Source organism: Panthera onca, chromosome F1 (assembly GCF_046562875.1).
Source record: "Panthera onca isolate mPanOnc1 chromosome F1, mPanOnc1 haplotype 2, whole genome shotgun sequence".
Taxonomy (NCBI): Eukaryota; Metazoa; Chordata; class Mammalia; order Carnivora; family Felidae; genus Panthera; species Panthera onca.
In genome coordinates this window covers 13,327,939-13,891,384 of record NC_138355.1, presented here as the reverse complement: position 1 = coordinate 13,891,384, position 563,446 = coordinate 13,327,939, and the positions used below count along the sequence as shown (strand labels likewise).

Below are 563,446 nucleotides of genomic sequence, written 5' to 3'. Positions count from 1 at the left end.
ACCTGGCCACCACCACAGCTGTGGTCACCTTCATGCTCCATATTCATGGGGTCACGCCGGGACTCAGAGGCCCCCACCGGCTTCCCACTGCCTGAAGGCCTCTCCTGGCATTCAAGGCCCCTTTACTTTTTTACTATTTTTTTTAATGATTATTTATTTTGAGAGACAGAGAGACAGAGTGGGGGAGGGGCAGAGAGAGAGGGAGACAGAGGATCCAAAGCGGGCTCCGCTCTGTCAGCACAGAGCCCCACGCGGGGCTCGAACTCACGAACCATGAGATCGTGACCTGAGCTGAAGTCGGACGCTTAACCGACAGAGCCACCCAGGCGCCCCTGTAAACACTACACTTTAAAATGAAAAGTGAGGGGCGCCTGGGAGGCTCCGTCGGTTAAGCGTCCGACTCTCGATCTCAGCTCAGGTCATGGTCTCAATGTTTGTGAGTTCGAGGCCGGCATCGGGCTCATACTGATGGCGCAGAGCCTGCTTGGGATTCTCTCTCTCTCTCCCTCTCTCCACCCCTCCCATGCACGCATGCATGCTCTTTCTCCTTCTTGCCCTCTCACTCTCTCTCTTTCTCTCAGAAATAACTTAAAATGAAAAATTCAGGGGTGCCTGGGTGGTTCGGTTGGGTAAGCGTCTGACTCTTGATCTCAGCTCAGGTCGTGATCTCACAGTTCGTGAGTTCGAGCCCCACATCGGGCTTTAGGCTGGTAGTGCGGAGACCGCTTGGGATTCGCCATCTCCCTCTCTCTCCGCCCCTCCCCCTCTTGCTCTCTCTGTCTCTCTCGCTCTCAAAAATAAAGAAATAAACTTAATTTTTTTTTTAAATATTGAAAAATGAGGGGTGCATGAGTGGCTCAGTCGGTTAAGCATCCGACTTCGGCTCAGGTCATGATCCCGCGGTTTGTGGGTTCAAGCCCCACGTCGGGCTCTGTGCTGACAGCTCAGGGCCGGGAGCCTGCTTCGGATTCTGTGTCTCCCTCTCTCTCTGCCCCTCCCCCACTCACACTCTGGTCTCTGCCTCTCTCAAAGATAAAATTAAAAACCATTAAGAAAGAACAATTTTCTTTTTTTAATTAAAAAGTGAAACATGCATTATTCCTGCTAAATATGCATGACACTTCGGCTCGGATGTCACTGGCAGGCTCTGGAAGTCCAAGAGGACATCACGTGCGGGTGGTTCCTGCATTTGAACGTGGCCAAAACATCCCAGTAAGAGTCGGGAAGTCTGTCGGTGTCACACACAGTGCCTGGCTTGCAGGTGGCCTGTTCGACAAGCCCGGCAGAGGCCAGCGCGTGAAATCCGCCCCATCTCGCTGTTTCCGAGTCATCTGTGCTCGGGAGGCTGATTCCAGCCTGGCTCCGCGGGCTCCGCTGCGTCCTGCTCAAGACCGGCCACCCTGCCCGTGGTAACCCGGCTCTCGCCAAGGAGGGAATCGAGGCTCATCACGCAGTCGGGACGCCTGAGACCCTCCCCGAACCGACCCGCAGGCTGTCACCCCGGCCAGACACGGAGACTCTGCTGTGGCTTCCTTCAACCCACCGCCCGGCCGTGCTGTTTCATGCCACCTGCAGTGAATGTCCTCAGAAGGTTCTCTCGGATGCCCACACACTCTACGGCCCTTGGGAACTTAGGGGCGCTGAGTTGTTGCCCTGCTCACAATCTCCCGCCACGTGGAAAGCTGCACGATGTCTCCCACAAGATACCCGCATCTAATATCTGGAACCCAAGAAGGAGGCAGAGGGCGAAGACTTCTGGGCGGCTCCGTCGCTTGAGCATCTGACTCCAGCTCGGGTCGTTTCCGAGTTCAAGCTCAAGCGTCCGCTCTCAGCTGTCAGCTTCAGATGCAATGTCCCCCCTTCTCTCTCTCTCTCTCAAAAATAAACATTAAAAAAAAAAAAAAAGGAGGAGGTGAAGGGAGACTTAGACCCAAGAGGAGAAGATAATGTGACCTTGAAGTCACGTGGTCACAAGCCAAGGAATGCTTGAAGCCAGCAGCTGCTAGAAGCCGGAAGAGGTAGGAAAACGTGGTTCCTGAACTCATTCCCCACCTTGACCTCCTGGAAAACACCTCTTCTCTTCCCATCCTCGTCCCCTTGTCTCCCCCACACACACAGTGCTCCAAAGACAATACGCTTTTTCTCCCATTTGCACGAAGGTCTCGTGCACAGACCCTGTCTTATTTGTCTTTGTATCTCCAGCACCAAGCGCAGAACCTGGGACACATAGCAGGTGCTAAATAGCGTACTCCAGTCACTGCCCTGAAGGTTAGCCGTTGTCCTCACTCCCCACGATGCCCCCAGGCTGAGTGAGCGTGTACTCCTGCATAGCTCTTCTGGGCGTCTGTCTCGCCAGGGTGGACAAGCAGGGGGCTCTGGATGAAGTTTTATGTAAGCCTAGTTAAATTGCATCCTCCCCTCGGCACCAACTAAAATCAAAATCGCTTTCAGAGTCTCCAAGGAGTCTGTATCCAGGGAGCTGGGGAGGTAGCCCCAGGACACCGGGTGGTCCTCCTCGGGGCACTGATGGACGACATTAACATAGAAATGACAGGAACTGAGCTATGCATTCCTGGTGATTCAAAAACATTTTTTCTTATGTTTATTTCTGAGACAGAGAGAGACAGAGCATGGGTGGGGGAGGGGCGCGGAATCAGAGAGAGAGGGAGACACGGAATCTGAAACAGGTTCCAGGCTCCGAGCTGTCAGCACAGAGCCCGACGCGGGGCTCGACCCCACAAACCGTGAGATCATGACCTGAGCCGAAGTCAGTCACTCAACTGACTGAGCCACCCAGGCGCCCCACATTCTTGGTGATTTTAAAGAAAAAGGCCTCAAGATATCAAGATTGAATGTCTTAATAGATCTGGAAGGGAAAAAAGGGAGGGACGGAAGGAAAGCCAAGTCCTCAGAGGCTAGAAAAAGGATTGTCTACAGCAATGTTGACAAACCCCAGCTACACACAGAGCAGATAAGACGTCGTTGTGGCAGGTGCACCCCCATCACAGTTATGAGAGCCTGGGGCTCTGCAACTGTGCGAATCCTGAACTTTGTTCTTTTGTTCTGATCCCTTGCTTACCAAGCAGCCTCCTGCATTATAACCTACTTCCAGGAAGCTGTCAGCCCTCTGTGTCATCGTCACAAGTTAGACCTTGGACTTGTGAAGATCACAGACTGGACTATGAAGGGCTATGCTGCCCTGTGGGCATTTATCTGGGCAGCCAGGCTTCCTCTCTATTTCAGATGAGTGTTCGTGCCTTTTTTCGACTCTTCCACAGAAACCTAATAAATACAGGAGAGAAGGGGCCCTTATTTAGCCAACCAGGTTAGTGGTTCTTATTCTATTTTGGTGTCACAGACCTTTTTGAGAATATGATTGCCATAGAGCCACTCTCCATGTGCCCACGTGCAGAAAAGTCGCCTAAAATTCCAAGGGGCCAGCGTATGGAGACCGGACGTTCAGCCATTGACTATGGATCCCTGAGTGAGAACCCCAGGCTCAAGGGAAAGCAGACACCTACTAGCTTTCTTTTTCTCCAAGTACTAGATTTCTCTGTGTGTTCGCTTGATTTTAGCAATAATGTTTCCAGAATCCCTTTGGGGAGAGGCTTGATCACTGAAAGGTCAGAAAGGCTGCTGAAGGGTAATGGCTTGATATCTAGCTATCGTCTTCATTTATTCTCCCCTCCCTTGTAAGTCCTTTATCAATTTACAGTCCGGCTTGCCGATCAAGGAAGAGTTCTGTGGACAGAAACCAAAGAAACCATTAGTGTCCAGGAGTGCACAGAATTGGGGACAATACGAACAAGACTCTTCTGCCAATCACTGCGGGGGGGGGGGGGGGACAACGTTTGCAATACGTCGATTTGGAGGTTGCGGTATGGGTGCGGTCATGGCGCCCCGCCTCGTATTCCCTTACCCACCTGAATCCACCTGCACTGTGGCAGACGTCCTCAAGCACCTTCCTGTGTGTGTGTGTGTGTGTGTGTGTTGAGGGGGGGTGGTGAGGAGGAAGCGACCACCCCAAAACTGGGATGGCCCCAGCTTCCCGTCCTCTGCTGGGAGAATCTGAGCTATGTTCCGCACACTATGTCAGAAGTCTCCAGCAGTATTTTCAAAACATTTTTTATTTTACTAAAAAACATTTTTTTAATGTCTATTTATTTGGGGGAGACCGCACAAACAGGGGAGGGGCAGAGAGAAAGAGGAAGACACAGAATCCGAAGCAGGAGCCAGGCTCTGTGGTGTCAGCACAGAGCCTCACTCAGGGCTCGAGCCCACAAACCGTGAGATGGTGACCTGAGCCGAAGTTGGACGCTCAACCGGCGGAGCCCCCCCAAGCGCCCCAGAAGTCTCCGGCAATATTAAGCCCAGGTGATCACGGAGGGACCCCTGCATTCGGTACCCCCCTCCCCCACTTTGGCCTTTTCTCCTTTATCTCTTTCCCCACTTTCTGACTTGTTCCTTCCGAGATTACCTCCCCAACTACCTGCCTCCTGGTTATTGTCTCGGGACACGATCTGCTCTGGAGGGCGTCTAAACGGAGACAGGGTGGGACTGGCCCCGAGGGGCGTTCCTTTCCATCTCACACCCCCGTACCGAGGCCTGTCACTGTGACATTGGTGCTGGCTTCAAATCCACCTGGGTGTTTCCTCTGCCAGTGCCCTAAATACATCATAAATAGGAAACCCCACGCACCTATAGATGTTTACTGCGGACGAGACCAGTCCAGGCAGATTTTCCACAAGCACCGCCTGATGCTGCGGTTCCAACGCAACTCAGGAAAGCCCTCGCACGGGAACAGACCTCACGTTCACCTGAGTGTCGCGTCCCCGTGATGGCTAAGCGTGCCCCCACGGGAAAGACTGGGGGGAGAATCTGGTATGCGGTGAATCCCTGCAGGAAACCAGGCAGGTAAGTAAGCAAAGATTATTTCTGGTTTCTGGAACCTTGTTTTGGTAGACTGAGCGACCCTTCTTCACAAAGTGACTGGGGGAAATGGCTGACAGTCGCAAAACGTGAGGCTTTAAGTCCTCTCACGGGAGTGCTGTTTGGTCCACTGGCGATCCCCTCTTAAGCCACCCATCTGCCACAGACCTGCCCGTCCCACAGCGCCCCCCAGCCACCAGCCCAATTCCGCGAGAGCCTCCTTTGTTGAAATACCTGTCTCCATGTCTGGTGTTCCCGGCCTGGCCTCTGCTGTCACTTACCGATGCCTCCATGCCACCAATGGAAACTCTGTCATCTTACCTTAAAGCATTCAGCACAGGGGACAACTCCTTCTTATTTTATTTTTTGAATGTATTTATTTATTTGGAGAGAGCGAGACCACAAGCAGGGGAGGGGCAGGGAGAGAGGGAGAGAGAACCCCAAGCAGCCTCCGCACTGTCAGCTGCAGAGCCGGAAGCGGGACTTGAGCTCACGCACTGTGAGATCATGACCCGAGCTGAAACGGAGAGCCGGACGCTCAGCCGACTGAGCCACCCAGGCACCCCAACAACTCCTTTTTTTAAGAACACTGTGCTCGGGGGGCGCCTGGGTGGCTCAGTAGGTTAAGCGTCTGACTTCGGCTCAGGTCACGATCTCTCAGTCCGTGAGTTCGAGCCCCGCGTCGGGCTCTGGGCTGACGGCTCAGAGCCTGGAGCCTGCTTCCGATTCTGTGTCTCCCTCTCTCTTCCCCGCTCATGCTCTGTCTCTCAAAAATGAATAAACGTTAAAAAAAATTTTTTTTAATAAAATAAAAATAAAAACACGGTGCTCTTCCCTTGGCTTCCACGATCCTACACTCCTCTGGTTTCTACCTACCCACTGGTAGGTCTTTCCTCTCCGCTCAGGGCTCCGGCCAAGGCCTCGTTCATGTCCTTAAAAAAACCTCTCCAGGTGCTCCCATTCACTGCTGTGACTTTACATGCCACCTGTGTTGGTGATGACCCCAACTCCTTTATCTTCGACGTCTCTGGAACTGCCCGTTCGTCGCCCGCTAAACCGCACATCAGACACGGCCACGTGGGTGTCTCACAGGCGTTCCGGACCTGATGTGCTCACGCACAACGTTTGTTCCCAAGCCTGTCTCCCTGTGTGTGTCCGGCACATTGCAGAGCACCAACATCTCCCCACTCGGGGAGGCAAAAACCTAAACATCCGCCTTCATTCCTCCGTTTCCTTTCTTCCTTCTCCCGAATTTATCAGGAAATCCAATAAAGGCAGCCTTCAAGGTATATTCTGAGTCGGGGCACCGGAGTGGCTCAGCCGGTGCAGCATCTGATTTCGGCTCAAGTCATGATCTCGCAGTTGGTGGGTTCGAGCCCCGCGTCGGGCTCTGTGCTGACAGCTCGAAGCCTGGGGCCTTGTTTCGGATTCTGTGTCTCCCTCTCTCTTTGCCCCCGCCCCCCCAGTTGTGCTCTCTCTCTCTCTCTCTCTCTCTCAAAAATAAATAAACAATAAAAATATTTCAAAGTATATCTGAGTCTCGTTTTCTTCCTTGCTGTAACCCTAGTTCAAACGGCACCGTCACTCAGCTGGCCGGCTGCCGGCCTCCTTGATGTGTTCCCTGCCTCTCCTCCTAACACCTTCAATTCATCCTCATGTCACAGCTAAAGTGAATTTCTTTTTTTTTTTTTTTAATGTTTATGTATTTATTTCTGGGGGGAGGGGTGAAGAGAGGGAGACCGAGAATCCCGGAAGCAGGCCCCGTGCTATCAGCGGAGCTCGAACTCGTGAACCGTGAGCCAAAGTCGGAAGCCCAACCAAATGAGCCCCCCAGGTGCCCCAACGGCTAAAGTGAATTTAAAATGTAAGTCACATCACTTGCCCCCAGGCCTAACTTCTTGTTTCTCATTGCCTCAAACTCCGTCTTCCTTAAAAGAGGACTAGAAACCCCTTCGTGGGTCTCAGCTGGCTGCAACCGGCCCCTTCGGACTCACCCTGGGCTCTATCCACTTCCAGGAAAGAGCCAATCTTTCCTGCCCTGAGGACTGTTCTCGTACTGCTCCTCCCTGAGAAAGCCCTTCCCACCCTGAACAAATCCCCTGGTCAGCTTCTTTTCATCCTTCAGGTTGCAAGTTCAATGACATTCCCCAGACTGCCTCTTTTTCTTATGTAAATGGCTCCTCAAATTCTGTTTTTTTTTTAATTCTTTTTTTAACGTTTATTTATTTTTTGAGACAGAGAGAGACAGAGCATGAACGGGGGAGGGGCAGAGAGAGAGGGAGACACAGAATCGGAAGCAGGCTCCAGGCTCCGAGCCATCAGCCCAGAGCCCGACGTGGGGCTCGAACCCACGGACCGCGAGATCGTGACCTGAGCTGAAGTCAGACGCTTAACCGACGGAGCCACCCAGGCGCCCCGTAATTCTCTGTGTTTTTAAATTAATGTTTGTTGAGGTGTAATAACAAGGAGATTCGTAGCACATTCCTTCACCTTTCCCCAGTTTCCTTCCCCGCCCTTCGTGCTCAGGGGCCTCCCCCTGCCCTGGCAACCACTGATCCGATTTCTGCCCAACAGGGTTGCCTTTTCCAGAACGTTGCTGTGACGGTTAATTTTATGTCAGCCCGACTGGGACACAGGGTGCCCAGGCAGGCATTGGGTCAGCTGGGTCAGACGTTATCCTGGGTGTGTCTGTGGCGGTGTTTCTGAAAGCGATTAGCAGTTTTTTAAAGTTTATTTTTGAGAGAGAGAGAGAGAGAGAGACAGAGAGAGCGAGTGGGGGAGGGGCAGAGAGAGAAGGAGAGAGAATCCCAAGCAGGCTTTGCACTGTCAGCCCAGAGCTTGACGCGGGGCTCGAACTCCTAACCGGTGAGGTCGCGACCTGGGCCGAAACCAAGAGTCAGACCGAGCCGCCCAGGGCCCCCCAAAGAGACGAACATCTGAGGGGGCTGCCCGGTGCAGCCGGTGGGCCTCCTTCCTGTGGATGGGCCTCACCCAACCGTCTGAAGACCTGAAGAGAACCAAACGCTGCTGGGGAGTGACCTCCTCCTGCCTGTTGAGCCGGAACAAAGGTCTTCTCCGACTTTTGTACTTAAGCTGAAAAACAGTGGCTCTTCTTGGATCTCAAGGCTTTCTCAAGCCTGCCGGCTTTCAGAACAGAAGTCACGCCATTGGCCCTCCTGGGTCCCCAGCTTGCCCACTAAAGCTCTTGGGACCTCGCGGAATCTATGGAGATAGACACACGCACACGTATCTGCCCATCCTATTGGTTCTGTTTCTCTGAAGAACCCCAGCACGGCCACAGAAATGAAGTCGGGGCGCCTGGGTGAGGCCAGTGTGTGGACCCGTTTTATCTAGGAGCTGAAAGGTAAGTGAAAGCTGACATTCGCGAGAAACCGCCAAACTGTTTTTCAAAGCGGTTGAACGGATTTCACGTTCTCCCCAACAGCCTATGAGATTCTGGTTGTTTCACATCCTCACTGACGGTGGTCTCGCCCGTTTTTAAATTGCAGCTGTTGCAACAGGCGTAGCGGCGGTGAGGTTTGGGGGTGATGGCGGGGTTCGGAGCTGACGGCCAAGAAAGAATTCCTGAAGACGTCTTTGGTGCAGAAAAGGTGATTTTATTAATGCACGGGGACAGGATCCACGGGCAGTGAAAGGAACAGCTTTAAATCCAAATGACAGCCCCGCCTTAGTTTAAAGCTAGGTTCTCTTTTCTACTTATTATGGATCTTTGATAAGAAATACAATTGCTGAGAAGTTTGTTTTGCTTGCTGTTTACTATGAGCATTGTGAGACCTTTCCTGATTGTAACCCACTGTAAAATGGGCTGTAAAACTTCCTAAATGTAGTCTGATATGTAATGGAATGAGTGATTGTATACAAACTAACCGGCATTTCTTGCTTCTGTAAACCTGCTTGCTTAGCACATTCCTCACCTACCCCCTTCCCCCTTTCTTCCTCTCGCCACAAGTAAAAACCTCCCCTGTGCTATTTGTCTCTGTCTATAAAAACGCTATACCAACCCTATTCGTGGCCTCTTGCGTCACCGGCGACGAGTGCGCAGAGGACCAGGTTCGAACCTGCAATAAACGACCCTTGCCGCTTGGCTTTGACTTACGACTCTGGTGGTCTTTTGTGGGAGGTTTTAGAACTTTGGGCATTACATTTGGAGGTCCCACCGAGATCTCCCCCGAGCCCACCAGACTTCTGGTCAACGGGTCGTATTTGATTCCGATCGGTAAGTAAGCCGGCTCTAACGTTCTTCCTTTTCTCTCTGATCTGTGTTTCTTCTCTGGAGAACCGGTTCTGTCTGGAAGCTGGTGTGACCCTGGCGGACGCGCTATAGGGCACCCGGCCGGGGTCAGTTGGAGACGTCCACTGACATCTGGGGACCTTCTTGGTCCATCTGGGGACCTTCTTGGTCCATCTGGGGGCCTTCTTGGCCCATCTGGGGACCTTCTTGGTCCATCTGGGGGCCTTCTTGGCCCATCTGGGGACCTTCTTGGTCCATCTGGGGACCTTCTTGGTCCATCTGGGGGCCTTCTTGGCCCATCTGGGGACCTTCTTGGTCCATCTGGGGGCCTTCTTGGCCCATCTGGGGACCTTCTTGGTCCATCTGGGGACCTTCTTGGTCCATCTGGGGACCTTCCTGGTCCATCGGGGGGCCTTTTTGGCCCATCAGGATTCTTTTCTGTGGGCTGCTTATGCCCAACGCGCCTGCGAACTAAATACTTTCATTTTCTCTATGAACTTCCAGAGTGCTAAGAAATATCTCTAGGCGTCTAAAAGAAAAAACCATCTAGGCATGCCAATTGTTACCCGTATTTTGATGTGATGTGTGTCTGTGTGTCTGTCTGTTAAATCGACTGGAATGATTGTTGGGAGTCAGGGGCACGCGCCTGACCTACCCTATGTGTAGTCCCACGGCATAAGCTACGGGATTCGAGTGGGCTCTAACCCGATTTCCGCGGTGATCCTCATACGGCTTAAGGCGGTCAAAATTTATTTTGATCCAAGCAGGGGGTTTATACCTGCCCGCCCATGCTAAGAGGCACCTAAGTTCCCGCGAGGGACGCGGACGGGCGAGTACGCGAGTGCTTCTATGTCAGTCTAAATGTATTGTCACCCCTGGGCCCTTGTAATAACCGCCGTCCTAGCCATAACCCTTTCTGTTGGGCTGGCCGAGACGGCCCCAAAAAGTTGAAACCACTGTCAGAGATTCTTGTTGGCTCTTGTTTTTCTTTCGTGCGTCGGATGTTTTATTGAAATTAAGTGTTTTTTCGGCTGATCAGAATTAATTATTCCATCCTTTGTTCCTCTTTCCTCCTTCCTCAGCTGCCTGCGGCTTTCCCTCCCGCCCCTCCCCCCGGGGCCCAGCCAGGCCGCCAGGGGTCTCACCCTCGGAGGTCGCCTGTGCGAACTCCATCGCTGATTTCAGCCGCTTCAGGGCCCCCTCCGTGCCGCCCCCTTCTCTTCTCCTCTTCCTCAGAATCATAACATGGGCCAAACGCAGAGCACCCCTCTCTCCCTCCTTCTCGCCAACTTCAGGGACGTAAAAGCTAGAGGACACAACTTAAGCCTAGACATTCGCAAAAGGAAGTTGATCACCTATTGCCACTCTGCATGGCCCACCTTTGGGGTCAATTGGCCTACAGAGGGAATCTTCTGCCTCCCTGTGGTCCTTAAAGTAAAATAAAAAAATTTTCCTACCAGGGAAAGAAGGTCACTCGGATCAGATTCCCTATATTCTGGTGTGGCAAGATTTAGTAGAAAACCCACCTCCTTGGATGGCCACTTCCTTAATAGCAGAGTCATGCCAAATCCTAGCGGCTAAACCTATCAACCCTCCCAAGCCGCCAACTCCATCTGCACCCCCTGTTCTCCCCGACAACCAAGATTTACTTTCCCTTGACCCTCCCCCTTACCAGGTTCCTCCTCTTATTCCGCAAGCTGCCCCTATCCCTGCTGCGCCGGCAGAGCCTCCCGTAGCCCAGCCCATAGGAGAACTAGAGAATAGGGAGGCTCAACCCGCGCCCAAGCCTAGTGGGGGCAAAGTCCAAGGGCCGCCGGACATACCCGTAGGCGGGCCCCACATGAGCCAGGACTCCGCCTTCCTGACTCCACCGTAGCTTTACCCTTACGGGAAAAAGGGCCTCCCGATGAGACGGGGAACCCCCGACTTCAATACTGGCCCTTCTCTACCAGTGACCTATATAACTGGAAAACCCAGAATGCCCGATTTTCTGACAACCCTAAAGATTTAATAAGTCTCTTAGGCAGCGTTATGTTTACCCACCAACCCACCTCAGCAGCTCCTCCGAATCCTGTTCACCACTGAGGAGCGAGAAAGAATTCAATTGGAAGCAAGAAAGCTGGTTCCTGGAGATGACGGCCAACCCACTGCTAACCTTGATCTCATTAATGCAGCTTTTCCCTTGACCCGACCCCCACAGGATGGCTGGGACTACAACACGGCAGAAGGTAGGGGACGGCTACGCATTTATCGCCAGACTCTAATGGCGGGTCTCCGGGCTGCTGCACGCAAGCCCACTAATTTGGCAAAAGTGTATTCAGTGATACAAGGTAAGACAGAGAGCCCTGCCGCTTATTTAGAAAGATTAATGGAAACCTTTAGACAGTATACCCCCATGAACCCCGAGGCCCCCGAAAATCAAGCTGCTGTTGTAATGGCCTTTGTAAATCAGGCAGCCACTGATATTAAAAAGAAACTCCAGAAACTAGAGGACCTGGAGGGAAAACAGATTCAGGACTTAGTCCACATTGCCCAGCGTGTCTTTAATAATAGAGAGACTCCAGAGGACAGGCAACTTAAAGCCACGTCATGATCAAAAACCGTGGCAGCCAAAAACCACACCCGCCCTCTTCACTCAAGATGCAGAATAGGGGGGACGGGGTTCGGATCCCCTCCCTGAACCTAGGGTAACGCTACAAGTGGAGGGGAACCCAGTTCAATTTCTAGCTGACACAGGAGCACAACATTCGGGCTTGATCAGGCCCCATGGAAAAATTTCTAAAAAATCTTCCTGGGTCCAAGGGGCTACCGGAATAAAAAAAAATATCCCTGGACCACCCAGAGGACTGTGGATCTAGGAAATGGAAAGGTCACCCATTCCTTCCTAGTCATCCCTGACAGCCCATGCCCCTTATTAGGAAGAGACTTACTCACTAAAATGGAGGCCCAAATTCATTTTACGCCAGGGGGCCCCCAAGTGACTGGCCCTCACAACCAGCCCATTACCACACTTACTCTAAGATTAGAAGATGAATATCAACTCCACCAGGGGCCACCCTCACAAAGTCAAAACATAGAGCCCTGGCTCCAACAGTTTCCAGGAGCATGGGCTGAAACCGGGGGTATGGGGTTGGCTAAACATCGCCCAGCTCTATTCATAGAGCTGAAACCGGGGGCAGATCCAGTTCGGGTCCGACAATACCCGATGTCAATGGAGGCCAGAAATGGCATCACGCCACATATCCGTCGCCTCCTAGACTTAGGCATCTTGCGTCCCTGCCATTCAGCCTGGAACACCCCCCTGCTGCCTGTACGAAAACCTAACAGTGCGGACTATCGTCCGGTACAAGATCTGAGAGAAGTTAACCGCCGAGTCATGGACATACACCCAACAGTACCCAACCCCTATACCCTCCTAAGTGCCCTCAGCCCAGAAAGACAATGGTATACTGTCCTTGATTTAAAAGATGCTTTTTTCAGCCTGCCTCTGGCCCCCAAAAGTCAAGAGCTCTTCGCCTTCGAGTGGTCCGATCCTGAGAGAGGCATAAATGGGCAACTGACCTGGACCCGGCTCCCCCAAGGATTTAAAAACTCACCCACCTTGTTCGATGAGGCACTTCACGAGGATCTGGGTGAGTACCGGAATCAAAACCCCAAAGTGACTCTCTTGCAGTACGTTGACGATCTTTTAATCGCCGCTGAGACTGCCGAAGCTTGCTTGCAAGGCACCAAAAATCTCCTCCGGACACTTGGTGCCCTGGGGTACCGGGCTTCAGCAAAGAAAGCCCAAATTTGCAGATCCGAGGTAACCTACTTGGGGTAAAGAAGACCTAAACTGGATCCAAAAATTACCTTTAACTCAGTGCCTTAACGGATGGTGGAGAGCAGCAGACTGTAGCATAATCAACCCAGAAGAAATGGGAAATAAAGTCTTATCCAAGATGCACCGAGCCACTCATATGGGCACAAGAAAAATGCAAGACTTAATAAGACATGCTAGGATCACCATTAAAGATTCCAGGACAAAAATTGAGCAGATAGTTACTAGCTGTAAAGCTTGTCAATTAACTAACGCCACCAACCACGGGAAAAACCCTGGCTCCAGAACCCGCGGAACCAGGCCGGGAACCTATTGGGAAGTAGACTTCACCGAGGCAAAGCCTGAAAAATATGGATATAAATATTTGTTAGTGTTTATAGATACCTTTTCAGGATGGACAGAGGCCTTCCCCACCAAGCATGAGACTGCGCAGGTAGTAGCAAAGAAAATGTTAGAAGACATCATGCCCAGGTACGGATTCCCTACCCTAATAGGATCAGACAACGGACCAGCATTCATTTCAAAGGTAATACAAAGGATAGCACAGTTTATTGGGGCTGATTGGAAACTACATTGTGCATATAGACCCCAAAGCTCAGGACAGGTAGAAAAAATGAATAAAACTCTAAAAGAGACCTTAACTAAATTGACCATGGAGACTGGCGCTAATTGGGTAGTCTTACTCCCCTACGCTCTGTTCAGGGTGCAGAACTCCCCTTACAAACTGGGATTAACCCCCTTTAAAATCATGTATGGAGTGCCCCCCCCCCCCATAATTCCCAACCTACAGTCTAATGTGTTAACTGAATTTGATGATCATAAACTTCTTATTTCCCTGAGGGAACTCCAGCACACCCACCAGGAAGTTTGGCCCAGATTGAGAGCCATTTATAAAAACGGGCCCCCTCCTGAGCCGCATCACTACCGACCCGGAGATTGGGTATACGTGCAGGGAACACAAGCAAGAGACCCTCCAACCACGGTGGAAGGGACCCTATATTGTGATCCTAACCACACCCACTGCTCTCAAAGTCGATAGGATTGCTACCTGGATCCATTACACCCACGCCCGACCAGCTGATCCCTTTGCGGTTCGAGAAGACTTCGTGCCGGAAGCCAACACCGCCTGGACGGTTGACCAGAGTAAGACCCATCCTTTAAAATTGACTCTGCGTCGAAAACCTGACCCCGAAAACCAGCTGAGACCAAAGGCCTGGGTGTCCCATACCAAGACTGTTGCAGCAGCTCTGGACCCACAATAATCGGAGGAACACTCATTAGCGTGCTCCTGTTCACCTCCTACGGACTCATAAGTATTGCAGGCAACCCCCACATACCCTATACTTTAACTTGGGAGGTTTCTAATTTAAAAACCCAGAAAGTCTATAATACTATCCTGCTCTCCGCTTTACTCGGGCCTCTGGCCATTCTACTTCTCGCTCTCATGTTAGGCCTCTGCATCATAAACAAAATTATTAATTTTATCCAAGACAGGTTCAATGCTGTACAATTAATGGTCTTACGAACTCAGTACCAACCGCTCGAGACATTACAAATAAAAAACTGAAGATCCAAGATTGGCTCTTTAGGCACAAGGAAAAGGGGGGAATGAAAGGAACAGCTTTAAATCCAAATGACAGCCCCGCCTTAGTTTAAAGCTAGGTTCTCTTTTCTACTTATTATGGATCTTTGATAAGAAATACAATTGCTGAGAAGTTTGTTTTGCTTGCTGTTTACTATGAGCATTGTGAGACCTTTCCTGATTGTAACCCACTGTAAAATGGGCTGTAAAACTTCCTAAATGTAGTCTGATATGTAATGGAATGAGTGATTGTATACAAACTAACCGGCATTTCTTGCTTCTGTAAACCTGCTTGCTTAGCACATTCCTCACCTACCCCCTTCCCCCTTTCTTCCTCTCGCCACAAGTAAAAACCTCCCCTGTGCTATTTGTCTCTGTCTATAAAAACGCTATACCAACCCTATTCGTGGCCTCTTGCGTCACCGGCGACGAGTGCGCAGAGGACCAGGTTCGAACCTGCAATAAACGACCCTTGCCGCTTGGCTTTGACTTACGACTCTGGTGGTCTTTTGTGGGAGGTTTTAGAACTTTGGGCATTACAGCAGGAAGAGCTGCCCCGGGGTTGCGAAAGAGAGGCTGGTTTTATACCGTGGAGATGGGGGAGCTAAAGCCAAGAGGAAGTTTCTTAAAGGGATTTCCATATGCTAAGGAAGATTCCCAGGATAGTGGAGGCCTAGCTATTTTCAAGCTAAGGTTGTTTTCCCCTCTAGCAAAGCGTTATCATTCAGTAGGGAGTTCCTGGAGTTTAGGCTCTTGAGAAGATATTTGTAAACTGAGGGCGACTCTAGCAGTTTAACCATTTGTTTTGTGTCCTTTCCTTTGTTCCTGGGCAGCCGGACGTGCCTGAGGAATGTTACACTTCTCCCACCTGGGGGCGGGGTCTCCCACCTGGGGGCGGGGTCTCCCACCTGGGGGCGGGGTCTTTGCCGGATGTCAGCTCCCTCATCAGTGGTATCTTACTGGTTTTAATTTGCATTTGCCTAATAGGTGATGATTTCGAGCATCTTTTCATACGCGTTTTTACCATCCGCAGCGTTTACCCATTTTCAGTTGGGTTATTGTGTTACAAGAGTTCTTTATGCATTCTAGATACAAGTCCTATGTCCTATATGTGTCTTGGAAATCTTTTCTCCCAGTCTGTGGCTTGTCTGTTGATACGCGTTAAGAGTGTCTTTCAAACAGTGGAAGTTTTTTATCGTAATTTTTTTTAACACCTGTTTGTTTTTGAGACACAGAGAGTGTGAGCCGGGGAGGGCAGAGAGAGAGGGAGACACAGAATCCGAAGCAGGCTCCGGGCTCTGAGCACAGAGGCTGGTGCGGGGCTCTAATCCACGAACCATATAGGATCTGAGCCAAAGTCGGACGCTTAACTGACTGAACCACCCAGGCGTGGACACACGCTACACACACACACACACACACACACGTGCGCGCACAAGTGAGGGAGGGGCAGAGAGGGAGAGAAAAACTTCGAGAAAAATGTCAGCACAGAGCCTAAGGCGGGGTGTCAGTACGGAGCCTGGTGTGGGGCTCGGAGCCGGTCGCGGGGCGCGAGCTCACAAACCATGAGATCTTGACCTGAGCTGAAACCAAGAATCAAAGAGTCAGATGCTTACCCGACTGAGCCACCCGAGTCCCCGCCTGCTAGGACTTTTCACGGGATTACACTAACTATAGATCAGTCCTGGGAGAACTGGCATATTAACATCTTGAGTCTTTCATTTTACAAATGTGGTATTTGTCTCCATTTACTCAGGACTTCCTTAATTTCTCTTATCCTAAGTTATTTGGGATTTCCCAGATACCTTTCTGTTATTGTTTTTTACTAGTTTTAATTCTACGTATAAGTTTTTTATGGCCCAGAATATTCTCTACCTCGGTGAATGTTCCCTAAACATTTGAAGACGGTGTGCATTATACTGTTATGTGAATTTCATGCCCACCTCCCCATGGTAGCGGGTCATGTTATCCATGTAGGATCCCGGGCCCGGGTTTTTCTGTCCCTCCTCTGACCTTGGAGGATATTGGCTTGTACTCCTCCTCGGCAGTAATGGTTCTTTGGCTGTGTCCGAAGGCAGAATATTTCCTACTCCCGCACAGGCAAATGGGTTTTGTCTTTATTCCTCCCCTGGAGGTGTTGGATTTTTGCCTGAGCCCCAGGGGTGATAGGATTTGCTGCGCCTCCCTGAGCAGCCTAAAGCTTTTGCATCTTCTGGAAACGGGTCTGGGGAAGTGGGCAGGGCTTCATACCTACCTATCCCTCGGCAGTAGCCAATTACGTCCCGAATGCTTGAACCAGCGACGAGGGAGGCGGGGGGGGGGCTTTCTGGTCTCCAGCCTGCCCCTGTGTTTCTTGTGAACACTTGGTATAGGCCACTGGGAAAGATCTTGTGTGGGGAGGTCCCCCGATTTGAAACTCTCAGCTATGCCAAATTCTTAAACTCCTTCAAGAACTTAACATTCTAGATTATCTTTAGCTGCTCATATAGTGGCCGCTTCCTTCTTGAGCACTCTTTCTAGAAGGAAATGGGTGCATATCCCATCTCCTGTTGGAGCGCTGATCACTCCCCGGGATTGTGTGCTCCGCCTCCCAACTTCAGCTCTCTGACACGCTCGAGGAAAGCTGGAATTTTGTAGATTATCCAGAAGTTTTTCCTTATGAGGTCACAGTCTCGAGACTTTCTACACCCTGTTCAGAAGCAGAACGGACTACCTCAACTAACGGTGATTTTGTTATTGTCTGCAATCAGTTATTATTTCCGTCATTATACTTATTAACATTTGTGAATTTGTAATTATTTCTGTTTTGTTTCCCCCACTTAACTTTAAGACCGTGCAAACATACACTCTGTCTCTTCATGATCGTAATCCCTCGCGCCGAGTGCTACGTTGCACACCAAGCCCTTAAAACTAAACAAAATGATACTTACGACAGATATTTCTTTTTTCAAAAATCATCAGCCCACCATACAGCAAACACTGGCTGATTAAAACATCCACAGAAGTACCGGGGGGCAGGGGAGGGCCGAGGAAGAGGAAGAACGAGGGCCCAAAAGCTAAACTGGGAGATTATATTCTCAACTATCTGCTGGATTTTCATTTATCATCTGCCCAGAGAATCTGGCTGTGATGCTGCCCAAGTTCAAAACAAAGCGCAAATGAGACAAGGATACCAAACCCTTCTTTCATGAAGCTTCGGGAACAACTGAAATAAATGAACTAGCAAAAAACATAGATCAGTAATTCCTCATTGTTTATTCTTTTCTTACAAAAGGACACTTGGAACAAATAAATACAAAATGGCATACGTCTTATTTAGCAATGGGCAAATACAGGTTTTTCTGGGTACTGTCCACAGAGATGAACTAAAGGAGCTTCCGGAAGTGCACTCATCCTATCAGCTTCCCACCCTCTGTTTTTAAAAAAAAAAAAAAAAAGTCAATTCTTTTCATTCCTCACAATTTTCAACAACGGAGTCTCAAAATAAGTAACCTAGCCCTGACTCAGAGACAAAGACATCTGATTCAAGGTCAGCACGTATATAATGACGTTGCCCCGAAACTTCAACTAATGAATATTGAGTTTTCATTTCTTGTATCTTGTGTGAATAAAGAGTTTATTCTGTTCAAATCTGCATGGCAAATAAAATACAACAGAAAGCTGAGTACAATATATACACTTTTCTGTCCTAAGAGAAAACATTAAATACAGGTATATTTAATATACAGTGAACATGCCATGTATTTTCTTGAAGCCAACAAAATCCCGATTTCCTATACCCTGCAGGTGATGCAGAAGGCAAACGAATACCAAAATCACTTCTGACAAAATGTAGCTGACAAAATTAGCTAGACGGTAATACAAATTCAATATTCAATGGATTTATTCATTCCACGGTTGCATGGAAAAGGAAGTAAAAAACGTCAAGTACAAGTAGAACCACACGTAAGAAAAAGCACCTATGGATGGAGGAGGGACAGCTCTGGGAGCCTGCCTGGGAGAGGCACACCTCGCTCAGGTGCTTCCAAGGACAGAACACCCTAGTTCGCCGAAACCCTAGGTTACTCAGTTCTGTGTCTGAAATCTTCTCTAAGACGTCAAAAGTCAGTTTAAACATAGAGGGGAGAGATTTTTTTTTAATCTGTGGGTAAAGATCATGAAAGTCTGACACTGATTTTCCTAAAAGGCAACTCACGACTCTCCAGAAGTACGAATAAACATCAAAAAGCCCAAAGTAAAGAGCTAGCAGTACATCAACATGCGTGGTCAGGAATCCCGTGAAACTCACAAGGTGCTGCGGTTCGGTGATTTCCACGAACCTCCTCCCGGGAGAAGACAGTGTTCCGTGACGGATGCGGATTGTGCCCACTGCTCACGAGACGCACACACATCGAGACTCGTGAGCTCCCACTTTGTGACAATTTAGAAATCCAAATTTGGCTCCAGAAAATATAAATCTGGAATAGGACTCTGCAGATAGACCATACAAGTAGCAGCTGAGTGGAACCTGCCTGCAACAATCCTGTATTTACTTTTTTTTTTTTTTCCTTTAAGGCTACAGAAAATCCGCACATAGACAAGGCGATTAATTCTCATAATAAAAATACCCCCTCCAAGGAGCTAAGGTCTCCAGTCAGATTCCATGGTGAGCAGACGTTGTGTGGCACATTCTATTCCACAGGTGCACTTTCTGGTGGGTCTGCAGGCTTAGGATCAATTCTTTCTGGGAACAGTAGCTTCTCACAAACTGCCTCCTTTATTGGTAAATACTGTGATATTTCGTTGGGTTCCGTGAAGAGGGAAGGTGAAACGTGCTGGGAGATACATAAATCGTATTAGTATATATTCAGTCACTGCACTGATACTTTTTGGCAATGCTTTGGTTCAAGCATGCATAAAGCATGACAATTCTAAAGTGAGTGGCAATCGACGTCTATGAGGACGTATAGGTGTTTCTAATGAGAACGGGTATCTCGTTACTGGATCATTCGGCCCTGTTACCGAATGACTTCCTCAAAGCTCACAGGGATAGATTATTTATAACGCTCCCACAGATGTATTAAGAATTTAATACATCTTAATCCAATCCCCTTTCCCTGCTGCTTTTGTACCTTGAAAGCACTAGCCTTCGGGTAGAGCTCCATACGGGGTCTACGCCAGACTCTTAAGTAACGTTTCTAACCCACGAACGTGCTCCCCCCAGAAGGAAACAAGCGCTAGGGGTGAAAAAGAATAACAAGTTTGCAGAAAGGTGGCACCTGGGAAACAACCCATTACAGAATCCTACAGACTTGGAGAAGCCCTTTACAAGTCCCAGAGGGGCAAGAAAATAAAGGACGTTAGGTGAAAACAAGTTGCGGTACAGAATTACCACACTTTAAGAAAAAAATCAGAAAAGCAGACTAGGTAGAAAGAAGTTACGGGGGGACGAGGCGCTAAGTGGAATGAACATCCAATTGGTAACAGTACCAGACCCACCGCCAACCAACTCTGGGTCTGTTTCTCCACCATAAAAAGTGGAAATTAGACTGGATGATGGTGCTGCTACCCATAACAACCCTGTCCTGGTATCTGGGGTGAATTCAGAGAAGTTACGCTCCAGGAGGCTTTATCTTATAGGTGGGCTTATTAGGTGAATCGCTAGATCTAGGGAGGCAGATGTGGCTGGAAATACACAAAATGAAACATTAAAAGTCAACTTCTAGAAACTGGTATTTAAACACCGTACCATTAAATTAGCAATTTTGCTCTCTCGTGATGTATATTCTCGTAACATGTAGGTCTTGTCCGCCTATGTGGAAAGATAAAAAAAAAGGTTGCAATAAATATTTCTATTGTTACCAAATAGTTTCTATTAAACAGAACCACCTATGACAACAGAACAGGTTGCAAAAGCAGCATAAAGTCTGATAAGAATATCTTATTCTGTAATGAGATAACTAATCTCACCAAGAATTCTGAATTATTGATTCCAATCTCTATAAATCACAGTGATAGCATATATAAACAGATTTGATAATTACCAACTAAGAGAAACACAGCCAAAGTTTTACTATGAAAGAAAGTATGTATATTTACAAATGAGATATGCAAGACATTTTAATATTACCGCATGTTTGGAACTATACCTTTTCCTTAAGCTATAGTTATCTACTTACATAACCAGGCTACTCTTATGTTTAAAAAAACAAAACGAAACAAAAGAAAGCTTTACCAAATTTTATTCTCTCCTATTTCCACAAAATTCTTGTCAAATTGCTTATTTAATAAAGCAAGTTTTTGGTACTTCAATTTTTCCCATTTATGACTTTTTACTTATGTATTTAAGTAGTCTCCATGCCCAACATGGGGCTTGAACTCACGACCCTGAGATTAAGAGTCCTCTGCTCTACTGCCTGAGCCAGCCAGGCACCCTCCATTTACAACTGTTTAAAATTAGGTGTTAGAGGGGCACCTGGTGGCTCAGTTAAGCATCTGACTTTGACTCAGGTCATGATCTCACAATATGTGAGTTCGAGCCCCGCGTTGAGCTCTGTGCTGACAGCTCAGAGCCTGCAGCCTGCTTCAGATTCTATGTCTCCCTCTCTCTCTCTCTCTCTCTCTCTCTCTCTGCCCCTCCCCTGCTTGCGCTCTGTCTCTCTCTCAAAAACAAATAAACATTAAAAAAACTTTTTTAATAAAATTAGGTTTTAAAAAGCAATGTATTACAATTTGTTTTTTGGTGAAACATTATTCAATAAAAGAAAAATCACATAAGATTAAACTCCCTTAAAGTTTTATCCTTTTTTTAATTTTAGAGAGAGAGTGCAAGCTGGGGCCTGGGGCAGAGGGAGAAAGAGAGAATTTCAAGCAGGCTCCACACTCAGTGCAGAGCCTGACATGGGGCTCGATCCCACGACCCTGGGATCATGACCTGAAGCTGAAATCAAGAGGCTCAACTGAGCCACCCAGGCACCCCAACTTTTATTCTTTTCTATCAATAAAAACACATTAATGCTTAAGGAAAGAAAAATTAGATGATATAAAAGTATAATATATAAGTACAGCTTCTATAGATAATACTATCTTTAACTTAGAAATCTCTACACAGAATCTTATATAGATTCATACTTGCTTTTTTTTCTTTTTTTTTTTTTAAATTTTTTTTTTTTTTAATTTTTTTAACGTTTATTTATTTTTGAGAAGAGAGAGACAGAGCATGAACGGGGGAGGGTCAGAGAGAGGGAGACACAGAATCTGAAACAGGCTCCAGGCTCTGAGCTGTCAGCACAGAACCCGACTCGGGGCTTGAACTCACGGACCGTGAAATCATGACCTGAGCCGAAGTCAGCCGCTTAACCGACTGAGCCACCCAGGCGCCCTGCTTTTTTCTTTTAAAAATTTTTAATGTTTATTTATTTTTGAGAGAGAGCACAAGTGGGGGAGGGGCAGAGAGAGGGGGGACAGAGGATCGGAAGCAGGCTCCGTGCTGACAGCAGCCAGACTGATGCAGGGCTTGAACTCACAAACCACGAGATCACAAGCTGAGCCGAGGTGGGACCCTCAACCAACCGAGCCACCCAGGGGCCCCCATACTTGCTTTTTAAAATTCAACACTGAGGGGCGCCTAGGTGGCTCAGCTGGTTAAGCGTCGAACTCTTGGATTTTGACTCAGGTCACGATCCCAGGGTTGTGAGACCAGCCCCACAACGGAACCTGCTCGGGATTCTCTCTTTCCTTCTGTCACTCCCCAGCTCGTGCATGCACGTGCACTCTCAAAAATAGATGAACGAATGTTTAAAATTCAACACTGAGATGCAGATCTTTACGTATCAGTTAAATATAACTTCTGCCATTCATGTTAATGGATCTATACTTTTCTACTATATGGATATAAATTAAACAATTTAAATCAGTGCCCATTCAGTGGGCGTTAAGCTCCTTCTCTCCTTTTTGCTATTATAAACAACAGCATTGCCATGAACATTTATATATATATATATATATGTATGTGTATATACATTTATATATAGATACACATACGTGTGTATATATATACATTATATATATTATATTATACATTATACATTACCTATATTACGTAATGTATATATGTACATATGTACATATGTGTATATACATATTATATATGTATAATATATATAATGTATATATACATAATGTATATATATGTATATACATATATATACTGTATATATATACTGTATATATAATGTATATATAATGTGTATATATGTATATATACATTACATATATATATAAATGTACAACTGCCTGATTAATATTTGCAGATTACTGTATAAGAATGATTTTAGGATAAATTCCTAAGAAATACTGTTGACTTAAAGCATAAGCATTTTTAAAACTTAGATTTCATCTTTTCTGAAGGAGAAAAATGCAGTCTATCTTTAGTACTTCGCTACCACTTATTAAAAGAAAAAGATCGCAAAAAAAAAAAAAAAAAAGAAAAAAGAAAAAGATCACAGTTACCATGTTATTTCAAGGAAAAAAACCCCACCCGTCTATAAGTGCAGGATTTGGGAAAACACCAATCCAACCTCACCCTACTGGGTACAAATCTCACTTCTGCCACCCAATAACTGTGTAACTTGGGTAAGTTACTTACTCTGTCTTTGCTGTAGTTGCCACAGTTATAAACAGCAATGATAACAGGACTTATTTCACAGGGTGGTTGTGAGAGTTCACTGTTCCTAGGACTGCCCAACTGGTACTGGTGTTCCCTTCGCTAAGTCACCATTCTACATGATCACAGATCTGAGGGTACAAATCCATTCCACAAGGACAGGCTGCTATAAGCTATTAGAAGACTTTTCATGCCTTCAATTTAAGCCTCCTCCTTTTTTTAACTTTTCTGAAAACCTGTATGTTAACAGTTCCTTCAGAGGTGAGTACAGAGCTTTCAAACTTTAGAACAACTATCAAAATGATTATGTAATACAAATTTCAGTAGGTCATGTAATTGTTGTTTTGTTTTCTTTGAAGTTTATTTGAGAGAGAGAGACCATGATCGGGAAAGGGGCAGAGAGAGAGGGAGACAGAGAATTCCAAACATGTTCTGTGCTGTCGGCACAGAGCTCGATGAGGGGCTCGATCCCACGAACCGCGAGATCATGACCTGAGCTGAAATCAAAAGTCAGACGCTTGACTAAATGAACCACTCAGGTGCCCCCTCGTGATTGGTATTTTTAATATCAAGACATTATATAAACAATACATATGATACACAAAGGTAAGAGTTAAGGGACAGGTTTGTTTTTTTTTTTAAGTTTATTTTGAGAGAGAGGGCGAGCAGGGGAGGGGCAGAGAGAGAGAGAAAGAGAATCCCAAGCAGAGTCTGCACTGTCAGCACAGAGCCCAATGCAGGGCTCGATCTCACGAACCTTGAGATAATGACCTGAGCCCAGATCAAGACCTGGATGCTTAACTGAGTCACCCAGGCACCCCAGGGACAGGTTTCTTAAACACAGCTTAAGTACACATGAAGTTTTTAAAAAAGCATCAGACATCCTCTACTGGGGAGGAACACTGGGGAGCGTCTTTCAGAAAACATTTTCAGCTACCAGAACTTTCAGAAAGGAAGATGTGATGCGGTCAATAGTGAACGTGGAACACCCAATCTTCAAGGTCAGAAGGACTGCCATAAATTATAAAGCATTATTTCATTTCAAATTCTCAGACAGACAGTGAAAGAACACGAACGAGCCCAACATCAACTAGTACATTCATTAAATAAGAAGAGATACCTCATGGTAAAGTCTTGTGTCATTCATTCTGATAAGTACTCCATCGATTCTCAAGAAAAATCGCAACAGCAGGAAAAAACTAGAAGGCATTACTCTCTGAAAAAAAAAAATAGTATGTTAATATTTTAATGAAAACTAAATGCTATTACTTTGCTGAGAAAATAAATTTTTTTAAAAGGCATCAGAGAAAAGCTGAATTAGCAGTATACAGAAATCTCTGAACTAAAGGTTCTTTGTCATAGCACCAACTTAGTCCTGTTCTATTCTATTCTATTCTATTCTATTCTATTCTATTCTATTCTATTCTAAATATCCTGGCTTCAGTTTCCTACAATAGAAAAATATTTTTTAGGTCAAAAGATAATTGAGGTTAAAAAGACTTAACACTTACCTAAGTAATATGAAAATTACAATGTTCACTTTAAAAACTGACAGTACTTGGGGCGCCTGGGTGGCTCAGTCGGGTTGGGCGTCCGACTTCGGCCCAGGCCATGATCCCACGGTTCGTGGGTTCGAGCCCCGCGTCGGGCCCTGTGCTGACAGCTCAGAGCCTGGAGCCTGAATTCTGTGTCTCCCTCTCTCTCTGCCCCTTCCCTACTCGCGCTCTGTCGCTCTCTCTCAAAAATAAGTAAACATTGAAAAAAAAATGTTAAAAACTGACAGTACTTACCATTAATGTCAACACCAGTAATACCAAAAGGAAAGAATAACCTATTTCTTTGTTTTTACTCATCTCTACTCACTTTACATTAAATAAAGGCGAGAACTTAAACGAAATGCTCTAATTCAGTGCAATCGATTAAGTATTATTTCATACTGCCGAAGACTGGTTTATCAGATCATTATAACATGTTCTTGGCATCTTTCGTCTATGCCACATCTACACATTTCTGTTTTCCAAGCGTAAACCAGGGAAAAAAGACAGAGACAGTGAGAGAGTAAGAAGGTGGGTCCTGGTGGCAGGGAGGGAGGGGTTGGATATTGTGGGGCCTTTGGATCTTTAAAAGGAATATGCTTGTGGGCACTTGGCTGTCTTAGTTGGTAAAGCATATGATTCTTGATCTTGGGGTCATGAGTTCAAGCCCCACATTGGGGGTAGAGATTACTAAAAATAAAATAAAATAAAATAAAATAAAATAAAATAAAATAAAATATAGACCATTTCTTAAAATACAATACAATAAAATAAAATATAGACCATTTCTTAAAAAAAAAAAAAAAAGCTTGACCATTTACTAAATAAACACTCGTCGTCTACTAAGTGTCCAGTTCTAACTATAAGTAGATCTTGGATTTATACAAAAAGATACAATCCCAGTGGTCAAGAAGTTTATCAAAGAGGGAAACAGAGAAAAAAAAAATGATGTGGTAGATATAGTAACAGAGGTATGCACAAGGTTCAATAAGCACTCAGAGAAAGTCCCGAAGTTGGCTGAAGAAAGTTAGAGAAGGCAACGGAAAGCTGACCATGGAAAGAAGAGCTGGGGGCGAGAAGGAGAATTCCAAAAAGAGGAAACAGCATGTATAACAAGTACCGAGGCACGGAATAGAAGATACACGCAGGGAACTGAGTGAGTTGTAGAAGCACAGGGCAACATTAATGAAGAGCGAAGAAATAACACGATAACCCACTAACAACAGTGGCTTTACTACCTAGAGAGTCACCAGCCACAGGCCAAGCTCTCCTGCCCTAGGACCTTTACGAGCCCTGTTCCCTGACCTAATGCCTACTGGCCTCAGATCTCGGTGTAAATATCACTTGTACACAGAAGCTTCTCCTACCATTCTATGACTACAGGCTTCTGTTATTCTCTCTCCATTCCCTTATAAACGAAAAGATTTGTAACTACAGCCGTTCATGTGTTAACTTGCTTAAAGCCCATCTGCCCCCACTTAGACCGCAGGCTCCATAACTGCAAACATCTTCTCTGGTCATCACTTTGTCCCTGCTGTCTAGACAAGCAGCGAGCACACGGTGGCTGCTCGTCAGCGACTCCCTGTAGGAAAGAGAGGCTGGAGCTCTCTTTGCCGGAGAAAAGGCCCACAGTCACACTGCCTTCGGGTGGGATTATCAGCAACAGACTTCAAAGCAAAACCCAGAATAAAGAAGGGCTGGAGGAAGAACCTGACCTAGACAAGTTGCTACGTCACAGCCAACTGACTGGGAAGCAGCGTTACTTGACAGAGCGCTCTTTGTAATTACTGGAAAGACTCACTGGCCACATTTCCCCACATTTCCAAGTGGGTTATCGACAGTTACACTGGGCACAACACAGGAAGCGAGCTGAAGTAACGTTTCAGGGCGGCGGAGGGCAGAGCAGGAGTCAGAAGACCCAAGTGCTCGTCCTAATTCCGCAATTTAACTGTGTATTTTAAGGCGGCAGTTCTCTCACAGGGGATGTTTGGAAATTTCTGAGGGTGTTTTTTGTCGTCACAATGATATTAGGCAGTTAAAGACCAGAGACGTTAGATGTTCTGTAACGCACAGGACCATCCTATACAACAAAGTCCAGCCCTGCACCCACAAAACTTCCAAAGATCTCTGCCATTCATGTGGGGAAAAAGATAACAATAGCAATAAACACAAACAAATACATACATACATAAATAAGCCAACAATTTATACTGACCTAACCTTAGACCCTAACTCCATTTTACATACAAATACAAAACACACTGAATTTCTGGGCACGCAATTACTTTGCAAAGCAAGGAAAGATTCTACTTTATTTCATTTGGAACTTTACTAAAGGGTTGTTCACCATTTTTGAAAAATTACATCACCAATGGCAGTCTTGATTGTGTTATCTGAGTCACTGACTGCTACCTGGCACCCCTATCAGCCTTCACTTGTAGCTGTCACATTCACAGTGATTCAATATGCAAATGTAAGTATAGGACTGCTTCATTATGACTTTAGTGCAGTCATATTATGCATATTTCATACGTACATACTGAAATACATCGTTTATTCTAAATCAGTTTCCTTTTATTTCTCTTTTATAATTAGGACACGATGTTGGTTTACTGGAAAGAAGGTGGGTTATAGTATCTATGAAATTCATTTCACAGTAGTAAAAGGGAGGGGGTGTTAAAAGTATTTGGTTAGGAAAAAAAAAAAAAAAAGGAGCAACGAGGGGAAGTAGGTTGAGAACCAGTAACTCAGATCAAGATCCTAAACCACCTAAAGTCTCCTTCATCTATAAAACTAGGGGGTGTGAAGAAACCGTTTCTTAGACCCTGTCTCCGTAAAACACGACCATTCTATAAGACTACTTCAACAAAAGCCACCTCAGCACAGGCTTTGTGGAATTTTTTGTACCACAGAGATGAGATACGTGCCTACCTGATATACTTGGATTCTTAGGTAAAACATGGAAGCAGAAGGTAGATCACATTCACTCCTGACTACTCAGAATGGAACTAACCACCCAATGGAAAAAAGACAGTCTCTTTAGCAAATGGTGCTGGGAGAACACCTGGACAGCAACAGGCCGAAGAAGGAAACTAGACCACTTTCTTACACCAGACACAAAAAGAAATTCAAAATGGATGAAAGACCTCAATCTGGGATACGAAGCCATCAAAATCCTACAGGAGAAAACAGGCAGCAACCGCTTTGAACTCGGCTACCACAACTGCTTACTTGACATGTCTCCAGAGGCAAGGGAAGTAAAAATGAACTATTGGGACCTCATCAAGATAAAAAGCTTCCGCACGGCAAAGGAAACAATCAACAAAACTGAAAGGCAACCAAGGGAATGGGAGAAGATATTTGCAAATGGCATATCAGAGAAAGGGTTAGTATCTAAAATCTGTACACAACTTAGCAAACTCAACACCCAAAAAAAACAAATAATCCAGTGAAGAAATGGGCAGGAGACATGAATAGACACTGTTCCCAAGAAGACATCCAGATGGCCAACAGACACATGAAAAGATGCTCAACGTCACTCATCATCAGGGAAATACAAATCAAAACCACAATGGGATACCCCCTCATACCTGTCAGAATGGCTAAAATTAGCAACTCAGGAAACAACAGATGTTGACGAGGATGCAGAAAAAAGGGAACCCTTTTGCACTGTTGGTGGGAATGCAAACTTTGTGCAGCCACTCTGGAAAACAGTATGGAGGTTCCTCAAAAAATTAAAAATAGAACTACTCTACAACCCAGCAATTACACTACTAGGCATTTATCCAAAGGATACAAAAATGCTGATTCAAAGGGGCACATGCACCCCAATGTTTATAGCAGCACTGTCAACAATAGCCAAAGTATGGAAAGAGCCCAAATGTCCATATACTGATGAATGGATAAAGAAGATGTGGCATACAATGGAATACTACTTGGTGATAAAACAGAATGAAATCTTGCCATTTGCAACAATGCGGATGGAACCAGAGGATATTATGCTAAGTGACGTAAGTCGGCCAGAGGAAGACAAATATCATATGATTTCCCTCATATGAAATTTGAGAAACTCACCAGGTGAACACAGGGGAAGGGAAGGAAAAGTAAGATAAAAACAGAGAGGGAGGCGAACTATAAGAGACTCTTAAATACGGAGAACAGACTGAGGGTTGCTGGAAGGTGTTGGGTGGGAGGATGGGTTAAATGGGTGATGGGCATGAAGGAGGGCATTTGTTGGGATGAGCACTGGGTGTCTTATATAAGAGATGAATCACTGGGTTCTAATCCTGAAGCCAACACTACACTGTATGTTAAATGCATTAAATGAATTAAAAAAAAAAAAAAAGAATGGAACTAACCATTAGCTGGTTACATAACATCACTGCCAGTATTTGGGAGATAGGAAATGTATTTTCTCTGAAAGTTAAAACCTTGCGTATTAGCATGAAAATAGCTTTTCTTTAGATCTTAAGAGTAGTCCTATAAACTATAAATCATACCAAGGACAGTAGATTATAACACAAAATCCTAGCCTAAAAACATAGCTGAAAGAAGCTACCTTAGAAACACAAAACAAAAATTAATTCCTAGAATACCTCATAATTAGATATAGGTAATGCCACCCACACAAAATTATCAAAACTCATAATAAACTCACTGAACTAAATCGAAAAACCTCATGGTGCACAGAGCTCCACTCTTTCTCCCTGGGGAACTGTGTCACAAGGAAACCATTATTATTTTTTGAATTAAAATGGTCTAGGTTTAGAATTTAAATTTTAAGATGGTAAAAATACTTCAAAACCTGAAACAAACTAAGTAAGTTAAAAGCAACTTAAAAGGCTCCATCCAACAATAACAGGAATCTAAAGTTACTTTGGGGGCGCCTGGGTGGCTCAGTGAGTTAAGCGTCTGACTTCAGCTCGGGTCATGATCTCATGGTTCGTTGAGTTTGAGCCCCTTAGCAGTCGGGCCCTGTCCTGACAGCTCAGAGCCTGGAGCCTGCTTCAGGTCCTATGTCTCCCCCTCTCTCTGCCACCCCCGGCTCGTGCTCTCTTTCGCAAAAATAAATAGACGTTAAAAAAAAATTTAAAGGGGCGCCTGGGGCTCAGTCGGTTAAGCAGCCAATTCTTGACTTCAGCTCAGGACATGATCTCCTAGTGAGTGAGCTCGAGCCCCACATCAGGCTCTGCACTGACAGAATGGAGCCTGCTTGGGATTTTCTCTTTCTGCCCCTCCCCTGCTTGCACTCTCTCAAAATAAATAAACTTAAAAAAATTTTTTTAAATAAGTAAGTTACTTTGTTTATGTAAGTAGTTTCCACATTACAGTATCATTTCTTTACAGGGTGCTTTATAATTATTATAGAAACCAAGAAACCAAGAAATCAAGCATTCATAAGCAATTAGCTTCACAAATTCTAAAATAAGAACTTTTTAGTAGTTTTCTGGCCAAGATTAAAATACCAAGTGGGGCTCGAACCCATGGACCATGAGATCATGACCTGAGCCAAAGCCGGATGTTCAACAGACTGAGCCACCCAGGCGCCCCCTTTATGATGTTCTTAATAAATAACATTCTTTTCTCTAGCTTACTTTATTGTAAGAATACGGTATATAATATATATAACGTACAAAAAATGTGTAATCAACTGTTAACGTTATCAGTAAGACTTCCAGTCAACAGTAGGCTATTAGAAGTTAAGTTTTTGGGGAATTAAAAGTGACACAACGAGGGGGCGCCTGGGTGGCTCAGTCGGTTAAGTGGCTGACTTTGGCTCAGGTCGATCTCATGGTCCGTGAGTTCGAGCCCCGAGTCGGGCTCTGTGCTGACAGCTCGGAGCCTGGAGCCTGTTTCAGATTCTGTGTCTCCCTCTCTCTGTTCCTCCCCCGTTCATGCTCCATCTCTCTCTCTCTCTCCTTCAAAAAAATAAAAATAAAAACATAAAAAAAAAAAAGTTACACAACGATTTTCAACTGTGGACAGAGGGTTGCTGGTTGCCCTAATTCCCTCACTATTCGAGAGTCAACAGTATATTCCATACCCACAGTCAAACACCTAGCCATAAGGAAAGATATAAGGTAATCCTTAAACATTTACGCTTATTTTTAGAAGTTCCTTGGAGAGCTCTGTTAAAACTAAAAATGATCTGAGACGGTTCAGATTTTATTTGAGAGCAACTGGGAAACACATAGACTTTAAATCAGAAAAAGTTCTATGTCAAAAAGGCCAGGAGAAGGGCATCGAGTGAGCTTTATGTGCAAAGTACCTAGCAAGGGCTCTGGAAATGATCGTCACACTTGGCCACACTTTGTCACACTTTGTTCTACATTTCATCACACTTCGTTCTCAGGCCTTTTCTGACCTCTTCTCTCCATTCCCACGTGCGTCTACCCAACTTTCCAGTCAGATAGCTAAGGGTACCACGGTCAGACAAGAAATATTCTTTGTCCCATAGTGCAGAGACAACTAAATCTCTAATCTGTTTAGGTAATTCTGATAAAAGTCCAGGTTTGGGAATCACTGGATGAGAGGTAAGCTTATCTACACGCAGACCCCCTTTCCTCCCATCACCACAGAAGCATCTCTCCTGTCTAAGGCTAATCCTCCCTCCCACGATCTGGATCCTAGAAGATTATGAGCAAAGACAAACTGATCCACTGTGTGACTGATCTTAGGCAAGTTACTTAATATCTCTGACCCTCCGTTTCCTCTCACTGAGCAGAATTTTCTGGGGGATTAAATGAGATGATATAAATAAGCTATATGTGAAATAATAGAAAATACATATATAGGTCTCTGCTTCTAGTTCCTGACAGAGGGCCTCTTAAACCCTTATAAATTTCTAAGTGAGAAGGGCACTTAGGAACATCTTCGGTTCTAATGAGGCGATTCTGGGGGGGCTCCTGGGTGGGGGCTGGTCCCCAGAAAGACCAGGCCATGATTAGAAGCTTGGAATTTCCAGCTCCACCCCTCATTTTCCAGAGAGAAGAGAGGGGTCGGAAACGGGAGTTAATAATTGATCATGCCTTGTGAGGGAGCCTCCATAAAATCCTAGTAGGATGGGGTTCAGAGACTTTCCAGGTTGGTGAACACATCTATATACTAGGAGGGTAATGCACCCCAACTCCAAGGGGGCAGAACTCCTGCACCTGGGACCATCCCACACTTCCCCCTATATCTCTCTCATCCGGGTGTTCATCCATACCTCTGTTACCATACCCTTTAATAAACTGGTGAGCATAAGACAAAGAATATTTCTTGTCTGACTATCCATAGTACATTTGGCTACGTTCCCCTGAGGTCTACGAGCTGTTGTCGCAAATAATTAAATCCAAGGAGAGGAGGTCACGGGAACCTCCAATTTGTAGCCAAGATGGACAGAAGTTGTGGGGAACGTAGGGACCTATGACCCCTGGTGGCTGGCGCCGAAGACGCAGGGCGAGGGATGGCAGTCTTGTGGGCTTGAGCCCTTAACCTAGGAGATCTGACACCATCCCCAAGTCGATAGTGAGGCCAGTGTCCCAGAATTTTGGGTGTCGGTAAAAGTACCACACATCTGATGTCGGAAACATTTTGAGCGTTGAGAGTAAAGGAGAGACATAGGAGGAGAAGACTGGAGTTCTTCCAACCCAGGGTCTCACAGTAAATTTTTCCTCCCGGTAAAGGCTCAAAGCCTTCCTCTTCCCTCCCCTCTTCCTCCTCCTCCAAAACCTCACACCATTCATTTTCTCCCCTCTCTACAAGGGACTGCTTCCTGTGAGCACCTGATCAACGCTAGTCTTCCCCATGTTAAAAAAGCAAAAAGCACATGCTCACGCACACCTGTCAACCGCGTGTCCTCTCTTAGGCGTGTCCCTGTGTCTTCTCCATCTAGGAAGCTTTTTGGAAGTCTGGTCTACTCTGTCTCCACCTCCACATCTTTCCTTTACTTCCTAACCATGTAACTTAAACTGCACTTGCAGAGGTGAATCCCGGTATCTTAGTTGCTATAACCAATAAGTTTTTTAGTCTGGTGGACACCATCACATTCTAAGATCTCCTTACAGCACGACGCTGCCCCTTCACGTCCTTCTTCTTGCAAAGCTGTGCCTCCTTAGCTTCCCAGGCACCACGTTCCTGGTTTCTCACCCGCATTTATATTTACCAGGCTAGTCTGTGCTTAGAGAAGCAACTTCATTTATCCACACCGCACTGCTGGGAACTATGGCATTTATTTAGGGCAATATGTGTTTCACTGTCAGAAAGAAACGCTATCCGAATGAAATTCTTCCAGGCATCCTTAAAATGCAACCCTATCCCACGTCACTTTTAAAAGTAACACGAGGTAAAAGAAAGAACGTGATAGGATGACACTTCTCTTCAGTTATCTAATGCTAGAATAACGATATAGACGAGATAGCACAAGGAAAACTTTGTTGCTAATTAGTTTCATGACCTTAGGTAAATGAACCCTTTGGGCCTTGTCTATAAAATACAGAAGCTAGACTAAGTGATTCTCTACCAATTCATCGTAATTCCAAAATGCTATGGTTGTACAGAAAAACGTGGCTTTAAAATATATTGCTGTTTTGATTTGTCGTGGACAAAACAATAATTTCAATCCCAACACCGACAACCATTATGCTCCACGAGCTATTTCTAACATTTTTTTTTTAATGTTTATTTATGTTTGAGAGATAGAGAGACAGAGTGCGAGCAGGGGAGGGGCAGAGAGAGAGGGGGAGACACAGAATTTGAAGCAGGCTCCCGGCTCTGGGCTGTCAGCACAGAGCCCGACATGGGGCTCGAATCCACGATCGGTGAGATCGTGACCTGAGCAAACGTCGGGACGCCCAACCGAGCCACCCAGGTGCCCCATCTAAGAGCTATTTCTGATGCTAGGGTCCTGTCTTTGAGAGACCTTCTAGTAAGTTCTATACTTGAGGGGTTAAGAAAAAGTGCTCCTGGGGGTCTGGAAGAGGAATACTGAAGTCTTCCCCAGGGGAGCTGTGGTGCATCTTACAGAGGAGGTGACATTTTGGCTGGGCCTTGAGGGATAAGGCACGTAACACAAAGTTTCAGTAGAAGATGTCCCATGAAGTGTTAGAAACACAGTTCTGACCTAATAGTAAACACATGAGTCAATGCGAATGAGCTATTTATTACCCTTCTTAAACACGTTCCACCGACAACACTGTAAACGGAAGTACCTTCCACTGATAGAAGAGAGTACAAACGGAGAAGGGGGTTTTACACTTGTCGTTTCTGTCACCTCTGTGCTGGCGAAGGACGTGCAGTTTCTGGAGCACCCAAATTCTGACCCCCCCCCCCCCCCCCGCCAAGGTGCCGTCTGCAGATCCTTTCGATATAATTTTTAACTCAAGAGTGAAAATTAATCCATAATTTTCATTCTAATTAAATAATCAGCAAAAAAAAAAAACACAAAACTACAAAGCAGTCAGGCAGCTCTTGAAAGAAAATGTTCTACCAAAGCCTTAGGAATATACTAAGATTTTATGAACTTTATAATGGATAGTAAGACGTACTCTAGACCCCCGTGATACTTTACATGATATCATGTTAAGACACTGTGATTCTAAGTGAGCTTTATATCTCTAACCAATGGGAAGAATGGAAGAAAGAAGTTAATTTAGTTTTACTTAATTTATTATTATTATTATTTATTTGAGAGAGAGAGAGAGAGAGAGAGTGCTGCATGTGGGGTGGGGAGGGCAGAAGAAGAGAGAGAGAGAGAATCTCAAGCAGGCTCAACACTCAGCGCGGAGCCCAATGGGGGGCTCGATCCCAAGACCCTGGGATCGTGCCCTGAGCTGAAATCAAGAGTTGGACGCTCAACGGACTGAGCCACCCAAGCGCCCCTGGAAGAAAGACGTTCATTTTATAATACTCACAATTTTCACACTCAGGCTTGAAACTCCATGATCATGAAGTTCATCCTCAAACAGGAGAACTTCTTCAAAAAACTTAATCTGTTCTCTGGCTTTCAGTTTCTCCGTATCTATATGGTCTGTTGTAGGTACGACCTGAAAGAAAAAATTTCGGAAGGAACACATGAAAATTGAAGGAGCTGGAGACACAGGAGAACAGTCTTCCCACCGGTCTTTTCTGCATGGCCAAAGCACACAGCTCTACACCTGGGTGTCCTCAGTAGACACAAAAGATGAGGTATGTGCCTTGTCCCTCAAACGCTGACAACACTACAGGTGGCTGATACTGTAGCCTTACAAGACAGAGTCAAAATTCTTCAGCTTTCATATAAGTCAAGTTAAAATCAAGTGTTCTTGGGGCGCCTGGGTGGCTCAGTTGGTTAAGCTCAGGTCATGATCTCGCGGTCCGTGAGTTCGAGCCCCACGTCGGGCTCTGTGCTGACAGCTCGGAGCCTGGAGCCTGCTTCGGATTCTGTCTCTCCCTCTCTCTCTGACCCTCCCCCGTTCATGCTCTGTCTCTCTGTGTCTCAAAAATAAATAAACATTAAAAAAATTTTTTTTTTAAAAAATCAAGTGTTCAGTTGTGATTATGAGAAAAATCAATCCTCTGAACATTAGTCAGCGTGATGGACGACTGCTATCATAGACACCCAGAGCGGTTTTGTGCGGTGAAAGTCTACCTGGAAAAAACATCAGTATGGAACTTACAAAAAATTCCCATTAGAGTCTTGCTATGTATTTTAGATTCGCAGCCTAGCTCCCCCAAGCCTACAAAACAGTGTTTTAAATACTGAGGTAAATTAAGAACTTTCCGAGAAATTCTGAGGGAAGAACTCCTAGCATTCTGGGCTTCTGAGGATGCTGGCCAGTTTTTCACTGTGTTATTTTGCAGCTCACAGACACACAGATTCACAACCCAACAAGAGCGTCACCAATGCTAATAAGGCAGGTCCTATCGGTAGCTCACTAAATCGGTAGCTCACATCATTCTTTACTCCATCCAATTTCACTACAAAATGTTGAGCTTTTCCATTCTTTGACATAGTTGTATCATAAATTAACACAACGGGGGCGCCTGGGTGGCTCAGTCAGTTAAGCGTCCGACTTCGGCTCAGGTCATGATCTCGCAGTCTGTGAGTTTGAGCCCCGCGTCGGGTTCTGTGCTGAGAGCTCAGAGCCTGGAGCCTGCTTCGGATTCTGTGTCTCCCTCTCTCTGCCCCTTCCCCGCTCATGCTCTGTCTCTCTCTGTCTCTCAAAAATGAATAAACGTTAAAAAAATTTTTTTTAAATATTTGGAAGAGAAAATAATTAGATAAAACATGGGTTAAGGATATTGATTATATTTAATTTATCTATACTATCTTCTTCATTTACAAGGACAAATATATATATTTTTTTTTTTTTTTTTTTTAATTTTTAACGTTTATTTATTTTTGAGACAGAGAGAGAGACAGAGCATGAACGGGGAGGGTCAGAGAGAGGGAGACACAGAATCCGAAACAGGCTCCAGGCTCTGAGCTGTCAGCACAGAGCCCGACGTGGGGCTCGAACTCACGGACCGCGAGATCATGACCTGAGCCGAAGTCGGCCGCTTAACCGACTGAGCCACCCAGGCGCCCCAAGGACAAATATATTTAAAACACATTTGCTCTTTCTCTTTTCTCTTTCTCAACTCTTTTCATGTTCTCACTAAACTCAGGCATCTGAAAAGGGGAAAAAAACCAAAACCAACAGCTAAATTTAAAATGTAACAAGTACTTCTGACTCCTAGTATTGTCAGAATGAGTAACCCAGACAAACCCTCTTGCTTAAAAGCTGGACGAAGAAACAAAAATTTCTGAAAAGCATCAAACGGTCAAGATCCTGAAGAATTCCTGAACTGAGATCTGCCAAGAGCACTGGAACCCAGAAAAAGTGAAAGTGAGCCTGTAGTTGGCTGGCTTTGGCCTTGACGCATCTGTAATGGCCGCTCCAGGGGAGAGGCTGGGGTCTGCTAGTTCCTGGCCCCATCACTGCTCAGTGCTAAGGACAGGGACGTTGGAGATTTCCCCGCGCCCCTCCTGAATTGGGGATGGCACCCTAGGGGGCCACACTGGTGTCACAGCTTATGTTACAGGCCCAGAAACCTCAAACACGGGTCCCAGACCAGAGGTTAGCAAATTAAGACCCGAAAGCCAGATGTGTCCAGATGTGGCCCCATCACCCATTTTTGCGTGAACTGGGAACTAAGAATCATTTTTACATTTTTTCAATGGTTGGGAAAAAAAAAAAAAAAAAGAATATTCCAGAGCACATGAAATTCAAATTCATGACATGAAATTCTACGTAAGAATTCACATAGATCTCACACTGTGGAACGCACGTTTCCACGTCCCTAAGTAAAATGTTACCGAAACAAAGCTGTGCCCGTTTGTTTACTTCCTGTCCATGGCTACGTTCAACTACAACAGCACAGCTGGGCAGCTGCTCATAAACCCTCCCGCCCTCAGAGCCTCAAGTATTTCCTACCTTTACAGAAAGTTTGTACAACTATGTCTCTGGCTCTGAATACCCTCAGCTGCCTGTCAGAACTGCCTTCTGGGGAAAAAACATCATCATCCTGGGACTCAAAACTAAGGAGGTCAGGTCCATCAGGAGCCTGCACACCATAAACCGGAACCAACAGAACAGGCCAATAGGACAAGACCCAAGGGACCCCAGATACTGGAAATGAGGCCCGAGCTGTTCAGCAACAACGCACGCTAGATTCAAGGAAATCAAAGCTAAGGCTGAAAAATGCCATAATATACTAGGAAATGTTTTTTGAAAAAGAAGTGTGATCAGGAAGGGTCCCGCTGGAGGGTGGTTGCAATGTTCTATTTTTTTCTTTTTCCTGAGTGGCTACATTTCACGAATCATTACACTGTAACTTCATGTTTTCGGAGTTGTTTGACAACCGTTAAAAGGCTTACAAAAAATATGGAACACCGCATTCTTGACACCTGACAAGAAAAATGAGCCTGAGTTACATCCTTCGAAGAAGTCCTCCCTCACGTCAGATGGAGGTTTATGATAAGGAAGTCACTTGATTTATAGGTGTTTTTAAATTTACCATATAAAGTCAACTAATGCTAAATACTAAGAACCCTATTTTAAATTTGTTTCAAAAATGTCCTCTTTAAATATTACTGAAAGCAGTAATACGTGTATGTACACATTGAGATATATATTTGCCATTTATTTTTTTTTTAACGTTTTTATTTATTTTTGAGACGGGGAGAGACAGAGCATGAACAGGGGAGGGTCAGAGAGAGAGAGACACAGAATCCGAAGCAGGCTCCAGGCTCTGAGCTGTCAGCACAGAGCCCGACATGGGGGCTCGAACTCACGGACCGTGAGATCATGACCTGAGCCGAAGTCGGCCGCTTAACCGACTGAGCCACCCAGGCGCCCCTATATTTGCCATTTAATATATATACATATAAAGTAAGGACAAGAAAGTTTTTTTCTTTTCGTTTTTTTTTTTTTTTAAGTTTATTTACTCATTTTTGAGAAAGAGAGAGAGAGCAAGCATGCACACGAGCAGGGAAGGGGCAGAGAGACGGGGAGAGTGAATCCCGAGCAGGCTCCATGCCGCCAGCACAGCTCAAAGCCCGACGTGGGGCTCGAACCCCCAAAGCATGAGATCATGACCTGAGCCTAGATGGACAGTCTGACGCTTCACCCACTGAGTCACCCAGGTGTCCTAGGATGCCTTAATAAAATTGCCTTTATGCACCTCCCCCCCCACAAAAAAAAGTACCAATTGTCAGTTTTTCAAGATGAAAAAGTTCCGGAAACTGGCTGCACAACAATATGAATATGCTTATTTACCACTAAATATATTTAGAAATTAAGATGGTAAGTTTTGTTGTTTTTTACCACAGTAAAAAAAAAAAAAAAAAAAAGTTCAAAACATTAAATCACACTGAAGGAGTTGGCAAATGTTCCAACATGCTTTAAAAAAAATGCTTTTTAAATGTGTGGACATTACACACATTTTATTCCAAAAAAGCAATATCATTAGAAGAGGCAGTCTTCTACTCTATTCTCCTACAATGTCAGTTTACGTATTTAACCGAAAAGAAGAAAATGGCCACATTTTGCCAGGTACCTTTTAGGCATCTGACCTCCTAACATTCCTTAAAAACAATTTTTTTAATGTTTATTTATTTTTGAGAGAGACAGAGACAGAATGCGAGTGGGTTAGCTATTAGCACAGAGCCCGACGCGGGGCTTGAACTCACAAGCTGTGAGATCTGACCTGAGCCGAAGTCGGACCCTCAACTGACTGAGCCACCCAGGCGCCCTATGACATCCTAACATTCTTATACCATAATCTTTGAGATGTTCCTACGGTGGCCCAGCCAATACATAGCAAAGCTGGATTTGAAAGCAGCCAGCACAACTCTATGACTGGCTTTCTTCTCTTAAATTATGCTACAACTCATGAGTAAGAGGTAAAACAACTCAAAAAAGAGTGAGAAAGCACTACACACACACACACACACACACACACACACACACACACACACCAGCAGCTCCCAGCAATTAAAAGGCAAGAATTTAAGTGCAAAAGAAAAGGCGTCATTCTAATGCCTCATTCTGACATTCTTACTGTTCATATAAGATATATGCTCCTACACAGGCATATATTTCCTATATACACTAGGGCTTTTGATTTCAGAAAGGGTGTAAGCATTAAATAATTTAAAATCCCAAGTAATATTATGGATCAAAAAAACCCTTAGGTATTAAGAAAGTCAAATGCAAAAAATGTGCCTGTGGAGTGATCTTCCACATACAACATGCTTAACAATAAGCTACAGCATTGGTATCGTGTTATCAAGAGATACATACTTTAAGATCTTGAACCTATTTCTTCATCCACGAAACGAGGATAAGAAGGCCTATCCTACAAGGTTATTTTGAAGATTAAGCAACAAAGTTTTAACACTTTTGCCTAGAAAACAGGTACTCAAGGGGCGCCTGGGTGGCTCAGTCGGTTAAGCATCCGACTTTGGCTTAGGTCATGATCTCATGGTTCGTGAGTTTGAGCCCCGAGTAGGGCTCTGTGCTGACAGCTCAGAGCCTGGAGCCTGCTTTGGATTCTGTGTCTCCCTCTCTCTCTGTCCCTCCCTTGCTCATGCTCATGCTCATGCTCTGTCTCTCTCTCTCTCAAAAATAAACATTAAAAAAATTTAAAAAAAAAAAGATACTCAATTTTTTAAGAAAGCAAAGGAATGTACTCACAACTCTGTTTAGACCATAAAGCAAGAATAAATATTTAGATACTATATCTATATATCTACTTCTAGTCTTGGTATTTCAATAATATTACTTTAGTTCCCCTGACATTTGAGATATATTATTAATAACAGCAGCTACCATTTATTGAGATCTTGCTGTATAACAGACACTGTGCTAAACACTTTACATATGTAATCTTATTTACTTCCCACAACTGCTATTATCCAGTTTACCAAAGTGAGAAACAGTATTCAGCAAGATTAAATTGCTTTTCCAAGTTGAGCGATGGTGCTGGGATCTGAACCCAGGCCTGCCAAAGCCTGAACTCCAGTAAGCAGGTGATCACACCGCTATTTGTCAACAACGCCTCAGAACAAATTGCATTACAGGCGGAAGTGTCAGGAAGAGGACTGAACACACGCTTTTCGCCTCCCACTACTCTCCTTTTCCCGTTTCTACTGCCGTGGTTCTAGCTCCTCGGTCACAGCTAATGCTACTTCATAACCTAGGGGAGGCTTTTTAGAAGTCATCATTCCTGCACAGGGTTAAAACAAGTTCCCATTTCTTCACTCCCGGCAATGAAATCTCAAATGGACTGTGTTCTTTACAAAGTTTTTCAATCAGGAGTGAGACAGAAAGGAGAACGTTCATCTGTGAAGTATTAAGGGGCTGACATAACCTTGCTCCCCACAGACTGTAAAGGAGGGATTTTTGTCTGTTCTCTGCTGTATCCATGGCTCCTAGGATTGGTGCCTGGCACAGAGAAGAGCTCAAGAGCGAGTCAGTGAGTGAATGAATACATGTTCTCTCAAAAAATGTGTGTATTTGTCTCAGAAGCAGCACAGAAAAATAGGTAAAGCTTGGATTATAAGAGCGGCAAAAACTGAGAACTGAATTCCTGCTTTAAGTTCTGTCTTCCCAAGACTAAAAATCTCTAGAGACCAGAAGCCCATACACAACTCATCTCCTTAACACTTCTGCCTAAGCACCAACACATGATATAGGGTCTCCAATAAATATTTCATTTACGGTAAAATAATTTTGTTCTCCATAATGTTATCTCTGATCATCAGAGACATGCAACCTAAGCCAGATTTTCACTTCAGTCATACGGTCTGATTTCGCAATGTAGCTAAGCTCCCAATACGACACCAACCAAATCCACTTTCCCAGCATCATTCACCGCGAAGCAAATCTCTTCCTAAGTAGGACTCACACAGATGCAACTTCGCATTATTAATACGGGGCTTTCGAATTCACCTAGAGCTTTCCCACAGATTATCTCCTATCAAAACTCTGATGTGAGGTAAATATGTCTGTTTACCCAAATTACTAACAAATTGAGACTCAGATTCGGTAACTGGCCTGGAGTCATACCAGGTTCACACATAGTGCAGGAAGGGCAAAAACATAAGCGGTCTGAACAAAGGTCCTATCTGCCCACCTACCTGTTCATCTGGAAAACCGTAAGCTATTAACTAGCAGGTTCTGTCTCAATCACCCAATTAACCACACCAAGAACAGATGCACATTTGAATGCTTCTTTTTTTTTTTTTCATGTTTATTGTTGAGAGACTGAGACAGAGCGCGAGCAGGGGAGGGGCAGAGAGAGAGGGAGACACAGAATCCGAAGCAGGCTCCAGGCTCTGAGCTGTCGGCACAGAGGCCGACATGGGGCTCGAACCCAGGAGCTGTAAGATCATGACCTGAGCGGAAGTCAGACGCTTAAGCGACTGAGCCGCCCCAGGTGCCCCTTGAATGCTTCTTGACAGTGATAACGGTAACATTAAGGCGGTTTGCCATGGTTACTTTTGAGAATAAAAATTGTTTCACTGTGGCCTTCTTATTTTCGGCTTATAATCAATTAGCAAAACCCCTTCACATTAGGTTCTGAAGCTTCCCCTCACTAGAAAGAAAGTGGGATGAAAGTAATGGCAAAAATAATCCATTACTAGAAAGTTCTAATGCTGAGGCTGTCCAAGACAGCTAGTGACTTTATCATAAAAGCAAAAAATAAAGATTTACCTTTAACTTAAGTGATTCTCCAAGTAACGTTCCCTTATAATCCGTTGTGTAGGTCCAATCGTATGGTTTAACAACTTCCTTGGAGTGTTCGCCCTCCGTCCTCAAATATTAAAATGAGAAGGATCAGATTCAGTGATGCAGAATATAGGCTGTCTGTATTCATATATCACACCAAGTTACATTCTACAAATAATGCAAACATCCTAATACATACATACATATACTTGTCATAATTCACTAATACAAGATCCTTCTTGGTTTGTCTGCATATTTACAGTTATTAAACTTGTCATATGCTGATGTGGTCTCTCCAATTAGTTAGTATAGTCCTTGAGGACACAGTTTAAAGGCGTTATTGGGGCACCTGGGTGGCTCAGTCGGTTAAGCGTCCGACTTCAGCTCAGGTCAAGATCTTGCGGTCCGTGAGTCCGTGAGTTCGAGCCCCGCGTCGGGCTCTGGGCTGATGGCTCAGAGCCTGGCGCCTGCTTCCGATTCTGTGTCTCCCTCTCTCTCTGCCCCTCCCCCGTTCATGCTCTGTCTCTCTCTGTCTCAAAAATAAATAAACGTTAAAAAAAAAAAAATTAAAAAAAAAAAAATAAAGGCGTTATTATACTTCTTGGTATCTTGCAAGGTACCTAGTATACGATAGGCACAAAGTAAATAACTGCCGATTTGATTATCAAAGAAAACACGTTTTTCTTTATTTTAATGCTCCTCACATTTACAGTTCAAATCATCAGTAAACATTTTTCTTCAAAAACAGGAACAGTGAAGTACACAGCCTACTGTGTCTTCACCAAGGAACACTGAAAGCTCAAAAATGTAAACCTTGCATGGCTCAACTCAACCGTAATTCAATTTAACCCAACAAGTATTTAAAAGGTAGGGTAACTAATCTCCGTTTTATGGATGGGAAAAATGACTTCTAGAACGATCCAACTATTAAGTTAATAATAATACCTGCCCTTCACTCTCATAAAATACACATATCATGACAGAATATTTCTGTCAACTCTTCTTTTTCATTTTTTTTTTAATGTTTATTTATTTTTGAGAGAGAGAAAGAGAGAGAGAGTGCAAGCAGGAGAGGGGCAGAGAGAGGGGGACACACTGAATCCAAAGCAGGCTCCAGGCTCTGGGCTGTCAGCTCAGAGCCCGAGGTGGGGCTTGAACTCACGAACCGCAAGATCATGACCTGAGCCGAAGTCAGATGCCTAACCGACTGAGACACCCAGGCGCCCCACTCTTCTTTTTCACTTAACCCATAAATGTTGAGATTCTTACCTGCTTTCCTGCCACTCTTCGGCACAGGCTACTTTAAGCATTCCTTGATAGTTGTTTACACATCTTAAGGCATCCGTAGCGTTGAACTCAATCCCAAAGCCAGAGCCGTGCTGGATTCTTAAAACGTTGTCTCCAAACATCATTTCAGGCAGAGATGGCATATGTAATTCATCGGCTAACCTATGCAAAACCAAAAGTCAGGTAATATTTCCAATATGTGTATAATTATAAAGTGTGCAACAGAGGCAAAAATTTAAATGTGCCCTGAGTAAAGTTCTAAGGGACCCCAAAGAAGGCACGGGACTTTAGTGCAAGTGTTCTACGACAGCCACTTTAGCAGATCAGAAGGTTTTCTTTTCGATTTTCTTTTTTTTTAAGACTTCTGGATTTTTTTTTTTAATGTTTTTTTTTTTTAATTTATTTTTGATACAGAGAGAGAGAGAGCATGAACAGGGGAGGGGCAGAGAGAGAGGGAGACACAGAATCCGAAGCAGGCTCCAGGCTCTGAGCTGTCAGCACAGAGCCCGACACGGGGCTCAAACCCACAAACCATGAGATCATGACCCGAGCCGAAGTTGGACGCTCAACCGACTGAGCCACCCAGGCGCCCCTGGATTTTTTTTTTTAATGTTTATTTTATATATATAAAAATAAATAGTTTAGTATTTATTTTTGAGAGAGTGAGCATGAGCATGAGAGAGGGGGAGAAAGAGGATCCAAAGCAGAGGGCTCCATGCTGACAGCAGAGTGCCCGACACGGGGCTCAAACTCATGAACCCTGAGATCAGGACCTGAGCCGAAGTGGGCCACTTAACCGACTGAACCACCCAGGTGCCCCGAGACTTCTGCATTTTTGAACAGTTACACAGCTATTATTGTTAGATAAGGTAAAATAACACTATATTAAAGAATATATTCTTACATAAATCCAATAAAAGATCACACATATCCTAAGATCACAATTACCCTCTTTCTAATTGCTTTAGATTTATTTCCAATCAGACATACCAATCAAGTCTTGCATACATATTAAAAACAAACAAGCCAAGAAAACTACATGAACAAATTAAACAATGGAAAAAAATACTGATTCCTACTAGAAACATCTATTTCATTCCTGGGTCATCAAAGGCCCACCACTTTCAAGAATAAATATGGGTTCCAATCCTCCTATGACTGTCTAGGAGATGACCTAACATACCACAGTCTCATGTTTCCATAAGCTTCATGTTTCTGGTAGACTTTTTGTTCTTACACAATTATATTAATTAAAGTTACGAAGAAAATATAGCAATTAAAGATGCTGTCTCTTGTAGGAAAACAACTTTTCCAGTATAATTCTCAACTTGTCATGTTTTATTTTTTTTAATGTTTTATTTTATATTACGGACAGAGAGAGAGAGAGACAAAGCGTGAGCAGGGGAGGGGCAGAAAGATGGAGACAGAATCCGAAGCAGGCTCCAGGGTCCAAGCTGAGACAACTCAACACAGAGCCCGACGCAGGGCTCAAACTCACAAGCAGTGAGATCATGACGCTTAACCAACTGAGCCACCCAGGTGCCCTGCCTTGTCACAAGTTTTAAAAGGTGGTAATGAAGAAGGCAAAAGCACCAAGGCCGATGAGGGAAACCAGCACTTCAAAAGCACCAAGGCTGATGAGGGAAACCAGCACTTGCTTACATGGATTTCTGGAAGGATTGTGCAAATCTACAGTCTATCCCCTGGGGCACCAATTAGGGACAAAGTACCGGGAATTTCATCAAATTTATTTTCTGACTCCAAAGAGCAGCAATGGGAAATCTGTAATAAAAAAATAATCTCTAAAGCAGAAAAGAGCTATACACATTGACGTTCAAAACCATCTTATTTATAATAGTAAAAAAGAAATACTTGGAATGTCCGAATATAAGGAAATAAACCATAATGTAAACTTCGGTCTATCCATACGATGAATGAAACATTATAGAATCGTTAAAAATGTTTAACAAGAAAATATAATAATGTAGAAAAATGTTTATGACACAATAGTAATAATAGTAATAATAATAATAATAATAAAAATAGTAATAAAAAAAATAATAATAGTAATACATCTGTGTATGTATGTGTGCACCTATCAGTGATTTAACATTTTAAGCTGCACATCTTTAAGGTATCTAATAATGTTAATTGTTCATCATAAATTTAAGTAAAATGTATTCATTATCAGGAAATAGAAAATATTGGGATGCCTGAGTGGTTCAATGGGTTAAATGTCCGACTTTTTTTTTTTTTTAAGCATTTATTAATTTTTGAGAGACAGAGCGCGCGTGGGATAGAGGCAGAGAGAGGAGACACAGAATCCGAAGCAGGTTCCAGGCTCTGAGCGAGCTGTCAGCACAAAGAGCCTGACGTGGCGTTCGAACCATGAGATTATGACCTGAGCTGAAGTCTGATGCTCAACTGACTGAGCCACCCAGGCGCCTGAAGTGTCTGACTCTTGATCTCAGCTCAGGTCTTGATCTCGGGGCCGTGAGTTCAAGCCCCCACATTGGGTTTTGTGCTGGGCGTGAAGCCTGCTTAAAAAAAAAAAAAAAAAGGAAATAGAAAATATCAAGTATTAGAGAGATGAACACACCTATGTTCATAGCAGCACTATTCACAATTGCCAACATGTGGAAACCACCTAACGTCCACTCACAGATGTACGGATAAAGGAAACATGGTTTATCCACACAACGGAACACAATGCAACCTTAAAAAAAAAGAAGGAAATTCTGCGATATGCAACAACGTGGATGAGCCTTGAGGACCTCATAAACCAGTCCCAGAAAGACAGACACTGCATGATTCTACTTAAATGATGTATCTAAAAGAGTCACATTTACAGAATCACAAAATGGAATTGTGGGGGCGCCTGAGTGGCTCAGTCGGTTAAGCGTCCGACTTCAGCTCAGGTCACGATCTCACAGTCCGTGAGTTCGAGCCCCATGTCGGGCTCTGTGCTATCAGTTCAGAGCCTGGAGCCTGCTTCGGATTCTGTGTCTCCCTCGCTCTCTGCCCCTCCCCCACTCGCGTTCTGTCTCTCTCTATCAAAAAATGAATAAACGTTAAAAAAAAATTTTTTTTAAAAAGTGGAACGGTGGTTACTAAAGGTTGGGGGGGTGGGGAAAGAAGTTACTAATCAACAGACACAAATTTTCAGTCAAGCAAGAGGAATAAGCTCTAGAAATCTGCTGTACCTGTAGTTAATAATAAAGCATTGTAAACTTCAAAACGTGTAAAGAGGGGAACTACAAAAGACCCTGAATAGCCAAAGCAATCTTGAGAAAGAAGAACAAAGATAGAGGTATGATGCTCCCTGATTTCAACAAAGCTATAGTAATCAAAACAGTACAGTGCTGGCTCAAAAACAGACACACTGATCAACGGAACAGACTAGAGAGGCCAGAAATAAGCCCACACTTATATGGTCAATTCATCAAAGGAGGCAAGACTATACGAAGAGGAAAAAACAGTCTCTTCAATAAGTGGTGTAGGGAACACTGGAAAATTACATGCAAAACAATGAAACTGAGCGTTGCTTGGGTGGACCCGCTGATTGAAAATCCGACTCTTGATTTTGGCTTAGGTCATGATCCCAGCGTCATGAAATCCAGCCCTGTGTCGGGCTCCATGCACTGAGCATAGCACTTGCTTGCTTGAGATTCTCAATCTCTCTCCCTCGCCCTAACTCATGCACACACACGCTCTCTCTCTAAAATATAAAGAAAGAAAGAAAAAGAATGAAACTGAACCACTTTCTTACACCATACACAAAAATAAAATCAAAATTCAAAATAGATTAAAGACAATTTCACTGTAAGACCAGAAACTATAAAACTCCTAGAAGGAAATATTGGGCAATAAACTCCTTGACATCAGTCTTAGCAATATTTTTTGGATCCGTCTCCTCAAGCAAGGGCAACAAAAACAATAAATAAATGGGACTCCATAAAACTAAAAAGCTTTTACAGAGGGAAAGAAACCATCAACAAAATGAAAAGGCAATTTACCCAATGGGAAAAGATATTTGCAAATGAAATAACCAATAAGGGATGAATATCCAAAATATGTAAAGAACTCACACAACTCAATAAAAAAAAAAACAAAAAACAAAAAACAACACCCAAACAATCTAATTAAAAATGGGCAGAGCAGCTAAAAAATAAAAATAAAAATAAAAATAAAAATGGGCAGAGCAGCGGAATAGACATTTCTCCAAAAAAGACATACAGATACATGAAAAGATGCTCAACATTACTAATCATCAGGAAAACGCAAATCAAAACCCTATTGAGATATCTGCCTATCAGAATGGCTAAAATTAAAAAGACAAGAAATAACAAGTGTTAACAAGGATGTGGAGAAAAGGGAACCCTCATATACTGTTGATGGGAATACAAAATGGTGCAGCCATTTTGCAGTCTATGGAAAAGACTATGGAGGTTCCTCCAAAAATTAAAAATAGAACTACCATACGATCCAGCAATTGTACTTGTGGGTATTTATTTGAACAAAACCAAAACACCAATTTGCAAAGATATATGTACCCCAATGTTCACTGCAGCATTATTTACAATAGCCAAGATATGAAAGCAACTGGTGTCCGTTGAAGGATAAATGGATAAAGATATAAATATAGACAGATATATACACACACATACTTCCAAGAAAAAAAAGTGCAAACTCCCAAGGGGGAAAAAAAATTTATTACAAACATAGATCTCATGTTAAGTATTTCTACTACAATAAAGCAAAATTTAAAAAAATTTTGTTTAATGTTTATTCATTGTTGAGAGAGGGAGAGAGAGAGAGAGAGAGAGAGAGACAGGGGAGAGTGCATGGAGGAGGGGCAGAGAAAAGAGGGGACAGAGGATCCAAACTGACAGCAGAGAGCCGGGTGCATGTGAGGCTCGAACTCACAAACCATGAGATCATGACCTGAGCCCAAGTCTGGCCAGGCCACCAAGGGGCCCCTACACCAAGATTTAAAAAAAAAAAAAAAAAAAAAAAAAAAAAAAAAAAAAAAAATTAAATACTTCGAAGATTAAATAAGATGAAGACTGAATGTATTAGGACAAAAATTCAATAAAAAAGCACTCAATTAAATAAATTTTAACTACTTAATGGAATAACACACACATGAAATAAGACAGGATTCTGAATTTTCCCCAATATACCTGAAAAAATCTAGGGGTCTTACAAAATACTCCGGTTATGTACATAAAATAATTAGTCACTAATTTACACTGCTAAACCATCCTTTCATGACTCTCTTCCCTGGTGACTTCCTCTGCCTGAATCTTAAAATACCCTAGGGTTCCCTAGGATACCATCCCATAACCTTTCCTTTTCTTCAGGATGACTTCTACATGATCCTAGGTCACGCCCAAGGCTCCAGATGTCAACTATAAGCTGATGATTCCCAAATCTAAACCCACCGACAGTCATTTTTTGGAGTTCCAAGACAAATGCCCACCACTCTAGGACCCCCACGCGACTCACACTTCAACCATCTCAACTCATCCTCTAGCCAACAACTGCCCCCATCTGGTCCTCCTCCTGTGCCCACCGTGTTCAATGGCGAGGCTTCCCATTCCTATTCCCAAGCCAGAAATCTTCTCATCGGCATAGATTTCTCCTCTCTCCTCCCTCCTGCTGTCAAGTGGCCATCCAGGCACCTAATCTCCTGAAACCTCTCCTCTCCTCTGCCCTTTCTAACTGGTCTCCTTACCCAGTCCTGTGGCCTTCCGATCCATCCTCCGCATCCCACTCACCCCCCCCCCCCAACCCCCGAGAAATCTTTCCGAGTGCACATCTGCCCAGGTCACCCCTTCGTACAAAAGGACACCGGCGGGAGCCCCCATACAATACCAACTCCTCAGCCTGGCATACAAATTCCCTCAGTAGCTCCACTCCCCTGGGGCCCTCCCATTTCCCACTACTCCCGCTCTGGTACCTCTCGCTCCAACCAGGCAGAAACGGTTCTTCGAACAAATGGAGGCCCGCACTCTCCCCGGCCTCCCGGCTTTCCACGTGTCCCCTGACAGCCCCAAACTCTGTCCAGATCCTGTTCAGGCATCACAAACGCCTCCCGGCTCGCCCCATGCCTGGCCTCCCGGCTTCACACACGCGACCACCCCCACCCCGTGCCTCTGATTTTCATCAAGATCCACTCGGGCATCCGAATTTCCCGGACGCCTTGTCCCCTCTCAACGATCTCAAATAACCTCGCGTACACGTCTCTATCCGTTATTCACCCGGCATTACAATGGCCTCTCCGTCTCTCTCCTAAGACGGTCAATTCCTGCAAGAGGCTCTTTCATCTGCCGTATCTCAAGCGCCTGGCACAGCACCTGACGCGCTCAAAATCCAAGCACATGTATCATCCCCGCTATCGACCCCCAAGAAAACCGGGCCCAGCCACTCAGGAAGCAACGGTCTAAAGGTGTGGCAGGCTGGGGCACGTAGGGACCTGCGGCGAGGGCGAAGTCCACCGGAACAGTCAAGCGCCGCTCAAACCCGGGCGGAGTGACAGTTGCACGAAGGCAGCGCCTGGCGAACCCCCCACTGCAGGGCGGGAGGTGGCGACAGGATTCTCTCCCGATGTCATTTCGAAGGTCCGTCCTCAGGGACGGAGCCTCCGCCCCGGGGAGGGTTGGGGCTGCGTGCAGCTCGCCCTGCCTCCCGCCCAGGCCCAGCTCCCCGGCCCGCGCCCCGCGCCGCGTCGCGTCCCGAGTCCCGGAGCCTCACTTCTCCACATCCGCTGACTTCATGATGTGGGTTTTGGCCGCCGTCAGCTTCCAGGGCCCGAAGGAGAAGTCCTGGTGGCTGCTCTGGAAGCCGTGGATCATCATGGCCGAGGCGGCGCCGGCGCGGGCCTCGCGGAACAGGCTGGAGCAGCGGCGGCAGCGGCGGCGGCCGACACCGGTTCCTCCGCCTCCGTCCAGCCCAGCCCCCTCGGCTTCCGAGCCGTCCATGCCCAGCCCCTTCCCGCCCCGCCCCCTGCCGGCCGACCCGGACGCAGGCCCTCCTTTCCGCCTACCCCGCCCTTTCGATTTTTGCTTCCGGGACCAGGCGCCAATGTTGCGTGACCCACGTCTGACGTCACGATGCACCGGAAAACAGCATAGGGGAGAAAACGCTGAGGGGCGGGGCTTCGGCGGCAGTGGGTGTGGTCAGGGACGCACCGCCCCCGCCCCCGGACTCGTTGGATCGTCATCCGATACTTGCTGGTACCGATGGGAGTCCTTAACGGAATGCCGGAGGTGGAGAAAGCGAGTTCTACAAGGCCTTTCCGGACCTCGCAAGGCAGTGTGATTACCTTGCATTTTGGCGAATCGTTGTGCAAAGGAGAGGCCCCTATATTCTTCTGTTGAGGCCACAGAACAGAAATCCTTGTAATTTAGGAGGTCCTGCACCAAGCGTTACATGATTTAGAAGTGGACACGTAACTACTTTTAACTAAGACAGACTCCTGTCAAAAATTTCATCCTTCGGACAGGTCAAGGCTCTCCTGGTCCAGGCCCCTGATATGGTGGAAGCAATACCGGAGAGACCGGTGCTAAATCCACTTCTGCAGTGCTGTTTTGTGCATCCTTGGGCAAATCACTTAACTAACGATTTGGGGTTCAGTTGCCGCAAAACAGCATGGCTTGGTGTTAGGACATTTCCCAAATCTGTCTTTCCGGTCTCATTTCCAGAAACTCCCTCTTAGCCCTACCCATCTGCACTCAGCCTTACTTCTAAGCCCTTATTCTTGCTGTTCTCTTAAACCTGTTAAGCGAATTCAGACCTATCCCGTTTCAGACTCAACCTGGCACCTTTTAAAAATATAGATTCTCCAGCCCCTGGGCCTCACCCTAGCCAAGGAATGATTTGCCTTGATCAGATACATCTTCAAAAGGCTTTTCCTAAACCCTGGAGCTGGATGTACTTACTTCTTTCTCTGGGCCAACATGTTGATTTAAATCAACTTCAGTGTCCACTCATCCAAATGATTGTCAAAATGTAAGCACCTGCTATTTGCCAACCATTTGTTTTATTACAAAAATAGCACTCTCACCCTGTCTTACAACAGAGCTTGACAATGGAATTCCTAGACATGATTTCAGCGATACAAGGCAGGACTGCCTTCCCCTTGAAATGTGTGTTATCTATCTATCTATCTATCCATTTATCTATCCAATTTCATCTAAAATTTCAAATACTCCTAGATAGGGCAACGGGCCACTGATTTGCTTAATCGGTCATTTACATCTTAGTCTAAATGATTTTATTATAGCATTTTCTGTAAGCTGGCCTTGACAGAGAAGTACCAGGCCACGCTATCCAGACCTGAGTCAGTGCTTTCCCACCTACCCTTCCAAAACATTTGTCCTCCCAGATTTTCCTAGGCAAGATATGATGAAGACTGCCTATTAGAAGGAGTTTTTAATTTAAATTTAAAATCTAACATTTTAACCCGTTGTCTCTATGGCCTCCAATTCAGCAACTTATTAGAGTTTTTAAGACTAAAATTCTTGAGAGTACAAAGAAACAAATCTTTAAAGGTACAATTTAAAGCACTCACACATTAGAGGAGTGCCTGGATTGCTTAACTGGTTAAGCATTCGACTCTTGGTTTCAGCGCAGGTCATAATCTCACGGTTCATGAGTTCAAGCCCCCAGTTGGGCTCTGTGCTGACAGTGCAGAGCCTGCTTGGGATTCTCTCTCTCCTGCTCTCTCTGCCCCTGTCCTGCTCATGCTTTCTCTCTCTGTCTCTCAAAATAAATAAATAAACTTAAAGAAAGATAAAGCACTCACACATTAGAGAGATATTTAGGCATTAACTGGGTACTGTCCGTCCCCATTCAAGTATTATCATGCAAAAACTATCTGCTTTATAAAACTGGTTCTAGGGAAGGCATAATACCTGGGACGTGATTCTTCAGCTAGATTGGACAAAGGATGTTTGAACCGCAAAATCAAGCCATCTACCACTCAAGTTTGTCAAGATTCAGTTCTGAGAACAACCAACGGGTTATTATAGAAATTTGCTCATTACACAGGCTTTTTGGGGCACTGAACTGTGGTGACAGAATCTGTGTTAGGCCTAAGGACACAGCAGGAAATAAGACAGGCAAGATCCCTTTCGTCTTAGAGCTTTCATGATAATGGAGAAGACAGGTAATAAGTAAGTAAACAAATACGATTTATAATTTCATAAATGGATAAGTTCTGTGCAGAAAATTAAGCAACTTAGGTAGAAACAGTTAAGTTGTGTGTGTGTGTGTGTGTGTGTGTGTGTGTGTGTGTGTGTTTGGGGACAGAGAGCAGACTGTACAGATGGAGTGATCAGACGAGCCCATTACTGGGAGTGTCTAGGAGATGAGTCGAAAAATGTGGGCATGGGCCAAATTGAGAAGGAACTTGAATGTCATGCTGAAGAACCTGGGACTTTTTCCAATGGGTGATTAGGGGCCACTGCCTCCGTGAGATAGTGTGATGGCCTAAACTTGTGTCTTCAAAGTGAGATCCATGCACACATATCCTCATACTGCAAAATGCATTGGAGGGGAGGAAGAAAATATTAACACTTCTATTTATATTTATCTCCCGCCTTTTTTAGTTCTGTTTTTGTGCATGTTTCATAATGTATATAATATATCACATATTCATGTGTATTTTATTTGCAAACAAATATTGGGATGTGTGCTCGATTTTTTACAGATATTAATGTCAAGTGATCAAATGACCTTGTGGACCATCGACCTACTTGAAGGCAGTAGTCGAGGGGTTAGAGAGGCGAGGACAGATATGGGAGAGGGCTAGGTGACTGATTGGATGTTAGAGAAGCATCCGGTCTGTGGCCTGGATATCACAACACCGTAATCAGGATGCCTGTCAACTAACCTGTGTATTCTGCGATGACAAAGAAAGACAGGGACCCCCAAGAGAAAAGGCACGATCATATAAAAAGAGAGGAAAAGGAATTTTCTGAGGAAGAGCCTGTGGAAACGAAGTCCGACTTGCTTTGTTCCCCCATATGTGAAATTCCAGATGATGCACATGGGCACGGAATGCTAAGATCTGTGTGAGGCGGGGGCGTTTCTAGAAGAAAGATCGTGGTCATTAAACAGTAGATATTGTTCAAGTATGTATATGGCATCAGTTATAATTTGATTTAACTGTCTCTTCTATTTCAGAGTGATTCCCTTCTGCTCTGCAAGAGAGCATGCAGAAAGGTGAACCTTAAAACTGCAAACAATTTGGCCACGTTGCCCATCTACAAGGCTGCCCAGCTTCTCCCTCGTTCTAGGGGTTCAGGGTCTGTGAACTGACTCCGATCTGGGACTTAGGGAGCAGCTGTGGCTTCCGTGGCGATCCCAGTTTGTTTGTTTCACTATACTCGGGGTTGTGTTGGTAGTACACGGTCAAGGGGAACCTTAAGGTATCGCTCATCTATTTCTGGCCTCGGGACCCACTGTCAGTTACCCCCGCATTCCCAAGATCTCTGTGGGTCAGCCCGTTCTGATGATCACTCTGTCTTTGCTGCCTATTATAGTCACCGTTGCCTCTGGCCGGTTAAGTACCGCTATTTGGTTTTTGCCATCTTGGACATCGCTACGTCCTCACGGAAATCATGGAGTCCACTCTTAATGGCACATCTCCTATCTCCATCCCTGCCTTGCAGAAGCCAGCCAACGAAACACCCCTCAAGGATGGCGGTGCCCCTTCCGTCAGTGTATTTCTGGGTAAAGGGTATGGACTCTAGTCCTCTCGGGACATAATTAGGAGGCGGATGAGCAGGTGACGTGAGCGAAATCCATGCCAACGTGCTTGTCCCCTACGTCTTTGCGTTACTTCTCCGTTAAACGAAAGAAACTCGGGATCTCTAGTTCCGGCATCACGGGTCATGGTTGAGATCAAGTTGCAGTGAGCCTACCGAACGAACGAGTCCCAGCTGCTCACACCAGCACATCGAATCCACAGACCGGCGCATTCGGCTCTCTGTAAAATTACATTCCTCCTTCGCTGGACCAGCATCCTCAGCATGGAAATACAGATTTCCTGGAATCTGGCTGCTGGTTTCCTGGAATCTTGCCAACGTAAGTTACCAAGTTATTGCGATTCGTTTGCTGTTTACAAGTTCGAGATGTGACTTTGCATCTTGCCCTCTGGATGCCCTGACAGTGAATATAGCTAAGGATCCAGAAGCCACGAGAAGGGGTAGGTGTTGGGCGCAGAGAGAACTGGCACCCTCTTGCCAGGTGTCTGCCTCAAAGGAGGTCATCCTAGAGCCTTGAAGCAAACCAGGACCATCTTAAAGACAGGAAGGGGGCTAGCGATTGAGGGAACAGGGTATTTAAAGTTTTCTCAAATCTCACTGCCTCAGCGCTAAACGTCCCACTCTGGCGTCGAATATATGTTCTAAAGTCCCCAAAGAGGCCTGTGAGCTACGGGCACCTGGGTGGCTCGGTCATTTACGCATCTGACTTTAGCTCAGGTCACGATCTCATGGGGTGTGAGTTTGAGCCCCATGTTGGGCTGTCTGCTGGAGCCTACTTCAGATCCTCTGTCTCTCTCTCTCTCTCTCTGCACCACTCTCTCTCTCTCTCAACAATAAATAAACATTTAAAAAAAAAGAGGCTTGCAGGTCGTCTACCTGCAAGGCCATCACTGTGGCTCATTTTGTGCTATTGTAGCTTCATAGCTCTAACAGGCCAGAGATACTTATAACAGGTGACCATAGACACTCCCTGAATTTCTTGCTTACAGTGCACGAGGCCAAGGATTTAAGCTGTATATTCTATTCCCGTTTAATGTTCCCCCTGAAATTTCCAACATGCGTACTTCCCAAAGCCTATTAGTTTATACGACTACCCTCCTCTCAGACAACATAAGGATCTTGGCATGCTTTCATCCTGACCGCTCATCTCACTTTATGTATATTATTTTCCTCCTGTGCTTTAAAAAAAAAAAAAAAAAATCCATTCTCTGGCTCCCTGTTTTCACTAGCTGCCTAAACTGATTTTTTTTTTTTTCAAAAACCCTCAAAAGGAATTGTACTTGTATCAAAACCAAACAGAGGAGGTGGCGGTCGGGACCCTTTGGTCCCTTCCGACGTGGGCAAGGAGAAGAAAAGTTCTTATGAAAGGTGGAGATGGGGCGCCTGGGTGGCTCGGTCGGTTGGGCCTCCGACTCCGACTCAGGTCATGATCTTGTGGTCTGTGAGCTCGAGCCCCGCGTCGGGCTCTGTGCTGACAGCTCGGAGCCTGGAGCCTGCTTCCGATTCTGTGTCTCCCTCTCTCTCTGCCTTCCACCATTCACACTCTCTCTCTCTCAAAAATAAACATTAAAAAAAGAAAGGTGGAGAGGAGCAGCAGACATGTGAGATGTTTTGTAAGCCCCCGCAGCACAGAGAGCAGCTCACAGTGGGCTAGCCTGGGGCCTGGAAGTGTCTCCTGACTTAAATGCCTGTAGAGAATATTAAACACAAAGCACATTCCCTAAGGGAGCATCTTAGTCACGTTACTCTTGGTTGACAGTAACAGAAACCCTCTTCAAACTAGCTTTAGCAAAGTAGTCTATTCTACGTGTTTAAGAAGCTTCCTGGTAGACATCTTGATAGCCGTTTCTTGGTTCACGTTTTAAATTTCCAGAAGGGAGAATCTGACTGGCTCAGCTCGAGTCCCGTGTTCAGCATAGCCCAGTCAGCATGACTAAATGGGGCCACATTAGTACAAGCCTCTCGACTTTGGAGACAATGGTTCTCAGAGATAGATATACACCCCTCACCCCCAGTGTTTGTAACAGTGGGCTTTGGGCTGATTAGGGGAGAAACAGAAGGGTTTTTAAGTATGTGTTATAGTTAGTAAAGGCAAGCCCCACTGGGGACGGAAAATATTGGCAGAATGGGATATGAAAAAAGAAGTTGCAAGAGAAGTTATGAAATTTTACCTCTACGTACTTTACAGTTTTCTGTGACCCAAAACAGACCCGATGTCTCATCAACACTTTGGCAAGGTTTGGGGACCCTCAAAAGGATGGAATAAAGGTGTGCACCAGGTTATTCCGAAAGTCAACATTAAAACTATGTAGGCTCACCAAATTTGCAAAACGGGGGGGGGGGGGGGGTATCTACTTATAGGTCAGTCTTCTAGTCTTCAATAGTTACTGCTATAACCCGATATACACCCATTTGGATTAGGAGAAACCCAATCGATGAGAATGAACACTCCTCCTTAGGCCTCTGAGGCATTTCTTTGAATTTACCCAGGGCCGATGTGACTTTTCACCTGCCTGGAGAGCTGCTGAGCGCCAGGAAGCAGCTGGCCATCCAGAGAGCTGGGGGTCCCTAGCTGTGTTGAGACCCTCTCAGAGCACTCGAATGGCTGATAGTGGTGACCATGTTGGGAATCAGTAGCACTGTTTGTGTTAATTTTTTGGTCTTTGATGTTCACGTTGGGCATTGCGGTTTTTTTTTATTTTTTTATTTTTTTAACGTTTATTTATTTTTGAGACAGAGAGAGACAGAGCATGAACGGGGGAGGGTCAGAGAGAGGGAGACACAGAATCCGAAACAGGCTCCAGGCTCTGAGCTGTCAGCACAGAGCCTGACACGGGGCTCGAACTCACAGACTGCGAGATCGTGACCTGAGCCGAAGTCAGCTGCTTAACCGACTGAGCCACCCAGGCACCCCGGGCATCGCAGTTTTAATTACACAAACGTTGTAGCGCTTTGTTGGGTCATGCATATGATAGAGGGACCCGTTGTGACTGTTAGCTTCAGGCGCATGGCATGCCACAGTGGCAGAAAAGCTGACAGACCATAAATGACGCTATTTTAGGATCTGTTATAAAGGGAAACAGGGGTACTATCTCTTTGTGACAATAATGTGAACTTTTGGAGTCACTGGTCCATTTCATAGAGAATTGGTGGTGTTTTAGTACATAGGTGGGCATTTGGGGACTCGGGAAAATATATACACACAGAAGACCTTGATTCGAACGTTATCTGGAAAGGTTGTGAGGAAAATTACCGGATGATTCTTCAATAAGACAGATTACAGATTTCGAAAGTGTTTTTATAGCACTAGACTCTGGTACAGGTAGATGCGTGTGTGTGCCTTAATTCGGGTAACAAATACAAAGTTATAAAACTCCAGAGAGTTTTATATGCACAGATTTTTATGCACAGTTTTATATGCACAGTTTTTTATGCACAAATTTACTCGGGGAACTACACCGTATGCTAATGTCCGAAGGCAGGAATGAGCAAGTGAACCAGGGATTCTAAGGCCGCCAGCCGAGAAACACGGATTAAAAACAAAACGAATAGGGGCGCCTGGCTGGCTAAGTCAGAGAAGCATGCGACCCTTGATCTCGGGGTTGTGAGATCGAGCCCCATGCGGGGTGTAGAGATGGCTTAAAATAAGTAAATAAGTAAGTAAATAAACTAAAATAAAAAACACAACAACAAAATGAGTACCCGTGCTCTTTTTGCTCTCAGGAATCCATGCTCTTTTTGTCCAGGGATGCTGTATGGCCAAAATATTTTTCTTTCTTTTTCCCTGCTTCTTTTGTAGCCAAAACAAGGATAAAAGAAACTGAGGCAAGCTACAGGCCGGGAACTTGAATGGCTAAAACAGGCTTTCTTTCTGAAAGCACAAGCCTCAACGTAAAATTCAGACCCTGGAGGCAGGGATGAGCTGGTCGAGGCGGGGTGGGGGACAACAGGGCTGAGATCTGGGGGGATCCTCAGTTGGAATCAGGCCTCTTCCTTGGTGGACACAAGCGGACATCTAGCACAGAGCCTCGCAAAGGCCCTTGCTCGGTAAGCGGTCCATCGGCATAAATAAATGCAGCCGCAGCAGTGGAGAAAGGCCCAGGGCACGCGGGTCGCTCAGAGCGTCGCTCGTTCTCAAGTGTGGTCCTGAGGCCACGTGCACCCCGGAACCACTTAATCCGCCATCTCTAAGAGTGGGATCTGATTCCAGGGGGGTACTTCGTTTTTAGCAAGCCCTCCACACTAGTCTTAGGTACGTGAAACTCAGAATCTTCAGAACACAGCAACCCCGGAGGCAGCTTTCACCCAGAAAGAGAGAGCACTGGGCTGTTGGGAGAAAATGTGATGTCCCTACAAATTGCTGGTCACGGTGTTTTTCTTCTGCCGGGAGGGGTGTGTCGGCGTGTATGCACCCCTGTGCGCTTGGAAGGGGTGGAGCCTGATGCTAAAAATAGTGATGACCGTAATTATCATGTTTTGGACACCTATTCTGTGTCAGACACTGGGATAAGTTACTTACAAAATGAGTTCATTTAATTCTTTTTTTTTTTTTTTTTTTTTTTTGAGTGTATGTATTTTGGAAGAGGGAGGGGCAGAGAGAGAGAGGGAGAGAGAGAGATCCAGAGCAGGCTCCGCACTGTCAGCACAGAGCCTGACACGGGGCTCGAACCCGCGAGCGGTGAGATCGTGACCCGAGCCAAAATCAAGAGTCGGATGTTGGACGGAGGGAGCCACCCGCGCATCCCCGTTTCATTCTTCACATGAATAGGGGCGCCTGGGTGGCTCCTTCGGTTAAACACCGACTTCGGCTCAGGTCATGATCTCGCGGTTCGTGAGTTCGAGCCCCGCGTCGGTTTCAGTGCTGACGTCTCGGAGCCTGGAGCCTGCCTCGGATGCTGTGTCTCCCTCTCTCTCTGCTCCTTCCCCACTCGTGCTCTGTCTCTCAAAAATAAATAAACATTAGAAGAAAAATTTATTCTTAACATGAATAAAATTTAACTTACGCTCTTCTTTTACGTTAAAAACATAGTATGATCTCAGCTTCAGCTAAGCGTATTTGTGAGACACCTGATGTAGACCGTGACCCATGTCCCGCCAACCTATGCGTAGGGCATCCTAATTTCAGCAAAGGGGCTACAGGTAACTGAAATTGTTCCCGGGGGCCGCCGGGCCAGGATTCTGGATGGGTAGACTATCTGCTGAGCACTGAGGTCCCCTGGGTAATGGCAGGACTTAGCAGGGACAGGCAACGGAAGGCCAGTTGCCAAGTCTCTCAGACAGGCCTGGAGACAACAGAGCGGAGGACGGTGGGAGAACGATAAAGTGGGGAGATTTGGCCTCAGAGGGTAGGGGGTTCAGGGAGTGTTGGAAAAGCAATGGTTCTGAAGCACCACCGTCGAGTAAGGAGACTGAAACCCACCACCATATACGGGGTCGGGAAGAATGAGCCGCCCAGCTCACGAGGGCTGCGAGGGACGCAGAGTCCTCACGGAAAGATTTCAGTTAAGGATGCTGAAAGGAGCAGTCTATACACAGCTTAAAAACGTACGTAAGAATTTGTTTTTCATGGATATCGGTGAACGGCACCCCCATCTCCTTCCTTCCCCTCTCCTTTGCTCTCTCTCTCATTCTCTCTCTCTCTCTCTCTCCCACCCCTGGGCCTTTGCACAAACCCCTCTGGCCTGAGAATGTCCGTCCTCCCGCCCCATCTGGCTCACTCATCATAAATTCCTTCAGACGCAGGCCCCGGTGTTCTGTCTTTGAGAAAATCTTCCCTCCCCACCTATCCTGTCAGAATGAAATGTTTCTTTCATGCTGTCACCGAACCTTCTCTTCAGCATCATCAAAGCTCTTCTCTCATCACATAGCAACGGTCCGCTTTTTCCTCTGCTTCTCTCCACATAGTATAAGCCAGTGATTTTCAAACGTTAGTGTGCAACAGAGTTACTTAGAGGGTTTATTACCACTCCGTCGAGGGAACTCGAAGACTCTGCATTTCCAGTAAGTTCCAACGTGATACTGCTGCTGCTGGTCCAGGTGACGCACGTCAAGAACCTGCGTGGGAGAAGCTGTGGGTTCATCTTCCCCAATTCCCTAGCACAGTGCCTGGCACGTGATAAACCTTCCACGGATATTTGTTGAATAAATAAAACCAGAAAGCGCACATGGATTTTCAACGGTATATTAAGCAACCTTTGTGCCTGGTTGATCATAGCCTCCACCCCCTTTCCTCTACTCGTACCCTTAACATCAACCCCCGATGAGCAGGGAGTCCCTTAAAGCGTCCCCTGTTTTCCTGAGGCAGGTCGGGTCACCGTGGAACCTTGCACACCTTCTCCAGTTAAAGCTCACTTTCTCTGTGTCTCATTATCTCAGTACTCATTAGGTAACTAACAAAATTATCTGATAAACTAATCGAAACAAGCACACTAGTGATTTAGTACTAGTGATTGGCATGTTCCTCCAGCTTATTTACCAATTTATGTTTTTTTTTTAATTTTTTTTAACGTTTATTTATTTTAAGACAGAGAGAGACAGAGCATGAACAGGGGAGGGGCAGAGAGAGAGGGAGACACAGAACCGGAAGCAGGCTCCAGGCTCTGAGCCATCAGCCCAGAGCCCGACGCGGGGCTCGAACCCACAGAACGTGAGATCGTGACCTGAGCTGAAGTCGGACGCTTAACCGACTGAGCCACCCAGGCGCCCCCCAATTTATGTTTTAACAGAGTGCTTCAATGCCTTTTTGCGAGGCATGTAAAAGTATTTAAAAAAAAAAAAAAAAAAGTCTGGGCCTGTGACTGGACTTACTCACGGATTCAGACGCTTTTACCGAGAGCCAACCGCGGTGCGGGCACCTGCTAGGTCCTGAGGGTTGACAGATGAGAAAGACAAGGTATGTATGCTTAGGAATGTCCATCTACACCTAGAAGACAGACACATAGACAGTGTCCCCAATGCCAATAGACAGGGAAGCGCTACGAAAATACAGAGAGAGGGGCCGCTGACCAGACTGGAATGATTGCAGGGTTCTCATGTGACAGCAGACCCCCAAAAAGGCTATGAATCCCCCACAGAGAAGCCAAAAAGAAGGAACAGTGTGATGTCTCAGGTGGAGCACGGCCAGTTTGGGAAGAGGCTAGACCATATCGACATTCCTTCTTCCTGCTCAAAAACCATTACGTGGCTTTTTTTTTTCGTGGTCATGCTATAGATAAGCAGTAATAAAAGTTTCATCTCTTTAGGATAAATAATTTTTTTTTTTTTTTAAATTTTATTTTTATTTTTTGGGACAGAGAGAGACAGAGCATGAACGGGGGAGGGGCAGAGAGAGAGGGAGACACAGAATCGGAAACAGGCTCCAGGCTCCGAGCCATCAGCCCAGAGCCTGACGCGGGGCTCGAACTCACGGACCGCGAGATCGTGACCTGGCTGAAGTCGGACGCTTAACCGACTGCGCCACCCAGGCGCCCCAATTTTTTTTTTTTTTTGAGAAAGAGAGAGAGGGAGAGAGAGAGGGGGAGAGGGAGAGAGAACACGAGCGGGGAAGGGGCAGAGAGAGAGGGAGAGAAAGTCCCAAGCAGGCTCCGCACTCGCAATGCGGAGCTTGACGCAGGGCTCGATCCCATGACCCTGGGATCGTGATTTGAGCGGAAATCAAGAGTCGGACGCTCAACCAACTGAGACACCCAGGTGCCCCTAGGATAAATAATTTTATAACATATTTCAAAAGAAATTTCTGAAAATCCGATTATGCTAAGATCTCAAAAATGAAAAAAAAATGAAACCACATTTCTAATAAAATAATATGGGAGGCCTTTACATTTCGTGGCACTTTCCCTGAGCTAGTTCTAATGGGAGGAATGGACCCAAGAATCTTCTAAGTGTCAGGAAGAGCCAGCTTAGAACTCACCTTGCCTTGCAGAATCCACACGGTGAAGAGTACCTTTGACACACATATGGGACAACTGGGGCTGGGGCTGCATAAACACAGATAAAATGGCCCAGTGATACAACTATTCCACTCTGTTCAATTTCCTGGGAGTCTCAATAGGAGGAATCAGCAATAAAATACTTGCTTTGGGAGCACCTGGGTGGCTCAGTCGGTTAAGCGTCTGACTTCGACTCAGGTCACGATCTCGCGGTCCGTGAGTTCGAGCCCCGCGTCGGGCTCTGGGCTGACGGCTCAGAGCCTGGAGCCTGCTTCGGATTCTGTGTCTCCCTCTCTCTCTGCCCCTCCCCCGTTCATGCTCCATCTCTCTCTGTCTCAAAAATAAATAAACGTTAAAAAAAAAAATTTAAATACTTGCTTTGTATCATAACAGTGTGATTCTACCTTCCAAATGAGCCACACTGAACCAAACTATAGCTCTACCGGGCTGTCTTTAGGTCACAAACTCTCCTTCCTACTTCCTTTGGTCCATTTATTTCCCTCCGACTCTTCTTGGCTCCCGATGCAAAATAGCTTCCAATTCCTCACTGATTTACCCGTTCAGTTGAAGCTATTATCAAAACTCCTCAGTTTTGAGCTCTTCAAGGGCAGGGACCTTCGTCTTACTCATGTGTGTGTCCTCAGAGCCTGTTTGGAACCGTGAGTGACACAGCAGTCATTCAGCAAACCATTCAAGGGAGCGGACAGATGATCCAGGGCTTGGGCAACAGTGGGAAGGGCCAGGCTGGGGACTGGATGGACTCCCAGGGTCAAGGCAAGGATTGGGATGGATTCCAGAGATAGTTGGTGGGAGGAAGCCCAGGGAGACAGGGACCGCCTCGGGAGAAATCCAACAGTAGACGAGGAGAGAAACCGCCCAGACAGAAGCATCCCGTTGGTGGGACCATCTGGGTGGAAGATGCAGTCACAGATCTGAGGACCAAGACTGGGACTCCAGCTCCACAGCATTGAGAGAGGAAGTCAGAAGCCCGTCCACCGACAGGTGTTGTAACAAACAAAGAATGGGCTCAGAGCATCAGACCCATAGGGAGAAAAGAGGGCTCCATCACTCAAGAGAGAGGTTTCGTCACAGAGCAACAAGGGAAGAACTCAGTCCCTGGGCTGAGATGGCTCTTTCCTCACTGTCATGGGTATCATCTCGTCAAGTCTGTCAAGTCCGTTTGTGAGAGTCTCCGTTCCTTACAACCAAAGAGCTCAGTGGAAACAAGAACCTGCTTGCAACATCTCCCGGAGTACCGCTAGCCACGGCCCTTCATCCCCCAATTTTCACATAGAATGTACAAGGGAGGCCAGGTTCTGTGCAGGGGAGGGAGCAGAAGGAGAGAATAAGGGAATTCTGACTTTGAGGAATTCAAAAAGGAGGGGAGGAGCCTGCCAGGGGTGAGAATATAAATATTTCAACAAGCTAAGTGGGTTGGGAGAGAGGACACAGAAAACCCACGGGAGTTTTCTCCTATGGAGAGTTGACTGCATCCAAATTTATTTTTAATTTTTTTTTGATGTTTATTTATTTTTGAGAGAGAGAGAGACAGAGCATGAGCGGGGGGAGGAGCAGAGAGAGAGGGAGACACAGAATCCGAAGCAGGCCCCAGGCTCTGAGCTGTTGGCACAGGGCCCGACGCGGGGGCTCGAACTCTCCAGCCGTGAGATCGTGACCTCAGCCGAAGTCGGACGCTCTACCGACGGAGCCACCCAGGCGCCCCCATCCAAATTTATTTTTAAAAAAGAAACGTTGCCTACTCTCACTTGTACCGTGAGTTGGAAATCATACCAACTCATTAGTAAAGGAGAAATAAAAGCCAGCCCTTGCAAATGCTCGGAGGGTGTCCGGGAAATGTATTAGCTGACTTAAATTGAGGCACAAATAAAGAGGCCCGGATTGTACTGGGCTTTCTTATTACCTCAGCGAGAAAACAATGACCTTCTCCTCACACAGCGAGAACTAATTGATTACTGCATAACCGCGATTCAGTTTAACAAATATTTCCCAAGGAAGGCACGATTAACGAATCAACTCGATAACAATATCAGATTGTTTCTCCGTGTCTTTCCTATGACCGACTCCCCCACCGCCACCCAAGGAATGTCTTTCTTTTTTTTCTCCTGAGAAGTACCCCCTTGCGTGGAACCAGGGGGTTACAGTGGTTGCTGCCTAAATAAATAGCAGGGTATTTGAGGGGCGCCTGGGTGGCTCAGTCAGTTGAGCGTCCGACTTCGGCTCAGGTCATGATCTCACAGCCTGTGAGTTCGAGCCCCATATCGAGCTCTGTGCTGATGGCTCAGAGCCTGGAGCCTGCTTCCGATTCTGTGTCTCCCTCTCTCTCTGCCCCTTCCCCGCTCATGCTCTGTCTCTCTCTGTCTCAAAAATAAATAAAAACATTCAGAAAAAAAAAATTAAAAACAATAAATAAATAGCAGGGTATTTGAAACCAAGGGTGGTTACTTCAGCTTGGCTGTGAACTAGGCGTGTTGGGAAGTGACCGAATGTAGACATCTATTTCCTCCTTACACGACGAAAGAAATCTTTGAGGGCTAGAAGAGGTGGGCTTTTGGGAAAGTGAAGCAAAAAACACCATGTGATGTAGTGCAAAGACCACAGGAGTTGGGATCGTCGGCCTGTTTGTTTCCTGAATCTGCTACTGCCTTGCGATGCCATAAGGCCTTGAGATAATGTTTGGAATCTGTATTTTTGTAACCTCATTGTGGTAATAATAATAACGACGACGATCGAATGACTTCCCTTAGCTTCCTCACAAATGTGGGACCCTTCCTAAACCATTAACGGCCATGCAAATATCCGTTACTATAATGAGTCAAACGTTCAACCACGCAGGTCTGTTTTCCTGATTGTGACGCAAACGTGGAAAGAAAGATGCAGGCAACTATTACTTGACCCTAACACGGAATTCTGGAAATCCCAATGATTTTTGGCTCTTTGTTGTGAGTAATTCTGAAGCCACTCAGGTGACCGAGCAGGGGTAAAGTGGGGACTGGTGAGGAGCATCTGCCCAGAATCCTACGGGTCCATGCCACAGATCGCACCCCAATCCTGTCAGCCATCTTTCAAATATTGTGTTATTTTATGTATTCCAACATACACGAGCTTGGTTTGTGCTGGGTTGGGAAAAGAGGCTAATGATACGGGCCACGATGCCCAAGAAGCGCCACTTCGGACTAAATGACAGAGGGGGAATCTAGGTTTGAAAGAAAGGGGAAGGAGGAATCGCTTGCCTCAGGGCACACCCAGTCAAGAGAGCATCCATGTTGTATCTTCTGTATTCTAGGCACTGTTCTCTGTAGACAATACTGAAGTAAAGGACATCACCTCTGACCTTAGGAAGCAGATAGCGTATTGGGGAACGTGACACATCTCCATAGAAAAAAGACATACGCTCCCTTTTCACACCACCAGCTGGGATGGCAGCCGTCTCCTACCCCAGATCATGTCCGCCCTCCAGGGCCAGATGGTGATGCTCCACGATGGCCATGGGGCAACCAGAAAACAAAGCACACGCTGCCCAGAAGCTTCTGGAGGTTCCTCGTCCACCACGTCAAGGAGCTGGAAGTGCTCCTGTGGTGCAGGAGATCTCGCTGTTCTCGGATTGCTCACGGTGTTTCCTCCCAGAAGCCCCAAGCCAAAGCCATTGTGGAAAGGGCAGCCCAGCCGGCCCCCAGAGTCACCAGCTCAATCCCAGGATATACGGCGTGGAAAGTGAATACGACAGATGCTCATGTGCACATTTTCTTTGCGGTAAGTACAACCTTGACCACTCTGGGGGCAGGAAAAAAAAAACAAAACCATGGACACAATTTGCTTACGTGAGCTGTGGGGGGTGGGGGCAAGACCTTGTCTTCTTCCCCTCGGTGTACCTGCCGCTCGGAGGGTGTCTAAGAAATGTCAGATGAGTGAAAGGAGAATGGAGCGCGATCGAGAAATGCCTCAGGAGTCCAGAGAAAGGAATGTTGCCTCGTGGTCAAGGAAGGCATAAATGGACCGTGCTTCCGTTAGGACTTGAATGGTGAAGTAGGATTCAAACAGCAGAAGAGGAAAAATGACTCTAAGCGCTAAAGCGTCATGTCCAGAGGCCAAGAGCCCAGAACGCCCACGGGAATGAAAGAAGGGGCGATAACAGTGACCAGTTATAGACGGTGTAGACACACGCTCCCTCTCAACCTTCACCTGCCACAACTCTGGGAGCTACCCGCTATTATGCCCATTCTACAGAGGAGGAAGCTGAGGGTAAGGGTCAAACAGCCTACCTCCCCAGTATCACACAGTAATAAAGCAAATAAGAAAAAGAATACAAATACGGAAGGTACTTGCAACACTAGAGATAGCCCCTGCCTTTTCTTCAAATCAGGTTAAATTCAACTCAGAACCTCAGCCAAGTGCCGTCCTCACCCCAGTGCGATCCACCCCTGTCCTTAGGCTGATGCAAAGGTCTTAGGGTTCTGGATCATACGCAGGGGAAAATGCTTGAGGAGGCCTCTCTGGTCTTGGCCCACGTGCTCACCCCTGCGATGCCCACAAGTCTGGCCTGCAGCTTCCTGGAGTGCCGGAGCCCCGCTGCCTGTGCTCAGCCCCCTGAGAGTTCTGTCGCGTGGGGATCCTGCCCTGTCCCAGGTTGCAGGACGTATGGAGGGCGTGGGGAGGGAGGTCCGTGCCACTCATGGTTCCCCTAATTCTCCGTATCCTTCTCCGTTGGCAGAAGTCTCGATGTCTCTGTTTTTGCCTATCTCCCACTTCCCCTCCCCTCCCCTCCCCTTCCCCCACCAAACGATGCAAACATCCCCTGAAACAGGAAACCCTTTTAGGGGGCACCCGGGTGGCTCAGGTACAATTATTATCCCTACTTTATAGTCAAAGAAACCAGAGCTTAGAGAAGTCAAAGTGTCTTACTTAAGATTGCAAGGCTCCTTAAGTGATAGAATCGAAAGCCAAACTCAAGAACGTCTGGCTGGAAAGTCTAAACTCTTTTATACGCCTTTTAAGGGAAGCAATTCTTCCCAGCTGGAGTCCAGAGCAGAGGTTTATTTTTTCCTTCTCTTAAAAAGAAAACCCACACAATTACAGATTCTGCATTAAGTAGCAAATTTAGGAAGAAACTTACTCTTGGTCTCATTAAAACTCCCATCAATTGGGACGCCTGGGTGGCTCAGTCGGTTGAGCGTCCGACTTCGGCTCAGGTCACGATCTCGCGGTCCGCGAGTTCGAGCCCCGCGTCGGGCTCTGGGCTGATGGCTCAGAGCCTGGAGCCTGCTTCCGATTCTGTGTCTCCCTCTCTCTCTGCCCCTCCCCCATTCATGCGTTGTCTCCCTCTGTCTCAAAAATAAATAAACGTTAAAAAAAAAATTAAAAAAAAAAAACAACTCCCATCAATTTTCATCTGTCTTTGTCATCTTCTAGAACTTTGCATTTGCATACTTAATTATTTTTTTTTACTTTTTTTTTTAATGTTTATTTACTATTGAGAGACAGAGAGAGACAGAGCACGAGCCGGGGGTGGCAGAGAGAGGAGGAGACACAGAATCCGAAGGAGGCTCCAGGCTCTGAGCTGTCAGCACAGAGCCCGACGTGGGGCTCGAACCCACAAACTGTGAGCTCATGACCTGAGCCGAAGTTGGACACTCAACTGACCGAGCCACCCAGGTGCCCCTGGTGTTTTTATTTCTATGGAATAGATTCCCAGGAGTAGGATTTCTGAGTCAAAGGGCATACAACTATTATAACTGAATATATATTGCCAGATTGCTTTTCAACGCCTATACAAACACACACTTTACCAGCATTGTAGGAAAGTACAGGCCATAGTTCCAAATGCTAGTCTGAGACCGCCTCACAAATTGACCATTTAGTAGGCATCAGGAGGGACCCAGGAATCTCTATTTTTTTCAAAGATCTCCATGTAATTGTAATAGGTACTAAGATTTGGAAGTCACAGGTTTGTCTCTGTAGGATTTACCCCATGGGAGAAATAAGGGGCAGAGATCAGGAAAGCCATTTGATGGGGGGACTCCCTTTAACAAAGGATTTTCAATGAAAACTTTTCACATTATCACCAAATAAAATTATAAGCAACAGGGGTGCTTGGGTGGCTCAGTCATGTAAGCGTTCCACTTCAGCCCAGGTCATGGTCTCGGGGTTCCTGAGTTCGAGCCCTGTGTTGGGCTCTGTGCTGACAGCTCAGAGCCTGGAGCCTGCTTCAGATTCTGTGTCTCCCTCCCTCTCTGCCCCTCTTCCTCTCTCTCCCTCTCTCTCTCTGAAAAATAAATAAACATTAAAACATTAAAACAATAATAAAATTATAAGCAACAGAAAACTTGACAGGATGGGAGAAAGAAAATATTAATAATTCAACCTTAGATATATGTCTCATTATCTGTCCACCCCACTGGTAATACTTATCTTTTAATAAATTTTTGTTGTGAGCACAAGTATATGGTAGAACGTTGCGTCTCTGATGGAATATTTTAAATTCAATTAAGTCTATAGCTTATGTATAACACATGACCGTCATTCAAACAGTAATCAGAACAATTCTTTCAGCAATACTATTTTGCTACAAAAAATTCTAACCTTTCTATCAAAAATACCCTAATGTTTTAATTTTTCTGTAGAGAAACAAAATATGATCTTGTATTGGATAAAAGTATTAGATTTGTTTGCTAAAAGTAAATACTGAATATACCATATGTTTTATATTCCCATGTTGGCATTTCCTCATTCTTTTCCTTTTCTTCTCTTTTCTGTTATTTTCTCCTTGCCCTCCTCCCAATCTCTCCCTCCCCATCTCCCCCCTCCAACCCATTCTTCACCCTAGGTCCGCACGCCAGGACGGCTGGGGCTGCTGCAGTTCCAACATTGACCACTAGGGGCCCTCTGCTCCCCTGGCCTGTGGGCAGAGAAAAATGCCTTCTCTCTTTTCCAACTTTTTTTTAAACTTTTTTTTTTTTAATGTTTATTTATTTTTGAGACAAAGAGACAGAACTTGCGTGGGGGAGGGGCAGAGAGAGGGAGACACAGAATCCGAAGCAGGCCCCAGGCTCTGAGCTGTCAGCGCAGAGCCCGACGCTGGGCTTGAACACGGGAACAGTGAGATCGCGACCTGAGCCGAAGTCGGACGCCCAACCGACCGAACCACCCAGGCGCCCCATCGTTTCCAACTTTCTTAATGGAAATAAGTCTCCCGGGGATTTTCAAAAGGATATCCCCCAGACGAACCAAGGGAAAACAAAGAGAAATTTTAAGAAGACGCTCCAAACAGCAAATACAGCTTCCGAGTTTAAGACGACCCAAACCTAGTCTTAGCTCTTGATTGATACGGCTGATATGGCTCCAGCCTCGGTTCCGTTTCTTCCCCCCTCTGAGGGAACACAAAGCAACAGTAAGTTACATTGGCCACCACAGGAGAGTTAGCAGGAAGGAAACCGACTGCCCCTCAACACTTCGTTCTTAACCATCTCTCTCGGCATGACCTTGGGGAGGATTCTCCCAGCTCCTCTTGCTTTTCCTTGCTGGGGAGCTTTTGCTCTGCAACCGTCCTGATGTCCCACCTTCCCTCCACTTCCTGGCCCTCCGGCGCCAGCCTCCTGGGTGTTTTTCTTGAGCCCACTCAGAGGTCTCTATGGCTCTTAGCACTGGGAGCCTTACCTTCAACGTCTCCCCTTGCTAGTATCTGATCTGACTCCCTGTGGAGTCAGGACTCGCAGCAAGGCTGGGGCTGAGTCAGGATCCGAACCCAGCTCTTCCGACTTTCAAACTGCAGACTGCCATTTATACCACGGGCCATCCTTCAAAGGGCCATGCATGAGGCGATCTACGTATTATATGCATAATGCATATAGTAACAGCGGCAATAGAATAGAAAGGTATGCATATAAACATGTTTGCGATCCGAAAAGATCTTGAGTTTTAAGCCTGAACAAATCAAGTGTAAGAACACAAATGTTATCTTTGCCTTCTCAGCTGGTTCAGAACGTCGCTGAAAAAATACTGATTTTCTCTGCCCGGCGAGTGTACAGGTTTTCAAGAGCTCCCATTTTTAACCTGACGGGTTCCTTCCCACGTACTCTGGATTTGGAGATTTCATTGCTGGCCAGAGCCAATCGCTAAGAGGCACCTCGAAATTAGCACGACAGCAAACTGACAAGTCAACAGCGCAAAGAAAGCCTCTTCAGGGTAAAATCATAAGGTGGGTAGAACGCGGTGGTAGTGTTCCGGGCTTTTCTCTTCCACTAAGTCAGTAATTGTTGCTTGAAGGTTAACATGGCAATTTTTTTTTTTTTTTTTTTTACTCATTTTTCCTGCGGAACATCCACCTGCTTCGTAAGATTCATGCAAGAATACTTCCTAAATGGTTCTGTAGACTTCCATTGCATCCCATTTTTTGGCATATTAAGATTAAATGGATCAGTTGCTCATCAACCATTCACCTAATGATTTCACTATCCATTGATGACTGGTGCCTACCACCCTGATTCCCTTAACAGTGGCAAAGGAGCGATTTTAAAATTCTATTCTTTCTTCTGCATTTATTGGCTGGAATTTTTCCATCAAAAAGAACTTTTCCTTCACTTCCCTTTTGGTTACACGGGCATGCAATTCTTATAGAAAAGATGGAATGAATATTTGATTCCTTCTGTTTATTAATTTTTTAGAGAAATTAGTTGGTTACTTAGCAATCACCAGTGGTGACCACTAGATTTAACTACAAAAGCAGAGTTTTATTTATTGGGTATTTTCCATCCACTGCAGTTATTCTTTTTTGATGCTCAGATTGTCCCTTCACTTCGGCTCTTGCGTCTTTTTAAATTTTTTTTAACGTTTATTTTTGAGAGAGAGAGTGAGCACGAGCAGGGGAGGGGCAGAGAGAGAGGGAGACAGAAGTTGCAGGGTCTGAACCCACGAGCCATGAGATCATGACCTGAGCCAAAGTCGGATGCTTAACCGACTGAGCCACCCAGGTGCCCTGACTCTTGTGTCGTTTTGAAATTACTTCATTCATCTTTGAAATCTCTCTTCGTTTTTGGTACAAGATGTTCTAGATCCATTTTACACATGTTCTGGTCCAGGGCAATAATCAGCCATTTCTGGAAGGAGACTTAGTTCTTTTCTTTGAGAAATGGTATTTTGAGACCAGGTCTGGTTGCTAAGGGTGCTCATTGCTTCTGGGATGTCATTTTTTCCTGCTTTAGTGGCTGGAGTTAGGAAACACAGGCTTTTTAAGAGGAAACAAATCATGAGACCATATTGACATTTCCAATGCAAATTACTTTTTTGCAGGTTTTTGTTTAACCTCCTCAATTTTACCCTTCATCTCCTTTTTTCATCACTCAAAATCTCAGGTCCCACACCGTAAACACGGTTGTTTGTTTGCTTTCTCTTACACAGTATCTATCGTTGTTTCAAACAACAGTAACGAACTGTCACTGACGTAAGGTGACTGAATGAGATTAGGATTTTTCAGAGGTTCTTTTTGTCTTTAGAACATACCCCACTGGAGAAGTACAGTTAAAATGCTATATTCCAGGGGCACCTGGGTGGCTCAGTCGTTTAAGTGTCCCACTTCTGCTCAGGTCATGATCTCACGGTTCGTGGGTTCGAGCCCCACGTAGGGCTCTGTGCTGACAGCTCAGAGCCTGGAGCCAGCTTCGTATTCTGTGTCTCCCTCTCTGTCTGCCTCTTCCCCGCTCACTCTCTCTCTCTCTTAAAAATAAATAAACATTAAAAAAAATTTAAATGCAATATTCCAAACTCACTTGAAATTTTTTCTCTGTGTTGCTGTGACCGAATTCAAAGAAGGCTTCACAAAGATGACTGGCCCTAATCCCCAAACCTGAAAATGAGAGGTCACTCTTGTGATTATGTGATGTTATATGGCAGAGTTGGCTTTATTTTTTTAAGTTTTATTTATTTATTTTGAGGGAGGGAGGGAGAGAGAGAGTGAGAGAGAACAGGGGAGGAGCAGAGAGAGAGGGGGAGAGAATCCCAAGCAGGCTCTACACTTACAGTGGGGCTTGATCTCAGGAACTGCGAGATCATGACCTGAGCCAAAATCAAGATGCTTAACTGACTGAGCCACCCAGGCACCCCCTTAGGGTCTTTTTTTTTTTTTTTTAATGTTCATTTATTTTTGAGAGAGAGAGAGAGGGAGAGAGAGAGTGCGATCAGGGGAGGACCAGAGAGAGAGGGAGACACAGAATCTGAAGGCAGTTGACATATGTCCTTTTTGTGAACTCTATTCAACCTTCGCCTCTTTTTAGTGAAGTGTTTAGCACTTTGCTTCTAAATTGTTAACAGCTCTGTACAAGGCAGAGCTACCCTAGCCTGTGCTGGTTGTTTTCTGATGGGGACCTTTCAGCCGTCTACGTGTCCTGCTTTGTGCGCCCAGCACCCTGACTCCCGCGTGAGCTGGCTTCTGGCTGAGTTTGGCCAGCGAGAGGTTCTGGCAGGAGAACGGAGAGTGCTGTCTCCCACTCCCTCCCATCTTCAGCAGTGACGACACCTCCCTTGGTAAAGCTCTCGAGCACTTCCTTCTCCAAAGTTCAGCTCCCGGTGGGCTCCTCTAACATTATTCCCCCCCTTGTCTCTTCAACTCCAGGGGAGCTAAGGACAGCCCTTTACATCCCCGGCTGTGGCCCTGTGTGTACTCCCTTCATTAAAAATCTCCATATTTGAGGGGCGTCTGGGTGGCTCGGTCGGTTGAGCATCCGAGTTGGGCCCAGGTCATGATCTCCCGGTTCGCGGGTTCGAGCCCCCATCGGGCTCTGTGCGGACAGCTCGGAGCCTGGAGCCTGCTTCGGATTCTGCGTCTCCCTCTCTCTGCCCTACTCCTGCTGGCCCTCTGTCTCCGTCTCTCTCTCAAAAATAAGTAAACATTAAAAATTAGAAAAAAAAATCTTTATTTGAGCCATTTGGGGTGAATTCTGATTCAGCATCCTAATTGTCACATACTTCTTTGTGACACAAGTTGTACGTATTTTTTTCCTCAGTTTACCACTTTTCCTTCGACTTTGCTGTGGTGATTTTTTTCATGAAGTTATTATTAGTTTCTCAGTTTATTTACTTATTTTGAAAGAGAGAGAAAGAGGGGCGCCTGGGTGGCTCAGTGGGTTGAGTGTCCGACTTCAGCTCAGGTCACGATCTCGCGGTCCGTGAGTTCGAGCCCCGTGTCGGGCTCAGGGCTGATGGCTCAGTGCCTGGAGCCTGCTTCCGATTCTGTGTCTCCCTCTCTGTCTACCCCTCCCCCGTTCATGCTCTGTCTCTCCCTGTCTCAAAAATAAATAAACGTTAGGGGTGCCTGGGTGGCGCAGTCGGTTAAGCGTCCGACTTCAGCCAGGTCACGATCTCGCGGCCCGTGAGTTCGAGCCCCGCGTCAGGCTCTGGGCTGATGGCTCGGAGCCTGGAGCCTGTTTCCGATTCTGTGTCTCCCTCTCTCTCTGCCCCTCCCCCATTCATGCTCTGTCTCTCTCTGTCCCAAAAAAAATAAATAAAAAACGTTGAAAAAAAAAAAAAATAAATAAATAAACGTTAAAAAAAAAAGAAAGAGAGAGAAAGAGAGCATGAGCAGGGGAGGGGCAGAGAGAGAGACGGAGAGAGAGAGAATCCCAAGCAGGCTCCACACTGCCAGCGTGGAGCCCGATGTGGGGCCTGAACACACAAACCACAGGATCAAGACCTGAGCCAAAACCAAGAGTCAGATGCTTAACCAAATGAGCCACCCAGGCGCCCCCCAAGGAATGACTTCTTAAAATTGTGCAGTAAAACTTATCTTTAGTATTATTATGATGTCAGCTATGGGTGTCATAATTACCAAAGTTTGTCCTGCTTCCAGATTATAAAGGAAGGCATCTGTATCTAGAACTTATTTGAGTTTCATTTTTGACATTTGATCTCTGACCCACTGGAATTTACCCCATATACAAAATGCTTTTTTTAAAAACAATTTAATGTTCATTATTTTTAAGAAAGAGAGAGAGAGAGAGAGAGCAAGCAGGGGAGGGGCAGAGAGAGAGGCACAGAATCTGAAGCAGGCTCCAGGCTCTGAGCTGTCAGCACTGAGCCTGACTCAGGGCTCGAACTCACGAACCACGAGATCATGAAGTCAGATGCTCAACCGACTGAGCCACCCAGATGCCCTATACCCCGTAATCAAACTCTTATATCGCCTTTATTGGTGATATACAGACTTTATTGGTTTGGCATCTGTTATTTTCTGGGAGGAGTCATAATAATGGTGAAAATTATCATAATTTCTTCTATTCCAATCTGGTACAATTGTTTCAGAACGTGTAACCTCCAGAATATTTTTGTTTTAAGCCACCCCGTTTGGGGCACTTTTATTATTGCAGCCCTTAGGAAACAGACACACCTGATCTTGTAGCTCTAAAAACTATATGCTGAAGATTCCCAAACTTTTATCTATGGCTCACACCTCTTTTCATCTGTTTACTTCACATCCTCACTTGGACAGCTAATGCCCATCTCAAACGTCGTGTGTCCTGAGGCTCCTGGGTGGCTCCCCAGACAGCTGAGCGTCTGACTCATGGTTTGTGAGATCAAGCCCTGTTTTGGGCTCAGAGCGGGGCAGAGCCAGCTTGGGGTTCTCTCTCCCTCTCTCTCTGCCCCTCCCCCCCCCCCCGCTCTTAAAATAAATAATCATTTTTTTTTAAAAGCTTTGATGTGTCCAGACTGAATTTCTGACGTCCAGCCCTTACCCCCACCTCCAGGCTTTGGCGTGGCCGCTGATGGCAACTCGATCCTTCGGCCGCTCAGACGATAGCTCTGGAGTCAACCCTGACACTTCTTTTTCTCTTATACTCCACATCCAACCTATAAGGAAATCTTGTTACCTCTACTTATAAAATATAACCAGAATCCAGCCCTTTCTCACCTCCTTCACCGATAGCATCCTGGTCCAAGACACCGGCATCCTTCTACTCCAAATCCTTTCCTTCCACTCCTAGCAGAAGCCAAAGTCCCGTCCATGGTCTGTGGGATCCCGCACAAATCCCCTCTTCTTCTCTCTTGCCTGCCTGACCCATCTCTTCCCGCTTCCCAGCTTGCTTGCTGTGCTCCGGTGACCCCAGCCCATTTGCTCTTCCTTGAAAATGCAAGGGACCCTCCTACCTTCGATTCTTTGAATTAGCTGGTCTGTCTATCTAGAATGCCATTCTCACACGTCCTAATGATCAATTTCCTCATCTCCTCCAAGTCTGTGCTCAAGTGTCGGATTATCAAGAAGCCCTAACCTGACCACCCTATTTGATATTAAAAACCACCCTCTGCCCCCTGCATCCAGCTCCTCCTTACCTTGCCCTAATTTTGGTTAGAATATAAACTCCCTGAGGGCAAGGGTCTTTATTTTGCTCCCTGACATGTCCAGACCACATGGCATGTGCTCAATAAGTATTTGCTGGAGATGAAAACAAAGTTATTTTTTTTCTTTTTTTAATGTTTATTTATTTTTGAGATAGAGGGAGACAGAGTGCGAGTGGGGGAGGGGCAGAGAGAGAGGGAGACACAGAATCCGAAACAAGCTCCAGGCTCCGAGCTGTCCGCACAGAGCCCGATGCGGGGCTCGAACCCACGAACCATAAGATCATGACCTGGAGCTAAAGTCGGACACCTAACCCACTGAGCTACCCAGGTGCCCCTGAGTAAATCATTGGTTTGTGGAAACTGTCATTTCCTAGAATTTTATGCTAGGAAAATTTCATCAATTTTTAATTTGGGATTTAGGATATTTGGGAAAGAGACTGACCCAGTTTACCTTTGTCTAACAAAGAAAAGAATTGCAGAACAAGTTGTTTGCAAATAATATTACTAAGGAACAGACAACTTAAGAGAATCAATGCTTTTATATTACCATTTAATAAAGATAATACTAGAGAAGGCCCTTTTATTTTATTTTCTTAAAAATTTTTTTAAGTTTATTTATTCATTTTGAGAGAGACAGAAACACGAGACCATGACCTGAACGGAAACCAAGAGTCAGATGCTTAATCAACTGAGCCACCCAGGTGTCCCATGCCCATTTATTTTAAAACTATGTATTTTGGGGGCACCTGGGTGGCTCAGTCGGTTGGGCGTCCGACTTCGGCTCAGGTCATGATCTCGCAGTTTGTGAGTTCGAGCCCTGCTGACGGCTCTGAGCCTGGAGCCTGCTTTGGATTCTGTGTCTCCCTCTCTCTCTGCCCCCTTCCCCACTCATGCTCTCTCTCTCTGTCTCTTAAAAATGAATAAACGTTAAAAAAAAATTTTTTTAAACTATCTATTTTGTATGTATATATACGTATGTTAACCAGAGGCCATTCTTTACCATTTACTAAACTAGCTTGGGATTGGAAGGGCTCCAATCCTGCTTCCCCCCTCCTGCTGCGCCCAGAGACAGACACCATAGGTGCAGGTCCAAACAAAGGAGGGTTAAGGTGCAGAGGCAGCATGGTGGAAAACAGTTCACATTGTACTCCTTGAGCAGTACTCCTGCCCAAAGTAGCCTCTATTAGGAGAATTGTGAGTGCTTTTGAGAGCCTACGTTCAGTTTCTGTACAATACTTGGAAGGATTCGAATCTATTTCTTGCCAAATATTTCTAACTTTCACTGATTTTGTAACTTCCACCTCCCCCCTCCGCATTTTCGTTTTTATTTATCACTTACATAGCCCTTAGCAGCTGAAGATCCCATTCTAATTGCTTAACAATTATTAGCTCATTTACTCCTCCTGGGGGCTGTTATAATCTCCATTCTTTTTTTTTTTTTTTTAATTTTTTAATGTTTATTTATTTTTGACAGAGAGAGAGAGAGACACAGAGTGTGAGTGGGGGATGGGCAGAGAGAGATAGAGTGAGAGAGAGAGAGAGACGCAGAATCCAAAGCAGGCTCCAGGCTCTGAGCTGTCAGCACAGAGCCTGCCGTGGGGCTCGAACTCGTGAACCGCGAGATCATGACCTGAGCCAAAGTCGGACGCGTAACCGACTGAGCCACCCAGGTGCCCCTACTCTCCATTCTCTATATATGGATTTGTATGTAGAAGGGTGTGTCTAACCAGCTCGGACTGTTACAGATTCCATAGACTGCCTTAAACAACAAATATTTATTCTCCCAGCCCTGGAGGCTGGGAAGTCCAAGATCGAGGTGCCAGTAAGTCTCATGTCTGATGAGGATCCGCTTTCCGGTCTGCAGATGGCTATTTTCTGTATCTTCACATGACAGAGTTCAGACAGAGGTAAGCTCTTTTGCGTCTTTAAGGATTCTAATCCTCTCCTAAATCACCTCCCAAAGGCCCTACCTCCAAATATCACTATAGTGCAGAGTAAGCTTCGACACACGAATTTAGGGGGGACACATTCGGTCCATAGCAGTGTGTGTGTGTGTGTGTGTGTGTGCATGTACCCACACATCTACATTTATTGGACACCCTACTATGTGTGGGATTTCCATTCATTGCGTCATTTAATCCTCAAAAGGATCCAGTACAGCTATGGTCCCCAGTTTACAGACCTGGATGTTGAGGGAGAGAGAAGTCACATGTTTTGGCAGGGGTGAGGGAAAGAACTGATTGCAGAACTGAAGTTCTTAGTTTTGAATTTAAGGAATGGAGACGTCTGTCAGCCAGCAATAATCGCCATAATGACGAAGTGAAACAATGCAGATAAACTGCCAAACAGGGAAACTGGTACATAGTAGAAGCCTAATACATGTTTTTCAAATCTGAATGTCTGTTTACTCTAAAGGGAGCATCTTTGAGAAGGTTGACTGGGTTTAATCAAGAATTGGCACAGATAATCCGTCGTCCTAAAAGCAAAAGGTTTTCTATAGAAATTTTCAAATACCTTTATCTCCTATAATTTTGGACAGACTCTTCCTTCTCTTTGGCCATCCTGTACACACACACACGCACACGCACACACACACACATACACCCTGTTCTCTCTGCCTCAAATACAAGGCAGAGAGTGCAAGGAGACTAGGCAGCTTCCAGTGAGTCTGAGGCCACGGCATCATGTACGGCTTCACCTGCAGGTGGACGTGACCCAGAGAAAACCCACCCCGGTGAAACCGGTTTGTGGGTACATCGCTCCCCCTTCTTTATACATGGTTGTCAGTTTGCTGGAACTATTTTATCAGCCATATTGTTTCCATGTCTTCTTCTGTAAGCCTCCTCCAACATTTTCTGGAAGCAGGCACAGCATGAAGGCAGAAGAGAAAACTGCTTATGTACGTGGTATCACAAGGGAGGGAAGAGCGAGGGGGAGGTCTCAGAGGCTTGTCTCCAAGTTATGGCTCCCAGCTGGTGCATCCGGATCCCCTGGGGGTTGTGCTTGGCAAGAGGCGGCTGTCCAGGTGCCCCCCAAGACCTGCCACATTCGTTAGGGGGACGATTCTCAAGTCTAGCACACCCTTTTAAAATAACAGATATTTTGTAACAGCCTTTTAGTATCTTGAAATGAAATTGGTCATAACACAATCTACCTACCTACAGAATTTGGAAACTTCAATATGATCTCCTAATATTAATAACAATAGGAAGTGATTATATCATTCTTCTATCCACAACTTTCATCACACCCAGAGAGAAGCCAAAGGATCTGTACGACCCTGCACAATCTGGTCTCCTGTTTCCTCTCGGAACTCATATCTTACCTCTCTACCACTGAAGCGTACTTCTCAAGCCACATGGGTCTCCTCACTGTCTCTTAAACAGCCTAGATACAGAACCTTCTCAGGGCCTTTGTGCCGCCTTTCCTCCATGCCCGAAACACTTCCTCCGATGTCTACTGGGCTGACTCCTTCACTTCCTTTAAGCCTGTTCTCAGGAAAGCTCTTCCTTCAACTTACACAGTAAATGGCATTCCTGGATACATTGGTTTAGAACAAAACCGTGCAAAACAAACAAAAAAAACACCTTCATGCTTAGATGTCAACAGTTTGACTCTAGATCAGAAAATAACTTTTTTTGTGGTCTTTCAAAAGTCACATGTGAAGGGCATTGTTCTTTTTTTAAATGTTTATTTATCTTAGAGAGAGAGAGAGCACGAGCAGGGGAGGAACAGAGAGAGAGGGAGACACAGATTCTGAAGCAGTCTCCAGGCTCTGAGTTGTCAGCACAGAGCCCAACGCAGAGGCTCGAACCCACAAACCGTGAGATCATGACCTGACCTGAGGTCAGATGCTTAACCAACTGAGCCACTCAGGGGCCCTGGGAAATGTTCTTTTTGTCATGCACTGCAAGACATCTGGTATACTTGGCCCCACCCACTAAGTATCTGGAGTGTTCTCTAATTGTAACAATCCCAAAATGCCCCCATAGATTTCCAAAATGTGATATTGAGGACCACTCAGTCACACGCCTTTTTTTTTTAATTCATTTATTTATTTTTGAGGGGGGTGGGGGTGGGGCACGAGCTGGGGAGGGGTTGAGAGAGAGAGGGAGACACAGAATCCGAAGCAGGCTCCAGGCTCTGTCAGCACGGAGCCTGACACGGGGCTCGAACCCGCAAACCGTGAGATCATGACTTGAACTGAAGTTGGATGCTTAACTGAGCCACCCAGGTGCCCCTACACGCCTTCTGTTATTTCAAATAACAAAAATTAAAGCCCCATTGGCTCAATAAAATAATATTGATTGCCTCCAGGTGTACATCATCTTCAGGGAAGGCTTCGTCAAGGATCACGTGATTTAGCCAGGCCCTCAATTCTACCGTTTCTCACAGCTCTGTGTTTCTTAAATTTCGGCTCCACCCACCCAGCATTCTCAGCAGTATGTCCTTGAGGCTTCATCCTGACCCAAGGGCCCCAGGCCCGTCTCCACCCCTGAACCAAGCATCTGGCTTAAAAAGTGCCCGTAATCACAGCCCACCCCCGGAGCTGGGCCAGAGATCATTCTGCGCAACCCTCAGGATACATCCCGTAAGTTTCATCCATTAAATTGTACGCTTCCCTGGTTTTTAATGTATTCACAGTGTTGCGTGATCATCACCATAATCTAATTTTATAACATTTTCAAGAAAGCTTGTAACTGTTAGCAGTCACTTCTCATACAACCCTACCCTCAGCCCCAGGTAATCATTAATCTTTCTGTCTCTCTATATTTACCTGTCCTAGATATTTCGTATAAATGGAATCATACAGGGGCACCTGGGTGGCTCAGTCGGCGAAGTGTCCGACTTCGGCTCCAGTCATGATCTCATAGTTTGTGAGTTCGAGCTCTGCATGGGGCTCTGTGCTGACAGCTCAGAGCCTGAAGCCCGCTTTGGATTCTGTGTCTCCCTTCCTCTCTGCTCCTCCCCTGCTCACGCTGTCTCTCTCTCTCCTTCAAAAATGAATATTCAAAATAATTTAAAAAAAAATTTTTTTAACGTTTTTATTTATTTTTGAGACAGAGAGAAACAGAGCACGAACAGGGGAGGGTCAGAGAGAGGGAGACACAGAATCTGAAACAGGCTCCAGGCTCTGAGCTGTCAGCACAGAGCCCGACACGGGGCTTGAACTCACGGACCGCGAGATCATGACCTGAGCCGAAGTCGGCCGCTTAACCGACTGAGCCACCCAGGTGCCCCTATTCAAAATAATTTTTAAAAATAAATGGAATCATACAACATGTGGCCCTTTCTGTCTTGCTTCTTAGCCTCATGTTTTCAAGGTTCCCCCGTGTTGTAGCAGGGGGTCAGCGTTTCATCCCTTTTTACGACTGAGTGATGGTCCACTGTATGGCTAGCCCCATCTTGTTATCCATTTGTCAATTTGTTTGATATAGACTTTTGTGTGAATGTAGGTTTTTATTTCTCTTGCTTTAATACCGAAAAGTAGGATTGCTGGGTCATATGGTAACTTTATGCCTTATATTTTGAGGAACTAACAAAAACTGTTTTCTAAGGTGGCTGCATCATTTGCATGGTCACCGGCAGCGGGCAAGGGTTCTAACTCCTCCGAATCTTCCACTGTCCTTGTTGTCATCTTTTTCTTCTTTTTTTTATTAAGGAAGTTTTTTTAATGTTTATTTGTCTTTGCGAGGAAGAGAAAGAGACAGAGACAGAGCGAGGGCGGGGAGGGGCAGAGAGAGAGGGAGACACAGAATCCGAAGCAGGCTCCAGGCTCTTGAGTTGTCAGCACAGAGTCCGACACGGGGCTCAAACACACACGCCGCGAGGGTGGGGATATAATATTTTATGCAGAACAGGCAGCATACTCCACAATTTTGCTTCGACTAGTTGTATGTGGACGGCTGGATTGGAAAGATAGCTCATTTTAAAGATGTCTTAACCCGTGCGATTCTTCAGCCAGCATTTAGGATTCAGTTGGACAAAGCCTCTCGTTATCTTAGTTCAGAAATCTTTTGGGGGCCCCAAAAGGGAGTGGCTTATGAAAGCGACTTGGAAAAAGGAAATTACCATGTATCTTTCTCTTCTTTTCTTGAAAAACATTCTCACCCCAAATCCACGCATGTTTTTCACACAACTGTCACCTATACAGTGTTACTTAGTGAAGTAAGTTTTCTATATTGGTGGCTCAGTCGGTCAAGCATCTGCCCTCCGCTCAGGTCATGATCTCACGGTATGTGGGTTGGAGCCCAGAGTCGGGCTCTGTGCTGACAGCTCAGAGCCTGGAGCCTGCTTTGGATTTTGTGTCTCCCTCTCTCTCTGCCCCTCCCCACTCATGCTGTCTCTCTTTCAAAAATAAACATTTAAAAAAATAACTTTTCTATCTCTTCTCTGCATCTGAGTGAATACTGCTCACAGCTCAGTATTATTAGAAGAAAAATCTTAAGAGAGCAATTGAAAAAATGCATTTGTTGGCAGCAATTTCTATCTTTGAATGCACAGTAAGTTCTGAGCTAATCAGCTATGGGAAGAAAAACCTTTGTGATAAATAATGTATTTGATAATGAGCGGGAGAAAAAAAGGTTTTCAGTGGAGTTCAGGGAAGGGCATCCTCGTATCATGGGTGGATACGGAGGCAAAAGATCCATAATTGTTTTTCTCATTCTCTCCATGTCAGTCTATGGCAGATCTTTCCAGACCTTTCTTGAATGCCAGCTTTCAAGAGGGCTTAGCTCTCAGGCTCCATGGCACCAGATGATCTACTTAATCTCATTTCATCTTTTTATTTAAACACTTTTTAAAATGTTTATTGACTTTTAAGAGAGAGACAGAGAGAGTGCGAGTGGGGGAGGTGCAGAGAGAGGGGGAGAGAGGGAGAGAGAGAGAGAGAGAGAGAGAGAGAGAGAGACAGAATCTGAAGCAGGCTCCAGGCTCTGAGTTGTCAGCACAGAGCCCGATGCGGGGCTCGAACCCACAAACCACGAGATGATGACCTGAGCTGAAGTCTGACGCTCAATCGACTGAGCCACCCAGGTGCCCCTCGTTTTGTCTTTTTAAACTCCACAGATAGGCAGGTATGAGGATGCCTATTTTACGTAAGAATAAACTGACATTCGGAAAGGTTATATAACTCCGCAGGGTCCCAAAGATCAGCCAGTGCCAGAGTCAATGCAAGTCCAAATAAAAATAGTAATAACCAGGTATTTCATTAGATAAGTCTAAAATACTCTGGAGAACAAACCGCTTTCAACTCCTTCAGCATCTGGCTTTCTGGCGACCTAGACTCTGAGAGGAGCTTCAGCTTCCGGTTTTTGACCAAGTAAAGCATCTATCCCGTAGGAATATTAAGGCATCCATTAACTTTTTCCCTCCCCATTATCCCCTCTGTCCCCGAAGACAAGCTGGGTGTTTGGCAAGTGCAAGATAGTAAATTATTGCTCCCACAGTGCCAATCTGTAGATAAGGGAATAATTAATGCATTCCTCAAAGCAGATGGATTTCAGAGGAATTCAAATCCTGCTCCGGGGGCAGCATCAGTTTGTGCTGGAGTCTGGTGAACTGGACTTTGTAAATTCTGACCTGATTCTTTTCCTGCCCTGTTTTCTTCCTCCCTTCCTCCTCGCTCCAGGTCGCCCGTTTGCTTCAACTTTTCTTCCCCTTATTAAGACTGCTGCGTAGAAAACGCCAGGAGGCTAGGGACGGCACAGAACGTGGGGAGTGAAGAAGGGGGAAAAGGAACATTACGAAAAGGAAATGCTCTGTCCTCTGAATGGGCAGCGCTCTGGTCTGCGCGTTGTAACGATTGCTCCTGGGCCTTGTGGTTCACGGGCGAGCAGAGCAACACTGTAGGGATCTGTTTACATCCACCCTCTCACTCTCGAGGGCTGCGGGTTCCTCAAAGGCCGGCCTCCAGGTCGATTCCCTGGGATGTGTCCAGGGCTCGGCGCGGCGCCTGGCGCCCGGCAGCTGTCCCTAGACGTCGGGTGGGTGAAGGAAAGGTGGGCCGGAAAGGGAAGGCCAGCGGGAGTGCAGGGCGAGCCTGGAGGAGGAGGGGGAGGAGAACGGGGCTGTGCGGAACCCACGGGGGAGAATCCGAAAGTAGGAGTGCGATGGAGAGGGAGATGGAAAAGGGGACGTCCCAACGGCTGAAACTGGGACGGAGGGACGGGGTCAGGGAGGGCCCGCGTCGGGGCCACCGGAGCGAAGCGGGGCGAGCCGAGAGGGTGAGGGCGAGACAAAGAGCGGCGGGCGAGGCCGGCCGTGGGAAGGGACGGGAAGAAGTGGCCGCGAGGGCGGGCGGCCGCCGAGCCGGGGGCGCGGGGCTGGGGAGGGGCGCGCCGGGGCGGGGAGGGGCGGCGGCGCGGGCGCGGGGGGCCGCGGGGGGGCGGGGCGGCGCGGCGGAGGAGGGGCGGGAGCGCCGCAAAGTTACTTGGCCTGCGCCCGCCCGGGTCCGCGTGCTGGTGGCGGGGCGGCGGGAGGAGCGAAGCGGGGCTCGGCGGCCTGAAACCCGAAACCTCCAGTCCGCGAGCGCGGCCGGGAGGAAGGAAGCGGCGGCGGCGGCGGCGGCCGCCGAGGCGGGAGGCGGCCGGGCCGGGCCCTGAGCGGCGGCGGAGGCGGCGCGGTGAGCCCGGCGCGGGGCGCGGGGCGGCGGGGCGGGCGGGCCCGAGCGGGACTGAGTTCCGGGCGGGGCGGGCGGGCACGCGCGCGCGCGCGCGCGGGGGCGCGACGGGGAGGGTCTCTACGCCCCTTCCCCCACGCCTCCCCGCCCCCACGGCGCTCTCCTTTCTCCGCGCCCCCCCCCCCCCCCCGGCGGGTGGGAGCTGTGCTCCCGGCCGCGCTCCGCCAGCGGGTGGGGAGCCGGAGCTCTTTGTGGGAAGATCTTGGGGGCGCGTCCCTGCCCTGCGGCTGGGGGCTTCGGACTGGCTCTGCTCCCGGCCCGCCCCTTTTCTGCAGCGCCGCCCGCAGCCCCCTGGTACGACCCCCTGGAGGGGAGGGCATCCGTGCGTGCCCGGGACCCGGCCCGGAGGGGCTCCAGGCGGCGGGCTCACTCCTCCCTCGGGGATAGGCGTGGGGGGCTAAGCGGCGTCGTCCCCCTTTTGGAATCCGTGAGGACCAGGTGAGTCCCAACCTCCCAGTCGGGCTCAGGGCGCTGTGTCCCCGAGCCTGGGCGGGAGGCGCGCTCAGAAGTCGCCGGGCCGACCCTGGAGCGGCGCGATGGGCGCCTCCGCCGCCCCCACATCTGCCAGAGCGAGAGTCGGTTAGCTTTGGGGGGACTTGGCCAGCCTCCTGGGCCAGACCTCAGCCCCGTGCAACCTCTTGACAAAGGCGTGGGAGATGAGAATGTCCGTTGGGGAACTGGGATGCTCTGGTGCGCTCCCGAGAGGTCTGCTTTCCAGTAACCACACAGCCGTGCGTTGGCATGACTTTGTATCGCATCTCTGTGGCTATTTTTGTTCGCTGTTGTACCTTTCATCCGTTTTTGCGAAGTGCTTTCCAAAGAAGGTCATTTGATCTTCCTCCCTGTGAAGTCAGGAGGTGGGGTGGTTTTGGAGGGAAAGGACCTCAGTGCCTTGATGTGTCCAATGGGGATGATGGTAACGACAGGCACGCCTATCTCAGCGTGTTCCTGGCTGGGGAGGACATCACCGGGCCTCCTCCCCAGCCCGCAGCGACCAGTTCAGTCCAGCCTTCCTCCCTGTCCCTGAAAATGAGCTGCCGGGGGCTACTGCATGGGGAAAAAGTGACTTTCCCTTACTGCAGCCATGAGACAGGTGAGGAGAGGCATTTCCCAGAGCTCAAGGCAGAAAGAGGAGGCAGGAGGGACCTCAGATCAGACAGCCACGGGCTCTTCATCCACCTTTCTTTAAAACTGGGATTTGTGTCACCCCTTTCTGTCACTTCTCCCACAGCTCCCCTCTTGTTCTAGTCCACACCTATCTTATTTTGTAGTTGTAAGCTGTTTATAAGCACGATCGTATACACTTTTTTAAAATTTCATTCACTTAACAGCCCTGTGAAGTGCTATCAGCCCATTTTATAGGTGGAGAAACAGACTCAAGAGAGCTAAGTACTTGGCCCAGCAATAAGGAGCCAGAATCAAACTCAGGTTTTTTGACTTGGCAGTACTTTTAATGTCGACTCCGTCATCCAGGTGGGTCCTCGAACTCAGGACTTCTCCCTGTCCCAAAGCTCCACCGCCACGGCGGCGAGGAGATTAGGGACCCCCTCAAAGAGAGACCCGCTTGGCATTTTAGGAGCTAAATCCACGACCTCATGTACTCATATCCTTCTCTTTGCGTTGCAGCCCTGCATGGTGGGGGTATCAGAGACGAAGGAGGACCGTGTCGTCAGAGGGGTTGAGCTCTTTGTTTGGGTTCCGTGAAAGACAGCATGGGCTGAACTGGAACTGACCTACATGTCCGCCAAAGGAGGTATGGTTCTGTAGTGTAAACTCTGCTGCGGGCTGGGCCAGTCAGGAGGCCTGCCTGTAGAGGAGGGCAGGCAGGCAGGTGGGCTGGTGGGGGGCACGCCTCCCTGTGAAGAGACAGCTCCAGCCCCTTGTTGCTTGACCTGAATTTGGGGGAGGAAGCTGTAAATTGTTACGGAAAAGGATCTCATGTTTTTAAAGCTAGTAACGAATTCAAACCCCTTTTCAAAATACGCAGGGCAAGCAGATTATAGGTGCCGGCTGGTGTTTGCCTGCAGACTGCCAGCCGACAGCTTCTGGGTTGGACCTTAGGAAGAAGTTGCTGTCATTCTAAGAAGCGATGAAGCGTGGCTGGAGTGGGGGGGTGGTGGGGGGGCTGTCTTCTAGCTGTTTTCCTTTGAGAATCAAAAAAAGAAACGACAACAGAATTGGAGGTAGCCAGCAGGGCTGGCTGGAGTTTGGAGGGAGGACTGACTTAATGACTCAGCCCCTCATTCGTTCAGCCAGTGTCAGTCTCCTTGGAGTCTAGTCTTACGCCAAGAGAATGCTTGCAACTTGCTCGCTACCTGTTTCTGTGGCCAGTTATGGGCGCAGCAGGCCTTCAGGGCAGATGCGTTCGGGGAAGCTGGGAGCCTGAAGGAAGGCGTTTTCTCTGTGATGGGGGGTAAGACATGAAGGGGGCACATGTTCGGTGGTGTGTGTGTTTTTCACTCAAGTGACCGGTGAGAGAGCCCTGTATCCAGAGCACAATCTGAAGTCAGCCTGCCACTTACAAACCGGCGTCCCTGGGTGAATAATAAAAAGCATATCGGGGCGCCTGGGTGGCTCGGTCGGTTGAGCGTCCGACTTCGGCTCAGGTCACGATCTCGCGGTCCGTGAGTTCGAGCCCCGCGTCGGGCTCTGGGCTGATGGCTCAGAGCCTGGAGCCTGCTTCCGATTCTGTGTCTCCCTCTCTCTCTGCCCCTCCCCCGTTCATGCTCTGTCTCTCTTTATCTCAAAAATAAATAAAAACGTTAAAAAAAATTTTTTTTAAAAATAGAAAGCATATCTAGAGTGTGGTAGCTTTTTCATAAACATGAGTCATTATGAAAGATTTTTTAAAATATAGATGTGTATAGGAAAATAAAATACAGGACGTGTATAGGAAAATAAAGTTCACTCCCTCTCCTCACCTCAGAGGTAACCACCGCAAATGTATTATTTTCTAGGCCTTCTTCAGGGCCTAAGTATATGCCCCCCGAGTCTGGAAATCCGGGTGAATATGCAATACATTGTTTATTGATACTTATATATTTTTTTAAGTTTATTTATTTTGAGAGACAGAGAGCAGGAGAGACGGAGAGGGAGAGACGGAGAGGGAGAGAGAATCCCAGGCGGGCTCGAGGCAGGGATCGAACTCATGAACTGTGAGACCGTGGCCTGAGCCGAACCGAGAGTCAGACGCTTAACTGACTGAGCTACCCAGGCACCCCCCACCCATGTCTGTCCCCGAATGCAGCGTGAGCACCCCCCGCACTTCCTGGAGGGAGCTCGGCCCCTCCCGGCTGGGTCCCGGGCACACACCGGGGGTTGTACAAGGGGGCTGCGGGCAGCGCTGGAGAAATGGGTCCAGCGGGGAGAAGGGCCTGTCCAAAGCCTCTGGCCGCAGGGCAGGGATGCACCCCCAAGATCTGGTGTACACAGGAGTATTTCTGGATAAAACCCATTCCTACAAGTGAAGCTGGTGAAGGTATGTTACTTTAAACATTTATTTAAGCAAAATTCCCTTTGTTTATTGGGATCTGGAGATGGTGCAGACAAGAGATTGAATTTATTTACTAACTTTTAGGTTTACTCGTTTGGGGATGGGTAGTATTTGGGGTACTGTATTTGGGGATAGGTAGTATTTCTAAAGCACGACATTCGAGGCGCCTGGGTGGCGCAGTCAGTTAAGCGTCCGACTTCAGCCAGGTCACGATCTCGCGGTCCATGAGTTCGAGCCCCGCGTCAGGCTCTGGGCTGATGGCTCGGAGCCCGGAGCCTGTTTCCGATTCTGTGTCTCCCTCTCTCTCTGCCCCTCCCCCGTTCATGCTCTGTCTCTCTCTGTCCCAAAAATAAAATAAAAAACGTTGAAAAAAAAAATTAAAAAAAAAAACAAAAACAATAAAGCACGACATTCAAAGGGTATAAAAGGGTAGTATCTCCGTCCTATCTCAGCCCTCTCTTTCCCTATTTTGGATATAATGAATTTTGCCAGTTTTTGTGTATTCATCTAGAGTTAGCCTATGCATCTGTAGGCAAATAAAATGTGTCTTGTGTTTTCTCCCTCTAAAAGAAAAAAATACGGTAGCATACAATATACCCTATTCTGCTTATGGTCTTAAAACAAAGCAAAACAAAACCTATGTCTTCGAGATCATTCCGTACCAAAGTTCTGTGCATTTTAGGTTTTCCCAAGCTTACACTGAAAAAAAGCTTGGTCAATTTACACTCCTTCAAACTGCCCATGAAATCCTTTTCAGTTTTTCTGTTGAATTGTTTGTGATCTCATCAGTTTTTGAGGCTGTCTCTAAATCCTGGACTTTCTTTTCTTGTTAATAAATCAGATATTTTGCCTTTTATGTTTTCCTCCCTAGCTTTACGTAACTGTACCTTTGTGCAGAAGTGATGACTTTTTACATGATTGGGTCTGAATCACTTTTCTGTGACCGCCCCCCCCCCCAAGTTTTTTGTTTTGCTTAGGAAGTCCTCTCCAATCGCAAGACTAACTTCTTACGTTTTCTTTTTCCTCTCTGTTCTCTTTGCTTTTTTTTTTTCCCCCTCATTTAACACTATTTTAAAGTATTGTGTCTTTCCTATTCCCTTTTTTTTCAGGTTCCCTCCTCACTGACACCAGGGAAGACAGGGTTTGAATTTGCCTGTGAGCCTCGTTAGCCAATGTGGCATCCCTCTTGTCTTTCGTTTTTAGAGGGATCATTTTCCTCGAGCGTTAAGGATGAGCTCTTCACTAGGCGGGGGAAGAGGGAGAGCTCTTCACTAGGCGGGGGAAGAGGGAGAATGGGCATTCCGACAACGGACACGTTTCCGTGCAAAATCAGGGGAGCGAGGTACAGTAGTGGGTATATTTGGAGAACCGTGAGCGAGCGATTCAGGAGGGCCTCAGTGGAGGGCGTGTCCGTGATAGGTTCTGCAGGTGGCCCAGCCTGGCATGGCGTGACCAGGCTGGTTAGGAGTCAGCCGGTCCAGCAACGCTGGAGGGTGGGAAGGAGATGAGATAGAAATGTCCGGTAGTCATCGAGGGCAAAGATAGCGAGGCCCTGGGCCGGGGTAATGACAGTGGCCGATGAAGTTGTGAGTCAGAATTTAGGGAGGCACTACGTGTCCGTGACGGGGAACGGAAGTGACCAGCACGCGTTGCTTTACATACAGCATCTCACTGACACCTAGCAAGCCCGTATGAAAGAAGATCCAAGGCTCAGAAATGTTCATGAATCTCCCCCAGGTCCCGTGGCTCGTGTCAGTCGGGGCCTTAGCCCCATCAGGATTACCTAGCAAGAGTACTCTCTGATGCCCTGGGTTTCTGTCTTGAGTGCTTGGGGCGGGTGGTGATGTTTTTTCTAGGATAGTGAAAAACACGAGGAATAGCATATGGAGGTGGTAGAAATGGTAGGAGCAGAGAGGACAAATTCCATTTTGCACATGTTCTAGCTGAGGTGCCTGGGTGTGGCAGGAAGGGAGTATGGGAGGAAACACCTACTAGGCAGGTGGATATGAATCTGGAGCTCTGAAGAGCGATATAGATGGAGATTTCGGAGTCATCCCTGTTTACGGGGGTATAGAGAGCGCGTACAGAGAGAGAGGAGGTCTCAGTTGGGACTCTTCCTTCTACAAGTGGTGGAAAATCCAATTCACACTGGCTTAAGCAGAAAGGAAAGTTATTGGCTCACATCACCAAAAAGCTCAAGAGTGGGGGCGCCTGGGTGACTCAGTTGGTCGAGCATCTGGCCCTTGATTTTGGCGCAGGTCATGATCCCGGGGTTGTGGGATTGAGCCCCGTGTCGGGCTCCTTGCCGAGCATGGAGTCTGCTTCGGGTTCTGTCTCTTTCTCTGTCCTTCCCTGCCCTCAAAACAAACAAACAAACTTAAAAAAAAAGCTCCAGAGTGTATCTGACTTCAGGCCTGGGTTCCAGGTTCAAATGATTTCATCAGGACTCACTTTCTTACCTGCTCTGGTCTCAGGCTCCCCGCTCACGATGGCTAGGGGGTGATGCCAGTGCGAATCCCGCGGGAGAGGGGAGCTGTCTGTCTCCCAGCTACCCCACCACCAGGCCCGTACGTCTCACAAACCGAGTCATAAAGTGGGTCAGAGGGGTTTGGAATGTGCTGATGGGCGAGGCATAAATCATGTCACGTCCATGAAGACACATGAACTCCGGGTCTGGAAAGGGTGACTCTGCAGAGGAAACTCAGGGGCAACCCCCAGAGCAAAGGGAGCAGTTGATTTCCTCTGCAGACGGAGAAGGAGTGGCCCCTGGGCAGTAGTAGTGACACGGGTAGGGCGACTGCAGGTCAGTAAGCCTGGAAAGGAATAGAAGGAGGGAGAAGCAGGAGAGAGCGGCAGCGGGGGAGGGGGGCGTCTCAGAGGAAAATGACTTAGTCGAAGGCATCAGGTGCTGGGGGAGTTCAAGGAAGGACCCGTTGGATTTGGCGAGGAGGTCATCCTTGTCCAAAGCAAGACAGTCATTTATTTTTATATTTTATTTTTATTTTTGAGACAGAGAGACAGAGCATGAGTGGGGGAGGGGGAGAGAGAGAGAGAGAGAGAGAGAGAGAGAGAGAGGCACAGACTCTGAAGCAGGCTCCAGGCTCTGAGCTGTCAGCACAGAGCCCAAGCAGGGCTCGAACTCCAGAATGGCGAGATCATGACCTAGGCGGAAGTCAGACGCTCAACTGACTGACTGAGCCACCCAGGCGCCCCAAGACAGTCATTTATTTTACACTTGACTACGCCTGCCTTCTAGAGGATTCCTATTCCTGCCTGTCTCCTGCACTCCCCACCCAGTCCTGGGATGGCCAGGAAGGGCAGAGGTGTGGTGAGGGCAGTCAGGACATCCAGGCTCTGCCAGTAATTACATACGTGACTGAGCTTTGGTTTCATCGTCTGTAAGATAACACGGCTGTGCCGGGTTGCTCCTGTGACCGCTCCTAGCTCTGAAAGGTTGGAGATAAACGCATCTGCTCATTTCAGACCGCTTCGTTACCATAACCCTTGTCCAAGCCTTCACCTGTTACCTGGGCTAACCGGTGTCCCTGCCTCTGTGCTCGCCCTACATCTGTTCTTTACCCTGTAGCAAGAGTGGTCCTTTAAAACAGGTCGGTCACATCCCTCCAGGGGCCTCCGTCACACATGGGCTCTCATCCATAGTCCTCACCACGGCCACCGAGTCCTCAGTAGTCTGCCCCTTACTGGGTAGTCTGCATGCCTTAAAGCTCATTCTGCCTCAGGGCCTTTGCACAAGCTCTTCCCTAGCCTGAAATTCCTTTGCACTGTTTTCTGTTCTGATCAGATGTCACCTGGAGAGACTTTCTGACTACCCACTCCTAGCCCAGTCACCCATTCCTTCTTCTTTCCCCTGGTAGCTTTCTTCATAGCACCTGGCACCATCTGGAATTATTTTGTATATTCATCGTCTATTTGTTTACCGTTTGTGTCCCCTTCCCTGTGAAGCTCGCACAAAGCTATACCCCACACAAAGCTCCAGGAGAGGAGAGATTTTGGTACCTTGCTCCGTGCTGTGTCCCAGTGCTGTGTCCCAGCTTGGCACAGAGTAGGTATTCAGGAAACCTTCTTAGGGGTGGCTGAGTGAGGGCTGGGAAGGGGGAAGCAGGGAGTGCCCAGGAACCAGCAGCAGCGTGGTAAGGGTGGGAGGGGACATCCTTTATTCAGCAGGGCTATCTGTGACGGCATGTGTCTCAGATATGGTCAGCAGAAAAAAAGGATTCAGAAGTGATATTACTTTAAAACATGTAAAAATAGGGGCGCCTGGGTGGCTCAGTCAGTTCAGGGTCTGACTTCGGCTCAGGTCATGATCTTGCTGTTTCCGAGTTCGAGCCCCGCGTCGGGCTCTGTGCTACAGCTCGGAGCCCGGATCCTGCTTCGGGTTCGGTGTCTTCCTCTCTCTCTGCCCCTCCCCTGCTCACGCTCTGTCTCCCTCAAAAATAAGTAAACATCAAAAAATTTTTTTACACGTTCAGAAATAACATTCTCAATTTTAGCGGTATGAGTTTAGCTAGTGTGCTGGGCTCCGGGAGGATTACGAATAAAACAAATGATCGAGAGTAAAAACCAATTAACATGATACCATTGTTTGTCTTGTGATGGAAGTAATCTTACCCTTATTCCCTGCATAGTTTTCATCTCTTCTTCTTGGAGCGCACATGCACACGCGTGTGTGTGTGTGTGTGTGTGTGCGTGCGTGTGTTTTAGGGAGAGAGTTGTTTTATTTTCCTTCGATCTGTTCGTCAAGTACATGCAGTAAACCCAAAGTACTGCGGTGGAACAGGATTTCTCAGGCTCCGTGCTGTCGACGTCTTGGGCTGGGTAATTCTTTGTTGTGGGGGCTGCTCTCTGCATCAGGGGGTCTTTAGCAGTGTCCTTGGCCTTACATGCCAGAGCTGTCCCCTGAGATGTGACACCCAAAAATGTCCCTGGGCATTTCCAGAGACTCCTCCCTGGGGTGGGGGGGAGGCAGAGCGCCCTTCCTTTGAGAAAGACTGATGTAAAATATTGGAGTAGTGATTGCGTTTGATTGTTACCTAGAGTCTTCTGTGTGGGCATTTTCAGACCTTCCCCAGCCATCCTGACACTCCCTTAAAAAATGAGATTTTCTCTTTCAGGGTAGGGTGCTGTGCATGGAACCTCAGCTGAGGGCCCGCCACCCCGACTCAGCCGGGGCACTCGCATTGCTAGTCACTGAAGCGACTCCGGCTGGGCGGGAGCCCCCCCTCCTGCAGTGATGGAGCAGTCAGGTTCAAGTCCTGAAGCCCTGAGCACCGTCCCCGTGGAGCCCCAGCCATTTCCATTTGCAGTGCGTCCTTTGTCCTGTGTGTCATCCACTTAAGCGGTCAAGTGAAATGTCTTAGGCGGTCCTTAAAATTTGAAGGGGAGAGAAAAGAATGGAGTCTTCTTTTCGTATCTTAAGTAGCTTAAACATTTTTTAAGTTTTATTCCCTGACAGCCAGGCCACTACCTGCTTTCACAGGTTTCCACGTACATTGCTTTTTCCTGGTACGAAATGACCCCCCAGTAAGTCCAGTGACTGTCCGTCACCACACACAGTTACTCACTATATTCCCTATGCTGCACATTACATCTCAGTGACTTACTTCTTCTGTGACTAGAAGTTTGTGCCCCTTAATCCCCTTCGCCTGTTTCGCCGGCCCCTCCAGCCTCCCCGCCCTGCTAGCCCACCGTTTCCCGTCTGAGTCTGTTTCTGCTTCGTGGGTGTGTGTTGTTTTGCTTTTAGATTGCACGTAGAAGTGAAGTTCTGTGACCTTTTCTTTCTCTGACTTAGCTCATGTAGCGTAATGCCCTCTGCGTCCATCCATGTTGTCTCAAACGGCAAGATGTCATTCTTTTTTACGGCGGAGCACTCTTCCGTTATTTCTGTATGTGCTGTGTCTTCCTTACCGCATTCATCGGTGGGTGGCCGCTTGGGCGCTTCTGTATCTTGCCTCTTGCAAATAATGCTACAGTCAACGTAAAGGTGCGCAGTTCTCTTTGAATTGGTGTTTCCGTCTTCTTCAGGTAAATGCCCAAAAGTGGAATTGCCGGATCGTGTAGTAGTGCGATTTTTATTTTTTGAGGACCCCCCCCCCCGCCTCCCGCCGCCCCATACTGTTTTCCACAGTGGCCGCATCAGTTTATATTCCCACCCACAGGGTGCGAGGTTTCCCGTATTTCCACACTCCTCGCCAGCGCCTGTTTTTGTCTTCTTGATACTGACCGTTCTGACGGGTGTGAGGTGATCGCTCCTTGTGGTTTTGATTTGCTCTGATGCTGAGTGACGCTGAGCATCTTTTCACGTGCCTCTTGCCGTCCGGCTGTCATCTGCAGAATAATGTCTGCTCCAGTCCTTTGCCCGTTTTGTAATCAGGCTGTTTGGTTTTTTGACGTTAAGCTGTGTCTGTGTATTTCGGATATGAAGCCCTTAATGATTTGCAACTAGGATTGCTGTGGGTTGCCTTGTTGATGGTTTCCTTCCCTGTGCAGAAGCTTTTTAGTGTGGTGTAGCCCCATGTAGTTAACTTCAGTTGTTCTTGGCCTGAGGTGACTGCTTTAGGAAGCTACTGCTTATTACATGTAGGGGATGAATCACTGGATTCTACTCCTGAAATCGTTATTGCACTGTATGCTAACTAACTTGGATGTAAATTAAAAAATTAATAAATTATGGGGCACCTGAGTGGCTCAGCCGGTTGAGCGTCCGACTTCGTTCGGCTCACGTCATGATCTCACGGTTCGTGAGTTCCAGCCCCCGCGTCGGCCTCTGGGCTGACAGCTCAGAGCCTGGAGCCCGCGTCAGATTCTGTGTCTCCCTCTGTCTGCCCCTCCGCTGTTTGCACTCTGTCTCTCGCATTGTCTCAAAAGTAAATAAACATCAAAAAAAAAAAAAAAACAATTAAAAAAAAAAAGATACTGCTTAGACTAGCATGAAAGAACTTACTGCCTGTGTTTCCTTCTAAGAGTTTTTACGTTTCGGTTTTAGGTTTCGGTTCTTACATTTATGTCCTTAATCCATTGGGTCCATTTTAGGATTCGTTGTTTTAGTTCTGTGAAAGATGACATTGCTTTTTTTTTTTTCCCTGTGGTATTTTGATGGAGATTGCATTGAATCTCTAGATTGTTTGGGTGGCATGGATGTTTTAACAGTGTTAATTCTTCCAGTCTGTGAGCATGGTACATCTCTACATTTATTTGTGTCATCTGAAGATGATTCTTTCATCAGTGTTTTATCGTTTTCGGGGTAAAGGTCTTTCAGCTCCTTGGTTAAATTTATTCTGAGGTATTTTATTGTTTTTGATGCAGTTATAAATGGGATTTTGTTTTTAAATGTTGTATTTATTTTTGAGAGAGAGAGAGAGTGCAAGCAGGGGAGGGGCAGAGGGAGAGAGGGAGACCCAGAATCCAAAGCAGGCTCCAGGCTCTGAGCTGTCAGCACAGAGCCCGACACGGGGCTCGAACTCACGAACCGCAAGATCATGACCCGGGCCGAAGTCGGACGCTCAACCGACTGAGCCACTCAGGCACCCCTAAATGGGATTTTTTTTTTTAATTTCCCTTTTTGATAGCTCATTATTAGTGTATAGAAATGCACCTGACTTCTGTATGTTAATTTGTATCCTGTGAATTTACTGAATTTATTAGTTTTAATAGTTTTTTGGTGGAGGGGTGCCTGGGTGGCTCAGTCAGTTAAGCATCTGACTTTGGCTCAGGTCAGGATCTCATGGTTTGTGAATTCCAAGGCCCGCATCAGGCTCTGCACTGATAGCTCAGAGCCTGCTTGGGCTTCTCTCTCTCTCCCTCTCTCTGCCCTTCCCTGACTTGTGCTTTCTCTCTCTTTCTCAAAATAAATAAATAAACTTAAAAAAATATTTTTTTTGGTGGAGTCTTAAGAGCTTTCTATATATAGTATCATGTCATCTGCCAATAGTGAGTTTTACCTTTTCCTTTTCAATTTGAATGCCTTTTATTTCTTTCCATTGCCTAGCTGCTGTGGCTAGGTCATACATTCCTCTGGACGATCACATAAAGTAGGTTAATTCTACTGTCTCTTTCCTCATGGAGAATTTCAGGCTCAGAGAGGTTAGGAGACATGCACATGGTCATGTGAAATTCAAACCTAGGTTTCGTCAGGATTCCAGAAACGATTTTTTTCTACTGAATATCAGATCGAAGTAGATATTAAAGAGTAGGGGGCATATAAAATATTTTCTCCCACATGCAAAGTGCTGTTGGGAATACAAAGGGGAAACTGAAGAAGAATTAATAAGCTTCCTGGAGGAGGAAGTCTCCTTACCTAAAATGAAAACTCGTGTTAAGACAGGCATGTCTGAGAGGATAACGAACGTGTAAAAGGAAAACTTGACATGGTAAGAGGTAGGAAGGGTCACTGTGAGGGTGGAATGTTCCAGAAAGGTTTTTTTCAGAATTTTGCTCTTGATGTAGATGGACCTTGAGCTAGATGTTATTCACGTAAGTGGCAGTGAGGAGGTCAGGGGCCTGGAATGGGTTATCGTAGTGATCTCCAAGCTTTTCCAGGGTGCGTGGATCCACCTCCCCTGCCCCCACCTAAAAAAAAAAAAAGTTTATTATTTTGAGAGAGAGGGAGAGAGAATCCCACCCGACCCAGGGCTTGATCCCAAGAACCGTGAGATCTTGACCTGAGCTGAAATCAAGAGTCAGACACCTGAGCTACCCAGGAGCCCCGATCTGCCTCCCCTTTTAATATCACTTCAGCTGGAGAACACGTGTTGCTTCAAATACAAAAAGTTGCTTTGAATCAATAACTATGTGAAAACGAATTTTAATTGTATTGACCACAGTAGCACCTATAGACATTTGAAGCATAATAGTTCACGTGTGTGCGAGACATTATTTATTTGGTCCACAGTTAACTGCCACCTGCAGTTTGGGAATTCATGACTTAGAGGATGTGTGATAGGATAGTTTATAGAGGAAATAAAAGTTAAAGAATCAAGGTAGCCAAGAACAAGTAACACTCTGCCTTGTTTTACAGGCCTGTGCAGATATCTTCTGCACATGTACCTGTAGTCTCTTCAAAAGGTTCTTACTTTCTAAGCTTGGCCTTTTGGAAATTGTTAGACGTCCAGTATATATTTAACTGCTACATCCAGCGTTCTGGTGGCATAAAATTCAGTGGGGCTCAACAACCTTAGCTTTTAAATTCAGCAGTTTCCCTCTTACTACTTAAAAAATACTAAAATTAGATACTGAGCTCTGAGCTGTTTCAGGGGTCCCTGTTTTTCTGGAACATGCTAGAGTTACCTAAGCCGTATACATACAGTTCTTACGTTACTTACATCGTAGAGTGTTGAGAAGTAGAAAATCACCTGTCCCCAAAGGCACAGGAGGAAATGACGTATATGTATGACAGAGGCCTTAGTTGGAGATCTTTGCACTGACGTGCTCCCCCGAGATGTTATTTGCTCTTGCAGAATATTTGCAGACTTTTAATAAGCTAGACGAGGAAAACTGTAGTTAAGTATACTTTGTGTAGGAAAAGGGGAAGCAGAAAGTTGAAAAAAGTTGCAGAGAAAGTGTAAGAAGGAAGTAGAGAATTTAAAGGCGCATCTGGTGTAAGAGGATATACCCTTACCTCCTCTAACTGGAGGGAATCACTGTATTTCTGATCCTGCATCGATGGCTCACGGTGGAAATTCACCTGCTGAGTCACTGGGCGAGTGTAACAGTCTTCCCTGAGGTTTCAGAAGAAGGCAGTTGCATTAGAATTGATCTCTAAGGTCTTTTCCAAATCAAAATTCCATTTATCTTGGTACTTAATGGCCTTGCGCCATCGTCATGAAAATTACTATGTTTCGTGTCCTTTGTTTTAAAATATACAGAAACGTATGCTAGATTTTCATAATTTTGCTTAAAGGTTTAAAATAAAGAGTTTTGCTATTTTAAGGTGAAAAAAGCCCCATCAATTCATAAAACTCAGCTATCCAACATGAGGCATTTCCAAGGATTAGCTCAGCTTTTAGTGCCCTTTTGGAAGAGAACTTTTTTTTTTTTTTAATTTAAAAAAAAATTTTTTTTTAAACATTTTTATTTATTTTTGAGACAGGGAGAGACAGAGCATGAACAGGGGAGGGTCAGAGAGAGGGAGACACAGAATCTGAAACAGGCTCCAGGCTCTGAGCCGTCAGCACAGAGCCCGACGCGGGGCTCAAACTCACGGACCGCGAGATCATGACCTGAGCCGAAGTCGGCCGCTCAACCGACTGAGCCACCCAGGCGCCCCTGGAAGCGAACTTTTTAGTGGAGGCCCTCTCTTCCTACTGCTTAGAGTCTTTGACTCTGTATAGAGTTATCATGGAAAAGGGCGAACGAGTTAGGATCACTGTGGGGTCGAGGGGAAGGGGACGGGGCAGGTGGGAGAAGAAGACGGACAGATGGACGAAGACCCCATGGCACCAGTTCTTACCAGCAATCGGATTGCACCGTAACATTCACGCACAGCAGGGTTTGCCTTCCTCTACGTCGCTCTTCTCACCTTTGACCTACGTGTCAAGTTAGCGTTCCTCTACGTGGCGTGCAGGGGAGACTGTACTACAAGGACTTAACCAAAAAGTGGTTGACTGGCATGCCTGGGCACGGAGGCCTCGCAGTTTGGTATGTGGTTTTGGGCCACAAACTGATTGCATAGGGACTTCCAGCTACCTGGTCAGAAGGTGGCTGCCTCACTTGTGAGCATCGGGTTTGAGTTCCAGTCGGGAGGGAGGGGAAAGGAAAAAGGGCGGGAGCCATAGCTGGGTCTGTCCCCCAGGAAGTGGATAGCCTTTGGCCACGTTGTAGACATTTGTTGATTGAAACTGGGTCTGATGGCCGCTCAGGCTGTGTACAGGGAGTCTGTTTTCGTGGGCACGTTTAGTGCCCCGTGTCAAGTGAGAGTTGTGTTGAGAGGGGAAAGGGGGTATCGACTGGATAATGAATAGTGGCTGCTGTGTCTACAGAGCCAGAAATGCCTGCTGTGCCAGGATGCCCAGTGTCCCGTGGCTCATTCATATATTCAGTTATTTATCACGTATATTGTGTACCTGTTCGTTGTCAGTCACTGTTCTGGATGCCAGTGAAGAAATTTGTAGGCCAGAATTCCTTGCACTCACGGAGCATACAGTTTCGTGGGAGAGAAAGGCATTAACAGATTAACGAGTATGTACATACATGTGCACTAAGGAGAAAAAGTAAGGAAGAGAATGGGGCCACAGAGTATGGGAGAGGGGTATGAAAGGTAGTGTGGGGGTGGGAATGCCATGCCAAAAAGGTGATTGAAGTTAAGACTTCGAGTGGGAGAGCAACCTACAAAGAACTCTGGGCTGAGGGCATTCCGGGCATAGGAAGCAGCAAGTACAAAGGCCCTGAGGTAGATGCATGCTTGATGTGTCTGTGAAATAGTGAGGAAGCCAGTGTGGTTGGAGTGGGTGTAAAAAGCGATTTTTATTATGAGGTTGGAGCAGTAAGGGAGAGCCGGATCACGTAGGAAACTGGGGGGCATGTTCTCAGTGATCTGGGGATCCTTTTTGGCGTTCTGAATAAAGCCGTGGCTTGCTCATTTGTTCTGACCTCTGTTTGAACAGGCTCATCTGGGGACTGTGTTGAGAATGGGGGCAGTGGCAGACGCAGGTAGGCCAGCGAGGAAGCTATTTTAGTAATCCCGAGAAGATACAACAAAGCCTGGGCGGGAGTGATGGTAGCAGAGATAGTCAGACATAGTTGAATTCTAGAAACATTTCAAAATTAGAGCCCGTAGATTTGTTCATGAACCAGATAGGAGAAGCGAGAGAAGGTGAGGAGTCAGGAGTGACTCCCAGGTTTAGGGCCTGGGAGGATGGGGGAACCACAACAGGAGATGAGGAAGAATGTGGAAAGGGCAGGTCTGAGAGATTTGAAGTCTGGTTTCGGACGTGCTAGGCTTGCCATGCCCGTGACGTCCGACTGGAGCTGTCGAGTAGCCAGTTGGGTGTATTGAGTCAGGAGCTCTGGGGAGTGGCATTGGTGCCTCTCTGCCTGAGCAGGGGATCTTGACCAGACCCTTGGCCCAGCACAGCCACCTCTGGCCGCAGCGTCAGGTAAGAGGAGCAGCCTCGGGTGTCCTGACCTGGGGTGACCCAGCTTCACCTCCCAGAGCTGCCGGGATCCCAGCTCCAGGCAGGGTGGCCGTGGGCCAGTGCTGTGGAGGCTTTCCCGAGCCTGCCCTGGAAAAGCTGGCGTGTCTGCCCTTGTCCCCCCCCCCCCCACCACCCCCCCCAGGGGGGGAATCTGTGGTGAAGGCCGGGGTGGCCGGTGGCCTGGCAGAGGAGAGACCGCTGCCTTGTGTCCAGCTGGGCGTCTCTCTGGTCGGGTCGTGCTCCACCTTCAGGCTCCTGAATGTTTTGCCCAGAGCTGTGGTGAAACCGCTGCTGCTTCCTCTCCCTAAAGCGCTTTTCTCTCGGGACCTAGGACTCTCCCCTGGGGAGTTGTCTTCGTCGCGGCTTCAGCTGGCTGTTGGCCAACTTTCCGGGAGGCTGCGATGGACCGTCCCCCGTCCGTGTTGACCGGGAGATGCTGGCGGCGTTCGGGGTTGCCGACGGCGGCCTGGGAGGGAGGCCAGTGGCCCTTTGAAAGGACTCAGCTGACAGTGTGTGGCTCCGAGTCCAAGTTGGCTTAGTACGCGGTGTGCCTCACAGTCTCCAACGTGCGCGACCCAAACGGCCGCAGAGGAGTCTGAGGAGCACGAAGCCGAGTTTTGTTTCACCGTGTGCTCTGGGGAGGGTGCAGCGCGACGGGCGCGTGCCTTTAGTGCATCCGGCCGCGGAAGTGGCCGCCGGAAGTGGCCGCCGGGGCGAGGAGCTCGTGAGGAGTCACCCGCCCACGCCCCACACGGCCCACGCCCCCTGCTGCCTGGAGGTTACTCTGGACGCCGCCTACGGCCCTCCTCCTTGTCACCGTCATCATCATCACCGGCTGAAGATAGCCGCTGCCTCCTTCGCTTCGTGACTCTCCACACCCTGTGGGGAGAGGAGTTCAAGAGAAGCAACCCCGATAAATAGGTTCTTCCCTGTCTTTATTGTGCTAAGTACATCTCCCGTGCACGTGCCGTCGTGGCCATTTTCAAGTGCGCGATTCAGCGGTATGGACTGCCATCACGTTGGGCACCCGTTCCTGCCACCCGTCCCCAGAACGCTCCTCGTCTTGTAAAACTAACCCCATTCACCAGCTTCCTCCCTCCCCTGGCTCCTGGCATCCGCCATTCTGCCTTCTGGCTGTAATTTCGACTACTGCGAGCACCTCGTGTAAGTGGAACCATGCGTATTTGCCCTTGCGTGACTGACTGGCTTATTTCACTCAGCATAGGGCCCTCCAGGTTCCCCCGTGCGGGAGCCTGTGTCAGAGCCTCCTTCTGGAGGCTAACAGTCCATCATGTGGGTGTACCGTGGGTTGCTTGTCAAGTCATCAGTCAGGGCCGACTTGGGCTGCTTCACATTTTAGCTGGTGTGCATCATGCTGCTAGGAACACGGGTGTACGAGTATCTCTTAGAGACCTTGCTTTTTTAATTTTTTATTTTTTTTAACATTTATTTATTTTTGAGAAGAGAGAGACAGCATATGCGGGGGAGGAGAGAGAACGAAGGAGACACAGAATCTGAAACGGGCTCCAGGCTCTGAGCCGTCAGCACAGAGCCCGACGTGTGGGCCTGAAGTGTGGGCCCCGTACCCTCTGTACCCAGCGGAGCTAGCGCCTGCTCTACCTCCTCCTGCTTTCACCTATCCCGCTTCACTGCATGCCCAGTGTTTCTCTCCTGAGGCAAAGCCCAACACACCTGTCTTTTGTCCACTTCTCCAGCAAATTAGATTTGTCTCTGGGAATGTGTTTGTAACATACCAACCTACTGCAGACCAGCAGAGGGAGCTCCATGAGAGGTCAGCTCTCATGACCTGAGCCGAAGTCGGCCGCTTAACCGACTGAGCCACCCAGGCGCCCCTGTCATTTTACATTCCCACCAGTGGTGCAGAAGGGCTCTAATTTCTCCATGTCCTCACCCAGACTTGTTATTTTCTGTTTTTGTTTTTGTTTTTTTTCCCCTTATAGTAGCCATTTTATGAGTATGAGGTGGTATCTCCTTGTAGTTTTATTTACTCTTCCTGATGCTCAGTGATGCTGAGCATCTTTCATGTGTCTGTTGGCCATTTATATATCTTCTTTGGACATGGGATGTTTTTGGTTGTGGCTGAATTTTAGGAGTTCTTAATATAGTCTAGATGTTAATCCCTAATCAGATACGTGATTTGCGAATGTTTTGTCTCATTCTGTGGGTTGCCTTTTTATTCTGTGGACAGTATCCTTGGATGTACAGATTTTTAAATCTTCATGAAGTCCAGTTTGTCTGTTTTTTTCTTTCTGCCTGTGCCTTTGATGTCGCATCCGAGAAATCATTGCCAAATTCCATGTCGTGACTTGGTATATTTTTTTGTTTGTTCTTTAGGCTTCAGTCTCCCGCTGCCCCATTTACCTGTTTGTTTCCTTTCCTCTTTCAATAAAGTTATTAGACCAGTAGATCAGGAACATATCTTAGATTTAGTACATCTTTATTCATCCATACCACAAACGGGGAGAGCATTCCGTGTAGAGGACAGGCAGAAGCAAAGAGGATGGGAAACGAGAGCACACAGCATAGCTGGCTGGAACGGAAGGCCCGTGAAGGGGTTGGTGGGTCAGAAATCTGGAATGTAGATGAGGCCACGCCATGCCGAAGCTTCTCCTGTGCTAAGTGGACGGATGGAAGGCAGACGGTAGTCTCACAGCCACAGGACCAAGTTTACTACTTATTGTTTTCTTGAACTAGGCCCTTAACCTTTCTGAGCCTCAGTTTCCCCGTTTTATCTATTTAACAAACACTGATGTGGTTCCAGACACTATTCTGAGCACTGTACAAGTATGAACTCATTGACTTCTCCCACCAACCTTGTGAGGCAGGTGCCTGAGCAAGAGTATTATCCCCATTTTACAGAAGGGGAAGCCGGTGCCCAGAGAGTTTAAGTAACATGTCAAGGTCACGGAGCCAGTAAGTGGTGGAGCTGGGATTTGAACCCAGGCCCTCTAGTTCCAGAGTTCATGCTTTTAACCATATGTTTCGCTGCCTCTCTGAAATGGGGAGAAGAGTAATTCCTCCCTCTAAAAGTTACCCAGGAGATCTAATGAGATGATGCAGGTGAGGACACATTGTATGTTGCACAGGGTTTTGCAAACACTGTTTATTATTAGCTAAAAATAATCAAGCAACACTCTGGAAATGGATGTGATTCTCAAGCGTATTGGGAGAAAGGGACGGATCAAGGACCAAGCCTTGGGGAAGGTCTGTGCTGAGGAACAAGAAATTGGTTTTGGAAGGACATCAGGCACACTCACTGTTGACCCCTGTGGACAGGATCACAGTCGGTAAAGAACCCCAGCTCCAGCCTTCCAGTCTCTACAGACGGCTGTTGTGAAGGACAGTGAGGTGCTCAGGGGGATAATGTCCATGCAGAGGGGACCAAAGCCAGGTCTTTCCCGCTGGCAAACCAAGAGCTCGGTCGGGGACTGAGAACATAAGGTCGTTTGGGGTTCTGACTGTAGCTTTTTTTTTTTCCCCCTTCTGCTGGTGCAGAAAAAGTGCTCGTGCATTTTCCCAAGCAGACCACAGCTCAGGCCTGCTTTACATGCGAAGTGAGAGATGTTGAACCAGGACATTCCTGGGTTTGGGGTGCCCTTGTGGGGACAAGGGCCGAGTGCCCTGTGCGTGGTAATAAGACTCTGGGCTGGCTGTGCGGGCATCCCTGTCCCCACAGAGGCCAAGTTGCTGCACCTGCTGTGTTTGGAACACTTTTCATGTGAGTGCCAGGGAGGGGAGGAGGAGACCCCGGGATCTTGTGATCTCTCTCTGGCTCTCAGCGAGGTGTGTGGTCTGGTTTATAGGTTGGAGGGGTGGGGGCTTACTGTCTATCTCTGTTACTTTGTGCACCGCAAGGTAGTCATTAGAACCTTCTTCCCGTCTCCCCCTCCGGCTGGTGATTGATGTGTAAAAAGCGCTGGGAGGTGCTGACCTGAAGAGCCCCTGAGAGAGCTGCCGAAATAGCACGACAGTGACCTCGCCTGGGCTTGTTTGAAGTGGTGTTTAGGAAATACTCCTTTGTTGTTGTTTTTTAAAAAACTTTTTGATGTTTGTTTATTTCTGAGAGAGAAACAGAGCGTGGGCGGGGGAGGGGCAGAGAGGGAGGGAGACATGGCATCCGAAGCCGGCTCCGAGCTCTGAGCCATCAGCACCGACCCCGACGCGGGGGCTCGAACTCGCAACCTGTGTGCTCGTGACCCGAGCCGGAGTTGGGTGCTCAATCCACTGAGCGCCCCCGGTGCCCCAGCATTGAATTTCTTTAGGAGAGGGCATCTGGCGGTCCCAGCTTCCAGGCTGCTCAGGCTCTTCATAAAGGTGGGTGGCTGTGGAGGAGAGCGGGAACCACTCCCGCTCGGGTATATTTAAGAATGTCAGAAGAGAACCTTCTGCCTTATGCTGAAAGAAACTATCTTTCTAGAGAAGACTTCTGGGGAGGACGGATGTGTCTTGTCATGTCCAGCAGCCCCTTGTTAGACAGGTGTCAAGAGAACTGCCACCTTCCGATCACCATGGTCTCCCAGCACCCACCTGAGCCTGGGCCCGTTGTCTCCGGGCTCTCCGGCGTCCCTTTGGTGGCCTCACTTCTAAGCGGCGCTGGGGGGTGGGGGGGGGGGCAGGGAAGGCCTCCCTTTCTTTGTAGCGGCTTGTGGACTGGGCCACGCATCTCCTGATCCCAAAGAGGCGGCACGCTGGGGGTGCCCTACGACAGTCCACGGCACCGGTGGCCGCGGGGCTGCAGCAGGAAGGAAAGGATAAGGTGTTAAGAAGGAGGCCGAGGTAGGCAGAGCTGTGCCCGAGGAGTCGGCCTAACCTTGAAGAAGAGAAGGTTCCTGGTACCGATGTCCGAAAAGGTGGGGGTCTTGCCATTTTGTGTGCGGATCGTGGCGGATCAGAGTATTAGTTGGGATTCTCGAAGTTGCAGGTGTCAGAAACCCAGCCCACTTAGCCTCACGGGAGGAGAAAGGGCACCCGAGAGAAGGAGAGGATTCGGAATCTCAGGTTACTGGGCCAGCACGCGTGGCCGGGCTCACGGCGTTCTCTCCCCCGCTTCCCCGTGCCTCCCTCTCTTGCTGTCATTCCCTCAGCTCTGCTCACGGTGCCACACGCGGCCGCCACCGCAGCCGCCCCGGCCCGCGTCCCGTCAGCCTCCCAACCCGTGGGAGCGAGTCTGTCCTTGAGCTGTTCCAGCCAGAGTCCTGGGGCACGTGGCCGTGGCCAAAACGTGCAGGAAGGGTCCTTTCCCACAGTGAAATCAGCAGGCTCCTCGGGCGCTCCCACGAGCGCGCGGCCGGACCTCGCTCGTCCACATGCTGCTCCGGGCGCTTGGTAGAAATCGGTGGAAACTCACCCGGACCTCGCCATAACCGTGAGGAAGATCGTCTTCTTACAGATGAGGAACGGAAGTTGACTGAGCTCATGGGCCTAAGAAGTAGAGTTGCTGGGCTTCAAACCCAGGCAGTTTGGCTTAGTGTCTATACACTTAACCCCCAGGCCACATCGTCTTTTTCTGGCAAGTTCAGGGCGACTGCAGTCTGGGCAGGAAGGACGCCCACTGCAAGTTGATGAAAATCAGAGTTCTAGGTAAGAATCTGAGGGGAGACCGTCAACCTCCTAACTTGCACTGGGGCGCCTGGGTGGCTCAGTCGGTTGGGCATCCGACTTCGGCTCAGGTCATGATCTCCCTGCTCATGAGTTCGAGCCCCGCGTCCAGCTCACAGAGCCTGGAGCCCGCTTCGGATTCCGTCTCCATCTCTCTGCCCCTCCCCTGCTCGCACTCTGTTCTCTCACTCTCTCTCTCTCTCTAATATAAAAAATAAAACATAAAAAAATTTAAATATCCAAATTTTCACAAACAAGAGAGAGAACCCACCCTTACATTGTAGTAATTCTGTTTTTGCAAGTCAAGGTACTTCTAGAATTCTTTCGTGGAAATTACCACGCAAACCAGTTTATAAAACACGATAGATACCTGACTCAGTATTCTGTAAGGTTGCCTTGTTGTTGTTTTTTAATATTTTTCACATTTATTTATTTTGAGAGAAAGAGAGAATGAGTGCGTGCACAAGTGGGGGAAGGGCAGAGAGAGAGGGAGACACAGAATCTGAAGTGGGTTCTAGGCTCCGAGCCGTCAGCACAGAGCCCGACGTGGGGCTCCAACCCACGAGCAGTGAGATCATGACCTGAGCCAAAGTCGGACAGTTAACCGACTGAGCCGCCTAGATTTGGTTGCCTTGTGTTTAAAAAAAAAAAATTTTTTTTTTTTTAGTGTTTATTATTGACAGAGAGAGAGAGACAGAGCGTGAGTAGGAGAGGGGCAGAGAGGTAGAGGGAGACACAGAATCCGAAACAGGCTCCAGGCTCCGAGCTGTCAGCACAGAGCCTGACGGGGGGCTCGAACTCACAGACCGCGAGATCATGACCTGAGCTGAAGTCGGGACGCTCAACCGACTGAGCCACCCAGGTGCCCCTTGGTCGCCTGTTTTTTAAGCCAAAATGATACTGATCGCTCACTTCAGTGTCAAGATCTGGCTTTGAATGACCCGAAGCCGTTGCCAGCAGTCTAGTCCAGCAGGCCGTTCACCGTCCCTGGGAATGGCCAAGAGGACCGAGGCGGTTCCGAAGGAGGAAGGGCCGTGCCGCACTGAGCCACGGCGGAGGAGACAGGTGAGCCTTCCCTGGTGACCTGAGAGGGCGAGCTCTCAGCCCGGAGTAACCTCTGACAGGTTTGATAGAACCCCAGTCACGTGACGCTCGGGCTGTCTCTGGGAGTCGCAGCACAGGGCAGGACCCAGGGAGTGTGGGAGTGCTGACGCCCCTGTGGGTCTGGCGGCAGAGGGGCCCGCAGAGCCGAGATGTGAGTCACGCGCCCATTTCCTTCCATTCCATGGGCCCTGGCTTGTCAGGCCCTGGGTAAGCCGGCCGCCTGCCAGGACGCCCTCTCTCTGGGTCGTGAAAGGTGCCCCCCTGGGAGATTTGCCGGGGCTTGTGCCTCCCCACTGCGGCTTGGGCCCCGCAGCCCTTCTCTGGGCCTCTGGTTCACCAGTGAGCCAGCCTGGGGCCACTGGGGGGGGGAACAAGGGCAAGTGGAACTTCATTCGCTTTTTCCCTTCTCTTTTGGATCGGAACTTTTGCGTCCTGTTTTTATGCTTAGTGGTTACCTTCGCACTGTTGGCACTCGTATTTGACCTCACGATAACAGAACTTCAGCAGCTAGTCATTCGTGTACCGATAATGATTGAGTTTCCCTACCGTGTGCCAGGCACTTGTCCGGGTGCTGGGGAGACAGCCGGAACCAAAATTTCTGCCCCGAGTACCTACCCACCTGGACTATTTCTACTCTAACCATGCCTTTAAGAGCTTCCATTTTGCTTTGCATTTTCATTTCAGCCTGTTTTCAAAAGCTCCCAAATTAGCTGTTTGTATAAGATTTATTGTTGCTGTTTGACTTTTTAAATTAAAAAAAAATTTTTTGTTTTTTCAGTTGTTATTTAGATTTAGCCGTATAGTTACCAGTTTCTTTTCTAACAGTTAGTTGCTTCTTGCGCCCTGCCCCTTAGTTTTGGATTGGGGTTCCTTCATGAAATGTGTCTTTAAGTGGATCTTTCAGTCAGGGACTGTTAGTAAACATTCAGGTTTTGTTTGCTTCAAAGTAGATTGTGCCCTCTCTTGAATGATGATGTAGAACTTTAGCGCAAGAGTTCTTTTCCTCAGCACTTGACAGAGAGCGTTTCGTGGTTTTCTGGCCTCTATTTTCTGTTTTCTTCAAAAGAAGAGGCTGCTGTTTATCTAGTTGGTACTTCTTTAAATTTCTTTAATGTTTATTTTTGAGAGCGAGAGAGCGAGAGAGCGAGAGAGAGACCAAATGCAAGCAGGGGAGGGGCAGAGGGAGAGAGGGAGACACAGAATCCGAAACAGGCTCCAGGCTCTGAGCTGTCCGCACAGAGCCGGACGTAGGACCCGAACTCTGGAACGGCGAGATCATGATCCTAGGCGAAGTTGGACGCTTAACAGACTGAGCCACGCAGGTGCCCCTAATTGCTACTTCTTTATAGAAAAATTTGCTTTTACTGTTTTTCTCTGTATCTTGGTGTTTGACATTTTTCACTGTGATGTGCCTTGTGCAGACTTTTTTCTGATTTACTCTTGGAATTTGATATGCCCTTTCATTCTGAGGACTCGTATGTTTCTTTAACTCTAGAAAATGTTCAGTCATATCTTTAAGTACTGTGTAGGTAGACCCAACCCACTGTAAATTGGATGCTTTTGACTCAAGTAACGGGAGCCTCAATGAAAATAGACCTCAAAGTCATTTTAAGAAATGTGTTATTTCACATTAAGTAGATTCAGATACATTATTAAAATGTATATTTCACATAACAAGAGGCCAGGATGCAGTGACTTGAGCATCTGTTAATCCAGCAGCCCAAGGGTCCAGCTCTCTGCTGACTTAGCGTCTGAGGACGCCAAGATGGCTGCCTTTGCTCTGTCTGTGCTTTCTTTGCCGTTAGGGCCATTAGGAAAAGATTTTTCTTCCCAATGTCTTTGTGAGATCAAAGCAGCTTTTCCTAGATATCCCCTTCTCCACCCTGTTTATCCCCAGACATCTCTTTCCGACTTCTTTGCCAGAATTGCAAGGAGAAAGGACACAGTGATTACTTTAGACTTACCGGGATCTAGTTCCCCAAACTGGGGATACGATCAACCTTCTGAGTCACTGGGAGAAGGATTGGACACCAAAACGAAGTAAGAGGTCTGCCAGTGAGGAGAAAAACCAGAGTGGTTGTTGGGTAGGCACCCAGCAGTGTTTGCTACCCATGTTCTCGTTAATGTCTCTTGCTGCCACTTCTATTGAACATATGTTGTATCTTTTTATCCTGTCCTTCATGAATCTTGACTTTTATTTCCTATTTTCAGCTTCTTAATCTTTTAATCGCATTCTGGGTAATTTCCTCAGAGCTGTCTTCTAGTTTACTATCTTTCTCTTTAGCTAAATCTGCTGTGCAGCATGACCATTGAGTTTTCAATGTTAACAACTAAAGTTTTAATTTCTGTAATTTCTGTTTGGTTCTGTTTCATGTCTTATTCTTTCATTATGGTTCTTACCTCTTTTCTTTTTAAAGCTTTTAATTGTGTGTATAGTCTTGTTCATCTTTTTCTATTAATTTAAGTTCTTGGAATTATCAATTCCAATGATCAATTATCAATTCTCCTGTTTTTGTTTGTTTTGTTGACGCCCCCTCATTGTGAATTGTATGCACTCACTTTCACTGAGTGTGTATTTTGAGAATGTGGAAATTCACTACAGAGCCATTTTATATTTACTTCTACAGCATTAATTAAAAAAAATTTTTTTTTAACGTTTATTTATTTTTGAGACCGAGCATGAACGGGGGAGGGTCAGAGGGAGAGGGAGACACAGAATCTGAAACAGGCTACGTGCATATGTAGCTTTGTTAGATATTGCTACCTTCCCCTCCACTGGGCTTTGCCCTTTTGCACACACATCTGGAACAGAGGGGAAAGTGCCCCTCCCTGCAGCCCCGCCACCAGAACATGAAAGGAAAGAAATGGTGTCTTTGTGTAGTTTTGTGTGCATTTCTCTTATTTTCATTGCAACTGGGCATCTTTTCGTACGTTTGAGTACAATTCGTCTATCGCCCCCCGTGAACCGTTTCCGTCTTTTCATGCCCAGTTTTATTGAGATACAAATTGACACGGTAACATCGTGTAAGTCTAAGGTATACAACTTGACAATCTGATGGATGTATGTGCTGTGAAATGATGCCCACAAAAGCCTAGTTAACACTGAACTCCTCAGAGAGCTCCATTTGTTTCTGTTTATATCTTTTGCTCACGTTTCTGGTTTTTCACCTTTTCTATTTTTTTGGCATTATTTGTAAATTAGAATGATTAGTCCTTTCTCTGTGACAGAAGTGATATTTTCTCCCAGTTCGTCATGTGTCTAATGACTCGAAGTCTGTTTTCTTTACCACCATGTTATCCCTTGTACAGTTAAGAATAATAAGCTTATGTAGGACTTTGGTTTCGAGACATCAATTAATAATTTACTTGTAAGAGTTAACAAACACCTAGTTGGTTAAGTGTCTGACTTTTGCCCGGGTCACGATCTCACGGTTTGTGAGTTTGAGCCCCAGATCGGGCTCTCTGCTGTCAGCACAGAGCCTGCTTCCCATCCTCTGTCCTCCTCTCTCTCTGCCCCTCCCCTGCTCATGCTTTCTTTATCTCAAAAATAAATAATAAACATTAAAAAAAAAAAAAGAGTTGGGGTGCCTGGGTGGCTCAGTCGGTTGGGCATCCAACTTTGGCTCAGGTTCATGATCTCATAGTTCATGGGTTCGAGCCCTGCGCTGGGCTCTGTGCTGACAGCTCAGAGCCTGGATCCTTCTTCGGATTCTGTGTCTCCTTCTGTCTCTGCCTCTCCTCCCTCCTCTGTCAAAAATGGATAAACATTAAAAAAAAATTTAAAAAAAGAATTATTTGGTGCTGCTCCAGCCAGCAGGCCTCGGGTTTGTGGTTCTGACCCACCGCCGTCAGGCTCACTGAAAAGGGAAGCTTTCTAGCCAGCACTTAGGACTGCTGGAAACAGAAGAAGGGCCCCCTCCCTGTGGCCAGAGGTGTTTGGACAGAGGCGTCGGTCCCGGCGGCTGCGGGGAAGGCTCTGCGCTGTGTGTGGGCAGTTCAGGCACCAGGGTCCTTGTCGTCTGGCTCATGGAAAGGAAATCTTTCCTTCTGGTGTCTTCTGTTTGTTGGGATCCAGAGCCGCTGGAGGAAGTGATCTGTGGGATTTTGTGGCTGATCAGAGTAGATGGCAGTTTTGGGGAAACAGGCATCTGTAGGATTTAATGTTCACCTGTTAACCTTGAGCTTTAGCCGAGATTCTGAGCCGGTGTCTCGGAGCAGGGACTGTGCCTTGTAGAGCATGGTGTCTGTGGGCCAGGAGCTCAAACTGTGCCTGCACCTACCTATTTATAATTGGTGCTTGGCTCCTTGCCCTCCTTCACCACTGCTCACAAGAAGAGTGATGCTGTCTCAATATGAGTTGTGCTTGTTGAAACCCTGCTCGGGGAACTCAGAATAGTTCCTATGATAATCTTTTTCAAAAAGTGTCCAGTTGTTTATTTTGGGAGAGAGAGAACCCATGTGTGTGAGCAGGGCAGGGTCAGAGCGAGAGGGAGAAAGAATCTTTTCTTTTTAATGTTTATTTTTGCTTGTGCAAGCGGGGAGGGCAGAGAGGGCGACAGAGGATCTGAAACGGGCTCTGTGCTGACAGCCCAGAGCCCAACGTGGGGCTTGAACTCACAGACCGAGCGATCGTGACCTGAGCCGAAGCTGGACGCTCAACTGACTGAGCCACCCAGGTGCCCCAGCGAGAGAGAGAATCTTAAGCAGGCTCCGCGTGCGGCAGGGAGCCCCTTGCGGGTCTCGACGTGGGTCTCAATCCCTCGACTGTGAGATCATGACCTGAGCCAAGATCAAGAGTTAGACGCTCAACTGACTGAGCCCCCGGGCGCCCTCCTGTGATAATCTTACTGTCAGACGTTAGTGGGCACAGGAATCAACTGGGGTGAGAATGCAGATTCTGATTCAGGAAGTCAGAGGCGTGCCTGAGCCGTAGGCTGCCGTGATGCCGATGCTGCTGGTTCAGGGACCTCCCTGAGTTGCGAGGGCCCCGAAGCAGCAGTCCACAGCGCGTTTGAAACAGAATCACCCGTCCCCTGCTCGTTTCAAACGCAGACTCCTAGGTTGGACCTCGGGTCTCTGGGACCAGCCTGTCTCGGCTGGGGCCTGAGGATCGGCTCTCTGGCTGGCGCCGCTTCCTAAGTGACGTCACAGGTTTTGAACCGCTGGCCCTGGGGAAAACGAATAGGATGGTTTAGGTTGGACGAGCCCATCGTTCAAGGAGGCAGAGACGTGGAGCCGCACGGAAAGTCGGTTGTAGAAAGCAGGCCGGTGGGGAAGACTGGCTGAGAGCCTCGGGACTGGCAGGAGAACGGGGGCCTCTGCCGCCCTTCTCTCCAGTGCGTAGGATGCGATTTGACGAGTCTTTCCCCGTCCCCTGGTCTCACCTTCTTTTTCTAGTCGTCCGGCATGCTCTGCCCACCGCACGCCGAGGTGCCCTGACCATGAGCCTCAACTCCTCCCTCGGCCACGGGAAGGAGCTGAGTAACCTCACAGAGGAGGAGGGTGGCGAAGAGGGGGTCGTCGTCACCAGCTTCGTCGCCATCATCATCATCACCATGTTCGTCTGCCTGGGCAACCTGGTCATCGTGGTCACCTTGTACAAGAAGTCCTACCTCCTCACCCTCAGCAACAAGTTCGTCTTCAGCCTGACCCTGTCCAACTTCCTGCTGTCCGTGCTGGTGCTGCCTTTCGTGGCCACCAGCTCCATCCGGAGGGAATGGATCTTCGGCGTGGTCTGGTGCAACTTCTCCGCCCTTCTGTACCTGCTGATCAGCTCGGCCAGCATGCTCACGCTGGGGGTCATAGCTGTCGACCGGTAAGCTTGCCGCAGACGTCGAGAATGGAAGAGTTAAGGAGCGTGTGCAGAGTGGGAACGGGAGACATCATCTCGTTTTAGCTCCTGGGGAGGATGTCGGGGGCCTCTGCCGGGGAGGGTGAGAAAGCCTCTTCCAGCCCTTCAACCAGAGCATCTCTGATTTCAGCTGACCGACACTGCATATAGGTTTAGTCTTTAAAAGGAGTTCCGTTGCTTGCAAAGAAAGTTCTCGAAATCTCTGGCCCGCGCTTTAAGGATGAGAAAAAGAAGCCGGGGAGGGTGATGCGTCAGAGATGTTGGTTTCCCAGAGGGCTGCCTGCCGTCTGCTGCTTTGGTCGGGCCCCTGGATTCATCTTGCATATTAGGATTTTGCTCTGATGGTCAGTTCGTTCACCACAGGCCAGTGTGTGACTTCGGAGAGAGAGTAGATTCAGCTTGCGGGACGGGGGAGGAAGCTAGCAATGGAGTCAGAGGAGACTAGCCAGGGTTCTGGTCACTTGGTGACACAGTCCCTGAGCTCCCTCGGGGACCGTCAGTATTTTAGCTGACGAGTGGTAGCTGGATGGTCCATTCTGAGCTCAGACCTCCTCTAGGCCCAAGGCCGAACCCTGTTGGCTCTCGGCGGCTGTGGGGGATGTAAAATGAAGGAAGCGACTGGTCAGAACTAATCAGTTGGCTTCTCTGAATATCTTTTTTTCTCCAGTAATGTAAATGTTACAGAAAATGTAAAGAATAAAGTAAGAAATGTCCACAGTCTCACCACTGTTTCATTTTTAGTATATTTGCCCCCAGTAATTTTTGGTTGCATACAGTACATTTTTTTTTTTTTTACAGTACATTTTTTAAATAGGCTTTATGGCCCATGTGGTTTTTGTGAGCTGCTTTTTTACTTAACAAGTGATGGGGAGCATTTCCTTCCTCCGGCGGTTGTCACGTGCCCTTTAAGAACATGATTTTTTTTTTTTCAATATATGAAGTTTATTGTCAGATTGGTTTCTGTACAACACCCAGTGCTCATCCCAAAAGGTGCCCTCCTCTATACCTATCACCCACCCTCCCTTCCCTCCCACCCCCCATCAACCCTCCGTTTGTTCTCAGTTTTTAAGAGTCTCTTATGCTTTTGCTCTCTCCCGCTCTGACCTCATTTTTTTTTCCCTTCCCCTCCCCTATTGGTTTCTGTTAAGTTTCTCAGGATCCACATAAGAGTGAACACATATGGTATCTGTCTTTCTCTGTATGGCTTATTTCACTTAGCATCACACTCTCCAGTTCCATCCACGTTGCTACAAAAGGCCATATTTTGTTCTTTCTCATTGCCACGTAGTATTCCATTGTGTATATAAACCACAATTTTTTTATCCATTCATCAGTTGATGGACATTTAGGTTCTTTCCATAATTTGGCTATTGCTGAGAGTGCTGCTATAAACATTGGGGTACAAGTGCCCCTATGCATCAGTACTCCTGTATCCCTTGGGTAAATTCCTAGCAGTGCTATTGCTGGGTCATAGGGTAGGTCTATTTTTAATTTTTTGAGGAACCTCCACACTGCTTTCCAGAGTGGCTGCACCAGTTTGCATTCCCACCAACAGTGCAAGAGGGTTCCCGTTTCTCCACATCCTCACCAGCATCTATAGTCTCCTGATTTGTTCATTTTGGCCACTCTGGCTGGCGTGAGGTGATATCTGAGTGTGGTTTTGATTTGTATTTCCCTGATGAGGAGCGACGTTGAGCCTCTTTTCATGTGCCTGTTGGCCATCCGGATGTGTAAGTGTCTATTCATGTTTTCTGCCCATTTCTTCACTGGGTTATTTGGTTTTTGGGTGTGGAGTTTGGTGAGCTCTGTATAGATTTTGGATACTAGCTCTTTGTCTGATATGTCATTTGGAAATATCTTTTCCCATTCTGTTGGTTGCCTTTTAGTTTTGTTTGTTGTTTCCTTTGCTGTGCAGAAGCTTTTTATCTTCATAAGGTCCCAGTAGTTCATTTTTGCTTTTAATTTCCTTGCCTTTGGGGATGTGTCGAGTACGAAATTGCTACGGCTGAGGTCAGAGAGGTCTTTTCCTGCTTTCTCCTCTAGGGTTTTGATGGTTTCCTGTCTCACATTCAGGTCCTTTATCCATTTTGAGTTTATTTTTGTGAATGGTGTGAGAAAGTGGTCTAGTTTCAATCTTCTGCATGTTGCTGTCCAGTTCTCCCAGCACCATTTGTTAAAGAGACTGTCTTTTTTCCATTGGATATTCTTTCCTGCTTTGTCAAAGATGAGTTGGCCATACGTTTGTGGTTCCTAGTTCTGGGGTTTCTATTCTATTCCATTGGTCTATGTGTCTGTTTTTGTGCCAATACCATGCTGTCTTGATGATTACAGCTTTGTAGTAGAGGCTAAAGTCTGGGATTGTGATGCCTCCTGCTTTGGTCTTCTTCAGAATTACTTTGGCTATTCGGGGCCTTTTGTGGTTCCATATGAATTTTAGGATTGCTTGTTCTAGTTTCGAGAAGAATGCTGGTGCGATTTTGATTGGGATTGCATTGAATGTGTAGATAGCTTTGGGTAGTAATGACATTTTGACAATGTTTATTCTTCCAATCCATGAGCACGGAATGTATTTCCATTTCTTTGTATCTTCTTCAATTTCCTTCCTAAGCTTTCTATAGTTTTCAGCATACAGATCTTTTACATCTTTGGTTAGATTTATTCCTAGGTATTTTATGCTTCTTGGTGCAATTGTGAATGGGATCAGTTTCTTTATTTGTCTTTCTGTTGCTTCATTATTAGTGTATAAGAATGCAACTGATTTCTGTACATTGATTTTGTATCCTGCAACTTTGCTAAATTCATGTATCAGAAGAACATGATTTTTAATGGTTCCATATTGTGCCATCCCGTGGAGGTAGAATTTATTTTTACAGTCCCTTTGTAGCTTCCTACTTGGAGGAACATGTGTGTGGTGAAATTGTGGTTTTGGTAAGAAGAAACACATGTTCGCGATTCTTCGTGTGTAAAAGGCAGGTTGTTTTCCAGAAGACTGGATAGATTTTTACTCCAGTAGCTGTTCGTTGGCATCCGATCAAGACTGATTATGTAACAGTAAAAAAAAGTAATTGGGGGACGCCTGGGTGGCTCGGTCGGTTGAGCGTCCGACTTCGGCCCAGGTCATGATCTCACGGCCTGTGAGTTCGAGCCCCGCGTCAGGCTCTGTGCCGACAGCTTGGAGCCTGGAGCCTGCTTCAGATTCTGTGTCTCCCTCTCTCTCTGCCCCTCCCCGCTCTCTCTGTGTCAAAATAAATAAAACATTAAAAAAAAAAAAGTAATTGGAACTTTGTTGGCAGTGGGGAGACATGGGATCTCGCCATTGTTCCAATTTCCATGTTTTTAAAAAGTAGTTGATTTTTTAAATGTTTGTTTATTTGTGAGAGAGAGAAAAATCTTAAGTAGGCTCTGGGCGGGCAGCACGGAGCCTAATTTGGGGCTTGAACTCACCAAACAACTGTGAGATCATGCCCTGAGACAAAATCAAGAGTTTTAGCTGACTGAGCCACCCCGGCGCCCCCAAATTACTGTTCCTTGAATTTCCTTTCCTGGGCCCTGGGTCCTGTGGGACATGGGGTGAAGGCAAACCGCTAGAGGAGAGCTGAGGATTTTTTTTTTTTTTAAGTTTATTTATTTAGAGGGAGAGAGAGCAGGGGAGGGGCAGAGAGAGAGGGAGAGAGAATTGTAAGTAGGCTTCATGGTGTCAGTGCAGAGCCCAAGGTGGGGCTGGATCTCAGGAACTGTGCAAACCAAGAGCTGAATCCGTTGCTTAAGGGGCTGAGCCCCCCTGGGGAACTGGTTTTTAAGTGCCTCTCTTGGAGCCGTCTGTGTATGGATGTTTGGGAAATTGTGCCCGCTGGGCAGGGGCAGGTGGGGGAGACTCAGTTGCGTTGCCCAGTTTGGTGCTTTATTCTCTCCTGTGGGGGTGCTGGCCGGATGGCCATGTAGGAAGGGCTCTGGGCCTGGTCCTTAGGGCGGCAGGATACCAGCGGGCACAGCGCACAGACCTTGCCCACGTGTTCACACGTAGGCGGCAGAGGCCTGCCAGCGAGGGCGGGTGTGGACACAAAGCATAGGGAACTGGCGCGGCCCCAGTCCTGCTTGGGGTGGCAGGGCCTGGAGGGCTCCCCGGAAGAGGTGCCACTCGAGTAAGTCCTAACCACGAGTAGGATGGCACAGGCCTGGAAGAGCTGGAAAAGACCCTTCGATGGAAGGAACGGCGTCCAGCAGGTAGTGTGGGGAATGCACGACCAAGGTGAACAGATGAGCGGAGGAACTCACAGCGGAGGGGAGGGGAAGGACCACGGAGTACGTGGTAGTGCTGGGCGGGGCCTCAAGCGGGGAGGAGGAGCCCAGGGCCTTGTGGGGGGTGGGGGGGAGGTGTGGGCGTGCATCCTAGGTGGCTGGAGATCGTCTCCGGCTGTTAGTGGTGGCTGGAAACACGGTGACACACACGTGTCACATTTACCCGCTGGAGCTTTGATCCATGCGGCCTGACTCCACACCACCCCGTGACAGAGCCGGTCCAGAAGGGACCTGTGCCTCCCCTCGGTGACCGTTACCTCCCCACCACGAGGTGCAGCCAGGCAGGGTCTTGGCCGGTTCTGGTGATTACAGCGTACCGACCCCTGTCATCGTGTTTTCAAGTAACTTGGTGGCAGATGCAATTTACTTTTTATTATTGGTCGTTTATTATTGGTCATGTGGCGTAAAGATACAAATTGACTGGGCCAGTTTACGTGATCCAGACTTCTAAGTGACATAATATACTCCTTCTGCCTGCTTCATTTTAGTACATTAATTTTACTCTATCTTGCTAATTTTGGAGGTCACATATTTGTCCCAGTCTATTGGAAACCTAGAGATGCAACTCTGTGTGTGTGTGTGTGAGAAAGAGAGAGAGAGAGAGGTGGAGGGGGAGGGAGGGAGGATGAGGGAGAGAGAAAAAACAGCAGTAGGACAGGAGGGAAGAAGAACAGGACAGGACTAGAGGAGAGAGCCGGAAACGTGTCTAAGAAAGTGGAAGGGGGTGGGGGGGCGCCTGGGTGGTTCAGTCAGTTAAGCGTCCGACTTCGGCTCAGGTCATGATCCCGTGGCTTGTGAGTTCGAGCCCTGAGTTGGGCTCTGTGCTGACAGCTCGGAGTCTGGATCCCGCTTCAGATTCTGTGTCTCCCTCTCTCTCTGCCCCTCCCCCACTTGTGCTCTGTCTCTCTCTGTCTCTCAAAAATGAATAAATGTTTAAAAAAAAAAAAAAAAAAAGGAAAGTGGAAGCGGAGAACCCGCCGGGGCAGGTGTCATGACCTCCACTGAAAGGGGTTGCTGCTAATACACAGTCCTCCCAGCAAATCCTTGCAACTGGGGGCTGGCTCCCATTCTGCAGGTGGGCAGAATGAGGCTTTGTGAACCTGCCCCAGCTCACGTGGCTGGTAGGCAGCTCGTCGGGTTCCGAGGAGGCGGAGGCGGGACTCAGAGCAGACTGCAGAGGGAGCCACCCATCAAGTCCAGCAAGCGGCTAGTTTGACCCAGGGTTTCTCAAGCTGGCACTGCTGACGTTCTGGGTTGGGTCACACTTTGTGGGGATGGGGGGCCGCCCTGGGCAGCACCCCTGGCCTCTGCTCACTAGATGCCGGTGGCTCCTCCGCAGTTGTCACCACCCAGAATGTCTCCAGACATTGCCACGCGTCCCCGGGGGGACACGTCGTCCCCACCGAGAACCCCAGCTAGAGAACTCCGCAAACTAAGTTGGCAGATGAGCCAAAGGAGAACAGACCGCGTAAGAAGAATGGCTGACTGGAGAGAGATTCGGTGGGAATGTCGGTGTCCGAAACCGGCCACGTGGGGAACGTCATGTGACCCGGGGAGAACTGTACCCCGAGTGAGGGTGTGACGTGGTCGCTTAACCCGGCAGCTCGTCGGGTTTTCGCGGCACGTGCGGGTGGACGCGGCCCCGCCTCCGAAAACGGGGTTCGGTGAGGGAAAGCGGCTGGCTCTGGGGGGTGGGTGGTTACGGTGCAGGGTCACCAGTGCCACCGGGAGAGCGTCCGTCCGTGGTAGCGCACTGTCCCCGAGGTGGCTGGAGTCGGCCTCCGCTCCGTCCTGTTTGTGGTGGAGGCGTCTTAGCGACACGGACCGACGTCGCTATCTTAGGGGCCGGTCTTGCAGCAGGACAGCTAAGCTTCGGAGCCCCTGTGTGCGTAATGACTTTTTGGTTACACGAGACGTCGTGGGAGGCTCTTCTGGGACCTGGGGTCGTGCTTGGGCTCGTGCCTGAAAATGAGCTGCTGGGGAAAAGACAGAGCTTCAGAAGCCAGTTAGGAGCACGGAAGGCAAAAGAAGCCTCTCTGTTCGGTCCTCTAATGACGTGCAGGGACACAGGAAGCTGCTGTCGTGCTGTATTTTCCTTTGAACCTGCAGCAGGCCTCAATGAGGCTAAGTTTAAAACATGAGGTTTCAGATCTACAAAATCCGTGTCTTCCCTTGGGCAGATGGGGGATGTTCTGTATCTTGATAGAGCCGTAGATTTGTGCGTTTCATCGTATATAAGTTTTACAAAAAATGAAATAAATGGAGGGTAACTGGGCAGCACCCTGGCCCTGGCGGCCTCTCTGACTCTGGGAGACTGACCCCTTGGGAGCCGGCCTCCGGCCCCCAGCACCCCGGTGGGACTCGGGGTTCAGCTGGGAGAGGTTATGGTCACGTCCCACGGGAATTGCTCGTGGCCGGGACCTTAGTCAGCGGGTGAAACAAATACCATTTATTATAGAAAAGGAGGAGTCTTGCCATAAAATAATAATAATACCTGGATGTTGAGAATAGCCAGAAGGATTATGTGTGGAGGACCGCTTATTAATTGTAATTATTTTTACGACCGCCAGAACAGGGCTGGTCAAAGGAGCCGGGGGCAGTTAACATTCCCTGGCCCGGCTTTGCTGTGCTGCTGCCCCTGGGGTGTCTTGAGGTCAGAGAGCCTGCACACGGTTTAAAAGGGCATAGAAAAATAGAAATCTCTGCCTTGTTTCTTTTTAAGAGTGAAGGAAACCTCCTAGGCAGCCTTCAGTCCCACCCTAGCAGACCCCCTCACGTTGCGTTGGCTGGGATGGTGCCACACAGGTCAGTGTCTCGGCCATGACTTGGCAAGAGGTAGGAGACCACCAGAATGGCCCGATTCATCTCTCGGGACTCAGAAGGGCCCAGTGTCCCCGTTCAGTCATAGCAGTTGGGAGCAGCACGAACGATCTGGGTTCCCGTTTTCAGGAAGGAAGGGGGAAAGGTCGGTGGACAGGCAGAGACCAAGCTCTGCCCCTGCCATGTGAAGAGGAGGCATGACGCAGGCCTTTCCCTCAGTCTGGCCCCTGAGTTCTTGGGGCCAGGGCTTCTGTGGTTCCCACGTTACAGATGAAGGCCACCCAAGGTCACACAGCTTGTAGACGGGAGAGCTGCCCTCTGGACCCAGGGATCGCAGCTCCAAAGGCATGCTTCTTTCCCTGGGCTGCTCGGACTTTGCAAGATGCAAACCCAGGTACCAGCATAAGACACTGATTGTTTCATCCCAGGCCACGTGCAATGATAGATAGCCGTGACCCATCCCAGGGTCCCCGCGAGATCCTCTTTTCAGATCCCACACCCGGGGAGCGTGCAGCCGGACATCAGCAGCCCCTGGCTCACCTCCGGTTAGGAAGGCGCCATGGCTGGCTCAGTCGGTGGAGCATGCAACTCTTGATATCAGGGTTGTGAGTTCAAGTCTCATGTTGGGTGTAGAGATTATTTAAAAATCTTTTTTTTTAATTTTATTTTTTAATGTTTATTTATTTTTGAGAGAGAGAGACAGAGCATGAACGGGGCAGGGGCAGAGAGAGAGGGAGACACAGAATCTGAAGCAGGCTCCAGTCTCTGAGCTGAGAACACAGAGCCCGACACGGGGCTCGAACTCATGAACGGTGAGATCATGACCTGAGCTGACGTCAGACACCCAACCGACTTGAGTTACCCAGGTGCCCCCCAATCTTTTTTTTTTTTTTTTTTTTTTTTAGAGAAGCAGGGACACCTGGGTGGCTCAGTGGGTTAAGCGTCTGACCTTGGCTCAGGTCATGATCTCACGGTTCGTGGGTTCGAGCCCCGCGTCGGGCTCTGTGCTGACAGCTCGGGGCCTGGATCCTGCTTTGGATTCTGTGTCTCCCTCTCTCTCTGCCCCTCCCCTGCTCACGCTCTCTCTCTCTCTCTCTCTCTCAAATATAAATAAACGTTTAAAAAATTTTTTGAAAAAGGGAAAGTCTTTCACAAAGGGTGTAGATGGGGGAAGCCTTCCCTCCAAGAGGGTGGGCAAGCAGCATGTGGCAGTCAGGCCGTGGGCCCTGTCCCTGCGCTGCTGGTGCCCTGGGGTGACTCAGGACGGGAGATGTGGGATCCTTGGCCCCGTTCGTTTTCTGCCATCCTGTCTGTACCAGGTGGCATCAGCGTGGCCACCCCTGTCTTTTCCACAGGCTGCCCTCACGGGGAAACCCTAGTATTCATTAAACAGCATTTCCTTTGGGTAAAATGTCTGGGTGGGGAGGATGTGGTTTACTTTCAGCCCCATGATCTAAATCCTCCCTGGCTTTCCCCCCGGCGCCTCCGTGCAGTGCTGAGCTCCGTGCAGGTTCCCCACAGGGCGGGTGCTGGCTCACACCTCCCCGCACCCCAGAGCTGCCTTCCTCCTCAGCGACTCCTGGGCCAGTGCCTCCGATCTCTTAAGACCTGGGTGTACGTGCGTCTCCCGCAGGAAGCCTGGGCTGACCCGCCTTCTGGAACAGGTGCCCCGCCAGTGTGCAGCTGGAGCCCTCCAGGCCTCCCTCCTCCGCGCAGGGCCGAGGGATTAAAAACCACCCCTGTTGTGTGGACTCCGGGACAAGACGGTTTGCGAGGAGTCGCTGGCGTGTCACTGGGGGCTGTGGGGCCAGATCGTCTGGGTTTACGTCTTGTTTCTTCCCCTTATCTTGGGCAGGCTGCTTATTCTTCCTCTGCCTTAGTGCCCTCGTCTGGAAAATGAGGGGGATGATAACACCCACCGCTTCACGCAGTCGTTGGTGAGGATTCCATTTAGCTCTTACACCCCAGACGCATGCTCTGCCCACGTGTCTGTCTCTCGCCACGTCTTCTCACTGCCTTTCCTGTACGTAGCACAGGCGTTCAGCAGGCCTTCAGTAAATGTCCATCGATTGAATGAACCCCCTAGTCCGTCAATATTATTCTGGCTTTTTCATGACCCTCTGGAAACGAATCAATGTCAGGTTGATGTCAGCAACACAGAAGTGATCTGGCTTCATGCACGATCCCTTAGGACTCCTGTAGGTGCCCCGAGAGGACCCACAGCCCCGAATATGATTGGGCTCTGGCATCGTGACTCGGAAACAGGACCGCCCGAGCCCTGGGTTCATCCTGGCCTCCAGCTCCTGGCTGATGACGGGTCCTACCAAGCGGGGTAACACGGCAGAGTCTGTGACTTGTCCGGGAAAAGTTGGGAGAAGGGACCGTCTTCGGAGCCCCGTGACTGGGTTGGATGGAGAAATTCAACAAAGCTCCCTACCTCGGAGAGCACGGGGTGCCCGTTCGGGTGCGTTTTCTCTATTTTGACTCCTCTCTCTCGCCCCCTCCGTCCTTTCCCTAGCTACTATGCTGTCCTGTACCCCATGGTGTACCCCATGAAGATCACGGGGAACCGCGCCGTGATGGCGCTTGTCTACATATGGCTTCACTCCCTCATCGGCTGCCTGCCGCCTCTCTTTGGTTGGTCGTCGGTGGAGTTTGACGAGTTCAAGTGGATGTGTGTGGCTGCGTGGCACCGGGAGCCCGGCTATACCGCCTTCTGGCAGATCTGGTGTGCCCTCTTCCCCTTTCTGGTCATGCTGGTGTGCTACGGCTTTATCTTCCGCGTGGCCAGGGTCAAGGCGCGCAAGGTGCACTGTGGCACCGTGGTCATCGTGGAGGAGGACCCCCAGAGGGATGGGAGGAAGAACTCCAGCACCTCCACCTCCTCGTCCGGCAGTAGGAGGAACGCCTTTCAGGGCGTGGTCTATTCGGCCAACCAGTGCAAAGCCCTCATCACCATCCTGGTGGTCGTCGGTGCTTTCATGGTCACCTGGGGCCCCTACATGGTTGTCATCACCTCTGAGGCCCTCTGGGGGAAGAACTACGTCTCCCCGACCCTGGAGACCTGGGCCACGTGGCTGTCCTTTACCAGCGCCATCTGCCACCCCCTGATCTATGGGCTCTGGAACAAGACGGTTCGCAAGGAGCTGCTGGGCATGTGCTTTGGGGATCGGTATTACCGGGAGCCGTTCGTGCAGCGGCAGAGGACTTCCAGGCTCTTCAGCATTTCCAACAGGATCACAGGTAACCTGGGGACTTGCGGGGAGGGGGAGGCCCACCTCGGGCGGGAGGCCCTCTGCCGTGTTGACGGGTGAGCTCTCAGACCGACGGCGGCCTCGAGGCTCCAAGCACGGTGTGCGTCGGGGGAGGAGCGTCCCGGCGCGTCCCCCGTGATTCCCAGGCGGCTTTCGGCAGGGGACACCAGAGTTCAGAAGTCCGTTTTTGGTGTCCCCAGCCACGGCACGCTGGCCTTTCTACAGACAAAAGAACCCAAGCATTGGACCGGGCTCCCCTCCGCTGTTGGCCAGTCCCTTCGTGTCGGTGTTCTGTAAAGCAGAGCCCACCTTCAGGCACCCCTGCCCCTCCTCGGCTCCTCCTCCCGGATCGCGCTCCTCCCCCCCCTCCATCGCGCTCCTCCCCCCCCCATCGAGCTCCTCCCCCCCATCGCACTCCTCCCCCCCCCATCGCGCTCCTCCCCCCTCCCATCGCACTCCTCCTCGGGCCTTTCATGCTGGTCAGCGGTTTCCTCCTGCCGGTGCCAGTAATTCACGTGTGTCGGTGCCAAACCCCAGCCTTCCGCCCTGCCGCCTTGAAATGGCACTGTCCCCTGTGTGTAAAGCTGCTCCATCCGGTAACTGATCTGGGAGCTAACAAGCTTCTGGAGGTGATCCTCTCACCTTTGGTGAGACCCAGAGGACTCGCTCTAGGCAGAGATAGATTTTTTTTTTTTTTAACCCTTTTTATTTGGAAATAATTGTAGACTTGAAGAGCTGGGAAGAGAGGACAGAGACTTCCCACCCACACCGCTTCTCCTGGCGTTCACATCTGGCCGAATCATAGCAGTTACCAAACCAAGATACTAACATTGGGGCAGTGCTGTTAACTATGCCCTGCTTGAGGCAGATTTCCCCCATGTCCCCAGTCAGGTCCTTTTGCTGTTCCAGGATCCGGTCCGCGATCAGGTCATGGCTCCCTTTGTCTTCTTGAAGCTTTGACGAGTCTTTGTTCTTCCCTTGTCTTCTGTGACATTGGCACCTTTTTAGAGTACTGCTAAGGGGGTTTTTAGGATGCCCTTGGTTTGTGTTCAGCTGCTGTGTTGTCAGGATTAGAATGAGGTTCTACGTCTTTGGCAGGAATGCCGGGGGGGGGGGGGTGCTGTGGTCTTCTCCGTGATCACATCAGGGGCACATATGTCATTACGTCTTATTATTGGTTTAGGTTGCCTTGACGTCTCGGTTGATGCCTTGGCTCGGGCTGCTATCACCAAACACCATAGACTAGGGGGCTTAAACCACAGACCTGTATTTCCCACATTTCGGGCGACTGGAAGTCTGAGATCAAGGTGCCACGTGGTTGGAGCCCGATGAGACCACTCTTCCTAGCTGTCCCCTTGCTGCGTCCTCATGTGGATATGGGGAGACGGGACAGGGCAAGCCCTGTGGTCTCTTCTTACGAGGCCCCCACCCTCATGACCTCATCTGCTCTGGATTACCTCCTGAAGGCCCTACTTCTGGATACCATCATACCGGGGTTAGGGCTTCAATGTATGAATTTTGGGGGGAACACACTGAGTCCGCACAGTTCAGGAGGCGTCTGCCAGGTTTCTCCGTCGTAAAGTCACTGTTTTTTCCACTGTAATTAAGAAATACACTGGGGGAGAGCCTTCGAGGCCCTGCAAATACCCTGTCTCTCCCTCAGCCTTCACCCACTATTTTTAGCATCCACTGGTGGATCTTGCCTCCAGCGGTTATTACCGTGTTGTTCCGATGGGGAAGTAGCCGGGTTTTTAGGGCCATGTTTGAGGGAGATTATCACCCGGATGAGCCGTTGGAAGAGAGATTTGAGGGCGCTTGGATCGACTGGAAAAAGCTAGTTCAGGTTACAGTTCTCATCTTCTTCTGGGTGACTTTGGGCAGCTCAGACCGCTCGAGAGAAAGGTTCCTGTTCGTGGAATAGAGAGGCCTTCCACCTTCCCTCCCAAGAACGAATTCCCCAGGGTTGTGCGTACTCAGCGGTAGTATTGTTGGGAGATCTTTTCCACGAGGCAGTAAGAAACCAACATCACTGATTTACTCCGTGGGCTGATGGAGTGTTATTTCTTGAGAGAGGAAGGAAGTCGGGGACTTGTTCTTCTTCTTTTTCTCCTTTTTTTTTTTTTTTTTTTGTAAGTAGTCTCCATGCCCAACATGGTGCTTGAATTCATGACCCTGAGATCAAGAGAGGGAGTTTTCATTCTGAGCAGAGGAGAAGAACCTTTCCGTACCCCAGTATTGTAACCACCGAAATGCCCATCGCCTGCCCCTGCAAGTCCCTGTTGCCAAGTACGACTTGTGAGCCAGGACTGCATTCACGGTCTGGCTTCATTTCTCCGAGTAACTTACTCAGATTTGGTAAAATCGCTCCTCTTTTAGGCAAAAAGCGTATGTTTTGCCCTCCATTGAAGTGAAGAGTGGGGAAAGAGAAAGAAAGAGGGAAGAGAATAGAGGAGGAGAGGGTAGCCAGCACCAAAACAAACACCGGCTTTTGGCCAGCATTTTCCACGCAGGTCGCCTGTGGTGGTGCCGGCAGAGGCCGTGGGGCCGGGAGAACGCCGGGACGCCCCTCTGTGGTTTGGTGGGCAGGTCCGTGGCAGCTGGTGGCCTCCTCCTCGCTGAGGGACAAGCAGTCTTGTGGGAGGCTTTTGGGTTGCAGAGTGTGTGGGCCGATGGGCTCTGTGTACTTGGCCTTCCCAAGCTCCTGAGTGTTGGACACGGAGCGGAACTCGGCTGCCCTTGCTCCAAGCCCCGCCCGCCCCGGAATGCCCACGCCCTTCTGGGCCGAAGAGGGAGGCCTGGCCTCCACCTCTGGGCCTCGGTCCCTCTGGCCGAGCCAGGGAGCGCGGACCCTCCTCTGACGCCCCCTGTGGGCCTGGCTTGCATCCGCCCAGACTCCTGAACCCCAATCCGCTTTCCGTCCCTGGAGCCTGCCTTCTAGGCCACCTCCCTCACCTCCGGGAGTGCTGAGCTCGGTGGTAGCAGAGGGAAAGAGGGGGGTAAGACCCCTTCCAAAGGAGCAACAGAGGTCTGGAGGGTCTGTCTTGTTCCTCTCCGTTTGCGGGGCCACCTGGCTGCTGCTCGCTCGCAGGCGGTCAGCCCAGCCACGGCCACGGCGGTCTGGCCCCCGTGACTCTTCACACTGCCGGAGACCAGGGCACGTTCCGGCTTTCACCACAGCCTCAGAGATGGTGTCCAAACCCCACCGCGGCCTCGGCCAGCCCACTTGGCAGTGGACTGTCCCCCACGGGCCCCTCCCCGAGCCAGGCTTCCCGCGGAGACATGGCCACATTCTGAGGCTGGGGCCCTGGACGGGACGAGCATGTCTGGGCCCTTCTCTGGTGCCCGTCTCTACAGCAGCACCCAGCAGGGCCCTCTGCACCAGTGTGGTTCCCGAGTTCGTGAAGGGGTGGTCCTGAGAGAAGCCCCCGCCCCCCCCCCCCCCCCAGTCGTGTCCTCCTTAGCTCCAGGGAAGGCAGGAAAGCGCTTTCCCCATCACCTCGCACCCTCTGAAAACTCAGGACGGAAGTAAAGATCCGAGCCGTCTCCTGTCTGTAAGGGGACCGTGGGGGTGGGTAGCGGCGGTCTCTTCGGTCTTCTAGGCTGTAGGTGTTCCTCGCGAGGCCAGAGGACTTTGACTTTGTGTGCTGCCTTGTTAATTGCTAAGAGCTCCTTCTGGTGACCTCCGTGGTCTCCGGAGCGTCCGGCTCTTTTGTTCCTGGAGTCCTCATTCTCCCGGTGTTCTCCGGGGACCCGCGCGGAATTCTTGGTTTTCTTAAGCTCCCAACACGGCCTCCGCTGAGATCCGTTTCTTTCCCTTCTTCCTCCGGTATTCCTTCTTCTCCTTCTCTCAAGCTGGGGCCTCTCCTGGAGTGTCCAGTGACGAGGCCCTGGGTGCGGGTGGCGGCCCCGCATCGGGAGCAGCATCAGGAGCGGGAGGCGCTCAGCCCCCCGGGGAGGGTCCTCCCTCTCCTGCTGAGCGAGCTGAGGGGCGGGGGTCCCACTGGTAACTCCGCAGCCTGGCACCGTGCTCTCGCTTTCTCCGTGATGCCTCGGCCGTGGCCGGGGTCTCCGAGCCCATCCCCGGCCGGCTCCTCTCACCGTCCTGCCGGGAGGCGCCCGGGCTGGGCGGAGCCGGAGGAGGGGACCCTCCCCTGCCCAGAGACACTTTCCCTCCGGCCCCACCTGCCGCGCGGGGGCTCCTGGCCTCCGGTTCCTCAGCTTCCGGGCCCAGTGCGAGAACCGGCCTCCCCCCAGGCCTCCCCGGCCGCCGGCCTCCGGCCTCCGCTCCCTGGGTCCGGCCGCGGTCCTCGTTGGCACCTTCCCATTGGCGGGCACTCTCTCCCGCTTGGCGCTTCACGCCTCCGGAACACGCAGATTCCCCTGTGCCGCTCGGACCTCAGGAGGTCGCGGCGGGCGAGTCCGCCTTGTGCGTTTAACCGGAAGATGGTCTCCCAAGACCGCTGCCTCGAGTTCTCCCTGCCACCCGCCTTGTTGGGGTGTGTCCTTGTTGGGAGAGCTTCCTCTTTGGGGGAGCCACGCCCCCGGGGCAGGAACGAGGGGCAGAGGGGGAGAGGGCGGCCGGGGGCTCCCCGTCTTGCGGTGGGTTGACGGCGCGGCTCGCGAGTGACAGAGGGGACAGGAGAGCGGGAGGGGGGGCCGGTGGGGACCGCTGGAGTGGGAGGGACGGGGGCTGCCCCGGCGGGACCTGGACCGTGCTGACGGCGCCGACTCTGCCTTCCAGACCTGGGCCTGTCCCCACACCTCACGGCGCTCATGGCAGGCGGACAGCCCCTGGGGAACAGCAGCAGCACCGGGGACACCGGCTTCAGCTGCTCCCAGGACTCAGGTAAGCCTCCCGCGCGTCCGTCACACACGCCCTGGGGCCCGCTTAGGAGCCGGCGGGAGGGACATCCCCACGCAGGTGCCTTTCCAGTTGGGGCTTTGAGCTTGCCAGCATCTCCGGGCCTCGGTTTCCGCCCGTATCAAACCGGGATTTCCGTTCCTCTTCTCTCCGCCACACGGGGTTGTCGTGAGATCCAAATGAAGCGAACCCCTTTGAAAAGCTGAAGTGCCGCGTGCCCGTGAGTTGTCACCCTGAGTGTGACACCCTCAGCCGCCACGGGCTCTGGGGTCCAGCTGCCTGGTGTTCAGTGTCTCATTGGCCTTTTCTGAGCTGTGCCATCTGGGGCAAGTTGCTTAATCTCTAAGCCTTGGAGCACCCCGGGTGTGAACTGGGGGTAGCTGGCCCCCATCACGGCAGCTCCCCTGAGGCCCCATCCCTGGCTCACCACCCTGGCCTGCTTTTGTGCTCTGCCTTTGAGAAACTCGGTCTCCCCGAAGGGACACGTCCCCGGCACAGATGCTCCCCGTCCCCCGTGGCTGCCCCCAGGGGACCCTGCGGGCCGAGCTCCTCCTTCAGGAAGTTGGCCTAGCGTGCCGCTGGGCACCTCACCAGGCCCTGGTGAGAGGCGGTGGGCAGAGGCGTCTGCTCCCCATCCTGGGGCCTGTGCCCACGGGCCGGGCCGTAAGGAGTGGGTCTGAGCTGGAACGAGGCTCAGAGGGCTGGGCAGTGGGCGGGGGGGGGGAGGGGGGGGGTTGCTCCATCCCCGCTGCCCGGAGCTTGTGAAAACTCCTCTCTGCCTTGACCTGAGTCTGCCCCCGCCTGAGCCTGTGACCTCGACACTGGGGTGGGCCGTGGGCAGGGACCGAGACCAGGCCTTCTGGCGCGGACAGTTTTCCCTGCAGGCAGAATATTCCCTGAGAATGTTCTTTCACCCGTCAGCCAGAGGGTTGAACCACTGTCACACCGTCTCCTCTCACCCCGCGTCCCTCGTGTGATTTGAACGAAGGGAAGGTCTCTGGGTCACTCCCCAGGCTCTTTCCCCATTCACAGACGACCAGCAGGGATCCGGAGGCAGTGTGACATCCACTCATTCAGCAAATGTTTATGTACCCAGCCCTCGCTCTGGCCAGACTCTGTACTAGGTTCCAGAGATCCAGTGGTGAGCTGTACTCATGGAACTTTCTGCGGACCTGGGAAGACGGCCCGTCATCCCACGTGCTTTCAGTAATTCTGCTATTAAAGATTATAACTGGGAGGGCAGCTTTGGAAGGGAGAATTAGAGCAGCTTCTTGGAGAGGGACATTGAACCCCGAAGAGCAAGGAGATGGCCAGGCAGAAGGCATAGGCGTCGTGGCCGGAGAAGTAGCGTGGCCTGGGCCGTCACACGGACCCGAGCGTGTGTGACTTCCAGCCCCGCAGTTTACCGGCTGTAGTCGTGCCTCCCCGATTAGCTCCTGCCGTGTGCCGAGCGCTGTGCCGCATCTTTCCACGCCTCAGCTCACGGTCCTCAGCCAATCCGTGAGGTGGACCGAACTACCATCCCCGCGTCGCAGCCTTGAGGACGCTGAGGGATTCGGCACCTGCCCGAGATCCTAGGTCCGCGTGGAGCGCGAACTGGTGACTCCCGGGGAATGATCTTTCTGGAGGCCAGGCGGTGATGCCTCTGCGGCTTGCTCTGAACAGCAAGAGGACCCCGGGGCTGCCCTGTCTCCCTCGTTTCCCCAGCACTGAGGCCTTGAAGGATTGAAAGCTGGAGACCGGGATGGAACGAGGCTGGGGACGGTGTCAGGCCAGGGTCCCGGCTCAGCCCAGCCCTCTCTAGTATGACCCCCTGCCTCCCTGCCTTTGTTTCCCCGCTCTTTTAGGGGGTATATTTTTCAATTCTTTTTTGATCCTCAAAGAACTCTACCTTTTCCGGTTTGAAATGTTGATTTAGCACAACATATTTTAACAGTGACGGAAATTCAGACCGTAAGAAGGATCCTCAGAACACAGAGCTCCGAGGGCCCTGCCCTGCACTGAGCCCTGCCCCCGCCCCTCCCTCCCAGGCCCGGCCGACTTCACTGTGTGTGTGTGTGTGTGTGTGTGTGTGTGTGTGTGTGTGGCAGCCCCACGGGCCGGCTGCAGACTCCCCGGGATGACACCATGCACACGGTGTCCCTCGGGCACCTGCACATGCTGTGGGGCCATGGTCGCCCCTGTTGGTGGGATTGAATACGTGGGGACGAGGAGGCGAGAGAGGTAGAGAAGGAGGCGGCGAGGAGGACCTCGCACCCCTGGTTCCGTGTGCATAATCCGCCCTTGGTTTCAGGGACAGATGTGATGCTGCTCGAGGACTACACGTCGGATGACAACCCTCCCTCCCACTGTACTTGCCCCCCCAAGAGGAGGAGCTCGGTGACATTTGAGGATGAAGTGGAACAAATGAAAGGTTGGTCCGTGGCTCACTGCTTTGGGACAGCCCGGGGCGGGGCGGGGCGGGGAGGGGGGTGCAGCAGAGGGAAAGGATCTGGGGAAGATTCCTTGGCTCAGCCCTGCTCGCACCCCCAGCGTTCCAGGGCTCCCCGCTGTGCCGGCCACCGTGACTGCTCCCGACCCTGCCGGCCTCACTTGTCCCCGGGCCTCCCCTTGTTGGGGCATGAGGCCCCCGGGCTGGGAAGGTGGGGCTGTCGGACTCTAGGTCGATGCGCACGCGCACGCACAGCCCCCATCCTGATTCCCATCTCCTCCCTCGGGAAGCCGCCGGACTGGAGAAAACTTTCTGAGCCCTCCACAGTCTGTCCCCTTTGCGGACGCGGTGTGGGTCTAAATCTGAACTTGCCCTCTCTGAGCCTCCGCTTCCTCACGGGGAAAATGGAAGCAGTGGCCCCACGAGCGCTCCCCCCTGAGCAGAGGCTGTCGCCTCGACCATCTGTCGTCCCTGGAGTCGATGAGGGCGTGTGAGCCTGTGAGGGGAGTGGGCTCCCACATTTCGTCTCCCGCGTGTCCTTGTCACCTCTGGGACGTAGGATCTGGTTTCCCATCCGGACAAGCGTGTTAGAAGAGCGACAGGGGACCATCCAGACCGCCCACGACGTAAGACCCTGTCCTCTGGATCCCGGCACGTGAGGGCGGCCGCCAGAACCACTGGGTGGTATGTGGGAGAGTCAGGGGATCGGGACAGCGGACTGTGGCCATCGACGTGGGTCCCGTCAGAGCTTTAGGATCGTAGGGAATCCCACCTCTTCTCCTGCCCCCCTCCCTGACTCCTGCCCGACTGGGGCGGTCGCAGAGCTCAGGAGGCAGATGGGCCACTCTGCCGGCAGAGTAGACTCAGGAACAGAGGACGGCCTGCAGCCTCATGGGCTCTGTGATATATTAGCCCGGAACCAAAGCATGAAGGACTCCCCTCCCCCCCCCCCCCCCCCCCCCCCAGACCGCCCAGCCCACGGGGGCCAATCTGGCCCCTTCAGACCCACTTAGTGGGGATGGCGGTTCTGAGGGCCTGTCTGCCAGCAGGGAGGAACAGGGCCGCCCTCGGGTCGCAAGTGAGAGGGGCAGGGAGAGGCGACGTGTGCCCCCCCCCCCCCCCAACTCTTTGCTCCATTCTTGTGTCCGGCTGCAGACTCCCTGAGACGGGGTGACGGGTGGAGTGTTCATCTCGGCGGGTGGATGTTGCCTCCTCTCCGGAAGGACGTGAGGGGTAGGAGACACGCCGTCGGGAAAGCTGGCAGTGAGGGCAGTGGTGATGAGCAGCGCTGGGCGTGACGTGGCAGACTCACCTCTCTGTTTTTAGCTGTCGGGGGTCCTGATCCTGGGTGGGGCGCGCGGACCTCTGTGTTCCTTCCGACCCGAAGGCTCTGGCGGGTCTGAGCCCGTGTGGCCGGGAGAGAGCCCACGCTCAGGATCGTGGAAGTTTGGAGCGTAGACGTTGTGTGGTCCTCGGGAGCTGGAACACCAGAGAACTCATTCAGAGATGGAGAATTTTGAATACCCTCACCCGGGAGTTATTTATCAAGCCTTTCTTACGGGCCAGACCCGAACATCTCAGAAGGACCTGTTTACGGATCGCAGAAACCTCCTGGAGAGGAGCGCAGGGGCCTTCTCGCTACAGATCGGGAAGCGTCGGTTGGGATACTTCCAGGCGTCCCCTGCTAGTAAATGGGGAGTCGAGGATTTCGGCCCCGGGGAATCTGACCGCAAAAGCTACGCCCTCAACCCGCTTGGCGGTGAGGCGTCAGCCGGAATATTCCCGCTAGCCCTCGGTCCCAGCCCTCCGCTAACCGTGTCTCTGCTTCTCCCTCAGATGCTGCCAGGAACCCTATTTTGCACGTGAAAGCCGAAGTGCACGAGTCCCTGGACAGTTACGCAGCCAGCTTGGCCAAAGTCATCGAGGCCGAAGCCAAAATCAACCTGTTCGGGGAGGAGGCTTTGCCAGGGGTCCTGGCGGCCGCGCGGACCGTCCCGGGGGCCGGCTTCGGGGGCCGCCGAGGCAGCAGGACTCCGGCGAGTCAGAGGCTGCAGCTGCAGAGCATCGAAGAAGGGAACGTTTTGGCTGCGGAACAGAGATGAGAGCCCGGGGTGGACCGTCTGTCCCGCGGGGTCGCCCGGGGACAGAACACCTGAGGTGCGGCCAGCAGGAAACACCGAACGGGGTGTCTCGTGAGGCCGCGCGTGGGCTCCTTGGAGGTCTTGGCAATGGGACCAGCGGCGTCCGAGGCACGAAGGAAAGCGGACGGAGGTGTGGCCAGGACTTTCCGGGAGGTGGGGCGTAGAAGGGACTAGAGACCAGGGCTGGGAAGGAAACCACCAGGTGGCTGACTCCCTGACCCGGGCGCCCGGCCAAGCGCTGTCGCCGGGATCTCAGGCGGTGAGCCCTTCCCAGCGCGCTTTGGGGGACAGCGCGTCCTAACCCCGCGAGATCAGCCCCTGGCGTCTGCGTGGTCGATGCGGCCCCCGTGGGACTGGGGTTCTGCACTGAATGGTCCCCAGAGGAGACCCTGGAGCAGGGCCGGTCAGATTGGAGTTCCCACACCTCCATCCCGGTCGTGACCTTGCAGTCCGCACGGAGCCACCTGCTGGTGCCAGTAGGGACGATCCACAGGCCGCTGGAAGCAGCAGGCCTGAGGCTGCTGTTGCTGAGAATGGGGGCCGTTCTGCCCGCCTCTCTATTGACTCATTCTTTCAAAAGAAGGGAAAAACCACTGTCAAAGCCACGAGGAAGGAGCAGGTGCCAGATGTTTCATTTCCAGAATTTAAAACAAAAATGCATTCGGTTAGGACAGGCCATGCTCCTCCCAAGCAGGAATGGGGCTGTGGTGCCCAGCACGGCGGGGACACAGAGACACCATAGTCACACAGGACAGCCTCCTCTGACAGTCTGTGGTGGCCCCGCGACCAGTCAGAATTGCAGCTTCCAGCTGCACAGGGACAGTCCCCCCCGCCCCCCCCCCCCCCCCCCCCCATGCAACGGCTGCTGGTCCCCTGGCCCTGGGGCGTGAGGCAGGATGGAGTGCAGACGTCGCTCCTGGACCAGCTCCGCCGCTGCTACCATCTGGGACTTCCTGTCGCCCCTCGAAGCCGTCCATCCGGAAAGTGGGAAAAGGGGGCCAGAAGTGGGATTTGAATGGTCTCCAAGGTCATTTCCAGCTGTGATCTTTGACGTTCTCTATCTGTAGGTTAGAGATGGGGCCTGGCGGGGCGGGGGGGGGGGGCGGGGGGGGAGGAAGTGGACCCTCCCAGGGGCGCAGGCACATCTTTCCAGATGGTTTCTGATGGGTGCATGAAGCCCTGCGGGGCGGGCGCGGTGCGTGGGCTCGTCAGACCTGTTTCGAGCAGGGTCCTGAGCGACCACCCAGGTGTAGACGCGGAGGAAGAGGTGGAAGGGGAGCGTCGGGAATGTGATTCGTCTGGTTAGAGCGCGCCCGCCTCCCCCTTCGATCTGGGACATTCGTTGACGTGTGGGCTTGCAGTAGTGCTGTGGTGACTTGGGAAGCCGTCGAACCGCCTGGGTCATCAGCCAAGTGCCAGACTTTCCCCGCCCTCGCAATTCCAGGCGGGCCGCGGGGGGCAGATTCGCGGAGATCCAGCCGCCCCAGGAAGCACAGTCCGTTGTGGTGTTTTCTTCGGGGCCTAGCCGGCTCCTGGTGACGCGTCGTCCTTTGGCTGTGCGGTCCCTGGCGCGCAGGTTCCTAAAGCCCTCTCCCGAGGTGAGGGCTCGCTGCCTTCCTGGTGACCGAGCCCATCGGCAGTGCTCCGGGTCAGCAGGGTGCCGGGCACCGGCCTAGGTTCTGGATGGGGTGGGAAGGAGCAGGTGGCTTTTCCAGAGGAGCGGAGGGCACATACGCCTGTGGGATCTGCCCAGACGTGCAGGTCACACGGACTCTGCTCCCGCTACTGGGCGTCATTCCTGAATCTTAGGGCCTCTTACGTTTTCTGTGTGTCTTTTTTCCCACACTTGTCTAGTAAGGGGACCGTGTTCCCGAGAAACCGGTGTGCACGGAGATGACCTTTAATCTCTAGGCCGGAATAACCTGGGATGGCTTGCCGACGAGGCCGTTTTTGAGAGCAGCATGCCGGCTTGGAACCCAGGGGCTGAAGAGCGCTTCCCCTGGGCTGCGCTCGGCTGGGCTCGGCTGGGCTCTAAGGGAAGAGTCTTGGGACCCCAAGTCCCCGCTGGCGGATCCCAGACTGGCTGCGATTTGCTAGGGTTTCACCTGCGCCTGGCTTTACAGGGTCTGTTTCCCTTTTTTCTGTTGACGCTCCTAGGCACCGCGTACCTACTGTGTGCAAAGCACCAGGCTGGCCTCTGGGCGGTGCCTTTAAAGTGTTTTCCTTCACTCGTTATAATACAGGGAGAGACTCGGGCGATACCGAAGCTAACGGCAAAGTCAAGTGCTTATTCACCGGAGGGAGGTGGATATTTCCGGGTAGGGCAGCTGGGGATGGCTCCGTGAGGTAGGTGACGACCTCAGAGGACGCGTGGCAGCTAGAACCGTACTTTGCATATTCGGGGATCCAGAGATCTGGATCCAGCCTGAGTGAGAGCAAGAGCCGGTGAGGAAAGAGGTGGGCGAGGAGAGGAGAAGTCCACAATTTGCACACGTTCTGGAGTTTCCGAGAAGCCTTTTGGAGGACACCGGTTCTCGGTGCAGAAGGTCAAAACCCCAGCTGCCCCCACTCCCCCCGGGCCTGTCGGCGTCATACTGCTGTGTGGTGGCAGCTTGAGACCTTCCTAGGGGACCACAGGGACAGCGGCAGGGTGGACATTTGGGCACACAGTTGCTTAAAAACCTCACTCCCATGTCTTCCCGTTTAAAGCTGTTGCCCATCTCTGCCGTTTTCATTGAGATTGTCATTTGGGTCCCTGCGCTGTGCTGGGGACGCCAGGTCTGGGGGCTCTGGTGGCACACGCTACAGGGCACACCTAGGCCGCTCCCCCGGCCAGAGGCACGGAGCTCAGGCGCTTGGGGCCCTGGCCACTAGGTGGCAGCAGCGTGGCTGTGATGCCACCTGCAGTTCTAGAAAACCCGAAGGGCAAAGCTGAAGGCTCGTTTGCTTCCAGCAGAGCCGGTGCTCAGAACGCTTCGTCCCCTGCCGCCCTCGGCCTTCAAGGCCCCCTGCTTCCCCGGTAGACCCTCCCGGGGCGGATCCTGCTTCTGCTCCGCTGTGTATGTTACCCGACGTTACCCGGTCGTGCAGGGGAGGCGGGCTCGCGGCTGTAAGGCCAGGGCCCCCGGCGCTTGTTCTCCGTCCTCATGCCCGGGGGTGCCAAGTAGTCTGCGTGGACCTGAGCCACCCGCGAGACTGACTCTGCATTCGTATCGGCCGAGGCCCTCGGGTGGGGCCGGAGAGGGAGGAGACGTGCTTTGATACGGGGAGATCTTGTAAGTCCGCTCGCACTTCACCCGCAAGCACGTGTCCATCCTGACGGCGTGGCCCTGAGATGCTTGCGCCTTCGAGACGCGTCCCCGGACGGACCGCGGGGCGTGCTCGTGATGGTGGTCGGCCTCGAGCCCGGCTGCCTCCCGTCCGAGGCCCCGGGAGGGGGACGTGGCTGCCGAAGGGTGAGGTGGGTGACACGCGTGGGCGCGCCCCGTCGCCCGTCGCGCCGGCGCTGCGGAGGCGCCCGGCTGAGGCTCTGGTGTGTGCCGGGTCCTGGGGGCCGAGCCCCCGCTGCCGCTCGCGAGCGGGCGTTCTTAGGCCCTTCGGTCTTTCCACGTCCCAGTTGTGGTATTTCTCTGGGGGGACGCGGATTCCAGGTGGGTCCCCTCCCAGGTGACGGTGTGGATTGAAGCGCCCTGCGCGGGACCGGGCGTGGCTGGTGCCGAGCCCTACGGTGACGTCCCAGTGACCGTGGGTGGGTGCGTTAGGCCGGTTTTACAGGGGCTTCTCCGGGACGGGAAGTGAGCATCTCGGCAACTGTGATCCTAGGCGGGAGGTGCTGGGGGCTGCTGCTGTGGGAATCGTGTTGCGTATATAGCACAGGAGGGTCTTCTGGGAAGAGACACACGGTGAGGGAGGGGAAGGCAACGGACAGGAGGGAGGAGAGGGAGGCAGGTAGCATCTGGAAGTCAAGTCTGAAAGGAGCAAAGTGAGCTTTTCTGTTGTAGAGTCCCGAGCCACAGCACAGGCTCAGCCTTGACCTCCCTCCCTGACAGCTCGAGTCGTGACCTGGGCGCTGACAGCTCTGTCTTGCAGTGACAGTGACTGCTTGGCCATGGGTCTTGGGCTCACAGAATCTTTGGTCCTCTAAGTCCCTGATGGGAGAGGTGGCCCAGGGACAGGAGTCCGTGCTACTACGCACAGCGGATCCAGGACCCCAGGGGAATCCCGTGGGAGACAGAAGGGACCTCCCACCCTGAAGTAAAGGACAGTGGCTGTCGTATGTGACTACAAGAGGGGACAGAGTCTGACCCCCTCCTTCTGGGTTGGGGAGAGGGAACACAGAATCCAGGGAGCCCTAGGGAAGCCTAGGAATTGTCCGAGGTCCCAGAGTGCATTAAGCCAGAGTCCGGGTCAAACGCCAGGTCTTGGCCATGTGGCTGAGCGAAGGGGCCAGCTTTGCAGCTGGAGGACGTTGGGGGGTGAGGGCGTGAGGTGAGGTGGGGGGAGGAAGTAAAAGTCCTCGTTATCAGGCTAGGCCAGCTGCCCTTAGAAGGTAGAAACCATTGTAAACCGGGGAGCTTGGGAGCCTGGAATACCGGCTCGCCAGACCTAAAAAAACCTGCGACCCAAGGAAAGCGGGTTCATTCGAAAGATTTCAAAGCACAAACTCAAGTCTGCATAAGGTTACCAAGAGCACAGTTTTGCTTAATGACATTTCTAGAACATGATACGCAAAGCTGCGTTCGTTTCCCTCAGAGTTTTCCTGAATAGTATTAATAGCTTAGGAATTCGAAGACATTTCTGTTTTTCCTTTTCACACCACCATTCTGAAATATCCCAAGTCCCGGGCAAGTGGCCACTCCCGATGAAGACAGCCCCGCGGGGGATGGGCAGCCCGGGCCTGCGTGGCCACAGAGTGTGGTGGAAAGAGCGCGTTTGCCTGGAAACAGGTCTGTCCCTCTGTGATGCGTGTGTGTGCTAGGAGGCGGAGCCGCGCCGTGTTCCGATAACGGACCCCCGGATGCAAAACTTGTTAGAAACCTTCAGAGCAAAATCAGAGAAAAACAAAAACAAAGCTAGTCCTGAAATAAATTGCACTTGAAGTTTTTGGATGATTTTTTTTTTAAGGTAAGAAAAACGTTTAGGGTTCTTCTAAATCACAATATTTATAAACGAGTAAAAGTAGATTGAGTAGCTTTGTTTACCCAGTTGGTTAAATATCCGTTTCGGTACGTGTCTGTGGAGGCCGTGGATCTGTACTTGGACTTCTGGGGCCGGCGACTTTCTGAGAGCCTCCGCCGCTACCTACTGCGTGCAGCCACACCCCTGTCCGCAGCCTCCCTCCCCGGGGGCTCACGAGAGGAAGGAGACCGCACAGGAAGGGGCCGACCGCCGTAGGGTTAGGAGGCGTCGACACCCCACAGTCACCTTGCTGCATCCATCCGTGTGCTTTTCATAAATTCTTCAATTCGTCTCTACACCCGACGTGGGGCTCAGACTCAAAATCCCAAGATCAAGAGTCACGTGCTCTACTGACCGAGCCGGCCAGGAGCCCCAGTGCAGGGTTCTTAAAGGAGGTTTGACGAACGGCCGTGTGCCGTCTCTAAGCCCGTCCCGTAACCAGAGTCAGAGGGCGGCTGGCAGGTTGCCACCGAGACTCAGCAACCCCCAGGCACGGGACCTCCCACCTTCGCCCAGCTCCCTCACCTGCCACCACCGCAGCCCTAATCCTGTGTCGGAGCAGCACGTGGGCCCTGCGGTCCGGGTCCCCAACACGCAGTGAGTCACGGAAGTGACCACGGAGGTGTCCCCTGTACCTCCGTAGAATGTTTTCTCTTCGCTGCCTCCGTGACTGCTGGTCTGGCCCACCTGCTCCTTTGTAACATAAGGTACCAGATGCTGCAGAATTTAACAGGGCGGGGGGATAACTCCTTTGACAAGTACTGTTACATTTAAAAAGTTTGAAGGTTCCTAGCAAAAGTGAACAGGAAGTTCAGAGTTCCCATGTGCCCCCTGCCCACCCCCCAGGCTCCCCTCCTACCGACAGTCTGTGCCAGAGTGGACAGTTGGGATTTTATTTTCATTTTTTTAAATTTTATAGAGAGAGGGAGAGGGAAAGAGAGGATCTTACGCAGGTTCCGCAGGTTCCACACTCGGTACGGAGCCCAACGGGGGGCTCGATCCCGTGACCCTGAGCTGAAGGGTCATGACCTGAGCTGAAGTCAAGGGTCGGTTGCTCAACTGACTGAGACACCCAGGCAGCCCTTGAGTTTCTTCTATGCTCTTCCAGCCAAAGAGCTTCCCTGACCTCCCCCTTGAGCCTTCTAGTAGCCTCTGCCCCATGAGCCTTGCAGCACCTCTCTAGAGCATATCCGGCACGGTTTCGTTACAGTGCAAGGCACGACGTCGGTTTTTGTGCTTGTGGTAGTCACTTCGGTTGTTCTGTCAAGCCCTTCAATCTCCGTGGTTTCGTGTGGTCCCCACACAGCCCCTGGGACACAGGTGGTACAACAGGAATACGTCCATCTTACGGAGGAGGAGGCCAGCCCAGAGAAGTCAGATGGCTTAAACAGGTCGCATAACTAATTGGGAATCAGAAGCGAAGACCTTTGCACTTCCCAGAAATCATGCAATTGTCCTGTTTGGCTACAGCTCGAATTCCTTTTCCCTTTACCATTCGCCACATCTCCTGACGTGAGAACGTGTCTGTCCCGTCCAGGGCAAGAGCTAGATGTTGAAGTCTACCTGAAGTTGCTGAGCCAGCAGAAGAGTTACTTTTCTTCCGTCCAAAAAGCCAGTCTGCCTTCTCTTGGTCGGTGTCCCTGGGCTTCCCGCCATCTTCTGCCGCCAGGCGAAGGGGCCATGCCTGGTCGCCGCGAGGGAGAGGGTGCTTCGCCCGCTACACCCGTGAGTCCCTTCGTGGCCCAGCCGGAGGAAGTGGCACGAAGGGGAGAGGAGGGAGGATGACAGCAGGGTGGCGTCTGCAGGGGTGGTTTCGGCTCAGAAGGTGCGGGCCTGGGTGGAGACGGCCTAAGGGGGGGTGGAGTTGGACACCAGGGTTGAGGGGGACCCAGAATTACAAGACTGGACGGTCGACAGCTCGTGGCTGAAACCGAGAAGTTGGAGAGAGGAAGCCGGGGGGCCAGCGCTTTCGGGACGAGCTTGCGCCGGTCCGTCACGTGAGCTACCCGTGATGCTCTGGGCCTGTTGCCGGCAGCCTAACTCCTGTACTTGGGTGAAGAGGGATCACGAACCATGAAAGATGGAGATTAGAAGTGAAGGTAACGTGCTCTGGAAGGAGAAATGAGAAAAGCTCCTCTATGTGATTCTAGCACACAGAAGTCACAACAGAAAAGGTTATCAGATCTAGAAAAGAATAGAGAAAGAGCCTTATGTTATAGAGAAGACTGGAGAATGTGGGTCGGGGTAGTAAGGCATTCAATGAAAAGTCAAATTCAGGACATCTTAAAACAACCAACTTCTTTTATTAGAAAGCAACAAACATGCAAATGGCAAGTGTAGAAATTTATCTGAACCAACGTTTTCACTATAATGAAAATTACTCTCCACGCTGACCCAAGCTCTCCTATCCGAAGGTTAGGGAAAATATTGCACTTTGCATTTTCTAGCACTCCTCATACATGGCAAAAAGTTTTAAAAACATTTTGCTAGTTTTGTTTTACACGCTCTCCCAAATTCATGCACACAGTCATTCCAAACCAATGTCAGGTTATCCCCCAAAAAGGGAGAAACTCCAAAACACCATAACCTTAGAATTGCACTAAAGCTCTGTAAAGAGAAAATATAATCAATGTCTTATACAAATTTCAGACCATCTAAGTGCTTGCCAATAAGAGCTGGTTATTCCTCATCCTCATTTTCATTCTCCTGACCAGAACCTTCTGATCGGTCACCCTCCAGCCGGTCTGGAAAACACACAGAGGAGACGCACAAAAAGAGACACTTTTAGAATGACGATTAAGATAATTTTCAATACCTTCTATTTGAAACCGATGAGAATGTATACATATGAACGTATCATCGCGTAAACATCAGTTCGCCTCCGTGCGTAGGGAAACTATTTTTTGCCGCTAGAAGCAAATAAGTCCGGGAAACAGCACTATACCTTTGAATATGCATGTAATTCTAACCGTAATACAAATTAAAAAGAAAAACCCTAAGGATCCGGATATATCCCGGTCTACTGCGGAGTTTTAAAGATCGCGTTCCTTGGAGTCCAGGAGCCGAAGGAGGTGTCTCGTGACACCAGTAGACCGAAGGGAGCTGTGGGGGAACCCGGGGAACATTCCTAAGGATCTGTGTATTCTGTTGATAAAAAAAATTTTTTCAGTTAAATATCTGCTATGTTCCAGGCGTCGTGCTAAAGATACAATGGTGACCAAAACAGACCCTCGGTCTCTGCCCTCGAGGGAATACGGGATAGTGAACTGGCGCGTGACACGGCCCGCTGTCCCCGACCGCCACGGTTGGCGCGTCTTGCTCCTCTGCTTGGGACCCTCGCCCCGTCCTGCAGCCGTAAAGCTTCTGCGCACCCACTCAGTGCGACCGTTATCCCGTGTGAAACGTTTCTGGGACTTTTCCAAACCCCCACTTGCAGAATGAGGAACTCCTTCCTCTACATTCCAGACTATCCCGTGTGTCCCGTATAAACATGACCTAACTGCGGAGACAGGTCGTGTGTGTCTTCTTACAGACTAGACTTGAAGGGCTCTGAGCTCCTGGGAGGGTAGGAACTTTTTCTTTTTTCCTCTGTCCTCAGAGCCTGGTACAGCAATCCACGCATATAGGTTTTACTAGGATACGTTACGTTAGGTTATGTGAAGAAGGCCACTTTAAAAGCCCCTGTCACCACTAGCATGGAGCCCATTCTGTCACAGGAACACTCCCCCCAGGGCAGCGTGGAAAACACGGAGATCAGACATGGGGGAGAGGTTCACTCCCGGCTGTCAACAGCAAGAAGACTGAAGCCTGAGCTTTTACTTAGGACCTCCAGAGGCGTCAACTCTCCCACTGGGTCACTGGGTCCTAGGTCAACACCACCAAGAGCAGTGTACAGAGGGACTGTGTGTTTTCTGTCCAAGTGAACGAGACTAAATCCCCTCTATGCTGACTCCATTTTGAAATCAAACTAATGAGATGATGTATATGGTCTATAATCTGAACTACACAAGTTTTAGCTATTATTATTATATAGTACGTGTTCCATACACATTTGCAAAATAAATGAACCAAAATAAGGTTTGGATTGACCTTCATGTATCAACCACTAAGGAATCCAAGCACAGTGGATGAATTTCTGGTCAATACTAACGAATGTTCGTATAAAAGAGATTATAATCTTTATATTGTGATACACTTTCACGAGGGAGCGAAACGCGAAGTCGCTATCTGCCTCGGTAGACTGCCGTGAGTGGGAATCCTGGACACGGCTGACTATATTCAACAAAGCTATTCCTGTCCCACTGGAAGCACGAGGAAGGAGTGTCCCCCTGTTTCAGAGTGCGCCGGTTCTTACCCACATTCCTTTTGCTTGTCACACTATGCGTGAAGATGGGAAACGGAGGGTCAACAAGAATTGTCGCAGTCTTTAACTCGGGGGGTTTACGGTAGACAACAGACTTCTGCAGAGTCCAGAGCAAGCCACAGAGTCAAGCGAGGGCCAAGAGTGTCTAGCATAGGCCAGCGAACGACTGACCGTGGCTCCCGGAATGAGAAGAGGGCAGAACGGTGGTTCTTTTTTCAAGTCCGTCACAGTCACTGCAGAGTCCTCTCTCAGAACATAAGCCCAATTTCTAAGAATAAAGGAAACCTTCTGTTCGTGAAGTCCCACCTCTCCGAGGCAGGGAAACCGCACCGCGGCTCAACGTTTACACCGACCTCTGGTTGGCAGTTACGGACCGGGGAGGCCTGACAAACCCTGTTCCTTGAAATGAAAACTGAAAATAAGAATCGCTTCTATATCCACTGTTTTTTAAGGCAGACAATACTGTGATAGGAAAAGGCAGGATAAAACGGGCAGAGACGGACCGGTTAGGTAGGACCCGGAGGCTCTGGGCGGGGAGGACTGCGTATTTTGGAACAGAGCTGGGAGTGTCTGACTACAGCCAACCCCCGCAGGCACAAACAAGGTCCCTCTTAGGAATGTAACAAACGCCATCAGCTCCCCTTCAGGGCCCCCTCAGGAATTTGACAATCAAAATACCTAACTCGAAAAGCAAACCATAAAACGTGTGTTACAGGAGGGACAGTAGGACTCCTCGTACAAGGGAACCGAGTCAACCCCGAACGGACGACCTCAGCACCTAGAGCTGTCCAGCCAATAAGGGTGGGACCTGAGAAGGAACAAGGGGGCGGGGAAGGGAGAGGCGACCAGAATCTTCCAGACAAAGGCCCTTGCCTACAGTCCCGGGCATTCGCTTTCAAATGTGCCCTGTCAAGAGAGCTTTCATGCTCTTCTTCCCTCCTGCCCTTACACTCCGTAAACTTTGGCCTGCTGCTCCTTTTGTGTCACCTCGAAGTTCTTCGAAGCGGCGAGACAAGGAACCCTGGGTACTGAGGTGAGAAATCCTGCAACGGTACCAAACTGTTTTTGTAAATAAGGTTTACGTTTGTGGGAAGCCTTTTTTATTCTTGTTAGGAATATTTCCTCAGGAAATTATTTTTGGTCGGGGAAATATGAAGAGAGAGAGAGGAAAACAATTCCCTGAAGGAAACCTGTGTTCCACAAAAAAACTGTGCAGTTCTCCAGACCATCCTTCACAAAATTATTTATTTTTCTAAGAAAAAGAATAAATATGTGACTTATCGTTAGAGATGTGACACCAGAAATTCATCCATTTATTCAACAGACATTTGATGAACAACGAATACGTGCCAGGCGCTGTTCTAGGAGGTAAATATCCAGCTGTGAATAAGACAAACTAGGTCTCTGCTCTCAATGAGACCACTTCCTAAAGGGAAAAAATCGAAAACAAGACAACCAACATTTTCCCCCTTTAATTTGTAAGAAGGCAGCAGATACAGTAACGAAAAGCTGGGCTAAGTACTTGAGGAAAATAGGCAATGAAGAGAGTGGGTGACTGAGAGGCAGGGCACGAGCGGGAAGGCACATGAAGCGACGTCCCGTTGGGCGAAGTGTCTACCGAGACTTCTCTAAGGAGGTGACGCTGGAGCTGAGGGCTCAACTGTATGTTCAGTTCAGGCCAAAGTCCTTCAGGCAAAGGAGACGGTCAGCGAAAAGGTCCTAAATGTGCTAATAAGCTTGATCAGTCTGAGGAAAGAAGAGGCCGGCCGGCATGCTGAAACGCAGTGCGCTACGGGACAAGTGGAATGACTGGAAGTCAGAGGCTGGCAAGGTTTAGATCATGTACGACCTGGCAGACCACGTCTTGTTTTTTTAATAAAAATTTTTTAAACTCTTTATTTTTGAGAGAGTGAGTGAACGCGAGAGAGAGCGCAAGTGGGGGAAGGGCAGAGAGAGAGAGGGAGACACAGAATCCAAAGCAGGCTCCAGGCTCTGAGCTGTCCTCACAGAGCCCGAGGCGGGGCTCGAACTCACGAACCACGAGATCATGACCTGAGCTGAAATTGGACACTCAACCGACTGAGCCACCCAGGTGCCCCAGACCAGTCTTATTTTACGAGCAATGAGGATCCCCCAAGAATTTTAAGTGGGGTGACAGAGCCTAATTTATGTAAAAAAGGGGCCAATAAACTGACTCACGGGCAAATCCAGCCCATAGCCTATTTTTGCAAAGAAACTTTTATTAAAACAGAGCCACGCCCATTCACCTACAGATTATGTGTGGCCACTTTTACACGACCACATCAGAGATGAGTAGCTACAACAGACACCAAGTGACCCACGGAGTCTAAAATAGTTACTATTTTGCCATTTCAAGAAAAAGTTTGCTGACCCGCATTTTAAGAAAGATCCCTCTGGCCACCCTATGGAAATCAGACTGTGTGAAGGCGGGGGTGGGAGCAGGGAGACCAAGAGTAGGTGCGTATGGTTATATCCCGAAGTAAAGTTCCAACTGCTGACGCAGTGAACCTGTGCATATGACTTGGTAAGTGCCGTGAGCTCAGTCGAGGTCGGGCTCTAGCACCCACCGCGGAGGGCACCATGGCTACCTAGAGCTCCGTGGGCCAAGGCCCAGAGGTATGAAGGGAAGTGTGTCAAGTGATGCTTCAGGGTTTCCTAAGTCATGTTAACACATCTGGACTCTGTCCTGAGAACAGGAGAGGCACGTTTTAAGGAGAGGAGTAAATTACCAGCTACTGAGACATTCTAGAAGAGGTTAGAATGGTCCAAACACACAATTACCATCTCTCCAAAGTCTATCAAAACTTCCAGGGGTCTCAGAACTGCCTTTACGTCTCAAGAAGTGGCCAGCCTGCACTAGAAGTCTTTGTAGGGGCCGCTTTTAGGCAAACAGGCTCGAGCAATGGACTGTTTAAAGGGCCCACAGCGACCACCTGGCTGGATACAGACAGGCCCACCAGGCGACCCACCTCAAAATAGCCAGAGGCCCTAAGTGACCCATGGGTTCCTTACAACCAGGCCCAGCTACCAATAAAGGGAAAATTCCACGGCAGCCACACCTCCTCATCTCCTCCTTTAAAAACAGCCTCCACCCACTGCCTCCTTGCAGACAGCTTCTCCTCTGCCTGCCTGCCTGCCCCCGCTCCCCAGCCGCATGTTCAGTAAACCTCTATCTCCTTTGTTCTGCCTCAGGTGAATCCTCCCCCCCCCCGCCCCCCGCCTCTAACCGATCGTTGCCCCACATTTGGGGGCCCCCATCCAAAGCATACACCACATTCAGACACCACAGTCTTTACTGCTGTACTCATGGGAATGATTTTGCGTGCTGTTTTGAAAATGCAGAAGCTCAAACCCTATTCAGATCAAATGAGTAAGAATCTTCAAGGGGTAGGACCCAAGTATTTGTAGCTGACAAAGCCCAACCGGGGATCTGAAGTGCAGCCTTCGCTGAAGATCACAGCTCCACCAGGAAGAGGCCGCCCAGTACCTGTTCCCTGGGCCTCCCGGGAAGCCTTGTGGAGTAACGGAGGGGCTGGACTATTCTGGAGCCAGCCTGGGCTTACTTGATCGCCGTCCATTACTAACTCTCCTTGAGTACCTGTACACGCTCATGGTGCTCCAAGAACTGGAGACAAGGAGCAAAGGAGAGGAAAGGGGGGAATAACTGACTCATCAAGTAACCTGAGGTCTTAAGGATAAAAACAACTCTCGGGAACATCTTCCTTTCCAGTCTTTTACATAAGAGAAGCAAGAGGGTGAGCTGACTAAACCAATTAGAAGGTGTTTTCGGTTGACGGCAAAAAGAACCAGAAACAAAGGAATCTTCACAGTGTGAGACATCTTCTCTAACACTCAAATCAAAGGAGGCTATAGCAGCTGTTGGCGAACAAACCACGTGAGCACCCGTACAAAACAGATTCTGCACGGACCAGAGAAGAATGTTTTCCACAGAAAAACTAAGGAAGAGCCCTTCGCCAGATAAACTCTTCAGAACAAGCAAGTTTTAAGAGTCCTAATTGGCAAATGTTCTAGAAAAGCTGCCTCCTCAAGTCTGAAATCTAGATGAATTTTAAGGGTTACTCACTGTTATTGAAGAAAATGGATCAAAAATCTTAGTCATTAATGTGATAATACAGGAGCCTAAAAGCTACCGCAAAAATATTTGGTTGGACTACTAACATTTTCTGTTTACGTTCCATGTTTATTTTTTGTTTTGACCATTTGAAAATCTCATTCTTTCCTGGTAGTAGTTAATATTTACAATTTCATGATTTTCTCCCCATCTCATAGGAGTTTCTTTCAATTCTTTAGATGTGCTCCACACTCTTTCTCCTCCGGGACTTCGAAAAATGCTACATACCCTTTACTTTGCCTGGAATATTTGTCCCTGCTCTCTCTGAGGAAGTGATATTTAATCCACCGCTTACAAAGACCTGAAGGATAAGCAAAGTGATCCTAACGAAGAGTGAGGATGGGAGGGGGACAGCATGATGATAAAGATCCTGAGGTGGAAAAGAGTTTGACATGCCCCCAAATTCAAAAAGGGCCAGAGTGGATGGAATGGACACAGAAGGAGAAAATACTGTGAATGAGCCTGGAAAGAAGCTTGAGATCAGATCACCCGGGGGGCTGCGTGTCGTATTTCTGATCTGAACGTATTCCTACAAGTGAACTTTCTAGGTCGGAGGGGAGTAAGGGCGTGGAACTCAGTTTCACACCTAGGCTTCACCATTCATCAGCTGCATGAGCCGGGGCGAGCTATTACGAATAAATAACCGACTTTCTGGAGGGTTGGAGCTCATCGGGAAACATCTGTGAAATGACTAGTATGGGGCCTGACACATTACAGCTACTCTAGAAACGATGGCCGCTGTTATTATTAAATAATAGGTAATACCCAACATATGAAGACATTTAATTCGTGAAATCAGTGAAGAACAACAAACGCTGTCTTGTTTGATAAATGTACTTTGTTTACAATGGATACTGGATCTTTCCTGCTGTTACGAACACCGATTATATTCACTTCCTTCTTGAATATTAATTGTAACATATACGATTTTGTGTTTCTTTGGCATTGAACCTCACGGTTTATCATCGAAGACAAAAAGTATTTAAAAACCCATACTGAGGTATCTGTTTCGACCTTCACAGTAGCGTGTAACACTTATTTTTGTCTGGGCTGGGAGTAGCTTTGACCACATCTACCATGAAAGGGTACCTTACTGTAGAACCTAGCGTAAGGTTTACGGTGTGATCCTCCACCCTGAGAAGAGAAGCACAGCTGATAGAAGTTTTTAAGTGACTCTGTCTTTTCATCTGGACGCTTTTCAATAAATTTGGTTCATGAGGAAGTAAGTTTACTGTACTAAGATCCAGGGTTCACAGAACCCCTAGCTCGGGAATTACATTGCCCTCGTTTTGTGGTTAAAGGAAACTGTCCAAATCACTTTGAAGCAGATCGTAAATAACAGCATGTTTTTCAAACGTAACAATGGTTCGAATAATACAATGACAGTCCTTACCAGCTCTGATATGATTCAGTGAAGCCAGCATCCTCAACATGAAAGAGGCTGGGACTGTGATGGTGTTTCTAGTCTCCTCCAGCATGAGTTCGTTTCGAGTTATAACCTGAGGCAAGTTAAACAACCAGGTCAGAAGCAATGAAGTAACTACACGTTCCCATGAAGAGTAGGAGAACAGTAAAAAAATTAGCACGTCCTAAGAGGAATTACTTCATTCTTTCCATGTACGCTGTGTATATTTCCACCCTAAGGCTACTCGATGCCAGGTAATTAACTTGCAGTGAGGGAGGAACATCACAGAACGCTACTCTTTCAACTGGCAGCAAAGAGAAAGGTCACACTTTGAGGCTACTTAAAACATTCAAGAATTCAATGAATTTTTTCTTGTAACTTGTTTCCCCGAGCAGTCTACCTTGTATCTGCTCATTATGTTCCCCTACGGCAGAGCTGATGCTCTTAGTGACGGAGGGGTGTGAAATTACTATCCCTGGGTCATTTGGATCTCTGGAGAAAACGTTACCTGGACTGAGGCAAAGTAACCTTGAAAAATAAAGTTTTGGATTAAGAGTTACCAATGAATTGTATCTTAAGTACCAAGAACAGGACTAAATGATTACCCATAAACACCTAGGAATCTACTATACAGTCATGAGCAAAGGGGGAAAAAGAAAGAGGGAACCGCAAAGCGTGTGGCAAAGGAAAAAAGAAAGAAAGGAAAGCATGAGAGTAAGAGAAAGATGCTAATGTCATCAATGGTTCCCCAGCGATTTACACACTTTCAACTCATGGGGCACCCCCAGGGCCCTTTATAATCTTGCCCCAGGGAGCTGCTTTCTTACCCACTCACCCCTGGTTCGTTACTTACCTACCTTAGGACACCTTGGAACATGCTGATCCTTCATCTCAAGTGCTCCTTAGCTCCCTGTCTGCCTGGTGAACTCTGTCCAATTTGTACTTCCTCTGCAAAGACTCCCCCATCCCATCTACCCCATTTATAAGCACCTCTGCTCCTTGTCACAGGCTTCCAGAACACTGTGTTGTGTGCCTCCCTACATTCTGGCTGACTGCTCACAAGTCTGTCTTTCCCACCAGCCTAAAAGCTCTGAGGGAAGGTTTATTTTTATTATTTTTTAAAATGTTTATTTATTTTTGAGACAGAGAGAGACGGAGCATGAACAGGGGAGGAGCAGAGAGAGAGAGGGAGACACAGAATCTGAAGCAGGCTCCAGGCTCCGAGCTGTCAGCACAGAGCCCAACGCGGGGCTCGAACTCATGGACCATGAGATCGTGACCTGAGCCGAAGTCGGACGCTTAACCGACTGAGCCACCCAGGTGCCCGGGAAGGTTTATTTTTTAAAATTCATTAGGGCGCCTGGGTGGCTCAGTCGGCTGGGCATCCGACTTTGGCTCAGGTCATGATCTCGCAAGTTTGTGGGTTCAAGGCCTGCGTTGGGCTCTGTGCAGACAGCTCAGAGCCTGGAGCCTGCTTCGGATTCTGTGTCTCCCTCTCCCTCTGCCCTCCCCGGCTTGCGCTCTGTCTCTCTCTCTCTCTCTCTCTCTCTCTCTCTCTCAAAAATAAACAATAAAAAAAAGTTAAAAAAAATAAAAATAAAAAAAAAAAATTCAGCACTGTGCCTGACATAGAAGTTATAAATGTCTACTAGAAAGCAGATGTGGGAACTGTGCCGTGAACTGTCAACCCCGGTCTAGAGCTCTGGCTTTCTAACTAACATTTCTCAGTAATGGACCCTCACTTTATGTTTTTAAGAGAATGCAGCATCTACTTGAGCTGCATTCACAGAATGCAGAAACTCACAGAAACTCAACCAATCAGTCAGGAGCTGACTGATTAATGCCATGGACCCTTATTTTCACAAGAAATCTTCTATGAAAACCCACTAATAAAAACCCCAGCTGAAGTTAGGGAGGAAAAGCCCAGAATTCAGTGTTTGTGTCATCCACCTTCCCTCTTCTCATCCCACAAAAAACCTACAGCTTCACACAACCCAGCTTGAAAGCTGTTGGTTTAACAAGGAGCTGAAGAAATCTAAAATATAACAAAAAGGAAAAGATTCTCCAGTCATTTGTTCTGCTACTTATTTGGCTGTGATTATGGAGGACAGCCAGAGTAAAACTATTTTCTTAAAAGGACAGAAGGTTTTTTAAATGACTCTTCATTGCAAAAGCACAGTCAATCTGTTTTTCTTAAACTATAATACACTTAATCTGGTATTACCGATGAACAGTATTACAATTATCAAAATACCCTGATTTTTACTTCTCTAGTATTATAGGCATGTTATTGCTTCTTTTTCTTAAAATTCGACCTCCTCAATTAAATAAACTTGTTTATGTTACCAACTAATAATGAGCTGATGGGAGTCTTCTTAAGAAAGCATTTCAGGAATAAAGTGACATACACTCATTATAATAAGTAGAAGTAAAAAACTTACTTCATCAGCAAGTTTTCGGTTAAAAATCCTGGACTCTTCTAGTGGTGACCAGATCTTTATGTCATAATCTATGCCAGATGAGGCTAGAACTAGAAATAAAATGTGCATATTAATATAAAGCATAAAAACAAGCCATTAAGACATGCATATGTGTTATATATTATGCATGTATATATACGCATGTATGTATATGCATATACACATATGTACATGTACAGCAAAACTGAGCTGGAATGGAAATTGTACTGATATATTTGTTAACTGAAAATATGATTCTGAAGATTTTCTAAAAGTTACCCTGGAATATAATTTTAAGACTATCTTGAAATCACTCAAATTTCTTTCTTTTCCATCGCTCTTTTATGAGAAACGTGGGCAGTGTCAAATAGAAGGCAAGAACGAGCCAAGCTCTCTCGTTCTGGTACATTAACTTGGCCACGTGAAGACTAAAAAGGCTTGGAGATTGAGTTTGGGGAAGTAATGCAAAGTTCAGTCAGCCAAAGCTCTTGCAACTGATAATACTTAGAGGAAATATTAGCAGGATAAACTATCTCCCCATACTTTCTGTCAAAAGGAGGTTCTAAGTGTTTTTTGATTGAAACCCAATGAGAGTCATAACGGACTCGAGTGGCTGCCTTCTAGGATAATATGCATTATTTTTATATTAAAAACTAGCACAAAACTGGAGCTGATGTACAGATTTCTAGCCTTTGCCTTATAAACGGCCATCTTACTTGGGTCAAACGGATGTGGCTGCAGGCAGTTTACCACATGATTATCAGCTTCCAGAAGCATTAAATGCTCAGCAGTGTGACGATCCCAGATGAAGATATGGCCACAATCAGAACCACTCATTACAAAATTAGCACCCCAGAAATTGGCTTCTTTTATCTAAGGGTTTAGAAAAAGGAAATAAGAAGAAAACTCAAATCAGAGTTATTAAAACAAAGACTTATTCTATTCTGCAACTGAAAATATTAGAAAATAATAAAAAACTAGAAGAGAATCTTTGTCTTCTATTACTTTAAAAATGATACAGATTTTTCAGCAAGCATGATATGGCACTAAGTAATGAAAAGTTCCCCATGAACACAGAGATTCTGCTCTGTTCAATGCTGTATTTATAGGGCCTAAAACAGTACTTGGCGACACTAGGTGCTGAATTAGTAACTGCTAAATGAATGAATGGGATTTCTGGGACTGGGCAGTGTAATGGAAACTTCTATATATGTTGCTGACCTTTCCAAAAATGGTTCCATTTTAGGTTCATAATAAAAACAGTTCATAGAAAAAAACGAATAGTTCCTTTTTCTATTTTGCTTTATGATAAAAGAACAAAAAGTACCAATCTTTTTATTAGCTATTCTCCCGCAACTGAGAAAGGATATAGCGTATTTACTTTTATGAAGCAACGAGACAAAGGAATAGGACATACTGGAATGGTTGTGACGCCATATGGATGATTTTGAATAAACCATCCAAAAATCTTTGTAGTTCAGGATTTTTTCGATCATTTCATCAGTAGCTGCCACTTTGCTATTTTTGCCAAAACAAAAGGGGAAGCCAGTTTTGTTGTTGCTTAGCGCTACTGTTATATTTACTTTTCTTTTTTTTCATTCCTATCCCCAATGGTTTTCATCTAAAATTTTAACCACAAGGTGTAAGAAGTGTGCACTGATCGCTTCTATTGATAATAAGCATTCAGTTTAGAATGATTAAATCGATACTACCAAGGATACCTACAGAGAGAGCTAATTATCTCCCTACCCCAAATAACTTTTTTGTTAAGGAAGCTCTACACACAACGTGTGGCTTGAACTCAGGACACCAATATCAAGAGTCACACATTCTACCGAATGAGCAGGTATTCCCACAATGTAACTTTTTGCCTTTACTCTGAAGAGTAGATTAAAACTAATTCTATAGGTACTTTTGGATAACTCAATGAATGTATGAGGACAACCCTTTCTAAATATGAATGGTTCAGAGTTAACAGTTATGCTGATCATCTTGCAAGATCTTCTTAATATGACACTGGGTATATAGACTTGTGGATTGTAAGACTTGCACAGATCTTAGAGATCATCTGGTCTATTCTTATTTCATAAAGGCGGACACTAAAGTCTAGAGAGACAAAGTGACTAAAGCAAATCTTCACTTGTCAATCTTAAGAGTTGTAATTAAAGTCACTGGACTACATTTTGCAATGAGCCTGGATTTCATATATCTAAATCTTCCTCTCCAAACCAACAAAGGGTGCTAATACAAGCTAAAAACAAAAAAAAAATCTACTAGGCCGGTAGACAGCAAGTGTGAGAAAGCAAGAAAGACACAACTGTTACTTGTACCAGCTAAAAAATTTTCAATTCTACAATATTTCCTCAGTAGGGCAGAGTTTTCTTTAAACAGTAAGTGTCTGGCAATATATTCTAGGACTAAAAGAACCAAGTTTGGGTAAAGAGGTGACTGCTCAGGTACAATAACGCTATCCTGGAAGCACACTGGCAACATAGGAAGATCACCGTTATGGAAAAACATTCCCAGTCTGAATCTGCAATTTGTCCAAAGAGTGCCATGAGCATTTGGTACCATTGTCCTGGAGTTGCGATGGCCCTTATAAACCATCTTTACTAGTGGCCTTCTAATGTTCAAAGTATCCAATTCTTCCATTTCTTTCCTTTCTTTTCTCCGCCTGAAGAACTCCTGAATGCGGGCAACAGCAGAGCGTCTACGAATTCCATATTAAAAGAAAAAACAAAAATAAATGAAAAACAAAAATCCACAGGCCACTACAGAGTGAAAACGAGGAACATTAAAATACGGTAAAGTCTAGAAAACATTTAAACTGAACATTATCTCAATAGGGCATCCCCAACCGAAGCATAAAAAGGCAAACACAACAGTGAGACTACATCAGCCTAGTCGAGTTACTAAAAATATTTTAGTGAAAAGATCACTTAGAAATTTGGTACTGGTTGAGAGTAAAGGAAATCGCATGCGGCACACTGCTTTTGAAAGGGCTATTTTGTAAAAACGTAATATAGACAAAATTAATAGGCAACTTATTACAAATATAACAAATCCTATTCAGTATCATTTTTCTTCTCCATATTAGGAAATGTAAAGGCATAAAGAGAAACGAGGAGAAACAAAGGGTAACATATAATAGGGGGTAAACTTGTTTTGAGTGTTTGTTCACGATGTTCCCAGCAAAGAACAGACTAGTCAAAAAAAGAGAACAGTAATATATATATACAATAAAACAAGGACTTTCGGATGGATTCTATTCCATATGGAGTCCATATTAGAGTATAGATTTGGAGCTAATGAGGCAGACTCTCCTCTCCTCAGAACTGAGCTGGTTACAGAGCTGGAGACTGAAGAATAATGGGTTCTCTTTAAGGCTAATTTAATTATTAGAAGAAACTTTTCCTAACATATGATATACTTGGTAAGTTTGTTAGTTTTGTTATTCAAAACACTGTCTTTTGGAGCACCTGGGTGGCTTAGTCGGGTAAGCGTCTGACTTCAGCTCAGGCCATGATCTCGCAGTCCGTGGGTTCGAGCCCTGCATCAGGCTCTATGCTGACCAGCTCAGAGCCTAGAGCCTGCTTCAGATTCTGTGTCTCCCTCTCTCTCTGCCCCTCCCCAGCTTGCTCTCTGTCTCCCCATCTCTCTCAAAAATATTCTATTTTGACATGTAATAGACCAAAAAGTTCTACAAATCAGTAAGAAAAATGAACACTGCAACAGAAAAATAGGCAAAGGACAGGAGCAGGGAAACTATAGAAGAAATGAATAGTCAGCAAATGTACAAAAGGATACCGAGACTCACTTATAATAAGATAAAAATAAAAAAAAATTGAGGGGCGCCTGGATGGCTCAGTTGGTTGGGTGTCCAACTTCAGCTGAGGTCATAATCTCCCAGTTTGTGGGTTCAAGCCCCACATCAGGCTCTGTGCTGACAGCTCTGAGCCTGGAGCCTGCTTCGGATTCTGTGTCTCCCCTTCTCTCTGCCCCTCCCCTGCTCACATTGTCTCTCTCTCTCAAAAATAAATAAAAACATTAAAAAAAAAAAACTGACTTCTTTGTACATCTACCAGATCAAAAAGATTTTAATGTCTACCAGACTGCCAGGAGTACAGAAAACAAACGCTATGGCAGGGGTCTGGAAGTGGTTCTATATATATAACAAAAACAGAGTGAACTCCTTCACTGCAAATTTTTCATTGAAGAACACATACATGGGAAGGCATAAAATCCTAAGTGTGTAGCACAATGCATTTTCACAAATGAAACAAGCCCATGTAACCAGCACCAGAATGGAGCAACAGAGCATAACCAGAGTTCCAGAATTCTCCTAGTGCTTCATTCCCACCATCGCTCTGCCCTTAAAGGAAACCACTATTCTGACTTCGAACAGTATGAATGACCTCTGCACGTTTGTGAACACTAATTAAATGGAATCAGAGGAGATATATTTTTGTGTCTAGTTTCTTTAGCTCAACATTATGTTTGTAAGATTCATCCATGTTGTCTTATTTCGCTGTAGTAACTCATCCCCTTTGCTGTCAACTACTACTTTATAAATATATTATAACTTATGTATTCATTCAACTGTTGGCGGACACTGGGCTGTTCACAGTTTTTGATTACTGAGTTAGTGCTACCATCAGTGTCGGCTCATGTCCTTGGCAAACCTATGTACCTATTTCTGCTGGGTATATATCTAGGTGTAAAACGGCCGGACCAGAGCATGTGCATATGTTCACCTTTAATAGAAACTTTCAAACAATTTTCCAAAGTGGGTACACCAAGTTATACTCCCACCAGCAATATACTGAGTTCCTGTTCACTACAAATTAAATAGTATCTATTAAAATTTTAAATGAATTTGCTTTGATGCAATTTTACTTTTAAAGAATGTATACTGTACAAAACTTAAGCAAATATACAAACATATATACATGTATACATATATATGTGTAATATAAGTTTTTGCTGTACTACTTTGAGAAAGATTGGAAATAATCTAAATTTTATGTGGAAAGGATAGATTAAATAATGTTACATCCATACATTGGAATATTTACACCACCATTAAAAAAGATAAGGAAGATCCATAAAATAACCACATGAATAATGTTGGTATTATACTGCCGAAACTGTAACATAGGTTAATGAATAATTCTTAGAGAAAAAATTCTATATATGCATAGAAAGGGCCTAGAAAACGGACACCAAATTGTAACACGTTTGTTTTTTTTTTTTTTAACATTTATTTATTTTTGAGACAGAGACAGAGCATGAATGGGGGAGGGTCAGAGAGAGGGAGACACAGAATCTGAAACAGGCTCCAGGCTCCGAGCTGTCAGCACAGAGCCCGATGCGGGGCTCGAACTCACTGACCGCGAGATCATGACCTGAGCCGAAGTCGGCCGCTTAACCGACTGAGCCACCCAGGTGCCCCTGTAACACGTTTTTAAAACAATTATGTAACAATTTTGTACTCCCACTTTTATAATAAAAAGGTATTTTCTTTTTTATAAAAGGATATACCATAAGTTATACAGGCTTATTTAAAAGTGCTTTAAAAACTTTATCCTATGCTTTGTATATCTAATAAAAGGGGGCACAGGGATACACATAACATTTTAGAATCAGATATAATTAGAAACTGCCAGGCAAAAAGATGACATATTTAGCTTATTACGATTTTCTGACTGGGAGCTCTCAAACACTCTCAAAAAAAACCCACAATTAATATGTTGGATCTTTCTTTTTTCCTGAATTGGAAGAAAAGTCACTCTGAATCAGTTAAAAATATATGATTAGCAAAAAACCAATAAAGAAAAAGACTCTTTTGCTAACAAAGCAGAATATCAGGTAGCAGTGGAAACAGCAATGACCTTGCCAACAAACCAAGGGCCTCAGAGCTATAAATGAAAAATAAATTATATGACAAATTATGAATTTAGATAGAAGCTCAAATTACTTAAAACAAAATGTGTGGGCAAAGTTATAAAGCTAAATGATTAATGAAGTGGTAATAATAAAGAACTAGTAAAGACAGTACCGGATCAAAAATGTTCATTTCATTTAAAAGTTAGCTCTAGAATATGGTCTAATTTACTGCTTAGTGTTTGTTTGATCTGACCATCCTGATTTCAAAATCTGGATGTCAAGTTATATGGTTTGTATTATATAGTTCTGATCTAAAATTAGGGCACCTGCCACCATGTCACTACAGGAAAACTATCTAAGAGAAAAAGCTTCAAGTGCAGAAATTTCAAATTAGAGAATAAAAAGTAACTGTGGATGCCATATCTACATATACAATCAGGTAATGTCCAACTCAGCTGACATTTCTAAAGAAATGATCTTAGAAAGAATACACTGAAACAACTTTCCTAGAGGATATTTCACAGGAAACATTGAAAAAATATTGGTCATTGAAAATCATTTGTACTTTATTACTTTGCAAATTTGATCAAATGAAAATCAAAATGACACATACATATGAAGAACGCCAATCAGCAAACAAATATTTATTAAAAGCCTACCATTTGCAAAGTTGTTTGGGGGAATATCAGCTATTCTTTTATAAGAGCTTAGGCTAGTTTTGGAGCACAGTTTAAAAGTCATAAAAGGCATTATAAAGTTAAATAAGCATATGCAATTTCAGAAGTGAACAGTAAAATAATAATAATGAGTATAAATCCAAACCCAATGGGAAAAAAAATAAAGAAAAAGGCAAAACCAAAAAAAAGGATAAAAACCTTAATTCCAAAAAAGGCAAGAAAGTAAAAAAATAAATAAATAAAACAGGATAATTAGAAGACGTTGGAAAGTTTAAATACAGCCATAATGATAGTAGATTTAAATAGACTAAATTCACCAATGGAGAAAAAAGAGAATGTCTAGGATACACCTCAAGTATGAGGACAAGGAAAAGCTTCAAGTGAAAGGGTCTTACACAAATACTAATCAAATGAAAGGTGGCTTAGCTACATTAATATCAGACAAAACAGATGAGGATAAAAAGCATTAAGCATTAGATGAGGATAAAAAGCATTAAGAATAGAGACGATTACTAATACATAAGAAGTTCAATTTACCAGGAAGATATAACAATTTAACATATATGCACTCAGTAGCCTCAAAAATGCATTTTAAAAGAAAATGACATAACTGCAAGGAGAATGAGACAAATCTTCCAATACAGTGAAGACTTTAACACACCTCTCTCGCTACTTTGTAAGTCAAGCTGACAAAACCACACAAACAGCAAAGATATAAATTTTAACACAATGAACAGTCTTGATCTAATGGTCACATATGAAATTCCACATTAAAAATTAGAGTAATATTCTTTTCAAGGGCCCATGAAAGATTTACGAATTTGACATGTACAAGGCCACAAAGGCAGTTTCTACAAATTTCAAAGAATGCATCTAACACCAACTACATTCTCTGATCACAAGTCAGATGTTAATGAAAAAAAAAACTAAATTTTTACAACTTTAATTTAGAAAAAAAAGAAAAAAAACTATAAAGTAATCTCAAAGAAAATAGAAGAAAGGAAATGATAAAGAGAGAAAAAGGAGAAATAAAAAACAGAAAGAATAACAATATAGAGTTCCGCCATGACGATGAAGAAAAAATTAAGGGGGTTTAAATAAATAATGTTATGAATAAAAAGGTCATTATAACTCAAGACAGTAGAAATGAAATAGACAATAAAAATACTATAATAACAAATTTCCAAACTTAGATGAATTGACACATTTTTTAAAAACCTCTTAAAACTGACTAAAGAAGAAAGAGATCATGCAAATAGTCTACAGCTATTAAAGAAGTAAAATAATACTTAAAAACCATCTCCAAAAGAAAAAAACTAGGTCCAGCTGGTGTTATAGGTATAATCTACTAAACTTTTAAAGAAAAGATCATTCCAACCTTATACAAACTCTACCAGGGAAAGGAAAAATAGGAAATATTTTTCTCTACTTATGTTTAGTGTAACTTTTTACCAAAAATAGGATGAGGAAAATATAAGAAAAAAATTTCATTCCAAATATAGATACAAAAATCCTTCGCAAAATATCAGCAAATCAAATCCACCAATGTATCAGAAAGATAATACATCATGATCAAGTTAGGTTTATCCCAGGAATACAAAGATTGTTTAACTCAGTTCTGTATGTAAGGATCTTGAAAGTCCTTACTCCAAACTCACAAGTAAAAAGCTGAACAGACTGAAAAATCAACAACTCTTCTTGGATCTGTAAGATCCAAGATCCAAGGGGAGGACACAGGGCAAATTGCTATCCCTAAGACTGGAGAGAAAAACAGGCAAACAGGGAGTCATAGCTTAGCAAAGAAGAGACTTGAAGGTAAGAACACCTGAACTGTGATTGAGGGACTGCTGGAGGCTCAGTGTGGACAGCTCTAAGAGTTAAAAACGCCAGGGGAACCCAGTCATAGGGTGCCCCCCACCCCCAAAATTTTCAGATTTACCTCCAGGAGCCAGACCAGATTGCCACACTAAATACTGGAGAAAAATCCCCTTGAGTTTCTGGCAGGGAGAGGGTAAGAGGAAGTATTCTGAAATATGCCAGAGCATTCTCTTCTTCTTATAAGGTCTGCTCTTAGTGGAAACTAGTTAACCAGAGTCCAATGTGCTGGGGCACTATCAGAGTCCAACTAACCTAGGGGAGGGAAATAGCCAACTACAGCTCTCTACAGGATGACCCTGGTCATCCTAGCCCACCTAAAGGGAAAGAAAAAAATAACCTAATGAACACTTGCAAAGTCCAGAGATGTATGTTCACTAAAAGACTGAGAACGAATCATAAGATTAAGAATGCTTCCTCTCCCCCACGCCTTACAACCACATTGCTAAAGGTTTAGAGCAGTTCCTTTTACACAGAACGCTATACACATTTGAAGAGACAGAGAAAGCATCAGAACCAGACATGACAGGGATGTTGGAATTATCAGACCAGGAATTTAAAACAATTATGATTTGATTATAATTAATGAAGGGCTCTAATGGATTAGGTACACAACACGCGAGAACAGATGGCCAATGTAAGCAGAACGCTGGAAATCCTAAGAAAGAAGTAAAAAGAAATGCCAGAGATAAAACAAAGCACTGTAACAGAAATGAAGGATGCTTTTGATAGGTTTGTTAATAGACTGGACATGACTGAGAAAAATCCTTGACCTAGAGGATATATCAATAGAATCCTTGAAAACCAAAAAGCAAAGAAAACAAAGACTGGACAAAAACCCAATCAAACCAAATATTCAAGGACTGTGGGATAACTAAATAGATATGACATAAGCGTAATGGGAATACAAGAAGGTGGAGGAAAAAAAAGAAGGGAAATATTTGAAACAATAATGACTGAGAATTTCTACAAATTAATGTCAGACACCAAATCACAGATCCAGGAAGCCTAGAGAACACCAAGCAGGATAAATACCAAAACAAAACAAAACAAACACAAAAAACAAAAAAACAAAAAAAAACCCAGAAAACAACAAAATCAAAAAAACCCAAAGCAAACCAAAACCAAAATCTTATACCTATGCGTATCATTTTTAAAATACAGAAAATCAAAGATTAAAAAAATCCTGGAGGAAGCCAGAGGAAAATAAACATCTTACCTAGAGAGGAAAAAAAAATAAGAATCACATCCAATTTCTCCTCAGAAACTATGAAGCAATAAGGGAACAAAGTAAAATATTTAAAGCACTGACAGGAAAAAAAAAAAAAAAAAAAAAATCACCAACCTAGAATTCTATGCCCTGCAAAATGATCCTTCTTGTGAATGAGAAATAAAGACTTTCTCAAATAAAAGGAAAGGAATTTGTTGCCAGTAGACCTGCCTTGCAAAATTGTTATAGAGAAGAAAAAATATATAAATCAGACATATGGATCTATATAAACAAAGAACATCAAAGAAGGAATAAGTGAAGATTAAAAATAAAAACTTCATTTTTTTAATTAAAAAATTTTTTTTAAATGTTTATTTACTTTTGAGACAGAGAGAGACAGATTGTAAGTGGGCAAGAGAGGGAGACACAGAATCCGAAGGAGGCTCCAGGCTCTGAGCTGTTAGTCCAGAGCCTGACGTGGGGCTCAAACTCACAAACCATGATATCATGACCTGAGCCGAGGTCAGACGCTTAACCAACTGAACCACCCAAGTACCCCTAAACTTTCATTTTTCTTACTCTTAGTTTACCTAACAGATAAGTTTCTTCAAAATAATAATAATAGCAATAATGTATTCCATTATGTACGTTGATGTAATATATCTTATGTGTATATATGCTTATGTATGCTTATATTAAAGTGAAATGAAAGGCAGCAATGATACAAGGGACACAAGAAGGAATCAGGATTTTGTTATCATATAATACTCATGCTACCTGTGAAGTGGTGTAGTATGATTTGAGAGTGGATTGGATTAGTTGTAAATGTACACGGCAAACTCTACGGCAACCACTAAAAAAGATTTAAAAAAGAATTGTAGCTGATATGTTAAGAAAGGAGAGAAAATGGAATCATATAAAATGCTGAATTCAAACCACAAAAGGCAGAAAAAAAGGAAAAGACAAAAAATAGGAACAAAGAATAGAAAACTATAATGAATATGCTAGACATTAATCCAATTATATCAATAGTCACCTTGAATGTCAATGTTCTAAATTACACCAATTAAAAAACAGATTATCAGAATGGATCAAAAAATATGACCCAGCTATCTGTTGTCTACAAGAAATCCACTTAAAAATAAATAAAGAAATCCATTTAAAAATAAATAATTAAAAAAATAAAGAGATTAAAAGTAGGTAAATGTATGGAGAAAAATATCCCATGTTAAATACTAAACAAAAGAAAGCAAGATTAACTATATTTCTTTTGGACAGAGCAGACTTCAAAGTAAGCCAAGTTATCAGGGATAAAGAAGGGCATTAAATAACATCAAGGGAGTCAATTCTCCACGAACAATCTTCAATGTGTATGTGCCTATCTAGAGAGGGTCAAAACACATGAGGAAAAAACTGACAAATGCAAGGAGAAATAAACGAATCCACTACTGTCGTTGGGAGGCTTCAACACCTTTGTCTCAGAAAGGGGCAAATCCGGGAGGCAGACAGTAAAGCCATAGCTGCACTCAACAACTGGTTGAGTTGATCCAACTGATCAACTGGATATAATGGACAACTACTGACTACTTCATGCAACAACAGCAGAATACACATTCTTCTCGAGTTGAACGTACATCAATATACACTACGTTCTGGGTCATAAGACACATGTTAAAGGCTGTTTAATATTAGAACATTTGTAAGTGTATTAGCTGGCTAAAGGAGAAAAAATAGAACTCAATAGATGACGAGTTAGGTGACTGATTAAATCAATACTCGTTCATGATAAAAACTGTTAGTAAACTAGGACAGCCTAGGTAGGGAAGCCCCCTAACCTCATAGGAGGTATCTACAAAACCCCTGAAACACCAGTACAAATAAACTCGTGTAGGCACTTTTTTCAAAATCGGGAGCAAGGTATGATTCTTACTATCCTCATTAACCAATACCCAGTAAGCAATAAGAATGAAAAGGAGGAAAGAAAACTCCTTTTTGGAACGATATGACTGTCTACATAAAAAAGCTTAAAAGAATTTATATGCTAACTAATAAATATAACACAAAAACACTTGGGTAGATATAAGATCATTATATAAATCAACTGCATTTCTAAACACCAGCAACAAACTATCAACAGAGTATGAGTTTAAAAAAAAAAGGGAGGCATAAGTTTAAAAAAATTCATTTACAATGGTAACAAAAATGAAAGTATCTATAAATAAGTTAAAAACCGATATGCAAAACTTGTTCATAGGAAATTATAACCTGTTATAACCTGGGGGCACCTGGGTGGCTCACTCGGTTAAGTGTCTGACTCATGATTTTGGCTCAGGTCATGATCTCATGGTTCACAGCTTCAAGCCCTGGTTCTCTATCTCCCTCTCTCTCTGCCCCTCCCCCATTCATGCCCATGTTCTCTCTTTCTCTCTCTCTAAGTAAACAGAAAAAAATAATAATAACCTGTTACTGAAAGACATTTTTAAACAGCCTAAATAAATGTAGAGATAACTTAATATTGAGAGGATAATTAATTCTCCAAATTTACTTCCAGGTTTATTACAACTATTATCATATTCTGATGACTCATAAGTAGAACTTAATATGTTGATCATAAAACAGACCAAAAGACAAAGAATAGCCAAGTCCCTTCTAAAGAAAAATAAAGAGAAGAGACTTGAAGAGACTTGGAAGACATTAAGATTAAAAAACTAGAGTAATTAAAGAGCGTGGTATTGATGGAGGGGCAAACAAATTGACCAATGGAACAAAACAGAAAGCCCAGATATAGACCTGTGTTTATCTGGAATTCTATAATATGACATAGGTAGGATAGCAGCTCCCTGGGGAAATTCAACATTTAACAAATGAACAGGGAAAATAGGGCTAACTAAATGGGCACACATATACATCATAAATAATCAATTCCAGATGGATTAACACCTTAAATTGTCGAAAGAAAACTTTAAAAGAAAATTTTCAATTTTTTTGAATCCAGGGTAAGGATTTCTTAAACAAAAGGAAGTTATATGCATAAAGAAATGATACAATTCAACTACATTAAAATTAAGAATGGTTTCTCAAGTCAGCTTAAAGTAAAAAAGAAAAAACAAATCACAAACCAGAAAAAATATTTACACACTTATAAATGATAGCAAATTAGTATCAAAAATATATAAAGAATTCCTTAATAAGTAATAAAAGTTAAGACAACACGGAAAAGAAAAACAACTCAATTAAAACAAACCAGTAGAGGGACACCGGTTGGCTCAGTAGGTTAAGTGTTCAACTGTTGATTTCAGCTCAGGTCACGATCTCACATTGTGAGATCGAGCCCTGAGTCAGGCTCTGGCTGAGCATGGAGGCTGCTTGGGTCTCGGTCTCTCTCTCTCTCTCTCTCTCTCTCTCTGTCTTGGTCCCTCTCTCTCTCTCTCTCTCTCTCTTTCTCTCTTGGTCTCTCTCCCCTCTGTCCTCCCCCCACCCACTCTCTCAAAATAAATAAATAAACATTAAAAAAAGAATAAAACAACCCCAGTAGAAAACCAGGTATGGCCAAAAAACAAACGAGAGATGCATAATCTCGTTCTGTAAATACAGAAATGAAAATCAAGACCATGAGATAGCACTGGACACCAAATTTTGCTAACGGTAGCAAATTCAAAAAAAGTGACAAAACCAAGTTTATTATTTTTTTATTTTAGAGAGCAAGTGAGAGAGAGTGGGGCAGAAGGGTAGAGGAAGAGAGTGGGAGAGAGAGAGTGGGGGAGAGAGGGAGAGAATCTTAAGTAGGCTCCATGCTCGGTGCAGAGCCTGGCATGGGGCTCAATCCCACGATCCTGGGATCATGACCTGAGCCCAAATCAAAAGTTGGATGCTCAACCGACTGAGCCACCCAGGGGCCCCTATTTATTTAAAGATTTTATTTTCAAGTAATTTCTACACCCAATGTGAGGCTTGAACTCACAACCCCGAGATCAAGAGTTGCACGCTCTACAGACTGAGCCAGCCAGGCACCCTAACAAAACCAAGTTTTAAAGAAGATGTGGATCAGTGTGATTACTCAGTGACCGCATTAACTTATACTCCCACGTTGGAAGACAATCTAACTTATAAAATCAAAGATTCCATTCCTAGGTATGTACCCCAGAAAAACCCAAGGACACATATTTCAGAATGGTCAAACCAACACTGTTGTTAATAGCACAACTGTAAACAACTGCCAGTTACCAGGAAAAGAGATAAATTATGGATTATTATACAGCAGAAAACAGACTGAGCATCAGCTACACATTACAACATGGGTGAATCTTAATATAATGTTGAGTGAAAAAAATAGCAAGTCCTGGTCTCACATCTAGTATGATGTCCTTTTTTATAAAGTTTAAAAGTGGGTAAAACAATTTAAGTGATATATTGTTTTGGCATTTATGTTCAGGATAATTTTTTGTTTCGAAAGTAAGGCATGATCAACACAACATTCAGGAGAGTGGTTGCCACTGGTGAGGTGGGCAGGAGCACAGAATTGGGAGGTGTATGCATAGATCTAAGTTACTGGTAGTCTCTCAGTTCTTGGCTTGGGTGCTGGGTTTATTGAGATTCACTTACCATTAAATAAATGAAATAAAGAAAAGGAACTAAGCATAAGTCAACAGTGACAGTGTGTCACAAACCAAGAATTAAAAAAAATACAATTCTCCCCTCCTTAGATTAGGTTAAAAGCCCTTAATAATGCCAGTGCCTATGCAAAACTCTATTGCCACAATTACTATTTTATAATTATTTGTATGTGTCTGTGTATCCCACTGAACCAAGAGCTAATGGAGGCTGTAATTTTCATTATCCTTAGATTACCAGCATCTACCACAGAGTTTGGTTCATACACGTTTATTGAATGGATAAAATAAACACAAAACTGATTCATTATAAAAACAAAAACACCTCAAGGTATCAGCCATTTATTTGGGAGACAGCATTTACTAGAAAAAAAATCTACAATGAATCTAACATATAACTGACCTAAGAAAATAAAAACCTAGATTCCTGACTTTATATTTTGATTCCTTCCTCTTCCCCAAGAGTCTTATTTATTTATTTATTTATTTATTTATTTTAATGCTTATTTTTGAGAGAGAGAGAGAGAGAGAGAGCAGGGGAGGGGCAGAGACAGAGGGAGACAGGATCTGAGCATGCTCAGGGCGAACAGTGCAGAGCCTGATGCAGGGCTTGAAACCCACGAACCACAAGATCATGACCTGAGCCAAAGTCAGACATTTAACTGACTGAGCCACCCAGGTGCCCCTGTATTTTATTTTTAATACTGCATAGTCTAGAAAACTATTTCTAAATGGTCAGTAAAATTCTTAAGGTAACTCCAAGTTTAAATTAGGAAGTTATAAAAATCAGAAACAGGGGCGCCTGGGTGGCTCAGTCAGTTAAGCTTCCAACTTTGGCTCAGGTCATGATCTCACAATTCGTGGGTTCGAGCCCCATGCAGGGCTCTGTGCTGGCAGTGTGGAGCTTGCTTGGGATTTTCTCTCTCTTTGGCTCCTCCCCCACTTGTGCTCTCTCTCTCTCAAAATAAATATATAAACTTACAAAAAAAATCAGAAATAGTCTGTAAGCCCTACTAAAAAAAATAAACAAGTTGACACATTTAGTAGTTAGAGGACTAGGCTAAAATATAAGGAGAAATTAAACAGAAACTAAAAATATAAAATGTGAATCACTTTGCCTATTATTTTCAATATGGTTTATCCTTTTACAAAAACACTATCACAGATAGCTAGAGTGATACAATTGATATTATTGGTGTCATTAAAATGGTCTGTGGGGGAACAAAGAAATTTTAGGGTAGAAAAAATGGTTTAATCCAGATTAGGAGAGGACTAATTTATTTAACCTGGAATTAAATGACATGAGGAGTAATTCAGTTAGTCAAAGGAGGTTAACATAAAAGGATACTGTACTAAGGATAGAACGTGAGGACACGGTCAGATTATACAGCAGGTGAATTTTAAGTTAAACTATTGGAAGAAATTCTTTACTGTGCAGGTATGAAAGAGTCGTCTAGTCTAGGAATCTAATGAACTTGATACAATTTAGAATGTAAACTGGAAGAGCATTGTCCAAATTGTGGGATTTTTGTAGGTGTTCCACAAAAAGTGTTTGTGAAATGTGCAAAATAATGGATTAAGCAAAGCTAAACAGGTTTCTTTGTTGTTAAGTCTTTGAAGAGGCTTTATGATGTTAGTTTCATGAATCTAAAAAGACATATACACAATGTAGTATTTCCCAAATTTTGTGACACCACTGTAGAGTATCAGGGCTCTTAGGGCAACAAGAAAACAAAGCACACGCTGCCCAGAAGCTTCTGGAGGTTCCTCGTCCACCACGTCAAGGAGCTGGAAGTGCTCCTGTGGTGCAGGAGATCTCGCTGTTCTCGGATTGCTCACGGTGTTTCCTCCCAGAAGCCCCAAGCCAAAGCCATTGTGGAAAGGGCAGCCCAGCCGGCCCCCAGAGTCACCAGCTCAATCCCAGGCTATACGGCGTGGAAAGTGAATACGACAGATGCTCATGTGCACATTTTCTTTGTGGTAAATACAACCTTGACCACTCTGGGGGCAGGAAAAAGGGAAAAAAACCAAAACATGGACACAATTTGCTTATGTGAGCTGTTGTGGGGGGGGAGAGTGGGGGGAGAGGAATTGGGTTCTTTGCCTCAAACCGTATTAGTAAAGCTAAGGGACAGCAGGCCTGACACTGCTGACTTCAGAAGAGTCTGCTTCCAAGGCTGGCTCTTGGCTGATGTCTGGGAACTTGACTTGTCCAACGCTGCCTGCAGTGTTCTGCCTGCCTGGGACACTGAAGCCTGATGTACCGGCTTGCCTGGATGGTCTGTAATAAATAAAGTGAACACGTCCTTTCCTCTTGGGTCTGGAATTTAGGTAGTTGTGGTTGGTGTGGAGGGTGCCCACATGACCACCCCCCAATAAAAATGGTTTCTGAATCTCACGCAGGTTTCTCTGGACAGAAACACTACGCAAGCATTAATACACTTGATTACTGAAGGGAGAACATTCTATGGCCCATGCTGGGATTGGGAAAATGTTGGAAGCTTATGCTTGGATTCGTCCAGACTCTGATGTGTCTTTTCTCTTGTCATAATTACAAATGAACCTAAATTCTGTGAGCCTTTCTAGGAAGTCATCAAATATGTGGGAAGGTTGTGGGACCTCTGAAACAATACAGTTGATGTTTGAACAATGTGGGGCTTAGGGACACTGACCCCCACTCCCATGGAGGTAAAAATCTGCATAAAGCTTTTGACTCTCCAAAAACCTTACGAATAGCCTACAGTTGATCAGAAGCCTTACTGATAACAGAAATAATAGAGCAACATATACTTTATGTTGTATGTATTATATGTTGTATACCTAAACTAGAGAGAAGAAATGTTAAGGAAATCGTAAGGAATGTTAAGAGAATCAAAGTCAAAAATTTACATTGTTATTTATAAAAAACATCTGCATATAAGTGGATCTGCACAGTTCAAAACTGTGTTGTTCAAGGGTTAACTGTAATTCATAGCTTTTCATTTATTTCAAGTTTAGGAAATCGGAGGAAGAAAACAACAAGCCAGATCATCTAAGGAAATATGAATAAAAACTTAGCTAGAATTTAGTAAAAAGGTGTCTTGTTTGCCCAACTCTTATTTACATATGCATGTATGTATTCTTATGCTGTCCTCAGACGTGCTTACTTCTTACACAGGGAAATATACACATACATATACACATACACATACACGATAAAGTGTTATACAGACAGCATAACAGATGTATAAAGGGCACACGGAAGAAATGTTCAGTCCTGCTTGGGACTATGAAAGGTACGGGGCCAGGAAAAGTTTCAACAAGAAGCAACGTAAGATGAATATTGAGATGAGGTGGCCGACATGATGGTGTCAGTGACAGGAGGGCATTTCAGGTCGAAGGCACACAGTGAATAAAGCAACAGAGGCATTAAGTGTACCCAGAGACGCTCCCAGTAGGTCTGCTGTAGTCTGCGCAAATTCTGGCCACGGCCATGACAGAGAGCGCCCTGCAGGCCAGGCAGAGGAGCTGGAGTTTTCTACATTGCAGGCAACGGAAAGCCACTGAAAGTGGACGTGATGAGGACAGAGGTTGGAAGCAGCTGGAGGGCCATATGAATAGAAGACCAGGTGACAGGTGATGAAGTAATAGCAGCTGAGCGAAGAGTAAGGGATGATTACCATTTTATTTATTATTAAAAGAAACAGATTAAATGTGGCACCTATCATTCAGAATCTCAGCAGATTAGGGTTAAGACCTATTCACAAAACACTACAGGACAGTCCCTCACGTAGACTGGCTATATGAGCAGAGCAGATCATAACGTGTGATAATTTTGTTTTTCTAATTTTATTTTTCTAATCTTATCTTAAGCAGAACTTTACATTCCTTGAGCATCCCCAACTGCTAATGGGGAAGCAGACTAAATGTGTGCTCGATGTCAGGAAAAAACTACCTTGTAATTAGAAATTTCCTCCATATAGGAAAGAAAGAACAGAGGTAAAGAAGCTGTCTAATCTCATTAGCTCTGAGGGAAGGGAAGAGGCACATTTTCTTTTTTACCATTGTTTACTAGTTCTTGATACTCTCCGCTTCAATTTGTTAGCTTCTCTGTAACTTGTTTAAAGCAACATGGTACTTTTTAATTGCAATCTTCACTGTAAAAGCAGAAACTGGCCTTGAGTACTTGAGATGAAAGGTAGAAACCAGAAAATCAAAAAGCCCTTAAACAAATTCCATTTTATGTTTCATATTACCCCTTTGTTTTGGAAACTAATGAATGGTAAGTAACAGACATGTGTCCCTAGAATTAGATACAAAGTTGATTTTGTCAGTAAACCAGGTTTGGGCTAGAAGAATAATGGGATTGAAGCTCACTTTAAAATTGTATTTAAAAATGTACCCCACTGTCTTCAAATTACAGAAGTGTCTGAGACTTAGATAGCATCCTGATGTGCGACATTAAGTTATTAAAGCTATTTATTAATAAAACAGCTTTCCTTAAAAGTCAGAATTTTACACCTATGCATAGAATTAGACTCAAGTCCTTATTTTACTTCCTGATTTCAAGGGAAAGGAGTATATCTGAATAATAACAAAAAGTTGCTAAGGCTAATTGCTTTGCCAATCAAGTTTTTTTAAAAAAAGTAAGTTGCATCCTTTGACAAAATATCCAAAATGAGTAACCAATAACTTAGAGTACATCATTTTCAGATGATAGTTACTTTATCATGTGACACACTCGACGTGGGTATCAGTTACATCTGCACACAGGAAATTTCTCTTCATTCTATTCTCATGCAGTGCATGCAGCTAAATACAGTCTGTGAAAAGCAACCTGCTCACAAGGCTGAGCACTCAGAGTTCAGTAAGTTTGAGGAGGTATTAACTGTTAATAGGAAAGGTGGTTAGGTGTGGAAAAGGAGGACCTGGCAAATTCATCATAAAGAAAAAATAAATAATGAAGGAACATACTGAATTACCTCATTATTCTATCACCTATTGTTGTTCCTCTGATATTAAATCTAGTGAAGGGAACACAATAACTAAAGTCACTCACAAAGACTTCAAAGAACCAAATATTTAAAGCATTAATAAGGTCACCACTTCAACTGTTAATCACCTAGATCTAAGAAAACTTCTGTGTCTCCTCCTGACTTAAGGAATTATGTGAGATTATGCCCTTCAACTTAAAAGTATATGAGGAGATTAAGGAAACAGAGACACTCACTGAAGCTAGACTGAAAGGAAGACTTGGCACTTAATCCCTTTTATCTTTAACTAGATTAGAACCTAACCCGTTGCAGAGTGCAGGGCACTGCAGGGACTCAAACCACCAATACCATCCACTGCGACACCTACATTATGCTCCCCAGGGCTATGCTGCTCTTTCAGAAAAAAATAATTAAGCCCTGAGCTGACTCATTTGTCCTAACCATAGACTCGATAACAAGCAAGCAAAGAATAACAGAGCTTTTCACTCTCTAGGAGTCCAGTTCTTTCTCTGTTACCTTTTTTCTCTCTGTAATTTTCTTTCACAAAGAATACACTTGAATCATTAGAAATACTGAGAGTGATTATAATGATGAGTAAAGAGATGGTGACAAATTTACAGGACACAAAGAATTCTGGCTTTAAAAATAAAGGCCATGTTCCCCAGGGTCCAGAATAGGTAAACGGAACCACATTTCTATGCATATGAAAAATACATTTTTTAAAAAGTGGTTAACAGGCCATACAAGGTTAATATTTTTACTAGTTACCAGGAAAGTCTTTAGAACATCTCAATGGAGTCTACAACGAAAAACGTCCAAGACTATGCAAGAACTTCTTCAGGAAGCTCACTCACACGCTTCCCAGAAAGCAAGAACCTCTCGGGTTTGGCAAAAGAAAAGAGCTACCAGCCAGGCCATCATACCGTTTACTGTAAGCTCCCTGGGGCACCGTGGAAAGTTTATGTGGAGGCCATATAAACAGAAAACCTGACCGGGATCCTTTCATTCCAAGGGCACGGGTTTCTATTTCTAAATACGGTGTATAATATCACTAAGGGATACACATACTACTTTTGTTTATTATTTTTTAATCCCAAGATTGGAAAGTGTATGTTTGATTAATTATTCTTTCTTCAATTTAGTTTCCATTTAATGTGCTGTGCTCTGGCCCTAGACAAAGTTAAACGGGACCAAATATGTGGTGATTTATAGAGATTTCATCGTTTTAAACTTCGGATATCTGCCAGTAGAGACATTTTACCACAGACTATAGTTGTGCTTCTCTAAGACCGATCTGCCAAAGAGCAGGAATTAGAAACTATGGCTCTTTGGCAAATCTGGCCAGTCGCCTGTTTTTGTAACAGCCTATAGGCAAAAAACAGTTTTTACATTTGTAAATGGTTATATTTTAAATGGTTATATAAGTACCTACACAGTAGCCTCCACTTTATCTCTTGGCCAGCAAAGCTTAAATATTTACTATCTGTTTCCTTAGGGAAAAGCTTACTGAGCTCTGCCATAGAGGTCCCAGTTGTATTTGTACCAACACTAGCTATGGTTCATGGGCAGAGCGTTCCATCCTAAAACATCTATGTTAGTGGGTAAGGCCTTTATTTTCTAAGACATTTCCTGCTCATGCTTGATCTCAGTCCAAAAGTGAAAAGCTGGATCATATTTATCTAACCAAATTAAAAATGCAAGTCTTTATAATGAAATAGTTACTTTACATTGCAAAGAACTGCTTTGATATTTTTAATAATGTGCACCAAAAATGGCTTACTTATAAACTTTTTAGCTTTCATTTTAAAAATTAAATTTGGGGCAAAAGAAATTATGAGATCCGCTACGTCATTCTTCATACACATTGAAGTACAGACCTAAGTATGCACTTTTACCATTTTTAATTTTGGGGCCATTTCTTTACTCTAACCAAACTAACCCTGACTGGGCCTCTCAAGTGGCAGCAACGAGGGAACTCCGAGACGTGCGTTCCTTTAGTTGGGCATTTCATCAAAGTATGAAATGTATCCTTAGATTCTAAAAACCAAACAGTGTAATTTTTACAAGAGAACTTTGAAATCTTTTGTCCCTCTGGAAACAGAAATTCTCAGAAATCATACGCCTACTTACAAGCTGGTAAATAGTTCTTTTCATGTTCTTAAGAAGTAAAGTATCTTAAACTTTCTCTCTTTAGCATAAACGTCAACATACCTATTCCTTCAATTTAGAAGATAAATGGGCAGTTGTCTTAAGGAGGAAGAACCCTTAGCAAGGTGCAGCAATATTAAAAACATACTTTATATAGGCAGTTCAAGATTTAATCGAGATGGTGCCAAGAAGTCAGGAACTATCAAAATTATTTAGATAAAAATCAGAAGGAAGATTTTTCACCATTTACAATTGTTGGTAAATAGGAATAATGCAAATCTCAAAGAAAAACTGATGTAGTTGTTAAACAGCCACTATAATCGCTTTAGTAATAAAGGAAATGAACTACAGTGTTACATACATACAAAGACGTGTGTACTGCCAAGGACTTAGTACATACATCTTTGTATGTATGCAACACTGTAGTTCATTTCCTTTATTAAAACTGTTTCCCTGCATTCTTATAAATGGCTTGTGGATTTGTCCTCTCTTCTTCAAGAAGTTATTAAGTTTCTTAAAGAGTGAGAATTTATTATCCTTCTGTTACTCTTCGGTAAGTTCACTATTATGTCCAACAGAATAAAATAAAATATATGGGACAAACTAAGGCTATATACCTGAGCTGAACATACAGAACATTAAATAATATATAATAATAATTTTTAAAAATCAGGGAAGCCAATGCAGACCCAGAGGAGGTTTCTGATCTGGATCTAGCCTGAGAGTATGCACTGGAGACCTCCATGGAGTAGGGTCAGCTCCAGGCCGCTGTCCCTCATTTCCTTGCTCCCTCCAAATCCTCCTTTCTCCCTGATGCTCAACTACTGTGTTTAAAAAAGAAAAAAGAAAACTTTTTAGGTCTAAAATATACAAATCATCTGCTTGGCACTTCAGTTTCCTCAGCTATAAAGTCGGCTTGGTGTAAAAGTGTTATAATTAGCTTGGATAGAAGATGATAAATAATCACGATATTTTATAAGTGTCTAACATCTATTAAAAATACATAATTTCTTATTTAAGCAAATAAACCTGGTAAGTGATTTGGTGCATTTTACTAGAAAGTACACTTAAATTTTATTTTCAATTATGACCTTAGCATCATTTTTAGCTACATAAGAAGTACAAAAAAAAAAAAAAAAAAAAAAAAGACATATGTTCACTTATGTAAATAGAAAGCCATAAGTGCATAAGCTTAAAATAATTCTACAGACTCTAATTCTCCACCCTGGGTTTCAGAAACCATCAATTTGATTTTCAAACTGTGCTACGCTTGCTAACCTTACCTGTATTCAAGTGGTTTTGATCTCCCTCTTGGGTATGGAAAGAAATGGGACTAAGTTTTACCTGTCTAAAACAGAGACTAAGAATGCTGAAGACTAATGTGCAGCCGGTAAAGAGAAGATGGTCGGTTCATTGCTAAGTACAAATATTGGGAGAGATCACTTCCTTTACATTTAAAAACAATGCCATTGCCAAGTAAACATTCTGATTAAACGTAACTGAAGGAACTGTCCTTTCGTAGTCACAAAAGGTGGTTTCGCTGAACTGGAAGCAGTTCTGTTCAGGATTTCTGCTTGGCCTCTGTCAGTCTTTATCCCTAAAGCCATTCTTAGTGTAATTGTTTTTCAAGTCTGAGTAGCCACATAGAACATCCTGGTTGCTTAATACAGTTATTGTTTATTTAGTGCTTTCAAAGTGGACGGATCCTCTGACAAAATAATTGATGGATTTTTAAAAATTCTTATAACAATTCTAGATAATCATAACCTAATTTTATAGATAAGGAAACTGAACCTTAAAAATATATTAGGTAGTTTGAATGAGGAAATATAGCCAAGTGGGAAAACCAAGATTCAAACCCAAGTCATAATGCTCTTGATCATTAATTTACCATGAAAGAATGGCAATGCTATATAATCTTTTCACTGTATTTTTCACTTGTCAGAAATGTCAGAATATTTTACAAACAGTAGTATAGTGAGCATAGAAATATGTGAAATGGTTCTTCATACCTGTGTAAGCTAGGACTTTAAATATAAAATTTTACTCTCTGGAAAAGGACAGAGCTTATGCGATATGATAGCATTACCTATGGAAATAGTTTTTAAAAAGTATGGAATGCAATATACTTCAAGAGATTTTATCTACTAAAAAACAGAATACATCTGTGTTGATCACACAAAATAAAAAATGGCAAAAGTATACGAACACGTGAGCGATTCTTCGTTGTAGTTGTAATATTTGTTATCTGGTATGATTTTTCATTTTCTAAATTGGGTTACCTAGTAGACATCAGAGAACAACATAATGTTCTCAAAAAGAGAACTACTATCACACGACCTTAAGCCAGGGTCAGTAGAAAAGCAGAAAAACCTGGGGCGCCTGGGTGGCGCAGTCGGTTAAGCGTCCGACTTCAGCCAGGTCACGATCTCGCAGTCAGTGAGTTCGAGCCCCGCGTCGGGCTCTGGGCTGATGGCTCAGAGCCTGGAGCCTGCTTCCGATTCTGTGTCTCCCTCTCTCTCTGCCCCTCCCCCGTTCATGCTCTGTCTCTCTCTGTCCCAAAAATAAATAAAAAACGTTGAAAAAAAAAAAATTTAAAAAAAAAAAAAAAAAAAAAAAAGGCAGAAAAACCGAATGTGAAAAAAACAAAATAAAACAAAACTGATAAAGGCCAGGATGTCTACAGCTAAATATAGCTCTGACTTCATAAATAACCTGTTGGTCGTTCTCCACATTCCTTTCTCTTGACCTGTAAGTTGAGGAGCAAGCCTCAGGCCTGGACATACAGAGCAACAAGACTTTATTCCCCTCTTAAGTACACTTTGTTCAAAGAATGTAATACGTAAAATCATTTACAGTTTAAAAAATTCTGTGAGTTTGTATGCCTGAGATACCCTTAGGGGAAGCAACTGTAAAAAATGGAGAGACTCCTTTATGTGACTTCAAACAAAGCCTTGTGAATTGTACTTTATTTTAGAGTTCATTTTAATGAAAAATCTACCAACCTGTCACCAGGTCCTGCTCGATACCTCGCACCTGGGATCAGGACTGGGTCGTCATCACTATCATCTGTGTCCTGGAGAGCAGAGTCCCTGGCTAATGTTTCCTCATGAGCCAAAGGCCCGATGGCTTCTGTTTGTGACTGAGGCTCAGGATTAGTGGTATTTTGATCGGCAGCACCTTCAGTGCTAGTTTGATCTGAAGTTCCTGGTTCCTTGCCTTGTTCAGACAAAGTAGATTCTTCTGGAACCCCACAAGAGCTATCAAGATTGAGGTCATTTCTTTCTCCTGAGCAGGAATCCAATGGCTCAGATGTGAACTTATCTGATTGTGCTGTTAGAAAATAAAGTAGAAACAGCTGGTCATGTTGGCAACATTATTTAATCTAGCCTTAAAGCTGGCAGGCATTTCCTAATGAGGAATTTCCCAATAGGAAGAGAAAAATTCCATAATACATCTATTTGGAAATGGTCTCAGGAGAGAGTAACATAAATTACGCTTCTCATTTGCCCACATGAAGCAATTATCTAAAGAGAACAAGACAACTACTCACCTGTATCTACACGATTCTGAAGTGTGTTTTCTGCAGATGTACCTTCCTGACATGTTGTCGCATCCTCTGACGATTCTTCAAGAGCTTCTGGGAAATAAACCAAATTATCATTTTGTAAAATGTTTGTTTATTTTGCGAGAGAGACAGAGCACAAGCAGGGTAGACAGAAAGAGGAAGACACAGAATTCGAAGCAGGCTCCAGGCTCTGAACTGTCAGGACAGAGCCCGACACAGGGGTCGAACCTAGGAGCTGTGAGATCATGACCTGAGTCAAAGTCGGACACTCAACTGACTGAGCCACCCAGGCACCCCACCAAATTATCATTAAATCCAAAATTTTTAATAAAATGAATACCAGCTGAATACTCTCGCTATCCTATATATAAGTAGCTCTTAATCTTTTTGGGATCATAGAATCTTCTGACACCCAGACATAACCTCCCCTCAGTACAATGCAAATATCTATGTCCACACCGAACTGTACAAACACTATCAAAGACGGATGAGCAATCCCGCCCACTGCCTCCTCCCAAAGCCCAGGCAAGGACCTTCATAAACCCGTAGTGAAGAATTTCTGCTTGAGATAAGCCCTCACAACTGACATTACTTGCTCTTGCCTTGTTTCTAAACTTCACAAAATCTAAACTTAAAACTGAGTATTTTTCTATCCCTTTACCATGCATTTAGTAGAATCTGAACTATCATGAACCCTACCATCAATTCTCTTTTGGCCGCTGAAAATACTTATTTCTGGGATTTAACTCTAAGATCCATTAGGGATCAGTCTTTTTTGCTCCTAACCGCACATCTGCTTACTAGAGAGTTGTTTTACACATACTTAATTCTTGTAAACTCTGTTATATTGAGGCATCTATTCCTTTAATAAGAAGTGGAATTCATTTAGTCCTTCATTTAACAAGTATTTTTTGAAAATCTACTGTATGCCACTCCTGGCCGTCATTCATTTCATGCCATTTTTCTTTGATTAATAAGCTGATTTTTCTATGATGGCCCATCACCAGCTATATTTATTTTTTAATACTCTTGTTACTGTACCAGGCTAAATTTTTGAGCATTAGTTCCATCTGATTTTCACCAGCTTTATGAAATAGCACACAGTCAAAAATGGATGTATAAAAGAAAGCAAATAAGCAGTTGCTAGGGGTTAAGGGGGAAAGAGGATAGGGGATGGGGTGTGACTGCTTAATGGCTGTGGGATTTCCTTTAGAGAGGATAAGAAAATGTTTTAGAACTAGACAGATGCAATAGTTGCACAAAATTGTGAATGGTCACTGGATTGTGTACTTAATTTTTTTTTAGATTTATTTATTTTTGAGAGACAGAGAGAGACAGAGTACAAGTGGGGGACAGGCAGAGAGAGAAGGAGACACAGAATCCGAAGCAGGCTCCAGGCTCTAAGCTGTCAGCACAGAGCCCAACGTGGGGCTCAAACTCACAAACCGCGAGATCATGACCTGAGCCAAAATCAGTCGCTTAACCGACTGAGCCACCCAGGCGCCCTTAATTTTTTTTTTTAATGTTTATTTATTTTTGAGAGAGAGAGAGAGAGAGAGAGAGAGAATGAGTGGGGGAGGGGCAGAGAGACAGGGAGACAAGAATCTGAAGCAGGCTTCCGGCTCTAAGATGTCAGCACAGAGCCCAATACGGGGCTTGAACACACAAACCATGTGATCATGACCTGAGCCAAAGTCGGATGCTTAACCGACTGAGCCACCCAGGCATCACTAGAGCGTGTACTTTAAAATGGTTAATTTATGTTACGTGAATTTCACCTCATTAAAAAAAAAAAAGTGAGCAAAAATTATATGCTAACAAAAAAAAGAGAGAGAGAGAGAGAGAGAGAGAGAAGACAGAGAAAAAAAATCTCCTGTAATCAAGGCTCTGGACTAGACACTAAATTTCACATAACGGTCATGTAAAATATTCTAGGAAAGCATTCTGAAAAATTCCTAAATGGCATTTCTTGTATGAAACAGTATTCACGCATAACCCATTTAAATTTTATTCCTTTTTCCCCCTTCACAAGCCACCTATACTCTTTGAAAAAATCAAGGCAGATACTTTGGATTTCACTGCTAGGTATAAAAGTGGTCAAGATAATCCAAACTAACATTTACATCTCACATATTTTCAGTACAATGACCACCTGTCTTGGCCATTGTATCCACTGAGGGGAACTGTGCTTCACTGTGACTCCCTACCCTAAATGCTTAAGGCCTCAACCATTTGCATTTGCTATCTGTTTATCAACAGTAGTGGCTGGACTACTGAGGCAAAAGTAATTTATTAAAAACAAAAAACGGGCTCCTGGGTGGCTTAGTCACTTAGTTGAGTGTCCGACTCTTGATTTTGGCTCAGGTCATGATCCCACGGTTGTGGGATCAAGCCCCATGTCAGGTTCCACGCTGAGCTTAAGATTCTCTTTCTCCCTCCCTCTGCCCCTCTCCCCCACTCGAGCTCTCTACAAAATACTAACTAACTAACTAACTAACTAACTAACCAACTAACCAAGAAATAAAACTGCTGCACTGAAAGAACATAAAAGCAGGTGGACATTCAACACTGGGGTTTTATAATGACAACAGAAACAACACCTTACTTGTCTCACTGTCTCCTGGTGGTAGCACAGAGCTCTGTGGGGTCAAGGATCCCTCCTGACCCTCAGATTTGCAGTGGCTCCCATTTCCTCTAGAACTTGAGGCAGTACTGCTCCTATTATCAAAACAAAACAAGCGGTTCCACCAGGAAGTTAATAAATATGAACTTTTAGGGTAATTTTTATATTTTACAACTAGAGAAACAAAAAATCCACACAACAAATAAAATACAGGACTTCTTATTTGAATAGTACTTGTAAAACACCACTTTCAAAGATCAAGGTGATTATTCTAATCCTCCTTAACCTTAAAAAAGAGATTTAAAAATACAGAAGGACCACCTTTTCAAGGTTTTGATGCTTCTATTTATTTCTATACATTTGTATTGAATTTTAACTGAATTACATGGACTCTCTTCTTGTCCTCACCACAGATGGTTCACCACATCCAAATCCTTACTGGTTTTACACACTTTGGTCTTTGAACCCCCCTATGCAGCTTGCTTCTACTTCTGGACTGTTGTTCACATATGGCAGGTGATTGAGCACCAGGGCTTGTAGAAAGTTCGGAAAATGTTTTTTGTTAGTTTAATACCCACCTGACGATGATTAACAATTCTGTCGGCATTTTTGGCTAGGGCAGAATCCTAGATGGATTCAAATAAATAATTTTCAATGAATGTTCTGTGATAAATCATGGCATATGTGTAAGGTGGGGATTAGATGGGAAAGAAAATAGAGGAAAATGTAAAACAATCTAGGATTAAAATTAAATTCAGAGAAATGTAATAATTTCTTAGATTTAGAATAAATGTGAACAAGAAAAAAAAAAACCCTGAGAGTTACAAGTAACTTAAAAACTGTTAATAACAGACAAATAGCAATGACTCAATAGACAATGCAAATTGTCATGGACTTTTTGCCAAGATTTTATAAAACCCCCTTCAGGCTACTTGCAGAAGTCAATTGGATTTTTTTAAAAGGGTACCCATGTATAATATGCTATTTTTAGGAAGAATGCATATCTACATGGGTATATATGCAGAAAAAAATTTCAGAAAGGATACGTACCAATGTTAAGTGTCATCTCAGTAGGATTATTGCAAGTGATTTTTTTTCACACTTTTCTCTAGATTCTCTTTTTTTTTGCAATGAGCATGTTATTTCTTTTTAACCGGAAAGAAATATATAGCAATTTTGGTAAAGAGAAGCCAATGTGATATATAAATCTTTTTTTCCCCATTGAGAAAGCTATGATACAGGCATAAATAAAATGCTCAGTGTATTATAGTTATGAGAATTGAAACATATGATACTGATGTAGGAAAACAGAGCCATTAGTGGAAAAGACAATGTAACCAAGTAAACATGTTTAGCATATGTTAATATGGCATTTTAAATCACAGAAAAAAGCATAAATTGCTCAATCAATGTAACAGGACAAAGGAAGAGTCATGTGGAAAAATCAAGCTATAGCTCTATGTCATACTTTATGGCAGAATAAGTTGAAGAGGAATTAAGCACATATTTCTGATATGAAAATCACAGAAATGATAAGAGGAAAATAAGAAGAAACTTTCCCCCTAATCCTGGGAAGGACAGGCTTTTCTAAGCATGAGCTCACAGGCTGGAACCATAAAGCAAAACTGCCATAAGTAAACTGAAAGACAGACAACAAACTGGGAAAAATATCTGCAACAAATGAAAGACAAATGGTATCATCCTCACTCAATTCTATAATAAATAGGTAAATAGTTTTATAAACAGTAAGAAAAAGATATGAACACTGTAGTAGAAAAACGGGCAAAGGCTAGGAAAGGCCAATTTACAAAGAAGGTAACTACAGACCCAGCACCCGGGCCTGTCGTGTGCTAGGCAACGTGCCAAGTACTATCTGCTTTTTCTGTGTGATCTCGTTAAATCTTCCCAACAAACCTCTAAAGTAGGTTCTTAGTAGATATGCCTGTTTTCAGATGAAAAAACTGAGATTCAGAGAAGTTCAACAGCTTGTCAAGTTTAAGGTCTAAGCTCTTAGTCAGTGTGCTCTATTGCCTTATCTGTCATCAAAGAAACTAAAATAAAAGCAAGACCCCATAGTGGCATATGAAAAAGAGATGAAAAAGACTGCATACATTTTGAGTTTTCTTTTTATAATTTTTTTCTTTTTTCTTTCATGATCAGGAAAAAAACTAATTACTTTCTGATAAAGAAATAAGAAACTAGTGAATGAGAGAATTTCATGGTCAGTTTTTAGAGAAGAAAAAGTAGCATTCAAAAGAAGAGTGGGACTAAGGATCTTTGCTAAAAAAAATGCTCAGATGAGATTCTTTATAAAAAATCAGCCTTTTCGGTACAGAAACATGAGACTAGAACAAGAAAGACATAAAGCATAACAATCTTGTATGATCTTCAATTACATATTAAGAAAAAGGGCCACAGAGATCATGATTATAAAAAGTTGAGTTCCAACACTAAGGCTCATAAAGAAGTTAGAAATTCTACTGACTGCACCTTCAAATATATATCTAGAATCCTGCTCTCATCCTGGTCCAAGACACAGGTGCCTCTCACCTTTCTTACTGTTAGTCTTTTAACTGGCCACCTGGCTTCCACCTAGGGCCTATTCTCTACTCGGCAATCAGAGACATCCTTTATCCTTTTAAATATGCTCCTCGCTTACCTGGGCTGACCTTCTTTGCTACTACTTTCTCCTTTGGTCCTCCACTTCAGCTACAGTGGTTTTCTTAAAGACCCTTGAACATTCGTGGTCTGTTCCTGCGTCAGAGCCTTTGGACTGGCTTTCTCTCTGCCTACAATGCTCTTCCTCCAGATGTATGCATGGCTCACTCCTTCTTACCCTTTAAGTTTTTGTCCAAATGCCATCTACTCAATGATGCCTACCCTTACCCGAGGTCTCCCAATCATCCTTACCTGCTATATTTTCTTCCACAGCACTTAGTATTCTCTAACATACTATACAATTCATTTCTTTGCTCTATTTATTGTCTGTCTCCCCCATCTAGAATATAAGTTCCAATAGGGAGGGATTTTTTTGTCAGTTTTTTTTTTCCCTGATGTATTCCCAGTGTCTAGAATAGTCTCTGGAACACAGAAGGATTTCAGTAATATCTGAAAATACTACTTAAAGATTTTAATGTAAATACATAGACACATAAACACAAATGGAAACCAGTGAACTGGAATAAATAAATAAGTAAAATCACATATCAACATATAATTATATATTAATAAACAATATATAGCTATATGTTATGTATATATTATATGAGCATATAATATATAATAATAAACAGTGGAATATGTTAATATAATATCAATTATACAAAATAATTAATATATTGGTTATAAATGATTAATATAATTACTATACATTAATCATATAATTATATTACTATGTAATTATATATTAAGAAATATTATATTATTGATATGTTAAATCATATTAATATAGAAATGGTAATACATTTAAATACAAAATTTTGGATACTATCTCAAGCAAAAGGCATGAGACAGACTAAAAGAATATAAGAAGCTCACATAACCTGTTTTTAAGACATAAGATTTAACTAGATTAGTGAGCCATAAATATAACCAGAAATGTCATTAAAGAGAACCTGATAGCCATCAAATAGAGTTCAACCTTACCAGTAATCAATTAAATAAAAATGACAATTATTTTAAAATCAAATATACAAATTAAAAATAAATTGCTATTGAACACTGGCCTCGGGGCAGCAAAATGTGAACTTTCATATGCTGCTGGGAGAAACGTAATGACAGAAGAGTCCTTTGAAAATAATTTGGCAATATCTTTTGACTTAGAGTTGACTTCTAAAAATACATCTCAAATCACTCTTAAAGATAGGAAAAAGCTTGTAAACAAAGATATTCATTATAAAAAAAAGAAAGGTAAATTCACTGCCTGATTAAAGAAAAACGGTTAGGTAAACTCTGGAATATTACAGTTTTCAGATTTACGAAAACTAAGTAGAAATGTGGGAATATTTATTATGGAGCTAAGCCAAATAAATGCAGGAGAGAACAGAATATGTACACTATGATTCAAATTAACTTTAAAACGCAACCCCCAAATCACACATGCATACATATATGTACATATGTGTGTGGACACACACACCTACGCAAAGGACCAAGACTGAAAAAAAACTCCAAAGTGGTAGGTTTATTTTTTTTGCACTAATGGTCTATTGGTGATTATTTATTTTTCTATCTTTTGCATTTTCTATCAGAAGAAGTATTCCAGGACCAACACCATCAGCATCACCTGGGAAATTTTTAGAAATGCAAACTGTCTGATCCCACCTCAAACTTAACTGAGAGTGGGGCCCAGTAATCTGTGTTTTAACAACCTCTCTAAGCGATCTGAACCACCCACCCTAAGTTGGAGAACCAATGCATTACAACTAAACAAAACACAAAGATGACGAAGTGCTAAAAATAGTATCTAATACAATCCTACAAAATGGCTAAGAACAGCTTTACAAAAATATTAACTTACCATTCATCTGTAAAGTTCAGTTTTATTGTGCTTGTAGTTGTTCCTTCTGTGCTGTAGTGCAAACTTAAAACTGGTTCACCTGTCCCTGGTTTGGGGCTCAGCTTTTCATTATTGTTATCTGAAAATTGTGTTTAAAACATTTGAAAAAGTCTCTGAAACCAATAAAAAGATGACATTTCCTAAAATTTATAAAACTTAAATTAGGCTGTCCTTGTCATAGTTCTTTCTCACATCTGTTACGGTTCTCACTTAAAGTTCAAAAGCAAGTGTTATAGAAACACTACTTCAAAGTGGCACTGCATCAAATTCTACTTTTGTGGACATGACTCCCTTCAATTCAGATGGAAATCACACACATTTGAGAGTCATATTTAGTCATTAGGAAATCAAAGAATATTAACAAGCAATGAGATATGTTATAAACTGGTCCTTTCATGTCATGGAATGCTCACGACTTCATTCTTTAGTTGCTAGAGCATCACGATAAACTAACGTTGGCTCCTTCAGAAGCACTGAGAAGCAAGATGCCAGGCCTCTGAAAGCAGCTGTTCAGTAAAAACTCTGCTGCAACTAAAGGCTATCAAATTTTTTCTGTTCTTTCAAATTCACAGATTTATAATCTAGCAAGGGATTATAGACTGCACGCTATTGGGAGGGGAGGAAAAGAAAATTTAATATGCTTTTGATATTTCTAAAACTCTCTTTGCTATAAGATCATATGTTTTGGTATATTTCCTCTTCCTCTCCTGACTAATCTCAGGAATTTGTTTTCTAAACTACGGAAATCGTAATTTCACCTTAAGAATCTATAAGGGATGTCCATGATACATTATCTATCTCAACATATTAAATCTTTGTAAAATGGCAAATAAAATCAAGAAATTCTACACAAATTGATATAGACCACCCCAAAGTTATCCTTCCCCACCTCCCCAAAAGAGTACATGGATCTTCAAACACCAAATTAAATAAAGCTTAAATTTTTTTTCTTTTTATGATGATTAATAGCTTGAGGGAACATTAGCATACATAGAAAATACAAACTGCTATATAATCAAACATGTAACATTTCTGCCAGTTGCTTGCAGAAAGAAAACTCTTCTGTGATATAACTGTTTTCTTGCTATCAGTTTAAGAACTGATACATTACTAATAGTAAGCCTTCTGTCTTGGAAAATAACAAAAGCAGTAACAACTTCATAAAACCAATATTATTCAGGCCATTTGGTTATCACATTCATTTTATACTGCAGTGAAAGACTTCTATCTTTCTGTATTCCTCTTGAAGACGCTAGAGCGCTTGTTAAAAGAGAATCCGACAGAACCTCTGCTCTAACTTTTATCCTATGAAATGGCAATTAACAAGATTTCCAATGGAGAACTATAGTAGAAGAGAAAAGGATTCTCTCCTAGGGATGAGAAATCAAGCTGGTAATAAAACTCAGGGCTTTCAGTTCTTGGGTCTTCACTTCTAACTCCTGAGAAATCCTCTCCTGTAATACTAATTGCTATTTGAAAATAACAGTGTCAGTAAATTATAAAGCTGGCTTCCCAAATGGTAAAAACACTTTGTTTCTGTACTACTGTTATGACTATGTCATTGCCATAGCCACTGGGAATAAATTAACAATCCAATACAACTTTCAAAGATTCAGTATTACATTCAGTGTTTTAAAGGAGGTATTTCATCAAATGGTATTCCAAGAAAATAACTGAATTAACAGATGTTTAGCTTACATAAAATTATTAAGAATGGGACTTTTAAAACATCCGTCCTACCCTTGACCAACTTTGAGAAATTTGCTGGTAGGCATTTGTCCACACATAGTTTTCCCTTATTCTTACTGAAATTAAATTTCCCTTATTCTTAGTTGCTGAAATTTTTGGCCCACTGCTCCCCAAATCACCATCATAATCCTTGATGAGGACAGATAGCTGCAAGATTGAATGATCCAGGAAACTAAGAGGCAGAGCTGGGCTGGTTCCTTTATTATCTGTCACAACACTTTATAAAGTGCTTTGCTATTTATTTTTCTTAAAAAAATTTTTTTGTAATTAATTTTTTGAGAGACATAGAGAGACAGAGCACAAGTTGTGGAGGGGCAGAGAGAGAAGGAGACACAGAATCCAAAGCAGGCTCCAGGCTCTGAGCTGTCAGCACAGAGCCCAACGCGGGGCTCCAACTCATGAACCGTGAGATCATGACCTGAGCCAAAGTCAGACGCTTAACCGACTGAGCCACCCAGGCACCCCTATTTATTTTTCTGTTAAAAGTAAAGAAGGGATAGAAAACAAAAGGGGTGAGAGAATTACAGGACTGAATTTCTTACATCCACCTCACTTATAGCAACATAAGTTGTAAGAAGCCATTTATACGCTGTATCAAAAATTTCCTTTTGTATAAAACTAAAGAGACAGCTATAGAGACTTGCACTCTGTAACTGCAGGAATACAACCTCTGTCCAGAGGTCAGAATGGTGTGGAAAATATCTTAGTTAAATTGCAGCACCCCACCCCCGCAAAGCAAGAAGCTTCCTAAGATAATATTAATTAAACCATCTTCCTTACGGTGTCTACCACCATAAGTTATTATTTAATCTCTCATGAATACAATCTACATATTGTAAGTCACGTAAGACACAGTGGTATTCATTTAATTTATAAAATGACTACCATTGACAGAATTTGTTCACTGAGATTGTAAATGAACTCACCAGCCTGGGGTAAAATTGGGTCACCGCTCTATAAACAGAATGCATTCTTCTGTTAGCTACACAAACTTCAGACCCCTCAGTCTAGTTAACTCCTTACAGACTGCATGTAAATAACGAGTGCTTCTGGCAGAAACACCACCCAATGCATAACTAAGGCATTAATAAGAGTATCTACCCACAGTTTAGGATTCATTTCCTGGCTTGTTCCAATCTATTCCTACTTTAATACTCCTCTTCTTGATCATCTACATCCTACCAGGTTGAATTTTCTCAGAAATGTAGATCCCTGGCTTACTAGTGAATTCACAATTCTTTTCTGATACAATATGTATTTTAAGCTACAAATGTCTGAGAAAAATCCACTTTAAAAAACTAAGAAATTAAATGTCTTATTTTTACTCTATTTGAAAAAATATTTGTAACCATTTATATCGGCAAACACAATCTAAAAACTTTATTATTCAGGGCGTCAGATTCTTGATCTTGGCTCAGGTCATAATCTCACAGTTCATGAGTTCGAGCCCCACATTGGGCTCTGTGCTGACAGTACAGAGCCTGCTTGGGGTTCTCATTTTCTCTCTCTCTGCCCCTTCTCTGCTTTCTCCTTCTCTCTCTCAAAAATAAACACTGAAATATATATGTATATATGTATATATAATTAAAACTGTATTATTCAAAACTTCACACAACAGACAGAAATATGTAACTAAGATATTTTTTGCTTAACAAGTAAAAGTTTTAATCTAAGAGCCCTTGTGGTTAGAACTTCACCTAAACAAATGACTATATATAAAAAGCACCATCATAATAATAACAAGAATTTCTTAAGCATTACTATGTCCCAGGAGACAGGTGTGTCCTGTATTAAACCTCCACTTTACAGATGGTGAAACAGGTGATTCTGAGCTAGATTTTTTTTCTCTCGCCATCTAGGCTTCCTTCTACATGGAGTTCCTACTGACTATGCTGTCTTGGAAGTAACTTGAATACAAAATAGAAAATAAGACTGCTTAAATATTTTAGTTTAGAAATACCAATTGTTCGTGGTACTATTTCTCAGAAATGATGTGTAATCCATTTCAGCAATATTAATGTAACTGATCACGGTTCTGGTAACCCAAATTGTCACTTTGGCCTCAGAGTACTGGAAAATTATGCTGTATCTTCTGGTTAGGGTGCTTAGAGACTGGACTATTTCTCTTTCTCCTAAAAACATTATAGGAGAATAAAATTAATTAAACTGTGTGCTCTCAGCACAAGGGCAGTGTAGTGGGGGAAAAATCACTTTCAATTTGTTCAACACTGCTGAAGTTAGAGATGGCTATTTTATATTGCTTACTTAAGAATAATTATTAAAAACTGGCGACAGCAGCTTGCAGTGCTAAAAAGGCAAACTACCACCTGTTTTAAAAACACACGTTTCAAAAGCACAATAATAACCACATAAAAATCAAGACCACATACTGTAAAAGACTTCATTTTCGAGGTTACAAGTGAATAGTCAATAACGTGAAATTCTGGAGAGCCAATTTTAAAGATCCTCTCCAGACATGTTATAAGAGCCCTTTCAGGTTAGTATAGTGACTCAGAAAAAAACTTTAGAATGGTCTGGAATATAATTTGAAAGCAACTTCTCTGAATTTTATTTAATTAGATACCTTCCAAGCCTTTCAGATATGAACCACAAACAATTTTGTTTTGGTAACACACATGTACTCAAACCATTTCATCTGTGCATGGACATTATGAAATTATATTCCTCTGTGGTTCTAAAAACACAGGCTCAGAGTCATGCCAAAAATTAAGTGTGCTGACAGTAGCACAAAATAGGCTATCTTGGTAATTAGGTTTATAGATCATCTAAATACTGATACAGATGTTTGAACTTTTAGCTAGGATATCCCTGGAGACCTATCCTATATGTAAATTTAAAGAGTAATCAGAATTAAGATAATTAATGAGGATATGGCCACAAAAATTTGTTTAGAATCATTATGCCCAACATTTCTCTGCTCCTGCGTCACTCTCGTAACTGTACGATCATACATTAATCCCCAGAGTAGCTTAGGTAAGCGGTGGATAATACAGAAATAGTATATTCTTTATGAAAAGTATTTTCTATTATGCAATGAACTAAAAAAAAAATTTTTTTTGATGTTTACTTGTTTTTGAGAGAGAGAGAAACAGAGCGTGAGCAGGCGAGGGGGAGAGAGAGAAGGAGACACAGAACTAGAAGCAGGCTCCAGGCTCCGCGATGACAGGACAGAGCCCGATACGGGGCTCAAACTCATGAACTGTGAGATCATGACCTGAGTTGAACTTGGACACTCAACTCACTGAGCCACCCAGGCGCCCCTGCAATGAACTTCTTGCCACTTCTCATTCCATTAAGTCAAATGTTAAAAAAATTAAAAAGATAAATAAATCTAAAAGGAAGCAAAACATACGGTGAAATTCTCTGAAAAAAATGTAGACACATCAATAAGGTTCAACTACCTTCTCAAATTTTGCTCCCAACTTACTTGACTTGCACAGAAGAGAAGGCAAATTTCTCAAATATAATTTTTAGAACAATTTGAAACACTTCCATTTTATAGGTCAGGAATCCGTAATTTTTCTGCAGACCTCAGACTACTGGATATCCAGTTCTTCCAATCATTTGCATAAGAAGGCATATTCTGATTCAAAGTGGAGAAACTGCTTTTAGGAGTAGATTCCTCACAGAAAACACCTATCTACCGTACAGATGACTGTGGGGCAAGGCATTTTATTCTAAAAATAAGTGTTCTCACTAGTGCGATCTGACTTTACATACATAAATGATGTTCTGGAAGCCAAAACCAAAGAAAGCACAACTTTAAAACTGGTAATTCTTAGGAAATCGCTTCTGTAAAATCTTTTGGAAATAATATTCTAGTCAAAATATCTCCCTGACAATCAAAACTCAACCTCTACATCAATTATACTAATTTTAATCCAAGAACTTTTTTCCTGACATAACACAGAAATGCAAATTGAATCTAAACAGGAGTTTGGACACATGTAGGTTCAGACTGTGCCTGGTTTCATATTCCCAGTGACGTTTACAATTTCTGGGCTGAAATGCAGCAGCTACCTAGGCTCTCTTTCCCCTGCTGCAGACCCGTGAGCCTTACAGCTCTCTGTTCGTAAGAGTCCCTATTCCTATTTCACATTCAGTCTTGAGGAGAACACACAGGAAGGAAACAGGTAAAGATGCCCACGCCATGTGGCACAAGAACCCTCCCCAAATCCTTACTCAGTATCTCTCTTTTCTGTTTCCCCAGGAATATTCTCTCTTAAAAAATCCAAACCTGCCTGTCACACAAAACAGATCAATATGTGACTTCCAGGTGAAAATGAACAAACGAGGCAGACAGCTCAGAAGAACACTCTCTTTAACCATTTTCCCCTCCAGCTACTGTCTTCCTTGCTTATTGTCTTGAAATGCTTTTCTTGGGGCACCTTGGTGGCTCAGTCAGTGCTTGATTTCGGCCCAGGTCATGATCTCAAAGGTTTGTGAGTTCGAAGCCCCGCATTGGCAGGCTCTGTGCAGAGCCTGCTTGGGATTCTTTCTCTCTCTGCCCCTCCCTGGTCTCTCTCTTTCTCAAAATAAACAAACAAACATTACAAAAATGTTTTTGAAATGCTTTTCTTATTTCTCATCTCCATTTCTTCACCCCCTGGTCTACCGTGGCCTCTGTCTCTACCAGCCTGTGAAACTGCTCTAATTTGATCAATCTCCTCCACACAGATTAATTTAGTGGAGAATTTCTGGAAACCATTTACTTGACCTATCAGCAGCACTCAGATACACAGCTCTCCTGTATCTGAGAATTTCTCTTCTCTCAATCTCACGACACTGTACTGGTGGTCTACTCTACCTCTGACCTCTCTGGTTCCTTCTTCATCTCTTGTATCTCCTCTAGCAAAATCTTTAATTCTGCAATTTTTCTGATTTTTTTTCCTGAGATGTTTTAGATACTGAATTTTCTCCCTTCACGTTTTATATTCATCTTTGTCAATTCATCTACTTCTATGGCTTCAATTATTATCTATATGCAGAAAATTCCCCATTTATTTCTCTAGCTCTGACATCTTTTCCTCCTTTTTTAAAAAAAAAGGGTTTCTTTTCTTTTTTTTTTTTTTTTAAGTAGGTTTCAGGCCCAATGTGGGGCTTCAACTCACGACCCCGAGGCCAAGAGTCACATGCTCTACTCACTGAGCCAGCCAGGCGACCCTCTAACACCTTTTCTAAGCCCCATATCCATGCAATCAACTGCCCAACGGCCTTTTCCAACAGACGTGGGTCTCCCACATGGAAAACTCAAAATCGACATATTCAAAAGCAAGTCTGCGATCCCACCTCCTTCTACGCATCCCCTCCCATACCTTATTCCTTTTCCAGGGTTGCCTATTTAAGAATGTGTCTACCCACTTAACTGTGCTCAATCGAAACTCGGGAGTTAGCCTTACAGCAGCCAGAAATGTCATCTGTTAATCTCCATCAGTAACTCCCCCAAACAACCACAAATATGTGAAGACACATACTCTCATCCTGGTCCCTCCAACCAGCTTGCCATTACTAAACCACCCCCACAGAGAAATTCTAAAGTGGTTACTGCAGCTTATACTCTGGACTCCTCCTCAATCTCCTGCCTCATTCAACTATTATCAAATCCTGTTTATTCTATAGCCTAAATATTTCTTCAGTCTCTTCATTTTCTCCCCAGACTTCTATCATCAATCGGGTCAAAAATGTTAGTACCAGGAGAACTTCCTAAGTGATTCTGTCTCTAGTCAAATCTCCACACTCTATTCTGGACAAACCAGATGGATCAGTCCATACTCTCTATTTTAAATCCTTCCTTAGCTTCCTGCTGTTCTTAAAATAAAATCCCAAACCTTAAACTTCCCAAAGGTCCTTCTCAATCTGGGCCCCGCCCATCTCTTGAAGCCAAGGAACACTGCAGCCACAGTGGGACGCTCATGTCATGCTAACGTGACTATCTCGGAGCCTCTGCATATGCTGTTCCTGCTTGCCTGTACTCACTCCCCTTCACCTAATTTACTCATACTCCTCTTTCAGACCTCAGCTGAAGTATCTCGTCCTCACGGATGCCGTATTTAGCCCCCTGCCAGAAGACGTGAAGACTCACTCTTACGTGTTCCCCAATGAACCCTGTTATTTCCTCTTTTTATAACACTCACCACACTTCGAGTTATCTTTTCATCATCTGTCTTTACTGTTAGATGAGGCAAAGCACAGTAGTTATGATCACAGATGGCAGAGTCAGGCTTCGGTCTGGATCACATTGATAACACTAAGGCACACTTACAGTGGGTAACCTCACACAAGTTTCTTAATCTCCCTGTGCCTCAGTTTCCTCATCTGGAAAATGAGCGTAACAGTACCTATGGTATAAGGTCGTGGTATGGATTAAGTAAATGAACAAATAAAAATTGCTCAAAGTAATGTCTGCCACAAAGAATATGCAATGCAAGTGTGTCTGCTATTGCTATTATTACGGTTAACCAACTCTATTATGATTATTAACACTGTTATTGCTAATCAACACTATGTTCCCAGCACAGGGAGCATGCATCCTAGTGTGAGCCCAGTGCTTGCCCCAAGTAAACAGATAATTAAATATGAGTTGAATTAATGACACAGACATACAAATATGGCTCCACCACTTATTTCACTTGTCCTTCTAGATTTCTTGGGAGTCTTGGTTTCTTCATCAGTAAATAATATTAGTACTTGTTGTGTAAGAACACATGAGATAGTGCATGTAAAATTCTTAACACAATGCCAGTCACACACTAAAAACTCAATAAATGTCAGTTATTTTTATCATACACAGTTCTGAGTTAGAAAACAATTTAACTGGATATACAGACAGATACTGATTTGGTTAGCAGGAGAGGAGAACGAGTGAGCATACACAATATGCTCAAAATGAAATAGGGTTTAGCTTTCAAAAGAACAAATGTATCACTAGCACGAAGAATCTAGACTTAATAGTTGGGGAAAGGGAGACTGCTCCCTTCTAAGCAACGAAGTGATCATTAATTTTTTGGAATATAAAAAATCTAAAATGAACTCTAAGTTCACTAACATTTTTTTTTTTAGAATTTAAGATACAGTATTTACAAATATACTCCAGTATGATGAATACTGAATTTGTACTTCCCATTACTGCAGCAGGCTTCAACAGTTAGATATTTATTTAACAAAAATTAGAACTGTCAAAGTACATTTAATGGAGATCTAAAATACTACTTGAAGTAATACCGTCATGAAATTACTAAAATGAAATTGTAATTTGGTGACAGCGTATGACCTTAAGGGAAGGCCTGACAGGTCCCATTTTCCCATTTCCCATCTACCCTAGTGGAGTCAGTCAGAGCTGTTTCACTGGTTCCTGGTAACCCACAAGCCTCATCCGCTAAGTGAACGTCTTATGGACATCGAAAGAAGTCTGCTTTTGTGCATATACACAGTGGAGAGTTAAAATTTGTATTTCTAAAGCTACAAATTGGTGTCTGGCAGGTGCACAATCGCCCACGGGCCTAAGTTTCAAACGCAACAGCATTATCAACTTCCCGGATGATTATCACTGTAATGGATATACAGCAACTTGCTTTAGTCACGGCCAAACTTTAAAACCCAGGCAGAACAATTTTCTTACACTCCGTCAAAAATTAAAAGTTAAGGTCATAGGTTTCTTCCATTGTTTTAATAGGGGGAAATCACTGGCCTAAATATTTTTAACAGAAAATAATGTGTTACTTTTAATAATGTAAGTAGGGATGAGAAATATATGCCAGAAGAGGATTATTTTCCTTATAATACAGTAGGCATTACATAATTAAGGATATAAATGAAAAGAAACACCAGAACTACTCATTAAAACGCTGTTCAAACTAAACACAAAGCACAGGTATCATTGTGCTTACTCAAAAGGAGTTTCTAATTAGCACAGAGAGGCTGTCAATGTGTGTACAAAGCCCTCTATTTGCAAGATATTGGAAAGTATTTTACGATAGGATAAAAACAATATGCATGTTGTACACTTATTTCCTTGACATTTTGTTTCTTAGGAAAATATTTTGATAAAAGAAAAGAACTATTGAGGCAACCAGCAACCAGGCAGCTTGCATTGAGGACTCTGAAGGTTTAGACTAAATATATTTTTATTTAAAAAATGTGCTTCTGTCAAAAATTCAAGATAAACAAAAACAGTGACTGACCAACCAATGCAATAATGTGTACATAAACACTGAAAGAAAAAAAAAGTCTTTTAGTGAAGCAAATCCACTACAATTAAAAAAAATTTTTTTTAAGATTTTAAGTAATCTCTATCCAACATGGGGCTCAAACTCAGTACCCCCACATCAAGAGTCCCATGCTCTACTGACTGAGCCAGTCAGGCACCCCAATTTTTAAATTTTTATTAGGAGCATTCTTATCCTTGGTAATCCCCTCAAATAAAGAAATCTATGGACTACGGTGGGATATCAAACAATAATGTGAAAGTACCTCAGGGCTTGTAAGATGAACATTGTCAAATAAGTATGAAACTGAATTATCAATTAAAAAAATGTAACAGTGTCTCTTTAAAAGTATGAATAAGAAACTTGAAACATAATTAAATAATCCTTAGAGATATATTCAGAAAGAAAACCTGTGAACTTTACTTTTCCCGTTCTACAGGGTAAAGTGGAACACAAGAATCTTGACAAAGATTAAAATGTGAAATAATAGCATTAAGGGGACATCAACTATTCCCTACACCTTTAACCTCTCGGACAAAGATTCTTTCTTATTTTATCAACGTGCTCCATTTGGAAACTACAACCCCTCTCCCAGACATTACCTTTCCTCTACCTTTTCATTCTTAAATGAGCTTATGGAAAGAGTCATCTACGTGCTAACGTTTCCCCCTCCAAAAGAAAATCGTTCTCCTCAAACCACTGCTGTCTGGCTTCTGCCCCCACCGCGCCACTCAAACTGCCAGGCCACGGCAACAACGGGTAAGCGGCCTCTGACCAAAGCCCAAAACCATTCCTCAGTCTTTGTCGGACGTGACATCGTCGCTTCACAGGTCACTGCTGGGCAGTTCCTCTTCAAACTTGGCTTCCTCACCGCCCAACCCCCCCCCCTCCCCCCCCCACCGACTCGGCATCCTTTCTGCCCTGCCAGTTCCTCTGCTCATTCCTTTCCGGTCTCCTTGGCCGAACCCTCTCCTCTGCTTGCTCTTGCAGGGTACACTCTCCCCTTTTCACTTTACCCTCGTTTCCTCGACAGTTTCATCTACTACCATGGTTTCAACTGCTATCTGTAAACTGATGATTCCTAATTTTTATCTCCCCCTCAGACCTCTCCAGTGACTCCCAGACACATATATCCATCTATCTGTCCGTAAGATTTCTCAATTTGGATAGCTCAGTGTACTTAAACATATCAAGAAAATCTCATGTATCTTCTCCCCCTATAACCAGCTGTTTCTCTGGAAATCCCCATCTTGGCTGATGGTATCGCTCTCCATTATCCTATCAAGATACCTGGATATGGTTCTCTCCTTCATTTTTTAACCACTCAGTCTCAAGGTGCCATCAATTCTGTCTCTCAAATATTGACAAAATCTGTCCATTTTTCTCATTTCCTACCTCTAATTACCTTAGATTGGACCCCAGAGCGTCTCTCACCTGGACTATTACAACAGCCCCTTACATGGTCTTGCAGTTTTCAATCTTAACCCCTTCCAATCAACCATCTATAATCGTGCCAAAATCATCTTTCCAATACATAAATCTGGTTCTGCTTCTCCTAAGGCATCCCACTACTTAATAAAGTCATTTAACTCACTCATTTAAGCAGATATTTATTGTTTACTGTATAACAGATATGGTATTAGGCATATCTGTATCATAGTGTATTAGAGTCGATGAAAACAACATTTAGAGAACACAGGGATGAAACAAATCCTCAAACTGTATGATTACAAATTGTGACAAATGCAATGAAGGAAAACAGGTCACAAAGAGAGTAAGAGGGGAGAATTACTTCAAATTAAAATGTCGTATTATTTTTAAGAAAGGAATTTCTGAGATTTGATGGGTAGAAAGCTGCTGTAGGAGAAAAGGACTTTTGGTAGAGGAAATAGCATACATAAGAGTTTTGAGAGGGAAAGGAGTAGAGAGTGCTAGAAGAACTAAAAGCAGACCTATCTGTCAAAAGCTTAGTAAGTGAGAGAAGGGTGGCCTGAGATAAGTTTGGGGAGACAGGGGCCGGGTCAAGTCCACGGTATGGACTTGGGTTGTTTTGAAGGGCAAAGGGACACAATTAAAAAGTTTTAGGTAGATGAAGGACATGATTAGATTTGTTTTTAAAAGTTGACTCTGGCTGTTGCTGGGAAGAGGCTGCAGCCTGAGTGGGTGTGAGGAACCCAGCTGAGAGGTTATCGTATTAGTCCAGATGAGAAAGATCGTGGTGGGCAGTTTCTCTTAATGTTTACAGAAGTTATTTTTAGGTAGTATAAGGCTGTAATGTAGAAGTCCCCAGTACTTTCTAAATGACGTAATCCTGGGGCCCTTAGGTGGCTCGGTCGGTTAAGTGTCTGACTCGATTTCGGCTCAGGTCATGATCTCACGGTTCGGGAGATCAAGCCCCGCGTCCATGCTGACAGCACGGAGCCTGCTTGGGATTCTCTCTCCCCCTCTCTCTCTGCCCCTTCCCCCCTCCCGCATTCTCTCTCTCAAAAATAAATAAATAAACCTAAAAAAAAAAAGGATGTAATCCTGCTAAACAAAAAGGCATGTGAAAAAAAAAAAAAAAAAGCTCAGGGTTTAATTCATTTGGATATACTGTTCATCATTAGAACGTTTCTAATTACACAGTTCATTGATGATAGTCTAATACGATATAGCTTCTGCCAAACCTACTCAGTATTTGCCCTTTTATGTAACACCTCTCCTTATATGACTAACAGGCATATCATAGTTGACATGGCCAAAAAACAAAGAACCTCTTGATTTCTGCCTCAAGACTAATCTACCTTAGTTAAGTGGCATCATCATTCACCCAGGCATTGATGCCAAAAATCTGCGAGTTATCCTTTCTTGGTCTCTTTCTGCCATATTCCATATCATATGTAAATTAAGTACCAATTTAACTGAATAAAATATTCAATATAATCTATGGAAATTACTCTATGTGATTAACAGAATATGAATCTGGCCACAACTGTCTGGTAGTGATACACTATTTGCATTCATATATCCTTACAAAAAAGATTTTTGATTAGAGAGCAGTTTTAAACAGTAGTACAATATAGTATAACATGGTGATATAATTGTACTTTACCTTAAGGGAATTATTCTTCGCTGTTAATACCTTTACAATAAATGCATACAGACAAAACATGCTTAATTTCTTAGTTCTCAAATTTCATTTACCAACTCATTCATCATTCATGCAGTCTCAAGAACAGAAACACCCACAGCAATAGTGGTCATCTCAGGTCTCGAAAGAATAATTTAAGATCAGAAGTAATTTGTTTTAAAATTAGTTTCTGAATATGTCTCCAGGAAGACTGCTAAAATCAGATCTGTTTCACACTAAACAGGTACTTCAATAATATTGAAGTTCCCAAATACCATTGGCAAATGAGGCACCCTATACGTGTCAACTTTCAGCCAACTAATAGCTTATGGCCTTAGAGCTAAGTTATTTTTTCCCAATTTTTTTGGAAACATATTTATAAAATATAGTAGAGAGATGATGCATCTGTCTTCTTAGAGAAAAGTATTATTTAAGTTATCCCGGACAACTTCACATCACTGGTTTCTACCAGCTGCATCACAATACGTTTAGAATAACCCAGGGAATTCGGAGGTACAACAGTAAAGTTGCTTTCCCTAATTCTGAACGGCCTGTTTGTTTCGTTTTTAGAGTCTTTCTCTTTCCATCCTTCTTTTCAGCTTCCCCTTCTCATGGTCAGAACGTCTTCCTCTACCAATCCATCTCTGTGCTGTCCTTGATTGATGTGCTAGTAATAAAGCTTGAAAAATAAGTCACCTGGCTCATCAGGCTGTGCTCAGAGCTTTCAAGCTGATGTTACACTGTCCTACTTCACACGTGCCAAGTACCTGTGGACACTATTTTCCCTACAGAATGAGATCATAATTGTATTCCTTACAGTTAAAGCTATCAGTAGTCTGACCACTGGTAAGTGACATATTACCATAGCCATTTGGTAATACAGAATATTAGTATGTTCAAATACCCTTTTCTGGGTCAGCCACTAGGTAATATGGTAAGCTCACCCCACAGTTCTACACAGTTTTATGACACCTCGGCTTTTCAAGGTAGATATAGCTTATATCCATTACAATATTGTTATAAAAAGAGAATTTAAAGATGGCATAAGGGGCCAAAGGTAGAAATAAACTGAGTTTACGTAGAAAATAATCCGCACAGGCCAAGGAGGACCTTTATGCACAATACCACGTAGGGCAATTTAGCCCACAAAATACTGACTGTTAGACCATAATCAAAACGAAATGCTACGAAAAAGTGAGAGAGAGAGAGCTTGGTTTATGCATCGCAATAAAACTATGGGTGGATGGGCATAGCGCATCTCCTGTTGCACGCACCCTGCTGCTCGTCAAGTGACATGGATCCGAGCTGTTTGTTAACCACAGAAGAAGGAGAATCTGAAACAAAAATGAGATTTCAACTTAAAAGTAAGCAGCAGAAAACTGCACAGCAATGTCATGATCAACTCTAAGCTTAAGAAACAAATGTATAAGGGCAGAGAACAGAAGTAAGTACCGTGGTATATTTCCCAAGCAGTGAGTAAGCGGGGCCATGTGCTTCAGACAGGTTATTCCACGCAAGCACTTAGCAAACTAAGAATGAGCTGAGAAAATATTCTTCCGCTTCCATGCATATACCTTTTGTCAAATTCACTTAGCACAGGCACAAGGTACAAGGTAGATAAAACAGAACTAGAGTTATCTCTTTCACTAGACGGAAGACTCCTCCCCCTTCTTAAACCCCTCTCTGGCCCCTTACAGATGGCTTTCGTTCTGGACTGGAGGATTCAAAGCATGAAATGAGATGCTCACTACACTCTGCTAGACGGTGGGTATTGCACCTTGAGCTGAAACAGGAGCTCAAGTGAAGACGTGAGACAAAGAAAATGGTTTGTAAGAGAAAACTTCAACGAAGTAATCGCCATGACAGAAACACAGATAATTTTAAAAACTCTAAGATATGTTGTGCATATTAAAACTGTGGTCTGTTGAAGCCTTAGTTTTTAGGGGCCTGGTGGGAAAAGGAAAAGAGAGGAAAGGAATAGGCCTCCCAGTCTGGGCTTCATGCTTTCCACCCCGGCTTCAAATAAAACATTTAATTTTTCATCCTTTTGATGCTCTGAGTTTCTGTGTAAGAATTTGTTCTATAAATGGGTTCTATTGTTTGGAAAAGGCAGCATGATAAAATGGAAAGAGCACTGGTTTGGAGTTAGTGAGTTTTGATTCTAAACCTGGTTCTGACAATAATTAGCCGTGTGACATTTTTAGATCTAAGCTTCTTTCTTCCTGGCCATCCTAGGGACCTAGTAACTTAAGCAAGGCACCAGGGAATAGGAGGTGGCTACTAAGTCCTGGCTTGGGTTCCAGTGTCCCAATGGGGCTAGAATATGTGGATAATAAGCACAGCTCCCCCCAGAATGTAAGATTAATTCCTGGTTTCTAATATCCTGTGTTCCAGTACTAAGCAAATGTTAACAAGACAAAAACCTTGCACTTTTGGATAGTCACCGGTTTCTATTCATAATGGCATTTTATTCCCCAAAAGTAGATAAAATATCTTGAGTTGAGAGCGTCCTTAACTTAATAGCTAAGAAGTTTTTCAGTATATCCTGGTTGCTTCAATTTGTACATTTAACAGTCTAAATCTTGCCACTAGGACCACTTCTATCAACTTTAAATCGTCTACCTTCTGATACGTTTGCTCAGAGACTTTTGAATTACTAGATTTGGATAACGCATGATCATCATCTGAATGATAGCTTTGGCTTATCCTTACTTATCACCTCTTCATCAGAACATTCAGTTCAACAAATCTGCACAACACAAAAAAGAAGGAAGAAATGATAGGATTTCAATCAGTTCCTGAATCTCTCCATGCTTTGCTTTCCTTTCTACAGTTTCTTCTCATTTATCCATTTCAGGGATAGATACAACATTCCTACCTATGTTGTTTTTCAAGAACAGATAAGATGGTTTTTAGAAGACCAAAATTGTATTCCTTAAAGAAAAACTGAACAAAAATTTGAATCACAGTGAAGTATTAGAAAATCCTCCTAGAAAGCGTTTCATGAAATATTTTTGTTATATTTGTGTTTGTTCTACATTTCATTGTACTCTCATTTATAACTAAGAGCACTCAGAAAACTATCAACTCTCTATGTAATCTTTTTTTCAAATATTTAATTTTTCCACAAACGTTATGGAATGTACAAATCTTATGAAATAAAGACCATCTTATTTAATTTTATAGATAAAAATTTAGGAAAGAGTATGTCTCTAAAAAACCCATTAATGAAAGATCTAGAATGTTATTATCTCCTCAAAATTATATATTTTCAATCTCTTTAATGATTTAAGGTATTTAAAAAGTTTACATTAAAATAGTATTAAATGAAAAGGGTTTCCTCACTGGTTTTATATCTGTCACAATACTGTACGTAGCTGGGGAATTATTTGTTGTTCCTTCCATCTTGAAAGACCAATCTTTAAGAAGAAATCCTTCTTGATCATTGCTTTGTTCTATTTTCAATCTTGGGCACCATGCAGCTGTTTTTTGGAAGGATTATTTTCCTGGCACATAAACATGTGAAGTGACATGTTTCCATACCACTAGATATTCATAAATACAGTACCCATAACTTCTAACTTACAGAAGTACTTCCAAATATTAACACAATAAAATTAGTTCAATGCTGATTGTGTCAGTATGTTTGCACGTTCTACCCCGTTTGCCTGTGAAATAAATATCTTCCAGAAAGCACCCATTACATAATAAAAATCAGACTAGGGCGCCTGGGTGGCTCAGTCGGTTAAGCATTTGACTCTTGGTTTTAGCTCAGGTTATGATCTCACAATTTGTGAGTTTGAGCCCCACATCGGGCTCTGCGCTGATGGCGTGGAACCTGCTTAGGATTCTCTCTCTCTCTCCCCCTGCCCCCCTCCCCGTCTCTCCTTCTGATCCTCCCATTGCATGCTTGCTCTAAGATAAACTTTAAAAAAAAAATCAGATCATATGGTCTCATAATAATTTATTACAAAATGCAATATGGTTGGTCCGCTTATTGCAAGTGTTTAGAATTATTAGTTTTAAGGTAGAGATAAGCTTTAGGCTAAACTCATTCAGTGCTGAGCTCAAGGTGTCTCATGGCCAATTTCTGTGTATTTCCAAAAAATTTGTGTTTTGGTCTCGAAAAAACTCTTTAGCCCCTTGACATCAGAATTTTCTCCAGTGTAGACAAAAATAAGGAATTATAGTCTTTTAATAAGGTTTTTATTTTTAAGTAGCTCCAAACCCAACATGGGGCTCGAACTCAAGACTCCAAGATCAAGAGTCGCATGCTCTACCCTCTGAGCCAGCCAGCCTTCTGGGTTCAATTTTAGCTTTTCCACTCAGTAATACCGTAACCCTGGAGAAGTCATTTAACGTCTCTATGTCTCAGTTTCTCCATCTGTAAAATGGGAATAATCACAGTATCTACCACATACTATTCTTATGAAGACTTAATGAGATGATCCATGTAAACTACTTAGATAGCACATAGGAAAGGGTCAATTAATGTTACTATTACTTGCCTCTTGTTCAGAAACATGATATTGAATGAAAAATAATGATAGGAAGCTGTTCTGAAAAATATGGAACGTGTTCCCATGACTGAAGTTCTAAGACGCTCATCACTGGTGTGCCCAGATTCTGTCATTCAATGTAGCCACGGATGCTTATAGAACGAGACTGACATCATATCTGAGTTACTAACTACAGCTTATGCTATAAACAGTAAAACAAGGATCAAATGCATCCATCTGAGAAGTGCTACACGTGACTGTTGTCACGGACAGTGGGGACTAGATGTTGTGTAGAGCCTGCTTGCACAGGATCGGGTAAGTGCTGATTTTTTCCAATATGGCTCAGTTTTGAAAAGCCCTTTTTCAAAAATAATCACCAATATTGTATACCCTCTTGGGGTATAAGAATTACTTTTTTTCTTTTCCAATCAGCAAAACCGTGCCATAAAGTGAAAAAACAGTTCCTACCTGACCCCCTCTAGGCTGGCTCCATGCTCCAGTGGGGCTCTGTGGTGGTCGAGCCAGTACAGCAGACTCCACAGGGTGTTGTCACTCTGAGCAGGAGCCAGCAACCCATGACTTCAAAGGACCTGAAATGGAAAAAAAGAGTCGGGTTGAAAATCAGCAATCCGCTGACTGCCTCTGCCGTAGCTGTCTAGGGCATTCGTCTTTAGAGCTCATTCAAAACCCTGAATGCCGTCAACTGTGCATGGCTGTGATAGGAGGTAACTTTGAGGCGGTAAGTGGAAGATATGGTAATTAGGACAGCCCATCATTATGTGTACTGCTCTACTTAGGAATGCAAACATGTTACGCCATATTGTCTACCCCATACTTATGTCATCTCTGGAAATTACGGCAGGCCACACTATCTAAATAAATCAGTAATTGGGAAACTGAGACACAAAGCAGCCAAATGATCAGTCCGAGCTCATCTAGTCATAAGGCCAGGACAAGAATCCCACCAGTAATCTGATGAAGGCAAATTCACCTCTTTATGATTGAAAAAAAAAAAAAAAATCACTCAAAGCCTAGAAATAAGTTATGATGTATTTTTTAAAAGCCTAGGAAATACAAGGCACTTTTTAGTTTAGAAAAATAAACATACTTTAAAGTAATATATTCTGACTTTGAAAAATGAAATTTTTAGAAATTAGCTATGATGGATCAATTAATGTCCACAATACACAGACAATATTGTACCTAATCATTAAGTTTAAGAACATGTTTTAATAATTGCTATTCAAGGGGCGCCTGGGTGGCTCAGTCGGTTAAGCTTCTGACTTAGGCTCAGGTCATGATCTCACAGTTCGTGAATTGGAGCCCCATGAATTCGGGCTCTGTGCTGACAGCTTGGTCCCTGGAGCCTGGAGCCTGCTTCGGATTCTGTGCTTCCCTCTCTCTCTGCTCCACCCCTGCTTCACAGTGTGTGTGTGTGTGTGTGTGTGTGTGTGTGTGTGTGTGTGTGTGTCTCAAAAATGAATAAAATTAGGAGCGCCTGGGTGGCGCAGCCGGTTAAGCGTCCGACTTCAGCCAGGTCACTATCTCGCGGTCCGTGGGTTCGAGCCCCGCGTCAGGCTCTGGGCTGATGGCTCAGAGCCTGGAGCCTGTTTCCGATTCTGTGTCTCCCTCTCTCTCTGCCCCTCCCCCGTTCATGCTCTGTCTCTCTCTGTCCCAAAAATAAATAAAAAACGTTGAAAAAAAAAATTTAAAAAAAAAAATGAATAAAATTATTTAAAATAAAATAAAATAACTGTCATTCAAATAAAATCTACCTCCTTGTTGAATTTCATAAATTGAATTCCTATTCTGTATTTTTATAATTTGTGTGTTCTAAAAAGATGAATTCTGTATTAAGTTTATTCATTTTTCCTCACATCAAAAATGTACTACATGGACAGAATATACAGATTTTTATTAGTCATCCTCTGTAACAAACTATGCATTATTTAACTTTTCCTTATTTAATTACCAAATAGTGTTCTTATGACATGTGAGGACAGAGTAAAAGTAGTATTATCAAATAAACACAGGGCATGTCAAGATTAGACTTATTAGGATCTAAGATGTCTCGTATGAATGCTATGTTAAAAGCAGATGAGGGACGCCTGGGTGGCTTAGTTGGTTAAGCGTCCAAGTCTTGGTTTCGGCTCAGGTCATGATCTTGCAGTTTCATGAGTTCGAGCCCCACATCGGACTCTGCACTGACAGCACAGAGCCTACTTGGGATCCTCTCTCCCTCTCTCTTTCTAACCCTCCCCCGCTCATGCTGTGTCTCTCAAAATAAATAAATAAACTTAAAAAAAAAAAAGCATGTGATACAGAGGAGGTATTTTACCTTATGGTGAAGGGAACAATACACACTGACTGTTTAGCCCTAAGGGTCTCTAATATTGACCATGTAAGACAGCCTCAGGGCCCAACAGGGTGTTAAAAAACAAAGTAGAGGGGCCTGGGTGGCTAGGTTGATTGAGCATCCAACTTCAGCGCAGGTCATGATCTCACGGTTGGTGGGTTCGAGCCCCACATCGGGCTTTTGTGCTGGCAGCATGGAGCCTACTTCAGATTCTGTCTCCCTCTCTCTCTGCCCGCCCCTCCACTCGTGCACGCACTCTCTCTCTCTCTCTCTCTCTCTCTCTGTCTCCCAAAAATAAACATAAAAAAAAAAAAAAAAACTCAACAAAACACAACAAAGTAAAGATAACACATTTCTCAACCTCAAAATGGGCAAGGTGTCTACTTTTTAAAGATTACCACAAATAGACTGATTACCAAACTAGATACTATTTAATAAGAAATTTCAGAGTTGGTAAAATAGCATCTTATTTCAGAGACTACATAATCACTCTAAAGCTTACTGTTTGTAAAAAAAAATCTGTTTCAATTCAAACTGGTAAGCTAGATATGAAAGGATGAGTCTAAAAATATTGTTCTAATGTCTACAATGTACATTTCTTTTCTGCTAATGTAGACAGTTTTATTTTATACTCAAACTCACTTTAATATTTGGTTTGTCACCTGCTAAATTTCAGTATTTTAAAAATATTTAAATATGTGTAGGAACACTTTAACTTCCTTATTGGTTTTTATGTTGCAAAATTTTTACTTTTGAAACACTTCGGCTAGAGTTTTATGCACAGCACAAAATCATAGCAAAATGTCTCATTCTTAAATGTCATGACTGTCATTTAATCAAGCTTTCCAGTCAGTTTTAAGTACAGGAAAAAAAAAATGGTCAGAGACGTCTTTCCTTGGCTGATAACACTCAATTAAAAATGAGGCTCGGAATCTGTTCCAAACATCACACCTATATTACAGTCATTTAAATATATTTTATTTCACCATGGTATTATATAATGTGCTTCTGTTATCAGCACACGGTAGAACAGCTATTTATAAAGTGGAGGTTGCTAAGTTCTACCAATATATAAATGAATTCCAAGTAATTAAATCAGAGTTCTCAAAGTAATGAATACCCCGCCTCTGCAGGGTGGCAAAACAAAGTAGTACATCAAAGTATCATAATCTCATTTGTGGGAGACCCTGGACACACTCCAGTTCCTAAACAAAGATTTGCACAGCACCTACTACGTAGCACCTCTAGGACAGGATATATAATACCTATCATCCATCTTGAAAGAATTAAATTGGCAAACTGTTTTATGCTATATAATTCTTCCCACAAACATTTGGGGACTATCGTGAGCTTCCTGGCCATGAGAGAACTGGCCCATTAAAATGCTCAAAGAAAGAGAGAGTGGCACGGATTATCACGGTCATAAACTCCCATGAGTTTTATAGCATAAGACTATTCTGGCAGGAGACTGTAGAGTATTTTTGTTGTCCTATATATCAGAGAGTTGATCACGTACACAAGGAATAAGTAGGCAGATACTGAAAACTTGCAAATAATCACAGAAGAGGATGACTGAGTCAGCAGGCTAGCTGGCCAAACGACACCGTAATTCTAAAATCTAGCACTACTACCTTCCCAGGAATACTGGCTAATGTTCAAAGGAGAAACAACAGAAGAAGAAGAGGAAGGGCTAGGGGCCAATAAACACAGGTATCATTTCAGCACGTATGAAATTTCAATAGAAATGCCAAAGCAGGCTCTGAATTCACTAGGTTATTAGAAAGTAGCTCATTAGCGTACAAGTAATAAACATCTGCCCCTTTGCAGAAATGTCACAAACCAAATAACGGATTATTCTACGTTCAGCTCTCCGGCCAACACCGCTGCCGCCCGTGTTCCTCTAGCCGCGACGGGGAGCGCCGGATGCGACAAAGGCGGGGAGAAGCCGTAAGCGCCATCAGCTCTTTCTGAAGGGCAGGGCAGCGTCTTGTTACACAGCAGCAGTGTTAAGACACCAACTCTACCAGCCGCTCGAGGACACTTGACGTTAATAACCTGAGGCACAAGGGTCCTGGGAAGAGCCCTCGTGAGAAGACTGACCGGAAGGAGGCTGCTGGGCGCGCGCAGCCAGCTCTTGCTGCCTCTGCTGTTCGGCCCTCTTAAGCCTCAGTTGTTGCAGGCGCTTACGGAGCAAAGCTATCTCAGGCCCCCTTAAAAATTCTGACACAGATAGGAAAAAAAAAAAAAAAAAAAAGGTGAAAAGATAGTAATAAGAGAGGAAATGGTAAGAATCTCTTACATATTAAAGAGAGAAGGGTATAAAGAAAACACGTCTCATGGAGGAATATTAAAAACAAATTACTCACGAGAAAGAAATTACTGATCATCACATTAGGAGATACACTATACACACTTACGTATTCAAATGCATCTATTTAACCACAACGAAATGAATTACACACATATAGTCTCGAAGGATATTTAAGTAACTAAATAGAATGACAATAAAGTCTTCCGTAAGCAAAACATTTTAAAATGTTCCTTTCGTCACTAATTTCATCTTTCTATAACAAAACGATACTACGAAAAATTAGTAACTATCAGTTATCTAATCTATATACAAAATTGCTAACTTCGATCAGATAATAAGGAAAATTCAATTAAAATTATGAAAAAGTTATGTATTTGTAAACAGTTCTTGGAATTTATTAATGGAGGGCTCTTTAAAAAGTCAAAGTTACATAGTTTTCAGCTGAATAGAATTGTCATTTACTTTTTTTTTACCTAAAAAATATTTATATAATCTTCAATATTTTCTTAAAGCAGCGGTCATAGATAAAAGTAGAAATATAACATAGAATTCTGCAGATACATTTGAGTGCCTACTATGTATGAGGCATCGTTTTAGGCTCGGGAGAGAAATAAAACACTGAACAAAATGGTCCCTACTCATGTGGAGTGTATGTTCCGAAAGGAAGAAAGACATCAGTGAACTCACGTCACACACATATATGTAATATACACGTAGGTGCTCGTGTAAAGCAGGGACAATTGCTGTGAAGTAAATTGGACGGGGTAAGATGAGGGGAACAGAGGTAGCGGAGGAGGGGTTGTTTTCCGTATGATCACTGAGGGAGGCTTCTCTCATAAGATGATTTTTGAACAGAGACCTCAAGGACTGAGGCAGGAAACCACACGGGTGCCTGGAGGAAACGTTCCAGGTGGAGGGAAGAGCGAGTGCAAATGCTCAGAGGAGGAGGTGTGTCTGGGTGGGGGACGTATCACAGGCAACGGCAGAAGAATTTACTGGTAGTTTAGATGCAGAACGATCCCCAAATTCTGGGCCTACGTAACAAGAAAAAGAAGAGTTTGTCATTTTTTGTGACGGGGAAAAATGGAGCAGCAGGTAGTAGCAGAGGGAAGAGGAGAACTAACAGCTCAGCGGAGAACTTGAGTAGGGACTGGCTGCGACACTCTAGAATTCACTAATAAATTGGATGTCGCTGGTGATGTGACTTGAAGCTGCTGCAAGTGCAAGTGGGAAGAAAGAAGTCTAAGAACTGAACTCTGGGACACTGCAGCGTATAATAGAAAGGAGAAGCCGTGAGTAGGAAGGAGAAGCCAGCGAGGAGGTTGGAGGGAGCAGCTGTGTCAGAGGCTGCTAATATGACAAAAAAGACACCTAGAATTAACCACCGGCTTTTGCACCTTGGAAGTCATTCATGATCTTGACAAGCTATTTCAGCAGAAATCACAGGGGCCAAAACGCAACTGGAACAGGTTCCAGAGAAAGAGGAGGTAATGGAGTAGAGACACAAGGCACACATATACTCTTTCCAGATGATTTGCTGCTAACAGGGAACAGAGAGATTGGCTTGGGGGTGGGGGGGGGGGGGAATAAAGAGCCCAGGGAAGTTTGTTTAGTTTGGGAAATAACACATATGTCTGTGTGCTGATGAGCAATGTTTAACTGAGGGAAGGAAGAAAGAGGACACATGAAGAGAAGGGGGCAAATGCAAGAATGCTGTCCCCGAGCAGCCCCAGAGACGAGCTGCAGTGGTAAGCAGAGGAGGCGGCTCTAAATAGGTCCAGAACGACTTCACCACAACCAAAAGCAAGGCAGAGACGCAAGGGCTGCTGACTTGATGGTGGCGGCACAAAGAATTCTGTGTCTCTTGTTGACGCTGGCAGCAAATTACACAAACCCCCCCGACGACTTCTAGCCTCGTTTACCTGGAGTATAAAGGTGCAAATTTGGTTGTTTCCTGAATCAATCGTGCCAGAGATATTAACATCTTGTTACCAAGTTCTCTACTTATAAAGAATTTTATTCAGTCAGCCGACTGGCAGTTAAGATTTAGCAAACAATTCAAGTATCATCACCGTCTCCCAATGCTAGGTTCTTCCTAGGAAATTTTCTAGCACCGAGCAGGACGGTATTCACTGATGAATAAATTAGGATGCTCAGTGGCACAGTGCCTTCTTTTTAGGTATAGACATACACCGTATTTATTGATGGCATAACAGCAATGCTTTAAGCAATATAAAGAATTACCGTGCACCCATAAAGTTTGTTATTTTACAATTCAAAACAATTTACCATGAAGAGACTACGTATACGTCAAACTTTGCTAAGAAAACAAAAACCACAAAAAAATTCACCTGACTTCATCATCATTGCAAACCCTCTCTCTGGAGCTGCCAAGTGTTTCACGGGGATAGGAGAGTCTCCATCTAGATCCACTATGTGAGGTAACATATAAACAGCGGGCTCTAAGTGCAAGCCCTGATGCTCTATAACTCGGAAAATCAACATTTAGTTAGGATAACGTCCCAAACTATTTATTCAATGCTTCCGGTGCTTTTTAAAGAAGAATTTGCTCCTTTACTTTTAAGGCTGGTATTGTGGCTTCCCCCAAGCCCCCAGCTTAAGACAAAAAAATGAAGCTAGGTACAGAAGTTGCCACAGCTAACTAGGAATGGCAAATATGAAGTTAAAAATTCCAAACAGACTAAGCAGACTAAACAACCAGACTAAACAACAGTCTTGCTAGCAGGTTAAGATACATACACATTATGTCCTTTAAAAAACACATAAACATATAATTTATAATGCGAATAAATGCACTGAGAATTAGTTTTTGTTGACATGAACCAAAATGGAAAGTGAATACAATGAATACTTTGGGGTTGAATTTTAAAAGCAACAAAAAAACCCTCAACAATGTGTCAGGAATTGCTTATGGGAAATCCGTACCTCCATCTCCTGAAACGACCTGCCCACTGCCTGTTTTCCGCTGACGGACTCTGGGCTAATCTCCCCAGTGACGCAGTTCCCACTGAAATGGAAGAACAATAAACTACAGCTGACCCGACAAAGGTCCCCTCAGCTCTAACCTCACGTCCTGCCTCCAATACATAGGTTCTTTTGTCCTGGACACTGCATTACTTCTCCATCTAATTTGGTGGAACCTAATCTGCCTGCTGTGGCTCTGTCCTCCACCCCACCTTGCTTCTTGGCCGGGTGATCCTTGTGCATTTTTTCCCTAGAACTGTCACTCCTTTATTGACTTCCAAGTTCCTTTGGTCTCTTCTTTGGTCTCCCCAAAGTGACCATTAACCTAATATTTCCACTTGCTTCTAATCTATATACTGTCTCTACCTCGACTGAGTAGACTCTGGTCTCCTTTAAGGAAACTGTGATCTGGATATTTGGGCTTTGAAAGATTTGCTCTGCTATGCTGTACAACAGAGCAACTGCTGTTCCCGCTAATTTTTCTACAGAGCTCAATGTAACTGTAAAGATTTTGAATAGACCTAAATAAATGTGTAAACCTGGACAGTTATTTGTAAATAAGCAGGAATTCACACATAAGGCCTATCATATATTAAGTAAAGGAAATTCTCATTGTCTGAGTGGCCCATTTAATTAGAAGCACACAGATGGATCCCTCCGGTGACTCACTTCTCAAGGTGAGACCTCTATGTACTGACGACCCCATTCAATCCAAAGAAACGGCCTTCTCTATACATGTTCTTTTATCTAGATTAAAATAAAAACATTTGGGGGCACGTGGGTGGCTCCGTCTGCTGAGTGTCTGACTCTCGGTTTCGGCTCGCAGTTTGTGAGCTTGAGCCTCATGTCACGCTCTGCGCTGACAGTGTGGAGCCTGCTTGGGATTCTGTCTCTTCCTCTCTCTCTGCCTCTCCCCTGCTCACGTACACTCTCTCTCTCTCAAAAATGAAAATGAAAAATAAAACCATTCTCAAAAAAAGAAACAAGTCATAAATCAATCCAAAATGAACAAAATAATTACAAATTTTCTTCTTCTTTTTTTAAAGTAATCTCTATGCCCAACATGGGGCTTGAACTCACAACCCCAAGGATCAAGAGTTGCATGCTCCACTGACTGAGCCAGCTAGGTGCCCCAAATTAATTACAAATTTTAATAAGTGATGGAGTGCCTGGGTGGCCTGGTTAAGCATCCGACTTCGGCTCAGGTCATGATCTCGCAGTCAGTGAGTTCAAGCCCCACGCTGGGCTCTGTGCCGACAGCTCAGAGCCTGGAGCCTACTTCAGATCTTTGTCGCCCTTTCTCTCTCTCTGCCCCTCCCCCGTTCACACTCTGTCTCTCAAAAATAAGTAAATGTTAAAAAAAAATTTTAATAAGTGCTTATCACAAAGTAAACAGGGCTATATAAAAAACATTTTAGTAAAGAAAGATGAATCTAGCTACGTAAGAATGAAAGACCTCCTTTAAGTGACACTTAAACTGAGACACAAGGAAAAAGAAGTTGGCTACAATAAGCCGGGATGGAGGGGGGAAGCTTCTCGGTAAGAGAACAAGAAGTACAAAGGCTCAGAATCAGAAACAAAGAGGCAGAAGAGAACCTGCCTGGCACATTCAAGGAAATAAAGGAAACCAATGCAGGTAGAGCATAACGATCCCTGGGAATTAAGAAAGTGATCTGAAGTGAGGTTGGAGAGGGGGGCAAAACCCAGACCATGTCGGTTCTTACCCACGGCGTAAGAAAGTTTCAGTTTTTTTAAAGTTAGACTTCTAAGTGCAATTAGAAGTCTTTGAGGGGTTTTAAACAGCAAAGTTACATAATCTGATTTAATACTATAAAATACTCATCCTGGCTGCTGCATGCAGAATAAATGATAAGGAAGTGAGGGTAGATACAGGAGATCAATTAGCAGACAAGAAATGATGGTGAGATGTAAGAAGTAGAAGTTATTTTAGACACAAACCAACAGGACTTGCTGACGGACTGAGCGTGGGACATGTAGGAAAGCAAGGAATCAAGAATAACACAGACGCTGTTAAAATAAGCAAACGGGGCAGGTGGTTTTAAATTTACTAAAATATAAAATGGCTAATATGGAAGAGATTGGCAGACAGGAAGGACAGGAGGTTAAATTAAGTTTTAGTTTGGACGTGTTAAGCTTAAGATATCCAAAGACAACTAAAAAGAAGGGTCAAATAAGCATTTGGACATAGGACTTTGTAACTCAAAGCAGAGATCAGATTGTTGACATACATTTAGAAATCTTCAACTCAGAGAAGCTATTAAAAGTCACGTGAGGGGCACCCGGGTGGCTCGGTCAGTTGAGCGACCAACTCTTGATTTCGGCTCAGGTCACAATCCCAAGGTTATGGGATCGAGCCTCGTGTCGGGCTCCATGCTGGGCATGGAGCCTGCTTAAGATTCTCTCTTTCAATCTCTCTCTCTCTCTCCCTCCCTCCCTCCCTCCCTCCACCCTCGGCCCCTCCTGCAAGCTTTCTCTCTCAAATTAAAAAATTAAAAAATAATTTTTTAGAAGCTATGTGAATTGATCCAACAATCCCCCACGGATACAGAATAGAGCAAAGAGCACGGACTAAGGATTTCTACTAAAATATTCAGAAGTGTAATAGAACAAGAAATATCAACAATGATTACTGAAAACCAGCTACAGTTGATAATAAGAATAAATAAGCAAAGTGGTATCAGATGCCAAGAAAAGAAAGTGTTTTCAGAAAGGAGTGACAGACTATGTTAAATGCAAATGGATTTAAAAACCTGGTAAGATACCAACAGAGAGGGATAAAATTTGGCAAATTTGGCGAAACGTAAGTCACTGGTGACTGACAAAAAGTTTCAGTGGAAATGGAGTTGAAAGGCAGACAGGAGTTGGTTGATAAACACATGGAAGATGGTAAGAAAATGGAGACGGTATAGGCGAGCAACTCTTTTGAAGACTCTAATTATACAAGAAGCAAAGACACAAGTCTGGAGGAGAACGTGGGATAATTAAGGGAAGATTTTTTTAAGACAGGAGATAATAACAGCTCATGTCTGAGGTGGAAAAGGACCAATGCAACAGAAAAGGCAATAATAATGATGCTGGAGAAGAAGCAAAGTCCCTGAGAATTTGGAAAGGGATGGGAATTGCACTGTCTAGCCTTTGACAGGAACAGACACACTTCTTCTCAAAATGTGTCTGCTTCTATCACAGATGCTAGAATGTCAGGAGATTCGAAAGTAGGAAAAAGTGCCCCCCATACCGCCCCACTGTGAATGAGAAGGTTATCAGCTTGGGGATAGGATGAGGGTAAAAGGGGAGTGCTCAAATTCTGGGAGACAAGAAGGTGTGAAATAAACAGTCTGGCTAGTTGTTGAGCCGCCGTGTTGAAAGACTGTTCTGACACAGCACGGAGCACCCAGTGAAACGTGTGGTTGTGACTTTCTTCACTACGACGCAGTGACTCCATTGCGGACTAAGAGAAGGCAAATAATTAGGTTCACAGATGGCATTTTGCCAGGCAAGTTTTCATGTTCCCATCGTTCCTTTCCTTCCCCCCAGCAAACGTGACAGAGGAAATACAAGGGGCATAAAGGAAACATTCACACAAAGTGGATCCACAGCAAAGGAGGAAGCACACTTTCCATTCCATGTCTATACAAGGCCGTAGAGGCACGCCTTGAAGATACTGCGGGTCTGGTTCCAAGGCACCGCAATAAAGCAAATATCCAATGAGGCAAGTCAACTGAATTGTTTGGTCTCCTAGTGCATATAAAAGTTACCTTTACGCTATTCTGTAGTCTATTAAATGCGCAACTGCATGATGTCTAAAAACCAATATACATACCTTAACTAAAAATCACTTCATTGCTCACAAATAAAAATAAAAAAGCAGCCATCATCTGAACTTGCAGCGAGTCACAATCTTTTCACTGGTGGAGAGTCTTGCCTGGATGCTGACAGCTGCCGACTGACCAGGCTGTTGAAGGGCGGGATAGCTGTGGCATCGCCTCACTTCTTTCGCTGACGGTTTCTTCGTAGCGGCTATTTTACAGCGTTTTACCCACAGTTGAACTTTCACACTTCAAGTCTATCCCTCAAACCCTGCCACTGCTTTATCAACTAAGTTTATGTAATATTCTAAGTACTTTGTTGTCATTTCCACAATCTTCACGGCATCTTCACCAGGAGTAGACTCCATCTCTGGAAACCACTTTCTTTGTTCACCCATGAGAAGCAACTCCTCATCCCGTCAGGTTTGATGCTGAGATTGCAGCGATTCAGTCCCATCTTCGGGCTTCGCTTCTCGTCCCAGTTCTCGTACTGTTTCCACCACACCCGCAGTCACTTCCTCCACTGAAGTCTGCAACCCCTCCAAGTCACCCGTGAGGGCTGGAGTCAACTTCTGCCAAACTCCTATTCATGTTGATATTTTGACCTCTTCCCATGAATCATGATATTCTTTTTATTTTTTAATTTTTTTTAAATGTTTACTTATTTTTGAGAGAGTGCAAGTGGGGGAGGGGTGCAGAGAGAGGGGGACAGAGGATCTGAAGCAGGCTCTGCACCGACAGCGGTGAGCCCGATATGGGGCTTGAACTCATGAACCTCAAGATCATGACCCGAGAGGAAGTCAGGTGGTCAACAGACTGAGCCACCCAGGTGCCCCATGAATCATGACATTCTTAATGGCATCTTGAATGGGGAATCCTTTCCAGAATGTTTTCGATTTACTTTGTCCAGATCCATCGGAGGAATCACTCTCTATGGCAGCTAGCCTTACAAAAGGTGTTTCTTAAATAAGAAGACTTGAAAGTCAAAATGACTCCTCGACCCAAGGGCTGCAGAATGGATGCTGTGTTAGCAGCATAAAAACATAAATCTTGTTGTACATCTCCATCAGAGCTCTAGGGTAACCTGACACATTGTACATGAACAGGAATATTTTGAAAAGAATCTTTTTTTCTGAGCAGCAGGTCTCCACAGAGGGCTTAATATTCAGCAAACCATGCATCCAGGCTTGTTCCATTTCTAGAGCACAGGTAGAGTACATTTAGAATAAATCTTAAGGGCCCTCGGATTTTCAGAATAGGAAATGCTAGCTTCAAAACTTTTCTCCTGCAGCTTCCTCACCTCTCTGGGCCTTCACAGAACTGAAGAGAGCGAGGGCCTTGCCCTGGATTAGGCTTTGGCTTAAGGGAATGTTGTGGCTATGCAGACCACTAAAACTTTCTCCGTATCAGCGATACGCCTGTTATGCTCTCTTTATCATTTGTGTGTTCGCTGGAGTAGCACTGTTAACCTCCTTCAAGAACTTCTGTATATTCACAACTTGGCTAACCGTTTGGCACAAGAAGCCTAGCTTTCTGCCTGCCTATCTAGGCTTCTGACGTGCCTTCCTCACTGAGCTTAACCATGTCTAGTTTTTTATTTAAAGTGAGAGATATGCGACTTTTCCTTTCACTTGAACACTTAGAAGCCATTTTAGGGTTATTAACTGGCCTAATCTCAATACCGTTGTGTCTCAGGAAATAGGGAGGCCCAAGAAGAGAGAAAGGGAGAGCGGAACAGTTGTTTGGAAGAGCAGTCAGAACATACGCACATTTACCAAGCAGGCTCCCTGCCGTGTGTGGGTGGCGTCTGTGGTGCCCCAAATCAATGACACTAGTCACATCAAAGATCGCTAATCACAGATCACCGTAACAAATATGATAATAGTGACTAGGTCTGAAATACTGTGAGAATTACCAAAATGTGACACAGACACGAAGTGAGCAAACACTGTTGGGAAAACGGTGCCAACAGACTAGCTCCACGCAGGGTTGCCACAAACCTTCGATGTGTAAAAAACACAATATACGCCAAGCACAACAAACTAAAGCACAATAAAAGAAAGTATGTTTGTCATAAAAATCATGGCTCTGAGATGACACTCTGCCCTATTCCTAGTATCCATAAACCTATCTGAACCTAGAAGTGCAGAAGAGACTGCGGGGGGGGGGGGGGGGGGGGGGCGGATGAAGCAAAACAGAAAAACTCATTAAGCCCTTATTGTTAAAGTAAGGGATAATCAAAGCTTGCTATCAAAACAATTCCAGGCATAATCTTTAGATGTTACATCTAACATCAAATCATTTTCTTCAACAGCGATACTATCTTCACAACATGGAAATATTCCAATTTTCCATAGTGCAGTCAACCAAAATTCTTTTGAGACTCTACCAGTTAAAACTATTTCCTTACATCTTAAAAAAAAACTACAGGCAAAGGTGCCAATTAATGATCAAAACAATGATCACATGATCATCACAAATGTTTTTTTCTATTATGATGATTCAAATTGCTACTTAATACTTACATTAAATATTGAAAGGGATTTAGCAATCTGAAATGCAATATTAACTGTGTTAAATATCTGTAACAAAAAAAGAAAAATGAAACTCCAAACTAAGTACTTTACTCAGAAGTGTGTTTAAAAACCAGTGCAGTTAGAATTCAGTGGAACATGAATATAAGCCGGGGAATGTTCTTGCTCAGTTTTCCTGATAACTTATAATTGATCAGAATCTTTAAGAATATTTCCAAGAATGCTATTACTTTTTTTTTTTTTCTTTTTTTTTTTTTTTTTTTTTTTACCAACTTTACCTGCTCTGACGAACAAACTTTGGACTGATTCTGTCCCTACTTCGCAAACACTCCAAAATATTTTATTTTCCCATAAGCTGAAATGTTAACTATGTCAATTAGAGAGTAGAAAACCTGATTTTATAGCTCTGCTTTAGCTTATTATTACAAATTGTCCACAAGTGTTAATAGTTACATAACTGACTCTGGCTTCTATTTCCAAAGAAACTGGAAATGAATGACCAAAATAAGACATACTGATAAAAAAAAAAAAATGCCTGCTATAAAACACCCCATATTTGGTGATCTAGTATCAGATTTTGGAGTGGCAAGAATAAAGTGACAGCTTGTGGCAGTTAAGCTGTTAGAAAATTTTTATAGGTTTTAGCTTAGGCCTGCCAGCTGTATCACTAGTTGCTAATTTTTATTATGTGTCAAGTAAAATGCTTCTTTAGAGGAACCCAAAGAAAAACATGAATAAAATCTTAGTGGTCATTATAATTACATGTACACAGTTAAAATGCCAAGTAAATTATATCTGCTAAAAATTACTGTTATAAATACTAGTACATTCCATAGTTGGGGGGGGGAAAGTTGAACATGAGGCGTTTTAATATTGAGAGGAAAAAAGTATTTTAGCAGAATTTAGGAACTGACATTTTCCCACTAACATCAAGTACCAAGAAGACAAGGACTTGTTAAAACAATTCTCTTTCATGTAAATATAGGACAAATAATTCTTTTCGTAAGTTGTATATGTTGTTGACAAGAGATGTTATCAAATGCACCATACAGAATGTATTAAAAGTATTTCCGGATTTAAAGAAAAATAATAAGAAATATAAATGCATTAGAACTAATAATAATTAGGGCTATATTTTCATAATCACTTTAAAACAGACTTATAACCAAATAAGTCTAGAAATACATTTTGGTCTATAACGGTATATAAAAGTAATCTTAAAGTCAACTGCATTAAACTATGTCAAAACACTATCTGCCGGTACCTATATTTTTTAAAGAACTGTCTTAGGTAAACTGAAGATTCCTGATAATTGTTAAATTCATTCAAGTTAGGCACACTTGAAGTCTGTGTTTATGTTACATGTTCACGTATCACATGTCATTTTGATCATTTATTCTGGCAAGAATGAGTTCATATGATTTAGTATCTTTCAAATCAGCCCATAGAGAAGTTTTCATTATCAGAAATCATCAGATGAACCGCAGCCTATTTAATGAGTAGCATCCTCACCAGACTGATGATGTGTATGGCGTCCAGATGCCTCCACAGCCTGCCTTTGTTCGTTGTCTGGAGAAGACAGCAAAGAAGTAGAATGAGGGCTTTCTGTAGAAGATGATGTCGAATGAGCCTGAGCTGACGCTGTAGAGGATGTCGAAGGCTGAAGAAGCTGCTCGGCTGAAGGATCTACTTCCATTGCGGTTTCACCCACTTCCAAATCAGAACTCGATGGGACCGCAGGAAGAGGAGAAACATCTGACTGGCTCGTTCCACCTTCGAAGAACACATGTTAATGCAAATTCAAATACTAACTGCTTTCCAAAACCAACCACTCTAAAGAGATACATTAAAGAAATACGTGTGTACTGGGGCGCCTGGGTGGTTGTCGGTTGAGCGTCTGACTTCACCTCAGGTCATGATCTCACGGCTCGTGAGTTCGAGCCCCGCGTCGGGCTCTGTGCTGACGGCTCAGAGTCTGCAGCCTGCTTCGGATTCTATGTCTCCCTCTCTCTCTGCCCCTCCCCCCGCACTCGCTCACTCTCTCTCTCTCAAAAATAAACATTAAAAAAAATTAAAAACAAGAAATACATGTGTACTTGCACGTGCATATACCTACACACAGATTTGTATAATTTCAGGAGATCAAACGTACCCAGTGGTGGTCTGATCCATTTAACCACATAAGCTGATCAAGAGGGGGGGACATCTATCTACAGAACATTTTTGTTAAAATAATCCACCTTTCAAGCTCAATATGGTACCTTCATTTATACGAAGCTAAATAATAGCTTGTGAAATGCCTATAAATAACATCTAGTCTCTTTAATTTAAAGATGATGATTCTGACTTAATGACTGGATAATAGGAGAGTGGATTTTATGAATATCTTTCCATTCTACAACATAATGTATCTGAAATATTTAAGAAAAATATTGGGAAGAGTAAAGTTACAAATAGGTCAAAATAAGGTTAAGTTTCTGATTCCCACGTCATTAGCAATGTTTTAACCATTAAACTAACATGACTCAGTCATGATTTAAAAAGACTTGAGTGTCTACTATGTGCTATGCTAGGCTTTGTGCTATCTGCAAAGGAATAATTAGGAATAATCAATAAACATTAACAATTTTCCCCAAGCCTAGATGTTATTAAAAGATGGAATGGACTAATCAAGTTCGTATCTTGCAAGATGCAACTGCCACAGAATATGGAACTTTTTCTTTTAATGACCATGGTTTAAATAATTCTTATTTTAAATTTAAGCACAAATATAATAGCTCTTAAGCAAATCCACAGTCTAAGGAATTTTTAAAAAAGTTAATTGAGATGCAGGAGTTAACGCGAATCATTTATGGATAAAAATCAATGTAACTTTTTATTTTGGTGTTTTAACAACTTAGGAATTAACATTTATACTCCTCATTTTTGACAGAGAGAAGTAACTTGCCAAAGACCCCAAGGCTAGAAAGTAGTGAACCAAGATCTGAAAACGGGTCAGCTAGCACCAGAAACAGCACTTAGAAACCAATGCCTAGGTAACCAAAAGGAGAAACTATTCCATTATATAAACCTTCTTTATCTACAGAGTTTTATATATTTCCATTTTCAGAATGCATACAAAAGGGACTTCAAAGGGGACGATCAGATGTCCTTACCTTTTTTTTTTTTTGAGAAAAGCAAAAACAAGGACTAGGCCTACAACATGAAGGGACAAATTATACTCAGAACCCTTGGTCCTCTACTGCTTCACACAATACAGTTAAGAAATATGTGATGATTATAGATTATTACATATATTATATATAAAATGGTATAAAATGGATGATATAAATAATACAGACATCAAGGGCGCCAAGTCAGTTAACGTCTGGCTCTTGATTTTGATTCAGGTCACGATCTTAAGGTTCATGAGCCCCGCGTCAGTTTCTGCACTGACAGTGTGGAGACTGCTTGGGATTCTCTCTCTCTGCCCCTCCTCCTCTCTCAAAAATAAACAAACTTAAAAAAAAGCAAACAAATATCGGGACACCTGGGTGGCTCAGTCAGTTAAGAGTCCGACTTCAGCTCAGGTCATGATCTCACGGTTCGTAGGTTTGAGCCCCGCATCGGGCTCTGTGCTGATAGCTGGGAGCCTGGATCCTGCTTCAGATTCTGTGTCTCCCTCGCTCTCTGCCCCTCCTCCACTCACACCCTGTCTTTCTCTCTCTTAAAAATAAACATTAGGGGCGCCTGGGTGGCGCAGTCGGTTAAGCGTCCGACTTCAGCCAGGTCACGATCTCGCGGTCCGTGAGTTCGAGCCCCGCGTCAGGCTCTGGGCTGATGGCTCGGAGCTTGGAGCCTGTTTCCGATTCTGTGTCTCCCTCTCTCTCTGCCCCTCCCCCGTTCATGCTCTGTCTCTCTCTGTCCCAAAAATAAATAAAAAAAAAAAAAAAAAACGTTGAAATAAAAATAAACATTAAAAAAAAATATATATATATATATACATACATATATATATATATACACATACATATATATATATATATACACATACATATATATATACACATATAAATATATATAAATATATAAAACAGCTTTTGCCAGCTTTTGGCTGACTTTAATTAACGAGAAAAATTACCTCTGGGTCGAGATCTTCCTCGTCCTCTATTGCTTTGTGCAACTTCACTTGCTTCTTCAAACCACCTTGATAACATGTCAGACATTCTCTGCATCAATGACACATTGGGACTCTGCTCACCTATTACAATACAGGTCTCATCAGTGAATTCAGTAATAAGTCAGGATCTTTCATTAATGCAAAAATCTAGATTTTTAAGGCCTTTAAAATGAAAACAATTAAAAAAAAAGAATCAAACTGCCTAAATAAATTATATGCATGTATATGAATCTCTTAGAGCTATCATTACATTTCATAGTAAATGTTTATATAAGTCACTCTCTATCTGTATTCTGAGTTCCTCAAGAATAGAATTTATATTTCCTACATCTTTGCCTATTCTTAGGTACCGTCACATCTCCCATCCTGACCTCAACCCACATCTTTAGTTCGAAGAGTGCACAGCCAGGAAGTGCTCATGAATTGTAAACTGACTGATTATAAGAAAGGCTTGCCCTCTCACTTACATTTCCTTAAACTGAATTTATTTTCATCATACTGTAAGCATATTCCATATATTCAAAATTAACAAAAACCAAAAGCTGCTGCATTTGTCTCTTCCCTCTCCCTCTTTCCTCCTTCAAATATATGTTTTCTCTTAAGGAAATTACCAAATGAAGTATGACATCAAATTAAAACTGGTAATTTTATTCTACAATCATATAATTTAAAATGCGCATCATTTGTTCTTGAATTTTCTGTGAAAACTTTATACTTCATTGCCTTTATGTAATGTAGCTTTATATGTAAGTATATATTATAAGATGGTACCAAGGAAAATATATTGGGGAATAAACATGCTTTTGATCTTAACAGAATTCAGAAGTCATCAGAATAAGATTTTGGCTACAGACCAATCAGTAAAATACACACAGATTAATTCTATTTTAAAAGTGTGCCATCTTAAAGCTCCCAAGGTAATTTCCTATGCTTTGTCAAAGGCATTTGATAAAAAGGGAAAAAAAGATTTTATCTGCTATTATAAAACTCTTGGGTTGGAAACGGAGAGTTTTTGTTTCTCTTTACACCTAATAAAGAGGCAAAAATCAAGAAGTTTGATAATACCTAATGTTTTATATGGCAATGAACGCTCCTACTTCTAGGAGGAAGGTAAAATAGTGCATTAATTTTGGAGGGTAACTTGACAGCTATCAAAACACAAATGCACTTATCCAGTGACCCAGTTGCTCATTCCACTTTTAGGGATCTATCCTCAGATACGCTTGCATGAGTACGTTAAGATATATGTACAAGGACATTCATTGCAGCATCACTTACACCAGCAAAAAAAAAAAAAAAAGAAAAAAAGAAAAAAAAAAGAAACAAGTTAAAAGATTATTTTTTCAATACCATATTAGAAAAGCCTAACCAAAGTATAGTTACCATCTCGTTCTCGTTCACTCTCAGGCCTCGCTCGGGGTCCAGTATCTGACCAATCACCACGAAGTCTTAAACGCTTCACAGGAGGCTGTCGTAACTAAAAGACGAAGACGAAACTCATTTGCTCAACTCTCAAAGCACGCTTTAAGTCTAACGGATTCTTTCCATGTCCTTGCTTTCCTTACTGAGGATGCAAATGAGATGCTACGTCAAAATACGAAAGCTCTTATAAGGACGAGATCTACTGATGGTACAGCTTACACTTAACACCTTCACCCTAAAGAGTCTGAACACAACTTTGAAATCATGTGTAGGTGACTTCTACTCCCACCTGTATCACTTACCAGCTGACCACAGGGAAGTTATCTAATCACACTGAGCCTGAGTTTTCTATTACGATGATACATGTAGTGTAGGTCAAGTACCTACATACCTGACAAGGGGAATGATCACTATTTGATTATCATTGACGGTTTAGTCTCCGATTCCCCCCAGCATCTACTGCAACCCTTCATGACTCACCTCAGGGTCTCTACTCTACCTTGTTTCCCTCGTTCTTGGCTAATACCTCTTCCTCCTACTTCAGAGAAAATACAGTCAGTCCTGCAGAAGTGACATCAATTTCCTCAGCTGCATTCTACAAACTTATCTATAATCTGCAACTTCCTAATTTCTTCTAACCTTTCTCCGAAGATGTATCATTTATTTTGTTAAGGCTTAATCTCTCCCATTTGTGCTTTTACATTTTGTTCCTTCAAACTCCTCAAGCACCTTGCTTCAGTAATTACTCCTTCCCATACCTGCATCCATTTCCTCATTTCTTCCTTACGATATGCTAAAGGTTTTTACCATTTTTAATACACAAAGCACCTCAATTTTATGTTTTTAGTCAGCTATACTCTTTCCCCATGTTTTCTGAAGCTTTACTGTCAAGCTTCTTGAAAAAGGTCTATATTTATTCCTTTATCTACCACTCCTCCTTCACTTCACCGTTACCTTACGCTCCCATCTTTCCACTGAACTCATTCTCACCAAAGTCATCAATGGGTGATTAATTGCTCAGTTCACTGATCAATGACAAAATGATCAACAATCAACTCCCAATTCAAATGGCACACTGCCCAACTTATTTTGATGTCTATAGCACTTGACACTCTTGATTATTCTCTGTAACTTTTATATTTTTAACATTTGTGATTGAGATATAACACATATACCATAATACCCACCCTTTTAAAGTATGTAAGTCAGTGGTGCAGATGCTCAGAGCTGTGTAACCACTTGTATCACCACTAATTCCAGAACATTTTCATCACCTCAAAGAGAAATCCTATAGCTACGAGCAGCTACTTCCAATCTCTCCTTCGACTCAGTTCTTGGAGACCACCAATCTACTTTCTGGCTCTCTAGATATGCCCACTCTGGACATTTCACACAAATAGAAGCAGATGTGGCCCTTCCTGTCTGGCTTCTTTCACTTAGCATAATATTTTCGAAGTTCATCCATGTCGCCCCATGTATCAGTATTTCATTCCTTTTTACGGCTCAGTAATATTCCACGATTTGGATATACCATGTTTTGTTTATTCATTCATCAGTGGATGCACATTGAGTTGTTTCCACTTTTTTGGCTACCGTGAATAATACTGCTGTGAACATATGTGCAAGTTTTTGTGGGGACATATGTCTTCAATTCTCTTCAGTATATATCTGGAAGTGGAATTGCTGGGTCACATGATAATTCTATGTTTAACTTTTGAGGAACTGCCCAACTGTTTTCCAAAGCAGCTGCACCATTTTACATTCCTATCAGCAACGTGTGAAAGCTCCAATTTCTTCCTGTCTTCATCAACACCGTTACTGACTTTTTTATTTTAGCCAAACTGGTGGGTACGAAGTGGTACCTCACTGTGATTTTGATATATTTTGGATACTAGATTCTAAATCATTAGTAAAATATAGGATATATACAGATTCTAAATCATAAATCAAATATATGTTATACAAACATTTTCTCCCATTTTGTGGGTCATTCCCTTTATTTTTATTTTTTTAACAAAACATTCACTGATATTTTCCCTGACAATTAAGCAGATTTTGATAGAAACTTGGTGACAACTTAGCTGTAAATTTTCTGTTTTCTCTTGGAAACCATTCTGAGCAATAAGAAGGTTGGGGGAAAAAATATCTCAACACCCTCAGCAAAGAAGACAGAAAAATAAAAACCCTCACAAATTCCAGAAGTAGGTAAATATGGCAAAGAGCAACAGAGGATAGAAAATCTACACAGGAAGCCACAAGTACGACACAGAATAACCAGAAGATTAGAGAAAGCCTAGTGTGGTAGCTGTCCAAAATCTTAGACTAAAATCATTTCCAGAAACAGAGGGCCTCACTCTATGTGAACTATATTTAGAATAGAATGGAGCCCTGCTCCACAGTTAGGGGAAGAAACTTTATATTATACAAGCAAAGAACTGGTTGTTATAACCTCAGCAACTATTTCTGGAACAAGACATTCAAGTTAAAAACAGTCCCAAGTTTGACTTTTTGAGATATGCAAAATAATCTAGTCAAGAATACCGAAAATGGTACAAGCATTAATTCAGTTATTCAAAGAAGATTTTCCTGAGCATGTTTTATGTGTCAGGCACTACTCTAGATAGTGGAAAAAGATCAATGGATAAACTATACAAAAATCCCAATGTCACAGAACTTATAGGCTACTGGAGTAGAAAAACAATACATGATTACAAAAAAAAAAAAAGTAAAATATACAAAGAAAGTGCTGAGTGTTATGGGGAAAAAATTAAGTAGACAAAGGAGATAGGCAGTACCGGAAAGTTCAAGGCTGTGATTATCTGGGAAGACCATTTCATGCCTGGCAAACACAAAAGCCATAAGGTAAAGCACACCTGGGCTGCCTGAGTAAGTAAGCAGACTCTTCAGAGAAGAGTACAATAGGAGTACTGAGAGAACAGCAGCAATAACAAGAACTACATGAGACAAGGTCTTGAAGCCACTGTAGAAACCTTAGTTTGGCTTTAAATGATATGGGCAGCCACCTGTAGTACTGATCAGAAGAGCAGCATAATTTGACTCGGTTTTAAAGGATCGCTTTGGCTGCTACGTAGCTAAAGGACTATGGGGGCAGAGGAGTCAAAGCAGGGGGACTGGTTAAAAGCTACCATAATAATCTAGGAGAGATGGTTGATGCCTTGGATCAGGGCAGTTGTGGGAGTCACAATGGGAAGCTGTACTACAGATCTGGGGTATGTATTTTAGGCACAAATCATGGGGACCAGGAGAACATTAGAGACTGGATTCAACAAAGTAGTCCAATAATGGGGTGGGGCAAATAGGAAAATGTCAAAAAGATATTAGAGGAAAAGGAAAAGACAGAAAAGCCAATAAAAAGAAAAAAGGAACACAAAAAATAAGAAAAATGAGAAGTAAAAAAATTGAACTAGACAATGAAAAAAATAAAAGAGAAATTATTAGAGGATATAAAGAAATAAAAAGAAGACCCACAAATTAAGAAAATTTAAAAATACCACTGAAACACAAGAAAAAAATCATTATGTGAAACTTTTATTCATATTTTAAAACCCTACTCAGGGGCGCCTGGGTGGCGCAGTCGGTTAAGCGTCCGACTTCAGCCAGGTCACGATCTCGCGGTCCGTGAGTTCGAGCCCCGCGTCAGGCTCTGGGCTGATGGCTCGGAGCCTGGAGCCTGTTTCCGATTCTGTGTCTCCCTCTCTCTCTGCCCCTCCCCCGTTCATGCTCTGTCTCTCTCTGTCCCAAAAATAAATTAAAAAAAAAAAAAAAATAAAACCCTACTCAATCATTTCTCACATTTCCAATCAAAATACATTATTCCTTCCTTTGGTCTACTCATATAGAACATAATTTCTTCTTTTTTTTTAAGTTCATTTATTTTGAGAGCAAGCGCACATGCGTACATGGGCAGGGGAGAGGCAGGGAGAGAGAGGAAGAAAGAGAATCCCAAGCAGGCTCTGTGCTGATGTGGGGCTCGATCTCACGACCCTGGATTCATGACCTGAGTGAAAATCAAGAGCCGGACACTTAACTGACTGAGCCACCCAGGCGCCCCAGAACATAACTCTTATATAGAATTCTATTAAGTTTTATATATTCATTTATTTATATCTCTATTCCCACTAAACTGTAAATTCCTGAGGGAGAGGCTATGTCTTTGTCACAGTCATCCCAGATTTTCTAAAGGTTAGTATAGGACCTAGTGCACAGTAGGCACTTGTCAAGGATTTAGGATAAAACACTTAAGAACAGATGTTGACCTTAAGAAGGAGACAGACTACCAACTTCTATATACACCTGTCAATTATTTGGTTTATTATAGAAGCATGATTTAGTTTTGTAATTTTAATCCATTTTCAGAATTATTTGTCTTAACTCAACAAAGAACACTGAGAAAACCACATTCACTGTTCATGACTCAGCCTCATTCACCCTGATTATGTAAACATATTGTGTTTACATATGTAAACACATAAGTATTCTATGGTACAAAAGCTGGCTGGCCCACTTCAAATGTTTCTGCATTCCAACTTTCATTATGTAACGGTCAGGAAGTTGGAATGTAACTTCATTCACTAAAACACGCATCTCAAGAGAAAACTACCCAGCAGCAACAAAATAACAGAGCAGATCTCATGTTTTCAATCAGGCCAATAAAGTCAAAAACAGCTTTCATTAGCCATCATACCCCTTTCTTTGTCAATTTCCTAATTCATTTAAATACACTGACACTTTCAAAAGCCCAAAACAGATTTATAAAGTTATCCCGATTTTTTGCTAATTTTATAGCCCTCTAAACCTGCAACCATAAGTACTGGATTTAGTTTTGTATCTCACAGGAATTACAAAATTGTTGTTCCTTAATACTTTCAAAATACATTCACTGATAGGAGTTGGTCCAATACCAAAAAGTCACTGATAATTAATAAAGCAACAGTTAATTTCAAAAACATTTACAAGCCAAGTGATTAAACATAGGACATTAAAAAAAAAAAAAGAAGCCAAAGTGAAAAATATGTTGGGGAAAGAAGTTTAATAGGTTAAAACAAACATTTTTCTATTGCTGTATATTGCCAAAGATACATTTTTTTCTGGTTTTTGCCTTTTATAAATAAGATGGTTTGCTATTTTATTTTTTTAAAGATTTTATTTTTAAAAATTCTCTACATCCAATGTGGAACTTGAACCCACAACCCTAAGATCAAGAGTCACATGCTCTACATGACTGAGCCAGCCAGGCACCCTAATGGTTCACTATTGTAGAGTCATTTTAGTGGCAGCAATTCTGTCACTTAGTTTTCAATACAGAATATTGTATGTGTATAGATATATATGTAACAGATATAAAATGTGATATATAAACTCCAATAAGACTAAATGTTTTTGTTCACCAATAGGAGTTAACCAAATACCATTTCCATTCATATGTGGTCAGCAATCCCCTCCTCCCCCGATTGTGTGTGTGCGTGTATTTTAGCTTGCCTTTTTCTCATTCGCTCAGATGTGTTCTGTAAAATAAACCCACGCATGTATGCCACTCGTTCATAATTGTGAAAGAGAGGCACCATCAGGAGAGAAGGGGATTGCTGTCCACATGTGAATAGAAAATGGTAACAGATACAACTCCTATTGGTGTATGAACAGAAACATTTAGTCTCTTGGGAATTTACACCTCCCATTTTTTATTATTTTAATCGCTTTTCCCGCAACTGTTAGAACTGTTGATATTTCTTGCTTGCTCCTGTGCAGCCACAAAGTTAAAGAAACATTTTGCTATTAAAAATTTTCTCTTTAAAAATGTTTCACAATACTTTTTTCTAGTCAGCCCCTGTTCTTCCAGGTATATTCCAAGTCCTCTTTCAAAACTTCAACTCTAAATGTCTTGCGAATCAATTCTATTTTTTGAAGGCCTACAGGCCCCAGGAGTCACTGAGTCAGTGTCTTCTGAACTGAATGAAGAACATGGTTTTGAGTAAGCTTACCTCTTCTCTTCTTTCTTCTGCAGACGGAGTTTTAAGTTCTCGTGCTGTATCATCTTTCGGGTCAAAAAGATATATATAATCTGAAGAGTAACTAACGAGAATCTCTTGGCCATCTTCGCTGTAACACAGAGATGTCACCCTGCAGGACTTATTATTAAGATGGGAAGGGATAAAACGGGCAACCATTCCAGTAGTTCCTCGACCTGCATAATTCCCTAAATAAGAAAATAGGAAGTTGTAGAATTTTTTTAAGAAAAACATTTTAAAAACTCTTAATCTGAATTATGAGATATGTGATTTAATGTAGCAATATAAAATCCAAACTATCCTGTTCTATTTCTAGAAGAGGCTCTTTTCTCAATAGTCTGATTTTATAACAAAATAATAAAGAATACAGCATAAAGTCTACATATCTTTTAAAAAAATTTCCTGAGTTGCTGGAATTCCAGATTACATAAAGCGTTTAATTAGAAATAGGAGTTAATCAGTGAAAATGATTTATGATTTAGGGGCACCTGGGTATCTCAGTCGGTTAAGAGTCCGACTTGATTTCAGCTCAGGTAACGATCTCACGGTTCTGGAGTCTGAGCCCTGAGTTGGTCTCTGTGCTGACCTACGGCATAGAGGCTGCCTGGGATTCTCTCTCTCCCCCTCCCCCACTCGCACTTTCATTCTTTCTCAAAAGTAAACATTTAAAAAGATAGCAAATAAAATTTTTTTTAAATTTACATTCACTTTTCTTCTTTTCCTTTCCTTCTCTCCTTCCCCTTCCTTTCCTCTCTTCCCTCCCTTTTCTTCCTTCCCTCGCTTCTCTTCCCTTCCCTCCCTTTGCTTCCCCTTCCTGTCCCTCCCTCTCCTTCCTTCCCTCTTTTCTTCCTTCCCTCTCTTCCCTTTCCTTCCTTTCTCCTCTCTTTCCCATCCCTTCCCTCTGCTTCGCTTCACTTCCCTTCTGTCCCTTCCCTTTGCTTCACTCCCCTTCCCTCCCTTCCTTCCCTCTTTCTTTCCCTTCCCTTCCTCCTCCCCTCTTTTCTCCTCTCCCCTCCCCTCTCCTTTTTTCTTTTCTTCTCTTTCTTTTCTTTCTTTCAGTAATCTCTACATCCAACATGGGGCTCAAACTCATGATCCTGAGATCTCTTCCAACTGAGCGAGCCAGGCTCCCCTATGTTTTTAAAAGATTTTTGATTGTCCTGAAATTTTCCTCTTATAACATAACGAAGGGGGGTAGTATTCCAACTTTAATTAATTTTGGTAGGCATCAACATAATACAGTATAATAGAGAAAGGGTCAACTGGCATTTTGTGCACTGGAGGTCTGGGAATGCTAAATTCTGAGAGCCCCATAAAACTGTATGAACACTGCACAAGGAGGCCTTGTTCTGCCGAAAATGTCAACCGTGTCCCATCTGTTGAGAAATAGTAAGTTAGCCTACAATTTCATATCATATCACTACTGTTCCCCCTAAAAGTGCATATCCAGATACATAAGACACCTCAATCACGGTTCCAAAACCAAACCAAACCCCACCTCGTCCTCCCATTTCCATAATCTATGTTCATTTTTACTGGACATAAATTGACCCTGAGCCTGACATTGTTAGTTTCTGACCAAGTCCATTTTTATTTTGGGCAATACAAAATACGCGAATATATGTAAGTGTGTACATATGTTTGTATATTTGGTGGGTGTGTGGGTGTAAAATCCTGGCCTTCCCTTACTGAAAAATGCTGAAGAACGATGGCTTTCAGTTGGGTAGTTCAGAAGTGGTTTGATCCCACTTCTGGGATCAAATGAGGAGCGAATGAGGAGTTTCAGATGGATTCAACAGCATCGCTAACAGTACTTTAGGCATAAACATATGCTATACAGTAACACAAAGCCAAGTCACTGTTCTTTCTAACTCTTCTGTCTCCTGCAAAGAGAAATTAGGAAAGCCAAGTGCCGGGGCACCTGGGTGGTTCAGTCAGTTGAGCGTCCAACTCGATTTCGGCTCAGGTCATGATATCGGGGTCGTGGGACTGAGCCCTGCGTTGGGCTCCATGCTGAGCATGGAGCCTGCTTGGGATTCTCTCTCTCTCTCTTCTCTCTCTATCCCTCTTGCCTCTCTCCCCTGTTCGCTCTTTCTCACTCTCTCTAAATTGAAATTAAAAAAATTTTTTTAAAACAAGGAAGGCGAAGTGTTGTGGGCTGATAGTGTCCCCCACAAAATTCACGTCCACCCAGAACCTCAGAATGGTTCTGGAATATTTGGGATATTTGGAAATAGGGTCTTTGCGGATATAATTAGTAAGATGAGGTCATAACGAGATTAGAGTGGACCCTAGATCCAATATGTCCTCATACAAGGAGGAGAATGTGGATTCAGACACACACACGGGAGAATGGCATGTCAACACAGAAGCAGAGACTGAAATGAAACATTTAAAAGCCAAGATTAATAGCAATCACCAGAAGCCAGAAGTATGCAATAGATCCTCCCTGAGAGCCACCAGCAGAAAACCCTGTGAAACCTTGATTTTAGACATCTAGCCTCCAGAAATGTGAGAATCAATTTCTGTTATCTTAAGCCACCCAACATGTGGCAATTCATTATGACAGTCATAGGAAACTAACATGTCAACTGTTACAACTTTTTAAGGTGACAAACTACAAAAGCATCACACTGACAGGGTCATAAAACCTTGGTAAAATGCTGTTTTTCTACGAATCCGTATTATTTAAATACATTGTGTTTACTGAGTTTTATGACAAACTAATGACATTTTAAAACTGCAAATATGTCCTACAGATTTACTCTTTGAACTGACAGAATCTTATATTTTCTCTAACATACAGCTGTTTACCTGTGGCTCTTGTGCCCAGCATTCGCCGATCATATATTCGTACTGAGCTATCTGAACAGCCGACAGCAAGATAATAAGGTATCGGTGGACAAATAGCCACCGAGGTGGCGGCACGTCGGCAGTTAATTAAAATATCCTATGAAAGAGAAAACACCGGCGTCACAGAGCTCTGCCACAGAGAGGATACTGTAAAGATTTAAAACACTTGAACATTAAAAATACTATCCTTTGAATTAGAAGAAAATAACCTTTCTGAAAAATCCTAAGCTAGGATGATAATGAGAAGGAAAACAACAACATGGTTTTCTTTTCATTTATTTTTCAGATATCTGTTAGCGTTTCTAACAAATTCAGCTGACGTGAGATCAAAATAGATATACGTGGTCAATATTCCTCCTCAGCAGTTTATCACTATAAGGAAAATTCCTTTTTTTTCTTCTTTCACAGCTTGCCACACAATTCCAAAATTGACTAACACAACATTGTAAATTTTCCTTATAAACCAATCAAAATAAAAATCATACGGAAAGATAAACTGGAGGTTAAAAAAGCAAATAATATTTGAGTAATGAAAATTACATTCTGAAAAGGAAAACACAAAAATTACTCCGAAATACAAGGCTAAAACTGAGTAGTTATGTTAGGTCAGCAAGATTTAATGAAATTAAATCCATCCACAATCTTAGAACCCAGAGATAGCTTATTGTCCGATTTTAATTATGATGTTAATTTTTTTGTCACTTGTACAAAAATTTGATTCTTACGTCTTTGCAATCTTCTTTCGTGCAGCTAGTTTTGATGCGTGTGTCAAACCACCGGACAGTTCCGTCTTCACCACAGGAGAGAAAAGTATACGGGTCGTTGGGTACAGTCATAATCTGAAGGTGAAAACAAAAGTACAGGTAACGTTATTGAGCACTTGGATGGTTTTGAAAGACACCGCTACCGTTCCATGAAATAAAATGAGGAATAAATAATAAAGTAAAACTGTCTTCTTATTCACAGACGATTTGATCACGTAAGCAGAAAATCCTATGTGATCAATTTTTAAAAAATGTATTAGAATAAGCGAATTTAGCAAAGTTGCAGGATACAAGATCAATATATAAAAATCAATGCCGCATCTCTATACCAGCAACAAAATCATCAGATACTGAAATTTTAAAAATAATATCATTTACAATAACGTGAAAAATATGAACTACTTAAACATATGTAAGACCCATGATACTGAAAATTATAAAACATTGCTGAGTAAAATTAAAGTCCTAAGTAAAGTAAGGGAGATGTATTGTGTTCATGGATTGGAAGATTTTTTTTTTTTTATTTTAGAGAGAGAGACAGAGCACATGAGGTGGAGGAGAGGGGCAGAAGAAAAAACAGAGCGAATCTCAGGCTCCACGCTCAGCACAGGGCCCAGGGCTCGATCGCACAACCCTGAGATCATGACCTGAGCTGAAATCAGGAGCCAGACGTTCCACTAACTGAGTCACCCAGGAGCCCCTCAATTGTATTTTTTTTTAGTTTATTTATTTTGGGAGTGTGCATGCGCATGAATGGGGGAGGGGCAGAGAGAGAGAGAGAGAGAGAGAGAGAGAGAGAGAGAGAGAGAATCCCAAGCAGGCTCCACACTATCAGCGCAGAGCCCAATGCAGGGCTCCATCTCAGATCATGACCTGAGCCAAAAGCAAGAGTTGGATGCTTACCGACTAAGCCAACCAGGTGCCCCTCAACTGCATTTTTTATACAGCTACATTTAAAAATTAACATCCTTAAAAAGATAACATTTATGACTGTACCAAAATACCAAATACTTAAAAAATTTAAGGAAATCTAGAGTAACACCACATAAAAATTGTAAAATATTGAGAGAAATTAGAAACCTTAATAAATGCAAAACTATATCATCTTCATTGATTAGAATATATAATAATTGTTAAGATATTAGTTTACCCTGTATTTATTTTTAAATTCAGTATAATAACAATCCAACTTTCAGCAAATTGTTTTTTTGCTTTTTGTTTTTTTCGTTTATTTATTTTGAGACAGACAGACAGACAAAGAGAGCAAGCAGAGGAAGGGCAGAGAGCGAGCGGAACAGAGGATCTGAGGCCGGCTCTGCGCAGACGGCAGAGAGCCCACGCGGGGCTCGAACTCACGAACCGTGAGATCATGACCTGAGCCGAAGTCACACACTTAACTGACTGAGGCACCCAGGTGCCCCAGCAAATTGTTTTTGTTGGAAACCAATATGCTGGTTTGAAAAGTTATACTGAGACACAAAGAATCTTGAAACAGTAACTCTACTAGATACGAAGATTCATTACAAAGCTATTGCAATTAAAACAGTTTGGTATTTTAAAAAGTACAAATAGGCCAACGGTGCAAAATAGAGTACAGAAATGGATCTATCCACATATGAACTCTGAATTTATGATTAATGGCACACTGAATAGCAACAGCGGGGAAAACAATCTTTACCATAAAAGATGGTGGGTAAAATCCATATGGAGAGTGATATCGGCAAAACTGCAAAACAGGATGCCTCAACTCATTCCCCTAGAGAAACACTGGCTTTTAATAACAGTATAAAGTCAAAAAGCCTTTATGACAATACCAAAGACCAGTTAAGAAAGCAATATACCAGGAAAGTTCAAAGCCAAGTACAGCCATAATGAAAGGAATAAGAAAAGCTTATTTCATTTCAATTCACACCAGCGCCTTCCCCAAGGCAGCACAGCACAAAACTGGGGGGGCGGGGGGGGGGGGGGCGGGGGGGAGCGGGGTGGGTGGAAAGCCCAACTTGCAGCTTCTCCACTGGAAAGGAAAGAGAAGAGTGGAATGTATGTCCAACATTCCAGCTTACAGGCAGGTGGAGGAGGGCTACCAAGGGACTAGTTTCTGTCTCTTCTGACTCAGCATTGATAAAACTTGAGAGAACAAAAGAGAGCACAGTGGCTTCCTTGCAGGATCACAGATGGAAAAGGGAGCGGAATGGAATGGAAAATTCCATCTCTCTGAATGGACCGGAGATGCATCCTCATAAAAAGTTTAAGGGACCTCTAGAATCTCTAGCTGGGCTGACTGGTGAAGACCTTCCCTACACAAAACCCGTCTAAAAAGACCAGGAGAAGATGGCTATTTTTTCCAAAGCAAAAACCACAACAACAAAATAATGAGGCACACAAAGATACAGTGTAACAGCCCAAAGGAACAAAACAAATTTTCAGTAACTGACCCTAATAAGATGAAGATCTACGAACTGCCTAAGAAAAGAATTCAAATTAATCGTACTAAAGAAGCTCAATGCATCACAAGAGGACACAAATAGACAACGGAATGAAACTAGAGAAACACTGCATGAACAAAAGGAGAATATCACCAGTGAAGTAAAAACTGCAGAAAGAGGCAAATGGTAATTTTAGACATGAAGAATATAATAACATTTACCAATTTACTAGAGGGGATCAACATCAGGCTTGATCAAGCAGAAAGAAGAATCAACAAACCTGAAGACAACTCATTTGAAATTATTGTGTCAGAGGAACAAAAAGGAAGAATGAAAGAAAGTGAAGAAAACCCTAAGAGACTTCTAGAACACAACAAACTGAGCAATATATATGGAAGTTCCAGACGAAGAAAAGGGAGAAGCAGAGAGCTTGTTTGAAAAAATAATGGCTGTAAACTTTCCAAATCTTCCCAAAGAAAATGGACAGCCATACTCAAAAAGCCCAACGGACTCCAAGTACGATGAGCCCAAAGAGGCCACACTAAGACATATTATAGGCAACCTGTCGAAAGTCAAAGAGAGAATCTTGAAAGTAGCAAGGGAAATGTGAGTCATCACGTACAAAGGAGCTCCCATTAGATCAGTGGATTTCTCAGCACAAACATCACAGGCCAGGAGGGAATGGGATAATATATTCCAAGTGCTGAAAGAAAAACAATAACAACAACAACAACCACCACCACCAAAAAACCGTGCAAACCAAGAATACTATATCCAGCAAAACAAAAGAAAGAAAGACTTTCCTGATAAACAAAAGCTGAGGGAGTCAGTCCATCACCACAAGATCTGCTTTCCAAGAACTACTAAAGGGAGTCCTTCAAGTTAAAACAAAAAGTACCAGACAGCAAAACACACAAGCATAGAAAAACATAAAGGTTTGGAGGCACCTGAGTGGCTCAGTCAGTTGTGCATCCGACTTCAGCTCAGGTCATGACCTCACAGTTTGTGGGTTCGAGCCCCGCGTCGGGCTCTGTGCCGACAGTGCCAAGCCTGCTCTGGGTTCTGTGTCTGTCTCTCTCTCTCTGCCCCTCCTCCACTTGTGCTTTCACTCTCTCTCTCAATAATAAATATTGAAAAAAAATTTTTAATATAAAGTTCTCTGGGAAAGGTAAATAGACAACTACAGAAATCTTTGTAAACATGATGTGTAAATCACTTTTAATTTGGGCATAGCGTTTAAAGGATAACAGCGTTAAAATTATTTTAACACTAAAGTCAATGAATACAACATACACAAAGATGTAATATGTGACAGTGAAAATAAAAGGGGGGAAGGAGGAACACCTAGGTGGCGGCTCAGTCCATTAAGCATCCAACTCTTGATGTTGGCTCAGGTCATGGCTCGTGATTCACAAGTTCAAGCCCCACATTGGGCTTGCACTGACAGCATGGACTGTGCTTTAGAGGTTCTGTCTCCCTTTCTCTCTGCCCCTCCCCAGCTCATGCTCTCTCTCTCCCTCAAAATAAATAAATGAACTTTAAAAAAATAAAATAAAGTGGGGGAAGGATGTAATGGAGTAATCTGTGTATGTGACTGAAGTTAAGTTGTTACCAGTTTTTTTTTTAAAATTTTTTCAGTGTTTATTTTTATTTTTTGGGAGAGAGAGACAGAGTGTGAGCAGGGGAAGGGCAGAGAGAGAGAGAGAGAGAGAGAGAGAGAGAGAGACACAGAATCCGAAACAGGCTCCAGGCTCTGAGCTGTCAGCACAGAGCCCAATGTGGGGCTCGAACCCATAAGCTGTGAGATCATGACCTGAGCCGAAGACGCTTAACTGACTGAGCCACCCAGGCACCCCCAAGTTGTTACTAGTTTAAGATAAGTTGTTATAACTTTAAAATGTCTTACATAATCCTTATTTTAACCACAATGAAAACATCTGTGGAAGATGCACAAAGGAAAGGAATCAAAGAATGTCAATACAAAAAAAAGAAAATCATTGAAAACATAAAAACAAGAGTAATAAAATCATTATAAGACACACAGAAAAAAATGGTAAAATGGTAATAGAAAGTACTTCCCTATCTGTACTTTAAGCAAATAGTACACTACCAAGTGGGAAGTTTATAGCAGTAAATACCTACATTAAAAAATAAGGAAGATCTCAACCAACAATTTACACTTCGAAGAACTAACAAAACAACAACAAATTAAACCCAAAGTTAGAAGAGGAAGGAAATAATAAAGACTATAGCAGAAATAAAGGAAATGAAAGATAGAAAATATCAATGAAACTAAGTTGGTTTTTTCATTTTGAAATATGAGAAATATTTATTTTGAAATATTTATTTTGAAAGTGAGAGAGAGAAAGAAAACACAAGAGGGGGAGGGGCAGAGAAAAAAAATACCAAACAGGCTCCTGAATCTCATGAATCCTAAGATCATGACCTGAGCCGAAATCAAGAGTTGGGTGCTTAAATGACTGAGTCACCCAGGCCCCCCGAAAGTTGGTTTTTTAAAAAGATCTTCAATATTGACAAACTCTTCCCTAGACTGAGAAAAAAAGAGAAAAGACTCAACAGAAATCAGAAATGAAAGAAGAGACATTACTAACTATGTCACAGAAATAAAAAGCATCTTAAGAGACTTGTAGGAATAATTATACAACAACACATGGAAAAACCCGGAAGAAATGGATACATTTCTAGCAACATACAACCTATCAAAACTAAATCATGAAGAAATAAACAATTTGAACAAACCTGTAAATAGTAAGGAGATAGAATCAGTAATCAAAAACATGCCAACAAAGAAAAACCCAGAACCAGATGGCTTCACTGAGGAACTTTACCTACATTTAAAGAATTAACACCAGGGGGTGCCTGGGTGGCTCAGTTGGTTGAGTGTCTGACTTCGGCCTAGGTCACGATCTTGCCGTTCCCAAGTTTGAGTTCCGGGTCAGGCTCTGTGCTGACAGCTCAGAGCCTGGAGCCTGTTTTGGATTCTGTGTCTCCCTCTCTCTCTCTGCCCCTCCCCTGCTCATGCTCTGTTTCTCTCTCTCAAAAATAAACATAAGGAAAGAAAGAAAGAAAGAAAGAAAGAAAGAAAGAAAGAACGAACACCAATCCTTTTCAAAACCTTCAAAAAAAAAAAAAAAAAAAAAAAAAAAAAACAACTGAAGAAACAGGAACACTTCCGAATTCATTCTATGTGGATAGCTTTATTCTGATACCCAAACCAGACAAAGATACTAAAAGAAAATAAAACTATAGACTATATCCCTGATGAATACTTATATAAAACTTCACAGAATACAAAAAAAAAAAAAAAAAAAAAAAACACGTTAAAAGGATTATTCATGCTTCAGATCCTGTGTCTCCCTCTCTCTCTGCCCCTCCCCACTGACTCTGTCTTTCTCAAAAATAAACATTAAAAAAAATTTTTTTTAACAGGCAAAGGACTTCAACAGACATTTCTCCAAAGAAGATATACAAATGGCCAACAAACACAAAAAGGGATACTCAACATCACCAATTATTAAGGAAATGTAAATCAAAACCACAGTGAGGTATCTCCTCACACCCATTCAAATGGTCATCCCCTCAACAGGTTGAGCCTCGGACTTCAGCTCAGGTCATGATCTCAGGGTTCATGAGTTTGAGCCCCGCGTCGGACTCTGTGCTGACAGTTCAGAGCCTGGAGCCTGCTTCAGATTCTGTGTCCCCCTCTCTGTCTGCCCCTCCCCTGCTCATGCTCTATCTTACTGTCTCTCTCAAGAATAAATAAACATTAAAAAAAATAAAATCAAAATAAAATGGTCACTCCTGGAAAAAAAACCCAGAAAATAGGAAACAAGGACGTGGAAAAACTGGAACCCTGACGCACTGTTGTTGGGACTGTAAAATGGAACACCTACTATGGAAAACAGTATGGAGGTTCCTTAAAAAATTAAAAGTAGATTTATCACATGACCCAGCAATCCCACCTCTGGGTATACACATCCAAAAAATTGAAAACAGAATCCCAAAGATATATTTGCGCCCCTAGGTTCATTGCAGCATTATTCACGATAACCAAGAGGTGGAAGCAGCCCAAATGTCCACTGATGAGTAAATGAGGAAATGGACTGTATGCTACACACATACAATCAGAGAGGAATAAGCCTTAAAAAAGAAGGAAATCCTGCCATAGACTGGTATGGATGAACCTTGCGAACATTATGCCAGTCACAAAAAGACAAAATACTGCATGATTCTGCTTACACAAGGTATCTAAAACTCAGAAACAGAAAGTAAAACGGAGGTTGTCAGGGGCTGGGGGAAAAGGGAATAGCAGAATTGTTCAATGGATAGAGTTTGGTTTAAAAAAAAAAAATGGATTCTAACTACATTGTATATGCATTCAACAAAAACACTCTTGGCAAATGGATATATATATTATTCAAATGTCCTTAAAGGGAATGCCCCTTTGTATGCTGTTTGGGATTCTGATTTAATTTTCCAAGAAAATAAGTTACATTAATATAAAAATCCATATGGAGAAAAAAAGTTTACTCCTACTTCATGCTACCACAAAAATCAAATCCAGGTGAATTAAAAGATCTAAATGCAAAGACAAAACAATAAACTTTAAAAAAAAAATTTTTTTTAACGTTTACTTTTGAGAGAGAGACAGAGCATGAGCAGGGGAGAGGCGGAGACAGAGAGGGAAACACCGAATCCAAAGCAGGTTCCAGGCTCTGAGCTGTCAGCACAGAGCCCGATGAGGGGCTTGAACTCACAGACTGTGAGATCATGACCTGAGCCGAAGTCGGCGCTTAATCAACTGAGCCACCCAGGCGCCCCAAAACAATAAACTTTTAAAAGGGAAAATGGAAGAATATCTCCATAACCTCGAGACAGGAAAAAATATTCTGACCAGGATGCAGAAAGCACTAACTAATAATAAAGGAAAAGACTAATATATTAGACAATATTAAAAACATGTCTTCATCCAAAGACACCATTAGGGAGAGGTGAGGGAGTGGGCACAATGGGTGATGGGCATTAAGGAGGGCACTTGTTGGGATGAGCACTGGGAGTTATACATAAGTGATGAATAAATCCATTAAACAAAACAAAACAAAACAAAACAAAGACACCATTAGGAAAGTGAAAATACAACCACAGAGTAGGAAAAGGCAGGTCTATATGCAGAAGACATTAAGAAACTCCTATAAATCAAAAAATAATGAAGTAAGATGAAAAACCCAATAGAACGACTGGAATCTTGAATAGGCACTTGACATATGAAGAGATGATCAACTCCAGCAGTATCAACAGGGAAAGGCATTTGAAACATAAAATGACACTACACAAACTCCCAAAATGAGACATTAGTAATACCAAATGTTGGCAAAGATGAGCAACAATAGAAACTCCTGTATGCTATTGGCAGGAATATAAGTTGTTATGATTATTTTGCAAAATTATTTGGTAATATCTCTAAAACAAACAAATATGTGGCCATGTGGCTGGCTCAGTTGATTGTGCATCTGACTTTGGCTCAGGTCATGATCTCACAGTTTGTGAGTTTCAGCCCCACATTGGGCCCTCTGCTGTCAGCACAGAGCCTGCTTTGGATCTTCTGTCCCCCTTGCTCTCTGCCCCTTCCCCACTTGCACTCTCTCCCAAAAATAAATAAACATTTAAAATAAATAAATATCCTATGGCCAAGCAAGTCTACTTCTAAGTACATACCCAATGAAGTATATATGCATTTATGTACTTAAAATCATGTGAAGGAATGTTCTCCAAACTGGAAATCAAATTTAAAATTTTCATCAACAGTAGAACAATCCATCAATCATGGTACATTCACACAATGGAATACTACACAGCAATGAACAAATTAGAGTTGTATCCAACATAGATGAATTTCACAAATTATTAAATATCGGAATGAGGGGGCTTTGGGGATACTTAATGCTTTCATATTTCTTAACTTAGATAGTTGCTACATGCACAGATTTACTTTATGATAATTTACCAAGCTATATACTTAGGATTTATATACTTTTCCTATGTGTTTTATACTTCAATTAAAAAAAAAAAAAGTTTAATGGTAGATGGAATGAGGTCAACATACATCTAATCAGAATTCCAGAAGAAAAAAACTCTCCATTTGGTAAAGAATAACCAAAGACCTATTGACTGCAAATTTCCCACATTTTTCTAGATGCCAGTTTCTCAGACCAAAACATCAGTAAATTCCAACTATGACAAATAAAAAGGAAATCTATATCTAAAAACCTGGTGGTGACATTAATGACGGGAAAAACAACAAAGAAAAATACAATTAAAAGCAGTCAAGGCAGAGAGACACATTAACCAAACAGAAATGACAATTAGACTGATGATTGAGTTCTCAACTTCAACAATGAAGTCAGAATACAGTAGAATATCATCTGAAATAAAATAACTATCAAACTAGAAGTCTATATCCAACAAAACAACCTGTGAAGAATTGGTATGAAAGTCTTCATTTTCTGGAAAAAGACGAAAAGGGAAGGAAGGAAGGAAGGAAAGGATAATTGGAAACAAAAATTGTTTCTAATAACAAACCTGCACAAAAAGAAACTCATAAAGAATGTATTTTATATACACAATGACCCCACATGGAAAAATCTGTGGTGGAAGAGCCAAAGGTATTAGTAAACAAATACTAACTAACAAGACAATGATTAATATTTCATTCATGAGAGAAAAGATGTAACTAAATTCAGAACAATATAAACATATGAACTCAGACAAGGGATGAAGAGATTACAATGTTCCAAAGGGCTTTATTCAGAGAAGGGCAAAGGTATTTATTGATTTTAGACTTTGTTGCTAATTTTTAAAACAGGAAGGTCTATTTTCCATGCAAGTAGCAGAAACAAAATAGAAAGCAAAATCCTTAAACAATTTCAAAAGAAGAAAAAAGACGAGTGGGGAATGTATAGAGGAAAAAAAAAAAACAGAAAGAGAAAGCAATTAATAAGATATATTAGTAGATCCAAATATATCATTTTTCACAATAAATGTAAATTGACTAAAATCTCCAGTTCAAGGCCAAAATTGTGAGAATGGATGAGAAAATCAAATCTAGCTATATACTACTTCTTTAAGTACACACCAAAACATGAGGTTACCAGAGAACTGAAATTCAAATCACGGAAAAAAATACATCAAGTTAACACAAATAATGGGAAGCCAATGAATGTTCTGATACAAAGAAATGACACAAAAAGATTTTAAAAGAGCATTCTGTAGAATAAGCAATTTTTCTGAACCAAGTTAAGCTGCATAATTGAGTCTTAAATTCATTTCACCTCACTTAATACAGGTGAGGGCTTGAGCTTATTAATGCCCTTTAGGAATCTGATTCTTTTGCCTGTGTACTAGCATTCTTTCTGCCCTGGGAACATTTGGTAAGCATGCCATCAATGACTTTATGTAAGACACTGATAAAGTGTTTAAGACACTGAAAGCCTAGTATACAAGTTTGTAGCACAGTAACAGAGAAGAATTTTTAAAGGCTGACATCTGTTTGCAATTACAAACCCTATTACTATTACATTTTATTTCTTTATTCACAAGGCTATCAACATACATGCTCTCAAATACTTTACTCAAATCTAGGTAGTCTGTCACTAATTTCTGTTTCTACATATGCATGAATGTATACATACACAAAATTACACATACATACATACTTACACAGAAGCACACACGTACATATGATCGTATATATATAATCACAGTAAAACTGTACCTCATAGGTAGTTCCATAATGGCACGTAAATTGGCATTGTCTGTTGGTTTCTGCATCTTGCTCAACATTGGTATAGAATATTACTCCATCCCCGGAGCAAGAAACAATCTGCTTATCGTTTGTGCATGGTAAGAACTTTGCACTAAATATATTCGCTCGGTGCCCTGAACGAACTGTTGTCAAAACCTAAAACACAAAGAGAAAGAAAGAAGTTCTTGGTAATTTATTATTTCTTAGAAAGTAACATTCATATTTAATATAATCTTGGTCAGGAGTAAATTTTCATTAACATTCTTATCTCAATAAAAAAGTGGTTATCTGAGGGGCGCCTGGGTAGCTCAGTTGGTTAAACATCCGACTTCAGCGCAGGTTATGATCTCGCAGTTCAAGTTCGAGCCCGACAACAGGGCTCTGTGCTGACAGCTCAAAGCCTGGAGTCTGCTTCAGATTCTGTGTCTCCCTCTCTCTCTGCCCGTCCTCCCCTCACACTCTGTGGCTCTCTCTCTCTCAAAAATAAACAAACATTAAAAATTTTTTTCAAATTATAATTTGATTCCAAAAGATTATAATTTTAAAAAATCAGAATCTCAGATATTTTCTTTTTTTCTCTCTGATATATGAAGAAGTATCACCAACAGGAATACTACTGTGAAAATTAAATGTACATATTTCCACCTATTTGGTGTAGCTGCTCATTCATAAAATCTCAGTAAATAAAAAAAAAAGGACCATTATATATAGAGACAGAGAAGATGATTTTTATTATTCTAAAAATATTTTCCTGTATTTTTCAGATAATCTACTTTCAACAAGTTACTTTTAGGATTAGAGAGAGGGTACAGGGGTGGGGAGATAGGACCATCCTGACTTTTGAAACTGTTTACTAGATAATTTTTAAGCTATTCCCTTTCAGGATAAAGAAATAAAAGTAAACTGATTTAAATGAATCATGAAATCAAAATAATGAAATGGTACAGACGAAACTACAGCAGAAGTCCCAACATCTAATTCCTTAATTATAAAGACTAAAATTCCTGTGACAGAAATGTGTTTGTTTGTTTTTTTTTAATTTATTTTTAAGAGAGAGAGAGACAGAGCATGAGTAGGGGAGGAGCAGAGAGACAGGGAGACATAGACTCGGAAGCAGGCTCCAGGCTCTGAGCTGTCAGCAAAGAGCCTGACACGGGGCTTAAACCCACGAACCGTGAAATCATGACCTGAGCCAAAGTCAGACGCTCAACCGAGTGAGCCACCCAGGCGCCCCACAGAAATAAAGTTTTAAATAAATATTCAAATATTTGCAACATACACTGCAGATATATGACCAACTCTCCTAATAGTTCTTAAAAATTGAGAGAAAGAAACTTAACAAAACCTGTTGTGTTTAAAAAAAATTTTTTTTTTTTAACGTTTATTTATTTTTGAGACAGAGAGAGAGCATGAACGGGGGAGGGTCAGAGAGAGGGAGACACAGAATCTGAAACAGGCTCCAGGCTCTGAGCTGTCAGCACAGAGCCCGACGCGGGGCTCGAACTCACAGACCGCGAGATCATGACCTGAGCCGAAGTCGGCCGCTTAACCGACTGAGCCACCCAGGTGCCCCAAAACCTGAGTTTTTTTAATCGAATGGGCAAAAGATCCAAATAGATAGTTCACTGAAGGGTATACAAATAGCCCTTAAGAACGTGAGAAAAGGGGCACCTGAGGGGCTCAGTCGGTTAAGCTTCCGACTTCGGCTCAGGTCATGATCTCGCAGTCCATGAGTTTGAGCCCTGCGTCGGGCTCTGTGCTGACAGCTCAGAGCCTGGAGCCTGTTTTGGATTCTGTGTCTCCGTCTCTCTCAGCCCCTCCCCCGTTCATGCTCTGTCTCTCTGTCTCAAAAAAAAAAATAAATGTTAAAAAAAAAATTAAAAAAAAAAAAAGAATGTGAGAAAACACCCAACTTTGTTCATAAGGAAAACGCAAACCAAAGCTACTAACAAACTAGTTCTCACTTTTCAGATTGGCCAAAATTCCCAAGTTTGACAACACACTATGTAAGCGAGCCTACGGGGAACGGGCTCTTCGGCATTTCTGTGGGAGAACTACATGGTACAAGACCAACGGGGAGGAATTGAGCAGTACCTCTCAAAACCATACATGTGTTTACACTTTGACCAGACAAGTCCATTTCTAGGAATTCACCTTAAGATACACCTCCAACAATACAAGAAAAAATGCACAAAATTATGTACTGAGCTAGTCACAACAGCAAAACACAGGAGACTTGTTAAATGAGTTACGGTACATCCCAACAATGTACGCACAGTGAGAATTTAGTGCAATGTTGAGTATCTGGTGTGCTTTAAAAAATGTGTTGAAAAATATAACAGCATGTCAAAACATGACACAAGGTTGGCTTTAAATGTCCCACCGAACAAACTGAGGCAATTCAAGCATCAAAAAGTGTATCGGTGTATCAGCCACCTGGGTGGCTCATTCAGTTAAGCGTCCAACTTTGCCTCCGGTCATGATCTCACAGTTAGTGGGTTAGAGCCCCACGCACTGTCAGTGCAGAGCCTGCTTGAGATTCTCTTTCCCCCTCTTTGCCCCTCCCCTGCTTACGTGCTCTCTCTATCAAAATAAATGAATAAACTTAAAAGAAAACTGTATCAGTAATAGATTATAATATATTGAATTTTTAAAAGTCTGTAATCCCTTGGGACACTTTGGTGGCTCAGTCGGTTAAGTATCCAACTCTTAGTTTTGGCTCAGGTCATGACCTCACGGTTCATGGGTTCGAGCCCTGAATTGGGCTCTGTGCTGACAGTGGGGGGCCTGCTTGGGATTCTCTCCCTCTCTCTCTGCCCTCCCCTATTCTCTCTCAAAATAAATAAATAAACTTTAAAAATCTATTATCCTAAAAGTGATTTTTCCAAAAAATGCTAGGGACAAAGGAAATGCTCTTATTACAGAAACATGTCAATTTAAAAATGTAGAAGGAATGACAATTAAAAATCACTATTTTGTAACTACATTTTAACAACTGATTAAGGCAAGAATCAACACTAAAATCACTCTAAGACTGTTATGAAAGAGAATATTCACACAGTTTCAAAATACCACTTCACAAACATCTTATTAATTACAAAAGGTCAGCATACCTGCAAAATGGAAAGATCAAACTTATCACCAATAAGAGGACAGACTAATATCATGTACCACACAATGTAATTTGTGGAGAATTTTTACTAAAATGTTTAATTTTAATCTACTCATAAAGAAAACATCAGACAAATGGTTGTAAAGGGAGACTGAGCAAATACAAGGACTAAATGAAAAGACGGATGGAGCTTGGGTTGAAGGAGGAATGGCAGTGACAGAATGATGAAAAAACGAGGAAAGGTGAGTACAGACCATATGTACATATGTGCATGCGTAATGTAGAAAATCATATATGTATCATATATATAATAGCATACAGTCGATTCTCATCATTCCTGATAGTTATGTTTTATAAAGTCAGCACAAATACTGAGTTAATAAGTACTGAATCACTGCTCCTAGGGAAACACATGGTTAGGTTCCTTTGAGCCTCTGGCCACAACATTTTTCTCAATCAATACATAGCCTTGTTTTAATATTGTTTAATGTTTATTTATTTATTTTGAGAGAAAGAGGGTGTGTTAGGGGGAAGGGGCAGAGAAAGAGGGAGAGAGAGAATCCCACGCCATCAGCACAGAGCCCCATGTTGGGCTTGATCCCCTGAACCATGATCATGACCTGAGCCGAAGTCAAGAATCAGACCTTAAACTGAGCCTCCCAGGCGCCCCTACACAGCCTTGTTTTACATGTTTCTGTTTAAAGACCTCACTGGGGCACCTGGGTGGCTCAGCTGGTTAAGCATCCGACTTCGGCTCAGGTTGTGATTTCATGGTTTGTGGGTTTGCACCCCACGTCAGGCTCTGTGCTGACAGCTCGAAGCCTAGAGCCTGCTTCGGATTCTGTGTCTCCCTCTCTCTCTCTGTTCCTCCTCCACTCACACTCTGTCTCTGTCTGTAAAATAAACAAACATTAAAAAAAAATTAAAGACCTTATTTATTGTATACTGTTGATTCATTAGCATTGAACTCATGGCCAACAACATTATAATTCATGCCTACATGAAGCTTATTTAATATAGTTTCTCCACAAGAAATATCCCAGGCTTCTTGTGCTTAGAAACACAAGATAATACTTCAGCATGATACCTAGGCTAGGGACATTTTAAACAGTGAAGTCGTCATTGGGGTGCCTGTGTGGCTGAGGAGGTTGAGTGTCCGACTTTGGCTCATGGTTGATTAGTTCAAGCCCCATGTCGGGTTCTGCCCTGACAGAGCCTGGAGCCTGCTTCACATTCTCTGCTTTGGATTCAGTGTCTCCCTCTCTCTGCCCCTCTCCTGCTTGTGTGAGCGCACATGCACTCTCTTCCTCTTTCATTCTCAAAAAAATAAACTTAAAAAAAATAGAGAAATCGCTAATAAAAAGGATAAAAATGGAAAAACATGACAAAATATATCACGAAAAGGACATAGCATGTTTACGGTATGAGACCTGAAATGAGTCAGAGTATGACCTTGTTTGATCTCTTTGGTATACATAAAAAAATAGGATAATGTTTTGGGGCGCCTGGGTGGCGCAGTCGGTTAAGCGTCCGACTTCAGCCAGGTCACGATCTCGCGGTCCGTGAGTTCGAGCCCCGCGTCGGGCTCTGGGCTGATGGCTGGAGCCTGTTTCCGATTCTGTGTCTCCCTCTCTCTCTGCCCCTCCCCCGTTCATGCTCTGTCTCTCTCTGTCCCAAAAATAAATAAAAAAGGTTGAAAAAAAAAAAATAAAAAAAAATAGGATAATGTTCTTGTTCTTAGTAGATACATACCAAAGTATTCATGAAAGGCATGAGGCCTCCAACTTATGCTCAAGTGCTTAAAAAAAAATCTATTTGTGGATGCTCACTGTATTATTTTTTCAAGTTTTCCCTACATTTTAAAATTTTAAAACAAAGTTAGGAAAATATATTTCAACTTTATATTGGGTTTGGTTTTAAGTGAGTATTTACTGTGTGACACTAACTGCCAAATTCTTAACAGAGAGTACCACACCAAATCGTAACATAAATCTGTAATGAATATTAGCAGCTATTTACCTCGACCAATTTGAATATTTAAATCACCTCATTTTATTTAAGACCTAGGTTATAAGGTTATGGCCAAAATAAGAATTTACTGAGAACCATAAATTACTACGCAGTATGTCTTACATATATAATGCACATATAATTAGGGTCAAAGAAAAAAAGGGGGGTGTTTTTTGCACCTCCATCAATCAAAGCCAATGAGGAACAAAATTTGTCTGTTAAATGCCTTCAAAATCTTTCATTCCTCTCTCTAAGCGTAAGACACTAAGATCTGATAGATTAAGGTAAAAAAAAAAATAAATAAATAACAGAGAAAATAATTAATGTAAATCTTTTAAACAAGATAGGTATGACAGCCTTTAACTCTGTCAGGTATTTTAGCATGGCTTACCAAGTAGCTAACTATATAAAAGTCACTACATACAGTGTATGTATTGGTTTCTTCATCTGATAGGCCTCTGGCTTTGCTTTAGTCACATTCAGCAGACATCATTCTAACAATTCATGATTTATGCATGGCTTACGCATAGCTTCAGAAACAAAAGCACCAGATACACAAATAGATGTACTGACATGTCACATATTGTTCATAAATTGAGATGGATTTTATTAAATGAAGATTTATTTTTTTAAGATTTATTATAAACTTTTTAATGTTTATTTATTTTTGAGAGAGAGAGAGAACAAGCAGGGGAAGGGCAGAGAGAGAGGGTGGCAGAGAATCTGAAGTGGGCTCTGTACTGATAGCAGGGAGACTGATGCAGGGCTCAAACTCACAAACTGCAAAATCATGACCTGAGCCGAAGTCAGACACTTAACTGACAGAGTCACCCAGGGAGCTGGCTGAAACCAAATCAAGAAAAATTTTGCATACGTGGTACACTCAGGATTTCTTTTATATTAGGTGTTACAAGGCTACCTTCCTTCAGTTTTTGAGGTGTGCCAGGAGGGGTGTCCCAGCATACTTTGGAGGGTCTGCTATAGGAATCCATACCTGATTTGGGTCCTAAGCTTTGTTTCTGTCTACCTTGACCTTCAAGGCCATCAAGATTAAAGTTTATATATGCCTGGACTAACAAATATCTTCAGGGAGAAAGTGGCTCTCATGCTCACTTCTCTGGATTCACTTTTCCCTACATTTCGGACTGATAATCCCTTACTATCAAGGCAGTTCTTTGTTACTTTCAGGACAATTTTTTTCTTTACAATAATTTTTAAAGTCTTTAATCAAGAATATTTTAGTTGTTTTCAATGGGAGGATGGGTTCAAGTAAATTAGACTATAATTACTGGAAAAAGAAACGTCTCCATTTTATACATTTGACACAGATGACACATACAACTAAGAAGTCACCATCAATAAGGTATGCCTCCAAACTCTTACTCTGTAAAAAAATAAACATTTCAAAATTCTATTTGCATTAATCTTTCCATGATTAATGAGGTCATCTTTCCATGAGGTCTTTCCATGACCTCAAAAATAAAGTCAAACTCTAAGAACAGATAATATTTGACTCAGGATCAAAAAACGTTATTTTGGGCACCTAGGTGGCTCATTCAGTTCAGCATCAGACTCTTGATTTAGGGTCAGGCCGGGATCTCATGGTTCGTAAGATTGAGCCCCATGCGGGGCTCTGTGCTGACAATACGGAGCCTGCTTGGGATTCTCTCCCTCCTCCTTGGCCCCTCCCCTGCTCATGCACTCTCTAAATAAATAAATAAACAAATATTAAAAACTGTCTATTTTCCTATGTAATTAATCATCTATGTTTATATATTTTTTTACTATTTCTGATAGCAAATTTGGATCTATGAAGACCACTACATGAAAAAGATAAAGTCTTGTTATATTTAAACTTTTTAAAAGTATTATCTGATTACTCATTTCTTAAACTGGCAACGAGAAGGAGTAAGCACTTTTTAAATATACATATTCTATTGGGAACCATGCCATCAAAGTGAATGTCCTCTTTCCAAAAATAAGCAAATAAAGAAGAAACAAGACCTTCTAAAAATTATCCCATTGAGTATGGTGACAAAATAATCGAAAGCAATGACTTGGAGAGAGAGGTGAACACCTATGTTCATAATAGTACCATTATTCACAATATCACAATGGTAGAAGTAACACAAGTGTCCACTGAAAGATGAACGGATAAACAAAATGTGGTATGTACATACAATAGAATATTCAGGCTTAAAAAAGAAAATCTTGACACACGCTGGAACATGTCTGAACGTTAAAGACATCATGCTAAGTGAAATATGCAGTAATAAAAAGACAAATATCATATAAACACTTATATGAGGTATCTGAAGTAGTCACATTCATAGAGACAAAAAGGAGAACGGTGGTTGCCAAGGACTGGAGGGAAGAGGGAAGAAAAAGGCGTTCTTGTTTAATGGGTACAGAGTTTCAGTTTTGCAAGATGAAAATAGTTCTGTAGCCTGATGTGCTGATAACATCAACAATGTAAATGTACTTAATGTCACCGAACACAAACATTAAAAATGATTAAGATAGTTAGTATTACGTTATGTGTATTTTAATACAATTAAAAAAAAGTGAAGCTCTGCATCTTTTCAAAAACAAAAAGATTATTCCACTGGTGTCTAGACAACTACTATGAATACTGTTAGCATTAAAATTTTGAGAGTGATGGGTCAAAAAGCATTCCAAACATACATCATTACATCATTCCAGGACATTTCCTCTATCGTAACAAAAAGGTTGTCCTAGTACGATATAATGATTTATAAGAAATATACCTTTGGGGGTGCTTGGGTGGCTCAGTTGGTTAAGCATCTGACTCTTGATTTCAGCTCAGGTCATGATCTCATGGTTCATGGTATGGAGCCCGAGCCCTACATCGGGCCCTCTACTCACAGCACAGAGCCTGCTTGGGATTCTCTGTCTCTCTGCCCCTCCTCACCCCCCCCCCCCGCCCCCCACTCAAAACAAACGAACATTTAAAAAATAAATAAATAAATCTTTGGTCATTCAGATGACCAAAATCTGTTTCTCTGATATATCTGGTCTTGCTCAATGGTTTTTGAAAATGCTTCAGAGACATAAAGGTGACATGGGTGTCTTGTTATCAATGGAGGTGACTTTTGGAATCCACCAGAGGGTGGCAACTGGTTGCAAGAAAGGGCAATCGTAAGATTAGAGAGCTGCAACTTGGGAGTGGCGAGGGGCTGGAGGTTGACTCAGTCAGTGATTAAAGACAGTCAGTCAGGACCATGGACTATGTAATGAAGCCTCCATAAAAACCCAAGAAGACAGCTTTTTGGCCTTTTTCAGAGGGCCTCCACATTTGGGAGATGAGAATGCTTCAACATGCCACTGAGCCAGGCCCCAAGCTCCACACTGGAATTGGGTCCAGGCACCTTAAAAGACCTAGTAATTGCAGACCTAAAACAAGTAGGATTTGAAAATATCAAGTTTCCCTCTGCTAAGTCAGGACAATTAAGTAAAGCTATTTCTGAAACAAAATTATGACCTGTCTCTTAATCAAGAATATCTTCAATATGAACTTCATTCAGACTGAAGGACCACAAACATTTATTAGAATATCTTAACTGTTTAAATGTGGAAAAACAAGAAATATGTGAATAATTTATTCTTAAGGTTCCTACTATTTTATTTAAAAAATTTTTTTCATGTTTACTTATTCTTGAGAGAGAGAGAGAAAGAGACAGACAGGCAGACAGACTATGAGTGGGGGAGGGGCAGAACAAGAGAGGGACGCAGAATCCGAAGCAGGCTCCACGCTCTGAGCTGTCAGCAGAGAAACTGATGCAGGCTTCAAACTCAAGAGCCGTGAGACATGACCCGAACTGAAGTCAGGTGCTTAACCGACTAAGCCACCCAGGCACCCCAGGTTGCTAACCATTTTAAATGAGTGTTTGGTCTGACAATCTACCAAGTTCTCACTGATACAAAAATAGGTGTATCTGGGGGCGCCTGGATGGCTCAGTCGGTTGGGCGGCCGACTTCAGCTCAGGTCACGATCTCGCCGTCCGGGAGTTCGAGCCCCACGTCGGGCTCTGTGCTGACTGCGCAGAGCCTGGAGCCTGTTTCGGATTCTGTGTCTCCCTCTCTCTCTGCCCCTCCCCCGTTCATGCTCTGTCTCTCTCTCTCTCAAAAATGAATAAACGTTAAAAAAAAAAAAAATTAAAAAAAAAAATAGGTGTATGGTTTCTCCATATAGAGAGAAGAGCCACTAAAAATGAGAAATAATCTTAAAACTCAATATTATATGCCAGTTTACGGTAGTAGATATCATGAAGCATTTCACTAGAACCTAAATACTGTTTTTTCAAACTGATAATATCTTAAACCACTTGACTGAAGGGTAGATTTTTTGAGCATGAAAGAAAAAAAAAAATCACACTGTCCTTTTCCTCCCAAAGAATGATTTATTGAGATAATGTTACTTTTGGCAATTTTACCCAGGTGGATACAGTGAAGCATATTCAAATTTGCTGGAGTCAAAAGCCCAGTGAAATCTAATGTTTTCCTAAGAAGACTAAGGGATATTCATATAATAACTTCCAAATTATATAACTGTAGCAAAATAAGAAGGATATTTTGTTACAAATGGCCATTCCATAATCATTTACAGTTTCTTAATTTTTAGCTTAATTTTTCTCATGAAATGATAGATTTTTTAAACCACTTTACCTTTCTGCTGTAAGGATTACTAATTACTAACTTGGTGTCATCTGAGCCAGATAAAATATATTCTCCAGTCTCATTCCAACAGATTGTATTAACCTAAAAAGAAAACAAAATGTAAATGTAAGCAAGCTGGACATAAAAACAAGTATGCCATCTTTCAGTTAACTGACGGTTCAAAATTTATTATCACTAATAAAGTTGCATCTATGATAAGCAGTATTTACCACTTCACCTATTGAAAATACAGCTGTTTAGTAAATATAACATTCTGTAAATTCACAATGAAATGACTGAGTCTTTAAATTTTATTGTTTAAATTTATTTTAATTGATTCATTTTGTACCCAGAAACATAAAACCAGGCCACCTTAAAAAAAAAATTAAAAGAACTTACTCAGAGCTATAGTAATCAAGGCTGTGTGGTATTGTCATGATCACAAATTTAAATCAATGGAATGGAATTGGAGTCCAGAAATAAACCTGTACATTTATGGCCAAGTAATTTTTGACAAGGGATCTAAGACCATTCTAAGGAAAAAGAATATTTTTTCAAAAAATAGTGCTGAGACAACTGGATATACACAAGGAAAGGAATACCACATACAGAAATTAACTGAAAATGCTAAAAAAACCCTAAATGTAAGAGCCCAAACTATAAAACTTAGAAGGAAACACAGGTATCAATCTTTATGAAAATTAAAACCACAATGAATTACCACTTCCCGCCCAGAAGGATGGCTATAATGATTAAAAAAAAAAAAAAAATGACACAAAATAGTAAGTTAGCTAGATTGTCAAGAAATTGGAATCCTTATACATTGTTGGTAGGAATGCAAAATTGTGCTGCTATTTAAACAGGTTGGCAGTTCCTCAAAAACTGAAACAGAGCGACCCTATGACCCAGCAATTCTACAACAAGGATATATCCAAGGGAATTGAAAACATGGCCCAAACAAAAACGTGTACACAAAAACCAGAGCTGCATTACTCCTAAGAGCCAATTAGGGAAGCAACCCCAACATTTCTGAAAGAATGCATAAACAAAATGTCACTATCCATTTGCTCCTAACAAAATATGCATACAAGGAAATACTCAGCAGCAACAGGAATACACAGTGGACACAAGCTGCAACACGGATACACTTTGAAGACATTATGCTGAGTGAAGGAAGCCAATCTGAGAGGTCACATATTAGAGGATTCCATTTATTTCAAAATTCTAAAACAGGCATATCTGTAGAGACAGAAAGTAGATTAGTGATTGCCAACAGCTAGGTGGAGGGGGAATGGGAGGGAATGATAACTGCTATGTACTTTCTTTGTCAGGTGGTGAAAATATACTGGAATTAGCGGTGGACGGTACAACTTTATGAACATACTAAAAAAAAACTGAATTGCACACTTAAAGTGGGTGAATTGTATGGTATATGAACTGTATCTAAATAAAAAAAAAAAAATAGATTCCACTTTCAGTCAAGACAGAATAACACCGACCAAATTTACTATAACATCTGCAGCAACTACAAAACAGCAGAATATACATCCCCCTTTTTTTTAGAGAGAGAGAGACAGAAAGAAAGAGAGAAAGCAAGCAGGGGAGAGGGGCAGAGGGAGAGAGAAAGAGAATTCTAAGCAGGTGCCACACCCAGCATGCAGCCCGACATGGGGCTCAGTCCCATGACCCTGAGATCATGACCTGAACCGAAATCAAGAGTTGGACACTCAACTAACTGAACCACCCAGGTGCCCCTACACCTTCTTCTTAAGTACACAAAAATCTATTTACCAATATAGAAAATACTTATGGGCCATAAAACAAATCTTAATATTTTTAAAAGATTTCAACTAAATACAGAGTATGTTTTCTGACCAAAATGGAACTAAATGAAAATCATTAACACAAAGAAATATTTGGAAACTACAAAATAACAGATGCTCAAAATAGAAATTACGTAATAAATTAGAAGGTATTTTGAACTGAATGAAAATGAAAGCACAACATATCTCATTTTATGGGTTGCAACTAAATCTGTACTTAGAAGTCAACTTATAACACTAAAATACCTATATTAGAAAAGATAAAGGTCTCCTCCTATCAGTGACCTCAGCTTCTATTAAAAAAAATCATAAAAAGAACAAGTAAAACCCAAAGTCAGCATCAGATTACAAATAATGAGTATCAGAGCAGGAATCAATGAAACCACAGAAACCAGAAAAAAAAAAAAAAGAAAGAAAAAGAAACATACACAAAACACTAGAAGCTGATTCTCTGACAAGACAAATAAAATTAATGAACATGTTGTCAGACTAATCAAGAAAAAAAGGGGGGGTCAGGGTAACATATTATCAATATGAGAAATGAGAAAGGTGATATCCATCACTAACTACATATTCTACAAATACCTAAACATTAACGGAACACTATGGTCAACTTTATGCCATTAATGCAACAACATGGATGAAATTGACAAACTCCTTGAAACACACACACTAAACAAAATTCACTCAAAATATAATCTATTTTTATTAGGGGGTTATAGTTAGAGTTTTCCACAAAGAAAACTCAAGGCCCAGATGGCTTTACTGGTGAATTCTGCCAAACATTTAAAAATAATTAAATAATGAGAATTCTGTACCAAGTCTTCAGAATATTAAAAAGACAATATAAGTACTGGAACTAATAAGTGAGTTTAGAAAGTTTGTGCAATACAGACAAATATGCAAAAACAGGACAGAGAATTAAAACAACAACATGGTATCACTAGATTTCTACTAGAATGTCTAAACGTTTTTTTAAATTACTATACCAGATGTAAAGGAGAAACAGATGAAAAAACAGCAGACTTCAATAACCCATTTTCAACAATGGATAAATCATACAGACAGAAAATCAATAAGAAAACACTAGAATTGAACTACACCTTAGATCAAGATTTAGACATACACAGAATAGTTCATCAAACAGCAGAACAGACATTCCTCTCAAGTGCACACAGGACATTCTCCAGGATAAATTATGCTAAATCACAAAACAAATATTAGCAAATTTTAAAAGAGTTAAGGTATACTAAGTATCTTTCTGACCATAATGGTGAAAACTAGAAATTAAACAGAAGGATGGGGCGCCTGGGTGGCGCAGTCGGTTAAGCATCCGACTTCAGCCAGGTCACGATCTCGCAGTCCGTGAGTTCGAGCCCCGCGTCGGGCTCTGGGCTGATGGCTCGGAGCCTGGAGCCTGTTTCCGATTCTGTGTCTCCCTCTCTCTGCCCCTCCCCCGTTCATGCTCTGTCTGTCTCTCTCTGTCCCAAAAATAAATAAAAAACGTTGAAAAAAAAAAAAAAAAACAGAAGGAAAACTGGAAATTTCACCAACATATGGAAATTAAATAATACACTCTTGGACAACTAATGGGTCAAAAAAAATATCTTGAAATAAGCAAAAATGGAAATAAAACACATGGGATGCTGCAAACACAGTTCTAAGCAGGAATTTTATAGCAATAAATGCCTATGTAAGAAAAAAGAAAGATCACAAAAAAGCAACAGAACTTAACACATTAAGGAAATAGAAAAAGAAAAACAAACTAAACCTGAAGTTAGCAGAAGAAAGGAGACAACAATGATCAGAGCAGAAATAAATGAAATAAAGAATACAGAAACAATAAAAAAGATCAATAAGACTAACAGTTGGTTTTTTGAAAAGAAAAAAAATGACAAGCCTTTAACTAGACTTAGCAAGGAAAAAAGAGAGAAGATCCAAATAAATAAAATTATAAAAGAGATTACAAATGATACCACAGAAATACAAAGGACTGTAAGAGAACACAGTCTCTTACACACCAACAAACTAGACAACTTACTTTTTAGTATAACCTACCTAACCTGAATCATGAAAAAATAAAAATTCTGAATTGGCCACTAACAAGTAAGGAGACTGAATCAGTAATCAAAAACCTTTATTAAAAAAAAAAAAAAAAAAGAGCATGTAGGTGGCTCATTCGGTTGAACTCCTGATTTTGGATCAGGTCATTATCCCACAGTTCGAGAGTTTGAGCCCCATATCGGGCTCTGCACTGACAGCCTGCTTGAAATTCTTGCTCTCTCAACAATAAATATTAGAGAGAGAGAGAGCGAGAGAGAGAGAGAAGCCCAGGATCAAATGGCCTCAGGGGCTTTAAATATTTACCAAACATTTAAAGAATAAACACCAATCCTTCTCAAACTCTTCCAAAAAACTGAAGAGGAGGGTACATGCCCAAATTCATTTTCTGAGGCAAGCATTACCCTAACACCAAAGCCAGGTAAGGTATTACAACAGAAGGAAACTACATGCCAATATTCCTGATGAATGTACATATAAATATTCTCAACAAAATACTAGCAAATCAAATTCAGCAGCACATTAAAAGGATCATACAGCATGACTAAGTGGGATGTAGCCCTGAGATACAAGGATGGCTCAGTATACACAAATCAATAAATGTGATATACCACATTAATATAATGAATGATAAAAATCATATGATCACCTCAATATATATAGAAAAAACATCTGACAAAAGTCAACATCTTTCACGATAAAAATTCTCAACAAACTAAATATAGAAGGAATATTATCTCACCAATTTAAAGGCTGTATATGACAAGCCCACAGTTAACATCATACTCAATGGTGAACAGCTGAAAGCTTTTCCTCTGAGATTAGGAACAAGAGAAGGGTAACTACTCTCATCACTGTTATTTAACATAGTACTGGAGTCGTGGCCAGAACAATTAGGCAAAAGAATAAAAGGCATCCAAATTGAAAATGATGAAGTAAAATGGTGTCTGCTGGCAGATGACATGATCTTTATACACAGTAAACCCTGAAGATTCCACCAACAAACTGTTAGCACTAATAAATGAATTTAGTAGTTTCAAGATATAGAATCAACAAACAAATTATCACTCACATATCTACATACTAACAATCAACTATTTAATGCCAAGTTACAATAGCATCTAAAACAATAAAATACTTAGGAATAAATTTAACCAAAGAGGTAAAATATCCGTACACTGAGATCTACACAATATTGATGAAAGACAATGAAGAAGACACAAATAAATAGATACGCTGAGTTCATGTACTGGAAGTCTTATTTTTTTTTTATCAAAATGTCCATACTACCCAAAGCCATCTATAGACTCAAGGCAATCTCTATTAAAATTCCAATGGCATTTTTCACACAAAGAGAAAAAACAAACCTAAAGTTTGTATGGAACCACAGAGAAAGAAAAACAAAGCTGGAGGCATCACACTTCTGACTTAAACTATATTACCAAGTTACAGTAATCAAAATAATATGGTATTGACACAAAAACAGACACACAGACCAATGCAACAGATACAGAGCCCAAAAAACCCATACATATGTGGTCAATTAATTTACAACAAAGGATCCAAGAATATTGAATGGAGAAAGGACAGTCTTTTCAATAAATGGTTTTGGGAAAACTGGATGTTCACATACAAAATAAAAAAATTTAACTTGAAATGGATAAGACAAAAAAAAAAAAAAAAGACAAAAATAAAGAAATAAATAAAAGCAAAAAAAAAAAAAAAGAAAGAAAGAAAGAAATGGATAAGACTTATAAACATAAGACCTGAAGAAAAACAGTGAAAAACTCCTGGACCTGGGTAGTCATTTTTTTAGATATGACACCAAAAGCACAAGCAACAAAAGCAAAAATCAACGAGTGGGACTAAATCAAATTCAGAAGCTTCTGCACAGCAACAGAAATCAACAAAATGAACAGGAACCCTAAAGAATTGGAGAAAATATATGCAAACCATAATTTGACAAGGGGCTAATATCTAAAATATATAAGGAGCTCATATAATCAGTTAACAATAACAAAAAACCCCAAATAATCTGATTTTTAAGGGCAAAGAATCTAAATAGACATTTTCCAAAGATACACAAATGGCCAAAAAAATATATGAAAGGCTACTCAACATCACTAATCATGAGGGAAATGCAAATTAAAACAGTAGTGAGAGATCAGCTCATGCATACCAGAATGGCTATTATCAAACACAGACAGGAAATATCAAGTCCTGGTAATACGTAGAGCTAAATGAAATGTGGAGGTAAGCTTTACAGTTATATGGAGTAAGAGTTCTGAGGAGAAGGCATAAAACATACAAGGCAGAGGCGGACTTGGTGTACTCGAGGAACAGCAAAGAGATGAGTGTGACTAGAACAAATATGCGTAACAGAGACCACAGTACAGGATGAAACTGGAGAGAGCCGCTTGCGCCAAATCACAGGGCCTGGAAGCAACAAGGCCTTGGCGTTCACTAGAAGTACGCTGGAAATCGACTGGAGAGTTTTGAGCAGTTGCGTATTATGAACAGATGATACATCACATAATTTTCTTTATAAATTTTCTTTCTACCCTCTCCTTATTTTGAAGGATATAACAGAAACTCAGAAAAGTACATATACATATAAGACTTATAACACTGTTTACTGCATTTTGACTTTAAGAATACATAGACAAATAATAAAAGATAACCAGGACTACAGAATAAAGGGTACATACAACCAATATGACAATATAAAAGCATACAAGCTGACAGAGGTGTGAAACAGAGATAAAAAGGTGGAGAGAAGGGGTGCCTGGCTGGCTCAGTCCATAGAGCATGCAACTCTTGATCTCGGGGTTGTGAGTTTAAGCCCCATGCTGGGTATAGAGATTACTTAAAAATAAAATCTTAAACAAAAAAGGTGGAGGGAAGAATGAAAGAATTAAAAGTCTCTACCTTACAGAATGGAAATTCAAGAGATACTGTCTATAAATGACAGAAAAACAAAAGGATGTTTATGTATGTTGTTTAGTGTAGAGACTAAGAACGGTAATATAAAAATTCTGAGAAGCCTACATCTTAGAAAGTGAGAGAGTTCTATAAATGAGTTAAATTCTCTATCATGGCAGGAACTCAGTAGATGATGTTTGAAGTTGCCAATTCAAAAAAGATCAATGTAAGAGTATTATATGGAGATACAAAAGAAATCATCAGAAGATCTGAAATGAAAAATGATTCAAAGAGGTTGTTTTTGGAAAAAAGGATAGGAATAAGGGAGAGTGAGACACATCTGTTACTTTTTGTTATGATCCATTTGAACCATGCACATATATTATTTTGACCCGCTCCCTCTAAAAATGGTTTTTAGCTTTAAAATAAATACATATACCTGAACTGTATTTATAGCATAATTATAATTCCATAATAGCGCACTGGAAATACAGGGTATATAAAAACAAGTTAAATGATACCACAAGAAACCAAACTAGTATCTGGAATGTGTGACAGTCTATAGGAAAACTGACTTACACTCTGTAACAAGTCAATGGCAGGAACAAAGAAGGGGAAGCCTGCTCTACTTTAATAGTGATTTGAGAGGCAGGGCACTTATGATGAGCACTGGGTGTTGTATGTAAGTAATGAATCACTAAATGCTACTCCTGAAACTAATATTACACTGTATGTTAACTAACTAGAATTTAAATAAAAACTAGAAAAAAGAAGAGGCATGGCAATCAAGGAATAAACTTTGCCTGGAACCTCTTTTGAACAAATAACTATAAAAAGACATTTTAAATAATAAGAGAAATTTAATTATGGACTGTATTATCAGATGATACCAAAAATATACTGTCAATCTTGTTAAATTACATAATAGCATTTTGGTTACATAAGAAAATGTCCATTGCTTTTTGGCTACACACAGGAGTGAAATGACATAATATCTAGGGTATTATGATATTCTGAGAAAAATGAAATGGAAAATATGTCCCAATATTTAAAAAAAATTTTTTTTTAATGTTTTTTTTTTTTTTTTTTCAACGTTTTTTTATTTTATTTTTGGGACAGAGAGAGACAGAGCATGAACGAGGGAGGGGCAGAGAGAGAGGGAGACACAGAATCGGAAACAGGCTCCAGGCTCCGAGCCATCAGCCCAGAGCCTGACGCGGGGCTCGAACTCACGGACCGCGAGATCGTGACCTGGCTGAAGTCGGATGCTTAACCGACTGCGCCACCCAGGCGCCCCTTTAATGTTTATTTTTGAGGGAGAGAGCGAGCGAGCGAGCATGGGAGGAGCAAAGAGAAAGGGAGACACAGAATCTGAAGCAGACTCCAGGCTCTGAGCTGTCAGCACAGAGCCCGATGCGGGGCTCGAACCCACAAATTGTTAAGATAACGACCTGAGCCAAAGTCGGACGCTTAACCGACTGAGCCACCCAGGCGCCCCAAACATGTCCCAATCTTGATAACTGCTAAATCCACCTGATGAGTATATGAAAAGCATTGCCTGAAATTTTCAGAACAGAAATTAAAAGGAAAAGGATTCTGTTCTGGCCCTGTTAAATCTGGCATGGCCATTAGACATTCAACCAGTAGAGAGCTGGATACGTGAATCTGGAGTTTGGGGAAGAAACAGAGAGCTGGAAGTCATGGTTTTTTAGCCGTGGGACCGGATAACATGTCTCAGAAAAGTGAAGAGAAAAGAGGGTGGGAGGAGCCAGGACAAAGTCCCAGTACATCCAACAACTGAAGGTCAAGAAGCGGAGGAGTCAGCTAGAGGACAGAGAAGACGCAGTCAGTCAATGAGATACAGAGAGAACCAAGAGAGTGTGGTGTTAGCAGAAACCAAGAGAAAAAATATTTCAAAAAAGAACATGTGTTCAATTAATGTCTAAATTTCCTGAGAAGTAACCACTGGTAATCGTTAGTGACCTTCACAAAAGCAGTACCGTTGAGTGAGAGGGAAGCCTTTTGATAATATTAGAAAACTCATCTGTACTCTTAAAAATCTCCCGCATACTTTTCTAAAATCAAAATAAACTTTATGTTTTAACGTCAAACTTCATTCTCCCATTTTTTATTACAGTTATTCATAATCTCTTCAAAGAGGATGGGGCATTTCATCAAATATCGAGCACTTGGTATTAAGGTCCTTCATAGTGGAGAATTAATTCTTACTTACACAGCCATCATGCACATTCAGGGTTGCTTCAAGTTTCAATCTTTGGATAAATTCTCTTCTTCCTGTTAAAAAAAAACAAACTAAATAAGTTATAAGTCATTCTTGATGAAGAAAGTATAACAAAGAAGTTAAGAGCCCAGGATCCCGCATGAGGCAGCTCTAACTGCAACTCCCACTTAGAAGCTGAGTGATACCGCCTCAGCCCTCATTCCCTCATTAAGTAGTTCCTGCCCACCTGATGCTGTTATTGCAAGGATAAAACGGTTCAAAGATAGAAAGGGCTTAGCACAGTGGCTGGACCACAGTAATCATTCACATATATATTCAACCAATATATTGAGTACTCATTCCATTCCAGGTGGTGTTCTAGGAGCCAGGAGTACAGTGGTGAAATAAAACAGAAAAAGAACTCTGCACTCTAATGAGCTTATTGAAAGACAATCAACAACATGTCACCTGATGAAAGTGTCAAATGGAAAAATAGAGAAAGAGGATAGGACTAGAGGTGGGGGGTAGGGTTTTGAACCTTAAATAGGTGGGCAAACAGTGTTTTGTTAGATACTACCTACTTTCAAACACATCTCAATTTCAGAAACGTTAAAATATTTTAAAGTTCATTTTACGATGAAATGTACCAGCAAAAAAATAAAATAAAATCAGCCTAAATGTCCATCAATAGCAGAATTATAATACTGCAAAAATAGAAATCCCTTTGAAAATGAGAAATGTTTCCCTTTAAAAAATGAATCATCTTTATCAAAGAAAGACCAAAAAGCTTCATGTTTATTCAGAAGCTGTAATGAAAAGAAGCTGAATATATGACAAAGAACGATAATTAGCTAAGCAAATCAGGCTGATGAGATCTCAAATAAAATTAAATTTGACTATGCTCTCTGTACACTGTCACCAGGGACAGATTTCTCTACACTTTCTTGCCATTCGATGTAAATATCAAGATCTTCTTGAGAATGAACTATTTTCTTTCTTTGTGCTTGCTTATGACTGGTAAGATGGCTAGGTAAAGGATGAACATGTGGGTTAAAGAATTTTTCTTTTTTTCTTTTTTTATGTGGGGGGAATGTTCTATGGTTCTAAACATTGGAATAAGACAACCTACAGAAATTCAGTATTTTCATGAATTGGTTGTACTTTATATAATTAACTTTTCAATCTGATTTTCAGTTTTAAAAAGACGCTAACTGTACTAAATAGATAACATTAAAAAAAAATTTCCGCCCTTCAGCCAACAGCAGGCTTGGCAATCCTACTGAGTTATAATTAAGAGTTAAGATCATATTATCAACATGACAACAATTAAAATTCATTAAAATACAAGGAGGAGGGGGAGGAGGAGGAGAAGAGAGGAGAAGGAAGAAAAACCACAAATTTTTCTTGAAAATTTTTAAAATGTAGGTTTGAAAACACAGCTCTAGCCATCTCTGCCTAGAGAAAATGGTGGTGGGACATGAGAGAACAGAAGACAAGGTGAGTTCTCCGAGCAAGAACTCTTACGTACGAAACCTGCACATAAAAACATGCACTGAGACTTGACAGTTAAATAGCTCCCAAATGATTTCTGTATGTAACTTTGGAGATCAAAATGACTGTATTGTCCATATATCTCATTAAATGTGCTTCCAGAAACAACTAACATAAACCTCCTCTACCCTTTACTAATTAAATGTACTACCAAAAAATAGGAGCTGACAGATGCCCTAAAATACGAATCGTAAGGTGAAAAAGCGGAGCCCCCCCAAATTAAAATAAAAATAAACTCATACCTGTCGTCAAGAACTATGAAGTCTAGACTACCTGCAAGCTAACAACTACCTGCCACCATCTCATGAGTGCTGGCAGAAGACACAAAACTCCTAAGTCAGAAGCAAAGGATTTTTCTCCTTAATCAATGCAAGCTTCAAGTTCACATAGGCTCCTTGTCCCTCAATTCCCACAGGGCAATGCGGAGCAGCCTAGGTAAGTACTGGATATGCTGGGGGTTTGAATCAGAGCTGGAGAACCCTGAACTGAGGAAACCCAAATCTTACAAAAGATCAAGCAAACTTGTCTGACCTTTTTCCCAAAGAGTGACAGTATCTGTATTATACTGGACAATAAATAAATCTGCCCTCTGCTCCAGAGAGAGATATTATAACTTCCAAAGCTGTTCCTTGTATATACATTATTGAAAAGATAGTCCAGAACAAAGCAGCCAGTGCCTCTGCTCACAAATGTGCAGAAATGCAAGACGCATGGAGAATTGCCTCCCAACAATTACACACTTGTTACGGATGAATTTACCTACTGCTGTGGCTTCCTACTCATGTCTTTCTTGCAACCCATGCTGCCTCTCATAATTCCATCACTGCTTTGACATTCTATTCTTTATTAACAGACCATAAGCTCAATAAAAAGAGCAACACTCTTGATCACCCGGGTACCCTAAGTGCCCAGAACAGTGCGGAGGACAAAATAGGCATTTAATATACATCTGCTCAATCAGTGAATAAGCAAATAGGATCATGATACTCGCTCTGTTCTAGAATATGTCTTCTGTTGGGTGAACATCTTCCAATGACAATAAATATACAGCTACTGCTCTTTTTATAAGAGCTACTGCTCATTTTGAATGGTTATATAACGTATTAAACAGCTTTGCAACTTACTTATTCACATACCTATCTCCCTTAGTAGACCGTGAGATGCTTGAGATAAGTGTTAGACCAGGTTTAAATACCTACTTGGAACATACTATGAATAAGCTGGGCAAAACCTAACTTCTCAGAGCCTTAGTTTACGTTACATTCGTGGAAGTTTTACATTTGATGGGTACACGTTTATTGTCAGGAGCAAATTAATTAGCATTCTCAAAACTTGTGGACCTGCTGATATGCTCTACACTTAAAATGAGTTCTCTCCCTATACACATGTGGGATTGGTCCAAGTTGATACTGCCTGGAAAGAGAGAAAATCATTTTTTAAAAATGACCTCATTTAGGAGTTGAGGTAGGTTCAGCTGATTAAAGAAAAACAGTAAGGCTGGTGATACTGAACAGCAGAGATGGAAAAGCATTTTAACAAAATTTTTCACTTTACTTCATTCTATTGTCCCTTTGAACTACTTTGCCTTTAAAGCCAAACTTTCTGGTCATCTCCACATGCCGCCTTCCCTAGCTCACTGTCAGCTCTTCTTTCCCCCGCACTGTCCCTTGCCCCCTCCTCTCCATTGGTTTTGTTCTTAGAAATCATAGGTCATCAGTAAATCCAGTGGGCCCTTTTAAGACACATTTTTCATGACCTCATAGTATTATCTGTCACAGCTGACGCCATCTTCTTGAAATAATCTTCTTCTTTGGTTCCCACGGCATCTTACCAGATAACCAGGAGAACTGAAAATCAAAGGGTGACAAAACTCCTTTGAGGTGAGACAGAACACAGAAGGGTTTCATCTTGGACAGAGCACAGGACAAAGAGGCAGCTGCCATCAAAGTGCAGAAGGAGAACACTGTGCGATGCAAACAAACGCTTTAAGGCCAACTGTGGGCTAACAAGATGGTTGAATCTCTGAGATCCTAGACACAGGCAAAGTCTTCATTCGGTCACCGGCTCTTTTCTGTTAGCTTCCACCAAGAACTTGCAAGAAACACTGGAAACAGGGCAGGAGACCAGAAAGAGTCCCTCTCTGGCAGGACACAGGCATGAAACCCCACTCACGTTTCAGGCCATTCTCTCAGGGGAAACAAAAGCCGTAAGCCACTGCAGAAACCCAAGCTAAAAATGGCCTCAGTAAATGTCTACTACCGGTGAGAGAGGCAGGAAACCCTCACCATCATTTCAGGCAAAGGGCAACCGTCCTGAGAAAAGGATAAAAGCAGACACTGCCTATCCTTCAGGGAAGGGCAGGAAACCCCCTCCCATCTGATAAATAATCAATAGGAAGTGTGGTGGCACTGAAATGTGTCAAGTCACACTGAACTACCTTCCCAGAATCCCTTCCCTGTAGATCTCGCCTTAGGATGAATCACCAGCCATTTTTGCACAAGACTGATGAATGAAGTACAATTACAGCCATAGTGACTTTGCACTCAGAAGGTTGGAGCAAAGCTCATGCTGCTTATACGTGTTGTTGTGTATCTGCTAGCTCACCTTCTTGGAATGAGCAGCAACTAGGCCTAGGAGTGTATGTAATAATAAGTTTATGTAAGTTTCTGTAATAATATTCTAAATACTTGGCTGTCATTTCAACAATCTCCACAGCACCTTCACCGGCAGATTCCATCTCAAGAAACACTTTCTTTGCTCACCCATAAGAAGCAACTCTTCATCCACTCGAATCCTGTGATTGCAACAATTCATCCTATCTTCAGGCTCCACTTATTCTAGTTCTCTTGCTATTTCCACCACATCTGCAATTACTTCCTCCACTGAAGTGTTTAACCCCTCCAAGTCATCCATAAGGATTAGAATCAACTTGTGCCAAACTCCTGTTCATGCTGATATTTTGATCCCTTCCCATAAATCAAAAATTCTTAATTTTTTCAAAAATTCTTAATGGCATCTAAAATAGGGAATCCATTCCAGAAGATTTTCAATTTACTTTGCCCAGATCCAACAGAGGAATCACAATCTATAGCAGCTATGGCCTTACAAAATGCAATTCTTAAATAGTAAGACATGAAAGTCAAAATGACTCCTGGATCTAAGGGCTTAAAATGGATGTTGTGTTAGCAGGCATGAAACACTCATCAGAACTCTTAAATGACCAGGTACATTGTCAATGAGCAGAAATATTTTGAAAGGTTATCTTTTTTTTTCTGAGCAATAGGTCTCAACAATGGGCTTAAAACATTCAGTAACCATATTGTAAACAGAATGCTATCATTCAGGCTGAAGCACAGATAAAGTAGATAAAGCACAGATAGAGTAGACTTAACACAATCTTTAGGGGCCTAAGATTTTCAAAATGGTAAATGAGCACTGGCTTCAACTTAAAGTCACCAGCTGTAATAGCCCCTAACAAGATAGTCACCCTGTCCTTTGAAGCCTTACAGCCAGGTACTGACTTCTCCTCTTTAAATATGAAAGTCCTGGATGGCATCTTCTTAAAGAAAACTATTCAATAGAAGGCTGTTTTGTCTACACTGAGAGTCTGTTATTTACTATAGCCACCATCGTGCTAGAACTTCTGGATAACATGCTGCAGTTTCTACATCAGCACTTGCCACATCACTTTGCACTTATATGCTATGGAGATGGCCTCTTTCCCTTAAACCTCATGAACAAAAACTCTGCTAGCTTCAAACTTTTCTTTTTCAGGTTTCTTACCTCCCTCAGCCTTTATGCAGTTGAAGAATGTTAGGGTCTTGCTCTGAATTAGGATTTGGCTTAAGGGAAAGTTGCGACTGTTTCATCTTCTGTGCAGATCACTAAAACTTTCCCCATATCAACAATAAGGCTGTTTCACTTTCTTATCGATCACGTGTTCACTGGAATATCACTTTTAATTTCCTCCAAGAAATTTTCTTTTGCATTCACAACTTAGCTACTGTTTGGCACAAAAAGGCCACTTTTCAGCCTATCTCAGTTTTCATTTTTTTTTTATTTTTTTTTTTAACTTTTATTTATTTTTGAGACAGAGAGAGACAGAGCATGAACAGGGGAGGGTCAGAGAGAGGGAGACACAGAGTCCGAAACAGGCTCCAGGCTCCGAGCTGTCAGCACAGAGCCCGACGTGGGGCTCGAACTCACGGACCGTGAGATCATGACCTGAGCCGAAGTCGGCCGCTTAACCGACTGAGCCACCCAGGCGCCCCCTATCTCAGTTTTCAACATGTCTTCCTTACTAAGCGTAATCATTTCTAGCTTTTAATTTATTTTTTTTTAATTTTTTTTAACGTTTATTTATTTTTGAGACAGAGAGACAGAGCATGAACGGGGGAGGGGCAGGGGGAGGGGCAGAGAGAGAGAGGGAGACACAGAATCGGATGCAGGCTCCAGGCTCCAAGCCATCAGCCCAGAGCCCCATGCGGGGCTCGAAATCACGGACCGTGAGATCGTGACCTGAGTCGAAGTCGGACACTTAACCGAATGAGCCACCCAGGCGCCCCTCTAGCTTTTCATTTAAAGTGAGATATGCAGGCGCTCCTGGGTGGCTTAGTTGGTTAAGTGCCAACTTCGACTCAGGTCATGATCTCACAGTTCCTGGGTTCCAGCCTCACATCGGGCTCTGTGCTGACAGCTCAGAGCCTGGAGCCTGCTTTGGATTCTGTGTCTCTCTCTCTCTCTGCCCCTCCCCCACTCACACTCTGTGTCTCTCTCTCTCTCAAAAATAAACATTAAAAAAAAAAGTAGATACACGACTCTTTCTTTCACTTGAAAGGAACATGGTAGAGTTATTAATTGGCCTGATTTCAATACTGTTGTTCTCAGGGAGTAGGGAGACCCAAAAAGAGGGAGACACAGGGAACAGTTGGTCACTGGAACAGTCAGAACACACACAACACTTATCGATTAAGTCCACTGTCTTATATGGGCACGGTTTGTGGGGCCCCAAAACAATGACAATATTAACATCAAAGATTACTGATCACAGATCAATGTAACAATGATAATAATGAAAAGTTGGAAATATTGTAAGAATTACAAATTCTTACAGATTCTGTGCCACAAAATGTGACACAGAGACACAAAGTGAGCAAATGCTATTGGAAAACAGGTGCTCCATGCAGAGTTGCCACAAACTTTCAATCTGTAAAAAACACAGTATCCACAAAGTGCAGTAAAATGAAGCACAATAAAACAAGATATGCCTGTACTGGAAGTTTTAGCCAATGTGATATTGCAAGAAAAAAGAAAAAAAAGACATACATATTGGAAAGGAAGAAATAAAACAGATCCAATTGGAAGATGACATGATTTTGCATGTAAAAAGTCCCCAAGATTATACCCCCCAAAAATCCCTAGAACTATAAGTGAGTTCAGCAAGGTCACAGGATACAAGATCAGCAGATACACAAAGTTGCATTTTTATATATTAACAATGAACGTGTGAAAGTTGAACTTAAAACACAAAACCATTTGTAATTGCTCCAAAGAAAATTAAATATTTAGACATAAATATAAAAAATAAATATAATGTATCCTGATCATTACAAAACGCTGATGAAAGACACCAACAACTTAAACAAATAGAGTATACCACGTTTATGGATCAAAAGAATCAACACAGTGAAAGACGTCAGTTCTTCCCTAATTGGTATATAAATCTAATGCAATTCCTATCAAAATCTCAGTAATTTGGGGGTATGGACAAGCTTGTCCTACGATTCATATGGAAAGGCACAAGATATAGAATAGCCAAAACAATTTTGAAAAAGACAAACTAAGGGGGGAAAAGGTCACTCAATTTGATGTTAAAACTTACTATATAGCTACAATAAGCAAGACAGTGTGGTATTATTTACAGAAGAACACACACACAGATCAGTGATAGAGAACAAAGAACACAGAATCAGGTCCACATAAAATGCCCAACTGATTTCTAAAATAAAGGCGCAAAAGTAACTGAATGGGGAAATACAGCCTTTTCAACAAATGGTGCTAGATCAAGACAACATCCATAGACACAAAAATGAACTTCACGCTAAACCACACACATCATACAAAACTTAACACAAAATGGACCCCAGACAAATACAACTTTAGGAAAAAAACCTAGGAGACAATCTTTAGGACCTAGGGATAGGTTAAGAGTTCTCAGACAGGATACCAAAAGCATAATCCATACAAGGAAAAATTGATAAATTGGACCTCACTGAAGTTAAAAACCTTTATTCTGCAGAAGACCCTACAAAAAGAATGAAAAAACAAGCTATAGACTGGGAGAAAATATATGCAAACTGCACACCTGACAAAAGACTAGTACCTAAATTATATAAATTAGTCCCAAAACTCAACAGTAAAAAACAATTAATAAACCAAACAAAAAATGAGCAAAAAAACATAAAGGGACATTTCACTGAAAATATGAAGATGGCAAATGAAGTACGTAAAAAGATGCTCAAAATTAGCCATTAGAGAAATGTAAATTAAAACCATGAGTTATCACTATATAATTAGAAATAAAAATAGTGATAACACTCCTGCTGGTGATGATGCAGAGCTGATGGGAATGTAAAATAGTATAGTAATACCTGAAAGAGTATAGCAGTTGCTTACAAAATTGAACAATGTGCTTACCATACAATCCAGTAATTGCAATTCTTAGACATTTATCCCCAAAAGATGAAAACTTACATTTATATGAAACTGCATGTTCATAACAGTTTTATACTTAACAGTCAAAAATGGAAACAATCCAAATATCTTCAACAGGTGAATGGTTAAATAACCATATAACCATATCATGAAATACTAATAAACAGTAAAAACAAATAAACTATTAATACAACAATTTAGATGAATGTTAAGGGAAATACACTGAGTGAAAAAAGCCAGTCTCGAAAGATTACATGCTGTTTTTTATGTTAACATACATGTTATTTATATAATATAAATAACAATTTAATACAAATAACAATTTTTGAATTAACAAAATTATAGAGATGAAAAGCAGATTACTAGTTGCCAGAGGTTAGCAGTAGGGAGAAAGGGATACAGCAGTGACTATAAAAGGATATCACAAAGGATCGTTGTCATGGAATTATTCCCTATCTTAATTGTGGTGGTGACCATGTTAATCTATTAAAATTAATTAAAATTAACGTTCAAAATGCACAGAATACATACACACACACAAATAAGTACACATATAATTGGGGAAATCTGAATAAGGTTCATGGCTTTATCTATCTATGTCAATTTCCTAGTTGTGATATTATCATATAGTTGTATATAAGATGTTACCATTCATTGGCAGTATTGGTTGAAGGGTATATGAGATCTCCCCAAATTATTTCTAACAATTGTATATGAACCTACAACTACCTCAAAATAAAAAGTTAAGGAAAGTACCAAGTTAAAAAAAAAAAGAAAAAAACACCTTCCCACAGAGAGAACTCCAAGCCCTGAGGTCTTCAACAATGAAATCTATCAAATGTTCAAGAAAAAGGTAATTTCAATTCTATATAACCTCTTTAGAAAAAGAGAATACATTCAACTCATTTATGAGCCAACATTATCCTGATACCAAAACAAGCAAAAATATAACTATAAGCTATAATTATAAGCTTGTAACTTATAAGAAAACTATAAGCTAAATTTTATGAGCATAGACACAAAATTCCTACCAAAACTCAAGCCAGCAACATATAAAGGATAATTTATAATAACCAAGTAGGATTAGCCCAGGAATTGAATATTAGTTCAACATTAAAAAAATCATTTAATATGCTAATATACCAAATTAACAGAATCAATGAAAGAGAAATCATATAATCAACTTAAGAGATATAGGAAAAAAACCTTGACAAAATTCAACAGCTAGTCATGACAAACATTCTCAGCAACCTAAGAAGAGAAGGACATTTCTTCAAAGAGTGTCTACAAAAAACATATGGTCAGTAAGATATTAATAGTGAAAATCTGAAATGTTTTCCAAGATGAGGAATGAGGCAAGGATGTCTACTCTCAGTACTTCCATTCAGATTCTATTGCAATCCTGGCCAGTGCAATTAAGTAAGAAAAAGGAAAAAAAGAAGAAAAAAGGAATACAGGTGAAAAAGGAAGAAATAAAACTGTTTTAATATGCAGAGACATAATCCTCTATGTAAAAATCCTACAGATTTGGAAAAAAAAAATTATAGGAAGTAATTGGGGCACTTGGCTGGCTCAGTTGCTAGAGCACATGAATCCTGATTTGGGTTGGGGTTGTAAATTCAAGCCCCAAGTTAAGGGTGGAGTTTAATTTAATAAAAAAGAAGAAGAAGAAGAAGAAGAGGGGGAGGAATGAGTAGGTCTAGTAAAGTCGGCAGGATGCAAGGCCAATAAAAAAAAATCAACTGCATTTCAATATGTCCATGATGAACGACTGGATACTGAAATTAAAAATTAATACCATTTAAAATAGTATTTAAAACATTATGTTACAGGGATAAATATAACAAAAATATGTGTAAAATTGTGCACTGAAAAATAGAAAACATTAAAGAAATGAAAGAAAACCTAAATAATTGGAGACAAAAAGGACTATCATGGATTGAACATTCAATATTGTAAAGACTACAGTTCTCTCTGAAATAACATATAGATTCAATATGATACCAGGCAAAACCCCAATAGTTTTTGTAGAAACTGACAAACTGATTCTAAAATTTATATGGGAATGAGAAGCACCTGATTAAGCACCTGAAGCTTAATCTGTAGAGCATGGGACTCTTGATCTCAGGGTCATAAGTTCAAGCTCCACAATGGGGGGTAGAGTTTACTTAAAAAAAAAAAAAAAAAAAAATTATATGAGCATGAAGAGAACCCAAAATAGCCAAAATAATTTTGTATGAAAAGAACTAAGTTCAAAATATTGCCCTGGCTGATTTCAATATTCACTATAAAGACACGATGTACTGCTATAAAGAAAGACAGCTAGATCGATGGAACATCACAGAGAAATGAATTTACATATATGGACAACTAATTCTCAACAAATGGGAAAGACTGTCTTTTCACAGATGCCAGAACAACTGCACATTCATACAAAGAAATGAAAGTGGACCCTTACCTCACAGCGCAGATAAAAACGAACTCAAAATTGTTCACAGCCCTAAATATAAGAATTAAAAAGAGAAAACTTCTAGGAAAAAAATGTATAAATCTTTGTGATGTTGGATTAGGTAAAGATTCTTAAATAGGACACAGAAGCATGAAGTATAAAAGACCCTGTTAGGAAAAAGAAAAGAGAAGACAAACTGGGAGAAAAATATTTGCAAAACACATATCTGATTAAGAACTTGTATCAAGACTATACAGAGAATTCTTACAATAGTAAGAAGGTAAATCTGAACATTTAACCAAAGTATACAGATGGCAAATAAGCCATGAAAAGATACTCAACATCATTAATCATTAGGAATAAATCAAATGCAAATTAAAATGATAACGATACCATTATACCTACATACCTAGAGAGGCTAAAATTAGGAAGACTCCCAATGCCAAGTGCTGTGGGAATGCAGCATGGTACAACTATTTTGGAAAGCAGTCTGGCAATTTCTTGTAAAGTTAAATACACTTACACAACTCAGCAATCCTATTGCAGGTTACTACCCAAGAAATAAGGATTTAAAAGGGTCCTACTCTAGTTATTTTTCCCAAGGAGTAAACAAGGTTTCATTATTTATATATTCTTTATTAGCCATGAGCAGTGTTTAAAAAAATTTTTTTAATCTGCTGCAAGTACTTGAAACCCACCCACCCTAACCTTGACATCAATGACACTCAATTACAATTATTAAAAATATAAACCATTTAGTAAAGTTTTGCAAACCTCAAGCCAAGATGTATCAGTAAATATTCTACCACATCAACACCACAATTTCTAGCATGATGCAGAACAGAAAATAGTAAGGCTAACCACCACTTGGAGAATCTTTTATTTTAGTTGCATGTGTATACCACAAGTTGCCATGTAAATGTATTTTTACCGTGGATCATGGTCAAACATTTTAGAAACACTGACCTAGAACATGCCTACAATACAAACTCTGAGCTACCAGCAGCTCCTATCCCTTCTAAGCATTCTCATCCTATACCCAGGAAGAATGAAATCCACAGCAGAGCCATTCAAATCTGTCTGCAGCTGCTATGATTGATATGTCTTTGGTGGTCTTATCTTCAGGAATCATCAGCATATTCTATTACATGTATTTGTCATATTTGACAGTCATTTTTCACCACTAAAATCAGACATCTTTCAATTTGCATTGAGGTTTCAAAACTAAAGAGACAAAATACGAAGATTCCACTAACTTCTCCCCAGTAGCTAACAAGGAAGCAAAAGTCAGAATTTATTGACTCATATAACATATTGTAACTTGGCAACACATTATGAAGAACTGGGTAACGCAGATGTATTCAGAATATGCTAAAGAAGAATCTAAATGCAAAAATTATCCATTTCAATATATATGACTCCAATGATACTCCAAAAACACAGATTTCCGAATCCCCTTACAAATAGAAATTTCAAACTCCACTATAAAGTTGTCATAGGAAGGTACCAGGGTGGCTCAGTTGGCTGAGTGTCTGACTTTGGCTCAGGTCATGATCTTGAAGTTCCTGAGTTCGAGCCCCACATCAGGCCTGCTGCCGTCAGCATGGAGCCTGCTTCCGATCCTCTGTCCCCCTCTCTCTCTGCCCCTCCCCTGCTTGTGCTCTCTTTTTCTCTCTCAAAAATAAACCTTTAAAAATAAACAAAGTTGTCATTCGCTGCCTGCTATAGTCTGAATGGTTGGGTCTCTTCAAAATTCCTACGTTGAAATCCTAACCCCTAAAGTGATTAGCATTAGGAGGTGGGATCTTGGAGAGGTGATCAGATTAGGATTAGTGCTCTTCTAAAAGAGACCCTGCTTCTGCCCAGTGTGGTTACAATGAAAAGAATGCCATATGAATCAGGAAGCAGGCCCTCCTTAGCAGACTGAGATCATGATGTAGGCATCCTACTCTCAGCCTTCCAGCCTCCGACACTGTGAGACATAAATTTCTGTTGTTTATAAAGCTACTTAGTTTATGCTATTTTGTCAGAGCAGCCTAAACTGACCAAGACACTGCCTAATCATAGCTTAAGCATTTTATATGAAACATACTATACATTATGGCACACAACTCCCTTGAAAAGTTCTTTTACTCTTTTGTCAATTAAAGTAGAAAGGTGAGAAAGTAAAAATTCAAATGTGGACAAGTCCATTTAAAATGAGAGAAATATGAATAGAAAGAGGAAATGTACAGAAATGATAGCTTCTTTTATAAGCAATGTTTACCTTTATAACACTGTGTGTGTATATATATAAAACTTGTGACCAATAAGTTATCACAATAATCACTGAATCCCCAAAGCACTACCGTATCTTGAGAAACAAACATTTAAATCTACAGGTGTTTCTGACTCTGGACTTTGCAAATCACTCTTTAAAAAAAATAAATCCTACACTGACATTTAGATCAGGCCCATAAAGATGACAATAGCTGGCCTAGCCTCTGAATCCCGATGAAATCTTGTGAATTTCGGGGTTAAGTGAACATACATATTTTTCACCTAAATAACATATAACAAATTATTTATCTTCATTCCCACAATATAAAAAGATGTTTTATGAACTGCAGCTTTCTTTGGTAGGAGGAAAATAAGTAATTAATCAAATTTAAACTCACCTACAAAGCCTGGAAAAACACAGACTATGGTGAAATAATTTGAAATGTAAACATTACAAGAAAAATCTGTCAATTCTATCTGTGAATTATTTATTTAGCAGTAATTCATTATGAAGAATACAAATAATGGAAATAAATTGGAAAAATAACCTACAATACTATAAACAATCAAAATGTTTGAAGTCTCAAAAAGAAAAAAGTTGAGAGAGAGAGAGAGAGAAAGAGAGAAACGAGAGAGGGAGGGCGGAGAGGAGAGAGAGAACCCAAGCAGGCTCCGAGCTGTCAGCACACAGCTCACAAACCGTAAGATAATGACATATGCCAAAACCAAGAGTTGGAGACCTAACCTCAACCCAGGTACCCCCACCTTCTACATTCTTTAACTTAGGCTTTATAAAGACTTTGTAGGAGTACTTCAAAATATTATTTTTAAGAAACTCATTAATTCAGTCACTACTAATGAGGATTTTACTATTTCCTGAATGCTATGCCAAGATTTAGCACTGGGGTGTAGAAGAATTACATAAACGGTGTAAAGAAGGTCTACTGAGGCCAAGAAATTACAAGTCATTTTCAAATACTTAGAAAACCACATTTAAAGGATGCTGTTCAAGAATATGCTATTTATAAAGCATATGTTATTATCACATTTAAAATATTATTTAAGATAAGGAACTGCCTATATATATATATATATATATACACACACACACACATACATACTGATATCTGAAAATCTATGATTTGTTATTTCTACTTAAGTCCGTGGATTCTTGCTTTTCAATTCCCCTCTACCCAATGCAAACTCTGTTCCCATTAGGGAGTTACAGGAGGAAGGGGAAAAAGGAAATGTATAGATTCATATTTTAACTGACTGTCATAGATACAGCTGAACTAACTGAACCAAAAGAAAACATGAATACATAAACCTATATAGATCGGTACTTAAACAGTCCAACTAATACAGGACCAAACAAATTTATTCACGCAGAACGCAGTGTTAAAGTTTATCAAGCTAAAATTAAGTTCTTTTTCAACAAATAAATATTAAAATACTGCACATCTTTTTAGGTTAATGATTAAAAAACACACTCTCTACTATGTTTAATTTTAAAACAATCACCACTCTAGGTACCTATCCTACAACACATGCACAACAAGCAAGTACAAGGATATTCACTGCGGCGCTTTTGTAACAGCCAAGGTTCATTTCCAGAGGAAAGGTCTGAGTGGATTACAGTACCATCATACAGTTAAATACTATGCAATAGTTTAAAAGACTGAATAGGTCTATTTTTACTGCCTGGAAAGATCTCCAAGAGGGAGTGTAGAAAAAGCAAATTGCAAAACAATGTTTACAAGAGGACACCATATATGCAGGATTCAAACACACACACACACACACACACACACACACACACCACACAAAACTATAGCATTTCCATATGTACATGTGCGCTTGTAAAAATGCAAAGAAAAAAGTCTGCAGGAATATTCAAGAAACAGATAACTGTCACCTCTAAGAGTGTGAGTGTGAGTGTGTGTGTGTGTGTGTGTGTGTGTGTACCTGGAATGGGAGGGAATCACAGGAATTTCTGCTTCATTTTTATTAAGTCTGTACAAGAATGTACTCAGATGTCACTTGAAACACTAAATAACAAGAACAGGAAAAAAAAAAAAAAAAGCTTGCTCAGTGCTCTCAAATAATTTACAAACCAGAACCGTTAGGTGTAAGATTTCATTTTCCAAAAGATAATGATTTGAAGGCAACACCAAATGCCATCACCGAATACTTGCCTGGCAAAAAGTGACAAAACCGGAAAGAAAAAAAGTTTTAGATGATGTCTTATCTTCAAATAAAAAAAAGAACAACACGTGCTGCAAGACTGCAGAAGAAAAAAGCCCCTTCCTAGAAATACGTCCACCTTACTGGACTTTTTCAGCTAGCTCGGCTTGACCCAGAATCCTCACAAAACCACTGTATCCAAAACGAAAAAAAGCGGCATGCTGTTCCCTCAAGTATTGAAGGTTGTTTTTAGAAAGCTTAACTAAGAAACAGTTAAATGCCAAGTGTGTTTTACAGGGGTGGGAATAGGAACGTGAAACCCTACACCTCCTTAAAGCGGTCAAAACGAACTCAACAGCACACAGTGGAACAGGGAAAGCGCGCGGGGGTGGGGAGAGCTCAGCTATCACTTTTAGGTTTTGGCTCCGAGCCGCAGGACAGTTTACGCGGAGTCCGTCTGGAGCGCGAAGTCCCCGAAGGTGGGCACCGCGTCGCCGCCGACACCCAAACCCTCCGAGGACTGGAAGGGAGGGGGCTGTCAACAAAAACTTAGTCCTTCGGCGGAGCGGGGAGAGCGCTGGGGAAGAGCACAAGCGCCAACTTTGGCTCGAAACGAAGCAGCTCCGGGAGGTTCGGCAAGTCTTCTCCCCAGTCCCACTCCACAAGCGACCCCCAACACCTTTCCGGGCCAGTGCCGTCTGCCCCCCCCCCATTAAGCCCCCCGAGGAAAACCCAACAAGGGCGGCGGCTGGCAGCATGCAAAGGGGGACTTGGCCGTGGGAGGACACCGGCAAGGGGTCCGTCGGCCAACGTCCACCCAGCACCCCAGAGTCTCCGGGGCGCCCCTGCCGAGGCGCTGTCCCACCTCCAACAGCCTCGGCGGCGCGGCCCCCTCCCCCACCTCTGGGCGGCGACCTCAGCGCCTCCGCCCCCGGGCCCCCGCTCACCCAGGTAGCGGCTCCGCAGCCGGGACGGGTCCTCCAGCCCGAGGGACCTTTTCCTCACGTCCCACAACAGGTGTGGGCAGGAGCCACCCCGAGACATGGCTCTGCCGGGGTAGGAGGGGAGACCACCGCGTGGGGGAGGGGAGGAGGGGGAGGGGACACGCGGATCAACACCCGAGCCGCACCAGCACCATCCGCGCGCCGGGCCTCGCGAGCGCAGCGAGTTAGATGGCGGCGGCGCCCTCGCCCCCGAAGCCCGGCCGCGCCCGGGCCGGAGCTCGCCTCATACTCTCCTCCTCAGACTACCCAGAACATCCAGAGATCAGCAACAGTCCCCTCCCTCGGCCCCCCTCCAACAGGAGGAGGCGGAGGCGGCCGCGACTCCTCCCTCTCCTCGTTCTCAACACCCTCCCTTCCAAGCCTTTCTCGCGAGATGACGACCACCCCCGGGACTGAGGCCCGTGTGCGCCACGGCTGCCCTCACCCTAGAAAAGTGGGTTCGGGACCCTGCGACTCTTATGGAAAAGTGAGGAGTTGAGAGAGAAGATGAGATGTGAAGGGTCTCAGTCCCGAGTCTCATTCCAAACGAAGCAAGAGCATTGTGCGGCGTCATCTTTAGTCGGGGCACTGAAGGCCCAAAAAGCCCATTTTAACTACGGGCCTTCTTAATCAGAGTGAAAGGGGACTAGAGCCGGTGCAGCTTCACTTTCCCTTCTCCAACATGGCCTCGAGGGCAGGAAGGAGAAATTAGAGGTTCGCGCTGGGCCCCGCCCGCACCGTGGGGCAGACCAATCACAGTGGTCAGCTCGGTTTGCGCAAGCGCGCTGCCGCCAGGGCGCTGGGTTGGTTTGGTGAGGCAGTCCTTCTGGCACCTGTTGCCATGACTCCTCCTCCTTCCCGCGCCGGGGGGGGGGGGGGGGAAGGGGGGAAGGAGGCGGACCCGGGGCGGGCCGTCGCAAAGCCTCCGCCCCCTCGGTCTTTTCTGGGCCCCGGCCACCCGGCGGTTCGCAGGGGGGCAGGCGGAGCTGCGGGAAGGGCACGCTAGGGGAGAGGAGGACGCGAGGAGCTGTGGCAGGAGAAAGTGACGAGTGCCCTTCGTTGTCATCCAGGGAGGAGCACGCGGCCACTGCCCCACTCGGCCGCCCACGACCACTCGTCCGCAGAGATGTCAGCCGCTGGCGTCCGGGGCCTTCGGGCCACCTACCACCGGGTCCTCGATAAAGTGGAGCTCATGCTGCCGGAGAAATTGAGGCCGATTTACAACCACCCAGCAGGTAATAGATCCAGAATAGCTCTCTCCGAGACCTTCCCTCCTTCTTCCTCGAAAATAGACCTTTAGAGGCCACGGACACCCTGCCGCTGGAGGCATCACCCACAGCCCCAATCTCTTCCCTTCGAGAGAATCGGTCTCACTTTTCCATCCTCCTTGCTTTTTGCTTTCTCTCCATCCACGTCTTTCCTAAGTCTGTGATTCTCGAGTCAGCGCCCTTCGCGACCTTTCTTGCACCCCATCCCTTAGGCGCGTCCCAAACCCGGACCGGGCCTCTGGATTTTATCCTTCTCCATTTCCGCAGCCACGAATCGGTGTGGGCCCCCCACGAAATTCTCATTCACTCCTCTTTCCCTCCAAGAGTAGCGGTAGATTGACCCACGCGGAGCAGAGCCGGCTTGTCGCCCTGAAGGGTTTGGAGTAAAGGTCACACTTCCTTCAGCTCCCGCCGGCAGAGGCCTGCAGATGCGTTACCCGGGTTTCAGAGTCGGTGTCCTACCACGTCGCATAGGTCCAGTTTGTTTAAGTCTGTCCTTACACGTGAAATTACTGAGCAAGCTCTCCCTAGACTTTTTCCTGTGCACATTCCCGGATTTAAGTCTGCTGTGCCTCTTCCTGTAGGTGTGACCTTGGGCGAAATCCTAGATATTTTAATTTCTGTAAAATCTGCTCAGTGTAAGAATTAACGATAACATATGTGTTTCATTCTTCATAAATGCCTCGCACATGTTGGCTCTCACTTGTCCTGTTGGAAGAAAAAGTGTTCCTGCGGTTGAAAGCAAAGAGTTCTTTAAGAAACTGAAAGATGCTAATCCTTCCAACTCTTGAAGATCTAGAATTCTGTTACCTCTTCTATAAAGTGGGCAGTAATAATACTTGACTGGGAACTAAAACTGGAGATGCTGACGTCTCTTTCAGGCCTAAGATTTAGCAAATGAGAAAATGTGTCATAAATTGAGTGCAACCCAAAAGTGATCCTTTTTTCCTTCATAGTTAAATCTCTCTCTGCAGTTGGTATCATTAGGAAAGTTGTCTTTTCCCCTCGTATTTGAACTAGGAAGCCTGTCTCTGGAGTCTGAGATGATTACTGGCTCTGATTTCCAGTTGGATAATGGAATGAATAGTATAATAATGTTAGTGTACTTTAGTATACTGAAGTATGAAGTAAATATTATGCGTTAGTATATGATTTACTGCAGTAATGATACCCGTTATAACATTGATGTTTAAGGAGAGCTAAAGGAGAATTCTTTGAGAAGTTTATTTAGCTTATTTGCCTTTTAGTTTTTTTAATACTCAATTTTTTTGGAATTGTGCTGTTTTGTGACAAAGGTTTTTGGGTGGGAGGGTTGAGCAATGCTCCTGTAGTAATCCAGGCTTTAAAGTCAACTGAATTCTATGGCGTCAACTCGGACTCTCTTAAGCTTTGTATTTGGGCTGTAGGATAAGGGCAGGGTAGAGGAGGAGCAATGTAATACAGTGGAAGGTAGTTTTATAGTGATCTTTTCCAGGGCCTTGGCTTTAGCACACTTATAATTACCGCTTAAAATACTTTAGTCATGTTTCAGAATCAGGAGACATTACCTTTTCATTTGTAGACTGTGCATCTCATGTTGATATTCTTGGATCAGTTCAGTTACTGTCACCTCTTTTTCAGTGTGAGGGAAGGAGAATAGGCTCTGAAGCCAGACACAGGTAGGTTTAAAGCTTGGCCCTGTGACCTTGACCTTAAAGCCCCGAAGCCTTATTTTTCTGATCTATAAAATGGAGATGATAATTCTCATTTAAGGATTGTTGTGCAAATTAAATGATAAAATGGCTATAAAACGTTTAGCAAAGTGTTTACATTTAGACTCTCAACAAGTGTTAGTTCTCTCCCATCTAAGCTTTTAACCAATACGTGCAATAAGAATATGTACCTCTGTTGGGCGCTTGGGTGGCTCAGTCCGCTAAGCGTCCAACTTCGGCTCAGGTCATGATCTCCAAGTCCATGAGTTCCATCCAGCCCTGTGTTGGGCTCTGTGTTGGCAGCTCAGAGCCTGGAGCCTGCTTCGGATTCTGTCTGCCCCTGCCCCCCCCCCCCCAAAAATAAACATCATATTAAAAAAAAAAAAGAATACCTATCACTGCAAAATCATTGGTGATTTGGGGCGCCTGGGTGGCTCAGTCGGTTGAGCGTCCGACTTCAGCTCAGGTCACGATCTCGCGGTCCGTGAGTTTGAGCCCCGCATCGGGCTCTGTGCTGACCGCTCAGAGCCTGGAGCCTGTTTCAGATTCTGTGTCTCCCTCTCTCTGACCCTCCCCTGTTCATGCTCTGTCTCTCTCTGTCTCAAAAATAAATAAACGTTAAAAAAAAAAATTAAAAAAAAAATCATTGGTGATTAAAAAGTTGTAGGCACACAAATGTAGAAATGGAGAAGCATGAAAAATAGAACTCTTGATTCGTTAGTACTGAGGAAAATCTGAGGCAACTTTGATTACTGCTCCAAGAATTATCAGAGTGAATATTCACGTTTTTTGTGTGTGCTGTTTTGCATAATAGCGTGTTATTGAATCCTCATTTAAATGTTAGACTAAAGTGCTCGCTTCGGCAGCACATATACTAAAAATGTTAGACTAACGTCACACACTGGAGGTTTTTACAATGATATGCAAGGCTAGGATATTAACAGTTGGATAGCATACATTGTGGATTCTAACGTTTTGAAATTTAATTTTATCACTGGCACAGAGTCCAGATAGTAACAAGAACATGTCTTTATATAGATTTATATTAGAGTGACAATATTGTCGTATGTATTATATATCATTATATCGCAATGATATATAGTATAGTTAGACCTGCGGCCTTCATCATTCTCTTATGTGTTCTTCCTGGCACAATGTGATCTACCTCCATAGAGTAAGAATAGAGTTCTAACCAAATGTGTGTTTTAGCAAGGTCAGTTCTCATAAGGTGTGTCCCTCTTCGCCACCACCTCCTGACTATGAAAGTATGTGACCCTACACGAGCCAGCTGCATAGCCCTACTCCAGGTATTTGTCAGAGAAATAACCTTGAAATCATGCTGCCCCATGTTTACTTAAAAGTTTAGCTGAGGGGGGAAAAAAACCATTGTTAGTGAAGGAGTGTCATTTGTATTTATGAGTTCCAAAATGAGATGAATTGTCCCAAGCTACCTACAAAATGAAACATTGGAATGTAGAAGAAAACAATACAATTTCTATTAAAGCTTTCTATTATTTCATCCTTTTAAAATTTCTATTCTCCACACGTCTTATATACAAATATGTCAGTATAGATGTATATAGTTATGCATAGAAGACAACTGAGCTCTGTGGAGTCAACATACATACATATATGCATGTATGTAAGTTACATATATTCTCATAAATACATACAATCTATATGTAGGGGATGTGTGCTCAAAAAAATTTGTTTTTTAATGATAGGGACATATGTTTGAAAGTAGTTAGGAGACCACAGCCCTAAAGAACCCAAACATTATCCTAAAAGGTGGTCTAAAGGTACAAACTCCCAGTTATAAAATAAATACATTTTGGGGAGATAATCTACAACAGGTGACTATAGTTAACAATACTGTGTTATATATTTGAAAGCTGCTAAGAGAATAGATCTTAAAAATTCTTCCGACAAGAAAAAAATCGTAGCTAAGTGAGGCAATGGATGTCAACTAAGCTTATTGTGTAGTAATTTGCAGTATAAACGTTATGTTGTACATCTTAAACTAATACGACGCTGTGTGCCAATTATATCTCCGTAAAACTTGGGAAAAATAAAATAATAAATAATAAAAATAAAAACTATGCTTCAACAAAGTCAGCCCATAAAACAGGTATTTGAACCGTTATCATTTTGTGTATCTCCCCGTAACTTTCTTTGCTTTTCTTGAGTTACATTTTGGCTTAAGTGGAAGAACTTTTGAAAAAGTAGTTGTGTGAAATCTGTTGCAGTGCCTAGTGTGCTGCAGCTGCAAATATCTTGCTCTGCATTCCATGATATTCTCCGCGTGAAGTCTCACAGGGAAAGTGACTTTAACATCTTAGCAACAATAATATTTGTATTTTTCCCGGGTAAGAGACTTCCTTTTTCCTTTTTATCTTAGAGACCTAAATACGTTTTAAAATAAAAACATACTAAACAACGAACCCATGTTAGCAGTATTCATAAGGGACTATCTTTATCATAAAAATTAAAAATTAGGTATTAAAGGAAATGTTAATTTGTGTAAGTGCATTTCTTTATTTTGACAGACAGAGCACACGAGTGGGGGAGGGGCAGAGAGAGAGATAGGAAGAGAGAGAATCCCAAGCAGGCTCCTCACTGTCACCCTAGGGCCCAGCATGGGGCTCGATCTCATCAACCTTAAGATCATGACCTGGGGCGCCTGGGTGGCTCAGTCGGTTAAGCGTCCGACTTCGGCTCAGGTCACGATCTCGCGGTCCGTGAGTTCGAGCCCCGCGTCGGGCTCTGGGCTGATGGCTCAGAACCTGGAGCCTGGAGCCTGCTTCCGATTCTGTGTCTCCCTCTCTCTCTGCCCCTCCCCCGTTCATGCTCTGTCTCTCTCTGTCTCAAAAATAAATAAACGTTAAAAAAAAAATTAAAAAAAAAAAAAGATCATGACCTGAGCTGAAATCAAGAGTCAGATGCTTAACCAACTGAGCCACCCAGGCGCCCCTAAGAGAAGTGGTGTTATACTTGATAGTTTAATACAACTTAGTTCAGAGTATGTATTATTACATGTAAATAAAGCCAAATGTGAATCAAATAAATAGTGTAGATGCCCACAAAGTAATGAATCAACAATTTTTTTAGCATTTCTGTTAGAACAATTTATTTTCTTGCTACAGTTATCTGAAGAATATTAATGCCAGTCTAGGATAGATATTTAGATATCGAGATGATATTGTGTGTATTTGTATTATATATAGTATATAGTTATATTCTTAAATATATATCTAATATCTATTATGTTTATATACACATTAAATATGTGGATATATATATTATTTTTTACAGTAATAATCTCTGTTACCCTTAAAATTAAAGAATGAGGGGCGCCTGGGTGGCGCAGTCGGTTAAGCGTCCTACTTCAGCCAGGTCACGATCTCACGGTCTGTGAGTTCGAGCCCCACGTCAGGCTCTGGGCTGATGGCTCGGAGCCTGGAGCCTGTTTCCGATTCTGTGTCTCCCTCTCTCTCTGCCCCTCCCCCGTTCATGCTCTGTCTCTCTCTGTCCCAAAAATAAAAATAAAAAATGTTAAAAAAAAAAAAAAAGAATGAGAACCAAAATGGCAAGTTGGGATTTCAAATACAACTGTAAGATATTGACGAAGAGTAGGATATCTTTAAACCAGTAGCTACCAAGTAAGTTGAATGTTTCAATATTTATTGAGGGCCTGCTGTATATTAGGCACTGCTCTGGCACTTGGGGTATGTTAGTGAATAAAATAAAAAACCCTACCCACAGACATTTTATATTCTCAGGAGAAATCATGAAAGGAAAACAATCCTTGCTGTAGTCGTTCGTTTGACACTTTAACACAACTTTTGTCCACACACCTGATTTTAACAAAAGCAAGACTATTTACGCCTTACCTAGTTTGATTCAACAGAGAGATCAAAGGAGAAGCAAGCCCTGAGGAAAGCTAGAAATACTTTGATTCCTCCAAGTCATGTGAGAATATTAATTTTGGTTATAAGAGGGTATGAAAATGTTCAAGGCATGGTATGATATAGGAGAAAGAAGTGGACCAGTTCTGCTCCCTGCTCTATCTGGAAGTACCAGCGTATAAGATGAATCACGTGACATCTAAATGCCTTTTCTTTTTCACCTATTAAAATAAGGGAGCTTGGGGGCGCCTGGGTGGCTCAGTTAGTTAAGTATCTGACTCGATTTCAGCTCAGGTCATGATTTCGAAGTTCATGAGATCAAGCCCCGCGTCAGGCTCTGCACTGACAGCACGGAGCCTGCTTCAGATTCTCTCTCTCTACCCCCGTCTCCCTCTGCCTTTCCCCTGCTCATGCACGCACGTGCTCAGAATAAGTAAACGTAAAACGAATAAAATAAGGTGGCTTGGATTTTCTTTCTGGTCCTTTTTAGCTGTAATAATCTACAATTTGGTATTTTTACTGGAGCATTCCTTCGTTTCAGAGCTTTCAAGAAACTCAGATTTCATTGGGGAAAACTATGTAATTATTGTTAAGTTAGTATTTAGAGAGGTTTTTAATCCTTGCTGTGCTATGTACTTTACACAGCTAATTTTATGTCTCCGGGCTTCATTGACCTGATTTATAAGAGGAGTGCCTGAACTAGATGATTTCAACTATCTTTTTAAATCTAAAAGTCATTGATTTCTTTGCAACTGAACAAATAATGTAAGCTTAGAATATATTAACCCTAAAATACATGTTAACTATTTTAGCTAGTTTTTTTCACCTGTTATTTTACTTTGGCACTTGCACCAAAGCCTGTTTTCAATCAGTATTTTATTTTATTTTATTTTATTTTATTTTATTTTTATTTTACTTTATATAGAGAAAGTATTTTTATTTTTTCTTTTTTTTAATTTTAGTTAACATACAGTGCAACAATATTGATTTCAGGAATAGAATTCAATGATTTATCACTTGCATGCAACACCCAGAGCTCATCACAAGTACCCTTCTTAGTACCCATCACCCATCTAGCCCATCTCCCACCCATCTCCCTCCATCAACCCTCAGTTCATTCCCTTATGGTTAAGAGTCTCTTGTGGTTTGTTTCCCTCTGTTCTTTTTCCCTCCCTTCCCATATGTTCATCTGTTTTGTCTCTTAAATTCCACATGAGTGAAATCATATGGTATTTGTCTTTTTCTGATTGACTTATTTTGCTTAGCATAATACATTCTAGCTCCATTCACGTCATTGCAAATGGCAAGATTTCATTATTTTTGATGGCCAAGTTGTGTGTGTGTGTGTGTGTGTGTGTGTGTTTATGTGTATGTATATATGTATATATATATATATATATACACCACATTTTCTTTATCCATCAGTCGATGAACATTAGGGCTCTCTGCCTAGTTTGGTATTGTTGATAATGCTGCTATAAACATTGGGATGCATGTACCCCCTTCAGATCTGCATTTTTGTATCCTTTGGGCAAATCTTTAACAGTACAATTGCTGGATCATAGGGTAGTTCTATTTTTAGTTTCTTGAAGAATCTCCATACTGTTTTCCAGAGTGACTGCACAGTTTGCATTCCCACAAACGGTGTAAAAGCCTTCCCCTTTCTCCGCATCCTCTCCCAGCACCTGTTGTTTCTTGTGTTGTTAATTTTAGCCATTCTGACAGGTATGAGGGGGTATCTCATTGTGGTTTTGATTTATATTTCCCTGATGATGAGTGACGTTGAGGATCTTTTCATGTGTCTGTTAGCCATCTGGATGTCTTTGCAATCGCCATCGTAAAAATTATTATGTACCCTTTATATTCTGTGTGCTATTTGAGTGATGGCTGTTGCCAAGGCCTTAAGGAAGATATAAAGTTTATATGGATCTAAAATGGTGGCCCAGTCACCTTCTTAGTGTGAAATCAGAGCTAGCTTTCATACAAATAAAATGAGCAATTTTTGATAGTACATATCTGTGTCAAAGAGTAACCTTTACAAATTCTAAGGATTTGTAAGTAGTTGGTCACATGAGGGCAAATTTGCTTAATATAAGGAACTTAGAAGAATGTTGAGGAATGTTGCAAAGCAGCAAACCATAGAGAAATGGTGTGAAAGGGACAGGAAAAGGTAGTGAAAACATTGAATAAGAACCTTTATTTTTCACATTGGGACATAGCATCTCAATTCAATATTTGTATCTGTGTATCTTTGCATGTGTGTAAAGTTATTTATTCCAAGAAGGAAGGTTTTCCTAGGGAGAATTATACATAAAATAAATGACACACTTTCTGGGTAGAGTTTATATAATATTTCATTAACAGTAATTCCTCTCGGATAAGGAAATTAGGAAGTAAATTTATGTCATTATTTTATTAACAGGTTCTTCAAAATTTATCAAGACAACTAGATTTATTAATTTGTTTGAAAATATATGTCTCTTTTTTTATTTTTTATTTTTATTTTTCTTAATTCATTTTTTTAAATTTACATTCAAGTTAGTGAGCATATAGTGCTTTAATGATTTCAGGAGTAGATTCCAGTGATTCATCCCCTATGTATAACACCCAGTACTCACCCCTACAAATGTCCTCCCTAATGCCCCTTACCCAGTTAGCCCATCCCCCCCCCCACAACCCCTCCAAGCAACCCTGTTTGTTCTCTGTATTTAAGAGTCTCTTATGTTTTGTCCCCCTCCTTGTTGTTACATTATTTTTGCTTCCCTTCCCTTGTGTTCATCTGTTTTGTATCTTAAGTTCCTCATATGAGTGAAGTCATATATTTGACTTTCTCTAACTAATTTTGCTTAGCTTAGCATGATACCCTCTAGTTCCACTCATGTAGTTGCAGATAGCAAGATTTCATTCTTTTTGATTGCTGAGGAATACTCCATTGTGTAGATATACCACATCTTCTTTATCCATTCATCCATCGATGGACATTTGGGCTCTTTCCATATTTTGGCTATTGTCGATAGTGCTGCTATAAACATTGCGGTGCATGTGTCCCTTTGAAACAGCACACCTATACCCCTTGGATAAATACCTAGTAGTGCAATTCCTGGGCCATAGGGTAGTTCTGTTTTTAATTTTTTGAGGAACCTCCATACTGTTTTCCAGAGTGGCCACACCAGTTTGCATTCCCACCAGCAGTGCAAAAGAGATCCTCTTTCTCTGCATCCTTGCCAACATCTATCTGTTGCTTGAGTTGTTAATTTTAGCCATTCTGACAGGTGTGAGGTGGTATCTCATTGTGGTTTTGATTTGTATTTCCCTGATGATGAGTGATGGTTGAACATTTTTTCATGTGTCTGTTAGCCATCTGATGTCTTCTTTGGAGAAGTGTCTATTCATGACTTTTGTCTATTTCTTCACTGGATTATTTGTCTTTTGGGTGTTGAGTTTGATAAGTCCTTTATAGATTTTGGATACTAACCCTTCATCTGATATGTCATTTGCAAATATCTCCCCCCATTCCGTCGGTTGCCTTTTAATTTTGCTGATTCTGAAAACGTATGTCTCACATATTTGGTTATGCTATTCCCTTGCAGAATTTCCCAAATTCCTCTGTGAAAGTTTGAACCTTAAAAAAAATCGATTTCACTTTTCAAATGAGACAAAGCCAGGGGCATCTGACTCTTGGTTTCAGTTCAGGTCATGATCTCACAGCTTCGTAGGTTCAAGTGCCTCATCGGGCTCTGCGCTGACAATGCAGAGGCTGCTTGGGATTCTCTCTCTCGCTAGCTCTCTCTGCCTGCCCCACTCGTGCTCACTCACTCACACTCTCTCTGAAAATAAATAAATAGATAAACTTTAAAAAAACAAAATGAGACAGACTCATACTCTCAAAGAGAAAATGACCATTATTCTCTGTATTTCTTTATCATACTTGCAAATAGTCATAGTTTTAAATATAAAATGTATATGGGTTTTCTTTTAATGCTTAATATTTCCAAATTGTCAGCATTTGAGGCCTTTTTTAATTTCCAACCAGTAAACTTCTAAGAGGCTTAAGAATTATTTAAATTGTTACTTAATTGTATTACTTATTAGTTAATTCTTTGTCGAAAAGAATGTACATTTATATTTGGTGGGGACACATTTCCGTCATCTTGGACTCCAAATTAAATTTCATAAGAGGTGATTTTTATTCAGGATATTTTCAGCAGTTCAAATTTTCTACCTATTCAAATTTTTCATTCATTGTAATGAATGTTAGCTAGATACTCTGTTTATATTTCTGATTGTCTTGATTTTAAGGTGTTATCTCCCTGCAGGTATCATAATTATATAATTATCTCATTTTTAAAAAGTATTTGTGTATCTACTTATTTATCTTGAGAGAGTGAGTGGGACGCCTGGGTGGCTCAGTCAGTTAAGCGGCCGACTTCGGCTCGGGTCATGATTTCACGGTCCATGAGTTCGAGCCCCGAGTCGGGCTCTGTGCTGACAGCTCGGAGCCTGGAGCCTGTTTCCGATTCTGTGTCTCCCTCTCTCTGCCCCTCCCCCATTTGTGCTCTGTCTCTCTCTGTCTCAAAAATAAATAAACGTTAAAAAATTTAAAAAAAAAAAAAGAAAGAAAGAGAGAGTGAGTGAGTGCAGGCAAGCACACAGGCAGAGAGAGGGGGAGATAGAGAGAATCCCAAGCAGGCAGCAAGGAGCCTGACTGGAGGGATCCCAGGAACCACAAGATCATTACCTGAGCCAAAACCAGGAGTCTGATGCTCAATCGACTGAGCCACCCAGGCGCCCCTGACACAGCTCTTCACACAAGAGAGCATAAAAAAAATAAGATAATTAGGGTTTGGTTTTTTTTTTTTTTTTCAACGTTTTTTATTTATTTTTGGGACAGAGAGAGACAGACAGAGCATGAACAGGGGAGGGGCAGAGAGAGGGAGACACAGAATCGGAAACAGGCTCCAGGCTCCGAGCCATCAGCCCAGAGCCCGACGCGGGGCTCGAACTCACGGACCGCGAGATCGTGACCTGGCTGAAGTCGGACGCTTAACCGACTGCGCCACCCAGGTGCCCCAGGGTTTGGTTTTTTTTTAATGTTTATTTACTCTGAGGGAGAGAGGGAGAGCTTGCCCACAAGCTGGGGAGCCGTTTTCGGATTCTCTGTCTGCCTCTCCCCCACTTGCACGCTCACGAGTGCTCTTGCTTGCTCAAAATAAATGAATTCTTTAGAAAAAAGAATTGTTAGGGGCACCTGGGTGGCTCAGTCAGTTGAGCATCAGACTTCAGCGCGGGTTATGATCTCACGGTTTGTGAGTTCAAGCCCCTCATGGGGCCCAGCTGCTGTCAGCTCAGAGCCCACTTGAGATCCTCTGCCCCCTTCTCTCTGTGGCCCCCTGCTCACACTCTCTTAAGAATAAATCAAACGTTGGGGTGCCTGGGTGGCTCAGTCGGTTAAGCGTCCGACTTCAGCTCAGGTCACGATCTCACGATCTGGGAGTTCGAGCCCCGCGTCGGGCTCTGGGCTGATGGCTCAGAGCCTGGAGCCTGCTTCCGATTCTGTGTCTCCCTCTCTCTCTGCCCCTCCCCCGTTCATGCTCTGTCTCTCTCTGTCTCAAAAATAAATAAACGTTAAAAAAAAAATTTAAAAAGAATAAATCAAACGTTAAGAAAAATGGTTGACTGAAGGAAGTCTTGTTATATATATTGTTTAAAAAGGAATAGCTGTGTCATCGTATAGAAAGACCATGTTTAGAAAGGCAGTATGACGTGTTCACACTGTTTGATACCTATTTCCAAATGCTTTGTTTTGTCAAAACTTGGTGTTTTACAAATGTTGGAGTGAGTAGGAATGTTTCCTCATTACCATTTCCACTGTCGATTGTGGTTTTCAGGAAGACAGCCTCTGGGACCTCAATTCATACGTGTCTAAATTTACTTATTTACTCATAAGGTACAAAATGATTAGCTAAGATAAAATGGAAAAGTGAACTGAAATAAGTTTTCTTTAAGACGTTTCGTTCGTCCATTTTATGGTCACAGGTTTTGTTAAGCCCCTATTTTGCTTTTCTTAACAACGAAGAAAACACTATCTATTTGCATTTGTAGATATCCAACTCTGATTCTTTGTGTCACCTGTCCGCATCCTCTGATATCTCAGAAATATGAGAAATTTAGAATGTCTTATAATACCTATTTGCTAATGATATTTTTTAATTCAGTGCTTAGCAGTTGTGAAAATAATGGAGGGCTTGTTTTATATTTTAAAAGTATTCCCTAAAATAGTCTTACCTCTCTTGGTCTAGGTTGTAGCAGCCACAGTTTCATGTTTGAAGTTTTTTTTCTTTGGTTTGGTTGTAAAAGATAGGAGCGGTTAATATTTTAAAATTCTCATCCAGCTTGGGGCAGTTGAGTAAATTAGTTACCAAGCAAATGCTTACTGAAAAGCCTGACTGTTTGTTAAGTCTGAAGGATCAAATATTTAAGCTCATAAAGAAACCAGAACCTAGAGGCATTATTCAGGAAACAATTTTTAAGGTGGCAGAGGAGGAAGCATCAGTTTTGAAATAGAAGGAAGAAGGAGTTGGCTGAGAAGTTCAAAGCCAGCGACCAAAACATTGTGCTGACTTACACTTGTGTGCTGAAGGCAAGCTTCATGCAGGGAATAAAAAATAAACATAGTGATTGATATTGCATATGACTTAGAGACTTTGTATGTGACAAAAATAAACCCAGTGTGCTCTGATGGGAATCTCAGACGCTCAAACTAAATAAAATAACTAGAGAGTTTGAAAAGACTGACTTATAGGATCAGTACATTATGCCATCAGACTTACGGGAAGAACTTTCAGGAGCCAGATAGAGGAGTGTGATGGTCTAAGAGCAGAGTAACTAGTGAGTGAAGATCTGGTACAGCCCTGATGTAATGGAACTTGATGTCCCTGGGGATGAGTAAATAGCAGATTCTGCCCTTGAGGATGAAGCGGTTAGGATCAGACCTAAAGTTTATGTTTGATTGACACCTGTCCCGGATATGGTTAATCCCATTCAGTTCTGCTCACAAAGACTATTCGTTAAGGGAAACCAAGAAATAAGCCTTGCCTTCACCCTGTCTCGTGAAAGTGACAGATGCATAAACAGATCATTTTAATTGTTCAGTGCAGAAAACGACAGAGCAGTATACGGGCCGCTTAGTATAACCTGGAGATGTTAAAGAGGGCTTCCTTGAGGAGGTGCAATCTGTAAGTTTTTGAACGACGTTGGGAGTTAGCCAGATGAAGACAAGGCCGAATATGGGGCTAGTGGAAGCATAAGCTAAGGTTTAGAGCCAGTAAACAGCATGAAACTAGTTGTGTGTTTGCCTAGCTTGTTCTGTCGACATTTGGGGGGCTAGCTGATTATGTGCTGTGGGAGACTGTCCTGTTTGTTGGAGGACGTTTAACAGCCTGCCTGGCCTCTACCCAGCAGGTATCAGTAGCAGCAGTATCACCACCACGACAGTTGTGACAACTAAAAGTGTCCTGGGACATTGCAAACGCCCCCCCCTGGGGGGACAGAATCACCCCTGGTGGAGAACCAGTGACCTGAGCTAAAATGTAATTAAGTCAGGACTGGAAATTTATATTCTTAAACTCTGTGCCTTCACGTTTTCTTTTCTATTTCCTTAGTTCCTTTAAATTTGTTTTAAAATTCCAACATCAAAAGAAAATTGTTTCCAATTCTTGTTCAAGATACAGAGGAGAGGAGGGGCGCCTGGGTGGCGCAGTCGGTTAAGCGTCCGACTTCAGCCAGGTCACCATCTCGCGGTCTGTGAGTTCGAGCCCCGCGTCAGGCTCTGGGCTGATGGCTCGGAGTCTGGAGCCTGTTTCCGATTCTGTGTCTCCCTCTCTCTCTGCCCCTCCCCCGTTCATGCTCTGTCTCTCTGTCCCAAAAATAAATAAAAAACGTTGAAAAAAAAAATTAAAAAAAAAAAAAAAGATACAGAGGAGAGGATCATTATGCAGCTAGAGTTCTAGGGGTAATGGGAATTGCGATCAGAACAGTACGAAGCTGAGGGAACCGGATAAAAGATAAGTACAGTAACCCAGAAATTGAATATGTAGAGATTTTCAGCCAGTTACAAGAACGTCAACATTTAGAACTCCCTCTCCCTCTCTCTCTGCCCCTGCCCACTCACACCCTCTCTCTCTCTTAAAAATAAATAAATTTAAAAAAATAAATTAAAAAAAATAAATAACCATTTAAAAAAAAAAAAAAGAACAGCAAAGTTTAGAACTCCTCAATAGCTTTAATTCTCCCAACAGCCATTTCAGCACTATGTCCAGATTGGCACTACAATTTAAATTATGGAAAACTTGAGGGGTGCCTGGGTGGCTCAGTCAGTTAAGCGACTGACTCTTTTTTTTTTTTTTTAAACGTTTATTTATTTTTGAGAGAAAGAGCGTGAGCCGGAGAGGGGCAGAGAGAGAGGGAGAAACAGAATGCGAAGCTGGCTCCAGGCTCCGAGCTGTCAGCACTGAGCCTACCCACCCACTCTTGATTTCAGCTCAGCTCATGATCTCATTCATGGGAATGAACCCTGTGTCGGGCTCTGCGCTGACAGCACAGAGCCTGCTTGGATTTCTCTAATTCCCTCTCTCTCTCTCTCTCTGCCCCTCCCCTGCTCACACCTGCTCTCTCTCTCTCAAAATAAATAAATTTTTAAAAATATGGAAAAGCTGAAAGTACATAGGAAAACATGAAAATGACTAGCTGTCACATGAAGGTGAGAAAATGCAGTTTTGGGGCACCTGGGTGGCTCAGTTGGTTAGGCATCCGGCTTCGGCTCAGGTCATGATCTCACGGTCTGTGAGTTCAAGCCCCGCATCGGGCTGTGTGCTGACAGCTCAGAGCCTGGAGCCTGTTTCAGATTCTGTGTCTCCCTCTCTCTCTGACCCTCCCCCGTTCATGCTGTGTCTCTCCCTGTCTCAAAAATAAATAAACGTTAAAAAAAAAATATTTTTAAAAAAAGAAAATGCAGTTTAGTATTATAATCATTTTGGCGCACGAGGAAAGACAGACTCTGAGCCATGTACTTCTAGAATTTGAAGAATCGTTGGTCTAAAGTTAGCATCCAGGTCCTTTGAAGATTGAGAAAATGAGACTTCGATTGTGGAAAGATTTTAGGACTAGATGTAAATAGTCTAGAAGATCAGCAAACTTACTTTAAAAACTCTTCAAAGGATAAGCCAGGCTTATCAATATGCAAGTGTCGGAATGATAAAAACAACTTCTGATTTTAATGAATTTTTCAGTTGTTTGCATATAGGCACGTGTATTACATATACCCCTATTTATCAAAGTTAAAGTCTAAACTCTGGTTAATATAAACTGTTTCCAGTTGTGCTGGCTCTTTATTCAACAGCCATTAGGTGGTAAGGATACAAGTATGAATACGATTTAGCCACTAGCTTCAAGGAGGTCATAATTTTTATAGGTAAATAGATCTACCACTAACCACAGTTGTATATTTAAAGGACACTATGATAGATTTATAAATCTCTTTGTATTAAAATCACGTTGAGTTAACGAATTTTACTATAAGCCCAATGAATTCGTTTGAGAGGGATAAAAGATAATTAAGGACCAGGGGCACCTGGGTGGCTCAGTCGGCCGACTTTGGATCAGGTCACGATCTCACAGTAGTTCACGGTTCGAGCCCCACCATCTGGCACCTGCTGTCGGAGTGGAGCCGGCTTCAAGTCCTCTTTCCCCCTGTCTCTCTGCCCCCCCTCCCCCACTCATGCACATGCACTCTCTCTCTCTCTCAAAAATAAATAATAAATATTAAAAAAAAATTTTAAGTCATGTATAAAATAGTTGGGTTATTTCTAAATTTTTCTTTTCTTTTTTTTCCAGGTCCCAAAACAGTTTTTTTCTGGGCTCCAATTATGAAATGGGTGAGTCCTGAGTTTTGCAGAAGGTACTGAAAAAAAATATTCTTTAAAAGGAACTTATTAATTTGAAGTCACTTTTATGAAGAATGTTCTTTTTTAAATGTTCATGGTCTGGGGGCACCTGGGTGGTCCAGTCAGTTAAGCCTCCGACTTAGGCTCAGGTCATGATCTCGCAGTTCGTGAGTTCGAGCCCCGCGTCGGGCTCTATGCTGAAGGCTCAGAGCCTGGAGCCTGCTTGGGATTCTGTGTCTCCCTCTCTCTCTGCCCCTCCCGTGCTCACACTCTGTCTCTCTCTCAAAAAAAAAAAAAAAAAAAAAATTAAAAAAAAATTAAATGTTCATGGTCTGTCTGGAGATGATTTCATGCAAATAATCTTAGATGTGTCATTTTTACTGCATAAAGCATACTACCTACTTGAGTTCTGAGCTTCTTAGATAAGAGGCCTTCTAGGAACATATTTGTTATCAAAAAGCTTATATAATTGCGGGCCCTAGAAACTCGAAACTTCATTCTAAGATTTTATGACTAAATAAAATGAAATAACCAGAACCCCCCAAATTAATTTTTATTATTAATTTAGTATACGAACTGACGATACCAACACCAAAATACAGGCAAGGAAAGTTTAGTCTCAAAAAGTAGAAAAAATTATCCTATGTATCATACGTATCATATGTATTTGGTACATGGTAGAATCCAGAACTTCTGACTCCCAAGACCAGTGCTTTTTACCTGAGGCCAGAGTTTTCATTCCCGAAGTTCTCCTTTAGCTGAAAATGAAAAGACACGGCCATGGAAATAATAAAGCAAATCACTGATTTTTATGTTGAAAGGGCCGGTTTTGGCCTACAGCAGTGCTTCTCAGTGTCATCCCTAGACCTGTAGCATTGGCCCTGCCCAGCAACTTGTTAGAAATGCAGATTTTAGGGGTGCCTAAAATCAGACTTCGGCTCAGGTCATGGTTCCCCTTTACCCCCTCTTTGTGGGGCGGACTCTGTGCTGACAGCTCGGAGCCTGGAGCCTGCTTCGCATTCTGTGTCTCTGTCTCCCTCTGCCCCTCCCCTGCTTGCACTCTGTCTCTCTCTCTCTCAAAAATAAATAAACATTAAATTTCTTTTTTAAGAAAGAAATGCAGATTTGGGGGCTCCATCACAGATTTGCTAAATCTGAAACTCTGGGGATGGAGTCACTGGTAATTTTGCCCTCTAAGTGATTCTGATACCTTCTAAAATGTGAAAAGTACTAGTCTGTAGGCTTTTTGTTCTTTTAATTGTGGCAGACGACACATAAAATTTGCCATCTTAACGATTCTCTTAGTGTCAAGCACATCCATTCATTTGTTGATGGACACTTGAGTTGCTTCCGCCTTTTGGCTACGGTGGATGATGCTGCCGTGGACAATGGCACACAATATCCGGTCCAGTTCCTGCTCCCAGTTCTTTGGGGTATGTACCCAGAAGCGGAATTGTTGGATCAATATTATTTTAAGCAACTGCCGCACTATATTCCGCAGCGGCTGCACTGTTTTTACATTCCCACCAGCAGTTCACAAGGATTCCAATTCCTCCACGTCTAGCCTGCCAACACTTGTTACTTTCGTTGTTGTTGTTGTTGCTTTATAATAGCCATCTTCATGGGTGGAAAGTGGTAGCTCGTTGTGGGTTTGATTTGCATTTTCAAGTGTGATTAGTTATGCTGAGACTCTTTTCATGTGCTTATGGACTATTTGTATATCTTTGGGGAAATGTGTAGTCAAGCCCTCTGTCCATTTTTTAATCAAGTTTTTTTGTTGTTGTTGAGTTGTAGGCTATTTTAATTTTCTTAAATGTAATGTTTTAAATCGTTAGAACACAGGGCGCCTGGGCGGGTCAGTCGGATAAGCGTCTGCCTTTGGCTCAGTTCATGATCTTGCCGTGAGTTTAAACCCCGCGTCGGGCTCTGTGCTGACAGCTCAGAGCCTGGAACCTGTTTTGGATTCTTGTCTCCCTCTCTCTCTGCCCCTCCTCAGCTCGTGCTCTGTCTCTCTCTCTCGGTCTTTCTCTCAAAAATAAATATTAAAAAATTAAAAAAATTTAAAAAAAATTGTTAGAACAATTTCAGAAACTCAGCTATACATCTAAGTAGTTGAGAATGTTAGAATTGGCTGTCCCTTAATCTTATGGCCTTAGGTAAATTAAATCTGTCATTTTCTCCCCTTATTTATAAAATGACTAGAGTAGGTTAGTGTTTCCGAGCTGCATTTTATACAGAACTACAGAGCAGTTCTTTTTTTAATTATTTGTATTGTTAAAAAACAAAATTCAACCAAGTAAGCTTGAGGGGTTTTATTAAATGATTCATGGATGAGACAGCATCCTATTTAGCGAATGAATAGAGAGGGAGACTCCCCAGGGCTACAGAAAGAGAAAAGTTTTTAAAGGCAGGACCAAGAAGTCATAAACAGGAAAAAAAAGATTATCTCCAGGTGAGGTCACCTTCACTTGGGGACAAAAGAGTCTTAGTAGGCGAATTATTCTTTGGGGATGGGGAGAGGGCCTATGCCAGAGAGTACATCATTGGTGCTGACCAGAAAATTCCTAACTGACTAGTTAAGACAACCTTTCTGGGGGAAGTTGAAAGTGCAGTTACATTAGGTATTAGTGTCTTGGCCTAAGGGATGCCATTTTGGGCCTGTGGTTGTCTTTTTAACGGTATTTTGCAAAACCCTCCCATCAATTAAAAAAAAAAAAGTTTTAGGGGCACCTGGGTGGCTCAGTCGGTTAAGCTTCCAGCTTCGGCCTCAGGTCATGATCTCTCAGTTCCTGGGTTCGAGCCCCGCATCGGGCTCTGTGCTGACAGCTCAGAGCCTGGAGCCTGCTTGGGATTCTGTGTCTCCCTCTCTCTCTGCCCCTCCCCGACTCACTCTGTCTCACTCTCAAAAACAAACAAACATTAAAAAAATTGTTTTTAAGTTTTAATATGTCATCTTTAACGCTTCTGCTCGCTCTAACCGTTAAAAACTAGCTTTATGGTCCGAGAGTTCTGTGTCAGTTCAGCCATCTGTCTTGCGTTGTTTCCTACACAGACGCAGCATGTTCGTTGTCCTGTTTCACACCGTTTACAGCCTTTACCTCTCGTGTGTGTTCACAGACACTCAGGGAAAGATACAGGATGTTACCAGGAAGTGCAGCTGCTATTCACGGGGCCAAAAAGCAAAGCACAAATAATAGGTAGTTATGTTCAGAACTACTACAAAGTTCATAGAGGGAGGGGAAAATGATACTGCTTTTTATCACCCATGTCTTTAGAGCCTTTTTCAGACTAAGTGCCAGTCACTGAGTCGTAGATAATGGTGCCTTAACTTCATCCGCTTCCCCAGCACTTCATTCTGATTTTCCTCCTGACTTGATACGTAATTACTAAGTAGTTTTCACTCGCTTTCAACTTACCAAAGACCAGAATTATGTACATTTACTGATGTTTTTCCCACAGAAAGATCTTTTTTTTTTTCCTCCTTTTCATGTGACTTAGTTAAACAGACATTTGATCTATGTTTTGGTTGCCCTGTAACTGAATGCGATTCATCAACGTAACTGTACGCTAAATCCCATTACAAGCCTACGTTTATTCCCCGGAGGGCTAATTGAGGTTTGGCAACCCACCTCCGTCTATGTGTATACCCCACTTCCTCATTAAGCAAGTGAAAATTGTTCATTCGTGTCCCCATTCCTGTTTGGTAGAACTCCATGAGTAGGGCAGACTCGGGGCACCTGGGTGGCTCAGTCAGTTAAGCATCCGACTCTTGATTTAGGTTCAGGTCTTTTTTTTTTTTTTTTTTTTCAACGTTATTTATTTTTGGGACAGAGAGAGACAGAGCATGAACGGAGCATGAACGGGGGAGGGGCAGAGAGAGAGGGAGACACAGAATCGGAAACAGGCTCCAGGCTCCGAGCCATCAGCCCAGAGCCCGACGCGGGGCTCGAACTCATGGACCGCGAGATCGTGACCTGGCTGAAGTCGGACGCTTAACCGACTGCGCCACCCAGGCGCCCCTAGGTTCAGGTCTTGATCTCACGGTTCATGAGTTCGAACCGCACGTCGGGCTGTGTACTGAAAATGCAGAGCCTGCGTGGGATTCTCTGTCTCCCTCTCTTTCTGCCTCTCTCTCTCTCTCTCTCTCTCTCTCTCTCTCAAAAATAAATAAATAAACTTTTTTTTAAATATAGGACAGACTCCTCACAAGAGGCTCAGGACAAGAATTCGAGGGTCCAGACTGAATTTTTTTTAAATATTTATTTTTGAGAGAGAGTGGGACAGAGTGAGCAGGGGAGGGGCAGAGAGAGAGGGAGACACAGAATCCGAAGCAGGCTCCAGGCTCCGAGCTGTCAGCACAGAGCCAGATGGGGGGCTCGAACCCACGAACAGTGAGATTTGTGACCTGAGCCGAAGTCAGATGCTTAACCCACTGAGCCACCCAGGCGCCCCCAGACTGAATTTTAATGTAGACTTTTATAGCAAAGGCTGTCTTGTAAGCTGTCTTACTAATATTTGTAAACATGCATTCACATGAATTACTTTCCTTAATAAAATGGGATTCAGAATCCTAAGGACATGATTGAAATGATTCTACAATAACCATTAAGGATAAGATTTGCTTTTATTGTTCATTCAGCCTCACACATAATTTTGTGTCCGGTTTGAATAAATATATGGATATATGAATATATCGAATATATATTGAATGTATTGAACATATGTTAATTCCCGTGGCTAGCATGGAATTCCAGATGCTTTTTAAATGGTAACGGAGACTGTAGCAGTGTAGTTGCTATGAGATAATGGACAAAATACGCCATGAAGAACAGCAGAGCCGGGGCAGGCCCTGCTTCAGTTTCCCATAATGCAATTTTTATGAGCTGTGCAAATGGTTAATGTAAATGCTGATACCTGCAGAGCAGAAATAGAACAGTTGAGGGTGAGACAGGCTAAAATGTCAGTAGAACAAGTTACAAAACAACAACAACACTTGAAATTTTTGGTGACTGACACTAATGGTCCCTTTGTAGGAAACCCAGTTAGTGTGATGTGTGATATGTGAACGTCCTCTATTTTTTTAATGTTAAAACGGGTTGTCTGTTAATAAAAATGCAGATCAAAGCAAAAACACCATTCAAATTAGTATGATACTAAAAAAAAAAAACTAATGGAAAGTGTATTATTATTTTCTATCTCTTCTCTCTATGTCAGCACTGAAAATTATATAGTAACTGTATGTCTATAAAGTGTAATTGATTGCTTAACAATTCTTTCTAGCACCATTATTGAAAGAGTAAGAATGATTGACCCTATTTATTATCAATTTGGGTGTACTTTTGACTTCAAGTTTGTCACAACATAGAAGTTTATAGGATTTTATCAATAGCTTTGGTGTTTCTTCTGAAACATCGACAAAGGGTTTGCACAAAGTTTTGAAACATTGACAATATGATATACACCAAGTGCCTTGCGGGCTCTCTGTCTCCTTTAAAAACATCTATTTTAAGTTCATGTTGAAATCATACATAGTCTTCTGATGACAGCATAGCAGCAGATGATAATAATTCATCTATGGTAGTCTGTCCATGACACATAACCGTTACTACTCCAGGGGACATATGTTCTGTATTAAGAATTTCAGACTATACTTTCAGACATTTAACTGTAGTGGAATCCTTCTTAACTACTTTTGTTGAGAGCAAATAATTAATCATTGACGTCAAAATGGATAATCCTAAAAAACAATGCTGGGGTGCCTGGGTGACTCAGTCGGTTAAGCATAAGACTTCGGCTCATCGTGATCTCACAGCTCGTGAGTTCGAGCCCCACGTCAGGCTCTGTGCTGACAGATCGGAGCCTGGAGCCTGCTTCGGATTCTGTGTCTCCCTCTCTCTCTGCCCCTCCCCTGCTTACACTCTGTCTCTCTAAAATGAATAAACATTTAAAAAAAAAAAACAATAGTTTATATATCTTAAATATTTTCTTTTAACTTAAGAGACATTGATTTGCCAGTCATCTATAGGGCTAAAGCTTTTCTTTGTGTATGGATCCACTCATTTCCACATGTTCTGTTTTGGATGAATTATGCGGTAATGCATCCTGTACAATTTCCATTTTAGGGGCGCCTGGCTGGCTCGGTTGGAAGAGCATGCGACTCTTGATCTCAGGGTAGTGAGTTTGAGCCCCAGGTTGGGGGTAGAGATTACTTTAAAAAAAAAAAAAAAAAAGTTTTTAAGAAGTTTCTACTTTAGTTTTGTTTAAAGCAAAGCAAGTTCACAGACACTTTTCATAATAGCATAAGAACAGAAATCTGCTGGATCTTTATGGCTTTCCCACCCAGTCTTTTTATATCTGTCTTGTTCTCACCGCATTTGACCGCAGGCTTCAGCAACTTGCCTTTATTCAGTCTTTGCAGAGCAGTCACTTAGTTTTCATAAAAATGACAACCTCTTTTGTATTGCGTGTGATTCCCTGATAGTTCATTAAATTATGTAGGTTACATTAGGTTTAAGGACAAAGTTGGCAAAAGTTCAGTTCAACTGGTGGGAGCAAAAATTCACGAATGCAACACAGAATGAAAAACCATGAGTATCCAGCATACCTTTGGACACCTGTTAGCTTGTTTACAGAAGGAATGGAGATCATTGGCTAGCCTGGGAAGCTATGCTGTGAAGGTCACTTAAGAGAGCTTTTATCTTTGTTCATAGTCTTTTTGTACAAACAGGGTTATACTTAACTCTCAAATAATAGGCCGTTTTGTGTAGCTAATTTTTTTTTTTATTTCCTCTTCTCCTTAAGAATAAATTAAGCTATTTTAAGATTATCCGTGCAGATTTTTAATACCTATTTGTTTGCTTTTCCAGCTGGAACTATTTATGTAGATTAATTAATGGCTTAAAAATCCTGAGCACTTTGCTGTCTCTAAGCATTTGGGGATTGGAATATTCTATAGTGGTATCTCATTTTTTTAACTCCTCTAAAAGCATCCTAAGACTTTTTTTTTTTTAAATAGAGGAGCAAATATTGAATGAAAGAAAGAAAAAAGGTTTTTATACCATCTGAGGAATATCTACCCCACCCAGTGGAGATAATCAGATGCCAAAAAGAACCGTAGTCCTGGGCTTTAGATAATTTGAAGAGCATTTTTTTAACTAATGGAAACAGGGAGCTGACTTGAGTCCACTAAATGCCAGACTGTATTCGATTATCTGATACATGGTCTCGTGAATTTGATCTTCACCAGAAAAAAATCTGAGAAGCAAATATTACTAAATATTATTACCATCTTCCAGGTAAGGGTACTACGGCTCAAAGAGCTAGATGACTGAATATACCATCGTGGTAAGGGGCACAATCAAGACTTGAAACCCCAGGTCTGTTGGACTCCAAAGCCTATGCACTTACACACTTACATGACCACCGTTAAAATAGTCGCTGCAGATCTAACCTGGTATTTTCTTTGTACGTTGGAGAATATTTTACACAATCTTGTTGTTTATTCTAAACACTCTCCGAATAAAATCTATGTAGTTCTATTATTTGAATAAGCTTCATAATAAAGATGAAAACGAGTACAGACCTGCTGCCTCCTAGCCTAAGGCAAGTAATGCAGGAAAGGACAGAAAACTAACATTCCTTTTTCTCTGTGACTCTACAGCAAAAGCTGTCTGTTCTTGTTGTTAATAATAGTATTTACCAGGCACCTGTGCATATTATCTCGTTTAATCATATATCATTTTTGCAAGGGTAGCTACTGGTTTTCTCATTTTATACATGAGGAATTTAAGACTAAGTGTTACGTAATCTGACCAAAGTCACACAGCTAGTAAGTGATGGAGAATAGATTCACAGTGAGATTTTCTTTTTTTTTTTTTTTCTTTTTTTAAATGTTTATTTATTGAGAGAGAGAATGAGTACAGGGGAGGGGCGGGGAGAAGGGGAGAGACAGAATCCCAAACTGGCTCCGCGCCCTCAGGGCGGAGCCCAATGCGGGGCTCAATCCCAACAACCATGAGATCAGATCCATGAGAGATCATGACCTGAGCCGAAATCCAGAGTCCTAAAGCTCAACTAACTGAGCCACCTAGGCTCCCCACAGTGAGATTTTCTAAGCTAATTTACATAAGCTTAGAATGATGTAGAAGTAGAAAGAGAGCTCAAGACCTTTGTGGGAGAGAATAATTACTAAGGTGTCCCAGAAAAATAAAGGGTATACTGTGAGCATAAATAAATCATGACCACTGACTTCTTCTAAAAGAAGATGCTAGAATGTAGCCTATAGTGTTCATAGATCTGTGCAGCAAGCCTCAGTGTAATACGTGGACCCAGTAGGTCAATAGCAGAAATCAACCCCTTTGTTCCCCATTTCAAAGGCAGTATTCCACCCCGTAGAAGTAGAACAAATATGAAATGGAAAAAAATGCACATGGGGACCTAGAAGAAGAATGGAGGAAGGATGATTAGGAAGCATTTGGGAGAAAAATCACAGGACTGTGGGTGAAAGTTAACAAGAGGCAAAATCGCATTAGCTGTGATTTATCTGGTTGTACCCCTGCTTACCCACTTTCCCCCTTTTAAATCAGAATCGTTGCCTTCTTGAACTACTGACTTTACTAATTCAAAACCCTTTGTACTTGACTTAAATTTGTGTATAAATTCACAAGTATGTCTGTGTTCTGTTTAGGAGCAAAGTCCTTTGCTGATTTATATTTTCCATGTGAGAGCATCTTTCAGAAACTCCATAAAACCTAAAAATAATTTCTTAAAGATATATTCTTTAATGACATCTAGGATTTGATTTAAAGTACTTAAAGGATAGGAGTGCCTGGAGTGGCTCAGCCAGTTAAGTCCAACTTCAGCTCAGGTCATGATCTCATGGTTTGTGGGTTCGAGCCCTTCGTCAGGCTCTGTGCTGACAGCTCAGAGCCTGGATCCTGCTTCGGATTCTGTGTCTCCCTCTCTCTCTGCCCTGCCCCTGCTCATGCTCTGTCTCTCTCCTTCAAAAATAAACATTTTAATAAATAAATAAATAAATAAATAAATAAATAAATAAAATACTTAACGGATAAAAGGGAAGAGGGGAGGTGAAGCGAATGTGGCAGAATTTTAACTCTAACACACATAACTCTAATACACATAACATGTGTATGTAGGGGTTCTTTGTACTCGTCTTTTATTTTGTGTAGGTTTGAATTTTTCATCAATAAAGATCATTTTATTACATATTCTTATCTCTGCAATAGAGCAGCATAACCAAGCATAACCAGCATAACCAAAGACTCATTACTGAACTTTCTGAGTGATGCTGATGGTAGGGTTTTAGTAGGATGATTACATAACAGTGTTAAAGACACAGCAGGGAAGAAATAACCATGTATCCTTTGACATTAAAGAAAAATTATCCAACCAAGAAACTAAAATTATAACAGAGCTTTTCAGATACTTCCACTTTTAGAAAAGAATTAACACTGACCAAAACATGAAAGGAGGACGCTGTACAAATTACATAAATGCCTAAACAGCTTTTAGGCATCCACCACACCAGTGGTTTCCAACATGTATGAAGAATATATAATTTTGGGGGCGCCCGGGTGGCTCAATGGGTTGAACATCTGACTTCAGCTCAGGTCATGATTTCGCGGTTCAGGAGTTCAAGCCCCCATCGGGCTGGCCGCGATCAGCACAGAGCCTGCTTGGGATCCTCTGTCCCCTGCTCTCTCTGCCCCTCCCCCATGCTCATTTTTCCTCTCTCTCTCAAAAATGAATAAACATTTTCTTAAAAAAAGGAATATATAACTATGGGATATCTGGGTGGTCAGGTCAGCCAGTTAAGCATCCATCCAATTCTTGATTTCAGTTGAAGCTACAAGCTCACAGTCATGAGATCAAGCCCTGTATCAGACTCTGTATGCTGAGTGCAGAACCCTCTTGGGATTCTAATCTCTCTTGCCCTCTCCCTTTGCCCCTCCCCCACTCATGCAAATTTTTTGAGAGCAAAAAAAAAAATATATACATACATATATATATATATATATATATATGTATGTATATATATAATTTCACACGTGGAAAAAAGTATTATTTGTTAGAATACACACACGCAGGGGCACCTGAGTGTCTCAGTTGGTTAAGAGACTGACTTCTGCTCAGGTCATGATCTCACGGTTCACGAGTTCACGCCCTGCATCGGGCCCAATGCTGACAGCTCAGAGACGGGAACCTGCTTCAGATTCTGTGTCTCCCTCTCTTTTTTCCCCTCCACTGCTCATGCTCTGTCTCTCTCCTCCCTCTCTCTCTCTTAATAACTTTCAAACATATTTACTTTTTTAACGAAATTAAAAAAGAATACGCACACACTACTAATTTTCAAATATATGAGGCCACTTGATGTGGTTAACAAGACACAAATGCAAAAAGCAGCCCTGAACTCATTGTAGTTTTTGGTGATGTATATATTTTCTTAATGTGTGGATACTAAAATCATAGCTACTATCATGTGGAAATCTCTGAAACTTTATGTGTTATTTAAAATGAAGAATTATTGGGGCGCCTGGGTGGCTCAGTCAGTTGAGTGTCCGACTTCAGCTCAGGTCACGATCTCGCAGTCCGTGGGTTCGAGCCCCGCGTCGGGCTCTGGGCTGATGGCTCAGAGCCTGGAGCCTGCTTCCGATTCTGTGTCTCCCTCTCTCTCTGCCCCTCCCCCGTTCATGCTCTGTCTCTCTCTGTCTCAAAAATAAATAAACATTAAAAATAAATAAAATAGGGGTGCCTGGGTGGCTCAGTCCGTTAAGCGCCTGACTTCGGCTCAGGTCATGATCTCACAGTCCGTGAGTTCGAGCCCCACATCAGGCTCTGTGCTGATAGCTCAGAGCCTGGAGTCTGCTTCAGATTCTGTGTCTCCCTCTCTCTCTCTCTGCCCCTCCCCTGCTCATGCTCTCTCTCTGTCTCAAAAATAAATAAAAACATTTAATAAATAAATAAATAAATAAATAAATAAAATGAAGAATTATTACTGCACACTCATGACGCTGTTTTTCTTGTTGTGTGTTAATGTGTCTCTCCAGGGCCTCGTGTGTGCTGGGCTGGCTGACATGGCCAGACCTGCAGAGAAACTCAGCACAGCTCAGTCTGCTGTTCTCATGGCTACAGGTAAATTAAATGAGTATTTTCTCTGTTCCATTTAGGGCATTCAGTATTTTTGTTTTTGTCTTACATCAGTTTATTTAACGGTTTACTGTTTGAAACGCACATGCACTCACACACAAAGGAATTAACAGTGTTCTCGTTGGGCAATTAATTATTCGATAAGACGGTTACTGTGAATAAGTATCTGCGTGGGTTTTTGGTTTGTTTGTTTGTTTTACCACGAACATATTTTTGTAAGTAGGAAAAAAAGTTAGTTAATATTCATTTGCCCTATAAAGATTCCCTGTTGATGTAAGAACTGCATATTTTGTGTAACACTGAATTATAGCAACTTTATTAAAGACTCAAAGCACAGCTTTTCTTTTATCCTGCTTTATGTTGTCACGGTCTTATAATTATGTTGCTCTAATACAGAATGTTCAAAAGATATTGCAGCAGTACCTGTGCTTTAAAAAAAAAAAAATCTTTTGTTTCAACAGGGTTTATTTGGTCAAGATACTCACTTGTAATTATTCCAAAAAACTGGAGTCTGTTTGCTGTTAATTTCTTCGTGGGGGCAGCAGGGGCCTCTCAGCTCTTTCGTATTTGGAGGTAAGCCCACCAAAGGTGTAAAAAGAGAAATCTGCCTCAGAAGCCACCCAGATGGCAGTGCATTTTTTTTTTTAAGATTCATGTATGATGTTAAGATGGAATAGGCCTGAAGCAGAAATTTCTAGAAAAATCTGGGGGTTTAAGTTCAAAGTGTTAAGCAGTATGTTTGCTACATAGGTTTCAAATCTGACTGTGTATTATCTAGATACACAGCCCAATCATAGAATCTGTTTTAAGACAACAGACATGATTTACGAAATACTAAGTAATTTTCTCCATGAACATTTTAACGCTCGCTTTCAATTATAGATAATAAAACGGGTGTGGTTATGTAGTGGTTAGAAATGATGTTTGGCGTGAGGCTACGGGTCTTGTCAGAAAGTATCCTCTGAGTATTTTTAAAACTGTTTGTAGGCATCCCACATTTTCGTTTCACTCCACTTCATTGTGCTTCAGAGATGTTGCGCTTTTTACATATGGAAGGTTTGTGGCAACCCTGCGTCGAGCAAGTCTGTCGACACCATTTTCCCAACAGCATTTCTCCCTTCGTGTCTGTGTGCCACATTTTGGTCATTCTCACAATCTTGTGGTGCTCTGTGGTCAATGATCTTTGATTTTACTGCTGTCGTCGTTTGGGGGTCCACGAAGCACGTCCAAATGAGGCCGTGAGCTTCACTGATGAACGTTGTGTGTTCTAACTGCGCCGACTGGGCCATTCCCCCATCTCCCTCCCTCTGCTCAGATCTCCCTATTCCCTGAGACCCAACAATAGTAAAAATAGGCCAATTAATAAGCCTACAGTTTGCCTCTAAGTGTTCAAGTGAAAGGCAACAGATGCACATCTCTCACTTTAAGTCAAAAGCTAGAAATAATTAAGCTCAGTGAGGAAGGTAGGCTGAAAGCCGACGAGATAGGCCGAAAAGTAGGCCTCTTGTGCCGAATATTTAGCTACACTGTGAATGCGGAGGGAAAGTTCTGGAAGGAAATCAAAAGTGCTACTTCAGTGAATGCACGATCGGTAAGGAAGCTTAACAGCCTCATCGCTGATGCGGAGAATGTTTTAGTGGTCTGGACAGAAGATCAAACGGCCACGACGTTCCCTGTAGCCAAAGCCCAATCCAGAGCAAGGCCCTCGCTCTCTTCAATTCTCTGAAAGGCTCAGAGAGGTGAGGAAGCTGCAGAAGAAAAGTCTGAAGCCAGCAGAGGTTGGTTCCTGTGGGTCAAGGAAAGAAGCCGTCTCCGCCACATACAGCGCAAGGTGGGGCAGCAGGTGCTGGCGGACAGGCGGCAGCCAGTTACCCAGCAGCTCGAGCAAGGTAACGAAGGAGGCGACGACGGTAAACAGCACATCTTTAATGTGGGTGACACAGCCTCCTACTGGAAGAAGATGCCTTCCGGGACTTTCAGTTACGGAGAAGTCCGATATCTGGCTTCAAAGCTTCGGAGGACAGGCTGACTCTCTTGTGAGGGGCTAATGCAGCCGGTGACTTTAAGCTGAAGCCAGTGCTCATGCACCATTCCGAAAATCCTAAGGACCTTAAGAATAATGCTCAGTCTCTTCTGCCTGTGCCCTAGAAATGGAACAAAACCTGGGTGACAGCACCTCGATTTACAACGTGGTTTACTGAATATTAAGCCCACTGTGGAGACCTGCTGCTCAGAAAAAAAGATTCTTTTCAAAATATTCCTGTTTATGTACAATGTGTCAGGTTACCCTAGAGCTCTGATGGAGATGTACAACAAGATTTATGTTCTTATGCTGCTAACACAGCATCCATTCTGCAGCCCTTGGATCGAGGAGTCATTTTGACTTTCAAGTCTTCTTATTTAAGAAACATCTTTTGTAAGGCCATAGCTGCCATAGAGAGTGATTCCTCCGATGGATCTGGGCAAAGTAAATCGAAAACCTGGAAAGGATTCACCATCCTGTTACCGTTAAGAATAGTCATGATTCATGGGAAGAGGTCAAAATATCAACCTGAGTAAGAGGTTGGCAGAAGTCCGTTTCAATCCTCGTGGAGGGGTTGCAGACTTCAGTGGAGGAAGTGACTGTAAATGTGGTGGAAACAGCAAGAGAACTAGAATGAGAAGCGAAGCCTGAAGATGGGACTGAATTGTTGCAATCACAGGGTTGAATGGATGAGGAGTTGCTTCTTATGGATGAGCAAAGAAAGCGTTTCTTGAGATGGAATCTGCTGGTGAAGGTGCTGTGGAGATTGTTGAAATGACAACCAAGTACAGTATTTAGAATATCACATAAACTTAGCTGATAAAGCGGTGGCAGGGTTTAAGAGGATAGACTCCAGTTTTGAAAGAAGTTCCACTGTGGGTGCTATCCAATGGCATCATATGCCGCAGGGAAATCATCTGTGAAAGAGTCAGTTGATGTGGTGGCAACTTCATTGTTGTCCTGTTTTAAGAAAACACAGCCACCCCAACCTTCCGCAGCCACCACCCGGGTCAGTCAGCAGTCATCAGCGTTGATGCAAGACCCTCCACCAGCAAAGAGATTACGACTTGCTGAAAACATTAGATGATGGCTAGCGTTTTTTTAAGCGATGTTTTTAAGTCAAGGTATGTATTTTTTTTCCTAGACCTACTGCGATTACACGCTTAATAGAATACAGCATAGCGTAAATGTCACTTTTATATGAACTGGGAAGCCAAAATACTCATTTGAATGTTCATTCACAAAATATTCATTATCGTGGTGGTCTGGAGCTGAGCCCACTATGTCTGCGAAGCTTGTCTGTACTCGGTAGTTAATATTGTCAGTGACTGGTTCACACTCTGCCTCGAGCTCATCGTAGATGAAGGCTCCGGCTTCGCTTGAACCACAGAACCTTCCTAAATTGCAAAACAGTGCTCTTTGGCTAAAAAAAAATTAAATGATCTCCATAATAAAGAAATGGACAATATTCAGTTATAATTTGCCTTCCTTTCAGAAGGCGTTCTGTCCTTCATTTTTCTCATCTTTGCTATCCTAGCTTGACACGTGAATCCTTTCATTATCCTCTAGCACAGAATGGATGGATGATGAATCACTCGCTCGTTCTACCGCACATCCGACGAGCATTTTTCGAGCTTACTTGCATTGATACAAACTTCAGTCTGTACGGGGACTTTCTTCACGAGTATTTTTCTCAACCACCGTTGCATTTTAACCTTATGTTAAGCCATAATGGGAGGGCTGCAAACCCGCGGAATGCAACATTTGGAATTATTATCTCTAAAGTGGAAACACAGATACAGTTTGACAAAAGGATTTTTGGCACTGTTTTCAGTCACAACAGTAGACTGGGAGATTTAGCTCAAAATATAAGTGTTGGACTCTGGAGCAGTTAGACAGGCACCATGGGATATTTGAAATCAGAACCTTTAGAGAAATCTGGGATTCTGGTAGACTTCGTGGAATAAGTTACTTCTTGTGCTCTCTTCTCCACCCTTATAATCTGGGACAGAATAGTAAATGAAGCTCTGGGTGTTGTAGAAGGGAAAGACTCTGACTTGGTGGTTAATTCTTCTTCGGATTAATGAGAATTGAAGAAATAGGCCTTAGCTTTACTATTCTGTTAACCCAGCGTCTACAAACTGCTAAAAACTCAGTAGCCTGTCAGCATCACAAAAGTCTATTTTATTTTTTAAAAAGTATATTTTATTTTTAGTGCTTAGGATCTCATTCCCAATTTATTTTATTCTTAGGAAAGATGTTCCGTGATTATAAAATAAAGGTCCAGATGACCACATTTTGCTAAATTTTATTTGTATGTTCACATGTTTGTTACACTGTTATAATTCAAGAATGAAAATACCAAAATAAGACTTTTGTATGGGAAGCTATTTGTCAGTTACGTTGTTGAAACTTTTTGGCAGTTGGAAGCCAGATGCAAGTAAAATCCTTAGGTCACTTTCCCTTCTGCCTGTTTCATCCACAAGCCCCTGAGAAGATTGTAGCTAAAATGATACAGCCTCTTGACTAGTGAGAAAGGAGACGGGGAATATGCTTCCCATTCCCTTCTTATTACATAGTTATCTGTGGTGATGCATAATTATTCTCTTTCTGTTTCCTTTATAGATATAACCAAGAACTAAAAGCTAAAGCAAACAACTAAGAGTTCCTGACCACCCGAACAATCTAGATGTGGACATATAACCACTGGGACTAATTTGATTTATTATTTGGTTATTGATGAGGTGATATTAACTGTGCTAATGTTTGGAAGCCATAAAGAAAAAAAAAACAGACTGTAAACTGGGGGCTAATACTCAATTTCACAGAAAAATAAAACAAACTTTTAATAACAGTGTTTCTTTGTATATGACTTAAGGAATGTATCTATGGCTATTAGTAACATTTTTTTTCTACTCTCTGCCGCAAATAAATCATACTTGCTCCTACATACCCTTGGCTTTCTTCTGTACTACTCAACCAGAGAGAACTGAAAGGTTAAATTATCTCTTTTACAGGGAAGGGTGGTGAAATAGCTAGAAATAAAAGGAAATAGAGCTAAAGAGAGTGAGAAATGGGTAGTGGAATGGCTAGCAATTCTTGTATGGCTACAGAGTAACAAAAGATTTCTCAGTTGTTGAATTATAGTCAGTAATTGATAGAATGTGGCCGAAAAGCCTCTCCAGTCCTAAATTGGAATCCCAGCTCTATGGCTTATAATCTATGACTTTGGGCAAATCAAAGTGCCTACTAGAATGCCTGGAACATAAGTTGGCTTTCTTTTTTTTTAATTTTTTTAAGTTTACTTATTTATTTAGAGAGAGAGAGTGCGCACAGACCAGCGGGGGAGGGGCAGAGAGCAGAAGAGCGAGAATCCCAAGCAGGCACCACGCCATCAGTGCTCCAGCTCCTGAACCACGAGATCATGACCTGAGCCAAGATCAAGACGCTTAACCCAGGCGCCCCAAGTCAGCTTTGTGTAAACATGTGTGACCTTTGTCCCCATTTTGAAGAGAGAGACTGGACATAGACTACTCCGTGCTAGAAATATAATCAATATCCTATTTGAATGGAGCTCCAGTTTGGAGTACTGAGCTTCCTTCTGAAAATCCTACTAGAGCCCGTCCTGGGCAGAACTGTAGTCAAAGGAATCAGCAAAGCAAGTTATTTCTAAGTTTGAAGAAGCAATGACAAAAAGAACTTTTTATTCATTTTTTTTAATGTTTATTTTTGAGAGAGAGAGAGAGAGTGCGTGCGCACGCACAAGTGGGGGCGGGGCAGAGAGGAAAGACAGAATCCCCAGCAGGCTCCACACCATGGATTCGCCCACGAACCACCAGATCATGACCTGAGCCGAAGTTGGACGCTTAACCGACTGAGCCACCCCAGTGCCCCAAGAACTTTTAAAATAATATATTTAACTGACCGAGGCAATTATCGGTGAAAACCTTGCACTTTTTAATCACTTATCCCTTCCCTGTAATCCACCTTCGAGGAGGAAGGATTAGAGAATTTGACACAGAAGTAAAGAGGTCCTGAAGAGTCCAATTTCTTTTTTTAATGTTTATTTTTGAGAGAGCGCATGAGCAGGGGAGGGTCAGAGGGAGAGAGGGCGACACAGAACCCGAAGCAAGCTATCAGCACAGAGCCCAGCTCAGGGCTCGAACTCCCATTCCGTGAGATCATGACCTGAGCCAAAGTTGGACGCTTAACTGACTGAGCCACCCGGGTGCCCCATTATTGCTTTCTTTGTATAAACCATGCTGTTCGAATTAGTTTGGCATGTGTGAGCACGTGTGTATGTTTCCTAAGGTTAAACCTTTAAGAAAAACATCTATTATGAAATATGGCATAGACACAAAAAAGTTTATTAAAATATATATGTTGAAGTGATGTTTCTTTTTTTTTCATTGAAACCTGCTCTTTCCTAACTGGGTTCTTCTAAGCCCCACTTCGTCAAATTAATTGTAGCATTTAGGTACAATCACAGTTATCTTCCTGTTGGTTCTCAGAAGTTCCATGGACAGACCATCAGCTCATCCTTTTATTTATGCCCCAGAACTCTCATCCATCCCATTATTGACTCCTAAAAATTAAGAGAGTCTAGTTAACTCTTGCTGACATTGGAAACACATAGTCCACTGACCGGTTTCACAACTACTTTCGAAAACCTAGGAGAATTTATATACCAGAAGTCCTCACTACCAATGTAGGCACTGAGCTCCGTAGAAGTACTTTTCACAGTGGTGCAAATCACTTGATCAGTCCTGTTGAGTTGAATTCTACATCAAAATTTCTAACTGGTCCCCAAAACTTCATTAGGTGAGTTCCCAGGGTGTTTCAGCTCAACTCTGCTACATATTAACTGTGAAACCTTATTAACCTTTGTGTCTGGGCTTTAGTATATTCAAGAGTGAAATGGGGTGAGGAGAGTATTTACTTGATAAGACTGTTGTAAAGCTCAATCAAACTAACGTTTTAACACAAAATTAAGTGTAGTAAGTTTCAGAAGACGGTAAGCTTATTAATTGAAGGTAGACCCCAAAAGTACTTTCTTAGACCAAAGTATACCCGCAAAAAGGGTGGACCATGTTACCCCTATTTGCACACCTTCTGGGGTAGTGACTATTGGAATTTATAAGACTTCCACAGGTTAAAGCTGCTTGGGGTGGGGGGCGTGGGGGACCCAGAGGCAGGGTGGCGGATACTCAAGATAAATTCTTTAACCTAATCTTCTTGTGGTTTGGCATTCATTTCAAAGCAACATTGACTCATTTCTGCCTAGTAAACAGATTGTCTGTCTTTAAAGTTGTTCAAACAATCAGGAAAGGTTGGCCTGACCTGGGAGCCCAGGTTCCTCTCCATGAAGCAAAACAGGAGCTTGTTTACATAATGAAACACAAATAGAAAACACTGATGTTAACACGGCTTCCTCCCTAAGGGGTCTGTTTAATTATATGAGGTATGATTCTAATTATATTAAGACCGGTTTCCACAACTGACATCAGAAAATTTTCTCGACAGACATAATTAAAGGAATCTCTTCCTCCGTTAAGACAACTGTGTTTTACAACTTTTTGGAGCACACAGTAAATTCAGTTAGAGGGCTGGGCTTTACTTGAGAATGATTCCTTGCTTTTTCAGTTCAACTTTCTTAAATTCAAGTTTTACGTACGTGTCACTAAATGTTAAGTGTAGTTATGACATATGTAAGAACAGCTAGGAAATCAAAACATGATGTAAGCTGTTGGAAAATATGCCACCCACTTAAAAGATTTTGCCGGTGTCATACTGGATTGAGAAACCCAAATCCAATGCCAACGTTGGGCCACAAGTTACCTTTGGGGTAAATGAGGTCAGAAGCGTGCACTTAACCAATCAAAAAAGACAGGTACATAACTCTTCACACAAAAATCTGCCTCACAGAAATGCCTGAAGATTAAGTACTGAATGCATTGTAACTGGTAAATTTCATAGTCCTGGTAAATCATAATCAATAACCAAATTGGGTATTTCTTATTCTGGAGATCCGTGGCTTTATAATAACCACCTACAAACTATTGCCTAATTTCAACCACCCTCCACAAGGTCAGAGAAAGAGACGTGAAAACTACTCGGGGGTCATATCAGTCTCCCTGACCCTTGCCCCACTTGTCCTACCTGCCAACCAGAAAGAGCCAGTCCCTGTAGGAGCAATAGGTCACTGGGACTGGTGGGGGAGGGGAGGGCAGGGCCAGCCAATCAGGAGCAGGGTCAGTGAGCGGGGAACCAATGACCTTCTGATGAGGGTGTGGCCTGGAAAACGGCTTTTAGACAAAACTGTCATTTTGTGGGTCAGCTCTAAGTGGACACAGCCCTTCTGCTGGCTTCAGAATAATGTCGCCCAGACCCCTTTCCTGTTTAATGCACCCCCGAAAGATCTAGTACCTGATCCAGGCCCTGGCTTCTCCTCAGCCTTGGAGGAAGAAGAGGTATGTGGCATGTCAGTAGAAAGAACGGTTGCAGAGGTAAAGGTGAGGGCTGCCCTCTGGGAAGACAGATATTGGAGTTTAGAGGAAAGTGGGGAATCCTTGGGCTAGGAATCCCAGATTAGGTAGGTAGGTAGGTAGGTAGATAGATAGATAGATAGATAGATAGATAATCATGATGTATATATCTCTGTCAGGCTTTTAAGTAAGGTTAGAAACTTGAAGTCTTGGGGCGCCTGGGTGGCTCAGTCGGTTAAGCGGCCGACTTCGGCTCAGGTCATGACCTCACGGTCCGTGAGTTCGAGCCTCGCGTCGGGCTCTGTGCTGACTGCTCAGAGCCTGGAGCCTGTTTCAGATTCTGTGTCTCCCTCTCTCTGACCCTCCCCTGTTCATGCTCTGTCTCTCACTGTCTCAAAAATAAATAAAACGTCAAAAAAAAAAAAAAAAAGAAACTTGAGATCTTAAATGTGGCCTCATCCTGTTTATCCTGGATGCGTGCTGTCTTTACCTCCTACAACCGCTCACCTGATAGCCTCCTCACATAGCAAGTGCCTACCGTGTAAGGGGGGGTGGTAGGAAGATGCTCTGGAAGAAACGGGGACGCGTAGACCAGGGTCTCTAAAACAGAGGAGTTTACAATGCACAGGAAGACATAAAGAGAGCAATAGATAAGTAAGGATATTTAAATAGGAAATAAGGCACATTTAATACATTTATAGACTCTAAGTGCCCTAATAGCACAGAGGACAAGTTGCCTTGGCTAGAGTGGTCTGGCAAGCTTTCCTCACGATGTTATCCCTTGAAGTTCAGAATATCTCCTCTTTGGACTCTTGTAAAACCTGTTTTTACAGAGTGGTGAAAAACTGGACGAAAGCTGAAATCTATAGAAGTTTCTAGAGGGTGTATTTAGAGAAACCATCATGGATATAACTGACCTTTAATTTCATTTTCATTTGTGATACTGCTGAGTTTTGAGTAGAATGGAAGTGCACACTCCTTTCTTTCACGAAACTCCTTCTCGGTATGTCTTTGGGGGTCTCAGCCGCCTGCTTGCTCTTTCAGTCTTGGGGGCATGGGGGAGGGGGGGAAATGGGTGATGGGCATTGAGGAGGGCACTTGTCGGGATGAGCACTGGGTGTTGTATGTAAGCCAATTTGATAATATATTAAAAAACAAAAACAAAAATAAAACATACACAAATGGGATGTAGCAGGTGTGATAGAAACAACGTGGACATTTAAATCCCAGAGACCTGGGCTTTCCAGCAGTGTGGACCAAGGCAAATTAATCTCTCTGAACTTCAGTTTCTGTATCTATAAATGGGAGTGGGGCCTACCCCACAGTGCTGTTTTTTTTGTTTTGTTTTTTAACGTTTATTTATTTTTGAGACAGAGAGAGACAAAGCATGAACGGGGGAGGGTCAGAGAGAGGGAGACACAGAATCTGAAACAGGCTCCAGGCTCTGAGCTGTCAGCACAGAGCCCGACGCGGGGCTCGAACTCACGGACCGCGAGATCATGACCCGAGCCGAAGTCGGCCGCCCAACCGACTGAGCCACCCAGGTGCCCCCCACAGTGCTGTTTTGAGGCCACCTATCAATACGTTAAAATGTGGTATGCGTCACAGAGTAAATATTAATCTAAGCCTTCTAAATTAGAAATTGTTGTCTTCTTATGAACGTTCCCAAGAAAAACTCTCAGGGATTCATTTGAGATGTCTTTGCCTCTTCAGCCCACGGACAAATCATTTTCTTATTACGTTTTTCCTCATACGTTTGTCATTTTCGTGGCCAAATGAATCTACTTTCCTTGCCTGGTAATCATAAACCTAAAAAAACCTGCCCAAGTCCTCAAATCAACTTATTTAAAACAATGGACTCTTAGCGATCATCTTTCCATTAAAGATAAGATTCACTGCAGTCTGGAAGGCGAGGCAGCTGTGCCCCTCGCGAGGAAGTCCAGCACTTTCCAAGTTTGCTCAGATGGGGACTTTACACTGTTTAAAAATTTTTTTAATGTTTTTATTTATTTATTTATTTTTATTGTTTTATTTATTTTTGAGACAGAGACAGAGCATGAGCAGGGGAGGGGCAGAGGGAGAGGAAGTCACAGAATCCGAAGCAGGCTCCAGGCTCTGAGCTGTCAGCACAGAGCCCAATACGGGGCTCGAGCCCACGAACCGTGAGATCACGACCTGAGCCGGTCGGACGCTTAACCGACTGAGCCACCCAGGCACCCCATAAAAATGTTTTTTAAGAGATAACATGGAATTTGCAATAAATCTAGTTTTCGTACCATGTGCCTATGCATTTGATTTTGTTACAATTCTATGTATAGCACTTTGCCTTTATTCTTCTGAAATTTCATTATTATTTTAGTCAATGGAGACATTTTAAGATCCTGATTCTGTCATTCAGTTCTCTTGGCTCTCTCTCCAATTACATCTTTAAAGATGTGCTCTAGCGTGCCCGTAGAGGCTCCCCTCTGAATGGATACTACAACACAAAGCAGTGTCCTTTAGGTAGGACTGTTAACTGCATTAACAGAGAACTATGTGTTTATCACTCCTAAAATGTTGTGTCTTACCCGTAAGGATGTGAGCAATTTGGCCATTAAAATCTTGTTAAAGTCAAGATATACTTTATCTACAGCTTTCTCTTGACTTAAAAATTCAATAACTTCAAAAAAGGAAATAACTTTGCTCTTGGCTCTGAATCCATTTTGACTCCTTTTATTTTTTTTTTATTTTTTTATTTTTTAAACGTTTTTATTTATTTTTGAGACAGAGAGAGACAGAGCATGAACGGGGGAGGGGCAGAGAGAGAGGGAGACACAGAATCGGAAGCAGGCTCCAGGCTCTGAGCCATCAGCCCAGAGCCTGACGTGGGGCTCGAACTCACGGACCGTGAGATCGTGACCTGAGCTGAAGTCGGAGGCTTAACCGACTGAGCCACCCAGGCGCCCCATTTTGACTCCTTTTAAATCCCTCTTGCTTATCTACGTGCTCATGTATTAACAAATATTTGGATTATCACAAATGTGCCAGCTCTGTCACACATGGTAGAATTGCACTTCACTTATTTGAAACTGTGTTCTCACAATTCATGGCCAAGGTCATGTGAGTGGAAGGAGAAATATATTACTTCTGGGAGGACACTTTAAGAATGAATCTGTCCCTTGAATCCTTTCTTCCCACTGTCTTGACATCCAGAATGTCCCAGCCCGGATCCCATAGTGAAGGCATCACTAGAGGAAAGCCTCAGAAGACCTACAAAAGATACGTAGCACAAGCAAGAAATGAGCAGGAGATAGCCCTTCTTTACGTTCGATTTTGGAGTATTTGTTAACGAAGCATGACCTAGCTTATACTGACTGATACATTATATTTACCAGTCTATGTTTTCTGTAGCCTCATCTTTTTTTTTAATTTTTTAATGTTTATTTATTTTTGAGAGAGAGAGAGCACAAGCGGAGAGGGGCAGAGAGAGAGGGAGCACAGCATCTGAAGCAGATTCCAGACTGCAAGCTGTCAATGCAGAGCCCGACATGGGGCTCAAACCCACAAACTGTGAGATCGTGACCTGAGCCGAAGTCAGATGTTCAATCGGCTGAGCTACCCAGGGGGCCCCTGTAGCCTCATCTTTTGAAATTCAGAAGAGAATGTCCCCACCTCCAGTTTTCCAGCTCCTCTCTTGTTCTTGAGATTACATCTGTCCAGTATTTCAGTATTTGTGTCTATAGGTTATCTGGGGCTGGCTCCTTGAATTTATTTAAAATGACTAGGTGCTTGGGGTGCCTGGGTGGCTCAGTTGGTTGGGCGTCCGACTTCAGCTAGAGTCATGATCTCACAGTTCGTGGGTTCGAGTTCCACATGGGGCTCTGAGCTGACCGCTCAGAGCCTGGAGCCTACTTCGGATTCTGTATCTCCCTCTCTCTCTCTCTCTCTCTCTCTACCCCTCCCCTGCTCATATTCTGTCTCTGTCTCTGTGTCTCAAAAATAAATAAACATTAAAAAAAAAATTTTAATGCCTGGGTGCTTTATCACTACCTTCTTAGCTTGGAGTTCAATTCTTTCTTAGCAATATTTGTTACACTTTTCAATTCTCTGTAGTGAAGAAGGCAGAAGCTTTGCCCTTATTCCTCTTTTAAAGATTTCTTTGCTTTTAATAAAGCTTAAAACTCCAAGTTTTCTTAAGCATTTTTCCTAAGTCTCAGTTTATTCTGGGAATTCAGTCTTCTCCCACCCTTCTTGTAAGTTCATATAACACTTATCAAATTCACTATCTGAAATTATTTGACTTAATGTGATCTACTAATTGTTCCTGGTACATGCTGTGGTTTTTACTGAATGTTTTAATTTTTTAACCCTATTTACACATTTCTGTATCTTTCTTCACTTAACAATTGAGTTTGACTTTTCCTTTTAAAGGTCATTCAATACCTAATATTTAGTGCTCAGTTTGAGAGGTTTTCCAGACACTTTAAAGTTTGCTAAAAATACTAATATTAACTGTCTTGGGGCACCTGGGCGGCTCGGTCAGTTAAACATCCAGCTTCGGCTCAGGACATGATTTCATGGTTTATGAGTTGGAGCCACATTGGGCTCTCAGCTGTCAGTGCAGAGCCTGCTTCAGATCCTCTGTCCCCCTCTCCTTCTTCTCCTCCCCCCACTCACTCATGTGCAAACGTGCACATTCTCTCACACACTCTCTCTCTCTCTCAAAAATAAATAAATAAATAAATAAATAAACTTAAAAAAAAAAAACTGTCTCACTTTTCCTTCTAATGCTCTCACGTACCCCAATATGACCTATGTATGTCTGGTTGAAATTACTAATCAGTTCCTCCCTGATGGTCAGTAACAGTTCCTTCCCCCCCCCCCCTTTTTTTTTTTTAAGCTCTTTTATTTTTCTGTATCACTTATTCCAGGAACTTGGATTGCTCTGAAAAAATGTTGGGTATGCTATTTCTCGTCAGCGTGGTAGAGCATGATTTTTACAACATCCAGGCATGAACATTTAATTGGCCCCAACAGCTAAAGGAAGGCCTTGGGAAATTCTAGTCTTCTTAGAACTAACTGGGCAAGGGATTGAAATTTCAACATTTCCTTTTACTTACAGTTTAAAACCTTGTGCGCGTGTGTGTGTGTGTGCACGCGTGCGCGCGCACCCACACACACACACACACACACACACACAGCCTTGAATTCCGTTCCTCTGTTTATTTAAGACTGTGCCTTAAATACACTTGATCTCTTGCTTGTATGTAATACTTTGCCGCTCACCTTTGTATAAATATCCACCCACAAAACCCACGTCCACACTTTTTAGTTTTCAAAAAGGAGAGAGAAAAGATGAGAGAACGAAAGGGAGGGAGAGAGCAGGATGACCCATGGGGACAGAAGGACAAGGGGTGTAGACTGAGTGAAAAGTGCCGCTGGCCCCTCTGCAACACGACTCGCACACTGACCAGCTCATCCCTTCGTGAAAACGGATGGACTCATTCAGCTGCCCTCTTTCACCCCATCCTGTTTGCAATGGTGCTCGTTCATGTAACAGCTGCTCAGGGTTGGCGGCCCAGTGTGTGAGGGGTAGTCAGAATAGAAAAGTGGCCCTTTTCAAGGATGACCGCACACATCAGGCATTATCACTACTCAGTCGCTTAAGTAAGTGTCGTTCACAGCTTAGTACAACGCAGGTGGAGAAAAAAGAATAGGAAAATGAGTAAATGAGTATGTCAGATGTCCTCCATTCTCAGCTTTTCTTTCCAGAAGGTCTATCTGGGGACTGTTTGCTGTGACCATAAACTCCTGAACACTTGCCTTGAACATGAGCACTCGAAGAGAAGAATCCCAGGACCGGGCCATCGTCAGAATAGCCGCGCATTTACCAGACCTCATCGTCTATGGAGACTTCTCTCCAGAGCGACCCTCTGTGGATTATTTTGATGGAGTCCTGATGTTTGTTGATATTTCAGGCAAGCACAAAGGGAATCTTTCATGTGGGTGGACGCGCAGCTCGATTCCAGAGTGGGGTGGCCCATTTTGAGCTTTTGCACTATTACGGCTATCGCGACGGAGAAAACAGGAGGGAGAGGGACAGCCTGTGTACCTGGCCCTCCTGTCTCCCCTTACCCAACACGTCCAGTCATGGGAAAACCTTTGAGATGCCCCAGTCCCATGCCTGGAACTTTAGACTCCAGTGTCCCGACAGCACTGACTCTAGTCCCCAAGCCCCATACATATCCCAGGCAAACTTGACCTCAGGAAATGGTCCTCCAGATGTTGTTTACATCTTAACGGTAAACTGGTCCCCTCTTCAGAAGTGTTTACATGTTGTGTGTTTTCAATACCATGGGATGGAAGTTCTAGACCAGCTAAGGGAATTGCGGCCATCCCTGTGCAAGGTGAGAAATTCGGAGGCAAGAGGTAGCTGGCATCCTCCCCTGACCCCTAAGATAATAAGCATGGACAAGGGGGGCTGCTGACGATCACTGAGAAGAAACCTTGCCCGTTCTGAAGAGCTGGAGCCCAGTGCTCTCCAATGAGTTCCTCTTGTCTTGCCTCTGTCTGGTTCCTCCAGGCAGCCTAGGAAACTAGGTGGACATTTCTTACAGGTTTTACTGCAATGACTGAGAAGTTCAGCACAGCCATGTACATGGACCGAGGGGCTGAGCAGTTGGTGGAAATCCTCAACCACTACATAAGCGCGATAGTCGAGAGTAAGTGTCCCCACGGGTTTCTGACTTACGTACGTTTAATTCATTGTTTCCCTGTGTTTTTTTGGTGATAGCCTGACAGAACACTTACCTTTATTTTCCTCATGAAATGTGTATGAAACCAGTCTTTTTTTGGAAACTAACATCGTGCGAGTGAAGGAACGTGATCAAGCCTCACTAACACAGACTGAGGGACAGAATGTTTTGGACCAGTTAAAACACTGAAATAGAGATTACCTTTAAAGAACTTTAGTTAGGGGCGCCTGGGTGGCTCAGTCGGTTAAGCTTCCGACTTCGGCTCAGGTCACAATCTCGCGGTATGTGGGTTCGAGCCCCGCGTCGGGCTCTGTGCTGACTGCTCAGAACCCGGAGCCTGTTTCAGATTCTGTGTCTCCCTCTCTCTCTGACCCTCCCCCGTTCATGCTCTGTCTCTCTCTGTCTCAAAAATAAATAAATGTTAAAAAAAAAAAAATTTAAAGGGGCGCCTGGGTGGCTCAGTCGGTTAAGCGTCCGACTTCAGCTCAGGTCACGATCTCGCGGTCTGCGAGTTCGAGCCCCGCGTCGGGCTCTGGGCTGATGGCTCAGAGCCTGGAGCCTGCTTCCGATTCTGTGTTTCCCTCTCTCTCTGCCCCTCCCCCGTTCATGCTGTGTCTCTCTCTGTCTCAAAAATAAATAAACGTTAAAAAAAAATAAAAAAAAAATTTAAAGAACTTTAGTTATATTCAATGACTCAAAAAAAGCGAGCATCGACATAACCCCACCGTAGTCATTAAGAGAATGTTGTATGAACAGGTGAGTGATTTATAACTCACTTATTAGTGCTTTGTCTTCTAATGATGGAGTCGGAAGCACTTACAACTGACTTTTCAACCTCTGCCGGCCATCTTGTGTGTATTCTTCATCTGAACTATTCATGAAGCAAAAAGTCTTACTCCATTAAGGTAAACTCAGGGTCTAGTCTTACTGGGCTCTACGTTCTCCAGCATTATCTTAATGGCACCCAACTAGACCAAAGTTAATGCTCCTTAAGAGCAGAAACTGTATCTACTTCCGGTTTGCATCCCGCTCAGCACAGCGGTGCTCAACAAATTTGTGGCACACACACAGAGGAGAAAACAATGCCCACGTCTCTTGTAAAGCCTACGTAAACAAAATGCAAGTTGGTAATAACACCCAAGCTGACCTTAGTTGTGCTTTTCCGGTTTCCTGATTCTCACTGCAGTGCGGAGTCCTGTCATTCCTGCACTTGCCCGTGCCACTCGAGCGTTCCATTGATCAGGAGAAAGCGCTCCATTATCATGGGCATAGCTCACTGTCTTCAGACCTCACCAGAAACCCCACCTGCCTTCCTGTCTCTTCCCATTCACAGAAACAGACCACGTCCTAGTCTCGTTCTGTGTGCATTCTACAGTTGAGGAAACACCTCAGTGGGTATAAGTGACTTGTTTCAGGCATCTTTAGCATGAGTTTAGACTCTGAACTAATGTTCTCTTGAGCTAATTTCTATTCCACGGATGAAGAATGAATTCTTACTAGCTTTAAGGAATTGGAGTGTGATATACCTTGTTTTCTTCTTTTCTCAGAAGTGTTGATTTTTGGAGGAGACATCTTAAAATTTGCAGGTAGGGGGGCTCACGGAGATGGGAGGGGTAAGGAAGGAATGCTGAGGTGCGCCTTGAGGAATGTTTGAAGAGTGTCTACGCAGATTTCAGACACAACAGTCTGAATCCCCAGACACAACTGATCCCCAGGGCAGGGCGGGGCAGGAGCCCTCCGTGTATCTGTCTCTTCAAGGTGATGCACTACTCGCCCTGTGGAAGGTGGAGCGAAGGCAACTGAAAAACATTATCACGGTGGTAATTAAATGTAGCCTGGAGATCCATGGATTGTTCGAGACTCAGGAGTCCGAAGAAGGCCTGGATGTCCGAGTCAAGATAGGTAAGCTTTGAGAAAGGGGAGACGCTAAAGCAATCTGGACATGGGTCCTGACCCCCGAGGAAACTCTCTCCCCAAGAGAAGACATAGAATGGGGTGGAACACAGTGGCTCAGCCCGCCTATCACGTCCTGAACTTGGGAATTAAGCTAACCAGAATGAGTTTTGGCTACCTCATTTACCCCTTAGAACTTGGGCGAATCTTAAGATCTACCTCAGAGGCTCTTACGAAAAGTAAATTGAAATAGTATAGTACCTGGCACAGAATAACCACTCCATGAAATACTCTTCATTATTACCATTACTGCTGTTGTTCTCAGGTCTTACCGCTGTCAGTGATAGTCATTTAAAAGAACTATGTATCACTTATTTTTATTTTTTATTTTCTTAAATTTACATCCAAATTAGTGAACTATCCCTAATATATAAATATATATAATGTATTTATATTTTTTATATGTATAAATGTATGTATATATATAAATATAATGTATTTTATTTTTTATTTTGTATGTATTTTATGTATGTATATATATAAATATAATGTATTTTATTTTTTATTTTCTTAAATTTACATCCAAATTAGTGAACTATCCCTAATATATAAATATATATATATATAAATATATATATATAAATATAATGTATCATTTATAGTTGATACGTTCATACGTACATTTTGTGTACCTGTCACATTTTGCAACATTCTGTCTTTTGTTGCTCTGGTACCAAAACCTTTAACTCTCAACTTAAAAACAGAGGGCACATTGTTGGGATGGGACACCTGACTGTCAAAATACCTACTCCTTTTCTTCAACCTCTTCCCCTCCGGCTCTTGCCTGAGATTCAACCTTGAGGGTTTCTTTTAAAAAAAAAAAATTAGGGGGGGGGGGTTGCCTGGGTGGCTCAGTCGGTTGAGCATCCGGCTTCGGCTCAGGTCACGATCTCACAGTTCGTGGGTTCGAGCCTGGCGTCGGGCTCCGTGCTGACAGCTCAGAACCTGGAACCTGCTTCAGATTCTGTGTTCCCTCTCTCTCTCTCTCTCTCTCTCTTTCTGCCCCTTCATTACTTGTACTCTGTCTCTCTCTCAAAAATAAATAAACATTAATTTTTTTAATGTTTATTTATCTTTGAAGTAAAATTTTTTTAATGTTTATTTTTGAAGGAGAGAGAGACAGAATATGAGGGGGAGGGACGCAGAGAGAGAGGGAGACACAGAATCTGAAGCAGGCTCCAGGCTCTGAGCTGTCAGCACGGAGCCCGACGCGGGGCTCAAACCCACGAACTGTGAGATCGCGACCTGAGCCGAAGTTGGATGCTTACCCAGCTGGTCCACCCAGGCACCCCTGGTTTCTTTTTCAATGAAAGCCTCAATCTCTGGTAAAATGCAAATCCTCTCCAAAAGGAATTACTAAAGTTGATCTCTGCTGTTCTTAAGTACAAATACATTGAAGAAAAGAAAATAACTTTGGGGACTGATCGGGCCTTCTAGAGAGTTAAGTGTCAAGGACAGGCGAAAACTAGTAGCTGACTTTCTAGCCGTGGGACAAGAGAGGAGCTTTGGAAGGTCTGGGCCCACAGAGGCATTCTCGGATTCCTGCGTAAAGTTTCAGAACCTCCGTTTTGCTCGGAGGTCGATTCTGACTGTTCCAAGAACCAGCGCCGCTGGGAAATAACCCGGAAATTCTTGTGCGGGCCTTCTTGCCAGGACTGGCTGCTGGCCACATCACCATGCTGGTCTTTGGAGATGAGACACGCAACTTCTTTCTGGTGATCGGTCAGGCGGTGGACGACGTGCGCCTTGCCCAGAACATGGCACAGATGAACGATGTCATTCTGTCACCAAACTGCTGGCAGCTCTGTGACCGGAGCATGATCGAAATTGAGAGGATTCCAGATCAGAGAGCAGTTAAGGTAGGTACGATTCTGCTGCTTGCAGAAAGTTCCATCGGTCTGTGCCAGGGCTGTCCCCGCCCCCCCCCCCCACCCCCGCCCATACCACCCCGTCAGGAAGACCACTGGGAAGGCTGGTCCCATGAAGCTCCTGGCCTGGAGACTCTCGGATGCGTCAGCCTGAGTTACACTTACAGGCTTCAGGCCAGGAGCCAAGGCCCAGCATTCAGGAGGAAATGATTAGGTTGCTCTGTGCTAAGGATGCGGACTTTGGGTGTGGAGGCCTGTGGTGTGCCAGTGCCCTTGCTTATGGAACAGGAAGGGTCCCCTGCCGACCTAGAAGCAGAGGGGTGTCGTCGGAGGTGTCGCTACTTAGCACCCTTCTAACTCAGGGCGAGGGATCACTAAGGGGGAGGGGTGGAGGGAGAGGGGCAGCCCTTTAGTGAGGGAAGAGAGACGCCCTACAGCCCTGCCTCATCGCAGACACTGCGGTGAAGCTGAAGACCAACTATAAGCAGAATTGTCCTTGGGATATGGTCACTCAGCGACACTGGACGTTGAGCGTGTGTAGCAGGGAGGACGGCCGTGCCACCAGCTGCACCAGGAATGGATGCAGGGCCAACGGAGAGGAGGGGGAGGGTCCGGGTAGCTGCTGGCCGAGGCGAGAGACTCTCCTACACTGTGCGTCGCTCTACGGCCCTCACACCGTCACTCCTCCCGCGGTGTCCCCCCGGGATGCGTGACCGAGCTGGCTCACGGTGCCCCGTTCCCCATCTAACGCCATCATTCCTTAAGGATACCCTTAGAAATTGTTTTGCTTTAATTTAATTAATTTATTTATTTGAGAGAGAGAGAGAGAGAGGAAGGGCGAGTGGGGGAGGGGGGAGAGAGAGAGATTCTTAAGCAGCCTCCACACTCAGGGCAGAGCACGACTCGGGGCTCGATCCCATGACCCCGAGATCATGACCTGAGCCGAAATCAAAAGGTCGGACGCTCAACCAACCGAACCACCCAGGCGCCCTGGAATTGTTTCCATTTTAATTAAGTTTAGACGGCAGAGAAGTTCAAAATTAATAGTTCCCGTATACCCCTTCCCCAGCTTCCCCAAATGTTAGCATCTCTCATAATCAGAGTGCAGTTGTCGAAACCAGAAAACATGAACATCGATGCAATACTATTCTCTACTTGAGGGCCTTACTTGGACTTCACCGGTTTCCCGCTAATACCCTAGGTGGAATGTTCAGGTTTCTCTTCACGATCTCGCACTGCATTTCGTTGTCATTTTTACGGAGTCTCCTGCAGTCTCTAACAGTTCGGTGTTTCCTGGCCTTCATGTGACCTTGACACCTAAGAAGAGTATATTGGCCACTTTGTTGAATGTCCCTCCATTTGGTTTTGCCTGACACTCTCTCATTATTGGACTAGGGTTTGCTCACATGGGGCGGGAGACAAGAATACTACAAAAATGAGGTTGTACCATTCTCCATGTATCGTACCAATGGGGTTCTTGATCCTGGTATGAATCTTCTTACTGGTGATGCTCCCCACTACATTTGTGGGCATCAACCCCCTATGTCCTTTTATACTTAGAAGAAAGAAATGATACATAGTTTTGCCGGGTTTTACTTAAATTGAAATGTTACGAAGGAAAAAAAAAAAAAAAGAAGGAAATTCTAAGAGTGGGAAAGCACGCGGGTGAGAGCCCTGGTGAGGCCTTCTGTATATACACTGAAGATTTGAGATCTTGAGGACTAGTCAGAGAGACTTTTAGTGTGATCGTATCCAAATTATAGATCTCGGTTGTCTCAGTATGCCAATCTCCATTTAACATGTCCTGGACATTTTAAGAGCATACTCCCTGCCCTTTGTGCTGAGCAATTATATTCAAAGGACCAGAAAATCCTCAGAATAACCAAAAAACTTCTCTTTTTTTTCTTCATTTAGGTGAATTTCTTAAAGCCGCCTTCTACTTTTAACTTTGATGAATTTTTCACCAAGTGTATGACTTTCATGGATTATTACCCTTCTGGTGACCATAAAAGTGAGTACGCTCCATGGACAAGAGCCTTGGCCTCTACCAGTGCTCAGTAGGGTCTTAACCAATGCCAAGGGCTCTATTATAAGTGACCGGCCTCCTCAGTACAGCTCCCAGCGGTGCACAAAGGGGACCTTCCTCCCATTCCTCATGACCGTGATTCCAAGTATAACCCTCCTCAGGCCGTCCATCTCTGCTTTGGCAATGACTCTTCTCCCTTACCTTCTAAACATGTACAAGTCTGCCGCATGATAAAAGGAAAAATAAAACTTCTATAAACCCTACTTTCTGCTCCTAATTTTCACCACCAAAGTTCTCAGAAGAGTGATCTATATGTCTGTGCCTCCTCCTATCTTCTCATTTATTTATTCACCCAATAAACTTGGGTGAAAATTGCATATGCCTCGGGGGTGGCATGGTAGTGTTCACCTACTTTTCCATCTTGAGCCCCTGATGTCTAGCTTCTAGCCACTTCTTCTGTCTACTGAGACTGTTTAGGTCAAGGCCACCAATGACCATCAAACTTGCCAAAGCAGATGACCTCTCTTCAGGCCTCATCCTAGCTGGTTGGTCTTCAGTTACCCTCTTTTTATGGACATACCTTCTTCTCGTCCCTTGGGTTCCAGAATATTGTTTCCTAGTTTTGCTTTTACACCTTAAGCCACCTGTTTTCAGTGACTTTGCTTACCCTCCTTCCCATTCCTTAAATGTTGGTAATTCTAGGGATCTGTCCTTGACCCCCCAGTCTTCTCTGCTCACATTTTGGAGACCTATTCTACGTATCCATGCTTAACTTCCCTAGGACTCCCAGCAGGCTGGGACTAGGGTGAGGAAAAAGGGAAGCCTAGGGCATGAAATTTAAGGAGGCACTACTCATGGTTTTGCAAGCTTCTTGCCCCACATAAGACCCAGCCCCAAGTGCCGGAATTCAGCCCAGACTTTTGTCACGATTTCTAGACCCCTAAAAATACTGCCCATGGGTCATTTTCACTGGATGTCAAACAGGTACTCAAACGTTAACACGTTGTTAAAAAATGGTTAAAGATGACAATCTGGGTGATGCAAACAAACTTCGATGCTTCATGAGGTGTGGACAGTCTCCTTGTGGAGACCCGCAAAATGGGGTGGAAGGCAAGAAACTTTTATAAGAGAAAGAATAAGGAACAAGGAAGTGACAGACAGAAAATATCTGACGGGGGGGGTGGTGGGGCGCATAGTCAACCTCGTTTGGGGTGAGAAGACCAAGAGTTGGCTTGGCATTTGGGGATTGCCTGGCTAGACGGACTGCATTTCCGGTCAAGTGAGGCATTTCCGGGGACTTGAAAGTTCTGAAGTTTCAGTTTGCTGACGTGGTACCACAGGCTGGAGCAGCTCCATGTTGGGCCTAGAAATGTAGGTCAACAAGGTCTGAACACCGAGCCACTTACCTTTCCCTAGGAATCGTTTCTTCCTCCAAGCCAGAAACTTCAGAAACATATTTTCTTTAATTATTTTGAGTTTATTTATTTATTTTGAGAGAGACAGAGACAGCGTGAGTAGGGGAGGGGCAGAGAGAGAAGGAGAGAGAGAGAATCCCAAGCAGGCTCTGCACTGTCATAGCAGAGCCCGATGCGAGGCTCAGACTCACAAAAGGGCAAGATCATGACCTGAGCTGAAACAGAGTCGGACGCTTAACCGACTGAGCTATCCGGGTGCCCCAGAAACATCTTTGAATCAGCCTTCTTTTTCGTCATCTACATCCGGGTCATAAATATTTTGAACATCACGAGTAGTAGATTGTACTTGTACTAAGCTGCACTATGTAATGGGGCAGGAGGTGGGGTAGGGGGGAAACGGTAGGAAAACTGACCAGGAAAGGCCAAGAACTCAAAATCTCCAGAGATGGAGAAAGTCCAGTGATACTCCTTAAGCTTTACCTCATCCCATCTCCCAGATCTTAATGGTGCCTTCAGTAAAGGGCTCCTTCAGGCTTGATTTTGGGCTTTGCGGTGTCACAATACAATTCTGATACTAACCACCTGGACTTGGCACAGATTTCATGGGTTACGTTCTCTCCAAGACTCTCCTCACTTCAGACACCAGCGGCAAGCTCCGGGATCACCAGGCCACCTGCACTTCTGACCAACTGTCTATAAATCTAGGGGTCCCCCCCGCCCAGTGCTCCCAATAATTTACTGGAGTGACTCACAGATCTTAGGTGCTATGCTTATGATTTTAGTTTTATTGTAAAGGACACAAATCAGGACCAGACAAATCAAGAGACACATAGGGTAAGATCTGGAGAGCCCCAAACATGAAGCCTCTGTGTCCTCAGGATGTTTCACCCTCCCTGTACATCATTGTAGGACTACCAACCAAAGACAGCTCACCCAAGCTTTGGGTGTTCAGTTTTTATTGGGGTTTTATTAAGAACGCATGGTTGATTGAATCATCGGCCATGTGGTTAAACTCAACCTTCGGCCCCCTTGCCCTCTTCAGGGGTCAGAGGTCAGGCTTATATCACATGGCTCAAAGTCCCCACCCTTTCCTCACATGGTTGGTGTTTCCAGCACAACTAGCCCAATCCTGAGACCTCATTAGCATAAATTCAGCTGTGGTCCAAAGGGCCCACCATGATGAACAAAGACAATCCCATTACTTGAAAAAGTCCAAAGATTTAGAAGTTACTTCCCAGGTACCAGGAACAAATACCAGCCAAAGTCTTTATTTTACTACAGGCACACATACCTCTCCATAACCGTTGCCACTACAGTAGCCTAGACCTTTATAATTCCTGCTCCCTTGCCTCTCTCCACAGTCTGTTTCATATCATTTCTTCTTAATTTCCAGTACTCACATGGGATTCCAGCCAGACTAGAATCTTTACCACAATTCCTTCTTTTGTCCAGAAGATATGGGCTTTTGTTTTTTGTTTTGTTTTTGTTTTTTTAAGTAGGCTCCGTGGAGCTCAACATGGGGCTCAAACTCAAGACCCTGAGACCAAGAGTCCCATGCTCTGCTGACTGAGCCAGCCAGGTGCTCCCTAGAAGATATGTTTTATCTTGTCAATGGCGGGTCTGATTCTTTTGTGCTATTGAGGGAGAAAATGCAATAATTTTCCCCCATTGGTTTGCTATGTACTTAATTTAACAAAATTCAAGAATGGCTCGCACTCAGTCTATCTCTCTTTCTCTCTCAAAAACAAAATAAAAACATTTTTTTAAAAATTAAAGAAAAAAAAAAAAAGAATCCTCATTGGATTTCCCTTGGTTCTGCTTGACTGCTAGGTATCCCAGAGTCCCCTGACTGAACCATAAAGACCACTGTCCGAGGGAATGGGGACTAGGAGACTCCGGTCCCCAGCACTGCAGACCACACTTCCTTTTCTGACCCTGCCCCTCCTTCTGCTCTCTTAGACCTCCTGAGGCTTGCGTGCATGCTGGAGTCCGATCCTGAGCTAGAGTTGTCCCTCCAAAAGTATGTGATGGAAAGCATATTGAAGCAGGTATTTTCGCAGTTTAATTTATTGGCTTTTGGGGTGTCCGGGATCCTGGACAACTGGAAAGATCAAGAAGACCAGTAGCTAGTAAAATATTTCACTGAACTAAAAAGAGATGGGGCCAACGTTCTCCATGTGTAGGTGACTATCACATTGGTTTTTCAGATCAGGATACTTTTAAGAGTTAAAGGAGGCATTGTTCACTAGAATTCACATTGGTACCATGTTTCTCTAAGTCACTTACCTTAGATCTTGAGCTTCGAGAGTTAACAATACAGACAATGAGAATGCCCAGAACTACTCCCACCCCCTAAAATTTTCCCTTTGTGTTCATCTAGATCTGGGCTCTCTTAAATGTATTAATTCACGTGAATTAGAACTCTCTCGCCACTCACCATATGCCAGGCATTCTGCTATTTCGTGTATTACTCTTCACAATTCTTGCCAAATATCTTTATCCTCATTTTACATGTGAGAAAACTGAGACCCAGAAGGATACCAGGAACTTTCCTAAGGTTATAAAGTAAGAGACGTAGCCAGGGTTTGAACCTCGTTCTATCTGAATCCTACATTTTTTTGCACAGGCTGCCCACGTTCCTAATATATGAGTGTTTTAATCCTTACTTCCATCAAAATGCAGTTGTGCCCTGGAGGAAATCTTTGGGCAAGACTGAACAGGGGGCAGCTGCCTTCATAGAATGAGTTGAAACGGTATCAGAACGCACCCCGCCCCCTTCAGTCCAATTTAGAAGCACTACGTCCAGTCCCTGCGCTGTTTGACTCCTCAAGATTTCTGAAGCTCCAGAAAGCCCTCCCCTCTCTGCCTCCAAGAGATACAACACATTACATTTCTTCAGCTGCAGCCAGCTGAGGGCAAGGTCTATGGGAAGGGGCTACAAGATAGACTCCGGGACTTGTGGGTAGGAATGATGAATGTGGGGTGAAAAGATACAGCTACGGGGGCTGAAAGGAGGCAGAAGACAGACCTTTCACAACAGCACCAAGGCTTTTCCTGCACCTCAACCACAGAGATCCTTGGAGATGCAGTGGTTGCATTTTTCCAAGCAAAACAGGATCGCCCGGTCCGACAGAATAATCTTTAGCTCATTTATTTACCGGGTTTAATCTTGAATACTATTTATTTATTTAATATGGATTTCTTATTCAATGATTTATCTGAGAAATCAAAGGAAATCGTCGTATCAATTCATTAGAAGTTATTCCTTTAGGAAAAGAATAAAATCACCTGACACCAGGACTGTGCCATCCAGTTAGGAAGCATGACTGCTGGGTTTCCTATACGCAGTTCCTTTCGTTCGGAAGATACGGTGTTTGGGGGTTTGTTTTGTTTTTGTTTTTCTAATACACTCCGTGGGGCTCAAACACAAGACCCTGAGACCAAGAGTCCCGTGCTCTACTGACCGAGCCAGCCAGGTACCTCCTAGAATGTATGTTTTATCTTGTCAACGGAGGATCTGATGCTTTTGTGCTATTGAGGGAGAAAGCGCAGTAATTTTCCCCCATCGGTTTGCCATGCACACAACTTAACAAAATTCAAGAATCATGATAGGCAGGCATCATTTGGGAACACTCTCCTTTCCCCGGGCTTGTGGTGGATGGGCGTGGACGGAAGAGGGGAGCCGAATGACATACATACCTCCCCAGAGACGCAGGGGCGTGTTGTCACTGGGACATCGGACTAGGAGCCCGGAGATTTGGGTTCTGCGTGACCCTGGGAAACTTAACATTATTTCTCCACGACTCCGTTATCTAATCAGTAAAGTGAGGATCGTAATGCCTATTTTATCTCATTTGAGGATAAGGTGGGGTAGGATGTGAAAGTATTCCTGAAGGTCCCAGGCCGTGAACGTACCAGGTGGGATTACATAATAGGCTGTTCTTATCCCTGAATTGTAGGGGAGCCAAAAGGAACAGTGCTTGTCTCTGTTATTGTGACGGCTCCTACTGGCCCTAGGGAGCTAGCAGTTGGGGCAAGGATGTGGTTGCTGGCCAAAAATGAGCAAGTCTGTGAATTCACGTTGAAAGAGATTTTGATAGAGCAGATCTCCATCTGCTCGACTTTGGGCTGCCTCCGCCATGTTGTACGTCGTGCGTTCCGGTAACTTCAGCTCCCCAGAGGATCGCAAAAGGCCAGCGGCCTTCTTGGGGGTGGGGTTGCAACAAAGAATCCACTGCCAAGGATCCGGGCTAAAGAAAGCCGCTCTCAACTCTGCAGATCGATGACAAACAGCTTCGGGGTTACCTGTCTGAGCTTCGCCCTGTGACCATTGTGTTCGTGAACCTGATGTTTAAGGACCAAGACAAGGCAGAAGTCATCGGCTCGGCCATCCAGGATGCCTGTGTGCATATCAATTCTGTCCTGAGGGTCTCCCGAGGCCAAATCAACAAAGTCTTCATGTTTGACAAGGTAAATTGTGAACTGAGGGGCAGAAACCTACCAATAAGTTAAAGTTGGCATTCACACCTATGGACGTTGGTGAGAGGGAGAGAACAGACACTTCTCACCTAAAAATATCTGTCTCTATTTGGACTTCTAGAAATAGCTTGTATGGTGGATATGGCCCTTACTGTGTGCCACCCATTGTTCTCAATACTTTACACGCATTAACTCATTTCCTCCCGCGGGACTACTCTAAGAGGTAGGTGCGGTGGTTGTTGTCCCCATTTTACAGATGAGCATCCTGAGACAACGCGAGATTCAGTTTTGCTCATGACCATCCCGTTAGTAGGTGGTGGGCCGGATTTGAGCCCAGGCAGTCCGCCTCCCCAGTCTCTGCCCTCAAGCACTGTTGCCCGACCAGCTCTTGCCATGTGCACATCTCCAGCCCAGCGTATAATGCATCTCCTGGAGACTTTAGGTCACGTGTCTGGTAACTTTCACGCTCCAGAAGCCTGTTTCCAATATTCCCTACCTGCCGTGTCTACACCTCTAGTTCCCCTTCCCGCTTCAGCAGGGGGAGGGAGGCTGAGTGGGGTGGAGGGGCACCTGTAGCTTCTGGGTGTTTGGTGTTTTTTTTAAATTTATTTACTTATTTTGAGAGGGAGTGTGTGTGAGTGGGGAGGGCCAGAGACGGAGGGAAGGAGAGATTACCCAAGCAGGCTCGAATGTCAGCGCGTAGCCCAAGAACTCACAAGCCGTGAGATCGTGACCCGAGCTGAAATCAAGAGTCGGACACTTAATCAACTGAGCCATCCAGGTGCTCTACTTCTGGATATTTTTAATCTGCTCCTTTAAAAAAATTTTTTTTTAATGTTTATTTTTGAAAGAGAGAGAGAGAAAGTGCAAGCAGGGGAGGGGCAGAGAGCGAGGGAGACACAGCCTCTGAAGCAGCCTCCATCCAGGCCCTGAGCTGTTAGCACAGAGCCCCATGCAGGGCTTGAACCCACAAACTGCGAGATTATGACCTGAGCCGAAGTCGGATGCTTAACAGACTGAGCCACCGAGGTGCCCCTTTTAATCTGCTCTTAATAGGTTCAGAGAAAAACGATGTGGTTACCAAATTACCACAGAAGTGCTAGGAGAATTGATTCCCCATCTCAAGTGTTTTGCATCATAAGAGCAGAGCACTAAATCACTGCCCCACATTCACTCATTCACTAATTTGAGAGCATTTATTGAGCATTTGGTTGAAAGGGTTACCCTCTAGTCTTTGCACAGACCTGAATCAGGGCTTCCTTTATCCCATCAAGATAGAACCCAGCGCCAACTAGGATCTGACACTTAGATTCTTTTTGGAGAGGGTTAAAGAAATCAAGGTGTTGGGGCGCCTGGGTGGCTCAGTTGGTTAAGCGGCCGACTTCGGCTCAGGTCACGATCTCTCGGTCCGTGAGTTCGAGCCCCGCGTCGGGCTCTGTGCTGACAGCTCCGAGCCTGGAGCCTGCTTCCTATTCTGTGTCTCCCTCTCTCTCTGCCCCTCCCCTGTTCATGCTCTGTCTCTCTCTGTCTCAAAAATAAATAAACGTTAAAAAAAAAAATTAAAAAAAAAAAGAATTCGAGGTGTTCTCTTTTGCCTTTCATCAGGATATGTCACGTATACAGACTGAAATTTGTAGCCCATCATCCTTTAATTATTATGCTCTTTTCTTATAGACAGCAGCATCTGACGCAGGTAATTGTTTAAGTGATTGATACTAAGATTGCAAAGAGTTTAATACTGCTTGGAACAGTTAAGTCTATGCCAAGAAAAAGCACTCTCAGTTTAAGCCATTATCCCTAAGAATAATAACAATATCTGAAAAGAACTTTAGAGTTCACAAAGTGTAACTGTGTACCAAGTTTACATTATAAATGTATATAATGTTTCATATAAACTTACATATATAACATTAAGTTTATAAAAGCGTATATACTGTAAAGTATATATTTGGGGCGCCTGGGTGGCTCAGTCGGTTGAGCGTCCGGCTTCAGCTCAGGTCATGATCTCACAGTCCGTGGGTTCGAGCCCCGCGTCGGGCTCTGGGCTGACAACTCGGAGCCTGGAGCCTGCTTTGGATTCTGTGTCTCCGTCTCTCTCTGCCCCTCCTCTGCTCACGCTCCGTCTTTCTCTCTCTCTCTCACGAAATGAATAAACATTAAAAAATACAAATAATAAAGTCTACATTCTATACAAAATACAGGATACACGTAATATACTATGTAGAGTATACACATGCTGTAAAGTAGTCTGCAAAGTTATACCTGTGTATGTGTATATACATAGAACCCTCATTTTAGGAGCCAGAGCGACCTTCGCAGGTCTATGTCATAGCCATTTGCAGATCGATAAACTGAAGTTCGCTGCGCGTAATTGACTTACCCAAGTCCCCACACTTGCGAAGTGGCCTGAGAACACAGATTTTCTGACCGCAGAGCGGGTGCCTTTTCCACTGCTCTGTGCTGTTTTCTCAGATTTAAACTTAGCAGCGCGTAGGGTAAGACCTTGGCCGCAGGGGGAGAGACAGGTGGGTACCCACAAATAGCCCAGCACAACCCATTGTCTCTGGAGAAAAGCAAGCCCTCCTCAGGCTAGAAGTCAGAGGACGTTTACTAAAAATAAAATAGATGTGTGAGAAATCATGATCAAGGGTGACTCAGAAAGTGAGTGTTGCTGCCCTCCTTCCAGTAGCCTTCTGGCTGGTTCAGTTTAAATTTTTTTTTTTTTAATGTTTTTTAAAATTCATTTTTGAGACAGAGACAGAGCATGAGCAGGGGAGAGGCAGAGAGAGAGGGAAACAGAATCCGAAGCAGGCTCCAGGCTCTGAGCTGTCAGCACAGAGCCCAGCGTGGGGCTCGAACCCACGAGCCACGAGATCATGACCCGAACCCAAGTCGGTTGCTTCACCCACTGAGCCACCCAGGCGCCCCCGGCTGGTTCAGTTGAAAGATGGCCCTCCGCCAGCTGTGTGTGCTGACTCTCTCCCTCACAGGGCTGCTCCTTCCTCTGTGTCTTTGGTTTCCCTGGGGAAAAGGCTCCTGACGAGGTCACTCATGCCTTGGAAAGTGCTATGGATATATTTGACTTCTGCTCTCAGGTTCACAAAATCCAGTGAGTGTTGACCCTGTTCCCATCTGGTGGACCCTGACCATTTCGTAGCATAGGGGGAGATGGCACAAACGGTCAGGGGGCAGGAGGGAAGGAGAGGGCTGTCGTTGACTGGAAGCCCTTCTGTTCGGACTCATTCCTCGGGGCCAACCCAGCCGTGATGCAGCCATGGAGGGATGGTGAAGGCAAAATGCAGAAAAGGACACTCTTAAAAAGTCAAGACATAGCAGGTTTGCAAGAAAACCTACTTGGGTTGCCTGTCTATGCTCTGGCTTCTTGGTACGAGGTTGAACTCCCAACACCATATGGAAGACTTGAGTTGATTTTGAAAAAAAATTTTAAGCTTATTTATTTATTTTGAAAGAGTCAGTGGGGAAGGGCAGAGAGAGAGAGAGAGAGAGAATCCCAAGCAGGCTCTGTGCTGACAGTACGGAGCCCGATGCGTGGCTCGAACCCACAAACCCTGAGATGATGACCTGAGCCAAAACCAAGAGTGGGACGCTTAACTGACTGAGCCCACCCAGGTGCCCCTTGAATTGATTTTTTTTTTTTTTTTTTTTACCATTTATTTTTGAGAGACAGAGAGAGACAGAGCATGAGCAGGGGAGGACAGAGAGAGAGGGACACAGAATCCAAAGCAGGCTCCAGGCTCTGAGCTGTCAGTGCAGAGCCCGACGCGGGGCCCCAACCCAGGAATCACGAGATCATGACGTAGGCCGAAGCCAGACGCTGAACCGACTGAGCCACCCAGGTGTCCCTTGAGTTGATTTTTAATAACTGAGAGATGCAGTGAGTCCTTGGGTTGGAAATTTATATACTGATCCGATCTCAAGATGATCCACTCACAGTTAAGCTGTTAAGAAGGTCAGGTTTAGCATCCCCAGCCCGGGCTGCCTAAGAGCCCAGGCCCTCAGGTTTGCCTTGCCCGAGCACCCCGATGTCCCCAACTCGGGGCTCTACTTTAACAGGTACCACCCCCCTGGCTCTAAGCATTTCTGCCACGTCAGCCCCTCGTCATCCATCTATGCAGCCACCCTCATGTATTAACTAAGCTAGCTTTTGACGGCCACACACTACATCTGAGTTCCTCCGTGACTTTGTTCTTTCTCGCCGTAACAAACATCGCCGAGTTGGTTACAATGCTTACGGTGTCAGCAATTCAAGTCCACCTGCGGTGGTGAGAGGTTATTTTCCAGAAAAGTGGCTCAGATGGGTATTGAAAAGTAGCAGGAAAGGGAAGTGATTTGTCACTCCCGAGAACTTAGTTCTGCGTCTCAAGCTGTGCCTCCTTCGCACGTCCGGGCCCTGGGCAGTCGCCCTAAACTCCCCACAAGGGAAGACAGTTACCTATCGAAACGCCTCCCTGCCCCCCTGCCCGTTCCCCTGCCCCGTTCGTCATCGTGTCCCCACCCTCCCCACTTTCTCTCCGCTCAGTACCTTTCCCTTACAACTCTCTTGCTTTCTCCCGGCTGCCAGTACCGTTTCCATCGGCGTGGCCAGCGGGATCGTCTTCTGCGGAATCGTCGGACACTCTGTGAGGCATGAATACACAGGTGCGCTGAGCTAACTCCTCCTCTCTCCTCGCCTTGTCCTCCGGCCTTGGGGGAGGAAGGATAGCTAAGCGAGACAGGGGCCCTGCCCTCTGAAAGCTTGGAGCCCAGCCACGTAGCTTTGCCCCTTGGCAGCTCGTTGCTTGCAAAGTGTGGGTTTCTGAGCTGTGCATGCGTATCAGAAATAAGTAGTCGTTCGCGGGGATCTGTAGAGGCTGTAAGCGCATGGAATGAGGCCGCCTTTATAACCCTTTCCTGTGAACATTAGACAGTTACTCCTCGTAATTCCTATTAAAAGTCCCTAAAGAACATGCCACTTGGGGACAGTGTGTTCCAGATTGCATTCTGCTAGTTCAATGGCTCCTTTCTCCCCGGCCTTTGCCCTCCTCCCTTCTGTTTCAGTGATTGGCCAAAAAGTCAACATAGCTGCCAGGATGATGATGTACTACCCAGGAACCGTGACTTGTGACTCCGTCACCTACAATGGCAGCAACCTCCCAGCCTACTTTTTCAAAGAGCTTCCAAAGAAAGTCATGAAAGGTGTTGCGGACCCCGGACCCGTCTACCAGTGTTTGGGACTGAATGAGAAAGTGTGAGTGTGGGGCGTTGATTTTGCGGTATTTTTTTTTTAGTAAAGAAGTGGGAAAATTAGGATAGCGAAAACCATCAGTCACCCGTGCCCGATTTGAACGCAATTTATGAAAGTGAAACCGATTCCTTCCCCAGAACGAGGCCCAGATTTCCCAAATCCTTCGTCCTTCTCTATCTTACTGATAGTATAGCATCACGAGAGTGGTATGATCCCATCCTGCCCTCCCTACTGATAATCTAAGGGTGGTTCTTCAAAGGTGGTGCAAACTGAACAGAGAACCCCTCATTTGAGTATCTTTTGGGACCCAGATGGACCCAGCGGCCAACCATTAAGTATTTACTGATCGTACCAACTATGTGCCAGGCATGGACGGGGCTAAAAGAGTGTGAGATATTTTTCCTCCTCTCGGTCTTTAGTGAAATCTGTTCCCCAGAAGCCCAGCTTAGATACGTAGGGATCCCCTTGGAACTTAAAGTCCTTCAGCGGCTTCCAGTCATTTTCATGATAATGTTCAAATCCCTCAAAGTGACATACAGCCATCTGCCTTTCCAGCCGTATCTCCTCCTGTGCCCTCTCCTCTGGGCTGTCTAAATAGAGTGTCCTCCCCATCCCCTCCCCCACCCTTGTCTACTGGGACAACCACAGTCAACTTAGCATTTTCCTCCTCTCTGTAACTCTAGTACATACCCATCATGATTGCTGATCTGATACACATTATGAGCTTTTTGATGATAGTAGCTATCTCCTGTTCATTTTTAATACTCCCAGGGCTTGGCACATAGTAGGCACTCGTTAATAACAAGTAAATGAGTAATACGGAAAGTGGAAAGGTATTTATTCTTTATATTAGTGAGCTAGAATCTAGGTCTTAAAGGATCATATAACAGTACCAGGGCTGCAGTTGGTTCAAGGAGTCTTTATTTTTCGTCTTTGTATTCCCAGGGTTCAGCACTGTACTTGGCTTGCATAGACCATCAATAAAATGCTGTGTGAATAAGTGAATGAATACTACTAATTTTTTTGTGTGAGTCCTTCTTAAGGGTTAGGCACTTTACCTCAAAATACGTAGTTTATTCTTAGTATCAGCCACATCAGGGAGACACTATCATTGTCTCCGCTTTATAAATTTAAAAACTGAGATTCAGAGACGTAACAACTTTACGTCCGTGGTCGTAAATCTGGCAAACAAAGAGCCAAGATTCAAAATGCCACAATAACGCTCCGTTATAGGAAGCCACAGTAAATACAGTGGTATACCACAGTAAATATTTACTTATCCCACAAATATGTGGGACTCAATTGATCTTGGCTGGGTTTGGCTGATCTTGTCTATGCCTGTTCACATGCCTGGAGTTCAGCAGTTTGTTGGCTGATCCAGGACGATGTTGGGGGGCAGGGGGGAGGGGGACGGTGGGTAGGTGGGAAGTTTGGCTGATATAAATGAGACGATTTGGCTCTATGTGTGTCATCCTCCATCGGCCTGGCCCAGGCCTGTTCTCATGGCAATATCAGAAGAGCAAGAGAGAGCAAGCCCAAAGCCCAAGCATTTGTCAAGCCTCTGTGTCGCGTTTGGTAACATCCCACGGGCAGGGGCACCTGGGTGGCTCGGTTGGTTGAGCATCCAACTCTGGATTTCAGCTCAGGTCATGATCCCAGGGTCACGGGATCGAGTCCCGCGTCGGGCTCCACACTGAGCGTGGAGCCTGCCTGAGATTCTCTCTCTCTCCCCCTCTGTCCCTCTCCTCTGCTTACTCTCTCTTTCTCAAACAAAAATTTAAAAAAACAAAAAACAAAAAACATCCCATTGGCAAAGCATTCACAAGGATGAGCTCACAGCAGGAAGGCTCTGTAGAGTGACAGAGCCCAGGGCATAGATACAAGTAGGGTTCAAGAAGTGGGGCCATCAATGCGGTCCGTCTGCCACAGAAATTCAGGACCGTCTCGTCCCAAAGGCCGCCCTCCTCCTAGTTCTTCTATACCATTTCTGCAGATGAGATAGTGTCGAAATGCACATACGAATACGAACAGGCCTGGGTCCTGCCCTGAAAGTTCACAATTTAATGGGGAAGACCAACATACACGATACACCCCGTGAGCTGTGTATTAAGCAGAAGTTGGTACGTGCTATAACAGAGACGTAACACAACGGTATGGCAGTGCAGACAAGGGGATGGTCCACTTGACTAAAAAGGCTCCTTCAAGAAACAGTAGTGCGCAGTGGGCAAGCGTGTATACACTGGCCCGGTTATAGATACTGATTCTGTCGGTATTCTCCGTTCCTGCCACCACTCCCCGTGGGACCTCGGGCAAATTAAACGCTCTGCATCTCAATTTCCCCATTTGTAAAATGGATATAATCGTACCTTCTTCGTAAGGTTTTTGTCCGGGGTAAAGGGCGGTACGTGGGCAGAGGACTTGAAACCGTGCCAAGCACACAGCATGTGCTTGCCAAATCACCGTCCGGGCACTTGGTGGAATTTTCTATATTTCCGGGTTCTCACTCTAACATCTTTTCTTTTCTTCTCTTCAGCATGTTTGGTATGGCATACCTCATCTGCAACAGAAATGAGGGCTACCCTTTGCTGGGTAGGTAGTAAGCCGTGATTTTTAAGCTTCTTTACTGAACTATAACAAAACATACAGAAAAGTATACCAGCGTTAAGCGTGCCTCCTAACGAATGATCACAAAATGGGCGTACAATCACCTTCCAGGCGAAGAAATGGAAAAATAGATGCCTGTGTGTGTCTTTTGGCGAACACACGTACGTGTTTCTCTTGAGGTTTGGGAGATGGTTTGGGAGATGATACCAAATAATTGTCCAAAATGGCTGTATTTACTTATATGCTGACCCACGGTGTTAGGAGAGTTCCTCATCCTCACCAACAACTTCGTTTTAAGTCTTCATAATTTTCATAACTCTGTTGGGTGTGTGGTAGTGTCTCACTGTGATTTCCATTTGTGCTTCCCTGATACGGTTGAGTTCCTTTTTCATATATTTGTTGGCCATTTGGGCATCATCTTTTATAACGCGTCTATACAACTCTGCTGCCTATTTTCCAGTTGGGTCGTATCTTTATTTTAGATCTGTTGGCATTTTTTGTATATTCTGGACACGGGTCCGCTGTCGTTTGTGTTTCTTGTACATAACTCCTCCCATCCCGTGCTTGCCTTTTCACCCTGTTGGTGATGTGTTTGATGACCAGAATATTGTATTTTAGTATAATCTAGGTTATATAAACCTGGTCTTTGACAGTTAGTGCTTTTGTACACTGTTTAAAAGTTTTCCATCACCCCAAATCGTGAAGATCTATTTTTAGATTCTCTTCCAGAAACTTTGTTTTTACCTTTTACATTTAGATCTATGATCTATCTGGCAATGGCAGTGATGTTTTTGTGATTCTTGGTGACAGGAAGCGTATCAAGAGAAAGCTAACTTGACACGAGATTAGACAGGGAAGGGGGCCTAAAATGAGGTAAGGATACACCCTCTGGGGGAAGAGACCGTCATGAAGATAGGCTTGTGGAATCTGAAGACAGACATTTCTAGGAACACTTGTAATTTTCTTCTGTTAGATGAACATCCCTAAAAGTATCATCATAAGTTAAATCCTGGTCCTAACTGTGTTAGGACAATCAGGAGGAGGCTCTGTCCCACACTTTGGGGGGATATCAGGACAGAATCTTGATTTCAGCAGAGCAGAAAGAAGGCAGCAGTTCCAGAACTGAAAAGGGTACTTGGATCCTCAGTAGTGTGTTTTTCAGAGTCTAATCACTTCTTGTAAATACAGATTCCCGGACGCTTGAAGGCTGGAAAGGAGAAGGAATGCTCACCCTCACCCTCCTCCGAGGCCTTACTGCCCGTCCTACGATATGACTGTTGTCACGGTGACTGACAGCAAATGGAAGTCCTAACCCCCTTGTATAAGACCAAGGACTCCATCCGACTGCCATAGCAGGCCACATTGGCACAATCTGCTTATGTTTCCCAATCTGGTCTGGGCGCCTCTTTGCCCTGATTCCATCTCTGTGAGGTAAAGATCAAGCCCACACAACCTTTCCTTATCACTCTAGCCAACAAGAAACTTGTCAGAGGTGAGGACTATAGGAAATACCCTTTTTTTAAACAAGAGTTCCTGAAAATGAAATCGTATATGCTAACAGCATAGATGTTAACAAACCTATACTCAAAAAGTGTCCCAGATATTAGGGCCTCGTTGGGAGAGAAACAAGGTGACGTGACTTTTCTGAGTTACCTCCGTGAGGTTCAGGCCAAAGAAGAGTGTGACGCATCTCACAATACTGAAGTTCAAATGCATTTTCAGAGAGGGAACGTTTCCCCCAAATGAAGCAGTGAAACCTGCAGAGTGGTTCTCCCCGAATCGTGCCCAGAAATTTGCCTTACCACGTAAACACTCGGCTGCTTTGTATAAAACATCTAAGCTTAGAGTAATCGTCCTGGTTTTCACGAGACATTAGATAACACCGGGCTACGTGTTTGCTCTGTGAAGGGGTCCAAAATGGTCCCACCTCCACCCCCGCCAGCAGTGCCCAATCCAGCAAAGAAGAAAGAACCAGCCCTGAAAGGTTCCCAAAATTGTGGGCTGGGTTTCAGATCTCAGGCAGGCTTCCTATTACATATATTTAAAGAGATGTAAGAAAAAGAAGTGTCAGGGTTGTGACCAAGGTGATGTTTATTTTCTTCTCAGTTTTCCGTATTTTTCATGGCGAGCATGTGTTGAGTTTCACAATCAGAAAAAGACTATATTTTATAATGTCGGTTGTTCCTGTGATAGAAATAATCTACACATGACTTTTGAAAGCAAGTTGAATTTTCTTAGTACGGATAATGTTTCCAGTAGCCCTGAGATAAGGATCATTTCTCATAGAAGAGAGCAAGTTTCTTTCACAAAAGTAGGAATAAAAAATGTTTTCCATAATTGTTTAACATGGGAACCCTAATTTAATAAATTTATTTCCCAATGTAATAATCTATAGATTACTTCTCGTGTGCTATAGAGGAAAAGAAAAAGGAAAAGAACGCAAGGGCCAGGGTCAGACAACCCTGGTTTAATTCTGGGTTGTGTAATCCAAGCAGTTTGCTACCTTAAATCTCCGTTTTCTACACTAAAATTAAATGGACGTTATAATGAGCGTTCTACGAATACTTGGCCTCACAGCGTGTGGGGATCAGATAAAACCGTAACTAGAAAGCTCCAGAGAAAGGTTTCAAAAATTTTTAAAGTGCACAGTATCTCAAGAAAGGTCATGAGCAATTCCATGGGAATTCTAAAGGTATTTGTAGGAGCGTGATCACTATGTGTTTTTTTTTTATATATGTCTCGACTACTTTATGTTGATTAGGTTTGCTCCCTTTTTAAAAAATGCAAATTACAGGACGTGATAAGGAGATCAAATACTTCATGTGTCGTATGAAGGAATTTTTGGTGTCCAACTGCAGCCGAGTCCTCATGTACGAAGGATTATCAGGATATGGAAAAAGCCAGATACTTATGGAAATTGAGTATCTGGCCCAAGGTGAGAACCACAGGTGAGTGTCTTGCCATGATCGTTTCTTGAGAACTCAGAGATTCCTGATGTCCTTAAGAGTTTCATTTATTGTCACGTTCCTCTCCTCGATGTAATTCGCCTTTTGTCAACTACCCACAGTCTATCAGTTACTGGGTGCCATGCCCTCTGTACTAAATAGGTAATAGATGATAAACAGATTGAACTAAGAAAATGAGAAGCTGGGCTGACCCCTGGAGATCCTGATTTAATGCCAGGCGGGGCTTGGATATCAATATTTTTTTTTTTTTAAATTTTTTTTTTTTTCAACGTTTTTTATTTATTTTTGGGACAGAGAGAGACAGAGCATGAACGGGGCAGGGGCAGAGAGAGAGGGAGACACAGAATCGGAAACAGGCTCCAGGCTCCGAGCCATCAGCCCAGAGCCTGACGCGGGGCTCGAACTCACGGACCGCGAGATCGTGACCTGGCTGAAGTCGGACGCTTAACCGACTGTGCCACCCAGGCGCCCCATTATTTTAAAGCTTCCTAAGTAATCCCGGTGTGCGGACGCTTTGAGAACTCCTGGCATGGACGTTGGGGGCAAGATCGGGTCAGCAGAACAAACAGAAATTTATCCAGCTGGCGATAGAGAATGATAGGCCTCTGGATTCTCCTTTGGAAGGCAGAGCCAATGTACTTATCTCACCCCATTCATGTGTTTTCATACGAGAAATGTCATGTGGCACCTCATGGACAGAGTGATACTCAGTGACGGTGACGGTGACTGAGATGACAATGGTGTCTCATGTCCCTTCACCATCGGACCTCAAGCCTTTAAGGGGAATATGCTTAGAAACCTTACATTACCTGTATTTCTACTCTTTTTTCTTTTTTTTTTTTTTAATTTTTTTTTTTTTAACGTTTATTTATTTTTGAGACAGAGAGAGACAGAGCATGAACGGGGGAGGGGCAGAGAGAGGGAGACACAGAATCTGAAACAGGCTCCAGACTCTGAGCTGTCAGCACAGAGCCCGACGCGGGGCTCGAACTCACGGACCGCGAGATCATGACCTGAGCCGAAGTCGGCCGCTTAACCGACTGAGCCACCCAGGCGCCCCTCTACTCTTTTTTTCAATGTCAAGCCTGCGAAAGGCCAGTTTGTAAATATCTTTAACGTCACTGGTTATTCATAATAACCAGAAGACATTTATTTATTCATTCATGTATTCCGTCATTTATTGAGTACCTACTGTGTTCCGGGAACTGTTGAGGGCTGTATTTGTTTGCTAGAATTGTCATAACAAAGAACCACAAACTGTATGGCTTCCTGAGCAGAAATGTATTGCCTCCGGGTACTGGAGGCTGGGAGTCGGAGACCTAGGTTGACAGCTGGGTTAGTTCCTGCTGACGGCTGTGAGGGACAGTCTGTTCCATGCCTTTTTCCCTAGCTTCTGGTGGTTGGCTACCAATTGTAGGCTTGTAGAAGCATCACCCGATCTCTGCCTTTATATAGTGTTCTCCCTGTGCCTTGTCTGTGTCCGAATTTCCCCTTCTTAATTTTTTTTTTAACGTTTATTTATTTTTGAGACCGAGAGAGACAGAGCATGAACGGGGGAGGGTGAGAGAGAGAGAGGGAGACACAGAATCTGAAACAGGCTCCAGGTTCTGAGCTGTCAGCCCAGAGCCCGACGCGGGGCTTGAACTCACGAACCGCGAGATCGTGACCCGAGCCGAAGTCGGACGCTCAACCGACTGAGCCACCCAGGCGCCCCAAATTTCCCCTTCTTATAAAGAAACTAGTCATTTTGGATTAGGGGCCCAATCTATGCCGCTACGTAACTGCTCACGGAAGAGGAGAGAGAGACGATGAAAATAGGATCGGTGAGGACAGTGATTGAAGTGTGCCACCGGGATACTGCAGAAGCTAGGACAAACCCAACCTTGTATGTAACGCAGCCTTGGGGCTCCAGGAAAGATTTCCAGGAGGCTGCACCTGAGCTGAGATTTGCAGACAAGCAGGAGACGAGGGGTTACCAGGGGCTGTGAGGAGTGGTAAGCTTCCAGGCTGGGGAGACAGCCCGCACAGAGGCATGGGGAGAGGAAACCACTCTGGGTGTTCAGGGATGTCTCACCAGTTCGTTGGTAGAGGATGGACTGCTGGGCAGTGTGGCAAGAAATGGCACACTGAGACCCGGAAAAGGCTTGTATGTCACAGAAAAGAAGCGTAGGCTTACACCTTTTGGCAATGGGAGCCGCTGAAGACTTGCAGATCGGAGAGAGAATTGGCATCGATCCCGTTAACGTCGGGCTTCTGTAAAGGTGGTGCGTCGAATCATGGCACTAGGCAAGGGTAGGAGCATGTTACTCAGCAGTGCGGGTGAAAGTCTGAGGGCCTAGAGCAAGGTGGTGGGAGTGGGGCCGTAGAAGAGGGCAGAGCCAGGGTCAGTTAGGAGGGCTCAGGGACATAGCGGGATGAGGGGGTGTATCTGAAGCAGGAATAACGAACAGCTTCCAGATAATATAGGAAAGTTCTGTTGCAACTGACTACGAAAAACCGGAGCGTTCTGTCGTTCTTTCTTCTTTTCAAAACATACGTTTAAGAACTCTCTTCTGCTTCTTGGCTTTCTCACGAACAGGACGATTGCTATCGCGTTGACTAAGATCAGCTTCCATCAAAATTTTTATACCATCCAGATATTCATGGCCAGTGTACTAGGTCTGGATACTTGTAAACATTATAAAGAACGACAGACCAACCTTCAAAATAAAGTCAAGACACTGTTGGACGAGAAGTTCCACTGTCTTCTGAATGACATCTTCCACGTCCGGGTGAGTCACTAGATCTGACGCCTGCAGGAAAGAGGGACAGGGCCCGCGCAGCGACCCCTGCCTGAGGTCTGACGCCTTAGCGTCTCTTGGCCGTTAATCGCCTTTTTCCTTTCTCATGTGGAGAATCTGGGTGATGAGGAAATGGTTCCCAAACGTCTTTGAATGAGCATCCCCCTTCCTGAGACATTGGAAGTATCTAGAAATACCATACTCAAAAAAAAATCCCAAACCCTCTGATTCGTTTGGCTCTCACCTTCCCATCATAGCTACACTGGACTAGCTGGTCCAGGAGACTGCCAGTGCAAAGACAGAGTATGCCCCGTTACTTCCTGTATCTTACTAGATTCAGTGACATCGCGTGTGACAGCCGGAAGGGACGCCATGAATTAGCTAACGCATGAGGATTCGATGGCGCAGAATGGGAAAGTGATTCGCCCCGAGTCACACAGCTAGTAGCGCCCTTTGCTATGTTCCCATACCTGATCTTCTCCCGATTCTTTGTACAGTTCCCTATTTCACGAGAGGTTTCCAAGATGACCACCTTCAGAAAGCAAAAGCAGTTGGAAGCATTGTTTATGAAGATCTTGGAGCAAGTAAGAGCCGCTGTGGGTCGAGTCAGGGGCAAGGGCAACCGGGAGGCGGCCGGAGGGGTTCAGACGCCACTGGCAAAAGGCTTCGACCGGTGTGAGAGCTTTATCCTAACACAGCCCGCATCTCGTTCTCCTTTCTTCCTTCCAAACCTCAAGTCAAGAGTCTGTTCAGAATTTAGCTGTGCTTGAAAGGGGTCCCTTTCACATTACTCCCGGGAGTCTGGCTTCTCCTTGAGACCAGCCCTTTTTTCTTCTCGCTCTGTGAGAGGTACAATATGGCCAAGGGGTCATGTGTGGAGGCTCCCTAGTCACGCTACCCACATTTGTTTTTTTTTAAACAATTTTTTTTTAACGTTTATTTATTTTTGAGACAGAGAGAGACAGAGCATGAACGGGGGAGGGGCAGAGAGAGAGGGAGACACAGAATCTGAAACAGGCTCCGGGCTCTGAGCGGTCAGCACAGAGCCCGACGCGGGGCTCGAACTCACGGACCGTGAGATCGTGACCTGAGCCGAAGTCAGATGCTTAACCGACCGAGCCACCCAGGCGCCCCACGCTACCCACATTTGAACCCGCAGGCCTATCACTTGCTACCTGGGTAACCTTGTGCAAGTTGACTTACCTATGCCCTTGTTTAATCATCTATAAAATAGGCAGATAGCAGTACCTGACTCACAGGGTGGTGTAAACACACTTGGAACGTTGTGTGAACACACTTGGAATGGCGCCTCTTTGTCAGAAACACTCCTCCTCCTGCCCCCCACATCTTACCTCATTCCCTGAGTAACCTCATGACAATTCACCGAATGTGGACGATCACCAGATTTCTTTTCGAGTCCTCACCTCGTTCATAAGCACCCAGAACCAGCTTTCCAAGAGCCTTCCATATGTAACACGTGGATGTAGAAACTCGCGTTCAGTTCAGCGTCTAATACTAAATTTTATGTTTCCTCCCGCAGGGCCCCTTGTTCCTCAGTCCGATCCTTGATTTAGCTAATGGCAAATTCATTCACGCATCGCTTGAAATTATCTTTGCTCTCTTCCTCATCGGTTGCCATTTCTACGACAGCTACTCAGTTCTCCCTGGGAATGTCTCCTCCCTCTCTTCTGCTGTCGTTCAAGTTCTGTCACTCTGGACGACTTCCATGGCTTCCCAACAAGGCTCTGTGCCTTAGACCTCTCCTCTCCAGTTCATTCTCCACGAACATGTGTAAATTGCGCCACCCCGTGCTTTATACTGTCCACATCACTCCCAGGGCTAATGACATAAGTCCAAAGGGTTTTGGTTTTTTGTTTGTTTCTTAACCTGGAGAAATTCTAGTCATCCTTCAACGTCACTTCTTTGGTGAAAACTCCCAAAGCGCTAGGCATGACTGATCCTTCTTCCACCCTGCTTCTGTAACACTTTGAACATATTTCTTATTATATTTGCCATACAGTATTACAATTTGTTCCTTATATGGGTGTCTCTGCCTCTCAGGCGATTGTGGGCTTCTTACGACAGGGAGCCTGATTCATTTGTGTATTATTATTGCACAGCACAGCGTCTGGCACATTATAAATGATCGATACAAGTTTGTGGCATTGTCTTAGATTTGTACCACCACTTTCTCCTTCTCCGCTTCGGGCAAATAAGCGAGGCATTATGAGTAATTTCAAAATGTCAGACTCTGGACAGTTGGCATTACAAGTATCCAGAAAGCTTCTTAAAAAACATGGATTTACAGGGGCGCCTGGGTGGCTCAGTTGGTTAAGCGTCCGACTTCGGCTCAGGTCATGATCTCGCGGTCCGTGAGTTCGAGCCCCGCGTCGGGCTCTGTGCTGACAGCTCAGAGCCTGGAGCCTGCTTCGGATTCTGTGTCTCCCTCTCTCTCTGACCCTCCCCCGTTCATGCTCTGTCTCTCTCTGTCTCAAAAATAAATAAACATTTAAAAAATTAAAAAAAAAAACACAAAAAAACATGGATTTACAAACAACAACAACAAAACCAGACTCTTCAATACAGAGAACGAAAGAGTGGTTGCCAGAGGGGAGGCGGAGGCGAAACCGGTGAAATAAATAAGGGGATTAAGAGTGCACTTATCCTGAGGACCACTGAGTAATGTATACAATTGCTGAATCATTATCTTGTGCACCTGAAACTAATATAACATCGTTAAATTGTACTTGAATTAAAATCTCTGTGGAAAATGAAAAAACAAAACACACGGGTTTATTACTTCTGCACCTAAAGATCCCAAGGGACTTGGGTTGGGCTTAGGGATTGGTTTAGTCGCTGGCTTTTGTTTGAAAACTTCTCAGTTGTTTCTGACACACCGCCGAGTTTGGAAACCACTGCTAAAGCTACGCTTTAAGCACCAAGACAACTGTCTTTAGATCATTTATTCTCCGTGTGACCTTGGCAAGTTGCTTAACTGAAATTTTCACAGGGCATAGCTTCAATAGTACCACTTCCTGGGAATGTTGCGAGGGGAGAATGAGTTACTTTCTAGAAAGAGCCCCACACGGTGCTTGGAACATATTAAGTACAATGTAGATGTTGGCTTTTAGTCACATTAATTAGAGACCATCCAGTTCAACCTTCTCCTTTTAAATATGAAGAAACCAGGGCCCATGATGCACTCTAGAATTCATGCTTTTTTAGTTCCTGCTAAAAAAATATTTTAACATTTAGTTTTGAGAGCGAGAGAAGAGCATGAGTCTGGGAGGGATGACCTCACGAACCGCGAGACCATGACCTGAGCTGAAGTCCAACGCTTAACGGACTGAGCCACCCAGGGGCCCCTATCTGCCCCGTATTTTTAAAGGCGTCAATCCAAAACAAAACCAATGCAATGCTAACCTCCCCATCCGTTAAAATGTCCTCAAGGTCAATGAACGGCTAAATATGGTAACAGAACGGGGCCATGAGAGTAGACTTATCGTGTAAATGTGATAAAATGGGTCATAACACTTTATGAGATTTTCTTACGAAATGTGAAATTTTCAAGTAGCCTCTGCTGCTTTTGTTTGTAAAAATGTGGAGGGAACGAGTGGGTTAACCCAGTCTCGTCCCAGAGGGAGCCAAGAGGGGTGCAGAGCAGGAAGAGCGGGGGAGGTCTTCTCCATTTAGCCAGCTCACACAGTGGAATCCAGGGTGTGCCCTGTAAGGGGCCGACACTAAGATGTAAACTCTCACTTTGTTTCATCCTTGTAGCCCCACCACCCAGAACAATACCTGACCCTAGTAGATGCACAATAAATGCTTAACGAGTGCATAAATCATTCAGATTATTTGGGGGAGAGGTAGCCTACCCAAGGAATGGGACAGGTGATCTGATTTCAAGGCACCATAGACCATACGTCAGGCTAGAACAGCATAAACGAGGTTCGTCTCCTTCATACCCCCGGGAGATCTTCATTTGTCCATAGATTAAAATGACTTGTGGGGGCGCCTGGGTGGCTCAGTCGGTTGAGCGGCCGACTTCGGCTCGGGTCATGATCTCGCGGTCCATGAGTTCTAGCCCCGCGTCGGGCTCTGTGCTGACAGCTCGGAGCCTGGAGCCTGTTTCGGATTCTGTGTCTCCCTCTCTCTGACCCTCCCCTGTTCATGCTGTCTCTCCCTGTCTCAAAAATAAATAAATGTTAAAAAAAAAAAATTAAAAAAAAAATAAATAAAATGACTTGTGGTAAACATATCAGTCATTTTTATGTAGTGGGTCCTTTCACTTGCTTACAACCCCATTTATCGTACACATTATCTTTACACAAAGCTCTGACCAAGTAAGAAAATCCATTCCAGCTAGCTTTGTCCCGATCGCCACAAACTCCCAAGTTACCGGAATCTAAATTAGTACAAATTACCTGGAAAGAAGATTTTGATTTAGCCCCACAAAACTCAGTGGGTCCACATGCAGACCCGCACACGCGACTAAAAACCCGAAGTCCCACCGCACTTTTCTGTGTCTCCGCCTTGTGCAGACCGTGAAAGAGGAAAGGATTATTTTCATCATCGACGAGGGCCAGTTCATCGACGCAGCCTCCTGGTCCTTCATGGAGAAGCTTATCCGGACTATTCCTATCTTCATCATCATGTCCCTGTCCCCCTTCGTCGACATACCCTGTGCGGCTGCCAGCGCCATAATGAAGAACAGGAACACCACCTACGTCACCCTCGGAGCCGTGCAGCCTAAGGATATCCGCAACAAGGTCTGCCTAGACCTCGATGTCAGGGGCATCCCCAAAGAACTGGACACGTGAGTAACCTGTTTCTCTCCTGAGGTCCCGACCTCCGTGTCTGTTCCCCAGATCCAGACTTCGTGGGTTTCCCGAAGAAGTATCTACAAGTACCCGTTTCAGTATGTTCACTGGGCCCGCTGTTCAAGAGCCATTTCTCATGGTTGGTAGGATAGGCCCCGTTCACCTCTTCCTTGTTATTGCCCCCCGTTAGGTTGTCTCAGACGTTTGCTCGGTGACCTCAGTGTTGCTTCCCCTTCGTTGTGTTGGGTACGGGCATTCTCCGTGTAGTCAGCAGTGACTGCAGACGCCATCGTGGGCAAGTGTCACAAAAGGCAAACTGGGAACACTTAGTATACGTGCTGCCGAAGCGAGCACCCCACTGGTAAAGTTTAAGGACACAACTTGTAAATGAGCAAGGTCCGGCAGTACTGTAGTCTGGAATATTCTCCGTCTGTGGCAGGTGTTGAAGGCTGGCTCTTTACTCACTGCTTTCTGAGTGTCTCAGTGATGCCTCCGCCGGGGCCCAGACCCCAGTTGCCTTAACAACATGGACAGTGTCCCTTCTTTAGTTGACTGTTTACAACCCACCTTAGTATCTGCATCCTTCTTTTTTTTTTGTTTTTTAATTTTTTAGTGTTTGTTTTTGAGAGAGAGAGAGAGAGAGAGAGACTGAGAGCACGAGCAGGGGAGGGGCAGAGAGAGAGGGAGACAGAATCTGAAGCACGCTCCAGGCTCTATGGTGACAGCACAAAGCCCAATGCGGGGCTCAAACCCACAAGCCGCGAGATCACGACCTGAGCTGAAGTCAGACACTCAACTGACTGAGCCGCCCAGGCGCCCCTGCATCCATTCTTTGTAATGAGTTTGCCTTGCTTCTGGAGGAAAGATGTCTTGGACAAAGTCTCATTTAAAATAACCCCAGGCATGAACTTGGCATGGTCTTTCCCTTTGTCTCTCACTCTGTCTCCCCTCTTTTTCTGTGTGTGTGTGTGTGTGTGTGTGTGTATAGTGTATATATATATATATATATATATATATATATATATATATAGTGTATATATATGTATAGTGTATATATATATAGTGTATATATATATAGTGTGTGTGTATATATATATATAGTGTGTGTATATATATATATATATATACACCCCTGTTTATGTTTTTACTTTTTTTTTTTAAATTTTTTAATGTTTATTTTTGAGACAGAGAGAGACAGAGCATGAATGGGGGAGGGTCAGAGAGAGAGGGAGACACAGAATCCGAAGCAGGCTCCAGGCTCTGAGCTGTCAGCACAGAGCCCGACGCGGGGCTCGAACTCACGGACAGTGAGATCATGACCTGAGCCGAAGTCAGACGCTCAACCGACCGAGCCACCCAGGTGCCCCATGTTTTTAAAAAGAAATATTGAGGGGTGCCTGGGTGGCTCAGTTGAGCATCCGACTTCAGCTCAGGTCATGATCTCACGGTTTGTGGGTTCAAGCCCCACATCGGGCTCTGTGCTGACAGCTCAGAGCCTGGAGCCCGCTTCGGATTCTGTGTCTCCCCCTCTCTCTGCCCCTCCCCCTCTCACGCTCTGTCTCTGTCTCTCAAAATAAACGTCCAAAAATTGTTCTACAAATTTAAAAAAAATAAAAAGAAACATTGAAAGGAGAAATCGGAAACTGACTGACATGGTTATTTATAAAGTCAGCAAGGGAAGCAAGACTGAGGATGCTCCTGATTATATAGTTTTGGCTTTGAAAAACATGTGAATGTTTTATGTAATTTTTAAAAATGAGGAACACCTGGGTGGCTCAGTTGGTTGAGTGTCCCGTGTCTTGATTTTGGCTCAGGTCATGATTCCAGAGTTGTGGGATCAAGCCCTATGTTGGGTTCCACACTGAGCGTGGAGCCTGCTTGGGATTCTCTCTCCCTCTGCACCTGCTCTCTCTCTCTCTCTCTCTCTTCAAAATTGAAAGAAAGAAAGAAAGAAAGAAAGAAAGAAAGAAAGAAAGAAAGAAAGAAAGAAAGAAAGAAAGAAAAGAAAGAAAGAAAAATGTAGAAAGCAACCCTTGGGGCTCTTGGGTGGGTCAGTCGGTTAAACGTCGACTTTGGCACAAACTCCCAGTTTGTGAGTTCAAGCCCCGCGTCGGGCTCTGTGCTGACACCTCAGAGCCTGGAGCCTGCCTCAGATTCTGTGTCTCCCCCTCTCTCTGCTCCTCCCCCACTCATACCCTGTGCCTCTCTCAAAATAAACACGAAAAAAAAAAAAAGCAACCCTAGAAAAGGAAAACGAATGGAAACAAATAGAGAATAATATTATTTTCAAATGGTTGAAATGAGTCAAATATTTTTCCTTTGGAAAATATGGTTCGTTGGTGCAAACAGGTGGCCTTGTTCCCACTGCAGGTACCTAGTGGAGGGAAGCTGTGGGATCCCATTTTACTGTGAAGAATTGCTAAAAAACCTTGACCATCACAGGGTACTCATTTTCCAGCCAATGGAGGTGGAGGAAAAGACCAATATGACCTGGAACAACCTGTTCAGTAAGTCTCCCGGTGAAGGCTCTTTCTCTCTGTCCTCTGCAGAGAGAATGGCAGTAATGGCTTTTTCCACAGGCTGCATCCCGTAGGGCCAGGGGGACTGGGGAGGCAAGGAGTGTCAGCTCTGATATCTGAGATGGAGAGAGAACTTACCGTTGCCTGGGGCTCACTGAACGGAGGGAGACTGTGTGCCTCGGAAAGAACACAGAAGAACACCGGGGAATCTTAAAGCCCAGAATCCACACGGAAGGGGATTTAGATGTTAGGTGGTGGGAGAAAATACCTTGTCTTCCAGAGTCTTCTAGCTCAAAGTGAATTGTCACCAGGTTTCCCATACTACAGACGCGTACGGGAGGATGCAATCTGAGATAATGGCATAAAGGAGGCCAGCTGGAGTTTTTAAGAGAATAATTTTAACATCGGGAGGGGGAGAATGGGAAAAGGATGCATTCCAGAAAGTGGAGGATTAAAGCTTCTGTGAATGATAAGGAAAGGTCTGTGTGGGGAGTCGGCAGTGATGAGAAAAATTCACATGTCGGACGCTAAACCCACTGAGCCACCCAAGGGCCCCTGTGGTTGTTGAATTCTTCTATATCCTGGGCCATTTTCTGCCTAGCTGTCCTATCAATTGCTGAGGGAGAAATGTTGACGTCTCCAACTATAATTGTAGACTTGTCTATTTTTAATTCTATCAGTTTTTGCTTCACGTATTTTTTGTTCGGTGAATAAACGCTTAGGATTGCTAGGGGCGCCTGGGTGGCTCAGTGGGTTAAGCGGCCGACTTCGGCTCAGGTCCTGATCTCGTGGTCCGTGAGTTCGAGCCCCGCGTCGGGCTCTGTGCTGACAACTCAGAGCCTGGAGCCTGTTTCGGATTCTGTGTCTCCCTCTCTCTCTGACCCCCCCCCCCCCCCCCCGTTCATGCTCTGTCTCTCCCTGTCTCAAAAATAAATAAACGTTAAAAAAAAAAAACCTTAAAAAAAAAAAAAAAGGATTGCTATTTGTCTTGGTGAATTGACCCATTTATCATGATATGATATCCCTCTCTCTCTGTTAACTTTCTTTGCTCCAAAGTCTGCTTTGCCTGATATTACTATACCAGATACTCCTGTTTTCTTTTGATCAATATTTGCATGATATATCTTTTCTATTCTTTTCCTTTCAGCTTGCCTATATCATAGTATATTTGAAGTGAATTCCTTGTATATAGCGTGTAGTTAAATATACTCAGGTGATTTATCTTTCAGTTAGTAGATTTAGACCATTTAGATTTAATGCAGTAATTGATATGTTAGGGCTTAAGTCTGCCATATTAAGAAAAGTTTCCTTTTCTCTCCCCATGTTACGGTTCTCGTTTTCCTGCCTCCCTTTGCTATTTGAGCATTCTTTAGAATTCTGATTTATCTACAGTATTTTTGAGGCTATCTCTTTGTATAGATTTTTAATGATTGTTCTAGCTGTTACATCATATAGCATATGTCATCACAGCCTACTGGTATCACCCCGTTAACAGTTTGAGTTAAGATTAGAAACCGTACCCCTCGGGGCGCCTGGGTGGCTCGGTCAGTTAAGCATCCGACTTCGGCTCAGGTCATGGTCTCGCAGTCCGTGAGTTCGAGCCCCGCGTCGGGCTCTGGGCTGACAGCTCAGAGCCTGGAGCCTGTTTCGGATTCTGTGTCTCCCTCTCTCTCTGCCCCTCCCCCGTTCATGCTCTGTCTCTCTCTATCTCAAAAATAAATAAACATTAAAAAAAATTTTTTTTTAAAAAGATCGTTCAGTATTTTCTGGGTGATTAAAAATTTTTGAGACTAGAGAGAGGTTTTATTTACACACCAGTGTGAATGTGCCAAATGCCAACGAATTGAAAACACTAAGACGGTTGTCTGGATATGAATTTCGCGTAACTTAAAAAACAACAACTAAATATAATACGTGATCTTAGACTGGATCCTATATCGGAAGAAGAAAAGTGCTCAAGGGACCCAACTGTTGAGCCAGTTGACAACATTGGCCTGTGGACAGCAAATTACTATTTCAACATGAAATATTCTGAAGCCTCTAAGTGTATTCTAGTTATCTAAGAGGGCCCCATTATTCTCAGGAAATCCAGAGTAAGGTACTTGGGGCAAAGGGGCCTGAATGATGCCACTTGCGTGTAAATGCTTCAGAAAAAAACATGTACGTGCAGAGAAGAAAAAGGATATGGCACATGAAGCAAAATATTCCCGGTGGGTGACTTTGAGCAAGGAGTACACGGTCGTGTTCTTACAACTTTTGGAGAAACTTTCCAAACAAAAAGCTTTTCCAAAGACACGCACGCCACTTTTGGGGGTTTCCCGTGGAGCTCGCGGTGAAATCCAGCCTCCCGGCTGGGACCAGAGAGCCCACGGGCTCTGACCTCCACACCTGTCTGGACTCACCAGCGCTCTGCAACGTGCTGCCGCCACCCTGGCCACATTTCTGCCGCAGACCGCTGTCCCCTCTCCTCCGACGCTTGGCACAGCTGGCCCCCCCTCTCTCTCCCTCGGCCCAGGTGTGGCCTGCTTGGGGCAACTCTCTCTGCTCTGACCCATCTAAAGAAAGCCTCCCTGGGGGCGCCTGGGTGGCTCAGTCGGTTGAGCGTCCGACTTCGGCTCAGGTCATGATCTCACTGTCCGTGAGTTCGAGCCCCGCGTCGGGTCTGTGCTGACGGCTCAGAGCCTGGAGCCTGTTTCAGATTCTGTGTCTCCCTCTCCCTCTGCCCCTCCCCTGTTTATGCTCTGTCTCTCTCTGTCTCAAAAATAAATAAACATTAAAAAAAAAAAGAAAGCGTCCCTGACCTGCACCCTCTGTTACTGGGTTTATTTCATCAGACAGCTAAATCACATGATGGCATTATCCCATTAATTTATTTATCTACTGTTCGTTGTCTCCCTGCCATTGTTGGAATTTAAGCGTTGGGAGGCAGGAAATCTGGCACACCTTTGAATCTTCAACCCTAGAACAATGCCCAGTACCCTGGCGGCGCTCAGTTGGTATGGGTTGTGTGATTGAAAGAACGGGTCTCACAGTTGCTAGGTCTTAGAAAGGGAAATGAACATGCGTAAAAGAGCACGGACCGAGTTGTGCCCTTGAACCCCACTCTTCTGCTCCTAATGTACTCAAACACACTCGCACCTCCCCTCCCTGCTTCTGAACTCTTCCTGTCCCCCCCAACCAGCCCTCAGCTCGTCTCCTGTCCCTGGGTCTACTCCTGCAACGACAGCATTCTTCACGTTCCTTAGCCGTCTTCCTTGCTAGCTTGTGTCTCTCTCTCCCCAGGTGTTGGTCAGTTACTCATCTACTCCCTAGCTTCCGTGTGTGTGTGCGTGTGTGTGTGTGTGTGTGTGTGCTTCAACCACAGCCTCGCTCTTAATTCCAGACGGCGTATTCCCAATTGCCCATTGGATCATCTTCCAGACCCCCTCGAACTCAACCTCCTTAAACCTAAATGCATCGCCCTCCCTCCCATACTGCACCTCCTCCTGTATTTCCCCACTTGACTACTGGCAACATTCATGTCTCAGCGCCATCACTGCCTTGCTTAGACCCGTTTCCTCCGTCTTGTTGGTGTGCCGCACAGTATCACTACCTAGTCCTACCCACCATCACTTCTTGATCGCCCGTTGTTACCGTTTCTTACCCCGTCTTCCTTCTCCTGTTCTCTTGTTTCTCCCATACCAACTTCCAGGGTTACTTTCCTAAAAGTAGCTGGCGGATCACTACCCTCCCCTGTTCGGAAACCTGTGCTAGGTCCCCTTTATTTCGGAATAAAGTCCCAACTTCAGAGTGTGCCGTTCAGCGCCCTCCACACTCTGCTCCCAAATCGTCTCCCCAAATACATGTCCCCCGGTAGCACTCCAGCATCCCACACGCTACGGTTCAGCTGTCCTGGTTTCCTTACACTCCCCTGACTTGCCGAGTGCCCTGTGGCTTCTGTGCCTTCACATTGATCGCCCGTCTTCCAATGGAAAACCCCTTCATCCTTCAAGATTCAATCAAAATACTTTCTCCTCCATGAAGCCTTTCTGAATCCAAGACTGAATCATTTTTTCTTCTCCCTTCTCACGACATAGTACTCCTTGCTTTTTTAGCTTTTAGGTCCCTTGTCCTGGCACGACGATTAGTTACTTACCTCTCTGTTTCTGTAGACTTTGAGCTCCTGGAGGTTGGAAGCGTGCATTATTCACATTTACAGCCTTCACAGGCTATGGTGCACAAAGGGTCTGTACCGTATTGATAATGAACTCTCGACGGTCTTTGAGCCCACTCACCTGACACCTGTTTACTGCCTGGAAAGTTAGCTCCTTGCATACATATCTCTCCAGGAGACTGGAAACTTAGCTATGTTCACCTCCATATTTCCACATCACATATCGCCGTGCCTTACGATGAAGGTGTTATATGAATGACTGAAGGGTAAGTCAGTAATGCATTTTAGAGTAGCAGGAGACAAAATTACTAAGCAAGTTTATGATCCAGCCTCACCATTTAAAAATTTTTAAGTTTATTTATTATTTTGAGAGACGAAGCAAGAGAGAGGGCAGGGGAGGGGCAGAGAGACAGAGGGAGAGAGAGAGAGAATCCCAAGCAGGCTCCGCACCATCAGCACAGAACCCGACGTGGGACTCAAACTCATTGAACCATGAGATCATGACCTGGACTGAGAGTCAGGCACTTGAACGACTGAGTCACCACCACCCAGGCGCCCCCAACCTCACCATTTTAAACAATCTCTCTCTGATGAACATGCGGTGAGTCAAGTCGTCTCCCACAGAATGGGTTTGCATCTGAGTGTGGATATTTGAACGCGCGTGCAAATATATGTCACCATGAGATACGTCCTGATAATCTGTGAGTCAGATTTTTTGTAAATCGCATGTACCACAGAAGACTTCCGATAGTTACTGCCAATCCTTTGGGGGCAGCAGAACATTTTTGAATACATTTCGATTTTCACGTATGAGTTCGCTTAAACAGTATTCCAAAATATTTGGCGAGCCAACAAACGTCTCTGCGTGCACTGTCTCTCATAAGATCCCTCTTGACGTTTCTTGGAAAATCAAGATAACAGAAAAATGACTCTCAACTTTTCTCCCTTGTTCTCCCCCTGTAGAGAATTTTAGTAGGCCAACAGAGGAACTAAATATTTTTACTCTCGGTAACGAGGAGGGAAATGAGGAAGTCTGTAACCTCGCTAGTGGTGTCATATTGAAAAACTTGTCACCTCCAGCATCATTAAAAGGTAAAGACAATTTGCGTGTTCGTTTTCCAGGACCTAGACTCCCCTTTTTCGTTCTCGAGGACAACTGCGTAAAAGGGAGAAAGGAAGGTCATCATAGACTGATGACGTTTGTCTGTTTTGTGCTGCCCCGGGCAGTCGAAGTCTCCACGGTGGGCTTCGCCTCCCTGCTTCTAATTTGGAGAGTTACCTGCTCCCCTGTGCAATTTCTGGAAGCTGACTTGAACAAAGTTGTGTTCAACTGCATGAAAGCATGAAGCGTAATGCATTTTTCATTAAACCAATGCCACGTAACGAGAGAGAAAATCTAATCCCGTAGCTTTTGCTGCCATTTACTTTTAAAAGACATGGAGAGTGTGGAATTTATATCCAAGCTCTGTTATTACTCTTTTAAAGAAAAATGGCTTTCAAGCAACGTTCTGGTGTAACTTGGGCTCCAACCCATGCCATCTATAAATAACTGAAAAGGTTTTGAAGGGTGACCTAGGGACACCTCAAGGTCCTCAGTCTTCCCAAAGCATCATTTGTTTCTTCCGCTAGGTCTATCAAAGTAGGAAGGTGGACTGGCTTGCCTTCTACAGTGTTCTGTGGGCAAGTTGAGAAATGCAGATTTTGTCCCACTGCAGGTGATGTAATAGCAAGACATCCTGGTAGAAATGTTCTGGAAGCCATGTGACCGTGACACCTGGGCTTAGATGAGAAGCCGGGATTCGAGCTCAGAGCTCCCTGGCACTTGGTCGTGAGCATAGAGGTGGTAGTCATAGGCTGTCACACGAAAGAAGGAGTCTCTGGGCAGGTGGAGAGGAGGCTTGCTGCTGGGAGGAGGGTGAGTCAGTGACGAGGACAGACAAGGGCCCGCTGGAGAAGCCAACCCGGCTCGTGGATGACAGGCTCTCACCTCCCACCACCGTGGCCCGCCGTGACCTCCCCTCTCCTCACAAACCCCATCACGCTTTTGCGCCAGATCTGAACACCGCGACATCAGTCTTATGCCGATCGGGCCGTCATGCCGGGCGTGTTTCAGACGCCGGCACCTGCCTCTCTCGTACCCCCCAGCGCATGCTGTCTGTGGTGTAGACACCAGGCAGATCCCTCGTTTGGTTTCGCGTGGCCGGGGTTGCGTGAAGCGAGCACGGTAGAGCAGGACGGCTGTCCGCCCGTGGGCCGTATTTGCTCCGGACGAGTGACTGGTTCCCTACTGTGTGGCTTTTCACCCGCAGAAATCTCTCTGGTTCAGCTGGATAGCATGAGTCTCTCCCACCAGATGTTGGTGAGATGCGCGGCCATTATCGGCCTGACCTTCACCACGGAGCTGTTGTTCGAGGTTCTCCCTTGTTGGAACATGAAGATGATGATCAAGGCCCTGGCCACTCTGGTGGAATCCAACATCTTCGATTGCTTCCGGAACGGCAAGGAGCTCCGAATGGCTCTAAGACAGAACGCGGCCTCGTTTGAGGTCAACTATCGCTCCCTGTCTCTGCAGCCCAGTGAAGGGCTGGGTGAGTAGATCCGGGAGGCAACCCACATCTCCTCTTTGCCCGGCCAGAGGGCTGACGTGCGAGGTAGGGGGGCTGGGGGAGCTGATCCGCCGCCTTTCTGTTCGTCCCAGCCCACGGTGAGGAGGAAGAGCTCCGCGAGCTGGAAAGCGAGGTGATCGAGTGCCACATCATCCGATTCTGCAGGCCTATGATGCAGAAGACGGCCTATGAGCTGTGGCTGAAGGACCAGAAGAAAGCCATGCACTTGAAGTGCGCCCGCTTTTTAGAGGAAAATGCCCACAGGTGTGACCACTGCCGAAGCGGCGACTTCATCCCCTGTCACCACTTCACGGTGGACATTCGGCTCAACACTTTGGACCTGGATACTATTAAGAAGATGGCCAAGTCCCGCGGATTTACAAGTAAGACTTACTTTATTCCCCGTTAGTTCTAACTGCCCCTGGGGAGGGAGAGGGGGGCGCGGGGGCGGCCGAGTCCAGCAGGAACCGTCTTGCTGTGAGACTGTCAGAGGGGGTTTGGGGATCAGGACGCTGGTGAAACGGGGCGCAACGAGAGCTCAAAGGAAAATATCCAGAGGGATAAAGCTGACCCAGCTTAATTCACACCAAGGGATGGAATAGAAGTTTCGGTGGGGGGGTCGGGGGGGCCGGGTCTCACACGTTGAAGCAGAAACAGGAGCAAGAGGGAGGAGTGTTTCTCAGCAGGCAAGAATGCCGTTGCTTTGTCCGTCAGGTCTGAAACAAGGTTCCAGCGGAGAAAGAATGCGAGTGGGGTAGAATTATGCAGGGCTAAGCGGGTCAGGATGCCAGAAAAGGGGGCTCCCGCTCAGGGCAGGGGTTCAAGGCCATCTGTGAAGCAAAAGTGAGAAAGTTACCATCCGATAGCACAAGTCAGCCACGCGATCTGGGGAAACACAGGTTTCAAGGGGCAAGAGGGACCGAGGACTCTGGTACCATAGGCATGATGGATGTGAGGCCAAGGGTCGCAACCCCAATTCCAGCCCCCCTCGTGGGTGACCCAGGGAGAACTGGTGGGCTACATGTCTTAGCTAAAGCCTTGGTGACTGTGGCTAAACCCGGTGAGGAAACCGGAGGCTTAAAAGTACAGGATTCCTATCTTTCGTGGATATTACACACTGGGAAGAAATGTATGGAAAGTGCCCAGCACATAGTAGCTACAAAATAAATCTTTATTTATTTATTTTTAATGTTTATTTATTATTTTTGAGGGAGAGAGAGACAGAGTGCGCGTAGGGGAGGGGCAGAGAGAGAGGGAGACATAGAATCCGAAGCAGGGTCCCGGCTCTGAGCTGTCAGCACGGAGCCCGACGACGCGGGGCTCGAACTCAACAAGTATTGAGATCACGACCTGAGCTGAAGTCGGACGTCTAACTGACCGAGCCACCCAGGCGCCCCATAATAACCTTTAAGAAGGACTCGAGGAACCAGCTGGCAGCAGGCAATGGGTCAATCTGAGCGGTTGGTCTTAAGCAGGCTGCTAGCGTCGTCGGAGAAAGCAACTTCATTCATTTTGGGGGTTCTCTAACGTAACTCAGCAGTTTTACCCCGGCGATTCTGTGACCAGAAAAAAACTTCCGAGAAGTTTTACGACCGAAACAATGATCCCAAGACCCAGTGTCCCACATGCTTTCAGGAGTGCTTCTCAGGGACAAACACCTTGACTTCACTGTTCTCTTCAGTCATTGCCTCCATATACGAAATGGCGTGTTTATACAGCTTTTTTGAAACTCAAATTCTGACGTTATCTGTTTTCTTCCTACTGTGGCCAACAGATACAGCAGGCCAGGGTGAGGACTTACCGCTGTCCCATTCCGCCTCAGGACCTCTCCCCCATTATCATTATCCCCATACATTGTTGTCATTAGATAAATCCTTACGAAGACAGCATAAATGCTATTCATTACAGAACCAAGTAATATACTGTGAATACAGTTCTCTTTTTTTAAAATTTTTAAAAATTTTTTTACCTTCATTTAGTTTTGAGAAACAGAGTGAGACCAAGCATGAGCAGGGGAGGGGCAGAGAGAGAAGGAGACACAGAATCCAAAGCAGGCTCCAGGCACAGAGCCCGACGCGGGGCTCGAACCCACGAACTGTGAGATCATGACCTGCGCCGAAGTCGGACGCTCAACCGACTGAGCCACCCAGGCGCCCCTGTGAATACGGTTCTTAATGAAAGTTTATTTTTCCTCGAGTTTCTAGGATAATTTTTTTTTTTTTTGCAACGTCTTCTTGATAATATCCTGTCTGTCGTGATTGGGTCCTCTGTTCATTACCCTTGAACCTTATGCCTGTAGATAATACCCGGTGAAGGACATACAGTTAACCCTTGAACAACATGGGTTTGAACCGCGCAGATTCACTTCAGATTTTTTTCCAATAAATACAGTCCAGTACTACAAATGTATTTTCTCTTATGATTTTTTAAATAATATTTTCTTGAGCACCTGGGTGGCTCAGTCGGAAAGCGTCCGACTTCAGCTCAGGTCATGATCTCACGGTTTGTGAGTTCGAGTCCCGCATCGGGCTCTGTGCTGACAGCTCAGAGCCTGGAGCCTGCTTCGCATTCTGTGTCTCCCTCTCACTCTGCTCCTGCCCCACTCACACTCTGTCTCTTTCTCAAAAATAAATAAACATTAAAAAAAATTAAAAAAAAATATTTTCTTTTCTCTAGTACTTAATGGCAAGGCTACAGTATATAATACAGAAAACAGAAATATGGTAATCAGTTTTAGGTTATCAGTAAGGCTTCTGGTCAACAGTAGACTGTTAAGGTTTTGGCAAGTCAAAAGTTATGTGTGAATTTTCAACTGCTGGGGGTGGGGAGGGGTCGGCGTCCCAAAACCCTTGTGTTGTTCAAAGGTCAGCTGTAATTGGAAGAGGTTCAAAGACATGCCATTAGGTGTCGATTAGATAGGGAGGAAGCTGATTCTCTTTTCAATTTTCTCTCAGTCCTCAAGTCCTTCTTGAACGCTGTTATTTTCATGAGTCTCGATCCCCAAAGATCTTTCTCAGGGGCTCCGTCCTTCAGGTCGCTCTACCTACTTCATCAATGACCACTCCTCTTGCTCCTTTGTCTTCCAAACGTGTTGAAATCCCATCCACCAGGGGCGCCTGGGTGGCTCAGTCGGTTGAGCGCCCGACTCCGGCTCAGGTCATGATCTCACAGCTTGTGAGTTCGAGCCCCGCGTCGGGCTCTGTGCTGACAGCTCGGAGCCTGGAGCCTGCTTCGGATTCTGTGCCTCCCTCTCTCACTGCCCCAACTCACTCGCATCCTGTCTCTGTCTCTCTCAAAAACAAATAAACATTAACAAAAATTTTTAAAAATAACAAAAATAATAAATTTAAAAAAAAGAGCATTCTCTTGTGGAGAGGCAGACGATGGAGAAAAAAATTTAATAAGGAAGTCAAATCTATAGGATGTCACAAGGGGTAAATCCCATCCCAAGGAAGAAAACTGAAAAGAATATTAGTTAGGGCCAGGGGGATTAGGAATGTAGAGCCATTAGGAAGCCTTCATTGAGAGGTGAGATTCCTAGAAAGATGAAGGAAATGAGAGATTTTGTCTCAGGGTTGGTGAGGAAGAGCATCCAGGCAGAGGATAGACAACACAAAGGCCCCAAGACAGGAATTGATCCCTTCTATTTTATACATTGTGGGTTTGTGCTTTTAAAATGTATTTTATTCTCATTTTAATGGGGTAAAATTGTCGTAGACCCGGAGGTACAGGAGAGAAACAAAAGAGTTCAATCTGTCACCTTGAAGCTGAGGTCTTATTTCCAGGTCTTTCTTTGAAACCCCAAGATGAGCAAGTGATATCTTGGCTTTTCTCCCTCTGAGAACCTACAAGCATTTTGTGTATATTTTTTCCTTTAAAAAAAAATTTTTTTTTAATCTTTATTTGTTTTTGAGAGAGAGACAGCATGTGAGCAGGGGAAGAGCAGAGAGAGGGGGACACAGAATCCAAAGCAGGCTCCAGGCCCTGAGGTGTCAGCACAGAGCCCGACGCGGGGCTCGAACTCACGAACCGTGAGATCACGACCTGAGCCGAAGTCGGAAGCTCAACCGACTGAGCCGCCCAGGCGCCCCTATGTTTTTTCCTTTCGATTTTGACAGCTTCTCTTTGAAGTAGGGAACTTTTCATAAAACATTTCCTTCGTATATGAAGAATATTGAGAACAATAAATACTATGATTCACCTGAGGGGTAGATGATATAACGACAAAAACCATATCTTGTATTCCCCAACTTTATTTCTTCTTTTTCAAGTTTTTTCATTTTTATTTATTTATTTTGAGAGGGAGAGAGAGAGCACGCACATGCATAGAGTTGGGGAGGAGCAGAGAGAGAGAGAGAGAGAGAGAGAAGAGAGAATCCCAAGTAGGCCCCACACTGTCAGGAGAGTCCAACCTGGGGCTTGAACTCACTCACTGTGAAATCACCTGAGCCAAAATCAGCAAGTCAGATGCTCAACCGACTGAGCCACCAGGCACCCCTCCCCAACTTTGTTTCCTTTTCTAGCCAATATTGCTTGTCTCTGCATCTCCTTCTATCACTATTACAATTTGAAACATAAAAAAATAGAGAGATGTTGGGGCGCCTGGGTGGTTCAGTCTGTTAAGCGTCCGACTCTTGATTTCAGCGGTCATGATCTCACAGTTTGTGAGATCAAGCCCTGTGTTGGGCTCTGTGCTAGCAGCACGGAACCTGCTTAGAATTCTGTCTCTCTCTCTCTCTCTGTCCCCCATGTGTGCACACGTGCACTCTCTCTCAAAATAAATAAACTTTAAAAATATGTGTGTGTGTGTGTGTGTGTGTGTGTGTGTGTGTAGATGTTGATGGAGGAATAGCATTTTATTTTTCTTTTTTATGTTTTTCAACAAATGTGCATTTTATTCAGCAAATATTTATTGAGTATCTACTATGTGCTAGGCAGTGATCTAAGTACCAGGGGTATCATGCTACAAATGACAGATGTGTGGTGCGCCTGAGTGGCTCAGTCAGTTAAGTGTCCGACCTGAGCTCAGATCATGATCTCATGGTTTGTGAGTTCGAGCCCCGAGTCGGGCTCTGTGCTGACAGCTTAGAGCCTGGAGCCTGCTTTGGATTCTGTGTCTCCCTCTCTCTCTGCCCCTCCTCCACTCGTGCTCTGTCTCTCTCTGCCTCAAAAATAAACAAACACTAAAAAACAATTTTTTTTAAATAAGATAAAAATGAGAGACATGTGTCTACTCTCATATATTTGAATTTTCATTAAGTCTGATGATAGACAATAAACAGATTAATTAATAAAACCATCAAAGGTCCTTATAGGCCTTGATAAATAGTCTGAAAAAAATCAAGAACACTGCCTAGGTTTTTTGCCTTGAGAAAGCGGATATATGGCACTGAGACTTAATAAGATCAGGAAAACATAGGTGGATATAGGCTTATGGAAGAGAGATTCAAGAGTTCTGTTTGGATCGTGCTAAATTTTTTTAATTAAAAAAATTTTTTTTAATGTTAATTTATTTTTGAGACAGAGAGAGACAGAGCACGAGTGGGGGAGGAGCAGAGAGAGAGGGAGACACAGAATCCGAAGCAGGCTCCAGGCTCTGAGCTGTCAGCACAGAGCCCGATGCGGGGCTCGAGCCCACAAACCCTGAGATCAGGACCTGAGCCGAAGTCAGGCGCTTAACCGACTGAGCCACCTGAGCACCCCAGATCATACTAGTTTTTAAATGCCTATTAGGCATTCAGACAAAAGTTGCCAAGGGAGCATCTGGGTATATGAGCCTGTAGTTAAGGGGAGATGTCAGGGTTTAGAGATTAAAAAATTGGAGGTCATTGGCATATGCATGGAATTTATAGTTGTGGGCAGACGAAATTACCCAGGAAAAATTTGTATAGAGAAAGGGGCCCAGGACCAAACCGAAGCTTACCAACGTTGGGAATGTTGCCAGAGGAGTAGGAGCCAGCAAAGTGGGCAGCCAATGAAGAAAGCAACCAGGGGGATGGTTGTTCCAAAAGCTGGCGAAAAGAGGGAGCGAGCGGTCAGCTGTATTTAGTGCTGCCGAGAGATGTGATAAGATGTAGACAAATATGTGACCTTTGGTTCTGGCCGCATGGTGGCCACCGGCAGCCACCGGTAACCTCCACGAGAACAGTTTTAGAGGAGCACAAGGAAAGAGGCCTAATTCAATTTATTCAGCTCTCGGTCGCTAGAAATACACTAACTGGCAATGTAGGAGGAGAGGTGGGCAAATTCTTCCTTACACAGTGTGGAAAGGATTGTGACCGAGGTCAGCACAGGGCACCCGTGAGTTGGGACACTAGATCTATGGCGACAAGGGCACAGAAGGCTTTTCAAAAGAAGGTGATGACTAGGGGCTTAAACTGAATTGTTAGAAATCAGAAGATAATAGTGGAGTTCGTGGGGGTCCAGAGCCAATGGCCAAGAAAGAATTCTTGAAGACATTCTTTGGTGCGGAAAAAGTGATTTCAAAGCACGGGGACAGGACCTCTGGGCAGAAAGAGCTGCCCCGGAACCATGAGGAGAGGCTGGTTACATACTATGGGGATGGGGGCAGGGGTCAAGTCCAGGGGAAGTTTCCGATGAGATTTCCATATGCTAAAGGCAACTCACAGGACACCGGAGGCCTAGCTATTGTCAGACTGAGGATGTTTTTCCCTCTAGCGAAGGTTTAGCGTTAAGACAGTAGTGAGTTCCCGCAGAAACTGCCGGCCTCAGGTATGTGTCGGTGGGCTGCAGGTGACAGGGAAATTTAATTTTATCTGCCATTTTCTTCTGCCTTTGTTCCCCACGTCCTGTAGACTGATGCATTTCCTTTGGAGCCAGGAGACCTAGGTGCTGGTCTTGTCCCTAACAGATGATCTGAGACAAGTCCCTTCCCCTCACTAGGGTTCCTCCTTCCTCCTACAGGGAGACGTGGCTACATCCAATCATCCTCATTTGTTTTCTGTTTTAAGATCATTACGGAAGTCTCCACTCTCCTGGAGTCTGGATAGACGGAAGCTTTTTAAATTTTTTTTTTTTAACGTTTTATTTATTTTTGAGACAGAGACAGAGCATGAACGGGGGAGGGGCAGAGAGAGAGGGAGACACAGAATCGGAAGCAGGCTCCAGGCTCTGAGCCATCAGCCCAGAGCCCGACGCGGGGCTCGAACTCACGGACCGCGAGATCGTGACCTGAGCCGAAGTCGGCCGCTTCACCGACTGAGCCACCCAGGCGCCCCAGACAGAAGCTTTTTAAATTCAAGGTTGTCTGCCTTCGGGGTATACATTTCAATGTCTACGCTTCTCCACTACAGACAGATTGTTAATTCATCGTTTTAGTTGCTGCAGGGATAAATTCGTTAAGATACGATTATCATCTATAATCACCCCCAACATTTCAGCGCCTTAACAGTGTCGGGGCCAGGGGCAATTCACCCCAAGATGGCCCACTTTGACATGAACATTATTTTGAGTTAAAAGCAATCCAAACCCAGCAGGTTGGGAAAAAGCTCTTCGCCAGCCCCTCAACTAACTGCCTGCTTTAACAGGAAGAGAGCTATTGACGGAGATTCCTCCTTACCTGAGAAACTTATCTGCATAACAGGGCAACTTTTGTTTTCCAAACACAGCAAACAGTCTTTCCCCTCCTTTGTACCCTCAGACCCCTGGCCTTCTCCTTAGCTCACAGAAGGCTCACGTCGCCTCACTGTCTTTAAAATTTCCATCCGAGTGGGTTCCCTCCATGCACGCCAGTAATTTGAAAGCCAGGGACCCAGGTTGCTTCCGTTTTGCCCTTTTGCTATCCCTTAGCGTCTCACGATTATTTGCTTTCCTGTGGAAGGAAAGGGTGGAGACGACACCAAACCGTCTCAGCTCAGAGGCACCCGATATTACTTCTGCCATCATTCCATTTTAAATTAATCTATGCAGATTCACCTAAGGTGGAACGGAGACTGACTGGGAAATGTAGTTCCTGGCAGGTCAGCAAGTATGTAGTGAGAGAGGAACAAGTCTTTGATGGACGCCAGGCATTTCTGCCACACGGAACATTTCGCGACCCATACGACTCATTTGTTTGTTTATTTTCTAGCTGAAGAAGAGATCACCTTCTCCAAAATAGAGACCCCTAAGAAATCTGAGCTATTTGCTGAAAACCTCAGGTACGGGTGTATGTAACTGTCCAGGAGGTAGGGCATAGACCGTTGTCACTAAGTTCAGGATCGTTTGGTCCGTTCTCGGGACCTCTCAGGTGCGAGTGGGGAAGTGTCGGCGTGTGTGTGTCTGGTGAGTTCCATCCATGGCATCTACATTAGGTCTTCTGGTCTTGCTCTTTTCTTCATTGTTAAAGCCAGTTTCCTATCAAAAACTCAGTGTGCTTCTAAGTTACGACTCCTATTTATTTCTCATTTGGACAGTCCTGAAGAAATCAAAGAAAAGATCTTGAGTTTCTTCGACATCATTATAACAAAACTGAGGACATCCGAGGAAGACATCATCCCTCTGGAGTCTTGCCAGTGTGAGGAGATCCTAGAGATGATCATCATGCCTCTGGCCCACCATTTTGTGGCTTTGGGAGAAAACAACAAAGCCTTATATTACTTTCTAGAAATTGCATCCGCTTATCTCATCTTGGGTGATAATTACATGGTAAGGTGTTTCAACCCAGATCTCCGCCCAACCCCCCCCCCCCACCAAAGGGAGCCTGAGACCACAGAGCCTGCAGGGAAATTCAAGGGGCTTTCTGAATTACCGCATGCTCTTGATTTCCCGCCAGCCCCTCTTTCCTCTGAAAATCAAATTGCTTAGGAGGGAAAGGACCTGAGATTGAAAAATGAAAACGAGAACAAAGGAGCTCGCCCACTTTGGTCTTTGCGTAACTTGCGTTACATTATCACACATACCTTTAGACCCGACGCTGTGGTGTTTCTCCAGGATAGTTGTAAATAACAGTCTAGGGCAACACACCCCCTGAAGCATGGGGATGTGATGCGTGTGTAATGAAATAAAGAGAATTCGCTCTTCAGTGACTTGGGAAGCACTAAGCCTCATCAGGCCAAATAGGTTTCTTTACCGCAGATATTTCTGGGCCTTACCATGTCAGGATACGCGGAAAACTCCCAGAGGGTCAGGCCGGTTCTGGGGCATAGTGTGTTTCTCAAACTTCTTGGAACCTTAGATCTCTTTTCATAGAGCAGCTGGCTAGACGAACATTCCATAAACTCACTTCAGGAAATGCCCCTCTGACTCAGCCAGCTTCAGAAAGAGCTTCACGTACCTGAGCAGACATGCCTGCAGGTCAAGTCCACGCTGCTGGTCTGTTCCACATTTATGGCTGCTTCTGATCACAGCAGCCTAATCGACCCTCGAACCTGAGATGTTTGTAAAATGTAAAAATTAATCATTAAGAATGTTAGTAAGCCCCAGTGCTCTCAGGATTTATGTCAAAGATGAAAGTCTCCAGGCATATTATGTGTATATATATATATATATATACATATATAGATACATATATAGATACATATATCTACATACATATACATATATACATGTACATATACATGTATATACATATATATGTATATACACATATATATATGCAGCATCAAAAAAATGCATCAAAAAAATTTTTAGTGTTTATTTTTGAGAGACAGGGAGAGACAGAGCACGAGTGGGAGAGGGGCAGATAAAGAGGGAGACACAGAATCTGAAGCAGGCTCTGAGCTGTCAGCACAGAGCTCGACATGGCTCTTGAACCCACAGACTGCAAGATCATTACCTGAGCCGAAGTCGGACACCGAACCAACCGAGCTTCCCAGGAGCCCCTATGGAATGCATTTTTATATATATTTATAGATGATAGGTAGATAGATAGATAGATGATAGATGATGATGATAATGTTTGATAGATACATAGATACATAGAGAAAAGGGGGATATGGCCAGTGAGTCCCAGGAAGAGAAGGTTTAGGTAGCCCAGGGAGCCAATTTGCCAAGTCTGTGCAATACCCCCTTTTCAATCAGCAGGGAATAGGAATAGTCAGAAAGGCAATGACTGGACGCAGAGCCCAGGTACAAGGTACCCAGAATGTGCCATTGGTAGCCTCTCTCCTGTCAAAAAAAATCTGGTAGGACCAGGGCTGGTGGCCAACTCATGTGTGCCTCTCTCCTGCCTCCCATTCAAACCCCTTTGGCTATAGGAGACTTGAGGATACCTCCTTCCTTTATTTTACTCTTCAACTGTGCCCTTGACTTGGCACTCACAGGTACCAAGGCTGTCCCGTCTAACGATGTCATAGAAGGCTTAATTAAAATGTGGTGGGGGGGGGGGGGGCGCCTGGGTGGCGCAGTCGGTTAAGCTTCCGACTTCAGCCAGGTCACGATCTCGCGGTCTGTGAGTTCGAGCCCCGCGTCAGGCTCTGGGCTGATGGCTCGGAGCCTGGAGCCTGTTTCCGATTCTGTGTCTCCCTCTCTCTCTGCCCCTCCCCCGTTCATGCTCTGTCTCTCTCTGTCCCAAAAATAAATAAAAAACGTTGAAAAAAAAAAAAAAATGTGGTGGGGGTTGTTGTTCAGGGCCTTCCCCGTCCCTTCCAAAGATGGCCCTGGCAAAGGACAGGGGGGGGGGGGGGGGGCATTCCCAAGGTAGAGACCAGCTCCTTGTACATGTGGGGGGTGCCATGGGGGTAGGGGGTGGTGGGTACATTGTTGGAAATTGGGCCATGGAATTACTCAGCGGAGGAAGCTGCCCAGATTCATCCCTCAGAGTGAGTGAGCCCCAGGGACAAAGAGGGGCCCCGAGAGGCTGGCCGGCGGGCCCCCTGCGGCCACCCCGCCGACCTGCCCCTCTGTGTCCCTGTGCCGGCTGCAGGCCTACATCTATTTGAATGAGGGGGAGAGGCTGCTGAGGACGCTCAAGAAAGACAAGTCCTGGAGTCACACTTTTGAGTCCGCCACCTTTCACAGCCTCAAAGGCGAGGTAAGAAGCCACTGGAAACACGAGCACGTGTTCTTCGTCCCTGGGGCGCTGCGGAGAAGCGGCACAGGTCAGCCCTGTACCTCCCGGCCGGTCCTCGTGCTTCTCACCCCTCCGCGCCCTCGCTTGCCAGCAAGGTCTCCCTTGACCTTGTGGTTGGTCTTTACGAAATGTTTTTTTAACGGACCGGGGCGGGTGAACACTTTCTCGGCGGCGGATGACGCACAGCAGAGACGCGATGAGAACTCCGGTCCCTCAGCCAGCCATCCTTCCAGGCATACATTTGTAAACATTTACGGTTCTGCCAGGGCGGGTTTTGTTCCTGGGCCTTAGGTTTGCCTTTTTGTTAAGAATCCCCCAAATACGTGTCGTTGGAACTTGCCGATGAAGTCCAGGATCCCTGCTCTTTCTCCTTCCTCCCCCTGCCCCCCTCCCCTTGTCCCCTGCAGGTCTGTTTCAACATGGGCCAGATGGTGCTTGCCAAGAAAATGCTGCGGAAGGCCCTGAAGCTTCTCCACCGAATCTTTCCTTACAACTTAATCTCCCTGTTTCTCCAGACCCATGTTGAGAAAAACAGACACTTTTACTACCTAAGTCAACAGGCCCAAGAGAGCGCACCTCCAGGGTAAGGGAAGGAGCTGGGAACAGCCGAAGGTCTCACTCCGCAGAGGGAGAGACCTGCACATACTCCATCAGCGTCCAATGCCTGGGCCCCTAGGGGGCGCCAGAAGGCCGGGTGGCTCTGACCTAGCTCACTGGTGCGGGCAGAGCCAGTAGGGGGAGGGCCTCCCAGGACAGGGCGGGGTGGCCCTGGAATATTTCACAGCAGCTTTTGTGAAAGGGAATTCAAGTGACAAAAGCACCAGGAAGCCCTTTGCCAAGTGCCCTGCCCCTCGGTCCCATCAGTGCCTCTGTGGAAGCTGCAAGCTCCCGGGGCCTCTGTCACAAGCCCTCTTCCATCCAGGAGGTACAGCCCTGGGTATTGTCTCTGCCCAAAACTAAAATAGGTGCCCAAGGCATCTGCAGAGGACAAACTGCCACCCATCTGTGTATCCCGTTAGGGATGTGGGTCGCAATGGGGGGGTATCCATCAGTCAAGGTTAAACCATTAAGATTTGTACACTTCCACGCATGTCAATTTTGCCGATAAAGAACTATAAAAAAAATAATGATGGTGGGGGGATAAACTGAGTAGGGGGACAGAATGCCTAGTTAAATTCGAAGTTCAGACGGACAAAGAATCACTTTTCTCGTGTACATACGTCACGGAAAATGTTCAGGACGTTTGCAGTCTAAACAAATTATGTGTTTTGAATTGCAAATTGAACCGGGCATCCCACCCTTTCGTTCCCTAACTTTCACAAGCCTAGTTTACAGCCACTTGCATGAAAGGAGCAGGAAGTGACCTGCACGAGGGAAAGGGGGGGAAGTGAAACATCTGCAGAGATGTTCGTTTCAAACCCCGCCCCCCCAGAAGTTCTGACCTCACAAAGGAGGACAAGAAGCAATGTTAATGCCAGAGTTTCCAGGGCCGTCATGAACGTCCCATGCTGTCCATGTTTCTTCCGAGGCTTTAAAAAATAATTTCCACCACAGAATCAGCGTCATCAGTGTCTAAATTGAAAGTACCTGGAATTCGTCTTTAAAATCTCCAGGATATCTGTCTTCCCCCTTTCTCGTCTTTATTTAAAATCTGCTTGTGGATAAATATTTCTAATTACATTTCGTTTTCTTGGTTTTGTTAAATCACTAATATTGCAGCCAACTGGCTCAGGTTCCCATCGTTATCATAAATAAAGGGGATCGTTGGCTACATTATCAGTTAAGTGGCTTGTCAAAGCCAAGACTGCGAGCCCAAACATTCTTTGTAGGTCGTCATCCATCCTCCCCTTGAATACCTCCAGCACGGGAGGCTCACCACCTCTCATGACGTTCCATTCCACTGTTGGAATGTGTCTTAGTCTGCTCAGGCTGTTGTAACAAAATAGCATCGACTGGGTGGCTTATAAAGAGCATAAATCTATTGCTGAAGGCTGAGGCCGGAGTGCCGGCACGGTTGGGAGAGGGTTCTCTTCAGGGTCGCAGACTTCTTTTAGCTTCAGATGGTGGGAAGGGGTTGGAAAGCTCTGGAGTCTCTTTTGTAAGAGCCCTGACCCCTTTTATGAGGGCTCATCTGCATGACCTAATTACATCCCAAAGGGCCCACCTACTGTCACCGTCACTTTGGGGGGTTAGAATTCAACCTGCGAATTTGGTGGAGATGTATTCAGACCATAGCAGAGTGTGATCGTTAAAAAATGCTCATTTCCTTCGTTGAGCTGACAGCCAGCTCCCGAGAGTAAATGTTCAGTGGAGGAAATGACACACGAGAATGGCCAGGCTGGAAGTGGACAGACCTTGCGTCCTGGCACAACCACGATCTAGCCGTGTGGCTCTGAGTTAGTTACTTAGGCTGCCTGAATCTCACCTGCTGACATAAAGCGGGGCTCATCACGTCGGCCTTTCTCGCGGGGTTGTTATCGGAATCAACCGTGATGAGTGATGTAAATGGGCTTTTTCAATAACTTCGCTGAAGTGGCAATGCCCTGCCTGGGGATAAAGCGACTTACCTCGATTACCCTAACTAATCATCACAAAGTAGGCATCGCGCTCCCCGTCCTGTGGTGGAGAAAACGTGCTCCCTAAAACTGAGCGTGCTTGTGCCTTACCACGTTGCAAAGGGGGCAAGGACTCACGCCCACGTCTTGGCCCCCGAGCCCGCAGCGGGGGTGCTGGGCCGGCGTTCCCCTCAAGCACGCCGGTGACGGTATTCTGTGCCCCTCGTGTGTCTGCAGGAAGAGGAGGCTGGCTCAGCTTTACAGGCAAACCGCCTGCTTCTCCCTGCTGTGGCAGATATACAGCCTAAATTACTTTTTTCACTACAAGTACTACGGCCATCTGGCAGCTATGATGGAAGTAAATACCGCACTGGAAACCCAAGACGATTTTCAGGTAAGGCTGCCTTCGTGGCGGCTGCTTTGTCAATGTCCGTGTCTCCCTTGGGAGGGTCCTGGCGGAAGCCGGCAGGAATTCAAAACCATGGGGGTGTACCCAAGGCCTTCCCCGCTGGAGTGTTTCGCCCAGGCCGGTAGTTCTCAAGCACTTGGGCCCCAGCGTCACTTGATGCTTTCGGTCGATTACCGGGGACCGCGAAGCTGTTTATGTCTACGGGTTGCATCGACCGAAACTGTGAGCAACGAAAACAGAGGTACTTAAATACTTTCAAAGAAGGATAAAGCTCTTACCTCCGTAATGTGTCCACTGAAAGATAATTTTCCCCAACAAAAAATTTAGTGACAAGGGTGGCACGGAGTAAAGTTTTGCAAATATCTTAACGTCTGGCTTCATGGGAGGCACCTGGGTGCTCAGCCTGCTTCTGCCTTGGCTCCGTTCCAGCATCAGGTGTCGCCCCTGGAAAATGCCACTTATATGCCGGTAGAGAAAGAGGGTAAAAAAAGGAAAACGTTAAAGGATAATTTTTTAAAAATTTATTTTAACATGTATTTATTTTCAAGAGACAGAGAGAGTGCAAGTGGGGGAGGGGCAGAGAGAGAGGGAGACACTGAATCTGAAGCAGGTTCCAGGCTCTGAGCTGTCAGCACGGAGCCTGACGCGGGACTCGAACCCGTTAACCGTGAGATCATGAACTGAGCTGAAGTCGACGCTTAACCCACTGAGCCACCCAGGCACCCCAAGGATAATTTTTTAAAGTTTTATTTTTGAGAGGAGGGGAGGGACAGAGAGAAGGGGACAGAGGATCTGAAGCAGGCTTTGCGTTGACAGGAGAGGGCCCCATGCAGGGCTCGAACCCACAAACCGCGAGATCATGACCCGAGCCAAAGTTGGACGCTTTACTGACTGAGCCACCCAGGTGTCCCCTAAAAGATAATTTTTTTTTAAAGATAAAATCATGACTCTTAGAAACATAAAAAGAACACATATCAAAGACTCTATTAAACACTTTAATTACTGAGAGCTAGTAAGATGTTACAACTTGTTCTAAGGAGAATTCAATTATGACTGGATGCAAAAATAGCCCAGTCACGGGGCAATAATCACACATATTCCCCGGAATACTTACATGTCCATGCAAGAGAATAATTTACAATATTATCAGTTTTCTTCTGCCTCATACAGAGTTGTAAAATAGCCCAAAGACAGTGAGAAGCAGAGATAACCTTCACGAGTGAGCTAGATCGGACACCCACCAAGTTGGTTGTTTGTCTGTTTCAGTCTTTCACCATGTTTCCTGACGCAAATATTGGCTTTGACTTCCGGGCACTCCCTAAAGTGGTCTCCAGGGACCTCCGGGGATCCCAGGACCACACTGGGAGAACTGCCTAAGTTGTCGGGAGGAGGAATTTCCTCTGCCCTTCAGGGTCCTTCCAGCTGGACTAAGAATCAAGTTGCCAGGAGACGGTTTCACGGGAGATAATAAAATACAGTAGTGTATGTACAGGGAATCCACACACACATGAAGTTCGGTAAAGCAGGCAGTTGGGGGGCAGATAAAGAGCTTTTCCTTGAAACTAATAGGATGCCGTATGTTAATTATATTTCAATTTTAAAAATGAAACAAATTTGTTTAAGCCTAAAAAAAAAAAAGCATTTCCTGAGACTGCTGGGTCTCTGTGCTTATCAGCTGGAAGGTTTCCTCCTCCATGAAGCCTTTCTTGACCACCTAACCCAGGGTCTCTAACCTGTTTTAGTAACTCTTATTACCATCTGGCATTTACTTGTTTGTTCTTTTGTTAGCGTGCAGCCTGTGTCCCCTACTGGCCTATAAACTCCATGAGAGTAGGGACCTTGTCTGTTATCTTTTCCACGTCCCGAGCCCCAGTAATAGTGTCTGGCACATCGTAGGTGCTCAACAAATATTTACTGGATGAAATGCTTTGATTCCCCTCCATACTTGGGGGCTGTCTCTTAAAAACGCGGTGGCATTGGAGGACGGGAGACGACAGCGGAAAAGCCAAAATCGGAAAGTGAATCAAAAGAGGCTTGATCTCAGCTCAGGTCATGGACTCACAGTTCACGGGTTCAAGCCCCACCTTGGGCTCTGTGCCAACAAGGTGGCCGTGACAGAGGGCAGAGCAGCCTCTGGGTGCTCCAGAGCAGATGAGCCACTCGGTGTCGGATAACAGAAAGAACTAGAATGAGTCCCGAGAGAGTGGTTTCCAGAACTTTACCTATCTGTGGCGTGACCACTGCCAAGCCACATAACCACCAAGCTTTCTATTTTCCCGACCAAATGAAGCAGTTGGACGCCATGCTCTTGGTCCGAATCCAAGAAGTCCTGGGTTCTGCCACAGTGTTGGACATCTCCTTCGCCCCGCAGTCCTCTCCTCTCCACGGCTTCCGGCTGCCCTGCCCTTCTGGTGGCGCCATCTGAAACACGGATCAGGAGCACAGGAACTCCCACAGGTTGACTTGTGGTTTAACAGGTGCCCACAGAACTGCCCGCAACACCGAATTTGTGGACCGCTTATTTTGCGGGATTTGACGAATCCTAGGAAAAAGTCCCTTTTTCCTATTTATTTTTATTTGCTTTGAGAGAGAGAGAGAGCCTGGGCGCAAGGGGGGAAAGGGCAGAGAGAAGGAGAGACAAAGAATTCCAAGCAGGCTGCGTGCCATCAGCACAGAGCCCAAGGTGGGGCTTGAACTCGTGAACTGTGAGACTATGACCTGGGCCGAGATCAAGAGTCCGTCACTTAACTGACAACGCCACCCAGGTGCCCCCAAAGCCCCTTTTTCCTAAATGCCTCCCCACTGACGGCCCTCCGTACCTGGCGCTTCTAATCAGGGATGCTTCTTTAGCAGGAACTTTCTTTTCACCTGTCCCTAAGCGTTCATCTCCTGGTGCAACTTTACCACTGAAAAGAGTTGTTTATAGAGTAACCAACTTCTCCTGAGTCTCAGAACTCAGTTTACAACTACTGTTTCCTCTTTTTACATGCAAACAAACCCAACCCCCCCTTTCTTTTTTTGTTAAACAACAGAAGGACGGGTACTTGTTCTCACAAATTAAACGGTCACAGAAACGTATAAAGTCAAAAGGAAAGTCGCTCCTGTCCCTCAGATCTCCTCCCCAAGTAGGTAACTACTGTGTGCACCTCAGAGTGAACCCTTCCAGGCTTTTTGCTTTGCAGTCCTATATCCACATATATAAGCTACGGCTTTTATTTTTCACAAAAACTGAAATTCTTCTATTTTGCTTAAGGACCCTGGGGCCAAGGGAGCCCTCGAGCTTGTCCCGGATGACCCAATAAAAAGGGCGCAGAGACCCAGTTTAATTTCTGCACCAAAGCCCGTGCGTTGGCCAAATGACCGGCTCCATTCTCAAGCTTAGTAAACACACGTGCACCGGCCCACGCCGGGTGGTGTCCCTGGGCTTCCTGCCATCTGTGTGTCACCTCTCTTCTCCACTTCTGCCATTTCAGATCATTAAGGCCTACCTGAATTACTCACTGCACCACCAGCTGGCCGGCTACCAGGGCGTGTGGTACAAATATGAAATCATGGCCATGGAACAGATCTTCAACCTCCCCCTGAAAGGCGAGGGCATTGAAATCGTGTCATATGTGGCTGATAAACTGGGCTACACCAAGCTTTTAATGGGTCACTTGGACTTGGCCATTGACTTAGGTAAGGGTTGTCTGGGCAAGAAGGGCCATGCAGATACCAAGTAACATCCTGAAATATCCTGGAATTGCTTTCTTCCCAGGCTCTCGAGCCCAGAAGATGTGGGCACTGCTCCGAAATCCTAACAGGCAGTATATGGTCCTCTGCTGGCTTAGTAAATGTCTCTTCCTGAAAAACAGGTATTTAGCCGAAAGCATTTCCCAAAATTAGAGGGAGGAAGCCATAGGAATTGAGCATCCTGGGTTCACTTTAGCCTGGCCATTGGCTGGCAAGGGAGCAGGATTTACGGTAAGATGTGACTGATGATCATAGACTTTGGGACACCACTGCTCTTTGCACGGCATTTTCTTTTTAAGATTTTATTATTTTTACTTTATTTATTTATTTATTTTTATTTTTTAAAATTGACCTCCAAATTAGTTAGCATCTAGTGCAACAATGATTTCTGGAGTCGATTCCTTAGGGCCTCTGACCCATTTAGCCCCTCCCCCCTCCCCCCACCCCGTTTGTCCTCCATATTTATGCGTCTCTTCTGTTTTGTCCCCCTCCCTGTCTTTATATTCTTTTTGTTTCCCTTCCCTTATGTTCATCTGTTTTGTCTCTTAAAGTCCTCATATGAGTGAAGGCATATGATTTTTGTCTTTCTCTGACTCATTTCACTTAGCATACTACCCTCCAGTTCCATCCACGTAGTTGCAAATGGCAAGATTTCATTCTTTTTGATTGCCGAGGAATCCTCCATTGTATATATATATATACCACATCTTTATCCATTCATCTATCGATGGACATTTGGGCTCTTTCCATACTTTGGCTATTGTCGATAGTGCTGCTATAAACATGGGGGTGCCTGTGTCCCTTCAAAACAGCACACCTGCATCCCTTGGATAGATGCCTAGTAGTGTAATTGCTGGGTCAGAGGACCAGCAATTTTTTGAGGAACCTCCATACTGTTTTCCAGAGTGGCTGCACCAGCTTGCACTGCCACCAACAATGCAAAAGAGACCCTCTTTCTCTGCATCCTCGCCAACATCTGTTGTTGCCTGAGTGGTTCATGTTAGCCATTCTGACAGGTGTGAGGTGGTATCTCATTGTGGTTTTGATTTGTATTTCCCTGATGACGAGGATGTTGAGCATTTTTTCATGTGTCGGTTGGCCATCTGGATGTCTTCTTTGGAGAAGTGTCTATTCATGTCTTTTGCCCATTTCTTCACTGGATTATTTGTTCTTTGGGCGTTGGGTTTCATAAATTCTCTGTAGATTTTGGACCCTAACCCTTTATCTGATATGTCGTTGGCAAATATCTTCTCCCATTCTGTCGGTTGCCTTTTAGTTTTGCTGATTGTTTCCTTCGCTGTGCAGAAGCTTTTTATTTTGATGAGGTCCCGGTAGTTCATTTTTGCTTTTGTTTCCCTTGCCTCCGGAGACGTGTTGAGTAAGATTTTATTATTTTTCAAAATAATCTCTGCATCCAGTGTGGGGCCCGAATTCCCAACCCTGAGATCATGAGTTCCACCCGCTGAACCAGCCAGGCCCCTGCTGTGTGTACATCATCCCTAGTCTGTTTACTGTCTTCCCCTGCTATGGGAGTCAGGCTGCCAAGTGAAGGGAAAGGGAGGAGTCTCACAGGGGAGGCAGAAGCCCAGAGAAGGGCAACCAGGACCGGAGGCTCCAGCCAACTTGGCCTGACTCTGGTGGCCCTGACGCAGGGGCCCGTGACAACAGTTTGAGCCAAGAGCCAATGTGAAATTTGGGAGTGGCTTTGAAATTTGCAAAAGGGCCGCATTTGGTCCGGAACTGCGGGCAGGATGAAGCCGAGCCCAGCGCTAAACTCCATCCTCTCCTCCCCAGCACCTCCTAATCTTTACCACCTTCCTTTGCCCACAGAAACAAACAATTGATCCAAGTGCTGGGGTGGCTGTGGGACCTTTCTATATCAGAAGAGCACATCTTCAGCAAGGCCTTTTTCTATTTCGTCTGCCTGGACCTCATGCTTTATTCCGGTAAGCGTGGCTTTGGAATCTACAAGAAATTGGGGTTTAACACGCGTGTTAGTGTGGTGTGGCCGCTCTCGGGGCTGGGGTCTCGAGCCCACTAGGATTCTGGCTGGAAAGACCTATCGGACAGGGAAGGGGAGAGGCTGGTGTAAGAGCTAGGAGCCATCTGGAAGGTGGAAGGATTGTGAAGGACCAGCAAGGAGGAGAATTTGGCCCAGAAGAACCTGACGGGTGTAAGCGGCCAGTTTAGTGTCAGATCACTTTACACACAAGTGGTAGTGACTGACAGTGTCTTACTAGAGTACTTGTTAGCAGAATATACGGACAGACGTCACGCTTTACGAGGAGCGTTGGATTGCCAATGGATCCGGGCACCGGTAGCTGCTCGGAGATTCGGAAAAGGAGCTCCACCGACGAGGCAGCCCTCAGTGTCCACAGTAAACCAGAGGGGCCGGCCTGGGCATTCGTTCCCCAACACGGGATTTTTTAAATCGAAAGGGATTTTTTTTAAATGTTTATTTTTGAGAGAGAGAGAGAGACAGAGAGTGAGCAGGGGAGGGAGGGGGAGACACAGAATCTGAAGCAGGCTCCAGGCTCTGAGGTGTCGGCACAGAGCCCGACGCGGGGCTCCAACTCACGAGCTGTGAGATCGTGCCCTGAGCCAGAAAGTTGGACGTTCAACCAAATAAGCCACCCAGGTGCCTCCATCACCGTGTGATTTTGAAAAGGGCTGTAGATATTGCTGCCAGCAAAGGAAGCATGGCAGGGGCGGGGCGGGCAGTGTGGTCACAAGGTTGTTGCAATCCACAGGACCGTCTGGCTTCATAAACAGAGATTAAGGCCTCTCCCCACAGTGGGGACGTCTCCTGGAAGCTACTAGGCCAGAACAGGACCACCCCCGCCCACCAGCAAAGCTCTCCTGTTTCTGTTTTTTTTTTAGGCTTTGTTTATAAGACATTTGAAGAATGTTTGGAATTCATATACCAAAATGAAGACAACAGAATCCTCAAATTCCAAAGTGGAATCCTCCTGGGACTTTACTCGAGTATAGCTATCTGGTAACAATGTGTTGCACTCACTAAACTCCCACGTTTGAAAAATGTTGACTCCTTGAAGAAGGGGAGATTAACACACACAACATGCACACACACACACACACACACACACAGAAATGAAAGAAAAGAATTTATACTTTGTTGTACCTGAGAGATTGAAGGCATTGAAGGCGTGAGGGTAGATTTACACTGAAAGGCCCCTTGGGGATCATCTTGCCCTTAAGCAAGGCCGCCACGGGGCTGTAGTCAGTGCCACAAGCCTTTATTACCTACACACCATGGTGTGGTAATACAGAAAGGAAAAGAGTACTTGCTACTGAGGAGTGGTGGGGTGCGAGGGAGACTGATAAATAGCACCATTTGTGGGGCGCCTGGGGGGCTTAGTCAGTTAAGCCTCCACTCTTGGTTCCGCCTCAGGCGTGATCTCCCAGTTTGTGAGTTCGAGCCCCGCATCGGGCTCTGTGCTGACTGCGCGGAACCTGCTTGGGATTCGGTCTCCCTCTCTCTCGGCCCCTCCCCAGCTTGCTGTGTACCGCCCTCTCTGAAAAAAAAATAAATAAATAAACAACAAAAAAAATAGCACCACCTGCCCACACCCCTCCCCCCCACAGATGGAATTATATTGGAAAACATTGTTGATAGAACGGATATTGGAGGATGTGGCTTATGTCTGCAGGTATCTGCAGGCGGGTGGGCTTCCTAATGTTGAAGCCCAGGATTAGACTTGCCCACTCAGCAGGAGGCAGTTCTGGAAAACGGCAGTTCTCCCCCATCAAGAGCTTTCCACCCTGTGGCACAGAGAAGCGCCACACGAAGCTCCTTTACGCGGGCCTCACTGCCCCTCAGGATGGGGAGGGCCAGGTGCCAAGCCACACCTGCCTACCTCCTACACTGCTGTCACCTCCTGACCACAACTGTGGCTGAACGCCTTTCACTCATGAAGTTTTCAACTCCGTAAACCTGCAGCTATGGTCGTACCTTCAAAGAAGTAGATCAACAGCAAGGCTCCAGAACATTCATTAGATGACTTCCGCAGCCACTCCCAACATGCTACGTGCAGCCATGGTGTCCAGTGTTTATTTGGACTCTGCGATGAGTGAAATGAGCATCAGAAGACATTCCTGTCCAAAGCGCCACAGACTAGAGCAGTTCCAAATCGGAAAAGAGATCTATTCCGAAATTCCTTGGGAGACATTAAAATCTAAAAATCAATTGCCCTTACCAGTAAGAGTCCAAAGAAATTAAAGTTCAAAGTCAAATGACCTCGCCCGGGTGAATTAAAAATCCAAGGCATCTAAAGTCTGAAAGTCATCCTAGTTTCTTATTCGACTTTCTTTCGACAGCTGTGGCCTAGGCCTGTGCTTGTCACACGTTAGTGGGCACAGGAATCACCTGGAGAGCTTGTTAACACTTGTTAATGGATTCCTGGCCTCGTCCCAGTCCCCAGAGTGACTCAGCAGATGGGGGCTGGACCAGCGAGCCTGCATTTCTAAGCAGCATCCAGGTGACATGGATGTTCCCAGTCGGTGGCCCACACTTTGAGTAGTACTGGCCTAGGCCATCTCTCTCTGGAATTGGAGCAGTGTCTTCAAGCTCTAGAATTCATAGCTCCCAAGTGTTTGATGATCCTTTTAGAGTCCAAAGAGTTAAGTGCTTGCTAATATTAGCCGAGGGTTCCCGAGGAGTCTATTCATCACGAACCATCCAAACATTCTCTTCTTGCCCCGTTCCATAGCACATCGTTTCTCCTGGGGAGCAGGCGGTGGGCTCCAGGCCCAGGTCCTGGGAGCTGGGCCCGCAGGGAGACCCATTTCAGAACATTCCAAGGGTGCTACTGATTTGTCTTCTTCTTCTGTGCTGGCGCAGGTATGCCAGGCTTCAGGAATGGGACAACTTTCACATCTTTTCCAGTAGAGCTAAAAACCTAGTGCCAAGAAGAACCCCGACAGCTCTTTACTATGAAGGAATCAGTAGGTACATGGAAGGGCAAGTCCTCTACCTTCAAAAGCAGATTGAGGGGCAGTCTGAGAACGCTCAGGACAGTGGAGTCGAGCTGCTCAAGGTGAGCCAGTTTCCAGGATAAACCACTCCGTAAGTGGATTTCTGTCTACCTTCTCGTGAAAATTATTTTCTCTGATTCCAGAATTTATATATTTATTTAAAAAATTCTTTTTTAATGTTTACTTGTTTTTGAGAAAGAGAGAGAGAGCATGAGCAGGGGAGGGGCAGAGAGAGAGGGAGACACAGAATCGGAAGCAGGCCCCAGGCTCTGAGACATTAGCACAGAGCCTGGTGTGGGGCTCGAACTCACGAAAAGTTCGAGATCAGGACCTGAGCCGAAGTCGGACGCTTAACCAACTGAGCCACCCAGGCGCCCCAGAATTTCTATGTTTATAGTATAGTTTTTTAAGGTAACTTCTTCCCCCCAAATTGGAAGGAAATACAAATTGCTCACAACCTTACTACTCAGAGGTAACCACTTTTTACAAAGAGAGACATCACTTTTCAAGTCTTTACTCTGTGTGTGCCCTTGCGCACATTTCCATTTTTAAAACATGCTATCAAATAAAATATATTGTGAATAATTTCCTGTCATTAAATTGTTTTCTACACCACGAGTTAAAAGGAAGCATAGTATTTTATCTTAAAGATAAAGTCTCCTAGATCTTGTTAGATGATATTGCCAAACTGTCCTTGGATAGAATTTTTTTGTAGTATTTTACGGCAGTTATTATGATAAACATCTTGGGAGGTTAAGTTTTTGCACATGGAAATTAAAAATATTCAGCTGATCCTGAATGTGTCTTTTAAGTTAACTTTTTTTAAAAAAAATTTTAATGTTTATTCTTGAGAGAGACAGAGTGTGAGTCGGGGAAGGGCAGAGAGAGAAGGAGACACAGAATCTGAATGAAGCAGGCTCCAGGCTCAGGACCTGAGCTGAAGTTGGACGCTCAACCGACTGAGCCACCCAGGTGCCCCTAAGTTAACTTCCTTTTTTTTTTTTTTACACTTATTTACTTTTGAAAGACAGAACAGGACAGAGCACGAGTCGGGGGGGGGGGGGCGCAGAGAAATGGCGGGGTAACAAAGAATCCAAAGCAGGCTCCAGGCTCTAAGCTGTCAGCACAGAGCCCAACGCGGGGCTCGAACTCATGGACTGCGAGATCGTGACATGAGCCAAAGTCGGATGCTTAACCGACTGAGCCACCCAGGCTCATGTTAACTTCTTAAAAAAACAAAAACAAAAACTTTTAAAATGCGTTTTCAGGGGCGCCTGGGTGGCTCAGTCGGTTAAGCGTCCGACTTCGGCTCAGGTCACGATCTCGAGGTCCGTGAGTTCGAGCCCCACGTCGGGCTCCGGGCTGACGGCTCAGAGCCTGGAGCCTGCTTCCGATTCTGTGTCTCCCTCTCTCTCTGCCCCTCCCCCGTTCATGCTCTGTCTGTCTCTGTCTCAAAAATAATAAAATAAACATTAAAAAAAATTTTTTTTAAATGCGTTTTCAGACACTTCAGTATAAGCATTACAGGACGTGCATATCTTCCACTCACCGAACAAACGTGTGCTGAGTGCAAAAACACATAAATAAATAACACTGGCCTCCTCCCTGATAGGCAGTAACCACCAGATACTAGGCGCTGGGGTGTGAGGGGGAGCAAATCACACCCGGTACCCGCCTCTCGGAGTTTACAGCCTAGGCTGGGCAAACCCTCCAAGGGAAGAAGGGCCAAATCTCCTGTTGACTTGACAATGTTTTGCCTTGTCCTCTTCAAAACTAAGCCCATGTGTATTAGTTTTCCATTGCCGGGCACCCAGTTACCACAAACCTAACAGCTGAAATCACACAAACCTCTCATCGCACACGTGGGCAGGTCAGAAGTCTGGACAGGCTTGACAGGTTCTCTGCTTAGGGTCTTAGAAGGCTTTAAAATCAAGATGCTGACCAAACTACCTCTGGGTAGGGATCTTCCCTAGAGATCTCGGAAGATATCTGCTTGCAGGTTCCTTAAGGTTGTGAGCAGAATCCAGAGGCTGAAAATTTAGGAATGTCTCTGTTTCAGAGATGTCACAAATTTGTCAAAGCAAGGCATCCTGGGACTTCAAGGCGTCTTGAAGTACAAGTAGCTCATTTAATCCTCAGAACGTTGTTAGGAGGAAGTCTTCGATCTGCCCAGGTAGGAGCTGTGCTCACCAATCTCCTACGATACCCAGGCCCCGGGGTCTCTTCCTGCACTTTGTTCACACTGCTTACCGACCCCTGCCTGAAATACTTAAAAGGTCATTGTCACCTCTGCTTAGAGGTACGCTCTCTTTGGATACAGAGCATGTATTTGTATTTCTGTTACATAAAGCATTCTGCTGGCTTCCATTCAGGGTATGGAGTTGCTTGGTTACCCAAAACATTATCTTGCTTTATGTGATTATTCTGCATTCTGTATTATTTACGGAATTACTATGTCTTCTGTAACTTCATGTGATTTGATAGAGTGTCTGGAGTTGAGAAAATGACTCATGAGAATCTCAACCAGGCGCCGAGCGTGGGGCTCAGTCTTAACGACCGTGAGATCATGCCCTGAGCCGAAATCAAGAGTTGGACGCTTAACCGACTGAGCCACCCAGGCATCCCTGTCACTATCACTTTCAAATATTGATCGAATACTAACAAAGGGGGCCACTTTTGGCCAGTCTGACATATGAAAGTCCAGGTAGATAAACTAGCAGATGATGAAAAGAAAGCACGTCTTTATTTAGTGAATAGTACAGTGATAAAACTCCTCTATCCCAAAGACAGTACAGGTGAAAAATACAATAGGTACTTACCGGGTTCAGTAAAGATGAGAAAAACACGGTCTTTGTGCTCAAGAAGTTTGTGATTTATTCGACTTCGAAAAGGAGGTGGGGGGGGGGGTGGTGGAGGGAGCAGAGACAACACAGGAACACAAATGAGTGAAGCACAAGCTTGCGCGTATCTCCCACGGCACGCAGAATGATGCCTTGTTCACAGCAGGTGAGCTTCTTAGATCAATAATTGATAGACTAAATAGACGCGTTAACAGGTCAGTCAGGAAAACCCAACGTTTTGATCCCATGTCTATCATATTGAAATAAAGGCAACAAAGCAATAGGACATTGTTTCGCTGAGCATCAGATTAGCAAAGACACGTGAGAAGACAGACTCCTACTCTGAAAGACTCCCATAAACTTTCCAGAGCGCGTTCTGGCAAAATATCTTTAAACTACGCACGTTGGTTAATTCTCTTCCTGGGAATTATCCTAAGGAACTAATCAGATGACAAACAAAAATTTGTCTACAAAGATGTTGATCTCAGGTTTCTAGTAGTAAAAAACTAGGAGAAAATGGAAACTATATGCACTTCAAAAAGAAGATTGGTGGGGCGCCTGGGTGGCTCAGTCGGGTAAGTGTCTGACTTCGGCTCAGGTTATGATCTCGCGGTTTGTGAGTTTGAGCCCCGCATCAGGCTCTGTGCTGATGGCTCAGAGCCTGGAGCCTGTTTCGGATTCTGTGTCTCCCTGTCCCTCTGCCTCTCTCCCACTCATGCTCTGTATCTCAAAAATAAATAAAAACATTTAAAAAATTAAAAAAAAAAGTTTGGTTAAGTCAGAAATGGCACATTTAAACATTGGGATATTTTATGTAAAAATTCTGAATTTCTGACTCTTCTTTTAAAAATTGGAGTACCTGGTGACTCCAAGCCCACATGCCGAAAGGACAGCTGTTGGCCGGAATTGAGAGGTGACACTTGTATAGGGCACATCTCTAGCATGACATAATCCCCTCTGCTCTTATCATGCTATAGCCAGCCTGCTTCTTTATGTTCCTTGCCTGACTCTTGTCAGCATTTGAATTTGTGAGCTCTGATGTAAAAGAATCATGTCACTGGAAAATGTTTATCGTGTGATACTAAATGAGAAAAAAAGTTGCCATACTATGTGATTAGTATGATCCCAATTGGGGGTATGATATGTGTGTGTGTGTGTGTGTGTGTGTGAGAGAGAGAGAGAGAGACAGAGACAGAGACAGAGAGAAGTGGGAAAGCATGTACCTAAATGTTAAAAATATTTCTTTCCGGGTGCTAAGCTTATGGGTAATTCTTTTTTTTTCTTCCATTTTTTTCCCCCTAAATTCTGAACAGTAACTTATATTGCTTTGGTAATAAAAAGAAAAGGTACTTTAAAAAAAAAAAAAAAAGCGCTTGCCGGAAAGGGTTAGTGAGCCCACCCATATCGCATGCTTGGTCCGGGTAGAACGCTGAAGCTACCCCACTTGACGCGTGTCACTTTGTGTCCACTACATCCTATGTACTGTCTCTGTAATACGCTTTTTCATTTGATCGCTTCAATCTTTGAAACGTTCCCACATCATCCGTGGAGAAAAAATCGTTGCGGCCAAGGACCCTTTCTGATTCTGATATGCTGGTTTTCCTTTAGAACTTGGAGAGTCTGGTGACCCAGAATACCACTGGCCCTGTCTTCTACCCGAGGCTTTACCACCTGATGGCCTACGTCTGTATACTCATGGGAGACGGCCAGAACTGTGACCTGTTCCTGAACACAGCCTTACGGCTCTCTGAAACACAGGGGAATGTGCTGGAGAAATGCTGGCTGAACATGAGCAAAGTACGTACCACCGGCCAGCAGATGGCGTGGGGATGCCCACCCTTCCAAGGAAGCCCCAGAAGCCTACCGCCTCGTTAGCTTTCCCCAAGCACGGAAGGCCATCACGGGCCTTTCTGGACTCTTCCTAAAAGGGGCGATAGATCCATAGCTCAGGTGTGTGTGCCTCCTCGTCCCCTTGGAGCTCCCCTGGAACCTCCCTCGCGTTCACATCTGCTTTGGCAAGATCTCCGCCCCTTCTCTGCAGCCCTCACCGCTTTCCACTTGGTGTTAATGTTGCCACGCAGGTCTCTCCTCCCCTTGAGAATGTGAACTCTTCGAAGGCGAACATCACACGTAGCATCCAGCCCAGCGCCTTGTACTCAGCACTTGTTGAATAAGCGAATGGGCCTATACTTCCGTGTGTTTATTTAGAGTCACGTGTCAGTAGCCTAGTCTGGGGGGCAAAATTCATCATTTGTCTGTGGGTTCATGTGGTTTAAAAGCACAAGGACCTGGGGGGGCCCGAGTGGCCGAGTCGGTTGAGCGTCTGGCTCTTGATTTTGGCTCAGGTCATGATGTCACAGTTTGTGGGAGCACGGAGCCCGCTGGGATTCTCTCTCTGCCCCTCCCCCATGTGCACATGCATTTTCTCTCTCTCTCTCTCTCTCTCTGAAAATAAGTAAACATTAAAAAAAAGTTCAAGGACCCTGGACCAGTTCTGGTATCAGACCGGACTTGGTCACGTAAGTCGGGGAGCGCTGATTAATTCTTCACGCTTTCTCTCCTCTCAGGAATGGTGGTACTCAGACTCCGAGTTCATGGACGACCAATGGCTTCAAACAGTCTCGAATCTCCCCTCCTGGGAAAAAATTGTATCGGGCAAGGTAAACATGCAGGATATTCAAAAAAACAAATTCCTGATGAGAGTTAACATCCTGGACAATCCTTTCTAACCTTTCGTGAAAAAGAACAAAGATTTCAGTAAGGCTCCCTCTCTTGCGATGATCCATTATTAACCTTTCTCTGGAACCAGCACCCTCCAGGTTCCTGCGTATTCTCTGCCATTCCAGACACAGAGGCAGACGCTCCGGGTTCTTCTTTCTTTTTCTGGAGGGTCAGAAAGGGTCAGCGGCCGCATGCTTACTTTCTCCCAGCTTTACCCAAACTGTACCTGCCTTTCATTTTTCAACTCGACCTGTTCATTTCAGCCCAGGCAAAATGTGTGTCCTGTGGGAAAAAATGAATATCAAAATGGTTCATGCAGCGACAGATACATTTCTAGTTACTCTATTAAACTGAAAATGTTTATTTTTATGTGTCCAGTTGTCCCATCTTTTGTACGTCGCACGGTATGGCAAATGGCAAATGCTTTTCACGGTCTGTAAGGGCAAGATTTGAAAAGACACATTTTGGGGGCGCCTGGGTGGCTCAGTCGGTTAAGCACCTGATTCGGCTCAGGTCATGATGTCAGGTTTTGTGGGTTCGAGCCCCGCGTCGGGCTCTGGGCTGACAGCTCAGAGCCTGGAGCCTGCTTCGGATTCTGTGACTGCCTCTCTCTCTCTTCCTCCCCCCCCCCCCCGCCCGGTGCTCATGCTCTGTCTTTCTCCGTCTCTCAAAAAATAAATAAACATTAAAAATATATATATAAAAAAAGAAAAGACACATTCGTAGCGCCTGACGGCAGCTTCCAAGCCCTTCTAACCACACGCATCAATTTTTAAAGTTGAGATAATAGTACTTTCGCTGTGGGTACGCTTACGTGCTTAGAGTTAGTTTGCTTTATTTCAGAGAGTAATAGCATTCAATTTCACTTCCCAGATGTTGGAGATTGTGCCCCAGAGCCACCTGCAGTCACTCTCTCTGGGCAGACAGAAGCAGTCTTGGTGGCAGTTTGTGCCTCGGAGGGGACAAGTGGAGTCCATGGAGACTCAGCCACCTCCACCCTGCCACAGCTCCCTCGTGCTGCCTCATTTCATGGGCCTCCATGGTCATCTCAGGCAGGTGCACCCGGATTTCCGTGTGTCGATTCCAGGCCTCTTCTGATCCCAGAAGGGGGTTCTTCTGATGGCATCGACGTGTCCTCCTTTCACACACACCTCGCCGTCTCATAGTGATTTCCATAGGCGGTGCCACCATTAACGGGCGTTTCTTTAATAGACCAGTATTTTGTCGTCCTGCAAAAAAAGGCAAAGCCATGTGTTTTTCGTCCTGGTACCATAACTGCGTTCCACAAAGGAGGCTAGCCCCAGAGGTCCGGTGGCCTGACGGAGTGGGGACAGCAGCCCAGGAAAATGCGAGCATTAAGTTCCAGCATGAGCTCTGCCACACACATACTTTGTTCCTGTGGCTTGTCCCGTAACCTCCCTATTTCAGTGCACGGGTGTGGGTACTGGATAGAATAACGAAGGCGAAAAGGTGTTGAAGATGACAACGTGCCACACGAGTAAAATTAGCATGAGATGACTGGTTTTAAAAACAAACACGGCAGGGGCGCCTGGGTGCCTCAGTCAGTTAAGCATCCGACTTGATTTTGACTCAGGTCATGATCTCACAGTTTCTTGCGTTTGAGCCCCACCGAGCCGGCTTGGGATTCTCCCTCTCTCTCTGCCCCTCCCCTGCTCCCACGCCCTGCCTCTCTCGAAATAAATGAAAATGAAATAAACACATCAAATAGCGAACCTCACGTAAGGGTCATCCCCTTCAAAGCTGCTATTCTGCGACTTGCATACATCCTTGCTTTCTAATGACCTTCATTATTTTGTATATCACTTATCCATTCCCATATTTACTCCTCTGACCAACCTGTTGTGTTTTTTTTTTAACGTTTATTTATTTTTGAGAGAGAGAGAGAGAGAGACAGAGCTCGAGAGGGGAAGGGCCAGAGAGAGAGAGGGAGACACAGAATCAGAAGCAGGCTCCAGGCTCTGAGCCATTAGCACAGAGCCCGATGCAGGGCTCGAACTCACGAACCTCAGGATCATGACCTTAGCGGAAGTCAGACGCTTAACCGACTGAGCCACCCAGGTGCCCTGACCTGTCTTGACTAATCACCGAGTACCAGGAACGGATTCAGTAGCGGAGGTTGCGATACGGAGACCGAAAAGACCAGTTCTTGGCCTGGGCAAGCTCACGAACCTTCCGGAGGAAGGCACACGGGTAAAGCTGGTGTAGCTGCTGTTCGGGGATTAGACGAGGGTGCGGTGGAGGGGAGCAGCACACACAAAAGCCAGCCGGCTGAGAAGGCTTAGGGGAACTGCCTGAGAAAGGAAGTCATTTTGGTTACACGGTCCCTCCCTGGAGTGGGTGGAGGGCAAGTGGGAGTATAGGAGAGCCTGGGCGAGCACAGGCGGGGACAGGCGTGAGCCCCGCCGTGGCCAACAGAAAACAGGTGTGTGACTCCAGCTTATGGGAGATGTAGGCCAAGCGTCGGGTGGCGGGGGTGGGGGGCATTCTGCAGAGGCTGTGCTGTCCTGAAGGTGAGTCTGTCCTCCTCCCTGCCCCTCGTCAAGTTCCAGGCTCGCGGCCTCACGCCTTGGAAGCACTTCTGCTTCTGAGGTGCTCGTGCCTTCCAGGGGCATCGCTGGAGGAAGTAGATTCGGCTGAGACTTCTTTTCAGAAGACACGGAAGCCGTGAAGGCTTCAGGAACAGAGAGGAACGGAGAAGTGATGCTCTATCCCGTGTTATTAAACATGAGCCTTTGAAGCCTCCCGCACCAGGGTATGAACTCCTGGAGGGCAGGGGCTCGGCCCACATTCAGACCGTGTGCCTGGGCAGACAGCGCTCGGAAAGCGCTGGCAAATTGGTGAATGTGTTAACATTTTCATTTGATCATCTCGAGTTCATTCCTCCAGGCCCCCTGAGGAGTAGGAACCTAGTATTTACTGAATGTGTGAACTATGTGGACCCTCGTGGAGATTAACAAAATTTCCGTGACATCGACCGCACGGGCCCGGCTCTGTGCTGCCGCTGCAAGGACCGATGAGAACCAGCCGGCACGGAGGTGACACGTGCGGGCCTGGGACATCACCGCACTGGATCTCCACCCTGCCAGTTGCTAGCCTTGGCAAGTTATTCAACCTGTTTTGTGTGTCAGTTCCGTTGTTTTACTTTTCTTTTTAACATTTTTTTTTTAAGTTTATTTTTTGAGGGGCACCTGGGTGGCTCAGTCGGTTGGGCGTCCGACCTCGGCTCGGGTCATGATCTCGCGGTTCGTGGGTTCGAATTTAGGTAAGGCACTCAGAATTCTGCAGAAGGAACAAGCAGGCAATGAAAATGCAGAGTTATGAAGCGGACCGCATGGGGTTTGTGGGAGAACAAAATGGGGAGGCACGCACCCTAACATGGCTTTAGAAGTTTCTAGGAAGCTTCCTGGAAGAAGACATAGGACTTTTCCAGGTGGGGGCCTGGTATTCGGTGCTGGAGAGGTTTTGGAAGCCACGGTCCTCCCACTTGGTCTGAACGAGCTCCACTGAGTGGAGGTGGGGGAGGGAGGGGGGGAATGATGATGTGGGAGGCAGGGGGTTGCTTTTCGGGGCTAAAGGCCTCCTGGACCAGACAGCCTGGGGGCTGGGACCTTATCCTGCAGGAGGGAAGGCGCAGCAGAGATGGAGATAAGGTCTTTGATTTGAGAGGAGGCAGATCGCACTGAACTCAGAGACTGGCCTCTCAAGGAGGGTGCTCAAAAATCACAAATACATAAGGAGAAGCCCAGTAAACTGGGAACGGGGAAGGGCCAGGCACTCGCATCTTCTAGCAGTTGCTAGATGGACTATTACATCACCCCCTCTCGCCTCCGCCCCAGCCCCCAGCTCCCCCAGGATCACCTGCTCGTGACCCAGCTTCCCATCGGTCGGTCGGGGGCGCTGGTCACTGTTCCTCCCGAGTCTTCTCTCTCCAGCCCCTGCCGGTCCCTGTATCTGCCAAAGCCCTTTCACACTCTCCCTGACACTCAGGCCCCCCTGACCATCTGCTTTCCCACTGCCGCTGAAAATCCAATTGGTCATCTGTGACTGAGCAACTCCAACAGCCACGCAAGGCACTCCCCTTCCGGTTTCAGATTGCGGTTCCCCCACTGGTGGGCGGGGTGAGTTTGCTAACCTGCACACATCCCCGTTTGCTACTGCTCTGTCCCCTGTGTAAAACCCGATTTGCCTTCAGGACAACATCCCAGTTTCTTAACCAGGCTCTCAAGGCCTGGCTCCCCGCCAAATCCAATGCTGCAATCACGCTGGTCTCTCTCTCTCTCTCTCTCTCTCTCCCACCCTAAACCTCTGGGCTCTTCTTCCCAGCTGGAACAGCCTTCACCAGTCTTCCGTGAGCATGTGTGCACAGCTAACCAAAGGCCTGCCGGCCCCCTCACGGTCTACCCCAGCACTGTGCAACAGAACTTTCTGCGAGGCAGGAACGCCCTATCTCTGCACTGTCCAGTACTGTCCCACGCCACAGGGAGCCACCGAGCGCTTGAAGTGTGGTTACTGTGACCGTGGATCTGAGTTTTAAGTCTGATTTCATCTCACGTCATTTAAATGTAAATGGCCTCATGCGGCCACTGGCCGCCACCGTAATTTCGTTGACCTTAAAAATGCCAAAGCAGAACCCCCAAAGGTTGAACTGGGACGTTTCTATAGCAAAGAATGGTAGCAGCTTGGATCAGAGGGGAGAAGAGAAAATGTATCAGGCTGGATCGCCTACACCTCTCATCCATATGTATTTCTCCAATTAATGTGATTCCAGGACGTCCAGCTGGTGCTTAACAACACATTTGATGTCGGTCTAGTGCCCAGGGCGCACGCTGGCGAGGCCGCTTTGTAATGCTGTCCTCCTTCCTATCATCCCCCGGCCTCCAGGGGAAGGGATTGCATTTTGCAAGGACTTTGATGCATGCCTGCTGACAGGGAGGAGAAGGCACGGAGGGCAGTCCTGGAAGAGCCATAATCTAAAAGCCTGAAATGAATCGAAATAGACAAAACCTACAATAGGAACGCAGATCGTTCGGTTTCTCTCATGGTACTTTTTTGTTTCTTTCTTTTTTTTTTAGACAGGACATGGAAGGAGGCCAGTTATTTCTAGCCAGGTGTGAGCTCTCTTCCTGTTTCCTTCTCTCCCACGGGCTTTCTTCTCTCTGGTGCAACCTCACTGGGCCAACACGAAGTCATTAGCTCAGCTTCCTCTCCGAGAGCCTGGCACGTCCTGAGGTGTCCTGTGTCAGAGGGATTCAGGCTGCGCCGTCTGCCTTGCGAGCTCTGTTCCAGGATGCGGTGCTGTTCCACAAGCTTGGACCCCGGAGCTCGGCTGGGCTGCCTGGGCGCAGGGACACAGGGCACACCCGTGTGGCCCGCAGACATTTTACATTCTTCGGGACGAAAATCCTTGAGCAGGCTTTTCAGAAACATTTCTCCCTCTGGCAGAGCAACTATCTTCAGGAATCGCTAACGCAGAGCAAAGGCCGGGGCTTTTACTCAGACAGGAACGTCCAGACATGTTATAAACAAACCCTCTGGGGTTCTGCTGGGCCAGCAAGAGCCAAGGGCAGGGTTTTGCACAATGTTCCACATTCCTCGGGGGCTGTTGTACATTCTGAGAGATTCCCCTCAACATAAATTAAAAATTTATGTTTCTTTTATCTAGTTGAAAGAAACTATGATTTCAAAAAAAAAAACAACAAAAAAACGAGGGGCGCCTGGGTGGCTCATTCGGTTTAGCGTCCGACTTCAGCTCTGGTCACCATCTCGCGGTCCGTGAGTTCAAGCCCAGCGTCGGGCTCTGGGCTGATGGCTCAGGGCCTGGAGCCTGCTTTCAATTCTGTGTCTCCCTCTCTCTCTGCCCCTCCCCCGTTCATGCTCTGTCTCTCTCTGTCTCAAAAATAAATAAACGTTAAAAAAAAAAAAAAGATTATGCAAAGCCGGAGAAAGAACCAAGAATGGGTCTAGATTCAAAACTCCGTGTCCTTGGAGTCCGTATCAAGGAGAAGGCAAACCTCAGACCTTCAGCAAGCTGGCCTTGGCTTTGCCCTGTCCCCCAGTGCCTCAGCAGAAAGGGATTCGGGTTCAGAATCACCCCAAATGTGTCAGGCACACAGCGCTGGAGGGCGGGGCTCCAATGCCGATGTGGGAAGATTAAACCTGCCAGACTTCCTCGTCCCAATTGTAGAGATTAAAAAAAAAAAAAAACAAAAAACCAGCCCCTTCCTTACGTTCAGGAGCCCTGCAAACCGGTCCACAAGGTCTGTGAGGAACCGACAATCCAACCCAAATCGGAGCCAAGAAGGGACAATAGTTAAACATCCTGTTTGCGGGAGGAAACAGGCTGGAAGCGGCAGCCCCTCTGGGAGCTCGAACGGCTCGTTTCCTTCCTCGTAAACACAGCCGGGGCCCCCTCTGGGTGCTGGGGGTCCCGCCCGCCTCCCGCCCTCAGTTGTTCCCACAGCTCCAGCCGGTGGCCCTTCTGCCAGTCCCCGATGGCTTTCAGAAGGATGTGACAGGGAGGTGAGCTTGAAAGCCACCGTCGTGACCCTCAGACATCAGGTCCCCCTGCCAGGGGGCCGGGAGGATGCGTCTCGTCCCGCGCTGCGTCTCCGTAGCTGCAAATAATTTACCTTCGCCTTTTTTTTTTTTCAGTAGTTCCTAACACGTGACAATTACAGTACCACTTGGGATGGACAGAAACAGGACAACTAGAGACAATCGAAACATCCACAAAGTCAGAAGTGGTTTCAAATACGGCACATGGGGGGGCCTGGGTGGCTCAGTCGGTTAAGCGTCCGACTTCGGCTCAGGTCATGATCTCGCGGTCCGTGAGTTCGAGCCCCGTGTCGGGCTCTGTGCTGCTGACAGCTCGGAGCCTGGAGCCCGTTTCGGATTCTGTGTCTCCCTCTCTCTCTGCCCCTCCCCTGCTCATGCTCTCTCTCTCTCAAAAACAAACATTAAAAAAAAATTTAAATACGGCACATCTATCCAAGGGAAGGCCCCATGGGTGTTAATGGCTAATGGTCTGGTTCTTTCCTTCCTCCCACAGAAGCCTGACAGTGCTGAGGGAGAGAACTGCAGGGTACTAGGCTCCTGTCTGTGAAACAGGCAGGGAAGTCTTTACCGGAGCCACGTTTGGACCCTCACTTGAAGAAACCATTTGTAAAATGCCATTTCTGAGACAGGGGGAAATTTGAGTATTAGATGACATCAAGGAACTGTTGAAATGCGTTTTTTAAAAAAATGCTTCTGGGGGCGGCTGGGGGGCTCAGGTGGTTAAGCGACCAACTCTCGATTTTGGCTCAGGTCACGGTCTCATGGTCGTGAGATTGAGCCCCATGTTAGGCTCCGTGCTGAGCAAGGAGCCTGATTAAGACTCTCTCTCCGTCTTCCTCTTTCACAGTCTCATTCTCTAAAATAAAATAAAAATTAAAAAAAAAATGTTTCTGTTAAATGTGACAAGGTATTATGGTTATGTAAGAAAATGTACATATTTTTATTTCTTTTTTTCTTAAGTTTATTTTGAGAGCGAGAGAACACGAGCAGGGAAAGGGCAGAGAGGAGAGAGAGAATTTCAAGCAGGCTTTGCACCATCAGCTCAGAGCCCAACGCGGGGCTCGAACTCATAAACCGTGAGATCGTGACCTTGAGCCAGAGTCAAGAGTCGGACGCTTAACGGACTGAGCCACCAGGTGCCCCGTAAACGTACCTATTTTTACAAGATGCCCATCAAAGAATGTAGGGGTGAGCTGACATGTTTTGGGATTTGTTTTAATTTGGAAAAGAGGAAAAAGCCAAAGGGGTGGATGAGGCAATCGCTGAGGATGGGCTTTACTGTTCTCTTTTGTGCCTGTTTGAAATTCTTTATGCCACGATCTTGAATATACGGGAAAAATGTGTCTGCGTGGGAACCTGCCATGAAACAGGTGGTCAGTTCCTTATGCCACCTCCACCAACACTACAAATGCCACTTTCCTCCTCCGTGAGGTTGCCCCTCAGCTTCCATGGACAGTCGGGAGGATGACATCATCCGGTTCCTAAATCCAAGCTGGTTAGCACTAGAATCGCCCAGAAGGATCGGGAGGGAGCCTTCAGCATCAAGGGGGTAAGAGCGTGAGGTCTCCTCTTTGGGTACCGCCCAAGCAGCTCACCCGGGCCGTGGCCGCCCTCAGAAGTCACCTATCTGGTTGGCAGGTTCCCTGTGAGGCTCGGAGACCAGCGCCTCGGCTGGCGGGACCGCCCCAGGGTTCAGTTCCCACTGGGGCAGAACCCGCAGAACACCTGCGAGTTTCCATTACTCGCAGGAACTTCCACGGTAATTCACTAAATTAATAAATCGCAGGAAATCCATGCTTATTAGTAAGACGTTACTTGTGACACCGCTCTCAACAGGCTGTCCCCATATAGTTTTCCAAACTGAGGTTCAGGCCCCTGGGCCGCCAGCAACGGCTTAACCACCTCCCTCACTGCACCCCCACCCGGCTCATAAGGAACACAGAAAACTATTTCAGGCACACAGCACACTTATTTGAATAAGGAAGAGATCGTTTTTTTTTTTTTCCTTTTTCTTTTTTTGAGCTATGCCAAGGGCGCAGTGGTTAAGAACAGGGCTTGGGATCAAACAGCCCCAGGCCCGGCCCTGCCTCTCTGGATCTGATTAGCCGAGTGACCCCGGACAAGTTATATACCCTAAGCGTGACACTGTCCAAAAGCGGGTCTGAGTACAACCAGCGTAAACTCATAATGCAACACAGAGTAAGCAACGCAGCGTGCCTGGCACGTAGCAAGTCCTTAGGAGCTCTTAGTTATTTCTGTTATGTCCCCTGTCACTCCTACTCTGTGGCAAGGTCCTTGAGGAGCTACGTCTTGTTCATTTTATTTCCTAATCTTGGCCCACTGCCTGGCACGGGACAGTTCTCAACATAACTCTGTTGAAGGAATAGCCACTATCATCCAACCAGTTAACATTTGCTCAGCCCCCAGGTGCCAGGTACTATCCTGTGCACTGAAGACAGAGCAGTGAACAAAACAGCAAAGTTCTGGTGCTTTTGCTACCAGGGGAAAACAGAGCAGCACACATACAGCTGGACAGAGGGAGAAGAACGAGGTGGGAGTAAGGGGGCTAGGGAGGGCCAGCGGCAGGGGGTGGGTGAGGTTGCTCTGTATGTGGCACAAAGTCTCCGGGAGGTGACATCTGAGCAGACGCTTCAAGGAAGTGAGGGAGCAAACCACACAAACAGGTGCAGGATGTGCTCCAGGCAGAGAGGGGGCGGCAGGTGCAAAGGGCCCGCGGCCGGCACATGTCTGGTGTTTCTGAAGGAGGAGGAGGCCAGTGTGGCCGGAGTGGGAGGAGCGAGAAGGCTTTTCTCTCTTTCTCTCCTTGGTTAAAAATGAACACACGACACAGTTCAGTAATTGAAAAAGATGTATTAAAATATTCACAAAGGTACAATCGAGAAAGGAAAAAAACAAAAAATTAATAATGAACTTGATGGTTTTTCCCCTAGCCGGATACATTTCCACCGAAACACTACAGGTGGTTTGGAATTTGCACCTCTAATCCCTTCTAGGTGGCCACCTACAAAAATCACATGTAACTTTAAAAGGTCTCATTCTGCCAATAATTGGACACGGAAAAGGCAACTGGGCCAGTGTCCTGTGTGGCCAGGCCCAGGCACGCTGGCAGGCAAGAGAAAGGGCCCAAAAATCCACAGGAGGTTAGGCAAAAGCCCTGCCCCCGAGGCACTCTACCCCAGTTGCTAGCAGCTTCCTTCAGACAAGCCTGCCCCGCGGACCGAGCGGGGTGGGGGCGCTGCAGCGTGGTGGGGGACTCTCGGCCACCGTGAACGTGCTGACATGACAGCCCGGGGTGTCTGGCCGGGTGGGGAGGGCGCCTGGCCTGGCGGGAGGCAACCTCAGGGGTGGGGGAGGCGGGGCGCGCGGGGCTGGTTCCGGGTGGCAGCTTCACGAGCACAGGGTCACGGCAAGGAAAGGAAGGAATCGGGACTCCTGCTGTCAGGAGGTGTCAGGAATGTATGCTTTATTCACAGGACCTGTGCAGAAAAAGGAGAGTGGCCCTTTCTCTGTAAAAAGCGACTGTAAGGAACCATTACACGTACAAAGGCACACACTCGGTCTCTCAACAATTCTTGTTCTTTCTGCCTCAAAAACAGTCTTGGTCACAGATTCTCACAGTGGCAAAGGTTTGCCAAGAATATTGTTAACTTGACATCAGTTTGAAGAAGGGTGACAATCCCAGCACCCCCCACCCTCCCCAACACACACGCACACACACACACACACACACACACACACACGTCTTTTAAAGGCTCCTGTAGTTCTCACAATGGACGCAAGGAAGTTTTAGGACGCCAGGCAAAAGTGGACCGCTTTGCAGAAATGTCTCGGGGTGAGCCCTCTGCATCCCTGGCTGGCTGGGGGCCTGTTAAATTCTGTTAAAACAAAATAATCTAGAAAAAGGGGGAATGACAATGTAAAGGTGCTCGAGGACCTTCGCCATGCTTTTCACTCCCAGCAGAAGATAAAAACTCAGAGGCCCGACAGGGGGTGGGGGTAGTCAGTGGAAGAAAATGAGCTACTGGAAAGAATACCCAAAGTGTCTAGATTTTTCCTCATCTCATTGCTTACCAATTCCACGTGAATGGGAAAGGGTGGGAAGAAAAGGAAAAGCCAAAAAAGAAAAGGAAAACCAGAAACAAACCACCAAAAAAAGCCCCGAAACGGGAATGAGAAGAGATTCCCGAAAGAATAGTGCTAACAGCCCTGCTTGCTGATTTAAAAAAACCTAGACTGTCCTGAACCTCGAGGTCTCTGAGGCACCGAGAAGCTATTGCAGAGCCACGACGGACGCTGCCTCTTGCTGGAATGATGACGGAAGCTTTTACAAGGCCGATTCTCCAGGGAGAGCTCTGGGGTACCACGGGCTGGCTTTCCAATTAGCCCATTTGTGCCCACTTAAAAGGAAATGAAGCTCGTCTCCTTCCGCTGTCTGGGGACCCTCATTTCAGGCAGCAAGGACTCTGGCAAAGAATGTTAAGTGGTACCTTTTAGCCTCCAAACGCTACCGTACTCCTCAAGCAAGGCCTGGCTTTTCTACTTCAGTTGTGTGTATGGCATTGATCTGAAAGTACCTGGAAAGAAGTGACCTTGGCATTCACCCTTTGCTAGTCTTGCTATGATGGGTCCACACACTGATTAAGATAAAGGGCGTGACGTTAAAGCAAGCCTCACACACGAAGCAAAAAACAAAAACAAAAACAAAGAAAACCACGCCTGGATTTTAGAGAGACAAACACCAACAAAAACCCTCAAACGGTGTCCAAGTGGCAGAGCTCGCGGATGTTTTCTAAAAACGACAGCCGAACAGGTGGTGCAGACACTGGGTAGAGGCCACCCCGGGTGTGCTCCCGTCACCGGTATCTCCACTCTCCAACCCCAATAAAAGCTAAGACCGGTTAAGCCCTTAGACCAAAGGGCCACGTCTACTCGAATACAAAGATCGGCTACCACCTCCGGTAAGGCAAACCACACCTAAAGCACAGCGACAGGAATGTTTCTGACTTTGCTCAACTGTAAATGACCCTGAAGGAAAGCACAAAACAGCAAGACAATTTATATACACGTAGAGTCATAGCATCTTTTCATCATGCAACACTGGCTCCCCACATCGGATTAAATAGAATAGTTACGCATATCGTCTATACACGTCTTTTCCTCCCTCCATGAATACACATGTGCTCGTCCTTGCCCAGGTCTCCAAGGCCACACGTGGTCACGGGCTACACTTGCTGCGTAAGAGTCCAGTTTGGATCTGCTTCTTGCTTAGGACACGTTCTGGGTCTTCTCTCAATTTTTCCGGATGTCCGCATACACCACAGACTCTGACTTGTTAATCTTGTCACTGTGATGTCCGCCAGAGTGGTCTAACTGCGCATATATGACTGGGCCCTGGAGAAGAGAAGGACAGTTATTAGGGATCTGGGGAAACGGGTGGTCCCTTCGAGGGGAGGTGCAGAAGCAATCATTAGAGTGCTAACATTAGGGTTCCAGAATAAAGGGTTCCTTCTTAGGAAGGTCTTCCAGAAGATCTTTTAGGAGCAGGATGTCTAGGACTGACTTCATCACCAAGGCTGGGCTGCTCTGGGACAGTTAATGCTGGTGCCCAGAGGTGTTACCTTACTCTGCGTGGCTGTGTATCTGTTTGGGAGTTTCTATACACTGCAGTATTCCTCCTCAGGAATTACCCTTATCTTAGTCCCTGTCACAGGGCTCCTCAACCCTTGGAACTGGGATCTGAGGACGAAGATGGGGACTTGTACCAACCTGAGACCCACGGACGTGGTGAGCCTCAGAATGATGCACGTAGGAAACCAGTGTGTTGGATGCCAGCAAAGTCACGAACGATTTGAACTGGTCACTTTGTACAAATAGGTGCTTAAAAACACTTCAAATATTCTCCCATGTACATACCTACCGTATAATCCTTTTAGTCTGATCCTATCATAACCAATAAAAGTACTGCCCCTTTAATATTTAAGAGCAGGTAACTATTTTTCCTATTTCAAAATAAAAAACCAAGAAGCTACGATGTAAAGAAAACCCTGCATGGACGAGTGTAGAAGAGGTCCTCCCCTCGGCCTCAGCAGGGAGGAAGGGGGTTGCAGGGCCCCAGCGGGGGCAGCCAGGGAAGGTGGGCTGCGGGCAGGGGTGGGGTGGGGGGGCGGGGCACAGTGAGTTCTTGGACGCCTGGGTTGGAGGTCTGAGCAGAGGCTGGGGTTTCAAATATCAGACCGGTGCTTGCATTTCAAGACCCTTATAGACCCTTCCAACCCAGAGATTCTAAAATTGTAAACAACAACAAAATGGCCCTGACTGTATAAGAAAAGTCCAATCAAACCCCAAGTCAACTCTTCTCCCCATCCAGGAAAACTCTCCTTGAGAAGTCGAATACTGTGCTTAAGCTTCCAACTTTGGAATCATAAGCTCGGTAGCCACAAGCCTGTGTTTGGACAAAACATCCTTATTCCCACCTAGGAGGCCCACAGCCTGTATCCCCCTGGGTGTCACGGCGGATCCTGGGGGGTGTGGGCACTCGAACTCGAACTGTGTCTCTGGCCCGCAGCCTGCCCACTAACAGACGGTGATTGAGACCGCTGTAGACTGTCCAGCCGACGGCAGGTGCACGAGTGAGCCAGCGGAGATCAGCTGCTCTGCCCCCCGACCAGAAGACCCACCCAACCCACCTAGAGAATTGGGAGCCGAATAAATGGTGGCTGTTTAAGCCATTATGTTTCGGGGTGGTTTGTTACACTGCATTAGGTAACTGACACACTAGGGGAGTGGAACAGAAAGAGAACAGAGAAAGCAAAGAAGAAAAAGAACACAGAATAATCTGAGAATCAGTCAGTAAACGTTAAAATACCAATAAGGCCTCTCATGTGAGACAGTGCGGTCTTTCATGACAAGAGGACACAACAATTTGTTGAAAGCAACTGGGAAATCACTAAAGAATAAAAGAAACTCCCTCCTGTTGATGGGTTTGGTTTTTACAAATTGCTTACCACTATCCAATGCCCTCACTCTCCTTCCCTCTTAGAATAGGGTCCTGAGGTCAGGATTTTGTTAGTTACGTGCCTAGAGCAGTATTGGGCAGACCCGGTAGGTGCTGGGTGAAGGGGTGGATGATGTAATGGAACCAAAGGACTTCTGGGATGTAGGTCAAGATCAGGCATCTGCTGGTAGGTCTAGTTCAGTCTAAATTTTTTTTTTTTTGATATTTATTTTTGAGAGAGAGAGAGACAGAGCATGGCGGGGGAGGGACAGAGAGAGAGGGAGACACAGAATCTGAAGCAGGCTCTAGGCTCTGAGCCGTCAGCACAGAGCCTGATGTGGGGCTCGAAGTCACAGACTGCAAGATCATGACCTGAGCCAAGGTCGGACGCTCAACCGACGGAGCCACCCGGGCGCCCCAGGTCTAGTTCAATCTAGAACAGCTCTCTGAAGCTGGGTTCTCAGGATTAATTGGAAGCTGAAAGTATCCTTGGTCTCTGTGGAACACAGAGGATCCAGGGAATCAATATCAACTTGGAAACGACTGCCACTGCTAAGACAGTCACTTTTGGGGACTCGAGAATCAAAACAACCCCCAGAACAGCATTATCAGTAATCTAGCTGTTTTTACCGTATATCTTGGCACTCACCCTTTCCACCCTCCACTCTTTTTTTTGGCGGGGGGGCGGGGAGGGGGTGAGGGAACTTTGCCACCAAGAAATAACAACAATCAAATGAAAAACTGCTCTGGATGTATCTTTCCCCAACTATTTACTACACAAATTATCCTTAACTCCTGAAAATATTTCAAGACACGATCCGCTTGACCCGGATCTTTTCTTTTAGCGCCAATTCGAGAGAAAATTACTCCTGGATTCCACGTGCATGGAATGTATTCCAATATGAAAACGTACTGGTGAGGGTGAGGGTGAGGGGAGAGGGCTGGGGGAGACCGAGGAGGCCTGTAGCTGCACTCAGGCACTAACCACGCCGAAGCCACTGTGTTGAGTGTGTCCGGCCACCCACTTGCCATGGTCTCTGTGAGCCTTTCTAACCTCAGTCACACCTGAGCCCCTGGCACAGGCACCACCAAGACAGAACACCTGCTTCCACCACGTGCTCGGTGACTTTCACTCAACACCTTTGTCGGCGTTCGTGTCTCTGCCGCACACAGATGTGAAATGCAGCTGCGTATTACGACTCCGAGGTCGATGAGACTGACGATCAAAACAGAGTTGAAAAGAACCGGACAGACACGAGACCATGAGCGCCTGCCTGCCTTCCAGCCAGACAGATCTCGGTCTCACACCAGCTCTGCCGCTAACGAGTAACCTTGAGCAGGTGACTCTGCCTAACCAAGCCTCAGTGTCTCCATGTGTAAAACAGGGACAAGACAACGTGCCTCGCCGGGCTGCTGTGGGGACAGGGTGAGGCAATGCCTGGGGCGGGGGGCTTCCTCAAGCATCACCAGGTCTGTGCACCCAGCCGACCAGTACCGAACTGGTCCATTCAATCACCCCTCCCCCGAGGCCTGCCTGTTGCCTACGAAACATGACCCATTTCCAGAAAAGGATCTAGAAACCCAACTCCTCAGAAAACATACCCACAAAAATTATTTTAAACTAAGCTTTACAAAGAAAGAATGGTACCTCTCATCCCTGATGCTGCGATACCCCAAGGAGGGCCTACCGAACACCCTTGCTCATCCAACCTTCCACATCCGATTCGCTGGAAGGACCTTGCTTTAGGTTTGGGTGTTCACCCTCCCTTTGCTTGGGTAAATGACCTCACCCTGCCCCGCCCCCAGGGGTGAAGCCAGTCATAATTCCTGTCCCTTTGCAGATGACTGGAAGAGGCTACAGCATATGACCTGGCCCCAAAGGGGACTCAGAAGTTCGCTGGGGGGCTTCTGGTAAAGGTTTTCCTCCATAATAAAAACTGCAGGGAAGGAGATTCAGCTCTTCCCTGCCACCCTCCCCATGTCCGGCCTGGAACCAGGGCAGCTGCGGGAAGGAGCCTGAGAACAAAGACAATACGCAGAGGATACGATGGAAAGAACTGTCGTGGACGACACCGTTGGGCCACAGACCGGAAGAACCCAGACAGAAGTACAGTGCTTGGGACTCTTGTGAGTTAACAGACCTCTTCCTTTTTTTAAAAAGTTTTTTACCTTTTGAGTCAGCAGCCTCCAGGCTCTGAACGGTCAGCGCAAAGCTGGATATGGGGCTCGAACTCACGAACCGCGAGATCATGACCTGAGCTGAAGTCAGAAGCTTAACCGACTGAGCCGCCCAGGCGCCCCATAAGCCTCTTACTTAATTTGAAAGCCACTTTTATTCAAGCTTTCTGTTACTAAGTCTTCCAATTATAACAAAAACGGTGACCAAGGACAGACAAATAATATAGCAAACTTAATGTCCTGCCCGGGTGTTACATCTTTTGTAAATTTCCTTGTTAGCGCATTCTGGATGCTACGCGTCTTCTGATAACATGGAGGTATTTACTCATCCAAGTGGTCATTACTAATGCTATTAGATAGGATGACGCCTGCAGGCAGGAAATGGAAGGTTTTGCTGATCAGGGAACATGTCACGGTAGAACCCTTGGAGGAAAGCACCAAGGGATCATCCGCAAATATTCCCATCCACACCCCTACTTCACCGACCTGATTGCTAAGGTGGGCAGCAACTGCCTAAACCTGTTCTTATAAAGCACAGTGCACCAGGGGCCCTTATAATTACATACAGAAAAATGAGGGGCGCCTGGGTGGCTCACTCAGTTAAGCGTCCAACTCTTGATCTCAGCTCAGGTCTTGATCGCAAGCTTGTGAGTTTGAGCCCCACACTGGGCTCCACAATGGGCATGAAGCCTACTTAAAAAAAGAAAAAAAAGAAGAAGAAGAAGAAGAAGAAGAAGAAGAAGAAGAAGAAAAATGAGAAGATCAACTTGCCCTAACCCATTATTTCAGAGATGAGAACAGACGCTGAAGTTAAATAATTCTCCCCAAGTTAACACCATTGGCTAGACCCCAGAGTCAGTGCTAGTTTGTAACACATCACTAATTGTTTTTTAAAATTTTTTTAAATGTTTATTTATTTTTGAGAGAGAGAGAGAGAGAGACAGAACATGAGTGGGGGAGGGGCAGAGAGAGAGGGAGACACAGAATCCAAAGCAGGCTCCAGGCTCTGAGCTGTCAGCACAGAGCATGACACAGGGCTCGAACCCACTGACTGTGAGATCGTGACCTGAGCTGAAGTTGGACGCTTAACCGCCTGAGCCACCCGGGCACCTCACACAGCATTAATTCTGAAAACACTACCCTGGAGTTTATCTAAATACAAAGATTTCCTCAAGGCTGTTTGTCAGGGTATTAAAAAACAATAATGACAACAATTATGCGTTAGGCTATGTATAAAAAAATTCTCCACATAATGGAAAAACCTAAAAATGATCTCAACACCCCAGGAGACTCGAAGGTTCTCCAGGGCAGGGCCTGGGTGTTAATCACCCCTGCATCTCCCGTGTTCGGCCCACAGTGCACGTACGGTAAGCGCTCACCTGTGTGTGGAAGTGATCAAAACAGAACATACAAAGGGATGATTAGATTCTTTAATTTTTTTTTTAACGTTTTTATTTATTTTTGGGACAGAGAGAGACAGAGCATGAACGGGGGAGGGACAGAGAGAGAGGGAGACACAGAATCGGAAGCAGGCTCCAGGCTCTGAGCCGTCAGGCCAGCGCCCGACGCGGGGCTCGAACTCACGGACCGCGAGATCGTGACCTGAGCTGAAGTCGGAGGCTTAACTGACGCGCCCCTTGGGATGATTAGATTCTTAAAAGAATTATTGTTTGGTTGTGCCCAACTTATAAAACGTATTTAATCTCCTAAATTCCCTAATGAGGTCAAGTTTCCCAAACTGTGAAAACCATTGTGGCCTTAGTTTGAACAAACTGAAGACACAGCTACCATAAAGGATTCTGGAGAGAACCACCTCCGTTAACTACTCTGGGGCTCTGAAATGTATGCACCCCTGAGACATGAGCTGAAGGTAGCGTGTGGTGGTGAATAAAAACACACACCAGGGTCACCTGCTAACGCTCTGCGGGGCTTGCAGAGTAAGTGAAGCGAATGTTTTAACCTTAGGGTAACATTCCCCGTTGTAAGTTGACACGCCCACTAAATGCAAATCTAAATGAAACAAATACTAGAAGATGAATTTGCTAGGAAATCACACGGTCCACTTCCAAGCCTTGGGTTAACTGGCACGGGATTGGTAAATTCCAGAAACGTGCAAGGCAGAAACTAGTTTTAACAAGCACCACTGGAAACTAAAAAGTTTGGTAGGCAAGATGAAAATAACCGAGGAAGACCCAGGGGACTCCAGGTCCATGCCACCTGAACAGAAACCCTGCTTTACAACAGGACGGGGAGAGCAGGGGCCTTCAGGGGTCTGCACTGAGCCCGAGGAAATAAGCCAAGGATTGACTATGAGGAACACCCCAAAGCTACCCTGGTGTTATCTTGCAAATGCTGAAAAATGCCAATAGAGATCGACACGGTGCGTGAATTCTCACCAACCTCTAGAAAATGCCATCGAGTCAGGCCTGGGCAGAACCCTGGGGGGCTTACTCACAGGAAGTGAGGCAGTCTCTGACTCAAGAACAGCAGGCACGGCTGGGGGAGGTGTCTGCACTGAAAACGGGGTGGGCGAGTCTGCTTCCTGAACAGTGAGCCCTCATCTCTCCTTCCTCTGTTCAACTCCCAAGCTGGAGATCAGATTTCCTTCTGGAAAAATTGACTAACTCAAGAGAAAGGACCCAAGGACCCTCTGCAACTGACACTTAGAGGCCCCGAACTGGAAAACAGACAGCACTTTATACAAACAGCGAAGCACCCCCCCCACCCAGGAAGCTCTATCTCTGCACAAAGAGCTGATCAGATTTGAGTACCTTATTTTTCAAATGATTTATTTTTGAGGGGGGGGGGAGGGGCAGAGCGAGGGGGGAATGGGGATCCGAAGTGGGGTCTGAGCTATCAGCACAGAGCCCGGTGTGGGCTTGAACTCAAGAACTGTGAGATCATGACCTGAGCTAAAGTCAGACACTCAACCGACTGAGCCACCCAGGCGCCCCCAGATTTGAGTACCTGAATTAAATATGATGGACAGCCAAGGATCATTGGGCATTTAAGTAAAGCTTCTAATATGAAAGACAGAAATAATAAGAGAAAAAGGCAATTCAAAAGAAACAGCAAAATCAAGTGATGGGAGAAAACATTTACAAAATCACATAAAACAGAAGAAAAAATGATATGCTCAGAGAGGTAAGACTATGCATTCATGAAAACAAGTACAGGACGTTATAATTAGAAAATAAGAAATAGCTCTTGAGGGGTGCCTGGGTGGCTCAGTCAATTAAGCGTCCGATTTCGGCTCAGGTCACGATCTCGTGGTTTGTGAGTTCGAGCCCTGCGTCGAGCTCTGTGGTGACAGATCGGAGCCTGGAGCCTGTTTCAGATTCTGTGTCTCCCTTTCCCTCTGCCCCTCCCCTGCTCATGCTCTGTCTCTCTCTGACTCAAAAATAAATAAAACATTTAAAAAAAATTAAAGAAAAGAAATAGCTCTGGAAAATAAAAAGCTGAAATTTAATATTCAATAAAAGTTGAAGATAATATTGCAGAAATTTGCTAGAAAGCAGAACAAAAACTGTAAAACAAAACATAAGAAAACTAAAGGACTGATCTAGGAGTTGGTCCAATTCCTGGTAGGAATTTCCAAAAAGAGAGAACCGAAAATGGAAGGAAGAACATTTCTAAAGAATAATGGAAGAAAATATCCTAAAACCAAGGGACACAGTTTTCAAATGGAAAGAGCCCATGGAGCATCCAGCACAATGAATAAAAAAGACTCACAATTTTATAAAATTTCAGAACACAAGGGATAAAAAAGATTCTGAGAAGTGGAATAAAACCACTACCAAAGAAGCAGGAATCAGAACACAGCAACTTAGCACTAGAAGCTAGAAAAATCAACGTCTCAAAATACTGAAGGAAAACAATTTATAACCTGGAATCCTACCCAACTGCATTATCGAGCACGTCAGAGGGAGGAGAGTAAAAACAACTTTAGACATGCTAGAAACAAATGTGTTATCTTACAGTTTCGGAGGCCAGGAGGGCTAAAATCAAGTATCAGCAGGGCTGCGTTACTCTGGGGGCTGTGGGGGGAACCCACCTCCTTGTTCTTCCCAGCTTACGGAAGCTGCCTGCATTCCTTGGCTTGAGACTCCGTCCTCTATCTTCAAGGCCCAAGGTATAGCATCTTTGAATCTCTCCCTGACTCTGACCCTCCTGCCTCTCTCTCTTACAAGGACCCCGGTGATGACACTGGGCCCGCATGGATTATCCAGGAGAATCTCCCCATTTCAGATCCTTGATCAGAGCTGCGGGGTCCTTGTGAAAGGTGAGGCAATACCTTCCACAGGTCCTAGGAATTAGAATCTGGACATCTCTGGGGTCATTATTCTGCTTATCAAACAAAGCCTCAAAATTTTTATCTCCTGTGCATCTTTTCTCAAGAAGTTATGGATGATATGTCCCACTGTAACATGAGAATAAACTAAAAAGGTGAAGACCTGAGGTCTAAATAAGAAATGAGTAAATGAAATTCCTTGGGAGAGGAGGCCCAGGATGACTGCTCTGCAGCAGCCTAAGGCACAACAAAGCTAGAAGATTCTAACAGGTATGTCTCCAAAAAGAAAATGAAACCGACAGAATATATGACATGTTTGAAGGTGTTCCAATTAGAGAGAGTTCTGAGATGGAATATAAAGATATACTTAGAAAACTATGCAAACAAAAAATGAGGCAAATATTGGCTCCGTGAAAAACAAAAAAGTATAAAAGGAAGCATATATATGTGGTACAACAGTGAAAAACAAACAGGTACATGTGGCACTGAAATATACCTAAATACAGTGAGATACACACTGGGGAGAGGCCGGTGTATATATATGTATGTGTACAAAGTGTGTGCTGGGAAGAAAGGCTGGGAGAAAAAGAAATGTATATTCTCGTTTTTCATAGTATGGAGTCAGTAGATAGTATCTAAAATTGAAGTACTGAAGTAGCAATGTGATAAAGTTGTTTAGAAACATGAAGATAAATATCAGAAGAAATAGTGAAAAGAATAGAAAGCGTTTGCTATTATTCTTTGGTTTTTTTTCCTTACTCCCTTCTCTTTCCTTTCCTTTCCAGACTCCCATCAGATTGTTTGATATTGTCCATTTTCACTCGTCTGCCCGTCTCGTCATGCTTCATTTTGGATAATTTCTATTGCTGTGTCTTCAAGCTTACTGATCTTTTCTTCTATAGCGTCTAATCTGTGGTTTACACCATCCAATGTTTTGTTTTATTTTGTTTTGTTTCCACTTTGGTCTTTTTTATATTTCCTCATTATGTCAAGGTTTCCTTTACATCATTAAGGTTATTTAGAAGATTCATCATACTTGTTTAAAAGTCCTGGTTCTATGAATTCCATTGTCTGTCATTTCTGGGTTTGTTTCTGTTGATTGGCTTTTCTCTTATTTATGTTTTTATTTTCTTGCTTCTCTGTATGTGTGGTAATTTTTGACTGGTGCTGGACTTGGTAAACTTTGCATTGTTGGGTGCTGAATTTTGTTGTATTCTTGTAAAGAGTGTTGGGTTTTGTTATGGCATGCAGCTAAAATACTTTCTTAGTTTGATTCTTTAAAGGTCTCCTTTTACGCTTTGTTATGGCAGATCCACAGCATCCTTATTCTGGTGCTACCTTAACCCCACTACTAACGCATGACCATTCTGAGGACCACGACCGATATTCTGTATATTATGAGGTCTCTGCACTCTGGCTTTTAGGAACACAAACAATTCCTAGCCCTGTAGGATATCATATAACCTACTGCTTTTCAAGTGGTTCTTTCTCTGGTTGTAGGGTCTTTTCTCCCATGCATGCAAAAAACTATACTCAGAAAAGGCTCAAGGGAGCCCCACCACTCCAGATGTCTGAAACTCTCTTCTTCTCTGTGTAGTTTCTTCTTCTCTGGTACTTTGCTGCAGCAAGCCTAGCTACGTTGGCCTCTCCAAACACTGACTTCTGCCTCCTCAATTCGGTGAGACAACTGAGCTCCATTTCTGTTTCTTCTCCTGGCACTGCAGTGTGGAAACTGCTTCAAGGCAGTAAACTCAGACGATCACAGGACTCCTCGTTTCCTTTCTCTTAGGGAAAACAGTACCATTCAACCTGTTTGCCAACGTCCCCAAACCATTTGTTTCCTAGTCTGCTTTCAGCGGGTGAGCAACTCCCACAGCACTTCAAAGGCAGAAAAAAAGTTTCCAAGGCTTTTTAGATCTTAGGCCCAACTCTCAAGCCTTTATTCACAACCCTATTCTCATTCACAATCCAAATTAGTGTATCTGAGGTATACTGTGTTATCCAAGAGAGACAGACAGACTAGGAATAAGTCATGAGCCCTGATGCTGTTATGACAGAGAATGTACGGTCTAGAAACTTGAGCTCTAGCCCTAATTCTGTTGTTAGCTGGGTATGAGCTTTTAGTAATTTAATACCACAATGCCTCAGTTTCCTCACTATGTATTAACACCTTTACTTCCTTTTGAATCCATCCGACCTCTAAAACACCTCAGGGAAAAGCTGTAACTAACCAAACTCCTTAGGATGCTTTCGACCCCAGAAGAACAAAATTGCTCTACAACAGAATTGTATATACTAAGCTGTGGAATTTTTGCCACGCCACAATTACAGTTACAATAGCATAGCCAAAACACGGTATTAACCATGATGCTAGATTCTGTGCTAAGTTCCAAATAAAAGTTCTTTCTCTTCTGTACTTTAAAAAAAAAAAAAAGTATGTTTTTTTTTATTTAGAGGGAGAGCGCACAGGAGCAGGGGAGAGGCAGAGAGGGAGACCAAGAATCCCAAGCAGGCTCTGTGTTATCAGCGTAGAGCCTGACGCAGGGCTCGAGCTCACAAACTGCGAGGCTATGATCTGAGCCAAAATCAAGAGTCAGACGCTTCAACGACTGAGCCCCCAGGTGCCCCTTCTGTACTCTCTAGAAGTAGAAATCGACGCCTTTCCTTGTTCATCCAGCCTACCAGTTATCCAGATAAATGCTGACTTTCAATTTCTTCTGAAGAATTCATACAAAATAATTTTTTTATTTTCAATACCACGAATATCAACTCTTCCCTGCGAATTTCTGGTCCTATAGAGGACCTCAAAACAGAATCTAGGTCTTTGGATTTATTTCCTTAAGCAATGAAGGAATTACACCTGCCAAAGCCGTTTCCTAATTTCATTCGGGCCAGAGGAGCCACGTTATTGGAGAACAATCTGTTAGTAGTGCTTGCGATCCTCCCCAGCCAGCGTTATTTCCCCTCGTCCTCTCTTGCTCTGTTTTCTGTCTTACTCCGCTTCTGTCTCGCGGCTCAGTGTCCTCTCCTGCACCAGGCAAGTGGCAGAGAGCACAGGGTGGCGGGCAAAAGGGCAATCAGCCGTTACCTGGTGAGATCCAGAAGGCAGGCTCTTTACTAGACCCTCTGTGTCGCAGGGGGACTTCCGGGGAGCCTGCTTAACCGGTGAGACACTCTCTGATGTACTGCAGCTGATGAGTTGGCAATGTGGAGAACAGATGTAAAAAAAAAAAAAATTAATTAAAATAAAGGGGGAAAAATACAGAAATGCAAGTGATGACAAGATGAAGCCGCAGATAGAACAAAACACGACAGAACGATGAGTGTCAAAATGATCACAGATCTTGAGACTCTTTTTTTTTAATCCCTGACACTATCTCTTGTAAGTCAGTGAACCTCCTCTGGGCTAAATACAGAAACCACTACGGTGCCACCTCTTTGCCTCACTGTGCAACAATCCTGTCTCCTGAAGGGCCTCTGGCTATAATGCCCATTTATCCTCTGGCTGCTTCGTGTGTTTCTCCTGCCGTCACTCCTCTGGGATAAAGGTTTACGGGAGTAAGCTAAGCCTTCGTAACAGCAATGCAAGGCGAGCCCCTGCTGAATGCATTTCCCGAATTACAGATCCACATCGAGGCGGCAGTCACATCGAGGCGGCAGTCTTGGCTCATCTCATTCCTTTCATTCCCTAGTTCCCCATCTTCGGTGTCCCCCCACCAGAACTACAACCAAACCGAAGAAAACCCAGGAAGTCGTGAGTGATAAGAAACTGTGGAATGCCACATCACACAGGCTGGACTTTTTCAAGGGCCCGGGGGGGGGGGGGGACCGGGGGGGGGCGCGGGGGTCTTTAACAACAAGGATTATCTCGTAAATAAAGAAGGGAAGGCAAATGCCGGGAGGGAACTCTTTAGGGATTCTCTATTGGTACTTGTCAGAGCTTCAATCCTTTCAGATGTATTTTTAAAGAAAATCTTAGGAGTTTGGCAAGGTTCACGTTCAAGTGTTGTTACGAAGCCCGAAGCCAGCTGTGTGTTTAAGCTGCGTCTTCTCTGAAACGGGAAGCTTTGCATCCCAAATGAAAATGGTCTGAGTATCTAACACAGAGAGGGTCTCAATCACAACACGATTCATGCATGAAAGAACACTAAAACACACACACACACACACACACACACACACACACAGCCATTCTACATGAAGAACATATACATTCGGATAATCATACAAAGCCCTAGGAAACCTGACAACCCAATTTCACTGGGCTGGTATGCTCGACAAGTTGCCAGTGCAAACGCAGGACGTATTTGCGGACAAACCATAATAACTGTTGGGTTAGCTCGGAGCAAGCTAGTTAGTCGTCAACAAGGGAGATGGGCTGAATACGTACACACGGATGTTAACAGCAACGGGCGATGTGATTAGTTACCATGTGTCTAGTGTAGGTGGAAGGAGACCCCAGCCCTGTTACAGTCCCAGTGTGTCGTCTATGTCAGCTTTTCTTAAGAAGTGGAAGATAAGCAGGATCTGATCCCGGCACACCAAGGTAGAAAAAGGGAGGGGGAAAAAAAACCGAAGTAAGAAGAAAAGCAGCATTCACGACGCCATGCAGGATTCGAAGGCACGCTCTTCTGCCCCTTTATTAACCCCAAAGCGAAGAACTACAGAGGCCAGTATGTCCCCATCCTGGATTAGTCTCCCGTTGAAAACCAACACTCCGGTTATATTTCCTCGTAAAGCACTCACCATGCAAGGGGGGAGATACAGTCGGCAGAACAGAAGCATTCCGAGCAAACAGTATCTCAATTTGAACACTCGAGCTTGTTTAAAACACGGCACTCCTAAAGCCCGGCGCAGAGGGGCCCGGGTTCCCACCGTCCACGAGCAAGGGGGCCCGGGGCATGCAACCCTCTCAGATCACCGTGCCTTCGGGCTGGGTAAGCCTCGCCCGTGCACGTGGGACCCGGCTCGTGCTACAACTGGAACCCAGCCTCCGCTCAGTCTTACCCCACGAGTTCTACATAGCTTACATGGGTCAGCTGTCCAGCTGGAGTCGGGGAGAGAGAAGGTCCTCAGTTAGGCACACACCCTCTGCTCCAAGGGAACGGCCATAAACAAAAAGAACATCTATTTCCCTCTAGGTTTGGGTGCCCAACTTTTACTGTATCCCAGTTTGGATGGGTCCAGCCATGCACTCCAGAATGATCAAAGCAATACAGCTGCTTACAAAAGTACAGAAAGGAAAAGCCCTCGTCATCATGTCCGTCAGCTGAAGCCGTTTAGTGGCTTCACTGCACCAGACCTAAGAAAGGGACACTGATCCCTCTGAAGCAGGGATTAGTGTCACAGCCCACGTCTGACAGCAGGCCACCGATTTCTGCGCGCCCACGTCGGCACGCCTCCGATTCTGGTGTAAATGCAAACAGTAACTAATTCTTCACAATTCTTTTTCCATAAAAAATACAGACAGTTTTTGATTCCTTCCCCCACCGCCCCCCCCGCCCTTCCCCCCCAAAAGCAGTGCGTCTTACCCAGTGTAGTCTCGTTTAGAGTTTCTCCTTCTATAGAGGACAGCCAGGATCATGCTGATGAGTAGAGTGAGCCCTAGGACCACGGCAGTAACTATACCCACCACCACCCAAACTGGAAACACGGGCAAGATCTCTAGAGAGAAAGAACAAAATCGTTTTAAGGTGCTTTGCTACCAAGAGAAGACGTGGAATTTTATGAAATTAGTAAGCGAGTGCTTTAGAGGTGACCACGTCCTCTCTTATCATCCGCGTTATGAACTTCTGGCGTCTAACTGAGGATGTACAAATCCTAAAGAATGAGCTTCTGGGCCAAACGTTTCTGCACACACAATCCCTCCCTTTCAATGCTCTGAAGTCAAAGAAAATCCAGGGTGTGAATTTACCTCAGTGTGCTCTCCAACAAAGCAGACTTTGTCTCAAAATGAGACACCAGAACCTGCGTTTCCTGCTTATTTTCAAAAAAGGAAAAAAAAAAAAAAAAAAAAAAGGAGGGTTGGGGGGGGAGAAAGAACTGTACCGTTTTTGCAAACGTTAAAACTTTCTCCTGGAGAATGGAGAAGCAGTATTCCTCTTCTCTCCCGGTGCCCACCCCACCCAAGCATAGCGGATTTGGTCTTAACTTCTGATACTGAAAACTGGACACTCCCGAAACCGAACCAGCAGGCTCCAGGTATACGAATGAGGAGGCCGGTTGCTACAGCTGTGTGAGTGTGGCTCCCCGCACCCTGGCACGTGAGGAGGGACCACAGGTGCACAGAAACAGGGACATAACTAGCACAAAAACACCCCTTCCAAATGCACCCCCAGATGGAACTCTTGTTCTCCAACTAAACCGGAGATAAACGGGACTGCACCATCACCGCCGAAATACTCAAGAAGTACCTTTCTCTACAACATAGAGCCTAATGTGTCCTGGCTGGACAACAATGTCAGGAGGGTTCTTGACATCACAAATGTAGGTGCCGTTGTGTATAAACTGCATATTTTCTATGTTGATTGACGCATCTTTCTTGTCGAGGTCTCCAGCCCAGCTGATTCTGTCCTTAAACGGTGGGTAATTCCCAGGATACACCTGCCCTTGCGAGTAGTGGAAAAACTGCAATTAGAAAAAAAAAAGAACACATGAGATTTTCTAAAGGCAGATGCTCTAAACTCTGTAATAGGCATGCTGTGTGTGGAAGGTCCTTTTTTTAAAAAAGACTTCATACAGAAAGAAACACAACTTCATATCACAAATAAGCTATGGAATCTAAGCCAGACCGTTTAGAAATCACAGGGTTCAATCCTATTTCAGTGGAAGAAATAAACTCATGTGTCATCTTAAATCTTCGCAATATACCCCTGATGTAGTGATTACTGCCCACTTTTTCATATAGAAGGAAAAGGAGACTCAAAGAAGCCATTTGCCCAAGGTTACAGTGATAACAGGTGATGAATCCAAAGTCAAAGTCAGGACCATCTGACCCTTCACAGCCAGTGATTGTCATCGTGACAGAGCCTGTGAATCCAAAAGTTTCAGTCTGGATTCATGAAGTTTACTATTTAGTTATACAAAGACATAAGAAAACAAAGCCTAAATATGACAGATCAGTTAGTCTGATGGGTTTCTCCCTCTTATGTATCAGTTTCCTCTGGAAATGGCATGGGTGTGTGAGTGGAAGCCCAGACACCCCCACTGTTCTCACTTCTCTTTGAAGAGTCAGACTCTAGCTCACTCTTTCCTCACACCTGCTTTTAGTCAAGGAACTCCTTTCTCAAAGAAAACGTTGACAAGGGCTGGTCAAGCCCAGCACCTTGGAAACTAGATTAAGGCCTGGCAAGTGGGGATCTATCCTGATACCTGGCTTCAATCCAAGTACCTCGGCAGGAGGCCTGATGCCTTTCTTCTTATTCACAGGTCGGGTGATAGTGGGGCCAGGCAAACAAATCAGCAGGAGTCAACCACGAGCTCCACAATAACTCAAACAGAACATTTTCAGAACCCTCTGAACACAGCAAATCCTATGATGCATCCATTCCTAAGATTTAAGGACCATTGATATTTTGGTAACTCCCTAGCCCCTCTCTCCATCCGTGATGTTCCCCTGAGCCCTAGAATCTCCTCACCCAAATGCCTACTCACTTTAAACCCAGCTGCCTACCTCCAAATTTATCACCTTGTTCTGTAACCTCCACCTTCCACCTGTGTGTCCCATCTCAACTGGTGGATTATTCCAGTCTCCCTAACTATAATCCTGGAGTAATCCTTGATTCCTCTACCTTCCTTCCCATGCAGTTAATCTCCACCCAGTGAATCCTGTCAATTCTACCTCATACATTTCTCTCTTCTCTCTACTGAAGTCCCACTGATAATACCTCATTTCATGCTCTCATCATCTTGGACTGTGGCCTCTTTACTGGCCTTGATCTCCTCTAACCCACCCTCCACCATGCCTAAAAGATCACTAGAAAATATTAATAGTAATAATTACATTATTATCATTTATCAAGCATATACCCCTATGCTTAATATAATCTAAATGCTTGTTAAGAACTATGAAGGCTCTCAGGAACTAAGATCTGGGTGGCTCAGTTGGCTGAGCATCTGACTTTGGCTCAGGTCATGATCTCATGGTTCAAGGGTTTGAGCCCCGCATCGGGCTCTGTGCTGACAGCTCAGAGCCTGCAGCCTGCTTCGGATTCTGTGTCTCCCTCTCTTTCTGCCCCTCCCCACTTGTACTCTCTCTCAAAAATAAGTAAATGTTAAAAAAAAAAAAAAAAAAACCAAACCATGAAGGCTCTCAGATTTTACCCTCCTTGGAAGTCTGTTAGAGTTTTTACTAGCTTGGAGATGATCTCATAAGAGAATGGAAGCAGGGCTGAAGTGTGAAGCTGGAAGTAACCTATAAGACATTCTAGACAAAGCGCTGAGCGTTGTTAGCAGTGGGAAACTGGGCTTTCCAACGAGAGGAGGGACAAGGTACAAGAACTGTTGTAGGGCTATGAACCTCGTGGAATGTAGGGTTGGATTGAAAGATGAACAGAAGTGGAGGAACAACCAAGGGGGCTACTGCACTAGTCCTAGCACGGTTTTTATCATGTGACGGAGAGCAGAGAAGCAGGAAAGCTGATGAGCGCTAAATGTCAGAAATCAAAACAGAAGACCCAGCAAACATTCGTATTTCCTGGGATGGAAAAGAAGTGGGAGCAGACAGGGAAGGACAGGACCAAAATAAACCCCCATAAGACTCAAGATTTTAAAATTTGGGTCATTAGACAGACACAGCTACCTGAAAAGAACTAGCAAAGAAGGTAAACAGAGGGGAGAAAAGATGAGTTCCAGCTTAGACATGGGGACTCTGATTCCACAGCCCAGAAAAGGCATCTGTGGTATGCCGGGCTTCAATTTTCCTGAAAATCTGTGAAAATCAAAAGCATCCTGCTCATCTTCTTATACACGTTCTGACACCTGTGAGTTAAAAGATCTTCCATCAATAGCTAAGCATTCTGGAACTACCTGTAACCAGGCTGGTGTGGAAGTACCAATGGATTAGCTAAATACACTCATCAAAAATACAGCATGTTCTTTATAGTAAGTCTTGAGGTATGTTCACCTGCCTTGACCCCCTCGGCAAGAATGTTTGTAGCATAAATGGAGCCACTACTTGAAAGAAAGTTATTACCATTGGACATCTTCCAGGGGATGTTTAATTTGCTGTAGACTAAACAATGCCCCCCATGTCTACTCTGACCAAAGACTTCAGCTGGGAAACCCTCGCAGGTTTAAACAATTCTTCAGACTTTCTTGAGTAAACCTATGCGTGCTTGCTTTTGCCTCTACAGGAAGCATGTTGTGCACTGAGGCCACATTTGTGTGAAGCAGCAGTAATTTTTCCTAGGTGTGTGTGTGTGTGTGTGTGTGTGTGTGTGTGTGTGTGTGATGCCTGCTCTCACTCACTCCTGTGCTACCACACAGAGAATCACACCCAGCCGGACCCGGTGAGCACACCTGGACTTGACCTCAGCCTTCCTTCCTTCTTGGTACAACACCCAGGGCTTCCTCCTTTTTTATATAAATCCTGGGGGACACAGGTCCACCCAAGAATTTGGAAATCGGGTATATATTCCAACCCAGTACAACCGAGATTTTCTTTTGGAGACTTATTTCAACAGAAGATACATAGCTTTGATAACGTCACATATGAAACTGAAGCCACTGAGGCTAAACATAAAAACGGTTTTATTTCAGGGGCTATAGTCATCTCAATGCACACCCCCAAGTTTTCCCAGAGAAGACCCTCAGGAACTCAGGACCTAGAGACAATGGACAGGTAGTCCCTCTGTTCTTTAAGGAAAGACATCAAGGGTAAATTCTTAACACAAGGCTTTCTGCAAAAAAAAAAAAAAAAAAAAAAAGACACTTCAAAATGTCATAGCGGCAGCTATGAGGCAGATAATTCCCACTAGAGTTTCTAAGCTGTGCCTTCTCAACAGGGGTGACATCTCCCCTGGGGGGGCAAATACTGGCTCTAAGGGCAAGGGAGAAAGAGAAAAATATTTCGCTCTTTTTACACATAAAGCACAGATATGCAATATATCTGTAGTATTAAAATTGCATGGGGAACCTGGGTGGCTCAGTCGGTTGAGGGTCCAACTCTTGATTTTGGCTCAGGTCATGATCTCATGGTCATGGAATGAAGCCCTGAGTCGGGCTCCGTGTTGAGCATGGAGCCCCTCTCTCTCTCTCTCTCTGTTTCTCTGCCTGTGCCCTGCTCTCTCTCTAAAAAAAAAAAAAAAAAAAAAAAGCCAAAAAACCTATAAATAAATAAATAAATAAATAAAGGAATGAATGAATGAAGTTTCGTAGATGGGGGGCAGAAACTGGGAAAAGTGTGTTTTAAAAAGACTCCTTAGGAAGGTGACCATGAATAAAAAGACTGAGAAACAGTGCTTCAAGCAATCCCTAAAGCCTAGAGTTGGTTATCAACAAATGTTTCCATCTGAGAGAGAAAGAACATGTAAGGGAAAAAAACCGAGTAACCAGAGCGCAAGAAAACGGGGTGTGAATGATTCCAGCCCGGACGGTGTGACGACTCTCGGAGCAGGTCCCCAGGCCCTCCCCAGCCTGTAAGTGGGGAGAAGTCTCCTTCCTCGTGAAGGTGAGGGGGTGATGTGAGGGGCGTAATTACATCCGGGTGAGGACCAACAAGGTAACTCGTCATCATGCAAGAGAAGAAGTGATCTGGAAGAGCAATGACAGACTCTGTCCCAGCTGTGCACGGACAACCGGGACTGTGAAACACTGCGAAAGCACATGCTGACACTTAAAGGACGGTCAACACGCAGACGGAACGGAAACACGGTGACTTATGCCCGCTAGCCACCTCAGGAACTAGACTTAGCAGGAGCAGACTTGAACAATGTCCCCCTGGGCCCTCACAGCAGCCCCAGAAGGTGTGAGCATCCCCCCTCTTTGGGACAAGAACCAGGATGGTCGGTGTTGAAGAGCCCCACGGCTCAGCCAGCACTCGGCTAGTTACTCACTGGACCTCGCTTTCGTTCTGCCACTCACCTTAGTCTGAAGTCACCCGCAAACCATTCCTTTTTTTTTTTTTTTTTTTTTTTTTTAAGAGAGAGACAGAGGGAGGGAGGGAGAGAGAGCATGTGAGCACCATGCGGGGCTCGATCTCACAACCGAGAGATCATGACCGCAGATGAAATTAACAGTGGGACGCTTAACCGGCTGAGCCAGCCAGGCGCCCCACTCCCACTCCTTACTCCCCCTGAGGACGGAGGGCAGCCTGGGTTGCACACGGTTCTGAAGACCCCACATCCCCACCGCACAGTGAGCTCCAGGGACGACTGCTGAATCAGGCGGCTCTACGATAAATGCAAACAACTTCATAACGAAGTCAGAAAGGGGGGTGTGTGTGCGTGTGTTTGTAACAGGAAGACCTCAAAGAAATTCAATAAAAAATGGGGCAAATGAAAGCTGAAATGCGGATCAGAGTCATAAACCACGATCATCGTCAGCAAGGCTGGCCAGCAGGGGCTCCGTGGAAGAGAAATTCCATAAGGGGATTTGATGGAGAAGAACTGGGCGGGGGGGCGGGGGGCCGGGGTGGGGGCAGCAAGGGATGCTGAACTTATTTTTTCCTGGAGAGTTTAGAGCAATAGAAGGGCCTTGAAATCTCCGGGTCAACACAGTCACTCCTTTGGGAAGGAAACCATCAGAAGAATGGGTATTTATGACATCACAGCCGTAAAGAACCCGGGAGGCAGGCCCAGCAGGCGCGATCAAGCATTCCTACCGACACAGTGGTGTCGGTCCCCTCTGGCTGGAAGCTCCAGGAGACTGAGGTCAACGTGCCGGTGGTATTAGTGGACTTGAACTTGCAAGTCAGCTTCCCTTGTGTCCCATTTGCCACGAAGATTTCTTTTGGGGTATATACCTCCAAGGCCGATGTGCCCGTGGTCACTGGAGAGAGAGGAGCAAGGAAAGCTTGAGTAGCATTTAGTACAAATATCATGCTGCATATGACAAAGATATGAGAAAGTTACTTGATATACACAGTTATAGAGATTATCTGTCTGTCTATCAATCAATCATCTCTCTCTCTCTGCTGCCATTGTGTCATACACATTTCTGGCAGAATATTCCACAGCCAGGTGCTTCCCAGAAGCGGGATAAACTGCTGACGGTCTGGGATTTTGTTTTTGGTTTTCAGTAAGAAGATACTTTCACGAGTTCAGCTATTACCTCATGTTTATGTTTTCTTTTTCATTAACAGACTTTTTTTCTTAGAGCAGTTTTAGGGTTACAGAAACACTGAGCATGAAGCAGAGAGTTCCAGTATATTCCCCCACCCCTACCCCCAGTTTCCCCTACTCATAACATTTTTTGTGAGTGTGGTATGTGTTACAATTGATGAGCCAATACTGTTACACTATTAACTAAAGCCCATCATTTATGGTAGGGTTCATTGTGTGTTACACATTCCATGGGTTTTGACAAATGTACAATGTCATGTATCCACTATTATAATAAAACACAGAATCCTTTTACTGTCCTAAACATCCCATGTTCCACCCATTCATTCCTCCCCCCTCCCCCTAAACCCCTGGCAACCACTGATTTTTTCCTGTATCTGTACGTTTGCCTTTTCCAGAACATTATAGAGCTGGAATCCTATAGCCTTTTCAGATTAGCTTTTATCACTTAACGGTATTTACTTAAGTTTCCTCCTTGTCGTTTTATAGCATGACAGTTCATTTCTTTTGATTGCTGAGTAATATTCACTCATCATGGTATGGATATTATCCATTCACCTCCTGAAGGACATCTTGGTTGCTTCCCTGGTGGTCTGTTTTTAATGATGTAGAGGCCATATATATACACACACACACACACACATATATATATATATGCTCTCTCATATATATATATATGTGTGTGTGTGTGTGTGTATATATACACAAAAAAATATGTATATATATATAAATATATATAAATATATATTAAATATAAATATATATTAAAAATATGTATATATATAAATATATAATATATAAATATAAACATATATTAAAAAATATGTATATATATGTGTGTATATATATATATACATATATATATACATTTTTTTTTTTTTGCTTAAGTAGTTCTCACATTCACCTGTTAAATTTCAACTGCTATCACACTGAACTTTTCTCATCTTCCATTTAATTTTAACACAATTAAAACTATTCTAGGTAAGGTATCACTTCATTCAGAGCCGTGTTTATTATTTCACTGATCCTTTTCCTGTAAGGGATTTAAGGCAAAAAACATGCACAACATGCTGTTTTCGTTAATGAAATCCCATCTACCGTTACATCTCAGTGTAACCTGTGCTAGATAACTGTGAGTTCGAGAACCAGCTGACCACACCGGGCCACGTTTTCACTCTACCCCTTGAGTTTTATTCAGTCAGCCTAAGCCCAGAAATAGTAATTCAAATGTCTATCACTTGTAATACAAAAATAGCTCCTTTTTTTTTTCCAAGATCTGTAATCAGAGGCAACTTAATTAATCAGGGTTTTAAGGATGGCTGTTAAAATAATCTTCACTTAAAAAAGACACTTTCCTGGATGAAATGAAGGTCAGAAAGGAAATTCGTTAGCCTAAAAATGGACACAATTAAAGCTAATGGAGGAAATATTATCTTCCAAATAGGGTATTTTCTAAAGAAATGGTTTGGAAAGAATCCGTATCTGCAGTGTTCCAATTATTCTTAGAATGTAACAGATGAGCAGAATGAGGAGGGGTTTACTGTCACCCAGGACTGATGATCACACTCAGTTTTTCTTCCTGAGGTCTTGCCCGAGACTCTAGGCCAGGCAGAAAAAGAGTACTCCCCCAGTTCTCCCAACCATCTTCCAAATGTTTATTCGCAGGACACAATGGGCACTTTGGCTATTCTTTTAAATAAACTGATAGCCATACTGTATCAATGAGATTTTTTTTCTGCTAAAGAGGGTGGATTATTATTATAGAGAACAATGGATTATTATTTGTGGCCCAAACCTCAAAACAAACCCTTCTTTCAAACAAGAAGCAAACAAAAGATGTTCCTTGCCTTTGTGGGTAGGCAGAAAACCAGCCCCAGGGCATCTGAGTTCAAAACGAGGGACAAAGCACAAGACCAGAAGATCTGACCAGCTTTTCCAGGAAGCAGTGTTGGCTTATAACCCTTATTTATGCTGCGTGATTTTGACTAGTTTTCTCCACAGTGGCAAGCGCTACAAGGAAAGCCAGTCTGCGAAGTCAATAAATAAGTCTCCTCAAGGGTTTTCTCAAGCCAGATCCCTGCCTCAAGGCCGGCCTGCAAAATCTGGTCGGTACCGGAGACGTTATTTAAAGATGTTTCAGTTTACAGTCACGGAATTTTGGCCGAAAAGACAACCAAATCCCTAAAGTGGCTTTTAGACAATTGATCTGAGACAGACTTAACTACACCAGAGCTGGTTAATATACAAGTGACTTAAAAAAACAAAAACAAAAACCCTCACTCTTTCGCTCATTTGCACAGGCAGCTGTTACAGCCAGGGTTATGGATTCCAACTCTGGCCAATCAGCTGTTCCAAAAGAACAAAATGGCTCCATGCACAGCTAGTTAGCATCCTCTGATCCCTGACTCTCTCTCCCCCCCCCCCCCCCCCTCTCTTTTTCCAGCTGTCCTAGTTCTTGGAGATCCCAACTAGTCATCAAATGAACTTCCCAAAGCCCTGGTCTCTTTGTTGATCTTCTCTTCTACAAAAATGTTACCCTCAGGCCTGTCCCAGCCCCCCATTCTCACATCCGACCCTCGGCCAGGGCTTCTCCGCCTTAGCACTACTGACAACTGGGCTGGACTGTTCTCTGCTCAGGTCTGTTCTATGCATCGCAGGATGTTCAGCAGGGTCCCTGGCCTCTACCAGATGTCAGTGGAATCTTCTCCCCTTCCAGCTGGGGCAACCAAAAAGGTCCCCAGACATTGAAACATCCTCTCAGGGGCCAAGTGCCCGTGGCTGAGCATCAGTGCCCCAGACCCTACCAATACGAGCACCTGCTCCACAATCTCAAGCTTCTCTGCTCTCTGACGGCCTCCTCTTGTCTTTCCAGACCACTTCCTCCAACACTCTGCTGATCCTTCAGCTGCATCAGAACCTAAGATCTGTCACCCTCCCCCGCCCCCCCCCCAGAGGACCACTTCATACCCCTTCTCTCTCGCCTGGACTCTCCGCTAAGGTCTGTGCTTCCTAGTTCACTGAGAAAACAAGCAAACCTGAAGGCAACTTCCTCACATCCCTCGCTCCCCGCAGCAACGCCCCGCGCTCCGTGTTTCCTCTGCTACCACGCCCGAAAGGTCTGCACCTCTCCTCGGGGCCAGTCCCTGCTCGGGGCACAGGACCCCATCTTCTCTGGCCTCACCAAGGATGTTAATCCAGCAATCCTCCCTCTTTCTCCTGAAGTTCTCACTCTCAACTGAGTTACTGCCACCGGCCAAATAAATACCTATATTTATATCCCAGGTTTAGGGGGAAAAACATCTTGACCCTGCATCTCATTTGAAAGAACTGTCTACATTCACCGTGCGCAGTTTCTCTCCTCCCATATTCTCTCCCTTTTTAAAATTCTTTTAAGTTTATTTGAGAGAGAGACAGACAGACAGAGAAAGAGTGCAAGCACGCATGGGGGAGGGGCAGAGAAAGAGGGAGAAAGGAGAATCCCAAGCAGGATGTGGGGCTCGATCTCACGAACCGTGAGGTCATGACCTGAGTTGAAATCAAGCGCTGGACGCTTAACCCACTGAGCCACCCAGCCACCCCCTCCCATATTTTCTTGAATAAACCCAATCCAGGCTTTTATCCCCAGTACTCCACTAAAACTATTTTTTAAAAATTTTTTTTAATGTTTATTTATTTTTGAGAGAGACAGAGACAGGATGCGAGTGGGTTAGGGGCAGAGAGAGAGGGAGACAGAACCTGAAGCAGGCTCCAGGCTCCGAGCTGTCGGCACAGAGCCCGACGCGGGGCTCGAACTCACAAGCTATGAGATCATGACCTGAGCTGAAGTCGGACGCTCAACCGACTGAGCCACCCAGGTGCCCCTAAAACTGTTCTTGTCAAAGAATCTAATGGCCTCCATGTGGCTAAATCAACAGTCAATTCTCAAACTGACCTATTGCAACATCTGACACAGCCGATCCCTCCCAGCCTTGGAACACTTTTTCTTCCCAGTTTAACTTCTTAAGCATCACTCTTTTGTTCTCTTATCTCACTGCCTGTTCCTTTCTAGTTCTCTGACCTCTGCATGTTGGAGAGTCCCAGATTCTCCCACTGACCTCTTATCTCTTGGGGACCTCATCTAGTTTCAAGGCTATAAATATCACCTAAACGCTGATGATCCCTGTACACACACACACACACACACACACACACACCTATCAACGACTTCACTTGGATCTTCTACCTGGCATCTCAAATTTAATATGACCAAATTGAATTCCCGATTCCCATCCTCAAACCCACCCTTCCACAGCCTATCCCATTTCTGTAAATGGCAATTCCAGCCTTCCAGTGGCTGAGGCCAAAACCCGGGAGTCCTTCTTGAGACCTCTTTCTCACATCCTTACCACCACGCTGTCACAAAACAGGTTTGTATCTACTTAGAAACATCTTCTCAAAAGTGATCTCTCACTGCCTCTCTCAGTGTTGCCATCTTGGTCCAAGCCACTCTCCTCTTTCACTTGGGATATTTCAGTGGCTTCCTAAACTGGTGTCTCTGCTCCTACCCTCACCCACTTAACCACAGCCAGTCCATGCTTTTTAAAATGCCTGGGTGGCTCAGTCGGTTAAGTGCCTGACTCTTGGTTTCGGCTCAGGTCATGATCCCATGGTTTGTGGGCTCGAGCCCCACATCAGGCTCCATGCCGACAGTGTGGAGCCTGCTTGGGATTCTCTCTCTCTCTCCCCCTCTCTCTCTGCTCCTCCTCTGCTTGCTCTGTTTCTCTCTCTCAAAATAAATAAATAAACTGAAAAAAAAATTTAAATGCATATCAGATCTTATTACTCCTCTGCTCCAAACAGTCTCCACATTAGCCAGGATCAGGACAAAGTCCTCACAGGTCCACAAAGCCCGACAAGAGCTAACTCCTAGCCACCTCTCAGACCTCGCCTCCCACCCTCCTCCCTCAGACACGCTGCAGCAGCCACCCTGGTCATTTTGTAGCTCCTCTGCCCGGGATGGGGGCCCCCGGGGACAGAGAACGCTAAGGACAAAAAGATGGAGGTATCCCAGGAAGTCACGATGCCAGGAGAGAGAAGGGAAGAGCAAGCAGCGATGTGGCACCCTGAGTCAGGTGCTCCCCCGGCTGCTCTCGGGAGGAGTCTGGGGAGACACCCTTGCTTACGGTGCCTGTGGTCGCCAAGCACAGCACGGCGGTTTCTAACCAAATGCGATGAGCAAGATGGGACTGCCAGAGAAGCTCTCCTGTGTGGGGAAAACACAGGTTTCCCTCTCGGACTGCATTCCATGAGGCTCAAGCAAGGGATGAGTTCACTGGTTTCTTAAACAATTGGGAATGGTTTGCTTTGTCCAGGCCTTTTCTTTTCCCCTCCTGAGTCACTAGGAGTATTATGGCAATACACAGTAAAATTATTGTGGAATTCAGATGGGCCTGTCTTCACAGTCATAAAAGAGAATTTTTAGGGACCAGTTAAAATGGCTAAAAATGCAAATGTGAAGTACCCTGAGATGCAGAGAAACCACTGCTCTTAACTCCCATCAAGTCCATGCCACTGAGGATGGGAATCCCAGTCCGAACGAGACATTAAATAGGGGTCTTTTAGGCCTGAGATTTACAGTTACAGTACACGGGCAAAAACTGCTGTGAAAAGTATTAAAGCTTTAATTCAAAAACTTGGATGGGGACAAATGTCCTGTTGAATCCCGGAAAAACTAATTGCCTCAGGAATAAAAAACACAGAAATGAAATGAAATGAAATGAAATGGAAAGATTAAGTGATATGTAAACGTTTTTATATCCTGCCAACTTTGGACTCTGAGTTATATATTAACTTACATGTAAATTTCAAAAACGGTAACAGGAGCTGAGCTTACGACTTTCTTCCTGGGGAAGGAATCCTGACCTGCTAAGTTACACCAGCATCCAGAGGGCAAGAAGATGAACAAGAACAGTCCTTCTTGTAGGAGATCAATTCAAATGAAAAAAGCCTGAAAAATCATTGGACAAGTAATCAAAGAGTTCACAGAATCAACTCAACACGGGTCATTTGTTTCTACAGCAGTCAACTATGACACCTACAACTTGGTTTTCTTCCATTTTGGATGGAGAACCAGAACAGTGTTGGGGGAAAATCCAAGTAAATACACGATACAAAAATAACACCCATCACAACCACAAAGGAAAAAAAGCAAATTCAGATTCAAGAATAGTTTGGCCAGGAGTCTGTTTCCTGATGTGATCTGTTTCAATACCGTGAATTGTGGAAGAAATGCAATGTCAGTAATGCCTCCAAAAGTGCCAAATGGTCTTACTCCAAGTAAATTCACACTCATACTATAAAATCATCTGAAATACACTGGAATAGCGTTATTACGGATGAATAAACACTTGCGGGGCCTAGACGGAGATCCCAACACTTAACAAGTGAAACAATTCTTTGGCAGATCACTTCTGGGTCCATTTGTAGTACCCTGGTTTGTAAAAACCTTATCCTTTGAACAGCTCCCACCACAGTTTTCCTTGAAACTGAAAGAAGGCTTTTGTTTTGATTTTTTGTTTTTGTTTTTGTTTTGTTTTGGAAACACTTTGATGTCACCAGAATATTCTCCTGCCTAGAAGAATACAATCAAGTAATGTATTTAAATAGATTTCTGGCCTATCTCACTGGTACACAGTGTTAACCTGATATCATAATATCGCCTAACCACAAGCATAAACATGACCTTTTAAAACATACTAAAAGGGAGAAATAAAAGGGCACTGAACACAACCGAGACGAGTGGCTCTGAGTGCAGGAAGGTAGACGGGGCAGGAGGAAAAAGGCACACACTACTGGTAACGTTTTATTTCCTAGGGTAGGCAGTGAGGGCATGGGAGCTCATTTTAACGTGAGGTGTGTAAACTGTAGGCACGCACACACACACACACACACACACTCTCTCTCTCTCTCGTATGTATTTTATTTTTCATAATAAAAACTGCTTTTCTTTTTAAAAGAAAGGAAGACATCAGTAAGGTGGTAAGAGATTTACTTCAATTCCAGAATGCTCCAGTGAAAGCATTCAGCACAGGATTCCCTCACAGTGTCAATTGTGACTCCTACAATCAGGCTGGATACCAAGAAGCCAACTGATGACGTGTGTCAGTGGAAACAGCACAGGGGCCGGGCTGGAGGCCTCACATCCTCAGAACGGGACCGCTCTGCAGCTGGAGCGGGCTCCTTTCTTCCGTGAGTCAGGGCTATCTATCTTGGACTCCCTCGGCTGGATAGCACAAAGTAAGTGGAGGCTACAAAAATAGACTCTCTTCAATGAACCCTAACGATTAATAAATTCAGCTTTTCGCTTGTCAGGAACACACTCCTCTACTACACGCTTTGTCCGTTGTTATGCTTTGGGCCTCAATCTAAAAGTGACATCCTTACAACGTGTGCCCCAAATCCCCACCCTGTGCTCCCTCACATCCTGCCTGCCCCTGTGAAGGCTCCCTCACACTCTACCGGAATGACCGGCTGTCTGGAACCAGGAGGGAGCAGGGGACTGTGTCCACCTTGTTCACCGTCATATTCTCATCACCTCACAAATGCCTTTTGTCAACGCGTTCAACAAACGTTTGCTTGGAAATGGGGAGGAAGGAAGGAAAAGAAAGAAAAGAGAGAAAAAGAAAACATACCAACTAGACTCAGATAAGCTCAGCCATGAAAATTACACACTTGCTTCACAACAAATGCCTGTAGGATAATGCCCCAAACAGTGTCTGCAAAGATGACTCAGGGCCAGGCTCGGATGCTGAATCTGTCTTGGACGAGGCCGAGCCAGGCTTCGAGAGACTCACCTTCCAATCTAGATGAGAGAATCCCAAAGGAGACTCATCTTTGGAAACGTTCAAGAAGAAAAGTCTATGTACTTGAAGACCCTGAATGGCCAAAGCAATCTTGACAAAGAAAAACAGAAATGGAGGTATCACAATTCTAGACTTCAAGTTAGATTACAAAGCTGTAGTAATCAAAACAGTATGGTACTGGCACAAAAACAGACACATAGATCAGTGGAACAGAAGAGAGAGCCCACAAATAACCCACATTTATATGGTCGATTAATCTTCAACAAAGGAGGCATGAATAAGCAATGGGAAAAAGTCTCTTCAACAAACAGTGTTGCAAAAACTGGACAGCGACACGCAAAAGAATGAAACTGGGCACTTTCTTATACCATACACAAAAATAAACTCAAAATGGATTAAAGATGGGGGCATCTGGGTGGCTCGGTCAGTTGAACACCCGACTTTGGCTCAGGTCATGATCTCACAGCTCGTGAGTTTGAGCCCCGTGTTGGGCTCTGTGCCGACAGCTCAGAGCCTGGAGCCGGCTTCAGATTCTGTGTCTCCCTCTCTCTCTGCCCCTAACCCACTCGCATCCTGTCTCTGTCTCTCTCAAAAATAAATAAACATTAAAAAAAATTAAGAAGTGGATTAAAGATGTAAATGTGAGACCTGAAACCATAAAAATCCTAGAAGAGAATATAGACAGTAATTTCTCTGACATCAGCTGTAACAACATCTTTCCAGATATGTCTCCTGAGGCAAGGTAAACAAAAGCAAAAATAAACTATTGGGACTACACCAAAATAAAAAGCTTCTGCACAGCAAAAGAAGCAACCATCAAAACCAAAAGACAACCTACCGAATGGGAGAAGATACTGCAAATGACATACTGATAAAGGGTTAGTATCCAAAATATATATAAAGAGCTTATACAACTCAACCCTAAAAAAAAAAAAAAAAAAAAGCCACAAATAATCCAATTTAAAAATGGGCAGAAGACATGAACAGGCATTTCACCAAAGAAGACATCCAGATAGCCAAGAGACACATGAAAAGATGCTCCAACGTCATTTCATCATCAGGGAAATGCAAATCAAAACTACAGTATGACATCGCCTCACACCTATTAGAATGGCTAAAATAAGAAACACAAAAAACAAGTATCGGTGAGGATGTAGAGAAATAGGATCCCTTGTGCACTGTTGGTGAGAATGCAACCTGGGGCAGCCACCATGGAAGACAGTATGGAGGTTCCCCTAAAATTAAAAAAAAAGAACTACCCTAAGGCCCAGTAATAGCACTACAGGGTATTTACCCCCAACATACAAAAAGACTAATTCAAAGGGATACATGCTCCCCTATGTCATCTATTGCAGGATTATTTACAATAGCCAAATTATGGAAACAGCCTAAGTGTCCATCAACAGATGAATGGATAAAGATGTAAATGGATAAAGATATATAATGGAATATTATTCAGCCATAAAAAAGAATAAAATCTTGCCATTTACAACAACATGGATGGATCTAGAGAGTATAAGGCTAAGTGAAATGAGATAGTCAGAGAAAGGCAAATACCACATGATTTCAGTCATATGTGGAAATTTAAGAAACAAATGAACAGAGGAAAAAAAGAGAGACAGATCAAGAAACAGACTCCTAACTATAGAGAATAAACTGATGGTTACCGGAGGGGAGGTGGGGGGAGGATGGGGTGATGGGGATTAAGGGCACACTTATCTTGATAAGCACTGAGTTATATATGGAACTGCTGAATCACCATATTGTACACCTGAAACTAATATAACACTGTATCTTAACTACACTGGAATTAAAATTAAAAAAAAAAAAACAACTTTATCTTGAAAAAAATAATAATAAGTCTGTGTACTTTCACTAACACACAGGATTACTCAACTCCTCTCAGAGTCCATTCCTTCCACTAATGATCAATGTCCAGCTGGCCACATCTCTATCTTTAACCTTTTTTGCACCAACAAAGGTCTTTCTGTTTCTCAAATGAGAGACATTCAAAAGGTCCTGAATCGGGCCAGTCATTGAACTGATCATTTGACTCCTTAAAGCCCTGGGATTTCTTCTTCGCCCTCCTCTATGTATGCACTGTTCATCTTTCTTTCCTGTTACCGCTTTCCTTTCCTTCAATCAACGGTTCATTCTTTCAAACCACACTGGGACTCAGCCTCTGCCCTTAATGGACTGACAGTCTCATGGAGACAAATAAACAAGTATCTACAGTGCAGTGGCAGAGGCATGGTGCCTGGCCCCAGGGACGCAGAGGCTTTACAGGACCAGGGCTTCCACTAAGGGACAAAGTGTCCAAACAGTCAAGCAGTCAACCCAAATGCCACAGTTGTAGTCAATCTGAGTTGTACCATCTACATCAAGTGTCCTAGCATTTCTCAGTTCTTAGCAAACTGATGAAAGTAAGAAATCAGATCATCTTATTTCCGATAGATGATAGTGGACTAAAGGGCTTACCGTAAAGAGCATGTTGAAAGCCCTGGGGGGCACATGTTATAGATAAAAAAAACCAAAAAAACCCAAAAACAAACAAAACACTATCACATACTTTACACTTCTCATGTGCTAAAATATACTTCTCTTTCTAGTCAAGCAAAAGACCACGGTACCTTACGTGTATCTTTCCGAGCTCTCAAATCTTATCAGAAGGTCTACCATACGTTCGAAGATATCTGAACCGAAATTTAATCCAAACCAGAAAAAAAAAACAAAATACAAAATATTAAGAGCCCACAACAGAACATGAGATTGGAAAGAATGTGACTGTGGTCAAGGGCAAGAAGGGTATTCCTCACCTCCAAAATAAGGCAAAAGGGTGCAACGGAAAAACACCACTTACTGAGTGCTTATTACGGGTAAAGCATTACTAAACTAAGGAACGTGTATCATTTTTCAACAACACTGTTGGGTGTTATCCATTGGATGGAAACTCAAGAGAGGCTAAAGAACTTGCCCAAGTCACTTACTCAGCAGATATGGAGCCAAAAGTTGAATCCAGGATGTGCTGACCCCAAAGCCTAGCTCTTTCCGCTACGCTGATTCTCAAGCTTTAAATGAATCTTTTATTCAAACAAAATATGGGTTCTTCTGGGGAACCGAGTACGTAACGGAGAAAGAGGTAGTTTTCACATACAAGTCGGATAAGAGGTATTCAAAACTTACAATTTAAGTCCCAAGAACTGCAGCACAGCACAATGGTTCTCGACCTTGGCTGCACACTGGAATCACCTAAGAGCTTTAAAAAATACTGACGCCATTGGGGCGCCTGGGTGGCTCAGTCAGTTAAGCGTCCGACTTTGGCTCAGGTCATGATCTCGCGGTTCGTGGGTTCGAGCCCCGCGTCGGGCTCTGTGCTGACAGCTCAGAGCCTGGAGCCTGTTTCGGATTCTGTGTCTCCCTCTCTCTCTGCCCCTCCCCCGCCTGTGTGCTGTCTCTCTCTCTCTCTCAAAAATGAATAAGTATAAAACAAAAACAAACATTGATGTCTGAGTCCCACCCCTAGCCCCAGGGACTCTGGTTTAATTGGCATGGGGCATGACCTGGGCACCAAGACTTTTAAAAGACCCCTAGGTGATTCTAAATTTGTAACCACTATCTTATAGACCAGTGAGATATGAGGCTGTACATATGGTACTATAATACAGTGAGACGGCCCCGAAGCATACGGGCCAAGCCTTACCTGGCACTTGGCTGAGTGTAGGTGCAGTATTTCACTTGTAAAATATATTATTAGTACACATGCAGAGACCTGAATTTTTTACGAGACTAAGGCAGTGATTGACTACCTTCTTAACCACACACTTGCAAGTTTAAACGTATACACAGAAATTACAAAAATCTGCTTCATTCTGAAGAATGCATTAGCTGCTGGAATCAACATGGCAGTGGTCTCACAGTCCTCAAATTATGCCTATAACTTCATGTATGTCGCTCTTTATTATTATTTTCATTGTTAAAAAATAAACTTTAGGAAAAAAAACGTACATCCAACATTTGGAAGCTCTAAAAGCATAGCTGCCAGACCCCCGCCCCCGGGAATCTACTGAAGAGAGCCTGGAAACTACCGTTCTGCTCGGTTTTTGAGAAGTTCAGGTTTACCGCAGGGGAGTAAAGCCACAGTCTGCTACTGCCGCAGTCTACAGCCAGACAGACTAACCACACGTTAACCACACGGGAGAAGTGGATCCAACGGAGAAGAAAATGGTTCACTCCGGTTAGAGCTATGGGTGCTCTCAGAGCTTGGTCTCCTCCCTGCTTATTCTTTGGGCACGTTCTTAATTAAACGCAAATTTACCCATGCCAATTTCTGAAATTTAAAACCCGGTTTAGGGGCACCTGGGTGGCTCAGTCGGTTAAGCGGCCGACTTCGGCTCGGGTCATGATCTCGCGGTCTGTGAGTTCGAGCCCCGCATCGGGCTCTGTGCTGACAGCTCAGAGCCTGGAGCCTGTTTCGGATTCTGTGTTTCCCTCTCTCTGACCCTCCCCTGTTCATGCTCTGTCTCTCTCTGTCTCAAAAATAAATAAACGTTAAAAAAAAAAATTTTTTTTAAGTCGCCCCGTTGCTTCACGAAGCCCCTGGTCCTCAGCATGGAGCACTAGACTTTTCCAAGTAACATCCCCCCCGCCTTTTCTGCTTTACATCGGTGAAGGCCAATGGATAGGCTGGTACCAGCTTGCTCTCACTTCCCTCACCAGGTCGCGCAGACGGCACACCTCTGGGCGACAGAGGTCCATCTCTAAAATCCTGCAGACTCTCAAAACTCCACCTAAACGTGACTTCAGTGAGACCCTCCCTGATCTGACTACCTCTTCTGCCCCAATACTCGGTATTTCTCCTACATCTCTCTGTGGCTACTGATTACTGAAGCAGCACCTTCAAGTGAGAGCCCAGGTCTTTTTTTGGTGCAGCAATCATCTCGAGCACCCCCCACCCCGACACTCAAGACTCCTTGAGGGGTGGAGTTACATCTTACTTGGCCTTTGTGGGCCGAGGCACAGGATACCTCCGGGTGGTCACAAAGCTCTCAAAGAACACTTAAGGAGGAAACAAGCTGATTAATGGCTGAATTTTTAGGATTCCTGTAATGTGAAGTTCTTGTTAATGAAACATATAAGCACTTTTCTCTGGCTGAAGTAAATCAAAGAAACCAACTTGCCCTTTAGTGGATACCTAACCTCAGGCAACAAGATTAATCAGCACCATTTTGTCACCGCCATCGAGAGTTCAAAGTATGGATGCTCATCCTTGGACAGAACATAAACTATGAGAACTGAAAAAACATTTGCTTCTTGTTGAGATGCAGGCTTTGTTAGAATAAAACGATAACAAAAAAATTTAAAGAATTGTTTTAATGTTTATTTTTGAGAGAGAGAGAGAGAGAGAGAGAGAGAGACATACAGAGTGTGAGTGGGGGAGGGTCAGAAAGAGAGGGAGATACAGAATCCAAAGCAGGCTCCGGGCTCTGAGACATCAGCACAGAGCCCGACGCGGGGCTCGAACTCACAAACCGTGAGATCATGACCCGAGCCAAAGTCGGACGCTCAACCCACCGAGTCACCCAGGTGCCCCATAACTTTAAAGATAATAATAAAAAATGATTAGTATCAATTAAACAACTCATTTCCTGAATAGCAAATAAGGGCTGGCTCATTCTGTGAGGGATGCAGTCTCATGAGACACCCCGCGTGAACACACGCGCATCGCGAATGCACCCAACAAACAGCAAGTGCCGACAGTGTGCGGGGTCCGGGCACGATGCAGGAAGCAGGAAAGAGTCCTCCAAACGGGGATCACAGGCTACCCGGTCTGTACTTTACTTCTTGTTTATAGCACCTTACTCTCCCTAAAAAAGTTCCTTACAAAAACATCTCCTTAAAGTAGCAAACAGACTGACTATACGTAGTTGAACTTTGAAAAATGAAGAGGTGAGGCAGCATTTCATGGAAAATGCACTTGCAATTTATCTGGAATGCTGAAAAGAACCAAGATAGATGGATAGAAGGGCATTTTGCAGAGAGAGAAAAACAGGATGATGTTTACAAATGAACTGTGTAGGTTAACTTGGCTGGAGTAGAACAAAGCTTTAAAGTTAAGAAGGCAGGCCGAGAAGCTGGAAATTGATCCTGCGGGAAGGGGACACCGTTGAGTATATTAGAGAAGGATGATACGGTAAAAGTGGACTTTTCGGTGGAGACATGAAAAACACAGAAAAAAGGCGGGAAAGAAGAGGCATTCAGAAGATTTTCTCCCTGCGAAGGATTTTTGTTTGTTTCATTTCTGCCCCCACCACTGGACAAAACAGAAAAACTTCCAGGCATGACTCTTGTCTAAATCTTTCATAAGTAACAATGCTACTACAGACCAAATTATTCTTACGTATATAACCCTATGAAGTGAGTTTAGATACGTGAGGAATATTTTTAAAAAAATAAGTAGTATGGGGCGCCTGGGTGGCTCAGTCGGTTAAGGGTGTGGCTCTTGATCTCAGCCCATGTCATGATCTCACAGTCCAGGGGGGCTGGTCCAGGGGAATCAAGCCCCCGGTCGGGCTCTGCGCTGACAATGTGGAGCCTGCTTGGGATTCTCTCTCTCCCTGTCTCTACCCCTCCCCACTCGAGCTCAGGCACTCTCTCGCAAAATAAATAAACTTAAAACATTTTTTAACTAAGTAATACATATATCTAGTTTCTTTGAAATAATTAATAATTCCACATGATTACGTTTGTCATATGGCTCCCACAAGCTCCTTTTAACACTACAACCATTTTGATGGAAATATTGCCAAAATGTATTGTTTTTTTCTGTCTTCCTAAAAAGATAATACGGTGAGTAAAGGTTTGCAGAGAAACAGCGATTACGTAGTTTCAAAGTATTCCTCCCCCAGACAGTTATTAAATACAAAAGGAAAAAAAATAGTTACATTACAGTACAGAAACATGGTAGGCATCATCTCCACTGAGGATCAAAGGGGACGTCATCAGGGGCGCCTGGGTGGCTCAGTCGGTTAAGCGTCCGACTTCGGCTCAGGTCATGACCTCACGGTCCGTGGGTTCGAGCCCCGCGTCGGGCTCTGTGCTGACCGCTCAGAGCCTGGAGCCTGCTTGGGATTCTGTGTCTCCCTCTCTCTCTGCCCCTCCCCCGTTCATGCTCTGTCTCTCTCGGTCTCAAAAATAAATAAACGTTAAAAAAAAAAAAAATTTAAAGGGGACGTCATTAGTAATGGAGCAAACTGGTAAGACATGCCTCCCAGTCACATGCACTGAGAACAGCACGTCACTTCTGTGGTACTCCTGACAAATGAGTGTGACCGGAACCATCAGACAAACCTGACGGAGGGACATTCTACTATGTAAGTGGCCCTTATTCTTAAAACATGTTAATGTAAACTCAAGAAGAGAAAGAAAAAAGACTCAGGCAGTAATGCAAACTGAAGGCGACAGAAGGGCCCGGACAGCTCAAAGAAACTCCCACAGTGGACATTATTGGGACAGCTTGCACCAACATCTGAATGACACAGTAACTGTACCGCCTCAACATTGATTTCCTGATTTTGATAATTACACTGTGGTTACGTAAGATAATGCGCCTAGTCTTCAGGAAACATTCAAGTACTTAAAGAAACATTAAAGTACTTAAAGATAATGGGGGGCATACATGCACGCAGGCGCACAAAAGTATTTAAGAATAAAGGATCAGGGGCGCCTGGGTGGCTCAGTCTGTTAAGTGTCCTATTTGCGATGTCAGCTCAGGTCATGATCTCAAGGTTTGTGAGATCGAGCCCCAAGTTGGGCTCTACGCTGACAGCACGGAGCCTACTCAGAATTCTCTTTCTCTCTCTCTCTGCCCCTCTCCTGCTTGTGTAGGCTCTCTCTCTCTCTCTCTCTCTCAAAATAAATAAACTTAAAAAAAAAAAAGAATAAAGAATCAGCACTTCTGCAGCTTTCCTATGGTTGAAAAACACACACATGAGGGAGAGGGAGAAGGATTAAGGAAATATAGTAAAATGTTAACATTTGAGAAATCTGCGTGAAGGGTAAATGCTATTTTTTTTTTTTTTTTTGCAATTCTCTTGTAAGTCTGAAATTACATCAAAATAAAAATGGACAAGAAATAATGTAGTATTTTGTTTAACTGGGGGTTTTGCTTTTGTTTTTGTTTTGCTGACTCTTTGGTAACAGGGCTTGTATGCACAGCAGGAACATAATAAAATTGAGTGATGCCCATTGGGGCCCCTCGGATACGTGGGGCTATTTGCCCCGATCTAGAGGTGCCCAGCATGATTATTTTTGAACTTTTATAAATGCTTTTAATTTCCTTCCTATCTGCTGCATCCCCATCACCACTGCCGACTGCAGCTTGCCTCCAGCAGCCCCTACTGCGCCTGCTAATTGCTCTAATCTATTACGGGCTTGGAAAAACTCACCTAGTTCACGTTCATTTTACAGATGACACAATTCTAGCCCAGGGAGGCTAAGTCACTGATAGAAGGTATCCACATTATCAAGAACAGAAGAAGGATCTGAACAACTGTTTTGCTCTTTTTGGGACATCATGCTGGTCTGATGAGGGTATAAAATAACATAAAGTGGTTTATTTATGAAGAAGCATATTATGAGTAAAGTACAAGAACCCAAAGGAGCAGACTTTGTCATATTAATCTTTGCTGTTCACTGGAGGGTTTTTTGCTTACTTTTTTTTTTTTTAAAGCGACCTTCCGTTTCTTTCTTTTTTGTCGTTGTTGTTAATTTATTTATTTTTGAGAGAGCAGAGGAGGGGAAGAGAGAAAGAATCCCAAGCAGGCTCTGCACCGTCAACACAGACCTCCACCCCACAAACCGTGAGATTATGACCTGAGCTGAAGTCAGATGCTCAACCGACTGAGCCACCTCGGTGCCCCCTTTTGCTTACTTCCAAGTAGCTAGATAAGCCTCCGCGGATTAGGAAAGTGTTGGCGTTGGTGTATTTTAAGATTTCCCCCCCAAGCTTCCTCTTTCTTTAAAAAAGAAACCCACATGTCTCATAATCTCCAGATATTTTACAGCTTGCAGAGTGCCTGGCTGAACTGCCCGAAGTTCAGATTATTACTCACTTAGATTTATATACATGAGACACAGCAATGCGGCCAAACAGCAAAAGGAGGGCACATGCCATTAAGTCATCTGGGACCGAATATAGTTTAAAATGTACAACACAATAAAATGTAAGGCACAACTGGAGCGCCTTATTCCTCCAAAAGTATTTTTCCAGATGTTTTCAGATAACGGAGAGCGTCTTCTGCCTCCTGACTTACTACGAACATTTAATGGGATGAAATCTCTGGAAACAATTCTTTGGAGTCATTCTCCCCAGAGGAATGGCATTTACTCAAAGGCTTCTGGATGGCAAGAATCGCTTAGAACAGAAAAGCCTGCCAAATGGTTGAAACTGCCATTTTGAGGAGGCTGATATGAAATCACTTTTCAAGCCCCAGGATATCTGAAAAAATTTACAAATCCAAATGTTTATGTATGGGGGAACTGTTTAAATAAATTTGGCATAACTATAAAAGTAAATATATCATGAGAAAGAACGAGGAAGTCCATTAGCGTCGATATGAAATGATCTCCAAGGCATATTCAATGAAAAAAAAAAATTCAACGAAAAAAATACAAAAATTCACTCAAAATGGACCACAGACTTAAATGTGGTCTTAAAACTACAGACTTAAATGCGGCCTTAAAACTATGGAACTCTTAGCAGAAAACGTAGTAAATCTCTGCGATCTTGGATTAGGTAACGGTTTCTTAGATGTGGCACCAAAAGCACACGCAACAAAAGAAAAAATAGATAAACTGGACTTAAATCAAAATTAAAATTTTTGTGCTTCACAGAACACCATCAAGAAAGTCAACCCACAGAATGGGAGAAACTGTTGCAAATTTTGTATCTGAGAAGGGGCTTGTAACCAAACATACAAAGGACCTTTAAACTCAACAACAAAAAAAGACAAACCAATTAAAAAATGGGCAAAGGACTGGAATAGATATTTCTCCCCCCAAAAAACCCAAACAAACAAATAACCCAATAAGCCAATAAGAAGATGCTGAAACATCATTAATCACGAGAGAAATGCAAATGAAAACGACAATGAGATGCCAATTCACACCTGTTAGGATAACTACCATCAAAAAGACAGTAACAAGTATTGGTGAGGATGAGGAGAAATTAAGCCTCTCTGCGTTGCTGGTGGGAACATAAAATGGTGTAGCCCTTTGGAAAACAGTTTGGCAGCTCGAGTTGCTACGATTTAGCAATCCCACTCATAAGTATACATCCAAGAGAACTGAAAACACGCTCATCAACTGGCGAACAGGTAAACAAAGTCCGGTACAATATTTTTCAGGCATAAAAAGAAACAAAGTATCGATATACACAAAGGACGTACCTGAAAAACATCATGCTAAGGAAAACTAGATGCACTGTGATTCTATTTACAAGAAATCTCCAGAAGAGGCAAGCCCACAGAGACAGACAAGTAGATTAGAGGGGGTTGCAGGCAGAGAGGAATAGGGAGTGACCACTAAGGGGTACAGGGCTTCTTCATGGGGTGATGGAAGTGTTCCAAAATTAGGTAGCAATGATGGCTGCACTACTCTGTGAATATACCAAAAACCACTGAATTTTACACTTTCAGGGGGTGAATTTTACACTAGGTGGATTATATCCCAATAAAGCTGCTGCTTAAAAAAACAAGTTGTTGAACAGCGGGTATGGGATGTTACCAATTTACAGATCTGCTCAGGTCTCAATAAAATGTCTTTGGGAAGATACACAGGAAACTAACACTGGCCTCCTCAGCAAGGACTCCGAAGACAGAGAAAGATTTCTTACTATGTACAGTACTCTCTTTTTAAACTTCTGAACTATGTCCATTTTTTTTTATTAGAGGTGAACTGAAATTAGGAAATGTTTTTAATAGACTAGTCCCTTCTGCTAGTTTAACAATGCAAAGCTCTGTGCAACAATATACTCAGTGACAGCAGAGGGTATGAAGGCCAAAATTAGCTGGAAGTAACAGAAAAATTCGCGGTTTTCTATATTGTTTAATTCCAGTTCCATTAACTTTTCCTCATTGGTCTTCTCTTTGTATCTCAGTGGCTCTCTGATGAACACATTTTCTGTGCCTCTTTTATTTGGAGACCCAAACTGAACAAATATTTCCTATAACGGATCAAATTTCCAAACTTAGAAAAAAAAATCTATTTGAAAAACTTTTTTAAAACCTTCTTCTACCAGATGTTATATTTTAGAGGAAGATAAGAATAATAAATGACCCTTAGGAGAAAGCCAAAAACAGCTTAGAAACACTACTTCCTGCATGCTTTCCTCCAAATTCCCATCCAGTTGGATTAAAACTACCCTATGAAAGCCATTCTTGGGGGGCCTGGGTGGATCAGTCAGTCAAGTCTCTGATTTCAGCTCAGGTGATGATCTTGTGGTTTGTGAGTTCGAGCCCCGCGTTGGGCTCTGTGCTGACAGCTCAGAGCCTGAGGCGTGCTTCGGATTCTACGTGTCCCTCTCTCTCTGCCCCTCTTCCAAAACAAGCCACCGAACCCCAGCTCTACTCACACCTGGGGCAGAAGGAAATAGCCCCACTGGGTAAAGTTCTCCCTTCCATTCAATTCCGCACTATCTGGCTAGCTGCTTTCACTTGGGAGAGCTCTGTACCGCTGATGGAATTTGATGTACTGCATTCTCTACCCTCTTCTGTTACTATGTCAGTGCTACCCACCCCTCTCGGATGCAAACAGGGGCAGCCGGTCTACAAGGCTATGTGGACGCACCGATACAACCTAACTCCCCAGCCAGCCCCACCCATCCTCCCAAGGCTGGCTCCAGACTACCATCCCGCCAGTTGATCACTCTCCCCAATGTCACTCCCGCTCCTTCCTACGTTTCTGCCACAGCGAACTCCTAGCCCATTCCCCGACACAATACAGTCCTTAACAACGACGTGCTCTGCACATGCTCCTCTCCTGCTCACTCACACTGAGCTAACGCCTACTTTTCCTTCAAGGCAACTCTAAGACAATCACATCTGTCACTTGGTTCTGACTGTGGATATTTTCCCTGAAGCTTAAATGCACTTCTGCAGAAGAGGCATAAAGCTATACAAATTTGCATCTTTCATCAATTCTAAGATGCCACTGATGGTTACGACCCATTATTTCATGTGCCAGTGGGAACTGAATAATGCTGGTTCTGACTCACCAGCAACTGTAAGGCATATCCCAATGTCAGAGATATTAAAACATGAGAAAATGTCTCAAAATTAAAGATCTGCAGTAAACCACAAATCTGAAAGGTAAAGATGTCGTCTTCCGACTATTTACCCATAACACATCTCTTGATAACTGTTTCCCAGTCTCTCCCAGGCCTCTGGCATCTAAAATCTGCATTTTACTCCCATTTGATCCTACTCCCCGACAGTTAACCCAGAACCTAAAACTTAAGATGCGCACAGTAAAACAGGAGTCCCATTTATTAAATTTAAAACCAAGATCTGCTATTTATTTATATTTATATATAAATATATAAATTCTATTATATTTATTATATAAATATTTATTTATATATTTATATAATATAAATTCCTATTTATTAAGCATTTGCTTAATAAATACACAAAGAATGTGATAAGACTTAGAAACCATTAATGCCATACAAATAAAACTAAAAAAAAAAAAACTTCTTTGCCTACAACGACCAAGACAACACCAAGTATTTCAGAATCGGGGTTAACCCGAATGTAGAAAAGATGTCAAATATTTTCAGTGTTTTTAAAAGATACACAGGATACGGCCTTGGGTCCAAGGTTCCGGAAACATTCTTGATATTAGAGTTTGCAGAACCTTCCATTTGAAGTATTAGATTAATGTGACATGGTATTTACTTTAGTCCACAGACAGCATTTCTGCCCTAGAACAGAAACAATGGTAAGCACTTAAAAACATTTTTGTCCGATGTTTGCTGACGGCCTGAAAGCCGGCCCCATGCCCCCGCCCCTAGGCAGGCTGATAAGAAAGCCCAGGTGATCCCTCCCGTGGAGCAGGCAGGAAGTTACAACCGAACCCCAGCCAGCAGCCCTGGCCCCGCCCCACCATCTGGTCAGGGTCAAGATGAAGCCAGTCCCCTTTACCTGTTCTTCTAAGCCACCTCTGACCCTGCTTGGGAAGCCTGCCCTGCTCTTCCCAGGACGTCTCATTACATGTTTAGCAAACCTTGTCATGCCTTCTTGGTGCATACGCGGTACGTTCCGTTTCTACATCTGAACCCAATACTGCGGGGACGGGAAGGGGGATCCATTCCACCTCCGCAGCGCCCACAACAGTTATTCTTGAACTGATCTTCTGATTTCACTCCCAATTAGATTTAATGAAACCAACACACATAGATGTTCACCCACTGTTGTAAAGGGTCCATGAAAAGAACTTTTATTAAGGCCCATAGGAGAACTTATTTCAGAGGGAGGTGGCAGGCCAACTGCCCGTCTATCCGTAGGTTCCTACAGAATCCGTGGACTTTATTTAGCCGCACTTTCTAACAGATCTTACTTGTTTTACTTATCAAAAGTTGGCCCCCCTGGGGCGCCTGGGTGGCTCAGTCGGTTAAGTGGCCGACTTCGGCTCAGGTCATGATCTCACAGTTTGTGGGTTCGAGCCCCGCATCGGGCTCTGTGCTGACAGCTCAGAGCCTGGAGCCTGCTTCGGATTTTTGTGTCTCCCTCTCTCTCTGTCCCTCCCCTGCTCACACTCTGTGTCTCTCTGTCTCTCAATAATAAATAAACGTTAAAAAAAATTAAAAAAAAAAAGTTGTGCCCCCTGTAGGGTAAGTTTTTAACATGATATCACAATTTTTCCTGAAAAACTACCAGCGTGGCTATGTGCTCTGTCACTGTGGACGCCAGAGGGCTACCTGAAATCACAAAGAATGGTGTATAACCTGGCGCAAAGACCCCTTTGTGTGTCCACTTCTGCTTAAATTGTTCTCATAATAGTGTCTATGGTTATTACAAGTGTCTATGGTAACCATAGTGTCTATGGTTATTACAAGAATGAAATGAGCTAGTATCTCATTACAGGGCTGAAGGGCTTAGAAGAAGGCCTGGCCTATGGAAGCTCCACATGGACTTCTAATAAATAACTAAGCAGCTGCAATGACACTTAGGTATATTTGTGCAATGGGATGCTTCTGGACTATACCAAGTACCCATCAAAACAGAGAGTAGCCTCGCCCTTCTCTGAGCAACCACTGTACCAATAAGGAGCTCCCAAATCGTGGTCCCCTTTATCTCGCATTATTTGTTCTCCCTCCAAATGCACTCGAAGCATCTTGAGTGCACACACAGGTCACCCCCCAGGCTTCTGCTGTACCTGCCACGGCACTTTTGCGGCGTCAGCCTCCTTAGCTGTGTGATGTGGGCCGGACTGGCTACTTCGGCAACGGTGTACCAGTTGTAGCCGGAAGGAGAGGCTAGAAAGGCTGCCCAGCCCCACCTCAATGAGATCTGTTTCTTGAAATGGAAGGTGTTCTAAAGCAATTGGTAAGTAAAGGCTGTTCAGCAATCGTTCACACAGAATCCAGAGACAGAGGCCAAGTTAGCCAGGATCAGAGCACTGGAAAACAAAACAATAAGGGGGCGCCTGGGTGGCTCAGCTGGTTAAGCGGCTGACTTCGGCTCAGGTCATGATCTCGCGGTTCGTGAGTTCGAGCCCCACGTCGGGCTCTGTGCTGACAGCTCAGAGCCTGGAGCCTGCTTCGGATTCTGTGTCTCCCTCTCTCTCTGCCCCTCCCCCTGCTCATGCTCTGTCTCTCTCTCTCTGTCTCAAAAATAAATAAAACATTAAAAATTTTTTTTAAAAAAACCCAAAACACTATGACCTGTCTACTGGAAGCAAGAGGCATCGTTACCTTCACTTACTCACACTCTGCCTAAAGGAGCTGATGTTGCTTACCGTAAATGCATATAAATATTAAATAAAATACGGAAATCAGGAAAATATAAAGATCGATATTGGGGTAGGAGAATAGAACACAGAGAGGCAGGAGATATGGTCCATATAGTGGCTAAAGCAAAGCTTTCCCTGGCTGGCAACACGACACTACAATAGACTCAAAGAAAGTAACTGTACAAGGGGCCTAAGCCCAAGTGTCCAAGTGCAAAGCCAAGCCAAGGACAAAACGTGGAACAGCTTCAGAAATAAATGGACTGTATGTCACTTCAACAATCCTTTACAAAGACCACTTCCCTTAACTGGGCTGCTGATAAAAGTTGTTTGGTGAACCGTTTCCGTTATATTCTTTGCCACTGGAGTCTGTGCTGATTATCAAAGGCAGGCCCGCATTCTTAACAGATCAAAGAACAGAGCCGGCTGTAAAAACCGAGGTGCCAAATCAAGGCACTCTGTAGCCTAGATCTGTGGCCACCTCACCCGCGGGAGGGGAGCGATGGGCAGGCCCCTTGAAGGTGACAGCAAGCGCTTTTCTTGGAGAGTAATCCTTGGGAATGGCCCCGGATGAAGTAGAAATGAACTGATCACACTGCTGGCTCTAGAACGCAGAGCACAGGCAACACGATTTTAGTCCAGAAATTTCCCATGGCACTTACTACCAGTCACCCAAGGCAGCCATGTGCTACACACTCTGCAGGGCCCAAGCCAGGAGTGGGAAAGGGCTGGGTACCCTAGATCAGGAGGGTGAGAGGTCCGTGCTGAGTTACCCACCACACTCGCCGTGCTGGGGCCAGCCCACAGGGGGATGGGAATGGTCACCACACCGTACGCCCAAAGATACCCCAGAGCGTGCACCGGACATTGATCCTCCCTGGGAGAAGAGCAGTGGTCACAGAGCAGGGGAGGTCGTGCAGGGCCCAGGAGACCAGGTGCTGGAAAGCAGCTGGGTAAAAAGACCCATCCCAGGGAAGCAGGGAGGTGGCAAGAGGCAAGTCTGCATGTGAGCAGAGGCTCTTAAGTCCCTGTGTATACCCCACTGTCTCATCAGACTCATGTACAAAACACACATTCAAGGGGCGCCTGGGTGGCTCAGTCGATTAAGCATCTGACTTCGGCTCAGGTCATCATCTCACAGTCCGTGGGTTCGAGCCCCGCGTCGGGCTCTGTGCTGACAGCTCAGAGCCTGGAGCCTGCTTCGGATTCTGTGTCTCCCCCTCTCCTGCTAGCACTCTGTCTCTCTCTCTCTCTCAAAATAAAAATAAACATTAAAAAAATTTTTTAAAGCACACATTCAAATATAAAACTATTGGGGAGGGGGACTGGGTGGCTCAGTTGGCTAAGCGTCTGACTCTTGATTTCGGCTCAGGTCATGATCTCACAGTTCGTGAGTTCGAGCCTTCAGCTGGGCTCTGCTCAGGACGTGGAGCCTGCTTGGGATTCTCTCTCTCCCCCTCTCTCTGCCCCTCCCCCATGCATGCACCCTCACGCTCTCTTTCTCTCTGCAAAATAAATAAACATTAAAAAAAACACACAACAAGCAAAGATAAAACTACTGGGGTGCCTGGCTGGCTCAGTCAGAGGAGCATACGACTCCTGATCTCAGGGTAGTGAGTTCGAGCCCCATGTTAGGTGTAGAGAGTACTTAAATAAGTAATTTTCTAAAAAGATAAAATGATTGGGGCGCCTGGGTGGCTCAGTCGGTTAAGCGGCCGACTTCGGATCAGGTCATGATCTTGCGGTCTGTGAGTTCGAGCCCCGCGTCGGGCTCTGTGCTGACAGCTCAGAGCCTGAAGCCTGTTTCAGATTCTGTGTCTCCCTCTCTCTGACCCTCCCCCGTTCATGCTCTGTCTCTCTCTGTCTCAAAAATAAATAAACATTAAAAAAAAAAAAAAAAAAGATAAAATGATTAAGAGCTTCAAGACGGTGACCTCAGAGCATTAAACCTCAAGTTGATTGCGGGGTCCTTCTGAGTGCGGTGCCCTGTGTGACTGCACTGGCTGTGTGCCTATGAGGCTGGTTGTGACAGCCATAAGAAATCGTGCCGAATACTGTCACCAAGTGTCTGTTTTTCAGTGATAAAACGTACCCATAAACCTAGCAACGGAATGAGTGGGAAAAGATATTTCTCTGTCACATTTATAATTCTGTATCATATGATCCAGAGCAAACATTGGCTCAAAGTTACCACCACCACCTAAAAAATGTTTTGGCTCTAAAACATGAAACAATTGTTCCCATTCTGACTCTGGTAGACTGATATGGGACTCCTTACGGAATGCCTTCCGGCAATCCATATATGTTTACTTTAAGAGTTGAAAATTACCTTTTATTGAAAGTGATTATTAATATTTCTGCCCGTAATATTCCACTTCACCAACCTGCTCTTATATGGGCACTTGCGTTCAAGGTTTTTGACATTATGTGGAAAACAAAAATAAGTTGATCAAACTGAAGGATTTTAAGGAAAGCGATATGATCTGATGCAAAATGGTTCCTGCTCCCGTGCGGGAAATAGAATGGGGGCAATACAGACAGAAACAGAGAAACCGGCGGGAAGTTACCGTAGCGGTTCTGGTACAGGGTAGCGGTGGCCTGGGCGGCAGGGGTGGGGTGACGAGGCAGAAATGGACACTAAACAGGACCTCGTGCTGACGACTGAACGGGGCAATGAAGAAAAATGAACCAAGAGTGACTCCTGGGTTTCTGGCCTGAACAACCGGATAAATAAAGGGGGTCATAGAGCTGGACGTTTAGCTGGGGAGAAGGAAGAGAAATCAACCTGCATTGTTGCAAATGTTGAGTCTGAGACGTCTACATACCTCCGAATGGAGTCAAGTAGGTACCAGGATATGGAGGGCTGAAGCTCACAGAGGTCTTGGCTGTGTATACATTTCTGAAGATAGCAATACACAGGTGGTCGTTAAAATCACAGAAGAGGGGCACCTGGGTGGCTCAGCCAGTTGAGCGTCCGACTTCGGCTCAGGACATGATCTCATGGTTCACGAGTTCGAGCCCCGCATCGGGCTCTGCGCTGACAGCTCGGAGCCTGGAGCCTGCTTCGGATCCTGTGTGTGTGTGTCTCTCTCTCTCTCTCTCTGCCCCTCCCCCACTCATATCCTGTCTCTCTCTCTCTCTCTCTCTCTCAAAAATAAATAAAACATTAAAAAATTAAATCACAGAAGAAAATGTCACCACATTGGACAATAATGTAGAGAAAGATAAGGGCCAGGCTTCAGTGATGAGGAGCACTGAGCTGTCGACGTCAGGTATGGAGGGAAGACGGGGGCAAGTTGTGAGAAGGGAAGAAAACCAGAGAACGGGGTGCCAGGAAGCCAAGGGAAGGGGAGTGGCAGGAAGGTCTCAGAAGATGACCACAGCAAAGGGTAAAAAGGGACTGGCAGCCTGGAGCGCACGGACGATCCTGACAGGAGAAGTCTGTATGAGGAGGAAGCAGCTGTGACAAGGCTGGACTCCAGAAGGATGGGAAGGAAGGAAGTGTGCGCAGAGACAGGAGCACAGGCAGTCCTTGAGAAATTCTGCTGAGCCGGAGCCTGGAAAGGTAGCGAAAGGGTGTATTGTAAGAAGAATGATCCAAAGACAGGCAATAACTAAAGCAATAAAGCTCTGGGTAGACGAAAAGAGCTTCGGGTTTCCCCAAAGCTGTATTCCCCACCCAGTACAATGAAGGGACAGAAGGGCAAAGGAGGCAGGAATTTTTGCAAGGAAGTGATTCTAACAATGGATCACAGACTCCAGGCTGGAGAAGGAGAGAGGAGCAGCCAGGAAGTGATTCACGTAAATAAGAAAATGGGGAGGCATCAGAGGTAATGAGTTCCAGAAAGTATTGCAGTCAGACTCGAAGACGAGGAGGGTGCTTGACCGACAGGGGGAGGTTTTGGAGCTGGTGCATTTTCTGGTACTGACGAGGTTCGGGGAAGACAAGCGGGTAGGGCAGATGGTCAGAGCAGATGTTCAGAGCCGTAAGACACAACTCGTCAAGAGGCAGCACGCGCCTGGAAACTCCCTGCAGGTGACTGTGGTCAACAGGGATATGACAAATGAAGGGAAAATGCAGACACTCCCTGAGAGGGAGGTACAAAACAAGCCCTCCGGCCTGTTCCCCAGGTAGAAAGCTGCTCAGCAGGCTCCCTGGGGCTCCTTGTGTGTGTGTGTGGGGGGGGGGGGGTGTCATGGCAATGCTCAGAGGCAGGCAGCACCTGCTGAGACTTTCAGAGCTCAAACTCTATGCTTTTATAAGGTAAATTATACCTTAAAATTTTAGACAGTTTTTTTTTGAGAGAGAGAGAGAGTGTGTGCGCTCAGGGAGAAAGGCAGGAGAGAGAGAGAGAGAGAGAGAGAGAGAGAGAGAGAGAGAGAGAGAGAATCTTAAGCAGGCTCCACACTCAGCAGAAAGCCCAACGCAGGGCTCCCAAGACCCTGGGTTCATGACCTGAGCTGATATCAAGAGTCAATCAACTGGGCCACCCAGGGGCCCCGATTTTAGAGTTTTAATTTTTATTTTAGATATTCAGCCTTAGACATGAAGAGACATATATATATATATATATATATATATATATATATATATATATTCCTACCACGGACAGAAAGCTATTTCAGGCTACCATCACTTGACGACTGTAGCCACTGTGGTCACTCTGATGATCCCATATTCCCTGGACTATCTTGTGAGGACAGTCTGTCTTTACACAGGGGAGAAAAATGCACTACCAACCCCATCCACTTAACCACTTTGCCCCCCGCCCCAGCATTTATAACGCTTACTTTAAGTTAATAAGCTGACATTATGTTCTTACTGAGTATCGTGCCCTTGAGAGCTTGGTTAGATGGTTTCCCCCTGAGCCATATCACTGTCAAGTCGTGTCTGGACTAAGGCCTGACTGCTCCCTGGATCTTGAGGTCCCAAGTTCTAGGAGGACCTGCCTCCTTATTTTCGCTCACTCTCTGCTCTGATGTTTACAGTTCCCACCTGGGGTTCAGTTTAATGGTTCGCCTAATATCTACTAAATGCTTCCCATGGTCTAGGTATTGTGCTAAATGTCAGAGACCCAGAGATGAATAAGACACAGTTTCTGCATTTGGAGAAGCTATCTTATAAGAAGATAATCTTATATAAAGCAATAGAAAGGAAGCTTAGAGGCAGGGTGCTTGGCCTTACCTGGGGATATCTGCTAGATGACATTGCACTTGAGATGGAAAGGCTACAGAGGAGTCAGCCAGGTAAACAAATACAGAGAAGGGCAATCAAGAGGGAGACTGAATATATCATACACAAAATCAAGAAGGCAAAATGAGTATCAGGCAGAAACACTGCAAACGTGATCAGTGGAGTGCAAGGAAGAGAATGGCAGGCGATGAGGGCAGATGAGGGCAGGACGTAGGAACCAAGTTAAGGACCTGAGCTCATCCCAGAGATAATAGGGATGAAGGGTCTTAGCACAGGAGTGGCCTGATTGCATCCGCCCAAGAAAAACCCCTCTGGCAACGGCTGGGAGGGTCGACCAGAGGGGAACATGTCGAGGAGGGGAGCCCCGTGAGGAGGCTCTCATGGTAACCTGGACTTAAAATGACTGGGACTTGTCCCAGCACACTGGAAAGGTAGAAATGAATTCAGAAATAGAAGGAAAACACTGGCAAGACTCTGATTACATTCACGGAGGTGGGGGAGGGAAAGGGAGGATTCTAAGATGATGCTCAAGCTTCTGTCTTGGGCGACTGAGGGAAAAGCAAATGGGACAGCAGGAAATGAGAACAATGCGGCGGGGGGTTGTGGAGTGGAGGTGCAATGTGGGAAAGGAGACATACGTGGAGTTGAGTTTTCAACATGCAGGGTCGGGGTGCCTCTGGATGCTCTGAGGAAAGTATGTGGACAAGGCCAAGAGTCTGCAGTTCAGGGTGATGAAGACACATTTGGGAGTCACCGTTTCCCTAACAAACCCTTAATGGAATGCCCGTATCTACCGAATATGGGTTGTGATAGAAAGAACGAAAGGAGAAGGTCACCAAAGATGAGCACATGGTGAGACTACCAGAGGGCTGAGAGCAGAACCGAAGGAAAATCAACGCCAGGGCACCAGAGGGAGGGAAAGGCTTGGGCCGAACGGAAGAGCAATGAGAAGCCGAAGCGACGTCTCAAAGACCGAGGAAGTTAGATCAGAGCGGCTGACAACATCAAAGAAAGCAAAGAAGTCCAGAACGAAAAGGCCTGCAACAGGTCATTTGGTTTGGCGATATCAGGTGGCCTTTATCAAAGTGTCGCATGGGTGAGAGGAGGTCAGACATCATGACATGAGATGTGAACAGGAAGTACTGAAACAGAGCAAAGAACAGAACTGTTCGCGACCCGGCCACATCAACAATTTGAGATTTCCACCTACGGCCTATCGTGTATAATTCATTCCTGGTGTCGTGGTTACTTTTTTGTATCATCTTGGCTGGGTCACCAGCTGGACCAATAATCTTTGGCCAAAGATTAATCTGGAGGTTTCTATGAAGTTGTTTTTTGAAACACTGAAACTGGCAGACTTTGAGTAAAGTAGATTATCCTTCAGAGTGTAGGGGGGCTTCATCCATTCGGCTGTAAAAGAACAAAAGATTAACCACCCCTGAAAAAGAATACTACCAGCAGACTGCCCTTAGACTCAAACTATACTAGTTCCCTGACTCTCTACCCTGCTGGCCTATCCTGTAGATTTTAGGATTACTAAGCTTACATAATAACTGTGTGAGTCATTTCCTTAAAATTATCTATTCTACCTACCCATCCATCCATCCATCCATCCATCCATCCTTATGGTTCTGTTTCTCAAACACTAATACAGATTTGGGTACAGAGAATGGTTCTCGACTAACAGAATCTCAAGGCCCAGTTTTCTGAATCTGATCCTGGGGTGTCTGGAATTGGCTTTCTAATGTGATTAGATTTAAAGACACAAATGATTCAATTTCCAGTAGGTAAAGAGAACACCGATAGTCCATGGCACGATATGGTCAAAGAGATATGTAAACATCACCACTGGATAGCCTACTAATCAAACACTTATAAAGGCAAGGTTCTGGGTCACCAAGTATATAATACCTTTGAACATTCATCAAACTAATGAATACAATGGTATCGGCTGATTGTTCCTAAGGTCACTAGATAAGGTGGGAAAGAGGGGGTCCAAATTCCAAGTTGCATTTCTGAACAAATGACCAGAAAATTTCTCTATCCTGAAAGAGACCCTTATCTGCTTTAGCCACAGAGCTGAGACTGAGGACACCAAGCCCAGAATCTCATCCTGAGAGGGGCTGAACTACAAAGCAAACAGAATTCCTAACCTCACAGGGCATCCATTAAAGTGAGAGCACTGACTAGAAAGGACTAGAACCCTGAAAACCGGGGACGCTGTGGGAAGACTCTGATAAGGTGGAGACACTGAACCCCTGAACACCGACGAGTCTTCTCTCGGTAGAAGACACCTGTCTGAGCAGACTAACCTGAGAAAACGGTGACGGCCTCTCTGAGGCAGCTGCCCTGAAAGACACCGACTCTCCTCGGGACCCACCCCCACCACTCCTCTGTGCTTCCAGATTTAGAACCAGACTCAAGTCACAGAAGGCCCCTGGAGGTACAGAGCATGACCCACGAGGAGACCCACTACACTCCAAAAGAACTACTGGATTTTTCTCATTTATACAGACAGAAATCCAGGGACTGTGTGTGGGAGAACGGAAAAAGAAACAAAACTGGATCAGGCCAAATTTATTGATATGGGCGCACTCAACAGAGGGTCTGCATTTCGTGTGGCAGCTCAGAGAGTCACGAAGAGCTCTAATAGTTGGTTCCTTGGCTGAAACGTGGATCACAAGTGGCCACAGCAAATGAACATGGAGTGCCAGGCCTGTCTTGGGTTAATAGAGAGGAAGGGATTCAAAGGCTCAGGTAGACTGGAACGTTAGAGTGGATTTGTCATTTAAGACCTACTCACACCCCCCCCACCCCCCCCACTCCCCCGGGAGGGTCCAGCAGACACACCTTTCCCCATGATGGTGAGAAATGAATTTCTGGGAGGAGCCCCAGCATCCCTGAAAAGCTCTGTGATTACTTTGTAAGCCAGCCCTTCGGTGGGAACAGTGCCTCCTAAAGGCGATGGAAGGAAGTGCTTCCTGGAGTGGCAGGGGCCAAGTGGCAGAGGTGGGTCTGGGTGCCTGAACACTGTGGAGTGAGGGCAGAATCAGAACAGCCAGCTTTGCACAGACCTGCAGCATTAGCTGGATGATCGTGGTGTTCCTAGAAGAGATATAGACGGGCAGCCTCCTCAATTCTTACTTGACATGTAAAGACTTTTTAATGTTTTGTTTTGATTTTTCTTGAGAGAGAGGCGGGGGAAGTGGCAGAGAGAGGAAGAGGAAGAGAGAGAGAGAGGGAGAAAGAATCCCACGGTTTGACACAGGGCCCGAACCCACGAACCGTGAGATCATAACCTGGGCCAAAATCAAGAGTTGGACGCTTAACCGACCGAGCCCCCCCGCCCCTTACTTGATCTTTATAAGCAGAAAAGTTGTAGGTCAAGTGAATTAAAGTCTTGAGTCATAAAAACATAAAGTCACATGTCCTCGATCAATTCCAACCCTGAGCCAGTTTACAGACCCAGAACCCCTCAGTAAAGGGGAGGCCAGGTCCAAACTAGCATAAATTAAAAAAAGGAATTTGAATGAAGGTGTTTAAGTGGCAAACCACTAGCTCTATGTACCAAAATACTTAAAGAACTAAAAACGTGTTCTGTTGTTCTTAGTATTTACCAGAGTAAGAGAAAATTTCAGAGATAAAATACTGTACGGGCCCACAACCTCTTACCGAAAACCCCTGGGGCCAGAATGTTTCAGATGGAGAATTTTTCAGGTTTTAAAAAAATGAATACAATGCCTACACTTTATATCGTCTCCCAGCCCCGGCAGGGCCCCGGGCAGCTTCCCGTAACCAAACGCATCAGTATTTCTGCAGTGAAACACGTATCAGTCACACCGAGTGGGATCGTGCCTAAAAATAGGCTCTCATTAGTACCGGTCAAATTCTGCAACCAAAAGAGTTTGTGTCAAGCTTAGAAAAAAACGTTCGGTTTCCAGAGATCTGGAGATTTTAAAGTGCTGATAAGAGGCTGCGAAGCTACGGTCTGAAGGGAGAACGAGAAACTGCCCCCCGGCATGTTCTGTTTCTGAAGTGCACGTATGACAGCCTGATCGCAATCGGTGTCGCCTCGACGTACTGTCAAGATTTTCTCTACCTTCTCCACGATGTACGATTCAGCAACTCTCACCAGGGTTCTTCTACACTGCCAGGCACCGGGGAAAAAAATTAAGTTCCTAACAGTGGAAAGCTGATGAAGAGCAAGTCCCCACAAGTTCAGGGCTGGACCTCCTCTAGAGGCAGACGGCAAGGCCACAGGGCCACAGGGCCTCGGCCAATGGGGTGCAGGGGTGCAGGGGCCAAAGAAAGGCACCGGCGAGGAGCCTCTGCTGCAAACACCCTGGGCCTGTGTGGACGTCCTGCAGGGCAAGCCTGCCACTGGACTAACTGCAGAAAGATCTGCACAGCCTCCAGAAGAACTCAGCCCAAGCAGAGAGGCAAAGGCTCAGTGGCCTGGTCCACATGTAGTGCCTCCTGACGAGGGGCAAGGAACCTTTCTGAGCCCAGCATGGAGTCAGACACTTGGTTGACTGGATTCCGGCTGTGTCCTAGCCAGAAGGATCTGCGTAAGAGGGAGAAGAACCTACGAAAACCACTCAAGATTAAAAATCCCTGAGGAGTAGGGGCGCCTGGGTGTCTGTCGGGGTAAGCATCTGACTCTTGATTTCAGCTCAGGTCGCGATCTTGCGGTTCATGAGTTCGAGCCCTGCATCCGGCTCTGTGCTGACAGTGCAGAGGCTGCTTGGGATTTTCTGTCTCTCCGGCATTCCTTCTCTCTCTCTCTCTCAAAAATAAATAATAAATCTTTAAAAATCCCTGAGGAGTAGTCAGAGCATTGGGTGGAACAGATTCCACGCTGTTCGTAAGGATGGCTTCAACATGGAGGCTGTGTCTCCAGAGCAGAATCAGCAGTACGGAGGCTTGGAGAGTCCCACACAAACATTACCACAAAGAGAAGGAAATTGGTGGACACCGTGGGACAGAGGAAAGACGCTCTGTAAACATTTCAGATATGCCAAAAGCCTCCTAAAAAATGTTTGGAGGCTTCGCAAGAGAAATCCTATAATACAGCAGAGAAGTTGCAAAAATATATGCTTTGAGTTCCAACTCCACCATATATTAGCTTTGTGTAGCCTTGGGCAAGTTACACAACCTATCGGATTCTTCGTTTCCTCATCTATAAAATTCATAAAAATACTAATTATCACAGAATTGTAATGAGTTGATGAGATAATGCACGTAAGTTGCTTAGCAAAGGCTTGGCACACGGTAAGCACTCGGTCACTAAAGGCAGAGCAAAAGACAACAGGAAGCTAGTTCTAAATCCAAATTTCTAAGGGCTAAGAAACAGGAAGTATAGATGGTAGAACACACACACACACACACACACACACACACACACACGCACACACAGAACCTGTATCTATATAGACAGATATAATATCAATCAATTCAAAATTTCTCCCTAAGTACTCACTTTCTCTCTGCCCTTCTTAGCCATTTAGGAGATTTCAAATATTTGCATTTTAACACATTTTTCTCTTAGGAAATGGAGTCTTTTACCTATCACCTAGGTAGAAGAAGGCTATATAACAAATACAACCTGAATGTGACTGGAGAGTAACTAACTATAAGACACGGTCTGGTGCAGACTCATAAAGTTCTCAGTGAAGCTCAATATAGCACCTTCATTTTTTTCAAGTGCTATCTGGAAAAAGCACAAGATTATGTTAAAGTGACATAACTCCACACTGTGTTCCTTCATGACTGAAGAGAAAAGAATAACACATTTCTTAATTTTGATAAAGGCATCTTAAAAATAATTTATTTTTTTTAAAAAGCTTATTTATTTGAGAGACAGACAGTGAACAAGAGAACAAGCATGCAAGTAGGGGAGGGGCAGAGAGAGGGGGGGAGAGAGAGAGAATCCCAGGCAGGCTCCACACTGTCAGCACAGAGCCTGACACGGGGCTTGAACCCACGAACCGTAAGATCATGACCTGAGCCAAAGTCAGATGCTTACCTGACTGAGCCACCCAGGCACCCCCAAAAATGTCTTTCAATTGCACAGAGTAAATTCCCCAGATCCCAAAGTAGAACATCAGAGTCCTAGCATGAACAATGTTCACTGCAAATGCATCGAAGTTTGTTCAGTTGGTTACAGCATGATACTAACTGCGCTCAAGTTGAGGATTTCAATCTGTGTGGCAGTTATCTACAATAATAAATAACTTAGGCTAGGTAAAGACATAGTACATTTCTAAACCCAATTAATTACAACTAAGGTCTGGGTTCAGTGTATCAGTTGCTAGAAAACTACAGTTGAGCCTTGAACAATACCAGTCGACAGTAGGCCATTAGTTAAGTTTTCAGGAAGCAACGTTGTAACTGAATTTTCGACTGGGGTGGGGGGTGGTCAGCATCCCTAACCCCAGTGTTCTTCAAGGGCCAACCACATTCCAACTACATGCCCAGTCAATCAGAGGTACTGCAAAGTATCACAATTTCTAAAGAGATCCCTGAGTTTGGAAGAAAAATAAATAAACAGATTACCGAACAATTTATTAATGAAATCATCCTCTTCTTGACAAAGGCTTAATGGGACCAAGAGATAATTATAAGTGAATAAAAATCACAGCAGCCACATGCATTCAAAAAGATAATGAATAAAGAAGTTTAAGGGCAAAGATATAAAGGTCCCAAGAGACCATTAAATTTCTCAATTTAGGCACTAGGAATGGGCCCAAAGCCAACTGATCTCTGCCTTCTTGTGGCAGTCAAAGTCCCAAGGACTGTGGTCTGGACTCTAGGGCATTGCTAATGTCAAGCACTTGGCAAAATAAGAGTGGAAAAGGAAGAAAGGAAAATCACTCAAGATACACGAAGACTTCATATCTCCTCAGCCGCAGGGACCAAGACCCAGAGCCGTACGATACTCGAGAACTTCTAGTTTTTCTAATAATTAAATTCCCTTTGATGGGACCTAAGGACCAAACGAATCCATAAAAATTCTGTCAGAGAAAACCCTTTATTCTTGCTTTTCAAATTATGCCAGTGGTCGGAGAGAGCAAGATTAAAATCTTCACAAGGTTTAGGTACACGTGAGATGCACGTTTTACAGAGAATTCAAATTCTCAGATAAAAGATACAACTTAAATAAAAACACCGGCTTTGGGGGCCGTAGAAGATTCTAATCATCCAGGAAAAATGTGATTGTGGAATCACATGAATCAGCCTCAGTGGGAATAGAAAGGAATGTGAGAAATATTTAACAGGTAGGCCAACATTTTCTAGATGCAGCAATATTTCTGAAAAACCATGTAGATGGAGTCTTTCCCAATCAAATCGCATTCTAAAAACTCAGTAGGAAAGATCAACCATCAACGAAATCTCATGTGTCCTTTGTGAGTTGAAACAAATACCTATTTTGTAATACAAATAGTGCTCTATGGGTTTTTTTTTTTTAATTCTGTGAATTTGCATAATAGGTGAATCATATTTTCTTAAAAGTGGTGACTGTCGTGAATTTTTAATCTGTCCTTTATTTTTTTTTTAATGTTTATTTATTTTTGACAGAGAGAGACAGAGCATGAGCGGGGGTGGGGCAGAGAGAGAGGGAGACACAGAATCCCAAGCAGGCTCCAGGCTCTGAGCTGTCAGCACACAGCCCGACGCGGGGCTCGAACTCACGGACCGCGAGATCGTGACCTGAGCCGAAGTCGGACGCTCAACCGACTGAGCCACCCAGGCGCCTCATAATCTGTCCTTCATTATTCATGATTGAAGCATATCCATCCTGTGGAGGATCCAGTCTCCCTGCTGTATCCACAGTAATTCAAAGGGCGCCTGGCACTCGGTAGGTGTTTATTTAGTGCATAAAGACTTGGTGAAAACACAAACTTCGCTTCATGTACTTTTCACTTAGATCTTTCACAGAGGACTTGTTTTTATTTCTTCTTTTGGCAGTACCTGAGCCTAGTGGCTATGCTAGAGTTAGAGTAAAAACAACTGGTAGAATTTTTTTTTTAAGACTAAGTTTTAGTATCCTGACGGGTAAATCAGCAACAGGCTGACGGAATTAGTACTGAGATCCGTGGCGTTTCAACTGTAGAGGTAGTGTCTCAAGTCTAAATCTTGGCAACAAGAGTCAAGTAATAGAAAAGTCTTATTGACAAAACGCTTAAGGGCTACAACGAACATGATCAAATAATTTAAATATGTAATAACTAGTAATTCCAGAACTATGATGTTTAAAGTAGTTGAAGAGGGCGCCTGGCTGACTCAGTCAGAAGAGCATGTGACTCTCTATCTCAGGATCATGAGTTCAGGCCCCACATTAGGCGTGGAGATTAGTTAAATAAATAAACCTTAAGGGGCAGTCAGTTGAGTGTCTGATTCTTATTCTTAATTTTGGCTGAGGTCGTGATCTCACAGTTTGTAGGTTTGAGCCCCGCGTCGGGCTCTAAGCTGATAGCACAGAGCCTGCTTGAGATTCTCCCTCTCTCTCTGCCCCTCCCTTGTACACTCTCTCTGTCTCGCTCAAAATAAATAAATAAGCTTATAAATAAATAAGGAAACTAAAAAAAAAAAAAATAAAGTAGTTGGAGAATGTTAATTTATCGCACACATACTTAGAGTGAAAATAACCAGATGATACATGAAATCACACTTGGGAAAAAATATTCCTTGTTTCAAGAAACACTGGATACCTGCTATGCGCCAGGCTAAATGCTAACTACAGATTACAAACTACTAACAAACTGTTATTGAGACATACATATGCCTCACTGCCCTTTAGCATCTATCCTGTCCACTGTGCTAAGCACTGGGGATATTTATATAAACAAGACAAATGCTATCTCTGTCCTGGATTCTCAGAGAGGAAAGAAGAAAAACCAAATAGTTAGAAATTACAAAAAAGAAATAAACAAAGGACCAGGAAATGATAACAGGGAACTCCCCTGGGTAGGGTGGTTACAGAAAGGCCTCTCCGAAAAAAAGACATTTAGAAAGAAATGTGTATTTATTTTTGAGAGAGAAAGCACACGTGTGTGCATGCGAGCAGGAGAGCTGCAGAGACAGGGGGGACCAGAGAATCCCAGCAGGCTCTGTGCTGTCAGCACAGAGCCCAATGCAGGGCTTGAACTCACGAACCAGGAGATCACCACCTGAGCTGAAATCAAAAGTCGGTCACTTAACCAACTGAGGCACCCAGGTGCCCCTGAAAAAGTGACATTTATGCCCTCACTGATGAAAAGGAGACCGCTCTGGGCAGTCCTGGGGAAACAGTATGCCAGGGAGCCAGAACAGCAAATGCACAGGACCTGAGAGGGGGATGAGTGTCAAAGAGAACAAGATGGCAGTGTGGCTTGAATATAGTGAGCAAGGGGGTGAGTGACACAAGCTGAAGTCAGAGAGGCAGTAACCAGATCTCACACAAAGCACCGCAGGCCATGAGGAGAAGCTGGTGAGTCATTGCGAATGTCAGGGGAAGCCATTAAGGACTGTAAGCAAGAAAGTAAGACGATCTGATTACATTTTTCTAAAAATCATTCCTGCAGTTGGGCGAAGAAGGGATTAAAAAGAGGCAAGATGGGGAAATGGGGAGACCAGCTGGGTGACTGCCTAAAATGCTAAAAGCGGACTGTTCGTTGACCAGAAAAAAAGCGGGTGAATTCCAAACGCATTTGGGCAATGGCAGAACCGGATGTGGGGCTTGATGAGGGGCAGGGCGGAATCGAGGGTGGGTCCCAGGCTTCTGGGTTGGGCAATTAGATGAAAGCCATTTACTGAAATGGGTGGTGCAGATCACAGAGCTTCCTTCTTCAGACCCTGTGTGTGTGTCCTTCCTATGTAAAGGTGATCAGAGACACAACAATTGCCAAATGCACTCAATCCTCATCTGACACTGTTAACCACTATCTCTTCCTTCAACCTTCATTCGGTCTTGGTTTCCAAGACACCACATCCTTCCAGTTCTTCATTTCCTCATCAGACCTCCCTCCCAGGTTCCCTATAGCCCAGGGCTCCGTCGTCGGCCCCCTGCTATTTCCTTCAACACACTCTTCCACGGTGACCTCATCCAAACCATGCAAGCTTTTACTCTCTTCTGTGATGCCTCCCAAATCTGTGCTTCCAGCCAGAGCTTTCTCCTCATCTCTCCAGCCCATCCTTCACATCTCCACAGAGAAAGAAAGGCTTCACCAGCCTCCACAGTCCTCACGATAAAGATCCAGCCTTACAAATGGCAAACAAGGTCCTCTGTGAGTTAATGCCTCTGGCTGGCTCTCCTGCCTTGACTGCCCCCATCTCTTTCCCAGCCACACTCCTACCTCCCACCACACGGACCGACCAACAGGTCCATTCAGGACTCTGTATATGCGGTCTCCTCGCCCAGTGCCTACTCAGCTTAAGCACCCCTTCCTCTGGTGGCCTGCCCTCCAGTCTGAGATTATGGCTCTGCCTAGGGCTCTCACAGCACACCGTTATCCAAGGACTTCTTGTATTAACTATCACACTGTCTCTCCCACTGAACTGGAAATGATGTGAAGTCAGGGGCCGTCCTTCTAGAATACTTTTGGTGCTTGGTACTTAAAAGGTTTGCTGAGTGACTATGTATCTGCATCAAATTCAGGAAGGTTTTCTATAAAAACGAACTGTTACGTACACTGTCCATGACCAGAAAAAGACGATCTGGCAAGAAGCAGCATTCAATCGTTTTCTAAAATTAAGCTAACCTTAGCTGCTGACACTCATACATCAGTAGTCACCTTTCATTACTGAAGAGCTGGGTACATCCGAGATAAAGGTAGCTATCATTCTGATGATCTGTTCATATTAATATCCATGAATACTCAGGTTTTCAGTTCTGCTTTCTTTAGCACCTTCAGTCTAATTAAGATCATCCTGACGTCCTCAGTACAATGTCTGACCTCTCGTGCCTGATTATTCTGTCTGAAGCACCCGAGCTTTCTGACAAACCTTAGTTTTAGGCTATTTCCTACCTTTACTTAAAAGACAAATATCGTCATCATCACCAACAACCCCCCCCCCCCCCCACATACACACACACTTTCAACCTTTTTTTTTTTTCCCTCACTAGAGATATTTACAGGGAATGGACTGTCTTAGGCCTACGAAGTACATTTTCAAGGAGGGTGAGACTTCTACATTCATCCTTCACCATGTTGGAATCAGTGGCTAAATGGTAAGTTTTCCTGGTTCGGAAGATTACCCTGAAGACTTTTCCAGGGAAGAAATTACTGAGTAAACTTGTATTCAGACACCGTGATGCAACTGGTATTTTGAGAAACAAAAGAAACGAAAAAGTCTACGTGGTTTCCCAGGAGTTGGCCCTCTTTATAACCATTACTTAACCACATTCTGAGGAAGCAAGTACGCGGCTTTGAACAACAGCACAAAAAAGTCCTATGGCCAACACTTCAGATGTCCATAAAACAACTCACCCAATGCCATAAATCGAGCCTGGGGTTTACCTTAAGTTGATCCATGAAATTAAGCAAAAAAAAAGGGTCATTAAAAAAAAAAAAAAAAAGGGAAAAGGAAAAACGGGCTTTTTAATGTGTCTTGACAAACTGCGGTGACTATCCCTGGAGTTAGTACGTATTTGACCAAATTCTTTTAAGCCAGCTCATTCCAGTATTCCAGTGATGTTCCCAGTCTCTGCTTCCTAACGCAGAGGTAATCTAAATGTCCCCTCGGTGGGCGCTCTGCAAGCCACACGAGACGCACGAGACCCCAGGGCTCTTCCATCACGAGCCTTAAAAAATGGATCGGAGAGCACCCGAAATGGAACTTACAAGGTAAAACCAAACATTCGCTTAAAGCGGGGAAACAACCCAACAAAGGCCTTGCAAATGAAAGCCCTACCACCTTCCGCCACCTCGCATAGGTGGAGAGTGCCCGAACCCCGGGCTCCCGAACGGGAATCCCAGGCGGGCCCGGGCGACCCCGGGTCCCCAGGCGGGGAGGGCAGGAGACCCCGCCGGCCCGCGGTCCCGACAGCCCCCCCAGGAAGGAGCAAGGTGGGGAGCTCGCCCCTCCTCCCGCACGCGCAGGGATCGGGAGGAAGGAAGGCGCCGCGCTCCCCCGGCCCCGGAGCGCGCAGGCCGCGCCCCCTCCCCATCTCGGCGCCCGGCGCGCAGGGCCCGCGGCTGCCGCGAGGGAAGGGCGCCGGCCCCGCGAGGCCCCCGCCGCCCCGGCCCGGCCCCGGCATCACTCACACAGCCCGAGCGCCGCCGCCAGCACCGACCACAGCCAGCGCCTGCGGGCTGGGGCTGCAATCACTGCCTCGGCCCCGGCGGGCACTGCCATCGTCCTCCCGCCGCCGCCGCCGCGGCCCTGGGTCCCCGTCCCCGCTGCGCTCGGCTCGGCTCGCCACAGGGGCTCCAGCCTCGTCGCGCCCGCGCCCGCGCCCGCGCCCGCGCCCGCTGGCACCTCCACGCCGCGCTCCCCGCTCCTGGCCCCCACGCCGGCCCCAGCCGTCCGCTCATTGGCCGGCCCCGCTCCCTCGCCAGGACGCGATTGGAGGACACCGACTGCCCATCACGCCCTCTGCTCCGGAGGCCCGCCCTCCCCCCCGGTCCCACCCAGGCTTCCACCCCAGGCTCCTTCTCCTGGCGCTGGAGGCCTGGGTCTTGGGCGGCGCTGGGCTGCCGCCCGGCCCGCCGCCTGCTCCGGTGTCCGCCAGTGTCCCGTCCACCGGCCGCCGGCCGCCGTCTCCTCTGCCTCTTCGGAGCTCCAGTCCAGCAGATCTCTGCATAGTGTCTCCTGGCCGGCGGGTCTTCGCCGGGTCTGCGCTCGCCTCCGGGTCAGCCCTTCTGGGTTTCTGGAGCCTCACCTAAAGGAAAAGCAGCAGTTCATTTACAAAGAAAATAGAATGAAGGGGACGATGGGATGATGGGATGATTCGGTCGCCCACATGGAGCACATCTCCCGCCTGGCCCCTTGCGAGGCCTGTCCTTTGCCTCGACTAGGTAATTTATGTGTCGCAATTGGAGAAATCTAGCTTTAAAAGAAGTCTCCATCTTGCCCGGATCTCCTCTTAGGAGTACTCCTTTTGGCTTAAGAAAGGGTGGAAACTGGGAACTCTTTCCTGCTGCTTGGAACGCGAATGAATGTGCTTTTTGTTTGTTTTCCTTTTGCACACTAAATGTCCCTCAATTTGTCATTAAAAGTGGGCGTGGGGAAGTTTCTGACTCTGAAGTGCCTTGGCCGACTCTGCTCAACTTGGTTACTTTGGCCCAGAACAGTGTATGCCACTCACTGGATGCCCAATAAGCACTGGAGAGTGCTTGGAAGGGTCCTTATGAGAATACCCAAGAAGGGCACAGAAGGGGGAACAGAAGCATGAAAAGTTGAGAGTAAGTGAAGGAAAGGAAGAATACAGATTGGCTGGGGGGGGGGGGGGGGCGCAATGGAGTGAAGGAAGGAACGAAACGTAGACAATTAGCACAAGAGTGGGGCCTGGTGAGAAAACCCAAGTGCGATCTCTCATTTTGGGTTTTGCCTAAAGTCAGCTTTATAAACGCCGGTCCTGATATTTTTGCTGTTTTAGCCTTCCAACCTTGTATGCAAATTCATAATAATTAGCATTAGTGAGAGGAAACTAAAAAAGCATGACATTTTGCCCTATAAGATCCTAACGAAGTGTGTCTGGAATGTCCATTGAATAGAATACAAATGCATTCAGTGAGGAACTACTATGTGCTATAGCTGTAGAACACCTAGGCTTTACTCTCAAAAAGTGCATAATCCACCAGTGTAGACAAACAGGTACTAGATTTTTTTTAATTTTGTATTTATTTTTGAGAAAGAGAGAGAGAGACAGAGTGTGAGCAGGGGAGGGGGCAGAGAGAGAGGGAGACACAGAATGTGAAGCAGGCTCTAGGCTCTGAGCTGTCAGCACAGAGCCCCGCGCAGGGCTGGAACTTGTGAACCATGAGATCATGGCCCCAGCCGAAGTAGGACGTTCAACCCGTTTAACCGACTGAGCCACCCAGGTACCCTGGTACTAGAGGTTTTTTGATGCTTGAAGAGAAGGGCGAATAAAGGAGAAACCCAAGGCCAACAGGGGCAGTGGTTCTCAAAGACACATGCAATGTTACAAGCTTCTCTGACTGTGATGTACCTCAACACACATACCTTCCCCTTCTGAGAACCACTGGCCCAAGAGATGTGTGGGAAAGATAGGTGCACAGAGGATGTAGCATTTGAGATGAACTTTAAACGATGAGTACAGGTTCACCAGAAAGTGGCAGGAAAAGCAAACTCAGAAATAGGAAAACAGTACCAGGTGCAAGAAATAGTAAATCCTGCATGGTTTGGAACTTCAGAGGAGTGAGGGAAAGAGAATGCTGGAAAAGTAGGCTGTGGTCATCTTTTGAAGAGCCCTAGGTTGTCTTTATTGCACAGGCAGTGGGGAGAGGTAAAGGGGGAGGGACAAGTTCAAGCCTGTGTTTTAGGAGGGTGACCACTGCAGCAGACCAGGTGAGTGGGAAGAGAGGTAGAGGGGAAGACAAGGAGTGGAGAAGCATTTCAGGGAGATGGTGACAGGGCTGGGGATCAATTGGATGGGAAGTCTAATCAATAGAAAAGAATCCAGAAAGACAGGTGTAACCTCTAGTTTTTGGCCTGAGTAAAGAATGGTGATAACCAGGCAACCAAAACTAAGAGCCGAGGAAGAGGGGCTCCTGGGTGGCTCAGTTGGTTAAGTGTCTGACTCTTGGGATTGGGACTGAGTGCAGAGCCTGCTTGGGATTCTCTCTCTGCCCCTCCCCTGCTTGCGCTCTCTGTCTCTGTCTCTCTCAAAATAGATAAATGAACTTTTAAAATATGTACAAAATAGCAATCCCTATCAAAATAACACCAGCATTCTTCACAGAGCTAGAACAAGCAATCCTATAATTTGTATAGAACCAGAAAAGACCCCGAATAGCCAAAGCAATCTTGAAAAAGAAAACCAAAGCTGGAGGCATCACAATCCTAGACTTCAAGCTGTATTACAAAGCTGTAATCATCAAGACAGTATGGTACTGGCACAAAGACACTCAGGTCGATGGAACAGAATAGAGAACCCAGAAATGGACCCACAAATGTATGGCCAAGTAATCTTTGACAAAGCAGGAAAGAGTATCCAATGGAATAAAGACAGTCTCTTCAGCAAGTGGTGCTGGGAAAACTGAACAGCAACATGCAGAAAAATGAACCTGGACCACTTTCTTACACCCTACACAAAAATAAACTCAAAATGGATGAAAGGCCTACATGTAAGACAGAAAGCCATCAAAATCCTCGAGGAGCAATTAGGCAAAAAACCTCTTTGACCTTGGCCACAGCAACTTCTTAACACGTCTCTGGAGGCAAGGGAAACAAAAGCAAAAATGAACTATTGGGACCTCATTAAAATAAAAGGCTTCTGCACAGCAAAGGAAACAAAGCAAAACCAAAAGGCAACCGACAGAATGGGAGAAGATATTTGCAAATGACATATCAGATAAAGGGTTAGTGTCCAAAATCTATAAAGAACTTATCCAACTCAACACCCAAAAAACGAATAATCCAGTGAAGAAATGGGCAAAAGACATGAATAGACACTTCTCCAAAGAAGACATCCATATGGCCAACCGACACATGCAAAAATGCTCCACATCGCTCGCCATCAGGGAATACAAATCAAAACCACAATGAGATACCACCTCACACCTGTTGGAATAGCTAGCATTAACAACTCAGGCAACAACAGATGATGGCGAGGATGCGAAGAAAGAGGGTCTGTTTTGCACTGCTGGTGGGAATGCAAACTGGTGTGGCCACTCTGGAAAACAGTATGGCAGTTCCTCAAAAAATTAAACATAGAACTACCCTATGACCCAGAAATTGCTCTACTAGGCATTTATCCAAGGGATACAGGTGTGCTGCTTCGAAGGGACACATGCACCCCCATGTTTATAGCAGCACTATCGACAATAGCCGAAGTATGGAAAGAGCCCAAATTTCCATCAACTGATGAATGGATAAAGAAGATGTGGGATATATATACACTGGAGTATTACTCGGCAATCAAAAAAGAATGAAATCTTGCCATTTGCAACTTCATGGATGGACCTAGAGGGTATTGCGCTAAGTGAAATTAGTCAGAGAAAGACAAATATCATATGACTTCACTCATATGAGGAATTCAAGATTCAAAGCAGATGAACATAAGGGAAGGGAAGCAAAAATAATATAAAAACAGGCAGGAGGACAAAACATAAAAGACTCTTAAATATAGAGAACAAACAGAGGGTCACTGGAGGGGTTGTGGGAGGCAGGGGTGGGCTACATGGGTAAGGGGCATTCAGGAATCTACTCCTAACTTGGATGTAAATAAATAAATAAGTAAATTCATATATACAAATAATATACATATAAATATACATATAAATATAGATATAAATATACATATAATATAAATAAAATATGAATAAACATATAAATAAATTCATATATACAAATAAATTTATATAAATATATATACAAATAAATTTATATAAATAAATAATTTATGAATAAATATATAAATGAAAATAAATAAATAAAAATTTTTATAAAAAATAAAGAAATTTATATATGAAAATAAATATATACACATATATATGTAAACATATATAAATAAATATATATTTATAAATATATATTTATATATAAATATATATGTATATATTTATATATAAATATATACATATATATGTAAATAAATACATATACATATATATAAATATATATATGTATACGTATATATAAATATATATATGTATATGTGTGTGTATATATATATATGTATATGTGTGTGTGTGTATATATATATATATATATATATATATATATATATATATACATATATATAATAAAAGCCAAGGAAAAGAAACTGGTCTGTGAGGACAGCTAACGAGCTGGGACTTGGACATAGCTTAAAATGCCGAGAACACACCATGGGCAACCAGAAGGCAATTAGATATCGAGGTCTGCTGCCCTGGGAAGCCGCAGAAGGGCTACATGGAGCCTGAGAGGCTGCCGTGGCGGTGAGGTGCTCTACAGTACACGGGAAAAACGACCTCTGGGACATCACCTGCTTGGAAAAGTCAGAGGGCTTGTCTATCCGAGCACTAGTTGCTGGGACTCCTGGATGACACCCGGATTTGGCCACCCCCGGACCAGAGCACAGCAGCCCCCCTCCCTTCTTCCCTAGCTTCAAGCCCCAGCCAGCTTCTCCCCGCATGCCTTGGCATTCTCTCCGGTCCCCCAAAGCCTGTGTGCACCCCCCACAGGTAGGAAAACCAGGCCAGAGAGAACAAACGAGAACACCTCCACTGTGAGTTGTTTCGCAGGGGGCTGGCCTCCACCTGAAAGCGGACAGAATGAATTTCCCATTCACATCCTTTCTAGAGCCTTTCATCGGCTCCTTATTGCCCTAAGCATGAAGCCCAAGCACCTTGGCCGGCATGCACATCCCTGCAGAGTGCGTTTGTGAGCCCCTGCCCTGTGCCCTGCAGCCCACACTCCAGTCGTGCAATCCGAACCTGCCTTCGGCTCCAGCCCTGCCCCTTCACGCCCGCAGGGCTCTGTTCTCGCTGCTTCCTCAGGCTTCAGGCCTCCCTCTGTCCCTTGACGGTCAAAGTTTATCTTCTCGTCTTTCAGACTATAAGTGGAGGGTGAGTTCCTCTAGAAAGGTTTCCCGCGGTCTGTAATACCTACGCCGCCCTGTGTGCACTTGACCACTGCCATCCGGTACAGCTCTGTACTCCTGATTTCTAACGCATCGTCTTTAGGTTTTAGTATAGGATTCCTCTCTCAGGGTCCTTGCAAACACACATGGGAGTAATGTATTGGGCGGTACGTTCTCAATACATGTTAACTAGTATCATATCAGCACTTGCTTGCTATTATCTACTTACCTGTCTGTCTCCCATATAAAATGGTCCCCCTCTAGGGACACGAGGGACTAGCCATACGGTTCCATGTTTTCCCAGGGCCTTCAGACAGAGCCTGGCACACAGCAACACTCGTCTCCTATTACTCTCACTCTTGCTCCCCTCCTCTTAGCCACACTGTCCCCATTGCTATTTCTGGAACATTTCAGGTACACTCAGGTCTCAGGGTGTTGGCACTGGCTTATCCCCCTCTACCCAGTTGGTTCTTCCAGATACGGACCTGCCTCACACCTTCCTGACCTTCTAGCCTTTGCTGCCATGTTATCTTCTCAAAGAGGCCTATGCTTACCACCCATTCAAGTCGCAAACCCTCCCTATGCAATTTATGTCTGCATTATATTTGTCGGATGAAGAGATCGGTGAATGCTCATTAAATTGATCTAGTGAAGTTACAAAGAAAAAAACAATCATGCGAGGTTGTTTGAGCCACAGCCCTTACACTGTGGTTTCTGATCCTGCTGTAGAAAGTAAATGGGAAAACAAACCCAAAACCTTTGGATTCCAATCATTATTGGTTAGCCGCCCGTGATCCTCACTCAACAAACCTCCTTGTCTTCCCATACCGCTTTCCTCCTCCTAGAAACTTCCCTTCACCAGCTCAAGCAGTCCAGGCAATACGATCAGAATCCACTGAGGACTTCCAATCAAGTCAGAAAGATCCTTTTAATGGATGACTGCCTCTGAAAAGAAGGGGCTCCTTGGGGGAGAACTTTCCCCACAAAATCAATAATAAGAAAAAGTCATGCACAGAGGCCTTCTGATAACAGTTATCTACACAGGCCCATCAGCTCACAGACTTCCTTTTCCATGCAGTGCACAAAAAATGCAGTTGTGGGGCGCCTGGGTGGCTCAGCCGGTTAAGTGTCTGATTCTTGGTTTTGGTGCAAGTCATGATCTCACGTTCATGAGTTAGAGCCCTGCGTCGGGCTCAGTGCTGCTGGTGTGGAGCCTGCTTGGGATTCTCTCTCTCCCTCTCTCTCTGTCCCTGCCCTGCTCTCTCTCTCTCTCTCTCTCTCCCCCTCTCAATAAATACACTTAAAAAAAAAAAGATAAGGGGCACTCAGGAGCATCTAGTGCTGGCAAATATATACAGACAGAATTTTCTAGGGCTGGAATTAATGGGAGAAATTAGGAAGAGGGTGACAGACACCAAAATTTCACACAGCTATTTGTGATTGTGGCAGAATCTTCCCCACCTCCCGTATTCTCACTGGCGTCCTTTCCCTCCTTGTCTTTTAAGATCTGTTGCTAGAGGCATTGGAACACTGTGATCTGTGGGTCGCGATAGCAAGAGGTTTCTGGAACACTGAGAATCGGATTATTCACAAATAGATGTCAGAGTCAAAGATGAATCCCAGGCCACCATGAAAAAGATTTGCCTGAAGCTGAATCAATTTCATTGACATTTCTATTGCCAGGACGGCTTAATTCAGAAGGGTTGCATTTTTTGCTAGAAAATACTGAAAATTAGAGTTCTAGTGTCTATGATATTTCTGGGCACCAAATTGGGGTAACAAGAATAATGGGGGTCCTTAGAGAGAGGTTGACTGTAGAAGTACATGTCGCCAGGCTTCTTCATTCACTGTGACGGGGAGAAAATGCTCCTTAAGATCCTCTGCCTCCCTGGACCCCACTTCTGCTTCACAGAAACCTACAAGGGAAGAATGTCCCTTGCAGAGGGTCACAGGTCACAGGTGTTCCTTCACCAGGACACAGATATTTATCACCGTGGGTTAGGCAATCGATATTCTGAAGTTTTGTTACTGTCGGTCTTCCTGCATCGTTGTGAGAGGCAAGTGAGATACTCCGATGGAGCCTGAAGAGTAATAGATAAACTGTTTTGCAATCCCTGGAGTGCAGTAGGAGTAAGAAAAAAAAAAAAAAAAACCCTGAAAACAGTAATAACTATAGCAAATTCAAGCGGGAAAGGAGAGCACAGAGACACCTTGTAGAAACTGAGGTTTTCAGAAATCTGAAGTGGCGACAGTAGTTTATCTCACAAGTCATAATTTTTAGCTCCTCATTCTCATGAGAAATAGAAACTTCTTGGCGGCTCTTCCTGCCCATGGGTCCTGTCCTGGGGCTTTAATAAAATCAAAAACCATAGGAAGAAAGTTGACCATTCAGTGTCTGGTACATAGTATTGTACTGTTTGTTGAGCAATCAGATGAATGAACGCACTGATATGAAATAAAACAAATGAAGGGGTCTATTTAGGGTAGCCACACTTCCGCTTGTTGTTGCCGATCTGGTTTGTTATTTGTTAGAGAGACAGTTTACCAAGATTTGTATTGTTAAGGAACTTGAAACCAGTTCGCCAATTACTGAGCACCAGCTCTGTTGGCATAAGTTTAAATACTAAATATTTAAGAATTTAAAATATAGTAAGCAAGTCATGCCATAAAAGATACTGGGACGATCGGACACCAGTTATAATGAATTACACAATTGGTTGCCAGTTATACAGATTTCAGTGTTGGTGTTGGCATCTTGTCCTCCAATAAATCATGATTAGAGGAGACAAGACTGCACCCCAGTTATATGCCACATACAGTTGATTTTAATATGTTACAGGATCTCTCCGGGAAGGTCAGAGTTTGGGATTTATCCGAAAGAGATTTTCCAGCTGAAGAGAATAGTTTGAGTAAAAACACAATGGGAATTCACAAGGCTTGGAAAGGTGGCATTTTGAACCCTAGGATAAAAGGTAGTCCTGAAACCGACAATTTTACTATTATTAGAAAGCGCAAGGTCCAGAACACGGTAAGGGAAAGTGTCTAGGATTTTCCTGCCACAGGGACATTGCAACAGACACACTGCGATCTTTTAGCGATGAATACAAACAGACTTATGGTTTTCGAAATAAGAGGTAAATATTACGCTGGTAACGAGACCGTTTGTTTTCTTCTGCGTCGGATTCTCGAAGATAAAAAGTTAAAAAGGAAAATAGAAAACCCTAGAACACAAAACCATACGAACGCTGGAGACACAATATGTAAATAACCACTTGGGGGCGCCAGAATAAGTATCTTTCCCTTCCTTTAGGGTAGCAGGCAGCCGGAGACTACATCGGCTCGTTGGTCTAGGGGTATGATTCTCGCTTAGGGTGCGAGAGGTCCCGGGTTCAAATCCCGGACGAGCCCTCCTTTTTAAAAAACTTCCTTGATGAATTAAAAACTTTCTGACTCTTAGAGCAATACACGCAATAAACATATGTTGGTGCAAAACTCGAAATTGAGGTTTTTGTTTTTGTTTTTTTTTTGAACATTACACCCGATACCATGAAAAGACAACGTGAAAACGTAAAAGTTTGAAAACATTTTAACACTTTGGAAACGCTGTCCCTACCCCGGCCAGTGCCCGAGTCGCGCGCGTGGGCAAGGGACGCAGAGTTCCGTTCTCGGTTGCCCGCAGGTGTGGTTTAACCACGCCCCACCCCGCGCCCGTCCAGCCGCGGGCCGGGTGCTGGGCGTCTGCAGGTGGACGGCGCGCCCCTTCTCGCCGACCGGCCAGTGCTCGGCGCCCTGCCCACGTGCGGCTGTCGGGGGGACCAGGACTCTGCACCAGGCGCCTCTCTTTCCCAGCGCGCGTGCTGTAAGGGTACAGCGGTTCTCCCCCTTGCTCTCCGACGCACCGTGGCCATTTGGTACGAATGGATCCCATTCTATTTCTTGCTTCGCAAAATTGGGGGAATCAACATTCGAGCTCAAGGGACCAGAGCTCTCTGTTTCATGTAAGTGTGAGTAAGGAAAAAAGAATGAAAGTGTAAAGTGCGGAGGGAAAGAAAGAAAAGCCTGGGCTCGTCCGGGATTTGAACCCGGGACCTCTCGCACCCGAAGCGAGAATCATACCCCTAGACCAACGAGCCACTCTCGGCAAAGCGGTTCCCGGCGCCTCCCTTCAGCCTCGCCCCGCCTCTCGTCGCCTTTCCCGCCGACCCGACCTGCGACCTTTCTCCCACCGCCTGGACCGTGCACCCGCAGCGGTGGGCCTCGGAACCCCTCTCGCCTCAGCTAGACCACCCAGCGCCCGGGTCTACGCTGCACACGGCGTGGCGGCGGGCGCGGAGGCCGCGGCTGGGAGGGTGCGGGGCCCCGCGGGGTGCCGGCCGCGCAGCGTCTCGCCGCCGTCAGCGCTCGCTGGGCGCGAGGGGACCGTCGCGCCTGGCTCAGCCTCCCGTCCGCCCCCTCGGACGGCAGCCCGCTGCTGAAAGCAGGCGGGCGGAGCGGGCGCGGAAGAAACCCCGGAGGAGGGTTAAGAGCTAACTTTCCCAGTGCTGCTTATGGGATCTTGCAGGTACGGAGCTCGCAGGATGTTCGCCACGTCCCGCCCGTAGGCACTACGGGTCTCCCTTTGCAAAGGGAACGAAGGCGCCACACGCCAGGTAGCTCGCTCGGGGCGGTGGGCTAGAAAGGCTTCGGAAGGGGCGGCAGGTGGGGCGGAGGCTAGAGGCGCCCAGACGGCTGCAGGGGCCTGGAGGACTTCCGGCCCGGGCGCCCCCTGCTGCGGGAGGGCGGGGCCTCGACTCGCCCGCCCCCGGCGCCCCGCCCCCGGCGCCCCGCCCCCGGCGCCCCGCCCCCGGCGCCCCGCCCCCGGCGCCCCGCCCCCGGCGCCCCGCCCCCGGCGCCCCGCCCCCGCGCCCGCCTCCTCCCAGGGCTGCGGAGGGCCAGGTTCAGGACCCCAAGCTTCCTTTGAGTCGGGGTCCGTGGCAGCCGTTGCTCCGTAGCTGTCAGCTCTCCCGAGGGGTCAGTGTTCTTGCCCCTTCACCTTTTGGAAGCTCCCCGCTTCCCCCAGCTTCTCTGCTCTTCGCCTCTCCCTTCCTCCTGAGGCCAGCGGGCTCTTGGGGTGTCTCTCAGTGACTGAAGGTCAGGATCTGAGCTCACGCCCTTGGCGGGGGCGGAGGGACACAAGTGAAAAGCCCTCAAATCGGAGAGCAAAACTAAAAAACCTTTTTCATAACCGAATCTGGCCCCGTAGTGATCCCAGAGCCCTGCCCGAGGACGTGGCGGAGGAGGGCAGCCCGGCCAAGCCCTCTATTTGCTCTGATGGCAGGTCAGACTTTTAACGACACCCTCTCCTTGTCTGAGGTTACCCTCCTCCTCCTGAGCCGAGGTTTCAGAGCTTCGAACTCCTTCGTAGTTTGAGGACAGGTTCGGGGTGCGGTGGGTTCAGGGGTGACCGCGGGGCGGGAGGAGCTCTCAGCAGAGTCCTGAGCGATCCGCTTTGCCCTCTCCTTGAGACGGTGCCTTCGCTGGGCTCACTGTGCCCTGCCTGAGCTGGAGCCCCCTCCTGGGGCTCATTCCTTCCCCTCGCCAGGTGCCATGGGAGGTAAGGCTGGAGGCCTCTCCTGCCTCTGCCGGTGTCCGCTCTCAAGGTTGTTGTTGAATTTCCCACGCTTGCTTTCTCATCCCTTAAGCTGTCTGCCGTGACTTCAGAGGGCTCCAGCGAGACAATGCAGCATGATCTCCTTCTGTAAGGACCCTAAGTGGTGTCCAACATTTCATCCATGTAAATGTGACTTGACTGACGCATCTGACCTTTTCCAGATTTCTAGGTGATTTCCTGAAGTGACATGGTCAAAGGAGGTGACCGTTTTTGTCCTTTGACGACTTCTCCGGCTCTTGAGGCAATTCCATGCCAATGAGCTTAGCTTGGCTGGTTAGCAAGTAAGGTGGAAACTGGCGTGGAAGAAGGGGACTGGTGGTTCTTGGAGAACTTTGAAACCTGTGCTTTGATGTTTTAATTTTACTTAGGGGATTTGGGGGCATCAAGGCTTTTTGAGAATGACGGTAACGTTAGAAGTCCGACGGAAGAAAGATACCTTTGACTTGGGGTCAGATGCACGAGAGGAAGATGGGGAGATTAGAGAAGGTCCATTAAGAGATGATTAGAATAACGCTGGGAGGATGTCAGCCTTGAAACTGTGAACGGCTTTAAACATCACTTAGGTTCCTATTTTATGATTAATGGTTGTGTGCCACTGAATTCGGACCCAATCTAGACCTCAGCGGTGCAGAGTTGGTTCTGCCATGATGTGGTTACTCTTTGGAAATGAGAATACAATTTAATCATACGGCTCCGCCATTCAGAGGGACCTTCCTGCTCACTCGGCCCCCGGGACTGGACTCTCGACTGGGTGCCGAGCCTTGTTTGCTGCCTGTGAGGTTAGGCACCAACTGCCTCTCAGGCCACCGCAGTTGTCACCACTGGCAGATCTGCTTCACCACTGCAGGCCATGTCCTGATCCAAACAGAAACTTGAATCTGCTCGCACATGCGTGTCTTTTTCCAGGCTCCAGTCCAATATCCCATAGTAGCTTCAGCTACTTTTTACTAAACACATCTCTGGGTTTCGATGTGGTTTCCCCTCGGTGACTCTTTTTCTGAGGTTTATCTCATGCCTTCCTCTGGATTTTGCAGTCCCTGGATCATCAGAAATGAATCTTTGGAGCTGCCTCGGCCTGAGCGTTTTCACTCCCAAGTTTGCACTCGATTTAAGCTTTGAGAGTGCACGAAGTCCTAGAGGGGATAGAAGTCCAAGGTCTAGATTGTGACAAGAACTACGTTCTGCCAGAACACCATTTCCACCAGCACATCTTATTTTCCTTCTGTTTCATACACACTTGGTCTTGCTCTGGAAGTTACTGGCTGGGGAGAAGAGGACAGAAGTGCACGGTTTCCATGGGCAACAAGTGTGATTGTTCATGATGGTGTGTGACAAGGAAGAAAGATAGACGATTACATATCGTAAGATCTTAATTTTGTTACAACCAAGAAGTAAAACAAAACAAATATATATATGTGTGTATGTATATATATATACACACATATATATACACAGATTTAAAAACTAGAAAAATCCATAAAATCTTAACACTAGTGATTTCTAAGTAGAGGAATTACAATTTTTTGCTTAATTATTTTTCTTTTCCTCCACAAGTTGTTTAAAATAAAGTTGTACTGCTTTTATAATGAGGAAAAAAAATAAGGATAATGAGTATCTTGAAATCACAAAGGAACACAGAGGGCTTAAAACTTTCTTTGTGCTTGGTGGAAGACAGGAGATACAGAATCAGAGGCAATGCAAAGCAGGGCCTTTGCTTTTTCATGCCAGCTGCTTCCAGAGGTGGTCAGTGAGTGACTGTCACCCCTGAGGGGCCAGGGGCAGCTGTGATGGGGACGTGCCCGGCACCATGCCGCACCTGCGGCTTCCTTAGATAGTCTGATAGGAGTGATCAGTGTTGGAAGTCCTATTATTTTGAGCACCAGCCATATATAATCATCCTAGAGTCTTGTTCTGAATGCTGGTACATTCCAGACAATTCCAGTACATTCCAGTACAATCCAGTCCACTCATCCTTTAAAAAAGAGACAGTTGAGAAGTGTGATAACTGACGTGACAGGTTTGCCTAAATTCAAGTACTTTCCTGAAATCTGTATGTAAAACTACACCATGAAGGGCCAGAGTCATTACTTATGGGAGTACCCAGGGGGACTCTTGCTCATTTTGACCCCTTCCTTCTGTATCATGTGCCCCTCCTGGCATCTCCCTGGCAATGCCAGGACCAGGGTGTTGCAGCTCCCACAGAGAAGCCCACAACTTGCCAGGATTAGAAGGAATAAGAAGTCTTTTTGCTTCTGTTTTTGAGGGGGATGGTTTTGCCCTGGTGGCTCCCTTTTCACTGAGAAACATGAAACATACTCGTTGTCTCCTCCTCCTCTGTGGGGTCTCAAAGAACCACGGTTTCCTGCCCCATCTGACCACGGTGGAGCCTCTCCGGAATTCCCACAGCTTTGTGAGATTTGAGAGCAGAGCTGGAATAAACGTCTTCTCAGCAACCATAATCTCTGGGGTCGGGACCTCACTGGACTGAGGGGGAACCCGGGTTACCCCAAGCAATACTGGGAGGTGAGAGAAGTGTGTCTTCTGCCCCTAGACTTTTCTATACCTTGCTCTTTTTTTCAACCCCATCTGGGTAGGATTTCAAAAAGCAACTCAACCCAAGCTGGGATGACAAAGGAGACTTAAACTATTCCTTCTCTCAGGACATGCATTTTGATTGGGGAAGAAGACCGAAGCCAGTGGGATCAGGGGCTAATTATGACATTTCAGGCATCTGGTATCAGATAAGGGAGGTGTTGGGTAGCGATAGATGTTGAAAATAATCCTACTCCAGCTCTGAAATCAGTTCAATCATTCATTACTTAACAAATATTTATTGAGCACCTATAACGCATGAGGCACTATACACAATGAAGAACAATACAGACATCATCTTTACCCTCATGGAGCTCCAGGTTAGCTCTGGACAAGCAACACATTATTCCATGAAATCATGAGACTCATTTTCACTGGTGGCTTATGAAAAGAAATTCCATTTTATTTGAGTAGCGCTTGCATTTTGCTCAGTGGTCTTGGTATCTTCAGAAGTCATCTGGTCACACATCATATAGAAGCATTCTATTCATACTATTTTTACCTGGTCCATAGAGCATCAAGTTGATTAAAACAAATTTAATTCTTTAGTAAACAATGGAATAGTAGTTTGGTGTATCTGGGATTTCCCTGTTGGACGCATCTGGCGTGTGTGTGTTTGCCTACCCAGCATAATTCCCTTTGGTAACAGCACCCCATTTGAGCTCCGTTGTTCCCATTCACAGTCCTTGCAGATTGCACAGGATTGACCCTTAGCTCCTGGCAGGGGTCAGGGTGGTGGTGTCATGTGACCCAGGCCTGGCCAATCTGAACTCTGCATCTCCTTGGTCACAAAGACTGGTTCAGCTAGGAACATGTGATCCACAGGGGCCTATAGAAAACCTTTGCAGGATTTCCTCCCCCCCCCCCCCCCCGTGTTATCGAAAAGAATCTGCTTTTTCCAATTGGTTTGCAGGCTGTGAAGAGCCTGGTTGGGAATATGGCCAACACAGAGGAAAGCAGAGACCAAGAATGAGAGGTTTCTGATACTGAGTGTTGTATTTAGGCCTATCCATGGATTTGTAGGTTACTCAGTATATAGGTAGAGAGAGAGAGAAAGGCAGGGGGAGAGAGGGAGAGAGAGGTTGATTCATATAGTTTTGGTTTTCATCAGCCAATTTGAGTTGGGCTTCTTTCATTAGCAGCTGAAGGTCCTCATTCATTCAACTAAACTATTACACTCCCTCAAGTATTTAATCAAAAGAAGATGATGAACCGATTGCCTGTCCACTAGTTTCTTCCTTTTATTGGACATATATTTACTGTCTAGTCTACTGATCACAGGCCCAAACCAACGTGGTTCAGGGTGACCTCATGAGGAGAGTGGAGGGCTCAGACCCCGGGGCTTCTTGTGGTCATCCGGTTATCTGGTTCCACATGCAACTGAAACAGTGTCACAGCCCCCTATTAAACACAGGCACATCCTTTCAAAGCATCCGGGGTTTTTTCCTTGCTCCGTTTCTGGAGAAAGGGAGGATACAGTTTAAAATTCAAGCTGGATGACAGAGGTACAGGAGGAGGGACTCTGCCCCCTTTCTTTAGCCTTGTAGCTGTGAAGAATTGGTGTTTTCTTTCAAGCCTATTAGGGAAGCCCGAAGGAAACACAATCTTCCTGGCCCGGTAAGGGCCTGGAGCTATCTAAGACAGCCCTAGATTCCTTTGATCCTCAACTTGGAGATCCCAGATCTGCAAATGCAACACATAATCAGAGTTGTTTCGGGAGAGGAGAGGGATAACCGGCTGGCCTAGCCTGTGGCGGACCCGGGGTTCTGAGGTCCCTGCACTTTGTGAACTCCCTGCTGAGAGCCCCCATCACTAATGACAACCTCTGGGAATAGGGTCTCTGCTTTCTCACAAAAGAGGTTCAGCAATGTGACTAATAGGGGCCCAGGCAGACAGACAGGTATGCTGACCCCATCACACCTGCTCCTTCCGTGTCCCATTCCCATCATTTTGTATTGCTCCTTACTCACCTGCTGCTGTAAGGTGTAGCCGCCCCAGACGAAAAATAGTTTCATCTTCACATCTACATCCCGGGCTTTCTGTTCCAGTCCTTTTTCAAGTCAAGGGAAGTGGCAGATGTCCCCTTTATGTCACACATGCTCATAATCATGCACACATTCACTGAACTCTGGGCTGAATATGCGTGCGTGTAGAAATAACCCAAAGACATATATAATCATTTGCGGGGGGGGGGGGTATACATCTCTGTTGATGATAGATAGATAGATGATTGGATGGACAGATATACATTATATAGACCTCAAATTAACTGAAACACACATCTCCCAAAATTCTGCGAAAACATAAAACTTCTAATATTGGGCTTGACTATGTTACAAGTTTTAGAAGATGCATGTATTTAAAAATAGTTTTGAAAAAATATATATCCCAAGTATCGACACTATTCTGGCATTAGGAAAACTGTAACAGGATGAAAACATAGAGGTACCGGCAGTGACATAAGGCCCTTTGTCTGGAGGACTATTTTCTGAGTCAGGGTAGGAGGTGGTCTAACAGGCCTCCAGAAAAACGACTGCCCACCTACCTCATCAGCACAACGAGACACTGAAATACTCGAACCTGAGTAAGAACCAACCCTAAAGATTAAACATTTATGTGGATTGACCTCTTTGGGCACGAGTGCATCAAGAGGGGAGGAGGGTATTAGTCAAGGAACGGGTAGTCAGGCCCCTGTTCCTTGCAAAGCCCCTGCACTTTCCACAAAGAACATTAAAGCGAAAGCTACCCAGTGAGAACAGACTGAAGACCCAACCCTCCTCCTGAGTCTGGAAAGAGAGCCCGGGCTTTGATTCCAGAGCAGCTTCCCAGGGAATCTAGGAAGGATGTTCTAGTTTTGTACCTTTCAAAATATGATGCTCAAAGCACCTCCCAGGAAAGATCTACTCCATGCTCAAGATCTCCTCCTGGAAGTGCAAATCTCATCCCTCCAGGCCCAGAGGGCAGGCATCGTTAAGGAATCCTTGCTCTGCACACAGCAAATGCAGCACACGGAGCCGTGAAACCTCTTGACATCTGCTTCTCCATGAGGTTTGCTCCCTGCCTCCGCCTCCTCCCCCCTCCCCCTCGGCAGAAGAGGGACGGCTAAGCCTGTCACCTCCCGGTGTACCAACAACTAGAAAATTACCCAAAAGTAAAAGCTCCCTCTGGATGGAACAGATACCTATTTTTTTAATGTTGCAGTAAGTATCTCTTTCCAGTCCAAGGATTAAAAACTGGCTGGCCAGTTCAAATTTGGATGAAGCTGAGAGGCTGTCTCCGGGTCTTGATACAATGTAAGGTCTTCTGTAACTTACAGGATTTATATTTCCAGCGACACTATTTTCTTTTGTTCCTAGCCGGTCTGAAATTAGTTCTTACTTACATCTGAGAATCATAAAAACTTGTCAGAACAGTAAAAAGGCTATCGCTTTACACAAACAAAATCTGATTAGATAAATCAGAATCCAGTTCCGACGTCAGCCACAGGGACAGGTGGGTGTGGATAGGATTCAGGCCCCGCAGCTGACCAGTATTCCTGGGAGTTGTGACCACAGTAAATTGTTTTAAATAATTTTTGTTTGTCTGCTTTTAACCAAGTCCAGTAAGTGACACAAACTCAGGCTGATAAAAGGCTGCTGCCCTCTGCCGGATCTCTGTCTGCAAGGGGACGTTCAGCGTGGAGACCCGGAAATAACACGCTCTGTCTTCAGGCTGCCTCCGACCCACCACGAAATTCTGCTTTGGCTTCATTTGCTGCTACTACTCTCGCTGCTACTTCTAAAGAGAGGTCTCCAGCAGCTGCATCACTAGGCACAAGGAGCTCTTCACATTTTAGTGTCCTGGACAGGAGTGTCATCCTGTGAACAGAGGAGGAAAGAAGGAGTTAGGAAGAGACGGTGGGGAAAATCCTCAGCACATCTTGGGGATGCCAGATCGAGCAATAATTGTACCACCAGTAGAAGTGACGGTAATAATAACGCTATGTGCTTGATGTATTTTTTTTTTTTTTTTTTTTTACATGCATCAACCCATTTATTCCTCACAAAAGCGACAGGAGTTAGGTACTTCTATTAGCCCTGTTCTACAGGTGGGGCAATTAAGGCACAGAAAGGTCAAGTGACTTCTAGGTCACACAGCTAGGAAGTAATGGAGTCAGGATTCAAAACCAAGGACCAGAGCTTGAGCCCTCAACTACTAGGTGACATTGCCTGTTCCCTGACACCTGACTTCCCATGTGCTTCCTGCCCTAGCTTCTTAGCCACTACCTCATCCCACTGAATTTCATCTTCCTGTTAACACTGCTCCAAGATCTTTGGTGGCATAAAAGTGCAACAAGAACAGAAGGAATCGAAAAGAGAAGGTGGATACTTAGTAAAAGGACAGGAAAATAGCTATTTATTCAACACTCATCCAAAAGTATTAGTTTTAGCTCCCTCTGGGATGAGCTGGCATTACCACCGTGAGTTCTCTGGCTGGGAAAGAGACATTTATGAACGCACCCGAGGCATCAGGTAGCATGTGCCGTTGGCCCCCCCAACAGACTATACTGAGTGTGTGGAGGCGCCTGAGTCTCTGGGGGTGTCTGTCCTTGGGGCGGTCGGGGAAGGCCTATGGAAGGCCGAGATTCAGTGGGAGGATTTCCAGGTAGCAGTGAAGGTCACCTCGGTTGGGGGTGCAGGCGTTTCTGGTGGGGGGCGGAGGATGCATCGCATCTTGTGGAATGCAGGGTGCTGCGGGCCGGCTGGAGTCCTGCGCCATCACAGGGGAAAGGGAATGGATGGGGGGAGTTCAGCATGCTGAGGAGGGTGAACTCAAGTGGGATCAAAGGTTTTGCGGTAGGAGAGTAGCCACGGAGGTGGCATTTTCGGGATGATGAGCTTGGTGCTCGTGTACGGGGCGGGTCTGGAGACCAGGGATTCCGTTCGGAGTGGGTTGTGACTGCAGAGACAAGAGAGGGCAGAGCTGGGGCCACGGCGGAGATGGAGGGACAGCAGAAGGCACCAAATGGGAAACTCCCTGAGACCCAGATGATTAGGTAGGGAGGTGGGAGAAATTAAGTACCTCATCAGCAGAAACGCTTAAAGAGAACAAAGGAAACCAGTAGAACCCTTTGGCTTCCAGTAGAATGCAAGTGAAGACACAGCAAGCAGGAGAAGTTTGGTTCTGGGTGTGAGGGGCTGGCAGGCATCCGAGCACAGTGCCCTGTCCGTGTGGGGTTGGGACACAGGCCAGGCTGGTGCTAAGCAGTCAGGAGCGGCCCAGTGGCTGGTGGTGAGGCCCAACCTCAGGGGTCAGTCACAAAACACAACAGCTAGAGTGTGGGAGCCGGGGCTGAGGACAGAATGTGGCAGCTCTTCTTTAGGAGGGGGAGGGAGGGAGGCTGGCTGGGTGGCCCAGTGCTGACGGGACACTGGTGGGAGGGAGGTGGCATCTGGGGCAGGTTGGCAGCATCAGCCCCTTGGCAGAGGTGAGGATGACCAGTCTTTGGTGGCACTAAGAGCTTCAATTCTTAGTTCAGAGCAAGACCACAAGGGGAAGCAAATGAGAGGGAGACAGAGCGATAGGGGAGGGGCAGACTTGGGGGCTATTTCTTTAGGACTAGGCAGATCAGAGCAGGTCTGTAGGCAGAAGCGGGTGAGCTAGTGAGGGGCTAGAAACCTGGAAGAATACATGGATGGATGAAATCCCCAGTGTAACCCCTCACTTAAAATGCACAGACACACACTACAAGCGTCCTGTAAAAATGTCCAGCAACTGGCATTTGGGGGAAGCCAGATCACAGCAGATGGGGGTTCGTCTGAGCAAGTAGGGACCTGTTCTCGGATTCACACGCTGAGGGTCTGAGGCAGGGAGCGCCCCGGCTGCTCTTCCTTTCAGTCACCTAGGAGGTGAGGTCGTCTGCAGAGCGGGAGGGGCTGGGGGAGGAGTAACTGAGGAATGTGGGTGAAGACTGGCTCAGCCCGGTTGGTAAGAGTTCCTAATAGATCCAGGCAGCATGGCCGTGTGAATTGCACAGTGACACGCACGAGTCTCGGCAAAGAAGGTGGTGCGACGGTGGCTTAGCTTTGCAGATTAGAGAGAGAGGAGGTCAGTGGGAAGAGGGCAATGAAGGGGGCACCCGGGTGGCTCAGTCAGTTGAGCGTCCGACTCCTGATTTCGGCTCAGGTCATGACCCCAGGGTTGTGGGATGGAGCCTTGGCGAGGAGCTTGCTTATGATTCTTTCCCTCTGCCCCTCTCCCCCACCCACATGCACTGTCTCTCTCTAAAATAAAAAATAATTGGGGCGCCTGGGTGGCTCAGTCGGCTGAGCGTCCGACTTCGGCTCAGGTCACGATCTCGCGGTCCGTGAGTTCGAGCCCCGCGTCGGGCTCTGTGCTGACAGCTCAGAGCCTGGAGCCTGTTTCGGATTCTGTGTCTCCCTCTCTCTCTGCCCCTCCCCTGCTCATGCTCTGTCTCTCTCTGTCTCAAAAATAAATAAACGTTAAAAAAAAAAATTAAAAATAAATAAAAAATAAAATAAAACAAAATAAATGAGGGCAATGAAGGTGCAGGATAGCACTGAAGTGCCAGCCATGGACCTGGTCCCTGTGACCCCCCTGAGTTCTCAGTGTAGGACAGGTGCTAAGGGAGGGGCTGAAGAGGGAAAGCACAGGAGTGTGTTCCCAAGTGAGGAGAGACAGGCCAAGAACTGAGGCTCGGAGACCTGCCCACTTAACCAGGAGGGAAAAGTAAACAGAGTTCTAAAGGCAGGGGAGGCCCAGGAGAAGGTGGTATCTCATCAGCTGAGGGAGAAAGGAATTTCGAATCAAATACTGAGAGATCAAGGAGAATGCCCGGGAAAAGCAGTGGAACCAGGCAGCGAGGAAGCCACACTTGTCGGTCCTATGAAGTCTTGAATGTGATGTCAAACATCCTGAGTGTCGTCCTCGGAGTCAATTTATCTCTGGCATCACCTGAGCGCCCTACACGGTACTGGGTACGTAACAAGCATCTGAGAACCACTTGTTCAGTTTATTTACAGTGTGGGAGCCAGATCTTACTCGGTGCCCTCTTTCCGGGGGCGCTTTGCCTGTACACAGAAGCCCGTGTTGTGATTTGATATAGCCAGCCTGTTCCAGGACTGGAGTTCCCGGAATGGCTCATTCTTTAAGCACCAAATGTTAAAATACTTGTGAGGGGCTGGGTCACAGGCGGTTAACCCTCCACAGCGCCGATGCCTCGGGCCTACTTAGGCGGCCTTCCCCTGCTCTCTCTTGAAGGAGTCGCTCCGTCCTCTGTGCCTCACATAGGGCTGCCGTCCCTGGGAAGAATCACATTTATTCCCATCTTGTCTTTGTTCATCTCTTTACCTGTCGTCATTATTGAGAGGGACAAAGAGGATGGGAGTCGACACGCCTCCCGGATACAGGAATCCGCGGATGTGCAGAGATGCTGTGTGATGTAGCTTATTCTGATGACTAGAGCCCATGTCCGTCATGTCAACACTGAGCTCTGTGACCTTGGACAAGGTCATGTCCCCTCCTGGAGCTTCGGCTCCTTCCTCTCGAAAACCAGGAGGTTGGAGGAAGGGTGTCAAAGTGTTGTGCCTCCGTGACAGGTGACAGGTCAGGAGGGGGAGAAGGACAGAGAGGTGGGGGGTGGGGAGCTACTCTTTGGGACCTGGGCCTGGGTTTGGAAGCAGAGCGCTCGTGAGGGTGAGGGCATCCGGCTCCCTCCCCAGGGCTGTCAGATACAAGTGACCTGAGAGGTCCAGGTGAGCCTGTCCCAAAGCTCCCAGAGCTTCTGCAGGAAGCCTTCTCTACCTGAGACCTCCCTGAAGCTTTTCCACCAGGGTGACTTCCTAACCCTTCAAGACTAGAAGATGCTGCCAGTGAGAGGGGAAGCTCTCCTGGGAAGACAGGCGCCTCCTAGCCTGAAAATCAGAGGCAGCAGCCACTGGCAGGTGGCCACGTGGACTCAGTGGCTTCATCGTCAAAAAGAAGTGAGGATCTGAGGGGCACCGAGGTAGCTCAGTCGGTTGGGTGTCCGACTTTGGCTTAGTTCGTGATCACACGGTTCGTGAGTTCGAGCCCCACATCGGGCTCTCTGCTGTCAGTGCGGAGCCTGCTTTGGATCCTCTGTCCCTTTCTCTCTGCCCTTCAACCTGCTTACACACACTCTCTCTCAAAAATAAACAAACATTAAAAAAAAAGTCCGTATCCGAGGCACGTGTTTGCATTCTGGACACCTGGTGGAGGTCTCCAGGTGACAGGATCAGATCATGCATTTATAATGGACGGTGTTAAAGAAACGTGAAGCATCTTTGTCTAACAGCCCAGCCAGAGGGGTCTTAGTCATACCTCAAGAGTCTTTGGGACTCACACCTTCTCTCTTGAGTGGGAATAACGTGAGGGTCCCTGGTGAGTTCCCCTGCCCCCAAACACATCAACCCCTCTGATACGTCTAGTTCTATCATTAGAGATTATTTCTTTTGGGTCAAGCAGTTTTCTCCTTTTTAAAAATTCGTTCATTCACTCAACAAATATACTTTTTAAGAACTACAATGTTCTGGGTTTAGTGGCAAATGCTGGGGATCAGTGACGGGGAAAAAGTAGAGAGAGATGATAAGAAAATAAGTAAGAGCGTGTCAAATAGTGATACACACCATGATGGCAAAGTGGAACAGTGGATGAGAGTAGCCGAGTGGTCAAGACAGGCCCGAGGACATCCGAAGGATGGGTGGGAAGCGTCCCAAGTGGGGGACAACCGGGACAGAGCTCTGAGCAGGGAGTGAGCTTGGTATAGTTGAAGAACCAAATGACCACTGATGTGGCTAAAGCACAGTGAGGGGAAGGATCAGGGGCACCTGAGAGCGGCAGGGCCTCACAAAGGGTTTGGATTTACTCTGAGTGCACTGGGATATCGTGGGACAGGGGATGGGGAGGCGTAGTGGGATGCACACCCAGAGATATGTCCAATCCTAGCCCCCGGTACCTGTGAATGTGGACTTACTTGAAACTGGGATCTTTGCAGATGTAATTAAAGACCTCAAAATGATTCTGGATTTAGGATGGGTCCTACATCCAATGCCTGGTGTCCTTCTGAGAGAAAGGAGGGGGGTTGGGGATGCATAGAGCCAGGGAAAGACCCCATGAAGACAGAGGCAGAGATTAGAGTGACGGGTCTATAAGCCAGGGAATGCCGAGGACTGCTGACGGCTGCCAGATGCTGGGAGAGGCAAGGAGGGGCCGGGGGTGCCAGCGGCCATCAGAAGTTAGGGAACCGGCTCGGGACAGACTTTCCCTCCGAGCCTCCAGAGGGAACCAACACTGCCCACACCTCCAGAATTGTGAGAAAATAAAATTTCTATGGTTTTAAGTTCCCAAGTCTGTGGAATTTGTTATGGCAGCCCTAGGTATTGAATACAGGAGGTGAGTAATTTTAGCCACGAGTAGATGATCTAAACACACACACTTTCTCCTTTGCTTGTGCTTTGAGCTTCCCAGAGACAACTCCCTGCCCACTGCCACATTCCGCCTTCTTCAGAGTGCCCTAAAGAGCTGCTGGTCCCCCACACTAGCCGAATTGATGGGGAAGGTGTGCCCCCTTCATCTCTGAGCCCCTCCGGCAGGGAGCTGGGCCCAGGGCCCTGACTCAGTTACCTCGGTCTCCGCACACACCCACAGCACAACAGACCTCCGAATGGGCAGGAAGGTGGAGACAGCACAGGCCTCCTTTCTTGTCCCTCTGTCCCCTCACATTTGCCATAACTTGTCTCAACCCAGTGCCTGTGTTTCTGCACACTTGAGCTCATCTGCGAGGAAGTGTGAGCAGGCACGCGCTGGCCCCGGCCCTGCCTCCTCAGGGGAACACGCCGGCCACTCACCTCTGTCTTGGGGGCCTCATCGCTGGGGTTGCAGCCTGGCTCCAGAACGGCCCCCTCTTCGTCCTTTTCCTCACCTCTCCCCTGCTCAAAGCTGTGGCCGCCCTCCACTCCTCCAGAGGGGCTCGGTGGGGCCTCCCCCGCAGCTCCCTCCGCCAGCCCCTTTGTGTCTTGGCAACTCTGCCCGGGCTCACCCTCTTCATTTTCTGCCCTCTCCTCCTTCACCTCTGCAGACTTTTCTGTCTGTTCCCCGGCTGGTTTTTCTTCTGTGGGGCTCCTGCACCCGTTCGCTGCCTCCGGGTTGGAGGCCGGGGCTGGCTGAACGGCCTCCTCCTTGGCTGGACGGGTGCCGGCCTCCTCTTCAGAGCCCCCCACAGCCTCCTGGTGATGCTGGGCTTCCCCCGGGGCCCTGCCCTTCTCCTCCTGCTTCTCCGTCCTGCTGGACATCCTCCTCAGAGGAGGCTTCTCCTGGGACCCCAGCTCCCCCACCGGCTTCTCGCTGGGCGGCGGGGACCCCGGGGCCTTGCTCTTGGATGGGAACACCTCATCCCCATTCTCTTCCTTGGCACCATTCTCCTGGGATGACTCGGGGGCCCTGAAACCTCCCAGGTCCCCACAGTCTGACTGAGACCTTCGGAATCGCCTGGAGGGAGGGCGCCTTTTTATCGAGCCCCTCGTCCGCACCTGGAAGAACAGGTGAAGAAAAATTATATGAAGCCTGTAAAAAAAGGCCAAGAGGAGGACGGCATGTTCCTTTAACGTCCAAAGCACCGCTCTGTCAGCCAGCTGTCAAAGGGTCATTTGATTTTCCAGGAGAATGTACCCTGTGTGCTGTGTATCACTGGCTAGGGCCCCAGGGGGGTCGTGAAAGCACATGGTAACCCATAGGTTTTTGTCTCATGAAAACGCAAATGCTTTCCCTCCACTAAAAAGGATAACCTCCAATTTTATTATCCTGTGAAACGTTCATCAGTTTCATGTCTAACTTAGCAATTTGATTCTAACATCTGTTTCTTCAATTGCCTATAAATAACCAGTTGTTTGTTCTCTGAATGAGCTTTACCATCTAAATTGACAAGCTGAATAAAATCTCTCTCTCTTGTGAGTAAGGGTCACGTTTTAGCGTTCAGGAAATTATACTTTGGCAAAGGTGAACCCAACAGAGGAGAGGGTTAAGGGCCTGCTGATGGCCTGGCCTTGCTCTGGGACCTCATGGGCACACCTCTGGACAGCTGGTGACTAGCTTCACCCCCTTCCCCGGCGTGGCCCTCCTGGCCCTCTGCAGCACTGGCTAATGCCAGGAAAGCTGAGCAGCTAGATGCCTTTGCTTTCCAGGAACCAGGTCCACCGTGAGCAGAAGCCATGCCTTAGAAGCGTCCAACGGAGCTGCCTGAAGATCCTCTCCTCTCTGGGAATCACTCAGGCCTCACGTAGGCCCAATGGACTTGGCCATAACTTCAACGGAAATGTTTATTTGGATGCCCTACTTTATTCATGTGATGTGTCCTTATTTAAGTCTTTATATGTAGATGAAATCTTATTTTTATAAACCTCAAATCTGATTTTTCCCACTGGCTTACATTTTGGCTATTTGTCAATTCTAGTTCCTTCTCAGAAATTTGGAGTCAATACTTGGTTTAAAAGGGCTTCCTAGGCCCTTTCCTGAGACCCTGGTGCTGCCAGCCCTACAAGCTATCAAGGCTCCGCCCGGCCCTCATGATCAGAGGGTTCAGGAATAACCTTGCCTCACTCTGCTGCTGTCAGAAGGCTAAAGCCTCCAGTATTACAACCTGGGGGCAGTGCCTCCCTCCCTGCCCCGACTCCCTAGCCTCCCTAGAGAGCACCTTATGAAGAGACAAGGCTCCCCCCTGGATTCCTCTCTGCCGTCAGGGGTCTCTCTCTGGGCTGGAGGATCTCCAACCTATCCCCAGCCAGCAGACTCAAGCCTTAGCGCCAGTTTGTTTCCCTGGGTCCTACCTGTTTCTACACATTTGACTTTCTTCCCCTAGATGGGTTTTCTGGAATGGCCCAAAAGACCCCACTCTTTCCATCTATAACTTTAAAGTTATATCCATCTGCCATTCCCTGGAGTCACACGCCCCTTATGTCGGCCCTTGCCTGGCTCTGGCCCAGATTTGCTGGACACCTGCACGGGCTGTATTGGAGAATATCTCTGATTCGTACTGTGTATGGCATCAGGCAGAGGATCTGATGAAAGGAAGCACACACATCAGGGCAGCATCTACAGAAATGGGCCCTAGGTACATCCTTTTGCAAAGGGAACCGTTTGGATGTTCTTTAACGGGCAGGCTGCAGTAAGAATGATTTAAACCCATACTGGGTCGCTTAGAAGTATTAACATCAAGCCAGAACAGAATGTTCTGGAGTCCCAGTGACCCTGCCCACCCTCTGCATCAATCACCGATCGGGCCTTTAGCGTTTATTTTCAGCTTTTGACACAACTCTCTGTGCAGCTGGGGTCGGTCCTGAATTCTCACCCCTCTCTCCACAAAGGATAGAGCGTTCCACCCCCCAACTGTGCTTTCTGGGCGAGCAGCACAGCTACTGGGGCAGGGGATGAGAGGCAGGCTAGGCAGAGGGGTGATCTCAGTCACAGATCACCAGCAACAGAAGAAATTTCCCCTCTGCTGGAAACCAACTCCGACTGCCGCTCAAAAGCGTCCTCCTTTCCCCGAGACAACATCAGGGCAGAGAAAATCCAGGACTGGCGCCGGACAGGGCCACAGCGCTTCGGACCCAGAGGTTACCTTATTGTAGCAGGGCAGATGGCTGCCCTCCGGAGGCTGGTCAAAGCTGACCGGCACCTCCTCCAGCTCGCCAGCCTGACACCGCACACCAGGGCTGCTGGGGGTGGACGGCGGGCTCTGGAATGGTGACACCGCGGCCTTGAGTCCAGGACTCTTGGGTGAGGCGCCAGGCAGCAGGGCTGCTGGATCAAAAGCCAAGTTGGCCTGCCGAGAAAAGTGAGACGTTTCAAATGGGTGGGAGATGAGTATGTCTGCGTGAGCCTGTCGGGTGCCTGGCCTGGAACTGGTTGCGACTACATAACATGAGGCTTTCTGGGTTACTTCCTAACCAATTATCCACGGTCACATCGCGTCCGACCCCTGGAAACACTGCCTCCTCAAGCCATCTCTGGCTACCTGGCTCACCACAGGCTGCATTCCAGAAGGCCCAGAAAGTACCGATTTGGATCCAACAAAAATGCCCTGGAACAGCTCCAACTTATACACAAAGAGGCCAAAGTAGCACCTGCAGGCACACGATCTCACAGCAAGTCAACGCCCTTTATCAACTTTCTCAGCAGAGCCAATAGTAGTCACTGCCTACAGGATGCCTCCTATTTGCTGGCATACAAAACCTTCCCCTCTACAACAGACCTGTGTGTTCCATTTTGTTCTGATCGTGAACATCAGGAAGGTGGCGAAGGAGCCTGCCCTGGGATTCAAGCCAGCTCTGCTGGTCTCTTATGCGTTGTTGGTAGATGGCCAGAAGAGTGGTGGACACAGCAGGCTGCCCCGCCCTTCCAAGAGGGAGCCCGCGGAGCAGACGTCAGTGTGTGCCCCACCTGGGCCATGGCGGGGCAGGTGAAACCAAATTCAAGGGCATCCGGAGGGCAGCAGAGGGGAGAGGTTACCCAAAGGTAACAGGCCTGAGGGAGCCAAGAGCTGGGCAGGGGCGGGGGGCAGGGCGAGGCAGGCGGTCCCAGCTCCACCCTGTGGCAGTGGAGAAGGTGGTGGTGCAGGAGGGCCTGTGGGGTGGATTGCAGTGAGCACTGGGTCCTCTTTAGCGCCATCGAGGGGCAGTCCTCCTGCTCCGGCGCCCTCTGGGTCTCCAGATCCCGGCCCAGAAGGGAGGACTCGCCCGGAAGGGATGGTGTGACGGGCAGATGACGCGGTGGGAAGTACGGGGGCTCTCCACACAGACAGACCTGACTGCAAAGCTCAGATGTTTCACTTAGTAGCTGTGTGACCTCCAGTGAGTCCAATAAATAGCCTGAGTCTTGAACTGTATTTGTCCAAACTGGTTAGCGTGACCGCCTGAGTCCTTCATGATCTGGTCCCTGGCACTCGCTCCTGCCATCACCCACTCATACTCCACACTCCCCGCCTCCCTCCAGAGCCCCCCCCCCCCAGTGCCCCCTTCTTCCAGCCAAGGCTGTGCTGTCCAGGAGAACTGTGTGTGCTTTTGGACCTGCAGACTCTACGCTGTTATTCTTGTTTAGGAAAGTACCAGTATCTCCGTGATATTAAGAAAGACCTTACAGCAGGGGCGCCTGGATGGCTCTCGGTTAAGCATTGGACTCTTGATTTCCACTCAGGTCATGATCTCTTAGTTCATGAGTTTGAGCCCCGCACTGGGCTCTGAGCTGGCAGCACTGAGCCTGCTGGGGATTCTCTCTCCCTCTGCCCCTTCCTGACTTGTTCTCTCAAGTAAATAAATAAACTTAAAAAAAAAAAGCCTTATAATATGGACCAAACTCAGTCACGATAAGAATTAAGAACCGTTGCATAGCAACGCTGTGAGCCCAAACCATGGCAAAAAGCAGCACATGGTGAGTGCCTGTGACGGCAGTGGACACTTGGGTTGGGAGTTAAGAGGTCTCCCTCCCACCCCCGCCCAATTTCAAGCTGGAAAGTTCCCTCTGTAAGACTGCCTGCAAATAAAATATATTTTGCTAGCCAGCAGGAAACTTGAACTTGGAATTATGGGCTAGTCCAGTGAAGAAAAATCATACCTCATAACTCATCTAATAGAGTATTTAGAAGGAAAGTCTAGCTGATGATGCATTTCTTAGTTCTTGGCCCCCCCCCTTCCCAACAAAGTAAGGGCTCCTATGGCACCTGGCCAAATTGTCATTCTGTTCTTCTTTTTTTAAAAGTAGGCTCCAGAACTCATGACCCTGAGATCAAGACCTGAGCTGAGATGGAGTCTGACGCTTAACTGACTGAGCCACCCAGGCGCTCCTTGTTGCTGATGTTCTTAATGAGATTGAAGGATCAGTGATCACAACCTTCTTCTCAGTGGCTGAGCTTCCCAGAGACGCTCCTCACTGACGGGAAAGGGGAAGGAGACCGAGACTGCGGGGCACAGAGCATGTGGGAACTAACTTCTGGCACGCGGATGAGGGCTGAGGTGGGCTGCAGGAAGGCAAAGGTGCAGGTCCCGGGCTACACCCCTCAGCTGGCTGTGCATCGGGATCCTTTCTGAGAGACCCTCCTTACGTACGTACCCGGGAGCCTTGCACAGGCAGAAGCTCCTTCCCAGCTGCTGCCGCTGCTGTGGTGCCATCAGGCCTTTTCAGCAGGAGTTACCCTTCAGGGAGTCCCCTCCCACCGGCCACAGGGCGGGCTCAGGCCAGAAACCAGAGAGGCTTTTCTTGACCAGAAATCAGGCCCGGGCTCTCCCAGAGGTGGAACTGTAGAAGCGGCAGCTACTTGTCTCGGCACGCCTCTAACAGTGATTTCTGACTAGGTTTTCCTAGTCGGGCCCAGATGGGAGGATACGGTGCACAGGAGCCTTACGGTTCTCCTGGGTGGAGCACAGAGACCGTGGTGAAAGCTCTTGCGTCCTCCACACACCCTATCCAGACATGCCCCTCTCCTCTGCGCTTTGGCTCACGCTGTCCCACACCAGGGGCACCTTCCTCCTTCCTTTCTAGCCACCCATCCCTGAGGACCGACTCAGGGTGTAGGTGTTTCATAAAGCATTCATTAATTACTCCTGCCCACTCTTCTCTCTTCTTGCTCTAAAATTCTAGAGCACGGCTCTCACCTGGGGCGACGGTGGGGGGCAACTGTGTTCCCAGGAGATGCCCAAAGACGTCTTTCATTGTCACAACTTTTGGAGAGTGCTACCGGCATTGAGTGAGTAAGGACCAGGGATGCTGCTAAACATCTTGCGATGCACAGGGCAGTGCCCCGCCACAAAATTATCCTGCGCGAACACTGCCCAGGTTGAGGAACTCTGATTTAGAGGAGTAAGAACTGACACACGGCAAGCACACCATTTAGACCTCTGGGGTTTCCTCTCCTTTAAGTCTCTTATTGTACTAGGTGTGAAAATCCCGTCTCCCCCAAAAGGCTGCGAGCTCAAGTACAGTGCCGCACGGTCAGTTCCATCCCCAGGAAAGGCAGCCAGCTGTGGTGCCATGGTGAGGGCTCTGGGTTCACAAGCTGATAGACGGAGAGGCGGGCATTCCAAACAACGGATTCTGCCATGTCAGTGCAATGCCTAGCTGTTGAATTTCAGCCCTGTGTAAAGCTGAAACGGTTCGTGGGGGCATTCAGGCCTTGCTTGGGAGGACTTGGCTAGTCCTGGAGTGTCTCTTGGGCTCTAATGTCTTTTTCCTGTAAGATTCTTGAGACATCCCATTATCCGCCAACCACCATGATCTGTTAACTTCGTGAGCTCATGCTTGACATGATGTTTATTTTAGCTCTTTGCCCCTAGATAGGGCTCCTCATCCTTCACAGCTGGTTATCAGAGATCAACTCTTCAGGTGACAGATGGTGCTATCCCCAGGAGCCCCAAAGACGTGCACAGGTTGCACAAGAGGTGGGGTGGCGTCAGAAGTAGCAATGGGTAACCACTGTGCACTTACCTGAAGCTTCTCAATCAGAGGCGAACTCTTCACCTTGATTTTAGGAGGGTGGCTTGCATTGGGCGGTGATTTCTACAGAGCAAATGGACCAAAACAACGGAATCAGTGAGGTGAAGGGAGGTGGGGTTCTGGCTGGAGCCCCAAAGGCCCAGGTGAAAGAAGAGGAGAAGTTGATTTCACCGCTTTCCCACTTAGCTTTCAGCAGCCCACCCACCTGGTCAGGGCCTGGGCCTGGGTGGGCTCCCCACCACCCCTCCCTCGTCTCACAGGTATAAGACCACTTGAATCTATGAATCAGAGCAGGCTGGACAGACATCTGAAACACAGGCGGTCTCCTGTTCCAGAAAGGATGACTTCATGGTCATTATGAGACAGCAGACTATGTCTGAGGGGATGAGATCTTCACCTCCTGACCTTCAACAACATGAGCCAATGACGGGAGGGAATTCCAGAGAGAAAGGGCAAAATGACTATTTGTTCTGTTTGTACAAACAACAGAAGACACCACAGACCAAAGGTGAAAGCTTACAGAGGTTTAACTGAAATTTCTCCCTTGAACTAATGATATTTTGGAAAATCCAAACCACCGATAGTGTTATTTATAGATTATCATTTTCCAAAACATCGTTCATTTCGATTAAGCAGACATTTACCGAGTACCTACTACATTCCCGGCATTGTCTTGCCTGGTTATATGAAGAGGAACACGATATGGTCTCTGGCCTCTAGAAGCGATCGATGGCTGATACATACATATAAAACCATACATATGGAGGCACCTTGGTGACTCAGCTGGTTAAGTGTCCGACTTCAGCTCAGGTCATGATCTCATAGCTTGTGGGTTCGAGCCCCACATCGGGCTCTGTGCTGACAGCTCAGAGCCTGGAGCCTGCTTCGGATTCTGTGTCTTCCTCCCTCTCTGTCCCTCCCCCACTCGTGCTCTGACTCTCTTGGTCTCTCAAAAATAAACGTTGAAAGAAATTTAAAAATAAAAAACAAAACCATACGTTATGTTCTGCTAGTTGGAGATATGTTTGTGATGAACGTAGGTCAGGAACCTTGTCTGTATTTTATTGTATCTAAAAAGATGGACCCCTTTTGTTTTGTCTAAAATCCCTGCAACTTGAGTCTGGTTCTACAGGTAAATGAGGACACTGATGATGACGATGGTGAAGAAGAAGATGGTGGTGACTTCCATGTTGTTTAGCAGAGGCCAAGGCACAAAAGGGATTTTTCTACAGTTTAGAGACCCCACACACATTACCTGCCCCAGCCCCCGTGGACTCATTTACCTGGATCACAGAAAGAAGAACACCAATCTCCTGGAAACATTCTGAGATACTTATTGAGTGAGATGATTGTATTTTAGTGGTGGAAGGAGGAAGATTTACTCAGTTCAACTCCTTGTGACCCTTTTAAGGCCCAACACTGAGGAAGAGGCACTGGAGTGGGACAGTTACCAGCTGGGACTCTGGCTCTGACAGGAGCCGGACGGGTGCCCCGGCCTCAGCCTCCTCCACCAACACCCAGGCAGGTGGGTTAGAATAAACGACTCTCAGAACGCCTCCAGCTCGAAGGTGCCTCTGGCTCCATGAGTTACACTGTCAGACAAACTCCTAGAGCAGTTTTCAAGGCGCCTTGTGTTGGTGACAAGTACAAAGAGCTGCCAGCCCCAACTCAGTTGACTTCTGTGCTTTATGGTGAAATTTCACACGAGCCACTATTTCTAAAGATACTGTTTAAGGAAGTGCAGCAACAATTTGGCTGACAAACTTTGCTTTTTGTAATACCAGAAACTCTTCTCTTCCTCAACTGACCACTACATGTATATACGTATATATGTATACATATGTGTATGTGTGTGTGTATATATACATACATATATATATAATTTATTTATCGTTGAAAGACAGAGAGAGATAGAGCACCAGTGGGGGAGGGGCAGAGAGAGAAGGAGACACAGAATCCAAAGCAGGCTCCAGGCTCCGAGCTGTCAGCACAGAGCCCGACGCGGCGCTCGAACCCGCAAACCGCAAGATCATGACCTGAGCCGAAGTCGGATGCTCAACCGACTGAGCCACCCAGGTGCCCCCATATATATACTTTTAAGTAGGCTTCACGCCCAGCACGGAGCCCAACGTGGAGCCTGAATTCACGATCCCAAGATCAAGACCTGAGCGGAGATCAAGAGTTGGATGCTTAACCAACTGAGCCATCCAGGCGCCCCCTGACCACTATCTTCTGATGAGAGTGAAAATTCAATACACGCAGCGCCTTCGCTGTAAGATAGTGCGGGGAACCTAGCTCATGCTCCCCAAGATCCTTATTGCTTGGAATTGAACAGCAAAGCAGGAGGACTCCAAAAATAGCTGCTAGTGCAGTTCCTAGGAATGGCAGCAGGTGGCAGCATTTCCTTTGCCATTTAACACGGGACTCCGGGCAGGTGGCTGGGCCTAAGACCACCGAAGGAGAAAAACCAGCCTCAAGCTCTATGTGTGTATATTCATTTCTGCACATGATGTTTCTATAACGTCTAGAAATCATGAACCTGACTTTTCAGATGGGAGTGTTTTTCGGCCCTTCTCTGGCAGACAAGGCAAGGTTTACGGCCATATTAAATACCCTTTTGCCTGGGTTCTCCAGAGAGGAGTAACTCCTGGTCACCCCATGGTCTCAGGCCTGAGCAGGCACAGGGAGAGGACGGGAATGAAGGGACGGAGAGACCCTTCCCTGCACTGCGCCTCGGGGACTGAGCGGCAGCCCGACTGGGGCCCTCCCTTCAGGCCCCCCTGAGGTTCCCCAAGGCCACGCCGTGGGAACGTAAAGTGGAGAACTGCAGGCCACAGACTCCGTCCAGCCCAGCCACACAAAGCTGGTTGTTCTTTTTATTTCTGTGTGATTTTCAAGGTGACAAAAAGTCATCGATCCTGGAAGCGATGTCCTTCTTATGTGCAAGCAGCCTGTCACTCCAGACAGGACTGTTTCCTCTAACATCCACCCTCCTACTCATCCAGCCCTTGGCCCTTCTATGCTATTTAACCGCTGGGCGGTACCTCATGGGATGAGCCTGTAGGTTTATTTCTCCCAGAGCCGGGAAACTAACCTGACTCATTCTGCTTTTATTCCAGAGAATAAAACACCCCCATCTGGCCCCCATCATCTGTCTGGTTAGTGTTCCTGTCTTACTTCACAAATAAGGAAGAAGGCTCAGTGCAGTATGGTGGCTTCTCCAGGGCCAACTCTGGGTCATCAGGGGGTAGCCTCACAGGAGGCTCCTGATGGCCAAGGCCTCAGCCTGTCGCCCAGGGGCTGAAAGTCACAAGGAGAAGCTGACCCTTGGTAAAGAGAAGTTGTCGGTATGCATCTGGCCATAGCACGAGCTCATAACCCCATGATGCCACACAACCATCAAGTCAGTGCTTGAAGAAATGCCAACAGAAAAGACTCAGTTTTTAAAAACCGTGTTTCTCGGGGTTCCCATTCCAGAAGAAGGCTGCTGTTCGGTGTGTGGGGCAGCGATCTCTGAGCAGTGGGGCTCTAGACGCCCCCACCCCACTGGATCAGGGGCAGCTGCGAGTTTCCGCTTTCTCTGGTGGGCTTTGGCCTGTAAGCCTTGGGCGGGAAAGGCTGCTCTCCTCCACAGAGGAGGAGTACCCTGCCAGTACCCTGTATGTTCGTTACATACGTGCTCAAGGTCACACGGGTATCTAGTGTCTATTGTCAGGCTGCTGGTCCTCAAAAAGGAAGGGGGAGGGAGGTAGTTGAAGCGGGATTTGTGAATTGAACCGTCTTTGGCTTGCTTGCTTTCTCTAGAGGCTGGCTTCCCAGGCTGGACAAGAGAACACGTGAGTTCATTTCTGCGGGAGTGTGACGGGAGCACAGTGAAAGCTCATGGGCTGCTGGGATGGGGGACGGAGAAGTCACTCCTACAGCTACAATTAGATAAATAAGGGTCGGTACATATGCAGTTTGGGAATCTACCGCCGGCTATGATCTGTGATACCAGCACCTTCCTTGTGTTGGTAACATTGGCTATTTATATGTGAGGGCAACAAGGCTTCTGTGTGCTCTGATTTTCTTCCAATGATCCAGAACAATAGCCAGTCTTTGCAAGGATAGCACAGAACCACGGCATTCACTCATGTGGCAATTCTGCCTTATGTAAGTGCTGCGTCTCTTTCCAGGTGTCTTTTCCACAAGGAATGTCATATAAGCCGGACCTGGAGTAGAACATAATACTCTACAGCACATTCTCTTTGTTGAAGTTCTCAGTCTTGAGAAACAGTGTTCCTGTCCTTGACAGACCCTGAAGGAGGCTCCGTTAGAGAGAGTAGGAAGGAACCTGGTCTCCAAAGTAAAGAATTCTGGAAGCAGTAAGAGGAGATGCATCCCCCAATCTGAAAGGGAGAAACTCCCTGCACAGGTTTCAAGGTCTGAATGTGTGCCTCCTGTGCCCCCTCCCGTCAGAAGAAGAAGGCAGACTCACAACCGGTGTCCCCTGACCCCTGGAACGGCACTTACCTCCTCACCGTTCTGGCCCAGCTCTACCTTGGGGGGGAACAGGGGGAGGGAGCAGGGTGGTTTCCTTCTTGTTGGCTTACAGGCTGGTGTCTGGAGGGAGGGGGACAGACAGACACACAGAAAGAAAAAAAGAGAGAGAGGTAATCAGGCAACAGGGAGGAAGAGGAGGAAGTGGAAGCTGGTTGAGGAATGTTCAGGGATGTCTGGAGGAGAAAAGATGTAGGACGGCTTGCCTGCCACTAGCCATACACAGGAACTCTCTCCACCCGTCCACCCCTCTGACTCCCAGGCTCCCGTCCCAGTCCTGCTGCTGCTGGAGCCTTACTTGACATTGGCTGGCCTGAAACAACATCTCAAACCGATATCTGCTTCTAGCCTCCAGGCGCTGCCAGTACCCTAGACCAACACTAGCTTCTTCACCCTTTATGACATTCCTACAATGTCTAGAAATCAAGGACTGATTTTTCAGATGGCAAAACAAAAGCACAAAACACTGTACCTAAAAAAGCATGATAGCAACGCCTTTGTCCCAAGGGGCCACCCCCCAACTTTGGGGTGCCCTTCCTTCATGTTCTCCTAAGGAGCTCTTCAGACTGCGTGACTCCAGAAAATGTAGCCCAAATCTCCCGCTTTTACTCTGTCCTCTCCAGCAGGATACCTCTGGGGCCCACTGATCATTGGATCCCTGTCCTTCTGGATCCCTGGCTTCCTATCTGAATGCACGTTCCTGTAACTCTTCTCTTCCTCTTCAACTCTCAATTCAGAATCTGTCCCCCTCTTGCCTTGCTCCTGATTCCTGGACCCTGGGGCAGGGCTGAGGATGGGCATTTCTTTATTCTGAACCAGTCTAGGCCTGGCACAGCTGGGCGAGATCTAAGTCTCCCATAGTGGATGATCGAGATGGAAATGAATCCAGGCATCCATCTTTCCAGCTCTCTGCCCTTTGTCTCCTCGCTCCGGGCCACAGTGTAAGCCTCACTCTGGTGAGGAAAGATCCTGCACAGGCCAGCAGCATGGCCACATTCCTCACATTCAGAGGGACCCCTCTCTGGCTTCTCTTCCTAATTTGGTAATTACCAAGCCTCCTCCCTCCCTCTCCTCTGGGCCTGACCCAGACTTCCCCTTCCTCCAGCCCCCTTCCAGAAGAGGGGCTCGGAAGACGCCTGACTCACCTCCTTTGCAGCGGCTGCCTGCTCCCTAAACCGCCCAGCCAGCTGGGCCACCGAGGGGGGTGCCGAGTCATCCACGTTGGCACTGGTCTCTGCCGGTCTTTCCTGGCAAACCAAGGGAAAGCAAAAATTAACCAGCAAATCTATCCTTGGCTCTTCTCAGTGTTGTTACTGGGTGCCACACACGGCCCTTGTTTTGTGACCGTAAGCAGAGAAGCTGTGACAATGAGGTATTTTAACAGCATCTTGCAATTGACTCCTGCATCCAAGGATTTTAAAAATCATCCAGTCGGGGTGCCTGGGTGGCTCAGTCGGTTGAGCGTCCGACTTCAGCTCAGGTCATGATCTCACAGCTCGTGAGTTCAAGCCCCGTGTTGGGCTCTGTGCTGACAGCTCAGAGCCTGGAGCCTGCTTCGGATTCTGTGTCTCCCTCTCTCTCTGGTCCTAACCCACTCACATCCTGTCTCTGTCTCTCTCAAAAATAAACAAACATTAAAAAAACCTTTTTTAAATCATCCAGTCAACCACGTGTCGTGAATATTTAGGGTGTGCTCGGCCCTGGGTGTGGCTCTGGGTCCCGTCCCGAAGGGGAACCCAGGGGTCTGGGAAGCAGCGTAAGCCCTGTGCTCCTCATGCTGCAAAGACCTAGACTGAAAAGGGGCATGTGGAGACGAGATGACAGGAGTCGCCTTCCTTTGGTCAGAAGAGGCTTTCAGAAATGGGGGCTGGCAAAATGCATTGGCAAGCAAGGCTTCAAGTGTATGAAATGGGGTAAGCAAATGCCCTTTATTCAACTTTTAGCATGTGTATATGTCTCGTCTTCCCTCCTTAACTGAATGCCTTGGACAAAGAAGCGTCCGGTACGTATTTGTTGAATTAATAAATAAATGACAGGAGAAGCAGGTAGCACGGCCAGACCCCCTGGATTCAACCCCTGGGTGGCTCTGTCTCCCACTAGCTCAGTGACCTGGACGAACGCCTTTACCCTTCTGTGCCCTGACGGGGATAATAGTAGCACATCACTCGCAGGGTCTGCGGATTAAATGATTTACTATCTGTCTGAAGGGCTGGGACCAGGCCTGGCACACCTGTAAGCGCGTTGGAAGATTTGTTTAAATTCCTACAGCAACGGGGTCCTTTCAAGAGCCCCTGTGATGATTCAGGTCAGGTGCTTGACACGGTGCGTTTCTGTCTCCCCAGAAACTCATCGCTTTCCCTCCTGTTCTTTTTGCTGGGGGAACCACCTGGGCGATGGGCTTCTCCACGTCGGCTACGAGCGTGCCTGTGCCCCTGCCCTGCCACCAGCAAAGACCACTGCTTCCCCGCAGCCGTCCCTCCCTCCAGTGCCTCCCAGGCTCCCCCAGGAGGCCAAGACGCACGCACCCCAGACACCGTTCACCCCCACCTGCCACTTGTCACCGCGACACGACACACTCGGTGAGTCAGCGAGTGCTGTAAAGGGCCGCCTCGCATGCGGCCCCCATAATAATTTTTTAAACGTCCCTTCTTGAGACATGAGGCTTCTGTGTTTTGTGACCACGTTGACGGCATTTCTCACATGGCTGCAAACGCGCCCTACCTCTTCCCCTCCTCACGGTGGCCTGAGACTGGGAGGATCTGAACGGCAGCTGGCCCAAAAAGTCCACGTCGCCACGGGGACGACTTCCCAAACACATGGCACGCTCCCCCCGCTTCCGGCGCCCCCACGACACACAAACACATACATGCACGCATGCGCGTGCCAAAAGCCCGTACATACGCACGCACGCATGCGCGCGCCAATACACATGCGTGCCCACGGGGCGCATGCACTGCACATGCGCGCGCGCACTCCTTAGGCCCTCCTTTTTTCTGACTTGGTGTGTTTCCGTAGGGGTGTCGCAGTAAATGTGTCTGGTTGTGCCAGACGCTGCCGGGTTGGGGCAGGGCAAACCCGGAGCCCACCAGGGAAAGGTGCAGTTAAGTAGATGGGGCAGAACTCTGTGAGGAAGGCTTTGTTCAGAGACGGGCAAGAACTGCTGGGACCACGGCCCTTCAGATCTGAGAACAGGCTGTTCTGGAGGAAAGACCAGTCCGTCCGCCTTTACTGTTTCCGGCGGTGATTCAAGGTCAACCCCATTCCAGCCTAAACACCCGATGCTGACTTCGCATAAAGATGTGAAAGGATTCACCTCTATTCAAGATGCCAGGTTCTCCGTAATGCTGGGGAAAAGCGGGGGAATCTGATGCCCACTCCGGGAGGGGCCCGCTGGGCAGAGGCACACGACTCACACCTGTCTGCCTTCCACGCTTGCCACGATAGGGGTTGCCAGAGGGGAACGGCTCATCCTTTGGGAACAACGGAGAGGCTTCGGGCACAGTATGATTACTTGGGCCGCTCTTGGCAAAGACGCCAGGCCGATCAGTTTGTCCATCTGTCTAACTTCCTGCCCACGTTAACAGATCAGTCTCTCTGTCCGTTGCTATTTATTGCTCGGGGTCCTGCTGACAACGTACTTTACCTCCGCTTCGAAGGCACCCAATCACTGGTGTGCAGGAAGATACATTCCAGATAAAAATAGAGCTGTACAGGAATCAAAAACTCCTCCCTAACTTCCCTGTCTGGAAACTGGGCTTGGCCAGGGGCTCAGAAGTGAGAGAACTGTGAGGCTTCTGGAAGCATTTAGGGCTTAAAAGCTGGGTTGAAGGAAAGATTTTAATACACCCGAGTTTGTTTTCCTGGAGCCCAATGAATGACTTTTCTTTAGAACGTCTAAGGACTCCAGAGCTGGTTGAAACTGTTACATCCACTCACCACCCGCCCCTCCTCAGATTCTTTTTTTTTTTTTTTTTAAATATTAGATATAATTTATTGTCAATTTGGTTTCCGTACAACACCCAGTGCTCATCCCAACAGGTGCCCTCCTCAATGCCCATCACAGTCTCTTATTCTCAGTTGTAGAAGACTGCCTTCTCCTAGCTAGCCCACTGAAGCCCAGAAAGGGCGAGTACCTTAGCCAGAGTCACACAGGAGGAAGCCAAACAATAATCTATGAAACATTTTACTCCAACACCCGATAACTCAGCAAAGGATAATTAGTTAAGGAGTATAATTTGTGAAGGTGTTTTGAAAACTAAAGTGCTATACAAAGAGTGAAATTATTATTAGCCACTGGATTGCACAGGTACAATAGAAGAAGCATGGCCTCGGAGGTGGACAGAAGCCAGTGGCCCAGCCCGTCTGAGGTCCTGCCTGGATTTCTGCCTTGCGACTCTGGCAGGTACAACTACTAACCTCCTCCAGGGGTCCAATGGCACACCACCTGAGGTCCAGGTTAGTGAGCAACTTCACTAGCTTTCTAGTCTTGGCGCTGGGGCTGGTTTGGTAAGGCCATGCTCTCGCCTGGACTGAGAAGGACTTCTATGCCCTTGCCTCGTCTCAGACTTTCCTGGGACCCCTCAGCCTCCCCGGGATTAAGTGTTCTTTCTCTGCCCCTAAAATGTCCACAAAGTATTTAACACGGAGCCTGGAACATAGAAAGTCTTGTTGAAGGGTGCTGTCTTTCTCCTCCCCACATCCAACCCAGCCTGCAGTCTCAGGGCCTGGGTACCTGTTCCCAGGGTCACTGACACACTCTGGACCGTGTCGGTCACGGGACCACCCCGGCCTGCATCCACACTGAGTCTTAACCACTGCTCAGACCTCAGCTCATCCTTTCTTCCTGGGCCAATCTCTAGGTCTTAAATCTGTTTTCTGGACTCCTGTCCCTTTGTGTCTTGCTTTAGATGACACTCACTTCCTCGGACTGTCGGTCTTCATTCCATTTTCCTGGGCCCAGATCTTGCTTACCAAGCCCTCCCTGCTACCATTCCAGCCCGGCTCTGCCAGCCAGCTTGGAAACCACTTGTGTGGTTCCTGTCTGACTTTGCTTAGGCCAGAAAAAAAAAAAAAAAAAAAAATCACCTCTGGTGTTTACTTTCCATTTCTATGGGACTTTCTTCTGAGAACTGAGGAGCCCCTGTGTCTGGACGGCATGGAACTTCCCCCAAGCTGTTGCCATGTTGAGTAAATACGATTTGCATGCTGCCTACGATCCACATAGTGGGACCTTTGTGTACAGGTCCGAATTGGGCTCTGCCCACCTCCCTGGCTCTGCCCCTGTTTCTCCATCCTCCATCGTGGCCCAAGGTCTAAGTATCTGACAGTGTCTGGGCCTTGGATTAGGGAAACAAGGCACCAAGGGAGGCCTCTTCATCTGTAGCTTGGGAGGAGAAGCAATGAGGGGGCTCTGCCCGGGGGCTGAGGAACCCCTGCTCTCGGCTAAACGGAAGGTTCTCTTGCTCACCAGAAACAGGCCAGACACCCAGAGCCTTGAAAATATAAGGTGTGCTTGCTTCTTTGCACTTCTAGATCGACAGGGGATCTTAACCCGGTCATTTAAGGGATCTGCACTCTTCCAACAGGACCATACTTAAACCACACTTCAAAGGGATCAACAGACAAGTCTCTCTGGGATGCCACACTGGTTCCAGAGTCTTCCTTTACACCCTTACCTTATATCCCTGACACTTCAGTTCACCCCAGTGTCCAGCCATTACCATCCTTGGATGATGCAAACGGCACTGGACCGGGAACCAGATGGGCCCATTTGACCCCCCTACATACTTAGGACACCTGCTATGTGGGAAGCACTGTCCTTAAGAGCACTTGACACATTTCCTGTAACGCTCACAACACCGCTGCCAGAAGAAGAAACTGCCCAGAGTAGCTATTCAAGTTAGGAAGGGCCAGCCCCACAGTTATCTAGATTCCAAAGCTCTAGCTCTTTCCAGACCAACATGCTAGATAACTCTAGACCTTTACTGGAAGGGTTATCTTATTCAGTCATTAATATCTTAGTCTGCCATCAATCAATATTTACTGTTCTAGGCCCTGGGATATAATAGCAAACAAGGCAGAGTTCTTACCCTTATGGGGTTGCCATTCCAGTGAGGGAAGCAAACAACGAACATACACACAGATAAATAAGGTAGCTTGTTAAATGCTAAGGAAGAGATAAAATAGGGCACTTTATCTCTGGGGGGTGTGGGAAGGCATTTATGAGGGAAGACATCATCCGAGTTAAATCCCAGCTGAGGAAAGGGTGGGGGGAAAACTCTCCTGAGCAGAAAGCACAGACAGAAACGAAGGCTGAGGGCCAGAGCGAAAAGCGTGGCAGGGACATGTTGGATACATGAGACAAGGGGAGGTAAGGGCGACAGACAGCCTGGGGCCTGCCATGTGGGAAGCAATCTATTTTATTCTGAGGGAATGGAACGCCATTTGGAGGGTTTCAAGGACGGGTGTGACCTGGGTCACACATAAGAGGCTGTCTGTGGAGGACGGATGAGAAGTAGAAGTGGAGACCAGGAGGAAGGTTCCGGCAGTGGTCCAGGTAATGGTGGCGTGGCCAGACTTGCAGCAGGCAGGGGGTGCGAAAGGGTGCGCTGGGAGTAGGACAGTGAAGAATTATTGATGCACCAGGTCCAGGACGCGAGGGACGAGAGTGGCCAAGGACGACTCCCGGAAGTCTGATTTGGACAACGGGACTCAGGGGTATTGTTTCCTGGGTTGGGGACGGCTTGTTGGGGAAAGAAATGTGACTGAGGGTAGATGGGGGATGAACAGGTCTTGCTTGCTCATGAAAGTCTGGACTGTCTGTAGATACCCAAGTGGAGACAACAGTGCAGGGAGCCGAATGGACACCCACATCTGGAGCTCAGAGGAGGCATCCAGGCTGGAAACAAAACTCATTAGAGATGGTATTTGCAGTCACAGGACTACATGAAATCATAGGATACACAGAACAGGGAAAGGAAGAGGTCCACAGACTGAACTCTGGGCCACCTGCTTATCGGCGCTGAGCTGGCTTTGCTCACAAAGGTGGGGACACTGCTCCTGGGGCTGCAAGGCCAGCCCTGCAGACACTTCCCTGCAGACTGCAGACGGGAGGAGTGGGCACCGGAAGACTTCTGTGGCTTAGGTGACAGAAGGTGAGACATCCTGGAATGTCACCGGCCAGAAAAAACCTCATGTCCTTCACCCATGCTGCTGGCTCCCCTTATTCCTCATTTCTTGAGCATCTGTAGATCCCACAGGACGCGCTGGGATAACGGTGACCCTGACAGAGGAAACAGCCTGTTTTGGAGGAGGTGGGAGTGGAGGGGATGTGAAGGAGAACAGCAACATGATGAGGCAGGAGAATGGGAGCGGATGTGAACGCTGATCAGATATTTCACATAAGGGGCGCCTGGGTGGCTCAGGGGTAAACATCTGACTTCGGCTCGGGTCATGACCTCACGTGAGTTCGAGCCCCACGTCGGGCCCTGTGCTCTCAGCTCAGAGCCTGGAGCCTGCTTCAGATTCTTTGTCTCCCTCTCGCTCTGCCCCTCCCCCTCCCCCTCTGCCCCTCTCAAAAATAAACATTAAGTTATTATTTTTTTAAAACCAACAAATATTTCGTATAAGTCTAAAAAAGTCCCCAATATCCCCTCTCTACCCACTTATAGGCTTTAAGGATCTGAAAATAGCAGGTGCTTGGCCTCTGAGAATCTCTCCCAGGGAAAACCCAGGTAAAGTACTGTGCTTGCAGGAAGGGCAGGCCCCTGACCCGAGGAGTGTGTCCCTCCTGAGGACCTTCAGGGCTTCCCATTTCCTCCCAGGATGCGGTGCTGTGGCCCAGCAGCATAGACAGAGTTCAGCAGCCCTCGATGGGCAGGACACCGTGCCGACTGCTCTCGTGGTCTCGGAAGCAGTGTAGCCCACAGCCCCAGGTGCCTGGTGGCTCATCCAGGCGGGCTTAGTGGCAGTGGTGCAGGCAGGGCTAGGGTCTAGGTGCGTCCCAGGTAACAGCAGGGACAACAGAGAAGAGGGACAGAGATGCTCGTTCTAGTGCCATTATAGAGACAGGACCTTAAAAAATGTAATTTGGGAGATACGGTATGCTAAATTTCTTTATAAAGACCCGTTAACTATCGGACAAGCATAAGGAAAACATTTCTTTTGAGTCTGATGCGGTTGGCAGTGCACAAGGATAGTTTGATAGAAGTGGAAAGAGCAACTAATTCAGAGTCAGACCTGGGTTCTAGTCTTGGCTCTGACGTGTGTTGGATGCGGGCCTTTCTGACCCTGAGCTTCCTCATTTGTAAACAGAGTTGCTAACACCCGTCAGCCTTTGCTCCAACCCAATGTGCAACACGTGCCTTGTCTTCCGGAGGCTGCACCGTCGTTTTCTCACACACACCAGCAAGTGGCTGATAGCCCCAGAGTCCCCACGAGATTCAGAATTAGCCTGGTCTATTCCAGGAAGCGTGCACAGCTGACTATGTTATCGTGCTGTCTGTGGGGCAGTAGAGCACACGGCTCAGGCTTTGAGCCAGACTGCCTGGGTTCAAATCCTGGCTCTGCATTCACTAGTTCTGTGGCCTCGGACAAGCTACCTTAAGCTTTTGTGTGCCTCAGCTTCTTTTTGTGCCTCAGTTTCTATCTGTAAAATGGGGGATGATGAGGGTAGCACCTATGATACATGGTCACTGGAGGGAGTTGATGAGTTCATGCATGTAAAATGCTTAGAATGGGGCACGGAATGAAGTAAGTGTTCCAGAACTGTTAGCTATTACTGAACGCTGGCTGTGGGGCTAGCGGCTCCCCTAAATATGCCACGGGATGTCCAGGGTCTTGTCGAATCTACTCTTGCCCTTCCATTCCCTCTGGGTCACGGAAGCCTCAGGGGGAGCCCCAGCTGGCTAACATGGGCTCCCGCTGCTTCCTGCCATCCTCAGCTCAAGGATGGGCTGTCTTATTACCTGGGCAGCCTCCTAACACTCCATCACTGGCTGTTCAAACCATCGCCGAGCAACTGGCGTGCACAGGAACGCGCGATTAAAAACAGTAAGCGAAACTAAGCTTAATAGGATGGCTTTTAGGGTCATGACGTAGGTCCCAGCTGTCCAAAGCGCTGTCAAATCAAAGCAGCTGGATCAGAGTATCAGATGAACGTTGAAGACGTGCCGCTTGCTCCGTGAAGGAAGCCGGTCACCAAAGACCACGTGTTGCATGACTCCACTTATACAGAAAAGTCCAGAGGAAGCAAATCTTTGGAGACAAGAGAATAGATTCCTAGTGGTGAGCAGTGGTTGCCGAGGGCTGGAGGGGAGGGGTAGACAAGGAGGGGGGGGTGGGTGCCAAGGGGCCTCTTCTTTGGGAGGTGATGAAAATGTTACAAAATTGACCGTGGTGATTGTTGCACGACTCTGTGAACATACTAAAAACCGTGGAATTTCACCCTTTAAATGGGTGAATTGTGTGACACGTAAATTCGCTGTCAATAAAGCCTGTCGGTTTGGGAGTGGGAGAGGCCAATGGAGAGAAAGCAGCTCTGTTTCCACGTTCCTGACTTCCCTTCCTTCATGGTCGGCCTCCTCTACCCACAGGCTCGGGCTTTCCCAGGCTCCCAGCATGCCTTACGGCTGCAGACCTATCTAAGGAGTCTCTCCCAACTTGCTGCTGGAGGGGCTGATTATGCAGTCAGGTACCTTATAGGTTTGTAAGGAGGACGGAGTGAGTTTGAAGCCAAACACCCAGCAAAGAGCCTGACACTTAGGGGGCACTCAGTCCACGGTCCCTCATTTATTTATCCACTCCGTGAATATTTATTGAACATCTATCATGTGCCCAACACTGCCTCAGTGTGGGGATATAAAGACGAAAGCTCGTGGTCCTGGCGCTCAAGGAGCTTCTCGTCCAGCTGAAAAACAGAATGAGAAAACTACCGTAATGCAGAAAGACCGCGGCTGCAGTTGGGAAACGTGTGTCGCTGCGATAGAAGCTCAGGAGAAGGGGACTTAAGCCACGTGGGTGACTCAGCGAAAGCTTCGCCGAGGAAGTGACGCTTAAGCAGTCTGGAAGGCCGGGAGGGACGGGGGGACGGGGGGACGGCGGGTGGGGCGAGAGGGAAGAGGCCTCGTCAGGCACAGGGGACCCACTGGCAGGTGCAAAGTGTCAAAGCGTGGAAGACTACTCTGTCTTGGGGAGACTTTAATTGGCTCAACGTGGGCTAAGCAGAAGGGGGGATAGAAAAGAGGTAGAGAAACGGAAAGCTGTGGCTTGCCCAGGGTTGAGGCATCTCCACAATTTAAGTCAGGCCCTAGCGTTTCCCTGTTAGCTGTATTTACCCTGGGCAAATCTTGATTTCTCTGAGTCTCGGTTTCGTCACCTGTACAATCAGAGTGATAATCCCCGTCTCGCTGTGCTGGGATGAGGAGGGTATGAGATGATGGCCACCGGAGCCAACGCTTACCCCGAGCTTCCTCTGTGCTAGGCTCGAACCTCGGCACGTGGGACGTGAACGATGCCAGCCGCGGAACTGAGGCTGCGCTACGGGATGTGGACTTTCTTCCCGAGGCTAGGGTGAGCTCATAACACATTCTCATGGGGAGCTATAGGATTTGCTGTTTAGAAGCGCCCCTCTGGAAGCAGGTGGTACAACAACATGTATTTCCATCCCTTCTGGTCCTTGGGCAGCTGCCGCTCTGTGAGGGCGGTGCTGGTGGAAAGGGAAGTGTGTTTCCGTCCCCCTCGCCGCCTCCTTCGCTTTTCCTCCTTCTGGTGTGATTATAGCTTGTCACCACCTAACACGGGGAGCTCTCCGAGGCTTGCTGGTTAGGGACACCAGGTAGGTCCCGAGCATCATCTCGGATCGGCCCCTTTCTTGTGTCACTTGAGCTCCTGAAGCCTCAGCCTCCTCGTCTGTGCGGGGAGAATAAAGCCCGCCTCACCTTCCTCGCGGGAGAGTCGTGAGGCTCGGAGGCAAGGAGGAAGAGGAAGCAGAGATGGCCAGGATGGGTGCTGTCTGCACCCCAGAGTCTATGGGCTGCTGGGGAACAGAGATGGTTAAAACGTATCTAACGTGTGATGGATGTGCATGGTAGGCAGAAATGGGCCCCAAAGACGCCCACATCCCGATCCCTGGAACGTGTGGCTATGGTAGGTTCCGTGGCCAAGGGGAATGAAGGGAGCAGGTGGAATGAAGGTTGCCGATCAGCTGCCCTTAACATAGGGAGACTGTCCTGAATTAGCTGGGTGGTCCCAGTGCAGTGACGAGCGTTCCTAGATGTGGCAGAGCCGGGTGAAAGGGGGCTGCTAGCCGGAGTGAGGCTGTAGGGAGGGCGTAACCCACCACCCCCGGCCCTGAAGACGAGGAGGGCGACAGCTGAGCCGGGCAGGCAGCCTCAGAGCTGGAAAAGGAGGGGGTTTCTCCCCTAGAGCCTCCAGAAGTGACACAGAAGAGACCCATTCTGGACTCGTGAGCGCCAGAACCGCAAAGCAACAGACTTGAATTGTTGAGGCCACGAACTTTGTTACACTGGCCGTGGGAAAAGAGCGCGAGCCGGCAAGTTCTTGCTGAGCACCCGCTGGCCGTGTGTCTGGGCTGCGGGACCACAGTGCTGAAAACGACACACCTGCTCTCCCTGGAACCCACGTTTGGGGGGGGGAGGGACCGGCAGTGAACAAATGAACGAGTGGATGTATCGTATGTGAGTGGTGCTAATGCTCTGAAGGGTTAGCCTGAAGAGGGGGCGCCGGGCACTGCTTCTGGGGCGTGATCACAGGAGACCCCCCCCCCCCCGAGAGGAGGAGGGGGATGATGGGCAGGGGGAGGAAAGAGGAGGGAGGAGGTGACTCTCAGTTGAGGACGCTGTGAACTGAGGACACCATCCCTCTGAGCTGGGACCCGGTTCTAAGGGCCATGCAAAGTCACGGGAGGGTTTTAAGCAAAACCACTGGATTCACTTCGATGATCCCTGGGGCTGAGAAATGGCTGGGGACAGGAGCCCAGTTTGGAAGCTGTTGCCATTGTCATAAAAGGTGAACAATGAGCATGTTGACAAGCCACTGCTGCCCACGGGGCCTCTGGCCAGGTCTGGATCTGCCAGGGTGGCCAGGAGGTGCGTTCGGGGAGACTGAGTGCGGGGAACAGTGGAAGGGGCAGGAAGGGGGCCGAGATCCTGACAAATGTTGAGGGACAATGGCTGGGGGCAGTGGCCAGGATGAAAGCGAGTCTGGTGACAGGGGGCCCAAGGGTCTTGAAGGTCGGGAGTCTGCAATCTCGGATGTACAGCTGTTAGATGTCTAGCGTTATCTGGCCCCTCCTGCAATCTGCACCTTGAGTAAAGGCTATTAGTGCAAGCAGCAGCCTTTTATTTTTGCTTGCTTCCTTCCTTTCTTTCTCACCTTTATTCATCTTTGAGAGACACAGAGAGACAGCACGTGAGAGAGGGAGGAGCAGAGAAAGAGGGAGACACAGAATCCGAAGCAGGCTCCAGGCTCTGAGCTGTCAGCACACAGCCCAATGCGGGGCTCGAACTCACGGACCGCGAGATCATAACCTGAGCCGAAGTCGGACACCTAACCCACTGAGCCACCCAGGTGCCCCTATTGTGCTTTCTTGAGGGGTGAGAATCCTAAGCGTCTACGGCCCACCTTTCGTGGGTAAAGGAATAGCGTCAGGCCGCAGAGTTTGTGGGTTCGCCCGCTCAGAAGATGTAAACGAGCCCTTACCACACGGCAGGCCCTCGGCCAGACTCCAGGGGTTTGTGGGTGAGCGGGCCAATGGGGCGCTTAGGGCTGCCGGCCTTGCAGGAGAGTGAGGACCAGGACTCCGCAGGGGAAGAGACCAGGGCTCAGAGGAGACCGTGAGCAAAACGTCCATCTGGGATTCAGTGGCTGTCTTAAGGATGGCTTTACAGCCATAAAGCCTAGTCTGGGCTGCCAGACTAGGGAATCTTCCCAGACTGGCAAGGGACAGGACTCAAAAGCACTTTGGGAGAAAGGATTCCCAACCAGGATGGGTGCCTGTCCAGGTGGTGCGGGGAGAAGTCAGGATCCTGCCCACGTCTCTGGCGGACAGGGGCTCCCTTTCCAGAGAGGGGAGCCCGGGGAGAAGAGCTGGGTGGTGAGAGGCAGGGCCAGCCCCAGGAGCGGAGGGCTCTCAGGAGGGTCAGGGGTCAGCCCCCGCACCTCCCGCCCCAAGTGCCTGCCGGGGATTTCTGGAGTCTACACCCTTGGTTTGAAACCTGGCTCCTGCTACAAGGTGAGCTGAGGTGCAGAGGAGCGGCGGCCCCCCCAGCCTTGCCTGTCGGGCGGCCTCTGAACAGCTCGGCTTCTTGTTTTTGTTTATAATTTGTAGGCCGAAAGGGAGTGTTTAAAAGAACTGACTCCGCATAGCCGGCAGGGCTGATCTGGTGGGTTTTCCCCCACCGAGGCGACAAATCAACCTACGATCCGTGGCTCTCCAGTGAGTTCAGAAGGGCCCTGTCTCACACTGCTTAGTGCCGTAACAAGGCCCGTTTCACTGAGAGCCCCTCAAGTCTGAGGTGCGGGGTGGGGCCCAGGGAGCCACCCCCGGGGGTCATAGCCGCAGCCCCCTAGGGGCCCCGCACGAGAACCTAATTAGGAGCCATTCCTGCTTCCGGGGTGAGCGTGGCAGTGAGCATGTGTCCTGGGGTCCGGGACATTTGTCCTTCAGGCCGCAGCAGAAAGCCGAGACATGCCTTCTAAGATTAGAACGAGTCACCCAAGGACCCGGGCCTGCCTCCCGGTCAGCTGCAGCCTCTCCTGTTACAGCAGCTCCCCTGCCCTCCCCTCCTCCCTCCACGTCTGGGGCTGGACTTTTAGCAGGGAGCCCCTGGGGATGCTCTGCAGGTTGGGTCACCGCAGGCAGGGCGCACGGCTGGGCCCTCCACTCCCTCCCTGCTCCCTCCTGTGGTTTTACCACATCTTGGCCTCGTTCATTCATTCATTCATTCATTCATCCGTCCATCCGTTCTTCCTGTCCCTCCAGGCCCCGGGCCAGGACAGAACAATAAACTAGTTCTTCCATAACGGAAGCTACAGTCTAGTGAGGGAACCATGAGTTCCACGGTCATCATTATTCTTACCCCAGTTGATTGTTCACCAGGGAGGAGAACGATCCCCGGGGAAAGGACAGGGAGAGCAAGTGACAAGGGGACCTGACCCGACGATCGTGTTTAAACTGAGCTCTGAAAACTAAGCAGAAGGGATGCGAGTGAGATGCGGTGGGGAGGGGAGGGGGTGGCCAAGAGCATTCCAAGGAGAGCTGACGCAAAGGCCAAGAACCGAGAACAGGTGTTTGCGGTAATGAAAGGAGGCTGGAACTCGGAGAGCTTATCAAATACCCACAGTTTTGCAAGACTGTCTCCTTCTGCTGTAACCTCCGAGCACAGGGACCATGTCTTATTCATGTCCCCATCCCCTAGCCCATTGCCTGGGCTACGTGAAGTGCTCGAGAAATGCCAGGAAATGAATGAATGAAGAAACGAATGACGCCATGGTACTAGCCAACAGCACTGGGCTGACATTGTGAAACCTTGATAAATATAGATCAGGACCTTGGAGTGAAAATGGAAACAAAGTGTCAGCCAGGGTTGGCTCTGGGCATACCAGAGCTGAATATTTTCATTAAGGCTCATTGACTCATCCAAGGTCACTGCAATCATAACTGGAGGGCTAGGAAGGGGCAAGGAATGAGATCTTCCTTGCCCAGTCGAATACTTAGCAGTCTGACCCTCCAACCTCTGCTTGGAGCTGGGCAATCCGTTATAATTTCGTATTCCCATCCCTGGCATCTGTCGTGTCCAGTTTTAACAACCCAATCTATCCTCAAACATGACCTATCTAAAACATCCTTAAAATCTGTCCATTTCTTTATCTAGAGTGGTTGAATCTTTGTGCTCGCCTGTCGATATTTTCGGATGCGTTTCACCAAGGAGCAGACTGAGGCAAAGGGAGGCACGGGACCCCTGCCAAAGTAGAATGGCGTCTGCCCCAATGGATCTGAGGCCCACAGCTCTGCCCTGACCTCTGCCACCGTCCTCCACACCTTTGCTGCCCAGGCCGCTCTCGGCAGGAGTCTGTGATCTCTGATGCGTCCTAGAGGCCCCATACATGGGACAGGCTCCACCTGCCCTGGAAGCCTACCCAGCTGGGAGGGGCCGGAGGTCCTGAAGCTCTTATTTAATGAGCTTTCCCATCTCGTCTTGCCACATCCTTCAAAGAAGAGAAAAGAAAACCATCTGCCTGAGTTTAGTTGCTTCACTTGAAAGGTCTATTGGGTTTTATAGAGCAAAACTGCTGGCTTCCTTGGTCTTGAAAAGGGGAGACAGGAAGGGTGGGGAGTTTGGCCTTCAGCCTGCAGAGGCTGGTCGATGGCCACACCTCCCTTTTTCCTCTGCCCTTCGCTCCAGCTGCTCCCTTGGGGCCTGGTGGGAGCGGTCCCTCCAGGTGCTGCTTGACAGCATTCCAGGGCAGCAGCCCCTTGTGAGTGCAGACCTGCGTGTAGTGACTACAGGGCCACTGGGTCCCCGTTGTACCCAACGTTGTCAACACTCGGAGTGATTTATCCGCACCCACTGCCATCACTGAAACGTCTCTCTTTAGAAACTCGTTTTGAATTAATAATAGCAATAATAAAGCAGCTAACGTGCCGCGCGTTTACCATGCCAGGTGCTGTGTTAAGATTGTCTCCTTCAAGTCTCACAACATCCCTGGGACACGGGTTTCGTAGTCACCTCCAATTTGCGGATGGGAAAACAGACAGCTCCAGAACTGGCTCAGTACTGCACAGCTACCCATGACGGGCCTGCCATCCACATGCACACGGTCTACAGAAGCCCGTGTCCTAACCACAGTACCACGCGGCCTCCAGCAGAAAAGCATCTGTGAGTTCACATTTTGAGATTAAAAAGTACTGCTGAATTAAGTAATAATAAGACAAACGACCCAGTTAAAAAAAAAAAAATGGGCAAAGGATGTGAACAGACACTTCACCAGAAAAGATATATGAGCGGCTAATCAGCACATTAGTGATTAAGTAGATGCAAATTAAAACTGCAAAGAGACACGACTACACGCGCACAAGATAGCTCAGATGCACCAAACCGACAAGACCACACGTCGGTGAGGCTGCAGAGCAACCGGAACGCTCTTCCCATTGGTGGGAACGCTACATGGGAACCGGAAATCTCTTCCCATTTGTGGGAATGCTACACGGAAACTGGAACGCCCTTCCCATTGGAGGGAACGCTACACGGAAACTGGAACGCTCTTCCATTGGTGGGAACGCTACATGGAAAGTGGAAATCTCTTACCATTGGTGGAAACGCTACACAGAAACTGGAACGCTCTTCCCATTGGTGGGAACGCTACACGGAAACCGGAACGCTCTTCCCATTGGTGGGAACGCTACACGGAAACCGGAACGCTCTTCCCATTGGTGGGAACGCTACATGGAAAGTGGAAATCTCTTACCATTGGTGGAAACGCTACACGGAAACTGGTACACCCTTCCCATTGGTGGGAACGCTACAGAAACTGGAAATCTCTTACCATTGGTGGAAACGCTACACAGAAACCGGAACGCTCCTCCCATTGGTGGGAACGCTAAATGGATAGCCACTCAGAAAAATATTTTAGCAGCTTCCCATCAAGTTACACACACACTAACCTAAGAGCAGTAAAAACATATTTCCACATAAAAACTCGTATGTAAATATTTAGAGCAGTTTTATTATTAATAGCCCAGATCTAGAAACAACCCAAATGTCCATCAACTGGTGAGGGGGTAAACAAAAATACTGCGTGATACTTGTATTATAGAATACTACTTAGCAAAAAAGGAATAAACCAGAGCTACGCACAACAACATGGGTGAATCCTGAAAGCATTATGCCAAATGAAAGAAGTCAGACACAAAACACTACCAGTATGATTCCATTTACATAATATTTTTAAAAGGCAAAAGCTAAAATGACAGCAGATCGCTGATTGCCCGGGACGGACGGTAGGGACGGGGGACTGACTGCAAAGGTACAAGGGAACTTTCGAAGTGAAGGACATGTTCTATCCCTCGGCTGTGATTTATACCTTATGGTGGGGAGTACATGAATGTACACAGTTGTCAACACTCATCAATTTGTACATTTAAAATAGGTGAATTTTACCGTGTACAGATTTTACCTTATGAATGTGATAAACATTTAAAACATTAAGAAAAAAGTACTCATCAAATTAAAACGTTTTTAAAGGTTGAGGTTGCACTTTGTCTGCATGAGGTGTCCTTTCACTTGCCCCGGGGCTAGGGACCCCAGCCTGGTCCCAGGATGCCAGCCCCGTGGGCCCAATGGCGTTGGCAAGATGGCACCACGGTCGCAGGAGGTTGGCAGCCCCTGGAAGCCTCTAGGAGCGGGCCACACCCAGCCATTCCGGTCCAACCCAGGGCAGCTGCCATCACTCATGAAGCAAGAATGGTGAGGCAAGTACAGAATTTGAAACCTGAAAAGGCCCGGTTTTTCACCATTCACGGGTGGTGGAATCTCAGGCAACTGCCTGGTTTGCTCAGAGTCTCATCGGTAAAATGTGGCTAATAACAGCCCCTGTGGGGTCACGGGGACGCTGAGTTAGTGTCTGATTAGACGGTTTGGGTTCAAATCCACATCCTGCCTCTTACTAGATCTATGATCTTAGGCAAGACTCTTAACTTTGCTGAGTCTCAGTTTCCCCGCTTATAAAATAAGCCTTTTTAAAAAAAAATTTTTTTTAACGTTTTTATTTATTTTTGAGACAGACAGAGCATGAGCGGGGAAGGGGCAGAGAGAGAGGGAAACACAGAACCTGAAACAGGCTTCAGGCTCTGAGCTGTCAGCACAGAGCCCGACGTGGGGCTCAAACTCACGGACCATGAGATCATGACCTGAGCTGAAGTTGGACGCTTAACCGACTGAGCCACCCAGGTGCCCCTAAAATAAAGCTTTTATAGCACTTGTCTCATCTGATTATATTATTCAGGCTATAAAGCCCAAATGAGATCATGCATGTAAAGCCTGGCACATAACAAGGTTTCCCTCACATGTTAGCCATTGTTGTTGTCACTTAAGATACTGACTGCCACACAGTAGGTGTTAGTTGGGACGTGGGCTCCCTCGCACTCCTTGCAGGGATGTCTGGCTGCTGCCAGTTGGTCTTGAAGAATTGCAAGGGCTGGGCAGGGACCTGCCAAGTCACTTTCATTCTCCTCCTGCAGAACAAGCTGGCAGACCAGGTGGGTTGGCATTGCAGCTCAGTGTCAGAGGAGTTTACAAATGGGAATCTTCTGAATCACACAAAAGAATCAAGTGTGATTCTGGACCCCAGCCACAAGCAGCCTCACTCACAGCGGGGCCGTCCGTGTGCTAGGTCATGTGGACGTCTTGGGGGTGATGGGGGCGGGACCAGCCATCAGAGGGAGGCCTGCCTCTGGTTTCTGTAGGTGGGGAAGGGTCTTGCCTTTCACCCAGGGCCCTGCACCACGAAGGAGCCGTAAAAGGAGAAAGCCCCACGGCCAGAGTGTGAGGGCTATGCCTGCCCCTGCAGGTCCAAGTCCGACCAGGATAGTTTCTCAAGAGGGAGCAGAGGCCTTCTGGGGCTACTGTGGGCGAATGGCTTGAGCAGCTCTCCAGGGAACATGCTTGGGTCCAAATGGTGCAGGAGTGGGAATAAGGGGTTAAGTTTCTGGGCAGACATGCTCTGTCCTGCAGAAGGGAATATCCAGATGAGTTATTTCAAGAGCTGAGCAGCCTGAGGGCGGGGAGGCCACTGACCCAGCAGTCAGGGGAGCTGTGTGAACTCTTTGCCCTTCTGTTTCCTCATCTGCGAAATGAGGGGCTCACTAAGGCCCTTAAAGCTAGCTCGCTCTTTATTTTTTCACATTAACGTCACTCTGAAGAAAACGAATACCTAGGTCATCTTTCTTGTGGAGATGGAAACGGAGGGAGGTAGCCTAAGTTCACGCAGAATCAGAGCAAACTTTGCCAGCAAGCTCAGGAATCCCAAGGAGATAAGAGTGGGACGGCCTGAACATCTTTACACACAGCTCTTCTCCTCCTCCTTCCAAGGAAGAGTCGAAGAATGGACCCCCCTCCCATTCTCAAACCGGAAATCAAATGGGCAATGTGATGTAATCCCTTCATTCCAATTGGCAAACTGGGCTCAGGAATTCTTTTGGGAAGAAGGGTTTCAGAAGAGCAAGACGGCATGGCTCAAATAGCCTACGAAGCGTTTAGCACTCAAGAGAAAGTGGACGAAAACCCAGCAACAAAGAACAACGACCAAACTGGATCCGGGGGTACGAGGCCCAGAGACGCGTACCTGTGAAGGGACAAAGTAAAGGAGTACAAGAGAGGCCGGTTCTTTCCTGTGCTGCTGCCCCAGGTGGGGAAAGAAGAACCCCTCGCTTTGGTTTTCTTTTAAAATTTATTCATCCGGGAAGCCTTACAAAGAAGTCACGACAGGTTTGGTTTTCTTTCATTCACACCCCTGGATGTTTGCTATCTGTGCACCCAGGGGCAGGTGCAGCCTCGCAGTTCTGAAGGGGGAAGGGTTGAGGCAGGCTAGTGCCTGCCTAGGGCTCTAAGAATTAATGGACCCGCAAGGAAGCTCTGGGGGTAGGTGCGGACAGGCACCCTAGCGTGGGTGACTCCCTGGGGCCCTGTGGGAAGAAGGAGGGATCCTTTCCACATGGGGCTCCCAGGTTCTGGGCAGAAATTCATCACAAGAAACCCGGAAGGGGTCCTTCCCATGGTGAGCACACAAATACACTGATCCCAGCCCAGGAAGCAATGAGTACAGGGCCGAAGACACAAATAAACCAATCTCCTCCCCCTGTCCTCTCCTCCGCTTCTGTTGTCTCCTCCACCGCCTGCACATAGGAAGTCTCTCTAGACACCAGCCAATCTGCTCCTCACTTATTGGGCACAAGATGGCTTGGTTTTTTCTTAATGCTTATTTATTTTTGAGAGAGAAACAGAGAGAAAGAAAGAGAGCAAGCGCGAGCGGGGGAGGGGCAGAGAGAGAGAGGGAGACACAGAAGCCGAAGCAGGCTCCAGGCTCCGAGCCGTCAGCACAGAGCCCGACGCGGGGCTCGAACTCACGAACCGTGAGATCATGACCTGAGCCAAAGTTGGACGCTTAACCGACAGAGCCACCCAGGCGCCCCCGCTTTGGTTTTTCTTACCGACAATGGAGCTGTGCCCATCCCAGGCAATACTTAATCCCATCACACCCCCCCAACACCTGCTCACTGCCTCCAGGGAGCCCGGGAAGGCCTTTGCTATGGCTTTTCCGGGAGAGGTGGCTCCACTCTCAGAGGCTTCCAGGCCCCTTCACACGCAGGGAATCTGGGAGTGCAAAAGGACCTCCTTAACCCCCACGGAAAACAGAGAGGAAGCGGTGCTTATTTCCATCTCAGGGTCAGCATGGTGTGGTAATGAGGTCAGACGGGCCCCGCCAGCCTGCTGTCCAAGCTCAGGCCGGTGAGCTGCAGTGAGAGGGCTCAGAGTCCAAAGGAGAGTCTAGTCCCAGATCTGCCCCTCTCAGCGGGGACCCGTCTCCTCTAGAAGTCATTCCCTCGTCTGTAAAATGAGGATGATACCTGCTACATAGGATCATTACGAAGATTAAATGAAATGAGTACGGGAAGTGTCTTACGAGCCAAAAGTTATTGTTCCTACTCTCCACCAATTTGATTTAATCTCATCAAGAGATGGTTCTCAACAACAACTGGTCCTTGTTAGGGTTAGGACCTGCTTGGTCGTTGAGACATGTAAGTTAAGCAGGGACTTCTCCAGAGGTTCATCACTGCAGGTATTTTAAAGCCAAGCAAGATTTTAAAAAGATACAATATTTCCCCAGAAGTCATGGCTAAACCTCATTTTAGTGAAGGCCAGAGAAAGTTCCTGAAAAATAAAAGCAATCAGATGGCCCACAGACACATGAAAAGATGCTCAACATCAATCAACATCAGGGAAATACAAATCGAAACTCCAATGAGATTATCACCTCATACTTGTCAGAACGGCTAAAATCAAAAACACGAAACAACAAATGTCGGCAAGGATGTGGAGAAAAAGGAACCCTCTCACACTGTTGGTGGGAATGCAAATTGGTGCAGCCTCTGGGAAACAGTATGGAGGGTCCTCAAAAAATTACAGATAGGATTACCATATGATCCAGTAATTTCACTACCGGGTATTTACCCAAAGAGAACAAAAATACTAACTCAAACAGATATACGCACTCCCGTGTTGATTGCAGCCTTATTTATAATAGCCAAATTATGGAACCAACCCAAGTGTCCATCAATAGATGAATGGATACAGAAGATGTGGTATATATACAATGGAATATTACTTTTTTACTCAACCATAAAAAAGGAACGAGATCTTGCCATTTGCAACCACATGGATGGATCTAGAAAGTACAATGCTAAGTGAAATAAGTCAGACCGAGAAAGACAAATACCACGTGATTTCACTCACATGTGGAATTTAAGAAACAAAACAAAACAGACAAACAAAGAAAAAAAGAGATGAACACAAAACCAGACTCTTAACTATAGAGAACAAACGGGTGGTTACCAGAGAGGAGGTGGGTGGGGGGAAGGTGCAAACAGGTGATGGGCACTGAATGATGCATAGAATTTTTTTTTAATGTTTATTATTTTTGAGAGAGAGAGACAGAGACAGAGAGCAAGCAGGAAAGAGGCAGAGAGAGAGGGAGACACAGAATCGGAAGCAGGCTCCAGGCCCCGAGCTGTCAGCACAGAGCCTGACGCGGGGCTCGAACTCACAGACCACGAGATCATGACCTGAGCTGTAGTCGGCCGCCCAACCGACTGAGCCACCCAGGCGCCCCTAGAATTGTTAAATCCCTACACTGTATGCCTGAAACTGACAGAACACTGCCATATGTGAACTACACCGGAATTAAGATTAAAAACATTAAAAAGCAATCAATCAGCAAGTTGATTTGTTGAGAGAAATTCAGTCACGGTCCCTGCTCTGTGGAGTCCAGTTGGGGAAATCTGAAGCAAAAATAATGCAGGAGCGAGTGACGAAGATGACAGTACAGACGTCTTATCCATGGAGGCATGACTAGTGGCCCCAGGGAATAGCGCAGGCGGTAACTGTTGCTGCCTGTGAGGACCCAGGAAGGAGAAGCCACGGGGTAAGGACGGGGGTAAGACTGGATCAGAAGGTGGTTACAGACAGTGCTCTGGAGACAGCGTGTTTGACTCCTAGCCCCACTCTGCTCCTGATGTGACTGTGGGCAGGGAACCTCGCCTCTTGCGGTTTCGGGGGCCTCATCTGTAAAGTGAGGATAGCAATATTTACATCAGGGTCTTGTCTAAGATTCAAAGGACAGCGTGCATACAGTGCTTAGCACGGAGTCTGGCACGTAATAAATGCTCGATCAGCGCAGGCTATTATTAAACATGAAGCCAAAGGGCTGAGAATTTATCCTGAATCTGTCGGGAGTCCATCGGGGAGTTTAAAGAAAAAAAAATTTGTCCTGAATTCTTACAAGGCAAACCACACTGCAAAGAGGCACTCGAGCAGCCCACAGTGATGCAGACGGCCTTTTGGAGAAAAGGTGTGGGACACCCAGCTCAGGCGGCAGGAAGGGATCCTGTGACCTCGGAGGCTCTGGAGCGAGCGCATGGGGAGTTCAGGGACATTCCACATTTATTCTGCCAGAAAGACGGACAAAATATAGAAGAGAGCTGGGAAAATGGAAGGAAAAATCCCATTTAAGGAGCAAACGGAGGAGGGGGCTGTCAGGGGCGGGAAGAGAAGACAGAGGCTAAGAGCTGGAGATAGAAAAACTCCAGACTGGTATCAGCTGTAGGATCTGGCCAGACAATACACACGTGGTCTGAGGGGAGCCTGGAATAACAGTTCCCAGCATGCTTTGCTAAATTCCCACGCCTGGCTCTGGGGTTCATGACATTTTTTTTTTTTTAATTGATAGTCTTTTTTTTTTTTTTAATTTTTATCTTTTTAAGTTTAGAGAGAGACAGAGCACCAGTGGGGAGGGGCAGAGCGAGAGGGAGACACAGAATCGGAAGCAGGCTCCAGGCTCTGAGCTGTCAGCACGGAGCCTGACCGGGGCTCGAACCCACAAACTGCGGTATCATGACCTGAGCTGAAGTCAGGTTCTTAACCGTCTGAGCCACCCAGGCGCCCTGGGGTTTATGACATTTTGAAGGCACTGAGATTAGTTAGCTGAAGCACAGGACACAACAGCAGAGTACAGGACAAAACTGTTAAAATGAAGTACTTCCCTTTTTTAACTAAGAGAGAAATTCCAGAAGCTTTTACAAAGAAGCCCCTCTAGGGGCGCCTGGGTGGCTCAGTAGGCCAAGCGTCCGACTTCGGCTCAGGTCACGATCTCACTGTCCGTGGGTTCGAGCCCCGCATCGGGCTCTGTGCTGACGGCTCAGAGCCTGGAGCCTGTTTCAGATTCTGTGTCTCCCTCTCTCTGTGACCCTCCCCCGTTCATGCTCTGTCTCTCTCTGTCTCAAAAATAAATAAACGTTAAAAAAAAAAAATTAAAAAAAAAAAAAGAAGCCCCTCTAGCTGTAAAAAAAAAAAAAAAAGCAAAACTTTTTTTATGGCAAAAATACTGTAAATGAAGTAAAGAGAAAACAATAGATCTGGAAGTGTTTGTAACAGATGAAAAGGAGATGGTATCTGTTATGTAAAGTGCTCTTACAGAATGACAAGAGCAATGTGTAACAAAGGATATAAACAAGCCATTCACAGAAAAGCAAACCCCCAAAGTCCAGGAAACATAAAAGATGCTCAAACTTGTGAGTTGGCAGAGAAATATAAGTTAAATTAACCCTAAGACTTCTCTTTATGTTTATCAGACAGGTCACGGGGGAGGCAGGAGAGGAGAGAAATAGTTATTGCTGTTTGGGAAACAGGAAAAAGGAACCATCATACGTTGCTGGAGGAAATGTGAGTTCTTACAGCCTTTTGGGGAAGTTATCTGTCAATATTTATTAAATTAGATTACACAAACCTTGCAATTCAGCCCCATGCTCCTGAGAATATACTCCATAAACATAAAAGGCCCAGCGTATAAGGACGTGGAGGCTGATTGCGGCCCTGTTTATAGCGGCAAAACACTGGGAACAGAGCTAAATACCCATAAAGAGGGAAATGGTTTATGGCCCATCCACGTAATGGGTTATTATGAAACCATTAAAAAGGATGAATTAGAGCCCTCCAAACTTCCATGAAAAATTGTAAAGTGAGAACAGTAAGATGTACAGAAGTCTGTATAATACGACTCCAGTTTGGGGTGCCTGGGTGGCTCAGTCAGTTAAGCGTCTGACTTCAGCTCAGGTCACGATCTCACAGTTTGTGAGTTCGAGCCCCGCGTGGGGCTCTGAGCTGACAGCTCAGAGCCTGGAGTCTGCTTCGGATTCTGTGTCTCCTTCTCTCTCTGTGCCCCTCCCCCACTTGTGCTCGGTCTCTCAAAAATAAATAAATGTAAAAGAAAATTTTTAAAAACATGACTTCAGTTTTATAAAGCAATGCTAAGCGACCCATCTCACTAGGTGTGTGTATCTACAGGAGTGTGTTTGCATAACATATATGCAATGACTTACATAGGATAGAATACTTTTATCCTACAGAAAGGGCTATATGAGATTTCTGGAGGCTGGGGTGGTGAGGAGGGAAGCTGATTTGGTGGAGGCAAATCAAAAGGAAAACACTGCCTGTAAAACCCAATATGCTTGCTATCATTTCAGTTACATCGCGTTGAGTATATGTATTTGAATGAGTAAATTAGAACTGATTTCTAGGGTTGCCCGGCGTTGTTTTCAAAGGAAAGCAAGCACGTTGCCAAGACATATAATAAGATAAACATAACGAAAAGTGTTTGCATACTGAAATGAGACTCTGAAACTCTACTCCCCAAATCTTTCGGGAAGGTCCGGTTGGAACAGGGGAACGAATACCTGAAAACAACTCTGGAGTGGGTCGTCAGTCCTCTCAAAATATCAAAACCAGGACCTGAGTGTCAGGGGACAGGACACATATGCCCAGATGGGAGGAGAAGGAGGAAGCGAAGTTAATAATTCCATAAAAATACTGTGTTGCATTTGTTATGATGAGCACCGGGCGATGTATGGGATTGCTGAATCACGATATTGTACACCTGAAACGAACATAGCACCGTATGTTGACTATACTGATACTAAAATAAAATGAATCCAGTATCCGAATATGACTCGGTGATCAAAAAGAATGAAATCTCGTCATTTGCAGCAGCAAGGAAGGAACTAGAGTGTATCATGCTAAGCAAAATAAGTCAATCAGAGAAAGACAAATATATGATTTCACTCATAGGTGGACTTTAAGAAACAAAACAGATAAACATAGGGAAGGGAAGGAAACGTAAGATGAAAACAGGGAGGCCAACCATAAGATTCTTAGAAACAAAGAACAAACTGAGGGTTCCTGGAGGGGAAGTGGGCAAGGGGATGGGCTAAATGGATGATGGGCATCAACGAGGGCACTTGTTGGGATGAACACTGGGTGTTATATGTAAGTGATGAATCACTGGGTTCTACTCCTGAAATCAAGACTACACTGTACGTTAACTAACTTGGATTTCAAGAAATGAATTAAAAAAAAATGTGTCGGTATCACAATTTCGGACCTCAAGTTATAGGTCAAGTTATATTACAAAGCTGTAGTAATCAACATAATGTGGTACTGGCACAAAAATAGACACACGGATCAATGGAGAAGAATATAAAACCCAGAAATAAACCTACAACTATATGATCAATTAGTTTTGGACAAAGCGGGAAAGGCTATGCAATGGGAAAAGGACAGTCTCTTCGACAAATGGAGTTAGGAAAACTGGACGGCGACACGCGAAAGAAATAAACTGGACCACTTTCTCACAGCATACACAAAAATAAATTCAAAATGGTTTAAAGACCTAAGTGTGAGACCTAAGACCATAAAAGTCCCAGAAGAGAGCAGAGGCAGCAAGGTCTCTGACACCGACCATAGCAACATTATTCAACATATGTCATCCAAACAAAAAGCTTCTGCACAGTGAAGGAAACAGTCAACAAAACTAAAAGGAAATCTACAGAATGGGAGAAGATATTTGCAAATGACACGTCCAATAACAGGTCAGTATCCAGAATATATAAAAAACTGATACAACTCAACAATCAAAAACCAACAATCCAATTAAAAATGGGCAGAAGACATGAACAGACATTTCTCCAAAGAAGACATACAGACGGCTAAAGGACACATGACAAGATGCTCAACATCGCTCATCAGCAGGGAAATGCAACTCAAAACCACAATGAGACATCACCTCACACCTGTCAGAATGGCTAAAAACAACACAAGAAACAACAGGTGTTAGCAAGGATGTGGAGAGAAAGGAACCTTCTTGTACTGGCGGTGGGATTACAAACTGGTGCAGCCGCTGTGGAAAACAGGACGGAGGTTCCTCAAAAAGTTAAAAATACTACCCTATGATCCAGCAATCGCACTACTAGGTATTTACCCAAAGAACACAAAAATACTAATTCAAAGGGATACATGCACCCCAATGTTTGTAGCAGCATTATTCAGCATAGGCAAATTATGGTAGCAGCCCAGGTATTCATCAACAGATGGAAAAGAAGATGTGGTATATATACACAATGGAATATTATGCAGCCATAAAAAGAGTCAAATCTTGCCATTTGCAACAACGTGGATGGAGCTAGGAGTATAACGCTAAGCGAAACAAGTCAGTCAGAGAAAGACACACACACATGATTTCATTCACACGTGGGATTTAAGAAACAACACAAACGAGCAAAGGGGAGAAAAAGAGAAAGAGACAAACCAAGAAACAGACTCCTGACTACAGGGGACAAACTGGTGGTTACCAGCGGGGAGGTGGGTGGGGGTGGGGGAAATAAGTGATGGGGATTAGGGAGTGCCTTTGTTATGATGAGCACCGGGCGATGTATGGGATTGCTGAATCACGATATTGTACACCTGAAACGAACATAACACCGTATGTTGACTATACTGACATTAAAATAAAATGAAAAAAAAAGGTACTGTGTCACGAAGTTTAAATTTTTTTTTTTTAATGTTTATTCTTGAGAGAGAAAGATAGGGCATGAGTGGGGAAGGGCCAGGGAGAGAAAGGGAGGCACAGAATCTGAAGCAGGCTCCAGGCTCTGAGCTGTCAGCACAGAGCCCGACGCGGGGCTCGAACTCACGGACCGAGAGATCATGACCTGAGACGAAGTCGGACGCTTAACCTACTGAGCCACCCAGGCGCCCCCCAAACACATTTTTAAATGCCGTCCCTTTGCATTTAAAAGCAGAGTTGCATTTAAGAGAGCAGAGTTACAGACTGCTCTCTGCTCAAGGAAACGATAGATCCGAAGCCAAAGCATCCCCTTCCGGGTCAGCATATACTCAGAAAAAAACCAATTACGAGACAAGAGAAAGGAAAAAGAGGTCATTTCCTTTAGACCCCACACCCTGATTTTCTACAGATCTTGGACCACTCAGCACGGGTACATCTCTACCCTCGACGAGAAACAGGCTACGTCCCCAGCAGAGTCGTGTAATCAGCGGTTTGGGAAAGGAAAAAGAGGCCAGGAGTCAACACGGATCGTGTGTCTGCTCTGTTCGAGGCGGATCATGGACGTAGTGTTTAATCCCCTCAACAGCCGTGTGGGGTAGATACTGCTATGCCATTAGCCTTGTTTGACAAGGAAGCACAGGGGTAAAGGAATCCTCCCAGAGTCCCACGCTGGTCTAGCGGAGTTGGGTGCAGAACTTGGTCAGACTGACGCTAACCGCGACACAGCCATCCTCCCTTCCATGACGTGTGTTTGTACTCTAGATGTCAATGGTGTGGATTCCGAACAAGAGCTGCCATGCTGGGAATGCAGCTTGACAGTTGGGAGCCACGACCTCTTTGAGAGCGGGTGGGAGACTTTCCCAGCGTGTAAGACCCGTTCTGATCCCGAGTGTACCTCCAAAGCCTGTTTTTATGCACCTCTCTGCATAAAGAGGGTGGGCGCTACAAACCGAAGTGCCCTCAGAGGCCAGGCAGGTGATGGACAGGATTGGGTGGGGGAAACCCCCGCCACCCCTGTGAAAGGGGCCGCTGCCACCCTTCTCCAGCCAACTGCCCGCATGGCTCACACTGAGTCGTTTTGCAGAGGGTCATTCAAGTGATTGGCTTTTTCAAGAGAAGATTAAAAGCCTGACTTGTAAGTATGATCTATTGATTTGGGTTTTTTTCCTAATGTTTATTTTTGAAAGGGAGAGAGACAGACAGACGGACAGAGGGCGAGTGGGGGAGGGGCAGAGAGAGAGGGAGACACAGAATCCAAAGCAGGCTCCCAGGCCCTGCGCTGTCAGCACAGAGCCTGACTCGGGGTTCGAACTCGTGAACCACAGGATCGTGACCTGAGCTTCAGTCGGATGCTTCACCGACTGAGCTACCCAGGTGCTCCTTGATTTCATTTTTAACAACAAAAAACAAAACATAAAACAACACAAGACAAAAAAAGGAAAACTTCACTGGGGCGAGACAATGTCTGCCTGCGGCATGTGATCCAGAAGTTTGCTACTTCTGATTTATGGAAAGAATGTTTATCCTATTTGGCCTGTTTTCCTGGATAATCCCCGGAGCTATCCTTTGGTTTAATAGGTGCATTTATTTTTGATTATCAAGTGTACATCACTGATTCATCGCTCTTAATATTAAATAACATCGCGGGCATTATCATCTCCTCATCGGATTCTAAGGGGGGTCAGGGTGAACTCCAGACAGGATGAGGGAGGGACCTGGGCTTGAGTCCTGCTCCTGCCCCCTCAGCAGCCACTAGACCCCTTAACCATTCTGAGCGTTAGTCTCCTAATCAGTAACATGGGCCAGAAATACCCCACTCGCAGAACGGCTGTGAAGGTTTTAAAAGACTAGCCGTGTAACAAAAGTACTCGATAAATAAGTGTCCCGTTCCTTGTAAGAGACAGATACGAGGCTCCGTAGGTTCACGTATGTTGTAAAATAGATGAACCGAGAGAGATGTGCTTTACTGAGGGTTTCTTTGCTTTACGAAAGGGCTTCCCGTCACCAAAAGGCTTTCCTCAAAGTTTTCCTTTGTGTGTAACTTTCTGGGGGTAAAAATAAACAGATATTCTGCCTTTTCAGTAGCTGTTCCACAGGGCTATCATAATTGGTGGGAGGTGGGAGAACTAACTGTCCCACAAATAAGAAATAAAGAATGATCCTCCCGGAGCTGCGAAGCTGTCATCAATGCCACAACAGCTAGGGACTCGACAACCAGAGGTCTGCAGAGACTAGGCTTCCCGCTCTGCAGTCTCCCCGTTGCCACCTCTCACCAGGTGGCATTAGGAGCAAAGGCCCCCTCACCGCACGGCCGCGTGGGGGACAGCACAAAGCGAGCTGTGGAGGGGCCGTGTGTGCACCAGAGGGGATCCGAGGCGGCACGCGCAGGTCACAAAGCGGGGAGACGTTTTGGAAATCTCAGGAACAAAGCTGAGGATGTCATGGGCTCTGTTCTTTCTGACGGCACCGCCACAGGAAACACCTGTGGACAGCAGGAAACTGGAGGAATTAAAAATAACTGCCTGATCCCGAAAACATAAATAAAAGAGGAGAGTAAAATGGTCCCTTTTCTTCACGGGGAACACAAACAAGGCAATATCTGGTTTGAGCCATTTCCTCTCTGCAAAGCACATCCCTCCTGTGGGCAGAGATGTGCCTGGGCCACACGCTTCAACAGCCCAAGACGTCCGGAGGCCCGGGACGGAGGTCGCGGAAGGTCCTGAGCAGGCTCTAAGTCGCCACGCTTGAGATTCCTTTTGCAGGAGCGGGGGACTGAGGAAGCTGAGCTCATTTCCTTGGGGCAGAGGTGTAGCCTCCATCTAGTTTTGGAAACAAGGGGCCCCTGTGCTCTTCCTCCACGGTTTTCCCAACCCCTGGGACTCGGTCTCTGGGAGCCATGAAGATCAGCGACAATCGCTGGGTCCCTGGATCAGGTTGAGCCCAGGAGCGGACGTGCAGGTGGTGGAAGGAGGAGACATCAGATTCTGCTCTCTCTCCCCTGCCTTCCCACATTCGACAGGTCACCAAGCCTAGTGACTGTCTTCTGTTCATCCTGTACTTCCGGTCTGGCCCCTTCATTCTCACAGTGGTCGCCGTGCTTAAAGGCATCCACCCCCTCCCCCTCTCCCCCACCCCGTCACCTCTCCTGGCACTTTCTCAATAATAACAGTCAGTACCTATCTTGCATTTACCATGTGCCAAGAATACTCTAGTGTTCAATAAAGAGATCTCATTGGGTCACCACCAGCCAGCCAGCCAGCCAGGCATTATGATCATCATGTCGTTAACGGCAGAATCGGAGCTCAGAGAGGCTACCTGACTTGCGGACGATGATGGCAAAGCCCTGGCAGTCGAGCTCCACACCCTCCTCTTCCCACCACGCTCTCCTGCGGCGCCCCAAGCACGCTCTGTATTTTCATGCCTCTGTGTCTTTGTCCGTGCTGTTTCTCTACCTCAAAAGCCTCATCTTTATTTCCTCCTGGATAGCTCTTCTTCCTCTAAGACCCAGCTTCTTGCTGCCTCCACGAAGCCTTCGGGGACCTCTCCCATAGCACTTCCCTGGCTACAATGAACTCCGTCCCTCTCACCGGCGTGACTCCCCTTGCAGGCATGTCCCATCCACTTTACCTGGGCTTCCCCCACTCCTAGCAGAGTGGCCAATTCAGAGTGGGTGTGCAATAAATATTTCCTGGTTTGAAGACAACAGCCACTGGGTAAAGACTGAGGCCCTGGTTTCTGGACCAAGTCTCGGGGCCTCCACCTGTTAGAAAAAACCAGCCGTCGTCTACTCGGCTCCTCTCCTGTATTTCCAAGGGGGCCAAGGTTTGTATTTTAGAAACTCTCCCACAGGACTCTAACACGCACCCAGGGCTGGAAACCATTGCTTTGATCTAAAAAAGACTTAGAGGAGGCAAAGGCTGCCAGGGCAGAAGCTTGCTAAGGGAAATCACGCAACGTGTTTACACCTGTGAAATCTCTGTGAAATAAGCACCAGAAAGCAACTAACGCAGAAAAACTTCCAAAACTGAAGGGGAAGATACTCCAAGTTATCATTTGGGAAGACACGGAACGTTGGTGGTCAATAATAAAATGCAAATTGACTTTAAGGTAACATCGCACGACCATTAGATTGGCAAAATGTGTCATCATGATAAAAAGCCAGAATTGCCAGGATTATAGGGAAATGGTTTCCTTAAAAACTGCTGTTAGCATTACCTATTGATGCGTGCTGCCCTCTCTTGAAACAATGGTCTGGGACTGTGTCACAGGAGCTTGAAAATGCTTTGCTCTATTTTCAGAATAGACACTAAGGAAATGAAGAAAAATGCAGTTTATATGAAATTATCTACAGCATTGCTATTCACATAAAGGTGAAAAATTAGAAACCGTCTGAATACTAAATCTGAGAGAACCGATGGAGAAAACCACACGGCACGAAGGCAATAAAACACTACGCTTCCATTAAAAATGACAAGCACTCCACATTCCTGACACAGAGATGTTTATGGAACAAAAAGAAAACAAGGGCTGGGAGATTCACTGCCTGGTAGGCAGTGATGAGACTCACAGAAACACATATATAAATGGACAGAGACAAGAGAAGTCAATTTTGAAGGATGGGCAAAAAAAAAACAAACCGTAATGTTCGTGAGCTTCGAAGCTGTTCACGGTTTTCATCATTAGAAGACGTGTGCCCCCAGCTGGGACAGCAAGTGGCAGGTCTCTCTGTTTGGAGGGGAGGCCTGGTGCCAGTCTGACAGCTGCTCGTATCTTTACCTAGGCCTCTTGGCTGGAAATACGTGCCGGTATCTGGCCAGGGTGAGGTTTCAACTTTAAAGGGGCCCAGTTCCTTTTAAACTCTAATCCTCTCCAGTCCAGATGATAAGAAGGGAATCACTGGAGAGTGAACAAAGATAGGAGCCAGGGCGGGGGGGATCTCCTCCCGGGGCCTGGAAACAGGGCGCTGCCCTCCTGTGGGAAAAGGCGCTGCTGTCTGTGTGAGAGGAAACATCTGGGGCCCCCTGCCCAGACAGGAGTGGAGGTGAGGCGGGGAGAGCAGCCTCTTCAGGAGCAACTGGGAGAGAGGTTGCTGGAGGCTCTGGCTCCTTCTGCCAGCCCCCAGCGCCCTCTCGACAGAGGGCACATAGGCAGTGGACCGATGTCCATGGTCCTGCTGAGATTCACCCTTCATCTTGGCCGGGCAGACATGGCGTCCCCAATGGAATAGTGACCGGGGAGTAAGAGCCCCGTACCGGCCACAAAAACTACCCGCAGGGCGATGGGGAGGAGCGGTGAAGTTCCAGACAGAGGGACCAGCACCAGCCAAGGCCTACAAGACAGGAAGCTATGAGAATTTTCCAGAAGGGCCGGAAAGTGCCACGGTCGCAGTCCACAGGACCGCACTGTGCGTTGGCAGGAGAGGTGACCAGACGGAGGCTGGGCCTGGGTGAGGGGAGCACGGAGAGCACGAGAGCCAGGCGGGAGCTGCCAGTGCAGGGTTCGGTGTGCCCGGGTGCCCTCTTTCCAGGATATGGCCCAGGGACAGGCAGGACAGAAGTAACAAGGAGCCAGGCATGGAGTGAAAGGTGGGCCCTGGGCCACCGCTCTGGTGCTCAGAGGCCTCGGAGCTCATTTCCACCCCGCGGCGGTGGTTCGGGGGCCGTGACCTCCGCCGCAACCTTTCCATTCTCAACTACGGCTGGAAGTGAGGCTCTGGGTCTGGGGGTGTCGTTATGGGCTGAACGGTGTCCCCCAGACTCGTATGTTGATGTCTTAACCCTCAGGACCTCGGCAGGAGACCATGTGGAGACGGGTCTTCAAAGAGAAAGTTAAGTGAGAACGAGGTCCTTAGGGCAGGTCCTCATCCAACGTGACTGGTGTCCTTCTAAGACATTAGGAAACACACTTACGGAGGGGACACCCCGTGCAGATGCCAGAGAAGACGCCCATCCTGTGGCCAAGAGCAGAGGCCTCAGAGGAAACCAGCCCCAAGGACACGTTCATCTTGGACCTCTGGCCTCCAGAGCTGTGAGGAAATGCACGTCTGTTGTGTGAGCCCACGGTCTGTGGTACGTGGTTACGGGAGCCCCAGCCAACTAACACAGGCATTGAACCCGGCCTGCGGAAGCTGCCTCTGGGGCTGGGCCCCGAGGTCCCCCTCGTGCCAGCCCGCCGTGAATGCGCTCGCTCACAGCATGGGGTCAGGGCCAGAGCGCCTCGCTTCCCCTGCGCTATCAAAACCGAGCCATTGGCTGGCCTGGAATTCTGGCCCTCCCTGCTCTGGTCTTAACTGGTATTTGTGTTTCTAAAACTCAAAACGCGTCACCGGACAGAAGAAGGGGGTCCCTCTAGCTCCTGAACTTTGCCCTGAACTGTGGCTAGAGCAGAGCTCCCGGCTGGAGTGAGGGGGCAGTGGTCCCTCTAGTATGGACAGGAAGCCCTTCCTCATGACCCAGGGCCTCCAGGTGGGCCCCAGGGGTATCGGGTCAGAGACATCCAAGACGAGAGAGGCCAGAAGTCCTGCCGACCCCCTGCCGGCTTCCTCATTGTGGCTCCAACATGGCTTCTGCCTCTGAGCCCAGTGATCTGGGCTGGACCCAACCTGTTCTTTCGTCTGTAACAGCTGCTCTGAGTTTCAAAGGCAAACCACAAGAGGAGGAGGAAGCAGAGACCCAGGCAGAGGTGCACACCCTGTGGCTCTCCCCGCCTCCCCCCTCCCCCCGCTCTCTCTCTTTCTCTCTCTCTCTCTCTCAGGCTCCAAAGCGCCTGCCTCTCTTTGAGGGACCAAGTCGTTTTCCAGATACTTCCCTGTGTCTTCCAAAGCACAAAGGTGACAACACCCTGCCTCTTCTGTACCTTTTCCAAGTCCTTGACTACGAGCACATGGTCTCATGTAATCCTCCCCATAAGCCAAGCAGGGATGGTGACACACCTGGTGAGCACCCCAAATCTTGTGCCACTGATCACAGCAATTCAGCGATGGACTTCAGTCCAGAGCCCTGACCTGCACCCCTGTGCCTGACTTCTCCCAGCTGGGCTGTGACACTCGCTTGGTTCTCCCCCGGGGCACACCCCAACACCCCAACACCCACAGTGCCCTTCACAGGCCCCGGGAGCACAGGTGAGCTGCCTTTCACTATGGACACTCGAAGCCCAGCCCCAGGTCTGCCCTCCCTTCAAACGCTGTGGCCACACCTGGGCATCCCCATTAGAGCACAGAGCCCTAGAACCGGGCTGCCCCTTCCCTTAGTCTCCAGGGAGGCCTTAGGGAGAAAGTTCATGGCTCTGGGAGGAAGGCTCCCCCTCCAGGGGGGAGGGAGGTCCTCCCCCCTCTACCCCCACAGTCCCTTCTGAAGCCCCACTTGCCTGATCTCTAGTTCAGACGACTGACCAGCCCTACAGGACCCCATGCCGAGCTCTCTCTCTCTCTCTCTCTCTCTCTCTCTCTCGGAGCCACAGCAAACTTTCTGAGATGGAAATCTGATCACATGACTCCGTGCCCCCCATTGCCCTGAGAATAAAGCGGGCGGTGGCACCAAGAGGTGGCTTTGGAGAGCTCTAACAGTTTCCCCATGATCTCATCAGCCACGCCAAATAAACACCCAACTGACTACTTTAAAAAGTGTGTGCTACAAATGCACCTCCAGGGCCCCTCAGGCTCCCCCTCCCTTGCGATCGGGACTGTGAGCTAAGCAGACCGAGCCTGAAAGAGACTCCTTGCAAATCTGAAATCCTGGGCAGAAATCGCGCACTCCCGTCTCTCCTGCCTCGTCCCAGACTGAGCCCGGGTATCACCTCCTCTGGGACACCTCTCCTCCCTGCAGGTCACACCCCGATCTGTGTCCCCGGGCACACATCTATTAGAATAAGTGACCACGCTGTTGCAGTCACCTGTTATCCTTCCAACTTCCCTACTAGGCTGCAAGCCCCTTGTGGGCAGGGCCCAAGTTTTATTCCCTTTTGTGTCCAGAATTTCCGGCACAGGACCTGACATGGTGGGCGCTCATTACATATTTTTACTAAGCAAGCAAGCGAGTGAGTGTCTCTCCTCCCTAATCCAGACCACTCTTGCCCATGACCGTGAGGGGGTTCCTAGGTGCAAGTCCACTGCTCCCCAGAGGCCATTCCAAACCCGAGGGTGTTCTGTCCCCACCCTTGACTGGGAGTGAGGCTCTTGGGGTCCCATGCTGTCTCTGCCCCGCCTCCCCCTCGCTGGCATGTAATTTCCCCTTTAACTGCAGCTGTTCCAGCCGGAAGTACCAGATTGTTGCTTCATTTCCCACGGTGCCCACAGCCCTTTCCTGCCCTCCCCTGCTCCTCCCGGCTGGTGGTGGACCCACAGGAGGACCTGGGAGGACAGGGCTCTGCACCGACCCAGGCGCCACGGGTCGCTGTCACCTCACATTCCCTACAATCCCTACAGGTACAGAGAGCCTTGAAGAAAGGAAGGAAGGAAGGATGGGGCCGATTTGGCGACATTTACTGAGAACCACAGAAACATTCATAGTCTTTGACCTAATAATTCCACTCCTGGGAATTGCTTCCGAAGAAATAATTCAAAAGGACAACAAAAAAAGATACATGTACTGTGTATCGCTATGTTATTTACAGTAAGGAGAACGTGAAAGTAAATGCCATGTCCCAAAATAGAAAAAAATGATTAAATAAGTTATGGTATATTTATATAACAGAATACCATCCAAACATTTAAAATGAAAAGAGGGCTATGTAGAACAAGGATATTGTCTTGGAAACAAGATTAAGTGAAAAGATATAGACTCGCATATACGCTGATTACAACTTTGTAACAACCAAGTGTGTGGCTAAAAATAATAAAGACACACAAAATTGAAAGTAGTTACGTTACGCGGAATCATCTTTTTCCCCCAATTTTTTTCTTAATGACAAAGGGAATTACAATTGAGGATCAGAAAGGAGCAAGAAAAAGAAAAATAGTTGTGTTAGGATGATGAATTTTTACAATTTTACCTTTAAATGTGCAATATTAACCTAATAATAAAGTAACATTTTATTTATTTATTTTTAGAGAGAGAGAGCGAGCAGGAGAGAGGGGCAGAGAGAGCGAATCTTAGGCAGGGTCCACGCTCAGTGCAGAGCCCAACATGGGGATCCATCCCATGACCTTGGGATCACGACCTGAGCCGAAATCAAGAGTGAGACACTCAATGGGCTGAGCCACCCAGGCGCCCCTAAAATAACAGTTTAAAGCTAAAGTGAAAACTCCTGAACACAATGTCCTAGGGTTTTCTGGGAGGATGTTTTTTTTAGCATTGTTTTACAAATAATACCAAGAACATCCTAATTCAGACCTTCTCAACATGTGGCTGTAGGTCTATGGATTCTCTGATGTGGGGTCTGTAGCCTGATCGCCACAAACAGCACTTAAAAGCCCTCTGCCCACTGAATAACTAATTCTGTCCCCTCCCCCTCCATTCTCTTCCTCTTGGCTACCACAATCCCAGCCCCCGGGTCACCGCTGAGAGGTGAGGAGGCCCCCCATTCCTTGAGCTTGAGAGACAGTTAAGGGAAGGAAAATGGAACCCCACAAAGGAGAGACCTAAGGAGGCCTCCTGTGCAGGATAAAAACTCCAGGTCCTACATTGGTGGGGTACAGAGAGAAAGCCTGAGATGGAGTACTTTTTTTTCTGTGTTCGTTTACATGAAGTTGATGGTCAGTTAACTGGGAGGCCCCGGGGGGGCTCAGTAGGTTAAGCATCCGACTCTTGGTTTCAGCTCAGGTCATGATCTCACAGTGTGTGAGTCTGAGCCCCACGTGGGGCTCTGTCCTGGCAGCTGCGGAGCCTGCTTGGGATTCTCTGTCCCTCTTTCTGTCCCTCCTCCGCTGCTTGCCCTCTCTCTCTCTCTTAAAATAAATAAACATTAACAAACAAAACTCCCAACCCTGTGCATGTGAATTAAAGTGCTCTTTCATTGTCCTTATTCGTCTCCTGGTGTTCCTCAAACGTGAGAGTTGCCCATGGCCTTGGCCACTGTCTCCTTGCAGTGGCTTTTACCTCCCCTGCTTCAGAGACTATTTCTGTGCAGGGGACCACTGAACCTTCCGAATGTCCGGTTCCCAATGTCCTGCCGGTGCCTCAACCAAAACTCAGCCTCTCCCCTGCCAAACTAGCAACATTCTTCTCGCTGCTCTGGATGGAAAGTGCAGTCGCTCTGATCGCTCTCTCTCTCACCGCTGCCCCCGAGGCTGCTTCCAACGAAATACCAAATACTGGGGATCCCCCCTTCCATCTGTTCTGCAGCTCCTTGGCCTTTCCAATCTCAAGGCCACCTCTCATTGTGCTTTAGCCCCTCAGCTGGTACATCACCCTCCAGAGTCTCCCCACCCTCCCCCTGTGCGCTGGGACCAGATGAATAAGCCCTCGGGCGCCCCTTTGTCCCTGGGAGCCCCCCTCCCCCCCCCACCGAGGACCTTCACTTCCCACTGAAGAAAGCCCACGTTATCAGTGTTGTCTTTCCAGCAGGTGCACAGTCTAGTTTTATCCTAGCTTTCCACCAGCCCCACCTCTGCCCACCCCCGCGTGCACGCACACTTGTGCACGTGTGCACACACGCGCGCTCCCTTAAGAGACCCTCCACTTCGGTCACTTGAGGTACTACTCATGGCTGCCCACGCACGTCTCTCGTTCCTCCTCGTCACATTAGCTCCGCGCCACCGTTTCTTCCTCGTCCCTGCACCACAGCCACCTGCTTAAAAAAACCTTCCTCGCGTTCAGTGCCCGCTCTGAAGTCACCCCTCCCCTGAAGCCTCGTGCACAGCACCAGTCTCTGAGAAAATCCCCCGGTCCCGTGATCTTGTCACTTACATAACACCCTGTGCCCTGCACTTATGTGCCGATGCATCCTGTCACCTCCCACCCCCGGTAGGAAGGTGGTTGAGATCCTGCCTTTATGTGTGACTCCCCCCGAGGAGGGACCGAGGCAGAACCTACTTAGTAGGCCCACTAAACACACGTGGGATGACGGACCAAGCGGCCTCTCCTGGCCTGGCACACGTTTTCCCAACACCAAGCACAGGACTTTACATTCATCCCTGTTTAATTTCGTTAGGTCTGTTTGGACCCAGCACCCCATCCTGTATAAATCATTTTGAACTCGAATACCTCACGCAGCGTGTATTAACTATCCTGGCTGGGGGTCATCTGGATTCTCCCCAGTGTTTCATCAAAGGCATGAATAAACATGTTTCGCAAAGCCAGGGCTCAGGACAGAGCCCTGTGGCCCAGCCCTGGGGACATCCCGCCGGAAAACCCTGAGGGGTGAAGTGTGGCCCCCTACACTCTGGGCAAGGTAGTTCATCCCGCTCCGAATTCATCTTGCCGAAAAATCCTTCGTACCACAAGTAACGCAACTCTTTGAGATTTCAACATTTCCTGGCTGGCACATGGGAGCTCTCAATTCCTTCAGCCCAGCCGGAAGCTCAGGACTGACGTCCGCTGAGAAGGGTTCTGGCTTGAGTGATGAACTTCCAAATACATCCCAGCAGTCTCTGCTCCCCAGCAGGGGCCTCCCGAGCAGGTGTGCAAGGCGAGGACAGGTCAGGGGAGGCGTAACCCAGGTAAGTGAGAGGGAGGGAGGGGGAGAAAAGCAGTGGGATGGTCAGCCTCTCTCCTTCCCAGGTCCTGCCTCATTTCACTGTCCTACCAGGCGAACCTACCAAACACACGTGCCGTCTCCTGTCCCCGCACCCCTTTCTTTGAAATACAATTACTGAGCCAATGATACTCCCTTCTCCTTCCAGGCCTTGGCTGCCCTGCGAGCCTGCGGCCGGGATTTGCTGTTCCAGCACCGCCCCAAGCACCAGCCTCTTACAGAGGCCCCAGGGAGATTCACCAGCGGAGGTCTGCATGCCCTGTGCGCCCCTCTCCACACACGCTATCAGGGAGTCACGCACTCTCGGGCCGGAGGAGAACTTCAGATGTCCTCTTGTCTATCCTGGGTCCCAGCCAAAGCTGCACCAAAAGCGAGGGAGGCCATTCTCTTAAAAATCTACTCATTTATTCAGCAATCACGTCCAACCTACTATGTGACGGGCACTGTTCTAAGCACTTGACGCAAATAGGAACTCATTGAATCCTCTAACAACCCAATCGTGTAGGTACTCTTACCGTTTCTATTTTTACAGATGGGAAAACCAAGGCACAGAGAGGTCACAAGCTAGTAACTGGTAGAGTCAGGACTCGAACCCAGCTGTGTGGCTCCTGCGTGTGTATTCTTAACCCTTATGCCACGTCGTTGCCTCTCCGGTAGGTGATGTGAAGCCTGCAATCCGATCTTCATTCAAAAGGGTGTGTTGAATACATACTGTGCTGATTGTAGGCTACTAGGGCCAATGATGAGGATTCTTAGAGCTTACCGCTTAGTTGAAGAGATAAGGGAGCGTGCTTTAAAAAGAAAGCTGGGGGGCGCCTGGGTGGCGCAGTCGGTTAAGCGTCCGACTTCAGCCAGGTCACGATCTCGCGGTCCGTGAGTTCGAGCCCCGCGTCGGGCTCTGGGCTGATGGCTCGGAGCCTGGAGCCTGTTTCCGATCCTGTATCTCCCTCTCTCTCTGCCCCTCCCCCGTTCATGCTCTGTCTCTCTCTGTCCCAAAAATAAATAAATAAATAAATAAATAAATAAATAAATAAAAAGAAAGCTGGGGCGCCTGGGTGGCTCAGTCGGTTAAGCGTCCGACTTCAGCTCAGGTCATGATCTCACGGTCCGTGAGTTCGAGCCCCGCATCGGGCTCTGTGCTAACAAACAGCTCAGAGCCTGGAGCCTGCTTCAGATTCTTTATCTCTCTCTCTCTCTCTCTCTCTCTCTCTCTCTCTCTCTCCCCCTCCCCTGCTCATGCTCTGCCTCTCTCTGTCTCTCAAAAATAAGTAAATGTTAAAAAAGCATGGTAGAATTGCAAAACATTTTCCTTATGACCATTACACAGACCAGGATCTTTTTTATGCATCTTCCGGCCTTCAGGGGAAGTCTTAGCTGTGTTCATAGATGCCAATATCCCCTTCTTTGCACTCCCTCTGCCGCCTCCCATTAGGCAAAGAGAACACCACAACTTTCTTACAGAAGACACGCTCAGGGATGTTACAATTTTTCACAATATCCATGTAACAAATATTAATACCCATGCCACCATGACTTTATATCCATGGGATGTTTTCATGTTCCAAGGAAGCTTCATAATTTTTTTTTTTTTCCATCACACATGATCTTACTTCCTTCTCAAATGAACCCTCTAAGGTAGGTAAAGCGGGCACAAGCTTTACAGACGGAGGTACCAACCAGGACCTTAAAGCTACTTACTGACTGTGGACCCGGAACTCAGGTTTCGTGGTTTATCCGTCCACACAGCATCCCTGATGGCCTGTCCCAAATGCGGTGCTCAGAAAAGGAAACCCAAGGGGGAACCGAGGGCAGAGGGTGGCCTGTTGCTACCACTGCCTTCAAATTCTACCACCTGATTCCAGTGATATTTGCAGGCTTTCACTCACCCCTTCCTTAGACACAGAAGGAAGGGCTTATGGGAAAAATTGTAATTCTGCGTGTTTTGTAACTACATGCGGGGAAAAAAAGCACAGCTTCCCTATTCACTATGGGGGAGCGTTTCCGAGCCAGCAAGGGTGGCTGCAAGCAGTGACTCTTGGTGGCACAGTCTGTGGAATTGGCTGCTCCGGGGCTAAGATGTTTGAGAAACTTTTTGATTCTCTTATTTTTTTTTCTTGTAACCTCTTTATTCTTTTTTTAATGTTTATTTTATTTTTGAGACAAAGACAGAGTGCAAAAGGGGGAGGGGAATAGAGAAAGGGAGGCAGAATCCGAAGCAGGCTGCCTGATGGGGGGCTCGAACTCACGAACCGTGAGATTGCCACCTAAGCCAGAGTCTGACGCTTAACTGACTGAGCCACGCGGGTGCCCCTAACTCATTTATTCTTTGAGAAACACTACAAACAGTTGCACCTAATGGCTCATGTTTTATTTCACTGATACCGTTTTCCTACAGAAACGGGGGGTGTGTGTTCGCCCCATGACTTTCCCTCCAAACCCACCTGCCGCTCCGAATCACGCTCCAAAGCATGAAGGGGAATTAAAAATCACTGAAAACATTCTTTGTGTTTGCGAAGCAGGTTTCGTTTTCATCGGGAAGAACATCTCCAGCCACGAGGTGTGTAAGTCCCCAGGGAATGAGCGTGAGCGGCACAGGTAAGTGTTCTTCCCCAGGCTTCACACCTTTGCCAGCGTGAAAGACACGGTCTTGCTTCCAGACCCAGTTCATGGATCATCTCGTCTCCTCTGGAAGTCCTGTAAGACCCCAAGGCACACGGACGGTGTTCACGACACATTCCTAACTCTTCTCATTCCCGGCACATGGGGGCACATGGGAGGATCGCTCTTCCCCAGTCCTGGGGTTGAGTGTGGCTGTACGGCCAGAGCCAGGGCCGGTGCCAGTCCTCCAGAACTTTCCTTCCCTCTGCCAGGACAACTGACAATGTTCCATATGGAAGTTGCTCTGTCAGCCCGGGTCGCAGAGGGAGGACAAGGACAGGGAGCAGAACCCCCAGCCCAACTCTTTTCTTTTTTTTTTTTTAATGTTTATTCATTTTTGAAAGACAGAGAGAGACAGAGAAAGCACAAGCAGGGGTGGGCGGACAGAGAGGGGGACACAGAATCGGAAGCAGGCTCCAGGCTCTGAGCTGTCAGCACAGAGCCCGACGCGGGGCTTGAACTCACAGACCGCGAGATCATGACCTGAGCTGAAGTCGGACGCTCAACCGACTGAGCCACCCAGGCGCCCCTACCCCCACCCCAACGCCTAACCGACACGTAGCGTGAGAGAAAGAAACCTTTGCTGTCTTCAGCCGCTAAGACCGTGGAATTGCACTTTACAGACACACACTAGCCTGTCCTGACCATTACCTGTCATCACGTGTGACACCAAACTGCTTACTCACTGCCTTTACAGAGCCAATCAAACAGTTTTGTATCATTTCTTCCATCTCTGCACCCTCTCCACTTCCAAACTCTATGGATCTTGAGAGCAGGTATTGCGTCTTGTTAATTTCCATTTGGTAGCCACTCAAAACATGTCCCCAACTCAGTGAATAAAGGGATGAATAATGAACAGGTAGTTGATAACAGAATATCAAATGACATCATATAAAATGCAATTTTATCATCTTGTTGGCACAATCCTTTCTGAATGTGGAGTTGATCCTGGATAATCTTAAGTGGCTCCTCCCAGCCAGCTAATACCACACTTATCTCATTGGAAAGAGACCAGACCAGGGGGAGATAATCTTTATAGCTCCATGGCAATGTCCCATGGCACCCTGTGGACCTCGTCTCCCAACTGTGGCTCTGACCAGAAAGAAATGTGGCTGCGATCCACCCCAATGTGGGTCTTGCTACCCGAGAGGCAGGAAATTGGTCACACAACAGATATCAACAAATATTCACCGGTAATTCACTCAAGGGCAGTGACAGAGGCGGTATTGTCCCAATGTGGCTTGCAATAACCAAGGATTCACCCTGCCAATCCCCAAGTCCCCTGCCCCTAGAACGGACAGCAAGTTGCCCGCTGTAGTGAGCTACACGGCACCCTCCAAGAAGATCTGATCACTCCACGGTCTCTGGAACCTGGGAATGTTACCTCATTTAGTAAAAGGGTATTGATTCTGAGATGGGGAAATTCCCCTGGATTATCAGTGTGGGTCCTAAATCCAATGACACATGTCCTTACGAGAGACACACAGAGGAGAAGGTAACGTGAACGTGAGGCAAAGATTGCAGTGGCCACAAGCCAAGGAAGCCGGCGCCTGCCAGGAGCTGGAAGAGGCGGGGAACAGACTCCCCGGAGCCTCCTTAGGGAATGTGGCCCTGGGACACCAATTGCAGCCATCTGGCCTCCAGAACCCAGAGGATACATCCCTGTTGTTCTAAGCCACCTCGTTTGCAGCCACGTTGTGGCAGTCCCAGCAAACTCTTCTATCTGCCATCTCCATGGGCTCTAGACCCCCACGTGGGCAGCACTCGGGCGCTTTGCTGTCGCCTGGGCGTCGGCAGCTCTCGGGGCCTCCCATTCGTCACCCCTGAAAACACAGGGGCTTGGAACCCGGTTCTTCTCCCGCATACTTCACTTCAGGGGAGGGGAGGGGATTTGGGCACGACTGGGAAACAGGGGCCAGGGGTTCTCCCAGGAAGACCCCTCGAGGGAGGCTAGGAGAACAAGGGAATAGCACTGCACCTGGGGGGGTTGGGCCTCCAAGCACCGCCCCCCCCCAATCTCTGCGCTCCTGGGTTAGAACAATGACAATAAAAGCTGTTCCTGTCCCTGTCCCTCCCAGAGTTAATGGTGCTTGCTGGGTATGACCTAGGAAACTGAGCACCGCTGCCTGCACGTAGACCATACACAGAACTGGGGAGGCAAGAAAGGAATTACGAGCTGATTTCAACACACGGATGTGCAGTGCCCCGTACAAGGGAAGTTCCTGCGCCGAGCACCCAGAGTCCTTTGGCGGAGGTCTGATTTTGCCACTAACTGATTTTTTTTTTTTAGTGTTTATTTTTGAGAGACAGAGAGAGACAGCATGAGTGGGAGAGGGCAGAGAGAGAGAGAGGGAGACCCAGAATATGAGGCAGGCTCCAGGCTCTGAGCTGTCGGCCCAGAGCCCCACGCGGGGCTCGAACTCACAGACCTCGAGATCATGACCTGAGCCGAAGTCGGACGCTCAACCGACGGAGCCACCCAGGTGCCCCGCCACTAACTGATTTTAAGCATGACCATTGGTCAAGCATTTCTGTTTAGTTTCCTCATGTTTAAAATGGACAGAATAGGGACACCTGGGTGGCTCAGTCGGTTAAGCGTCTGACAAGATCAAGTCACGATCTTGTGGTTTTGTGGGTTCAAGCCCCGCGCTGGGTTCTGCACTGGCAGCATGAAGCCTGCTTGGGATTCTCTTTCTCTCCCCCTGTGTCTGCCCCTCCCCCACTCACACTGTCTCTCTCTCTCTCTCTCTCTCTCTCTCTGAAAATTCACTGTCTCTCTCTCTCTCTCTCTGAAAATAAATAAAGGTTAAAAAATTTAAAAAAATAAACTAAAATGAACGGAACGGGAGAGATTGCTAACATTCCTTCTTGCTCTCAAAACCCTAAGCCCTAAAACTGAATTTTTATTTAAACTTCCTTTTTTTTTTGGCCATAGACACTTAGGCTAGTTTCACCCAGAGATACAGCTGGAACCTTTCGCAAATCTTTCCGATATGTAGCAAGGTCTCAGAGTAAATCTCTGCCTGACCTTTAAGGCCCCGGGCCTAGCCACCTGGCCTCCATTGTATGCTGGCCCTGAGCTGAAGGAGTGGCCAGGCCGAGGGGCCTGTGGTCTCCCCGTGAGCACACAGGCACTGTGGGGGCGGTCAGAGTCTCTCCAGTGCAGGACAAAGAACAGGGGCCAATGGGCGGCCTGGCTCTTCCAGACTACCGTCACCTTCTAGACATAACTGAACCACACCGACGAAAACAGATGTGGTGGGTCTTTATGAGGACTAAAAAAAGATAAACTTAGGCAAAACCTCTGTATTTTAGTAGGCACCCCCACACTGACATCGATGTGGTTGCTCAGAACTTCTCCCTGATCCATCAAAACATACCTCAAGAGCAAGACGAGCCAGAGACCCAAAGCCGGGGAATGTATTTTGCGGGGGGAGGGGGGGGGGTGACGTGGGGGCCACCCCCTCATGCTGGCAGAGCTGTCCCTTTAGCTCATGTGCTGGGCAAGGGTCTGCAGGGGAGGCCCCGAGGGTGCCTGAAGCCCTGGGTGTCATATTGTGACACGTAAATTCTTAGTGACCTCTGCTGTGGGTGCTGGGCTTTCGTAATAGCAGCCACAAGCTCAGCTTCCTGTTTCTGTTGTGCTGTGTCGCTGGGTCCGGCCGGGGTGATGCACATGCTCGGCTGCTGCTGGGCCCACCTCGCCTGTCCCTGCACTGCCCTGGGCCAAAGGTAAACGCTGGTTTTCTAGAACATGCACACACTGTGCGGCCACAACAGCCACAGTGGGAAGAATGAGAGGGGTTGCAGGTAGAGGTGTGAATGGACAAGGAGGTTTTTTGTGAGCCTGGTTATTCCCAGAAGCCTTTTCTTTTCTTTTTTTTCTTTTCTTTTTTTTCTTTTCTTTTCTTTTTCTTTTCTTTCCCTTCCCTTCTTTCTTTTCTTTCTTTCTTTCTCTTTTTTTTCTTTAAAGTTTATTCATTTTTGAGAGAGAGCGTGAGCAGGGGAGGGGCAGAGAGAGAGAGGGAGACACAGCATCTGAAGCAGGCTCCGGGCACAGAGCCCGACGCGGGGCTCAAACTCACAAACCGTGAGATCATGACCTGAGCCAAAGTCAGACGCTTCACGGAGTGAGCCACCCAGGTGCCCTGTCCCAGAGGCCTCTTTCTGTCGGGGAAGGAAAGAGGGCCGTGGGGGTGACTTCTGGTGAGCCTGACCAAAGGCATTCCCCTGGGGCCCGCAGCCCGTTTCATATGGATTTCCTCAGCAAGAGTGTGCAGGTGCAGGCCTGGGGCACAGCACGCTCGTCACCGGGTTGAAATCCCCATGGCTGAGCACCCCCAGGGCCGCCAGGAGGCTGCACCTTTGTGGGGGGATCCCCGGCAGAGGAAGCAAGTTTTCTCTGGCTCCCATTAGAGAGGCTGCCTTTGAACTCCTACACACCTGAGACCTTACCAAGACACTATCTTGAATTTTTTTTTTATGTTATGTCATGTGTGTACGTCTTGTTTCCCCAAATAGAAGAGAGCTCCTTTAAGGCGGGAACTGTAACTTACATTTCTCTGTAACCCCATCCTGTCCCCCAACTGCAAATACCTTTATCTCGCTTTATCCTCCAGGAACGAACGGCAGGTGGTTCCCCAGACACACCATGCTGTTTTGAGCACCAAACACTTTGCTCTTGTCACTTCCTCTCACTGGAACACTTGTCCCAATTTTGTGCACCAAGACGCCTACTCATGTCTCAAGACTCAACTTAGAAACGGTCTGTCACAGGAAGTCCCCCTGAATTCAGGCCAGGTGCGTTGCCTCTCCTGGGTGCTTGGGAGCTCAAACCTCAGTTCGGCACTGTTGGGTGCTCGCCCTGCCCCCAGACCTGAGTTCTGCAAGGCTGGGCGGGGTGAGGCGTTTATCTTTGTGCCCCCGGTGCCTGGCCTAATTAAAGAGCGAGGGTGTGGTGTCCTGTGAATTGGTAGGGATCGATTACAGAACATCCAGTCTGGGAAAGAGCTGTGATTGCTACCCCGAGGCCAGGAGGGTGGTCCTGATATGGCACAAGCAGGTTCCAAACAAAAGGCTGGGGACGTCTGGCGATGCAGACACTTAGTTTGTTGGCTGGAGAGAATGTCGGACTCCGGTGTTTGGAATTTCTCAGTGCTTCCAGCCTGGGGGCCCAAACACTATCCATTAAGGATGGGCTCTGATGGCATCTCAGAAAGGTCTCCTACACGTCCTACACATCCACATCACCTTCCCAGGGAGCCACTGGAGCTGTGATGCAGTGGCTAGAGCCCCTTCTCCCAGAAAAGGATGTGACCCATCCAAATGAGCCTTTACAGGGGAGCCTCGCAGGCTCAGCCGTCATTGTCCACAATCCCCCGGAAGACAGGTATCCAGGAGGCCCCCAAAGGAAGAAGATGGGGCGTTCACTGCCCAAACGACCAGGGTACAAGGGCAGTGTCCTCGCCGGTCTGACTCAGGTAGATCCATTCAGGAGGTGAGCTCCTGGAGAGCCTCAGGGCAGTAAGGTTGATGGCGGCCACCAAGCCCTAGCACTGTGTTCGCAGTATCGTTTGTCCTCTTTTGCACACAGAGATAAAAATGTCTGTATGATACCCCGAAGGCCGAACATGAAGCGGTATCGCTTTTGTGATGAAACTGACGATCGTACTTCTCAAGGCTTGGGCTGCACTCCTCCCCAGACGAGAGAAGCATTGCTGTTGGCTTTCCAAAGGTGCAACAGCAACCTCAGTGTCTCGGCTTCCTCCCTTATGATGGGGGGGGGGGGGGAGGGGGGAAGGGGCGCGGAGGGGGGACAGCGAGAGATGGTTTCATTCCACCCACAGCCTTGAGATGTTTCAATTGTAGTGAGTGGAGTAGGGCTGGTCAAGCTGGCTGCAAACCTAAAACTAATACTAGAGGAAGGCAGGGCTGCCTTCAGACTTCTCTGGAACCAAAATGCTTTCCCCTGTGGCCCTGATAAGATTACCGGGCTGCTGAGCCGCCAGCGTTCAGATTTCCCACGGAACCGCTCATCTTGCCCAGAGGAGGCTCCCTGCGGATCAGGCTCTGAAACCTGACTCCCTCCCAGGAATGCACACTCACCCCTCCTGTGATCGGGCCTGGGCCCTTCCAGTTCGACTGCCCCAAGTTCCCGCTGTCACTGCAGCCCCTTGAATGAAAGGTGTCAGCTAAGTGGAAGCCAGTGTAACTTTGTGGGTCCCACAGAGCACCTGGGAGCCAGAGAGAAATGTGGGGCTATGGGGGCATGCCCACAAGTCCTCCCAGCTAAACCCCAGCTTCCAGAGGCCATGCGGTCCCTGATTATGACCCATAAACTCCAGCCAGCAGCCAACATATGGCTCAGTGAGAGGGGGAGTCCAAAACCAGCAAAGGCTGTTGGTGAAATCGTGGTTAAAAAAAAATTTAATGAAATAAAAAAAAAAAATCAGTGAAAAAGCAGGTTACAAACGGAATACGTTAAATATACAGGCACTGGGGCGCCTGGGTGGCTCAGTTGGTTGGGCGGCCGACTTCGGCTCAGGTCATGATCTTGCGGTCCGTGAGTTCAAGCCCCGCGTCCGGCTCTGTGCTGACAGCTCAGAGCCCGGAGCCTGTTTCAGATTCTGTGTCTCCCTCTCTCTGACCCTGCCCCGTTCATGCTCTGTCTCTGTCTCAAAAATAAATAAATAAAGGTTAAAAAAATATATATATACAGGCACACACACACGTACACACACACTCTGTACCTCCCTCTTTCTCTCGTCATCCTGCTACTGACAGTCTGCAAGGATAAAAGATATGACAGCCCCACAGGTAACATTTCAAACACAAGCTTTAGTATGCAATAAATGTTCAGTAAATACGGAATAAATGGACGAATAACCAAGAATATCTGGGAAGGACGCGGAGTTGCCTCAGAGAAAAGGGCTCATTAACTGTCTCCATCTAAATTAGAAATCCATTGTTTGCTCAGTGGCAATAAAGTTTAATGGTCCCAGACGAAATCTTTCATTTGTTCAACGAAATAGACATATGGCCATGGGAGATAAGTTTAATTTTCCCGTGTCTACTATTAGTTGAACACGTGAAGCATTTAGTCTGTAAAAATTAAACTTTTTGCAAGCACTCTCAGGCTATTTGATAGGGCCTGCAACTTATATTTAAACAACTAAGGATATTAATTTAACGTAGATGTCCTAAGTCTCCAGCTCTTTCTTTACTATATAATTCTCTCTTCTGGGCTCCTATCCACAGTGATGTCACCTATGATCTCTTCTAAAAATGAATCGCATTTGCATCCTGGGAGGCCTGTATTTCTCATGGAGTGCTGGACATCCCAAAACCAATATACCTGAACCTTGCTTTAAAAAAAAAAAAAAAATCCCATGGGGGCACCTGGGTGGCTCAGGCAGTTAGGCATCCGACTTCGGTTCAGGTCATGATCTCGCGGTTTGTGAGTTTGAGCCCCGTGTCAGGATCTGCACTGACAGCTCGGAGCCTGGAGCCTGCTTCCGATTCTGTGTCTCCCTCTCTCTCTCTCCCTCTGCCTCTCCCCTGCTCATAGTCTGTCTCTGTCTCTCAAAAATAAATAAATGTAAAAAAAAAAAATAAATAAAGTAAAACAAATAAGATTAAATTACAAAATCTGATCTCTCTCCCATCATCAATCATTTATTTATTTCCTCGTTCAAAAACCATTTACGGTCTGCTGGGCCTTCCAGGGAGAGGGCCAGGTGGGCAGGCAATTCCAAGTCGACTTAGGACTCTAATGCAGCTTGAACAAAGTGCTCTGAGAGCGAGGTCGACGACCCTGGGGGCATCTGGGAAGGCTTCCCAAGGCGGAGACACTGGTGCCGGGGACAGAGAGGTCAAGGAGTTCCCTGTGGCTGTTAATTCATTTCCCAAGCAAACTTCTCTTGAGAAATGAGATGATTATACGTCTAGGCACTGTGCTAACTGAGCTCACACACCAGCCGTCAATTCTCATTTCTCCTTCAACACGGGGTCTTCACTCCTGCATCGTTTCCATCCTTTTTGTCTCTCGAAGTCAGACTCTGGGCACGGACCCTCAGAGAAGCTTCTCGGCCTACTTCCCCTGCTCACTCAATGAACTGGCATTTCTGCCAACTCATCCCTGCAACCTCCCGGCCGCCATCTTACTAAATGCCCGGCAGTTTCCTACTGTCCATGGAGCAGAACCCGGGGCCATCCACTACCTGGCCTTTGAGGCCTGCAGCTGGCCTCTGTCTGATTTAGAAAAAGGCACCCCTTGGGGGCACAGCGAGACAAGGAGACTTTGTGGGAAGAAAAAGTAACCCCTTCCTCCAGATGGCTTGGATTCCAGCTCCCACTCACCCACTTGGCCAGCATCCACTATACTTGGAGGCCCTGTGGTTTTTATCTTATTACTTTCATTTTTTTTTTTTTTTTCTCTCACTGCTTCCCTACCTTCCTCTCCAGCCAACTGGCCTACTTTCCTGAACAAAGCTGGCATGTTCTCCCTGTACCCATTCCTTATGCCTTCTCCTCCTCACCACCCACCCTTCTTTCAAGGCTTCTGTCAAGTCTCACCTCGAAATATCGGAATACTGTAGCACTTATGATCTGCGGTAGTCATTCATTTGGCATTCACCCATCTGAAAATTGCGTCCACGACGGGGTCTAGTAAGTCCCATCTCCCCTACCGGACGGCGTGTGAGCTTTTCAAACCCATCTTTATCTTGTTTATTCCAGAGGGCTTAATGAGGGCTGAAGTAATGATTGAGACTGTCGATAATGGGAACAGTGACTGAAAAAAAGAAAAGGTTCGCCAAAGACTTCTAATAGGCAAGTGGGTTCTAGAGAATGAATGTTGAGTCAGCCCTGTTGGTCTGACTTGAATTCCTAATGCTGAGAAGTAATATAACTCAGCTTCTCCCCAAGTATAGTGGTGCCTTCAAGCTCCAAAGGGAGTCTCATCTCTCAAAAGAGGGTTTTACTCTGCGAGCTGGCAGGAGTTCCCAAACCCCACTCCTGCATACCATGACCCCCCATAAAAAGTTTACTTCCTGGTTCAGAACTGTCACTTCCCCAGCCTCTCGGTTTCCTCTTTACGTCCTTTTCCAGGGCCCTGCAGTCCAAGTTCTTTTTTCAGTCGTTTTGACAAAGAAACTTCAAAAGCAGGGCACATTGACAGACTTCCTGGCTAGCTGAGCAATTCCTCTCATCCCCCCTCACCCCCCACACCCCCCCATCTTGGTGAGATTCCCCCATCAGTAACTACACTACGCATCTCTGGAGCCGGGAGGGGGGGGCACAGAGAGGGGGGCTCCCCCCCCCCCCCCAACACCGGCCCCAAGCCACACAGGAAGTTGCTCAGGTGAGAATTTCGGGGCCTCCCTCCCCACCCCTCCCCGCACACCATTCCTTCCTCAGCTGAGGGAGAAGAGAGTGCCTCTGTGGAAGGAGTCCCTCTACCTCTTCCCAGAACAAAGTTCACACATGCATTTGGCCCTCAAGCGGCAACATGCTTTTAAGCCTAAAGCGTGCTTTGCTCTTATCCCCAGTCCATTTCTGCAAGAAATGAGCCAGGTCCTACATCATATTGAACCTCTAGCCTAGGGCCTGAGGCCCCCTATACTCTCCCAGAGGAGGGAACCCACTTTTTAACATTTTTAATGTCTATTTATTTTTGAGAGAGAGAGAGAGAGAGAGAGAGAGAGAGCACGAGTGGGTGAGGGGCAGAGAGAGAGAGGGAGACACAGAATTACAGCCACAGCGGGCTCCAAGCTCTGAGCTGTCTGCACAGAGCTTGACACGGGGCTCGAACTCACGAACCTTGAAATCACGACCTGAGTGGAAGTTGACTGAGCCACCCAGGTGCCCCCTGAGGGAACCCACTTCTCAAGCAACTTCTCTAGGAGCCTTCATTCACCCTGCCTGACCACCCAGGCACCCCGGGGGGGGGGGGGCCGTCTCCCTCCTCCGCCCCTGATCTGCCCTGATCTGCCCTGAGGCCGTATCGCCGGAGAGAATCCTGTGAACACCACCTGCTGAGCTTTGCCGAGAGTTCCCTGCCACCCCTCCGCAGCCCTGATCTGCCTGAGTTTCCCTGACTTGCAAATGTTGCTACCGAGGGTCCATCCCACACTCTGCAGGCTCCCTGAAGATGATCCCTGTTCCTTGAAGACAACCGGTCGAGCTGCATGCCTGAACGCGGGATGCCTGCCCCATACAGACCCACAGCCCTGCAGAGAAGTCACAGAGGCAGGCCCAGCAGAGAGTCTAGCTTAGGACAGCCAGCCAGGGCTCCTGCACAGAGCCTGGAGCTGGCAAGAGAGAAAACTGTGAGTTGATTGTCGCTGCCAGCCTCAGGAGGAACAGTTTTCGTTTTGAACATGGGTGGGAGTGGCACCCCTGGCAGGCGCACTTCCAGCGGTGAATGTGGGTGGGAATCACCTTAGAAGCCACATAACATTTGCACCTTCTCCTTTCATCGTTTTTGAAAGCCCTGTCCTGCTAAGATTGGCTGAGGGCTGAAGGTCAGGTCTCCATTTCAAGGGGGAAATCTACGGACGCCTCCAAATGTGGCCAAGGGAGGGACCGGGGAATCCAGCGGGCATTCCTGCACAGGACAGCGGCGCCTGGACCCCACTGAGGCCGGAACGGCGCCAGGAAAGACCCACGCACAGAAGGGAGCCGCGGAGAGCCTCCCCCGGGGTGCGCCCCCCGCACGCGGCCAGCACACCTCAGACGGCGGGGACATGCAGGGGACTCGCGCGTGTACCAGAAACGGTGCCATTTCACTGCCCACGAGGGGAGCTTCTCGGAAAGTTCTGAAAGGACATGCGACAGACTGGGGCTTGACAAGCAAGAGGACTCTCTGTAAGAGGCCAGTCTGCAGTGGAAAAGGGAAGCCCACAGCCGGGCACAGAAGTGCCTCGCGTCGCCCGTTCTGTTTCCCTTTTCAGTACCCGTCCTCTCCGCAGATTCGGGGGCTTCGGCTTCCGTGCGAGTGTTCGCCCACGCGTTCGCGCGTTTACGCAGTCGGCTGCACCGCACTCTTGGATTCTGAAGCCCGGAGGTCCACACCCCACACCTGGAGCCCCCCGGACGGGACCTTCGACCTCCCCCCCCCCCCACACTCGGCGCGCTCCCTCTCGGGTCCCCCCGCCGCCCCGGGGGGGGGTGTCTCCCGGGGAGCACGGGGCGCTCCGGGGCGCGTCCACCCTTCCTTGGGGGGGCGGCCGCAGCCCCGCGCCCCCAGCCCTGCGCCCGGGGCTTTACCTCCATGGCCTCCAGGTGCCGGCTCCGCGGCGGCCGCGCTCGCTGTCCGCTCGGCTCCCCGCGCCCGCCGGGCCGGGGCTGCGGCGCGCAGGGCAAGGGGGCGGCGGCGCGCCGGCTGCCTCGCTCGGGACTGCGGGCGGCCCGGCCCTGCGCGAGAGCACGAGGGAGGGGGAGGCCGGGGGTGGGGGGAGGGGGGAAGGGGTGGGGAGCGGGGGAGGGAGGCCGGCGATCAGGGTTTAAATTTAGACGCAAATCTAAACAGATACTGTCCCCTCCCAGGGCAGGACTCGGGCGAGGGAGCCGCGACTCCATTAATCTGCCCAAACATGGGGATGGGACAACCGCCTGGCCCCTCTTCCTCGCGAAGTTTCCGCCGGACCCCGGTCTTTGCCCGGGTCCCAGCCCTTTTCAACCTCGCCCTCCTTTCACATGCCTTTTTCTGGCTCTAAAAGTTAAAGTTGTTCTTCTATTCCTTTTCTCTCCCCTCTTTTCTGTTTCTTTTACGTGCATCCTTGTTGCTTTCTTCCTTTTTTTTTTTTTTTAAATTATTGCATTCATGTCATACCTGGGTTTCCTGGCGTTCTGGCATGGGAGCGAGAGGACTGTGGAGGCGTCCGTGCTCTCTCATGGCCCCAGACGGGAGCTGTGGCAACGCTCAGGGTGGCACCGACAGGACCACCTTTCCTATTTTCGCCTTTCTTTTCCACGTGCACGGTCACATTTTCAGGAAACCGCTATCAATCTATCCGTCTCTCATCTGTGTATAGGGCGGGGTGGGGGTGGGGGGGTAGGGTTGGGGAGGAAGGACAAGAAATCCAAGCAAAGATTTTCAGGTTCCCTGTGGCGTGAAATCTTTTTCTTTTCCCCTGATTAGACTGATGCATTGGATTCTGTGGGAATTTCAGCTCCCACAAGCTGCTTGCTAAAGGGCCTTTTCCCGTTCCTGTTAAATAGAGTAAAGGCCAAATCCTGAACATCCGATTCCCAGAAGACCCAGCATAGCAGCCCTCCCCCAGTGCTGTCCCAGCCCTCTGGGCAGCCAAGAGGCTGGAAGATGAGGAGGCCACACCGGAGGGATGAATCTGCTACCAGCTTGTACACTGGCCACCGGCCCCAGGTGCCCCTTCTGGATCCCTCCTCCCAGGACAGAGAGAAGAGGGGACATGGGTGTAGGGATTAATGGGGGGGGGGGGGATTGGCTGGCAGGGAGGGAGGCCTCCTGTCCCGCCCCCATACCCAAGGCCTCACCCAGGGCACCGGGGACAGGGAGGGCCCTCTTCAGAGGCAGCGGGCCCTGTGAAGGGAAATATACGGAGAATCCCATAAAGGAAACAAGTTGAGAGTTTGCTCACACTAGGGAGAGCTGCCCTGACTCTGCTGTTCATCCCAACACCACCCGGGGGTCTTTCAGGCCCTTCGATTGCTGCTTTGGGTACCAGTCTTAGAAACATGACCTTCTTCCTATCATAGAACCTTCTAAAGCCTGACTTTCTAAAACACTAACAGCCCGAATGCCAAAGTATTTTCTAGTTCATCAAACTGAATGGAGCAACGGCGGCAAAGACCTTGATTTCAGAGACAGATTGAGGGTTGTATTCTAGCTCCGCTACTTTCTTGCTGAGTTTCCTTGGACGGGTCACTTGACCTCTCTGATCCCCGGTTTCCTCAATCTGTACAGTTTAGTAGTCACTCTGAGAAGAGTAGCTATTTTTACAATGTTTCACTTTGTGTATAAGCTCCAATTGGTAGGGACCAGATCTTTCTTTTATTTAGAGCAGGGCATTCTGGGGCCCAAGGAAAGGGTCCCCTCCCCGTTTCAGCCACACAGCTACAGATGTGAGGACTCTAGGGCAGGACTGGCAGCAGGAAAGGAAATTTCCTGGTACCTTCCAATGCATACTTGTGGCTGTGATTGTTTTCCTTTCTTCCTTTTAAAAAAAAAAATTTTTTTTTTAATGTTTATTTATTTTTTCAGACGATGTGAGAGACAGAGTGCAAGCAGCAGAGGGGCAGACAGAGGAGAGACACAGAATCTGAAGCAGGCTCCAGGCTGTAGAGCGGTCAGCCCAGAGCCTGATGCGGGGCTCGAACTCATCAACCATGAGATCATGACCTGATCTGAAATCGGACGCTTAACCCACTGAGCCGCTCTCAGCGCCCCTTCCTTTCTTCCTTTTAAAGGGGCACGGCTGAGCTGGTGACAGGAACATAGTTTCTTACCATGTCTTCTAACCCTGACTCATGGCGCCTCTTTCTGCCTCCATCTTGTCACCCTTCCTTTCGGCTCAGAAAGGGAGCCGAGGGGACTGCCCCGGCACAGGTTTCTGGCTTCAAAACAGAAGGACGGAAGTGCCTACCCAAAGGAAACCGTTAGGCCCAGATAGCATCTCAGTCACCCAAGGTAACTTGCAGCTGCACCCCACGCCCTGCCCCAGGCCTTCCCTTGCCCAGTGAGAACCCATAGCCCACAGTGCGAACAAACTCGGCCTCTGCCATGCTCCGGGGTCTCGAGATCTGCAGAGTAGAGAGCTGCTGCAGCTTTGGGCCCCAGGCAGAGACCTTCACTGGAGGCAGGAATGGAAAATGGGGAGAGAGGGGTCGGTGGGGGCGGGGAGCGACAGCTCTGAGCTCAGTTTCGGCAGCCATGAGTAGGGGTGGGGGGTGTGCCCCTCCTGCCCCTCCAGAAGATCCCCAGAAGCCAGAGTCACGATAGCCCGCTGGTAAACACTCTGTTTTTGCTGGGTCACCTGGGATTGTGACTTGCCGCCCTATGGGCTGGGAGAAGCTGACAGCCTAAGGGGAAGGGAAAGTGGCTCGGAGGGGGTGGTTCCCCTCCCTCTCTGGGGGGCTGGCTGTCTCATCAGGACCCACTTCCTTTACTTTCTCCCACGCCCCCTTCACACAGCCTTGCAGTCTGAACCAGCCAAGCAGTAAATAAAGGCCAGGGCAGGTTGAAGAACAGAGAGCAACAGAGACACAGCCAGGGCAGGGATCCCCTAGTGGAGCCCGTATCACCACGGGCAGCCGGACGCACATGGCAGGCCCTCAACAGATATTGGGTGAGTGAGTGGACAAACGAATAAGTGAAGCAAGTTAGTAGAATCGTTGTCTTTAAATCGAAGACAAAGCCTTTTCCATAGATAGGTCTCCAAGGGGAGAAAAGACCCACTGGGAGAAACGATCATTGAAGGCCATGAGAAGTTAGGCAGTAACTTAATTTTTGAACAGAAGTGTGAAGAGCTCATTCACTCAGCTCTTAGGAAGCGGCCACAGCGTGCTGCTGGTGGTCTATTTTTAAAATGAAGAGCAGGAAGGGGCACCTGGCTGGCTGGGTTGGAAGAGCATACGACTCTTGACCTCGGGGTCATGAGTTCGAGCCCCACATGGGGTGTAGAGATTGCTTAAGTAACTAAAACTTTTAAAAAGGTTAAGAGCAAGGAACCCAACAAATATTCTTGCATGACTGCAGATAATTAACTTTAGAAAAATAGATCTTTCAGCCCTCCGTTCAGGGGATGTGGCAAAAACAAAACAACTCATTCTGCCGCAGGTGACTATCCTTGAGGAACGGAGTTGGAAACGTTGAAAGGAAAGCATAAAGGCTTAGGGTTTTTATGTGTTTACGGCGTGGCCATGGAGGGTTTCCCAGAGGAAGACGGTAGCTGTATTTCATGTGTGAAAGGTCAGTTGAGGAGGAAGGCAGCAGGGTAGCAATGGAGCCATAGGGAAGACGTTGAAGTGTGTGGAGAACCATCAGCAGAGATTGGAAACCTCGTGAGGAAGGCTTTTGACTGGCCCTTTGGGGGTCAGGAGATTGGCTACACAGGGAAGTCGAGCAAATAAGTTGATATATCGAAGCCAGTGGGAGAGAAGTTTCTCACTGATGGTGAAGGGAGGTACAAATATGCAAGGGGTGGTGTGGGGGGACTAGAATGAACTAGACTGGACTAGAATGAACTCTGGTGCTGGATTGGAATGGGAGGTAATGGTGTGGAGTCATGGCTTTCAGCCTGTATATAGCTGTAAATAGCAGTGCATATACCTACATGCATCTATTTCTTAGTTTGAGCCACTGAGAGAGCGTAGGAGCAGTGACACCCCAGTAGCAATCAGTGCACCCAGAGCCCAGGTCTTGGTTTCTAAATACCATTCTCCACTAAAGGAACACAGGCTCCTTGGAGAAAATGGGTGATGACAGGGCTGGGGCAGATAAAGAACAAGATGAGCCTGGAACTTGTTTTGACAGAAAATATGGAAGTTCTCAATGAATGACAGAGAGACACTAAAAAGACACCGAAGCCCGCTTACAGGAGTATCGGCTTAGGTCACGACCTCACGGTCGTGAGTTCGAGCCCCACGCCGGGTTCTGTGCTGAGCATACAGCCTGCTTGGGATTCTCTCTCTTCCCCTCCCCCCGCTCTTTGTCTTTCTCCAAATAAACTTAAAAAAATAAAATAAAAGAAGTTCATAGGTCTAAACTGATATAAACAAACAAGTGGGAGAAGAGAAGGTTCTTACCGCACAATACCAATGAACAAATGTAAAACAAAGTTTAGAAGAAAACTGCCGTGTGACAATCATCATAGCTATAATTTCAGGTGAGAAACATTATGGGGTGTTAAATCCAGTGGGGGAAAAACGAGATGAGGAATGGGATTTTACATGATTTAAAAAGATCGCCCCTACAAGTTACTCATTAATTACAAAGGGGAGAGGGGCACCTGGGTGGCTCAGTCGGTTGAGCGTCCGACTTCCGCTCAGGTCACGATCTCGTGGTCCGTGAGTTCGAGCCCCGCGTCGGGCTCTGGGCTGATGGCTCAGAGCCTGGAGCCTGCTTCCGATTCTGTGTCTCCCTCTCTGCCCCTCCCCTGTTCATGCTCTGTCTCTCTCTGTCTCAAAAATAAATAAAAAAAAAAAAGTTAAAAAACATAAAATAAAAAAAAAAATAAATTACAAAGGGGAGAAAGCACCTTTACAGGGAACAACCGTAACAGACACCATATTAACCAAGTGATCAAAGTAAACATGACCGACAGTGGGGCAAACTGATATCACATGTTACCTGATGGGATACAATAGGAACATACCATCACTTCTGTGATATTCTTGCCCAAAGTGCATAAACCGAATCTAATCATGAGGAAATGTTGCAGAAGCTACGTAGGAAGACATTCCTCAAAGTGACGGGTCCATAGTCTCCAAGTGCAGTCAGAGGAAGTGCGGGGAAGGGGCCTAGGCTGAAGGAGATGGAGGTCACGTGACCACTGGTTCCATGTGTGGTTCTGGGTTGGCTGCTTTGACTATAAAGTCTATTTTTTTTTTTTTACTATAAAGTCTATCAAAGGGTTATCGTAGGCACCTGTATCAAATCATGGCCACATACACTTTAAGTATCTTACAGTGTTACCAGTCCATATAACGATACCTCAGCTGAAAAAAAGAAATTATTAGGATAATTGGCAACACCGTAAGGACTCCTGGGTGAAGGCGATGTGGGGGTCTTTGTATTAATCCTACAGCTTTTCTCAATGTTTAAAATTATTTCAAACTAAAGAAATGAAGAAAAAAGGTGGTGGGGGAAGAATCGAGCTGTCCCATTTCTTTGATTTCAACTGACTCCCTATCCAGTCCCTCCGTCGTCTGTTCCTCCCCGCTCCACCCCCACCCAGACATCCACAAGGTGGCCGGGGGTCTACTGTCCCCTGCTTTGGAGAGAGACGATAGGCAGAGAATACCCGGTCCTCTGGCGTGACAGAGGATGGAGACAGGAAGGGGGAGATCATTCAAGTCTTTGTACAAATATCTTTCTGTGGTTGCGATAACTACATGCATCTTTGTGATTTGGAGAATTTAAAAAAAGAAGAAATCAAAGAACCAAACTGGACTGAGGGAGGGCTGTATGTACTGACAAAGCCTGCACTCGGCTCAGGTGCACCTAGGAAGGGGCTGGGGGTCCAAAGCTGAGAGAAGGCCAATTAGGGATTTCCTAGGGTGGGGCAGGGGCAGCTCAGCTAGGAACGTGGTCCCATCACCAAGGCCAAGGAACAGTGTTGACAAAAACCCAAAGTGGGTGGTCTGGAGGCCCCAAAAGATTGCGACCTTCTCCTTCTGAGGCAGACCCCATGTTCTGGAATGATATTACACAGCCCTACAAGGAATCTCAAACCTTCTCAGCCTTGAAGCATCTCAAGCAGAGCACCGGAGAACCAGCCTCACCTCCAGCCGTAAACTAGAATGCCTCAAGGAGCTTTGAAAAAAAAATATCTAGGGGCGTCTGGGTGGCTCAGTCGGTTGAGCGTCTGACTTCGGCTCAGGTCATGATCTCACGGTTCTTGAGTTCGAGCCCCGCGTCGGGCTCTGTGTTGACAGCTCGGAGCCTGGAGCCTGCTCCGGATTCTGTGTCTGCCGCTCTCTCTCTGACCCATCCCCACTCATGCTCTGTCTCTCTCTGTCCTAAAAATAAATAAAACATTAAAAAAAAATTAAAAAAAAAATCTATTCCTGGGCCCCACCCCAGTGGACAGGGAGTGGTGCCAGGTATCAGTGTGTTTTGTAAGCTTCAGCCAAGAGGTAAATCCTGAATAGTCTAAGCCAATTATGGAAATAACATTCCTCTTGCCAGAAATTGGATTGGAGAGAAATAAGTGAGGACATGTTGGCCAATGAGATAAAAGGGGAAAATCTTCATGCTTTCTGATAAAGAAACACATAGGAAGAGAAGCTCTATAAATATTGGGTGTTTTCCTACCTAATGTTATGCCTGGGAGTGCATCGACCATTTTGCTACTATGAGGCAAAGCTGGCAAGAGCCAGAAGAGAAGCTCCAGGAAGACGGAGTCTTTTGTTTCTTTTTTGGTTCTTGTATATTCCACGTACCTAAATCAAGGCCAGGCACAAATAGGCACTCAGTGAATATTCATCAAATAAGGAACCCCAACGACTATCAAGGCACTGATCTGACCAGTTCTAGAGGGACTATCCCCTGGATTTCTTGTTACGTGAAGCAATATATTTGTTTGTGGCTCAAGCCATTGGAGCACAATGTTTTGTTATAGCTGAAAGCGAGTCAGAGAGACACAAACTTAGCGTCCACGTGATTCAGATAAACACAAACTTAGAAGACAAAATCAGACATATATACCAGCGCAGGGAAAGGAGTTCCTCAAAAAATGTTCAGCAGAGATGTGGAGAAAGAGATGGGACAGAAGGGCAGAGAGAGAAGCACACACATACAGAGATAAACAGAGATGGGAGAATACGATGCCACCCCCCCAAAAAAAGTGGGAAACCTGGCTAATACCTATTGGAAATGAAAAAAATTTAGATTGAATAAATGAGATTAATCACTGTCAGAATTTGAAGTGTCTTAATTCCCATCTGAGTTTGGGGGAGCAGGTATAGATAATCATCTATTTTTCCTTATTCTTTTTTTTTTTTAACATTTATTCATTTTTGAGAGTCAGAGACAGAGCATGAGTGGCGTGGGGGGAGGCAGAGAGAGAGGGAGACACAGAATCAGAAGCAGGCTCCAGGCTCTGGGCGGTCAGCAAAGAATCCCGGCATGGGGCTCGAACTCACGGACCTCAAGATCATGCCCTGAGCTGAAGTCGGATGCGTAAGCAACTGAGCCACCCAGGCGCCCCTTTCCTTGTCCTTAAAAAGAAAAAGGACTCGGGGCGCCTGGGTGGCGCAGTCGGTTAAGCGTCCGACTTCAGCCAGGTCATGATCTCGCGGTCCGTGAGTTCGAGCCCCGCGTCAGGCTCTGGGCTGATGGCTCGGAGCCTGGAGCCTGTTTCCGATTCTGTGTCTCCCTCTCTCTCTGCCCCTCCCCCGTTCATGCTCTGTCTCTCTCTGTCCCAAAAATAAATAAAAAACGTTGAAAAAAAAATTAAAAAAAAAAAAGAAAAAGGACTGATTCCTTCTAGAAAGAAAAGTGGGTGGTAGGTACAGAATTAAAAGTACGTTTTCCTAGAATAACTGCGTATCACAATTTCTTGTAGGATATTGTTAGTATCGGTAAGTGCTGAGGCAGGTTTGCTTGTAGAGGCGTTTACTAATGTGAATCAGTATCTGGGATTGGGCAGAGCTTGTCCAAGGCTGGAGGCTTTGGCCTTAAAATAAAAATCCACATGGCCTTAAAATAAATATCCGCGATGATTCTACACGAATGAAGTAGAACGGGTTATGAGAAACATGAGTACCCGAGTCCCGCCTACCACTCATCCCCCTTCGCTTTTTTACACGGACAACAGGCAAAGAATGAAGTGGAAAGATGTCTGCACACGTGCTCATTTGCAACCCCAGCACAGCGCACGTCTGCAAAACTCTGCTAAAAATCCATGGCGTCACCTGTTAGTTTCTCTTTTCCTCTTGTGGTGGTCTCACTATTCATCCATTTGCTCGGGACAGAAACCTGGGAGTCGTTCTTGATTGTTCCTTCACGTCCACCACCAGGTGCTACGAGTCAGGCTCTGAAACATCCTGCCCCACCCCCACCAGCCACCGTCACCGCCGTGGTTCATCCGGATGAGATGTCCCGGTTCGTCTCCGTGCGTCTCCCGTGTTGTCCCGACTCACCATCTCCCCCCACACAGCTTCCACTCTACGGACAGCAGTCTTGCCAAAATGTGTCACTCACACCCCTTCCTGACAAGGCCACACCTGCCTCTCCGGCCTCTTCTCCCCAAAGAACACCCCGGGCTCTGTGCTGACGGCTCGGAGCCTGGAGTCTGCTTCGGATTCTGTGTCTCCCTCTTTCTCTCCCCCTCCCCCACTCACACTCTGTCTCCTTCGAAAATGAACATTAAAAAAAAAATTAAAAAAAAAAACATAAAGCATAGTAACAGAGAGGGTAGCACAGAGATTTATAAAGATCCACATTGAAACCAGACTTCCTGGGTCCTCCTGTGACCTTGATCATGTCACCTAACCGTTTTGCCCCTCTTTTTCTCCATCTGTAAAATGGGGGTAATAGAATTTACCACATAGAGCTGTCAGGAGTCAATGAGGTAATACACGGGAAATGCTTAATATAGTTGCCAGTGAATATTGAATGTGATAAACGTGGGGTCATCTTTGTCATATTTCTTCTGATTTGTACTCTATTCAGCACTTCTTGAATATTCTATGTTCAGATTCAATTCTGCATTTTTTTTTCTTGCACAGGTCAAAAAAAAAAAAAATGGGAAGGGAGGCAGGGGTTTCATATCTCAATTATAAATACATTTCACTCGCTTGAGCAGTGTTTCTTCATTTTGGAAAGGAGTTTTAAGTTACCCTCATTTAAATAATGCATCAATTTCATGCAGAAACTATGGGTTTTTTCTGGAATCGTCAAGGATTTGACCTTCTCTTCTGACTGTTACCACTTATTAACTAGTTTACTTGCCCTCATCTACTATTGGATAACCTTGCAACTTTTCGTGCCAAAGGCTTTTCTATGAGCGTCCAGTTTCGGAGTATGTCATTACTATGTTTCCTGCACACAACTTTCTTCTTTTTCTGCTTCCTGACCTGTGATAGTATTTTAGACTTAAAAAAAAATTTTTTTTTGATGTTTATTTATTTTTGAGACAGAGAGAGACAGAGCGTGAACGGGGGAGGGTCAGAGAGAGAGGGATACACAGAATCCAAAGCGGGCTCCAGGCTCTGAGCCATCAGCCCAGAGCTCGACGCGGGGCTCGAACCCACAGACCGTGAGATCGTGACCTGAGCCGAAGTCGGAGGCTCAACCGACTGAGCCACCCAGGCGCCCCTATTTCAGGCTTTTTAAGATTGTTTTCATCTTGGTGTGCCCGGTACCATTGGCCCTGTGAGGTCCACACAGGGTCCCAATCTTACAGGAGTGTCATTTATCTGAGAAGGCGATAAAGGTCTGAGTAGACCCTTGAACGCTTGAATCATAATTTGAACTAAACACAAAAGGCCCGGAGGCAAGAGGATAGAGGAAGCTGAGCTCAGTGTGCTTGGTACAGATGGGGATGGTGGGGATCTGGGTCGAAGAAACATGTGAGCGAACCAGGAGCCTTGAGGAGGGGCAGAGAGGGAACTGAGTCTTCGTCTGACGCCAGCCTGGGCGATCCTTCTCAGGTTTACAGTTTCCGCTGCAACGGGCACACGTTAGCCCTTTGAGTGGGCATCACGTTTACTCTGTCCTGACCTCCTTGTGCAGGGCCGGCTGCTCCCAGAATTTTGTTCTGGGAGTGCTTTACGCTCGGTATCTGCTTCTGAAAAACAGATGACATGTGCATTGACCTCGAGCACAGTTGCATCTGATTTGTCTTTTTTGTTTTGTTTTCGCACGTGATGGGGACTATAGGCAGCAACGCAGAGAAAGACATGGGGTGAGCAGGGAGAGAGACAGGACGACCACTCACCTGTAGTGACTGAGGGCAGAGGGGCCACGCCAAGTCCCGGGGCCCCCAGGACCCTTCCTACCACCTGTGTGCTTCCCAAAGGACAAAGTTACTTGGCCATTCTCTTTCCTTATTTGAGGATAATTCTCATCGGTCACCCAGGGACGAAGTGAGGCGCTCATAATGAAAATGACCATAAATCTAGAGTGAAAAGGCTTAGGCACTAAATGTGACCCTACCCAGCCCGGCTGGTGATGAACAAAGGAGGCAGACAGTCCCTGATGGAAATCCGAAGGGAGATGAACGGTCTCTGCTGCGGAAAGGGGAATGGTGTGGGTGGCGGTGGTAGGGAGCAGGGGTGGGGGTGGGGTGGGGAAGGAATTTGCATCTCGTGACCTAATCAGATCTGAAACCTAACATCCTGTTTTCTGTAGGTTGAGCACATCAGTAGCTGAAAGCCTCCTCTGACCATCGTCAGCTCAGGAAGTGAGAGTTAAGGGCCTTGCAGATGGGGACCCAGCTCCTGAGTGACCATGCCTGAGAAAGTGTCCACCCGCACCCCAGCCCTCCCTCTGCCACAATTCTAGAACTCCAGACCTCACCCCTCCTCTTCAGAGACTTATCAACAGGAAGTTAAATCAGCTGGAACACTCTGTTCCCTTGACATTTTTGTTTTAATTCTGCAGCTGTGTTTAAGGCTTTATGAATTATCTCTCTGGCTCTGTGTCTTGAGTCTGCCTGTTTGCCTGGTGCTTTTTCTTTCATACCCATGCACAAGTCGTAAGGCTGGTGGACCCGAGGGAGAACTAGGGTTGATAAGAAGGATGTGGGGTGGTAAGAAAGCACTTTAGGGCCTGTAGTAGCAATATTTGATGAGCTAAGGAGTGTGACCGCTTGCTTAGGGATCATTACTGAGGAGAAACGAAATGCTGAAGAGGAATTCCTAAATTGCTAGCAATGTGCGTTGTCCATAGCCATCTCCCCTCCCCTCGTTACGGTCCCTCTGTCTACCTCCTGTCACAGTGTGGGCATGTCTTCTTTCCTCAATATTCTCTAGTGTCTACTCAGCACACGCCTTCCTCACGCTTATTCTCACTCAGGAAGCGCATGGTAAACAAACAAATGAAGCTTCTCTCCCTTCCTTTATCCCTTGTCAGCTTATCAGTCAAAAAACCACATCACAGCTCACACGTGCAACTCAATCCTACTTGGTCCTAAGGTGTTATCTCTTGATCTCTGGTAGCCGCAGTTCACAGGTCCTGCCTTGCTGAATGTACTAATTTTTGTACACAGCGCATCCTCCCAAGACTCATCAGGGCATTATTATTATTATTATTATTTTCTGTCCTGGTTTCTTTCCCTTCGACTGCCTCTCATTCGAGTCTAGGGGGAAAAGACCTCTCAACTCAGAGACTGGGGTCTCTAAAGCCCCCTCATGGCCACGAGGAAGGTGATGATTATTCTTTCTCCAAGTTCTTCTGCTTCAACAGACCCAAGAAGAGTGTCCCCTATCCATGAGAGTAGCTGGCCCATTAACCTTACAAATGTAAGCTGTCAGGGATGCTTTTATTTATTTATTTATTTTAAAAAAATCTTTAATGTTTATTTTTGGGAAAGAGACAGAGCACGAGTGGGGAAGGAGCAGAGAGAGGGGGATATAGACTCTGAAGCAAGCTCCAGGCTCTGAGCTGTCAGCACAGAGACTGATGCGGGGCTCAAACCCATGAACCATGAGATCGTGACCTGAGCCGAGGTCAGATGCTTAACCTACCGAGTCAGCAAGGCACCCCGCCAGGGTTAGTTTTAAAGGAGTATCCACGGCAGCAAATGACTTACAGTCACATAGGTTGGAGATGCTTTGTCAATCACTTGAAACTTAACATAGCTCATAAGACAGGTATGGTCCCATATGTCTCTGTAAACCCACATCTAGAAAACCCATACACAGATCTGTCGTCGGTTGGCAATCCTGGGCTATCATTTCAAATGCCTGCTAGTATCTGCCCAAATTTTATATTTCAAAATCAGTATTTTGAATCAGAGTCCTATATTTAAGAAATGAAACTATGGAAAGCCCACAGTGAACATCATACTCAACAATGAAAAACTTGAAGATCAGGAACAAGGCAGGTTTGCCCAATCCTACCACTAGAAGTGCTTGCCTGAGCAATTAGGCGAGAAAAAGGAATAAAAGGTTTACAAATTGCAAAGGAAGAAATAAAATTCTCTTTGTTCACAGATGATATAATCTTATATGTAGAAAATCCTAAAGATCCCCCCCCCACACACACAAAAACTGTTATAACTAATAATCAAACTCAGCAAAGTTTTAGGATACAACATCAACTCATGAAAATCATCTGTGATTATTGACAATGAACTGACAATGAACAATCCAGGAAGGAAATTAAGACAACAATCCCATTTACAATGGCATGTAAAAAATAAGATATTTAGGAGTAAACTTAACCAGAGTGAAATGCCTGTACACTGAAAACTACAAAACATTGCTAAAAGAAACTAAAGAAGACACAAATAAATGGAAAGACATTATGTGTTTGTTCATTGGAAAACCTAATATTGCTAAAATGTCCACACTACCCAAAGCTATCTACAGACTCAATACAATTTCTTTTATAATCCCAATGGCTTTTTTTTTCAGAAATAGAAAAAAAAATCATAAAATTCATGTGGAATCTCAAATCGCCTGAAGTGCACCTCCCCCCGCCCCCACCAAATCTTGAAAAACAAGAACAAAGTTGGAGGCCTCACACTTCCTGCATTGAAATCATAAATTCTGCAGTAACCAAAACAGGTACTGGCATAAAGACAGACACACAGACCGATGGACAGAACAGAGAACCCCGAAATCAACTTTGTGCATATGGTCAAGTGATGTTCAACACAGCACCAAGACCACACGATGGGAAAGGACAGTGTCTTCAACTGACACAGTGTTTGGACAACTGGATATTCACCATGTGAAAGATTGAAGTTAGATCCTTGCCTTACACTGTATTTAAAAATTAACTCAAGGGGCGCCTGGGTGGCTCAGTCGGTTAAGCGTCCGACTTCAGCTCAGGTCATGATCTTGCGGTCCGCGAGTTCGAGACCCGCGTCGGGCTCTGGGCTGATGGCTCAGAGCCTGGAGCTTGCTTCTGATTCTGTGTCTCCCTCTCTCTCTGCCCCTCCCCCGTTCATGCTGTGTCTCTCTCTGTCTCAAAAATAAATAAACGTTAAAAAAAAATTAAAAAAAAAATTAACTCAAAATGGATTAAAGACATAAACATAAAACCTCAAACTACGAAAGTCTTAGAATTAAAAACAGGGGAAACTCTTCATGGCCTTGGCTTTGGTAATGATTTATTGGCTATGACACCAAAAGAACAGGCAACAAAAGCAAAAGTAGACAAAATGGGACCACATCAAACTTTAAAACTTCTACTCGTTGAAGGGAACAATCAACAGAGTGAAAAGGCAATCTACGGAATGGGGGGAAATTATGTATCTGATAAGGGGATTAGTATCCAGATCGTATAAAGAACTACAATTCAACAACAAAAAGCTCCTACAACTCAACAACAAAAACCCTAATAACGCAGTTAAAAAACAGGCAAAGGACTTGAATAGACATTTCTTGAAGCAGATACACAGATGGCCAACAAGCACATGAAGAGATGCTTAACATGACTAATCATTAGGGAAATTCGGTTACCATCACGTGAGATAATCCGTTCACACTCATTAGGATAGCAACTATAAAAAACACAAGACACAAAACAACAAGCATTGGCCAGGATGTGGGGAAACTGGAATCCTCGTGTACCACTGGTGGGCATGTAAAATGGTGTAGCCCTTATGTAAAATGGTATAGAGTTTCCTCAGATCCAGCAATCCCTCTTCTAGGTATATATCCAAAAGAACTTAAAGCAGGATCTCAAAAGATACTTGCACCCCTATGTTATTGGAAGATTATTCACAATAGTAGTGAAAGCAGCCCGAATGTCCACTGGCAAATGAATGCATAAAGAAAATGTGATACACACACACACACACACACACACACACACACACACACAGTGGACTATTACAGCCTTAAAAAATAAGGGAAATCTGTCACATGCTACAACACGTATGAACCTTGAGGACATTATGCCGAGTGAAATGAGCCAATCGCAAAAAGACAAATACTATATGACTCCACTTATATGAGAGATGTAAAGTAGTCCAATTCACGGAAACAGAAAGTAGAATGGTGGTTGCCACGGGCTGGGGGAGGGGAGAGGGAGATCATTATTCAAATGGGTACAGAGTTTCTGGTTTTGCAAGATGAAAAAGTTCTGGAGATCTGCTACACAACAATGTGAATATAGTTAACAGCACTGAACGTACACTTAAAAATGGTTACGAGGGTACATCTTATCACATATATTTTTTGTTTTAACCACAAATAAAACTATATAGGGTGGGGGGGAGGGGAGTAGAAGCATGAATGCTTGAATATGCCCAATCGAAAGTTACCTTCACTGGTGCCGCACCTGTGGGTTTGTGTCAAAGACCAGGCCCACGACTAACTGAGTAAAAATTTCTAAAACAGCATGTATGGGCACCGACAAGGAGAGCACCTTTATAACAACTCAGCTTCCAACTGTGGTCTCTTGTGAGAGGGTGGGAATGCCGGTGAACTGAGAAGTCAGACTCAGGCAATCACTTATGGAGATGTCATAGAGCACCCACGTTTTGATAGAGTTGAACTGCCTGACTTTCAAGGGAGTTCCTGACGTGGAGATTCTAGGACCATAGACCACCACGGGGCTGACGGTGGTGATCGGAGAGGCCCTTTGGCTTTGCACATGATCTCAGTCTCTCTGATTGGGCCGTGAGATGAAGTGCGGAGGCCACAGACTGAAGCACCAGGCGAGGGGATAAAGTGCGGGGTGGTCGTTACACTGAGGGTCTGCGGGTCGGCCAGTGCGGTGTTCAGGCATTGCAGGAGGGGCAAAGGCAGAGCAGCAGGCCAGCAAAGCCTTGGAAGGAGTGGACGGGGAAGGGACACACGTGACAAATCTCAGCATCTTTCAAAGTAGGAAACAAGAGATCATGTGCCTCCTGATCCGATGCGACAGGGAGCACACAGGGCCACCTACGATGAGACATTTGCAAAAGGAAAGAAATTAAAAATTCAACCAGGCTCCAATCGTGGTCCAGCTCGAACATCCAGTTTACAGGAAATAGAGCGTATGGTTCATGTACGGCCCATGAGGATTTTAATCAGCCAAACCTGGAAGAGGAATTTCTATAGATCAAATGAACTGGTTTCTTCTACAAATAAATGACGTCTTAAAAAAGAAAAGGAAAGAAGGAACTGTTCTAAATTGAGAGAGACTGAAGAGAAGTATCAAAAATGCCATGCGCAGAATCTCATTGGATCGTGATTCAAACACACCAATGGTTTTGAGTCGGGAAAGTTTGAACACAGATGATATGCAGAAATCTATGTTCCTTTTCTCACGTGTGATACTGATGTGAAATACGAACGGTATTACATGCCAGAAGTATATATACCGAAGTATTCACGGCTAAACTTACGTGAGGTCCAAGATTCGCCTTAAAACATTCCAGAAAAAAACATGGTTAAAGGAATAGATAAGGCAGGATTGGGAATACACCAACCACTGTTGAAACTGAATGTGACAGGGGTGCCTGGGTGGCTCAGTCGGTTGAGCGTCCGACTTTGGCTCAGGTCACGATCTCATGGTCCGTGAGTTCGAGCCCCGCGTCGGGCTCTGTGCTGACAGCTCAGAGCCTGGAGCCTGCTTCAGATTCTGTGTCTCCCTCTCTCTCTGACCCTCCCCTGTTCATGCTCTGTCTCTCTCTGTCTCAAAAATAAATAAACATTAAAAAAAAATTAAAAAAAAAAAAAAGAAACTGAGTGTGACACGTGGGAATTCTCTCCGGGTGTTTGTGTACGCTCACAAATTTCCACACTAATGGAATGACAGTGAACCGACTCAAGCGGACTAGGTATCTGAAACGGGTCTTGGTGTCGAAGGAGGAAGGGGTAGTGAAAACTTTGAGATCGATAAATGCATCTTTACTTTACGGGTTTGCTTCAGGGCCGTCTGCTTCACGTGGTTAGGGGCAGAGTCACTTCATTCATTTTCTCAACACTTTGAGAGTCGGCTCCGCGACCGAGCCACCCACACCTAGGTAAACTCCCGAGAGAAGGGAGTGGCCAGATCTGTGAAAGACAGGTACGCGAGTGTTCACGTTGGATCGATTCACGATAGTACAAAGCTAGAAACACCCCAAGTATGGAAGAACCGATCAACTAACAGTGTATGTCATTCATACCACAAAATGTTACGTGGCACCAAAAGGAAACCACTGACACACACACACAGACACAGACGAATTTCAAACACCTAATGCTGAGAACCAGACACAGAGGAACCTGTGTCGTGATGTTTGAGCGCAGACACCGCTAATGGAGGGTGACGGATGACAGAATAGTAGCTGTTCCCGGGTACTGGTATTGACTGGGGAGGGGCAGAGGGACCCTCTCAAGGTGATGGAAAGGTCTTACATCGTGATCTGAGGGCCAGGGTGTGCCTGTGTAAGAACCCATTGACCCGGACGTTTAAGATCGTGTGCATTTTGTGCATTCTAGGCTGTATACAACTCAATTTTAAAAATAGGAAAAGCAAAAGGAAAAAAAAAAAACCTTTGAAGCATTTGGAAGTTCCAAGGAGACCTACGTGATGGTGTAATTTAAGATAATTTTAGGGTCTTAAAAACACCTGAGCTCCTGATTCTGCAATCAAGTTCCTTCTGAGCAAAATGCTGCCTGGAATGTTCTGGAGTCCAGGGTCAGGGAAAGGGTTCCAGTTCTACCCCAGACTTCCATCCTGCTTTTTCCCTCTTGCAAAATACGTCAGCCCTGCTTTCCCAGCTGTTTGCCTCAGTAGCAATTAAAGAATCCTCTGTTTTTTCTTTTTCTTTTTTTTCCCGAAAACATTCATGGCAAATTCCCAATCATCGCCAATTCAATACCCCAAGCCACATGACGATGTCATGTACAGACTAACGAGCACGCGGCCTTCAAAGAAGAAATGATTTGTTGTCCCGGCCCTCCTTCTGGGACAGTGAGGGGTTGAGGGAGGGGGGGCTGGGGCAGGGGACTGGGTGGCAGAGTTGGGTAAATAGTACTCACTACTGACCTATGGAAAGAAGACTTGGGCTCTCAGTCTAGCTATTTCTCTGACTAGTTACGTGTTTGGGGGGCCGATCATGCAACGTGTCTTGCCGCCTGTTCCGCATCTGAGAACTGGGGGTGTGAGCCTGTAGGGAGCCTGTGGATTCACTAAGATCTTGTGCACACAGTTGTGTGCAGGCCCTGTTGTGACTCTGATAGAAGAGGAGGAGGGAGAAGCGACGCGCTTACGCTTCTTCTCCTCTTTCTCTTGTCCCTTTTCCCTCCTCCTAACCTCCTAGTGCCTTGAGGGTCCCCAGGCGGCGCCTGCTGTTGTCAAGACCCCACTCCGGCCCCTCCTCTCAGGTGCCCCGCTGCACACCTGTGTTAGACGTGTGGCCGGTGCCCTCCGGATGCCCTTTGCCGGGGGGCAGAGAGAGCAGAGGTGTTGCTGTGATTTCACGGAGGAGGAGACATTGGGATTAACGACGAAGACCCGAAGCGGATCTCTCCAGACAGGGTGGCTGGTGAGCAGAAGCAAACCAGAGGATACACGAACAGGTGCACTACAGGGAGGGCAAAGCCTCCTGTGTGGCGGGGACGGTGGACAAGGGTGGGGGCGGGATCTGGACACCCTCAGGGGCGTCGACTTTGGAAGGAGAAGGGGCAACGCAGCAGACGCTGTTCTGCAGGGTTCAGAACTGCATTTGGGGACGATATTCCGGCCGCAGATAGAGTTCGAGGCAATGTGTTTGCAGACAGGGAAACAAATCAGGAGGCCCTGGCCACGCCAGCTGAGACAGGATAAAGACCTGAAGTGGAACCGAGGGGAGGATTTGAAAGACGTGACAGATATCTCACTGATTAGCTAGGACTGGCATGCAGGGGGGACGCTGGAGCTGCTGGGAAGAACTTCAACTTTCGGATCAGGGTTGCCGGACTTACTGGCCAAAAATACAGGGCCGATGTCCGGACAAATTCGAATTGCAGGTCATCGATGAGTAATTTTTAGTGTAAACGTGTCCTGTGCAATAATTCATCTAACGTTCAGATTGCGCCGGGTGTCCTGGATTTTATCTGACGAGTCTACTTCGGAATCATTTC

General features: G+C 45.5%; 7 protein-coding genes, 5 long non-coding RNA genes and 2 other non-coding genes across 36 annotated transcripts; 7 read left to right on the top strand and 7 right to left on the bottom strand.

The window, feature by feature from the left end:
• Positions 1 to 17,819: 17,819 nt before the first annotated feature.
• Positions 17,820 to 50,286, bottom strand: TIPRL (TOR signaling pathway regulator). The gene is made up of 7 exons (XM_060643437.3): positions 50,043 to 50,286; positions 43,269 to 43,448; positions 41,985 to 42,084; positions 34,656 to 34,787; positions 24,348 to 24,443; positions 20,312 to 20,374; positions 17,820 to 19,397 (listed from the first exon to the last, which is right to left on the bottom strand). Exons 1-7 carry the CDS (start codon positions 50,267 to 50,269, stop codon positions 19,254 to 19,256), a joined length of 942 nt encoding a protein of 313 aa, XP_060499420.1. The 5' UTR covers positions 50,270 to 50,286; the 3' UTR covers positions 17,820 to 19,253.
• A 32,940-nt stretch (positions 50,287 to 83,226) lies between these two features.
• GPR161 (G protein-coupled receptor 161) lies at positions 83,227 to 143,469 on the top strand. 10 transcript variants are annotated; one of them, XM_078441165.2, is made up of 8 exons: positions 83,694 to 83,953; positions 85,342 to 85,483; positions 85,637 to 85,763; positions 111,773 to 112,190; positions 121,864 to 122,588; positions 127,341 to 127,445; positions 129,754 to 129,873; positions 131,728 to 132,622. In XM_078441165.2, the coding sequence occupies exons 3-8, from the start codon at positions 85,748 to 85,750 to the stop codon at positions 131,991 to 131,993; spliced, it is 1,650 nt and encodes a 549-aa protein (XP_078297291.2). In that variant the 5' UTR covers positions 83,694 to 83,953; positions 85,342 to 85,483; positions 85,637 to 85,747; the 3' UTR covers positions 131,994 to 132,622. The 10 variants fall into 10 exon arrangements, 8 of the variants coding, with proteins under 8 accessions (XP_078297293.2, XP_078297292.2, XP_078297291.2 ...); XR_013553222.2 differs by lacking the exon at positions 83,694 to 83,953 and adding an exon at positions 140,402 to 143,469 and having other exon boundaries at positions 84,455 to 85,483; positions 131,728 to 132,185; XR_013553221.2 differs by lacking the exon at positions 83,694 to 83,953 and adding an exon at positions 140,402 to 143,469 and having other exon boundaries at positions 84,455 to 85,483; positions 131,728 to 132,651.
• On the bottom strand, positions 139,494 to 274,083 carry DCAF6 (DDB1 and CUL4 associated factor 6). 7 transcript variants are annotated; one of them, XM_078441159.2, is made up of 22 exons: positions 273,716 to 274,083; positions 257,624 to 257,685; positions 248,594 to 248,686; positions 238,756 to 238,941; positions 228,499 to 228,612; positions 227,735 to 227,870; positions 224,894 to 225,108; positions 218,856 to 218,949; positions 217,434 to 217,553; positions 214,826 to 215,086; positions 203,712 to 203,876; positions 196,076 to 196,135; positions 181,680 to 181,797; positions 177,143 to 177,255; positions 174,523 to 174,609; positions 173,975 to 174,302; positions 168,810 to 168,851; positions 152,162 to 152,300; positions 150,307 to 150,463; positions 149,573 to 149,661; positions 147,120 to 147,225; positions 139,494 to 139,954 (listed from the first exon to the last, which is right to left on the bottom strand). In XM_078441159.2, exons 1-22 carry the CDS (start codon positions 273,810 to 273,812, stop codon positions 139,890 to 139,892), a joined length of 2,847 nt encoding a protein of 948 aa, XP_078297285.1. In that variant the 5' UTR covers positions 273,813 to 274,083; the 3' UTR covers positions 139,494 to 139,889. The 7 variants fall into 7 exon arrangements, with proteins under 7 accessions (XP_078297285.1, XP_078297287.1, XP_078297286.1 ...); XM_078441161.2 differs by having other exon boundaries at positions 203,757 to 203,876; positions 273,716 to 274,082; XM_078441160.2 differs by lacking the exon at positions 168,810 to 168,851 and having other exon boundaries at positions 273,716 to 274,082.
• Positions 147,219 to 148,670, top strand: LOC144614915 (uncharacterized). Its single transcript, XR_013553226.2, has 2 exons — positions 147,219 to 148,231; positions 148,464 to 148,670. It is a non-coding gene; the product is annotated as an uncharacterized LOC144614915 (long non-coding RNA).
• MPC2 (mitochondrial pyruvate carrier 2) lies at positions 273,261 to 306,599 on the top strand. Of its 2 annotated transcripts, none has more exons than XM_081791860.1 (6): positions 273,261 to 273,398; positions 274,822 to 274,986; positions 290,507 to 290,547; positions 301,623 to 301,707; positions 302,184 to 302,295; positions 306,371 to 306,599. In XM_081791860.1, the coding sequence occupies exons 2-6, from the start codon at positions 274,878 to 274,880 to the stop codon at positions 306,405 to 306,407; spliced, it is 384 nt and encodes a 127-aa protein (XP_081647986.1). In that variant the 5' UTR covers positions 273,261 to 273,398; positions 274,822 to 274,877; the 3' UTR covers positions 306,408 to 306,599. The 2 variants fall into 2 exon arrangements, with proteins under 2 accessions (XP_081647986.1, XP_078297303.1); XM_078441177.2 differs by having other exon boundaries at positions 273,303 to 273,403.
• On the top strand, positions 290,557 to 294,699 carry LOC144614916 (uncharacterized). Its single transcript, XR_014136415.1, has 2 exons — positions 290,557 to 294,340; positions 294,586 to 294,699. It is a non-coding gene; the product is annotated as an uncharacterized LOC144614916 (long non-coding RNA).
• A 3,455-nt stretch (positions 306,600 to 310,054) lies between the features above and the next one.
• On the top strand, positions 310,055 to 385,030 carry ADCY10 (adenylate cyclase 10). Of its 5 annotated transcripts, none has more exons than XM_060643422.3 (33): positions 310,055 to 310,215; positions 315,982 to 316,187; positions 316,827 to 316,931; positions 318,512 to 318,550; positions 318,723 to 318,866; positions 320,571 to 320,776; positions 322,700 to 322,796; positions 326,186 to 326,274; positions 328,505 to 328,696; positions 331,696 to 331,814; positions 333,288 to 333,364; positions 333,764 to 333,953; positions 336,484 to 336,539; positions 339,349 to 339,502; positions 342,099 to 342,291; positions 342,798 to 342,884; positions 346,842 to 347,116; positions 349,491 to 349,627; positions 354,756 to 354,884; positions 356,102 to 356,380; positions 356,491 to 356,781; positions 364,488 to 364,557; positions 364,813 to 365,044; positions 367,263 to 367,370; positions 367,925 to 367,992; positions 370,202 to 370,358; positions 373,847 to 374,051; positions 374,131 to 374,227; positions 375,936 to 376,051; positions 376,986 to 377,103; positions 378,967 to 379,162; positions 383,549 to 383,737; positions 384,508 to 385,030. In XM_060643422.3, exons 2-33 carry the CDS (start codon positions 316,040 to 316,042, stop codon positions 384,667 to 384,669), a joined length of 4,725 nt encoding a protein of 1,574 aa, XP_060499405.3. In that variant the 5' UTR covers positions 310,055 to 310,215; positions 315,982 to 316,039; the 3' UTR covers positions 384,670 to 385,030. The 5 variants fall into 5 exon arrangements, with proteins under 5 accessions (XP_060499405.3, XP_060499404.3, XP_060499402.3 ...); XM_060643419.3 differs by having other exon boundaries at positions 310,056 to 310,215; positions 315,985 to 316,187; positions 367,817 to 367,992; XM_060643418.3 differs by having other exon boundaries at positions 310,056 to 310,215; positions 367,817 to 367,992.
• On the bottom strand, positions 364,878 to 371,118 carry LOC132685986 (uncharacterized). The gene is made up of 3 exons (XR_009613376.3): positions 370,652 to 371,118; positions 365,673 to 365,766; positions 364,878 to 364,964 (listed from the first exon to the last, which is right to left on the bottom strand). It is a non-coding gene; the product is annotated as an uncharacterized LOC132685986 (long non-coding RNA).
• A 9,058-nt stretch (positions 385,031 to 394,088) lies between the features above and the next one.
• MPZL1 (myelin protein zero like 1) lies at positions 394,089 to 457,535 on the bottom strand. Its single transcript, XM_060643416.3, has 6 exons — positions 457,289 to 457,535; positions 416,543 to 416,709; positions 411,135 to 411,348; positions 410,253 to 410,385; positions 407,810 to 407,912; positions 394,089 to 396,649 (listed from the first exon to the last, which is right to left on the bottom strand). Exons 1-6 carry the CDS (start codon positions 457,377 to 457,379, stop codon positions 396,548 to 396,550), a joined length of 810 nt encoding a protein of 269 aa, XP_060499399.1. The 5' UTR covers positions 457,380 to 457,535; the 3' UTR covers positions 394,089 to 396,547.
• Positions 452,623 to 456,092, bottom strand: LOC145713346 (uncharacterized). The gene is made up of 2 exons (XR_014136414.1): positions 455,043 to 456,092; positions 452,623 to 454,991 (listed from the first exon to the last, which is right to left on the bottom strand). It is a non-coding gene; the product is annotated as an uncharacterized LOC145713346 (long non-coding RNA).
• Positions 457,536 to 466,107: 8,572 nt separating the features above from the next.
• Positions 466,108 to 466,179, top strand: TRNAP-AGG (transfer RNA proline (anticodon AGG)). Its single transcript has one exon. It is a non-coding gene; the product is annotated as a tRNA-Pro (tRNA).
• A 653-nt stretch (positions 466,180 to 466,832) lies between these two features.
• On the bottom strand, positions 466,833 to 466,904 carry TRNAP-CGG (transfer RNA proline (anticodon CGG)). The gene has a single exon. It is a non-coding gene; the product is annotated as a tRNA-Pro (tRNA).
• Positions 466,905 to 471,220: 4,316 nt separating this feature from the next.
• On the bottom strand, positions 471,221 to 545,538 carry RCSD1 (RCSD domain containing 1). Of its 3 annotated transcripts, XR_013553225.2 has the most exons (8): positions 544,796 to 544,943; positions 493,195 to 493,296; positions 492,023 to 492,112; positions 487,502 to 487,573; positions 483,645 to 483,848; positions 480,880 to 481,560; positions 472,984 to 474,870; positions 471,221 to 472,696 (listed from the first exon to the last, which is right to left on the bottom strand). XR_013553225.2 is itself a non-coding variant. In XM_060643411.3 (7 exons), the coding sequence occupies exons 1-7, from the start codon at positions 545,421 to 545,423 to the stop codon at positions 474,838 to 474,840; spliced, it is 1,245 nt and encodes a 414-aa protein (XP_060499394.2). In that variant the 5' UTR covers positions 545,424 to 545,538; the 3' UTR covers positions 471,221 to 474,837. The 3 variants fall into 3 exon arrangements, 2 of the variants coding, with proteins under 2 accessions (XP_060499394.2, XP_078297302.2); XM_060643411.3 differs by lacking the exon at positions 544,796 to 544,943 and adding an exon at positions 545,361 to 545,538 and having other exon boundaries at positions 471,221 to 474,870; XM_078441176.2 differs by having other exon boundaries at positions 471,221 to 474,870.
• Positions 545,539 to 545,668: 130 nt separating this feature from the next.
• On the top strand, positions 545,669 to 551,307 carry LOC132685979 (uncharacterized). The gene is made up of 3 exons (XR_009613373.3): positions 545,669 to 545,912; positions 546,771 to 547,196; positions 549,042 to 551,307. It is a non-coding gene; the product is annotated as an uncharacterized LOC132685979 (long non-coding RNA).
• Positions 551,308 to 563,446: the final 12,139 nt, after the last annotated feature.

Coding starts and splice junctions, on each gene's coding strand:
- TIPRL (XM_060643437.3), bottom strand. CDS start 50,269: ATGGACGGCTCGGAAGCCGAGGGGGCTGGGCTGGACGGAGGCGGAGGA. Junction 24,444..34,655: donor CAAGCCTGAGTGTGAAAATT/GTGAGTATTATA, acceptor TTTTTTTTTCAG/AGAGTAATGCCTTCTAGTTT. Junction 19,398..20,311: donor GCAAAATTGCTAATTTAATG/GTACGGTGTTTA, acceptor TGTATCTCCCAG/CACGTTTCACCTTCCCTCTT.
- GPR161 (XM_078441167.2), top strand. Junction 122,589..127,340: donor CATTTCCAACAGGATCACAG/GTAACCTGGGGA, acceptor TCTGCCTTCCAG/ACCTGGGCCTGTCCCCACAC. Junction 129,874..131,727: donor TGAAGTGGAACAAATGAAAG/GTTGGTCCGTGG, acceptor CTTCTCCCTCAG/ATGCTGCCAGGAACCCTATT.
- DCAF6 (XM_078441159.2), bottom strand. CDS start 273,812: ATGTCTCGGGGTGGCTCCTGCCCACACCTGTTGTGGGACGTGAGGAAA. Junction 174,303..174,522: donor TCAGAATCGTGTAGATACAG/GTGAGTAGTTGT, acceptor ATTTTCTAACAG/CACAATCAGATAAGTTCACA. Junction 152,301..168,809: donor ATAGGTGATAGAATAATGAG/GTAATTCAGTAT, acceptor TGGAATTCGTAG/ACGCTCTGCTGTTGCCCGCA.
- MPC2 (XM_081791860.1), top strand. CDS start 274,878: ATGTCAGCCGCTGGCGTCCGGGGCCTTCGGGCCACCTACCACCGGGTC. Junction 290,548..301,622: donor GGGCTCCAATTATGAAATGG/GTGAGTCCTGAG, acceptor GTGTCTCTCCAG/GGCCTCGTGTGTGCTGGGCT. Junction 301,708..302,183: donor TGCTGTTCTCATGGCTACAG/GTAAATTAAATG, acceptor TTGTTTCAACAG/GGTTTATTTGGTCAAGATAC.
- ADCY10 (XM_060643419.3), top strand. CDS start 316,040: ATGAGCACTCGAAGAGAAGAATCCCAGGACCGGGCCATCGTCAGAATA. Junction 320,777..322,699: donor CAGATCAGAGAGCAGTTAAG/GTAGGTACGATT, acceptor TTCTTCATTTAG/GTGAATTTCTTAAAGCCGCC. Junction 326,275..328,504: donor TGGAAAGCATATTGAAGCAG/GTATTTTCGCAG, acceptor TCAACTCTGCAG/ATCGATGACAAACAGCTTCG.
- MPZL1 (XM_060643416.3), bottom strand. CDS start 457,379: ATGGCAGTGCCCGCCGGGGCCGAGGCAGTGATTGCAGCCCCAGCCCGC. Junction 407,913..410,252: donor TCTAAACGAGACTACACTGG/GTAAGACGCACT, acceptor CCAACTCATCAG/CTGCAGTACATCAGAGAGTG. Junction 396,650..407,809: donor TGCCTTCTGGATCTCACCAG/GTAACGGCTGAT, acceptor TCTCTTCTCCAG/GGCCCAGTCATATATGCGCA.
- RCSD1 (XM_060643411.3), bottom strand. CDS start 545,423: ATGAGAGAGCACGGACGCCTCCACAGTCCTCTCGCTCCCATGCCAGAA. Junction 493,297..545,360: donor CAGAACGCCAGGAAACCCAG/GTATGACATGAA, acceptor TTGGTTTGCCAG/GAAAGACCGGCAGAGACCAG. Junction 492,113..493,194: donor AGGCAGCCGCTGCAAAGGAG/GTGAGTCAGGCG, acceptor CCCTCCCTCCAG/ACACCAGCCTGTAAGCCAAC.